The sequence below is a fragment of the Microcebus murinus genome, chromosome 9 (genome assembly GCF_040939455.1).
Source record: "Microcebus murinus isolate Inina chromosome 9, M.murinus_Inina_mat1.0, whole genome shotgun sequence".
Classification (NCBI taxonomy): domain Eukaryota; kingdom Metazoa; phylum Chordata; class Mammalia; order Primates; family Cheirogaleidae; genus Microcebus; species Microcebus murinus.
In genome coordinates this window covers 49,928,737-50,420,760 of record NC_134112.1, presented here as the reverse complement: position 1 = coordinate 50,420,760, position 492,024 = coordinate 49,928,737, and the positions used below count along the sequence as shown (strand labels likewise).

The 492,024-nt window shown below is 36.8% G+C and overlaps 3 protein-coding genes and 1 pseudogene across 12 annotated transcripts; 2 read left to right on the top strand and 2 right to left on the bottom strand.

Annotated features, from left to right (window-relative positions):
• The first annotated feature begins 16,079 nt into the window (after positions 1-16,079).
• On the top strand, positions 16,080-220,066 carry ADAM22 (ADAM metallopeptidase domain 22). 10 transcript variants are annotated; one of them, XM_012779568.2, is made up of 32 exons: positions 16,080-16,459; positions 16,918-17,078; positions 49,244-49,320; positions 111,810-111,876; positions 139,809-139,891; positions 145,205-145,268; positions 147,453-147,522; positions 152,651-152,721; positions 155,568-155,642; positions 157,191-157,262; positions 158,093-158,259; positions 160,015-160,099; positions 161,127-161,217; positions 163,187-163,238; positions 167,546-167,645; positions 169,596-169,667; positions 169,884-169,976; positions 173,847-173,927; positions 176,653-176,703; positions 176,930-176,993; positions 179,375-179,480; positions 181,784-181,903; positions 184,495-184,663; positions 185,475-185,589; positions 188,061-188,151; positions 191,508-191,525; positions 198,306-198,500; positions 200,814-200,914; positions 201,273-201,339; positions 206,271-206,357; positions 211,544-211,667; positions 219,876-220,066. In XM_012779568.2, the coding sequence occupies exons 1-32, from the start codon at positions 16,375-16,377 to the stop codon at positions 219,894-219,896; spliced, it is 2,895 nt and encodes a 964-aa protein (XP_012635022.2). In that variant the 5' UTR covers positions 16,080-16,374; the 3' UTR covers positions 219,897-220,066. The 10 variants fall into 10 exon arrangements, with proteins under 10 accessions (XP_012635022.2, XP_012635021.2, XP_012635027.2 ...); XM_012779567.2 differs by lacking the exon at positions 206,271-206,357 and adding an exon at positions 203,613-203,723; XM_076006455.1 differs by lacking the exon at positions 206,271-206,357 and adding an exon at positions 203,613-203,723 and having other exon boundaries at positions 16,081-16,459; positions 198,306-198,413.
• A 6,904-nt stretch (positions 220,067-226,970) lies between these two features.
• On the bottom strand, positions 226,971-491,586 carry SRI (sorcin). The gene is made up of 9 exons (XM_076006459.1): positions 491,582-491,586; positions 243,299-243,350; positions 242,225-242,308; positions 239,606-239,675; positions 234,787-234,830; positions 233,851-233,998; positions 233,153-233,266; positions 232,332-232,390; positions 226,971-229,644 (listed from the first exon to the last, which is right to left on the bottom strand). The coding sequence occupies exons 2-9, from the start codon at positions 243,338-243,340 to the stop codon at positions 229,618-229,620; spliced, it is 588 nt and encodes a 195-aa protein (XP_075862574.1). The 5' UTR covers positions 243,341-243,350; positions 491,582-491,586; the 3' UTR covers positions 226,971-229,617.
• LOC105879326 (tudor domain-containing protein 3-like) lies at positions 250,702-254,666 on the top strand (annotated as a pseudogene).
• STEAP4 (STEAP4 metalloreductase) lies at positions 283,785-310,300 on the bottom strand. The gene is made up of 5 exons (XM_012779577.3): positions 310,164-310,300; positions 290,670-291,127; positions 289,481-290,008; positions 288,104-288,268; positions 283,785-286,764 (listed from the first exon to the last, which is right to left on the bottom strand). Exons 2-5 carry the CDS (start codon positions 291,123-291,125, stop codon positions 286,501-286,503), a joined length of 1,413 nt encoding a protein of 470 aa, XP_012635031.1. The 5' UTR covers positions 291,126-291,127; positions 310,164-310,300; the 3' UTR covers positions 283,785-286,500.
• Positions 491,587-492,024: the final 438 nt, after the last annotated feature.

Here is a 492,024-nt window from a genome sequence, read left to right as displayed (position 1 = left end):
GATTGCCAAGTAAAAAGATGTGAAATGGCCGGGCAGGGTGGCTCTTGCCTGTAATCCTGACACTCTGGGTGGCTGAGGTGGGAAGATCGCTCAAGGTCAGGAGTTTGAAACCAGCCTGAGCAAGAGTGAGACCCCGTCTCTACCAAAAATAGAAGGAAATTAATTGCCCAACTAAAAATATAGAGAAAAAATTAGCCCAGGCATGGTGGTACATGCCTGTAGTCCCAGTTACTAGGGAGGCTGAAGCAGGAGGATCGCTTGAGCCCAGGAGTTTGAGGTTGCTGTGAGCTAGGCTGATGCCGTGGCACTCTAGCCCAGGCAACAGAGTGAGACTCTGTCTCAAAAAAAAAAAAAAAAAAAAAAGTGAAACAATGCCAGTCACAGAGTAGATTGTTCAAGAGATACTAATTGGGCCCAAATTACCTTAGATAACAGCCACTGTGGACTTCTCTGTATCAAAGTCTGCAGTATACAAATATTGTCCATGAGCCATGTGCTGTTATTACATTATTTGTTATAGTTGAGGGGTCAGGGACTAGGGAAGAGGAATGGCATAATACAAAGACAAGCCAAGTGAAAAGGCAGTTTAACCTTTAGGTAGTTATAGGTAATGTTTAATGGTGTTAACACAAAAAATATGGCATCATGTTTCCACAAATTCCAACCAAGAAGTTATCCTTTCTGCATAGAGAAGCAGCATTATACCCAACTGTTCACCTGTGCACACTAGCAGTTGTGCATAACTTATGCCCTTCCAAACAAGCCTTTTACCATTAATTAGCAGAATTAATTTTACAGGCATTATTTGAGTAATGTAGCCTTCTTAAAATCCCATTCCAAATGTACATGTATGTGTGTGTGTAGAAAGAGCTCTGGGCAATTAAAGAGGAAAAAATAATTTGTCAACAAAGTAATATTCTGCAAGAAAGAGGTATGCCATTTTGAACATTGTAGAGAATAGCATATGACTTGAATAAGAAGAAGAAACTCATGCCTGTAATCACAGAACTAGGCTGACGCCATGGCACTCCAGCCCAGGCAAAAAAAAAATGTGAACCCATGCCAGTCACAGAGTAAGTTGTTCAAGATATACTAATTGGGTCCAAATTACCTTAAATAACAGCCAGATTAAAACACAGATATAGTCAGCCATACCTACTGAAGAATGTCACCAGTTCCTTCGTGAGAAAAGTTAAAATTATCAAAGTCCCTGGATATTATTTGTAATTTATTTTACTTGGTCTTACTTAAATGTAGAGTAAGTTGTATTTAGCTTTTGTATTATGGCATAAATTCAGTTGACTTCAATACTTTTGACTTCTCAAATCCTAAGTTAAATGCTTAAATGATCATTGGGAATAGGCAAGTATATGTGTGTGTTGTATGATATACATATGCTACTCTATTAAAATTTAAATGCACACATACATAAAAAATTTAAGGATAATATAAATATATGCAATATTTTTTAAATGTCTTATTTTACTAATGATACCAATACCTTTTTGCTCTCAATAAAAATATGCTATTTAAATATTTTACATGACTGGGCACAGTGGCTCATGCTTGTAATCCCAGCATTTTAGGAGGCCAAGACAGGAGGATCGCTTGAGGCCAGGAGTTCATGACCAACCTGAACAAGTGCAAGACTCTGCCTCTACAAAAAGTAGAAAAATTAGCTGGGCATGATGGCACACACCTGTAGTGCCAGCTAGTTGGGAGGCAACAGAGCAAGATTCTGTCTCAAAAAAAAAAAAAAAAGCCAAGCATGGTGGTGCATATCCATAGCATAGTCCTACCTACTTGGGAGGCTGACCCAAGAGGATCACTCAAGTCCAGGAATTCAAGGTTAGGGCCTTTGCTCTCCAGCCTGGGCAAAAAAGAGAGACTCTATCTATATGTATAAAACTTTTTTTAAAAAAATTTACAATGAATAAAAGAACTAGATAAAGTAACTAGATGGCTAGGCCTTTATGGTTTCTCATTTTTAAAAATTTTGTGATTAAGTTCAGTTATCTCAGTACTTGGTTTTTATGTTTGTCATAGCTCAAACAAAAGCATATAAATACCTAGATCCTAAAGGAAGAATTGTATTGTTACCTCTTTTTGCTAAATCATAATTTTTCAGTCTTGTTCTCTAAGAATGACAGATTTTTTATTGAAATCTAATTAGTTTCTATATCCCTAATATTAATCCATTTTCAATTAATTAGAAGGTAATCTATTCATTTTTTTAAGCAAAAGTCTTTTGGAAGATTTTTAAACAAGATAGAAAATTACATTTACAAGTATGAGGGTTCTTATAAGTGACGTATATTTTCAGTGATAAATTCACGTAACAATGGAAACATTTTCAAATACCCATTTTCAAAATGCGCTCACTATATCATAACCATTACAAAAGCAGTTTATTTACTTGCTGTTAATTTTTTTTTTCTTTTTTTAAGAGACAGTGTCTCTGTTGTCCAAGCTGAAGTGCAGTGGTGTGATCATAGCTCACTACAGCCTTGAACTGGGCTCAAGTGATCCTCCTGCCTCAGCCTCCCGAGTAACTGGGACTATAAGCATGCACTGCCGTGCCTGGCTAATACTGTTAACATTTTTAACTTGAAGAGAGAAAAAATTCAGTGGTTTGATGTTTGTTTGTTTTTCCCAAAAAAAAAACTCTTGTGAAGTTTGCAAAGACCACATTAGGCAACCCAGTAGTAATCACATAAAATCTTACCTTACACTGTTCTAGCACCCTCAACCAGTATGAAAACTGAAATTGACAGTTACAAAAGTCTCTAAAAAGTCTATCATGAGGGCCTCAGGGTAACTCACTACAGGTTGGGTTCCCACAGGAAGCAAACTCTGAGATTAAATTTGGTATGCAGGATGTTTACCAAGAAGTGCCTATGGATATTAGTTGACCCTACAGGGAGCTTTTCAGAGTTGCCAAATGAAGATGACTGGTAAGATACTCAATGTGGGCCGGCTCCAGGAAGGGGCATGACTATGGGTGGTGACTTTCCTCAGCTGAGACAATTCCTGAAGGAGCTAAGAGTTGAAAGCAGTCTACTGTCAGTACTTCCAGCAGCTGGGGCAACAAGTTATTAAAGAGGGAGCAAGATGAATTACCTCTTATAGTGACTCTTTGCTTATTGGTTTCTAGGCACAAGGAACCCAAAATGGCCATGTGGTATTTGCAGCTTATAATTCAATAGGAATTGCTCAATGGGAAACACAAATCTAAGAAAGTAACAAAAGTAATGGCAAGTAGGGCCACTCCTGTTTCTACCCATTGGTTCCCAAACCTGTGTACTCATTTATGGGGGCACAGCACCATAAAAACATCTTGAATCCAAACTGTATACTGCATCCTAGATGATGCTGTATTCTCAACAGTACTGCCTCTAAGCTGATTCTACTTAGGCCATTCCAACCCCATCATTCAGGCAGCCTCTTGCTGATTCAATATGCCATAAAACCTGTGGATTGCAGGATCATGGGCCCACTCCCATATCCTTTGCTGTAAAATCAATCCCCTGGTCTAACAAAGTTATATATGATATCATGACAGTGAAACCCTGTGTAAGCCCTCAAAAAGTGATGGTGTGGGGGGAAAAAGAAAAACCTCATACCTGACATGTCTATTACTGTGCCCAGTATTAACAACTTGCCACTACACCTAGTTGGCCTCCAAGAGGGATTGTGCCATATCAGGAACTCAGCTTTGATCTCTTGTTTCTGCAGGTTGGACATTTGGCAGTGAAACACTAGATCAGCTTTGGTGAATAGCAGCCTATGATAGGAGCCTATGCTAGCAAGCCCATAAATAGCTTTCATCCTGCCTACCATGGCCACTTTGCTCATATATGCCCATTGTGTAAACATGGTGGCATTAACATGCAATATGAAGATGTTTACACTTCATGTGCACTCCCATACACACCACATACCTCTATTCTTTGTATTCAGTCTTCCAGTCTTTCTCTTCCCAGGCTTCTTAATAGCCAGTCAAGCTATTTCTTTCTCCCCATGAATGTACATATATTCTAAACTCAGGCTACTTCTTTTTCCATACAAGTGGATGACCAGGCACATCACTTGAAACTGCCCATTGGGAATATTTTTCCTTGTGATTGGCTTTCAATGCCACCAGAGTAGAGCCATGTGGCACTTGCCATGTATTAATATTTTCATTTTGCACCTAACAAAGCAACCCATCCATGAATCAAGTTTTGAGATTTTCATCTTTTTTCAGATGGTCTTAAGGGACAGCCTGGGCTGTACATCCGTAGGTGTGACCTGAGGGAGAGGCACTGATACAATAGCAATGTATGACATGGGAGTCTCAGCTGCTTGCTAGTGCAACTTCCTTTAGCCCTCTGATCTGATCTTCCTCGTGCTCAATCCCAAATATTTTTATATATATATATATATTTTTTTTTTTTTTTTTTTTTTTTGAGACAGAGTCTCACTTTGTTGTCTAGGCTAGAGTGAGTGCCGTGGCATCAGCCTAGCTCACAGCAACCTCAAACTCCTGGGCTCGAGCGATCCTTCTGCCTCAGCCTCCCGAGTAGCTGGGACTACAGGCATGCGCCAACATGCCCGGCTAATTTTTTATATATATATCAGTTGGCCAATTAATTTCTTTCTATTTATAGTAGAGACGGGGTCTCGCTCTTGCTCAGGCTGGTTTTGAACTCCTGACCTTGAGCAATCCGCCCGCCTCGGCCTCCCAGAGAGCTAGTCAATCCCAAATAAACCAATTACAATTTACAATGGATTATTGCCACAGCTGTCCAGTGCTATAACTTGGTAGGTCTTATAAAACCCCAGCTTGGCCAGGCACGGTGGCTCACGCCTGTAATTCTAGCACTCTGGGAGGCCGAGGTGGGCGGATCGTTTGAGGTCAGGAGTTCGAAACCAGCCTGAGCAAGAGCGAGACCCTGTCTCTGCTATAAATAGAAAGAAATTAATTGGCCAACTAACATATATATATTAAAAAAATTAGCCGGGCATGGTGGCACATGCCTGTAGTCCCAGCTACTTGGGAGGCTGAGGTAGGAGGATTGCTTGAGCCCACGAGTTTGAGGTTGCTGTGAGCTAGGCTGACGCTATGGCACTCTAGCGCGGGCAGCAGAGTGAGACTCTGCCTCAAAAATAACAACAACAACAAAAAACCCGGGCTCATGATTGGTAGTTGTGAACACATGGTAGGATCTGCCCCATGGCTGGGTGCTCCATCTTTCATACATCATTATCTGACACAACAAAGTATTTTTGGTTTTCAAAAAATGAATGACTCTCCAGTAAGAATGGTCTGGACTTAATCTAAAATCCCCAGGGCCTGTGCTGTGATTTCTTTATTGGGGGTGGAAGGCTTGCCCTAAATTCCTCACAGCACTATAACCACTGAACCTCCAGAACATTGGAACCTGCCTTGTCACATGGCTGCAGAGCCCTTTCTGCTTTGCGGCTCCACTTACAGCTGGAAGCCCTTCCTGCCACTGGGTTGAAGCAGCATTTCCAGTAGGAATTTATTATCTCCAGAATGTGAAGAGGCTTAGTGGGCATTATGTTTCCCTCACGTTTGGGAGGTTAAGTATGCAATGATTTGTTCTTCACTTTGGATATGATGTCCTGGCATGCCCCTGACCACTGGACTCTAAAAATGTTACTGATGTAACAGGTCCCTGAAAATCTCCACCTGTGGAGAATATGTGTCTTATCAAAGTCCCCAATGTGCTAGCAACTTCTTGCTCATTTGATTTGAATAATAAGATGTTATCACTATAAAAGATTAATGTGATATTCTCTATGGCATCCAGATGGTCCAAATCTCTTCAAATATAATGAAGAACAAAAAAGTTTAAGCAGCCCTGGAGTAAAACTATAAACATATATTATCCTTTCCCTGTGAATACAAATTGTTTCTGATACATTTTTTTCTGATAAGGATGGAAAATTATGCATCTACCCAATCAGTGGCTGCATACCATGCATCTGAGGCCATGTTCATTTACAGTAGAAAATATACCACATCCAGGCCCAGCTTGGTGGCTCACACCTGTAATGCTAGCATTTTGGGAGGCTAAGGCGGGAGGATCACCTGAAGCCAGGAGTTGGAGACCAGCCTGAGGAAAGTAGCGAGACAGACCCCAGTCTCTATAAAAAACAGAAAAGTTAGTCAGACATGGTGGTGCACACCTGTAGTCCCAGCTCTCAGGAGGCTAAGGCAGGAGGATCACTTGAGCCCAGGAGTTTAAGGTTGCTGTGAGCTGTGATGATGCCACTGCACTCTAACCACGGCAACAACAGAGCCAGACCCTATCTCAAAAAAAAAAAAAAAAAAAGGAAAAGGAAAAGAAAATATAAACATCTGGCACCGAAACTGAAATTGAGGCTACTATTTAGTGCAGTTTGTCATGGTCTTCTGTCAATTTTTATGATCCATATGAATATAATGGGAATTAACCATTCCTGTGTCTTTTAGGATATTTAAATATCTTTTAGATATTTAAAGGTGGCACTAATTTCCTCCATCATTGTCACTACCCCCAGGATCCCCACCCTAGGTTAAAATATTGTTTTGATTTATTATTTTGGCTGAGGGGTACAGGCAGTTTCAAAGGTTTCCACTTGGTCTTTTCCAATATATTAATAATAGTTTTTACCCTACATACCAGGAACACAGTACGAGGGAGTATATGAAGTCCTATGTATTTCTCTTCTAATAATATATTCAGGGACTAAGCAAACGACAGTTAACTCACTGTGAACCAAACCTTAGCAAGACTCCACTTATTATGTGGCTCCCATATTGCCTTTACCATAGATAGGTGCTTTGAGTCCCAGGTATCAATGTCAATTCAGACTCCATATTCCACAAATACTTGGGTATTCCTCTTCCTTCAGTGCACAGGTACCCGAGTAACTAGGGAATAATTACCATGTGTAGTTGAAGGGTGTGTAGGGTCTTTCTCTTGAGGACGTGGCCTCTTCCCTAGTCAATGGTTTCAGCATTTAAAAACTGACCTAAATCTAAAAACAGAACAAGAAATCATGACTTTTTACTGGAGTAACTGCCCTTAGTCTTCTGAGGCTGATTTATAATGGCACATATTGAGTGATTCTCTATCCCTGTTGCTCCTAAAGGTGCTATGTTCCGTTACCTAACTCTATAACTCTCTTGAGGATCAGGCAGCACCTGGCTGTCTTTTCAACATTACCACTTATTATGATAGTTATGTCCACCTGGCTTCTGATGGTTGAATGGCACCATCTGGCCTTTGTTGTTTCAGATTTTACCAAACCCACTGCTAATAGTGAGCCTAATTCTATAATGGCCTTATCCACCGCTGGCCCTGGCACACAGAGGAGAGCCACCACTGTGTATTTTAGTAATATTGTTACCCTTCCTTCTAAGGCATTCCTTATGGCCTAGGTAAATGGTGTATGGTCAGGAATTTCCCATAGAATATAATAACCTGATGGGTTTTCTGGTCTTAATATAGTATATTCACTCAAGTACGTCCACTACTCTTTCTCAACCATCTACCATGGAAATTATGGCAATTTTATTTTACTTAGCATGAGTCATCAATTCTTATATACTTCTAAAAGCCATACCATCAGCAAGTTCACACTATATCCAGGGCTTCTTGTCAGGATGTTAAATCCTGTGTTTCAGTAGAGTCCTCCCAACTAAGAAACTCTCCTTTATCTAATCTTGTGCACAGATACTCTTGATCAAGCACCAAAATAGACCATATTCCAAGTTATAAGAGGAAGCTTAAACATCTTAAAAGAATAGAAATCATACAAAATATATTCTCAGACAATGGAATTAACCTAGAAACAAGTAACAGATATCTAGAAAGACCCCAGATATTTATAAATAAAATGATACACTTTTAAATTACATGAGTCAAAGACATAGTCTCAAGAAAAATTAAAACTCATTTGCAGTCAATAAAAATGAAAATACATATATCAAAATGTGTGAGGCAGGGTGTGGTGGCTCATGCCTATAATCCTAGCACATTGGGAGGCTTAGGGAGGAGCATCATTTGAGGCCAGGAGGCCAGCCTAACCAATGTAGTGAGAAGATGTTACAAAATTTTTTTTTGAAAAATTAGCCAGGCATGGTGGCATGTGCCCGTACTGCCTGCTACTTGAGAGGCTGAGGAGGATGGCTTGAGCCCAGGAGGCTGAGGTTGCAGTGAGCTATAATTATGCCACTGCATTCTAGCCTGGGCAACAGAGCAAGATCCTGTCTCAAGAAAAAATTTTGGTGAGATTTGGTTAAAGCAAATTTAAAGGAAATTTATAGCATTATATGCTTACATGAGAAAATAAGAAAGATCTAAACCTAAGATGTAGGTTTTTGTTTGGACATAAGTTTTTGACTCATTTGAGTAAATACCAGGAAGCATGACTGTGGATCATACATGGTAACAGTATGTTTAATTTTGTAAGAAACTGCCAAACTATCTTCCAAAGCGGCTGTATCATTTTACATTCCCACTAGCAATAAGTTGGAGTTCCTGTTGCTTCACATCGCCACCAGAATTTGGTGTTGTCAGTGTTTTAGATTTTAGCCACTCTAGTAAGTGTGTAGTGGTATCACATTGTTTTAATTTGCATTCTCTAATGATGTATGATGTCAAGCATCTTTCCATATGCTTATTTGCCATCTGTATATCTTCTTTGGTGGAGTATCTGTTCAGATCTTTTGCCCATTTTTTTAATTGGGTTGTTTGTTTTCTTATTGTTAACTTTTAAGAGTTCTTTGTCTATTTTGGATACCAGTCCTTTTTCAGATGTGTTGTGCAAATGTTTTATCCCAGTCTTTGGCTTGTCTTTTCATTCTTTTAACAACGTCTTTAACACAGTGAAAATTTTGTTTTGTTTTGTTTTGTTTGAGACAGCCTTGCTTTGTCACCCAAGGTGGAGTGCAATGATATGATCATAACTCACAGGCAGCCTTGAACTCCTGGGCTCAAATGTTCTTCCCACCTCAGCATCCTGGGTAGCTGGGACTATAGGTACACACCACCACAACTGGCTAATTTTTTAATTTTTTGTAGAGACAGGGTTTTGCTATGTTGTTCAGGCTGGTCTTAAACTCCTGGCCTCAAGCATTCCTCCCACCTCAGCCTCGCAAAGTGTTAGGATTATAGGCTTGAGGCACGTGCCCAGCAGAAGTTTTTAATTATAATGAAGTCAAACTTATCAATTTTTTCTTTTATGGATTATGTTCTTGATATCATATCTAAAAACTCGCCGTCAAACCCAAGGCTGCCTACATTTCCTCTACATTATCTTCTAGGAGTTTAATAGTTTTATGTTTTACACTTAGGTCCATGATCCATTTTGAGTTCATTTTTGTGTAAGGTGTAAAGTCTAGTCTAGTTGACCCAGATTAATTTCTTTGTATGTGACTGTCTTCTTGCTCCAGAACCATTTGCTGAAAAAATACTATCTTTTCTTACAATCTTGAGTAGGAGAGTACGAGTGGACATCCTTGCCTTGTTCCTGATCTTAGCAGAAAATCATTTAGCTTCTGCCCATTAAGTATGGTGTTAGCTGTAGGCTTTTCATAGATGGTCTTTTTCAAGTTGAGGAAGTTCCTCTTTCTTTCTAGTTTGCTGAGAGTTTTTATCATGAATAGCTGTTGAATTTAGTCAAATACTTTTTCTGTATCTATTAATATGATCATATTATTTTTCTTTTTAGCCTATTCATGTGATGAATTGCATTAATGAATTTTTAAATATCAAACCAGCTTTATAAACCTAGACTAAATCTCACTTTGTCAAGGTGAATAATTCTTCTTTTATATTGTTGGGTATAATCTGCTAATATTTTATTAAAGAGCTTTGCATCTATGTTCATGAGAGATATTGATCTGTAGTTTTCCTTTCTTATAATGTCTGCTTTTGGTGCTAGGATAATGCTGGTCTCATAGAATGAGTTAGGATGTGTTCCCTCTGCTTCTATTTTGTGGAAGAGATGGTAGAGAATTTGGTATATTAAAATCTTCCTCAAAAATTTGGTAGAATTCTCTAGTAAACCCACCTTGGCCTGGGCCTTTCTATTTTGAAAGGTCATTAATTATTGATTCAATTTCTTTAATATGAATAGGTCTATTTAGATGATCTATTTCTCCTTGTGTGAACTTTGGTGTAATGTATATTTAAAGGAATTGGTCCATTTCATCTAGGTTATCAAATTTGGGGGCATAATGTTGTTTATAATATTCCTTTATTATTCTTTTAATCTCAATGGGATCAGTACTTGTACTGCCTCTTTCATTTCTAGTATTAATAATTTGTGTCCGCTCAATTTTTTTGTAGTTAGCTTGGCTAGAGGTTTATCAATTTTATTGATCTTTCCCCAAAACAAGTTTTTGGTTTTGTCGATTTTCTCGTTGATTTCCTATTTTCAATTTCATTGATTTTTGCTGTAACTTAAAAAAAAAATTATTGCTTACTTTGGATTTAATTTGCTCTTCTTTTTCTAGTTTCTTAAGGTAAACACATATTGATTTTAAATATTTCTTGTTTTCTAATATATACATTCAATGCTATACATTTCCCTGTAAGCACTATTTTCACTACATCTCTAAAATTCTGTTATGTGTATTGTTATTTTTGTTTTGTTCAAAATATTTTAAAATTTCTCCTGGGGTTTCTTCTTTGACTCATGTTAATTAGAAATATATTGTTTAATCTCCAAGTATTTTTGAGATTTTCCTGCTATCTTTCTGTTACTGATTTCTAGTTTAATTAATTGTATAGAAATATGGTCATGTGCCCCATAATGACTTTTCCATCAATGATAAACCACATATACAATGGTGGTCCCATAAAATTATAATGAAGCTGAAAAATTCCTCTGTCCTCATGATGACATAGCTGTAGTAATTTTGTAGCACAGTTGCTTAATTTAAAAATAAATTTAGTGTAGCCTAAGTGTACAGTAACGTCCTAGGCATTCTCATTCACTTACCACTCACTCACTGACTCACCTAGAGCAAGTTCCAGTCCTGTGAGCTCCATTCATGGTAAGTGCCATATAGGTGTACCACTTTTTATCTTTTATTATGTTTTACTGTACCTTTTCTGTTTAGATACACAAATACTTACCATTGTGTTACAACTGCCCATTGTATTCAGTACAGTAACGTGCTATATAGGTTTGTAGCCTAGGAGCAATAGGTTATATGGTAGGTAGCCTAGGTATATAGTAGGCTATACCATCTAGGTTTGCGTAAGTACACTCTATGATGTTTGAACAATGATAAAATTGCCGAAGTACACATTTATCAGAATGTTCTCTCATCCTTAAGTGATGCGTGACTGTAGACATAAATATATATATGAAATAGCCAAGATGTGGCCCAAAACAGGGAAATCATTTCTCAATCCCCCTCCCCACCACGTATATCTTGGAGAAATTATATATATTTCCATTAAACGTTATCTTTTCATTATCTTAGCATCTTATCATTATCATATCTTAGTATATTCATGGATTGCTGCTTGTTATTAGCAACATAGAAAATAAAAATTCTCTTTTATGTGCAACATTATATTTTAAAAATTGTTAAAAACACTTTAAATTTGTTTTTGCTGGTATAGAAATCATAAAGGCTATAACATTTTATCTTTTCATACAAAGATATTTATATGGATTCATTCTTTCTGCCCATAATATACATTCATATTTCAAGTAGGAATTCTAAGTTTAAAAATATTTTTGAAATAATGAAAACTTCATATTTTCAATTAATGATTTCTCTATACAAATTTACTTGAGGCAGCAAGAACTCTGAATATCATTTAAAAATTATCAAACACATAAAAGTACAGAGAGTAGTATAAATGAACTCTCATATGCTCTCCACCCAGCCTTTACAATTACAAACATTTTGCCACTGAAATATCATTTAAAAATTCAATTTGCTTATCATACATTTGCAGAAATTACAACTTTCTGAGGTCACAGACTCTTTTCAAAAGGAATAAGTCCTTATTTGTAAAAATATGAAGGTTAACTCAGCCATGTTAAAAGAGAGTAACAGTTAAAAATGACTAATGACATATAACTGGCATAGGCAAAAACTTGTAATTTTTCATATCATCAGTCTTTCATTCCCTCCTTAATATCACAATACTTTTCCAGAGTAGTGAAAACAGAGGATTTCTCAGCTGTAAGCTTGCCCCATCCTACACTTAGCCTTGTGTTAAAATAGGAATCTCTTTCAGAGCCCCTTTTTTAAAAAAAATATAGGTTTATTGAAGTATAATTTACTATACTTCAATAGTAGAAGTATTTGGAGTAGCTAGGGCACTCCCATAAAATTCTTAAAACTCACCATGTAGTTTAAAAGATTTTCAGAAAATTCCTAGAGTTGGGCTCCTATCAACATAATCCAATTCTAGATTTCCATTGCCCTCAAAAGTGCCCCACTCATTTAGCATCACTGTAGGAGCTACATCAGAAAGACTTCTTAATGCATTTATGCTGTTATTTTTGTTTTGTTTTTTTAATCATTCCATTTGGTGCCAAAGATGTATGCTGTTATATGGCAGGAAATGGGGTGAACTGGAGGCCACAGTGGTGAATAAAGGTGGTTTAACCCTCCTGACTTAATTTATCTTTATTTTACTCTTTCCTTGAGGGTCACTGTAATGGAGTGGTTGCTACAGTTCCCCAACTGTGTGTTCCATGTACAGAAGCACATTTAAGCTCCTCAGAATGTGCCATCCCCTTCACATATTTTGAGCTTTTTCTGCCTAAGGGGGGCATTAATTCACAAAAGGAATACTTATCATCATTTTATTTCATTGTTATTCAATTTGGTAACTCATAAAATTTAAGACATAGTTTTCCTTAAGCTTTTAGGCTCAGTTTACAATCTTATTTTTTGTTAAAAAAAATCACTTTCACTTATTCTTTGACTCATATTCAGTTAATTCATAAATTTGACAGAATAAATTTCCCAAATACTGTGTTTCCTGGAAAATAAGACCTACCCATAAAATAAGCCCTAGCAGGATTTCTAAGCATTTGCACAATATAAGCCCTACCCTGAAAATAAGACCTAGTGATGGGCGTGGCTTCGCAGCATATCTGCACAACCCATGCATTTTGCTGGGAAGGTCAAGAAGATGAGCAGCCCTTCTCATCTGCCCCATCGTAACAGCTACTATCCCAGAGGTGACCAGAAAGGTGCAGCAGCCCCACCAGCAAGGTCGGCTCCCCCTGTCAGGTCCCAGTCATCCTGTGTGTGCTGCAAGCTAAGGCTTTGAGGGGAAAATAACACATCCCTTGAAAATAAGCCCTAGGGTGTCTTCTTGAGGAAAATCAAATATAAGACTCTGTCTTATTTTCGGGGAAACACAGTAGTAAACATTATGTACATAACTAGTGAAAAAAATTGTAATTTATTACTTCTTTTCTCTAACATGTCAAGCACCCAAGAATTTAAACTAACAAGTCTTGTTAACCTCTGCTAAGGACTGAATGTTTGAATCATCTCAAAATTCCTATGTTGAAGCCCTAAAGTCATGCTATTTGGAGGTGGAGGGTTTGGGAAGTAATTAGGTCATGAGGGTGGAACCATAATGTTGGGACTTAATGTCTTCTATTTTTTTTTGAGACAGAGTCTCACTCTGTTGCCCGGGTTAGAGTGCTGTGGCATAAGCCTAGCTCACAGCAACTTCAAACTCCTGGGCTCGAGGAATCCTTCTGTCTCAACCTCCTGAGTAGCTGGGACTACAGGCATGTACCACCATGCCTGGCTAATTTTTTTCTATTTGTTAGTAGAGACAGGGTCTCACTCTTGCTCAGGCTGGTCTTGAATTCCTGAGCTCAAACGATCTGCACACCTCAGCCTCGCAGAGTGCTAGGATTACAGGCGTGAGCCACCGTGCCTGGCTGGGACTTCATGTCTATATAAGAAGATGAAGAGAGCTAGCTAGCCCTCTTTGGATCATGTGAGGATACAGCAAGAAGCCAAGAAATGGTTTTAATCAGACACCAGATCTGCCAGTGCCTTGATCTTGGACTTCTCAGCCTCCAGAACTGTCAGAAATCAATGTTTACTGTTTAAGTAACCCAGTCTATAGTATTTTTATAATAGCAGTCTGAGGTAAGACAAACTCTTAAAAAACTCTTTTAATTTTTATTACATCAAGCTGATGTATTTACCTTTTGAAATTAAATATTTAAAAAAATCTTTAAAAAATAAAAAAATAAAGGGTATATACTTAGAGCAGTGCAATAATTATAAAACCTGTACAATCCATTCTTCCAACTAAGATAACTGAGTTAAGAATTTGGGTCCATGATGTAGAGAAGGACTTTTCCAGGTCATTGGGTTCTAATTTTCTTTTACTGTAACTATTATGGAATATCCTGCATTAAGGTCTAATGTGTACTATTGAAATCTTGTTCAGGCTATAGTTGCATGCCATATATTGGTTTCTTAAGTGTCTCACTGATTTGAAGATTTGGAGAAATGACATTATAAGTTCAATGAGATTTGGCTACCAAAATAAGATAGGATGTCCTCTTGGGTAAGATTTAGGACAAGGAAGAAGAGTCCCTCTCTATTATTTGCTTGTGAAATCATGGCTAAATTATACATAATTAATTCTGGATACCACACTTTAGCTGGGGCACTGACACAATGGAGTATATATTCAGATCATCAGGATGGTGAAGGAACCTAAAACCATTATATGAGGCAGGGGTAAAAAAAAAAATTCCCCAGGGAAGGAGAAAAACAACTCCAAAGAACATCATGTGGAAGATTTTTCTGTATGTTCTACAAAACCAGGATCAAGTTGAAGGTTACACAAACACAGGTTTCAACCAGGCAGATACTGTGGAAAAAGACTCGACCTGAAAGGAGATGAACCAGATCTCACTCTACTTATGATTAGATGACATGGGTCCTTGGGGCAACTTATTTAAATTCTGGAAGCTAGTGCTGTCTAATAGAACTTTCTGCAATGATGGAAATGTTCTCTATCTTTACTGTCCAATACAGTAGCCACTAACCACAGGCTCAATACCTGAAATGTGGATTGTGTGACTGAGGAATTGAATTTTTAATTTAATTTAAATTAATTTGAATTTAAATAGCCACATGTGGCTACTGACTATGGTATTTGAAAGGCACCGCTTAAGCCTAATTTTCTCCTCTCTAAAATGGGAATAATAATTCTGATCAAATTGCTGACTTTAGGATCAAATTATAACATATGTGAACTCCAAAAAACAAAAATACTACGTACATGTTAATTATTTAGATAATTATCTTACTATTGCTTTATCCACAAGACTTTCTATCATTTGTAATTAGAGAAAAATGGAATAAGCAGCTTGAGAAAGCAGAGTTTCCCACGTTTGGTTTTCACATATAGGTTTGAGGTTGTCAGAAGTTACAGAAACAATAAAACATTCAGGAGTGTTGGGCTAAACCATCCTTCGAGTGCCTGCATGGACCTCCAGGAGGTTCTCCCTGACTCTGGAGACTGAGTTAATGGCCCTCGTCTATGCACTACCGAGACACTTTCCACACTGTATTGTAAAAATGGTCTATATAGTCCAGTTGTATCCGAGAACATATGCCTCATCCCGATGTCTTTCCGGTTGTCAACTGCGGGGTACACAGTAGTTCCTCAACCTATATTTGTTAAATGATTAACTTACCGACTACTCGCGAGGGTACGGTTCCTTGATAATAACTTAAGGATCTATCAGTCTGTGGGAAATATTACAGTTCCTTGCGGGCAATGTGGATGAACACCGGCTTGCTGCAAATGCACAGTGCACCTCCGGTGCCAGAAGGCCTGCCTGCGGCGCCCTTTTTCTTTCGCCCTTTTCCTCCTCCGCGTCTGCAGGCCGTGGAGGACCTCGCGCCCACGAGGTCACGGCAGCCCGCGCCGTCGTGGAGACCGGCGGGGCGCGGAGAGAGAACTACATTTCCCAGCTGACTCTCCTGCGCGCGGCGCTGCCCGCGCACGGGGGGCGAGAGTACCGGGCGCTCGCTCCCTGCCGAGCGCTCGTCGCCCGCCCGAGCCTTTGCCAGGGGATGAGGTGGGAGGCGCTAGAAGCCACTTAGCTACAGCCAACCGCCCAATGCAGCACTCGCTCGCTCCCCCCGCCAGCGGAAGCGCCCGCGGAGCACAATGCAGCACTGAGGCAGCGCCGCGGTGGAGGCTGCAGCGCCGCGGCATCCGCAGCACCGGCTGGGGCTGGGAGGAGGCGGCCGTGCGGACCCGCGGGGCGCCGAGCCAGGGAGCCGGGCTCGGCTGCTCCAGCATGAGGAGCTGAGCGTCTCGGGCGAGGCGGGCTGACGGCAGCACCATGCAGGCGTCGGCGGCTGCGTCCGTGCCCTTCTTGCTGCTCTGCGCCCTCGGGACCTGCCCCCCGGCGCGCTGCGGCCAGGCAGGTAAGTTAGCCACCCTCTGTGGCTTCGGGACGTACCATTTTCCGGGAATCTTTGGAGCCCTCCGGCGCAATGGATAGGGGCGCCCCCATTTCCCGGGTGCGCGGGGAGAATTTTTATCTGGAAGGGTGATGAGAAGTGGAGCAAAAATATATGTGTGGGGGCGAGCGGGTGCATTGGAAGCCTGCGGTCAAAAGCCTGTTTTTCTTCTTCTGAAGAGGAGTGGGGAGGATGGGAAAGGGGTGCCTTGCTTCTGGGCCCCGATCCTGGATGCTTCCAGATGAGCTGGTCCAAAGCTCTCCGGCTGGTGTCTCCGCGTCCTTCCCAGATGGGGTCCGGGAAGGAGGGGGCAGCGGGTTTTCGTAGAGGAGACGTAGCACCGCAGGATAGAGGAGCGTGGGTCAGGGTCATTATTTTCGCCTTTTCTTTCTACTTCCTCCATCCCCCCTTCCTGCCTGGAGGAGACGCCTCGCTGACGGACCTGGAGAAGAGGAACGAAAACCGCTTCCTGGAGCGCCAGAGCATCGTACCACTGCGCCTCATCTACCGCTCCGGTGGCGAAGACGAAACTCGGCACGACGCGCTGGACACGCGAGTGCGGGGCAGCCCCGGCGGCCGGCAGGTGAGAGGCGCGGTCGGCGGTGGTCCTGCCCGCCAGCGACCCCGCGTTTGCTCTCGGTTGCCCTGGAGACGCGCTGTCTCGGATGGAGCGAGCGCAGTCCTCATGCGAGTTATGCATGGCGCTCCCTGTGTAAAAAAGAAGGGAAAAGGGTACAAATCCCCCCCCCCCCCCAGAAGAACCACAGGCCGGGGGCTTTGCTCTAGGGAAGTTTGTGCGGGGTGCCTCCAGCAGTGCGGTAACCTGAGCTAAAGGGCGGAGGTCCTCTCGTCTCTCCGTAAGCAAAAGCCCTGCCCATGGGAGAAAGGACATAGTATTTGGGCAGTTTTTGAGTATAATAAATGTTACTTTTTTAATCCTCCAAGAGAATATAAGTGATACTGTAGAAACATTGTAAAAACCAAGGTTGCACCTTCCTAAAAAGCCCAAACTGTAAAAATCACCTAAACTTCTAGGTTCTCCGTTCACTTGATTTGTGTACACCCAAGATATTTCCGTACACCTCTACCTTCCCCTTTTTTGTGCGTAGTAGTTCTCTTGGTTTAATTAGGGGTGTGGTGTTTATTGAGCATTTATAAATAACGTTTTAAAAATCTAGTTCATCATTGTGCCCATATTTAGATCAATATCACACATCCACAGATATTCCTGAAAATTATTTTGAACTTATTGGCTAATTTCAGTAATTTTGGGGGGGGGGAGGGATATGTAAATATGTTTTGTATTTACATACATCAGCCTGGCAGGCAGTTCACCTACCTGTAAGCACATATTGGACTTGTTCATGTAGTTGAAAATTTTTGTAAACTTCACTGAAGCAAAGGCAGTGCTTTACACATTTTCACTCGTGTAAATATGTTCAGTACTTTAAGATACATCTTGGCCAGGCATGGTAGCTCATGCCTGTAAACTTAGCACTTTGGGAGGCTGAGGTGGGAGGAGGGCTTGAGGCCTGGAGTTCAAGACTAGCCTAGGAAAATAGGGAGATCCCCATTTCTACAAAAAATAGAAAAAATTAGTTGGCTAAATGGTGAGGGCCTGTAGTCCCAGTTACACAGGTGGCTGAAGCAGGAGGATAGTTTAAGCACAGGAGTTTGAGGCTGCAGTGAACCATGACTGAGCTGTTGCTGAGCTCTAGTCCTGTCTCAAAAAAAAAAAAAAATATATATATATATATATATATATCTTGATGAGGTAATAATTATGCTAACTTCTCTGTATGTACAAAAATGTAAAAATATTATTTGAATATGTATTTGTAGCCAAATACTTCTGTTAAAATTTTCTTAATATAAGGTAGGAAATTAAAGGGCTACAGTAATATCTATCAAAGTTTTAGATTATTGTAGTAGAAAATATAATTTGTTAAGCCTCTAATGAAGAATTCTTTTATTTGAGTTAACATTTGGTTAATGCTTATTCCTTTTCTATTTTGCCTTGTTTCTATGGTAAAACTGAAGAAGCAAGGGATACAGTTTCCTTGTCTTATTTTTCAATTAATTAGGATTATTTCTGTGGAGGAATATTCTGACACCCATTTTAACTTTTAGTTACTAAAAAATTCAAACACATGAAAGTAGATAGAACAACATAATTAACTTTCAGCTTCAACAGTTAGCAACTCATGGCCATTCTTATTTTGTCTCTATACCTTACCTATTTTCTTCCCTTTCCTGTATTATTTTGAAGCAAATCATATCATTTCATTCATAAAAAATTTCAGTAATATACCTATAAAATATAAAGATTCTTTAAAAAATCTAACCATAATGTTATATTTTCTCTTACTACTATCAAAAGTATATATACTGTATATATTTAAGTTTGTTTGCCTGAGCCAGGTCCTAAAATAATGTCTGTAGACTCCAATTAGTTTTTTGGTTTGTTTTTTAAGTCTTTTAATGTATGATTTTCTGCTTCTATTTCCTTTTTTTCCCCCTTGCCATAATTTCACTGAAGACATGAGGTCTTCCATCCCTTATAGTTTCTCAGTCTGGATTTTGCTGAGATAGATAGCCAGTGCTTTAGAACAAATCACAGACTCTTTCTGGGAGACAAAGGGAGACTAAAGAAAGTAGAAATACAAAGAAAACCACAGGATTAAATCTGGAAACTATCAGAATCTCTGCCTTATGCTGGTAATGTCTTCAAGGCACCTTCTGCCCTTCTCAGTTTTGGTGAAGGACCACTAGTCCGCCTCCTTTTCTCCCCATTTATGGAGCACCACATCTGCAGTTTTTTAGTTTGTAGGCCACTTGGGGCAGAAGACACCTTGGGCCCATGCAGCTTCTACTTTCTATAGCAATACACCTCACAATTGAAAAGACTCCGGTTTTTGGTGGGGTGTGAAGGATTGGTACGATTTAGGTTTAAGAGTATGAATAGATTAATTCAAGTCAGAAGCAAAAGCAATGATACTACTATCAAAGTAGTTACTACAAGAAATTATCTCAGTGCCTGGCACACAGTAAGGTACACAGTAATTGATGTCTATATCACCTGGGAGCCACTGCAGTTTACCATCCTTAAACTACAGGTGGAAATCATTGGCAACTAGGACTGAATCTGGCAGTTAGAACGCTAAAGACCTAGTTATTGGCCTTTTCCTACTTGTAAAGAAACAATGGAGTTTTTTTGAACTTTGGCATTTCTAGTTTCCCTAAGAGCTGTTGTTGGATCCAAAAATTTCAGTTGATTTTATATGGCCCTTGCCATTTTCTTGATAATTAAATAGATGTAACTTATGACATCTTATGTACCGTAGATGTTTTTAGCAACTTCTTTTCTACTTCAGAAATAAAATCAGGGTGATTTTCTGTGAACTCACAAAGCCTATATTCATTTGTTGATTTGTTTATTTAAGAAGCATTTATTTACTTGAGCTACTACTTTATGCCAATTTTTGTGCAAGGTGCTGGGAATTTAGAGTGAAAAGATACAGTTCTAGCTTTTAAGCGTTCACAAACAAGTGGGAAGAGGAATGAGTGAATCTGCAATGATACTTTGCCCTATGATTTTCTGGAGGTGATCATAGAGAGCTGTGGAGGCAGAGAATGCCCAGTAATTAACCCAGGTGAATAGTCAGGGTGGGCTTTCTGGGGAGGCTGTCTGAGCTGTGTTTAGAGGTTAAGTTAGGAATTGCCACATTAAAGGGAGAGGTGCAGATCCGACTGGAGGGGTAGTAAGTACCTAGGCATGTGGGAACCCGGGCATGTTTTTGTTAATTGCAAATAGTTAAGATTTAAGGGACAAATAAGACAAAACAGGAAAGCAGGAAGTAGATGCTGTAGCACCTTTATAACTTGTTGAGGAATTTGACCTTTCATCATAAAGGCTAAGGAGTTTAGTAAGAAGAGTTAACTGACCAGATTCATGTTATTGTGGGATAATCCTAATTGTTAGAAATGAATAATTTTAATTTAAAAGAGTACATGAATGTTGCTGTTTTATTCACTGGTAAATGCCAGTGTACATAATCATTAAGCTTCATAAGAACTTAGTTATTGAAAATACTGAAAATACTGTGTAAATGAGTTAATATTTATAAAGCACTTAGAACAATTCTGGACATAAGTAAGCACTGTATAAGTCTTTGTTAAATAACAGTAACTCCCTCAGGCTGCTTGAATACTATTTAGAAATTTTATGACATTACTTGAATGTAAAATGGTGCCTTAATTACCTGAGTTTAACACATTCCCAGAAGTAGGTTACAAATTACTTGAATTTATATAACTAAGTGGGATCAAATAATCCTAGGAACAGAAGAGACCTTATAGGTCATCTAACCTAATTCAGGAATTACTCTTCAGTTGGTAAGATCAAGCCATTAAGATGGATATGCTAATTATCCTTATCTGATGACTACACATTATATATATTGAAACATCAATATGTACCCCATAAATATGTATAATTATTATATGCCAATTAAAAATTTTTTGAAAAGAGTAAGAAAATTAGCAATGTATTACATAATGTTTCAGAAATCTCACAAGAAGTATAAGGTATAAAACACTTTAATTTTACTCTTACTGTGTCTTTCTTTCAGTTTTTGACCCTAAATGAGACCAGAAGAAAACTTAAATTTTGGAAGAAATTTTTATTTTAGTTTTGTTTAAGTGCTGACAATTTGATTGGTGTAATAGTAACTAGTATTAATAGTAAATAGTATGTAATAGTAAATAGTAATTCTGTTGCCATGAGTACATGTTGTAAAAGATTTCTTTACTGTGTGGTCAGTAACTTGACTGCATACTTTATTTTTATCCCAAGTGGGATGATCACCCATATTAAAAGCTTATTATGCCACAAAGTCCTAGAAATGCTAGTCAGAGTAATCATATTTGAGTATGGGTAACCTTGCTATCCTCAAGGTTGTTTACCTAGTCTGAAGTAATTTCAGTCTTGGAAAACAGCATGCAGGACTAGAATCTTCAAAATATTCAGTCTTCCTTTCTTCTGTCTTGAAATTATTTGTGCTAAAAAATTGTATGTTTTCAGGTAAAAGGATGGAACTTACGTTTTTAACTGGCCTTCTATATCAGCAACATATCACCTGCTGAGTCTTACTGATGGTTTGATAACAGATAATCACATAATTGCTATTTTATTCAGTAAGCACCTCAATGATGACTTCTTTTTTTGCCATCCAAGCATTACACAGATTTACTGTAGCATCGAGGATAGATTATTTTGTGATTTATTTTGTTGTGTGGTCACCCCATACATTTTGAATAATTTGTTTTTCACCCAGTGATTGTATTTCTCTACAAGTAGCAAAATTTCTTTTCGTCAGATGTCTTCATTGTCCGTGAATAGATGGGCTACTTTTTTCTCTGTTTCCTTGTAAAGTGTAGCTTCATAAGTAGTCAAGTGCCAAGGATATAGATCTACAGTTTATCATAATTTTGATAACCAGTAACGAATGGGAAAAATGCACAATGGCAGCAAGACGGCAGCAGTAGGTGTGCTCCATTTTTATGAATAGATTTATAAATATGCCTAAGCATGGATGAGCTGTACTTAACATTGTGCTGTTTCATTTGGGAGCATTGAGTCAGCCTGATGGTAAATTGCCGGCAGTACTGCTTCCCTGGCAAAAAAGGGCTCCAAGGAATTACAACTTTGGAAGTATTTTGCAAGGATAGCACAAACATTTTTTTTAAATGTGCATTTGTTAAACTATATAAATCAATATTGATAAAATTTTGCCGCCAATCAAAACTTTGTTCTGCTAAAAATAGGATGGAGTCATTTCACAATGCATTTTTATTTTCCTACCAATCATCTTCTGTTTCAATTAAATAGTTAAAGTAAAATTTGGAATTATAGGAATTTCCCGTAAGTCATGCTTCTACTCTATGAGATTCCAATTTATATATATTTTGGGGAGTATCTTTGAAATTCTACCTAGTGATTTTACTGTACACAAGAGGAACCAGTTTTTCATCACTACTTTACAGCTACACATAGGGAACTATGAGTAGCTCTAAGACTTTATGGGTTGATAAACATTGTTTGTAGTTGCATTTGCTTTCTCATATTGGCAAAGAGTGTCAAGAGTTCTATCATTTTTAACAATTAGAGCCCTTCCTAGAAGTACATGGAAAGAAGCCTGCTTTTTTCTTGTGACACACAGAGCAGGAATCTTTAAGGTCAGTAGTATCAAACAGCTTCATAAGATAGGGCCACATTTATCGTTAAGTATCACGGATAAGTCCAGAAGGTAAAGAAGATGTTTATGAAATTGGGTGGAGGGAAAGCAGAAGAAAAGGAAGAGACCTTGAGGAGAATGGTGAGGAGGAGGAAGGAAAAGAGAAAAATACTTGTAATAATATTACTATATATATTATATATTGATACTAAAGTATTTAAATATATGGTAACTTATACGGTTATTTTCTATGTGCCAAAGAGTCTTCTGAGCACTAGATGTACGTTAACTCATTGCATCCTCACAGAAATCATGTGTGACAGGTAATACTTATCATCTGTAAAAATCACAAAGCTGATAAGGGATTTGAACCCAGGCACATAAGCTCCACTGTCCTACCTGCCTGTGTGCTTAACCATTATGCTAAACTGGTCTTATGGTAGAGGCTACCAGCAGTTCTTTAGATGTCATTCGATGGGGTCAAAGATTTCTTACATTTATCCCATTGGCACTGTATATCTCTTGCAATTTCTTTTAGATGTCCGGGGCTGCACGGACATCTCCGTGAAAATAAATTTCAAAATATTACAGGGTACAAAGAATTTTGGTTACATGAATCACTTGTATAATGGTTATAAGAGTGCCGGTCACCCAGATATTATTCATTGTACCCGTTAGTTAGGTTTTCGCCAGTCCCCTCCTCCCCTCCGCCCCCTGGTTGATTTCTGTTGACTTTTACTTCTATGCACGTGTGTCCTCATCAATTAGTTCCAGTTTAGTAGTGAGTGCATGTGGTGTTTGTGTTTCCATTCTTTAGATACTTCACTAAGGATAGTATTTCTTGCAGTGTTTGAAAAAATATATATGTATATTTAGAATTATACAATAGAGAAGAAGCTTGCAGAACACAACAGGAATGCTTCATTTTTATGATATTCAGAATGAAAATGGAATATGTAAAGATATTTGATATTTTAAAGGTAAAGAGCACCTCTTGAAGAACATGTGTTCTGTTTCTAGATATGTAAATTGATTGCTATACTCTTTTATTATAAATCAAAGATTTTAGTGTTCAGCAATCAACACCAAAATTATATATGCTCTTTTGTGGTAAAAGTTCCATAAATAGAAATATTAAGTGGTAAACAGGGATCCATATTCATATGTCTTTCCACACAAGAAAAAATACAAAATACCTTCTCTGTCTTTATAGAACTAATAGCTCCAGAGTCCCAAATGTCAAATCATTCAGGTAAAAGAGATACATAATCAATAATAGCAAAAATTAATAGCTTCTGTGAACCTCTAGTTGGATGTGTTTACTTTGGTAATAAAAGAACTAGAAAGCAAACATTGGGGGAAACAGTTGAAAAAATAAGAATTAATATGAATAATAATATATAATATTAGATATAAAAATATAAATAATATGTAACATTTATTTACCATGTACCAAGCACTGTTCTGAGTGATTTACATGCATTCTCTCTCAGTATGAGGATACTATTATAGTAATATACCTATTTTATAATCGAGGAAACAGGCTACAGAAGCTAATTAACCTGCCTAAGGTCATACAGGTAATAAGTGATAAAACCGAGAAATAGGATTCTTGAAAGGTTAGAAATCAACATAAAATAATCATTTTGTAATCTTTGCTTGTTTAACATGTGGTTTCCCATTCATCTCTGTGTTGGACCATACCTAACATTATTTATTTAAGATACTTTTGGCCTGCTCAGGTCTTCTCTCTGGCTGACTTGCAATTATTTTGCACATAATTAAAATAGAGTTCAACATGCTGTATTTTTAAAAATATAAATACTTCATATAAAAATGATTTTAGACTTCTAGCTGTTTTTTTACTTCTGATTTCAGCATTCGAATTCCTTTTAAAATAGAAATCTATTTTGTTTTCCCCAAGACAGACTATTATATGTAACTTGATTTTGAAAATAAAATTAAAAATGTTGTACCATGATCCAGAAATCTCAGCAGTTCTAACTAGAAAGAGAAGAAGTAAAGAACTCAATCATTCTCCTTAGCCCCTAAATCTATTGAAGAGATTTTCAGAATCTTTAGGTGTCAGTAAGGATAAATGAACATTTTTCTTCTCCTTTTTAAAAGTTAATTTTGTACCATGGGATTTTTAGCACTTAGCAATAGTAGCCCTTTTGTTGCATTTTTTGTCCCAAGTAAAGATCATTAGATATAACTCTTTGAAGATGAGAAATCGATGATCCTTTCCTGGAGATAGGCCTTGAGAGCTCATATTTTGCAAGTGGTTTAAAAATTTTCCACTTGAAATGTTTGAGATGATGGATGTTAATTACCCTGAGCTGATCACTATACATTATATGTATTGAAACATCTCTGTGTATCCCATGAATATGTACAATTATTACTTGTAAATTTCAAAATTCTTCTTATAAAGTAGGTGCCATAAAAAATATTTGTTTTCTACCTGAGGCATAGAATTCTTGGTTGACAGTTTTGTTTAGAACACTTAATTCTACTTGGCAGTGCCCTAGGTCTCTAGCTTTTACCTCTAATTGGTCAATTTCTATTCTGAATTTTTTTTTTTTCTAGTATACCTTGTAAGTAGGCTTGTTTGGGAGAAATTGCCTGCATTTCCTCTACTAGAGAGATAAGAGTGTTGAGATTAGGCTGTTACACAAAAATTTGTTTGTCCTGGTTATAGCTCAAGCTTTTTCTTTAAATGGTTTCTCTTTCTTTGGCTTAAATAGCAAAATGCTGCTGGAGGAGCTGCCGCTTGACAGAACCTGGTTCTGCAGCGTTCCTTGAATTCCCTAGTGGATTTAAAAAAAAAAAAAATTTTTTTTTTTATACATAGTCTCACTCTGCCCTGGCTAGAGTGCTGTGGTGTTAGCCTAACTCACAGCAACCTCAAACTCCTGGGCTCAAGTGATCCTCCTGCAGCCTTCAGAGTAACTGGGATACAGTTGGCTAATTAATTTCTTTCTATTTTTAGTAGAGATGGGGTCTCACTCTTGCTCAGGCTTGTCTCGAACTGCTGAGCTCAAACCATCTACCTGCCTCGGCCTCCCAGAGTGCTAGGATTACAGGTGTGAGCCACTGTGCCCAGCCCCTAGTGGATTTTTTTTTTTTTTTTTTTTTTTTTTTTTGAGACAGAGTCTCACTTTGTTGCCCAGGCTAGAGTGAGTGCCGTGGCGTCAGCCTGGCTCACAGCAACCTCAATCTCTGGGGCTCAGCGATCCTACTGCCTCAGCCTCCCGAGTAGCTGGGACTACAGGCATGCACCACCATGCCCGGCTAATTTTTTGTATATATATTTTTAGTTGGTCAATTAATTTCTTTCTATTTTTGGTAGAGACGGGGTCTCGCTCAGGCTGGTTTCGAACTCCTGACCTTGAGCAATCCGCCCGCCTCGGCCTCCCAAAGTGCTAGGATTACAGGCGTGAGCCACCGCGCCCGGCCCCTAGTGGATTTTTAATGCCTTTGGAATATCTTCAGGGTTCTGCCTGGGAACCCGGCTGTGCATCTTCAGTAGACATCAGTGGCAGTCGAGGTTATGCATAGCCTGGTGGTGGTAATTGAGGGTAGCCTGGAGAAAGAGCAAGGCAGATGGCTGAGGAGTGATCTAGGATCAGCAGATATGGGCAGGAACAGGCTGTAGGTAAAAGGATGGTGGGAGGTGAGGCCGAGGGAAATCAGAGAGCAGTTAACAAGATACTAGGTCCACTGTGCTGGGTCAGTTCAGTATCCTCATGGCTCGACTACAGAGAGCTGCCTGGAAGAGTCTGAGGCACTTTCTGAGTTTTTAATATTAGCCACCTAGGTGTTAATGGCTCCACTCATGATCTAGGTCTTCAGTTTCTAAAGGGAACCGTGTGTGTGTGTGTGTGTGTGTGTGTGTGTGTGTGTGTGTGTATGTGTGTGTGTGTGTGTGTGTGTGTGTGTGTGTATGTGTGTGTGTGTGTGTGTTTATAGCCAGGCTTGCTCTGATGGTCCCTGGGATTATTTTCATCCTCCCCATGAGCTTTAAGTGTTTGGTTCAGAGGGAAGAATTCTTCCTCCTTTTCCCTCTCCCCTCCTTTTTCTTCTCCTTCCTCCTACTTTATTCTATCCTCCTTATTTCTTCTTTCTTTCTCCTCCTCCTCTTCTTTTTCCTCTTCTTCCTCCTCCTCCTTTCTAAAGTCTGCAGGCTAGTGGCATAGGACTTCAAGGGGCCCACTCTTCTCATATGTAATGTAAACTCTGTGCCTCTCCTGGGTCAAGAGATGAGACCCAGTTAAATAAAGGTTGATTTCCTAACTTATGCAGGAGTTTTTGAAACTCTAAAAATCATATTTAGTTTGTACAAAATAAGCAACAGTCTCATTTTGAATGGTATGTGCTGTGTGTTAAATAAATGTATGTTGAGTGAATGAAGAGTCTCTAAGTTGGAGTCTGGAAAATTTGTTACTAAGATGGACGGTTTTGGTGTCAGTCTTTGTTTGCCATAGATAGTGAATTTTCCAGGAGAGTTTGGTATTGCAGCTCATCAATTAGAAGTACATTGATGTGCCCTCCAGAAAAACTTAAAGGATTTTTTTTAAACAGATACATTTATAAATTTACCATTATGTTGAATGATGAAGCCAATCATTTCTTAGGAAGAGTTTTATTACCTTTGATAGAAACTTAAACATCATTGATGATGATAAAAGTTTTGATTTGGGACTATAAAATTTTTCTCACATTTTATGATCCTGTACAACTGGCTTAGTTATAAATAGTACATTGCTTTTTTTCTAACTTATTTCATCATAGAAGTACCTTTTAACTTGGACAGATATTGATTGATAAGAAGGTGGGTGGAAATTTAAGAAGTGTTCATTGCTGTCACCAAAGGTGAAGCCATTTCTGGCTGGATAAGTGACTAGAGGTAAGACTATTTCAAACTACAGTATATAGCAATTTTTGTTGACTCTCAGAATCCTCTAGGATTAAAAAAGGGAAAAAATATTGGTGCTTAGATACTGAGAATTCTCATTTAATATCTGAGGTAGGTTTAGTATGATGTCCTTACAGTTCTTAATCTTGCATAGACAATGTTCTTCACAATTAATGAAGGAAAGGTACTATTAATTCATAACTTAACTAATTTAATATGAAATCTACTTGAGGTTATTGATTAATGAGTTGTTTAGGGCATTTAAGTGTTCTGATTATGAAATCATAAAGTTTGCAATTATAGGGTGATGGGCTAAATATTTTTTTAAATTTAATTGCACAGAATAACAAGGAATTAAAGTCATGGACCCTCATCTTCATTTTTATTTCTTCCCAGCATTGAACACAGATAGAGGCTTGTTAGTAGCAAGTGCTCAACAAGCGAATGTTGACTGAATGAATTTGTTGATGCCATGACTTATAGAGGCCCTGTTTGATTTTTATGCTCCCATACTTGTATTCTTATATTACGTTTTCTCTGTTCAGTTCTTTACTTTTCTCTTCATTTCTTTCTTTTCTTATCTCTCAGAATAGTCTCTATCACTTTCCCATAGCTCTGTCCATTTGTAATTTTCCTGTGAGTATAACCTTGTTCTGTTTTCAGTCCCTGTTACCTTTGGTTTATTTTATAATATTCTCCCCCCCCCCCTCTTTTTGTTAAGTGTCTCTTTTTCTCTTAGCAACTAAAGTAAAAACAAGTCTCTGAAAGGTTATTTACATGCAGTGTTGGGAACTATCCCTGTTGTACATTGCTGGACTTATTTTGGGATTTAGAAAATGTGTTATAGTTCAACAAGCTTTCCATTTCAGTACTTACTTTTAAACCTGTATTTTTTCTTTTTTTCATTCATTCATTTCTTTTGTTCCCTTTAAATTGTCCCTCATTCATTCTCTTCTTTGGATATGAATTGTAGGGTCCCTTTCTGCTCTTTACTGCTGGAATAATCTCCTTCCTAAAATCATTTTCCTAGTTCTCATGGCTCATAATCCCCTGGATTTAAGCTTTGAGTTATGTGCTTAGTTCACCCTCCACTCTAGCTGAGCATGTCACTTCTCAAAGTCTTTGACAGTAATCCTTTGCTACAGGATAGTGATCCATTGCTGTATTGCTACAGGATTCGTATTCAGTATGAAGGAATGACAAGGCATTTTTGCAGGTATACTAAAAGTAAAACCTTGTAGGCTTGGCTTAAAATTTTGCATGCTTATGTGTGTGTCAGGGGAGGGGCATAGAGCACTGATAACTTGGGTGTTCTCATGAGCTAGATATAGTCTTAAGCTCAAAGTTGATAACTCATGTTCACTGTGTTCATTCACTGCTCAGCACTGTGCTTGACCCACAGTCTATACTCAGTAAATATTTAGCGTCTATTTTTGTTTTAATTTTCTGCTTCAAAGATGCAGAAAAACAGTTCTGTGATCATTTATGTTAGTGATTTTATGTACTTTTGAGGTATTTACAACAGTTACAGTATTTCTCTCCTCTGGATTATGCAAGTTTTTTGTTGGGATGGAGTGGAGAGAATCATGGCCCTCCTTCCACATTTACTCCTAATCTCTGAGCTCTTTCTTCCTGTTTCCCCACATATATTCCTGCTGGCCCAGCAGAACCACCCTGTATACAGTATGCCCAATTTCTGTGAGGATCCCCTCACAGTGGGTGTCTGAACTGAAATAGTTGTCCTTCTTGCTTGAAATCTGAGGCAAGGTTTATTAAGAAAGGCAGGGCCATGGTGATAAGCGGAGAGAGCATGCCAGAGAATGTGGCAGGGACTTGGACGGTGATTGGTATACTGACACTATACCACATAAAGCCGCCTTGCTGTCTCCAGACCGCTTTAATCACTGTGACAAAATCATTCATGTCAGTTTATAGCCCCTTCTCTTCCAACAAAAATAAATCCAAGCTATTTAACCTTTGTATGTGACTTTATTCATCACACTTTGTCATTTGCTGCCTGGAGCTGCGTTTTCTTTAAGACAATGATTTATGTCTTCTGAGAGAGTGACATGCAGTATTTCTGATGGATCTGAATTCATATGACATATTCAGCCAAGGATTTCCTTTGATATTTTTTCTTGAGAGTTTTGATTTTTTTTTTTCAAACTATGGTTTCGAACTAAGGACACTATCTTCATTTATTTCCCCCTGTAGCTAAGCCCCAGATATTTTCTTGTTTAATAATTTTTATTTGAGTTTTTTCTAATTTTCACTCATTTTTATGGTCTAACAAATAATATAAAATATTTATATTTTAAAATATGAATTATGCAAATTTACATAGAACTATAAACTTCATTTTATAGTTATAAAATATAAATAAAATATATAAATTTAAAGACAAATTATATAAGTTAATTCATTGATTATATTAATAATCTAATATATAGTATTTATATTATTTTATAATGTTTTTATTTCTTAGGAGGTAAATGTTATCTGTAGTCCATGAAATCTCCATGCCTCTACAAGATCTGCACATGCTGATTTAAACCAGAAAAAAACAGAGAATAGTCATTAAAGTATAAGTAGTTTCAAGCATTTATGTCTTAGTGTGAATGAAGGATCTGAAAGTAGGTATAAGACCAGAAGAAAAAGTAAGGATAGGACGTATAGTGGGGAAGAGGCCCCACATTAAAAGATACAGATCAAGTATTTGTCCCACAGAAATTAGATCTTTAACAGTTTGCATGACTTCAGTTTACCTATTATAATCTCAGGAACAAAATAATTCATGTTTTACTTACATATACATTTATTACAGTTTCATTGAGATATAATTTGCATACCATAGAATTTACCCATTTAAAAATGCTGTACAATTCAAAATATTTTAGAGTTGTGCAACCACTACCACAATCAATATTGAAACATTTTCATCACCTCAAAAAGAAACCCATACCCATTTACCCTAATTATCCCCCCTCCACCACTGCATTTAGCCCTAGGCAACCACTAAGCTACTATCTCTATAGTATTGCTAATTCTGGACTTTTCATACAAATGGAATCATACACTATTTGGTCTTTTGTGACTGGCATTTGTCACTTACCATAATGTATTCAAGTTTTAACCATGTTGTAGCATGTATTAGTACTTCATTTCATTTTATTGCTGAATAATATTTCATTATGTATCCATTTATCTTGATGGATATTTGAGTTGTTTTCACTCTTTTGCTATTGTGAATAATGCTGCTGTGAACATTTGTGTAAAAGTTTTTGCATGGACATGTGGAAACACCAAAGATCAAAATAAGTGTGTTGTGAAAACATACTTATCCTTATTACATGTAGTGGTATACTTTTCATTCTACTGTGTTCTATTTCATTTTCTAAAAAATCCTGGCTATGGGCTGGGTGCGGTGGCTCACGCCTGTAATCCTAGCACTTTGGGAGGCCGAGGCGGGCGGATCGCTCAAGGTCAGGAGTTCGAAACCAGCCTGAGTGAGACCCCGTCTCTACCAAAAATAGAAAGAAATTAATTGACCAGCTAAAATATATATATACAAAAAAAAAAAATTAGCCGGGCATGGTGGCGCATGCCTGTAGTCCCAGCTACTCGGGAGGCTGAGGCAGGAGGATTGCTGAGCCCAGGAGATTGAGGTTGCTGTGAGCCAGGCTGACGCCACGGCACTCACTCTAGCCTGGACAACAAAGTGAGACACTGTCTCAAAAAAAAAAAAAAAAACCCTGGCTATGGTGCACTAAAATGATTTCAGAGCCCTCTAAAGGGTCATGATCTTTTCTATAGTTTTAAAAACTGCCCTACAGGATTCCTGATAGATGAGTGCTCAATACATATGAGGCAGCCCTTCCTTTGGACAGGTCTGGTTTAAAAAGGGTGCAGAAGGTTGAATCAACATATGCCTCCTTGCAGTTTCCAGCCATTATCTTTTGTTTCTTGTAGTTTTCCTGGCAACAATATTAGAGACATCACTGTGGTTCTTTACTCATCCTTTAGCTGTTGTACGGTATCAGTGAAATTGCGTAAAGTTGCTTGTAGAAATTTCTTGAGTTACTCTTTTAAATGTAAAAAGCTTAAGTTTTGAAATAGTTTAAAGATACACAAAGGTAGAATAATGTGACAGGTGCCCTTGTATTCATCACCCAGAATGAACAAAAATTTAGTCATTTTTTTAAAGAAATAAACATTACAGATTCAATTGATGCTCTCGTGCCCTTCTATTTCCCCTCCTTCCCAGAGGAACTCATTATCTTGCGATTGGTGTGCATCCTTCCTGGTCTTGTTTCCATACATACATAAATATATATGCATAACAATATATATTACTGCTTTGTGTGTTTTTAAAATGTACATGTTTGGTATCATGCATATCATTTTGCCCCTCAACATTGTTTTTTGATCTCTTATGATGATACAGGTAAAAGAATTGAGTTCATTCCTTTTTATTGCTTCCTGGCTTTCTAGTTTATTCATTTATTCATTTTTCCTATTAGTAATATTTATAGGTTGTTTACAGGTTTTGCTGTTTTAAGCAGTGTATGCCATTGATACGCACATTTGCATGAGTTTCTGTGGCAGTGAAATTGTTGATGCCTAGGGTTTGTACATTCTCACCTTCTCCACATATTGCCAAATCAAATAGTGATATAGCAGTTTACACTCTGCCAGCAGTGCATGCGAATTTGTTTATATCCCATCTTCATCACTATTTGGAATCAGAAGAACTTATAAATTTTTAACAATATCATGGTTATGAAATGGTATCTAATTATTTTACTTTCCATCTCCCCATGACTGATGAGGTGGAGCACCTTTGCTGATCTCCATTTTCTCCTCTGACTGACCTGTTCAGCCTTTCTTGATTTTTCTGTTTGGTTTTTTGCCTTTTTCATATGGATTTTTGGCATTTGAAAATATTATATGGTTTGCATGTTTTTTTTTGTTTTGTTTTGTTTTTTTAGTTTGTGGCTTATTTCATTCTTTTCACGGTATCTTTTGTTGTAACAGATGATTTAAAAAATTTTTAATGTTATCCGTATCGATCCTTTTCTTAATAATTCTGTGTCTGTGTGCTATTTTAGTACTTCAGGATCTACTATAGTTTAGAATGTCTTAATTTTTCATAAAGTAAGTCCCTGATGTGGTTTTCTTCTTTAAAAAGCAGTATAGAATACTGACTAAGAGTTAGAGGACCTGGAATTAAACTGCATAGATTCAAAGGCCACCTCTGCCACTGGTTAGCTGTGTGAACTTGGAAAGCACTTAACTTCTCTAATCCTGACTTTTTACATCAATAAAATGTGAATAAGAATAGTAGCCAGCTCATACGTGGTTGTGAGGATTAAAAGAGATAATATACATAAAGCTGTAGCTGGGTGTTTGGCATATAGTAAGAGCTCAATAAATGTTAGCTCCTTTTTTAGCTCCCATAATTATCATTTCTTGTTATAAAACTGGTAGCCAGTTCCTTATATACACAAATCACTGGATTTCTCTGTGTTCGCAAGAGCTGTGATTTGCATCAAATACTGCAGGAGGATAGAACGATTTGGACTCTGGTGCTAGTTCTGGATTTCAGCTTTAGTCTCACTGTAGTTGTTCCCCAAAGCATAACTACCAGATTAGAGGATAAAATGCTCAATTTTAAGAACCTGTCATATTTTTCTTTTTTTATTAAATGAAACAAGTTTTATCTGAAGACCCCAAAATGCAAATTGAAAGGAACAGACAGGTGAAGGAGAAGGGGCTTCCAAAATTTTGTGGAAGGTAGCAGTTATAACAAAATCACTTCTGTGGAAACTAAAACTGCCTTGCATTTGAATTATATTTATGCCAACAATACTGATTTTTAAATGTGGTTTTTAAATAACAGCTTTATTGAGATATAATTTATATACCATAAAATTCACTCATTTTTAGAGTGTACAATTCAGTGGTTTTTAATACATTTTTAAATAAACCTTTGTTGTTCTCGATTCATTGTTTTTCCCTTTCTATTCTGGCTCTTCACTTTTCTTTTTTGAGACACAGGGTCTCACTCTGTCACCCAGGCTGGAGTGCAGTGGCACAATCATAGCTCACGGCAGCCTGAAACTCCTGGGTTCAAGTGATTCTCCTGCCTCAGTCTCCTGAGTAGCTTGGAGTACGGATATGTGCCACTATGCCCAGCTAATTATTTTAATTTTTTGCAGAGGTGGCATCTTGCTATCTCGCTATGTTGCTTAGGTTGGTCTTGAACTACTGGCATCAAGTAATCCTGCTGCTTCCACCTCCCAAAGTACTGGGATTATAGGTGTGAGCCACCACACCCAGCATATTCACTCTTTATCAATGTATTCTTTTTGGTACAATTGTGAGCTACTTGTGATACTAAATTATTCAGCTTCTTAGTAAGATGACTCTGGGCCCAGCATTAGATGTAACCTTTAGCTTAGTGGAAGAACTTTCATGTTCTTGCAGTGGATTCCCATATTTAATAAATATTTTAACACTTAATCAATCAACAATGTGTTCCTGAATTTCTAACAGTTTTCAACAGTCTTTCCAAAATATGTTATTGCAAAGTTGTTTGTGTTATTTTTCTTTCTCAAGAAATAATTAGGTTAGAAGAAGTCCGTATGCTTTTATTTTAGCATCATATGTTCACTGCAGAAAGTATTCAGGAAGAAAAGAGCTCCAAGTACAGATAGCATTGTAGCTGATGGTAGTAGGGTGTTTGTGTGTGTGTATATATAGAGTATTTGTGGGATATCTCATCTCCATAAGGCCACTGAGTCAGTTTTAGTCCTTACATTTCACTTCATGAGAGGAGAAACAGCTATACTTTTCTCTGAACCTTCTGGCCCTTATACAATTGGGTATTTCGTTATAGTTAAGCTATTAATCATGCCTTTTTATAGCTCCTGTTCTCTGCAGCATGTTTTCACTAAAACTGGAGATTCTTGATTCTTTTTGTTGTTCTGTCTTTGCATAATGAGGAACTTGGGGGATTGGCAAATATTTAACAGACTTTGAATCTTGTTCCTTTTCTTAAGAAATTTAAACTTGCCAGCTCTGTAATTAAAATTTTTCTGTTGGTTCTTTTATATTTCAAGTAAGGCTCAATAACTGTTTTGGGTAACACTAATGCAGTGTATGTGTGTAATGCAATTATTTCCTATGATTTGATTTCTGAGCTGACATCCTTTTAATTCATTCCCTAAATATTTATTGAGAGCCTGCTATGTGACAGAGACTGTTCTGGGTCCTTGGGATACATCAGTGAGTTAAGAAAACTGCAAATTTCTTTCTTCTGGGGCTTATGTTCTAGCTGATAGACCAAAACATAGTAAATGATAGATTATATAGTGTGTTAAAAGGTGGTAGGTACTATGGAAAAGAAGAAATATAGCATGGTAGTGGGGATTGGTAGTGCAGGGGAGTATAGGTGGCATGGGTTCCGATTTTTAGTAGGGTAGTCCATTATGCCTCAGAAAAGGTAACATAAGGAAAAGACTTAAAGAAAGTGGGGAGTAAGCCATGCAGGTATCTTAGAAACTGAGTATTCCAGGACAAGAGAACAACCAGTAGTATGATGACCCCAAGGCCAGAGTGTGCCTATCAAGTATGGATAACAAGATGTCTACTCCAAAGAAGATTGGTGATAGAGCGTCTTATTGGAAGCAATACTGGGAAGAAATATTTGGAATCATCCTCATCTCTGGCAGTATTTTTGGTTTCATCCTGTAGTCTCACAGTATTAGATTATCTCACCAAGGAAAAGTATACTTCACTTCTTTCACTGTGGTGTCTGAAGGTAATCCATCCTTCTCCTCTTCCCACAATCCCACAGTGTAATACATTTGGATTCTTCTTTGCAAGACAATATTACTTCCATGCAGTTAAATGTACTTCTGTTTTATATTTACTACATACATGACTATAAATTACTCATTTTGCAGGATGCTTTATCCTGTGTGGTTGCTAGGTATTTTTAGTGCTAGCCTGCTATAAAGCTTACTAAGTAGTAAATACTTTCTCCTGTGCCTAAGAGATAAGAGGCATACTTCCAAGCCATCTTTGGACATATCTGGTTTCACAAATGGAGGAAATAGGCCTATAATGCATTAGGAAAGAGTTTTGTTAGCTATTTAAAAAGGAAAATAAGATGATTCAGCATTGGAACAGACTACAAATGGGGGTTAAAGAACTGTCTCAAGAACTAATAGAACAGGTGAAACAACTATTTTTCAAAATGATTTTGAGTAGATGTTGGTTTCCTCACAGTGGGGAATGGATCACATAACTCACTGCTGTTTCCTAAAGCTCAGAGTTCCATTCTTCTCCATCTGACCTATACATAGTGCCTGTTCTAGTCTTGTAGACAAATGACTACCAAACTCAAACAACGCAGGAACACAGGTCTGAAGTATTTAAGGAGAATCAGTGGAATGCATATACTGATAAAGCTTATATTCTATATAACAACAATAGTGCATATAACTACTAGACAACTCATAAAGAAACCAATAAAGTAGTTTATATGAAAGCAGCCTTTATTGTGTTATGGTCCTGTGACATACTTTTCATTTTTGGCTAATTACAATTTGAAAAATAACTTTTGTTCATGTTGTTGTCAGATAACAGTTGTCAGATTTGTTTTAAACTTGTAGAGTGAGCATGTGCTTTGTGCCAAGCAAGGTTCCGAATGTTGGGGATACAGAGGTATGTAGTAGAGGGTTGAAGGTGGAAGGTGATGCAGCTATCATGCGTGGACCTCAGTGAGAGAAAGGTAGAGGAAATGTCCTGTGGAAGTGACAAGGAAAGCAAAAACAATTCTGACTCCTGAGTACAACACAAAATTCTGTTCATAGTGCTTGGACTTTTATTGCTCATGTGGTAGAATAATATACCTAACATTTATGGAGCTAGATCATTCTGTGCACTACACATGTATTTAATCTTCACAGCAATCCTCAGACATAGGTAATGTATTTCAGTTTAACAAAGAGAGAAACTGAGGCACAGAGAGCTTAAATAACTTGCCCAAGCTCCCTAGGAAGGGATGAAGCTAAGGTTTTTGAGCACAGGAAATTTGACTCCAGAATCTGGAGTTTTAACCACTATCCTCTGCATTTTTTCATAAGTGACTTCTCACAGTTTTAAAATAGCAGGAAAACTTTTGGACAAAACAATTAGCACTGGGTTGCATTGCTGCCTTGAGCAATAGTAGCATGTTTTTCCAGATGATGGAAATCTGTAGGCAGAGACCATATCTTTCTCAGAGTCCCCTGTGGTTCTTGTGGAGTCTTGTGCACACAGTAGGGGCTTAGGACTTGGTGATAATGGAGATGGGAGAACATGCAGGGAAGGACAGTGAAGGACAAAGAGGACAGCTCAGTGGTGAGTTGCTAAGGTTGCCAATCTGGGGAATGGCTCAGTGAGGAGCCCTTGCTAGGAGGCAGCTTCCCAGAAGCCCAGTAGGGAAAGTTCAGAGCAATAACCTACACATTTTTCAGAAGTGGATGAATTCTTCTAGGGTATCATTTAATAAACTAAATGAAAACTGATCTCCATGTTACTTTGAAAGCATTGATTTGCCTCAAAGCAACAAGTGAAAAACTATCATAAAGCACAGAAAGAATGGCTGTGCCCAGCATTTTTCATTTGTAAAAACTAATTAAGATGTCTTGTAGGAATCCTTTCTTTAACCCAGCATGTCAGATGCATGAAGACTTCATTAAACTGTCCTAATTTGCCTCCAATAGAGGAAAGAGCTACAGAATTTATTCAGCTTCGTATCAAAACACAGTAGCAGCATAGAGACCTGGGTCACATATGAATATACAGCATATAGTATCTGGTTTGGTTAAGATTGAGCATCTAATCAAATAGAGGAAGTGAATGGCTCTAATACAGCTAGTGGCTCTAGAGCTCCACCATCCTTCATGGCTCCTTGTGATTTTATTTGATTGTTCTTTCTGTTTCTGACACGGGGAGGAGGGGAGGAGGCAGGGCGGGGGTCAAGTTCTGTCAGCCTTTAACATGAAATTGTTTCTATTAAGAGCTGAGTTCATGCCAGTGAAGATAAGAGTTATGAGATTAAGGGTTTTATTCTGTTTTTATACTTAGACAGGTTATAAAACTAACTAGAAGTCTATGTTTATGGGTTTTTTCTTTCAGAACTAAGGTATAGTCTGCATGTGATTCTGACTTTACTAGATACTTTTAGTGTGTCTTAAGTCTAGAAGACCTTCAGTGATGATGTCTATCCTATCTCCCTCTTTGTTTTTTTTGTTTTTTGTTTTTTTTTTGAGACAGGGTCTTGCTTTGTTGCCCAGGCTAGAGTGAGTGCTGTGGCATCAGCCTAGCTCACAGCAACCTCAAACTCCTGGACTCAAGCGATTCTCTTGCCTCAGCCTCCTGAGTAGCTGGGAATACAGGCATGCGCCACCATGCCTGGCTAATTTTTTCTATATATATTAGTTGGCCAATTAATTTCTTTCTATTTATATTAGAGACAAGGTTTCGCTCTTGCTCAGGCTGGTTTCGAACTCCTGACCTCGAGCAATCCGCCCGCCTTGGCCTCCTAGAGTGCTAGGATTACAGGCGTGAGCCACAGCGCCTGGCCCTATCTCCCTCATTGAAAGCAGAAGTTATTCTTTCTATTTCTGGCTCTACAGAGTGGGCCTCATTAGCACTAGAGAGTTTGCTTGTTTAAAGTATTAATTATCTTCTAGGTTACAGTTGGCTTCAAGCATTTGCTCTCATAATGTATAGACATACATGCACACACATACATGCAAGCATTATGGGATGTACAATGGGTAATGTGACTTGATTTGTGGAGTTTTCTTTTATCTGCTAATAATAGTATCTCCTAGGATTTCCTACTTTTAGAGATGATTTAGACTCAGTGTATTTAAAAAAGGCGTTTCACTTTTTTAGAGAGTTTAATATTAAGGATTAGGTGACAAGATTAATCTTTTTCATTGCAGGGGCTAATAGTGACTAGCTCCAATAAATGATAGAAGCATAAGTAAAATTAATTTCTAGAGCATTTTTCATTACCTTTATCCAATAGAATAATCTCATTATTTTGCTGCCCCTTAGAATTTAGTATTTTTCTTTTAACATCTTTGAAAAGATATATTCATTTAATTATTTTAGATTCAGATGTTTTTGCAGTTAGAATCCCAGAAAAAGACTATATACCAGATATATATAACGCAGTACATGTAACAAAAATTTTCTTATTGGGTGTTTGTTTTCTCTCAAACATGCTTCATAGGTGGATTCTTTCTGTATTCCCATAACTCGGAGCAAAGAGTTACCCTTCAAAGTACCTTGGATACATCAGCTGGTAGTATATGAAAGCCCATGAGTTTAAGAATTTGGGGGCAGATTTATGTCACATTGAATTGCTGTTAAAGATTCTTGCTATGTTCTAGACCGGGAGTCCTCAAACTTTTTAAACAAAGGGCCACTGTCCCTCAGACTGTTGGAGGCCCGGACTATAGTTTAAAAAAAACTATGAACAAATTCCTATCCACACTGAACATATCTTTTTTTGAAGTAAAAAAACAAACGGGCAAAAACACCCGCATGTGGCCCGTGGGCCCTAGTTTGAGGATGCCTGTTCTAGACTCTGCATGCTTTGCAAGATTCCATGGTTTAAGCCCACAGTTTTCTCAGAGATAGCTGGTGGTCTGTTCTCACTTTCTTTTTCTCTCTCCTTCCCCCTCTCTCTCCCTTTCCTGTTTCTCTCTGTCTCTGTCTCTGTCTCTGTCTCTGTCTCTCTCTCTCTCTCTCTCTCTCTCTCACACACACACACACACACGCGCGCGCGCGCATATGTTTCCATCTTCTCCTTTCATTATTGTGGTAATTAAGATAACTATAGGTGGTGTGTTCTTCCTACCAATCTTCATTCTACCTACTTGGAAACAAAAAAATGAAATATTTTTGCGGTGGTTCTTATCTCTAGAATCCTCTCATTTTGTGTTCCAATAAATAAAGCCTTTGGTTTAATAAAAAAAAAAGACAGAAAACCTTTCATGGTTGACTGTCACGTCATGGGTGAAAAACCGTCTTTTGAGTATGCTTGACATTAGAGACAACCGCTTTTTCTTCTTCTTTTAAGCAGGTACTTTGCTCTTGTGATATTTTACTTAGATTATTTCTTGACTGTTCTCGGAAAACTTTTGGATGGTTGAGATATGTCAGTAAAGAAGGAATCTGGTCATTTTGAAGTTTATTATATACATATGTATATGCATGAACAGAAAGTCCTGTAGAATTATGTGGTTTTGTTCTTAGTTCTAGGAGACAAAAGATCTGTTTACAGCTTATGAATTTGTTTCCCAAAGAAAATGTTGTGGGATCCATATGTGCCAGCTATTCATCATGTGTTTTTTGTTCAGTGATACTTCTCATTTTTTTTCTGTAAACACTTGATGCTAGTCCTTTAGTAGAAGTGAGCCTTCACTCTCAGACACCTCTAGTATCTATATAAGCAAGATGAAATCAGGCAAGCAAGGAAAAATCCATTGACAGAACTGGGTGAAGTAAATCTTGATGTGAAGAGCTCACCATTCTCAATTTTATTCATTGGACATGGCCTATTTCTGATGTTGCCTCCAGGAGAGATTGTGGCCTAGCTGGCAGAGACAACTCTTATTTGAAAGTCTGTTTTTTAAAATTATCTGATTTAGAGCTAAACTAACTAGTTATTCATTTGAGAATGTGGTAGCTTAACCACTTAACCATTTTTCCTCCTTTGTTTTTTTTTTTTTGCCTTTTATTTAGCTTTCAGTAGTTACATTATTCTCTGCAACAAACTTTTATATACTCTTTCACCATAAACAAAAAACTTTAAGTGTTTTTCTGAAAGCATTCTATAACAGTTCACATATGGGGAAAAACAAGATGAAAGTTTTTTTTTTTTTTTTTAACTCCACTGTAAATCAAATATCAAACCAATAGTGAGGCTGGGAAGAGCTCTCATCACATTTCTCAGGCCTTTCCTGTACCAAGAAAGAGTATCAGTTTCTCAGGGCTGATTTGTCTGAGGGATTTTGTCTGCTGATTTTGTTGCATCTAAATGTTGGGGTGCCTTGCACTCAGATTTAATTACAGCTCGATATAACCATATGATATTGTATTGTTCTCAGGCCACTAAGTATCTTAAAGGTCTGCTTTGACTTTCAGGATTATGTGAGTAAGCATTTTCTTGTTCAGGCCTTAAATTGAAGGCCTAGTAATGCGCAGTTAATGGCCAAGATGATGGAGAGACTGATTTATTAGAAGATAGCTGAAGCATAAATAGGTAATGAGGCTGCCTGACTTCCTGAATGGAGATGAGAAAATGGGAGCTGGTGCCAGTGTTGGCACAAGCTCTCTTTGCCTCTGGCTTGGTAGGGTCATTGGAGGGAAGGGGACATTGCAGCCAGGGAATCACAGAATCTAGGGCTTTTAGTGCCCTCAGAATTGGAAACTCAACAAGGCAATTCAGGGAATGCCTCTCAAGAGCTTATCTTCTCCAAGGAAAGTCATTTTTTTTTGTGGCATGTGTGGTTTCATCTAGGGGGTTCCTGCATACTTAGATCTACGTGATGTAATCTCTGTCCTAGGATAACACATCCCAAAACAAGGGCCATAGATTATGTTTACATCAATTGTAAAGTTTTTCACATCAAATAAAATCAGTAACAAGAATTGGAAATTTGAGTTGGAAAGCAGGTTTGACTAGATGAGAATTCCATGGGAATTGACCATACCTTAGACTCACATAGGGTAGCTCTTTAAAAAATACCAAGAGAAATCCCATCTTTCGCTCCCCTTTCCTCCTCATTAAAAAAAAAAAAGTATATTGAGAGTCAACCATACATGAGATAGAATGCCAAGGTGCTTGTAGAGATGTTTCTGGAAACCAAGTGGCCCTTGGTCTGGGAATGCTATTAGATTGCATTTCTTTTTCCTCCTTTTTGGCTTTCTCTTACTCACTGTTCCCACTTAAAAAAAACTTTAAAACTTCTATTATTTTTGCTGAACCCAACAACAAAATTTAAGTAGTAAATTGTCAAAAGAAGATAGATTTTACTTGCATTTGAAATATGCAAGGATTTAGTAAGTTAATAATAATTGATTTTCAAAAATAAACGTACTTTGTTATAAATAGTGAAGGAAGGGGAAGGGAGCTATTGTTTATCGAACATCTATTATGACAAAGGTCTTTAAATATATTTCTATGGCTTTTAGGATAAGAAGTACATTTCCTAGGTTGGTTAGAATATTGGTTTTCAACCCCTGCCCACACCTTAGAATCACATGGATAGCTCTTTAAAAAATATTGATGCCTATGATCCACTGCAGACCAAATGAATCAGAATATCTGAATTTGGGGCACAGGCCTTAGTATTTTATTTTAGTTTTTTGAGAAAGAGTCTTGCTCTTTTGCCCTGGGTAGAGTGTAGTGGCATCATTATAGCTCACTGCAACCTCAAGCTCCTGGGCTCAAGGGATCCTTCTACCTCAGCCTCCCAAGTAGTAGGGACTATAGTCATGTACAACGATGCCTGGCTAATTTTTGTATTTTTGGTAGAGATGGCATCTCGCTCAGGCTGGTCTCAAACTCCCGAGATCAAACAGTCCTCCCACTTTGGCCTCCCAGAGTGCTAAATATTTTTATTTTTAAGGTTTCCAAGCAAGTCTAAGATGCAGCCAAGATTGAGAATAATTGGTTTAGAAGTTCTTTGGCATCTGTAGTTCTAGCGTGATCTTCCACAATACATGCCTCATATTTTTTTGCCTCAGCAATATTGGATGTCTTATAATTTCCTGATTATGCTGAGCTGTTTCTCACTTTTGTGCCTTTGTTGGTCCTTTTTCCTGGAGTGCTTTCTCCTGCATTGTCAGTCTGAGGTGCATCAACACATCCCTCTAGAACCCTAAAATTGAAGGGCTGCTGCTGTATCTTGTACATGTATCTATTACTGGACTTACACATATTTTGTAATACATTTTTAGTAGCTTCCCTTTTTGACCAGGAGTTTCCTGAGTGTAGGAACCCTATCCAATTCATCTTTCCTAGGGTCTGACAGGGTCAGCAACCACAAAGGTTGAACAAACTGTAACTTATTTATTACAATAAATCTACGAAGTGTGTGTTATTATTTTTTCTCTTTCAGGGATGAGGACTTTCAGTTCAAAGACATTAAACAACGTCCCCCTTGTTTATAGCACTAGTAAAAGGAATACTAAGAATTGAAACCCAGCTTAGCTCTTTGAAGTTCATTCTTTAAATACTGCTATTTTGTTTTGTTTCATTTTGTTTTAAAATGTCCTGCTGCTGGGCACTGTTCCAGTTCTTGTAATAATAAATGCAGATGGTTGGATTCTAAAAACAGTTTGGTTAAAGATAATGTATTACTATAAATCAGATGCAATATAAAATACATAACTATGGATGTCACTGAGTTGACCAGATGGAAAAGGGAGCAGTATTTAACATAGAGTCATAGGTAGAGAAATATGGATAGAAACATTTATGTTTTTATAGACATTGTGCTAAATTTATGTATTGGATAGACCTGTTGGGTAGAATCTTCTGTTAACAAATGCCATTGTAATACAGTTCTGCTTTGCAAGATTAGTCCCATACCTTAGCTGACTAGTCATAGGAAAACTATCTTGCTGATATGGCCACAACAGATTCTAGAATGAGGAATCTTAATAGTGATAGAATATCAGTCTCTTTTAGCTCTTTTGCCAGAAGTTCACATGAGGCAATGGAGTAATCACAGTGAGGCTATGGTGATTTTTCAATTGCCTTTTCTGATATAGAAAAGAGGGATAATACATACAAGTGATACTTTGCTATTGGTATTTTGTTTTTTACTAAACTCAAGATATTAGACTTCTAAGAATTATACTTGCAGTTTTAAAAAACTGAGCTGAAGCAGTCTAATGGCAAAGAAGTATTTAGGACACAGTAGTTGAAGATTCTGTTACATGTATTAAACACTTTTTTAAAATAATGTTAATTACTTTCACAATTATGTTATATAATACCATTTAAGTGATAATACTCTCTATTGGTAAATGTTGATTCATTATTCAGGTTGGACTTAACTAAAAATCCAAACTATCTCATTTTTCTCCTTGTGTCAAAGTTCTGGTTCTACCATGAATGTTTTAGTGTCAACTTTGCTTTAAAAAAGGGTTATCGATAAGGCAGTCTTAAAAAGCTTGTTTGTGTTTGCTCTCTGGAATATGTAGGTTTGCCCTGGCTCACTAACACTAGAAGATATGAAAAGAAAAGAATAGACTGCCAAGAAGCAAAATGCTTAAGGGGCATGAGAGTTATATTAATTTCATATTTAAATTTTAGCTATTACTCATGAATAATAAACAGGTCTCAATCTGGGAATTGTATCAGGTTCTTCTGGTCTTAAAATTCAATGATTCATTTTTGAATTTAGAAATTAAAATTATCTCTGTGTAATTATATTGATTAAGGGTTCTTGCCATCTGGATAGTTATTTTATAGTTTTGCATTTTTCTCCAGAATCTTTTGTTTCACAGCTTCTAGAAATGTCATCTTCACTGCTTGTCTAAATCTCTAAAACACCTATATGCACACATATGCTTTACCATACCTATGTAATTTTTTTTAAAAGATAGATTTCCATGTATAATTTTAATTATAATTCTCAATTTCTAAGATTGTAATCAAATTGGTCTTAGAACAGTTGCTGTATGTCAGATGTGGTAACATTATTGATTTTTCTAAGGAAAACAGTTCTAAAGACTGTTTTTTTTATGTTCTGATTTTCTTTTCTTATCCTCTAAAAGTGCTCTATGGAGCATTTTCATGACTCTAAAAATGCTTCTATTATAATAATTAGAACTCAGTAAAAATGTGCAAGCACCTTGGGGCTGCAGAATGAGAGGAAGGAGTTGAAATATGGAAAAGCCAGGAGTTGAGATGCCTGCTCTGCCACCAGCTATGTGACTTTGGGAGTGACTTTTGCCCACACTGGACTCAGTTTCCCTATTTGTAAAATAAGGATGTCATATGAGCTATAGGTAGTCTCTCAATTTTTTTCTATGATATTAAAGTGATTGCATAATAGTTTTTAAAGTCATAAATCATTGCTATGTAGTAATTTGAAAGAATGCATTTCTGCAAAACTATGATTTTCAGATATTTCTAAGAGTTACTGTTACTTTTGAATCTTCAACTTAAAGTTAATAAATATTAGAATTTTTATTTGGCAATATGCGTTAGCCTTCCCCTGACCAAAGGAAAATCCTGATTTTATACTTGTTCTTTCTTCTCAAACATTTCCTCTTCCTTTGAACTAAAAAGTCAAGGTCTACCATTAACTTTTGGAGAGCCATCCTAGCCTACTTTAATAGTGTTGAATAGTAAGCATGATTGTTAATATAGCAGAAATTCATTGAAATTCTACTTAACTTATTATTTCTCCAAGATAATCTAAAGAAGTAACCATGTTTCTTCTCTTTGGTGTACATATAAGCCAGACGCCTGAGGAAGGCATCTTAGGATGTTAGAAGACCACACAGAATGCATGGAAACCATGCTTAACGTTTATTTTAGTGACCACCACTGCAAGTACAGTTTGTCTGGGTAGTTTGGAATTTGATTCTTGTGATCTTATAGGTTTTGATCTGCTGCTACAGGTGCCTTAGTTTTAACCAAACCATGAAGGAAAGTGACATTGAACACTAGTGCAATCAACTTATTATGGGAGCTACTTTTTAAAAGAAATTCATTTAAAAAAATTGTTTTTAGAGACAAGGTCTTGCTATGTTGCCCAGGCTGGTCTCTCTGTCTCCCAGGCTGGAGTGCAGTGGTGCAATTATAGCTCACTGTAACTTGGAACTGCTGGGCTCAAGCAATCCTCCTGCCTCAGCCTGCTGTGTAGCTAGGGCTACAGGCACGCACCACCATGCCCAACTAATTTATAATTAAATTTTTTTTTTTTTTTTTTTTATTGTAGAGACAAGATCTTGCTATGTTGTCCAGGCTGGTCTTGAATTCCTGGCCTTAAGTGATCCTCTCACCTTGGCCTACCAGAACGCTGGGATTACAGGCCTGAGCCACCACTCTTTTCTTGGGAGCTGCTCTTTTAAATGTTCAAAGACAGTACCAGGGTGCTGTATTAGTTTCCTATTATTGCTATAACATTATCAGAAACTTAGTTGCTTAAAAGAACAAAAATTTATTGTCTTACAGTTCTGGGTCTAATGAAGCTAAGAGAAAGGTGTTGGCAGTGCTGTGCTCTTTTTGGAGGCTCTAGAGGAGATTTGTTCCTTGCCTTCTCTAGTTGCTAGAGGCTGTCTGCATTCCTTGGTTCATGTCCTCTTCCTCAGATGGCTCTGATCTCTACTTCCATCATCGTATCTCCTCCTCTGACTTTGACCCTCTTGCTTCCCTCTTATAAGGACTCATGTGATTAGGTTGGGTCCGTCTGGATTATCCAGGATAATCTCCTCATCTCAAGGCCCTTTACTTAATCATGTCTGTGCAGCCCTTTGTGCTATGTAAGGTAACATGTCCATAGGTTCTGGGGATTAAGGTGCGGTCATAAGTGGAGGCCATTATTCTGCCCACCACAGATCCTTTCTAGTCATTAAGGTTGTCATCTGGATGTCACCTCCTAAAAGAGGCCTTCCAGGACTATGTCAGACCCCCATTTTCCTTGGTCATTCTTGACAGCATTTCCCTGTTTTATTAAATCTGAGAATAGTATACCTATATTCTAAATTTATTTTTCATTTAATTGTTATTTTCTGCCTCTCTCTACTAGAAGATAAACTGAACTAGAACAGAAACATGGTCAGTCTTCTTCACCACTTTGTCCCCCACATCTAAATAGTTCCCAGCACTTGGAAGACTCTAAAAGAAGTTTGTTGAATGAAACATTCTGTATAGAATCTAAGGAAGCTTGCCTTACATGAAAACTATATTAACATACTGCTCTTCCTGTTACTATCAATAATGCAAACATTTTTACTAAATAGCAGTTAAGCATGTTGTCAATGGATTTCCTTTTGAATTTAAGTATATGGGTTTCTCCTTGGGACATGGCTGAGATCAATAAAATAAAATTTCAGATGTAAATGGAGCTATAGGAAAAAGAAAATACAAGAATTACAATTATTGCAAACAGTAAATACCTTGCCAAAAAATGATGGTAGTATTACCTTGATCCAAGCTGTAATCATGATACCAAGATGAATAACATCTTGTCTCTGCCCTTTTCACCACAAATTGGCAACATTGATATTTTTAATTCAAAAGAAACTGAGATAAGAGCTCTAACAGTTGTACAAGTGCCTAGGAAGAATGGAGGAGGAAGAGGTTCATTTTAACTGAGACATCAATTCTGGTAAGCAGAGCTTTCCTCTGGCTGTTTCCAAAACACGATCGTTAGCACTTCAGGAAACTCAAAGAGCTTTTAGATAGAAGGAATAATATTGTCCATTGACATGGCATTAAGAGCAACCCTGATGGAAAGAGTGCTTTTCTTTAAGCAGGTAATTTATAGCTGTTCAGCTGTTGTTCATTTATGCATTCAGGTGATTGATAAAACAACTCTCAAATGAGTCATTCAGACAGGTGATACTAATTGAGTACCTGATGCTAGTTAGTAGTGAGGCTCTGATATGATACCCACCTGTAGTGAGGAGCAGGCGAGCGGGCTGTAAGAAGAGGTTGGGAAGACTTCATAAAAGAGGGAATGTTATGTACTGAATTGTGCTCCCTACCCCCCAAATTCCTATGTTAAAACTCTAACCAATTTGACTATATTTGGATGTGGGTCCTTTAAGAGGTGATTAAGGTTAAATGAGATCACATGGGTGGGGCCCTAATCCATTTTGACTAGTGTCCTTATAAAAAAGAGGAGACACCAGGCATGCGCAGGTATAAAGAAAGGTCTGTGAAGACACAGTGAGAAAACAGCCAGCTGCAAGCCAAGGAGAGAGGCTTTAGAAACCAAATCTACCAACACCTTGATACTTGGACTTCCAGCCTCCAAAATTGTGAGAAAATAAATTTCTGTTGTTTAAGCCAGCAGTCTGTAGTATTTTGTTACGGCAACCCTAGCAGACCATAGGAGGAACTTGATCCAAGTCTTGAAGGATGGGTAGGGTCATTTCTGGGAAACAGCTTTGATGAAGGGTTTGGTTTGGAAAAGGGCTTACCTTAATGAATAAAAGCCACAGAAAAAGTTGGAATGAACATAGTTTTTGAATTAAAGAGTAAAAGAACTGAGTTGTGGATGGGGTATAGGTGGGTGATTGGAAACGTATGCACCATTGTGCTGGGAGAGGGGGAGGTGATTGTGGAGGGTCTTGAAATCCAGGGAGAGGAGGTTTGTATTTGATAAAGTGGAAAATCTGAGACTCGCATTTGGGGTTTTGGTAAGGAGTCAGTTTTAGAAAGATCATGGGGATGTAGTTTGTGGCAGAGGTGAAGACGAAGGCCAAAAACTATCCAAAAATGGCTCCAAAAACTATCATAAAAGGTAAAAAAGAACAAAGTTTGGTTGGGCCTAAGCGCTAATTGGGAAGAGTTGGAAATTATAGTTAAGTGATTAATGAAGCTAAGAGGTATGCGAGTGGTTCTTCATTTTTCGGGTTTTATGAGGATTGGAGTATGTTAGGAACTGAGGTAGAACATTCTTCCACCCCTACTTTCAAAGATTTTAAGAGAAGAATTTGCTTTTCTTTCCAAAAAGTTGTATTATTGTTAATTAAACTCTCTCCTTTTACATAATCCCATACTTTACTATGTATGAAACCCCAAGGATGGTTGAGGAGCCCTTTTTGCCTGGCAGAATCCTGGGATGTCTCTTCTGTGATGGGCTGGTTCTCGGGGCCAGCAGCACCAATGGCCTCACATACTCTATGCGGTTGCTCAGATGTTTTCACCTCTAAAGTATTGGTTATTTTTTCTCATTGTAAGAATTATACATGTTTATTTTAGAAGTTTGTATACTGTAGAAACATAAATAAAAATTCCATTAATGTTTAGGTCTGTTTAGATGTAACTACTGTTAGTGTTTGGGGCATTAAATGGAATAGTTTTGCTTCCTCCTCTCTTTTCAGTTAATGTACGGGATTATTCAATATGCTAATATTAATGTTATTGGTAACACTACATTTTTTAGTTTACAGGGGGTGGGGAACCAGTGGCCTTGGGAATCCAAATTTTACAGAACGAACCCTTTTGGATTTGCAGGTTCCCCAGCCCTTTAAAGCTTGCTTTTAAAGGGGAGAGTCATTTAAAATAGAATAAGATGGACGAAGTGCAGTCCTCTTGTTTAACCACTTGAGATAAACCAGAAAAGTAAGGCACTTGTCCTCCTTGATTGGGTGGTAATTTACTTCAGATTGGTGAGTGCTTTGGCTTCTAAGAAGGTGCAAATTTTACTTTAATATGCTGTCATTTAATCTCCATATTGAATTGGCTTTGATATTGTAAATCTTTTAGAATAATCATAAGAAATACTTATGGATGAGTAATAAATACCTTTTATCTTTTTGATGTTGTAGTTGACTCACGTTGACCAGGCAAGCTTCCAGGTTGATGCCTTTGGAACTTCATTCGTTCTCGATGTCGTGCTAAACCAGTAAGTGTTGAGCTGCACTCACTTTTGTCAGACACACATTGAATCCACTTTTTTATCCTTCTGTAAAGTTTTTTTTCTTACTGTGTTTTACTTCATCTTCCTATGGCAGTTAAATACCACATTTAAAACTGTATCTATTGACTGTGTGTTATAAAGTCTGACAAATAACAGTAGATATTTATTTGAAATTGAACAGCTGTAACAGATTTAAGAATGTAAAATTGAAGGCAAGAGTTACTCCAATATTTTGTATAAGACTGTGTGACCTAAGTTTCCTATGAGTGAGAATAAATTATGAAAACAATACTTTGGGTATTGTAGTGTCTTAAGAACAGAAGAAAAGAGAAAATTATACTTTTTTTGATTAATGATTCAGAGGACTGGCTACATGATATGTGATGCTAAATAATACCCGGTGTCCATTAGATGCTTTGATTTGGATGTTGATTTCTGTGAGGTTTAGGATACTGAGATGATTCTGTACAATATAATTTTGGAAATAGTCATTTGTCTACCTAGAATTTTAGATTTGGAAGGGGATTTTGATAAATCATTGGAGTTAATCTCTTGCCTTTGGGTAAGTGTAGTGTTTAATCTGGTTAGTTATCGGTTTATTTTTTTAAAAAAAGATGTCTATCCCACTCTTATCGTGGACAAATGGGAAGAGACCAGGGTTCTGCCAGGTCTGTGTTTTTTCAGCTGGGCAGCATTGGGTTGTAGCTTTGCTGGAAGCAACTATACAACAGCTCAGGAAATAAGTTTGAGGCCAGAAGTTCAGACAAGTAGATTGAAAGTGAAAATTTGAGCCTGAGGCATTTATATTGGGGGACCAGCTAGGTGGAAGACTGCCAATTAATTTTTAAAAAGGATGTACGACGAAGGACTTAGGTGTGTGCTGTCTGGATAGGTACCCATTAGCCACTTGTGGTTATTTAAGTTTAATTAATTTAAATAAAATTAAAAATTTTGTTCCTTGGTTGCATTAGCCACATTTCAAATGCTCAGTAACCCTCCTTGCCCTCACTCCTCCATCTCCCCTATTACCTCTTCTCCTCTGCTTCATTTAAAAAATAATATTTATCACCATTTAATGTATATACTGACTCATAGCATTGCCATTTTTGTAGGTCAAAAAAGTTTGACTACCAGCATTGACATGGGGTCGTCTAATACTTGAGATTTTATTTATTTTGTTTATTGCTTTTTTCTTCCCACTAGAATGTAAGCTCCCTAAGGGCAGAGATTTTTCTCTCTTTGACTGCTGTATTCAGGAGCATAGCAGTGGGTCTAAGTTACTAAGGCTGAGAGGTCATATTGACTCAGAAACCAGAGGCTAGGATTAGCCCAGAGACTGAGATGAGATGACTGGATGAAGAAGAGTAAGCAGCAAAAAAGAAAAAGAAAAAAAGGAAGGTAAACATTTGGGACTAGCTTCTGAAAGCTAAGCATATATATCATGGTGTGATTTCGAAAGTCAGGTTCCTAGGTTTGTATTTCAATGATTCTTTTCCATCCCTCTTTTAAATCATTGTTCCTATTGGATAGTCCCCTGTGTTTTCTGGTTCCTGATACTTGTAACTCCTTGACTTTCAGTACTCAAAGAAGGGATATTCATTCCTGTTTATTCTGCCCAAACTGCCTCACTTCCTCTAGAGAAATCTTGAGTCCAAAAATTTACTGTTCCTGAAGGAAAAAGGCATGGCCATACTTATTTAAAGCATGAACCTTACTTAGAATACTGAGGATAAAGCAGAATTTCTTTTGAGATACTTTTTCTCTATTGGACATTTATCTCATTTCTATGCAAATTTGAAATGATAAGAATATGAAGGATAAAATAACAGCATAAATGGAGGGCTGAGAAACTTAGTGTGCTCATTTATATATGTGTATATTTTTTTAAATTTCAGAATATTATGGGGGTACAAATGTTTTGGTTGCATAAATTGCTTTTGCACTGTTTGAGTCAGTTATAAGTGTGTCTATCACCCACATGGCGTGCATTGTACCCATTAGGTGTCAATTTATTCCTCCCCTCCTCCTCCTACCTGTTGGATTTCCTATGAATGTTATTTGCATATGTGCACATAAGTGTTGATCAATTAGTGGTGAGTACATGTGGTGCTTGTTTTTCCAATCTTGTGATACTTCACTTGGAAGAATGGTCTCTAGTCCCATTTAGGATAATACAAGAGGTAGTTCACCATTTTTTTATGACTGAGTAGTGCTCCATGGTATACATATACCACATTTTTTTAGTCCACTCATGGATTGATGGGTACTTGGGTTGTTTCCACTTCTTTGCAATTGTGAATTGTGCTGCTATAAACATTCAAGTGCAGATACCTTTTTTATAGAATGTCTTTTTTTCCTTTGGATAAATACCCAGTAGTGGGATTGCTGGATCAAATGGTAGTTCTACTTTTAGTTCTTTGAAATATCTCCATATTCCTTTCCATAGAGGTTGTATTAATTTACAGTCCCACCAAAGTGTGCTCATTTTTTGCTTGAGATCTATATTAAACATAGGCTCTTTTCTTTACGCTATAACACCATGATGTGACACAAAAGTTTTTAATCTTATTTTTATGTAGAATGTTTTTATTTTACGGTTTCAGTTTGTGTATTGTCTTACGGTTCTGTTGGTTAAGGAGCAGGGTGGTGAAAAATCAAATGTGCTCCTTACAATATTTTTTTTTTCCTAAGCAATTCTGGGGTTGTAGAACATGTAGAATTGTTTTTTTTATTGGAGGAAAATTAAATTTTTTTTGTAGCTAGATTCCAGTTGCAGAATGGATCCTATAATACATATTTTTAGATTGGAATAGAAAGGAAAGTAGCATTACATAATATTCTTTCTTAATGTTCAGTAAATAAGATTATCTATAAATAGATGATACAAGAGTTCAGTGTTTGGGTAGTAATTTCTATAAGAGGGAGATAAAAAAACATGGAAAGGTTAAAAACAAGAAGGTCGGCCTATTTCTGTTTTGTCAAAATTATGAAGAAAAGGATGGGAAGCAATTTTTCTTCATGGGGTTATAGTTGTGAAATTTCACTCTTTAGGACAGATGTATTAATAAAACCAAACATATGGCCTGTCCTGTCCAAACTAGTCCTGAGGCTCCATCAGACCTTTCCAGAGGTCAGAAACCAATATTATACTTTAATGCAAAACATTCCTCAGAAAGGAAAAAGCCTCAATAAAGAGGTTTAACTATATTATCTGAGCACTTTGGGCCAAGTTTTTCTTGTAAATCTCTCTCCTGTTTTTCAAGAAGTGGGTAATTAACTGCCCAAACCAATGCAGGAATACTGAAAAAAATTTCATTTCAGCAGTACTCTTTAAACCTTTTAAAACAGGGTACCTGAAACCGCACCCCCATACATATAACACACAAACACAGAAGCAAACACTACATGTAGACTATGGTTATTTTATGATGTGAAACATACAACATAGTTAGAAGAATCTTTTATAGCCTGCTCTTTGGAAGGTATTCTGTTGTACAGCTCTCAAATCTTGGATGATCCAACTCCTAAATTTTGACTGTAATTTATAGATTCTCACCCTTTCATCTTCTTATTTCAATATCAACAAAATGCTTTCTCTCTATGATCTTTGCAGCAGTCTCTTTTTTCATATGTCACAGCAGAGGAGTGGGAGGACAACTGGGATCTAAAACATGACAGATGTCAGCAGATGGGGTTGCCCATGCAGAATGAGAGGTGGCGTGGGGGCAGGGGGGAAGCAGGAACAAGGTCAGACAAGGAACACCCAAGTTCTGTTAAAATGAGCAAATTTAGTCTTGTCTTCCCTCATTTAGAGGAATCGTTTGCCCATTAGTCACCTCTCGCTTTACTCTGGGACCCTTGGATTTGCAGAGAAAGTAGGAATCACGGTGGGTAAAAGATAGGGTATGAATTCAATTAGAATTGAAAGTTAGCTCTGGAAGAGTCTCATTTACTTAACCGTGCACTATTTACAGTGTGGGTGATGACAAAAATAAGTGATGAGGATAAGATTATAATTAAATGATGATGTTATGTGATGATAATAACAATAGATTTTTCACTGTTATTAATAACTCTGTAACTGAATATCTTATTCCACTAAATTTATTATGGTGAATATTCATATGTACATTTAATGCAAAATTATTGTGTGAAAGACAAATCTGTGAATAATTTGGGATCCTTCATACATTATGTATATACATATATACATATACATACAGATATATGTACACACACAGACATATATAAATACATTTTTTAAGCCCCTGGTAAGTGCTAAGAGCTCTTCTAGATCCTGAGGACTCAGGAGAAAGAAAGTAGTAAGGACTTCACTCTTAGGGAACTTGCATCTAGTTAGACAAACAATGTACATGTTGAATAAGTTAATTTCAGAGTGACAGTACCATTAATGGAGAGTGCCTCCTGTGAGAGTAAGGGTGCTGTTTGAACAATGGTTGTCAGGAAGTGACATTTGAATGTTAAGGGGTCCACAGACAAAGGGAACAGCAAGGGTCAAGGCCCCAAGACAGGAGAAAGCTTAGCATGATTGACAGAAAGGTGCCTTAGGAGGCTGGAACAAGGGGAGCCAAGAGAGTTAATAAATGAAGTTGGAAAAGTAGAAAGAGCCAAAATATCTAAGTCCTGATAGGCAACACAAAGACTTGGGATGAAAGTCTGAGCACAGGTTATTGATTTCTCCTATACCATTTGTTGCATTATTTATTCTTTCCCCCTACTGGCTTATGATCATTTCATTTAAATTATTAGATTCTGTTACTATATATGTTATTGTTTTTTTCAAAGCAATATCTTCTGAAGATTTATTCACTAATTATAGAGCCTAGTACCATCATATTATTTATTGTAGCTTTATAATGTGTTTTAATAGCTGATACGGAAAAATCTCTCATTAGTTTTCTTTTGCAAAATTTTCTTAGATATATTTGCCTTTTCTAAAATGGAAATTAAGAATAATTTTTTCACTTCTCCTTTGGAATTTATTGGACTGTCATTAAACCTATATTTTAATTTGGACAAAAGACATTTTTATAGAACTGAGTCTTTCCATGCAACATCATGGTATATTTTTTAAAAATTTAAGCATTCTGGCTGGGCATGGTGGCTGACACCTGTGTTCTGGGTGTCTGAGGTGGGAAGATTGCTTTAAGGTCATCCTGAGCAAGAGTGAGACCCTGTCTGTACAAAAAAATAGAAAAATTAGCCAGATGCGATGGTGCACGCCTGTAGTCCCAGCTACTTGGGGGGCTGAAGCAGAAGGATCCCTTGAGCCCAGGAGTTTAAGGTTGCTATGAGTTATGATGATGCCACTGCACTCCAGCCTGGGCAACAGAGTGAGACTGTCAGAAAAAATAAATAAGCATTCTTTTATATCTCAGTAAAATTTAGTATTTTGGTTTTTATAGGTCTTGCACATTTCATCTCCTGGGAATTGTTTTTGTTGCTATTGTGGATATGATAGTTTTCAGTCATATTTTAAAATGTTATTCGTGTTATTTAGGAAAGCCATTGATTTGTGTTGCACCTTATTGGACTTCATTGTTGCTCATAGCTTTCATTATTTCACTTGGGTTTGACAGTAACACTCTAGTTTGACAACACAAATGGCAAATCATGAGAGGCTTTCCTTTGTAAAATGATACTTATTGCTATTTCCTACCTCATAGGTTTTTCTAAAGTTTTTGGAACTGTATAATTTGGTGATAATAGCAATTTTGTCTTGGTTATTTTTGTAATACACATCTGTAGTACTCATTTTTTAAGCATAATGCTGACACTGATTTGTGAGAGCTAGTCTTTATCATGTTAAAGCAGTATCCTGTATCTTGCTTATTATGTTTTTTTTTTTTTACAGGAATGGATATTAGATTTTATCAAATGCCTTTCTAGTCAATTAGAGTGAACATTTTAATTTTATTTGACCTATTGTGATCTATTATATTAATATTTCCCATTGCTAAAAGTTATTCTTGACTACAGAGGATAAACTCTACTTTGTCATGTTGGATAATTCATTGTTGTGTTCTATATATTACTGGCCTCTCTAGCTGTAACTATAAAATGGAATTACACTTTATGTTTTTATCTAAATTATTATGGAATAAGTCCCTGCTAATGTTTCTGCTGTAAATTACTTCCATCCCCAGATGTTTCCCTGAGTTGGTCTCTAGCCTTTTATCTTGCCACTACATTCCTGCCACTGATGGATCTCTGCAGTGACCCTCATGACAGCTGCTCTGCTCAGCACAGCTGCCCTTCCTCAGTGATGGCAGCTACATCTGCCAGAGTGGCTACTTCAAGAACCCACAAGCCCATACCCATCCACAGGTCACCTTGTGGAGGGTTTGTGTCACCATTGGGAAAGCAAAGGCATCTGCTCTCCTCAGAGCCAGGCGGAGAAAAGGGCAAGTCCTGTCTTTCCCTGATTCAAGGCACCTTTCATTCTGCCTCGGTGAAAAGCATTGGGGCCATCCACTCCTAGAAAGTGAAATTGGACCTCTACTCTCAGAGTTGGGATCTGTCTCCCATGGCTTGCTAGTACTTTTCCCCCAAAGTATGGCTTATTCAACTTTAAATGATATCACATGTGGTATGCCTACAGCTCAGAACCTCAAATACATTTGCTTGTTACAGTCTTTCATCCAGCATGAAATGAATAATGGATCAGATTGCACAACCTTCCTGTTTTAGCTCTGGTTCCTAATTTTCTCTGATCTAATGCCTAAACAAGGACAGACAGTAGTTTTCAGGAATGGGGCAAGCTGACAAGCAACAAACTTGTGTAGAAGCACAACTTAGCAATTATCCTCTTGAGGCAAGTACAATTGTATTTCTTTACTCTTTGAGCTTTCCCAGAGGTTTGGAGAACTCAGAGGATTTAACTAGGGGACTTGCATCCAAAAAAGGGAGGGCTGCCCAATTGCAAATTCTAGTTTCCGTTGTAGAATGCTGCAATTTACTGCATTTTAAAGGCAGTTTGTAGCTTAAAATTTTAAGATTCAATTTCTCCAGGTACCCCAGTATTAACTGCTGAAATAGATTTGCTGTTATATTATTTAGAACTTTTGCATCTACAATCATAAATGAGATTGATAGTAGTCTTTTTTGTATCAGAATTAAAAAGCTATATGAAATGAAATTTTTCACTTACAAAAAATTCCCTAAAACATTGTCTCGAGTAGTATAGGAATCACACACACACACACACACACACACACACACACACACACACACACACACACACACACCCCTATATAAAATTAAAAATATGTATACTGGTTCAACTGGTAACATGATAAAGGCTAGCTCTCTCAAGTCAATTATCAACATTCTCCTTAACAGTGAATGCTAGAGGTATTCCTGTTACCAAAAGAACCAAGACAAAAAAGCTATTATCACCAAATACTGTTCAGACCTAAATATGTATGTTTTATATATATTTAAATATAGGACATATATATATGTTTTAATGTTTTAAAATCCTTGCCTTTATCCTGACTCATCCTGGAACCTTTTTAAGAAATAAATCTTTGATAAGTAATGTTTTTGATGGTGACTGATGTATTCAGGTTTTCTGCTTGTTTTTTAGCTCAACTTTGGGAAATTGTATTTTTCAAGGAATTGTCCACATTATGAAGAATTTCATCTTTGTTCATATTTATCTCTGTGTACTCTTTTGAAAATTTCTAAAATTTCCCCTGTATCTGTTATATCCTCTTTCTAAATACTGTTTTTATTCATGGTTATCCTATGAAATATAACCTTAAATATAACCTAGAAACTTTTAGGAACATACTTATTGCATAAAATTCAATACTTTTGATTTTTCAAAGCAATTTTATCTTATATGTCATAATCACCCATTTCAAATGTACAATTCAGTGATTTTCAGTAACTTTACTGAGTGGTGCAACAATCACCGTTAATCAGTGTTAAAACACTTTATTTCTCCAGTAACATCTCTCATCCTCATTACACTTACTCCTCATTGCTACCTCCAGCCCAGGTAATCACTAATCTACTTTTTGTTTTTATAAATAAATCTTTTCTGGACATTTCTTATAAAGGGAACCATACAATGTGTTCCCATGTCTAGCTTTTCACTAGGCATATTTTTAAAGTTCATCTATGATGTAGCATGTGTCAATAGTTTATTCCTTTTTGCTACTGAATGTTGTTGTTACATTGATTTATCACATTGTGACTATCCATTCACCTGATGATGGACCTTTTGATTCTTCCAGTTTTCGGCTCTTATGAATAATGGTGCCATGAACATTCACATGCAAGTCTTTGTGTGCATGTATGTTTTCATTTCTCTTGGATAGATACCTAGAAATGGAATAGTTGGGTCATATGGTAGTTTTATGCTGTGAGAAATGGTAAATTGTTTTCCAAAGTGGACCTTTGATTTTTTAATGATACTATAACAGCTGTTTTTCTATAAATTCTATCTTGCAGGAGTGATGATGTGAAGTATAAATAGTTACTAAGGCTTTCAGTTTCATGTCCGCTGCAAGTCTGGAAAGAGTTCCATACTTCCCATGACTATGATCTTATGTTTTTTGATTTATAATAAAACTCTACCTTTGAAATCTGTATTGAACTTTTGAAACTTTTTAAGGGCTAAGATTCTACCATTGGTAGAAGACTCTAAGGAACTTGATGTAGAATTTATATTTCTTATGCCTTAACCTGAGGCATATTTCATTTCTTCCAGTTTGTTTTAAGTTGAAAAGTGGTAGTTTTGATGTTGGTTGTTGGTAGGGCAGCCTTTGCCTGGAAAGCCCAGAGCGAAGCGGGACTGACTTGGAAGGCACTGGAAGGTCCATGGATATGTCTGGCACAGAGCTAGAGAGTGATCCAAGGAAGAGACCAATACTAAGCTAAGACCTGGGAAATTGTTTCTGCTGGAACATCTGGAAGGAATCCTAGAGCAATAGAACCCCAGGGACTATAGCCTTTTACAGCGTTCAGAAAGCCAAACTCATGGGTGGGGAGGATACTGTGCATGGCTTGAGTTTGCCCTTTTATAATAATGGATCAGAGGTGAGCAGAGTGGAATCAGGCCCCTACACTTTAATATTATTGATCTATTTAAGGGTTCTGATATTTTGTTTTTAAAAGTACATCCTTAGTGCAGACACATTATCTTTCATATATGACTTCTAGATGTTTTTAGCATTACCTTTTCTTTTCCCTTAGTAAGGGGAATCTGGAGATTTTAGCACACTCACAAGCATATTATTTAAATTATAAATAAAATCGCAGTTATTTAATATAACCTAGACTAACGATCCTTTCAAGGAAATACCATATAAATACTATTAATATTTTTATAATTGAAATGATTGCTGTATATTTTTGTTACAGATTTATTAGATGAATTAAAAATGTAGTTTCCCAGATACAGTCAACACTTTTAATGAAACTTGTAGTTAAATGTTTTTGCCTAATTGCATAGAAACTCTTTTGAAGTTTTACAGTGATTAGGAGCTATATTGAAGATTAATCAGTGTTCACTACTATTTTTCTCCCAGGTGCCAAATTATTGAACTCTGTTTAATTATCTAGCAATGATAGTGGTATAGCCCAACCACAGGGAACTTTGCCAGGTATGGAGAATTGGGTTCCTTGGATATATATAATTTAAGTTTATGATATGATTATTAAAATACTGGGTGAACAAAATCTTTGCAAGGTAAAAGATCCAATTTAAGTAATTGAAAGCTTGTTCTGTAGTAGCTATCTATGTTTTATAGTAAAAATGTGTTTTAGAATGAGATGTAGGATGTGTGCTTACCCCCCAGGTGATACCATCTGCACAGGGCTGACTTATTGGTCTTTGTCTCTGGAATATTTTTCTCACTCTCTCTCTCTCTGTGTGTGTGTGTGTGTGTGACTGTACACTCTGAATATTTTCTGGGGCTTCACCTGTTGGCATATTTTCTCAGCCAATGAGATCTGGTGTGGCAGGTTATGCTGTACATTTTTGTCCCATGAGCGTTAACTGTAACTATTCTCAGGCAGGTAATGTGGCCACATTATTCTCAATTGACTCTTTTATTTTGCCTAAAATTGAAGTTTTTGCCCTAAAAAGGTGTAGAAGTGATGATGCTAGATACACTGCAAAGAAATGAAGAAAGATTAACACCCTGGCTATTCAAATGAAAGTTTTAAAGAGGCTCAAGGTTCTTCTTGGGAACTTGTAGAGGAGGAAGATCAGCTTGAACTTCCTTCACAGAAATGGTCCCAAAAGCATAGAATAAGAATCCACAGGCAGCAAGGGATGGCATCATGGTTTGATGTTAGGAAGGGTATCATTTGCATTATTGCAGCATGGTGGCTTGAATACAGCTGTATGAACTGTACCTAGGTGCCTGTTACAAAGCTATGAGATTTTGCAGAGAAAGGCACTGTGATGCACCTCTGTGAGGATGTTGCTGTAACAAACCCATGCAGGGCCCATTCAGTTAGTGCCATTTGCCAGGCCACATCCCTCGCTCTCAGGGTTAAAAAATTAGAGCCTTGTCTTATGGAAGAGACATATTAAGTTAATGTTTTATGCAAATGTATTTGCATACTAATCGAGTATTTTAAAGCAAGTCATATTTTCACATTTTGTTTTAAGAAACTCTGATGATAACTAACTGCAATAATTATCTCAATTTAAATTTTATCCAATTCAGAGATGTTGGAGAGAGGTGGGGCCAGTAGAGACCTTGAGGTTTTTCTTTGTGTTGCCCCAGTCCTTTACTCTTCCCCTGGTTCTCCGGGGATCGGGTATCCCCTGTCAGCAATGGTAGAAGCAGCAGGTGAACCTCTTAAATTAACATACATACCCCTTTCCAGTAGGCATGGTAAAATAACTGTTACAGGAAACTTCTTTAGTCCTACCCTAGAGAATTAGTGTTCCCACTGTATTCTTTTTTTAATTTAATTTAATTTTTTTATTTTGGCGTATTATGGGGGTACAAGTGTTAAGGTTACATATATTGCCCATGCCCTCCTACCCCCTCGAGTAAGAGCTTCAAGCATGTCCATCCCCCAAACGTTGCACATCTTACTCGTTGTGGTTGTATATACCCATCCCCTCTTCCCCCCTCCCACCCTCCTGACACCTGATAAATGTTACTCCTATATGTCCACTTAGGTGTTGATCCGTTAATACCAATTTGCTGGTGAGTACATCCCACTGTATTCTTTTAAAAGAGAAATTATAGTGGGCAGTAACAAAAACAGGAGATTTCCCCTAAAAAATCAATCTATTTTGTTTTCTCTGTTCATCTCCCAAGGGAAAAGAATTAGCAAATTAACAAGTCTACTGTTTGCATATGCCTTATTTTCAGAGTGAAAAGTTAAAAATAATCAAGCTTTATTCCTTAATCAGACATGTTTCCACATAAAAGTTTAAGTTTGGGTCTTTAAGGTGAAATATAAGATATAGGATATTTGAATGAGCTTATGATATACAATCATGCTTTTATTTATGAATGGGGTGTTTAATGAAGACATTATTTCCTAAATAAAAACAATTTGTGGTAAGTTTCCAATGTATAGAACAGATGGAAAGTTTAAATAACAAATGTTTATCCTCATTTTTGTCAAATGATTAGTAGAAGAAAAATAAAAAGAAAGGAAAACTGATAAAGAATTAATTTAAATTTAATTGAAGTAACATCTGTTGTACATTCAGAGGACCAGTACCGACTGGGCCTAATCTTTATACATTTTATATTTACAGCATCATATAGTCATAATTCTTATTCATAATGATTAGCCTGGAACACTCTAAGATCCTGAGATGTCTTCAGAAACAGAAACAAAAAATTAGACTCTTTTATGTATAAGTATATTTTTATTATATATAGCGTTTTCTTGAATACTAAATTTTTTAGACTATATTATTATATGTTCTTTATTTTAATTTTTTTTAGAGGTCTCCTTATGTTGTCTAGGCTGAAGTGCCATGGCTATTCACAAGCATGATGATTGCATACTGTAGCCTTGAACTCCTGTGTATCCTCCTCAAGTGTGATCCTTCTATGTATAGCATTATATTAATACACATAACATGCTATATCCTGGTTATTAATAGAGAACTAATTACGTTGATTTTTCTTGCTACTGTTATTAACATTCTTGTCAGAGATAATATGCAATTTAAAAACTCTGTATTCCAATTCAACACATTAGTGTTGATTGTTGCTTGAGTAAGTAACTTGAAGCTTCAAAGTATCAGAAGTGAATTTCTTTCATAGTACTTGATCATTTGTTTATTTATTTGCTCATTTATTGATAATTCATTCATCCATCAAGTGTTTGTAGAGCACTTACCACATGCTGCACACTCTGTTAGATTTGGGGGTTAGAGATACAAAAAGATAAAGACCTTTGTCTTCAAGGACATGACAGTCTGGTCTGAGAAGAAATTTAAATAGTGATGCAACAGTGTGAAGATGGCTAACAGAGGTATGGCCAGTGGCAGTGGGAGGGTAACAGAACTTTATTGAACAGAAGTATATTATCTGCTGGAGATAATTTATTGATAATTTTTCTGCAGACACCAAGCTTTGTTTGATAGTTGGACATTTTTACATTGCAACTGATTAAAACTCTTATTTGTTTTAAATGTTTTAGAAATATTAAAGTATAATGTAACAAATAAGAACAATTTAAAAAAATAATTATAAAGAGAATACCTATACAGTGCTTCCCAGGTATGGAATATTACCAGTATCCCACAAGCCTACAGTATCTACTTTCCTTCTCCACTATTGGAAGCAAGTATCCTGACGTCTGAGATAATCATTTAAATGATTTTTCTTTATAGTTTTATCATGTATATAGCCATCTCTAAACACAAAGGTACATTTCTTTCTAAAAAAAAAAAAAATTGAATGTAGGATGGACTTATGGAGTTTTATTTATGCAATATTTACATTTACAGTCTCTATTCTTTGTGATGCTCAAACTGTCCTAAAGTTGGCTAGTAAGAGCCCTTTTGGTTTGTGTGTTCTTTTGATCTGACCCTATTAATCTTTAAGTGCCTCTGTGCATTCTGGGACAGCAAGAGAGCCTTCTTAGTTTCAGGGACAACCAGGTTGACTTTGTACTTCCATTTTTTTATGGTGGTCTAGTTTATACACTGATCCTTGTCTTAATTTTGCTGTTTCAGTTGTATGTTGTCATCATTTTAAGTTATTAAATAAAAAAGCCAAAGATTGACAACCACCACTATTTCTTATTTTTAATCAAGGATTGAACCAACACACAAATAAATGACAAACATTTCAATTCTTTGACTTTTGGGAGGTTTGCCTTACACATATTAAATTGTGGAATATAAGATCTCAGATATAGCTCCTTTTAGAATGCCATGACAGTTAACCATTAAGTAATGTTTGAGGTAATAATCAGGATTTTAAAGAAACATTAGAATTCTAAGAGAATAAATTGTTACTGTCCCCATGATTGAAACAGTTTTGAAACCCACTAGTGAAATACTTAATGTTTTTTTTCTCTCACAACCGAAAGCCATTTGATCAGAGATCTATAAACCCCAATCAGATTCAGCTCAGATCAGAGAAATGATCTCTATGTTCAAGTTGCTCTTGACCATGTAGAGGAAACAGTTATCCAGTGGTCTATAGCGGAAGATGACAAAAGCTGTTATTCTAGTCGTATCAGCCCCGGGAAAGAATGAACAGTCTTGCCCAGTAAAGGGCTTCTGAGAAAGCTTCATAGAAAAATTGATATTTTTCTGTGTTTTAAGCTGTGTAAGATTTCGCTGTGGCAGGGTTAAGGCAGAGGAAAGTTGGAACAGTGATTTGGTGATATGAAAGTGTTTCTGGGGAGAGTTGTATAAAGCTCAGGGAGGTAGGGAGGGCTGGGGGAGATCAAGATGCTTTGTAAAGTTGGGGCCTAAGGAGGTTTTGATTGCCATACAAATGAATGTGGACTTTGTAATGAAGGACTGTTACAGGTTTTTTTTCTTTTTATATTTAACTTTATACTTTTTATTATTTTTTTTAATTTTTCTTAAAGCTGTTGAGGTGTGGTTAAGTTATAGTGTTTGAGGGTTAAAATTAGTACTGTTTTCAGAAAGGTAACTTTGATAGTAGTATGGAAGTTTGATTAACCATGAAAACAAACACTTGATATGTTTTGAACTATTTAATAAGAAGCTTACTTTGATCAGTTGTTTTGTTTCTCAAAATCCTGATTTCTGTAGGTGGTATTAGTTTTTAGGTCTACTGCAAGTGGTGATTTTACTTATTCTTATTGTTTACTTGTAAATTGTTTTCCTATACCATGTTTTTATAATACTTTGGGCTTGAAAATAACAGTAAAGTCAGATTCAAACGGTCTTAAACAAAAGGAGATTGATTATCTCATATAACTCTAAATCCAGAGGCAGGGCAGTCCCAAAGGTGATTCCAGCTATGCTGCTTTGTCATTCTTGGGTCCAGAAAAGACAAAAAGACCACCTCTTTCTCTTGTTGTAGGGAATCAGGGAACATTTAATGGAAACTTTGGAAGCCTTGTTGGCCAGAACTGAGCCAAACCTCCTCTTAAACAAATCCTTAGTAAAGGAAAAGGTACTGCTGTGATTAGTTGATACTAATCAAGATTACCTTGGAGCTGGATGAGTTCACCCTTCCCCTGAGACATATGGGATAAGAGAGGATCTCTAAGAGGGAATCAGGGTTCTGTTAGCTGGTGGCATATGAGGTAGATATTGGAGAGAGAGCCAACAGGGTCTGCCAAAGATAATTGTGGATAAAGGCGACTTTCAAAGGATAAATAGATTTGAATGCTGTTGTAATACTGCTGCTTAGTTAATTCCACAGACTTGCTTAAATGAAAACCCTCTCTCTACTACGTGTATACCCCTTTATATTTGATCCAACAGGGGCCTCCTTTATCAAAAGTGAGGCACGTAACAGTAAAACCTGGGAATTTTTGTTGAATTTTATTCATTACTAATCTATGTATATCTTATTATTCTTCTCCACTGAGATCTTGTAATAAATTACTTTAAATTTTTTTCCATTTTGGTAATTTTTGCTGTAAATAGAAGAATAATCAGATTATAAATATTGAATGTCAGGTTGCCCAAGAATAGCTCTGGGCACACTGAAATTCAGTGGTCTCGCTGCCTGACTCTGGACACCACCTAACCCAGTCACTTCCCTCTGAGAAAGTTGCTATGTCTCAGGCTATACCAGCCCTCGCTTGGCCCCTTCTATCACTTTACCATCGTGTACATTCTGTCCTTGGCCCTGGTGTGCAGTGTGGTCACCCACTTACGTTGGTCCTGTTGATCATCTGATCTCTGATAAATTAATCCATGATGATGCATGGGTGGGTTCTAGCCCCCTTCATAGTCCATGTATATGTCTTTTTTAGAGATATTCTTGCCTCTCTGGGGTAACTCAAAGGATGGATTCTAAAAGGTGGTATTTCAGGACAGGAAGGAAGACAAAGTAGGATTTTGAGCACTGTGATATGTCTTAAACTTCACTATATACAAAAAGCATCATACACACAGAACTAGCCCTGCTCAAAGGATGATTTGAGCCTGTGAACCATATTTACACCAGACTTTTGGAAAGATTCCCAAACACTCAAGCAATAGTCATTTAAAGAAAAAACAAAATCAAACTATTAATAACTAATGAAAGTATTAATAATACTAATCATGAAAGCTTTGAAGTTTTATGACATGACATACCTAAAAAACTTTTTTTTACAAAAATTATCTTGTAGTTTGGTATTAATTGAAATTTATTCCACAATTGTGAAAATGGTTGTCATTCTTCAGTCAAAGTTTGTGGAGATCTCTATCCTTGTTGTCACTTGAATAATCTTTTCCCTCATTACTTTTTGCCTCTCTAGATCTAATTAATGTAGGTCTAATTAATGTCTCTTCTTTTTTAAATGTTCTTTTTCTCTAGTCCTACCTTCATGTCTCTTCTAAAGCTTGTATGTGGCTCAGCTTGTTTGTTACAACACACAACAAAGCTGAATAGAGGTCACAGAAACTCTCAGTTTTCACTTTGCTGTGTACCTTGTGTTTGAAGTGCATAATCACACAAACTTCCTAATTAAAGTTTATCACATGAGTAGATATTCTTCAAAGCCTATGTGGTGAAATGGCTTTGAAACAGCTCTTTGGTGATGGGTTTTTAAAGGCCATTCAGTTAACTAGTAACACATGGTTATGGATATGAATACCAGAAACTTCTAGAGAAATAACAGATGTTGATCTAATACTCCCTCTGCAAAACTCTTGGAAATCACAGTGCTTGGATAGAGTGGCATAGGGCTTTCCCTCATGTACACTGTTGATTGCTATTGAGCAATGTCCGAAAGGGCTCTCCTTTTGATATTCAAAAGGGCTCTTCTCACAGGCTGTAAATTAGCCTGCAAACCCAAGGACATCTTATCTTTTGTGACAGGTTATCCTAGTCATACAAAGTCATTTTCCACTGTTTCTTCCTCATTAACTGTTTTCCTAGCCCCGTGATCTCATTCCTGGCTGTGTATTACAATCACCTGGGGAGTTTTAAAAACTACCAATACCTGGGCCCGACGCCATACCAAATAGTGCTGTGGTTTCCCAGTGTGGTCCCTAGACCAGCATCATCATCTTGGGAACTTGTTAGAAATGTGTATTCAAGGTCTTCATCCAGAACTACTGAATCAGAATCTTCGATGGATAGGACCCAAGAAACTGTTTTGTTTTTGTTTTTGTTTTTGAGACAGAGTCTTGCTTTGTTGCCTAGGCTAGAGTGAGTGCCATGGCGTCAGCCTAGCTCACAGCCACCTTAAACTCCTGGGCTCAAGTGATCCTCCTGCCTCAGCCTCCCGAGTAGCTGGGACTACAGGCATGCACCACCATGCCCAGCTAATTTTTTTTCTATATATATTAGTTGGCCAATTAATTTCTTTCTATTTATAGTAGAGATGGGGTTTTGCTGTTGCTCAGGTTGGTTTCAAACTCCTGAGCTCAAACAATCCTCCTGCCTTGACCTCCCAGAGAGCTAGGATTACAGACGTGAGCCCCACTGCACCCGGCCGAGAAACTGTTTTAAGAAGCTCTCTGGGTGATTTAGTTCGTTTGAGAACCACTGATACAGTGTCCCCCCGCCCCCTGACATTCACCGGCTACAGTTTATTCTCATTATCTTGATGTAGTCCAAACCTCAACACTATACCTATATGTTCCCCTTTGCCTTACATATATTAATAGGAACTTTTTTTAAGTTTCAGTAATTAAAAACTATTTTCATATTCTCATAAAGATATTTTCTGGATAAATCTTACTGAAAACCATGCCCAGTTGTTGTTGCTTTTTAAACATATTTGGCCATTATGGAAATTAGATCAAAGAAGATTCCTGCTGGGCCTCTTTAACTTTTCCTGACCTGAGGGGTTGTACTGTTGAGCTGGAAAATTGTAAATTGGCCACTCAGCCAGTCACCATGGGTTTATTTTGCAATAATAGGAACATGGCCATGCCATCGGGTTGTATCTGCTGCCTTCTTGCTGTATTCTCACATGGCGGAGAGAAAATCATCTTTCATGTCTTTTTTTTTTTTTTAAATTATTGTGGGTACATATAGTTGTGTATCTTTGTAGGATACATGTGAGTTTTTGATGTAGGCATACAATGTGAATTACTCAAATCAGGGTAGTTGTGGTATCCATCACCTTAGGCGTTTATCATTTCTTTGTGTTCGTGTCTGTTCTTATAAGGGCAATATTCCCAATCCACTCTCAGGATATAATTACCTCCCAGAGGCCCCTTTCTCCTTATACCATCACACTGGAGATTGGGATTTCAACATATGAATTTGGGGGGACACAGATACTCATTTTGTAGCACTGAAAGGAATGTTGCTGGGACTTTTAGACTCACAAAGTGATCAGTGCAAGAGTTTCTGCAGACAGAGATTTAGCTTTTAAATTCTGGGGTTGCAAGGTAATTTGCATTTGTTGTAGTTGTTTGATTAAATCATATCTCTACTAACAGAGAGGCAACATAGCTAAGTGGTTGGTAGCATAGACTTTGTAGCCAGACTGCCTGGGTTTAAAATCTATACCAGTTACTAGCTATGTGACCTTGGGTAAGTGACTTGACTGCTCAGTGCCTGTATTTCTCCACTTATAAAATAGGGATGGTAATAGTAACTGTCTCATAGGGTAGTGGGCAGATTTAATGGATTAATGCATGTGAAGCACTCAGAATAGTGCCTAGCACATAGAAGTACTCAGTAACTGTTTACTTTCACTAGCTAACAGAGGCACTTCCTTTAAAGGATGAGAATCAGCTATCTTGAAGGGACTGGCTAACTTTGAAATCTTTAGGACTAAAGGTGAGTTAGGCACTGAGATTACTACTGGAGTTTATATCTAAGAGGCATATCTAATAAAGTTTTAGTAAAAGTTCCAAATCCTTATTAGTATTTATTAATTTGGTAAACTTAACTGAATATATATCAATAACAGAATTAAATAGTTCTGAATCCTTTCAGTGCAATTGTGAAACCCCCAAATCTCTGCAAGCAGAAGGTTTTTATAATGCTCATTTGGCATTAAAAACTTCACTTATATACATGTATTAGTTTTGTATTGCTGCAGTTACATTTAGTGACTCAAACCAACACACATTTATTATCTCATAGTTTCTGTGGGCCAGAACTCTGGGTATAGTGTAAGCCTAGCCATATTCTCTGCTTAAAATCTCACAGGCCTAAATCAAGATGTCATCTGGGCTGTGCTCCCTCTGTCAAGGTTCTGGAGAGGAATATACTTCCCAGCATTTTTAGATTGTTTTTAAAATTCAGTTCCTTGAGATTTTAAGACTGATATTCCCACCCATTTGTTGGCTATTGGCCATGGATTGTTCTTCCAGGCACTGCCTGCATTCCTTGCCTAGTAGCCCTTCCCTCCACCTTCAAAGGGAACAATGGCCAGTCAAGCCCTTCTCAGGCTTTGTATCTCTCAGATCTCCCCTTCTGCCTCGTCTGTACCCTGCTATCTTCTTCCACCTTATCTCTCCCACCAGTTCTTCTGTTGCTGCCTTCTGCTTTTAAGTGCTCCTGTGATTAGATTGGCCCCCCTCAGACAATCCAGTATAATCTCTCTATTTTAAAGTCAGCTGGTATGTATGCGTAATTCCATCTGCAGTCTCTTCATGCAGTATGTAGGTTACTGTTTGATTGAATAGCCAGGGAATGGGAATCTTGGGGGACATCTCGAATTCTGCCTACCAGAATACATTAGACTATTTATAGTATTTCTTTACCCCACTTAGTACCCCAGAAATATCAATAAGCTTGACTATAGGTGGTTGTCCTTCATCCAGCTGGGGACATTATATAACATATGATACATACATATTGTTACCTTTCTAAAATTAAACAATTTCTCGACTCCAAATTTCTCAACTCTCACATCTGGCCCCAAGGGTTGTTAAAGGGATTGTGGATGTGTTATGTAAAGCTACTGGCGAAAGATATTTTTGAAAGCATTTATATTTATATTTTAAAATACTGTGAAATGGTACATGTGTAGCACTCACTGCTTGAGAGAAAGGATGTAAATGTGCTCTCCAAATTCAAATTTAGAGAACTAAAAGGGACTTGGAAGACAGATTTATTTTAAAGATTCAGAAGGAGGCATCAATATTACACATAAGGGAAAGGATGGGAGATAATATCAAATGAAACACCATATTATTTACCTTACACATAGTCACACAACACGTGTGTGTGGGGTAGGTGTGTAATTTAATCCTTATAATCTATATAGGTTATTATTTTCCTCCTTTTACATGTGCTGGAATCGAGAATCAGGGAGACTAACTTGCTCAGAGTCACGTGGCTAGTCAGTATGTGGAAATGGAATTTGAATTTTGTTCTGACTTCAAAGTCGTCTTTCTCTGTTCATCAAAGATTTGGTGGCAGCTCTGGGATTTTAAACTCTAATCTCCTCTCTCACCCTAAAAACATCCAGATAGTTGTTCTTTTAAAAAACATTTTTTTTAGACTTAATTTTTTTTTTTTTTTTTGTAGAGGTGAGGTCTTGCTGTGTTATCCAGGCTGGTCTAGAACTCCTGGCATCAAGTGATCCTCCTGCCTTGAACTCCCAAAGTGTTGGGATTACAGGAGTGAGCCACTATGCCCTTCCCGGAGAGTTGTTTTTAATACATAATTACAGATTTCCAAGTGCCTTTTGAAAAATTTAAAACTTCTTACAGGGAAATCTTCTGATGCTTGGCCTGCTACCAGAAATAATTTGGATTTAGGATATCATTTATATGGGATTAATATTTTCCATTATTTTAGGATTTTTAAAAATTTGTTAAACCTTTAGATTCTAAATTGAATATTTTATCCTTTGATAAATTCTTTATTAAAAACTATCTGCCAGCTGGTCATAGGGGCACATACCTGTAGTTCCAGCTACTCGGGAGGCTGTGGTGGGAGGATTGCCTGAGACCAGGAGTTTAAGGCTGTAGTGTATAGGGTTGTGCCTGTGAATAGCTCTACACTCCAGAGCCTGGGCAACACAACAAGACCCCATCTCTTTAAAAAATAAGAAATTATCTGCCACAAAATACCATCTCTGAAAATGACGCAATTTACTAATTTAACAGTCATTATTAAATGCTGGAAATGATATAGTTTTCCAATACTGGAACATTTCTTCACATTGACTATTGTTAAGTAATCTCTTATTATTCTTTAGATATACAGTTTGTTATTCCTTCAATATAAAATATTCTCTTTTGAAAAATAAACAGCTTCCCTGCTGTTTTATGTTTAAACTCCTCCTCACTGTTTTGGTGTCTGTTTTCTCTCTGTAGTAAAGTGTTGACAGAAAGCACCAGCACAGAGAGATAAAAATATACATCAATTAGAACAGCAAATCACAGTGCGGTTTTCAAGCTAAGTTTTTCAGTTAGGGCATGAGAAACACAGCTGTAATAAGTGTCTGAATAGGAATTTTTTTGGAATTGTTGCTAAAATTGTATTTTATTGTTTTCCATTTCATGGTTGTTACAGAAGATTAGAAAACTGGAGTAGGCATGCATATTCAGGATCATGCATTTTGAAAAATAAAAATGAAGTAATGATTTTACTAGGTTCTTCATTCTGTTTCTGTTATGTTTTTATATCCACAAAGAAAATGTTTTTATATCCACAAAGAAAATATTCTAGCTTTGTATTTATTATGATAAATTTTTTAATATCTTGACTTTTAAGGACTAAAAGTCCAAAATAAATTCCAGCTTATATAACACAAATTCCTTAAATATTCAGAAGGAGTCATCGATATATAAAATGACTTTACAAATGAAACTCGGAGATGGATGTCTGCACTGATGATGATAATTGAGAATATTTGTCCATTTAGACTAAAGCTTAGGAAAATTCATATTTCTTTCAGCAGGAATAAATACAATATTAACAGTGATATGCTAGTAAGTAAAGAAATGGAACGGCTGAGAAAAAGAGAACTAGGCTTCGTTTGCACCCCGATGTTGAGGAAGATTGCTCTCCATCTTTTTTGTTTGCTGTTTGTTTGCTTTGGTTTTATAGACAAATTCCAGATCAGTTGCTAAGATTGTATTATTTTGTAGTTATTGTTATATTTCTATCTTTTGGGGCTCAGAAGAATTGAGATTGACTAGCTTTTATGTGCTATCCTCCAAAAAAGGCACTTCACACTCTGTTATCTCTTTTAGCTGAAAGATACAGAAACATAATATGGAAAAATAATATACAGGTTGAATATCCGTTATCCAAAATACTTGGGGCCAGAAGTGTTTTGGATTTTCTTTTGGGTTTTGGAATATTTATGTATGTGTAATGAGGTATCTTATAAATGGGACCCAAGTCTAAACTTGAAATTCACTTATGTTTCATATGTACCTTATATACCTAGCCTGAAGGTAATTTTATACAATATTTTAAATAATTTTATGCATGAAACAAAGTTTACGTTAAGTACTTTTATGTGGAATTTTACGCTTGTGGTATCATGCTGGTGCTCAAAAAGTAATGGATTTTAGAGCATTTTGGATTTTGGATTTTCAGATTAGGATGCTCAACCTGTGTAAGCCTTTGGCCAAGACAGCATGAAAAGCAGTAGAAACTCAAAAGCTAACATTTAGGAATAAATAATTCTTTCTTGTTTAGAGGTCAAGTATATCATTGTCTCTTTAGATAGGGGCGGAGACTCCCTGATTTTATAGGCCTTTATTTATTACTGGGGAATGTGCTTATTCCAAAATGAGAGGATGGCTTTTGAGCTTTAAGGCCAGAATTGACGTGTCGTATGCTGTGTGTTGCATTTAATAACTTTGTTTTTAAGACCAAGCTTATAGTATTGTAGACAGTGATCATTTTCCCCCTTGGCATCATGGCCTAATAATACTAATGTCTATAATTTAATGTCTATAATTCTCTTAACTACCAGCAGGTGAGCACTTGGGTGTGTAAGAAGGTAATACAAGCAGGAGCAAGCCCATTGGAAGTTTCTATGCTTTTAGAAAAGAAAAAATTATGATAGAGCAAGGACTCAAGACACATATTTGAGTTGTATTCTGTAACTTACTAGTTATATAACCTTGACCATGCTGTATAAATCTATCAGGAGGTTGGTTTTCTTGACTTTTAAAATGGCAAATGTTCTTGTTCTGCTTGACCTGAAAGAGTTGTGAAAAGCTAATGTTGTCTACTTTGCTAAGTAGTCAAATATGATGTATATCAGTTGGGAATATCTCAGCTGCAATTACAAAAATTTTAACTCACATTTGCAAAGGAAAAAGGCATTTATTGACTCTTGGACTGTGTTGCTCTCCAACTATTCGCTCTGCTGCTATCTTTAGTTTCTAAGTCAATGTAAACCACTGCCTGTGATATCTAATGGGCCTTCACATTCAGTGCAGTAGGGAGGACTGCCTGCCTCTGTCTCATAGTTTTACTGAGTCTCTCTGTCTTGAACCAGCTCTGAGTCACAGGCCAATCCCTGAACCAGGCACTGTAACCAGGAAATACAACGTGGCAGTTGGCTGGGGTCAGTCTGGACCTGGTGGGTGTCAATCTATCCCTCCCCAACCATGTGAGCAGAATGTGGGGAAGGTATGTGATTTCCCTAAGGTCCTTCAGGGCACACTTTTCCAGCATCAGGGAATACTGTGCCACAAGAACAACTGACCACTGAACAAGACACTTTGATTTTCTACTCTGTGAGGAAAATGTTTAATGGCTTAAAAGGAATCGAAAGAAATAGTTGGTGGATGTTCATAAAAGTCAAATTTCAAAGGGAGATTTTACTTATTAAATTTCTGGTCTTTTTACTCTCTAGTTTATTAAGGACAAATCAGTACAAGGATCTGGGTGAGGCAGAACTTTTTTCTTTATGCAATTTTGGAGGAGAATGATCATAGCCAGTGCTATTAACCTCCACCATATTAGATGACCATTTTATAAGACTGTTTTCACTTCCTTCTTGATCTTACCCGAGATATAATTCATTTTTAGGGAGGCTGGGCTCAGTCCAAAGGAATAGGATAAGGAAAACTTCATCCTTAGATGAAATGAGAGGATGTAGTTTGTGAAGTGTTGGAAACTTAAAACCAGAATTTTTTAGTCAGAAATGTACACATTTATCCAAAAAAGTAGCTACATAAATTATGAAATTGATTCTAATTTTCAGTGACTAAGAGGGGTCAGAATGAAAAGAATTGAAGCAGGGGAAATTATGAAAACACTAATAAAATTTTATTTGGAAAAGGCACACAGCTGCAGGAGGCATGTTGTTGTTGCCCCTGAGGAGAACAAGGAGTCTTAGGAGATCTGAAGTAAACAAACTTAAAAGAGACTTAAAAAGGCAGAAAATTAAATAGCTATTACTGAAGAAAGAAATTGTCAATTTAAAATTGCCTTCTTTGTTCGGGAAACTTTATATTCATTATCTCATTTAAACCTTATGTTGTATTTTACAAAAGGGGAGACTCAAGCTTAGAGGAATTGAATAACTTAGAGTTCTACAACTGCTGAGCAGTAGAAGTGGGGCTTAACTGGGGATCAAGTGGGTCAGTGGTACTGCTGCCCTAACCTAACTGTTCCATGGAACTTCCTGGAAATTAGAGTGAACTTTATTTACTCGGATTCTTCCCTCAAATTTGATACATCCTGAGAATGACTTTTGTGAATTTTTCCAAAATGCAGAATTACATGCCAGAATTAAAGTACTGTGAAATATTTGGCTATTTTAAATTTGGGAAGCAAAGAGAAGACAGATTATAGTCTCCAAATGGAGGGAAATCTTGTTCTTTATGAAAAGGAAACTCTGAGTCAAAAGACAAGTATTTCCAGAAACCTTAAAAAAAAAAAAACTTGTCACTGTTTAATGGCAACTGACATTTCTTGAGATAATTTTAAATGTTCCTAAAAAACACGTTTCTAAGGCCAGAGAAGTTTGGGAAGAGCTCTGCATTATGTCTGCCTCTTGGATTCCTATGTGGAGGAGCATATGGAACCTAGGAAATTGCCCTTGCTCCAAGAGTCTCAAGCGAGCACTCAGGAATGAACTGGGTTGTTATTGGTTGCTTGCACCTGGTGGACAGGCAGACGCAAGGCCCGAGTCTGCAGAACAGTTAGGAGGGTTTCAAAAGAGATATAGTAAAAAGACTCAGAAATCAAAATGGATCTTTATTTAAGCAGAAACTTCAGTAGGTTGGAGCCTTCTTGGGGATTTGAAGTCCCAGGTAGCTGACTTCTCTTCTTGAAAGTGCCGCTGTGTCACCTGCATTGAGAGGCCTCTTTATGCATTGGAGTCCTGGAATTGTTTTCCTGTAACAGGGTATCTATTAGTCTGTCAGCTCAGTGACAAATGCCCACATGCTAAATGCCCTGAGAACTCCTGAGATAAAGAAACTTGCTTAACCAGCATTTCTCAAACTTTCTTAATATCATGTATTTTATATAGTGGAAACATGTATTAACATCTTCTGGATCACAGGGGAATGAAGGCCCAACATGTGACCAAGGTCAGACTATGACCTTTGAGGCCCAAAGTACTGAAGCGAGGACTGTCACCTTGTCAAATGTAGCTAAAAAGAACACTCAGCCATAAAGCAAGGTAAGGAAGTCCCACAGAGTTCTAATTTTCTAAATGATGAAAGCATTTGCCACTTACTATGCTAGGTACCATTCTAAGCACTTTTAAGTGTATAAATGTGTTCAGAACTCATGACAATAAACTGAGGCACAGAGAGATTAAATTGTATACTGCCCCTGGAGTATGTGGTAGAACTGTGATTTAGATTAAGGCAGTTTGGTGCCACAGTTTATGCTCTGCCTCTCAGATTAACATGTTTTTGAAAAAAAAAAATGAACCTTTTTTTTTTTTTTTTTTTTTGGGATAAGGTCTTGCTCTGTTGGCTAGAGTGCAATGGCATGATCATAGCTCCCTGCAGTCTCAAACTACTGGGCTCAAGAGGTTCTCCTGCCTCAGCCTCCTGAGTAGGTAGGAGTACTTGCACGTGCCATCATGCCCAGCTATTTTTGTTGTTGTTGTAGAGGGGAGGTCCTGCTGTGTTGCCCAGGCTGGTCTCCAACTCTGACATCCAGTTATCCTCCTGCCTTGGCCTCCCAAAGTTTGGGAGTACAGGCGTGAACCACCATGCCCTGGCAATTTGTTTTTTCAAAAAAATTTTTTCTCATTTCTTGAAGGCAGGAGTCTTGCATTTCTAGAGCCCTAAGTGTCAGTATAGTTTTACTTTTGGATAATCCAACACTGAATATGGGAATTGTATGCTTTGTTATTGTAAAACACCAGGTGTGCCTGGCACAGTGGTGCACACCTGTGGGCCCCAGCTATTCAGGAGGCTGAGGCAAGAGGGTCGCTTGAGCTCAGGAGTTCAAGGCCTGCCTCATGCCCTGTGTTCCCCATCTCATTAAATTTGAATATTATAAGGATAGCAGATTGCCTGAGCCTGACAGGCAGGGCTTGGAGGAAAGAGATTAGGAAAGGGGGCTGTTCCTCAGCTTGCTGGAATATAGAAGGCTGTGATTTGGATGTCAGGGGCAAGGGAGGCAAGGGGCATTCTGGACATGGCAGGAGTGGTAGAAGCTTTCTGGATAAGCAGATAGTTCCTATTGAGTAGGCAGGTTTTGGAGGCCGTAGGCCCAATGTTGTCACCATCTCCATGTGATCCACTACTTTCAAACAATTTGAGCTTTAAGGCAACAGAGAAAGTACTATTTCCAGACCCAACCTGTTCTTATGGAGGTTTGTATCAGTATATTGACAGGCTCACATCTTGGTTCTAGGACTGAATAGAGTTCACAGGGGCCAGGGAACACCTATTGTACATGGATGCTAAGGTGGGTGGGTGAAGGGAACTGGCAGAGAAGGATGCTAAATCTGCCACATTAACTGGGAATTTTAGTAATATAATACAGGGCTGTGTCCATGATTGGATGCAGGTTTCATAAGGCATGAAAGTTACATAATTTTAAGGGTTCTTTTTAAGAAAAAAATGCAAAATCATAATTATAAAGTTAGGTATCGACATGAATATTTATATCAAATGAGAAAAGAAATAAATTTGAAAAAGCTGACAAATACAACAAACATCACAAAATGCAGAAATATAACATTTAAAAATGTATCTGATACACTACTGTAATATTTTAATCTATATGTTGTGGCTGCATACTTTCTAATCATTTCTCTTAATTTTGAAATACGATTTTCTTTATGTGTTTTCCCATTTTTTATTTGTTTATATTCATGGGGTACAAATGCAGTTTTGCTACATTGATATTAATATATTGCCTTGTGGTATATTCGGGGCCTGCAGTGCATACATCACTGAAACAACACAAATTGTACCCACCGAGCAGCCTCCCATCATCCAGCCCCCTCTATCACCTGCCCAACCCTCCAAGTCTCCACTGTCCATCATTACACACTCTGCTTCCATGTGTACACATTATTTAGCTCCTACCTATAAGCAAGAACATGTAGTATTTGTGTCTGATTTATTTCACTTAAGATAATGGCCTCAAGTTCCAACATGTTGCTGCAAAAGACATGATTTCATTCTTTGTTATAGCTGAATACTATTCTGTTTTGTATAGATACCACATTTTCCTCTATTGATTGACACTTAGATTGATTCCATATCTTTGCTATTGCAAATAATGCTGTAATCCACTTACAAATGCAGATATCTTTTTATATATTCATTTCTTTTCCTTTGGCTAGATACCCAGAAGTGGGATTGCTGGATCATATGGTAGTTCTATTTTTAGTTTTTTAAGAAATCTCCATACTGTTTTCCATAGAGGTTGCACTAATTTACATTCTCACCAATAGTGTATAAGAGTTCCCTTTTCTCCACATCCTTGTCAACATGTTTTTTTAAAAAAATAATGGCCATTCTGATTGGTATAAGATGATCTCTCATTGTGGTTTTAATTTGCATTTCTCTGATGTTTGGTGATGTCGAACATTTTTTCATATGTTTGTTGGCCATTTGTCTTTTGAAAAATGTCTATTCATGTCCTTAGCTCACTTTTTAATGGGGTTAGTTGCCTTTTTTTTTTTTTTTTTTTTTTGCTAAGTTGAGTTCCTTGTAAAATTCTGGATGTAAGTCCCCTGTTGGATGTATAGTTTGCAGATATTTTCTCCTGTGTTATTTCTTTTGCTGTGCAGAAGCTTATTATTTTAATTAAGTCATATTTATTTTTGTTGTTGCCTGTGCTTTTGTGGTCTTAGTTAGGAATTCTTTGCCTAGACCAGTGTCCAGAGAGTTTTTGCTAGGTTTTCTTCTGTTGTTTTTATAGTTTCAGGTCTTACATTCAAGTCTTTCATCCATCTTGAGTTGATTTCCATATATGGTGAGAGATAGAATGAAATATTATTTTCTATACTAAGAATATGGAGATAATTCAGTCTTTCAGTAGCATGGTTGTTTAAAGTTTATTTTCAATTATTGATACGTCAGAAAAATTTCTTTCAGCTTTTCACCTTGTTATTAGTAATGTCTTATAAATTTTGTGAATTTTTGGTCAAATTTGGGAAAATTTCTATCATAATTAGCTCTAATGTTTTATGGCACTTTAGGTTTTGGGGGGACAGTGACTAATCTTAAATATTCTGAATTAATGACCCTCATTAAATGGTTTGTCATCAATGCTCTCATTTAGTATAAGTTTTGCGTTATCTTCATTGATATTAGTATTTCATGAAAATCAGTAAGAAATTTAAATTTTCTAGTATGTTCATATGATTAACTTCTCTTTGGATTTGTTAACTCCAAAGCCTATTCATTATTTTTATATCTTCTTGATTGCTATTTTTGGTACAGTCTGAAAAAATATTTGTAACATTTGCGTTTCAGTGTCAAAATAATTTCAATTGGTTACATGACTGTTCTTTGTCACTTTTTCAGATTTCATTAATTTTTTATCTGAATTTTTAGTTATTTAATCTAAAAATGACAAAATGATATACCCATTATGTATATCAAAATGAGGTGTCATAATTTTTCACTAATTTTATTGAAATGTCTTTCCAAATTTAAGTTAAAATGTTCTATTCAAACTTTAATATGCTATTCTCATCAGAAGAGAGAAGTATGATGCATTTATATGGAGTCTGTTTCTGACAGTAGAGTACTTTGAATTTTGACTAGGCTTCGGTGATAATGGAATCCACTGCTTATCTTAGACATCTGGTGACTAGAAAAATTTTCCTCAGACTAGCTTTTATTTCAAACCTTTATCTCTGCTACCCCTATCCTTCAGTATCAGTCATCACAGGGCACATCCCTGTGGCGGTAGCCCTTTGGCTCTGTACCTTTTTGTTGTGTTGACTGTTGAGTCAGCAGGTTGGGCATCCGGGAATACCTGGATGCCATTCCTGCCTGCTAAGGCAAGCAGTAACTTAACAATGCACCAAGATGATATGAACCACATTAAGTATTTCCCTAACTTCTTCTTTGTACAGATGCTAGAAATACCCACAGCCACTCCAACCCATATGGTTAAATATATTTTTCCCCCAGATATAAAACATATAAGACCATGTGAAACATACTGCTGGGGTCTCTCATAAAACTTGGAAAGGAACTGTGTTTGGAAGAGGCAGTGACGTTCATGGTAAACCTACTTTCCCACTGTGCTTCACTTGGAGCAGATCACTTAGGAGAACCATGAAGGGACAGGCCACAAGATAGCCTGGCTGGAGGGTGCTAGAACTGCCCTAATTTCAAATGTCTCTTGAAAGATTTCTCATCTGTGTCATACTTTTATGAATTTGGGTCAAGACTTTTTTGGTCCCAAGTGACAGACATACAGTTTTAACTAGTCATAATTTTGGTAGAAGGAATTTATTGGCTTGGGTAACAATATATATACCCATTTTGATGATAACTGAGGCACAAAATTCATTCTACGTCTCAGCAAGTGTCTTTTCTATGATGAAGTGTTATGTGCTTTTTAGAATGTGTCATAATGTAATAAGAGTTAATCCATATAATCCTTCATTAACGTATGGGTTAAATGGGACTAAATAAGTTCTACAAATCATTCAGAGCTCTGGCCCATTTAATTTGGAATATAACAGCTCAGGGGATCTGGTAGTTGTGAAACAAAGGAATCTGAAGGCCAAGAAACTTTTAGAAGCAACATCATTAATGTTTATACTAGAATGGTAAAAAAAAAAAAAAGGGAATGTTTAAATTAAACTGTTATTGATTTAAACTCATTAAATAAGACAACTGATCTTGAACATTGAAATTAAAGACTGCATTTGTGTTGTTCTTAAGTCAGTTTGTTGGAGAACATTAATAGTTGGATAATATGTGTCTTTAAAGGGAAGATGGGTAGTGAACCCTGAAAATCTGTACCTTCCTACTGTATCATTCTGTAAGGTGTTTTTTTTTTTTCTCTCACTAGCTTCTTTCAAGATTTTGTTTTTGGTTTGCTGCAGTTTGAATATATTATATCTAGATGTAGATATTGGTATTTATTCTGTTTGGTGTTCTCTGAGCTTTTTGGATCTGTGGTTTGGTCATTAACTTTGGAAAAGTCTTGACCATTACTGTTTCAAATATTTCTTCTCTAGTTTTCTTGTATTCCAGTTATGCATATGCTATCCCTTTGAAAATTTCCCCATAATTCTTGGATATTCTCCTTTTTTTTCCCCCATTATTTTTTGTTCTTAACTTTTAATCTGAGAAGCTTCTGTTGACATAACTCCAAGCTCATTGATTCTTTCCTCAGTTGTGTTCTGATGAGCCTGTCAAGGAATTCTGCATCCTCTATTAAGTGTTTTTGATTGCTAGCATTTCCTTTTGATTCTTCCTTAGAATTTTCATCTTTCTGCTCACATTACTCCTCAGTTCTTGCATGTTGTCTACTTTTTCCATTAAAGCCTTTAACCTATCAATCATGGTTATTTTAAATTCCCTAATAATTCCAAAATTTATGTCATATCTGGGTCTGGTTCTGATGCTTGCTTTCTTTCAGACTGTGTTTTCTCCTGCCCTTTAGCATGCCTTGTGATTTTTTTTGTTAAAAGCTAGATACGATTTATCAGGTAATAGAAGCTGAGGTAAACAGGCCTTGAAATGTTTGGTTTGATGTTAACCTTGCTAGGAATTGTGCAGTTTTAATGATTGCTTTAGCTGTAAGTGCCAGAAGTTTCAAATTCCTCTAATGTTCTTATTTTGGTTCTTCCTGTTGTCTTTGCAAAAACCTAAGAACTTTTAAAATAGTCTATTGCAGCTCTTTCAGCTGTAACCCACTGTTATCACCATATGAACAGGGCTCCAATGTAATAAGGTGTGAGAGAAGGAAGTAATTCATTGTCTTATGATTAAATTTGTCTTTTAGTAGGCTTGTGTCCCTCTGCCGTCACCTTCACAGTGTTTCTTAGATAACCTCCTCACTCAGGTGAAGTTAAAAGGCTGTGGGAGGAGTCTGGAGTTGGGGAATTGCCCTTATTTCAGATGAGATAAGGTTCTGATAAAGTCCTTTCCCCCTTAGAGTAGACCTTAGTTCTGGAGAATGCTTTGGCATATTTCACAATGGTTACTTTCCCCCCTCTGCCTGCTAGAGTTATGGGGGTGGGGTTGGAGAAGACCTTCACCATGAGAACCTGGTGAGGTTCCTGGAGGTAAAACCCTCAAAAGTGTGGATGGCCCTTAAGACTGGGACCCCCAGATGTTTCTCACTGTCATGCACTCAGCCCCTGGCAATTTATCAAAGGAACCACTCAAGTGTTCTATCAATTTATAGCTCCAGTGGCTTCTGCTCTAGATAAACTTATCTCAGCTGTTCTCTGTATTTATCTATTTCTCCAGATTTTGTGGTGGCAGTTTGTCCTGTGGCTTCTGTTCTCTAATAAGTCCAAGAAAAGTGACAGATTTTCAGTTTGTTCAGCTTTTTTTTTTTCTTGTAAAGATGAGAGTGATGACTGCTAAGCTCTTTGCATGTTGGGACTGAAACCAGAAGTTTCTGTATTTTCAATAGATTATGTTTTTCCTAAACCTTCTAAATGCTGTATGGTGATAAATGATTTTCATTGATGTGAATCTATATATTTATATTTATATGAAAAATAGTATATAGTGTTTCCTATATTCATATTTCAATTTTACTAGAACAGAAGGTTGAGGACAGACTTGTCTAGATTCTTTATCAAAAACACAATTATAGGTACTTAATACATATTCGTGGAAAGAATAAATATTAGCTATGTCTGAGTACCACATTATTATTTATATAACTTTTTTCTTAAAATTGATTCACTTTAAAAATACTAAATATCTACTGCACCCTGAAGGAGTAACATCTGTGAAATCATGGACTTAATACGCTAATTATATATTTTTTTCTGATAAATGTTGGCATAGTTTCCTAAGTATTCGAATAAAAGGTTCCTAAAAATCATCTTAAGTCCAACTAGTGGCATGTGTACCCATGATGGAAAACACTGCGTTAATCTAGTAAGTAACATACAACTAAAATACTGCAAGTTCTCTCAAAAATTAGCTGTTTAAGCAGAAACACATTGCCCCACGTTAGGACAGGAGTAAACTTGGAGTTTTTCAGGCTCTGCATAGGAACGAGAATGTAATGGGCACTTGTGTTGCTTCTATTCTAAGAAGGCTCACCTTTGTCCCAACCTCCCATCATATACTTTTTCATAAGAATATTTCGTTGCACCATTCTTTAAATCTGAAAGTCAGCTGAGGAAGTTTTCCCAGCAGGAACATTATCAAAAAGTAACACACTTTCTGGTAACATTGGATTCTCTAAGAATTTCCCATATCAAACCCCTAAGTTGCTTGAGACCCCTCCGGCAGAAGGGGATAAACAGAGGTAACATCTACCAACTCATCAGATATGTGGTATTGCAGTGATCCCCAAATGCTGATCCTTAGACTGGCTGCAGCAGAATCGCTTGGAAAACTTTCAGTAAATGATTCCCAAGCCAAGCTCTACCCGTAGAGATTCTGCTTACATCTGGTCAGGGAGGGGTTGGGAATCTGCAGGTTTGTAGAGCTCCCTAGGAGATTCTGGCTTAGAGCATGACAATGTATGCTCTGGTCTATGCAGAGATCACTGATAGAGGGTAGACCTTATTTAAGAGTTCAGCATAGATTGTGACAGTTTTTCTTCTCATTCAAAATAAAGTAGCAGTAATTTAATTTTAAAAAGAAAAAGAAATGGATTGTGGATACTGAATTGGCCATTCCTCTGAAGAAGACATCAAAAGAACTTTAAAAATCATCTCAGAAGGATAGTGGTTAAAGTTGGTCGAGTTAATTTGAACCCTAATAAATGTTATATGTGTATTAGGAAGCATTTAATAAACATTAATTATGAAGTAGATAAATTTTATCTCACATTTACAGAGGTGGAAAAAGAGTAGTAAAATGCCTACATAATTGGCCCAAATCATGCTATATCATAACAAAATAAAGCAACTGTGGATTCTGTCTCCGTTCATGTAACGAGACTGTATCCACCATCTCTGACTTCCTTGGTTGTACATTTGGAATCAATCATCACAGGCATGCGTAGCTGCAAGCATTTGGTTTCAGGAAAGAGGTTCAGAAAAGCTAAGTGGTAAAAGGAATATGGTTGGATCAAATAAAAAAGCTGCATTGATGAAACTGGAGGAGGAAATGGAACCAGACCTCCAACCCTCGCATTTCATCTTACTACATTAAATGTCTTTTTACTGAAGCCAAGCAAAGCCCAGAAAATACTAAAAGCTTGGCTTTGGAAGCCAGGCAGCTTGGATTTTTCTTCAAGCATTATGTTCCAGCAAATGATCAAGCTTAATATTCTTATGTATTGTCCCTTTATTACTAATCTAAGAATCTGTGCTTCACTTTGCAGTAGTGAAATTTGTGGGGCAGAACAAAGGCATTTATTTTGTTTCCCCTTTGAGTTTTTATTTTTGATCAAAGTTAAATATGTACATTTTATTTATTTTTTCCCCAGTTCCGGAATGCATGTATGTACATTTTAAATTAAATAGTTGTACACTTTTCCTATGAGGCAACTGCTTTGAAATTTTCCTTATATCATTTCTTCTACATTCATTATATATGACTAAAATAGAAAATCTCCATTATGCTTTCCCTTAAAACTGTGTTTCTTAAGGTATATTCTCTGGTCACTATCATTGGAATTGGCTGGGATGGTTATTAAAAATGAAGAGTGCTGGGTCCCATTCCAGACCTAATAAGTCGGACTTGCTGGTGCGTGGGGTATACACATCTGTATTTCAGACAGTCTCTAAGTGATTCTTATGCAAATTAAAGTTTGAAAGTCATTTTCCTAAAGCTTCTAATTGTATTTCTGTGTTCCTAGCCATTGTCATGTGGTTAGGGTTATACCTAACAAAGATTACAACTATCATCAGTGATTTTAATGCAAACAACACAACAAATAAGTTCACCCCTCTTAGAACAGTGGGAAATGGCTCTAGAGACTGAAATCTGGCTTCTAGGTATGCTTACAGCTATTGGGTTATTGCTTCTATGTCTTTTTAGTGGACAGATTTAAAAATTATGAGTGATTTTAAATTAGAATTATCAGTAGGTACATTATAATTTTATTTTTTCTTATATGAAAATTTATACTTCCTAAAAACAGTAACATAATTATTTTCTGCTGATCATAAAAGTATTGAATGATGTTTAATATTACTTTGCATCTCCTGGGTCTTATAATATTTCCCACGAAGGAAATATAGTCAAAGTACTATGCTCTGTGTTCACTCATATGTGGGAGCTGAGAAAGGTTGAGCTCATAGAAGTGGAGAATAGAACTGTATAATAGTTATTAGAGGATGGGAAGGGTTGGGGGCGAGGGGAAAAGGAGGAAAGGTTGGTTAACAGATATAAAATGACACCTGAATAGGAGGCATTATAGTGCTCTATAGCACTGTAGTGTAAGGTGAATATCGTTAATAATTTGTATATTTTCAAAAAGCTAGAAGAGAAGATTTTGAATGTTCCCAACATAATGATAAATGTGTGAGGTGATGGATATGCTAATTACCCTGATTTGATCATTACATAGTGTATACATGTATCAAACTGTCATTCCATCTCATAAATATGTATAATTATTACAGTCAACTAAAAATAAAAGGAAAAAGAAGTACTACGCTCTGAAGTTACCTTAAATATTTATTTCTGTTTAGTTATATTGCCAATTCTTTATATATTAATATGTAAGTTTGTTTCAGTTTGTTTTCTAATAGTGTTGGCATTTTTTCTTTTTGATTTAATTTAGTTCTTGAAATACATAAGGCATATACACATTCAAAACTCAAAGAAGTTTCAGTTTCATTTATACCTGTTCCCCGCATCTAGTTTCTACCTCCTCCTCCCATATAGATAAACATTTTTTACCAATTTCTGGCTTTTCCTTTAATTTTTTTTACAAATGCAAGCATGTTAAATATATATATTTTTTTCTCTTTTATTTTTTTTAACAAAAAACATAAAATATATTCTGCGTTTTTTAATCCAGATATATAACCTAGATATCCAGGAGAGCTCTTGCAAGCCACCAGTCTTTCCCCAACTCCCCAGTGACTCTGAGATGGTCCCATTGAGTTACTAGTTCATCTTGTTCTTAGGTCCTTTCTTGTTTCAGGTCTCCAAACTGAACCCTTTACTTTAACAAAGATCTGTTGTCCAAGGTCAGTATTGATTACCCTATGTTAATGAAAAGGACTTGGGAAATAACACAGGGTATCCTGTTTGTGTGCTAATGTTAGGTCGGTCTGTGTTTATGTTCCCTGGTCCCCCCTGGTTCCCAATGTCAAGAATGAGAACTGGTACTGAGTTGAGCCGATGGAGTGATCAGAAACACAGAGCAATTTTATGCAAACAGTTTATGACATAAAAGAAAGAATGAAAATAAAGAAGGAAGCTACACAAAGTGAAAGTATGTTCCAGAAGGAGTGGAGCAGGTCAGTTTCCACAAGTGATGATGCCGTTCCACTCTATTTCAGGGTGACAGAAGGGGGACTATGTCTCAAAAAAAACCCCAAAAAACAAAAATTTCACTGTAAATATCAATAGTTATAATCCAGAGGAGAAAATTATGCCACAATTGGGGCTACATACTAGTTTGTTGTTTTTTTTTTTTTTGAGACAGAGTATGGGACAAGTCTCTTTTTCACCTCAGTGCCTAGTTCTCTTCCACAAAAGCACACATTTTTACCAGAGCCTTTCAGAGAACTTAATCCACTCCTGTTGTTTTGTAAGTAAACGGAGGAGTGGGAACTATTTTTATAGACTTTTAAATTTGCCTAAAGCAAACCTTGTTGCTGAGAAGGAGCCTTCATTTGTGCCGCAGGTTTGCCGAGGGTCACTGGAGACAATACAACACCTATCCTGTTCCTGTATTCTGGGTACTTTGTACGGTCCATTTTGCCTTAAAAATACTAAATAGGTTAAGTTTTTTGTGTTGTTGTCATGTGTTTTCTATTAGTGATCTGGATCAGAAATATAATAAAACATGTAAAAATATATTGGCTCTTTTCAGACACGTGATCATAACAGTTTTTTTCTCAGATGAAGTTTTCAACGGTCCAAAGCACAGTTTCCTAACTGACTAACCATGGATGGGTGCTCAATTTCAGGAATGACAAATTACATACAAACATCAAAGTGTTACATGCATTTTGCAGGAGAGTGGAGCTGTGGCTTTCATCAAATTCTCAAAGATTTTTGAATCATAAAAGACTCAAACATTGGTATAAAGGAGGTTTAATTAATTTGAAATTTATTCTTCCTCTCATCACATTGTAATGTGACCTCTGCTTTCCCAGGGTTGATAGGCTAGACACAGGGAATGATTATCAGATATTTCATGACGTAGAAATTTATATGTTCTCAGTAACTTGCAAACAGAAATTCTCTAGTGTAGTGGATTAATATGTGCTAAATGATTCTTATAAAACAGTGGGATATTGGTCAAGAAATCTCTCTATGACTAATTATAATAAGATTATTTAGATTTGTGTTCAATAAGAACATTTCAGTTGGATTTTACCAAGAGAAAAATGTTTTGCTTAAATGATCAGAAAGAGGATTTGAGTTAATGAAAAAGGTGCATACCATTTTTTTTCCCCTACAGAAAATTGTCCAGTAATTTTTATAGTATGTTTTGTTGTATAACATTTGTTTTTTTTCATACCTGTAAGTAAATTTGATAAATTAAACTAAGTATACTCATGTTTAAGACTTTTTGATTACCTTATTTTTATCATAAAATTATTCTTTTACATAGATGATTTTAAAGGTTTGCCATATTTTTGATTCCTGCTTTATGTACTATTCTGTCCTCTGGCCAATATTTTTTCTGAGAAAAAAATTATAATTTACTGTTAAAAATCACTGAGTAAATTCAATATATGATATTTTAGCAGTCTTTAAATGATTTTTTCCTCTTTCATAAGGCACACACAAACTATTGAAACTATTAGTGGAACAATACATTTCTTCTTGCACTTTGCAAAACATTTCTAGGCTAGATTATTCGATTCTTTTACTAATTTCACTTTTCTTTTGGAACTCTGGTGACAAGTATATGCAACTTAACTAATGTCAACAAAAGAGGGAATTTATTTATTTTTTCTTAGATGGATTATATTTAGAACAATGGAGGTGGAATTAGCCTCAGGCGTGCCTGCATTCAAGGCCTCAGTTACATCAAGGCGCTTTTTATTTCTTGACCCTACTTGTGTGTGTTTTGGCCTCATTCTCTTTTAATACACTTTTTCTTCTTGCTGAGAAAGAGAAAGGCCAAGACTTATCATATTCCAGCCAGCAAACAATGTAGGAAAGAAAACTGTTTTCTCATTTAAGAATATATAAAAATCCAAGAGAAAGGAGTTAGTTGGCCTTTCTTGGGTCACATGCCCAGTTGTTGGGTCAGCTGCTACAGGCAGTAGCTTATCCCATATTTAGCAGTCCGTTCATGGAATGGTGGGGCTATTTCCCAAAGGAAGGGGAGGGGGGTAGGATTGCCAGAGTAAGAGGGTAAGATTGCTGAGTTGGCCTAACCAGCAGTTAGCTGGTTTCCAGCACAATGCATTTAGGTTGGTGAAAAAGTAATTATGATTTTAGCATTGACATTTGCCATTTCATAGTGGAATACATTCTTAAATAAATGTGGTTATGTTATATGTCATTTTAATGCATATTTCTTGCTTTATATTTTTTGCTAATGACATTACTTGCTGTTTATATTTATTTTAGACTATGGATATGATGTTAGACGAAAAGCAAATTTGAGCGATTTATTTTCTTATCCGAGTTCAAAATGGGTCATAAGCAGCAGAGACAACTCACAACATCAACAGGGCATTTGGCCCAGAAACTGCTAACGATGTATATAGTGCAGAGGTGATTCAAGAAGTTTTTCAAAGGAGATGAGAGCTTTGAAGATGAGGACGCAGTGGCTGGCCATCAGAAGTTGACAGTGACCAATTGAGAGCAACCATCGAAGCTGATCTTTTTACCAAAGAACTCAATGTTGACCATTCTACAGTTGTTTGGCATTTGAAGCAAACTGGAAAGATGAAAAAGCTTGATAAATGGGTGCCTCATGAGCTGACCGAAAATAAAAAAAAATATCATCTTTCCTTGTATGCAACAACAAACCATTGATCGGATAGTGACATGAGCTGAAAAGTCGATCATATACAACAACCGGTAACAACCAGTTGAACCTAGAAGAAGCTCCAAAGCACCTCTCAAAGCCAAACTTGCACCAAAAAATGGTCATAGTAACTGTTTGGTGGTCTGCTGCTGGTCTGATCCACTACAGCATTCTGAATTCTGGCAACACCATTACATCTGAGAAGAATGCTCACTAAATCCATGAAATGCACCAAAAACTGCAGCGCCTGCAACCAGCATTGGTCAACACGGAGGGCCCAATTCTTTCCTATTACAATGCCTAACTGCATGTTACACAACCAACGCTTCCAAAGTTGAACAAATTGGGCTGTGAAGTTTTGCCTCATCCTCCATATTCACCTGACCTCTCACCAGCTGACTACCACTTCTTCAAGCATCTTGACAACTTTTTTTGCAGTGAAAATGCTTCCACAACTGGTAGGATGAAGAAGATGTTTTCCAGGAGTTCATGGAATCCTGGAGCACGGATTTTTACACTACAGGAATAAACAAACATTTCTTGTTGGCAAAGTTGTGTGGATTGTAATAGTTCCTATTTTGATTAATAAAGATGTATTCGAGCCTAGTTATAATGATTTAAAATTCATGGTCCAAAAACCTCAATTACTTTTGCACCAAGCTAATAGCATGGTTCCGGGTACACAGTCGGGTGTCCACAGATATATATATAATATATATACAGTAAGCCCTCTGTATCTGTGGGTTCCACATCCTTCGATTCAACCAACCACAGATCAACAATACTAAAAAACAAAAACAAAATACTAAAAAACAAAAAAAAGACCATCAAACAGATGTATGTATCTGTACTAAACATGTAGGTACAGACCTTTTTTCTGGTCATTATTCCCTTAACGATGCAGTATTACAACTATGGCATTTATATTGTATTAGGTATTATAAGTAATCTAGAGATTTAAAGTACATGGGAGAATGTGCATAGGATATATGCAAACACTACGCCATTTTATATAAAGGACTAGACTATTTGTGGTTTTTGGTATCTGCACAGGGTCCTGGAACCAATCTCTTGCAGATACGAAGCGAGACTGTAGTTATGTCAGAAAGTGCTGCTACCAAATTAGTAACTAGAATGCTTTCCTCTGGGCTCTATAAGCTAAGAATTAAGCTGGTTGTTCTATTTTAACTATAAAACATGAAGTTTGGAAAAATATGGATCTGTTTGATAACCACATGTTCTTAGTCTTTTTGTAGAAGAATGTCAAGTAGATAATACTTAAATACAATCATCATATCTTTATTGTTGCAGAAAGCTTTTAAGTTGCTGACTATCAAAGTTAAATATGAATGCAAATGAAAAGTAGCATGTTTAGTTTTATGCTTCTTACACATTTGGAAAAAATTCTTGCATGGGCATTTTGAATATAATCTCTCTTCTTTTGGAAATTGCTAAAAACCTTCACTAAAGAATGAAAAGAACCAAGAATTATAATTGATGCAAGGCTTATTGCCCTTCTCAATGTTCAGAAATCCTCAAGAGTAAATTCAAAAATTCTTTTCATGGGAAAAACTAATAATACCTTTCTTCTGTTGCAGCAGTCTAATTAGGGCTGAGGAAAGACATTAACAGGAATAAAGATGTAAAATTTTTTTGTTGTTGTTTTTTTGAGTCAGAGTGTCACTCTGTTGCCCTGGCTTGAGTGTCGTGGCATCAGCCTAGCTCACAGCAACCTCAAACTCCTGGACTCAAGGAATCCTCCTGCATCAGCCTCTAGAGTAGCTGGGACTACAGGCATGTGCCACCATGCCCGGCTAATTTTTTCTATATATTTTTAGTTGGCCAATTAATTTATTTCTATTTTAGTAGAGATGGAGTCTTGCTCTTGCTCAGGCTGGTTTTGAACTCCTGACCTTGAGCGATCCACCCGCCTCAGCCTCCCAGAATGCTAGGATTACAGGCGTTAGCTACCACACCCAGCCTTAAAATGTTTTTCACAATTCCAGTTTTAATATAGTAATCCATTTCATCACATCTATTATAATTTATTAAGCTTATAATACATTAATAATACATTAACAGTACAATCACCTATATAAATAACAGACCAAAGGTATGAGGAAGTTTCCTTACTTTAGCACTTCACTAGAATAGACAATATGTCTCCCCTTCATGGATATAAAACTTGTGGGTAAATTGAGTGTATGCTTAGTTTTTTTTTTAATAACTGTTCTCCCTTTTCCTTCTCACCCATGCTATGAGAAATTAGTTAATTAGGATAAAATGGAAAACTCTCCTGATTTATTCACTCATTTTTTGGTATTGTTTAAAATTTGCAATTTATGATAACAATAACAAATGAGAAAAAGAGCCTCCTTTACCATCTAAAGAAAAGAACTGATGTTTCCTCCTTCATTTCTTTCTTTTCCTTTCCCAATGAGGATGCCGGTATTTTATATCATTGTGATCATACACAGGTAGAATTTTTATTCTTTCCATTTAACATTTGTCATAAACATTTTCATATATTACACATTCAGTTATGTCTATATATGATCTTATTTGCCAATGTTCCATGATTTCTAAAAGAATTCATGTTTTATTGGACATTTATTTTCAGTCTTGGGCTTTATAAATGGTGCTATTATGAACGTATTTGTGCAGTAGAGCCTCTCTTTTTTTTATTTTAGTGAATTATAGGGGTACAAATGTTAAGGTTATGTATATTGCCCAGGCCCCCCTGCCTCGAGTCAGAGCTTCAAGTGTGTCCATCCCCCAAACGTTGCGCATGTTACTCGTTGGGTTTGTGTATACCCATCCCCTCCTCCCCTCTCCCAGCTACCTGACACCCGATAAATGTTATTCCTATATGTCCACTTAGATGTTGATCAGTTAATACCAATTTGCTGGTGAGTACATGTGGTGCTTGTTTTTCCATTCTTGAGATACTTCACTTAGTAGAATGGGTTCCAGCTGTATCCAGGAATATACAGGAGGTGCTATATCACCATTGTTTCTTAAAGCTGAGTAGTACTCCATGGTATACATATACCACATTTTATTAATCCACTCATGAATTGATGGGCACTTGGGTTGTTTCCACAGCTTTGTGATTGTGAATTGTGCTGCTATAAACATTCGAGTGCAGGTGTTTTTCATAAAGTGACTTTTGATCTTTTGGGTAGATGCCTAGTAGTGGAATTGCTCGATCAAATGGTAGATCTACTTGTATCGCTTTGAGGTATCTCCATATTGCTTTCCACAGAGGTTGAACTAGTTTGCAGTCCCACCAGCAGTGTAGGAGTGTTCCTATCTTTCCGAGTCCATGCCAGCATTTATTGTTTGGGGACTTTTGATAAAGGCCATTCTCACTGGAGTTAACTGATATCTCATTGTGGTTTTGATTTGCATTTCCCTGATGATTTAAGATGTTGAGCATTTTTTTCATATGTTTGTTGGCCATTATTTGGGATTCTTTCCTCAAGACAAATTCTAAGTAATGGAGTTTGTGGATCAAAGAAAGGGTAGAAGCATTCTTTATAACTCAATTTTACAGAGAGTTTGAGATGTTTTTGAAATTTCGAAATATGTAGCTGTAATGTTACAGTATTTTTTTTGAAAACTGAAGCTGATAAGAATGCAATTTTTTATTCTCTATTGGACCTATCCTGTGTGTTTTACCAAGTGATCTCCTTTTATTCTGAAAGAAAAATTGAAACCCTAAAGCCTAGATTCACATATGAAAAAAAGAAAAGGGAGAGGAAGGTGAGAGGCTATGTATTGATTTTTTTTTTTTTTTCACCCTGCCATCTAATTTTCATTAAGTTGCTGGCTCTCCATTCTCCATTAGGATTGCCTGCTACCTAATTTCCATTAGATCTGCCTTGATATTTTTATCCTTTTCTGCCCATGGATAAGAGCTTATTTCATGACTGTATCTATGTGTTAACCTTTAAACCCAAGTCATGGTCGATGAAGAATGATGGTTTGATATTTCCATACTGCCTTTCCCTTCATGACAAGCTTTTGGATAGTTACCCTGCCCTCCACACCCTGCATGCATGCACTCTGTCTCTCTGGGGAATTTTTCATAAAATAGATCTCTTTAATTTTCTGTGATAAGGTAATCATATATACTATCTCTTTAAATCTTTCAGTGGCCAGTATTCAGAGAAGTCTTAAATGCCTGTTCAGGCCGGGGGCTGTGGCTCACGCCTGTAATCCTAGCTCTTGGGAGGCCGAGGCGGGCGGATTGCTCAAGGTCAGGAGTTCAAAACCAGCCTGAGCAAGAGCGAGACCCCGTCTCTACTATAAAATAGAAAGAAATTAATTGGCCAACTGATATATATATATAAAATTAGCCGGGCATGGTGGCGCATGCCTGTAGTCCCAGCTACTCGGGAGGCTGAGGCAGAAGGATCACTCGAGCCCAGGAGTTTGAGGTTGCTGTGAGCTAGGCTGACGCCACGGCACTCACTCTAGCCTGGGCAACAAAGCGAGACTCTGTCTCAAAAAAAAAAAAAAAAAAAAAAATGCCTGTTCGACATCTTGGAAAACCAGAAATAATGGGTTGACTCTGAACTTGTATCCCATAAGCAATTTTTTGCACCATGGACATTATGACATATCTCAGCAGGCATGAAAATGATCAGCAGTTGTGAGCAGCTTAATTATAAGTGTTGGGAAATCAGATAACGTCTTGTATTTCTTTTAGTGTCCGTAGTACATAGCTCAGTTCCTGGCAGTTATGTCTTTGAGCATTCCCATGTCCTGGGGGGAGAGAAGTATATTCCATTCATTCTGTGGGAGACAGTATAGACTATGAAGGGACAAATTCCGTGAATAATTGGCTTATTTTGACTTAGGTTTAAAAATTTTTTTAAATTACTTCATTCTGTCAGATTTTTAATATATAATGTAAATTTTAGAATGTATTGGCTTATGATTGTCAGGCATATTTATTGCCTTATAAACTGCAAAATCCCTGATGAAAACTTAGACTGCAGCTATCATTTGTAAGCGTCCTCTAAAAAAAGTCACATAAACAGAAACAACCGTCTTTCTTATTCTACATACTAATTGCCTAATATGTATATATTTTTTAATTTAAATTTTTATTTTTTATAATGTCTTTTAGATCTATCTGACAAGCTCCATATTTTTCCAGTATTATGTCTCTGCAAAGGATAGTAGCAATAATTAAGTTATGAGAAGGAATTTTAAATTAGAAAATATTTAATAATTTCCTGTAGGGTGGCTATAATCTGAACTTGATTTTGTTTCTACATCTTTCCACATATTTCAGATTTCAAGGATTGGAACAGATAATAGAATTATAGTTGAAATGTTTTTCATTCTGTGTGTGTGTGTGTGCAGAATGATCAGTGGTGATTACTATTAGGTATTTATTGCCTTTTTTTTTTTTAAAGAAAAGATGAACCCCTTTTCTTCTCATCTTGTTTCTGCCAGCCTTATTCTACTGAATATGCCCTCACCCACATTACAGTAACATAACTAGTCTTCAAATTTAATGACCTTTCTTTGTTTTGGGATTCATTGTAGATACTTGAAAAGGTTGATTCTCTCATCTTTAAAACTCTTTAAAATGTTTTTATTTTTCAGAGAGATAGTCCCACTCTGTTGGCCAGGCTGGAGTGCAGTGGTATGATCATAGCTCACTGCAGCTTCAAACTCCTGGACTCAAGCAATCCTCCCACTTCATGAGTAGCTGGGACTACAGGCACATGCCACCATGAGCAGCTAATTTTTAAAATTTTTGTAGAGAAAGGGGTCTTGCTATGTTGTCCAGGCTGTTCTCAAGCTCCTGGCCTCAAGCAGTCCTCCCCCTTGGCCTCCTAGAGTGCTGGGATTATAGGTAGGAGCCACTGTGCCTGGCCACCAAAACTCTTAATACTAATTCTTCCTTTTTATCTTATTTGTTTACAGCACTTCTTCCTTCTCTAAATCTGGGCATATTCAAGCCAGAATCAGTGTCCTTTTTACTCTCCCACTCACCATTATAGGTCAACCCTATTTCTTTAGATATTTCCTAAGCCTGACTTCTATCATGAATTTTCTCCCCACACCTCCAGTTCCTTTTGCATACTTCTCAGTGGATCAGGTTTTCAGTTATCACTTCAAGATCAGCACATTCATTGTAAAAGTCATCAGCTTAAGCTGTGCTCCTGCCCTCCCCCCACCCCCATGCCTCCCGCTGCAGGTCTTCTTCCAGATTTTCACATACGGGTAAGTGGCTTTACTACTTTCCCATTCGTCCAGGCTTATTAAATATCTGTTGCAGATGATGTGGTAAAGAGAAAATTAGAATTTTGCTTAGGGTTAGTTTTCTTTTGCTATATAACAAACTACCACAAAGTCCATGGCTTAGGATAACACAAATTTATTATCTCTTAGTCTTTGTGGGTCATGAGTCTGTTTTCATATTAGCTGGGTCCTCTGCTCAGGGTGGAATGAAGGTGTTGGCTAGGGAGGTGAAGATACTCTTTCAAATGCATTCAGATTGTTGGCAGACTTTGGCATTCCTTGTAGTTGTTAGCTGGAAACCTTTCAGCTTTTAGAGGTCACCCTCAGGTTTTGCCCCATGGCCTCTTCCATAGGCAGTTTATAATATGGTAACTGCCTGTTTCTGGGTTAGCAGGACAGCTTTTGCTGCTGCTTCTGACTTGTTTAAGAGCTCACCTGATTAAGTTAGGCTCACTCAAGATTATCTCCCTTTTCATGAACTTAGAGTCAGCTGATAAGGGACCTTGATTACACCTACAAAAATCCCTTTTTCCATATCATGTAACATAACCATGGGAGTGGTAACCCATCATATTCCCAGTCCCACCTGCACACAAGGGGAAAGGATTATGCGGAGTGTACACACCATGGGGCGTGGGTACCATCTTACAATTCTGCTTACCTTAGAACAAATGGAAGCAAGAATGGCAGTGAGTGCCATCATTAGTTATGTAAGTGAAGATGTTAAAATGGTTATACTAACATAGGTGGTGCCAGTAGGGGTGCTAGCTTGGGGTTTTATATTTGTATATGTGTGAGTGAGCAAAAGTGCACATCTAGATTGATCTGTCTATATATAATACAGTAATTTAAAAACATACCTCTAAAATGTTTTAATAAACACTCATCTATATATGTATATACTACTTGTATCTTAAATCGGTCTTTGATGCCTCTTGGTAAACATTTCTCACAACTCAACCATGAATGTAAATTTAAGATTAATTTTGGAAATATTATTTTTACTGAGATATGCATGCCAGTACTTTTTGCCGTTATTGTTTGTTATAAAATTCTGGACAATTTTACATGGTTTTTTCTCTTAGCCCGGGTAAGGTGTAATGTAAAGTGACTATATCTTCATCTGTCTTTCTAGGGAAGGATAATTGCTTCTGGTGAATAATCAAATTATGGCTTTCATGCTATTTCGTCCTCTGACCTTTGGAAGAATATCATTCCTCTTAAGTTGCTTTTGTGTGTATGTGTGAGCCAAGCCACATTTTGAAATGCTAGTTTTTTGGGGAACAAATCTGTTAAAATAAAAATGTAGATTTCTTTGAGTAAAGAGAATAGTGTTTGTGTTCTGGTTTCTTAAAATGTATTTATAAATAGCATCTGTTTCCATGTAAATATAGAGGGTTTGTTGTTAATTATTTTCTGCTGCTGTTGCTAAAATTGGTGATAGAGCTTTTGAGTCATATCTATTTTGTATTGTTTGCCCTACTGTATAAACCATTTCTCCCATCTACAAAGATTGGCTTTCTCAGTGTTTTTCAAGATTTTGAATACATCAGTGCCTATTGCCAATTTTTGGCACTTTCTTCAGTAAGCTGTGAGAAAGATTCACTCTTCCATTTTACAGAGGGGGATGCTTTAAAAATTGATATAGTTTTTCCAAATATGGTGTATTAACTAGAGCATCTTATAGGAAAAAAGGAAGTGAACTTTGGTTTTATTTTCAGATTGGTGGGTTATGTTGATCTGCTATTTAGTTGTTACGAAATTAAATACTGACACTTGAAGATTTAACTGTTTTTTTTTTTTTTTGCTTAATTTGGAGCTGCTTATTGATATCAAGACCATTATGTTGAACAGTCTTTTATATATCTTTTCATAGATTACTCAGCTGTAGGCCCTCTTAGCTTTATACTTCATCTGAAGGAGTTTAAAGTGAAATTGGAAATTAACATTTTTACTTTTACCCACATGCATGTTCAGTCCTCATTATTTTCAATTGACTTAGCATGTCTCTTCTCCTAGGGAAAAAAAACAATAGATTCATGGATCAGTCAGTAATTGTATTCATCCTCCAATTTAAGTATTTCTTGAACTTGTTAGGGTGACATTTCTCCTTCAATTGAGACTTGATGATAGATATGAATCTACAATATAATGTCTTGTTCTTGAGTGTGACTAAAATATGCTTCTAATCCAGGGGTGGGAAATCTTTTTGTTTTGGAAGGCTGCATGAATTTTGCTGAGAGCTCAATCAAATAAGGCCACGTTCAAGAAACTTCTGTTAGATATACTTTAAAATGTACGTTACTTTGTAAAAATCTATGTACTTAATAATTGCAAAAAATGAAAAAAACTATTAATTTTAAAGTTAACGGTTTTAATTACTGTCGTGTCTGCTTTTTGTTGGAAAGCATTTGAATATTTAGTTGTAGCATGGAGGTCCGAAATTTCAGTTGATCGTCTACATGGGTATCAGTCATTTGTGACCTTGAGCATATTGCTTTGGGTTAGGTAGGAGAATGTAGATTTATAGCAATAAGTGGTAGAATCACAAACATTTTGGGGGGCATGTTACTAAAGGCATGGGAAGGTGCACGGCCTGTACATACACTCACTAAATTTACCAAATTCAGTCCTACTTCGACATTTATCTTGAAAGTTGTTGTTATCTATTCCCCATGTTCTGTGTACAAAGTGAGTAATTCTCCATAGCAAAGAAAATCTTCTTTTATACTATACCTGAATATCCCATAAAACCTGTGCCAAGTAATTAGTATCAGTTGATTCATCCAAAGTGATTGAATAATATATATTTTCCTTTTGAAGTATTATATGCAGTTGTTATTAAGTTGAAGGCTAATTCATGCTGCCAGTCAGCTATGGTTCTCCTTGAAAGAGGCAGTTGTTTGTACTTTGAAACATTATCTGGGTCTAAGTATCCTACAACTTCGGCAGTGCATTCTTTCACAGTTTCTACATTACTGAGTGGCTTCCCCTTATTCCCTGGGTATATAAGCTATTTTATAAGTTGCTTTAGTGGCATTATTTCCAGGTCTTACTGCTGCTCGAAAGAATTGTCTTGGCTTTTGCTTTGTGTCTTTTAATTTCTGCAATACAACCTTTTGCGCCTCTCCCTCTAATTTAAAATATTTGTGGTCCTTATGAGTGTTATAATGCCTGTGAGCATTGAATTTCTTTATTGTTGTTATTGCAGGATCACAAAGCAAACAAATCTTATCTTTAGCAGAAACCAGATAATATTGCAGTTTCCAGTCTTCATTAAAAAGAATGTTTTCTTCCTTCAGCGTTCTCTTGGTCTTTTTTGACATGATGGGCTGTCGAGCAGACAGAATTAAACAATACTGTCGAACTGTGCAACTATTTACAAATTCCGCTTCAAACAGGAACACAATGCACTTTTGTCAAAAGCTGATAACAAACTGGCATGCTTGACCCCCATCAACTCTTGCCAGCCAGCCTCATGCAGTCGTTGCACTAGTCAGGTGGGGAAAGTTAGAACTAAATCATGAGCGTAGCAGCCATCAATTTAGCCCTTATGGCTTACTAATATTTTAATTGTGCTGGTCAATGTGAAAGGATTATTTTGTTGAAACCAACTTTATTCTTTGATACTTTAAGTACATTCATTTTAAACATAAAATAAAAATATAAAAGACAGAAGTATTAGTAAGAATAAAAGATTTGTTCTGTAAAATTTGGATTCAGTCAAAAGGCCACACTTAAGGACCTTAAGGCTGCAGATTCCCCACCCTGTTCTAACCCAACCTTAAGGTATCCTAGTTGTCTTTTTCATTCAGTGATGTTTCTTCCTATTTCCTGGGTATACCCGATCAAAATTTGAATATATTAATAGTCTTCTGAGGAAAGGAATATATTATAGCAGTAAAAGGAAACATTTCTTGCTTCTGGTAGCAAGAAAGTGGATGATATAAACTTCCTTGCACAATGGTCAGTTTTCAAGTAGCTTAGCTTCATGAGCAGATAAAACAGGTATCTGCATGTTTTAAATAATAATATTGCCATTTCTTATCCGAAGCATAGATGTCAGGAAAGTAACTGTTAGAAAAGTAATAAAAATGATTCAATTTATTTTATTAAATGTGTAGATTAGTTCAGATATATGAACATATGGATAAAGAATATTCTATTTTTGTGATAGTTTATACCATTCCATATAATAGGAAATGTATGCTAGCCAGGTGCAGTGGTGTGCACCTGTAGTTCCAGCTACTCTGGAGGCTGAGGCAGGGGGATTGCTGGAACCCTGTATTTCTAGGCTGTTGTGTGCTATGATCACAATTGTGAGTAGCCACTGCACTCCAGCACTCCAGTGTGGGCAACTGTCTTTTAAAAAAATAAAGAAATGAAAATAAAATGTGTGCTTAGAAATTTACATTCCTTTCCTGTTTAAATAAGTGAAAAAGCTGAATAAAGGTGTAGGCAAAATAAGAGCATTTACATTATTTCAGATACATCCACGCGAATCCACACAAGTCCATATGTGGGTGGAAATTATGGAGAGTTTTTCATCAGTACACATAACATTTACAAGTACAAGGGACCCCAGGGAAAATAATTTCCATCCTTAGCATCAAAGATACTTCTTGTTTTTATGTATGTGTATTATATAAATCAAATCTATTCTTCCTATTTCTACAATATGGTATACCTTAAATCAAAATGAGGTACTTTTTGAAATTAAAATGGGGAAGCTAAACAATATGTCATTTATTAAAAATATATTTTTCAATGGTTTTTCAAAATTGTAGTTACATAGTTGCCCTTTAGAACTCTCAAATAATTACACTGTAGTTTCATTCTTAGTTTAGCTATCTATAGTTCAATTATTTGAAGAAAGTGATTTAAAATTAACTTAAAATTACTCTTCCCTTTTGGATAATAGGTACTGCATTTACGTTAACGGCACTCAGTTCAGAAATGTGGACCACTATCCAGAGGTAACTCAGTCCCTGTCCATGGAGAGGCTAAGTTATGCAGTGCCAATTTCTCTACGTGAAAGCAAAGGAGTTTTGGAGGGAAAGTTAGACTCCCCAACACATCTTTCTTAACCCTTCCCATGTTTAGTTATGTGCTCTTTTTAAAAATTGCAGATACCTTTTTTTGTTTTTCATGTTCTTCCCACATACTTTGGTTATCTGTCCTTAAATTTTGAATATCCAGTTTTCTTAGTCTCCAACCTCTATCATGACATATGTTTTATTTGCTATTTTGGATTTCTGGTCATCATCCAAGACTTTCACAGCTGTGATACTATTTCTCATAGCCTAGTAATCTGCAGATAAGAAATACCCTAGATGATTCGCAAGCATTTTGAGAAGTATTCCTTTAGTCCTGTGCAATATCAGGACTTCCATTTAATATCAGTTCATTGCAATTTTTAAAATATTTATGGATTCCCTGTTAACTCTTATAGCTTTGTACTTCTTGGTACATCTGCATAGAATATTCATAGGTTCTTTCTTCTTCATTCTCTTTACTTAATAGGCAAGGACAATGCTTAATTTTTATTAAAATATTCCCCCAAATGCCTAATTCATTTGATACTGAAATCTAAAATTAGAGTAAAAACTCGAGAGCCATGGGAGGAATATGTCAGTCATGTAGATATATCTTGGGTCTTTTTCAGTTGGATGCTTGCATAGATTGTTGCAGAATCTCTTCTTCCCTAGTAGCTGAACAAGAAGCCTTACCATTTTGCATTGATTTCTCTATTATAAAAACATAATTTGAAATTTCTGGCTGAAGAGTAGCAATGAAAACACTGTTTTTCCTTTTGCTGAGTTGTTGGCTGAATTTATATTGAGAGGAATACAATGATTCATCAGATAATTGTGAAAAGAGGCATCGCATCCAAAGGCCTTAGATAATCCTCTGTGTCTGGAGTATAGACATTCACAGTCGATATATATGATACTTTCTCCTTTTCCTCCTTCTTTTGCATATTTTTAGATGCAAAAAATTCAGTAATTTTCCACAAGAAAATTCACTCCTAGAGATAAATTTATAAAATCTGAGAGAATGGGAGAGCAAAGCGTATCTAACTTTTATGTTTGTAGTTTTGATGTGATTACTAGCTCTTAAAATATATAAATTAACTCAAGGTGGGTCATAGTGTCAAGATCTTGATTAGTTTTCTTTCCATTCATTGCTTATTTAAGCCAGTTTTAGGAGTGATTATGAAATTATGAAGTTTTTTAAGAAGATTTTTGAATCTTATAGAGCCTAGTGAGTTATCCCTTTAAAGTTGTTACCCTATGAGGGTGTGGCATTTATTACAATAAAAACTCTGTTGCTCAAACCGATGTTAGATCTTTGGTGGGTTTTTACTATTAAAGTCTGTAGCTTTTCTTTTTCTTTTCTTTTTTTTTTTAGACAGAGTCTTGTTCTGTCACCCCGGCTAGAGTACAGTGGCCTCATTATAGCTCACTGCAACCTCAAACTCCTGGGCTTGAGTGATCTCTTGCCTTAGCTTCCTGAGTAGCTGGGACCACAGGCAGGCACTGCCACCACACCTGGCTAATTTTTCTATTTTTTGTAGAGACAGGGTCTCTTGTTCAGGCTGGTCTCAAACTATTGACCTCAAGCTATCTTCCTGCCTCAGCCTCCCAGACTGTTAGGATTACAGGTGTGAGCCACCGTGCCTGGCCTGTGGCACATTTTTGAAACTTTTTAGTGGTGGAATGACATAGATAGGGTGTGTTTGAGTTTTGTAAGCACCTAACAGCCATTTGCAGTCATCTTCACTAGTATGGTGATTATCCTAATTTGTTATTCACAAAATATGGTTAGGAAATAATGAGACTGGTTTTCTTACATGTCACATAAATTGTCTCTGAAGGTAATTCCAAAACAGAAATTTTAACAGTTTTGAGCAATTTAAGTATTATTGACATAAGTGTGAAGAAGATCTCAAGATGACCGTTTTGAAAGTGATAACACTTGGTTGACTAGTTCTGTTTTAATAAGAGAAAAAGACTCATCTCATTATTTATTGTAGGATTCTGGTATTGCAAAGAAACAAAGATATTTTAGAGCAGGGGTCCTCAAACTTTTTAAACAGGGGGCCAGTTCACTGTCCCCCAAACCATTGGAGGGTGCACACTGTGGGGCTGGGATGAGTTGGCTGCTAAGCAGGACAGGTAGCAGTGGCAAAAACACGCAGAGGGCCGGATAAATGTGCTAGGCGGCCTGCATGTGGCCCGGCCGGCCTTAGTTTGAGGACTCCTGTTTTAGAGGAACCAAAATAAATAGTTTGACTTGGTGTGCTGACCATTTGCTCATCAAAAGTAATTCTAAATTGGCTGATAATAGCTAGAAATAGCCCTTTGAATTGAAAGATAGTTCAGGAAATGACAGCTAATGGAACAGACTGAAATGTGAGAAAGCAGAGAGGTCACCTTTTAAGGATTTACTGCTAAGAGTCTTGAGACAAATGGTGAGATGTAATTTTCTACTCATTGCTATCTATTTCATGCCCACATTACCTAAATTTCTGTGGCTCAGGTTTAATCCAGTAATTTTTCATCATAGAAATTATGTGCTCATGATATAAACATTTAAAATAAACATTTAAAATGACCTAGTTATTTCTAGTTAGATATGGCAGATTTAACCCTTACATATATCTGTACTCCATTGTAATGATAGTGAAGGTATAATAAACTCACAAGAATAAAGCATGTGAGATACATCAATAAATGTTTGGAGGATATAACAAGAATGGACAAGTGACTTAAGAATGGAAAAAGCTGACTCCTAATTTCAACAAGAAGTAGAACTTGAGAAAGTTTCTAGAAGCAAATGTATCAGATACTGCAGAAAGCTGGGGTACAGTGTGGGTCTGAAAAGAGAAAAGTATATTAATTTTGAAAGATATTCTAAAAAAATTTTGTTTTAAAATGGGAAATCTGACAGTGGTAGTTTTGTTTTATTTAGTTTCAGATCTATAAACATATGGGAGAAGAGAGAAGTGCCAGTTCTACTCTTTTGGCTTAATAATTTATGTTTTACAGAAAACAGAGATGTCTGTTTATTCTTAATAGGATAACAGATTATTAAGGAAACCAAATAGAATTACAGACTTTTTAGAGGTTATACTTGTTTTCATAGGACATAACACATTTTCATGTCTGGATTATGGACAAGGATCCATTGTTGCAAATAACGTTTGCAAAGACTGTTCTGTGACATAGATTAGTACTTGCTTCCCTGCTGATCTAAAAGAAGGGATGTTTTCTTTTATCTTGATGGACTTCCTTTCCCCAGCAGTTCGAAGAACCTACAATATTAAAGCAAACCATTGGAATTCCACTAGGTAGAAAAAATATAAAAAGCAGGCTTGAAAGGCATAAAGCTTATAATATGGAAATGAAAATGTCAGAGAATTTTAATAAATGGAATATAAACCGTGTAATGTGCCATATCTAACCTTTGAATCTTTATAAGTAGCAGTTAAGAAGCCCAGCTCTCTCTTCTAAGTTCCTGTAATCAGGGAAATGCTTCTTTCTGCCCCTGGCAAAAGCAGCAGGAGGTTTCTTCCTCTGGAGAAACAACCAAAGTCTCTAGTTTAGGGACATAGTTAGCTGAGGGCCAGGGCTATACTGAAAATGGGAGGGCACCATGATATCTGCATGTTGAATTGGAAATCCATAGTCCCTGTATCCAGGTTGAACATTGGCACCAGGTTTATGCTATCCAGGCAGTAGATAGGAGGCTCACTCTCTGGGCAAAGTGATCAACCCATGATAAAGAATCTAAGAACATTGACATTTGTGATTCTTGAATGAAATTTCTGCCTCCCTCTGGAGAGGCCCACCTGTCCATAACCATGCTGTTCTTCATAGAGCTTCCAGGCAGTTTTCTAGTGCTTCACTGTCAACAACCATGGAGATGCAAGTACTACCAGATATTTGAGGAAAGCATCTAACAAAAAAGACAGCAAAGCAAACAGATGAAATGAATATGGCTGAAAGAAAGCAAATGTAGGGAACAGAAGAAAATCTTTAAAAACCCAAACCTATATTAAGACACAGGCATACCTAGGAGATATTGCAGGTTCTGTTCCAGACCACCACAATAAAGCAAATATTGGATAAAGTGAGTCACACAATTTTTTTGGTTTCCCAGTGCATATAAAAGTTATTTTTTTTACACTAGACTGTAGTCTATTAAGTATGCAATAGCATTATGTCAAAAATGTTCATACCTTAATTAAAAAAATACTTTATTGCCAAAAAATGTTTATGACTCACTGAAGGCTCAGATGATCATTATCACTTTGCTGGTAGAGGGGCTTGAATTGATGTTGATTGCTGCTGACTGATTAGGATGGTGGTTGCTGAAGGTTGAGGTGGCTTTGACAATCTCTTAAAATAAGACAACAATGGAATTTGCCTCATTGATTGACTCTTCCTTTCACAAAAGATTTCTCTGTAGCCATGTGATGCTGTTTGATAGCATTTTCCCAGGGTAGAACTTCTTTCAAAATTAGCGACAATGCCTTTTCAAACCCTGTTACTACTTTATCAACGAAATTTATGGAATATTCTAAATCCTTTGTTGTCATTTCAGCAATGTTTACAGCATCTTCACCAGGAATAGATTCTATCTTAAGAAATTACTTTCTTTGTTCATCCTAAGAAGCAACTCCTCATCTGTTTAAGCTTTATCATGAGATTGCAGCAATTCAGTCATATCTTCAGCCTCCACTTCTAATTCTAGTTCTCTTGCAGTTTCCACCACATCTGTAGTGATTTCCTTCATTGACATTTTGAATGCCTCCCATTATTTGTGAGGGTTGTAATCAACTTCTTCCGAATTTCTGTTGATGTTGATATTTTCACCTCCTTACATGAATCACGAATGTTCTTGATGGCATCTAGAGTGATAAATCCTTTCCAGAACATTTTCAACTTACTTCGCCCAGACCCATCAGAGGAATCACTGTCTGTGGCACCTATAGCCTTAAAAAAATATATTTCTTAAATGTTAAGACTCAAAAATTGAAATGACTCCTCGACGTATGGGCTGCAGAATGGCCGTTGTGTTAGCAGACCTGAAAACAACATTAATCCCCTTGTATATCTCCATCAAAGCTTTCGGGTTGTCGGCTGCATTGTCAGTGAACAGTAATATTTTGAAAGGAATCTTTTTTTTCTGAGCAATAAGTCTCAACAGTGGGCTTAAAATATTCAGTAAATCGTACTATAAATAGATGTGCTGTCATCTAGGCTTTGTTGTTCCATTTGTAGAACACAGAGTAGACTTACCATAATCCTTAAGGGCCCTAAGATTTTTGGAATGGTCAGTGAGCATTGGCTTCAGCTTAAAATCACCAACTGCACTGGCCCTGAGCAAGAGAGTCAGCCTGTCTTTTGAAGCTTTGAAGCCACAGATTGACTTCTCTTCTTAGCTATTAAAGTCCTTGATGGCATCTTCTTCCAGTATAAGACTGTTTCATCTACACTGAAAATCTGTTTAGTGTAGCCACTTTCATCAGTGATCTTAGCTAGGTCTTCTGGATAACTTGCTGCAGCTTCTACATTAGCACTTGCTGTTTCACCTTGCACTTCTATGTTGTAGAGATGGCTTCTTTCTTTCAGCTTCATAAACGAACCTCTGCTACCTTTAAACTTTTCTTTTGCAGCTTCCTTTCCTGTATGCCTCCATAGAATTGAAAAGAGTTAGGGACTTGCTCTGCATTAGGATGTGGCTTAGGGAAATGTGATTGGTTTGATCTTCTATCCAGACTGCTAAAACTTTCTCCAATCCTAGCACTCTGGGAGGCTGAGGCGGGAGGGATTGCTCAAGGTCAGGAGTTCGAAACCAGCCTGAGCAAGAGCGAGACCCTGTGTCTACTAACAATTGAAAGAAATTGATTGGCCAGCTAGAAATATATAGAAAAAATTATATAGAAAAAATTATCTGGGCATGGTGGCACATGCCTGTAGTCCCAGCTACTTGGGAGGCTGAACGATTGCTTAAGCCCCAAAATTTCAGGTTGCAATGAGCTATGATGATGCCACTACACTCTACCCAGGGTGAAAGATCGAGACTGTTTCTCAAAACAACAAAAAGAACTTTCTTTTAAAAGAACTTTCTTTTTTTTTTTTTTTTTTGAGACAGAGTCTCACTTTGTTGCCCAGGCTAGAGTGAGTGCCGTGGCGTCAGCCTGGCTCACAGCAACCTCAATCTCCTGGGCTCAGCGATCCTACTGCCTCAGCCTCCCGAGTAGCTGGGACTACAGGCATGCTCCACCATGCCCGGCTAATTTTTTGTATATATATTTTTAGTTGGTCAATTAATTTCTTTCTATTTTTGGTAGAGACGGGGTTTCGCTCAGGCTGGTTTCGAACTCCTGACCTTGAGCGATCCGCCCGCCTCGGCCTCCCAAAGTGCTAGGATTACAGGCGTGAGCCACCGCACCCGGCCTAAAAGAACTTTCTTTAAAAAGAACTTTCTTTAAAAAGAACTTTCTTTAAAAAGAACTTTCTTTAAAAAGAACTTTCTTTAAAAAGAACTTTCTTTAAAAAGAACTTTCTTATTAGCAATAAGGCTGTTTTGCTTTCTTATTATTTGTGTATTCACTGGGGCAGCACTTTTAATTTCCTTCAAGAACTTTTCCTTTGTATTCACAGCTTGGCTAACTGCTTGGTGCAAGATGCTTAGCTTTTGGCCTATCTTAGCTTTCAATATACCTTCTTCAAAAAACTTAATCATTTCTAGCTTTTGATTTAAAGTGAGAGACTGCAACTTTTCCTTTCTCTTGAATACTCAAGGGCCATTGTAGGATTACTGATTGGTCTAATTTCAATATTGCTTGTGTCCTGGAGTTGTGGTCCCCAAGCCCCAGGCTATGAAATGGTACTGGTCCACTGCCTGTTAGGAACTGGGCCACACAGCAGGAGGTAAGTGACAGGCAAGTGAAGCTTCATCTGTATTTACAGCCATTCCCCATCACTCACATCGCCACCTGAGCTCCACCTTCCCCCATCCTGGTCTGTGGAAAAATTGTCTTCCATGAAACTGGTTCCTGGTGCTGAAAAGGTTAGGAGTCGCTGTCCTAGAGAATAGGAAGGCCCAAGGAGAGGGAGAAGGATGGAGGGAACAACAGGTTGGTGGAGCAGTCAGAACACACACATTTATCAGTTAAGTTCAGTGTGTTAATGTGGGTGTGGTTTGTGGTGCCCCAGTGCAATTACAATGGCAGTATCAGAGAGCACTGATCACAAATCACTATAACAGATGAAACACTAATGAGAAAGTTTGAAGTATTGCTAGAATTACCAAACTGTGACATAGAGGCATACAGTAATCACAGGCTGTTGGAAGAATGGCACCCAATAGTCTTGCTTGAGGTAAAGTTGCCACAAACTTTCAATTTTTAAAAAAATGCAGTATCCGTGAAGCATAGTAAAGTGAAGTGCAATAAAACAAAGCATGCCTGTATTCAGAGAAATGGTTACAGCATCTATGAAACAACAAAGTAATATTAAGTTATCCAGAGAAAAACAACTAGGAAAAATAGTAGAAATAATTTTAAAAAATCAATAGAAGTGTTGAATGCTGGTTGAAAAAAAAAAAAAAAAAGGAAATGTAGTAGTAGTAGTTGGATAGGAAAATGGTGTGAATAGAATTATTTTGTTTGCTTTTCTAAATGGGAGAAATAATGGTATGAAGGACCACTTGATAACTGTGGTCAAAAATCAACCTGTGGCCATTCAGATGGTCTGCTTGTTAGGATCAGGTAAAGTTAAGCTTTACTGTGATTGAGGTTTGGCCAAGTAAGTACAGTGGAGAGAGGAGTAAGGAAGTGATTATCATGGCATATCATGGTATATAAACTGGATTAGTTGGACAAAAGTGAGATGAAGGAGAGTGAAAAACTGATAGGTAGGGCCAATGGTTTAAAAGTCCCAAACAGTAAAAGTGAGTTCTAGAGAAAGATGAATAGATAGGAGATAGTGAATGGGCAATGGTGGAAAATTGAAATCAGGATTTGGAATGCATTTCACGTATGTTCTGGTTTAATAACGTACCAGCTTTATGGAGGTTATTTTTGATTTCTCCATTTAAGACATGGGGAAATTATGTTCATAGACATTAAATCACTTGACCAAGGGCATACAGCTAGTAAATGGTAGTATTTGGATGGAAAATTAAATTTATTTTTTGTTTTTAACTCCAAAGCCTTTGTAATATACCAGCTGCCTCTGATTCATGATGGTTTCCCCTAGACAAAGGATAATGATTATTATAGCTGAAAATGTTTGTATTTTATTTGTTTTATATTTCCAGGCTTCTTATGGCATGCAAATTTTAAAAAAGCACTCAGAAAACATTTCTAATTTTAACCTCTACTTCGTTTAAAAAATGAGTTGACCTTTAGAGTGTGGTTTTAAATTTTCTTTCAAAGGCCACCAGCATTCACATGTCAGTATTGAGTAGGCTGTTAGCATGGAGTGAATTTCACCTGATCCATTTACAGCAATATAAAGCTTTGTCTATGTTAAGGAGGGCCTTTGTTTTCCTGCACTTAAAATGATTGAAGTAGATCCCTACTTAATGATAAACAGTGATATTCTAAAGTAAAGAACTTAAGGTAATTTTAATTATCTCGACTTCAGGAAGCTTCAAGAAAATTTGCTTAGGTTTTAACTTGAATTGTAGTAAGGATTTTATGGTTTAGTAGAGGAAGAGTGACATTTTAAATTGAAGGTTTTTTCACCCTAATAATTAAAATAACAATACTTAGCAGACTTTCACAATACTACAAACAAACAAAACCAAACTGCATGGCCTGTTTTTGGTTTTAATTACATGGAGCCCTTTCCAGCAGTACTTGTATATAGAGGCTTGATTGAAATAGCTGCATAATTCCTGAGCAGAGGGTTTTTCTTTGCTGTAATTACATTCGTGCAGTGACTCATGCTTTCTTAATGCCTAGATTTTATAATTCAAAGGAAAATGTTTCCTTGAAATTTAAAAGCCTGGAAGACTCAAAAGTTGTTTTTTAAAAAATTTTTTATTACTACTTCTGTTACTACTACTACAACTACTAGTCCTCTGAGAAGTATTTTACTTAAATTATTTGATTTCACTCATGCTAGCTCCAGTATTGGGGAATTTTGTCACTTGACATCAATTTAGAAAGCATCCCACAGCTATCCAGCATAGGGGTAGGCTTTTCTGGATTCAGGGACTTGAGCAGCAGAGATTTGAGTCTTTCACTCTTGTATTTACCACTGGTATGGCTCACTTTCTTTTAAGTGTCTGCTTGCTTTTGACTTAGTTTCTCTTTCCTTCGTCAGCTGAAAGATTTTTTTTTCTGAATTTACTAGTTCATATTCCCAAGAGAGAGAATCTGGCTGCCTCTGCTAAGAAACATACCTCTGTATGGTAATGTTTCTCTCCTACTTCTGGGGAAGTTGTTTCAGATTGATAGCAAGGCTGGGGGATAGTCCTTTGCAAACATCTGGCTAGTACCTCTCCTGTTTGGGTAATAGGGTGAGATGTGGATGCTGGGGCAATTACCAGTTTTGCCTGAAGCAGGTCTTTACCATGCAGCTTTACTATTTTGTTAGAAGCCCTTGGAAATTTGTGAAATACTTTGACACACTCATGGGGAAAAAAAAGACAACTGTTGATTGGCTGTACAACAGCTATTCTTTCCACCACTCTCCTTTCCCCCAATATTGTTCAACTCTTTCTGAATAGTCATGATGTTCAAGGGAGGTGGGGGAGAATCTTGTTCCAAAGACACAAATGTTCTTGCCACAGGATTGGTTTAGGTGTGGCCATGTGATGTAATTCTGGCAAAAGATACTTGAGAAGGTGAATGCTAGGAGCTTTTTTGTGGAGCATTTGCTTTTGATGAGAAATACAAGGCTTTCTTTTTTTTGCCTTGGGATATATACATATATATTTTTTTGCATGAAATGCTTAGAATTACAGTAGTCATATTATGGTCATGAGAGGAATCAGTTAAGAGAACAGGCCATCCACCATGCTGTTGGCAGGATAGAAAGTTGAACATACTCTTAGTCTTACTAGTGATGCGGAGCCACTACATGAACCAACCGTGGAACTACCCTGATGTCAGGTGGGAAATTACACTGATGCAGTGGCAGCCCGTAAGTGTGCTACCAGGCAAGCTATCCCAGAGGTAAGGGAACCAGAAGTTCCCACAGATCAAATTCTAATCCTCAAATCACGTGGTTTGCCAAGTTGATTTAAAGCACACAGTGAGAAGCAAAAGGAAGGAGTTTGGTAGGTTAGCATGCTTGGGACAGGTGCAAGCAGGGTGGAGGGGGCCACACCAGCGAATCCTGCGTGCACAGTGTTCATATGTACTGCTTCTTTTTCTGCTGCAGATGCCTCCCCTGCTGATGGTGTGGTTATAAGGACCAGAGTTGAGGTTTGGGCAAGTCTCAGAGATGGCAGGTGCCCCAAGCTAATGACACCCACTTGCCGTATCTGAGAAACACTGGGACAAATATACCTGGTCAGTGGCTGTGGCTTGCTCTTTAGCCCAAAACACAGTCATGAATTCTGTTTGTGTTTTTTGGAGAACACATGGGGCAGGAATGAGTGTCAGCAGCTGTTGTTAACCAGGGCTGTTTTGTCCCCCAGTGTATATTTAGCAGTGTCTGGAGACATTTTCGACTATCATGACTGGTGCATGCTACTGGCATCTAGTGGGTAGAAGTCAAGGATGCTGCTAAACTTGCTACAGTGACCAAGACAGCCTCCCAAGACAAAGAATTATCCGGCCCAATATGTCAGCAGTGTCAAAGTTGAGAAACTTTGGTTGAATTAAGACCTCATGAATATGAAGTGCTTGTGCATATTTAGTGTATACTGGATATTTAGTGTCTCTTGTATATTTAGTATATTATGAACATTTATTACCCACGTGCACTACAAATATTAGATATTTATTAATCTTCTGTCACTTTCTATCAATGTGTAACACATACACAATCTTCTTACACTTACATATCCTATGAATTCTGCAAATGTCTAACAAAATTTTGCTTATTAGCTACTCATAAATACTTGAAACATCTTAAAAGGACTGAATAGTGTCAAAAGCAAGTTCACATTACACTTGCCCTGGAATTTCTAGCAAGAGATAAGATGATAAATGTCTTGATTATTTAAGCTACTTTTAGTTGTATTTTCCTTAAGTTGCAGCTTAGTGTATCTTAGCTGGTTCCCACATAAAGTCAATAAGAAAATGCATTCTAAAGATAAATGAAGCATGAACTTATACAATTATAAGTTTCCTAAATGGTAATATAAGCATCAGATTTTGTAGGACTATGGTGCCTATGTTAATGAAATGCTTGTTTGATTGTTCTGTTTACATTCAAGCAGCCGTAGGCATGGTTCTTTGTGCTCAGAAATTCACATTTTTTTATGATTGGAACAATTTTGGTTTGGTGAACTTGAGTGCACTTTAAAAAAGATTTTTTTAGTTGGCTCAACGTCTTTTAATAGAGTATCATTAGAAATTTATAGCTTCTTGTATTTTTATTAATGATAATTTTATTTATATTTTAGTGCTTTAAAAGATTAAAGACATTTTATGGAAGTTGTGTCTTGAGGCAACTCCATTAAAGGGGAAATTTTTTCATATATGTGAAATTAAAGAGAAGCATATTTAAGATTGTAGAAACATTTAAAGTTAATATAAGAAGATTGTTTAGGAGATATTTCAGAAGAGAATTATTTTCAAATGGTGATGGTATATTCCTCTTCATTTCCTTTAACTTTGCCTCCTTTTTATGATGTAAACTAATATTTTGTCAGATAAAAATATTAAACTAATATATTAAACTGATGTGAACTAATATTTTGTCAGATAATATCATAAAGAAATATGATAAGGTATGGTAGACAACTTAAACTACTTGCTAAAAGGCTAAAGTAAGAAAATTAAAAATAAGGTGTCTTAAACATAATCATGTGCTTATGATAGTTTCCCACGACTGTTGGTTGGATCAGTGGAATCAGCTGTGCTAAGCAATGAGGTGTAGTCAGTTCAACTTCATCTCCTGTTTGAAATACTGGGTTCTGTGTGTGTACGAGAGAGAGAGGGGGGGGAGAGGGGGGGAGTGGGAGGAGGGAGGGGGAGGTAGGGAGGGAGAGAGAGAGAGGGAGGAGGGAGGGGGAGGTAGGGAGGGAGAGAGAGAGAGGGAGGAGGGAGGGGGAGGTAGGGAGGGAGAGAGAGAGAGGGAGGAGGGAGGGGGAGGTAGGGAGGGAGAGAGAGAGAGAGGGAGGAGGGAGGGGGAGGTAGGGAGGGAGAGAGAGAGAGAGGGAGGAGGGAGGGGGAGGTAGGGAGGGAGAGGGAGAGAGAGGGGGGAGGGAGGGGGAGGTAGGGAGGGAGGGGGAGAGAGGGAGGAGGGAGGGGGAGGTAGGGAGGGAGGGGGAGAGAGGGAGGAGGGAGGGGGAGGTAGGGAGGGAGGGGGAGAGAGAGGGAGGAGGGAGGGGGAGAGAGAGGGAGGAGGGAGGGGGAGGTAGGGAGGGAGGGGGAGAGAGAGGGAGGAGGGAGGGGGAGGTAGGGAGGGAGGGGGAGAGAGAGGGAGGAGGGAGGGGGAGGTAGGAGGGAGGAGGGAGGGGGAGGTAGGAGGGAGGGGAGGTAGGGAGGGAGAGAGAGAGAGAGGGAGGAGGGAGGGGGAGGTAGGGAGGGAGAGAGAGAGAGGGAGGAGGGAGGGGGAGGTAGGGAGGGAGAGAGAGAGAGGGAGGAGGGAGGGGGAGGGAGGGAGGGAGGGGGAGAGAGGGAGGGAGAGAGAAGTGTTAGACCTATAAAGGTTTGATTTGGGGGATTAAAGAATTGTTAAAACAGATACATGTAAATGGTTTATATTTTCAGAGTCCTTTAATCATCATTTATTTTTGCCGTTGCAGTGATTTGCTGTCCTCTGAATATATAGAGAGACATATTGAACATGGAGGCAAGACTGTGGAAGTTAAAGTAAGTAAAATTTGCCTGTGTTTGGGGGAAATTTAATTTAGAGTCTTTTAAATACCACTGATTATGATTTTAATTTTCAGCAATATTTCTAGTGTACAGTTTTGAGGGTTTTAAAAGAATATTTTATAATTTATTATGAAAGTATCACATACTTGTGAAAAATAAACTTTTAGTTATTAGAAAAATAATTTTTAGTGTCCTATAGGAATGGTTGGACTTATGTTTTATAGGATTGATACAGCTGCAAATAGTTCTTTTTAGATTATGTCACAGAAAATAGTTTCTCAAATTTGCCTTTAAGGTTAGCCCTCAGAACCAAGCGGTGAAATCTTGTGTCCAGAATAGGTGCGTGACTTTGCATTCAGTTGTGAAAGACCTTCCCCTGGTAAATGTAAAATTATTAGATCTACATGGAAATCTCAGGGAGTTTAAAATACCTAGAGATAGGCTGGGTGCAGTGGTTTACACCTGTAATCTCAGCACTTTGGAAGGCTCACTTGAGACCAGGAGTTTAAGACCAGCCTGGGCCACATAGCGAGCCAAAAAACTTAAAAAAAAATTTCCTGGGTGCAGTGGCTTGCACCTGTAGTAGCTAGGGAAGCTGAAGTGGGAGGATCTTTTGAGCCAAGGAGTTCCAGGCTGCAGGGAGCTATAATTACACCGCTGCACTCCAGCCTAGGCAACAGAGTGAGACCCTGTCTCAGAAAAACAAAACAAAGCAAAAACCTAGAGACAGAAATCTTTTGATACTGGTCATGACAGGTAAGCTCTGAAAATATTAACACAAATAAAAGCCTGTTATAGCTATAGGCATAAGAAAGTGTGTTTTTTCCTAGTCTGCTGATGATGTAATTTGAGAGCATATAAGATTAAAAGCCACCCGAGTGTAGGGCTTCTTGTTGATCAATGTTTACTGTAGTGAGTTTTGGCCAAGCATTTAAATTTTCTTCTGAACAGTGTTCAGACTATCTGTTCTACCTCATCTGAGTTATAATGCCATTTGTTCATATTTATTTCCTTTTTCTGATTATAAATTTGATATATGCTCATTTTAGAAAACTTGTAAACAGAGAAGAAAAGTATAATAAAAGAGGAACAGTTATCCTTAAAATCATCACTGAGAGTTAAACTTTGTTTTCATTTGGTCGTATTTCCTTTTAGTGTTGTATCCTATGCATAAAATTTATATATATATTTTTACATAGTATCCCATATCTACAAAATTGAATCTTGCTTGTTTTTTAGTAAACCCTATCATATTGTAAACATTTTCCTGAGTTATTTTCCCATAAAGCCTATATTTGTTCTTTTCCTACTTACCTATATTACTGCAATAAAGCTTTTTATTCAAAGCTAAATTCTATCAATAACCAAAACAAATTACATGGTCCCCATTCAAATGACAACCTGAAGAGAATTGGTCTTTTCAGATATATATATTAATTTTAAAAAGAAAACGTTTTATTATAGAAAATTCCAGACATGTATAGAAGTAAAAAGAATACAGTAATAAACTCCATCATACCATCATCCAGCACTGACAGTTATCAACATTTTGATCTTTTCTTTCTCTTTACGTGTGTGTAGTATTTTAAAGCAAATCCCAGACATTAAGACATTTTTCCAATAAATACATCTGTGTCTATACATCTCTCATTGATAGAGACTTAAAATCTGTTAATTTTTATAAGTGATCTAGATATAAAAATTTTCCAGTTCCTTCAGAAAGTTATTCTAAACTTAAGACTAATTTGTTGATTGATTTATGTTACTACCTTCCTGACAAAAGGATATTGGGATCCTTTTAGTTATGACACAGGAAAATGGAGTCATTTTGCTTACAGTTGGGAAAAAATTACCTAGATTTAGAATTTCCGTCTCCTTTTATTCTCATCCCTGTTTATTTGGCATCACTTCTCTATTTTGTATGATAATGTTTTTCTGAATATAGAGTATCTCTTACTCCTTTGTTAAAGAAGAAATAGGCAGCTCACTATCTTTTTCCATCTGCGTCTGTCAGTGAAATGATGGAATGCAAATACCAGCCTGGAGGGTGGATCAGGCAAACAGCTATCTGCTGTCTCTATGGTAATATCCCTTTTCAGAAAACTTGTACTTAATCAGCAAAGTGTACTCTACTCTGAGATTGTTATCCTCCTATGAAGGATACACAAAGCAGTGACTGCCACACAATCTTTGCCGGTTTTCCAACCTGAGACTTGCACTCCCTTGCTGATGGTTTTCCTAACTCCTAAGCCTGTCAAACTAGGGAAATGATAAATACAGATTCATTCAAACTCTAGGGGCAGAGGACATTTCTTTCTACCTTTAAGAAAACCACTTTGATCTTATCTATCACCTCCTTTTGTTTCAGTCCATTTAAAAATCTAACTCAAAATTCCCCCGAGTTTTTTGCCAGAAACTACATTGAAGTGCTGAATCCTGCCCATTAATTCAAATATTATTTCTTGCTGGTTCCCTCTTGTCTTGCCCTCTGTGCTTAGCTCTTTGGGATGTTTCTTTTTACATGAAATCTGATAGTATTCTCCTTTTTTTTATTAATGACTCAGGATTTTCTTAAGCTTTTCTTTTCACTATTACACTATGAATCAAATACAATTACAGTATTTCATATTTTTATTTTCCTTCCCTCCACTACCTTTAAAAAAAAGAAACCCTGAAAGACACAAAGATACATTAACATATATCTTTTAGTTTGTTAGGGCTGCCGTAACAAAGTACCACAGACTGGGTTGCTGCCTTAAACAACAGAAATTTATTTTCTCACAATTCTGGAGGCCAAGATCAAGATGTTGACAGGGTTGGTTTCTTCTGAGGTCTTGCTCCTTGGTTTGTATGTGTTGTTTTTTCCTGTGTCTTCACATGGGCTTCCTTCTGTGCATATCTGTGTCCTAATCATTTCTTCTTATAAGAACACTGTTCATATTAGATTAGGGCCCACCCTAATGACCTTTTAACTTACCTATTTAGAGATCCTATCTTCAAATACAGTTATATTCCGAGGTATTGGGAGTTAGGACTTTAATATACACATTTTGGGGCAACACAATCCAACCAGTAAATAACCCCTTCCTTAAGAGCCCTATAAGGTTTTTTTGTTTTTTTCTTAAAGTTGTCTTTTCTTTTGGGAACAGAGGTAAACAAAAAATTATATGAAATCAAATCTAAGAATTACTTTTTTTGTGTCAGTTGGCACAAACATTGCCATATATATCTTAAGAATGAAAAATTAAAATCAAAATCATTATGCCACATTTAACAACGGCTAATAATTGGTTAATCCACAAATGGCTCTTCCCAGGTGTCATTGAACTTTTTACTTGTGAAAATTCAGGTGTAATGCATTTGATTTAAGGGTGTGAGTGTGAATGTGGGAAAAAGGAATACATTTGCAGGGAAAAAAATTTAAATAGCTGCTTTGGTGAATCTTTTAGATTGCCATTTTATTTTTAAAACCTTTTAAATTGTAAAATAGACCATTGACATGAAACTCTCATACAACAATGTATAGGCTGATGAAATATTACTAATGGTGAACACTCATTACCACCATTCAGTTCAAGAAATAGCTTGGCCAGCTTTTCCATTTGCTGCTGCCCAAGCCCAAGCCCCTCCCTCCTCTTCTTATAAGACTTATAAATACTCTCCTGAGTCTTATGGTAATCCCTTCCTTAATTTTTTTAATACTTTTATCACCAGAGCATGTAGCCCTATAATTTTGATTTACCTGTAGGTTTTAAAAATTGCCTTTTTTTTTGTTTCCCCTTAAAATTTGTTTGTTGAGGAAACCAGATTGTTTATACTACTCAATTTCCTATAATCTGGATTTTTTTTTTTTTTTTATGAGACAGAGTCTCACTACTGTTGCTTAGGCTAGAGTGCTGTTGCATCAGCCTAGCTCACAGCAACCTCAAACTCTTGGGCTCAAGCGATCCTCCTGCCTCAGCCTCCTGAGTAGCTGGGACTACAGGCATTCACCACCATGTTCGGCTAATTTTTTCTATATATTTTTAGTTGTCTGTTATTTTCTTTCTGTTTTTAGTAGAGATGGAGGTCTCGCTCTTGCTCAGGCTTGTCTCAAACTCCTGAGCTCAACAGATCCACCTACCTCGGCCTCCCAGAGTGCTAGGATTATAGGCCTGAGCCACCTCCACCCCGGCCTAATCTGGATTTTGATGTTGATTGCAGTTTTGTATTTAGAGTTAAAAAAATATATATTAGTGATTGTTCCCTAGCATAAAAATTTGTATTATCTATAGGAGCAGTATATGCCTCATTCAAGTCAGTTTTATCCTATTCAGATAATACTGATTTTAAAGTTCTATTAAAAGTTCTTTTTAAACCTTTTTTCCAAAGAATATGAAGATAAAGTCTTTATGCAGGGGAAAAAAGAGACACATACTCTTTGTTCCTTTAGTAAGACAAATTAATCTCATCTTACATTAATTTTCAATCCATTTAAAAATGAAATTCTAAATTTACCCCTCTGTTTAGGGAGAACTTTTATGTGTCCGATAGGGAATTTAAAAATAATTTTAGATCTAAACCTCAACTAATCAGAATACCTTGGGAATGTAATTTTTAATTTTAATTGTGGAGGACTAGGACTCTGGATTCAGACAAAGGAAGCTGGAATTGATGAATAATGTCAACAGAGACTAAACCATGCAGTTTGCTATTTTATAGTTAGCCAGCTTTTTTTTGTCTTGAAACCGAAAGCTGCTGGTATTCTAGTTAATTGAAATTCCAGTTAGATAGGCTTTAGTTAATCTGTATTATAATATTACTAATAGTAATAACAACATTTATTACTATTAGTAATAACCAACATTTATTGCATGATGTGACAGGTACATGAATTTATCTGTACTATTCAGGTCTCAGAGCAGCCTGTGACTATAACTATTATTCTACTTTATAGAAACTGAGGCACTAAGAGGTTACCTCACTTTGCTGAAAGTAACACAATAAGGAGTAATGCAGCTGCAATTCGAATCTATATTATCTAACTCCAGAGCTGACTTTTGTACCATATTATCTACTATACATTCTATATTATGTAAAACAGGCATAACAATTGAAATATAATTTATTTATACTTACTGTATACATGTCTAATTCATTTTGGAAATACCTAACAATTTCTCCTTTATAGTTTTTAGTCCTTAAACTGAAATGGTGGTCTACATAGACTTTCTAGGTGTTTCTCTCAAATTTGGTTATGCATTTGTGCATTTGGGTAGTTTTTCTGTAATATCAGTTGCCTTGGGCAGAAGTAGTAAAGACATACTGCAGTCCAAAGCCTGTTTTATTTTTCTTTGAATGAACATCTCAGGAATTTAGCTGTGGTATAAGTTTTAGAACACTAAAAGAGGTATGTTAAAACCTTTACACATGTAAGGAACATGTATAGATGGAGAAGGGAGCAGATTTACTTGGGATCAAATAGTAAAAATAGACGTCTTCATAGAGATGTGATTTATCATATCACCGATGAAAGATAATGACCAGTCAGCAATCGTTCTGATAGTATTTTTTTGTTGTTGTTAAATTGTTTGAGCTCTGATGATAACAATTAGAAGTAATGGCTACTTATTATCTATTTTTATTATCTCAAATTATTTCTAAACCACTGTATTAGAGCACCCCAATTTGTAGGCTCCTAATCCTTAAGGATGAGTGTGTACAGAGATATATTATACAGTACTGACTTTTGACTGGCAGTTAACTGGTTACTGCCCATTGTTTGATTGAATTGAGTACATGCCAAAATCATTGTCTCAAAGTCTAATTATGTTCATAGTGGCAGTAAGAAGATGGATAAGAAAGCAAGGGAATGTGGGTCAACGTTGCAGTCTGAAAATGGTTATAGGAATTAGAGAGAATGCTGTTTGTTGGGGAGCAGGTGTCCCAGGAGAAAGTGTCTACTTTAAGGTGGGAGAGGTTACTGTGACTCTAGGAAAACTTTTACTCTGTAGGAATGGCAGTATAATTTACATTTTAAAAAATACATATTTTGTAGGAAAACTGAAATGGCTACTGTCATTTCTGGAAACAAAGTAACAGGCTAAGTTGATTTGCAAGCAAAGAGAAAGCCTGAGTTTTTCTACAGAGCAGTTTTTCTCCTGCAGTTCACATCTGTCTCCCCTCCTTGGGGATGGAGCTCCATGATAGATTTCTAACCTAGCACAATACCATCTCCCAGCAGGCACCTGTGCTACAGCAGTCTCTAGATTCCCTTCGCACTCATTTATCTAAGTCAGATTTCCAGCTCATTTCTTTCTTCTTAAGAAAGGGATACTTTTTAAAAATCCTGCCTTAATCTTTTTGTTTTCTCCAATGAATGTGTCAATGACAGGAAAAAAATCCTAGTAGAGGACAGCTGTAAGAAATCACTTAGAAAGTTTTAAATAATAGTGACTGTCAGGACAACAGTTAACTCCATGGCTAACTTTGTAGTTCCTGTGAACCTGAACAGCACTGATAGAAAATTGTTTGTGATCTTGAATTGTACTCGAGATTTCTCCAGTCACATTTTCTAGATTTCTCCACAAGGAGCACAGTTCTCTAGACTTCAATAATTAAAAAGGTGCACAATTAGTTAAGGAATAATGTTTCTTAAGATATCTTCTAAGATGTTTTGTTTATAAAAAAAAAAACACCATCCACAATTACCATATGGTGCTATATAATATTGTGGACTCTTAAGTAAAAATATGTTCTCAGTTTGCTATTAGTGAGAGAATTTAGTTTGTCCAAGATGTAGGTTATAGTTCAGTGATCGCATTCTGTTTTTTCTACTTTTTAAAAATGATGCTACCTTTAATTAACATATCCTATTATAAGACAGATTTCGCTCAAATTCCATTGCAAAATAATTGAATAGCACAAAAATGCTCGAATTTTTCCGTTTTTGGCTGTAGGGAACACAAATAGCTATTAAACTGCTAAAGTGTCTTAATTATATTTCTTGCAGCAGTAAAGATGAATAAAGGGGTTAATCTTTCACTTATCCTGGATATCAGATTTCCTTATTGATTCTTAAGACTTCATGACCATACAGAATCCTGGTTCTTTCTATGGGAACAAGAAGAATAAGGGATTAAAAGAAAAGAAAAACCAGGCCTAGGTGTACAGTAAATTTTGCTGCATGCATTAGTACAGAGCAATCCATACCATTGCATCAATGATGAATCTTCTTAAGTAGAGACTTGTGTGTTTTTCAAGTAGCTTTTTTTTTTTAGGCTTTTTGTGTGAGGCTGTCTTTGAGATAAATGCAAGCGATAGCTACTGTTGCCAGGTAATCTATACTAAAGCTTTTTCTTTTTATCTCATTTTCCTTTTTTTTTTTCAGTAGAACAACTCAGCAACAGCATTTCTCTTCCAAAATGCTTTTTTTATTTACAGCTTTCCCTTACATTTTAGAAACATACTTTCTGTCTCAAATTCTCACTACAGTACCTTTTCCAGAGACTCTTAGATAAGGGTCTTGGATAATACTTAGTCACCTACATGCTAGCTAATTAAGTCACATGGCCTGGGGAGATGGCTTTAGAAAAGAGTTTTTTTTTTTTTTTTTCTTTTTTCTTTTAATGGATCTATTTATAGAAGTTGTCACTTAAGATCCCTATTTTATCACCAAATTTAAAATCCAAGTTTCAGGCATTTTCCTTGGCCCTGTGGAGATGGGGAAGCCTCTGTGCAAGTAAAGAAACTCAGTGATGGGCATTTTAAGGCCTGCTGATGGGCTGAGTGTCCATTGAAGACCTCCAGTCCTTGGAGGGTCTCCTTCTGCCATGGTAACTGGGATTTTTTAAAAAACAATTTTGTTGAGGTACAGTTCACATACTATAGGCTGAGATGGGCTTTGCTGTCCATTTTGTCTATTATGGAACATGGATTATTTAACAGAGTATGTGTAAATAGAGTTTTTAAAAATGATCACAGTTAATGAAGCAGTGATAGAAATATTTGGCAGATGCAACTACCTATATGTTAGAATCTACCTATATGTTTTTCTTGCTGCTTTTCTGGGATATTTAGGTTAAGGATTCTTACTACTGATCCTAAACTCTGAGAGCAGAAATTTTGGTGCAGGATGAAGGGAGGGCACTTCAGGCACAGATGTTATAGGTTGTGGCATGAGTGTACAGGTACCTTACATAGGTTCTCTTTCACAGGAGAGAAAATTTCAAATCACATAGCTGTGGACACTAATTAAAGCCAAGTTAACCACAAATACACACATTTTAAAATTAGATGACTTGGAAAAATTTCTTCTCAAATCCATTTTCTGAAACAGTTTAGCCATGATTTAATACTGATCTGACCAGTAATAAAACCAAAATGATTTAAAAAGAGTATCAACATATTTTCTTCATACATTTAGTTATCTGCTGTAGCTAGACTAGCTTTAAATTCTGTTATATTTTAATGACTTCATTAGCCCCTAGTTACTGACATAAAATGATTCTTTTTTAATCTCAGGATATAAAGATCTTATAAGAATGAGATCTAGACTTTCAAAAATGTATATACAAGTAGGGTTAATCTTATGGTAATTTAATAAGAAATTATTGAATTTTGGGGTTAGTGGTAGGAGTCAATTTTAGAATTTTCTTATTTAGAGATGAATCTAAATAAGAATTGCACATAGGGCCAGCACAGGAAACCTTGTCCTTTGAGTCCTGTGGGTTTGAACTATTGCATGTTTAAATACTTTCATTTTTAAATAGTGAATTGTATTATAAGAGGACTCATTAATTTTCTCCGTTACTAGTGCAAGAGCCATGGTATTCTCACAGAGGTATTTTAAATCCTGAACACAAAAATACAGTTGGAAAAACCATACCTTTGATGGTTAGCATATAGGAGTCCTAGTAAGCTAGTTTCATTGATTGATAATTACTATATATTTCTGTCCTACAGGAGGATTATGGTGAGTTAATATGCTGTTAACTCAGGCTCTATGACCAAGTCTTAGGGGCAAATAACTGCTGCCAGTGGTCTAATGCTAGTCATTTGGAAGGGTTGACCTCTTATCTTTATAAATTCACACTCATTTTTCTTCCTTAAGGCTGCTGGTGGAATATTCTTTCCAGTTAATGAAACACTCATCTTAATGTAATCAAAATATGCCTTGCTGCACTTCCGTCTTACACCATTCTTAAAGTTTTGTATTTTTACAAATAAATAATTAGTATATCCCCATAGATGCTTATTTTACTACCAAGGATTTCCTGTCTTACGCAATCCAGACCTCTTTGAATCATATGATATCCTCACTGGATCAATACTAGTAATGGGACTAAGGAATAATAAGAGTAAAAGCACTGGTAGTAGTTGGAGTAATAGCAGACACTTGTATGGTATTTACTGTGTGCTGGGCACTAGTCTTAAGTGTTTTACATACGCTAAGCAATTTTATTCCCCATCAGTACCATCGTTACCCTCATTTTGAAGGTGCGGAAACTGAGGCACAGAAAGTTTATGTTAGCAAAAGACCAATGAAATCTGTGGCAGCAAAAAGAACTTTATTTTCTATTTAAAAAAAAAAAAAATTCTGCAGCCTGGGAAGACACAGCTTTCACTGTAAAAGGAAAGTGCTCCCTGAAGAACAAAGGGAGGGTCTGGAAAAGTTCTTGCCCACATTCTCAGTCAGGTCTTTTTAGGCATATGAAAGATTCAAACATATTCAGTTCTGATTGGTTGAAACAGTCAGGTCTTGATTGGTTGGTTTCCAAGCCCCAAACCAGAGGTCTCTGTCAGATGTTTCTCTCATAGGTCGGTGGAGGAGATAAAAGGGGTGGGGGGGTGAGTTCCTGGTTGAAGTCTATCCTGGCTCTAGTCACAGGAAGTGCTCTGACTCAGGGGTGCAAAGCAGGGTGTTTGTCAGGAGCTACCCCTATCCCAAAATTTAGGGCATGTGACTGCTCTCTCATACCCTGCCATAGCTGCCTAGCTTTGCTTCTAAATTTAGAGTGTTTCTACCAGCCACAGGGAGTTCATGTTGTCTGGAGAGCCTGTGGTCTTATTTTGCAGTTTTATTTCATAACTAACTTGCCCAAGAATTTGAAGCCAGAAAGTCCGGCGCCAGAATTTGTGCTGTTATCCACTGTAGTCTACCCTCTGTATGGAAATGAAGAATTATAATAGCAGATGAATTAGAATGCAAATATTTTAACTATAGCACTTCTACAGTTTATCCTTTGCCATTATATCTCTTTTAGCAGTTGTTTAATAAGCTGTAAATTGAAGATGTAATTGTTTTCTTCAGGTGAGTCTCAATTATTCCAATATAACATTTCCTTTAATCCAAAGAAGATGCAGTACCTTCTGAGGACTCCCTGTTTTTCAACCATTTTCTCTTGAGGTTTATTTTCAGTCCTTCTTTGTTCTCCTTAGAAGTTGGATTGTATATTGGTTCAGCACAGGGGGGCATCATGGCTTCTAAACTATTAGTATATGAAATATGTTGCTGTCTTGCACATGGCAAACACATGGCTCAGTTCTTACACCCATCTTATGCCTATGTCTTAAATTTATCTGCATCTGGAGGAAATGTGAAGTTTTATGGGCAAGAGTAACTAAGCTGAAACATATCATCCTGCTAAGAGTAGAAGATATTTGGTTGTATCCTTGCCAAGGTGATTCAAAATCCCCATCCTCCTATGCTCCCCTTCCCTCCCCTCTCCTCTGCTCCCCACCACCCTCCCCCGCCACAGGAAGAGAGTAAAGGAGCTACATAAATCTAATAAACGAACTGATAAACTATATAACATTAAGATTAGTTATTCCAGGTATGTCACCTAATTTTATTTTTTATTCACCACTAGGAATCTATTTATTATCTTCTTGATGAGCTTGATGGTGTGTGCATTTTCCCCCTGGCAGGCTTATGTAGACATATGCTCTTCTGCCATCTTGTAATCAGCATGGTTTCAGGCAGGTCTCAGATTTCATGATTTAATTCTCTTTGCATTATAGGAAAAAATTCTTTGGGGATTAAGTAAATTTTGCTTTCCCCTGGGACTGAAGCAAGGTTGCTCTAGGTCCATCATCATGTATAATGCATCAGCTGCCTTAATGGCACTAAGATTGCAAGTGGTCTTAACTCTGAAGAAAATACATTGGCCCATTACCAGTTTATACAGGTCAGGGATCTTAGTGCTGGGAGTCAGGAAAAATGAAAAGTGACAGCTGCTGTCAGCATGAGTTCTTTTCCTAAGCTCTGTTTGTAACCTATTTCAGTAGAAAGTCCTCTTTCTTTCTGATATAAATTTTTTCCCAGAATTAAGTACCTAAAGGGTTATTTAATCTGTTAATATTCAAGATGTTATCCATAAACTTAAAAGACATAGTTAGCCATAAATTTAAAAAAATCAAAGTAGCATTACCTACTGGCATTTCTGTGTATGGAATAAATTAACTATTTTATAATAGAATATCTTTTCTATTTTGATTCTAATTATAGAACTAACCTTTTCATATATAATGTCTTTTCCAAATCTACAGTTATAAATTGTTTTTCCTTACCAAGTTATGATCTGAATATTTTTGAAATAAGAGTGAATTATTATAATTGAACAGGAAGTAGCATAAGTGTTGTTTTTGACAATATTTGACTGGTTCGAAACAAACAAATCACAAATTATTCCTTGGCGTTGTCCCAAATGACAGTATTTTCTTATTCATTAATAAAAATTCTTTCCAGTGATTAGGTGGCCACTATAAAAATAAAGACAGGAATAAAGACCAGAGAATAAGTACCCTTTGTATTGAGTGGTTTGAGTGTTTATAGCCATTTTTGGGAGGGGAGAATTCATCAAGCCTCCATTTGATGTTTTATCATAGCCTTTCTTTGCACCTGTGAGTTAGGAAAGGCGATGATGCAGGTGGACTTGGTTAATCCCCATAGGAAACTCCTAAAAACTCAGGCATGTGGAGTTTAAGTGGCTAGAAATCTGGGATTTATGGTCAAATAGGAAAAAAGTCCTAATTCTGAGATACCCAATTTGTATTCTCAACCCTCATCCATTCAAAAGATACGAGTTGAGTAGTTGCCATGGATCAGGCATAGGGATATAACTATAAACAATAGGTGATGCAATTCTTGCCTTTGTGAAGCTTGTCCTTTAGTAGGTGACAGACATGATGCAAGTAACCACCAAAAAGTCTTTGTAAATTACAGAAATGGTAAGTGCCAAAAAAATGTTTACATGTTGTCCTGAGACCATTTGCTAGTAGATCCAAACTCATCTGGGTGGTCAGGGAAGACTTTCTTGAGGAAATAATATTGATTCTGAAGTTTAAAAGAAGTTAATAGGTAGGTGGAATGGGAGCAGAACAACTTTTCAGGGTGGAATTAGCATGTGTAAAGGCCAGAGGCCCTGATGCAGGATCTTGCTGTGTGAAATGAACAGAGGAAAACCAGAGGGTGGACAGAGTCAGAGGTGTGGAGCAAGTGGCACAGGAGGAAGAGGGATAAAAGTAGGAGTACAGTCTTTGACCAGGGCCTCAACTCAAAGAGATCTAGTACAATCTAAAGGAAGTAGGACTAATAAAGCCTTTGGACGTCACACATTGATGACTTTCTGCCTATGTTCTCTCTCAGTATACTGTCTTCAAAATCTGGAAATATATTTGTAACTTTCTCTGGAAGGCAGAGTGATTGCTTTGGTAATTCTGAGTGGGGTCAATACATATTCCACATAGCAATTAGATTTTTGAACAGAATAAGTGCTGTCTTCTTGAGGTCATGCTACCTTTCAGATTCAATAAAAACTTTAAAAAAATTTCTTTAGTAGCATTAAAAGATAGGTCCAGTCATTTCTTTGAAGGTTTCTAAGTCCAGAAGAGATTTGTGACTTGGAGACAAGTAAAGTTGAAAGACCAAGGATATTGTTAGGGCTAGATGCACCTAAATTCAAATCCTGACCTTGCCAATTAATGTACATGTGGTTCTAGGCAATGTACTTATGTCTTCTGTGCTTCATTTTCCTCATTTGTAAAGCAAGACAAACACGTCACCTAGAGCTTTGGATATGGGAAGTACACCATAAATACGGGTTCTGATACCATTATTGAGGTAAAGTGGCAATCCGTAAAGACTTTCTGGCTAGGTCTTTGGTGGCTTCTGCCTATTCTTACTGCTAGTTTCTGATTCTGTTCATAATGCAGGAATCATGTGAGAATCACCAATAGCAGTCCTTCATTCTCTGCTTCATAAGACAATCTTCTATGCCCTTAGACTATAAATTCCATAAGAAATTATTCCAAGAGTCGCTTCCATGGGAACTTGTACTCTATTTTCAGCATTTAGCATAATGTGTGTTTCTAGAAGACATAAATATTTGTTGGATGACAAAACAAGTGAATGAATTAATCCCGGTGTTAGGAAATTGAGTGGTTTCTCCTGTTCACTCAACCAACAGTGTGTTAGTGTGTAGGGAAAGTCCAGTTTTGACCGGTCTGGAGAGCATGTTATTCTCCCTGCTATGAAAATGTGTGTTAAATATAAATAGGAAAAACAAAAACCAGATAGTGAGCCTTATATCTGCTCACCTAATGGTAATATCCTCTGTACAGAGGCTCACATTCATGTTGTTTCCTTTCTAAGATATTTTAGGGCTGCTTCTAAAATCAATTTTAAATTTTAAGTTACAAAATACCAGCAATTGACCTATAATAAAAATTTCTCTGATTCTGAAATATTTCAGACAGGTCAAAAATGTGTAAAATATCTTAACAGACATCCATGTGTAGATTGAACATAGGTTAGTATTTTGCTATATTTGCTTTAAATATTTTCGTGGTTTAAAGTCTTATTCTATATCAGCATGTCTCCTCTGTCATTTCTGTTTTGCTTTATTTGTGTCTTCATGTTTCACTTGATCTATAAATCTCGTTGGAGTGTTTTTTTGTTTGTTTTTGTTTTGTTTTGTTTTTTTTACTGCTGGCCTCTACCTAACCTTTTACCTTGGCCTCCCAAAGTGCTAGAATTGTAGACGTGAGCCACCTCGCCCAGCTTAGAGTTTTTTAAAATACATTTTTTCAACGAACCAGCTTTCCTTTCTTTATTTATTTTCTAATAATTTCTGTTCTTACCTTTGTAATTTCCTTTCTTCTATAAAAAAAAAAATTCTCAGTTCTTTTCATAACTCATTGAGTTATGTGTAATTTACTAATTGTCAATCTTCTTTTTTTCTGTAAGCATCTATGTCAAATTTACTCTTAAATACCATTTTAGCAGCATCCTAGAAGTTCTGCTACATAAATTTTTTTTGTTTTACAGGTATATATACTATGTAATTTATGTTATGACTTTTATATGACTCATAAATTAGATATTTAGAAATAATTAATTGTTTAAAAATGTTTATATTTAGCATTAAACAATTTCCAAACATATAAGCATCTTGTTGGTTTTAAATTTTATTCCACTATGATAAGTGCTGTGTACAAGATATTGATTCTTTGGAAGTTGGCCTGGTATTTAAAAGGAAAAATGTTGGTAACCTTTGATTTTCTTTTAAAGTAGATTGCAAGTCATACAACCAGAGGGACTCTGATTCAACTCCTTTCTTTATTTTACAAAACAAGTAACAGAAATGATGAATGATCAGCTTATACCCACAGAAACAGTTGCTGAAAAGAAAAGTACTTCATTTTTACATGCTTAGCATCACTTTTTATCAGATACAACCTTAAATGCAAATTTTCCTTTCCTGAAGGATGTTGTTTACTAAAGTTCCTCTTTAGTAAGGTTAACTCTTTGTACCTTTTAATCAGTCCTGGTCTAATCCATAATCATTCCTGGAGAGGTAAAAATGATCACTGAATGCTAGCTAGTGTTGAGTTCTCAAGCACAGTGTACAAGGCTCAAAGTGTAAAGAGAAGAGAGGTGCTGCAATACGATCTTTTAGCGGTTAGAATTTTTCTGTTTATCCTTCAAAAAAGTAGATGGAAGTATGATAGAGTGGACATGAAATTAAATGGGAAGAAGTTTATGGTAAAGGTGGAGAAAAAACAATTTCTTTTTTTCCTTACCTCAAACCCTCATGTAGTTATATTTTCCTAAAAAAAAAAAAAAAAAAGTAAGATTGCCTTTGGGGTCTTCGTCATAAATTCTTTCCCTAGACCAATGTCTGTCAGAGTTTTTCCAACATTTTCTTCCAGAATTCTTATAGTTTCATTCTTTAGGTTTCAGTCTGTTATCCACCATGAGTTGAGTTTTGTGAGAGGTGAGGTGAAAGATGTGGGTCCTGTTTCAGTCTTCTCCGTGTGGCTATCCATTTTTTCCAGCACCATTTATTTATTTTTTATTTATTTATTTATTTTTTAAATGAGATAGGGTCTCGCTCTTGCTCAGGCTGGTCTCAAACTCCTGAATTCAAGCAATTCTCCCATGTTGGCCTCCCAGATTGCTAGGATTACAGGTGTGAGCCACCACACCTGGCCAGCACCATTTATTGAATAAGGATTCTTTTCCCCAGTGTATGTTTTTGTTTGCTTTATCAAAGATTAGATGGCTATATGAGGATGGTTTTAAATCTGGGTACTCGGTTCTGTTCCATTGGTCTATGTCTCAGTATGGTACTATGCCAGTACCATATTGTTTGAGTTATTATAACCTTGTAGTGTAGCTTGAAGTCTGATAAATCAATGCCTCCAAATTTGTTCTTTTTTCTTAAGATTGCTTTTGCTATACGGGGTCGTCTCTGGAAGTACAGAATTATTTTTTCTAGATCTGTGAAAAATTATGTTGATATTTTAATGGGGATTACATTGAATCTGTAGATCACTTTAGGTAATATAGACATTTAAACAATGTTGATTCTGCTGACTTGTGAACACGGTATGGTTTTTCACCTGTTTACGTCCTCTACTATTTCCTTCCTCAGTGTTTCATAGTTCTCCCTGTAGAAGTCTTTCACCTCCTTAAATATATTCCTATTTTATTTTCTTTGTTGCTATTATGAAGGGTATTGAATCTTTGATTTGGTTCTCAGTTTGACTGTTGCTGGCATATAGGAATTCTACTGATTTCTGTACATTGATTTTATAACCTGAGACTTTGCTGAATTTATCACTTCCAGTGGTTTCATGGCAGAATCTTTGGGGTTTTCTAGATATAAGATCATATCATCAGCAAAGAGCGATAGTTTGACCTATTCTGCCCCCATTTGGATGCCTTGATTTCCTTCTCTTGTCTGATTGCTCTGGCTAGCACTTCCAGCACTATGTTGAATAGAAGTGGTGATAGAGGTGGTGTCTGGTTCCAGTTCTAAGAGGAAATGCCTTCAATTTTTCCCCATTCAATATGATGTTGGCTGTGGGTTTGTTATATATGGCTTTTATCATTTTTAGTAAGTCTCATCTATGCCTATTTTGTTAAGTGTACTCATCACAAAAGGGTGCTGAATTTTGTTGAATGCCTTTTCTGTGTATATTGAGACATCTTATGGTCTTTAGTTTTACTTCTATTTATATGTTGAATTACTGAGAGCAAACCAACAACCTACAGAATGGGAGAAAATATTCGCATGCTACACATCTGATAAAGGACTAATAACTAGAATCTATGTAGAACTCAGGAAAATCAGCAAGAAAAAATCCCATTAAAAAGTGGGCAAAGGACATGAACAGAAACTTTTCAAAAGAAGACAAATGACCAACAAACATGAAAAAATGCTCAACACCTCTAATCATGAGGGAAATGCAAATCAAAACCATGATGAGATATCACTTAACTCCAGCGAGAATGGCTTTTATAAAAAAGTTCCAAAACAATAAATGTTTGCGTGGATGCGGAGAGATAGGAACATTCATACACTGCTGGTGGGACTGCAAACTAGTACAACCTCTGTGGAAAGCAATACAGATACCTCAAAGAGCTACAAGTAGAACTGCCATTTGATCCAGTAATCCCATTACTGGGCATCTACCCAAAGGAAAAAAAGACATTCTATAAAAAAGACATCTGCACTAGAATGTTTATAGCAGCATGGTTCACAATTGCAAAGATGTGAAAACAACCCAAGTGTGTATCAATATATGAGTGGATTAATAAAATGTATATGTATACCATGGAGTACTACTCAGCTGTAAGAAACAATGGTGATCTAGCACCTCTTGTATTTTCCTGGATAGAGCTGGAACCCATTCTACTAAGTGAATTATCACAAGAATGGAAAAATAAGTACCACATGTACTCACCAGCAAATTGGTATATTAACTGATCAACATTTAAGTGGACAAATAATAACATTTATGGGAGGAGGGGCTGGGTATGTATTACATAGTGCGATGCACACCTTTCTGGGGGATGGATGTGCTTGAAGCTCTGACTCAGACAGGACAAAGGCAATATATGTAACCTAAACATTTGTACCTGCGTAATATGCTGAAATAAAAATAAATAACAAAAGTAAAAAAACAACAAAAAATCTTTTCAGTTGTAACAAAAATCTTTTTCTTTATTTTAAGGATGCCCAAATATGTTTTCTTTTTCTGCAACTGTCTTTAGGTCAATTATATTTCTTCCTGTTAATAATTAAACATCAACTACAGAGTAAGGTTTTAGATGATATACATTCCTTATGCTAAAAAAATCCATATAGAGCAACACATTTAAATTTTATTATTTGTAAAAAGGTACACTGATTTAGTGGTTTCCTGGAAAGAGTTATAATTTTATAAGTTTGTAGCTATATAGTCACTGTATGTGGTCCACATTGATTTTCCATTCTCCCAATTTAGAACTACATTTCGGAGAACCTGATAAATACACTCTCTGCATTAGTGATTTATTGCTGAAGAACATTTTGTGGGAACCTAAATTTTTTTAGTAATCCAATAAGACATTTGTTATATTAATGTGTTTGCAGTGATTACAAACAGCTGAAAAATAATTTCTCTTGACTATTTGCTTTAAAATAAATAATTTCTCTTGACTATTCTTTGCTTTAAAAAAAGCAATTTGGGAACCTCTATTTAACTTAATAGAGTGGAAGATCAGGTTTTCTATATTTGTGTAAAAATAATGAGTATTTTCAAATGAGGTGGTAGGAAACTAGAATGGGTGATTATAGGTAATTAAGATACAGGTTAATCTTATTAGATGAATGATGCCCTGGTAGACTCCTCTAGTTTATACAAGTGAGTCAAGCTTCTTAGAAGCAAAATCCCTGGATTGTGATTATGAAAATTCACTTAGCCATTTTTAAAGCAATGAGAGGTTTTACTGGGTCAAATAATGTCAAAATTCATTTCCCCTGGTATCCATGAATATGACCTTATTTTGAAATAGGGTCTTTATAGATGTAATAAAGTTAAGACAAAGTCATCCTAGATTAGGGTGGGCCCTAATCCAATGACTGGTGTCTTTATAAGAGGGAAGTTTAGATGTAGAGACACAGAGATATATGGGGAGAAATTGGAAGGATGTGCCTATAAATCAGTGAACACTGAGGATTGTTGGCAACCACTAGAAGTTAGGAAGAAGCAAGGAAGTATTCTTCCATAGAGCTTTCAGAAGGAACTGTGCCGACACCTTGATTTCAGGCTTCTGGCCTCCAGAAATATGAAAGAATGAAATTTCTGTTGTTTGGAGCCACCCAGTTTGTAGTAATTTTTACTTCAGCCATTAAAAACTAATACAGAAGGCATTTTATTTTATTATAACTAATATAAAAACCATTAGAATATCTGCTGGTGGTACCTAAGCCTACATACAAGAGGAGAGAAAGTCAGTCTGTACCTTTTGGAAATGCAGTGCATCTCAAAAGACTTTAACAGTTGTTCACTTAGGGTACTTGTGAACTGTATCTCCTGGGAACCTCCATATCAGTTTTCATACTTTATTTTCCACAGTTGTCATTACCCAGGTGAAATCAGTAAGGAGAGACTCCTGTACAACAATAAAAATAGATTTTTAAGCTCACTGTGTCTTTTGTCCTTGGTGGGCTTATTATTTTTAACTTATGAGCTCATAAAAAAGTTATAGCCTCTATATTTTATGGTATTTACCATTTTCTCATAAGATTAACTTTTCTTACCATTTTTCTTTATATCTGGTGGTTTACTAGTTATTTTTTCTTGTAGAAACTTTTGCTGTAATACATTTTTTCTCTTCGACAGAAACCATGCGTCTTTTAAATGAAAGTATTTTCTTTTTAGTTGGCTAGATTTATCTTTTTTTTTAGTTTTTAAGATGTCTTTTTGATTGATGGCTATACTATAAAATCCCAGTCTAATCAATGAATCTTAAAATGGTATGGAGATTTTGGATGACCATTTAGCTTTAGATAGTGGAGTGAGGATTGTTTGGAGGCTGCTTGAGCAATTATACCTTGGAATGGGGTAGCAAACACAAATACCCGAAAGTGTCAAGCAGTAGTATAAATGAGAGAGATGGTAGCTGTGATAGAATGGGCAATATTTGCCCTATTCATTTATTTATTTAGAGACAGGGTCTCGCTCTGTTGCCTGGGCTAGAGTGCCATGGCATCAGCCTAGCTCATGACAACCTCAAACTCCTAGGCTCAAGCAATCTTTCTGCCTCAGCCTCCCGAGTAGCTGGGACTACAGGCATGTGTCACCACGCCCGGCTTTTTCTATATATTTTTAGTTTTCCAGCTAATTTTTTTTTTTTTTTTTTAGTAGAGATGGGGTCTCGATCTTGCTCAGGCTGGTCTTGAACTCCTGATCTCTAGCGATCCTCCCACCTTGGCCTCCCAGAGTGCTAGGATTGCATGCCTGGCCAACATACAGTTTTTAAAAAATTAAATACATGCAGTTTTATGAAAAAAATGACTATGTTGTACTTATTTTTCTCATTTTGGCATGCACTGGTAAGGATTTTGACAGGTATTTGTATAGATCAGTGGATTATTGGCAAGCACCTGGGGGAATAGACTGCAGCAGTACAGCCACAGACATAAGTCTGGGCAGTGCATAACCCTGGGAGGAATCCAGGGTGCAGTAGTGTTCAAGGATGGGGATGTAGTTCCTGAAAGGTGCTATTGGCCGAGCAGAGGTTCCCAGCCATGGCAGCATGTTGGAATCATCTGGGCAGATTCACAAAATGCCCAGGTCTCACCTTCCAGAGGTTCTGATGTAATTGATATGGCGGTGAAACTGTGTATTTTCTCCTAAGAATTTCCCACGTGATACTAATGTGCTTCCAGGGTTGAGAACTGTGGTACCAGAGCAGGGTGAGGAAGGGTCCCACTTGAGGAGGGTAACTGGCATGAGCCCCAATCTGCATGGCAAAAGGCTGGCTCTAAGACTTGTGCCCATGGAGGGTGAGAGGGCTATGACCCAGGGAGCAGAGTAGGAGGATAAGGGTTGCAGAGGGCTGTTTTGATCTGGAGGTGTCTTCACTGGCTTTGCCCTTTAGGCATGACCAAATCATCCCTGTTTGCCTGTGACTTTCACAGATTTAATGCTGAAAGACCAGCGTCCTGGGAAACCCTGTAGACAGGCAGTCTGGACATTTGATCACTTCACTTCGTTTAATTCAGTCCAAAGCATCTTGTATGGTATCCTCTGACCAGCACCTACAAAAAACCAGTCCTGCTCTTCCTGGTTGTATATGAGGCAGAATTCATACATATTATCTCACCTCTTACCTTCCATTTTGTTTCTGATAAAGCCAACTGTTTTTTAAGGAACAAGAAAAGGAGAGAACAGCTTTGGCTGCCTACATCCTTTCTGCTCCAGGAAGGATCTGCTCAGGACTGGTAGTGGAGGATTTCAGTGGGCTCAGTGGTGAGGAGCTTCAGAATGAGAGGCAGGTGTAAGTGTAAAGTGTTGTTCTCAAATTTTAGAGTACAGTGAAATCACCTGGAGCACTGGCTAACCCACAAGTGGCTGGGCCATGTCCTCAGAGCTTCTGAAGATGTCTCGGGTAGGGTTTGAGAATTTGCATTTCTAGCAAGCTGACATTGATGCTATTAGGCTGAGAACCATCCTTTGAGAACCACTCAGTGTAAAGAGGCTTGACTCTGCTTCAGGCATACCTGCGTGTGAAAGACCTCTCTAAATATGTTTTCTCACTTGTAAAATGGAGAAAATAATAACCACCTCATCAGTCATCATGAACTGTCACATAGTTCACCAAGCAGAATTCCCAGGATATGGTAGACACACTCATTCTCTGAAAGATCCGTCTTTCTGGTATCATCTGCACAGGGATGGTTTGGCGTTGAATATTGTCAGGTGCAACAATTCCAAATATGATCATCAAAATCACCTGGGGAACTTTTTGCAACTATAAAAAAAACCTGGCTCCCTGTCTCCTTGGTGATTCTGATCCCGTAGGTCTGAGGGAAAGCCTGGGAATCGGTTGGTTTGAAAAACCCTCCATGGTGATGCTGAGAGCCAGTTTGGAGAAACTGCTGTTAAACAGCATCTCTCTCATGCAGGGTTCTCGAGCACTGCAGCTGCATTGAATCATCACTGGGGGGACTTAAAAAGATGCTGATGCCTGCGTGCCATCCTCAGAGATCATGATTTAATTGTTTTGGAGTACAGCCTGGGATTTTAAAAGCTCCCAGGCTGAGAAACACTTCCTTTTGTGTATGTATTCTTGGAGTATGAAAAACATGAAGTATTTATTAAAATGCAGATTTTTGGGTCTCACCTCAGAGCTGCCTAAACAAACTTTCAGGGCAAGAGACACAGTGATCTGCGTTATCAATGCCCTGAGTTGTTAGTCTTAACTCTTAACAAAGCATGAGAATCATAGCTCGAAGGACACTATAGCAATCCTCATTTAGTAAATATTGCCTGACTGCACCTCTTCACGTATTTATATAGCAGTTTACAGTGTACTTCAGTTTATCTCATGGAATCTCCTGTATACCCTTGTGAGGTAGCTTGGCTAGATGTTGTTCCATTTATTGATGAAGAGCCTGAGATTCAGAGAGGCACTTGCTCCAACAGAACATGTGGGTATATGAATATAAATCAGGCAAATGTGCTTCTCTGAAAGGAGACCATTGTCTAGTTTAGAAATAAGGCAGAAACAGGCATTAAGGTAGACAGAGATGTTGCAATTAAAAAATAGTATGACAATTGAGAGGAGGGGTTAGTGGGAAGTAATTTGTAAGAAGGAGGGAATTTGAGAAGGCTTTTCGGAGGAAGTAGTCCAGGCCTATCTTAGAGCTGTTCAAGTTGTAGAGTTTCCTTTGAGGTTCTTGATAAAGGACAAATGACTGTGGCCTCACAGCTTTACTCCAATTGGTTCCCTTTATTGGGTTTTCATCATTTTGTAGCCTAGGCTGTGTAACTTACTTTGTGTTATCATCTCATCATATTTGTGATAAGTTCCGTTTTTCTTTTGAGATCTTGCCGGCTGTTTAATAAGAATGTGGTATGTCTTTGAATTTTACAAATGAATGATTATTTTGAATTACCTAGAATAAAAATTGCAATAAGCTCTTTACCCCCATTGTGATGATAAACCAATATATAGACATATGAACTATCATATAATTCATTTTTATAGAGGTGAATGTTCTTTTAGCTATAACTAATAAGCTAAAAATAAGCATCTGTACTGTTATGACTATGTTATTAAATCAAAGAGTATGAAGAAAGTTTCAAGGACATGGATTTATTTCTGGAACAAAGGAGACAATAAGGAATAAAGCTATGACTGGCAGCCTAATAAAGAGCCCAACTCTATTAGGAGGTGCTGGCTTTTCTCTTTTCCTACAACATTTGTCTTAGATTATTATATATAATACCTATTTCCATACAGCATCTTTTGGCTTCCTCAAAAGTCATATAAAGATATGGAGAACATTTATAATAAGACTTCAGAAAGTTGGTTTGAGTGGTCTTTATTGAAACATATAATTTTTAATAAAATTCAGTTTATTACTCTCAAATGCAAGCCATATTTTAAAACGGCTATAAATGCAAAGAAATATAATTATATTTGTCCCATTAACTATTAAGATTTAAAATGCACCTATTTCATTTGCCAGGCCCATGTCTCGTAGTCTCTTCTACATGTATACTTACAGAAGCCCACAGAAACATATAAAAGAATGTTTGTTGAAACATAACAGCAAAAAAAGGAGATTATCTAAATGTCCATTAGTATAGGACTGTATGAATTATGGTTTACCCCTATAATGTAATATTATGCCATCATAAAAAAATAAGGTATTGATATAGAAAAATGCCAAGCTTATCTTAAGGAAAAATAATCAAGTAGTCAAACAGTGTGCATAGTGTAAAAGCAATTGTACACTGAAAAGGATATATGTGTTAGTCTGTCAATACACATGTAGGAGTGGCTACTACACATGGGCCTGGTAAAGTAGGTGCATTTCAAATTTTAATAGATAGTGAAAGGGACAAATAAAATTGTATTTCTTTGCATTTATATCTGTTATAAAATATGGCATGCATTTGAAAGTAATAAACTGAATTTTATTAAAAATTATGTTTCAATAAAGACCACTAAAACCAACTTTCTCAAGATATATACACATCTACTCAAATACGAATAGACTATTCCTGACATGGTGCATAAAATCTGTCAATAATTCTTACCTTTTAGAAGAAAACTACAGTTAAATGATATGTATGAGGGGAACAGTTTTATTCTTCACCATCTGTCCTCTCAGTTCATAGAAATTTTGCCACTTCTGTGTATTATTTTAAAATAATAGGTAAAATAATTATGTAAAAAAACTATTAAATTTATTTTACTTATGTTAAAATTTAATAATAGTTATAGAAGTTAAGGAAGCCCTTTAACATTAAAGCCTCTACCTTGGACTAAAAAATATTTCCAGGCATGTTAAAGGAAAAACAAGACACTTCATTGCTACTTAGTTTAAATACTTACTGATTTATGGTGAATAATCCCCGAAAATTATCTCAGTACAAAATGAACTTTCACCATTATTTATAAGAATTACTTATATCACCATTTGAGAGGCTCAAAATTTGAATTATAGTAGCCCAAATTGAGTCCCCCCCCCCATGTTTATGCTTCTCTTGAAGTGTCATGGAAACATTTGATACTGATTCAACCACATTGAGCTCTTCATTTGCAGTGTTAGGCTTTTGTGCAGATGGCGCCTGATCATACGCTGTGTTTGGATTGACTCCTGTTTTTCAGAATTGGAATTTAGTGAAAGATTGTTTTCCAATGTCTAATCATCTATTTAATTCTCCCCAATGTAATGGAGGTTTGTTTTAAAAAATGAATTATTTGTCCTTCTTATGATTTAATATGATATGTTTCCAGAGTTATTTTTTTAAAGAAAACTTCAGTAATTTATAAAAATTCTTGTATGTTTTGCCACTCTCATATTTCCCCCACATTCAAAGACTGTCAACTTCCATTGTTTCCTAAACTGGTATCGTATTTCTTGCAGTTATCTTCTTTGTTTGTACTTCTCTCTATTTCTACTTTCTTGTCTTTGTTTCTACCATCTTTCTGTTACTGCTCACTGTGAGTATTAGACTTCTGAGAAGAGAAGGTCTGATTGGATTAGTCACTGTCCAGTATAGGGAAACACACAGTTCTCTATCCATGTCACCTCATTGACTGTTACTCTTTCATGCCTGGCCAATACAAAGTTGATACCTGGTTCAATCAGATATATACAGAAAATCAGGGTCATCTGAATCATAATGTCCACTCATGCACTTATAATCTAATCTGTGTACACTTTGACAGTCCAACAGCCCAAGAGAAGATATTTTAACTTCTGTTCAATTTACCCCCAGCCCTACTAAAAAAAAAAAAAATAGGTCATTGAATATGAAATATCAGATTTTAAATCAAGTGTAGTTTATTATTAATATATCTCAAACAAGAAGCAGTGCAGTTAATCAACGTATATTTTTACTTGCAAGAAGTGGTCCAAAGGCTGGAAGAAGTGGTAGTCAGTTGTGCAAAGTCTGGTGAATATGGTAGATGACAGAGTTTCCAAGTCCAGCCTCTGTAGTCTGAGTGTTGTTTGTGTGACATGTGGTCAAATGTTGTTTTGCAAGAGGATTGGCCTGTCTCTGTTGACCAATCTTAGTTGCTTAATCATAAACATCCTCCTTATTTCATCCAGTTGGTTGCAGTAGACATCCACTGTAATCGATGACCAGGTTTCATGAAGCTGTATTAGAATACCTAACAGACATGATTAGTTTTTTATTTTTTATTTTTTGATGGATATTTGGTTTTGGACTGTGTTGCCACTTAGTCTGTGTCCACCCATTGTGCCAAACTCTTGTGATTGTCAAAAAGAATCCATGTTTCATCACATGTAACAATGTGGTGTAGAAATTGTTCGCCTTTATGTCATGACAGCAAAGAAAGGCAAGTTTGAGACAACTTCTCTTCTGATGCTTGTTTAATTCATGTGAATCCCATCTATCCAGCTTCTTTACCTTGCTCATTTGTTTCAAAGGGTCCCATATTGTTGGAATAGTAACATCAAACCTTGCTGCTAATTCACACATAGGTTGAGATGGATTTGCTTCCACTATAATTTTCAGCTCCTCATTATCCACCTTGGTTTCAGATCATCCATGTGGCTCATTTTCAAGGTTAAAATCACTAGAACGGAACTTCTCAAACCATTAGTGTACTGTGTGTTCATTAGCCACATCCTTCCCAAGCACTTTGTTGCTATTTCAAGCTGTCTGTGCTGCATTGGTTCCATGATGGAACTCATATTTGAAAATAACACGAATTTTTGACATATTCATAGTTTCACAAAAATCGCTCTAAAAATTTTGACAGATAATCACAAGCCAAAATGTGTGTTTGCAAGACTGAGGGTGTACCTTCACAATAAAAATAAAATAAGAAGTGTTAAAGTGAAATGTCAAAGATACCTTAACTGTCAAATTTAGTACTTAAGGAAATCGGACATTTCATACTTAATAACCTAGAACTAGCCTAGACTAGAACAAAACAGAATAGAATAAAATAATAAAATACATCTGCCTATGGGAAAATTTACATTTACATTGCATAACCCACAGGTCTAGGTTCAACTCAAAAATAGTGTAGGGGGAAAGACACAGGCCTTATGTTCACATAAAGTTTTCATCTCTACTTGTAAACTTCTAAGGTAGACAACCTTGGCTCTTAGAGATTGTGGCCGCCTCTGTAGAATAGGGATGGATAACAATATTTCTTTGTAGGATTGATGTGAGAATTTAATGTGACCATGTATGTAAATGGAGTAGAACAACAGAGTAATTATCATAGCAGTGAGCATTTGAGTGCTTCCCAGGGGCCAAGCCTTATTCTAAACCCTGTTTGCCTATTAACTCATTTAATCCTTGTAACAACCCAATGAGATAATTATTCCCATTTCACAGATGAGGAAACTGAGACACTGGCAAGTTCTCTAACTTTCTTGGGATTGTACAGCTAGTAAAGGAAGGAGCCAAGATCGCATGTGTCATTAAACATCTATGCTACAATGATCCTCTCCATGAAGTCAGTGCCCCATATCCTGGTGTCCAGGACTTGTTTCTGCCCCCAAGTCCCTGCAACCTTCTGGGTTCCATCCCATGTCCGACCCCAATGTGAAGTACCCTTATACCTTCTCCTCCATCAAATCTAACCACAATGCTCAGTTCACAGTGTTCAGTGACTCCCCTGGGAATTTGGAGGGGTGGCATAGGGTTAGGGATTATATCGTGTACCATTTTGCATGCTCTCGGCCTCCTCCCCAAAGCTGAGATTCACCAGCTTCTGTGGGATTATCTCATGAGGAGCAGCAGTTTTAGGCCGTGCTGCTTTCTTTGGAATTCTGGTGGAGAAAATGTCTTTGGCCCTTTTACATCTTATGTCTTCCTGTTCTCTCCTCTCCTTTTGTGAAGCACTGAATATTTTAAGTAGGGTTAATCCTTAAGCCAAACTGAAGTAAGTAATATTTACCCCTTTAAACCCCTCATTCTGTCAGTCCTTTCTACTTCACTCTTTCACATCGCAGTGAGTCAATTTAATTAGAAGCTTTCAGCCACTGAAGAAATAGAAGATTAGTGGGAGAATGGGAAAAGGCCATTTAAAGCAGAGCTTCTCAAACTTTAATGTGTGCATGAATCACCTAGAGACCTTGTTAAAATGCAGATTCTGGTACAGTAGGTCTGGGGTGGGGCCTGAGATTCTGCATTTCTAACAAGCTCCTGGTGATGTCATTGCTTAACGGTCTATAGACCACACTCTGTATCAAGTTTTAAAAGGTGACACCCTAAGATGGCAGAGGATTTATCCTATTTCCAGGCACATGTAATTTATCCTATTTTCCAGGCACGTGTAATTAAAAGAACATTGGGTCTCTCTTAGTAGGATTTAGTTAGTGTTACTGGTTGCTAGACGATACTTCACAATTTCAAACCCTACATGTGGCAGCTTATCAGTAAAGCCATTCCTAGTTTGAAAAAAAGAATAGTATAAACTTGTCTGACGGTCAAGTTTTGATATAACACAGTAGAAACAGGCATTTTCCTCTATCGGTATAATTTAAGGATTTATATTCATTTTTACTTAGCTCCATGTGAGGGAGCATTGCTTTGCTGCTGCTCAAGATCTAGTATCTTATAACTATGGAAATAGATGATTAAACTTATTCTTCTGCAAGGACCACATGCCTATTTCAATATCTGTTTCTTTGTTCCTCTAATATCTCCTACATAAAAGGAAAGTTAAGTCAACTTTTATTTCCCTGCCTTTTGATTTAGATTCAGCTCACTTGGAGTGTTTATGAATAATTCTGTTAGAAATGATTTGATAATGCTAATCTGAATAATGAAATATTGTTCACAGCTTTAGATATGGAGATGCAGTGTTAGCAGAAACCTCCTGTGAAATGACGTGGCTAATTCTTGTGACGGCAGAGGCTTACGTCCTCTATTTCTATTTTCAGGGAGGAGAGCACTGTTACTACCAGGGCCATATCCGAGGAAACCCTGCCTCATTTGTTGCATTGTCAACATGCCATGGACTTCAGTAAGTGTTTAAAAATTTATTTGTACTGTTCATTCTTTCAATAACTTTATTTTTCTTTTTCTTTTTTTTTTTTTGTGTTTAACATTAGGCATACAAGCTAATAATAACTTTATTTTTAATGCACTGGAATAGAACTCCCTATTTTGTGTCAAGAATAATTTTAAATCAGTGATGGATCTGATTTGTTTCTCTCTTATGTTTTATAAACCAAGAAGATTTTTAAATGAACAGTTACAGAAACCAAAAGCTTTTGAATTATAATATATTTTATAGTGATATTCGAAGCACTTTTCTGGTTTCATCCAAATTTAGAAACGAGTGATTTGGATAACTTTGGCTTCTATTTCTGTGGATGTTTAGCCCCTTGATAACAATTCTACTCCTACTTCTCCTTGATATTCATTTTTATATTTTCTTGGAATAATAGAAATTTCAGTAGATGGAAACTCTTGGCGGCTTGCACAGGGACAAAAGGCTGCCAGTAACCTTAAGAGCTTATGTATTTTAGCCCTTTTAGTCAGCTGGAATCCCACCTAACTCACAGCAAATTTGTGGGAGGATCTGTGTCTGTTCTCAGAGATCTCCAAGGAACAGAGTTCATCCTTCCTTGGGGCCTTGCTTCCTTTCTCATAACCTTCACTATCAAAGAATGTCTGCTGATGTTGAACATGGGAATGGATTACTTCCTCCGTCTTGTCGATGATACTGATACACAGGTGGCTATCTCTTACTTGTTTTGTAACCTCTTATAAAGCTACTGTGTCATTCCTCAGCATTCTATTTATTAACAGACTAAATTATCTCATTTCCTTCTTGTTTGTTTTACTTTTTTTGTCACAGAACAAGCCAGCACTTTAGTTTTGTTAAATTTTTGTTGGGAAACTTAAATACTTTCTTTCTGTTACCAGGTTAGAGATGTGTTTTTTCATCTAACAAGCAGTTACTCGGTTTCTGCCATTTGCCAGCCACTAGCAATATTAAGGCAATTCAAACATGAGTCTTGAGAACTCTGTTTCATGGGGTGGGTGCAAATACAGCCTAGCTTCTTGCTATGAAATGTGATAGGTATATTTCTTTTCTTTGAGAGAGAATTTAAAAAAAAATGGGAAAAATGCAAGCTGGGCATTGGCACTGAAGAAGAGGTGGAACTTGAGAGCTTTCAAGATATGTCACTTAAAGAAGGTGGCGTACAATAGGCTTTGATAAAATTATCCAAGGGAGGGAGGTTAGATCAGCAGATCTTAAATCTAGAAAAGAGATCTATTGGGAAAGACTGGAAAATCTAGCTAGACTGCTCAAGTGGCACCTCTGGCCAGGATCTGGGAGTAGGGATGTAGGCAGAAGGGAGAGAGTATAAGGATGAGTTATTTGATAATCAGAGAAGAGAGGCCATGTGCCTAAGAGCATGGAAGACTTCCATTTGCTTGTCATTTATTCTAAAAGACAATTTTACTTACTTTAAATAAATGTATAAATTTATTTATTTTAAATAAATTCTTTGAATACAGAGATTTTTGCAAATGTAGAATCCATGTTTAATATTTGGCAGCTTCTGTTTTCTTATTAGGAAAAAGGAACATTGACATCCTTTTCAGCAGTAAAATTATATCTGCTCTCAAGACAAGCACAGCTTTCACCTAGGAATAGTACAGCTGTGCCTGTTGACATTTGTGATTGCACATACATACTGGAGAGATGAATGAGATAAAACATAAGATTTATTGTTCTTCCTCTCTCTTCCTTTTAAAATCTCAATCCAAAGTCAGAATGTGAGCTCAGTACTTGTTCCAGTTTGCCTTCTGGTTTTCCAAATGGGACCTGTATTGTGGCAATCAGAGAGATGATATTAGTGCCTTCTGAGGGTTCTGACTGACCTGAGAACCTAAGAATGATACCTTGCTACTAATCCTCATGTAGTCATTTAAAGAAGGATGGAAAAATAACTTTTAGGAAATTTATAGTAACTGGGTCCAGGAGTAGAACTCAGAATCCTGCCCCAGTTGTTTTAACTAAATAAATTTTACTTTTAGAAACTTTTAAAAATTTAAACAAAAATAAACAGAATTTACTGTGTGTATAGGAACACTGTCAGAATTGTGTCAACCATTTTGGGCTTTCTTAGAATTTTATGAGCATGTTGTGTAAATAAATACTTATACCTCTTATATTTCCATTGTCATCTTGATTTAACCTTTTGAACAAAAATTTCTGAAAGAAATATTTTGGGGGATATTATTAAGTAATTTATATTGTCTTATTTATAGTGATTTAGATATGCTATATATTATTTCATCCATGACTCATCCTTTATAAATTACCAAGTGCATATTGAGGTTTTTTTTCATTTTTCTGATTTATTGAATTCAGTTAAAGGACATAAAAGGGGAAAAATTGGGTTCATATGTATTTTCTATAAAGAACCTGCAAAGGCACATTTCTTCAGATTCAAAGGACTAACAAGCAATATTTTGGTATGTTTGATGTGACAAAATCCTGTAACTATAGGAACCTTGAAGGATGGAATCAAATGTGAGTTCATTGCCCTCTTGTGGAAATGTGTGAGAATGGCTATTTCCTTTCAAAATCTTGTTTTGATGCAGCCTTTTTGAATTTTAGCTCAATTGGTCCATGATGACGTTCTAGTTGCAGGTTTTTATGAAGTACACACTATTGTACACTTAATATATTAGAATTTATATACATATAACAAGTTATCAATTCTCAAAATAGTGTATTTTTAAATAAGCAATTAATAATGGTATATTATCATATAGCAATCCAGAGTCTTCCAAGGTGTAGATGGTGGCAGAATATGTTTTCTTTACACTGTGTACATGATGTTTAAACCCAATAAAAAGAAATGATTTTCCCATTGAACGTTAACCTAACACAAGGGTGAATAACACCCAGTACTATTTAACCAAAATAATCTGCTTGCTACTTTGTTGGTGTTGCCATGTGAACTTTGGCAAAGGTTTTATGTGATTTTCTGGATGAATCTGGCCCATTCTCAGCAGGGGAAGGGATAATGTTCACTGCCATATTTGGTCTACTGTTATGAAAGGGCTGCCCCCTCTAATTCCTTAGGCATATGCTATATTGTCAGTAATATCCGTACAAACTGCATCTGTTTATCTTTAAATTCCAAATGCAGTGTCATCCAAATTCAGAAAGCACATGTTGTTTAAAACTGTGCAGATGTGAGCATAGCCATTTTATGCATATATAAAAGTTGTGGACATGTGGAAGATGTTACAGCAGGAATGAAGGAATTTGGATAGAGGTGGAACTGGAGGCCATTACAATTATAGCCCAGGGAAACCAACATTTCACTAAGGCATCAACGAAAGACAAATACTATTCTGTGTCTAACACCTTGGCCTGTCAAGCAGTCATTTCCACCTAAAACTGAAAAATTAGAAGATCACACCTTTGCTGCCCTCAGATGCCAGAATAAGTTTCTTCAGCATTGTAAAGGGCCTGATCTCAGTAGAAAGATCATGTTGTCCTAAAAGGAGTGACTATCAGGATTTCTCCAAGTGGAAGACAAGGTCATTTGTAGCTTTAAATGATCTCCAGAGGATTTCTCAGATGGCTGATAACCACCTCCAGCCTGAGAGGTCCAAAACTGAACTCTTGATTTGTCCTGCACCCTGAACCCTGCTTCCCTGGGCCCATCTTGTTAAATGGCAACCCCGTATTTTCAGCTGCTCAGGTCAAGACCTTGGCATCCTCATTGACTCTTTCTTTCATGTTCCATTTCAAATCCACCAACAAGTCCTGTTCATTTTACTTTCGGAATGGATTCCAAATTTTACCAGTTCTTACTACCTCCACCATAACCATTCTAATCTAAGCCACCATCTTCTTTTGCCTGTATTATTGCAATAAATTCCCTGCTTCTATCCTTATAGTCCTAAAGATTATTGTAAGAGAGCAGCCGGGGTGATCATTTTAAAACTTAAGGGAGATTGTGTGTCCCCTCTGCTTAGACCCTTGCAGTGGCTTCTTGTCTCTCTCAGAGCAAAAGCCAAGGCCCTCAGGGTAGCCTACCTACTATGGCCCCACTCTGCTCCTCACTGGCTCCACTCCAACCACGCTGCCTCCTTGCTGTTCCTGGAACATGCCAAGATTCTTTTACCTTGGGCTGTGTCTGAAATGCCCTTTGTGTGGGTGTCCTCATGGCTCGTCTCTTGCTCCTTTCAGGTCTTTGCATACATATCATCTTCTGTGAAGCCTTGCTCTGACCCTGTATAAACCAGCAGTTCTCTTTGGTTCTCACACTCTATCCTCTGACACCCATTTATTGCCTTTAACCTATGTTATTTTCCTCCCTAGAAATTATCACTGTCTAATATGTATTTACTTATTTATTATATGTTTATTGTGTGTCCTCCCTCTTTGTTAGGCCATCTTGTTAAATGGCAACTCCATATTTTCAGCTACTGAGGTCAAGACCTTGGTGTCCTCACTGACTCTTCTCTTCCTTGCATATTTCATTTCAAATCCATCAACAAGTCTTGTTCATTTTACTTGTGGCACATCAGCACCTTGAGGACATAGAATTGGTCTGTTTTGTTTGCTACTGTATCACCAGCATCTAGAGCAGTGCATTGTAGGTGCTTTATAAATACCTGCTGAATGAATGAAGATGGGTAGCAGATTGCAAATGAGCAGTTCATGGACCCAGCAGCCTGGGCTCTACTCCTGCCTCTCCTCTCACTGGTTATGTAATTTGGACAAGTTACTTCATCTCTTTGGACTTCAGTTTCCTTACCTGTAAAATAAGGATAGTCATTGTACCTCTGTTACAGATTTGTAGAAAAGATTAAATGAGTGTAAGGTATTTAGTTCATGGCATGTTGTTCTAATGTTTTAATTGTTTTACTTAAGCATCTTCCAAGTGTGTGGTAGGTAGGCCCTATTGACAGCCTGCATCAGCATCACGTGGAGTCACAGCCCAGAAATCTGAGAAAGTCCTGAAGTTTTACAGGCTCTTCAGATGGATTTTTGCATATTAAAGTGTTAGAATTATATGTTAGAGGGAGGAGTAATGGACAACAGCTGGAGAATAGCAGGCCTGAGCATGAGGCTGGGTCAGACGGAGGGGACCCTATTTATGGGGAATCAGAAGGAGGGATCTTGCTGTCTCAGCAGTGTGTGTGGTGTGTGCTGTGTCCAGTGGTGATGAATGAGACTGGGAAATGTGCATTGAGAAGTTAACTGGTCCTCTGGCTGCTGCTGAGTTTAAAATGATCTTGTTCTGAGTTGAGAGTTGATAGCCATGCCTGATTATTTTCTTGTCCTTGGCAGTGGGATGTTCTATGATGGGAACCACACATACCTCATTGAGCCAGAAGAAAATGATACTTCTCAAGTAAGTGTTCCTTCTTTTTGTCATGGCAAATGGAAACCTTTATCCTGAGAACTTTTTTCCTATTCTTTTTTCTCTTTTATTTTCATATTTCTTACGATTAGGATGGTAAGCATATACATATAGATAGATGCTCCTTGATTTACGATGGTGCTCTGTCCCAATGAACCCATCATAAGTAAAAAATGTCTCAAGTCATAAATGCATTTAATATTCCAATAAATCCATCTAAAGTCAAAAAATTGTTAAGTTGAACCATCATAAGTCCAGATGCTTCTTGGTCTTCGATGGAGTTAAATCCTGATAAACCCATCATTAAGTCTAAAAATTGTAAGTCGGGGACTGTTGGTATTTTAAATTAAATATTGAATAAGTCAAAACCACAAGTGGTTTTATTGAAATGTCTTTTGTTTCCTTCTCTTTTATATTGGAAATACAATATTTTGCCTCTGAAGAGTTCTGAAGCCTCTATTTCCATCTCTACCCTAATGTGCTATGATCTGTCCTAGTCTGACTGAGCTACCACAGCAAAATACTTAAACCACAGAAATTCATTGTATCATACTTCTGAGGACTGGAAGTCCAAGATCAAGGTGCTAGCAGGGTTGGTATCTGGTGAAGGCTTTCTCTTTGAGTTGCAGACAGCTGCCTTCACACTGTTCTCACATGGCAGAGAGAGAGAGAACTTTGGTTGTCTTCTCCTCTTCTTAAAAGGGTACCAACCAGCTATATTGAATGAGGGTCCCACTGTTATGACCTCATTTAACCTTTACCATCTCCTTCCAGGCCCTGTCTCCAGATAAAGTCACACTGAGGGTTTAGAGCTTCAACATATACATTTTGGGGAAACACAAACTTCCAGTTTATAATAAATCAAATCTGCACATATTTGATTTTTCACCCCTCCCCTCTTTTCCAGATTCCAGATTTTTCTCTCTTGTTCTTTGCTTTTAAGGCCCTATGCAAATGAAGTTTAGAGAAACCTAGGTCTTCTTAATTTTCTCTCTCACTTTAGTTGAAACATTCATTTTCTACAGATTAGAAAAGGTTTGAGGCTGGGCATGGTGGCTCACACCTGTCATCCTTAGCACTTTGGGAGGCTGAGGTGGGAGGATTGCTTGAGGCTAGAGGTTCAAGACCAGCCTGAGCAAGATTGAGAACCCCTGTCTCTATAAAAAATAGAAAAATTAGCCGGGCATGGTGGCATGTCCCTGTAGTCCCAGCTACTTGGGAGGCTGAGGCAGGAGGATCACTTGAGCCCAGGAGTTTGTTGTTGCTGTGAGCTACGTTAATGCCACTGCACTCCTGGGCAACAGATGGAGACCCTGTCTCAAAAAAAAAAAAAAAAATCAATATTATAGACTACAGAAAAACATAATACACTTTTATTCTAACTCTGCACATACAAATGTTTTTCCTCTTATCATACAACATTGGTCAAACACTTAGGCAAGTAATTTAAGGGAATGCACATTGTTTTGTCACCCATAAACAGTCTTGTCTGGGAATCTGTTATTATGCATTATTTTCTGAGTACCCACTGTTGTCCTGTCACTTTGCTTGACAGTGTGATTTTTTTTTACAATAATATGATAAAACTTAATATTCTAATTGTTTTTTAGTAATTGGATGAAGCCAGACTAAATTCTGTTATTTAAATGTTTATTCTTCTTAGAAGAAAAATGTGACTTTTTATCTATTACTTTTTAATAGCACTTTATATGACACTTGAATTTTGGAGCAGAGTCCACTTTGGGCATCTGCTTCTATCAGACATCCTGCTTCCCAATACCAGGAAGATTGTTAGTGCTGTAGTCTTTGCCTACCAAAGCCATCTGACTTTTAAAAGGGGCAGGAATCTGTGAAAGGAACCACTCATAAAAAAAACATTAACCTATTTTCCCAGATGTCTTCTCCTGGGGGAATAGATCCATTCATTTATTTTCCATTACTGCAGGCCTTGGCTTCTCTGTCTGTGAAGGCATTTTGCTTCTAATTGGATATTGCTCTGGTGCTGGGAGAATATGGGAGTGAGTAGGAGGGGTTGTGACATGGCTTACTGCCTCTCTGGACCCAGGAGAATACATAGTCAAGCTACAGTTCTCTTAAGGGTCTCCAGCTATGATTGCCTGAGGCTGGAGATATCTGGTTGTACTTACTTAATCCCTGTTGCTTATGTCATTTCAGGAGGATTTCCATTTTCATTCGGTTTACAAATCCAGACTGTTTGAATTCCCCTTGGATGATCTTCCATCTGGTATGATGTTCATATAGTGACTTTTCTTTAAAGGACAGCTTCAACAATTCCTTTAGTGCTTTAGAACTAATCTATGTATAGAATATTATTAGCCCACATCTGCTCATGGCAATTTTAGAGGGAAAGCCAAGTCACATCAAGAGGGAGAATAAAATGCAAACTGGCCTCATCTTTATAGTGGATGAGTTTGGAAAGATGTGGCTTAAGCACATTGAAAGAAAACTTTAATAAATTTTAAGATGAAAAGTAAGGTACTAGAGAAATAATGTTAGAGTAAGAATTGGTCTATATAGATAAATTATGTAATAATTCATCTTGGTGAAATAAATGGTGGTTCATCGAGGGATGAACGCAATCATTTTCCCATTTGTTGTTTTCCTCATCTTTTTTGCTTCGGCATTTTAAGAAAGAACTGTTCTTGATTAACCTTTGTTATTATTAAGTGCTATTTGCAAAATTGCTCTTTTCTTCTCATGTATATTTATGGGTCAGTTTATACATAGACATTGATTCGAGGGTTGCATCCAAGTCTTCACATGACAAGAAGAGCAGTGCACTAATACTTTGGCCTCTTTAGTGGAGCCATGATTATGCAGGGTGCATTTGTCTTTGACTTTGCTGGACTCGTTCATTTTCTCCTTCTGAAGACAGGGCACACTGAATAGCCGATGTGGAGATGGTTCCTCCCCTATTTAGTGAGCCTTCATTATTCTAATTTTGAATCTCATTTTAATCTTTGCAGAAGCTCTGTAAGATTGATATTATTTCCATTTTGTGCATGGGGAAACAGAAGCTCACCTAGTGTGTCTTTTCCAAGGTCCCACAAAGTTAAGTTTTGGAATATGACACTGTGAAAATATACTCTGGGAGAGAGGAACAAGGGGAAATGGAATGATTGCCAGCCTTAGAGCAAATCCTAAACTACTACTTAGAAAATCACTTAGGAGTTTACATTGTCTCTTCATCAGAAAATGAAATAAGTATTTTCTAACGGGTCCCTTCCTCTCTGTAGTAAGTTTGTAACTTCTTGTTATCCTACAGTTCCTCTAAAGAGAAGCAAATACTCTTACCCTTTCTCTTGCTGCCAAAGGGATAGAAGATTTTGTAAAATTCACTGTTTTGAAAAATCTGCAAATGGGCATATAGGTGCTTTCATTTCACACACACTTTTAAGACTATTCCTGCAGTGACCTTATGAAACTTTTTACAGTCCCTATTATGGGAAGAAAATAAATCATGACTAGCTGCCTGGGAATAAAGCTACAATTTAATAGGTATTACTGGAAGCAATCAACATTAATTAATATTTAAAATAATAAAGATTCCCCCCTAAAGACTTGATTGTAGGCTTGCTATTGTATAACCTTATAATTTTTTTTTAAGATTTTTGTTCAGGATTCGTTTTCAGCAGAAACTTTAAAGGTGACTTGGCAGTTTTGCTGCTATTATTATACAATGAGTTTTGGAGATATTCTTTGAAAACTCAGGTCTGTCTCAATTAGTTTCTAATTTTCTTTTCTCATAGAAATTGGCACTGTCATTTTTAAGGTGATATTTGTCTCCTATGATTACTTATGATTTACTATTATGAATTAGAAGAAAATAGGGAATAGATAAATGTCAAATAGTCAAAAGGCAATGTTGTGAACTATACTCTATAATAAGCTTATTTATTTTAGGATAAATAAAGTTTAACTGGGTTATGCAATACCAGCATCACTATCTTGCTAGAGGTTATGTATTTCCCAGAGATAGAAATATGATCAGGTGTTCCCCAAATTTGTTTGACTGTAGAACCTTTTATTTTACCTGGCACATCTCTCGGGACCACTGTTTCTAAAACTAGAATTTGGGAAAATCTTATTTTCTATAGATCACTTAGCAACCAGTTTTTAAAAAATTATATGTAATGAAATACATAAATCTTGTGTACTTTTCAATGAATTTTGACTTATATACACTTATTTTGAGACATACACCATTTCTATTATCCCAGTAACTTCCTTTGTACCTTTCCCAATCACTGCCTCCCACCTTTGCAATCTCTTTTCTGAGTTTTCTTCTTTTTTTTTTTTACTGTAGATTAGTTTTGTCTGTTGGAGAACTTCATGCAAATGGAATCATATATTATGTCCAGCTCCTTTTGCTTAGCATACGCCTATGAGATTTATGTTGCCAGCAGTAGCAATAGTTCATTCCGTTAAGTTACTCAGTATATTTTATTGTATGAGTACATCACAATTTTTTATCCATTCCTTTGATGAACATTTGGGTTGTTTCCATTTTAGGCTATTATGTATAAAGCAACTATGAATATTGTTGTACAAGTCTTTTGGGGGGCCTCTTATTTTCATTCTCCTGGTAAATACCTAGGAATGACATTGCTGGGTGATAGGGTGTTGGGTGCATGTTTAGCTGTATAAGAGTGTTCGCAAACTTTAGCATGCATCAGAATCACCTGGAGGGCTGGTAACAGATTGCTGGCCCTATCTCAAAAGTTTTTAATTCAGTATGTCATGGGTGGGTTTTGAGAATTTGTATTTCCAACAAGTCCCAGGTAATGATGCTGCTGGTACAGGAACCACTTTGAGAACCACTGTTTTATGAGAAATTGCTGAACCTTTTCTCCCAGTGGTCATATTTGATGCTGTCATCAGCACTGTGTGGGAGTTTTAGTCGCGCTACATCTTGACCAACAATTAGCTGTGTCATTCTTTAATTTTAGCTATTCTGCTGCAATGTGGTGCTATCTCAAGTTGGTTTAAATTTGCATTTTTCTTATGGCTAATGATGTGTAGCATATGCTTATTGGCAATTAATCAGAATTTTTTTGTTACTGAGTTGTAGGAATACTTATATGTTCTGGATATAAGGTATAAGGCCTTTATCAGATATAGTTTCTGAATATTTTCCAAGTCTTTGGCTTGCTCATTCACTTAACTAACGGTGTCTTGTGATGTACAAACGTTTTGATTTTGATGAAGTCTAACATCAGTTTTTATGGTTACTGCTTTCTCTATCCTAAGAAATATTTGCCTGCCTCCAAGTTGTGAAAATAGTCTCCAATGTTTTCTTCTAAAAGCTTTATGGTTTTATTTTTTATGTTTGGATCTACGGTACTCTTCAAATTACTTTTTGTGCATGCTGAAAAGTAGGGATTGAGTTTTTATTTTATCTTATTTTTTGTGTGTGGATATCCAGTTATTCAAACATCATTTGTTGAAAAGTATTTCCTTTCATCATTGAATGCTTTGATGTCTTTGTCAAAATGTATTATTAATAATATGGGTCTCTTCCTTAACTCTATTCTATTTGGGTACCCTTATCATGCTTTTTTGCTTATATTAAGTTTTGAAATCAGGTAGCATAAATCCTCCAATTTTTTTTTTCTTCAGATTTGTTATGGCTATTTTAGGTTCTTTGCCCTTCCATACAAATTTTATAGCCAGCTTGTCAACTTCTACAATTCTTCTGGGGTTTTGATTAGAATTGTATTGAATGCATAGATTAACTGAGGAAAAAGAGACATCAGAACTAAGTTTTCCAGTTCATAGACATAGCATATCTCCTCATTTATTTAGGACTTTTACAATTTCCCCCAGTGTTTGGTTATTTTTAGTGTGGAGGTTATATTATTAATAGTTACCTATTGCTATGTAACAAATTACTCTAAAACTTTGTGGCTTTAAGCAACAAACATTTATTATGTCACAGTTTCTGAGAGTTAGCAACCTGGGTTTGCTTTAGCTGGGTTCCTCTGGCCCAAGGTCTCTGGGATATAATCTCATCTGAAGGCTCAACGATAAAGGATTCGCTTCTAAACTCACTCAGGGCTGTTGTTAGGGCTGAGTCCCTCACCACATGGGCCTCTCTATAGGGCTGCCTGCTCCCCATCGTCTTGGAATAAGGCAGCTAGCTTGTTCCAGAAGAGAGAGAAAGAGAAAATGTTGTATCTTTTTGATGAACTGATCTTTTTATCATTATGAAATAGTGTTCTTTTTCCCTGTTGATATTTATTGCTCAATAGGCATTGAATTTTGTCAAATATTTTTTTCTGCATCTATTGAGATGATCCTATAATGTTCTTCTTGACTCTGTTAACATGGTAAATTGTATAAATTTGTGTTTTTCAATGTGAACTAATTTGCATTCTTAGATAAAGCCCACTTGATTATAGTATTTTTATATATTGTCAAATCTTTCATAATTTTTTTGAAATTACATAGGTTGATAATATAGGGTGATTTTTTCCTATTAGTATAACTCAATCATGTGAAAAGCAAATACATTTTATCACATTTTGGAACAGTGGTATAATTTCAAAGCACTTTTCAGTTTATATAAACAGTACCCAAGAATATTGATAATGGCTCTCCCTTAGTGTTGTGTAGCATTACTTCCATGGGAAGCTCCACATCAGACTCCTTCATGCTATTTAATCAACCATTAAAGTTTTAGTAAATCTATACCACAGGGAATAATTGCAATTTTTCTTTCACTTTGTAGAAAAATCCTCCCTTACAAGTAATCTAATCATATATCCGGAAATGAATCTATATGCATAAACAGTTGATGTATAGTTCTGACCTGCAAGTTAGAAGGAGTTCAGATTTTCACACCTGCTTCTAAGAGCAGACAAAGCCTGAGATAAATTTGATTATGGGCAAAGAGATCTATCAACTAATTGGAAAAAGTTCACTCAAAACATCGGTGTCCTATAATAATTTCTCGGTAAATCATGAACTTGTAAGTGTGTGATTATTCTACTTGCTTCCCATTGCTTCTTTTATTTTGCTGCCTCAAAAGGTTAGTAATGGAAGTGTGAAGGTCAAGTTGGCTATTTAGGAGATTCTTGATAGAGAATGTGATAGTATTTATAGGAGAAATATGAAAAAAATTGAGATAAATTAGAACAGAAATAAAGTTTGAGATTTTATGAATTGTAATTAATCACTATATATTTGGTATTAATATAATATAGTTACTTAGATTAATGTTCTGTGTGAGCATTAAGTACAACATATATAATTCATAAGCAGGAAGGGTAGGTAAAACTTTGATTGCCCTGGATTAAAGAAATCTCACAAATGCACTAAGTTAAATTAATTTAAATTTAATTTTCTTCTAGAATTCCAACAAGTAAACATTACTCCACCAAAATTCATTGTGAAGCCAAGACCAAAGAGGAGTAAACGGCAGGTATGTGTTCACAGGTATATGTCATGATATTTTAAAACACTTGGCTGCCGATCATTTAAATCTACATTAAGTCTCTGTGAGAGAAGGATGAGTACTAGTTCAGGCTTGTGTCAGGCATGGAAAACAGAAAGGGCGGCAGATCTGTAGGAGCTTTAGAAATGGGACCATATTATTTCATAAACTCAAAAAGCATTCAAGATAGTGGTGATAACATGTCTCTTCATCATATTATGTATTAAGAGGCGTCCTGCTTGTGGCATCTCAGGTGCTTTCTACCATAGGCCTCTTTTCTTGCCCACATTTGCCCCACATCATGGAATCTTGTACCAGACATATCCTTGTCTTTATCCCCTTGAAGATAACTCCTTAAGAGTGAATATATTAGGTTTTAAAGTATCACTTGAACTACTTTGGAGTCCAGGATATAAAATCAGGACATAAGTTTTATGCTTGTTCAACTGGATCTTGAACCAGGTAATAATAATAACAACTATTTATATAGTGCTTTAAATCAAATGAAGTAGGTACTATTATTCCCCTTTCACAGAAAGAAAACTGATGGCTCTGACATGTGACAGTGACTTACCCAGAATCATAGAGCTGGTAAATTCTTTAGACAATGTAGTATCTCTGGCCATCAGAATCAAGATGTTATCACCACTGTGGTAGTGGTTTATGTGCGTTGGGATGGGTGCATAAAACCCCAAAAACACAAGATGAAGGAAATCTCTAGTAAGATCAAGCAGTTGAAGGAACCAGGTATCTTCTTTTTATTACTTTGAAATAAAATGACAGATTTTCATTGTGAATAATAATTGCTAAATTATATTGAATACTTACCACATGCATGGCCCTATTGTAAGAATTTTAACTGTATTAATATATTTAATCCTCATAATACCTTATGAGGAAGGTATTATTACAGTGTTTGGGATTTCAAATATTTTTGGATTTTGGAACATTTGCATTATACTTACTGGTTCAGCATCCCTAATCCAAAAATCGAAAATATGAAATGCCCTTTGATCATCATGTAGGAGCTCAAAGAGTTTTGGATTTGGGGGCATTTTGGATTTTTGATTTTTGGATTAGAGATACTCATCCTATCTTATTCTGATTTTACTGATAAAGGACAATGAAGCTTGAGAAGCTTGCCTGTGATAACATAGGGTGACCCAGTGGTGGAGCTGGGATTCTGACCTAGTAAGTCTGGTCTCAGAGAGTGCTTTTAACCACACATGCTCTATATATTGCCTCTTAGAAGCCCATGTGTTTTACAAATGACTGCCATGAACTTTTATATATATATATATATATATAGAGAGAGAGAGAGAGAGAGAGATAGATATTGTGAATACACATACATACACAAATAGATACAGAGACATATATACCTTGAAGCCCAGTTAGATAAAAATAATTATAATCAGTATTTAATTTGAAACACTATTTTTGTGAAGTATTAACTGAGAGAATAGGATAATATTCTTTCGACATGTTCCTTGAAGTTCTTCATAAGCATCTCGACATCCAGTCATTTGCTAAGCAGATAAACCCTTGACTGCTCTTTCTGAGATAGCTGTGGACACGTGGAAGTGAGGTGCTGTAAAACAGTGTGCTCAATATGGCCACTCTCTGACATTAAGAACATGTTGGGACTTATTGGAAAGTTTAGTGTATTAACTAGTAAAGTCTCTCCCACAATTAGCAAAGCAGATCCCATCATCTTAAAAAATCCCTCTCCTTTTTGTTTTAAAAAAAGACTCTTGTCATTGGATGCAATGTACTGTTACTTTTTGGTTTCCAACCTCAGAATTATAGTCTGTTATTCCCTATCAATTTAAGAGATTTTTTTTAAAGAAATTTTTGAGTTTAGGAATGCAATTAGTAACAAACAAAATTCATGTGGAACTTTTTTTTTTTTAGTTAGTTTTAAATGCAGCACTCAAGACATATGTATGTATTGATATAAATTTGATTGTATACCCTCATCACAAAAATGGCCCTTGGACAAGTCAACAAAAGATTTACTGAAAAAATATGTATTGAACCATGGCATAAAGGGAAATGTTAATTTTACAAACTTTCTTTATGATTGTGTTTTAGACTAACTGCAAAGAACAAAGGGAATGGCTGCCTTAGTGGCTCTTGCCTGTAACATTCATTGGTTGTGATTTTGGAGGTAGAGAATATTTGTTGTTGAGCAGAAGCCATCTAGCTATAATAGATAATCCAAGACTGCCTCGGGGGTTCTCAAAGCTATCCTAACAAAGCCCCATTGTCATTTCCCCATTGTCATTTGAAGGATGCCCTGAACCATACCAGAGGAAGGGTATGTCTCAATTCCAGTTTGGAGATTCAAGAATATAAGTGTCAGTCACCTCACTCCTGGTACTTTCTCAGAGATCCTCAGGACCTAAATTAGACTGAAAAGGATACTCTTTATGTATTACTATCTCTAAGAAATACTGTTAAATTAAAATAGTCTGAATGCAGAAGACAGTAAAATAAATGAAAGTACAACATAAAGTATATATTCATATTTAATTTTTTATGCATAAATATTTCTGGACTCGCTGTACCCATTGTGAGGGAAGGAGTAGGAAATGGGTAGAGTGGGGAGACCAGAGGCGAAAGGGAAGCCTTTCATCCTATGGCATTTTATACTTCTTTAATTTTTTGAAACATGTAAATTTTATTACCTCAGAAACTAAGTAAATTAAAATTTTTTTTAAATGCCAAAGGAATAAAAAGGGGAATTTTGTTGATTTCTTCAGTATTTTTTAGTTTTTCACAGCACAGTTTAGAGGGCTTATTTTGGTGCCGTTTCCTTTACTATGTTGCAGCTTCGTCGATATCCTCGTAATGTGGAAGAAGAAACCAAATACATTGAACTGATGATTGTGAATGATCATCTCATGGTAGGATTTACTTTTGTTTTTTTTTTTTAACTTTTGTCCATGCCTAGAGTAAAACTGGTGGGTGCAAAAATATGTTTAGAAGAAACAAGAAGCCCATCAAGTTATAACCTGGAGAAAGTATTTGTGTAACCAAACATATTTGTTAACCAGCAACAACGTGCAAGTAGGAAATATTCTTAGGTGAAGGTAACTAGCAATAATTTTTGAGGTTCCAAAAATATTTTTGTGGCTCATAATGCTACTCTTTGAATTTGCTTAATATAGGTACTACTAATATTTGACTCTCTACTTACTAAAATGACAGTGTTTAAGAAAAGTGGAAATTTCTATTTTATATTGAAAAAGTTAAGTGAGGCACCAATTATGTGACACTTTAGTTTGTTCATCGTTATCCTGATAAAAGCAATTTTCCTCTTTCTTGCCATGCAAAAAAAAAAAAAAAACACATGGAAATGTTCACATGGCTAAGCAGTGAAGATTAGTATAAAAATTCAGCAAAACTTCCTTCTTGAGTCAAATTATTTCAACCCATAGTGTGTATATTCAATTCATGGGCACATTGCAATCAGTATGGTCACATTCATAACACAGCAGTGAATTATAATGCTAATTGTTCCACATAACTATAGTTTTAAACTAAAAATGTTCAGTGATACACATTGCTGAATTTTACTTAATTTCAGGTACAAGTACATTTTAATTTACTTTGAATGATTTGAGGGGAAAATGTCATCTATGTATATATAATCAAATAAATAATATTGGTCTTTATTATTGCTCATTAGAATAATAACAACAATACAGTCAGGATTGAGTGCTGCTTCCTTGGTCAGTCTAGGTTTAAATTTTATTGTTCTACTTATTTGAATCCAGTGAGTGTTACTGTTCCCTGGGATTTTTATAAAATAATCTCTAAAAACATACATTTTGAACACTTTAGATAGTCATAAATTCAGATGTCTATAGACATACGTAGACAGAAAACACAAGTGAAACGAACCAGGTAAGTATAAGACAATAGGGAGGAGTGAGGCCTGTGGTGAAAGAGAAGGTACATGGTGCCTAAAGGGAGCAGCTGCCTCTCAGTACTTGCCAGTTATTACCACGTGGGGATGCCAATTTTAAGTGAGGCCAGAAATGATTGATATGTCTTGATTTTTAAAGTACCATAGAGGCCAAACAAAAGACATATAATTATGTGGTCCACATCTAGCCTATAGGCCACCTTTTTGTGACCTTTATCTTAGGTAAAGTCTTATAGAACTTGGAAATTTTTATACTTTTAGCAGTATTCACATTCATTTTTTCTGGCTATACTCCTACTTGGATTTGTGTGCCTTGCAGTTCATAGATGGCTTTCATGTGTTGTATCATTCTGAATAATAATCCTGATAAAAATAAACCTGTGAAATGGAGTATTTTTTACTTCATCTCCCAGATGAGTAAACTGAGGCCTCAAGCTTTTAAGAGCCTTGCCTCAAGCTCCACAGCAGATAAAGAACTTGGTCTCAACTTTGACAGTTTTCACTTGTTTTCTTTTGCTTTCAGTTTAAAAAACATCGGCTTTCTGTTGTACATACTAATACCTATGCGAAATCTGTGGTGAACATGGCAGATTTAGTAAGTATCAAGCTAATTCAATGTTGCCCTAGAGGAATTTGATCTCCTGGTTGTTAATAGAATGGATAAAATGGTTCTTATATTTTCACTGCTCTAAGTTTCACTTTAGCCAAGGTATCCTGTAAGTCCCTGGTGCCCTTGCAGTTGACTTTATTGACTTTGATCTCTGGCTGGGAAGAGGAAGTGGTGAAGGTTATCTATCCACAGATTTGCCTGAAATTCCTTCCTGTGTCTTTCACACCATAAAGATAAAGGTTGAGTCATATCTCCCGAAAAGATACTCACAGTGACTTTTAGTGTTGGTGAACTAAGAGTACCATAGTTGTGCCTTTTTCAAGAGTGCCTGGTGCTGTGGCAATAATGCAACTAAATAATTCCACTGTACTTCCGTATTTTCCTAATCTTCCTTGGGCAAAGCTATGCTGGTACCTTCTCCACAAGTTTAATCAGAGCCAGTCAGGATGTATAGAAATTATTTCATCTTCATTGTTTCACATTTTGCTAGGGAAACCAAGCACGTACAAATTCTTTTTCCAGGGTGATGTAAAATGGACTCAGGGGAACCTTGAGTAGGGTGCAAATATTTGTCAAAAAGGGATCATTTGTTTCTATAAAAAGTACTCTGTTCTTTGGGTATTACTCCTAAAACAATTTGATTCTGTTACTCAAGGGAAATTAGAAAAATAATTATCTCCCTTCAAAGCAGTAATGTTTCTTACCTTTAACTAAAGCTCAAGAAGTTCCCATGAAAGGAGCTTTATAGTCCTGTTCATAAATGATTTTACTTCACCACATGTACGGCTGATATGTTCATTTTATTAATATACTAGATATATAAAGACCAACTTAAGACCAGGATAGTATTGGTTGCCATGGAAACCTGGGCGGCTGACAACAAGTTTGCCATATCTGAAAATCCATTGATCACCCTACGTGAGTTTATGAAATACAGGAGGGATTTTATCAAAGAGAAAAGCGATGCAGTTCACCTTTTTTCGTACGTAACTTTTGCAATGATTTATCACTTTTTTTGATTACATGTTGAATGCTCTATTACTTGTGACTGAAATGTATCCTTTCTACTACATAACACAATTAGGATTTGACATGGCAGATACATTTGGAAGAAGTTTTAAAGTATAGGTTGTTTGAAGTTGTCATGAAAATGTAAGAGATTTAATTCTGAGTTATTACTGCGTGCCTGTTTTAATTTTTCAAGAGATTTAATCAGAGCATTTACTGAATAAAAGTACTACTAATGCCGGGCAAGGTGGCTCACGCCTGTAATCCTAGCTCTCTGGGAAGCCGAGGCGGGCGGATTGCTCGAGGTCAGGAGTTCAAAACCAGCCTGAGCAAGAGCGAGACCCCGTTTCTACTATAAATAGAAAGAAATTAATTGGCCAACTAATATATATAGAAAAAATTAGCCGGGCATGGTGGCACATGCCTGTAGTCCCAGCCACTTGGGAGGCTGAGGCAGAAGGATTGCTTGAGCCCAGGAGTTTGAGGTTGCTGTGAGCTAGGCTAACGCCATGACACTCACTCTAGCCTGGGCAACAAAGCAAGACTCTGTCCCTCCAAAAAAAAAAAAAAAAAAAAAGTACTACTAATACTCATATAGCATATTTGTAACAACAGATAAATTATATTCCTTAACGTTGCCATCTTTTAAATGTTAACATTGTCTCTGTTTTTGCTTCTCAGGTGAGAGCTTAGTATTTCTGGAGTTTACTTTTAATTTTTTCTCTCTTTTTTTGGTAGCATACATATTATAATAGCAAGTTATATATAGTAGCATTTTTAAAACTTACTGTCTAAAGTCAAAACTATTGAAGAAATAATTGAAGGAGAAGATGTTATTTGGGGGAAACTTTTTATTTTCATATAATTTCAAACTTAGAGAAAAGTTGCAAGAATACTACAAGGAAATTACATATGTCATTTATCCAGATTTATCAATTATTCACATTTCCCTTGTTTGTTCTATGATTTTCTTCCTCCCTCCTTCCTTTCTTATATCCATTGATGTATCTATCAATTTTTTTCTTTTTCTTGAACCTTTTGAGGGTAAGTTGAAGACACTGGGCATTTACTACTAAATACTTCAGTGTGTATTCTCTAAGAATAAAGGGATTCTCTTATTTAACCATAGTAAATTATTAAAACCAGAAAATTTAAAATCAACACAATACTTTCATGTCATTTGCAGTCTAAATATTCAAATTTTACAAATTATCTTTTATAGCTAATTTTTCCCTATCCAGATCCAGCTGAGGATCACACATTGCATTTAATCATCATGTCTCTTTAGTCTCCCTTAATCTGAAAGATTTCTTCAGATCTTGTCTATTTTTAACTTAACACGTTTCAAGAGTATAGGCCAGTTATTTATTTTATAGACTGACCCTCATTGTGGGAATGTCTGATGTCTTCCCATTATGAGATTCAAGTTATGTGTTTTTGATACCATAGAAGTGATTTGTGTCTCTTTCTCTGAGTATGTCATATCAGCAATTCTTTTTTAACAGGTATACTTCAATTTAAATTATTTATTATGTGGGAAAACATCCCTCAGAAACCTTTTTCTTTGGTTATGTGTGGAAACAATTTTCACATTCTCCCCTTACTTTGTGAATGTAGTGTGTAGAAATTTTATGTACATTGAGAAAATAAATGTGGTACAATAATAATGACAGGTGCTATGATGTTTGAGCTGTGAGCAGTAAGCATTTTTCATTTCCTTTTCTAAAAGGGGAAGTCAATTTGAGAGTAGCCGGAGCGGGGCAGCTTATATTGGTGGGATTTGCTCGTTGCTGAAAGGAGGAGGCGTGAATGAAGTAGGTGTGAACATCTGTACAATACCAAGTGGTATGACGGCTGAAAATGTTTTCCTGATATTTAAGAGTTTATTTCTCAGTATTCCATATAACTCCAGATATTAGGTTATTACATTAACAATCAATATAGTTATTAATATTGTAAGTGACCAGAGGACAGAATAGGGAAATAATGCAAGATAATATGTGATAAATCTGTTCATGTTCTACTTAGAATAATTTCCAGATTAAGCTATTTATAGATTATATATAGAGAATCTTTACCTTCATTGAAAATAGACCCTATTTATTACTTCAAATGATTTTCCAGAGAATTGAGTAATTCCCTGAAGCATTGGGTTGTCATGTTACAACCCAATTGAATATTTTCTTCTTTCCTCAGTATTTGACAAAGTTTTTGAGAGGAAGAAATAGAATGACTTTTTCAAAGAATTCCCTTTACTACTAACACACTAAACCCGACGTAAGTGATCTAAAAGAAAAATACTCGAATCTTTGGAAGGCTACATATTGAAAGAAATATCCTCAGTTCTTATTTCTATTGGCCAAAGATCATCACTACTTGCTGTCACTCATTCCATTAGTTTTTGAAGCCACATTCTATTCCATTTGGAGGTACTTTCAGGAGTGCAAGTAGACACGTAAAGATGAATAAATTACAAATAATTTTTACACATGTATTTTTATTTTGTATTAACTAGAAGAATGTTTCAATCATTTATAAGAATTAAGATCTTCAGGAATGTCACTGGTGAAATTTGTACTCAGAATTAGATTTCAGTTACCAAACCCAAAAGTTGATGATTCACTGGCTTCTAGTCTTCCCTATAAGGCCTAATCAAACATGGGTTTATTTCTTCCTACTTCTTCCCAGCTGCATGTTCTGCACTAGCTACAATAGGTTTAGCCTCTGCTAAAGAAAATGTTCAGAAATTTCTTATTTTCAATTATATTGTAATATTTTTCTCTGGCCCATCTTAAGTGAAATACAATTTGCATTTACATATATTTTCTTTTTGTTTTTCAGTTTGGGAAAACTGATTTAATGGCAGTTACACTTGCCCAGTCATTAGCCCATAATATTGGTATTATCTCAGACAAAAGAAAGCTAGCAAGTGGTAAGTTTTAGTACACGTGCGATTTAGTTGTATTTAAAATAGACTATCTGGAAATATTTTGGAGAATGATATTCTTTGATTCAGATTCTTATACTATAAGAATGTCTACGGCACTCACTCTAGCCTGGGCAACAAAGTGAGACTCTGTCTCAAAAAAAAAAAAAAAAAAAAAAAAAAAAAAAAAAAGTCCAAATAAAGAGCCAGAGCACAAAATACTGTCTTTAAAAGTAATACAAGGGAATATTTACACTCTAGATGAAAATTTCTTCATGTATAACCATTTAAAGCCTAGTAAGGTCAGGTGCAGTGGCTCATGCATATAATCCCAGCATTTTGAGAGGCCAAGGCAGGATCACATGAGGCCAGGAGTTTGATATTAGTCTAGGCAACATAACAAGACTCTGTCTCTACACAAACAAACAAACAAACAAACAAAAACCTAGCCAGATGTGGTGTGTACCTGTAGCCTAGCTACTTGAAATGCTGAGGCAGGGGGATGCCTTGAGCCCAGGACTTTGAGGCTTCATTGAGCTATGTTTGTGCTGCTGTACTCCAGCTTGGGTGACAGAGTGAGACCTTGTCACTAAAACCAACAACAACAACAAGGTGGGCATGATGGCTCTCATGCCTATAATCCTAGCATTTTGGGAGGCTGAGGCAAGAGGATAGCGTGAGGCTACAAGTTTGATACCAACCTGGGCAACTTAGTAAGACCCCCATCTCTACAAAAAATAGAAAAATTAGCTTGGCATGGTAGCTACGCGTCTGTAATCCTAGCTACTTGGGAGGCTGAGGCAGGAAGATTGTATGAGCCCTGGAGTTTGAGGTTGCTGTGAGCTATCATGATGCCACTGAGCTCTAGCCTGGGCAACAGAGTGAGACCCTGTCTCAAAAGAAGAAAAACAAAACGAAACAAAACAACAACAAAATCTGTGTAATAAGAAATTGATCATTGAATTTAACCTAAAGGGAAAAATAAGCTCAGTTTGGTGATTTTAAAGGGTCTAGTAGAGAATCCTGGGCATATAGGTTTCAGGCATACTGTTTTATTGTGGTTTATTTAAAATTTTTCTAAGTATGGCCACAGAAGTAGAACTTCCCTATCAGGATCAGACCTGATAAAAAGCTTAGTGAAATACGGACGTTAGTAAAATATGCAAAGTGTAGCATCTGGGAAGAATATCTTTTCCCAACTAGGTAAAGTTACTTCACCATGAATGGTCAAATACTCTCTATTTAGAGTAAAAATTTGATTATAAACATATTTATTTCATTATTTTAGTAATATTATAAATATGATTTTTAAAATAATACTATTTATAGAATATCCATTATATGCCAGATGATTGAATGCCAGTATCACCTACCTAGGTACTCATTTAATTCTCAAGATAATTCTACAAGGCACTCATTTTTAGTCTCATTTTACAGATGAAGTGAATAGATCTTAAAAGGATAATGTCTCTAAGAATATACAGATATTCAGCGGCAAGCCCAGGTTTTGAACCCAGATATTTCTAATTCTGAAGCTGTTCTCCTAATAACCAAAATACCATACTGCCTTCTGCCAGAAGCCTTAGTGCATAGGCTTTTAAAAATGGATAAGAAATTTTAATAATTTCTATAAAGGCCCATGTAATAGGGTTCTTTTATAATCGTGCCATAAAGTTCTTCACTATTCCATTGGTATTTGGTTGTCTCTAAGCCATTTTAAGTGGTTTAAATATGGCCATTGGTTAAAATATCAGAAGACTTTTTTTTCCCAGTAAAAATTATATAATCTTGATGGGTTCAAAGTATATTTTTGTTATACATTGCATAAAAAACTTCAAGTGTAAGAAGAATTAAAAAGCAGGTATTAGTTTTTAAAAGGTTTTTAAGGAACAAAGTAAAGATAGTATTTTGAAAATAGAAACTACTGTTGCTGTGTTCACCTTATAACAAGGCATGTGTATCCATGTTCTCTTAGGTGAGTGTAAATGTGAGGACACGTGGTCTGGATGCATAATGGGAGACACTGGGTGAGCCACTTCTGTTTGAAAATAACTCCCTCTTCCTTTCCCTACTGTGCTGTTGTCTTCTTAGGAATATGACACTTGATAACTTAGTGCATGGAACCTCACCACAGGCATTTATGAGAAAATCAGAAGTAAATAGTCTTAATGACCCTGTATATAAGATATTTTCACAAAAATAGCCTTTTATTTATGAAAACGGTTGATGTCAATTAAATTAGTAGACCTCAGAGATTTTTTTTTTAACCTGGAGTCTAGCCTAGAAATATAAGAAATGAGGAACAACTTTGTTTTTGATGGCATACCTTCTAATTCTCTTTCCTTTTATCTCCTTCAATTCTAATTAAATGGGTTACAAACAATAGTGTGCTGGTAAGTTGACTCTCAAACACAAAAATAAGAGAACAGCCTGGATTTGTGGCTTTCTCAGATTTCCATGGTGTAAATACACCCACAGTGGCTGATTTCACGCCATCGCTGATGGCTTCACAATGTGGTATCACTGGAAAAGGCATTGGGAAGAGCAGTGTACCATCTGCTCTCTTGAACAGTTTTCATTTTCATACCATCCTACCCTTTACACACTGTGAGACATCAATTCTTGTCTTCTTTTTTTTTTTGGTCTAAATAAATTTTATAATCAATCCTTTTATTCCTAGCTTCTCACTACTACCCTGCTTTAACCTTTGATCATCTTGTGCTGTTATTGTTTCGGCAACATTCCAAATACTTAGGCAACTTGCAGGCTCTCTCTCTCTTCCTGAGCCCCACTTCCATCATCATCACAAACGTATAAAGAATAAAATAGCAAACTCTGTAGATAAGTGTTCCAGCTATTTCCTGTTATCTAGCTTATAAAAATTAAAAGACTGCCTACCTGGTTAAATCTCCCTTGTGTTCTCCCTCATTGATCCTCAGCCAAGGTAACCGCTATCTTTAATTCGGTTCAAATTCACAGGTCTTTATAAATTTACTGTTTATATGTTTGTGTGTTGGAGTAAACCTAGTATTGCTTTGCATGATTTCAATTTATTTGAAAGACATCATACTGTATGTAGTCTTTTGTGATTTGCTTTTTTTTGATCAACATATCTGTGAGATTTATCCCTCAGTTAATATGTAGCTCTTATTCATTAATGCTGTTTGCTTGCTCAGAACTTTTGTGTCTCCGCTGTCTAAAGAGTAAAGTTTAAATTCCTTACTCCAGTATGTATATGTCCATAACCTTTCTTCATCCTAATTTGCAATCTTGTTTTCCTCTACTATTCTAGCTCACCATAATTGTACCTAAGTTTTCATCTTTCTTGGTTTGCTAACAATTCTACGTAGATTTCCAGCTTCTTAAAAATTTGTTCATTATAATTGTACATAAATTTACAACTTCTTTTGATTCCCCCAGTATATTCTCTTCATTGGGAATGTCTTTCTCCTTTTCCTCTAACCATATTTCTAAACATCTGAGATTTTATAATTTTAACCCCTGTATTATAATTTTATTCTATGGGTATTAACACTTGTTAATACCCAAATAGTTGTAAATTTTTGAGGGATTACATATTACACTAACTTGTATTACAGACCTCACATCGTGATCCTTTCTATACACGTGATTTTCAATAAACATTTATTTGAATTTTGAACTCATAGGATACAGTACAACAAGGAAAATAAGTGATAGAGGGAATGTATATGTATTTAAAATATTTTTCAAAGCATCCTTGGTCTTTCTGTTCAGTAATGAGAGAAAATGGTAAAGGTTCTACAATTATAATTTTCTAATAATTACTAAACTTCTTTTAAAAGCTATTTACTATATTTGATTATTCTGATGATTACTTTTTTGTAGACAATCTTCATAGCACTAAGCATAATATACAGTGAAATCAATGGCTACCCTTACATATGTATAGCTGTGTGCATTGGAACTCTTCTACATTAAATAGATACACGTGAGAGAAAAGTACTTTATATTAAACATTTTTTGATATAACACTAAATTTGATCTATACCAAATATCACAGCCCTAATTATGGATATATGTTTCCATGGGTGCATTCCCTCCCATTTCTGTTTTCTAAAGTTCCTCTGTACTGCTAAATGTTGGAAAGCGTGGTTGAAATTAATACCTTCAGTCCTATTTAACAGTAAAAAAAAACCTAAGATTTTTTAACTGAATACAATAGATGTGCACTACTCCACAAAGCAGAAGTTGTGGGGGCAGCAGCAGGAGAGAGACATGATACCTGCCTTTAGATACTTCAGGGGCTATGTTAAGGTAGAGGAATAAGGCTTACTTGAAAACAGTTAAGAACACAGAACTGTGTGTAGAAGTTGTAGGAAATCAAATGTGGTAAAATAAAGAGCAATTTGCAAATTTCAACTGTTTATATACAAAAAATGGTTCCCAGTGGGCGGGGAGTGAGTTTACTGTCACTGCTGAGTGTCGGAGCACAGCCTGAGTTGCTTCCACCTGTGCTGTGAGCAGGAGGCTGGGATAGGCTGTGACCCCAAGGGTGCCTGTGTTGGGGGGTGGGGATGCCTTTGTGGGAGGCCAGAGGAGGAGGACAGAACCCTCCTACGGGTTCTTAGAGTTAGTGACTTTTTACTTTGGCAGCAGGGAACCATCTCAGATTTTGACTGGTAATAAAGAGGGAACTCGAAGAAAGCCCAATATTAAATTCAGTAACTCTGGCAGAGATATATAGGATGGATTAGAGGGGAAGGCAATAAAGACCTGGGATGAGGTATAGGCATTAGAAGAAAAACAGAAGTAATGTATGTAAGAAACTTTTCAAGTAAAGTTTATTTCTTGTTTAGGAAAAGGAAGTGAAGGAAGTAAAGTAGTTGAGGCAACTTAAACCCACATTAGCTTTACAAGGAGAGTTTGGCATGAAACACTTCAAAAATGAGTTTAGGATAAATAATCATTATAAATTCCAGTAATTGATTCAGGAAGTATTAACCACTGTGTGAGAAAGAAGTGGGGATATAAATGGACACAGTCTTTGCAGGCTAGTGGGAGAGACTTTATAAAAACTATTCATTATTATTTTAATTGTTTTCTCCATTTTATCAAAGTTCAATATAAAACAATTTTTGGAAGATATAGCAAAAATTTTTATTGCTGCTTTTCTGCAATAGTAAGTAGGTATATAATACTGCAGTATTTATGCCAGTATTTTTCTCTTTCCATTTTATTATTGTCTTATAAAATTTGGTTCCTATTGAATATTTAGTTTATTAATTTTTTCACTTAACACTATATATAGTCAGCATTTTTGAGTCTATTCTTTAGCACTATGATTATTAATTACATGATATTCTGTTAATGTATCAGTTACCAGTTCTCTCACTATTGAACATTTAGGTTATTTTCTTATTATTACTATTATAAATTATGCTATCCTGATTATCTTTATTCATACATTTTTGTGCACATAGCTAATCATTTCCTCAAGAAAAATTTCTACAAGTAGAAGCACTAGATCTAAGAGTGTGCTCATGTTGAAGGTTCTTAATGCATATTGCCAAATTGTTCTCTAACCAAGTTCCTTTTTTCTTTTGACTTTTTACTACTTTTTTGGCATACATTTTCTTTTTTTTTAACAATCTCAAACTTGAAGAAAAGTTGAAAGATTAGTAACAAAGAATCTTTTTGTCCCTTGAATCATAAATTGCTAACGTGGTGCCCTATCATTCCTAAACACCTTAGTGTGCATTTTCTAGAAACAAGTATACCCTTCTACATAACCACCATACAAACAGTAAAATCATCTGATTCTTAGCCTTCATTTGAAATTGTCCCTGTGTTTCAATGATGTGATTTATAGCAAAAGGTTCAAGATCAGGCGTCACATTTCATTTTTATGTCTCTTTAGCCTCCTTCAGTCTGGAACAGTTCCTCAGTCTGTGACTTTCATGACTTAACACATTTATAGATTATAGGTCAGTTATTTCATAGAATGCTCTGCAGTTTGGATTCTAGCCCAGTTTTAATATTTAGGAATGATCCGTTGTGAAATAAATTTTTCCTGACTCTCCTTGATTAAAATTATAGGTACTGTACATGTGTGTTTCCTTTGAATGCATATGCAGTTAATGAACATCTCCCAGTCACTATTAGTCACCAAATCAAGAATTTAGAAATACACTGATTGAATAAAACTCACATGGATTGAATATAAATGTTGTACATGAGTAGAATTCTTTCATTTTAAAGAATAATATACAATTTTAACAAAGTTCAATTTTAAGACTAATTCATAAACAAGGGAGACAAGTTTTACCCAGCTATTGATTTTCTTTTTCTATAGCTATTATCTTCCTAAAAAGTTCACCCAGTGTAATATTGAAGAGTATCATGACTTCCTGAATAGTGGAGGTGGTGCCTGCCTTTTCAACAAACCTTCTAAGGTAATAAGTGTGATCAAGAGTTATTAATTATCAAATTTTAAGCCATTGAATCTTAGAGAACTTTTCAACGTGGCCTACATGTGTCTCAATATGCTAAATAACCGCATTTTCAAAGTCACCTTTAGTGTTAGGCATTTGGGGCTATTTTGATGAGGGAGAAAGCAAGTAGAAATAAGAGTGTTTCTGTCTGAAAAGTTTCCATTTTCTTTTTATATGGCAAAATGGTGAGTCTGAGTGAGCATACAAAAATGGTTTTATTTTACCTTTTTTATTTTCTTAATGCTTCCCCCCCCCCTTTGGATACCTAATCGCAGCTCATATAGGGAGAAAGGGGGAGATCTCTCCCTTCATCACTACCTACCACTGCCTTTCAGAATGAGCAGTGTGATTAACATTATACACACTTCTCAATTTGAAAAGCAAGGCTTCTTAAAGCAGAAAAGGAGAAAATCTTTCTGTACTTGGACTTTTTCATAGACTTTTTACAACTTGCAGAGCATCCTCTGGTCACTGACTAGAAAGCAGGTCTTCCTCCTGCATTTTGAAGCCTTTGCATGTTAAAGAACGCTTTGTCCTTGTTAGTTTTGTGAACTATGAAATGCTTTTGTGCACCACAGTGATATGTGGCATTGCCTTCATAATTTTACCTGGTTTAGTTCTCTATTCACTCCATTGAAATTCAGGAAATGTATCATATTGCATTGAAAAGCAAATTGACAATTTTAAGTCTCTGTAAAAGCTTTGGAAGAGATTTTTGAACTAAATCACTGCTGTCATAATAGCAATACAAGTCTTTTTACCAAAATAATTGATTATTTTAAACCCAAAGTAAGAGAATAAATTTATATTTCATATGGATAAGTTTCCATTCTGGCTTTTTTCATTTGCTATGATCACTTTCAATTGAAAATGAAATAGAGAAGAATTCACTCTTTTGTAGGAGAGGAGAAGGTATTTGAAATCTTTTTGTTTCCATTGTCTTTTTTCCCCTCTAGTTAGTTATGAGAAAGTGAGAGAGAGAGAGTGTGTGTGTGTGTGTGTCTATTTACAGGTGTTTGTGCAATTCCATTCTATAATATGTAAACTTTGATTAACTTTTTTGAGTGAATATTATGTATCTTGCACATAGCAGTTATTCACTATATACTAATTTTGCCAATCACCATAGGATAAATTATACTCCAAAGATAAAACTGATGGAGAGTTAAATAGTAAAAACAGACCTAAAATGTGCTGTTACACAGGCCAAAAATAGCTTTGATCTCTGGGACAAATTATTGTTACTGCTCTCTGCAAAGCTTTGTTAATAGGAGAAGCTGTATTTTATATTAAATAGATCAATGGATATATTAGTTTTTGTGGTGCTTTTCTTATTGTCTGTGAAGTAACTTTCTGTTTCAAAAGGAGATATTGTTAATAAAGGGCTTTCCACAGATGATTAAACTTGATCCTCAAAACAATTTTTTGATGTGGATGGATAGCTAATATTCTTGTTTTAGATATTAAAGTCTCTGACATAATAAGTAGTTTTCCCAAGATAAATAGTTGAGCCAAGATTTTAATCTAGACATTCTGACTCCAGATCTCTTTCCTACTGTTTGAAATGAAATTTTAAGAGTCAATCTGGCTTGGTTTGGGACAATAGTTAGATCATCTTTTATTTTGATGACATTCACCAGACCCTACCTGGTATGTATATTATATATTTATATAAGTATGTATGTAAAGCTGTATACTTTGTATATATTAAATATGAAATGAAAACAGAAGTAGACACTCTTGTTCTGAAGTTCTAAAGTCGTGCTTTCTAGTTTAGGAAAATAAAAATATATTTTGGAGTGACTAAGCAGGTATGACAAGTGTTTACAGGTGTGACACTTATGGTCTTTTTTCAGTCTTTGACACTGATTTTCCTATATTTTATTTCCCTTTTTGTTTTTCTTCCCACAGCTTCTCGATCCTCCTGAGTGTGGCAATGGCTTCATCGAGACTGGAGAGGAGTGTGACTGTGGGACACCTGCTGTAAGTGTGTGGGCATTTGATGATGGTTTTTAGGTAATTTGGGGTCATTCCATTTCCATACACTGAGACATACAGAGTGTCATGCCTGGACATTTTATACCATTATGGCAGAAAGATTATTATTGTGAATTTGTATATTTATTTAAGAAAACACGCTGGTACTTTTGGGAAAATGACACCATTTACTGCTGTTTTGCAAATGTTCATATTCCTTAGGAATGTGTCCTTGAAGGAGCAGAGTGCTGTAAGAAATGCACCTTGACTCAAGACTCTCAATGCAGTGATGGTCTTTGCTGTAAGAAGTGCAAGGTAAATAAATGTTAATTAGTGACCATTTGACAGAAAAAAGGACATATTAGATTGAATTGTTAAGCCTAATAATAATAAAATAGTATCTAGCACATATTAAAAGACTGAGTGCCAGGTACTTTACAGGATCCTCACTCAACCTTGTGAGGTGTGGTTGCTATTGTTATTTCCATCTAACAGATGAGGACACTGAGGTTCATAGTGGTTAAGTAGTTTGCCCAAGGTCTTACACCAGATGAGTCAGGGTGCCCGGCCCTGAACCCTGTGAATCCTGGGAGGCTGTCCTCTCTGTACTGCCTCCCTGAGGAGCATACAAGTTAAGTGAAACCAGGTGTTATTAATCTTTGAATAATGTTTAATTTTCTTTGTAAAGCCAAGCAGATATTCAGTAGATCCTTTTTTTCTTGTTGCTCAGCTTAGTATATCTCTTGCATTAGCTGTTAAATGAGCAAGAGAATACTTTTTGACATGATAATACCTTGCTTACATTATTGTGCATGAAAATTTTAGAATGCATCTTTACATACTTTATCTGTTTTCGTTCTCCCAACCAGCATCCTTATACCTGTCTCCAAATATTTAAGACTTCACATCAAGATGAATGATTATTTGGGTCTTACCTTCCCTAAAGAAACTAATTCTTTTTTTTTCTTCTCCTGTAATATCTGATATAATATTCTACATTATTTCTAAGGCTTAATATCTGTCTCTTCCTCTAGTCTGTACATTTCATGGAGCAGAGCTAGGTACCCACACAATAATTGGCATGGGTTCTCAGTAAATATTTGTTGAATGAATGAATAAATATGTATGGTACTCTCTTAATGATGATTTTCTGATTAACTTTAGTCTAATAAGTTAAAGGAGGGTTGAGTAGGAAACTGTCATAGTAAAAGTACTGTGTGCCAGAGATTGTGCTAAGCACTTTTTTTTTTTTTTTTTTTTGAGACAGAGTCTCACTTTGTTGCCAGGCTAGAGTGAGTGCCGTGGCATCAGCCTAGCTCACAGCAACCTCAAACTCCTGGTCTCAAGCAATCCTACTGCCTCAGCCTCCCAAGTAGCTGGGACTACAGACATGCGCCACCATGCCCAGCTAATTTTTTCTCTATGTATTAGTTGGCCAATTAATTTCTTTCTATTTATAGTAGAGACAGGGTCTCGCTCTTGCTCAGGTTGGTTTCGAACTCCTGACCTCGAGCAATCCGCCTGCCTCGGCCTTCCAGAGTGCTAGGATTACAGGCGTGAGCCACGGCGCCTGGCCAGCACTTTTAATTTATATCATTTTACATCTGAATTTCTCAACCCTGGCACTATTGACATTTTTGGCTGGATATTTCTTTGTTGTGAGAGTGTCTTGTGCATTGTAGAATATTTAGTAGCATCCCTGGATTTTACTAGTAGATATTAGCAGCACCCCTCCTAGTCGTTGACAACCAAAAATGTCTCCAGATATTGCCACGTGTCCTCTGGAGGGCAAAATCACCTTTGGTTAAGATTACTGTCTTAACCACTTTCATAAGCACACTTTTGGATAGGCATTATTATCCTAATTTTTACAATTAAGCAATATCCCAATCTCAAGCAAGTGAAATAACCTGCACAAGCTCACTCCGCTCACAAGGAATAGATGTGCAGTTATACCCCAGAGCTGCTGGCAGCCATTTCTGTTGTTTCCATTTTACCACTGTGTCTCCTGGCAGCTTTTTAAGACAAGCAGGCACTGGCAGAAATCTCTGAAAGCACTTTCTAAAAAGGAAGATTAAACTAAATGTGAAATAGACATTCTTTCATTTTGGCTACCACAACTGTTTATTCTGTCAGCTTCTCCCACTGCCACATCAAGGGATGGTGAATCATTTATCTTAGTCCTCGATGTTTTAAGTCTGCCCATTTATAAAATGCATGTAATGACACCTTTTTTCCTTTTAGTTATAGAATCAGACTCCCTGTGATATAATCATTTCAAGGAACAAGTACAAAATAATACATCTAAAATACGTAAAATAAAATGGCATGATTAACTGCTATCCTACAAAATGAATTACAACTGTCCCCGTCAAATAAGATCTTTTTTGCCATGTTCTCTACCACACACATCCCCACATCTCACTAACACCCTGGACTCGAAGGGGAGCCAGCATCAGGATAGTGAATGGAGGGGAGGGAATTAGAAGAACAAGATTAGAACTTGTGTGTATCTCTATTTTTTGTACATATGTCTGTAAGCCAGGGGTTGGCAAACTTTTTATATAAAGGGCCAGTTTAGGTTTCGTAGATCATAAAGACTCTGTCACACTCAGCTCTGCCTTTGAAAGCAGCCATTAAAAATATAGAAACAAATGGGCATGGCTGTGTTCTAATAAAACTTTATTAAAATAGGCAGCCAGCCAGATTTGGCCATCAGGCTGTATTTTACCAACCCTTGTGAAATAGTGCCTGTTTACTTGTTTATTTTTCTCCTCCCATTATTATATAAGTTCCAATAGGGCCAGGATTCTGATCTATTTATGTACCATTATATCCCAGCACTTGGAACAAGTCCTCCCTTGTTATGTTTCCTTTCAGTAGTTTCCTGTACATTCTTGAACATTTATGCTCTGATCTAAATTCTGTCCCACATCTGCTCATATTTCTACTCTAGATGTTCTAAAATTGTGGCTTGCCCCAATCCCAAGGAAGAAGAGAACGAGAACATGTAAAATTAAATTGCCTTGCTTATTTTCTTATTTTTATGGTCAGTTTACTCCCATTTATGGTCAGTTTACTGCACATTCCTTGTGAGCAAGGTTCTTGTCTTGTTCTCTGTTGTTTTCCCAGCAGCTAGAACAGTGCTTGGCACAATCTCAGTACTTTGTAAGTGCTTGAAAAATGGGTGAATGAACACAGATTTTGTTCAGATCTCCTTAAAAAAAATCCATTGAAATCCTCATTGGAGTTGGCAGTGGGCTGTGCATATTCTAGGAATAGCAGGAAACTCAAATGACTGGAGGGTTCTGAGCAGGGAGAGAAGATGCAGTTTATACAGAAAGTTGAGGAAACTGAATAATATGTACATTTGTGTGAGCAGAAACACAAGCATAGAAGGGTCCAGCTCCACATGTTGGAGAGGGAAAAAGAGAGGGCTTGAAGAGGGAAGGGGAAGTACAATAACTATGAATTGTTCTGTATTGTTATAGTGAACACTCTTGCGATTTATAAATCTGATGAGATTAACAATGAATTTGTACAACTCTCACACTTAGAAGTATTTGAGGTAGTTGAAAAAAGGAGAAAAAAACTCAAAACCCAAAAACTCCTATACAGCATAAATAACAGAAACATTAGAAAAGAATAAAAGACCAAGAGTTAAGTCTATCTAAATATGAGGCAGAAGAAAGGAAGGGAAAGCATGAAAGGAAATAGCTTTGCCAGAAAATCCAACTTTTTTTTTGTGATTCATCCTGAAATATAACTTTCAAATTCTTGGCAGATTAGGCAAAAAATGAGTAGTAACATGATAAAAGTGTCAGTAAAAATGAAGAGTGTAAATCTGAAAGCTATTTGCAAGGAAGCATTACTATTGATAGAACTTGGACTAGCTTGTCCTTGTGCACCATCAAGCACTAGCCGATACTTGCAGGATACTCTAAGGCTTATGTGTGATAACTAGGGGATGTGCTTCATGCACAAGAAACTCTCTCTTCCAATTATTAAAATAACATTTTATTCAGTACCTGTGGTTTTCACAGACTACCATCTTAAAATAGTTTTTAAGGTATTTATAGCCAAACAATTTTCATTTTAGGTTTTTTTTTGTTGTTGTTTAGATGATATTGTAAGAGTTCCCCCCCCCCTTTGACAGTTTTAAACATCAATTTTTGTTCATTTTAGTTTCAGCCTATGGGCACTGTGTGCCGAGAAGCAGTAAATGATTGCGATATTCGTGAAACATGTACGGGAAATTCAAGCCAGGTAATTTATAAAATAATTACTATCCTGTGGGAAAAATTGGGGGGAGGAGGCTTTAGTGCACTGACTGCCAGGAGATACATAAATGGACAAAATACTCATGTCTCTTTCACGTCTCTCTTTTTATTTTTTAGGTATTTAAATTTCAATAATCAGCATCATTTTGTCTTAACATTGAACTAACCTAAGACTGCATGCATGCCTTTTAACTATTTTGATTTTAGGTAGAGAGTATGACATGTTTTTCTTTTTATCTACTTACTGAAGGAAGAAACCAGACTCTTCAGCTGGTTGAGGAGAGCAGACCCTTTTCTCTTTCTTGACTCTTACTTGCACCACCTCAGCTTTTAATGGCTCCTCTTGAATTTAATTTTGTTGTAGATAGAAAAGCTAGGGAAATTGGATAAACTTTGGTTAGGGTTCACAGATTTCTAAAGGATCAGTGTATAGGTGGTCCTCACTTTGCATGATAATGATAAACCATAAAAATGACCAGGCAACTTAAAACCATGCAAAGTGGTCTTAATAATCAAAGAAAAATAGTGCAGTTGTTCTATATCTTTAAAAAAATGCTGTGAAACTATTAAAAGCTCTCTGACTGTTGTAGTTTTAAATGCACAGGGAAAGAATAAACTAATATTTATTTAGCATACTATAAATTAAAACCAAAACATTGAGAATTAAAGTATTTTTGTTGTTGTTGTTAAAAACTTTATCAGTAGTTTGAACTATGCTTGCCTTCTTATTGTAAACCTCACGATACAGAGCAAGCGTCTTTTCTATGCCCTGTTGATTTGTTACACTCCTAAGTTTGATCAGCTTTCAACATTTTTTATCCTTTGTGCTTTCAATGTCATGCAGTATCTCTGAGAGATGTGATGTTTCTTGCTGGCGTTACCTCCTCTGGGACATCTTCAGTTACATTGTATCCCAACTACTTCATTTTTGTCAAGTCCTCCTTCACTAAGTTCCTCTGTCTGCATATCTAGAGTCTTTTGAACAACAGTGTTAATGTTCCCACAGTCAGATATTTTTTCCTATAACTCCATTTGTGGCCAGATCGAATTTCACTTTGGGTGTCATCATTTTTCATTTCTTTGCTGCACTTCCATCTTTGTTGCCTAGTTCTCTCTTCTGCTTTTTCATTTTTGTAAAATGTCACATGGTGTCACTGGAAGACAAAAAGGCAACACAGCTATACAGTTTGCTGTCTGTGCATGAATTGGATAAACAAATGGGCAGTGACCAATGACTGACCGACTTTGAAAGAAGTGACAAGATGTGTCACTGATCATGATGGGCATCTGTTACTTGCCTGGGGGGATCAGTTGAAGAGCTAGTAGCAAAGCTGTGCTTTATGCAGTTACTCTTGATAACTGAAATTGGAACTGTGTTGTTGGGGGACGGGTGTTTTTTTTAACAAAACCATGGAAACTGAAATTCATGCATGCCGGAGCTGTGCAAAGTAAGGACTGCCTACATATTTTTTTTCTTCAGAGAAGAGGAATTCTATAGTGATCTACTTCTATCAACCATTAAAAATGCTTTATTTTGAAATTAGTCATCCTAAGAGGTTAAAGATCTTTCATATTGAAGTATTTTTCCTTTCTTGCTATCTCAGTGGCAATGTTTTCTAAGCTAACACCTAGTGATGATGAGGATTCAATGAATGATTACCTCTAAGGCTCCTAGGCAGAATGTGTTCAGAGCAACTTCTTTGGAATGTGATTATAAATAAGCAGGAATTTTAAAATAGTCCTAAATCCAAAGATGATGTGTGTACAAATCTAATATTCTTGTTGCCTTAGTTATAGCAGCATAAATTATTAATAATTAGAGATTAAAGTGATTGTTTAGTACATTGTTAGCTTAATACATTGTGTTACAGCCATTAAAATGGTACTACAGAAAAATTATGACATGAGGAATTTGTATGCTGACAATAAAAGGAAGAAGCAGAATATAAACTATTATCTATAAATTGATCATACTTGTGTTTAAAAATACCAATTTTTACAGAAATATGTGGAGATAAAAATGTGCCAAAATATAAAAAATAGCTACCTTTGGATGGTGGGAATATGAATGACTTCAGTCTTTCATTTTTTTTTATTTTTCATATTTCCCAACTTTTCTCCAATGACTGTATAATTGATGATAGAAAAAGATGCATAATAAATTTGAAAATTATGTCTGCTTATAAACAAGAATGCTTTGTAACTTTCCATAATTGCTGCAAAGGAAAAAATGGGGTTATAAAGCATGTCCTTTTCTAACATTCTAAAAGTAGACATCTGCTTGAATGTCATAATTTAAAGCATAAGGGCTATGTTGCTTTTTATGGCAAAAGAGAGAAAACTAGTTATTTGTCTACCTATGTGGACATACTCTTTGCGTTTCTTTTGTGCTCTTCTTTTCCTTGCTCTGAAGAATGGTGTATCTGTATGAAGCAAGATGCTCTTAATTGAACCATTAGCTGAGTCTATTGCAGTCAGTTCTTTTTATTTGCTGCTATGTAATAAACTGTTTTTGCTTCATATTTTTAGGGAAAAGTGCACCAATTGTTGCAGTTCCTCTTGCTTTCTCTTAATCTTTGTTTTTATTTTTAGATGGTTTAAGGGACTAGCCATATTACCAGAAGTGATTTTAAAAATGAAAGCATTGAAGGGCTTAGCTCAGCCTGATATTTTGCTCTGTGTTTGGTTCATAGTTTGTTCTTTTTCCCTAGTGTGCCCCTAATATTCATAAAATGGATGGATATTCATGTGATGGTGTTCAGGTAGGTCACTTCATTTTCACCTAAATTTTGCATGTGTACTAGCATGAAAGAAATACTGAAATCTTACCAAAATAGGAAGATCACTTTAAATGTTCTGTAATCAGTTCTGCAGATTAAAGGCCTTTAAAGTATTGGTCCATTATTTTACTCAATTATGTTTTCTTTTTCAGTTATCTGATGTAAGCAGACATTGCATCGATAATGGGTATTTTGTTTTCCATTTTAGGGAATTTGCTTTGGAGGGAGATGTAAAACCAGGGATAGACAATGCAAATACATCTGGGGGCCAAGTAAGTAAATTGTGTGGCTTGATCATTTTTAAAATTTGGTATCAGGCAGACTTCTCATGGACATGTATACTAGACATAAATGTTCTTTTTTTTTATATAATACATTCTTGAAACCAGTACAGAAGTAAATTTTTGACTACTTTATGACTGGGAGATTCTGGAAGCCACTGCAGGTCTCAGAAGGGACATGTTTCTGGAAATCGGAGTAATTTACCTCCTTTGAGAAGACACAACCCCACACATCTTTGCTAGTCCACCACACATGGTGCCTGTGGACAAATCAGAAGGTGCCTTTGCTGCCAGGCAGGTGAAGCCCATGCCAGGGCACACAGCTTGAAGAATAGACAAACCTAGATTTCAGCTCCACATATACTCTCCTCAGCTGAGTGCCCTTAAGCAAAACCTGTACATCCATATGGGATGGACATGGACCCTGGCTAGGGCATCCTTGACTTAGAACTGTAGCATTTTGGTTAGAGTTGTTTTTTTCTCCTCCTCTATCTTTCTTAAACTCTAGCTGGCATTCCTACTTACAGGTGACCTTCTGCTGAGGTTACAGGATACCTTCTTTCTTGTATCAGAAAGAAATTTTAATCTTATTGCCTTCAAAGTTAGTCAGATTTTCAGAGGAAAATATATAACATTTATATTTAAATTTATACTCTATTTAAATTTATATTTGAATTTTGAGTAATATATTGTTTTCTGTAATGAAAGTATGACTGGCCCAAACTTTTATTTTTCTCTCTGTCTGAGACAGAGTCTCACTCTGTTGCCTGGGCTAGAGTGCTATGGTGTCAGCCTAGCTCATAACAACCGCAAACTCCTTGGCTCAAGTGATTCTCCTGCCTCAGCCTCCTGATTAGCTCGGACTACAGGCATGCACCACCATGCCCGGCTAATTTTTTCTATATATTTTTACTTGGCCAATTAATTTCTTTCTGTTTTTAGTAGAGACGGGGTCTCGCTGTTGATCCGGCTGGTTTCGAACTCCTGATCTCCAGCGATCCGCCTGCTTTTGCCTCCCAAAGCGCCAGGATTACAGGCGTGAGCCACCGCGCCCAGCTGGTGGCCCAAAGTTTTAAAAGCAGTTTTTCTTCTAAACTCTTTCAATAATTTGTATCAGAAACAAAAGCTATAAAAATAATAATAGTTGTAATAGTCATAGGTAATGACTACAAATCCTTTTAGGAGGGGAAGTGTATGCTCTCTTTAAACAACTAGAAATATTGCTATGGGGCAATAATTTAGTCCTGCAGTCTGAACAAAGACATACTGCTTTTGTTTCCTCCACTTGTGCAAAAGTATTAGCTGACAACACAAAGTAGATAAAGAAACTACCAACATAATTAATTGGTTTTTGAATACACACACACACACACACACATACACAGTCCTTTGATTAGTTCAGAAAAGTCATTTTGTTTTAATTTTTAGGTAACTCTATCAACCATCCTGGCTTCAGAAAAGATAAATACCTGACAAAGATGCTGACATACCTAAAAATGTTATTTGATTCTCAGAGATTTAACATGAATTCAAGCTTGTCTAAAAGCAAAATAAAATTGTTTTTTTTTTTTTTTTTTTTTTTTTTGAGACAGAGTCTCACTTTGTTGTCCAGGCTAGAGTGAGTGCCGTGGCGTCAGCCTAGCTCACAGCAACCTCAAACTCCTGGGCTTGAGTGATCCTTCTGCCTCAGCCTCCCGAGTAGCTGGACTACAGGCATGCGCCACCATGCCCGGCTAATTTTTTATATATATATCAGTTGGCCAATTAATTTCTTTCTATTTATAGTAGAGACGGGGTCTCGCTCTTGCTCAGGCTGGTTTTGAACTCCTGACCTTGAGCAATCCGCCCGCCTCGGCCTCCCAAGAGCTAGGATTACAGGCGTGAGCCACAGCGCCCGGCCTAAAATTGTTTTTGATAGCTGTTAAGAATTAGCGAGCAAGGTAGAAATTATATCACTGTTTCTTGAATCTAATTATAGTACATAACTATTTTAATAAAATTGTCTTTATAATTAAAATTTGCTGAGAAATTAATGCATTATATTTGGCACTGAGATTAAAGCATAGAATATTTATTTAAGGAACCACTGGTATCATCTTCCCCTAATTATTGGCCAAATCCTGAGGAGTGTTATTTTTGTAGCCTGCATGTCATTTTTTTCCCCAAAATTTAAAGTGAACATTCCTGAAAAATGTCCTTGCATCATGGATGTCTGACATAGGAAAACTCTTGTGAACCATGAGTACAATTTTTGGAATTGATAACTCTGCAGTGAAGAGGTGTTCTTAAGATGCAATTTTTCTTTCCTGAAAACATTTTGAACAGCCCACACATTACTTCCCTCACTGATAGAAAATTTTATTCTGCTTCAGAGGTGACAGCATCAGACAAATACTGCTATGAGAAACTGAATATTGAAGGGACCGAGAAGGGTAACTGTGGGAAGAACAAAGACACTTGGATACAGTGCAACAAACGGTGAGGTGGAGTAGTTAGCCTGGAGTTCATACCTCAGTCAATTACAAGCATAGGAATTGAGTGGCCAGAAGATCCTGTTTTCTGCAACCCACAAAGTGTGCTTTGCCTACTCACCTCATCTCTTCCAGTGTTCCAGCATGACCTACACAGAGGGCTTTCAAATCTTAGTATGTATTGTCATCCCTCTCCTAAGGCCCAGGTCACACCTGCAGCAGTTGCAGGACTTTCTTATCTAGATGACACTTTTCCAGCCCAACTCAAAAGCAACAGAAATGAAAGCTACCGGAATACATACTTGGTGCTTGAATTAACTGGCTCTAACATTCCTAACCCACCCGTTTTGCCAAAGTTCTCAATATCTTACTGTTCTTCTGTTTGGAAGCCTCAGAGTGATCCTTGACTCTGTCTTCCCTCTGCACATTGTCCATGTGTACACACTATGTGCTAAGTACTGTATCACACTTTACAATAAGCTATGCTATTTAATTTTTTTTCTTTTTTTTTTTTAAAAACGAAACAAGGTATCTTGAAGACAAAGTATTGCTTTGTCGCCCATGCTGGAGTGCAGTGGAGTGGTCATAGCTCATTGCAGCCTCAAACTCCTGGGCTCAAACTCTCCTCCAATCTCAGCTTCCCAAGTAGCTAGGACTATGGGTACAAGTCACATCAAGCCTGGCTAATTTTTATTTATTTATTTTTTATTTATTTTTTTTATAGAGATGGGATCTTGCTATGTTGCTCAGGCTGGTCTTAAACTTCTGGCCTCAAACAGTCCTCCTGCCTCAGCCTCCCAAAGTGTTGGGCTTACGGATGTGAACTACCATGCCCAGCTATGTTATTTAATGTTTATGGCAGTCTTCCCATTTTATGGAGGCAGAAACTGAGACAGTTCCTTAATTTGTCCAAGGTCATATGCACAGGATGTTAATAATAAGTTAGAATTCAGGCAGTCTGATTTCAGAACTCTCTCTTCACCAGTTTGCTGAATGACATAGTCTCATTTAATAAAAAAAATGGAACCTTAGCTTGAAACTATACCTCTTCCACAATTTGTGCCTACCTACATTTTTTTATCTTTTCCTCTCTGTTCTTCCAAGTCTAGCAGACCTTAACTCTTCCTTACATGTACATTACACTGTCCTAACTTTATGCCTGTGCTCGTGCTATTTATTCCCCAGGAAGCTTCCTTTATACCCATATCATTGGCAGTTAAAAATTTATACATTCTTCAGAGCAGAAAGAAAAGCAGAAAGCACTTTCTCTATAAATTATTTCCTGATTTACTCTGGAAATATATCATCTTTCCCTTCTCCTCTGAACTCCTATGGCCCTGTTTACTTACGGCCTTTGTCCCCCGTTAAAGTTGTTTAAGTATGTGATTCATCTTCTCATCCAGAGTATAATTTTCTTGAGGATAAAGATCTTGTCTAATTTTATTTATGTATTCTAAATTACTTAGTAAAGCTCATACACATAAGTGAAATGCAAAAAAATTTTGAATGAATATCTCTTATGTGTTGAGAAAGCACTTTTGTTTATGATACAGTAAAATGATATAATTTAAAAAATTATTTTAAAGAGTAAATTAATATATTTTTTCTGTATTGGTGACAGATAAAGGTTTTAATTTTTGTCTTTTCTCCATCTGATAAAGTCTCATATTTCCATATCTAATCTTTCTAGCCTACTATTCAGTCTTCACAAGACATTTATTAAAATGTTAATCATTATCACTATTAATAATTGTATTAGAAATAAAGAATATGTAAGATAGTATTTAACACCTATAAAACTATTTTATAAGTTAAATTAGAAGCATATGTGATAATTGGGAGTATGAAATATATTGAAAAGGGATGTTGAGCCTTTGTATTTGGAAATCAATAAAATATACACAACGTATAATTTCTTTCTTAATTCTGGGGAGACAGGTTGAAGAAACATTGGGATTCCAGAAAAAAATGCTCATCCAAAGGTCATTCATTCACTTAATCAAAAACTAAAAAATAGGCATATCTAGTGATGTGTTATGGAAAAACAGATTCTTATATGAAAGAAGTCCATTTGATGATAATTTTCTTTAAATACTTGAAATAATGGATAGTAAAGGAAAAGCTAGAAACCAATTTGGATTTTGGTGTACCGGTAAGATTTTAAACTAATTTTATTTTGTTTGGCATATGAGTAAATAATATAGTTGATGAAAAGCAAATGCTAAAATGAGAGATCATCATTTTAGCAATATATGCAGTTTGCTATATCTTTGGAGAAAGAAGTAAATATTGGGTACTTTTTTGACACAGGGATGTACTATGTGGTTACCTTTTATGTACCAATATTGGTAATATCCCACGGCTTGGAGAACTCGATGGTGAAATCACATCTACTTTAGTTGTGCAGCAGGGAAGAACATTAAACTGCAGGTAATTATCTAACCATTGTGTGAGAACATTAGTCATCTCATTTCCCAGGAATGCAGCTTAGGACTACATCTGTTCTCAGTTTATATGCATTTAGTAAGTCAAAATAGAATATGGTTCATAAAGGTGATTGAGTAAATCCCGACAGAAAAGAGACAAAAAGAAGACAAATAGTAGAATGTGGAATATTATGTGGTTGATAGATTTATGTTTAGTTGGTCAGTAAAATCTTGTTGGGTTTAGCTCATTCTTTTCTTTTCTTTGAGAAAGTCTCACTCTGTTGCCCTGAGTAGAGTGCCATGGTGTCAGCCTAGCTCACAGCAACTTCAAACTCCTTGGCTCAAGCGATCCTCCTGCCTCAGCCTCCTGAGTAGCTGGGACTACAGGCATACACCACCACATCTGGCTAATTTTTCTATTTTTAGTAGAGACAGGATCTCAGTCTTGCTCAGGCTGGTCTCAAACTCCTGACCTCAAGCAATCTTCCTACCTCGGCCTCCCAGAGTACTAGTATTATAGACGTGAACCACTGCGTCTGCCCGAGCTCATTCTTGAGGAAAATGAATAAGGACTTCTCGGTAAAATTAGCATATTAAATATATGCATCTACTTTTGCTCCAGTCTGAAATCCCACACTAAATGGATCTTTTTTAGAGTTCATATATCCACAGGGAAGTATAGAAAGAGAAAAGAGACAACAGCAATGAAATTTTGGAATGTATGAAGCAAATGAATGTGTGGCACACGACTTAGCAAAGAGAGCTGAATTCCAAAGTCAGCAAAGGGGAAAACTGAGAAACAACCCAAAATATTTTGTCACTTCCCAAAAGACTCAGAAATTGGCAGCAGTATCTACTTTTGGAAGGGGGAAGATGTGTGGTTAAAGGGGCTGAAATAAAGAAGATAGACAAAAGTCTGTTAAAGAAGCAGTTAAAGATGCAGATTACTTCCGTGACTCAGCTAAACTGGGAAGCTGAGTTTGGAAGATGCCCATCCTTCTATGGCAGACGTGAGCTTTACACTCTGCAGAGAATAATAGAGAACTTTTGTAAGCTGGAGGACAGCAGGCAATGTTGATATAAGGGTTGCATGGGAGTGGGTTTATCCTCAGTTGATGTTCAGTCAGAAAGCCTGAGGCTTTCCAATCGTCTATTTGGTTCCCTACCTGAAATACGAGCAGATTATCAGACATATAAAGAAAGTCTAACATGAAAAAGGGAGACAAAAACAAGGAGGAAAAAGAAAACCATCTGTCAATATTTATATGTGAGAAGAGACTTCAAACAAGAAAATCAAGTGCTATTTAAAAAAGAAAAACACAGAGAACATTCAGAGAAGAAAAAAGTCTGTTGAAAATTAAAAATATGATAGAACAAATAAAACACAGAGTTTGAAATTATCCTCCAGAAAGTAGGGCTAAAAAAGCAAAGAAGTGGAACAGAGAGAAAAACTCACCAAATTATAAGTATTAAAGAATGGGGAAAATAGCAGGGAGGAAATTTTCAATGAATAACTCAAAAGTATTATCTAGAACTGAAAGACTTGAGTTTCCATAATAACAAGATCACCAAGTACCAAGTACAAGGAGTGACATTAGAGGCACATCTAAATATATCATCATGAAATTTTAGAACCTTAAGACGAAAGAATCCCAGAAGTTTCCAGAGAGGAGAAAAAAGCAAAGACTTGGGAATTAAAATGGTTTAGGATTTATCAAAAGGAGCCCTGGGGGTCAGGAGACAATTGAGAAAATTATTCCCAGACTAGAATTTTGTACCCTGGGAAGATATCTATCACATGTGAGGGTAGGAAATAAAGACATTTTTAGATATGTAAGTTTCTCCAAAATTTACCCTTTCTCAGGAAGCTACTAGAAATTGTACTCTACCAAAATGAAGGAGTAAACCAAGGAAGAGAAAGACAAGAAATACAGAAAATAAGATCTCCACCATGGAGAGAGACAGAGCAATATGCAACTGATAGGGGGAAATCCAAGATTTATAGCTCTAGGATGCCAGGCACATGGAGACAATCAGAACAGATAGAAGCAAGTCAGAGACTCCAGAAGAACATAGCATCTCCATAATATCTGGGCTTGCTCTTTTGACAAGTGAAGCTACAATAGTTTAGTCATTCTCAAATATAATTTGTACATATGCAAATGTACATTACTCTTTTTGAGTAATGAGTTTACATTACCCTTTTTGAGTAATATAAACCAAAACCAATTCTCCTTGTTTGAAACACATTTGAAATCTTAAAACCTAATCAAATACTAGTAATAAAGGTTTACTTAATTTGTACATGTTAGCCAAGGCAAAATGATAAAGCTGTTTCAATTCAGGCCCTTATTATAATCATTATGTTGATATTAAAATTAAGCTATATCAATTTCTCCAAAAAGAATTAGATCAGAAGATTCAATTGCTTTCTCCATTTAGAGTTGAAGCATGCTTACGCTACTGGTTTTTATTAAATATTAGATAGAAAAAAGAGAGAGTGATATTGCCCACTTTTAGGTTTTTGAGCATATTCTCAAGATGACTATTAATTAATGGAATATCATTTTGTTTTTGCTTCTAATTTATTTTTAGTGGCGGGCATGTTAGGCTTGAAGAAGATGTAGATCTTGGCTATGTGGAAGATGGGACACCTTGTGGTCCCCAAATGATGTGTTTAGAACACAGGTGTCTTCCCATGGCTTCTTTCAACTTTAGTACTTGCTTAAGCAGTAAAGAAGGCACCATTTGTTCAGGAAATGGAGTAAGTATTCAGTACCTCACCATGGGGAACTATTCATTTCTTTTATATCCCAGAAATAGACCCTAAACTGCTATCTCTTTTATATCCCAGAAATAGACCCTAAACTGCTATCTCTCTAATAATGGAAACCTGACTTAATGCTTTCCTACTTCTTACTAATTCAAAGGTGTTTTGATTGGGATATAGATCCTGTTTCCTGGGTGGATGAAGAGAGACTATTTTCATATAATTAAAAATATTGTTATTTCTATGTTAATTTTTTTCTATTCTTTATTTGTGAGAGTTCTTAGTTCCCATGACCCTGAGGTTGCTAGTTCCTTTGGCTTGGGTTGAGGAGCCAAGGTTACAGCCTTGTGAAGCTTTCTTTTCAGATTATTGCAGAACATCAGGCCTTCCCACTTCTTTGTTGGACTTCTCTTTATCTTGCTTTGCTTCCTAAAAAATTAATACCATTTTTGCATAAAGACCCTTCAGAAGGAAAAAACCCTTTGTATTGCACAATGGACAGATGATTGTTTGTCTGCTTAGTTTTTAAAATTTCCCTCCTAAAACAAATCAATGAAAATCAAACAATAATTTCATTGATTTCTTTTGGATATAGATTAATTCATCTGTTAAAATTCATTGTTCCCTTTGGGTCAACAAATACTTCTTTAGGTATTGGAGTGAGAAATAATGTAATTAGGATTATTAAGAAAGTACCAATTTTTTAACATCAAATTCTAAGCATATAATAATAATTAGAAATTAACGTTTATTTTTCGTGTCTCTGTACCAGAGAATTGATATTTAGCTTGATTTTGGATTTCAGGTTTGCAGTAATGAGCTGAAGTGTGTGTGTCACAGACACTGGATAGGTGCCGACTGCAACACTTATTTCCCTCACAATGATGACGAAAAGACTGGTATCACTCTGTCTGGCAATGGTGGGTACTGAATTTGGTATCATTATGTGGTCTTTATACACAAGGAAAGAGAAAACTACCCTTCAGACATTTTTATTTGAACTATTTTTATGATAACTCATAAATGATAGCCACAAAATAATGAATTTTAATGTACAGCTGGGGGTCCACTTTATAAAACTGATCATTTCCATTAAATTGTAATGATCTATAATATTGTATATAACGTCTACTGAGTTAGCCTTATCTTATCCTACTTCAGACTGAGACTTTTCATGTATTATACTTGTCTAGGGCTGTCAACAAATCCTAATGTTTCTTTCAAATGAAGAAAGTAGTAATAATTCTTAGTAATAATAATTTCTTCTTAATGAAGAAAGTAGTAATAATTCTCTGAATTTAAAGGAAGAATTTTGTATTTTGGGACTGAATACATAAAAAAAGAAACAATTGATCAATTTTTAAAATATTTTATTTTATTGGGGGGAGGGGGGGAAATGGGCATTTATTGAAACCTTAAAATCTGTACCCCCATAATATGCCAAAATAAAAAAAATAAAAAATTTTATTTTAATAGAATCTCACTGGCATTCAACCCCAGTTTTGTAGCCTGAACTAGAAGTTGTAATCTTTGCCAAGGATTTTAAGGACATGGATAAGAAATAGCATGTACACTATTCTGGCGAATGAGTACACTGAGAGCCCAGACTTCACTAATGGAATTCAACTTGACCCCATAAATCTATTGAAACATTGAAAAAATCAAGATAAATAAATAAAGGCTAAGGTAGTCCAGGTGGAGAAGTAGAAATTAAATGCAGATAGTTGAAAAAACTCATATGTTGGAGGCCAATGTCCCCTTTTAAACTATTTTCATTTCATTATTGAGTTCTTTTGCATGATATAATGCTGAAATCCTGAAGTCCATTCACTTCCAAAGGATGATAAAAGAGGAATATGTTCATTCTAACCATCTAGATAGGTAAAAAAAAATCTAATACAACTTTAATAAAGTCAGAGTAAGATTAAGATTTTGTAGTCCTGAGTCTCAGCAATGGTGGTATAGAGCTTTTTGCAGCAGTTAATGCAGAGATGAGGATATTTAGGTACATGGATTTCAGTGACTTGTCAAAAGTCACTTACAATTACTTAGAAATAATTAAGTCTAGCATCTAAGTTTATTGGTCCCTGTTAAATCCTTGGAAGAAAAGAGAGGACAGACATGCTAGGTCTCAGAAAATCCTAGCAACTGGGAGACTCTCTGGCATCTGCATCCACCCATCCCACAGAGGACTTGGTGAGTTAGTGCCACCAGTCTGCTCATGCCCTAGCCCTACTGTCCGACATGATGACTGAGGGACAGAGAGACTGCCATTTCCATCATGGGGAATTTAGAATCGTCTTCAGTTGCCTACGATGACTAACCTTTGATGTCTAGCATAATGTATGTGGAGCAGGAGTGGAGCAGACAAGGGGGGATCTGAGTGGCTCTGGATGAAAGTCCTGCAATTAAACATGTGGTATGAATCATCTAGAAAATGGACCTCCTGATTCAAAGCCAGGCCTCACTCAGATCAGCCTTTTGTGCTCTTGGGCCTTCACTTGAGCTTATTGACCAAGCCTTTGACCCACTGCATCATTCTCACTGCTGTGATCCCCTTAAGGATTGTATCTCAGCCTGCTTGACAAAGGATGCTGACACAGCAATGCCATCCCACAGTCCTGAGCTTTGGCCTTGCCCTGGCTTCTGCCTGCCTGTCTCTCTGTCAGTCTGGCACCGCCTCCCTCTCATGCCATCTTAGCACCAATCTCCAGCTCACCAGACTTTTTTATTTCCCTCTGGGTTTTCCTCCTCTAGAATGCCACAGCCATCATTGCCCAGACTGGGAATTACAAGCCCAGTGCTTTTATCATTATACCACCTGGGCACTGATTGTATTAGTCTACAGACATGTTTTCCCCCTTAAAAGTAGTTTGTATTCACTTTGAGAGACAAAATATCACACACAAACACACAACAGTAAGAGCAATAAGGACCTTGCATTAGTTGTCCAAATGGAGCGATATGCACAGTAACATTTTTAGAATTTCTGAGAAAGTGGTGAGAGTCAAAAGGAATAAAGATTTTCTACAAATTCCTTTGTAAAAGGTGCTATACCAATATATGTACTAGCATTCCTCCCCCACTTTTTGGTATCATTACTTTCCCTCTTTTAGTTCAGTGACATAATTTCCAGATAAATACATGGAAAATACAACTGTGCAAAATGCACTTGGACAAGAATTAAAAAGGAACATATATCAAAAGTCACTTCAAAAAATTGATATGGACTGCTGAATTATGGTTGATTTTTGCTTTCCTTTGAAAAATACCCATTTTTTTCAAAAATAAAAAATAGTGTTGTTAGTGTGATGATTACAAATCTGGAGAATAAAGTTCCTGAAAGAATGTTATATCACTGATCATCCTTGTTTCTATTTTTTCCTCCCAGGTGTTGGTGGCACCAATATCATAATAGGCATAATTGCTGGCACCATTTTAGTGCTGGCCCTCATATTAGGAATCACTGCGTGGGGTTATAAGTAAGTGAAATGTCTCAGTCTTTTTACTATCAAAGTAGACTTTTAAACATTTTCATTAAATGAAAATTTCTAGAAAATTTTGCATTATTCCATAAATACACTTGCAATGAAAATCGGCCTTGTCCAACAAATGATTTTTTTCATGGTTAGAAGTAATAATAATTGACCACTTTTTTTAATTTTGAGGCAATGCCCTTGTATTCCAAAAGTACTGAATATTGTTTTAAAATTGTTGAAGTGAATTAAAATCAATCTAAATCATGTCTTACAAAAAGGCTGGGTTGGTTTGCCCTTAAGTAACACAGCTTCTGTTGACTTAAACCTGTACCCCAAAATCTAGGCAAGACAGTCAGAGAACTTAGTACTTCAATAATGATGACAGTAATAGCAGTAATAACAAGAACAGCATCAGCAGATCTGTCAATGAGCATTTGCTGAGGCCATGTATCATGCTAAGGGCAAAGCCTCTTTATTTTTATAACCGGTATAAAGGAGGCATTATTATTTGTTAAATATGTGAGTGTATTTGTGTGAAGAAAAGACTGTTGCAAGATTTAATTTGTTTGTTAAAACTAAAATTCAACTTCAAGTTACAAGTTTTAAAAGCCAAATTCTCTTAAGCTTCCAAGTTCAACTTATAACTTTTTTCGTTCTATGTATAAATTTTAAAAAACTATGTCATATAACTTTTGAATAACATTTGATACCTTAAAGATTCTAGACTTATTTATATATTTAATGTGTATAATTTCCTTTTTAAGTATTTCAATCTTATGATGTGAAAATTTTTAACAGCATTCAAATAACAAAGTTTAATAAATTAAGCAGAAATATGGCAAACCTTAAATTCTCTTTAATATTTCAACCTAAAATCATATTCTTCAGATCTCTGATGACCATGCTCCGGTCTGCAGGCCTAGGGTTTTTCTCTATTTGGAAGGCAACTTTTGCCAGGCATTCTGGGTACTTCCCCATTCCATAGCATATTTTTCCTCATGGATCAAACTTAGGTCACTAAAAGTTTTGGGAGTTAGAATATTTTTTACTTTAAAATGACCCCATACCTTTCAATAGACTCATCTTAGTTCTGTGAGTTACCTTATGTCAAACACTCAGAGCAGTGTCTGGCCCACAGTGCATACTATGTAATTGCCTGCTGTTATTGTTACTACGTGATGCGGTCTTAAGCCAATTGTTTGTGAAATCAAAACTCTGAGTTTCTTTGACTGAAAAAGGAGAGCAGTCAGTTTACTGCCAGGATAAATTTTGTATGCTACAAGCATGAGAATAGAGACGTTTGTCAAAAACTATATTAACAAGTAGCACAGACGGCATAGTACAGTTTAGTATAGCATAACTGACATGGCATAACATTGGGAAGGAGAACACAGCGTGGAAGTAAGCTTTGCCCTGATTAAATGAGTACCTAGTGCCCTGTACCAGTTCAGAACAGATGCTCAATACCTATGGGCCTCTCTGGTGTGCAGGTTATTACGTATAATGCACACTTAGATTCTCAGAGTCTAATTTTAGTATAACATATGGACTTATAAAATTGTAAGTCTGAAAGGAAGGCTTTTCTGTTTATAATTTGATTTCTTCTCACACCTCAGGCAAATTAGCTCTATCTTGGAGTCAGACTATTTCCTCAACTTTGCTGATGCAGGGCTTACATAGTAATTGCCATCACAAGCATTGTTTTGAAGTAGCCCTGTGGTGTCATTTGGTCACAACTGAAAGGAAAATTGTTAGCTCTGGAGTGTGTGATTTTCTGCCACCTACTGATGCAAGTGAATATTTCATTTTTACAGTCTTGGAAGAACTTTTCAAAAAATATGAAACCTAAACACTGATTCCTGTTACTTAGAAATTAATGCTTAGAATTAAAAGTACTTCTTTATGTGATTTCTTATTTTTATGACATTCTTTTGAGGTTCTTCATTTCTGAATATGTGTGCTTTGCAGATTGATTAACGAAAAAGACAAATCTTATTCATGCGACAGTATCCTCTTTATAAATAATGTGGATCTAAATGATTAAAGTTTTAGTGTTTCTAACATTCAGAATATGTTTAAAAATAAAATGAAAATGCAGAAATTTTAGTAGAGAAATTAAACGGATGAATATGATGTTTCACATATTCTATTTGAAGTTCGAAAGCAGATTTAGGACCATAGAGCTCATTTTCCATTAGTCTCCCAATTAAACTTTCCACTCCTACTCTAAACCTTAGGATGGAAAGTAGCAGTAATAAGAAAAGAGAAATGTTTGTTTGCAACTGTATGGCTCAAGTAATCAGATTGAAGTAATAAAAAATAAAACTTGTTGAATAGAAAGATACCAGGTTAGGGTTAGGCTTAATTTCCCCCATCTGATAGTTTCTAGAATGAAAAATAATAACAAATTGGCATTTTTACCCTCATGTGCCTATTGTCAAACATGATTCTTATAATGTGAATGGAATAGATTGGCAGATGAAAGTGCTACAAATGAACTACATGCATGCGAACATTATCCTTGATATTAGAGGAAGGAGCCCAAAGCCGTTCAGTTACTTGACCTCCCTAATATGTCTTCAAAATATTAACAATTCTGTCAAGATAGAAAGTTAACAATTAACTCTTGGAAAAAAAGTCACTTGTGCTGCACTACCACACCGTTTAGAGCAATTTTTTTTAAGGTCAGTTTATTTTAAAACTCATTTAAGTTTAATTTAGCTTATGGTCAAATAAAAAACAGAGACTAAATGTTGAACAGATATTTCCAATATGAAGCTTCAGTAAGTAAGTAGTAATAACTTAAGAGGTCCATGACAGCTAATAATTAATTCACTCTTTTTTTTTTTATCACAGCTAATGAAATAAAACATTTTGGTGTGCTTTTATGGTCTCCTATTTGATATCCATTAGGAGCAGCTATAGTTTGGGGTTTATATTGCAATAAGAATGAATTGATTTTATTTCTATGAAAACACAATTTATATAAGGAACTTGATTCATTAATTTCATTACTTAAATCAGTATATATGTCTGAAAACCCATATTTGAAATAAGATTGACTTTAGTTCAGTACAACTGATGTTGAGAAGATAGTTACTCTTTAATGATTACAGCTTATTTATGTTTTTAAAAGGGAATAGTTATTTGATAACATTGTCACTAATTCTTTGTCAGTTTTCCTAATGATGAAGTGAAATTTTTATGTGTATTCCCCATTTTAATTCTGCAATTCAAAATCCTCTAGGGAAGACTTTTCACTGAATGCTAAAGCTTTGATATTTAGTGCTCCCTCTTAATGTCCTTGTATAGGTACTAATTCTTGTGTTTTTCCCCCCTCTCTCCTTGTCCATGAAAAGAAACTATCGGGAACAGAGGTATGTGATAAGAATAATCTGAACACATAATTGAAAGGCTTAACTTTTATCATCATTGTTGGAATTCATATATGTGATTATAAATCAAGTTCACTTTATTTTTCTGTTACAGTGATCATACACTAATCTTAGTTTTTTCATTATTATTTCCATCTTAAAATAATGATTTTAATGATGGTGCTCTGAAATATATTAATTTAAAAATATCTGTCATTATTTAATTTTAATTGTTCCTTTATCCAATACTACTACAATTAGTGCAGGTTCTTATTTGTGTTATTTTATAGTAATGTATGTAGGAATTGATTTTTTTCCATCCAAAACAAATTTCCTCTATGTTAAAGTGTCACATTTGTTTACATTAGTATTGACATTTCTTCATGTTTATAACACTCTTATTGCCTATTACTTTCTGAGGGAATTTATTTTTTATTTCTTACAGTTATATTAATTACTTCGATTCGTAAGTGACAGTTTATTTGAGCAGTGTTGCTGTCAGGGAATGTTCTGGCACTTCAGGAGCCTGTTTCTCTCTACATAAGGAAAAAAATTTTTTTTTTAATTGATAATTAAACACACAGGTAGTTAAAGAATTTGCATAGTGGGAATATCTGATTGTCTTGTGTACTTTTTTTGAATAAAAATGCCCTAGAGAAAGGCATCCTGTTCAGCATAACCTTAAAATCCATGTTTAACCAACAGCATAAGAAGAGATACAAACATTCATGTTGTTCTATAACAATTGCCTATTTTTATCTAAATCTAAATTGGCACATAATAACTGGGATTCACCCTGCATGTTTCACGTTTAAAAAGTTATTAATGCTTCTAGTTATTTATATAAAAAATTTAAAATATTACCCTGGAAATTGATAGCCCAGACCAGGTCTTGCATATCATATAGTATTTAGTCCCATACTCAAGGTATTTATGCAGATTCCTACTTTTTCCATTGTCCAGTTATGCCTGGTTATGAATAAGGTATAAACGTTGTGATACTTCTTCAGGTCTCAACCACAACTTTTGTTTTTTCACAAATCAAAACTTTAAACTTTTCTGTTTATAATTTAAAATCCCTATGAGGCTTTAGCTATAAGAATCTAGAGAATCTCTATGAGTGTCTGGTGCCCATGGCATACCAATTGAACTCCTGGTCAGCGTGGATACTAGAAAAATTGACCTTGCCCTAGAGTAACTAACTCATCATTAAGGGGAAAAGCAAAACTGAGACAAAATTAAGTACATTTTAAAAACAATTAGATTTCTTTATGACATGTTTAAACTGTTTTGTCCAGAAGAACAAGAGCCATTTAGGCCTTCTGTTGGGTAAAAGTTGATTAGTCATATCAGAAATCTAAGTTTGGTGGCTTTCTTTAGTGGAAAATAGAATTAGGAGAATAAGATTGAAAAATAAATGATTCAGCTCCATTTCCATAGGTGCTAAGGCTACAATGGAATTTAATATTACTGAATTTACAAAAAGGAAAGTAAAATAGCTCAAATATGTAACATAAGCAAAGCTAGAACAGTGCTGTAAGATGTGTTCTCACTAGAGAATAAGGGAATTGCCCACACTATACAGAACTGATTAATATTTAAAAGTGTCTACTAATTTCTTATTCTAACTCAATATACGTATAGATATAGTTAAGAACATTTTACAGTAAGAATCTCTTTTATGTGCCTGATATAATTTCATGTCTCCTGGTGTTACTGAGTCATCATTTCATTAGTCTGGCTACTCTTTTGGAATGTAGTCCATATTTTGAGAGTTGTCACATCTTCAGGATGTTTATTTTATATATTTTGGTATATTTCAACACAACCTTTTTTTTTTTGTCCTTGCCCATAGCTAATTAATGTTAGATTTATACGATAGTTCTCAAAATGGAGAAATACCAAAGAATAGACTTTAGATCAGGAAGTCATGAATGTGTAAGTATCTTCTAAAAGATTTTCCTTTTTAAAAATATGTTAGTGATTACAGAGAAAGTAGTAAGGCTAACATAGCAAAGCATTCATTAATGTTCAGTTTTGTAAAAATATCTGCAGACATTCAAATACAGATCTGCCCAATTCCAAAAGATGCTGGGTAGTAGAATTAAGAATTGTGTTGTTACTGCCTTTAAATTAGGTTTTTCCTTTGAGGGTCTATGGTGGGAGGACCAATCGACAAGGAATCAGAAATGTGTTGTTGGAAAATCACTTAAACCCTCCTAAAATCTCAGTAAAATAAGGTTCTTTGTATTCTGTGAAGCATTATGGTGAAAGGAAGTTATTAGCATGTGTTCTCTGAAGACTATGTTTCTCTAATCTTCAAATGAAAGAGGTGGATGTGGTGGTTCTCCCAGAGGAAGGCAGCATACATTGATGTGAATGAGGCCCACACAAGTGGTTGAGCTGGTGAAAGTGTTGGTGAACATAAAGTTTTGCTTTGACACTAAATGCAGATAATAAATATGTAGCCAGTTACCAGATTCTTATTAGTGTTGTAATGGCTCAGAAATGCCAAATTGGGCGTAACTTTCAAATTATTGGAGAGGACAGGCAGGTAACTCTGTGACTGAATCTGATAACCAGGTAAATTTTCCCTTCTGAGACTGTGTCCTCAAGGTTTTCAGTATATTGAAGGATTATGTTGTATGTTTACTAGTAAGTTTGACAGATGAGAAACAAACTCATTTTTTCTTTTTGTTCACAAATTCTTATTTAAAAAAATAAAATGGAAGCACCCTTCTGTGGCATAGTGGAGGCAGAACCACACACATATAAGACATGACTTTAAATCTGCCAGTGTCATCTTGTGAAGGGTAGAACCATGGAACCAAGGAGCCATGGAGAAGCCTTAGATATCCGGTAATGAGGAGGGCTGTTTATCTTTTTCTTTAAAGTCTTCAGGAACGAAAACTTCCACAGTTTTCTCAGTTGATATTATTGTTTATGTTATAATGTAATTGCTTTCAGACTTAGCAGCTGTACGGTTTGTAATAAGACCTATAGGTGGGTTTTGGTTTTCAGGGAAGGTTCACAAATAAGAAACATTAACTGAACTTACATTTATAAAACACCCACATTCAGCTGAAATCTTATTCTCTCCCTTTGTCTGAAATGAGCACACATCATTATGACTAATGAGAAATAGAATAAATAATTAGATCATATCTTTCTGATCCGTGGGTTTACTTTAAGCAGAATCTTCTTCCCCCTATTTCTTTTTTTCTCTCACCTGTTTTAGCCACTTTATTTTCTGCCTGTGAACTTCCTACTTTTTTTTCAAGCATTTCTTAGTTTGTTTTTATATTATTATTTCATTGATATTCATTGCGTCTGTCAATGTGACTTGGTACACATTATACAATGAAATAGTAAACTAAGAGTTCCAATACGAGACAGGCCAGACACTAACCAAGCATTGGAGAAATGCCTCCTTCAGCATTAAAGTTAAGACTTGATTAACTGGGTTTTTAAGATTTTTTTCTTATTCTAAGTATGCATAAGGATCATTAAGATAAATATTATAATTCAATGGATACTTTTAGGAAAGATCAGACATCTCTCATAATAGGACCAACTATTTCCCTAGCGGATTTGGGGTGACCCAAGAAATAGTCTTACTTAATATTTAAATTTAGAATGTGAACACAACAACTAGATGATTTATAATTATGAACACATCAGAAGTTGGGCTGACTTTGTGTTCTGAAGTAGTATAAGAACAAGCAAGTAATAAGCATGGGTATTATAGACCTGGAGAGAAATGGTAATTACAGTTTGTATGAATCAACTCCTCCAGAATCATTAAGTTTATAGGAGTCAGTCCTTGTCTTAGAGAATAGGCAGTACCTTCAAAAGAATGTCATTTAATGGAATGTATTAATTCAGAACACAAAAAGAAATGCCAAGGTTGTGTAGGGAAGAAAAAGACAACCTGTAATTAATATAGGAAGGGATCTTTTTTGAGGGAAAAAAAAACTTAGTTTTTCTTCTCGTTTGGTTACTGTTTACAAAAATATCATAGACATGTTTAAAGTATTTGCATATATTTCAAAAACTATAAGATAATATTCCCATTATAAAACTTAGCACTGGTCAGGCCACCTACCCTTTGGACACTTTTAGTGTCCAAAATTTGATGAAATAAAAACACTCAAGATTTAGGAATAAAGCCATGAAGATAATAAAAGACTAGAAAAAGAAGTTCAATTTAAACATTTTAAAGGAGTTATTTATGGTCTTTGGTAACAAATGATGAAATGTTATTTTATTGATCACAAGGACCTGATATTCTCCATTTTCACTAAAGCAAGAGGAGAAATAGGTTTGCTCTATGTAATTAATATTAAAGATTAATAAAAAAGATCAAAATAAAAATAATAAAAATAAACATTAATGAAAAAGATAAATTTCTGGACAATGAAGGATATTAAATAATATTCTTAAGAAATCTTTAACAAAATTCATTATCTACCATTGACATTTACTATGTGAGGAAAGTTATATGCATTCCTTGTAGAATTTTAAGGAGAATGCAGTGAAGTAGTTTCTGTACTTTGGAGACTTTGCACTGGAGATGGGTAAAAATCTAATCTTCCCACAGTGATAAAAATGAAGAGGTACATTAAACTGAAACTCCCTTGCAACCCCTTGACTGAATCCAGCAGTTTAGAATATTTTCAGCATTTAGAATGTTTGGGCACTTTGTAAAAAATGACCATGGGCTACAGAGAAGTTACGTTGAAGGAGTGGTGAAACATGTTCTGTCGACAGACAAGAAAAGCAAAACTGGTACCCATCCATTAAGCAAGGCAGCCCCTTTATGTCTTCAGTACCAGTTACATGAGGCCTTGGTAATTGTCAGGGTACATGCCTGAATGCCAGAACCATGTAAAGAGAAGGTCATTTGGGGGAATAGAGTAATGGGAAAGGTCATGTGTAGTTGGGAGATCTTATGTAATAGCTTGTCTTTATTTAATTTGAATTTGGCGAGGCATATCAGCTTAATAAAGATTATCATTAAAGGTAATAGTGACAGAAAGGATTTGTTAACCATAAAGATTGTTGACAGGAATGCAGTGTTGATGGGATTCTTTTACAAATATTACTATACAAAAGGGAAGTTTTTTCCTTGAGACAAAATATAGAACTCTAATTTTATTGCGAATATTTTTCCAAGGATTGATGGAATGTTTTATTGATATGAGATAAAACAGAAAATATGATTCTAGAGATCAAAGATCTCGTGCGTAGGAAAATATATCATTTGTCATGCAACACAGTAAATGATAGAGGTCTTATGTTATTTTTCCTATAAAATTAACATTTCACAATAGATTGGGAAAAATAAAAGATAACTATTACAAGCTGAAGTCACTAACAGAATTAAAAAATATTTTGGAAGAACCTACATCAAAGAATTAGAGGTAAAATTAATCTTACATACTATTTTTGTGAGATTCTCTGCTTTCTTTAGTTAAAATAAAGGGGCGAAGTAGATTGTCACACAAAATATGTGCTTTATATGACTTGAAATTTTTTTTTGAGATTTGTAGAGATCTGTGAATATATATTATAAGCATTGGAATGAGTAACAAAGTATTTCAAACATTTACAACAACGTGGAATCAGTATGCAAGTAAACATCTGAAAGTGGCGTTTTTTGGATAAAATTTGTAGTATCAGCAAGTAACCAAGGAATATAATGGTAAATGAGAAACTACTTAGAAAAAAAGTTAGCAAATTTTTGCTTTTGTTGGAGATTTAATTAAGTATAGCTCTGTTTAAAATTCTCAGTCCAGCACTAGTTTGTGGCACTTCCAACAGTAGTACTGAATGGAACTGAATCAAGTTTTAGATGCATTTGGCTGTTTGGGGGCCACACCATTGAGGGTTCCAGGAGGGTTGAACAGGGACCCTATCTAGAAGTTTCTATGTGATTAACTTAAGAGAAGTCATAAATATGTGTTCCATTCTTAGTTAATTCAAAATCAGTTAAGTAAGGTCAGTTACAGTGCAGATTAAATAGATTGTCCCTTGTTATACTCCTGCTACAGTAGAGACAGAAAGCTGAGGTCACCCACCAATTATCTATAAATATCTTTTATAGTCTCAACAAAAATTAAGTTACTTTTTTGAATTCTTTCTTCTTCTTGCTAAATTATCTTCCTTCACTGACCAGCTATAAAAAAATCACCTTTTTGATTCAACTTGGAATTTTTCTAAGTTTCTTCATATTTCTGTTAAATGAAGTTCCAAAATGAACACCAAACTCGAATAAGGATTTATTTGGATTAAGTTATAGAATAGTTTAGAAATCAATCAGTTCTTTAGACCAAATCAGGTTATATTATGTAATGTTTAGAAATCATGAATGGTTTATTCCCCACAGTGAAGCAAAACTATGCTTTATCTGGGCAAGGGCTATATATCCTAATACATCTGTGTAAAAAATACACAGTTTTGTTTTTTTTTTTAAAGCCAAAACTGCAGTTAACATCTCCAAGTATAGTGAAATTACAGTGAAAACACTCACCTTTTCGTATTTTTACCCCAAAGCAAGGCTTTATTCATCCAAACTATAGGCTGCAGTGATTGCAATTTCAACCTCTACAATTAGAATGACTTTAATTTGTCACATTTATTAATAATCTTATGTGTTGTTATAGATTGGATTCATGTAGATCATTATCCCTACCTCTCTTTTTTTCTGATATAATGTTTGTATATGTCTGTGTTCATGTGTGTGTCTTGTTTTCTGACTCTGAAATGTTTATTATGCCTTAGACAGTTACCCCAGGGAGATTATGTAAAAAAGCCTGGAGATGGTGACTCTTTTTATAGCGACATTCCTCCTGGAGTCAGCACAAACTCAGCATCTAGTTCTAAGAAGAGGTCTGCTTTTCTGTCGCATTTTCAGATTTCTACCTGTTCCATCACACATTATTCCATTAGTCAGAACATTTCATTATTTTGCAGCAGGTTTGATTACTTCTTCCTTCTTTCTTGAATGTTGAAAAATAGTATCCTTTGTTCTTTGATTACTGTACTTCAAAATGCCATATGCTCAGAACCACTTGTTATACAAATCAGGCCACAAAATTGAAACAAAACAAACAATAATCCTAAATCTACATAGAAACTCCAGAGTTTTCCAGTCTTGCTTTTATATGGCTTAAGAAAGTATCATAGTATTTAATAGTATTTTAAATGGTGAGCTTTATGTCATGTTTGGTAGTCAAAGAAAAAGGTTACTGTCATGCTTCAGTAAAAGCAGTTGTTAACATAAAGTCATAACATAAGTGCCGCATTGAATATTTTTTTAATTTTATATATATTAAAGCTAAGCTTGCTATGAAACAAAGATTGCTTCTCTGTGAATCATATATTTGAACATTATGATTTTGCCTTTTTTTTCTGAGATGATTGTTTTTAGACTTTATAATTTACACTTTAGTTGGCAAATTAGGTACACTTAATATTTGCCTGAGTTTTATAATAGTACAGATAGGATTGATATTTATATGTCTTAAACTCTGATACTATTTCTTATTCTAGCATCTTAAGGTGTTTGACACCATTTAAAATCCTGCATGCTTTATAATTGCTTGATAAAATAAATGGGTATAAGAAATAAATAGTTGGGATGTTTTAGGGAATGAGACCTATGTTCATACTGAAGGAAGCTTAAAATATTCTTGTGGAAAAATTTCTTTAAAGTTGCCAATGAGGTATAATGGGTAGGAAAAAAGTTTTGGTGACTCTTCTCATGACTGGACACATTAATTACTTTGTTGAGTGAAGGGGAAGTTGCTAGTTTATTAAGAGGAAACATCAGTTCTAGAGTTCTGTATAGAGTGAATCATCTATGAAAATTCTACAGTGGCTCTCAGTCTCAATAAATATTAATCAGGAAGGAGAATATAAGGAATTAATGAGATCTAGGAACTCTATGTGGAACTTCTTAAGTATGAAGGATAGTTTTTACTTTTTAGAAAACAAAGCTTAAAGCAAAAGTAGAAATACTAGTTTGGGCCAAGGAGTACAGTTCTGTAGAAGGATGTTTTAAAAATTTATTCTTTTAATTTATTGAAGACGTGTTGGCTAAAAGAAAAAGACAACTAGGGAACTACTGAATTCTCTCATATAAATATTTTCTTGATCAAATATTAAATTTTAAATTAAAGTAACAGCAAATAAATGGAGAATTCAGTGGGTTCCAGCAGAATTTCTGTTGTCCTTTTGTACAAAATAGGAGTCATTCTGTAAGTAGCAAATGATGTTGGAAAAAGTTCCAGCCTAGGCAATGAATATGAAATAATTGTGCTGAGTTCCATTTATTTTCACTCATCAGTGGAAGATTCTTTTTAAAATAGTAGACATTATTAGTAATAAACCAAAATGATACATGGAAATATTTTTTAAGTATAGTGCTATTTTCTAAAGTACCTTAAAAACAGCTTAAAATATCCATTTGAATAATTTCCATACTTTATAAAAATCTCAATGGGTTATGATTTTTAAACAGTTGGGAATTCTATCAAATTGTTAGACTCTTAAATATATGTAATTTGTCAAAATTCATTTCTTGTGTGGTATAAGGTAGGTGTGTAAATTTTGCTTCTTGTAAATAATTCATTTAAAGGAGGTAGGACATAAATAGCAGAGGGGCTTAATGGTACATGGGCTTTGTGAGAGACACTTCCATTAAAAATTCCTGATTCAGTTCAGTTATTGGACAATCGACCAACATGTACTGCACTTTATTGGACTATATTTGTAGAGAAAAATGCCAATTCTCAGCAAATAATTTTATTATTTAAGAAAACCTAAAGATTACTTTGATAAAGAAATCTTAATGTAATCTTAATGTATTCTCTTGAAAGTCCATGTTCTCATAGTATTTGAATGGAAACCATTGCTTTACAATTAAGAAACATCTATGGTGGGACCCCATTACGATGCCTCATTGGGGTTATGTAACTGATATACACAGTGAATTTGCCACATGGTTGCTCTGTTCTGGGGAATGTCAATTGGCTTGCATTCTGTCCTGATACTTTCCATTTATGGACTATTGTAATGGGGTTCCATTGTATTTGACTTTTCTTAAATTGGATGTTGTGTAATTCTGCCTTCTTCATGAAGACTTTCATGTTCTCTTCATTCTTTCATTTCAGATTTTTTCTTTCTTGATTTATTTAACGCAAGTAATGCTTAGAAGCTTTGCTTACTGATTTCAAAGGATCCACTTGATTACGTTTTTGAACAATGTATCAATATTTTCAATTTCAGGTCAAATGGGCTCTCTCATTCTTGGAGTGAAAGGATTCCAGACACAAAACATATTTCAGACATCTGTGAAAATGGGCGACCTCGAAGTAACTCTTGGCAAGGTAGCGGCCAGCACTCTGAATCCATCTAGCCACACAATCCAAGTTCTATATTCTGCGGTCCCTGGTGTTACAAGCCTTATTCATTCTTGAAAGCTATTTAGCTTTTCTCCCAACAGAGAGGGGGGTATCTAGAATAGGAGTTGTTTTTTTCTTTTTTTTTCTTTCTTTGGATGGGAAGTGATGGGATTCAGTGGCACCAGTACATTAGACAAGTTGAGAAGGCTGTATACAGTGCTACGAAGCCCAGTGTTCCAGGGTGGTGCTGCTTATGCATTGCACCCACTTGAAATACCATGTGATTAGACAAGGGGCAGTCATTTATTTACTTGGAAATCTAGCTCTAAACCATCTTTTTCAGGTAACATGGGAGGCAACAGAAAGAAAATCAGAGGGAAAAGATTTAGACCTCGGTCTAATTCAACTGAGTAAGTCTGAACCTCTAATGGAAAAAGGCACTCTAAGGTCCTGTGCAATTAGTGTCAAAAGTTAATTAAGCAGATAGTCAAAGAACCATAAACCATGCCTCCAGTCTTGGTTTTTTGTTTTTTTTTTAATTCTTTTTTGCCCTTTAAAAATTAACCATGGCTTTTCTCTTTTACATAGGCATCTCCGCAACTGTGCCCATACCAATGTTCACTGATAGTGGGGGTCGCTCCCTTGCTGCAGGCTTTTTCCTCCAGTCACCTGCCATTGTGGTGTTTTGGTTCCTTTTGAAGGGAATTTTGATAACATTCCTTTCTTCTCATCACCCGGTCCAGCCATTTCAAAGGGTCACTCTTCCGCCCCCCAATACTCACACAGCCTGGAAGCATCAGGGAAAAACTCTCATCGTACTAGAGCATGAACTGCTCACAACCTAAAACCACCACTCCGAAGTCTTCATAGCTGTAATCTAAGCATTCTCTCAGACTAATGGAATAAGTTTCCCTTTTAAATTTTCCTTCTGAGAACATTTAAAAGGGCATTCATCTAAACTTGCTCTTTAACTGAATCATTGTCACTAAATGCAACATTATCTGTTTGAAATGATAGCCACACCATTTTTTAGTGAGGGTGGGGTCAGAAGTTACATTTAATAATAAAGTAAATGCCAGGCATTTTTGTTTGTTCATTTCTCCACTTAAGAAATTACAAGCAAAACAACACCTCATCAAACCTAATTTCCTTTCCTTGAATAAAACACACTCTTAGTATCCTTTTGGACTGACCCTGCCACCTAGTTTTAATTACCCATACTTTTTTAACCCACCTAAAAATTTTCACTTATTTCTCACTACAGTGGTGGTTATTATTTTCAGGATCTCTATTGCTTCTTCATGCCTTAATACTTAAAAAGTCTGAATAGTAGGTATTTACAACTGCCTGTCAAAAACTTATGTTAGCTTTTCCATCATACACCTTGCCTTTTCCAGTCCAGGAATAATAGCATTGCCCTGAAATTTGGACCTTCCACCTGAATGGTATTGTTTTGTACATGGCTCGTCAAAGCTTTCTAGAGGATACTTTACATTAGAGACAGTAGACAATTTCAAGTGATACCATTGCATGGTCCAGAATGGCACCTAGAACTCCATCCTAAATAACTAATCTGTTAGAGTTTATCTTAAACATTACAAAGCGCTTGGATGCTTTAGGGCTCATTGTTGATAAACTCTTCTTGGAATGTTGTTTGGTTTGTTTTGCATGAGGTCACCTAGTCAAAGCTCCTTAACTTATCTCAGTGGCTCAGGAGAGTACAAATAAAACTATAAAATGGTCTTTAGATATTCCTTGAAATACCATGTAATAAGACATATGGCAATCATTTATTTACTGTTTAGTATTCTAACAGTATTTCCTATAACAATGCTTTGAAAACTCCTAAGTAAAAAAAAAAAAAATTAAAATACTATGTTAAAGCTCTGAATTTAGGACCCAAAGAACATTTGGTGTTCTAATATTCATATAGTATTTTCTAGAACAATCACTTATTCTTTTTAGTTTCACATAAAATTTCTACACACATCATGTGATAATTATTATACCACAGATAGACTTGAGGAAATCTTGCCTGTGAGATAACTAAGTTATATTTAATAAGACATCACCATAGAATCATCTTTGTGAGGGAAAAGCATTAAGGACTCCCTCAGATTTTTTTAGGCTTTTCTGATTTTGTTTACATGACTCACATTAATTAAATGAAGCTAAGTCTGTGAAGCTGATCATTAGTCTCATATACCTTCTTGTGTGGAAACTGTCTCTCTATATACATACATATACACACACACATACATTTTCTTATAAGAATTCCTGATACAGAGCATATCAAGAATTATGTTGGCAAATTTTTTATACTTTTCATATTTAAGTAATCCCATTTGCTTCTGATGTATTAATACCACTTGTGTGACTAAAAGAAGAGCAGAATGATCACTGGCAAACATATCTATTTTGTGTTTTTTTTTAGAATAACAGGTATTTCAGGTCCATTATTTCAACATTCCCTCTAGTACTTCATCATCCCAACAGATGATGAGAAATCAGGACATGAATTAAAACATGCACCACAAATGCATGCTCTGCTAATTAACAAAATAAAATGTCCTTGTTTATTGTATTGTTTTTCCACTCGAAGCTTTTGCATCTTCCTCACTGTTGTACCTGATGTAAAATTTTTTTTGGCTTAGACTGTGTATTATATATTGTGTTTTTACAGGAGGGAGCCCCAAGCACCTGAGCCTGGGCACTCCCTCGCCCAGACAGTCCCATCCCAAGGCATAAGCCCAGGGGGCTCTGACAGCCCCCAGACAGGGAGTCTGGATCACAGGTCAGTCTCCACCTGCCCGTTTACTCTGGGCTGCCACTTAATCTCCCTCCAAGTCCCTTCCTTGGCTGAGAACAGGGTCATATGATCTTTGACCAAGCCCCCATGTCTGCTTGGACATGCTCCTGATCCAGCCAGCACCAGCTAATTTTCCTCTGCCTTTCCATCCTGGAGAACACAAAGAGCTCCCCTGTCCCGTCTAATGCATTTTTTTGCATGTCGCGCTATAAGCCAAGTTAAGCCACATAGGCAGATTTACAGTAGTTTGATAAAATCACATCACTCCAGCCACCACAACCTTGAGATGTTAGGAAGTCCACTGTGAAGACATTTTCATGCACAGATCCCCAGCAGGAGCAAACAATTGAGAGTTCTCTTCAGTGACCTCTGGTGAAGTGATCGCAGCCTTCTGAAGTGCTCCCCGAAATGGAGGGAAAAGTCCGTCAAGTGCAAGTGAAGCCATGTGGTTGTAAGCTGTCATGGCGCATCCGTGGCACCAGCCCTTTGAGTTTCTAAGATTGTCAGTGAAAGGAACAAATGTCTCCTCCTGGAAGTGGCCGTCTGCCTGTGGGTGACTCAGTTTGCTGTGTGGCTATGTTTCACCTGATTACAGCTGCATGGGCTTTTTCTACAGTTTTCCCCAGGCTGGAGCATTCACTAGCCTTCATCTGTGGCTGCACTTGCTTTTTGACTTTTTTATTTTTGTTTGGAGTCTCAGTGGAAACCTTTATGCAAGTTTTAATTGGCTATCTCTGTGAAAGCACAAGTTGGCAATGATTGTGGCTAAAGGCAAAACTAGTGTGAGTTTTTCCTGAGTCAGGACATATCATCTTAGCAAAATGGTCTTAAAAGCATAAAAAGCAAACTGATCTCTTTTTTTTGTTTTTCTTTTTTTTTTTTTTTTTTTTTTTTTTTGAGACAGAGTCTCGCTTTGTTGCCCAGGCTAGAGTGAGTGCCGTGGCGTCAGCCTAGCTCACAGCAACCTCAAACTCCTGGGCTCGAGTGATCCTTCTGCCTCAGCCTCCCGGGTAGCTGGGACTACAGGCATGCGCCACCATGCCCGGCTAATTTTTTATATATATATCAGTTGGCCAATTAATTTCTTTCTATTTATAGTAGAGACGGGGTCTCGCTCTTGCTCAGGCTGGTTTCGAACTCCTGATTTTGAGCAATCCGCCCGCCTCGGCCTCCCAAGAGCTAGGATTACAGGCGTGAGCCACAGCGCCCGGCCTCAAACTGATCTCTTTTTTCAGGAGGGAATTTCGTGATACTATTTTGTAGAGTAACCTTGGTTATGACTAAAAATGAAGGAAAGGGCTATGGAAAAAATAACCTGACTTTATGATGCCACTGTGGAAATATAGTCTTGATTTAAATGTGTTTATGAACAGATTGAAAACTAAATACAGGGGAAAGAAGCAAACTTTAACCAAAAAAAATAATAATGTATTTTATATTTTTCCCTGGTTTGTTTCCAAATAAGTTCTATAGAGCTTGTTCTTCATTGTGTATAATATCTCTAGAAGTTATTTTTTTAAATGGGAAAACCCAGTAAAAACTCTAAAGTCTTACAATACTGCTTTGTTAAATCTATATTATTTTACAAGGGCAGATTCTAACGGGATGTGTTTTTGCCTGGCTCCCAGGTAAAAGATCAAAGGAAAAATTGTTGGGTGAAAAAAACAACAATTTGTACCTCCAATTTTACTGCCTTTAAAAGCGCACAGGAATTATGATGGAGACTTTGCCAGATCCATCTGGGAAGTGCTAACTAAGGTCATTACCTTTCTCTGGCAGTCATTCGCACAATTCATGATCAAACATGTGGAAGGCAACTTCTGAGGGCCTTTTCCTAATGAAAACACAAACACTTTAGTCTGAAGTGCAACTAAATTACTAAACCCAGCTTCACGGTCATAGAGACCTATTTAGACAACACTTAATAGGCATTGAGGCTCCAGAATCAGAAGAGTGGGAACCCTTCTGCTCCTTGCAGAGCCAACTGGAGCATGCCTTATTGTTGACTCCAGTTTGGGATCCATTATTGGGAATAAGACAGGTGCCATGTAAAAGCCTTCTCATATTGGAAAGAGAACTTTGCTCCTTTTAATAGTTCTTGGGATGTTATATGCCCAAATATCAGCTTGGAATTGGAGCCAACTGAATATTTTCAATAAGCACCGTTATCATGTAAAAACCAAGGAGCCAAATGAGAGGTGGCCTGGAAAAAGCCACTTTGGAGGTGGGTGAATTGGACCACTGACAGTACTGTGATTGAAAGGGAACTTCTGATTCACTTTGGGAAGCTGCTGGAAAAGGCTTTCCCAGAAATGTTGAATACATTCTAGAATGCCTTGAGCCTTGTTATAGCTCAGATTATTTTCATGTCATTGTATAGATTGCCTCATAATCACCCAGCATCCATCCTGGTTTATTTGCCATGGTCACTTGCATTTGGAGGGTGAAGACATCCTTGCTAAGCTTGTGCTGTGTATTTTCAGATTTTCTATCTTGTTCTGCTTTCTTTGTTCCTTCCATTGCTTTCTGCAGGTATTTAAACCCATGGTTCAAAAGAGACTATAATGTAGCTAAGTGGGTAGAAGATGTGAATAAAAACACTGAAGGACCATACTTTAGGTATTTTATAAATTAATTTTATATCCTTTTCAAACTCTCCCAGCACATACAAATACTGTAGTGTGACTGGTTTTCTATCTTGTATCTCCCAATACAAGTTCCCATAGGTGGAAAGGCCCTTGTTTATTTGCTGCCTTTTGATCTGTTTTTGGCTTCATGAGCAAGTCTAGTTCATTTTTGAATGTTTCAAATGAAGCCATTTGAAAGGGTCACCATTTAGTGCATGTCCCTCTCATCATCTTGAGCTTTTTAGTAGCTTTCTCTTCATTTTATGCTGTGTGGTGTTCTATGGGCATGAAACATACTTTCCACTAATAAAGAAGCACTATTAACCCAAACAATTTAATTTCCAGAATGGAGCAGTTTCATAATGTATTTTTCTTACTGCTTAAGAGTGCATAGTGCATATGAAAACTCAAGGAAAAACCGAAAAGGAAACTAAATGTAGTGGATTTTTACTTCGAGTAGAAATAATGATTTGATCTAACTGGAAAATTCTTGAAAATAATACTGAGCACATAAGAGTATGTGGAATGAGTTTAGGTTCTATTTGTTCAGAATAACTATTTGCTATCAGAGAAGGGGTGCGCTGAGTATTTTACACATTCTCAACAGAGCATTAAATAATTTTTTGATGCTCATAAAAATGTCTGATACTTCAAAGAGAACATAAAGCAGCTGTTCTTGACTCACGAAAGAGAAGAGTATTCCTACATTTTAGAAACTATCAAATTACTCAATTCACTATAGCTCTGTGTAATATTAGGGGTCAGAGAGAATTTCCAAGAGTTCTTAATGGTATTTTTTTCACTATTTATACTATCGCAGTGATTTCCCAGAGATAAATTTCCATCTTATACCTGACTACTTTGTGGACAAGTAATGTGAAGAAGAAATATAGACTCTATTACTGCCTCTTCTGAACATAATTTAACAATAAGCTGTTATATTACTTATTGCCATGACTTGGGTCAACATTGAACAGATATCAAAATATATATGTGTATTTAACTCTCAGCACCCATATAAGGTGGACTCTCTCTTCCAGTGTACCATTTAGGTTAGTCATGTATAGTTTGAGAAAATGATTAGACCTACCTGCATTTAATTTATTCCATACATTTGCATATACCCTAAGGAAAGCGTAACTCCTGCCTGCTCACAAAAAATATATCCTGCTTTTATACCCCATCTTGCCCTGTCTTCTGCTTGTCCCACACTTTCCCACACTGAACCTCGTACACATACACTCACATTCAAACATCCCACCCTCACCTGTAGCTCCCAAGACGGCCAACGTCAGGAAGACAGGTAAGATGATTTTGAATGTTATTTGGAATCTTGGCTCACCTGCAGTCCTGTTCCTCCTTTCTGTTTTCCTCAGGCTTGTGGGCAGATTGTAATTTGTACCAGCCATAGAATCAAAACAGAATGACTTTGGTCTGGGGGGGGGGGGTTAGGGCTTTTATTCCTAAATGGACTTAGCATTTTCGTAGCAATAATTTGTGAAATGGTACCCCGGAAGAGTTGATTCACCTCCCCTGGGTGAGCTGAGTAGTTTATGTGGCTCCCAGAGAAGAGTTCACATTTAAAATCAGCACCCAGGTCTGCCCAGAAGCTGCATGACTAAATGCAATTTGGATGGGGAAATGCTTTAGCACCCCCAGTTGCACGTGCAAAGCTGCAAGGGCAATACTAGAGGGTTTCTTTATCTCCTCTTTTAATGTGAGATGTTGGTTCTTACAGTATATAACACATTAAGAATTATTAAAAATCATATTGATATTTAAAGGCTAAAGTTCAGTGGATGGTTATAATTTAACTGTTGTTTTTGGATTAATAAGGGTTATGCTGGTAATACTTTGAAAATCAACACAAAATTTCTGTGGCAGTGGGCGAATAATTGAGATGGCCCAGAGCTTTTAACACAATGACTCCAATACAACAGAGAGAATTTCATCCACTCTCCATCCAAGCCAAGCCTCACATAGAAGGCCTAAAGTGCATCCACACCTTGGCCTATGCTTTGCCAACCCTATGCTTAAGCTCAGATCTGCTACATCGGCAGCCAGATCATTTGAGATTACCTCTCCTGCCAAAAACAACAATGAGGGCAAAGGTCACCATATTAGTCACCCATGTGATGTTGGATTTGTGGCATCCTTATCAAAATGTAGTCAGGACTTTGTGACTGCAGCAAACTGGTCCAAAATATAGCCCAGCATTTGAAATACAGTATCCATATAACTACAAAGAGCCAGGCAAATGCCTAAAAATGTTGAGCAGAGTGTCTGTTTTGCTCATTGTCCAGTTCTCATATGACAGTGGTTGCTCAAATGTCCTCGCATGTGTCAGGTATCAGGAAGAAGCAAGATCAGGGCAAGAGCATTGAGTTCTGTTGGTGACAGTGCTTGACAAGCTCTTAGAAGGTATCCTTACTCTTGGGTATTATCCAGTTGATTACTCACTTCATCAGTGGTTTTTGAGTCAGAACCAGAATGAGAACCTGGCTCTGAGACCAAAATCTGTTCCTTCTCCATTTCACCATAATTACTTAAAAGTAGCAGGATAGATATTGACTACTTAAATCCTATCCTAGGACACTTAATAAATCCTTTTCTATCAGCCTGCTAAAAATTTGCATATGAACAAAAGTGAATAAGGTGTGACCCTCTCGTGATTGGCCTGGGTCTAGCCTGTCCTGGGGGGCAGAACTGAATTGAAATTGGCCTCACAGACCTGTCTACAAAAGGTGAGCCCAGGAAGTCTGATGTAGCCCCAGCCTGATGTGCCACAGTCCACTGGCACACAAATACCTTTGTTGTGCAACTCTAATATGGCACCCACTATGGTTTTTTAAAATGTAGTAATGATATCAGTTGATGCGTCCAAAGGTGCACTTCACTTTGTTAGTGAATGAGCTGAGTTAGTGCCTGGCTTTCGGTGAAAGCTGCGTTGGAACTGCCAGGCAAGTAGCCAGGGTCAGAAAAGAGCCTGGAGGCAGTTTTGAATCTCTTTCCTTAGAGATTTTGGAGACATTTTGAGTTTATTTTCCCTAAACTGACTTAGATCTTGTTGTCTATTCCTATTCTGATGACTCCTCTGATGCTCTCCATCTCCAAGATAATAACCTTTATGCTGTCACTCACCACCCAGCCTCCAGGACCTGTTGCCCCCTTCCCCTACTAAAACTTTCCTGCTCACTTCTCTTCCTCCCCTCAGGGTCCACAGTGTCAAGTATCTAGCACGCTAATGTAAGGAGGAGGACATGTACAGTTCCTCTGGGGTTCTGGAGTATACTTCTGGTTTTTGTTTTAACTCATGATTGGCTTTGCCCGTGAAAAGATATTTGAGGGCAAGACTGGACTTCCAGCACTCCCCGTTAGAATGGCTTTATCTGTGTCCCAGGCTGGTCATTTGGACACACACACTACAGCAAATTAAGAAGAGGATTTGTTTTGTGTGATCCCTCTAAAATTAACAAGATTTGTGTACCTGATTAGCTTTCCTGAACTTGAATATTTTGTCAGTAATGATCAGGCTAAAAGAGCCTAACCTAGGTCAGTATCCCTCATTTTAGAAAGATGCATTTAAATATCTAAATGCAAAAGTTTGCCCTCATTTTACACATACTGAATTTGTTTTTTAAAGATTATAGTCCTATTTAAAATGCTTTTCTAAAATAAATTTCATTCCTGAATTAGAGTAGTACATTGCTTTAATAGAACTTTGGAGGATTCGAAATAATAATCTTAGTTAACCCATCCACTCAGCAATGGAGAGCATCTACATGAGAGAAATCAAGCAGCTGCTATGTTCACGCTAGGGAGTGGTCCTGGCCTTTCCTCAACAATAGAGGAAATGTTAGGAATTACAGATTAAAAGTGAACTGAAACACTCTTGAATCTTAAAATCCATCCAGAATGGTCACTTAGATCTCAGAATGGATAGGAAAATTATTTTCAAACTTTAGCTTGAATTTAGTATCCATAAAATGGAAACTAGTTTGAAAACTGTGGCAGAACCAGAGCAAAGGGTATTATATGGATGGGAACCAAAATTTAAAATAAGGGAGGAAAAGAGAAAAGAGACATCTTCATGCTATTGAATGCAGTATAGGCAGTGGATTTTGACCTACCCAATGCCACCATTGCCCCGCTTCCCAACAATCCCAGGCTGAGGCAGTCACAGCAGAGGAAGTGAATCTGACTGGACCATTAAGTACCTGTGCTCTCTGTGGCAGCATAACCAGTTCAGCAATGTGGGTCATTAGCACCTTGCACCAGGAATTAAGGAGTCATGGATGTATAGTGGTGACCTTTGTGAATGGAATAGCTGCTGCAGTTATCACATCTGTTTTGCATTGATATCTTATGAGTAGATATTTTTTACTCAGTTATTTTTTTCACTTTAAAGACAAGTTAGCAATAAGTATGAGATATTCTAGTGAGTTTAGATCACTCAAATAATACCACTGCACATGCAAAATCAAACAAATACAGAATAATACACCAATAGCTTACGTAGAAATACTGATTATAGGGACTAATCAGACCATTTTTGTATGTTCTCATCAGACTTTGTTTGGCTGGAACTCTGCACTCCTTACTGCTTGCATGTATACTAATTTATTATTAAAACCCCTGTATTTGCCTTTGTTCCTTCACAACTAACACACTGGCCTCTGAATGCATGAGTTTTTGTGTAAACTGATGTGTGATTTAGCAACTAATAAATATATCAGTTGTAATATATTTTAAGATCTTAAGATATAGTTGGAATTATTATACTTAAAAACATTTTTTACATTAAGTGGTAAAAATAAAGCAGAGTATTAATATTTTGTACACTTCATTTACCATTATGAGCTCTTAGAATAATTTTATCTGTTCTCCATTTTAGCTTTTCATCTCTTCTATAGGAGATTTTGTTATTGGCTGTCTAGTTGAAAAGTATGATTCTTTGTCCTAACATTTAAACAATCCATTGCAGTCATGAAATTAGGAAGATAAAATCCCAGCATTCCAGTGTTGGGAATGACAATATCTTCCCAGTAGTTGGATCTTTGTAGTAGTGGCTTATGAAAGTAGAAATTAGAGGGTTTGTTCTGAACCCACTTTTCAGATATTTGAAAAAGATATTAGGCAATCACATGATATTTATTTTGTATGTTCTCAACATCTCAGGACTTTATCTCCTGCCAAGTCTCCTTCTTCATCAACTGGGTCCATTGCCTCCAGCAGAAAATACCCTTACCCAATGCCTCCACTTCCTGATGAGGAGAAGAAAGTGAATCGACAAAGTGCCAGGGTATGTGGAAACATCTTCCATATGCTTACATACTCAATCATTATCATTTATCTGGGAGTTCATATTTTAAAAGAGCCACTTTTCCTTTTTTGTTAATAAGAAAATGAAAAAAATTGAATATTAGAAGATTCTTGGGGCTTTTGGGTTCAGATTTATATTTACAAAATAGTTTAATCTGCATTGATATATTTGGTATATATTATTCATTACCATATACTTTTTTTTATTAGCTGTATCTAATATAGTAAATCCTGGAGTGGGCAAAACAGAGAGTGTATTCTGCTTTATCTTTTTAAAAAATTTTTTAAAAATTATTATGGGTACTGTTATGTTGCATATCTTTATAGGGTACATGTGATGCTTTGATACAGGCATACAATGTGGATTAAATCAGGGTAACTGGGGTATCAACTCAAGCATTTATCATTTCTTTGTGTTAGGAACATCCCAGTTCCACTCTTTTAGTTATTTTAAAGTATACTCTAACTTATTATTGATTATATTCACTTTGTTGGTGCTATCAAATACTGTTCATTCTGTGTATCTATATTTGTACACCCCGTAACCATCCCACTTTATTCCCCTTCCCACTACCTCTCCTAACCTGTAGTAACCATTGTTCTACTCTCTGTCTCCATGAGATCAACTGTTTCTAATATTTAGCTCCCACACGAGTGAGAACATACAAGATTTATCTTTCTGTGCTTAGATTATTTCACTTAACATAATGTTCTCCAATTGCATCCCTATTGTCACAAATGGCAGGATTTTATTTTTATAGCTATATAAGCCATTGTGTATCTGTATCGCAATTTCTTTATTCATTCATCTTTTGTTGGGCTCTTAGGTTGATTTCAAATCTTTGCTATTGTGAATAGTGCTGCAGTAAACATGGAAGTACAGATATCCTTTTGATATACTGTTTTCCCCTCTTCTGAAGGATATATACACAGCAGTGGGATTTCTGGGTCATATGGTAGTTCTATTTTCAGTTTTTTGAGGAATTTCTGTGCTATTCTTCACAGTTTACACTAGTTTACATTCCTATCAACAGTTTACAAGGGTTCCCTTTTCCCTACATACTCACTAGCATTCATTATTGCCTGCCTTTTGATAAAACCACTTTAACTGGGGTGAGATGATAACTTATTGTAGTTTTGATTTGCATTTTCCTGTTGACTAATGATGTTGAGCATTTTTACATATACCAGTTGCCATTTGTATGTTGTCTTTTGAGAAATGTCTATTCAGATCCTTTGCTTACTTTTTATTTGGATTATTTGATTTTTTCCTATTGAGTTGTTAGAGCTCCTTACATATTCTAGTTATTATTAGTCCCTTGTCAGATGGGTAGTTTGCAAATATTCTCTCCCATTCTGTGGGTTATTTCTTCCCTTTGTTGACTGTTTCCTTTGCTGTGTAGAAGCTTTTTAGCTTCTACATTTATCCAATTTTGCTTTGGTTGTCTGTGCTATGGGGGTATTACTCAAGAAGTCCTTGCCCCGACCAATATCCTGAAGCATTTTCCCAGTCTTTTCTTTTATTCATTTCATAGTTTCAGGTCTTAGATTTAAGCCTTTAATCCATTTTGATTTGAGTTTTGTATATGGAAAGAGATAAGGGTCTAGTTTCTTTCTTTTGCACCTGGATATCCAGTTTTGCCAGCACCATTTATTGAAGAGACTCTCGTTTCCCCACTGTATGTTATTGGCACCTTTGTCAAAGATAAGTTCACTGTAGATGTATGTATTTATTTCTGGATTCTCTATTCTGTTCCATTGGTCTATGTGTCTATTTTTATGCTAGTTCTGTAGTGTAACTTAAAGTCAGGTAATGTGATTCATCCAGTTTTGTTCTTTTTTCTGAGCATGGCTTTGGCTATTCTGGGTCTTTTCTGGTTCCATATAAATTTTAGGATTATTTTTTCTATTTCTTTGAAGAATGTCATTGGTATTTTGATGGAGATTGCATTGAATCTGCAGATTGCTTTGGGTAGTATGGACATTTTAACAATATTGATTCTTCTAATTCATGGGCATGGAATGTCTTTTCATTTTTTTATGTCCTCTTCAATTTCTTTCATCAGTGTTTATAATTTTCATTATAGAGATCTTTCACTTCTTTGGTTAAGTTTATTCCTAGGTATTTTATTTTATTTGTAGCTATTGTAAATGGGATTATTTTCTTGGTCTCTTGTTCAGATTGTTTACTGTTGGCATCTAGAAATGCTACTTATTTTTGTATATCGATTTTATATCCTGCCACTTTACTGAATTTATCAGTTCTATTCATACTAGGTGTTTTTTTTGTGTGTTTTTTTTTTTGTGGAGTCTTTAGGTTTCTTTAGATACAGGATCATATCATCTGCAAATAAACATGATTTCACTTCTTTCCAATTTGGATGTTCTTTCTTTCTCTTGTCTGATTGCTCTAGCTAGAACTTCTAATACTGTGTTGAATAACAGTGGTGAAAGTGGGCATCCTTGTCTTGTTCCAGATCTTAGAGGAAAGGTTTTCAGTTTTTCCCCATTCAGTGTGATACTTGCTGTGGGTCTGTCATATATGGCTCTTACCATATTCAGGTAAGTTCCTTCTATACCCAGTTTTTTCATAGTTTTTATCATGAAGAGATGTTGATTTTATTGAATGCCTTTTAAGCATCAATTGAAGTGATCACATGGTTTTTGTACTTTGTTCTCTTGATATGATGGTATCACATTGATTGATTTGCATATGTTGAAACATATTTGCATCCTTAGGATGAATCCTACTTGATCAATATGATCTTTTTAATATGTTGTCGAGTTTGGTTTGCTAATATTTTGTTGAGGGTTTTGCATCTATGTTTGTCAGAGATATTAGCCTGTAGTTTTCTTTTTTTTTGTATCAGGGTGCTACAGGCCTTGTACAATGAGTTTGAGAGTATTCCCTCCTCCTTGATTTTTGGAATAGTTTAAGTAGGATTGGTATTAATTCTTCTTTGAATACTTGATAGAATTCAGCAGTGAAGCCATTTGTTCCTGGGCTTTTCTTTGATGGGAGACGTTTTATTACTGCTTCTGTCTCTTTAGTAGTTATTGATTTATTCAGGTTTTGGATTTCTTCCTGGTTCAATCTTGGTAGGTTTTATGTATCTAGGAATTTATCCCTGTCTTCCCAGTTTTCAAATTTACTGGCATATGGTTGCTCATAGTAGTCTCTCAATAATCCTTTGGATTTCTGCAGTATCAGTTGTAATGTCTCCTTTTCCATCTCTGATTTTATTTGGGTCTTCTCTGTTTTTTTCTTAGTCTGGCTAAAGGTGTGTCTATTTTGTTTATCTTTCCAAAAAACTAACTTTTTGTTTCATTGATCTTTTGTATTTTTTTTTTTGTTTCAACTTCTGATCTTTACTATTTCTTTTCTTCTACTAATTTTGGTTTGGTTTGCTCTTGTTTTTCTAGTTCTTTGAGATATATTGTTGGGTTGTTTACTTGAAGCTTTTCTACTTTTTGATGTAGGCACTTCTGTAAACTTTGCTCTTACTACTGCTTTTACTGTGCCCCATAGGTTTTGATTTGTTGTGCTTTCATTTTCATTTGTTTCAAGAAAATTTTTAAATTTCCTTCTTAATCTCTTCATTGACCCCATTGGTCATTCAGGAGCATATTGTTTAATTTCCATGTGTTTGTATATTTTCTAATGTTTCTCTTGTTATTGATTTGTAGTTTTATTTCATTGAGATCAGGGAAAATACTTGGTATGATTTCAATTTTTGTGAATTTTTTAAGACTTGTTTTGTGGCCTAACATATGGTCTGTCTTTGAGCATGATCCGTGAGCTGAAGAGAAGAATGTGTATTCTGCAGCTGTTGGATGAAATATTCTGTAAATATCTATTAATATTGGGTCCATTTGGTCTATAGTGCAGGTTAAATGCAATGTTTCTTTGTTGGTTTTCTGTCTGGATGATCTGTTCAATGCTGAAAGTGGAGTGTTGAGGTCTCCAACGATTATTATATTGGGGTCTCTTTATCTCTGATAATATTTGCTTTGTATATCTGGGTGCTCCAGTGTTGTGTGCATATATATTTAGAATTGTTATATCCTCTTGCAGAATTGACCCCTTTATCATTATATAATGACCTTCTTTGTCTCTTTACAGTTTTTTTCTTGAAATATGTTTTATCTGTTAGAAGTATTGCTACTCCTGTTCTTTTTTGTTTTCCATTTGCATGGACTATCCTTTTTAATCCCTTTATTTTTAGTCTATATGTGTCTTCATAGGTAAAGTGTGTTTATTGCAGACAACATATAAGCTGGCTTTTGTTTTTTTATCCATTTGGCCACTTTGACACGAGACCTGAATCCAAATTTCACAGAACAAAAAAGTTTGATTTGGTCGAGGGGCCACGCTTGGGGATCTGGAGGGCCACATGTGACCTTGAGGCCACCAGTTCCCCACCCCTGCTTGTTGTTATTGATAGGTAAGGATTTACTAGTGCCATGTTATTATTTGATTTCTGGTTGTTTTGTGGTCTTCTCTTTCTTACTTCATTTCTGTCTTTTGTTAAAAGTGATTTTCTGTGGTAGTGTGTTTTAGTTTCTGGCTTTTTATTTTTGTGTATCTGTTGTTTTTTTGATTTGAGGCTACTATGAGGCTTGCAAAAAACATTTTATAAACAGTTATTTTAAGCACATGACAACCTGCTTACAAACAAGCAAATAAATAAATGAATAAAGGGAAATCTAACAAATTCTACCCTTTTACTACATCCCCCACCCCTGCTTTTCAACTTTTTGTTGTTTCCATTAATATCTTTTTAAACTATCTTTCAAAAAAAGTTATTTTTGATAGGTTCACCTTTTAGTCTTCCTACTCAAGATGTAAGCGGTTTATACACTGCAATTACAGCAATAGAATATTCTGTGTTTTTGTCCTTATTGTTACCAGTGAGTTGTATACCTTCAGATGATTTCCTATTGTTCATTAATGTGCTTTTCTTTCATATTGAAGAACTCCTTTTAGCATTTCTTATGGGATAGGTCTGGTGTTGTTGAAATCCCTGAGCTTTTGTTTGTCTGAGAAAGTCTGTGTTCTCTTTCATGTTTGAATGATATTTTTGCAGGATATTATTGTACGGTTAACGTTTTTTTCCTTCAGCACTTTAAATATATTATGCCACTCTCTCCTGGTCTGTAAGGTTTCCACTTTGTTTTGCAACTTGGGTACCAGCTCAGCCACAGTAAAATAAAATTCCAAGCAGACTCCAGAGGCCTCTGAGTACAGGCCTTAGTTCCTGGAAGGCATTTCTGGACCCACCCTGGGCCAGAAGGAAACATGTGACCCTGAAGGGAAGGACTGAGTACTAGCAGGATTCACCACCTGCTGACTAAAGAGCCCTTGGGCTTTGAATAAACATCAGAGGTAGCCAGGCAGCAGTCACCAAGGGCTTTGAGTGAGACTCAGCTGGCTTCAGGTGTGACCTGGCACTGGTAGCCACAAGGAAATACCCATATCACTCCTCCCCCAGCTCCAGTAGCACAAGAAGTCTGTTGCAAGACATATTAGAGCTCCTCTATATGTTTTTTTTTTTTTCTTTTTTCCAGCTTCCCTTTGGACCTTTTCTTTATCATTGACCTTTGGGAGCTTGATTATTAAATGCCTGATGTAGTCTTGTTTAGGTTCAATCTGCTTGGTGTTCTATGAACTTCTTATATTTGAATATTGATCTCCTTGTCTAAGTTTGGAAAGTTCTTTATTATTTCCTTGAATAAACTTTCTACTGCAATCTCCCTTGCTACCTCCTCTTTAAGGCCAATAATGCTTATATTTGCCCTTTTGAGGCTGTTTTCCAGATCTTCTAAGCATGCTTCATTCTTTTTTTTTTCTCTCTCTTCTGAATGTATTTTCAAATAGCTTGTCTTCAGGCTCACTAATTCTTTCTTCTGCTTGGTCAATTCTGCTCTTGAGAGACTGATGCATTCCTCAGTTTGTCGATTGAATTCTTAAGCTCCAGAATTTCTGCTTGATTCTTTCAAAATTATCATTTCATTTTCTTTGTTAAATTTCTCTGATAAACTTCTGAATTCTTTCTCGGTGTTGCCTTGAAGTTCATTGAACTTCTTCGGGACAGCTCTTTTGAATTCTTTGTCTGAATGGTCACACGTCTCCATTGCTCCAGGATTGGTCATTGGTACTTTAGTTTGTTTGGTGAGATCATGTTTTCCTGACTATTCTTTATGTTTATGGATGTTCACTGATGTCTGGCCATGGAAGAGTTAAGTATTTATTTTAATCTTTGTAGTCTTCATGAGAAGGCTTTCCAGATTCAAAGGGAATTGAGTGTTGTGATCTAAGTCTTTGGTCACTGCAGCTGTATCAGCACTAGGGGTGCCCAAAGCCCAGTCATGACTCTTGATGGCACCGCCTTGGTGGACTTGGGTAAGATATGGGAGGATTCCCTGGATTGCAGGCAAAGACTCTCACTCTCTGTGCTGGGCTACTGGAGCTGGGGGAGGAGTGATATGGGTATTTCCTTGTGGCTACCAGTGCCAGGTCACACCTGAAGCCAGCTGAGTCTCACTCAAAGCCCTTGGTGACTGCTGCCTGGCTACCTCTGATGTTTATTCAAAGCCCAAGGGCTCTTTAGTCAGCAGGTGGTGAATCCTGCTAGTACTCAGTCCTTCCCTTCAGGGTCACATGTTTCCTTCTGGCCCAGGGTGGGTCCAGAAATGCCTTCCAGGAACTAAGGCCTGTACTCAGAGGCCTCTGGAGTCTGCTTGGAATTTTATTTTACTGTGGCTGAGCTGGTACCCAAGTTGCAAAACAAAGTCCCCTGAACTTTTCCCTTTCCTTTGCCTAACTGGTAGAAGACTCGCTGAGCCGCACTGCCTGGAGTTGGGGGTGATGGTGGTGACATAGGCTCTGGCTTGGCTGCCACTGCTGGTGTCTTACTGGGTCACATGAACCCCAAGTCTACTGGCTCGGAGCTAGCACAGCTGTAGGGATTGCCCACATTGCAGCCTTTGTGGCCCATCTGCTTTACAAATTTAGTCCAGGACCTAGGCTGCTTTTTGTCAGCCAGTAGTGGAGTTAGCTGGAACTCCGGTTTTGGTGAGGAGAATTTCTCTATTGCTCAGCTCATCTAAATGCTTTCTCTGTAGGCATTGGCGGAATTCTACCCTGTGCTGTGTTCCCCTGTTCCGGGGTGGCACTGAGTTTCAGTACACAGTCTCAGTTATTTCACTCTCCCTCCCCTGGGCACACAGATTCTCTCTCCACTGGGCACTGTGGCTCTGCCGGGGGATGGGGAAAGCTGGTGTAGGAAACCAAGACTGTCTTCTCTGCCCTCTTCAGTGCCTCTCTCCCTGACACAGTGTTAAAACAAGGTAGTATGATCTCTCACTTGATTTTTGGTTCTTTTGAAGGTGTTTGCTTGTGTGGTTAGTTGTTGGATTTGGTGTTCCTAAGGAGAGTTGATGGCTGAAGGTTTCAATTCTTGGACATCTTGCTCCATCCCCTCCTGTCAGTTTTTTTTAACATACCTGGAAATGCCAGACATTAAGTAAATAAGTGTCTTTTCCATGCCTAATGTGCTTACTCAGGCCTTCACTGGCTCCTAATACCCAGTAGGATTTTAGGAATAGGAACCTGTGCCAGAAAATCAGATCAGTGTCTTGGAGATGGGGGTGGAATTCAGATACAAGGAAAGGAGACTTGAAAAATCGATAGTATTAAAAGAATATAGCAAAAGGTTTGGCACAATTTAATAGCCTTTTATATTTAAAAAAGCTGAATTTAAAAACAAATATGGAGATGTTGATTATTTTTATAAAAATAGGATGCACCAAAAATTTTATTTAGATCTTGTCACCTTTCACATCTTAATCACACTACCACTCTGTCTCACAACATTCTTAAAATACATCCATTATGTGAATTTAAGATACAGTAGAGTTTAGAGAGGCAGACCAGCCCTCAGAGGATTTAGTGAAAGATAAAACCAAAGAATAATTACCTTCATTGATGCCCAAGCTCTACTGTGGCTAGTTACACTGTAATGTTGATCTTCTCTTTATTTTATCCATTTATCAGACTTCGCAAGAGTGTGCATTCACGTCACATATATGTAGATGGAGTCACTGAATCTTTTTCATCTTCATAGCTCAGAATACATCTGCTTCCTGATTTTAAAATTGTGCATTTTTGCTTTTCTCTGTTGTGCAGCTATGGGAGACATCCATTTAAGATCAACTGTTTACATGTGACCCATCGAAACTGTTTACTTCAACTTTTATAGAAACCCAGCCTCACGGAATCACTGCAAATCTATCTGCTCTTCAGACAATACGAAGGCCCTCTGAGATGCCACAGAGGAGAGGAAGCCAAATCTCACATCTGGATACCATTTTCTTTTTGTCATTGGCTTAGGATTTAACCGAACCATGAAAAGAACTACTGAAATGTTACACTATAACATGGAACAGTAAAGGTACTGGTATGTTAATGGATAATCTGCATGACAGATAATATGTAGAAATATCAATAAAATTAACTCACAAGACCCAAATGTAGCAAGTTTCCTAAGGGACAATAGTGGATTCAGAACTTGACATTCTGAAGCACATCCTCATTGTAAACAGTAATGCTATATGCATGAAGCTTCTGTTTATTGTTTTCCATATTTAAGGAAACAACATCCTATAATAGAAACTAGCATGCAGGGCTAAGGCATATAGGATTCTTCTGCAGGACTTTAAAGCTTTGAGAGGCCAATATCTCATATGCTAACTGTAAACATGTATTTTTATTTTTGTTTTGTTTTTTACTTTTCATATTTATATCAGCATACAAGGATAATTGTATATATGTAAACATTTTTAAATCTTAAAAAAAAGCAGCTGTTACACAAAAGTGTATTTTGCCAAATGCCTAAAAACAGTCAGTCACAATCACATCATTGTCATTCATCCAATGGTCTTTGAAGATTTTAAGCAGGTGATGTTGTAAATATAGTGGTCAGTGCTGTAAATGTGTCTCTTTATAATTGGTATTTGTCCAAAACATGTGATATCCCTTTAAACTGTGCACAGTCTGGAGGCAATTTTACTGAGTAATTGAGTGGGAGAACAAAATGCCCAGCAAAACTTCTGGCTCCCACAGCTTGCTGAAGCAGGAGTCCAGTAGTGTAGCTGCTCACTGGGAATCATCCAGCCTGTCCACTTCTCGGGGCATACAGTGTCTGTCTCAGCAGCTGTTATCTTTCAGTACCAGAGCGCATCTGCTGGTATCACCCTGGAGGCTGTTGAGCCCCTCAATGGTGTGTCCTGCTGAGGTTAAGCAAGTGCACCAAAGAGACATGAAACCACGGATGCTGGTGAACAGGTAGCTGCCAATACGCTAATCCTTTGCGGCCTGAAGTTTTGTTCCTGGAAACAAAACTCTTTCAAGGAACCTTTTAAACCACCCTTATCTTTGAAATGAATGACTTGTTTTAACAAAAGCTACTGTTACATTGTTGATTAAGGATATTTATCATCACTGGGATGTGAGTCCCAGCAAGTCATTCTGCACTGACTTTGAAGCAAGACGATGGAAGGTTCTTCTTTCTGAGCTGGGAAGCCTTAACAGTTCATACAGGGTTAAATGAAATCTAAAGCCACAAAGGTTCAGCCACAAAGGTTCACAAAGGTCTTTCCCCTGCTCAGCAACTGGCTGGCAGGGGAAAGAATCTGATGTTTTGAACCACATATTGTGTATTTTTTAGCTCGTAGGAAAGTGAGAATTCTATGTTCAAAGCCCCTTCTTTAAAACCAAAGTGTGATAGCTGTTATGATGCAGCTCTGTCATTCCGAAACAAAGCTACCCTAGTGAGGTCTGAAATTGATGGGATCGATCACATGATCTGCTGTGATGTGTACTTCCGATTTCCTCCTGTTTTTTCTTGAGAGGAATGGAATCTGCAGACAAGATTTCAGAAATAGTCTAAATTTGATCTCTCCCAGTAGTGTCTATGGACAAAAAATCCATTTCATTTCCATTTGTAATCATCTTAGATGACCAAACTGAAGAGCCACATTAGAAGGCAGCATTTTATACTCTGTGTGTTGATGTCTTCCGTAATGGACCTCTCTTCTGAAAGTCTTTGAAAATGTTTGAAAGGCAATTTAATCATCCAAAATTATACATTATGAAACAGCATTTTTCATGCCAGGAAGGGATATGATTATTGATACTACAGTAAAACAATCCATCAGACTAAGGTTTGGGTGAGTGTTGGACAACATTGCCACATAGCTCAAGCCGAGGACAGAAGGGCAGACAGATTGAAAGATGTAGCAAATAAAGTGACTTTTGGCCAAGATCACTTTAATGTGCACTGAATGTTTTCTGGTATTGAGTGTATAAAAGGCTAATGTTATAAGGTTTATTTTGACTATGAAAGAGTTTATAGATTTGAATGTAAGGTGCCTCATGTAAATATGCTTCCTAGTTGTAGTTTACATAAGCCCTAATTTGAAAGAATCCACAAATGGCTAGCTAAGTAGTCAGCAGATCTCTATCATCCATCCATCCATCCTTCTTCTGTCTTTCCTCACTTCAGTTATTTTTTTACATGTAGTTATTTCAAATGAAAACCATTATCATGTGCCTTTTGGGGGAGACATGGTTGCTCTAGAGGTATATATTAATAGTTTGTAATTGTCCTCCTCAGTAATAACCTTCATATGGAACTGAATGAAAAATGTTTGGTTTTTTTTGTTTGTTTTTTGCAGAGCTTATGATTTTAGAAATACAGTTGCTTTAAATGTTCTATTCTGGGAATCTACTCTATCTTCCATGTTTAAACATCCTTAGAGCCATTTGTGGAATTCTTTCACAGATTTATAGTTTCAAGGGGTAGTTTCAAGAAGTATCTATATGTCTACTCATGGTTGGTGTCCTAGAGGCATTATATCTAAATGACTTTTCACCCACTGAGATAGATAGAATGGACCCATGGCACTAAGTACAAGCACAGCATTATTTCTTGTTAAATATCTATTTTGTAGAGAAACTTTGAGGCCACATAGCAGTTTGTATCATGCAACTAATATTTATATTTCCCAATCCACTCCAGGATCATTACTAAGTAAAGGAGAGCAGTTATTTGGCCTTTATGTTCCATTGTATCCCTTTCCCCTCCTCTTTCTAAAGTTTTGTGCATCAAATAAGACGGCAGATTGCTAACCCTGCTGCCTGAGCTGTTCCATTCATCCATAGTCATTACAGTGCAGTAAACTCCGATTTAAAGGAGCATTTAATTATCTCCACTAAGTGTCCACAAGGGAGATGTGGGATAGCAGGGATCCCTTAAGGAACAGATTGGACCGACTAACTTCCTTCCACATCCAGCCACTCTTTCTTTAGATGGCAAGTGGCATCCTTTTCTGAACTTTGCCTGTTCTGGGGATCATTTTCTAGTTTGCAATCTGGAAAGGAATAAATCTCAGACAGTGCAGCATAATGAAGGCTTTCAATTTGCTATAGTTGCTGTAGTTTTAAAGTAACCCAGCACCTCAGGAATAACCTATTAGAGTTCCTAAAAAAAATGTTGACTAATAAAGCAAATGTAGGCTTAAAATGCCAAGCTTATTTTTCAGTTTGACATTGAAAAATAATTTCAATTTGCTTTATTAAGTGATGCTATAGTTTCTCTTTTTTCCCCTCTTGGTTTAAAAAGGCTTTTAAAATTGTGTTTGTACATAAAAGTTAGTCCAGCATAGAATTTCTGAATATAGGATTAATAGGGTTTCTAAAAGAAGTTGCTGGAAAGATAAAATGATATATTCTGTGCATTTCCAGAGAAGGACTATTAATGTTAGAATTTCATAAGACTTATTTTTTTATTCCCTTATATATTTGCATAATTTAATTCTGCCCATTGTCCCAAATCTCTTATGGCTACTTTACCTGTTACCTTTCTTTGGATTTTGTTTTTTACTTTTTACAGTTACCTTTGAGCCTGAGGAAATATGGTATTTCTATTCACTTCTTTCAGGGTTTCAAAACTGTTTGTTCATTTATTCATTTCACCCATTCATTTCCCATCATTATGTAGTTCTATTTTAACCTATATATATAGTGCTTTAAATATTTCTTTGTTATTCAACATGATAATAAATCCTTCTCTAAAGAAAAGACTACTTTACTTTACTTGAAGGAAAGGGAATTTATTGGCAGGATATTGAGTAGCTTGCAGAGTATATGGGAAAGGGAAGATGAAGGTTGGAACCAACAGAAGTGAGAGAGGCAAGACAGCTGCCTGCACGGCCTGATTAGGGCACCATTGGCTGCTGCCACTGGACTCCCCATATGGGCAACATATTGTAAATATCATCCACCCAGTTAGTAAGTTGGCATGAATTTTCTATAAAACACTTTGACTCCCATTTGCAGTTAAATGTCTACTTTTTATGCTCAAGTATATTTTTCCTTTCACTTTTATGTTTTCCTCTAAAATTGCCACCTAAATACTTCCCCTCCCTTAAATGTATGAAGTCAAGATGAATTTCTCCTTCTTGCTCTACTAGCTTTATATAAGAATCAAACATTTCTATGGAATAATAGGGCTCAATGTGGGATTAAAGCTTTTCTTCCCTTCTCTGACATATTTTCCGAATGCAAAAGACTACTCTGATTTTGGATGAGCAGCTTTTCTCCCAGTGTCAGAGAACTAAGGACTTTCATAAACAGCTTCCTCTGTTTATTGTATTGTGAGGTGCCCAGTCTGCTCTTAGGAAGATCAGCTGAGAGGCAGCGGCCCATCTGAGCAACTGTGCTGTTAAAGTACCGCTGCTGGGAATTGTTGGCACGTGCTGGTAGCATATGCTTTGTGGGGCAGGTGCTTTTAATTCCAAGAGGAGCTTTTCTGCCACACCTGCAGATGTAGAGCAAAAATGTAACAAGACTTCAGAAAACAGAAGATAGTATTTCTATTCACATTTTATTCATTGCTTTGTTAGATTCCCCAAAATGGAGTATCTTGTGGTTGTTTGCAAGCAGAAAAACAAAACAAACATTCAAAAACAAAAACCTGCTGAATTAGTATTTGGGTCTTTTATATCCATAGCCTGATAAACAGTAAGCATCCTCACTATGAGAGCTGAGAGATGCTTCCAGAACTTTCCTACTTTTAAAGTAGCTCCCTCCTCAGTAGCTATGCAGCCCTTTCCCCCTAATTAGGAATTTTCACTGTTGTGAAGACCAGTCCTTATTTTGGCTAAAGTGGCACTTAGGAGGACCCCAGGGGTGCAGAATAGGGGTGGTGGGCATCTTTAGTCTTCTCCAATTGGCACGGTGGCATGGATTATGCAACTTTGGAAGTCACTGACAGATGGGTCCTAAGAGTGTGAATTTCAGGATGGGGGGAGATAAGATAAAGCAGTAACCTTTGAGAGGTCATGAGGCATTTAGTCCTGGCATAGGAGCAAGATGGACAGCCACATGAAGATCCCTGAAGCCAAGTGAGTGGTCACTGGGGGCTTGGTGGGGAGAGAGGTGCTGGGTGCCTAAGAGAGACTTGTGTGCTTTGCATTTTGAATTTGGCTCTGTAAATACCTCAAGGTGTAGTCCATGATAGGCCAGTCACTCCACCTCGAGTGTCCCTGTTGCATTGTTCATAGAACCTGTATCATACTGGAGGTGCTTCAAGGCTAGCACAGTTTTGGTCAGGTGACCATCATTTCATGTTCTTGAAATCAAAACCAGGCAAAAATGTGTTTTGCGTTTTGTTTTAGAAAAAGGCATACAATGAGATGAAGCGATCTTGTTAAGATGAGGCATACACAAAATCATCAAAGTTTCAAAGAGTTTATGGAGGGTATTTTCCTCTATTGTTTGAAAATACATATATAATACCAACCTGCATTCACCTTAGGGCCTAGCCTCTTATGAATTCTCAGACTATGATTTGTGTTTTGATGGTTAAGCTCTAACATAATGCAAACAGCCCCAAATCTTTAAATATAGCGGTGCTAAATTATACCAGATAACTCAATATAGAAAGTGCTGATATGAATTAATACTTAGTAATAATACAAGAGCTCTTGCTAAATTATACATGTGTATCACTGCCTGATTAGAAACCCCACTTTTGTTTTCTAATCCAGCACACACAAAAAAACTGTGATTCTACAACCAGTCTTTTTAAAGTGTAAAAATGACCCAGCACCTTTGTTTTGTATGGAAAACTGGTTTTTTTTCCTTAAAAAAACACTACAAAAATGCTTAACAAAAGGTTTATTCAAGATAAGCATGTACTCCTTTTTTAACTTGCTGGGAGACTCGCCCCTCCAAACTAGCATCCCAAAAAGACTTCTTTCAGAAACTGCGTGTTCTACCAGTTTCTGTTGGCCAGTGTAAGTCTGTGCTAATGTTTTCCACATCGATCATCTTCAACAGGCAATGTCCATCTGCAGGTAGTGGAAGCCACCCCATCGGAGTGTTAATTGTAGCATGATTTCACTTTCGCTAATCAGGTAATCGTGTATATATTTAGATTCGCACCATTTTAACATTTCTCTGCTACTTTGCACTTCAGATTCTTAAGCTACTTTAAAAATTACTGGGTTTTGGCAAACACCAACAGAAATGTATATGGCAACTGCTTTCTTGAGCGTGATTTGTTTTATGGCTGTTCAAGTTATAACACTGTTCTCACACTGTAAGTAAACAAAATCTTGCTGTTTTTAAAGGTCACTGTATCTTGAGATTCAAATTTCTGGCACAATTTTATTAGTATTCACTAATAAGATACCACAGTTTTCTATGTTACTCTCATTGTAACATCAATAAAGTGACTTTCAATAAAAGATTTATGTTATTTTGATGCACGACTCCCTTTTCTCCTAGCCAGTTTTCAGTAGCTTTGTGGGGGTCTATTCAGGGGTTTTCTGTTCCACATGGGACCATTAACATGATGAGAAATATAAATTTGTTAGTGAAGTATGAGTGCTCAATTTGTTGAATAGTTACCTCATCTAGGTGACAAAAGTAGTTTCCTCCACTTATCAACTTGCCCCTCTTCATAAACTTTCTTCCTCACCCTAAGGAGGATCCATTTCCTATGTCCTGTCCTATCACGCAGGCAGCAGTGCTTAATTAACACGCTCACTTGTGCTGGATTCTACAGCATGAGATTAGGTTCTTGAGTTCACTGCCAAAACAACATACCTGCCAGTCATTATTCTGGCATTTGCAGTTTCTTTGCCTTCGGCTCAAAAGCAGTTACAAGTAGTTAAGGTGCTGTTTTAATGTGAGAAAAATAGAAGTCGTTGACAACAGGTTTGTACATTTATTATGAGATTTAAAAAGCTTATAGTGATTACATATAGCTCCATTTCTTGTATTTATAAGATTTTAGGCATATAATTGACTTAAATGAACACTGAAATAGGAGTACACTCAGTTGTGCCAAAGCAAAGTCTAGTTCACAGCAGACGTTTTAGTTCACGTGACATCTCATGGACTGATGGTACCCACCCCTGGAACATGCGCTGAAGTACAGTCTAAACTCCAATTTGGCTCAATAGGGGGGAGAACTTTAATAGGACTGTTGTGATACAAACATATGCCAGCTGTCCCCAGGAAGCACCAGGCCTCTAGCAGCCACATTCCTACAGAAGCCCATGAAATGTGTTATAAATCACTGAAGTATTCAAGTTTGAGCTCACAGCTTTACCATGCTCCAACTAGAATCTTTAAGAAAAAATAAACAGACCAGGAAACAGTTTTAAAGTAGCCAGCAAGGCTGCACTAGAAGTATACGATGAATGAAACACAGAACCTGGCATGAAATAGAAATAAGGCAACATGAGATTCACTTGTAAGGAAGACTTTGGCTGTAATTAAAGGGGATGGGTACGTTAAATTTGTCAAGGGGAAGGAAACTAATTGCTGGAACCTACTGAAGACTATGCTTCATGCTTTTGGAAAGAAACTGAAAGCAGAAGTGGAGGAGGTAGGGAGGTTTCTTCCAAGGGCTCAATAATTAAATTGAATTAACTGAATGATTTGAGAGGCATGGTTTTGTCATAATACTTTAGCACTTACCCAAAAGCAAATTCAGAACGATGACTGATGCAGCACACCTTGGGACTTACCAGAGCATTAGGATGGTTCAAATATGACCCATAACCTTGGGTCAGCAAGGGCCTTCTTCCCTACCACTTACCCTCATGCAAGAAATTGCCATTTCCTTAAATTATGATTTCCTCAGAGGATCCTGGTGTGTTGAAACGAATAGCAGGTGCTGGGACTCTGAAGGTGAGCTCTCTGCTACCTGATCCTCTGAGCCCCTTGTGGGTCCACTTCTGGACAGCTCAGGCTCAAGCAAAGCTTTGTGGCCTCACAGACAATATACAGGTATGAAACCTAGAGTCACAGTGTAATATACAGCAGGCTGCTTCACATGCTGATACGTAACCTGGGCATAGCTACATAATTATATGTTAGCGTTGAATAAATATTGAATATTTTAGCAATATTTGAAAAAAAGTATATTAGTGAAATGAGGCTAAAAATGTTTTATTTTCATTGGTTGACAACTAATTGTTCAGATGAATGGTAAAACTCACATTGTGCCCTAGAATAAGGAAGACACTCTGCTAGCAAGGAGAAAACAGACTAATTTTATCTGTTAAACTCTGTAAAAACAAAACAAAAAAAAACAGGCCAGTTTTGAAACATTTTTGGTGCTTGTCATATCGACACACTTTTTCAAATTCAGAACTACCCCAAGAGGTATCATCTCCTTTTCAAAGATGGAGACACTGAGACTCTTGTGGTTATCCACAATGACCAAACCATATATTCGGGGTCACAGTCAGCATTAGAATCCAGACCTTACTGGAAAACCCATGGCTTAAACTTTTTAAAAATTTTTTCATTACAAATGTAATCCCTGCCTTATGAAAGGATATTTGGAAAAGTAGTAGGAAGGGAGAAAATGGACTCATGATCCTGACTCCCAGTGGTAGCTACATCAACATTTTGGTACACTCTTTCCGGTCTTCCTGATGTGTATATTTTAAAATTTGTGAACATATGGCATATCAAAATGTATCAATATTTTTAAAATTAACATCTTAATTTTAAAAGGAAAACATACACATTAAAGAAAATTTGGAAAATACTGAAATATATAGAAGGCAATTAAAGTCACCTAGAATACCATTAGCCAAAAATAACCATAGTTAATATTTTATATATTCCCTTAGTCTTTTCTTACTAATCGTTTTTATATAGTTAAGTTTATAATGTACAAAATTTGTAAGTATAAAGATTTAAATGGATGGTGACAAAGAGGGCCTCGGTGACAGTTATCTGCCACTCAAATTATTCAATAGACTTTTAAAGAGGCAGAAAATAATTATTTGCATTCCCTTATTCATTCATAAGGCCATTAAAATACCTGTAAGTCTTAAAGCTTGTGCTAAATTTCTACTAAGGTGAAGCCTGACAGAGATTACCAATTTTTTTCATCTAAGTGAGTCTAAATCATTTGTATAAGGATACTTGACACATAAAACCTTTAATACCACATTAAACCCCTCCAAGAGACAAAATATAACAGCTGTAGTCTGATTCAAAGTTTCTATTAGTATCTCATAGTCAAAAATAATGTGCCTTAAACATTTTGCATACTTAAATTTACATAAAATAGGGTTAGCAAGAAAATGAGGCATGATTGATTGATCATGGCTCAAGGAAGTTCTAAATGGTGTAAAAGACCATTGATTTTATATTATTAAAGTTCCAAAGAATTTATTATCAAAACTAAAAACAAAATTTCAGTACATAAAGTAATAAACCTTTACACTAGCTGTTAAGGGAAAGTGGCAATGCAAGTTTACACACATTACTGAAGGCAAAGTAAGGGTGAAGAACTCCAGTTGGAATGTCGATTATATTCACGCAGCTTCTTGATTTAAACACTCATGACACACTGAATGAACTAAAAGAGAGAAAAGTCAGTATTCTATTGACCTCAAAACAGTACACCATAGCCTATCTTCAGGCAGCTTATGTTTTGATTTTCTAATTTGAATTGTGGGTAAGAATAATGCAATTTTCTGAGGTCTGAGTAAATGATAAATGGGAAGTTTCTTTTAGGAAAGGAGTCCTAATATAAAATTCAATGGGATTCTCACATCAAAACTTCTTACAGGAAGCAGATATTACTCCAATGTATAAGGAATTATTTAAATTCCAAATAATATCTAAGACTCTAGAAATGGTTGTGGTCAAAGGTACCCCAAAATACAATTAACTGGAGTTTATACTGTTGTATCACATGAGAATTTCTTAACTGTACAGTATTACCTGACTACTCTAATGAAGCACTTTTAAACAGTTTCTTCTCTTAAAATCTGCTTTATTAAATTAAATCCTGGCATGCAAATATATATATGCACAGAAACAGAACAGCTGACCAGTCATTGGCAACTCAGAAACCTGAGTTTAGGAAGCATTGGTATTTGAAATGTTGGCTTCCCAATAAATACTCAGCAATAGATTCTGCTTTTTGTATCAATTTTTTTACTTCCCCAACACTAGTAAGATTCTTTTTTTTTTTTTTTTTTTTGAGACAGAGTCTCACTCTGTTGCCCTCACAGCAAGCAACCTCAAACTCCTGGGCTCAAGTGATCCTCCTGCCTCAGACTCCCAAATATCTGGGACTACAGGCGTGAGCCACAATGCCCGACTAATTTTTTTTTCTATTTTTAGTAGAAGGAGTCTCGCTCTTGCTCAGGCTGGTCTCGAACTCCTGACCTCAAGTGATCCTCCTGCCTCAGCCTCCCACAGTGCTAGTATTACAGGCATTAGCCACCACAGCCTGGCCTCTCATAAGATTCTTAAGGTACTGCTAATCCTTGCAGCTCTTCCACAAGGCCAAGCTGATTATCCTTATTTTAGAGAAAAGGACACTAAGGATCACGATGTTTAGAAATTTTTTAAGTGGCTCCATCTGAGGCTGAAACCCATGCTCTTTCTATTCCCTAGGCAGCCTCTTGATCTCTGGAAACAGTGATGAGACTATCAACTGAGAAGTAACATGAAAGAGAACACACCCTTAAGCAGAAGAAAGCATACTGACACACACTAATCCTTTTAAAAGTGTACTTAAAATTACCGCAGCTGCTAAACCAAAAATATGTGCGTCTTAATATTTTGCAATGGAAAAACATTTTAGAATATCCAGTGATTTCAATTCTGAAAGTTATCTTTAAAATCAATGGCTAAGCAAAAACTGACCAAATGACTAAATATCTCCCTAACTTTGTTATGTACCATGTTTCCCCAAAAATAAGACCTACCCATAAAATAAGCCCTAGCAGGATTTCTAAGCATTTGCGCAATATACGCCCTGCCCCAAAAATAAGACCTAGTGATGGGTGTGGCTACGCAGCGTATCTGCACAACTTATGCATTTTGTCGCAGAGTGGTAAAGATGAGCAGCCCTTCTCATCTGCCCCATCATGACAGCTACTATCCCCCAGGGGTGTCTGGAAAGGTGCAGGCAGCCCCACCAACAAGGTCGACTCCCTGTCAGGTCCCAGCCATCCTTTGTGTGCTGCAAGCTGAGGTTTTGAGGGGAAAATAACACATCCCCTGAAAATAAGCCCTAGGGTACCTTCTTGAGGAAAAATAAATATAAGACCTTGTCTAATTTTTGCGGAAACATGGTATGTCCAACTAATGCCATTAAAGATGGCACTTGGTTATGTTTATAGTGGCTAATTGGCTTTAAGCTACTATATTTAGCATGGCTGTTTAGTACATAACTTGTTTTAAATTGGGATTTAAGTTGATACCTGCCTTACATTATCAATGAAGAACACAGGTGTACAAAGTACATCTTTGAGCTGTTAAAACTGCTTCTCAAAAATTGAGATGCTTTGTTTATAGAAGGCAAAAGCAGACACAATATCTGCATAGTGTTTTTCAAGGATATATCTGGTAGAAATCTTATACCAGCTCAGCGACAAAGATATTTTTACTACATCCTCTTTATTCAAACAGTCAGAGCAGTTAAGAAACCTGCTTAAGTGACCCAGCTAATAAATATAACAAACTGGATCTTGAACGTAAGTCTCTGAGTTCAAATCAAATAGTGGTATAACTATGGATAAGATTAATGAATAAAATTAACAAATTTTGGATAACTTCTTCTGATCATTTAATCCCTGATTTCTCTGGCATCTTTTAGATTTTTTTTTTTTTTTTTTGAGACAGAGTCTCACTTTGTTGCCCAGGCTAGAGTGAGTGCCGTGGCCACGTCAGCCTAGCTCACAGCAACCTCAAACTCCTCGGCTCAGGCGATCCTACTGCCTCAGCCTCCTGAGTAGCTGGGACTACAGGCATGCGCCACCATGCCCGACTACTTTTTTCTCTATATATTAGTTGGCCAATTAATTTCTTTCTACTTTATAGTAGAGATGGGGTCTTGCTCTTGCTCAGGCTGGTTTCGAACTCCTGACCTCGAGCAATCTGCCTGCCTCAGCCTCCCAGAGTGCTAGGATTACAGGCGTGAGCCACCACGCCCGGCTTTTAGATGTTCTTAACAGCTAACTTCAAAAGGCATGCCCACCTTATGTATGTCTTATCCATCTACTTAGCGCTTAATTTACTGAGACTTACATCATCATATGGGAAATTCACAACACCTTGCTGAGAAGTATCCCGTCTTCGAAAGCTGTCTGTAAAACACAGAAAAATGTATATTTTTTCTTTAAATATCTTTTCTAAAATCTCTATAATTATTTTGGCATTGGGTTCAAATTTCAGTAACATTTAAATTGTATAACGAGTCAATATAAACAAAAGATCAAAGCAAAGAAGCCAATTATATAAATACTGAAAGATTTAATATGCAATAAAGTAATATAATAGGCAGAAATCAGCCACCTATCTTTTACAATGTGGAGCTGGAAGAAAATACCTTATCCTAAAGTCAGTAAAAGCTGTGCAACTTCTGAGGCCATTACTTGTGATGAAAACATGGAATTTCAAACTTCTTAATAACATATATATTGCTTAATTAGGAAATAGATGGATAGTGTCCCTAATAGGACAAGTGGACTGTGATCAAATATCCTACCCATTTTAGCTATGACCTATTGAAAAGGATTTACTTTCACTCTTTTCAAATATTTCACATTCTAGGGAGAAATCACTTATAATCATAATCTGACCAAAATGTAGAAAATTACCTCGTTATGTTTTGGAACATTTTAGTAAAATTTAGTTAAGCTTATTTTAATGGCAGATTAATAACTAATATAAAATTCTGAAAAAACAAAATTATTCTGCTAGCTATGCTTAACAGTAATGTTAAAAATCTAAAGCAAGAAAAAAATTGAATGGAAAGAATAAAAGTTCAGAAGTATTGAAAAATGAAATGGGTGTCATAAAAACTGTCTTCTTGGCTTGTGGTGATGACAGGATCACACAGAACACACCTGTGAGAGCCCTCAGTTTGACACAGCAGGCAATGTAGTCATCGAAGGTAATCTTTCCATTTGTGCTGTATCGTTTTGCAATTGAATTCACAGCCTGGGGACTCAACCTAAATCCTGAAAAGAAAAAAAAATCATCCAGTAAAAATGTTAAAGGATTGCAAACAAAAACAAAAACCAAATCATTAAAAAGAATCAAATGTAATTTTTTAAGACTGTGAACTCATTTTTATGAACACATACAACTTCTAAGGAAACAGAAACTGCCTTCAAGTAGCATTTACTTTTAGAAATAAAAAACTGACTTCTAGGCCGGGCGCTATGGCTCACGCCTGTAATCCTAGCTCTTGGGAGGCCGAGGCGGGCAGATTGCTCAAGGTCAGGAGTTCGAAACCAGCCTGAGCAAGAGCGAGACCCCGTCTCTACTATAAATAGAAAGAAATTAATTGGCCAACTGATATATATATAAAAAATTAGCCGGGCATGGTGGCGCATGCCTGTAGTCCCAGCTACCCGGGAGGCTGAGGCAGAAGGATCACTCGAGCCCAGGAGTTTGAGGCTCTTGAGGTTGCTGTGAGCTAGGCTGACGCCAAGGCACTCACTCTAGCCTGGGCAACAAAGCGAGACTCTGTCTCAAAAAAAAAAAAAAAAAAAAACTGACTTCTACCCATGAATGGAGAGTTCTAGTTAGCCATACCCACCCATTGTTGTCAGGGCCTTCTGCAATTCTTGAGGATCCACTGTTCCACTCCTATCGCTGTCAAAACTGATGAAGTGTTGTCTCCAGCCATTCAGTACAGACCAGAGTTCTTTAAATTCATTGAAACCCATTGTGCCAGACATATCTCTCTGAACTAGAATCAAGGATCAGGGCTTCTTTATTTGGAACATTTTCTAATGATTAAGTGAAAGATCAGGGATAAGGGGAATTTAATGTTCTTTATGGTCAAAAACTAGTTATTGTATATTCTTTGTATGATATAAAAAGAGCAATGATAAAGAAAAATAATAAAAAGAAGCTATGTAGAAAAAGCTCTGAGTACCAATTTTTACTGTGAATAAAAGATAACCCATGTGATCTGATTACAAGGAAATAACATCACCACGGTGAGCCACCTGTAAAAAGCAGTCTGGTTACTGGAACTGGGCTGTACTTTCTGGGTGCCCCAGGCTATGCCGTTTACCCTTCTATACTAGGGTCATCTTTGGCACTAACATTCTCTTGTTTAGTCCTCCAAGACCCAAGGATTTCACTTTTGGAGAAAGAGGTGGGATGGAATACACCACAGGGTCAGCACTAGCTAAACTGAGTCCAATAATTGGGAAGTGAAAAAGCCCATCACTTGAAGGTCAGGTGTGAGTCAGGCAGAGCAATCAATGTTAAAGAAAAAGCTTCCCTGACACTCTGGTTTCTATACTCTTTCTACTTTGACGCTTCCTTGAATTCCTAAACAACTAACATTCCATTTACTAAACTTCCCTTTTTCCTACCAAATTACATTCTAAAAGCGAATTATTTCAGAAAGCTTTTTAGTGGTCATTTTGTGTTTATCGGTATTACTTCTGAGATTAATTCCTTTAGGAAATTTTTTTGTCAAGAAAAAAACATTCTAGACAACAATCAAGATAAAGGATACATCCAGCATTGAAACCATAAGCCGACAAGTCTCCAGGTTAAAAGCTGTTAAATTAAGAAAAGTACATACATATTAATTTCAAAAATTCACATTACATATGATACATTCAAATTAATTATAAATGTGATTATTTGTACACTTTTATTTTTATATACTACTTAATTTACAAGTGACTAAATTATACGGAGCTTCCAAGTAGATTTTTTCCAGATTTTTAAGGATTTCTAGAATCCAGATTTGATTTTGATATAGAAATCTTTAATTCGCCATAATGTATTATATTCACCATGGTAGATGGGAAAGTAGGGTTGCTTTGTTCCTACTCATAAATGACTGTAAATAGCTGGTTTTGCTAATTTTGTTTTTCTGTCTTTTCCTTTAATGTCAGTTACTGAGCAGTGACCTTCTACCTCAAACAGTCTCCTCTTCATTTATATATGAAACCAGATAAATATGCTTGTTAGAATCGTGTGTTTATTAAGAGCACCCTGGAATGAGACCCAATCACCAATTCCGTGGTGGCCATTGTTCATTTTCGTTTACCTATAATTTGGGAGCATTCTGAGAGCATCTGTGTACCTCACTTATGCAATCAAACCAGAACACACTCAATGGTTGTAGCCTACTGGTTCTCAACCCTGGTGCTAATCAGAATCACCTGGAAGCTTTAAAGGATCCCGAGACTGCGTTGCATCACAGAACAATTAAATCAGCGTCTCTGAGCATGGGACCCAGGTATCAGTATTTTTAGAAAGCTTTTCAGATTATTCCAAATGAGAACCCAAGGTTGAGAACACCATTCTACTCAAAGTGTGATTCCTGGACCAGCCATATCAGAATCACCTGGGTGCTTGTGAGAATTGAAGAATCTCAGCCCTTAATCTACACCAATAAAGTCAGAATCTGAATGTTAACAAGATCCCTTTAAAACGACATATATTCACTTTAAAGCAGCCGGTTCAAGCGTCTGGACCAGCATCACATGGAAATCTGTTATAGGTGAAATTCTCAGTCTCACCCCAGACCTCCTAAATGAGAAACCTTAGGGAGGGTCCCAGCAATCTGGCTTTGGAAGCTTTCCAGGTGATGCTGATGCTGCTAAAGTTTTAAGAACCACTCTCGAGAAGGCTTGACAATCACAGGACAGAGCCAATTGTTTGGCTCACATCAAGGTTTCTGAGGGGCTGTGAGGCAGACAGCTTCAATGTCTCCCAGTTTTATGAATAACACCACCATCCACTCAACAGTCACCCAAGCCAGAAACCTGGAAGCGTCCTCAATTCCCTTTCCCCCCATACTCAAATCACCCTCTAAACAGCCCCACTGTCTTGGTTTAGTGAGCATTTCTCTCGCCTGCATGACTCCAACAGCTCCCAGTGGGTATCCCCGACTCCCATGTCCCCAGTTTAGTCTTTGCCCTATAGCCAGGGGTGGTATGTGCTGACCTGTGTGAAACCCAGTGTCCGTGTTCTACTGTCATCAGGATAAAGTCAAACACCTTGACTGGCATAAGGCCATATACTTACCTTCCCATCCAGCTAGTCTCTTACTCATTCAACTGCCTATACTACGTTCATGGGAATTTTTCAGTTCTTTGGCTGAACTATGCTCTCTCTGGGTCTTTTGCACTTGAGCTGTTCTATCTGCTTGGAACAAAACTTCCCCATCCCACTCACTTCTTGGGTAGCCTCATTTCTGCTCTACCTTCTCTTCTCCTCAGTTTATGTATAAATTCTGCAAGGAAAACTTTTCTGATTCCTGTCTGGGGTATGTGCCCATCCTATGTGGTCCCACAGCTTCTATCCTTGCTTATCTGAGTGCTTTTTACAATGCTCCACGGGCATTGTTTGTGGCTGCACACCCAGACCTGGCACATGGACGGTGTCCATTGTCCAACTTGTTGGCTGGACAAATGAATGTGCTGATAAGACTGAATTCTCATTGCTATGCAGGAAGCTGTATACCCATGCATTTTATATGAATACCCCTCTCAGTTTAAGGAGGAATGTTTTTTGAATAAAATTTTCTGATTTTTACTGATACTTAAAAGTAATCTATAATTTCAAATCAAAATACCAATGAGGGTATAGGGCAATGATTTTTGCATTTTAGAAAATTTTCCATACCCATTAACTCAATAGCCACCCATTCAGTACTTACTGGGTACAGGGCTCAGGATTCCAAAAACTTTGTAGATATAAATGTGAAATTGGATACTGTCCTGCTGACAGTCTAGGGAAATGGTAAGTCGTACACACCATACAACTCTAATGAAGGCAGAGAGCAGTAAATCATAACAGAGGTACCAGAAAGTACCAGGAGGTTTTGGGGAGTAAGAGGTTCCTCCTGGTAATCAGGAAATCTACAAAAAGAAGGTAAGATTTCAGGAAGGTAAGAAATCAGGAAGATTTCATAAAAGAGGTATCATTTAAGCCAAGCCTGAATGACAAAAATGACCAGGGAGAGGACATTTGGTGACAGCTAAGGACCAATGTAAGAGAGAAACAGAAGGTCCAGGGCAGGCAAAGAGTAAGGGAACAGCTCAATGTAACCTGCAAAGAGCACAAAGGAAGTGGGAGGAAACATGGTTGGTTAGACCAGGCTGCACTACAGAGGATCTTGAATTCCTTCTAAGCTGTTAGCCTTTCTTTTATGGGCACCAAGTAAAGATTGTTGGAGGAGGACAGTGATAGGTTAGAACTGTGGGTGAGGAAGTTCAAAATATGGTCACCTTTTTAAGAAGGATCTGAAAGGGAGGGAAGGCAGTGGACAGTGAACAAAAGGGAACAATTTATCATTCCAGATAGTTCTAATGAACTAGAACACATATGTCCAGTAAGTTTGGATGAGAAAACCTCCTGCTCAGTTTTGTTAATTATATTCCCTCAATAGCTTTTATTAGTCCTATTTCTATTTTAAATAATTTCAGAAGAATCTTTGCTGTAATTTTACCTTTACTCTTTCTCCTTCTCTTCTGTTATTCTACTAGAATGCCTCAAACATCTTTTCTTCTAGTAGAAACACAATAGGCCTAGCAGGAAAGCCATACCTCTAGCTGTTTCTGTCAACCTTACCACAGCGGAACAACTAAACTTAAGGGAAGAAGAGAAGCTGAATTGCTATCCTGTAGACTAGAGCAACTTCTCTCGCGAACTCTACCTCTGGGTGTGACTGTTTATTTTTAAACAGATTAAGAAGAGACCTGTAGGTACTAGGCTGGAGTATCCCACCCACCCACTTTGGATCTGTGCTTTCTGGTTTGTAAGCTGGGACCAGGTTTAAAAGACTAATGGCTGTATGATTTCTGTATTACAAAACTCTGGCACCTCATAAGAAGGGTGGTTCTGTGGTTCGTTACAGTCACTAGAAAAGATTAAGCAAGTCAACTCAATTCCACGATCCCCATGACTCAGGAAGTATCTTCTCTTTAATGAATCCATCTAAGGCCATCACTAAAGTGGCTTTCTCAAATGAAAGTTTTAAAAGGACTGTTTTCTAAGAATATGTAGCCCGCTTTGTTAGTCGGGTTTTTAACTCTGCCACACCTCTTCTACTGAAAGGCTGCAGAATAATAGTCTATGTTATGGCCTCACCTCATTTTGGCAAACCCTGCTAGTAGAACTTTCTCGTTCACCATCTCAACTGCTTGAGATTAACAATTTAAATGTGCTGCCTACAACAGTAAAAAAAAAAAAAAAAAATCCCTAGTCCAGAAATGTTTCTTTTGTTTAGGACGAGATTAAACGACAGAAACTCAAGTTTCTTCTTTTGTATTAATTCATTCCAATTAGGAAACAGTAATAGGATATTGAAGTCACACAAAACAAAGGATGATAAAAATAGAAACACAAATGGTTCAAAGACAGCCATCTAGTAAACATGTCAATGTCAGTCCAAAAATGCCACTATAATTCCTTAGGTGTGAATTCTAGTTTGAGCATTTTAACTGAGCTTACCATGAAATTGGGGCTTCAATGTGATGTTCTGTCCCAAAACAACTGGCAGAGAAGTTGGCAGGTAACACACTATTCTCTACCCTGGAATTCTGTCACGGTGAAGATTTGATTTGAAGAGAAAACGTGTGGTGTGCACAGAGGGAATGCACACCCACAATTGGGTGCAGCATCTTTGCACTATTTCTCTACCCGCAGCTCGTGGCAGAGAGCTCAAAAGGCAAGCAGGGCAGGTAAATGCTAAGTTATAGGGCATCAGGTCTAGCCTGCCAGGAACTGAGGAGAACTACTAGTGTAAGGGATTTCAGAAAGTAGAAAGCACTTCCTATTTATCCTGAACACATTCTCTGAAATGGTAAGAGGAAAGAAAGAGGAAAGACCTGGGAAATGTCATGACAAGCATTCATGTTGCCAGTAGTATACCCAGGGCTCTAAGGACCAGGACTGCAGGAATGGCCACTCAAAACACTAAGTGCCACCAGGTCCAGGGCAGAGTAGGCTCTTGGCAAATAGCAGTAAATGTAGCTCCTATCATTAATGACACCTGACCTGGCAGATTTCATTTCAGCACTTTACTTGTCCTCTGTGAAGGAGGCCACCCAAACTGTCTTTCACTGGTTCAAATACTTCCAGGTACATAAAATTCAAATCCAAGAAATCCACTAAGCTGGCAGGTAAAGTGGAATGATTTATATTAAGAACTGTTTTCAAATCAACATTTGGAGATAATAACTTAATTTAGCTTTTGAAATTTTAGATTTTGCTGGGTCAGAAAAGCTGTTTCCTTGGAGGCAATAATCACAAGGAACAGCTAAAATGTGAAATACAAGAGTACTTTTAGAGAAACTCTGGGACTGTCAACTTACGTTTGTATCCACCTGCAATGCCAGACTGTGTCAGACATCTCTGCAGTTCATCAGCATCTATTTGCCCATCCTTTTGAAAAAAACAAGAAGATGAATCACAACAGTGATTTGTACTTTTAAGTTGTTTATCTCTTGTATTCAATGCAGCAATAGTAACAAAGAAAATGAGTATCATGTATGAGACTTTTTTTTAGAATGCTTTCCAAAAGTGGATATTCTTTTCCGCATCCTACTTCCAAAAATAATTTAATGATGAAAGAGTCTGTTTTGTCAACTACTCTTCTCTTTGAGCTACAAAACTGCCAAAGCTAAGCATTTTAGATTACTCATGGAGTTGCTTAAAAATCATATTCCTCTTTTTTTTTTTTTTTTTTTTTTTGAGAGAAGAAAGAGAGTAGGTACACAGTAAACATCAGTAAATAGAAGGCTTGGTTCAAGCAGAAAGGGACCTCCTTGGTCAACATTTCTTATGATAGGGTCAATGTTTGTTTTTTTTCCAGAGCACAATTATATCTGGAAGATACAGGTTGGGTTCCCAATGCCCATTCATTGGCTAAACCAGGAAAGAACTAGATATATGTTATTTTTAGGGATTTAAAAATATCTATAACTAATAAAAAAAAGGAAACATGTACCTACAAAATATTAAATTATAGGCCGGGTATGGTGGCTAACGCCTGTAATCCTAGCACTCTGGGAGGCCGAGGTGGGAGGATCGTTTGAATTCAGGAGTTTGTGACCAGCCTAAGGAAGAGCGAGACCACGGCTCTACTATAAATAAAAAGAAATTAGCCAGACAACTAAAAATATATATAGAAAAAAACATTAGCTTAGCATGGTGGCATATGCCTGTACTCCCAGATATTTGGGAGGCTGAGGCAGGAGGATCTCTTGAGCCCAGGAGTCTGAGGTTGCTATGAGCTAGGCTGATGCCATGGCACTCTAGCCTGGGCAAGAGTGAGACTCTGTGTCAAAAAAAAAACAAAAAAACTTAAATTATAAAAAGTTCAGACTACTGTCTGACCACAACACAATCAAGTTACAACTTAAACAGCATAGCCTTTAAAACCCTAATTTCTGGAAGCTTAGTGAATGGTAATATGACTTCCTGAGGCTAGAGAAGCAGCAGGCTGGATGAAATTCAAAAATTGTTGTTTTGATAGTACAACAAAAACCTCTTGAATAAGCAATATGAGTATCATATAGGCATATTAGTGGGAGAGGTAATATCTTCTGTGTACCAGGTTTTATAACTGTGCTATTTTTCCTGCCTTTTACTAAATGTAAATGTATTTTTGTGTCTTCTTTCACAAAATGTTTGTAAGATTCACTATTTTGTTATGACTAGCCATAATGTATTCATTTTTGAGGCTGTATGACATTTGAATACATTTATCACAATGTATCTATTAAAAAATAAAACAAATAACCTAAATATTATATTGACTGGTATTATAAGTTATAAATGAGAAGCAGGATCAATAATTTGAAAGACAATGGGCATGCTGAATACAGGCCAGGGCTGCTGAAAGCTAAGTAGGTGGAGTCACTTACACACTGGAGGCACAGCAATCTAAGAATGTTAGTCTTGAGGTTTGCCATGTCTTGTGGTTTCAAAGATACAGATCATTAATAGATTAAGCAGATACTTAAGAGGAAAGTCTTCCAGTTTTAGACTCAATTTTCCATTCAATTTCTCAAGCTGTATTTCTTAGAGTGCTACTTTAAAAGGTGGTCTTAGGTTTTTATTCCATAATATTCTAATGAGTTTTCACATTAAGACTTTGCTATTTCTAGCTTCTGATCAAAACAAAACTAAGTTGAATTCAAAAGAATAAATATCCCCTTTGGACATGTCTCGGTTCTACCAACAGTGTATTTACTATACACAGAGACCTCATAAGCTAGGGAAGTGTCCTCCCTCAAGGTAAGTCAGCACCTGTCATTCAACTCAGAATGGAGAGAAGTAGAAGGTCTTGGGGAGCTGGTCTTAATTCTTTCTCTAGGTCAACAGGCCACAACACCTAATATGGTCATGGAAGAGCTGATCTAGTAACAGTATCTGCATCAAAGAGAAACTAAATTGTTCACAAGATTAACTTCCTTATACAAAGAAGAGAACAGTAACTTGCTTATTTAGAAGAAGGTTTTTACCATACATATCTATTTCCTAGGGTGAGTAAATGATTAACAATCAAATTCAACCTGAAGAAAGCGTTCATCAAAATCTGGATACATAATTACTAGTACATGTCTTTAAGTTGTACAAATAGAGGTTTATGTTCACCAGATCTTGACTTTCTTCTCTTGAAACCACCCTAGCCCTGACAATTCAGTTCTACAAACATCTTTCTATTTTACAGATCGTCAAAGTATATAATTCCCTATTCTGTTCAATCGAATTCAGTCACAAGTTTAGTTTTGAACCTAACTAACACAAGTAACGCTCTGTCCTAATTTGTTCTGAATAGTCAAAAATAAAAACTAAAATAATAAAGAACTTTCCTTCATTCTCTTTTTCTTTTGCAGAAACAAAGGGACTCTTTTCTGTGTCACTGTATCAAAAGCTAACACAAATGCAGAATACGACATTTCTTTAAGATTAAAGGAAAAGCTAACCTGTCCAGCTACAGCTGCAAAGTAACCATACAGCGGATCCTGGGTTTGTCCGGGAAATGTTGGCCCTCCAGGAGCCCCTCCGTACTGTGAAAAAGAAAACACAAATGCATCAATTCGCTGATCCGAGTTTTATTCTTTCACCACAAAGGGCTTTTGTGCAAAGCCAGGCCACCCTTCCAGGGTTTACCTCCCCACCACCCGGCACTCTCTAACTGCAATCACACCACGCCTTTCCTCCCTTCTCACTATGTACTTTAAAAACTGGCTACTTGGCCCAAAAATAGCAGTCAAGAAAGTGAAACCTGCACAGGTGAAGCAACTTTTAAAACCCCTATTAACCTGCAGATTACTGAGGTGAAAAGCAACCTAGGCAAGCAACTTAAGGGCAGGCAGGGGCTCAGAAATGATTTTTGTTTTTATAGCTTTTATGGTATTTCAAAACTGTTTTAAGTACCACGGGAGGCAGGAGTTGGTAAAATACTGAGACAGGTGTAGCCTAGGGAAGAGTAAGGCGCCTAGGCCAGCTGTATCTCGCGGGTGGCGAGGGAACATTCTGTCTGGGAAGCAGTTCCCAGGACAACGCGCATCCAGGACGCCCGGCAGCGAGGCGGCCTTCCCACAGGACTTTTACTCTAGCGGACTTTCCCTGATCTCTTCCTTTCAATTTTTTTTTTTTTTAAGGACGGTAGGTAGATCGCCGAACCATTCTAGAATAAAATAACTGTTGTTGTTTTGGGGGGGAAACGAGAGGGAGGGGAGGAAGCCATCACCCAATTAGCACTATTTCACGTCGCGTATCCGAGGGCCACAGGGTGGGCTTCCTGGGTCCCCGCCGTCTACCCGCGCTTGGCCCCGCGGACCACCCGTAGGGGAGAAAGGACGCAGGGAGACGAGGCCCGAGGCGGAAGCGCAGGGCCTAGGGCGAAGCCGCGAGCCAGTGAGGAGGAGCCAGGGGCGGGAGGCGCCCAGGAGCCGCTCAGCGGCGCCTCAACCCCGCTAGCCGCCGCGTCTCCGAAGGTCCCTCTCGGTGCCGCGAGAGCCGCCGGGCCGCGAGCCTGCGCGGGCAGCACTTACCCCGCCTGGGTAGTACCCGCCGCCCGCGCCAGGGTACGACATGGTGCAGTCTACACTGCCGCCGCCCTGCGCGCCCAACCTCCCGGCCGCGCGCCCCGCCCCGCCGCGCCCTGTGGGGGCCGCCCCCGAGCGCTCCACGGGCCGGCGGGGGACGCGCCCTGCCGCGGCCTGGCGCCCCGGGTTCCGCCCCCGCCCGCGGCTGCCCTGCCCGCGTTCTTCCGTGTCTTCGCCTGTTCTGTGCCCAGGCCGGGCGTGAGGGGAGGCCCGGTGGTGACCCGTGACCGGCGATGCAGTTCACACCAGCGTCTTTCCTCCCTTCGAAACTAATGGCACATTCCAACACCAGTACAGCGCCCCGGGAATTAGTTTTTTTCCTTCCTCTTTGGCTATTTTCTGGCACACTTATTATTTATACAACTTTATTGGGCAGGGCGGACCCGCATTGAGCTCAGTGCAGTATTGCAGAGAAGGGGCTGCATGCGTTAGAGCGAGTCTTACATGCCAGTGGGTGAGGGAGACAGGGAGAGATAAAAATAGGAAAGCGCCCTTGGAAAACAAGAATAAACTTGAGGGACTGTGTGCCAGGGGCAGTGTGGCTTGTGGTTGGTCACACATTTCATTGAACGACAATGGCGTATTTCCTGGCCAGGAGACAATTCATCGCTTGATTAATCTGGGCGTAGCTCGGATGAGGCCTGCGTGGACAGAGGGCATTTTCTGGGCAGGACAGCCTCGCCCAGATCGTTCTTTGGAAAATGTTTGAATTATCTGGATGATTCAGGCAGAAACAATCTCTTTCCCTAAAATTATTCAGCTGCATTTTTACAAGGAAAATTTTAGAGCAAGCTGTGTGTGTGCTGGTAGATATTTAGGAAGGTGTGAGAGATCAGAATTTCACTTTGATTACTCAGAAAATGTTTTTTCTTCAGACATTTTTCTTTTTCATCCAGTTGAACAGTTTGAAGCAATTCAGGTGTGAGATTTTTGCTTGGTTTTGTGTAATTTCAACCACACAGAAAAACTTTTTGTTTGCCCTTGACCGTTAAGGACTAGACTTAATGATTTCCTGAATGTTAACGTTTGAGAAATGTATTAATAAGTACGATTCACAGTATTTGCTGTAGAGGTTGCTCAGAAACATTGAAAGAGTCATCAGCATTTAAGAAATATTGGAGCACCTGCCAATGTGGTGCTGTACTTGTTCGTATGGTAGAAAGGGCCCCTCCGTGTTCCAATTTCCTGGGCTATGTGGTTCATTGTTTTCCTCTTATGTGTAATTTCTCTCTCAAGTCCTCTTTTTAGATACCCAAACTCCAGAAATGAAAGTCGTAAGTTGTGAGAAAGATTCTTACAGTTCCTGTTGTCTCACAGCAAACTATGTGTTGCCTGTTTTGTGTTTGATTCAGGAAGTAGGTTACTGTTTTCAAATACTGTAACACTCATCAAGGTAGGTTAGACATTTTATGAGTCCCTTAGCTTCTGTTTTGAAGCCTGTTTCTTCAGAAAGAGGTAACCAACTATAGATGGTGAGGGGTAACCTCAAAGTTGAGCATAATCTCAAGACTCAAGTTTGAAAGAAGCATATAGCATATAAAATATTTTGAAGTAATACAGAAGTAGCTTTATGGATAAATGACTATGCTAATTGTCATTTCTCTTTAAACATCTTTCTACTGCTAAAGGATTAAATTTTAATGGAGTGCTGCAAATGAAATTCTTACAATTATTGATAATAAATTGGTCAGCTGCTTCTGCTTTAGTTTATGAAAAAAATCCTGGCAAATAATAATAACAAACATATATAGTACTTAATATATGCCAGATCCTCATTTAAGCATTTTATGTATTTGCTTAATCTTCATAAAACCCCATGAGATAGGTGCTATTATCATCATCATTAAACAGTTGAAGAACAGAGGATCTCAGAGAATTTGCCAAACTGGAAGGAACACAGAGCTGAGATATGTTGCCAAGCCATCTGTGCTCTACACCAGGGGACAGCAAATTGTGTAAAGGGCCAAATAGTAAATATAATATTTTAGGCCTGTGGGCCATATAGTTTCTATAGCAACTATTCAACTCAGCTGTTGTAACCCACAAGTATCCATAGATAAATGGGTGTGGCTGGGTTCCTCATTTGACTTTCATATAATTTTCATATGACATGAAATATTCTTTATTTTTCCAAATGTTTAAAAATATAAATATTATTCTTATCTCCTAGGTATACAAAAACAGGAGGTAGGCTAGATTTGGCCATTGGGCAGTAGTTTACCAACCACTGCTGGAAACCCCTCTAGGATGCTGGCTTATGACTCTGGGAATTTAGCACTTTAGCAAATGATTTGCTGACTTTCAGGTAAAGCCTATGGGTAGAATACTGTCATTTGTCCTAACTATTTACTTAGTCCTAGAAGAAGACTGCAGGAGTGACACAGCCATGTCACTATGATTGAGGATGTGGCAGCAGCGTGGATTAGGGAGAAAGCTATACCAGGTTTATAGATAGGATGTGGGTCAGAGTTATTTTGGGAAGCCATTGGAATCACAGAAACCTTTGTGATCATTTACTCCAATCATGCTGTTCTACAATGAAGAAACCAAGGCTGGGAGAAGGCAAATGCCTGGCCTAAGCTCCTGAAGGGCAAAACTAGCCAGATATAAATGTTTCACCCTTCCCAATTAAAGCTGTGACATTATCTGAATATGCCTCTCAGAGAGAATCCTATTGTTTTGCGGTACACCCTCCTCAGACCATCTCTATTTTCAAGACAGGCAGTGTGGACACTCTTTCTTGTCCCTGGAGCAAAATTAATACAAAACACTACATATGGTATCATATCCAGGCAGAACGTCCTTACTCAGATAAGTGGTGAAAGAAATAGTGTAACTAACTGCAGTTATTTCATCATGTCCTGCAGATGAATTAATGAGAAGTCTTCATGTTTTAGGAAGAAATGAGCAAATAACATTTGCCAGATAAAGGTTTCGACTTTCTTTTAGTTCTGATCTCAGTGTTGCACCTCATAATTTAAAGACCTCTGCCTTAGAGAGATACTCGTATCTCCAAATATGAGTGGAAATGGGTGTTTGATAACCACATAGGTTACCAGTATATACTATCTCTATTTTCTTAAGATTGTTGGGAAGGAGTGTGAAGACTAGGATCTTCATTTGGGAATAAAAGATATCCTTTTTCTCTAACTCTCCAGAGTAAGAGTTCAGTTAATCATACTATTATGAAATCATTTTAAAAGTATAATAAAACTTCCATATTGATTGATATGCATGTATATAAAGTGTTTAATCAATTCCTGGCTCATTACAGTAGGTAATGAATCATCAACTACAGCTATTCAATAGAACTTCCTGCCATGATGGAAACTTTCCATATCTGTGCCATCCAATAACCGATCACATGTGGCTATTGAGGACGTGAAATGAAGAACTAAAATTTTTATTTAACTTAAATTTAAATAGCCATGTGGCTAGTGGCTACCCTATTGCACAGTGTAGGAAACTGCTTATCTGCATTGGCTGCCTCCTCCCTGGATCTCAGAGGAAGCAACTTCACTCTGCTTGCCTAGAGTAGGCATGATAAGCAAAATAAATCAGTTGTTCACAAAACACATCAAGGGCAGTCGGTCATAAGCCCTGTGGCAAATGCTCTCATGTTCCTATTTCTACTGAAGAAGTTCCTACTGACCTGTTCCTTCCTTTAGTGAAGCTCTTAGCTAGAATGGATGATCAGGGTTAACCAGAAGGCAGATTTTGAAAGATATGTGTGTGTCTCTGTGTGTGTACTCTTTAGTCATTAGAGCTGTCTAAAATCACCTTCCAATGATGAGCTCCCTGTCACTGGGGGTGATCAAGGCTGTCAGTTATGCTAAAGGGTAACTTTTTACTTTGCGTGGGGCATTGGATGAGATAATACTATAGACTACAAAGTATTTTCTAATCCTCTTCTTTTGATTTTACCCTATCATACCACTTAGATTATTCCCATTTTGCTGGATGAAGAAATTGAGGCTCTGTGACTTGCTCTAGGTTACCAGACTAATAGCATCAAACCAAGTATTCAATTATCATCTCACTTCAAATCTTTTCTGAATCTCACACTGTTATTTCAGGCCCCTTCCCCCCAAGATTCTGTAATTCCACTGGATCAGGAAACCAAGAACATGTTTGTTTTTTTCTTTTCTATTCCCAAGTAGAATGTGTTTCAGAAATCATAATATCAATTATAAGGGTTAACTTAAGCACAATTACTTTTTTTGACAAACAGGGCGTAAACATACATGGCTAAAGGGAGATCAAGATACGAATCCAAGAACAGGCTGCAATTAGTCTTTTCTGAGGCTTACACTGATTCTCAAGCCTCCACAACTTCTACTTGTGACCAGTTAGAGAGGAAAATGTTGAATACTGGACCTGTCTTCCTAGGTAGAGAATCACCCATGTTCCGTACCAGAGTTCTCTGAGGATGAATATTCCTAAGAACGTTGGATTAGTATATTACAAGGTGGCCTCAGCTCTAGAAGCTGGTTGTTTACAACCTGGGCATATTCTCCCATAAAAGTCACTTTATGGCTAGTTCCCAGGCAAGCCCTCAAAGAGTTTTTAAAGCCCTCAGTGTTCTGAAGAGAACTAATCCTGGAGCCAGGGTAGAGTGGGGTAGGGAAGAATCATTTAGGGCTGGTTTTCTGCCCATCCTTACCCAAATCTCCGTCCCTTTATCCTGCTAGTCCTATGTCACAAAGTTGACACAGAATCATAGGTGAAGTGGGCAGCCAGCTTGGGGGAGAAGGGAAGGGAAGGTGATACAGTCTCCATCTGTTCAATAAGTAGGGGAGAAGAGAAAAAACAAGAAAAATTCCAACTTATAGCCACGGGGAAGAATGACTATTCTAGTCTCCTAGGTACCTAGATGGCTTAGATACTCTAAAAAGCCAAAACTGAATGAAGTTTTTACATTAAGTCAGTCATATGTAGATTGGCAACTTCACAATTAAAAGTAAGATATCTTTTACTTCATAGATTTTTTTTCCCTAGGAAATTACTTGCCAGTTTTCATAGTACTGAGCAGTCAGTGGCAAAGCTGAGAAAGGCACCTGGGTTAATTGATTCCTGTTTCCATATTTTATCTGAGATTTCACAAATTGTGACATTACCATTTTGGTAAGCAAAGGATTAGTTATATTTTAATGTCTTATTCAGAACGAATTTATTTTATACTAAAAATCAGTAGTTTATCAGGTATCTAAAACTCTACATTGAAGACTCAATATTTGTCAGTCTAAAACATACTATCAGAAGAACTATAGCTATTTTAGCTTTAATTATATTACATGCTTTATTGAATTTGCTGGAATTACTGTTCTATGATACAACCTGTACTGTTTATATTTTATTAAAATTCAGGGAAGCACATAACTTTAAATTATATCTGATTATATCAGATCAAAAGAGAGGCTTTTCTTTTGGTAAATGAGAGAAATTTGGGGAACCTGAATTCTCTAGGAAGCTGAAGCTACACATAAGACCTTAATATTCTATTAGTCTATACTAAGATTCTCAATGAGGAAATCCAATTTTCATTTCTGTATACTCTTTAAAAATATCAAGGTTAAGAACACATTTTTCCATTTTTAGTAATTTCCTTCACTAGATGTATTAATGTCTAAATTTCTCTCAAATTTTAGCCCCCCTAAAAGCATTCAGATAATATTTTATAAAAATAAACTTTACAGATATTCTCAGCCTGAAAACCAGTGGGTCAGTAGAATTGCACAGATTAAAACTTTCTTATTTCTGATTAGTAGAATTAGAACATTGGAGTTGTATGAAACTGTCTAACATTAGGTATATATATTTGACTTGCCTGCATCTTGAAGTGAAGTCTTACAGGTAGGAGCTGGTGATTCTTGGAGGAATGTGTGCTTGCAGGGTGGCCAGAAAGGAGAATCAAGAAGTATAAACTGTAATAGCTGATGAATCACATTGACCTCTTGATCCTTGGCAGTCAGTAACCAATTATAAACATATTCAATAGTGTAGGCAGGTTTCCAGGAGGCCCGAGAGAGGCCTTCTATGAAATGTGCTTATTTCATTACTAGCAAGAATGACCTTGGCTCAGGCAGCCAGAAGCCAACAGCAACAATATCAAACCTGCACACGGGTCATTAGACATTCCTGTGGAATTATTACCTCTGCCAGGGACTTCTGAAGACTTGCAGATCTGTGTGTTGCATGAGTGGGGTGTGGGAGCTGGTTCATACTGGCCAGTGAAAGCCAATTTTCAGGAATTTTTCCAGCTCATTGTTAAACACTGTTAATATTATAACTTGATTTTTTAAAAAAACTTACTGAAAATCAAAATATTAAAGTATAAAAAAAATCAACTTTTATGGATTTTGTGACATTGAGACCATGTAAAAGTGTAAAAGCCATGTAAAAGTGTAAAAGCCATGTAAAAGCCAGACATGAATTCCCGACTCCAGACTCAGTCACACCACGTTAGTACCTTGAACTCACCGTAAGTTAGTAGCTTATTCCACCATCATAGGAATAGTCATACCACTGAAGTCAGTTTGCACTACAAATAAGAGATTGATTTATTGTTTTGTTCTTTGTGTACTCTAGACTTGGAGTTGAGATGGAGAAAATGATAAAAAATGCAGATTAAAGTTAAAAGTGTGCTACGTCTGCATCTGTGACATTGTTAATTGCACAGTCAAGGAAATACTCTTCCAGTGTTGTAAATTATTTTGATTTATTATAACCATCTACTTGCCTTTATGAAGAAGTAATTTCACCATAACTAGCTATGAAAAAAGAATTTTAAAATATGAAGTGGATTTGAATAACTTCTAAGATTCTATAGATCATAATATAGAACCAAACATGTTCCAATCTCAGCAAAAAGCTAAGAAGAAAACAACTGTAATCAGTAGTCCTGAAGCTGAAATGTTTTAGTTTAATGAAAGTACTTTTTGAAGATGAGAAATAGTTTAACAGTAAATTACATATCAGATTTAATTTCTCAATAAATGTATTGGAAAGTGTTGGTGGTTTGGGATGCAACTCCATTTGTCAAATTATGGTTAAATTGCAACCACAGGTTGGTTATGGATACAAAAGTTTTGCAACAAAAGTATTCTGTGAGAACCAATTGACTATATGAATTTGACAATAAAAAGTACCATATATTTTGAAGGGGCTTAGATAGTTGACTAGATGCAGCTGGCATTCGCCTCCTCCCACAAAGAAGAACCAAATAGCAATTAGATAATCACACTTGGAAGAGGTCATCTAAGAGAGAATACTGGAATTCAACGAAGAGTGAGAGGAAACATCTCTAAGGCAAGGAAGGAGAGAGAAGGAGTGCAGCCTGGTTGGCCAGGATGGGCTGGGAGCCTGGAGAGACTCTGCAGTGTGGGGAAAGGGTAAGTGAAAGACCCCTAGCGGTCCAGATTTTCACTGGAGACTCTTTCAATCCTAGCCATGGGAGACCCCCTTGACCCTCACAGACATTGAGAGAAACAGAGAGAGCTGCCTGGAGACTTCATGACTGCGTTGGTCCAGAGAGGGATCTCATGCCGGGTTCCACACACCCGCTGAGTCCTGAGCAGCTGCAGTACGGCACCATTTCAAGGGCCCAAAAGCCCTTGAACCTCCATATTCCTGGAGCCCCGGTGACATCCTCCACCTCCAGCCACTACTGCTGGAGAAACAGAGAGCTCGCTGTCCCCAGCAGCAGACACACACACTTGCATATGCCCTAAGGGCAAGTTCTCTATGCCCACCACCACCACTGCTGCCCCTACTACAATCCAGTACCCACCCCCATCCCCACATACCCACCTGCTCTCACCCACTCAAACACTCATCCTCACAGCCCTGCACCGCCACACACATCCTTATCTATAATCCTACACACATACACCTCTGTCTTACCCACTCACACCTACCTTCACCTACAATCCTACATACAGACACACAGACACACATACCCCTTTCACCCATGCATACGGAATGTCACCCACAAACCTACATCCACACATATACAAACTCGACCACAACTACCTACCCAGCAGTCCAGTGCCACACTTTAGAAGGGTCCATACACCCTACTGTAAAAAACAATCATGATTTAGTCTGAACTTATTAAACTACCCTTTGGTTTTACAGATAAAGTTTTAAAAGGTGAAGCAACTGAACAAGGTCACACCACTAGCAGTTTCTAAGAGTCCTAAACAGGACCCACATCACCTGGGGCTCTGTCCATTATCCTCTCATTCACACCACAGCTGTCTACAAGCATCTATTTGACTAAAACCCAAACTCTTCTCTCAATATAAAATTGATGTGAGCTATGAAGTTGAGGCAGATGGATCCTCCTATTGCCAAAGTGATAGATTTCCCAACATCCATTCCTCTTAGGTGATGATGGTTTTCTAGAACTAGTAATCCCATCCTACCTTGCTAGTTTAAGAATAAGCATGACAATCAACAGAGTGAAAGGGCAACCTACTTGGAATGGGAGATATGTTTTCAAACTATATATATCAGGGAAGGCATTATATCCAGAATATCTAAAGAACTCCTACAACTCAATAGCAACAACAATAGCAATAACAAAACAGTTAAAAATGGGCAAAGGACTTGAATAGATATTTCTCCAGTGAAGATATACAAATGGCTAACACACAAAGGAAAAGATGTTCAACATCACTAATCATCAAGGGAAATGCAAATTAAAACCACAATGAGTTATCACTTCACACCTGGTAGGATGTTAAGATGGCTACTATAATAAAACAGACAATAAGAGACATTGGTGAGGATGTGGAGAGAACACTGTTGATGTTGACAAAATGGTGTAGCCACTACGGAAAACAGTAAGGAGTTCCTCAAAAAACTGAAAATAGAACTACCACATAATCCAACAGTATATATATATATATTGGATATATACTGGGTATATATCCAAAAGAATTGAAAGCAGGATCTTGAAAAGATATCTGCATTCCCATGTTCTTTGTAGCATTATTCACAAGATCTAAGCTGTAGAAGTGGCACAAATGTCTATCAGTGAATTCATGGGTAATGAAAATGTGGTATAAATGTACAATGGAATCTTATTCAGCCTTAAAAAGGAAGGAATTCTTTTCATATGCTACAACATGAATGAACCTTGAAGACTATTTGCTAAGTGGAATGAGCCAATCACAAAAAGACAAGTACCATATGATTCCACTTACCATAAGGTATCTAAAGTAATCAAACTCATAGAGCTAGAAAATAGAACAGAATTGTGTATCTCATGTCCAAGTGGACAGCAGAGAACATGATAGAAGAAAGACATTGCAAGTTACACTGCCCGTCAAACCTAAAAATGATAATGATGAATTTGAAAAGCAAAGAACTTCTGCTATTGCAGAAATTGCAAAGAGCAAAGAAACCAATATATTTTGTGGAGGTGGTGGTGGTGCTAGAGGTAATCTCAATATGAGTGCTGCAGGTAACTGAAATAGGGAAGTTTTACTGAAAGAAAAGTCAACCAAATCAGAGGGGAAACATGAAGGTCTTTATAATGAACTGGTTGATGAGAAGGCTCAGAAGCACATAACGGAAATGGGCTTCAGCAAGGAAGCATCTAGGCAAGCTCTTATGGATAATGGCAACAACTTACAAGCAGCATTGAATGTACTTCTTAACAGCAAAAAGCAGAAACCTGTTATAGGTCCACCTCTGAGAGGTAGAGGAAAAGGCAGGAGTGAGTAAGATCTGAAGATGAAGAAGACCTGGGAAATGCAAGGCCATCAGCACCAAGGACGTTATTTGATTTCTTGGAATCTAAAATGGGAAATTTGAGTGTGGAAGGACCTAAGTCATGGCCACAGCAGCTTCATCAGGGACAACATAGGTTGTCAAATACTGATCAAAATGGAGTCAAAGGGCCGGGCGCGGTGCCTCAGGCCTGTAATCCTAGCACCCTGGGAGGCCGAGGCAGGTGGATCACTCAAGGTCCGGAGTTCGAAACCAGCCTGAGTAAGACCCCGTCTCTACTAAAAATAGAAAGAAATTAATTGACCAACTAAAAATATATATACAAAAAATTAGCCGGACATGGTGGCACATGCCTGTAGTCGCAGCTACTCGGGAGGCTGAGGCAGTAGGATCGCTCGAGCCCAGGAGTTTGAGGTTGCTGTGAGCTAGGCTGATGCCACGGCACTCACTCTAGCCTGGACAACAAAGTGAGACTCTGTCTCAAAAAAAAAAAAAAAAAAGGAGTCAAAGAAAATAATCAACCAAGACATCTTCCTCAAAATGATACCAGGCAGCCAAGAAATGAAAAATTTCCTCATTTTCAAAGAGATTTCCAACATTCAAAGTCAATTTTAGCAGGCAGCAGATTACCTAGAAATAGAAGTTCTGAGAGACTAAATAATTCTTTAGGATCTGAAGTATGGGCTGAGAGAGTCAAATGTGATAGACCATATTCTAGATATGACAGAACTCCAGATACTTGTTATCCTTTAGGTTCTCAGCACAATGATGGTGCCTTTAGGAAAAGAGATAACTCTATGCTAAGCAGATCAGGAAAAGGTGCATTCTATGCAGAGGCAAAAGAAAATCCACTTCCTCAATAATCCATAGATTATAATAATCAAAAACGTGGAAGAAGAGAAAAACAAACAGCTAATCCTGATCATTTTTTTATGGTAGGAAATCACAAACAATAAGTAATGAAGCTTTCAGTGTTACAAAAATTGAAAAATATTTTAATGTAAATACTGATTGCCTGAATCCTGTTTGAAGTAATAGTTTCATTGGTGTTCCAAATAGAGACATAGAAATGCCACTGAGAGGAAAATGAGTAGGACCTATTAAGCCAGCAGAGCCTGTCACAGCTATACTCTGTGATGATAAAATAGTTTACAATACAGAGCCCAAAAGAAGATCTGGGCCCATTAAGCCAGATGAGTACTAGAATCATCTGTTCATATGGAGTATGCAAACGTGGAAACCTGGAGATAAAACATTTTGCACTTTACTGGGAAGACAACAAGTTTTACTAGGCAGAAGTTGAAGCCCTCCATTCTTTGGGTATGACAGCAGTTGTTAAATTCATTGATTATGCAAATTATGAAGAAGTGCTACTAAGTAATATCAAGCCCATTCAAACAGAGGCATGGGAGGAAGAAGGCACCTAGGACCAACCTCTGACTCTGGAGTTGTGTAAAGGAGGTGATGCTCAGCCAAGACGATCCACTCAGCCAACCCAGACATTTTACCAACCTCCCTGGGCTTGGAACTAGTATGAAACAAGTCTTTGTGAAGAAAGGAGCTGTTGACTGAAATATCCTGGTCGAAACCTGTTGATAGACTTTCTTTCTAATCTCCCTTCAGAATAAGAAGTAGACACAATGGATATTATTATATGAAGAAAGAAAAAGCAGATTTTAGAGCAGAAAAAAGGTTCGCCCCATGCAGATGATGGGAAAAAATGCTGAAATAAATCAAATACCTTTTACAAATGAAAGAAATAAATTTTTCTTCTGCCATAAATAAAACCATTGTGCTATTATAAAAACAAAACAGAAAAACAAAAACACACAAGAAAGTAGAACGGTGGTTACTGAGTGCTGAGGGAGAAGGAAAAAGGGAGTTAGTTATTCAGTGAATATGGAGTTTCAGTCATACACACTGGAAAAGTTCTAGAGATCTGTTGTACAACACGTGCATATGGTTAACACTACTGAACTGTACAACTGTACACTTAACAATTGTCAAGAGGATAAATTTATGTTGTGTCTTTTACCACATTAAAAAAAAAAAAAGAATGAGCATGTGACCTAATTCTAGCCAATAAGATTGGAAGGGAAGTCAGCGGGTGGGTAGGAAATCTTTGCCTGCTCTTAGGAAAGTGATGTAAGAAATGGTTGTCAGGAACCGTTGCATCTGTTTTCTTACCAATCCGAGGATTAACACACAACAGTCTCATAGGAAACAAACCAGACCGCTGACTTCCCATGCTGAAGTTGCGATACTTCTGAGAAAAACAGATCTCCTTATTACTCAATCCAGCAGAGTGTTTTGTTACTTGCTGCACAGAAACATCTTCCCTGAAAATTTGAATTTTTCCTTATTGTAATATTTTCCTTCCTGCCCTTGTTTTGTTTTGTTTACATTTGTATTTATCTGGCATCTTTGGGCCCATTCTTTAATTTTTAGCCTTTCTTTACTTTTTTTTCCTATCTACCTTTTTTCCTATCTACCTTTTAAACAGCCTGTAGCTGGGTTTTGTTGCAGTTGAGTCTGGCAGTGTCTTTTCATGAGAGTATTTGTAGGAGTCTTATGTACTGATTGATATCTTTAAAAAATTTTTTTATTTCAGCATATTATGGGGGTACAAATGTTTAGGTTATTTATGTGTGTTGCCTTTTCCCCCTCCTCCCCCCCAGAGTCAGAGCTTCAGGTCCATCCCCCAGATTGTGTGCATTGCACTCATTAAATGTGTATATGCCCATCCCCTCTTACCCCCTCCCACATGCCCCACGCCTGATAAATGTTATTCCTATATGTGCACTTAGATGTTGCTGATCGATATCTTGACATTCCTTCCATAATCGTTTATTATTTATTTTTACTTGGTTGTTTAACTTGGTTGTCCTCCTAATTAATTTGTAAGCCCATGATACTTTTCAGTTTTCAGCACTTATAATTAGATATCTATTTCTCTTTTATCATTTGAAAACATGATGCCCAATATTTCTCCCACCAAGAATGGTCAATTTCCTCACTGTCCCTTCCCAATAAGACAAGATCTTTAGAATATTTTTCCATCCCTGCTCTTCTCCTAGCCTCCTCTGATTGCCTTCCAAATGCTTTTACTTTGTTCCTATCCTCAACCACCTGTTCCTAGGAATTGTTGAACACCTTTAGTGCTTTTAGTTCAGGACTATTATTAGAATATTCCTGGCTTTAAATCTCTTCTATTTCGATGTTCCTTATTTTTACATATTCTGCATATGCTCAGACAATTTATCATTATTAATTTAAATTTAAATGTATTTATCTTACAAAGTTCCTTGCTCATTAGTCTTTTCCTTTCTTCTTCATTAACCCTTATCTTGAGTACTCTGCCTCAGCCTCCCAGGTAGCTGGGACTATAGGCATGTGCCACCATGCCTGGCTAATTTTTTCTATGTATTTTTAGTTGTCCAGCTAGTTTCTTTCTATTTTTAGTAGAGATGGGGCCTTGCTCTTGCTTGAACTCCTGAGCTCACATGATCCTCCCCGCCTCAGCCTTCCAGAATGCTAAGATTATAGGCATGAGTCGCCGCTCCCAGCCTCTGTCTGAATTCTTAAAAGGTTTTCCCTTTATCTTGGAGTTTAGGAATTTCTAGAATGTACTTTGGTGTGTGTATGCATGCACGTGTGTATGTATTATATCTATACCAGCCCTTCCTAGACTTTAGGTCTTTTTTCAGCTCTGAAAAAAACTTTTTAAATATTTATTTAATTGTAATTTGTTCCTTGTGTTTCTTCCTTTATTTCTGGAACATCTGTTTGCATATTAGATCTCTTGGACTTATCTTTTAATTCTCTGTTTTTTTTTTTTTTTCTTTCTCATTTATTGAATCTTTTTTCCTTTGAAAGGTTTCTTCCACTTGATTTTCCAGGCCACTATTTGTCATCTTCTTTCTATTCCCCTGCACCCTTCATAGCTTTCAATATAGGTGCTCACAGATGTCAGGGTTTGTTCCTCTAAGTAAATGCCAACTTCTGTACTCACTATTTCCTGAAATTAAAGACATTTGACATTGAAAAAAAAAAGGTTACCAAAAATTTATAAGAGTCATTAACCTTTATACTGGAACAACACAGTCTCAAACTTTATAAAATAAAACTTGGTAGAAGAACTATGAGAAGAAATGGATTACTCTACAATCTTACTGAGAGACTTTTACATGTCTCTCTCAGACACCGCAAGATTGATTAGGCAGAAAATAAGAATAAAGACTAGAATGACACAATTAGCAAACAGGACATATGTACAACCATATAACCAATGAAAAGAAATGCACATTCTTTTCAACATAGGGTATTTCTCAAAATTTACCACGCAATAGACCACAAAGGAAGTTGTCCACAAATTGTCCCCCATCCAGAAATACATACATACATACATACCTTGTTCATTGACCACATGGACTTGAAAAAGAATCAACAATATAAAAATTTGTTAAATGTTCTATACATAGCTGTAAATTTTAAAATATAGATTTAAGTGACTCTATAGTTAAGCATAGCATATAAAAATTAAACTCTAAAAATTTGAAACTAAGATAATGAAAGCAGTACATTTTTATGCACACAAAGTAGTGTTCAGTGAGAAATTTATATTCTTAAATGTCTGCTTTAAAGAAAGATTGAGAATAAATGAGCAAAGAAACTGGTAAAAAGAACAACATAATAAAGCTGAATAAAGTAGAGTGAAGGAATTTCAGAAATAAATATTGGAGAAAGATAAAATAAACAAAAAATCAATTTGAGTTTATTAATAAAATTCAAAGCTATTTCTTTAAGAAGTCTAATAATATAGAAAAATCCTTGGCATGATTTATCAAAAAGAAGAGAGCAAAAGGGGCAAAAAATGGGCACAGTAAGTTTAAAAGTACATTTAACACAATACAATCTATGGTAGAATGCATAATTATTCACAATTCTTCCTAGTCACAACTAGAAAAAAATATATAATAAATGGGAAAAAATGTAATTCTGAGAAAGGAATGAGGTCCACTGATTTATATATGAAGAGATAAATGAGGCCCTTAAATTTAGGAAAATTAGAATGGCAGTAAATTGAACTGGAGAAAATCAGTCTTTAAAGAGTGATCTGCTATTTCACACGGGAACATGAAAAAGATTTCACTAGTTTGTGGTCTCTCTTGTCCTATATGTATTTGTTATCTCCTCTCCTTCTTCTTTTCTGTCTCTCTCCTTTCCCCCACCACACTCGTTTTGCTTTCTTTCTTTCAGTTCCAAAATACTTAGCGTCTTATCTCTGGTGATTTTATATCTAATGGTACATTTCACTTAAGCTTAGGTTAGTGTTATACTGTCAATATCCACGAGGTGTCACTGTAACATAATATTTGGTTTGGAACCTTTGCTTTTTCACTCTTAATTTTCTTATTTGTGGTGAGCTACAACTTGGACTTCTCAGAGCAGGTGCTGCTGGAAGCTGCTAGTTGCTCTGAGGAAAACTGACAAGGCTGGTGTTCGGAGTTCTGTAAAAAGCTCAGGGCTGGACTAATGAAACTACTGATGGGCAATGCTGACCAGAACTGGACCAAATTGGAAGGGATGCTTTTCTCCTCTTCTTTTATCTGTGACCTTGCTTTGTGCCCTTAGTAACAGAACACATAGGAACTCATTGGTCAAGAGAGTCTGGGAAAGACAGTCTGTAGAGTTTCAACACAGAGCAGAGTAGAAAAGTGAAGGCTTAGAGCTGAGAGGTATTAATAGTAAGTAATTAAGCAGCACGAATATGTCAGGCAACAATACCATGTAAGTAGAATGGGATGGTGGCTGGAGTCCTTTTAAAACAAATAATTATCTTTAAACTTAAATATGCATATTATAATCTCCAGGGTACCTAAGATAAAGACACAAATAGACTGTATAACTTTCAAAGCAGGAAAAGGTAAAAAATGGAATGAGGGAGAAAAGTCCATCAATCTAAGAGAAGGCAAGAAAGGGGAAAAAACGATTATTATAAAGCAATGTAAACAAAATGAACAAAATAAGATATTAGGAATAAATCCAAATATATCAATAATCATAATCAATTTAATTGGATGGAACTTTTCAGTTAAAATATATAGATTTATCAAAACAGCTTAATACTGTCATAAAAAGACACATAAACCAATGGATCAGGATAAAGAGACCAGAATTAAATCCACACATTTATGGTTAATTGATTTTTAACAAAGATTCCCAGAACACATAACAGGTGAAAGGACAATCTCATCAACAAATGATGGTGGGAAAATTGGATATCCACATGCACTAGATTTCCACATGAAATTAAACCTTACCTGACACCATATACAAAAGCAACTCAGAATAGATTAAAGACTTAAATGTTACGCCTGAAACTGTAAAAGTGCTAGAAGAGAACATAGGGAAAAGCTTCATGCATTGGTTGGGTACTGATATTTGGATATCACCCCAAAAGCACAGGCAACAAAATAAAAAATAGGCAAATGGGAATACATCAAACTAAAAAGCTTCTGCACAACAAAGGAAATAACAGAGTGAAAAGGCAACATATGTAATGAAAGAAAATATTTTCAAAGCATATATCTGATAAGGGATTAATTTCCAAAATATATAAGGAACCTCTAAAACTCAATAGCAAGAAAACATATAATGTGATTAAAAAGTGGGTAAAGTATCTGAATAGATATTTTTCAAAAGAAGACATATAGATGGCCAATAGATATATGAAAAGCTGGACAACATCACTAATCACTAGGGAATTGCGAATCAAAATCATAATGAGATATTACCTCACACCTGTTAGAATGGCTATTATCAAAGAGACAAAAAACAAGTATTGGAGAGGACATGGAGAAAAGAGAACCCTTGAACACTGTTGATGGGAATGTAAATTAGTACAGCCATTATGGAAAACAGTATGGAGGTTCCTCAAAAAATTAAAACTAGAACTAGTATATGATTCAGCAATCCCACCACTGGATATACACCCCTCAACAAAGGAAATGAAATCAGTATGTTGAGGAGATTGCAGTATTATACACAATAGCCAATATATGGAATCAACTTGTGTCCATTGATGGCTAAATGGATAAAGAAAATGTGGTATGTATACACAAGGGAATACTATTCAGCTTTAAAAAAGAAGGAACTAGTACGATTTTTGACAACATGGATGAGCCTGGAGCACACTATATTAAGTGAAATAAGCCACAGAGAGAAAGACAAATATCATATGATCCCACTTATGCATGGAATCTAAAAAAGTTGAGCCCACAGGTAGAGAGTAGAATGGTGGATACTAGGGGCCAGGGGTGGGGCTGGAATTGGGTAGATGCTTGTCAAAGTATACGAAATTTCAGTTAGGAGGAACAAGTTCAAGTGTTTTACTGTACAACATGGTGGTGATAGTTAATAACAATGTATTGTATACCTGATAATTGCTAAGATAGTAGATTTTAAGTATTTTTACCACAAAAATATGATAAATATGTGAGGTAATGCATATGTTAATTAGCTTGATTTACCCATTCTACAATGTATATATACATCTATTAAAACATCATGTTGTATGAGAGAAATATATATATAATTTTTATTTGTCAATTGAAAAAAAGCACATGTAAAGAAAAGATTGATTTATTGAAACCTTAAAATCTGTACCCCCATAATATGCCAAAATAAAAAATAAAAAGAAATAAAAAAAAAAAGAAAAGATTGATTAGATCTAAAAAGTATCTACATATGCTTTGATAGTATATGCATCTTAAACATTGAGTTCCAGAAAGGCTAAAAGTTAAAAAAAAAGATGTGGGTAGGAAGTGAAAAGCAACTACTAACAAAGAGAAGGCTGATGTAGCTATAGCAGCATCAGACAAATTGAACTTTCAGAAAGAAACATTACTGCAGTTGGGAAGATTTTTGATTAAGGGCTTAATGTACCAAGAATATATAATTACAGATGTGTATGCCCCATCAGGATAGTTTCAAATTATACGAAGTAAAAACCAATGGAATTACCAGGGAAAATAGACAAATCTATATAACCCCAGTTAAAGATTTTAATATACTTCTCTCAGTATTTGTTAGATCAAATGGGTACAAATATGATTAAAGAAACAGAAGATTTAAAAGAACAAAATTGACAAGCTTAATTTAATGAACATATGCAAAACATTGCTGCTAATTATATGAGAATGCACATTCTTTTCAAGCATACGTGGAAATTTTAACAAAAATGTACAGACTGTCAGTTTATAAAGCAAGTTTCCACAAATTTCAAAAAGCTGATATCATGGAGACCACAATTTTCTGACCACAGTGTAATTGAATTAGAAGTTAATAATAGAAAAGATAACTAATGTATTTTTAGTAAGTTAAAGACATTCTAAACTAACTTTTTGGTGAAAGAAGGGATTATAAGAAATTAGAAAACAGTTAACGCTGGAAAATAAAAGTATTATATCGGAAAACTTGTAGAATGCAAAAGGCATTATAAAGTTGAATCTGTAGTCAAAAATTATCCCACACATAAACACCCAGTGGCTTTTATTGACAAATTCTACAAACATATCAGGAACAGAAAATTCCAATCTTACAACCATTTACAGAATCTATTAATAAAAAGGAAACATTCTCCATCTCATCTGGTGAGGTTGGCATAACTTTGAAAGTCAAATTGGATAATGATAATATAAAAAAGAATATTAGACTAACCTCATGCATGACATCAATGCAAAAATCCTTAGCAAATCGAATTCAGCAAATATAGCAGAAATAATACAATTTGACCAAGTTGAAGGAATGTAATATTGGTTTAACATCTAATTGGTTATTAGTTTAAGTCACTATGGTAGTAAAGGATAAAAATAATATAGTCAATATAATTTAATTAATTTGTAATACAAGCTCTAAAACTATTAATAGATTAGATAGTAACTTCCTTAACTTATAAAGGTATCTAAAAGAAGGAAAATATTAATAATAAATTATAAGATGTATTTATTTCAGGTACTTTAGGAAATATTTCTGTCTAAAATTAAGAACCATAAAAAGATTCCTGCCACTACCACTTTTATTTAACATTACATTAAAGGTGTTAGCCAGTGCAGTAAGACTTGGATGGATTCATAGATTATATGATTATTTATGTAGAAACCCTAAAGAATCTAAAGATTATAATAGGGTTTAGCATGGTTCCCAGATATAAGATCCACATAATACCTTGGATGCATGTACAGAACTACATACATGTATAGACTAATATTTATATATTGGCATCAAACATAAAATTAAAAAATAAAAATCATTTTGTGTAACAGAATAACATGCCTAGGAATAAATTTAACAAATTAAGTGTAAGATCTTTTTTGTAGAAAATTATAAAAACTTATAAAAAGAAATTAAAGCAAAACATAAATAAGAAGCAGACCCATCCCATGTTTATGAATAGGAAGACTCAAAAGTCATTTTTTGTCTAAAGTAATATACTATATACTTTCAATCTCATTCCAGGTGCTTTTGTGGGGGGGGCTGTATGCAAGATATAAATACAGTTTTAATTGTATGATCTATTTCACCATAAAGGCTAATATTGCAAATAAGAGAAATATGGGATTATAACATTTCCTATTTAGTATGGAACGTGAGCCTAAGAACATCTTTAATTCCTAGCTGAATTATAATTCCAACCGCCATTGTGGTTCTCAGAAGTTGGGTATGCATAGCACCCAACTACCTGTAGACAGAGGTAAAAGATTCCTCCAATTTCATGGATTAAAGTTCCACACCAAAAAAAATTTGGCATAGGCAAAAGTATCTGATACTCTTTTGCTTTACTTCTTTTGTTTTTCTGAAATGATTTAAATAAATAACTTCATGATATTTTGCCCCTGAAAATACCAAATATACATCTCTAAACATAAGAGCATTTTCCTACATAACCACAATACCATCATAAAATGTAACAAATTAACATTAATTTGCTAATATTAATAACTATGAATGATTATAATACCCAGTCTATATTTGAATTAACCCAGTTATCCACTATGCATTGTGTTCCCCCCTCATTTTTCTTAACTCTTTAGACCACTGAACCTTCTGCTGCTCTCATTTCCTTCCTCCAGGGATATCATGAAGGGTCTTTCCTGACCAACAAGGCTGACTTGCTTCATAATTGCTTAACTTCCCTTCACCTCAGTCTGTAATTTCGACCTGGTCTTTACCTTAGAGTAAGGGAGAAAATAATCACTAGTTTATAAAATTCTCAAAGAGAGAAAGTCTTATATTAATATATTTTTGCTTTCATTTATGGTCTATATATGATATTCAGAAAATGTTAGCTAATTCAAATTATTTACACTAATGTGAGCTGTACAATTTGTTGGTTGTAGATCAGGTGGTTATAAACTGGTTATTTCTTGTATTTCTTTGTATTCTCTATAGTACGTTGTTCAAATACTTGTTAATTGGTGCTGCCTAACTAAAAATTCCTGTTTTCAAAGTATTTAATACATTTAGTCAAGTGTGAAGATATTTTAGAAAAATCATCACCGATTTTCAAGTCCACATTTTGTATTTATTTTCTCACTTCTCCCATTTCCCCATCATCTCTTCCTATTGGTATGTAACTTCTTCACTGCATGAAATGATATATAACTTTTAGTGTCTTCTATCCTTAATGCATATGCTATTTAGAGATCTAGAGAGCAGTTGGAAATGGAATAGCTTATATCAAGTATAAACATTGATATGATCTTTAGCTTAATTAAAACCACAGGAACCAATCTGGGGGAAAAAGCCAATTTCTAAGCAGGTATTTGGAAAATCTATCCTGAGATATCTGGTTGATTAGACACCCTGGAGACAGCATACTTCTTTCTGTAACTATCTTTTAGAAGTTAATGCTTTTATGTTAGTCATATATATACTACTATCTCTTCCTGCAGGCTATCTATGACTTTTAATTTTTTAAGGAAAAGAATTATTCAACTAAATAAATAATCAGCACTAAAAATTATTTTAAATTATACATGAAGAATTTTACTTGTATAATATATTTCCAGCATTTGGGCAATCTTAGTATAGATTTTATTTCCTTTGTATCTCTGTCTTCCTAAATTGGAGAAATAACTTATTTTATCCCGTATTTTCAATTATCTCAACTACTGAATTCTATAGATATCAGACTTATGGTACATATATCTGGACATTTATTCAACAAACACTGATTAAGCACACACTAGGTGTAAAATAGTCTCAGAGGTACAGGGAGGGTGTAGAGGAATGGAAAAGACAGCCATTATTCTCTGTATGTTCCTCATATATTTTATATATAACCTTCATATATTTCTTTGTATCCATTTTTTTTCTTCTATGTATCCTTTTAACTCTTTCTTATTCTATTTATATCCTTTATAGGTCTAAACCTTTCCATCTATACTCATGAATATTGTGTAGTTTATTTTCCTATTCCTATCATGAAGTTTTTCTATCATTAGCAGTATTAATACACATTTGTGCTCTTTTTAAAAAGTTTTAATTGGCACATAATAATTGTACAAATGTATGGGTACAATGTGATATTTTGATACATGTATGCATTGTATGATGATCAAATCAGGTAATTAGCATATCCATTACCTTAAGCATTTATCGCTTCTTTGTGGTGAGAACATTCAAAACCTTCTTCTCTAGCTATTTTGAGATATTCAATACATTATTGTTAATTATAGTCAATCTACTGTGCAATAAGACATGCATGCATACTTATTCTTCCTATTAATTGTAACTTTGTGCCTATTCACCAGTCTCTCTCCATTCTCCCCTCCTAACTCTCCTCTCTAATCTCCAGTAACCACTGGTCTATTCTCTATTTGTATGAGATCACCTTTTTAGATTCCACATATAAGTAAGATTATGTAGTATTTGTCTTTCTGTGTCTGGTTTATTTTAGGTAACACAATCTCTTCTAGGTTCATCCATGTTGCCAGGAATGACAGGATTTCATTCTTTTTTAAATGGATCAATAGTATTCCATTTTGTATATATAGCACATTCTCTTTATCCATTCATCCATTGAACACTTAGATTGATATCATATCTTGGTTATTGTGAATAGTGCTATAGTAAACATAGGAGTGCAGATATCTCTACAGCACGCTGATTTCATTTCCTTTGGATGGATATGTGTGTGTGTGTATATATATATATATATAGATATCCATACATATATATATATCCAATAGTGAGATTGCTGGATCATATGATAGTTCTATTTTTTAATTGTTTGAGGACTCTCCATACTGTTTTTTATAATGGCTGTACTAATTTACATTCCCACCTGAATATGCTAGGGTTCTCTTTTCTACACATCCTTACCAACCTTTGTTATCTTTTGTCTTTTTGATAATAGCCATTCTAACTGGAGTAGGGTAATATCTCATTGTGGTTTTGATTTGTATTTCCCTAATGATTAGTGATGTTGAGCATATACATGTTGGCCATTTGTATGTCTTCTTCTGAGAAATGTTTACTAAGGTCTTTTGCCCATTTTTAAATCAGATTTTTTTTTTTTTTGCTACTGAGTTGAGTTTCTTAGATATTCTGGATTTTAACTCCTTGTCACATGTAAATATTTTCTCTCATTCTGTAGGTTGTCTCTTCACTCTGTTGATTGTTTGCTTTGCTGTCCAGAAGCTTTTTTGTTTGATATAATCCCACTTGTCTATTTTTGTTTTTGTTGCCTGTACTTTTGGAATAAGATCAAAAACTCCTTGCCTAGACCCATGCCCTGGAGTGTTTCCCTAATGTTTTATTCTAGTAGTTTCATAGTTTTAGGTATTACATCTAAGACTTCAATTCATTTTGAATTGACTTTTGTATATGGTGAAATATAGAGGTCCAGTTTCATTCTACTGCATATAGATATCCAATTTTCCCAGCACCATTTACTGGAGTGACTATCCTTTCCCAATGTGTGTTTTTGGCAACTTTGTAGAAAATTGCTTGCCTATAGATGCATGGATTTATTTCTGGGCTCTCTAGTTTGTTTCATTGATCTATATGTCTGGCTTTTTTGTTTTGTTTTGTTTTTTATTAATATCATGCTGTTTGGGTTACTATAGCTTTGTAGTGTATTTTGAAGTCAGGTAGTATGATGACTTCAGCTTTTTTTTTTTTCTCCCTCATGATTGCTTTGGCTATTTGAGGTATTTTGTGGTACCATTCAAATTTTAGGGTTTTTAAAATATTTCTTTTTGAAGAATGTCATTGGTATTTTGATAGGGATTGCATTGAATCTGCAGACTACTTTGGGTACTATGGACATTTTTAACAATATTAACTCTTTCAATACATGAACTTGGGGTATCTTTCCATTAATTTGTGTCCTTTTCCATTTCTTTCATTAATGTTTTATAGTTTTCAATGTAGAGATCTTTCAACTTCTTGGTAAAATTTATTTCTAGGTATCTTATTTTTTGTAGTTATTATAAGTGGAATGGTTTTCTTGATTTCTTTCTCAGTTCACTAATAACATGTAAAAACACTACCAATTTTTGTCTATTGATTTTATATCCTGCAACTTTGCTGAATTTATTTACTAGTGCTAATAGTTTTTTGGTGGAATTTTCAATATTTTCTACATATGTGGTTATGTCATCTGCAAATAGGGACAGTGTGACTTCCTTCTTTCTAATTTGAATACTTTTTATTTCTTTCTCTTGCCTAATTATTCTGGCTAATATTTCTAGTACTATGTTGAATAGAAGTGATGGAAGTGGGCATCCTTATCTTTTCCAGATCTTAGGGGAAAAGCTTTCCATGTTTCTTCATTCATTATAATGTTAAATCTGGGTTTGTCAAATACGGTGTTGTTGTGTTGATGTATGTACCTCCTATACCTACTTTTGTTGTGGATTTTTTAAAAATTAGGATGGGGTGTTGAATTTTGTCAAATGCTTTTTCTGCATCTATTGAAACAATCATATGATTTTTGTCCTTCATTCTGTTGATGTAATATATCATGTTTATAGATTTGCATATGGTGAACCTTCTTTGCATTCCCTGGGATGAATCATACTTGATCACAGTGGATGATCTTTTTAATGTACTGTTGAATTCAGTTTGCTAGTATTTTGTTGAGGAGTTATGCATATATGTTATCAGGGATATTGGCCTGTAGTTTTCTTTTTTTGTTGTGTCCTTGTCTGGTTCTTGTATTAGGGTAATGCTGGCCTTATAGAATGAGCTTGGAGGTATTCTTTCCTCTTTAATTTTCTTGAAAAGTTGGAGGATAATTGGTATCGGTTCTTCTTTAAATGTCTGCTAGAATTCAGCAGTGAAGCCGTCAAGTCCTGGACTTTCTTTGATGGAGACTGTTTATTAATGATTCAGTTTCCTCACTTTTTATTGGTCTGTTCAAATTTTCTATTTCTTCATTATTAAGTCTTGGTAAGTTGTATGTGTCCAGAAATTTATCTTTTTATTCTAGATTATATAATTTGCTGGTGTATAATTGTTCATAATAGTCTCATCATCCTTTGTATTTCTGTGGTATCAGTTGTAATGTCCTATTTTTAATCTCTGATTTTATTTATTTTAGTCTTCTCTATTTTTTTAGTCTAGCTAAAAGTTTATCTTTTTGAAAAATCAAATTTTAATTCCATTAAGCTTTTGTAATCTTTTTGGTCTTTAATTCATTATTTCTTCTTGGATCTTTATTATTTCCTTTCTTCTGTTAATTTTGGGTTTAGTTTGCTCTTGTTTTCCTAGTTCGTTGAGGTGTATCATTATGTTGTTTATTTGTCATCTTTCTTTTCTTATGATGTAGGAGTTTATTACTATAAACCTCCTCTTAGTACAGTTTTTCCTATATCCTAAAGGTTTTGATATGTTGGGTTTCCTTTCATTTGTCAAGAAAATTTTAAATTTTCCTTTTAATTTATTCATTGACTAGTTAGTTGTTCAGGAGCATGTTGTTTAATTTTCATGTGCTTGTAAAGTTTCTGAATTTCCTCCTGTTGTTAATTTTTAGTTTTATACCATTGTGGTCAGAAAACATAGTTGAAATTGTTTCAGTATTCTTAAATTTGCTAAAGCTTGTTTTGTGGCCTAATATATGATCTATTCTGGAGAATGTTCCATGTGCTGTTGAGAAGAATGTGTATTCTACAGCTGTTGGGTGGAATGTTCTATAAATTTCTATGAGGTCCATTTGGTCCAGTGTGTAGTTTAAATCTGATGTTTCTTTATTTTCTGTCTGGATGCTCTGTCCATTACTGAGAATGGGGTATTGAAGTCCACTAATATTATTGTATTTCAGTCTATCTTTCCCTTTAGATATAATAATTGCTATATATATTTAGGTTCTCTGATGTTAGGTGTAAATTATTTACAGCTGTTATATGTTTTTGTTCAATTGACCTCTTTATTATTATATAATGACCTTCTTCATCTGTTTTTACAATTTTTATCTTAAAGTCTATTTTACCTGATATATCTACTCCTACTCTCTTTTGGTTTCCATTTGCAAAGAATATTATTGTCTATCCCTTCACTTTCAGTTTATGTGTGTTCTTACAGTTAAAGTGAGTTTCTTATAGGCAGCATATTTTGGGATCTTTTTTGTTAGGGAAGTAGTACATGTAGTCCTGTAGCCTTCTTGGTTCTTTTCCATTCCTTTATTTTCCTTCATTTTCCCTTGACTGAGTTATTTCATATATCTTCAAGTTCAGAAATTCTTTCTTTTGTTTGATCTAGTCTGGTATAGAAGCTATGTATTGTATTTTTATTTCATTCATTGAGTTATTCAGTTCCAAGATTTGTTTGGTTCTTTTTAATGATATCTGTCTCTTTGTTGAATTTCTCCTTCAGGTCATGGATTGTTTATCTGACATTGTTAAATTGCCTATAAGTATTCTCTTCCATCTCATTAAGTTTCCTTAAACTTATTATTTTGATTTCCTTTTTAGGCAAATCATACATTCCCATTTCTTTGGGTTCTGTTACCAGAGAATCATTCTGCTTCTTTGGTGATGTTTCCTTGCTTTTTCATGTTTCTTGTGCCTCAGCATCTGGTAAGATGGTTGCCTCTTGCAATTTTATAGAGTGGCTTTTGTGTTTTATAGAGAGACTTTTGCCTGCAGATTTGTCTTAGGTTGTCAGTTGGGTAGCCTGTGTTGGCTTTGGTTCTGGGTGGGCACGGTGGTGTAATTTATCTAGAACTTTTTTAGCTTTAGTCGACTTTAGCAATGCCTTTGAGTGTCTTAGTGGCCCAGGCTGCAGGAGTTAGTGCAACTGGTCTGCTAGATTGGGACACGGTTCCCCTGGAAATGACACACTTGCCTGCTGAGTATGGGGAATAGACCATCAGTTCAGGGCAGGGACCCTGGACATAGAATGCTTAGTTGGTGAGTGCAGTGGTAGCATGTGGGGACTGTTCTTCTGGCTTGGGGCAGGACTTCTTTTTAGAAGGAGTATGCCAGGCTGGTATGCCTGGCTGGTGAGCCTGGCTGGGGACCACTTTACTGACTTGTAGAAGAGCCCCTTGGAAGTGGTGCACCCACTTAGTATTCATGCTGACGATGTGCAGGGGCTGATTAACTGGCTCAGGGTCACCCCCCCAACACCCTCCCCCCACCAGAAGTGGCACACCTGACTGGTTGGTGAGTATACCCAGGTGTGCAAGGACTTGTCCACTGAATAAGAGCAGGGCTCCTTTGGGAGCAGTATGGCTGACTGATGAGTGTGCTGTGAGCACATGCTTCTTATCTGGGCAGTGCAACTACTTGGGTGTTAGGCAGCTCCCCAAACTAGGCTCGGGGCCTGTGGGGACTGCAGAATTCTCTAGCAGCAAAGACTTCAGGTATCTGCAACCTTAATGTGGGCTTCTGGGGACCTCTTGCCTACCTTTTTATTGCTGAAGGAAGTGCCTTCTTGTTCCAGATAATCCCAGCTGGGAGGGTGGCATAGTAGAAGCAAGGTATTTTGATTTCTATGTGGCCCTTTAAAACTCTCTTTGCTCTACAGGTTGTCTTTCTCTCTCCTGATGTACTACGGTGCTCTCTCTCAAATAATCTAGTCCAAATGTAGTTCTTTATTTATTGTTTTGGTTCTTTTTTGTGGGGAGTATGAGCATTAAGCTCTTCTAGTCAGCCATCTTGAGCTACCTCTTTGTGCTTTTATAATTTGAGTTTTGGATTGAAAAGAAAATTTTGATTATTTCTATAATTACAAACCTGGAATATATCTCCTTTTTTGATAATAGCTTCACTGAGATACAATTCATAGATCATGAAATTTACCCCTTTAAAGTATAAAAGTAACTGATTTCTAGTATATTTATAGAGCTGTGCAATCATTGCCACTATCTAATTCCAGAACATTTTCATCACTTCAAAAAGAAACTGCATACTCATTACAGTCACTCTTCATTCCCTCCCACCTCAGTCCCTGGCAACCACTAATATACTTTTTATCCCTACATATTTGTCTATTCTAGATATTTCATATAAATGGAATTATGCAATATGTGGCTTTTCTTGTCTGGCTTCTTTCACTTACCATGATGTTTCCCAGGTTCATCCATGTTGTATCCTGTACCAGTGCTTCATTCCTTATTATGGCAGAAAAAGATTTCACTGTGTGGATATACCACATTTTGTTTGTCCATTCATCAATAGAATTTGAATTATTTTCAGTTTTTTGATTATGATAAATGCTGCTATGTATATTTTTGTACAAGTTTTTGTGTAGATGTATGTTTTCAATTCTAGGAGTAGAATTCCTGGGTCATATGTCAACTCTATATTTAACTATTTGAGGAACTGCCAAACTGTTTTCCAAAGAAGCTGTATGATCTTACATTCTAGCAATGTATGAAGGTTCCAGTATCTCCACATCTAGTGAAAAGAAAATCTATTGGTTGTTCTACCTGTTGCCTAGCCTCTCTACCTCTCAAAAGCATCACCCACTGGGCCTGATCCAGCCTCATGGTGTGCTTAGATACTTACAAAAAAGTGGTCCTCCCACATTAGGTTTGCAAAGCTTCCTTCTTCACAAATATTATTCACTGTGCTCTCTGCTCACCTACTTTAATCACACTAAAAGACTGGTCTACAGAATGTATTTATGATTTCTACTTATCAACCTTTCCCCCTGAGGGCTTTGGTAACTAATCCCATTCCACCCTGCCCAACTACTTCAGTATGAAATTCCAGGGCTCCTAAGGGAATCTTTCACTGGATTTTGCACTTTGATGAAGCTGATCCTATCTCACATCTTTCTCCATTCCATCCTTCCCCTGTGCCTTCAACAACTTACATCTCATCCCTCTCCCATGCAATGTGTTCTCTGAACTTTCCCTTGATGTTTTTGTTCAATGAATCTTGACTGTCCCTAAGGACACTGCTTTCTCTTCAGTACTTTTGAGTGGTAGCTATTTTTTCTCAAATATTTCATATTACTAAGCCTGGAGGTAGGATGGGTGTCCTCCTCAGTCCATACTATCACTTCTAGAACACGTTTCCCTACCCTCTGTAACACTCCTAAGCTTTGTAGTGGACTATAACATCTGCCACTCTCTTTGTTTCAATCATCTACATTCCCGCCACCAGGTACTGCCCAGCTTTCTACTCTCCTTGATAGCACATTTCCTCAAATTTTTTCACACTCACTGTCACCACTTTATCTCATCTTATTTTCTCTTGAACCCACATCAATCAAACTTTCATCCCCATCATTTCATCAAAACAGGAGTTATTAGGGTCAGAAATGCATTCCATGTTGCCAAATCCAATGGTCAGTTGTCAGCTTTTATCTTATTGGACATATCAGAAGCCCTTAACATAGAGATCACTCCCTCCTGCTTGACTTTCTTCATGTGGCCTCTAGGTCACCACTCTTTCCAGGTTCTCCTACTTTCTCACTGTCACTTCTTCTCAGTCTCCCTTGCTAGATCTTTTTCACCTTTCCACTCTCTAAGGTTAGGCTGCCCCATGCCCAGTCATTAGATCTGATTTCCTTTCCACCTATACTCATGTCTCAGATGATTCATTCAATCTCATGGCTTTAAATGAAGATCTGTGTACTGTGCACCCCCAGATTTGCATCTCTAGCTTGGTTCTTGACATGTATAATCCACCTGTGTATTTGACATTGCCACATGTTTATCTAACAGTCTTATTGCATTAAACCTGTCCAAAAATGAAATTTTCTTTCCCCAAAGTTGTTCCTCCCAAACCTGATCATGTTTCATAATATACACTGCTATTACCCCAATCCAAATCACCATATTTTAATTTCTGGATCATTATCTTCTAACTTCCTCGTTTCTTTCCTTGCCCCTACACAGTCTATTCTACATTCAGCAAAGTGAGTGATCCTTTTGAAACATGTTACTCCTCCATTTAAAACTTTACAATGACTTTCCCTCTCATAGACACTAAAAAGCCCAAGTCCTTGCCCTAGCCTAACAGGTTCCAGGATTGGCCCTGCTACCCGAATGATCTGTCTCTACCTGTTCTTCTTCAGGTTCATTCTACTCCTGCCATACTTGCCTTGGGTTTCCTGGAAACCCAATCTAAACCAGCCGCCTCCCCACTATGTTCACTTAATCTGCTTTACTACTTACTTTGTAGTGCGTACCACCTGATGTTCATTTATTTTTCATTGTTTAGTGTCTGTCTCCTCCAGCCAGAATAAAAACTCCATGAAAGCAGGAACTTTGTCAGTTTCTGTCACAGAGCTGGATTTCAAAATCTATTTGATGCATGAATTAATTTTCCTTCCTAAATTTCACATCATGAGTTCCTAAGTATTTATTCATTTAATAAATATTTGTGACTATTCTCCTTATTTCATATATAGAATAGTCATATTTGAATTTATAATTAAGAAATAAAAATAAAATCTTAAGCCCCTCAACTGATTGAACAGATCTCCTCTTGGCCAAGAGGATCCCAGAGAAACCTTAAAACTGAGTTCCTGGCCATGACAGGAATGGGATGGGAGGTTAGACATGACTTGTTAAACCCCCCTCCATTGATAACCACCATTAGGCTTTCTTTTGTAAGGGTTAAACAGAAACCAGCCCTTTGGAAAGACTTGCTCCACCACTGATTTCAACCAACATCATGACTGCCCCTCCTTTTTGTGGTTTTTGGCACAACTGACCAGCATTACTTCCTGATAAGAGTTAACTGACCATGAAGTGGTTTTGACCAGTGTATGGAAGATGTGCACAGAGGCCTTTGTGTCCTCTGCTTTACCTTTTCATGTCAGAGGACTGAAAACTTTACCTTCAGATCATACTAATGCAGCCATGTTTTGAACATGAGTCTCATGCACGGGCATGAAGCTCGATTTCGTATGCACATGTTCCTCCTTGCATAAATATTCATGATCCTCTTGTAGCTTATTAAATATGTATATTTGACACTGCTGACTTAATCATAACTTTTTTTTAATACTGAGAGCCTGTATTACAGGACACTCATGTGGGATTACAGCACTAAGTGTCTCTTGAGATACTGAAATACAACACTAAAAAAACGTAACTTGCTCCCTCTTCATTATTAGTAGGCTCCTTCTTAATATAGGCCATAGATTATGATCCAGGGATAAGAATGTTGGAAAAAAAACTCATCTATGTTTTTTTTTCCTATTGATTAATAAGCATGTTATCTATCTGGAGTACAGAAAAAATAGCTTTGCTAAAACTGAGAGATAACATTAGCCACTAGAATATAAAACACTCAATTAGTTGTCAGGACAATGACTGCAGTTATTATATAGCATAGAATTTTAGAGCTAGGAGACATCTTAGAGACAACCTAATATTATCTACTTATTTCACATATGAGAACTCAAGGAGGTCATTCTGAATAAGCTGCTCTTTTATGCTTTTTTGTAACTCAATTCTGTGCCCACTGCTCACCAAGATTGAGCAAGAGTCCATTGATATCGCATTCTAGTGATTGCAGTTAAAGATAAGACATAAAATCATTTAGCCTAAGTCTCTAACTTTGCCAGTTATGAGATCTGAAAAGATTAAATGTCTTTTCCATATTCTAAATTTAAATGTTGAGGCCTGGCCCTGGTTACCATCTAGACTTGAACACCATAGTGTTAATCAGTCAGTACCAATTTGATGGTGAGTACAAGTGGAGCCTATACTTCCGATCTTGTGTTACCTCACTTCGGATAATAGGCTCAAGCTCAATCCAGGAAAATATAAGAGGTGCTAGGTCACTGTTGTTTCTTATAATTGAGTACAACACAAGTGCCCGTCAATTCTTGAGTGGATTATTAAAATTTGGTATATGTATAGAATGGAATAATTTTGGTTCTTAACAACATTGATACTATTATTTGTTTTCATGCATAAATCTATGTGTGTATTTGTATGTGTACAGATTAGTTTTAAATTAATAATACTAATATTACTAAGAGTTACTAAATTAATTCAAGATTTATTTGAAGCTCGTTTGTATTAATAGTTAGAATTCATTCTACTTAGGATGTACACTGAAAATACTCATATGTATTTTGAGCAAATTGTGGTCTCCAAAACAGCTGCTTCAGTATCACCTGAGAACTTGTTAGAAATACAAATTCTCTGGTACTATATTCTAGACCTTCTAAATTAGAAACTTTGGGAGTTAAGCCCTGAAGATGATTTTTATGTGCAGTACAGTTTAAGAACCACTGATTCAGAATCCATTTTTATTAGTATTTTAAAAAAATGACAAATTCATGTATATGTTAATAATTTCTTATCCAAATATTATCATATAATGTATACTGCTCCGTATCTTGCCATTGGAAAAGTATGCTTCGTATGAGTCATTTTACATTTTTACCAGAATATTTTGGTGGTATATTCCTAGATATGAGATTACTAGATAGATTGATAGTATTTTTTTTCCCTAGACATTATCAGATCCTTTTGTCTAAGCATTGTACCATTTTGTGTTCCCATCAACTGTTTCCCACAACCTTGCCAATAGAATATGTTGTCAGACTTTTGGATGTTTGGCAATCTGATAGGTGAGAAATTGTAACTTGTTGTAGTTTTTATTTGTATTTCCCTTAGTGAGTATGAGCTAAGGGAAATATATTAGGTGCTTTTTCATTTCTTCTGAGAAATATCTGCTCATATATGTTGCCACTTTTCTATCAGGTTTTAGTCTGTTTTTTATTAATTTGTAATAAATTATGACATATTAGGAACATTTGCCATTTAAGTGGAAATAACTTTTCTTAGTTTATCATTTGTCTTTTGACTTTGCTTATGTTGTTTCTGTTTCATGACAATATTTTAAGGAAGTTTTCATAATTTGATTTATCAACTTTATCTCATAGATTCTAGATTTTGAGTTATTAATAATGTATTCCTCAGCCCACATTATAAGGCTGCTATGGGCTGAATATATCTCCCAAAATTCATATGTTGACACGTAATGGCCAATATGATAGTATTAAGAGGTGAGGCCTGTAGGAGGTGATTAAGTGTTGACAGCGAAGCCCTCATAAATGAGATTAGTGACCTTATGAAAAGGCTTGAGGGAGTGGGTTCCCTCTCTTCTGCCATGTGAGAACACAGCGTTCGTTCGTCTTCTTTTGCCCTTTTGCCCTCTCCTATGTGAGCACACTGTGTTCCAGGGGGCCGTCTTGGAAGCAGAGAGATACAAATGACTTAGCTCTTATTTTCTGTGAGAATCTTAAAAATGTTGCTCCAGTGTTTTCTCCCATAAAATGTTGCTGGTTAGACGATTGATGCCAATATGATTTTCATTTTTCCCAAATGTCTAATAGGTTTTCCCCCTTAACTTTAAAGTTCAGTAATTTTATAAGATTATGTCCAGTGTTAACCAGTTTGCATTATTCCTCCTTGATATGTAGACTTAAAACATTTTAAAGTCAGGGGACTTTCTTAAATTACAGTTTTAAATGTTTCTTTTGTTCCATTTCCTAGATGTTGTCTTATGGTTCTCCAATCACACTTTGATTGGATTTCCTTTGTCTGCTGCCTATTTCTGGACTGCCTGGCCTCAAGCAATCCGCCTGCTTCAGCCTCCAAGTCTCTGGGATTACAGGCGTGAGCCACTACCTCCAGATTCTGTTGGCTATTTCTATTACTTTCTTCTGAATCTCAAAAGAAAAAAATCTTTATCTTAGTTTGAGTTCCTTTACTTTTCCCCTTTCATTCTCCATTTTTCATACTATGCACTCATCACATTTATTTGTTTCTTTTGACAAAGTCCTTATTTCTCATTGTTTGCTCTTTTTCCCCTAATTCTTTCTTGACATCTGTCAATTCTCATTTTCTATCCTTCCATAAGTTTTGTTGCACAACTCCTGAGTGTAAGGAATGCTACAATCCTTTAATTCTCTAAATCAGATTAGTTCTTTGTGGAGCTACTCTAAACCTAGCCAATTTCACATTCAATTTAAATAACTTTTTGTGGCTTATTCTCCCTCACCCTTTCATCAAAGCAGAATCCAGGAATTGTTTGGGACTAGAAGGCAGGGGAAGAAGGGTCTGGTTCTGTGCCCATGGTGGTTGATATCTTCATTCTGGCTGCTCTGGCTAGTCATACTGCAGGCTCAATTTAGGCACTTTGCTTTGGGTGGCCTTAGAGATGTTTCTTAGAGCACTTCACTACATTGACTGAAGATTCTTAGTAAAATATTTGTGTCTTACTAAAAGATAGTAATACCTCTCTCAGCATTTGGAATACTTTATTCCCCAATCCCCATTCCTCTGTCAACCTCAGATTCAGGGTGGTAAAGGGGCTAAATTCAGACCTTTCTCTCAGGTTCAGCGCTATTCAGCTTTTGTTTTTCAGGTGTCTTCCCTTCACTTCCTCCTCACCACATCTCGCCCTTCAGCTTCATAATGTTCAGTGAGACAGAAACACATTTTTTTTTCTTTTGCATATGTGTTTGTAAGGGCATTTTATATCTTTAGACCTTTAGAAACGCATATTGTCTTCTCTTTTACAGGTAAGGGATTCCTTGGGAAAGGAAATACACTTTCCTAACACACTGTTATGTGCATTTTCACTTATTTATGCCTAACTTATTAATATCTTAATATACAATAATTAGTGAAAGGATTCATTTGGGTAAAAGTTATAATGAATGTTATGATCATTATGAAGTTATATTATTAATGAAAATAATTTAGTTTGTAACTTTTTGGCCAACGATGCTTTGTTGGTTAGGTACTCCAAGAAGCAGACACCAAGATAGGATAAGAGGTTTTTTGGAGGAAATATCCTGAAGGGTAAAGGAGGAGGGCGCCTTAATATTGCAATGCGGGTCTTACACTTGCAAAAGATGAACGTGAGGGAAAAATTGGGTAGGAAGAGATTCAGATCACAGTGCATTTGTGAAAACTCTTGGCTGGCCCAGTGGGAAATACTCAAGCTTGCATGAGGCAGTGATGGCTTGGTCCTGGTATCTCTGTCATGCATCATGCACAGCCATTGGCCAGGAGAAGCCCGGGGCCAACATGGATCATGGGAGTAATGTAGTGCATTCTAGGGTCTGGCAGTTGGAGGTTGTCTATCCACTTTGTTTCCTCGTAGCAGGTTCTCGTGCAGGGTCATCTGAATAGGTGACCTTCCGTGACTGCTACTGATGCCTACCTGCTATACTTAGCCAGTTTTGTAAAACTATTTTTATTGTACATTTATTTTATATTAAAGCAATTTTGACAAAGTCTCCTTCGTGTGGAAAAAAAATTCCAGCAGAGATGAAATAGTGGACTTTTGATGTTGATTATTCCTAAAATGTCTGTCTACTAAGAATTTAAATCTTTTAATTAGAGAATGTGAAAGGAGGGAAAAATGTCATTTATCATTATTTAGAATTCCAATAATCACAGGCAAACATAAATATACTGTTAGACGATGCTGTTTCTTTAGTCTTGCCATTTTTTTAAAGGGAAAGTACTCATCACTGATTGAAAAGTCCAAATTTAGTAACTGGATATACCTGTTTCTGATCAGCCTGTCCTTTTGATGCTTTCAATTTTTATCTGCAACCGATTTGTTTTCAACTGAATCAACTGCTTCCAAAAGGACCAGAAAAACCCCTAGCCTGGAAATCAGGTCATCTGTGGTATAATTCTGCTTTGCTGCAATGTAGCTGTGTGGCCTTGCGGAAATTACTTCACCCTCTTGGGCTTCAGTTTCCACATCTGTGAAATGAGTTTATAAGATTAGATAATCTCTAGGCTTCATCTAGCCTGTAAAATATTGTAGTTGAAGTTGGAGGTTATGGATAAAGTGTTTTTGTATTTGTTATTAGAGATTAAATAAAAACATGGAAACCATATTTAGGAAATGTGTGGAAGGCACATATTTTGGAAAATGGAATTAATGTTTAAAACAATTTTCCTGGATGGAGGATAGGTTAATTTCTATGAGATAAACTTTAATAAGGATAATGTTGTTTTTTTTTTTTAAATAGGCCTTTTATTTTAGAACAGTTTTAGATTTATAGAATTATGACCTAGATAGTACAGAGTACTTATTTGGTTTTGCTTTGCACTTTAAGTTTAAAAGTTTTAATCGTAATCAGTGGAGGTGAATGGGCTAGTGGGGCAGATTGTAGAGACACTGGATTTAACTCTTTATGTGAAAAGAACGTAGGCATATTATTTGATGTGATCCTGATATTATGTGACTATCAAAAAATAAATAAATAAAAACGTAGTGAAAACTTAGACTACTTTAATAGAGACTCATGAACCAGAATAAGGGAGCAATCATCATATTATACTCTAATCTGGCTACACTTCAACTGGAGTTCTGTTTTTGATTTAGGGAACTACATTTTAAAGGGAACACTGGAATGTTTGCAGGAGATCTGAAGAAGAGGATGATGAAAGATTTGGAAATTATTTTACAAGAGGAAAGACTGAATGAGCTGGAGAGGTTTAGTGTGAATAAGAGAAGATTAGCCGGAATATGCAATCAATTACTTTTGTTTTAGATTTTATTTGCTTTGTTTTTAATTTTTAAATTTTAAAAGTTTTGAAGTTTTTAATTAACACATAATAATTGTACATATTTGTAGAGTACATAGTGATGTTTTGATGCATATAATGTATAGTGACCAGATCAGGGGAATTAGCATAGCTATCATCTCAAACATTTATCATTTCATTATCCTCTTTTTACCTATTTGAAACTATACATTATTGTTAACTATATGTTAACTATTATTGTAGTCATCCTCCAGTGCTATGGAACACTACAACTTATTTTTCGTATCTAGTTGTAGTTTTATATCCTTTAACAAATCTCTCCCTATCTCCCAATTACTTTTTTTTTGAGACAGAGTCTCGCTTTCTTGCCTAGGCTAGTGTGAGTGCCGTGGCGTCAGCCTAGCTCACAGCAACCTCAAACTCCTGGGCTTAAGCAATCCTACTGCCTCAGCCTCCCGAGTTGCTGGGACTACAGGCACGAGCCACCATGCCCGGCTAATTTTTTTATATATATATATTAGTTGGCCAATTGATTTCTTTCTATTTTTATAGTAGAGACGGGGTCTCGCTCAGGCTGGTTTTGAACTCCTGACCTTGAGCAATCCGCCCGCCTCGGCCTCCCAGAGTGCTAGGATTACAAGCGTGAGCCACCGCGCCCGGCCCCAATTACTTTTTAAATTAAATTTATTTTGACAATAAGATGAACCATTCATGTAATTAAAAAATCATAATGATATAAAAATGTATGCAATGCTTCTCCTCTTTCTACTCCTCTGTTCCCCCATCCTGTTTAGATACGGATCTTTTGAATCCTTCTAGAGTTTCTTTAAGCAATTAAAAGGAAGTACACATATACAAAAGGAACTATACTATATATGTTATTTTGTACCTTTTTTTTAAACTTAATATATTTTGGATATTTTTCAATGTATGTAAAAGACAGGGTCTCGTTTCTTTTAAACAGCTGCATAGAATTCCATTCTGTGGAAGGAACATAGTTTATTTAACCATTCCCATACATGAATGCTTGAATTGTTGCTCACCTTCTGCTTTTACAATGTTATTCATGAAAAACAAGAAAAACAAAAAGCAATGCCTATTTTTTATCTCAAATGCTTACAGGCATATCCATAGGATAAACTCTCAGAAGTGGGGCACTCCTGGATGAGAACTTATCCATGCATTTTTAATTTTGAAAGATACTGGCTAATTGTTCTCTACAGGGGGTGGCCCTAGTTTGCATATCAAAGAGCAATGTATGACAATGACTGTTTCCATAGTCTCACCCACAGAGTGTGCCCTCAAAGTTTTAGATTTTTGCCCATCTGTTAGGTGAGAAATGGCATCTCAATACACTTTCAATTTTTCATGCATCTCATTATGAATGAAGTAGAATATCTTTTCATATGTGGAAGAGCCTTGTTTCCTCTGTGAACTTTGTTCACACCTTTTGCACAATTTTCTATGCGGTTGCATAGCAGCCGTTGTTAGTGCTGCACCAAACTTCCTCTTGGCATTCACCTCTACAAGCTGAAAGCTGTTTATGTGAACACTTGCAACACTTTGCCTGTGGGCCTCTTTTCCTGGCCATGGTGGCAGAAACAGCGAGGGAAAGTCAGAAGTGCTGGAGAGTTAGTGCCCTGGAAGCTTCTTTCTTCCCGTGATAAACAGAGATTCTGTGGATGAAAACAGTGGTTTCCTTTCCCCCTTGTTGGTGATGACTCTGAATTATATTTAATAGTCTTCCGGAGTTTCTCAGTAGAATTGATCTCCAGTTGCACACAGGGGTAACTGGCTTGAAAATCTACACTTTATTCCCTCCCTGCTCTGTCTACCTTACTACTCCATTCCCAATAATTAATGATTTAACTTCCAGAATAAACTAGCTGCACTAGAATCTTTCCCTCAGCATCACTTTCTGAAGGAAACGAACAAAGCCAGGCCAGGCTGTCAGGCCTATACTTGAGTGCTAAGCAAAGTGTGGTCTGCACATGGTGCTGTCTCGTGAGCTGTTTGTTACCAGTCCGTGATCAATTCAGAAATAGATTACAGATTACAAGTTTAGAAACTTTTATGGCAATTTGACATTGCTGTGATGTTTAATGTGTGATTTTGTGTCTTACAGACATACACATTGATCTGTGATGAACAGGATAAAACAAAACAAAAAGTACTGGCCCTCACCTCTGATGGTTGGTGAAGTACTGCTTTAAATGATGGCACTAAGGAAAACGGGTATAACCACAACTAGGAAAACTTTGGTTAGATTTGATAGAGAACTTCCTAATAATTGCCTGGAGTACCTAAAAATGAAAGAGATTTCCTCTTGGTGGTGGTCAGTACTCTATCATGAGAAAAGTTAAGCATGATTTGAAGCCTGTCCATAAGAGACTCGATAGAAAATTCTTGTGTTTGGTGACAGATTTCTTCCATTTTAACAAATTCTACTACTCTGCTCTAATGAAATGAGAACAGGAACTCTGCTATTCTTTTTCATCTCTTTCTATCTTAGCAAGAAAGAAAGGATGTAAAAATAAAACTAATGCCCTGACTGTGCTCCTTCAAAACTTGTTGATTCTCTAAAAATCATAGAGGCTAGTTTAATCCTAGTTGATCACATTCTAGTAGTTTTTGATATACAGTATTGAGTTCCGGCCAAGTAGCCCTTCACTTTTATAAAACTGAGAAACTGGCAGCTATAGCTTATAGGTAATGGAACTAAACCTGTTTTTTTTCCTCTAACCCTAACATTCCTCAACTAGTATTAAAGTACTAAATGGAAAGTGCTATGAAATTTCCTTATGTGGGTCACTTGATCTAAGAACAAATATATATGCTCAGTACACAAAGCAATAAGGTGAAACCAGAGAGAAAGAAAACATTTGTTTTTAAGCTCTGGAGAAGAGCTGTGGCTTTCACACACTGCCTGTCAGTCCTCTGGTCGGGGGAGTGAGCCTACCTCCACCTGAACAAAGCTCCTATTGGAGATTAGGAAATTTTGCGGCCAGATTAGAGTGGGAAGATTGAAATGGCATTTGCAATGGGGTTGAACTCAGTGCAGAAACTGGAGATCCTAAGTTCCTACAATCTTAGAGGATGGATTGAAATCAATATAAGCAAACCTGGAGTGTTGAGCACAGGGCTATATAAGGTATATTTTAAAATGCTAATGAGCTTGTTTTGAAAATGGTTCAAAAAAAGAGTTACCAGTGATTCAGTTGATGTGTGCTACTTCCTGGCTTCGAAGGGACATTTGAGAGGGTGGCATGGGTGTCCTCCATTGTGTTGCTGTGTGGAAAGGGGGTGGCCCTGGAGTCAGACTGCTTGGATGCAAATCCTAGCTCCACCTCTTATTGGTTTTGTGAGCGTAGGTACAGTACTACATTTTGAAGGCTCAATTTCTTCAGAAATATAGACATAAATGGAGTAACTTAGACATTTATTATGAGAATTAAATAAGATAATGTGTGTCAAGTTTTTAGCACGGGGTTTGCTCATAGTATTATACAATGAACATTAAAAGCCTTTCAGGATTCCCTTGAGGAGGAAGCAAGTAGTACTGGGTGCTTTTCTTCCTGGCTGGGCAGGGCCACTGTCCTATTCTTCCACACTCACCCGTTCTCTAACCCAGTTCCTGTCCCCTTCACCCTTGATCCTTCTCCTCCCTTCTTTGGGTCTTAACTGAGAGTTCAGGGCTTTTCCTGGAAATTGAGGAAAGGTAATGCTTAGAAGAGTAGTTTATTCTCTTTTCCTAAATTCTACTGAACAAATCTTTAGAAAAGTGGAGGATTTTTCTTGATTAATCTAGATTTTTCTAGAGCACTCTTAACTCATTTTAGAAAATTGGAGTAGGAGCCTGTAGTGTTTATGGGTTCTCATGGTGTGTGTGTGTGTGTGTGTGTGTGTGTGTGTGTTGGACAGGTACTGGTGGGGATGTTGTTTGTGGTGGTAAAGACTGAATATTGCACCCTCTGTGCCCAGCACCTTGACTGCCATCCCACCTTGATTTGGGGAGGAGTACTAGAATCTTATGAGTTCCCAAAGGCGAAATGCATTATATACTTTCATCGTTATCGTAGCTTTTTTGTGAAACCTGAACACTAAATGCATGAAGGGCTCTTGAATAAATTTCAAATTGAAGTAGCTTTTGAGGGGAGGCTTTTCCATTTGCTTCTGGCTTTCTCCAGGTTGTCAGTCCTCTCTTTATCAATTTTCATTTTGTTTTTGAAAGCGTGATAACACCCATCAAGGTTGCAGTTGTCCAGTTGTGCAGGGCATTTAATGCCTTTTCATGTAGTCTGAATCCAACCAGAAGTCTGGTTGTCAAGCCATTAGCTATGTCCCGGTGACATCTACCTGGGGAAGGAAAGCCTTTTGTTCTAATTCTCACAAAGATCGAGTGTGGGATAGTATACTCCGCTGATGCTCTCCACTCTCCAAAGGTAATACTGAACCTCATGCAGGAAATTGGAATGTACCCCCACCCTGCTGAGCTCAAGCACATATTGCATGAAGCTGCAAATTCATTAATAGGTTTTCAAACCCATGCATTGCCTCTCCCATACCCTATCCCTGAAGGGAAGGATTTTTAGTCCCAGATGCCATAACTACTGTGATTCAAAACTGTCCAGTCTCTTTCATGAGAATGATGGTGAGTCAAAACCAGAATTAAACAAAGCTAGAAAATATTTTAAAAGCAACGTTTAATGAGTTCACATTTACAAAGCTGTGATCCTTTAACGTGGGGGAAGCATACAAAATTAAAAGGTCTATAAACATTATAAAAATTTTCCTAGAATACAGAAAACGTACCAGCAGTAAAAAAGTTTAGTCTAACGTTTTGATGTAGGACAGTTTGGATCTGTTAAAAGGAATACAGTACACCCAAAGCACCTATTTCCATCTGTTCTAAACTCATTCTTTCCACCAGTAAACAGGAGGAATCAGCTGTATTAAGATGGTCAAATTGATTTGATCGTTTTGAGAGCTGGGAGGCCTCAACAGAGAACTATGGCTTTCTCAGTCAGCTTGTGGGGCTTGAAGCCCTTGTGGTTGGGGCCAAAGGTCAGGCCTGACCATGCAGCTGTTATGCCAAATCACCAGGGCACTCTTTAACTTCATGTTCTTTAAGTACCCAGGCACAGCATTTTTACTAGGTTATAAAAGCAGAGTTTATTTTTACTGTACGTAAGCATTTTACTTAGGTGTGGTGTTTTCTATTCTCATTGATGGACTATGTATGACCTAGCATAAACATTTTACTCCTTTAACAAAAAGGAGTGTGGTTAACTCCAAAGGCTTCCCTAGACCACCCTGGATGGAACTTAAGTTTTAATCAACCAGTTCTCTAGCTCTGTCCCCAGCACACCTGGCTGTTTTGCATAACATAGATGAGTAGTTCCATTTTCCCTGTCTTTTCCACTGATGCTCTAGGGGGTCAGTCAACACCATGGCTCTACTGAAGTCTTCCAGCTTGTTCTATCTTTGCTTGGGTTGACCAAGGATAAACTGAATAAGTGTATGTTCTGTGTGCCTTTGCAGCCATTTATAAGTAAATAAAAATTGAAATAAAAAACAAAATCTATAATGGTGTGATGGAACCAACACCCTCATCCAATGCTAATGTTATCGATAAGGTCACTATAGCAATAAATCGGCAATATATAGCAAATACTATTTGAAGTTCATAATTTCAATTCCTGGCAAATATTCTGAGGAAATATTTTAATATATGGAAAAATGTTAACAGTGCAAAGATATTCTCTGAAATGTTATTTGTTTGAGTAAAACATGGATATAATCTACATGTTTAGTTAAGGCAATGGTTAAATATATGCCTATTTGATGTAATATTATGCAGACATTAAATAAATACACAATATAAGAGGACAAAGCTTCTAACATAGTAAGTGAAAAAGGATATAAAATTGAATATACAATATAGATAGAATTATTTTCAAAAAGTTTTATAGAAAAATATCTTAGATTGTGGATGATGTTTTTGTATATTTTAATCATTTTGTATAATGTCATGTACAATATGTTATAACAAAAGTGAAAAAAATGGTCTTTGTAGAGCAGGCAGAAAAATGTCAAACCCAATGCCTTTTAGTTATTTTGGTATGTGGGAATATTGTGCATAAAGTTCCTTTTAGCTCCATGCTTGAGCTAGAAAGGCTAATACTGCTGAAGGTCATCTTGGAAAGGGCACTCTCAGTATAGAAAAACAGAGAACCATCCTATGTTTCAGCAAGGGTTTGAGAAAGACCCAAATCTCATATAATGACTACTGCTCATAGTATATATATGTGTATGTGTGTATGTATGTGTGTGTGTGTGTGTGTGTGTGTGTGTATATAATGTCTCTGCCTTGTGACTTCCTGTAAGTCTCTCTCATTTATGTATTGGTCAAATTTACACCTTCAGATTATTCATTTAATTTTACTGCTTAAAATTATAATAGACTAAGATGGATATAAAAGCTTCTTCTTTATACTAGAAATTAATTTCATAGATATTAATATTGACCAACATTTGAAATATATAATTTACAAAGCATATATAATACCTAAAAAAATACCAAAGCTAATATAATGCAACTTTACAATATTTATTGAGCTTGCTATCTAAAATTCTGGTTTACTTGAACTTTTTGTACAAGAGCTTGCATCAACCCTTCCTTGCTTATTGCACATTGCAAGGGAAATCCAAATGGATATATATTCATTTTTATTCAATCTTTCCTATACCTATTCTTTATAGAGGAAGGATCTTATGACAATTCTATAGATTTGGCATGGTTACTTAAAATCAATTGTGATATTTTTGTTGTGTTATAAAATATTTCCCCACAGTAAACATTCATATTGATAAAAGCAAAATCAAGGGGTATATTAATTACAGGATTCACTATGGTAATATTTATGATCACCTTTACTTCCAAAAAACAAACAAAAGATCTCATTCTTTTTTCTTCATTTGTCCCTCTTCTTCAGCCATACCTAATACAGCCTTTATCAGTGGCCCTCACTTAACTCAGCTGTCGAAGCAGAGAAGGAAGTTGCTTGTACTTATGGATTTTGCAAGATATTAGGTCATGCATGTTGCCCACAACAAAGAAGCTTCTGAGTGTGAAACCACAAAGCTAATCTCAATCTCAGCCTTATGTCCTCCAGGGAAGAAGAGGCAGGGACCTGCACTGATTGATTCATCACTAACCTAAGATAAAATGGTGTTCTCTTCCAATCTGTCAATTTCTCAAAGACAGGCAATGTTTCCTTCTGTGTTCATGAACTTCATTTAGGCCATGGTGGGAGAAAAAAAGCTTTCCTAACTGTACCCATTATTCTTCTCTAAACATTCAATACTATAGTTCAGAAGTCTGATTATATTGAACTTTGCTTTAAATATCTGTTTTTCCGTTCAATGGTGATTTTGAGTAGCTTGAGTTCCTTTCCCAGCCCTGGCGGATCCGTGTAAGGGTCTTGTCTACGCATGGCAAGATTAGGATAAACTTGATCACCAGTACAGTGCAAGGAATGATGAGTGCTAATATGTAGGCTGCAGGAAGACACCATCTCAGAATTGAAGGGCTGAGGAATCTCTTTCCTCCGTACACCAGGGTGTGGGCTGTGCACAAGATCAGGGTCAAATAACCCAATTTGGACTAGAAACAAGAAACAAAAATATGTACATTAACATTATCCTAAAGTGAAACACTCCAAACCAATGAAGGATATTTGTCAACCTTTGAAACCTGTAATATTAGGATACTAAAGTACTGAAAATAGCATTAACCCTCCTTCAGGATGGTAAATATTTCATTTTTTTAAAAAAGATTGTTGCTTACAAGTGACATGATAGCTTTATTTTAAGCTGGCTGGATGGAAAACTTTCTCAGGAGGAAGCTCTTTGAGTTAGAGTAAATAATGTACCTTGCCTTGGTCCCCAGTGGCAAAACTCTTATTTATCATCTTTCTAGAGGTTAGAGATAAATAAGACAAAGTATAACCTTAAGAAACACTGCATAATATATTGCTGACTACAAGCAGATACTAGTTAATTTCTATCACAATAAAGAGCAATCAGCAAACTTTGTTTGTTTTGGCCTAAATTTCTAAAGGTCAATGTTTATTTCAGTCTTAATGCCTTGAATAAAGGTGTTAGCATGAGAAAATGTTGACTGCAGTTGGTTCCTGGGAGAAACTGCAAGACAAAATTCAAATATTAAATAGTTCTATAACATTCGAACCTAACTTCAAAGACTAATGGTCTATTCTGTATTTCACTGGTTCACAATAAGCATGCATCAGAATCACCTGGAGAGCTTGTTCAAACAAATTGCCTCCAGAGGTTTTGACTCAGTTAAGTCTGGGTGTGACCTGCCGCTTTGTGTATCTAACAAGTTCCCAGATAATGTTGACACTGCTGGTTCTGGTGCCATACTTTTGAGGGCCATTGGTCTACAAGAATACATAGTTGCTAACTGCCTTTAATAAGGTGTCTTGTGGCTGATACGTAGAAAAAATCAATTTTCCCTTTTCTAGGCCAGGATTAAGTCTGGTGTATGACATCTATCAAACCTTGCTTCAAAGATTTTAAACTTTATTTCCATATCTGCTTTTCCATAACAATATGTCCATATTGTAAGATTAGTTTTCAGAAGGTGAAATTTTGTCTTTGGGTTTCTTTTCGCCTTGTAGCTAGCACATCTTTACAAACATAGTTTAATTGTTCCTGGTGATTTTTACTCTGTCGTCTTAGCTGTGGATCTGTGAACAGTCAGGAATCTTGGCAAGGAATGCCCTACTAGGAAATCAAACCATCATGGATCTGCCTGTTTGTACCTGAGTTCAATATTTTCTAATTTTCATTTTTTATGAGATTGATAAGGAGGTCATGGAGGAAAATGAAAAATTAGGCATGATACAAGAGAAAAATGAGAATATTTATAAAGCCATACTTATTTTGCAATATAAACAAGAATTAAATCTAGAAGTCTTTACCTGGACAAATCGGAACTCTCTCCAGTTGACAGCATTGCTAACTGATGGCAAGGAAGTGATTCCCAAGAGTACAAACAGAAAAAATCCAAGGATTCCCAAAGCCACATATGAATCACTAAGCCAGGCAGAAGAGGTACTAAATGGATCCTCTTTCTTCAGTAGTGCCTAAGAAAAATTATAAAAAATGTTTAAAAATTATAATTTTTACAAACTGCCCAGACTTTTAAGGGTACTAAAAAATACTTCTGTGTGGGTTATTTACTCAAAGAAAATTATATGGAATTTCTAATATACTCAGAAATTGTATTATTGTTTTTTTTTTTTGGTAAAAATGAAATTGGTTCTGCTGGGACTTGTAATACTTGATTCCAGGAATTGTGTAGGAAGTTTAATTTACCCCATAAATCCTAAAACAAAGTAAACATTTACTTAAACTTTCATCACCATATGGCTTTTTGTTCCCTAAGCAAAACTTAATGTTCTCAATTACATCAGAATTCTGTTTTTCTGCTTTATATGCTGATTATTCACACCCTCAAAGTTTTGGTTCTTTCATGTTCATTATGTAGTAATATAGCATCAAATCTGTTGCAGTTAGGTTGAGAGGAATCATGCACTTGTGGTGTGAATCTTACCCAAGAAACTTCCATGTATTTTTTAGGAAAATAATTTTGACAAACTCTAGAAGCATTATTAATGAATTATTAATTATCTTTGAGACTAGTAAAATTGGTTAAAACCAGTTGTTTCTAAACTAGAACTAACTTATGACATATCTTCTGGGAATGCTTTAAGACTCTTTCAGCTGGTTCTCTCTGAATCTTTTGATTATACTTAAAACAGTATTTAATATTTGGTCAGAGGTGTTTAGTTTCTGAGGACAACTTCCCACAAATCAAATGTTAAGGAGTTTGACTTAAGCACCCTTTTGTGAATTTATTTGCATTGCTGTGGTATGTATTTGAACAGCCCCTTTACTTATAAGACAGTTTTAACTTCCAAAAGGAAGTAGCATGTATAAAAATAGAAGCTTAAAAACACATTTTTAAACTGTCATCCAAAGGAATTCAAGTAGGGATCAGTAGGTTTCTTGAACCCCCACATCTGTCAGTTTGTCAGTAGCCCAGTGAGCCTTGGGAATACAGATCTGGACTCAAATGAATCTGGGAATCCAACTTTTATTCTCAATAGTTCGATGAGGTCTTACTGGATTAATTAAAAACAAAAACAAAAAACAATGACATGATGTTTCTAATTCTAGTTACTTTAAAAAATAAAGATGTTGAAGCACGACTTTCTATAATTGTGAAATGGAATATGGTGTAGCAAGGTCCTTTGATTTAAGGAGCAGAAGGATATAAGTAGGAAGAGATTTACCTGGGTAATGGTTAGATTTCTCAACCTCCATCGTACATAATAACGAATAGGAATCACAAGTGTGTAGATGACGTGAAGGAAGGCAAATCCCAGAGCCACCAAGCCAAGCTGCTTTCTGCAGAGCATCCAATGGTCAAGCCAGTCTGGGAATCGATGGTATTTCGTACCTCGGTACAGTTGCAGAATGGCAGCAATAACACCAGGGAGGTAAACCAAAGCAAGCAGTATAAGAGCTGTTACTGGAAAGACGCGATTTGGAATGGAGATAGCCATGCGAAATGTACTATCTTTCTTTTCATAAACATAAGGGTAGATTACTTCTCTTATAACACAGTAGATAAAGAAGAAGACACACAGTGCAGCAGACAAATAGAAGGGGAACCTCCACATTGGAAATAGTTGCAGGGGATAGTTTTCAATTGCATTGGCTGCCATGAGAGAGCCTTGATCCAATGGAGTAAGTCCCAGGGTACGGGCCATATTCATAACTCTTTGCTTGGCTTTGCTATCATTTCCACAGACAAATACCTGGGTTAAAAATAATTGATTAATTATTACAATTAATAATTGTATTTATTCCTTTTCTTTGTTTAATAATTAATTTGAAAGTCTATATTGGCATCATGCAGAATGCTGATCTGTAATAGTGAAGTGATTTTCAAACAAGGATGTAGAATTAACATATCTAACAAGATAACATTTTAAACTTGAACATATGTGCTGGATAGCTAAGTATTGGGCTTTTTAGTTGAGTTTTAGGCACATGACACTGATATGAAACTTCTCTACCATTGAATAGTCTGATCTTCCGTATTTGTGAGTGCCACATGACTTTATGATTGTTTCTAATCTCGGTACATACATAGAACCAGATTGACACAAGGTAATGGAAGTGGAAAAGGATATCCACCAAGATGTATTAGTTTCTAGTACTGACAAGAGGACTTCAGAGATTGACACCACTAGGTTCGATCAAACTAAAAGTTGAAAATGCAGACAGTGGGAGATGAATCACAATAATTGATGACCTTACTTGGTCAAACCCAAGAAAATTATTCATGGCATATATCAGCAAAATTTAATGCTTAGTGGCTATTTTATCTTGGAACTGTATTTTGGAATCTTTGAAGTAAGTACACATTAAAAGATTGACTTTTTAAAGATTGATTGCAAATTTGTTTAATCTTACCTGCCGACTTGCATCCAGTGCTCCTGACTGGAGGGCCCAGGCTGAGACAGTGTTAAATGCTTTTACCACGTGGGCTCCTGGCACCAACTGGGCAAGGTACTCTGCATTAGATTGTGGATACTGATTGATTTTGAGGTTGTTGCTGATATCTACCAATATTTTCCCATTCAGAACCTCAGTTAATTCAGTGAGAAAATCATAATGCTCTCTGTGGATTGCCATGATTATAATGTCAGACTTCTTGGCTGCTTCCGGATAGCTCAAGACATCTGCACCATTGGGCAGCAGGCTGGACATCTGGGGGTTTCGACTTCCGAAGACAACAGAATAACCACATTGGAGCATTTTAAATCCCAGTGATCTTCCAAAATCCCCAGTTCCAAAAATACACACAGTCTCTTGCTTTTCTGTAGAATTCATAGCAAGAGGAAGTTCATCTGTATTAGTTTTCTCCATAACTGAAAAATAATAACACAAATACCCAACAATATGTAAATGCTCTGTGCATGGAAAATGAATGCAGAATTATATGCAGGAAGTAATATAATTGACTGATGTTCTAATCTTCTAATTATCTCCAAATTATTTCCCCCAAATTTGGAAGGAGTAAAAATTGCCATATATGTTCTCATATATGTCTTATTTAACAGACTCACCAGAGAAAAACTTCTTCTGTTGGATAAAGAGATACAGTGAAAAGCATCCACTTATTGGTGGATGTTTTAAACTATGGACATATATAGCAAGGATATTGCATTTATCAAACACTTGTAGTTCCAAAAGTTCTCAAAGCAAAATCTGACAAACAATGCACTAATAAATACATTATAGACCAATTCACTTATGTTTAGGGATAGAAAAATCCTAAATAAAATATTAGCAAATACAATCCAGAAGCTTTTTAGGAGAAAGTACACGTCAATCAAACGGGGATTATTCTAGGAATGTAAAGATTAGTTACATAATATAAATTCAATATTAGAAAATCTGCTAATACAACTTATCACATTAGAAGATTTAAAGAGAAAAATATAGTCATATAAGTGTATGCTAAATGGACATACATTAAAATGCAACATTTATTCTTGATTCATAGTAAAAGAAATATTTCCTTAACATATAAAGCATATCCATCTCAAACTAAAATCTTAAAAGAGAATTCCTAGAAACATTCCCAATAAAGTCAGCAGCCAGACAAATATGTCTGCTATGACCACTTTAGGTATTGTTGTTCTGAAAATTCTAGGCAATACAACTAGATCTGAGAGAGAAATTAAAGGTATAGAAATTCAAAAGGGGTTGCAGATGATCAAAGTGTAGACTAGGAAAACCCAAGAAAGTCAATAGAAAAAGTATCATACAAACAAAACCAATTCAACATTTCGTCTGGGAAGCCAATTAAAATCAATATTCTTCATATATTCAAAAAATAAACTGCTCTGACTCAGTGGGGGCAAGGCAATATATGTAACCTAAACATTTGTACCCCCATAATATGCTGAAATAAAAAATAAAAATAAAAAAATAAACCAGTTAGAAAATTTAATAGGAAAAAGGACCCTACTGATAGCTGCAATGAAACAGAGACAATGTCTAACAAGATAGCAAGGTATGTGCAAGACTATAAGTAGAGAATTTTAAAATACTCTTCAAAATCAGAGAAGATTTATATGAATGGAAATGTACAGCATGTACAGGGAAGGGAAGGCTTAGCCTCACAAAGATGTCAGTTTTCTCTAATTTAATCTATGAATCCTGAAAAGTAGGGGCTAGTTCTATTACCTATTAAAAATATTATAAAGCTAAAATAATTAAATAATATGGTATTGTCAAAGAAACAGAAAGGGTTCAATGGAATAGAGTAAAAACAAAATCAGAAATGGACTCAAACACATATAAAGATAGCATCTTAAGTCAATGAGAAAAAGATGGATTATTTAATAGCTTATATTGGAACCACTCAATAGCCAACTGAAAGAAAAAATGAAATCTATACCTGACATTCCACCCACAGGTAAATTCAAAATATATTAAAGATTAAATTATTTTTTAAAAGTGAACTATGATAGAACTAGAAAAAATTATGGAAAAATTCATTTATTATCTTAGAGAGTAAAAGCCCTTTTCCCACCTCATTAAATCATTAAAGAATAGATGGACAAATGTGATTACATAAAAATTAATAATTCTTGAAAAGAAAAAATAATCACTGCAAGCAAAGTCAGAAGATAATCAACAAATTGGGGCAAATATTTTCAACTCATATAACTCAATAAGAAAAAACCAATTGCCCATTAGAAAATTGGGCAAAATATGTGAACTGGCAGTTCATCCCAAGAATTTATAGAAAAGACTTTTAAACATACTAAAAGATTCTTAATCTTACTCAAAATTTTAAAAAAAGTAAGTTAAAACTAAACTGAGATATTGTCATGAGCATGTGACTGTGTTACTTTTAAAAAGTTTATGTGCAATTTAAATAAAAAACAAATCAAGGTTTCTATAATATAATATAACAATCTAGGTTATTTTCTATACTTTTGAAGAATATTATTTCCTTTTTCAGGACTGAATTTTTCTCAAAATTCTTCTCTTCCCAACATTTAGTTTAAGCTTTCAGCTAATCTTTTCTTTTTTTGGCGTGTGTGTGTGTGTGTGTTCCCATCGTTCAATGATGTATCTTCAGTGCTTAGAAGAGCACTGACTATGAGAGAGTAGGCCCTAGATAAATATTTGTTTAATAATATTAGTAGAATGGAATGTAGGTGTTGGAAGTAGCAGTGCTTACCTTGTGTCCTAGGCACAGTGTGAAATAAATGAAGAGGAAGCTGAATGTTCAAAGAGTAACCAATGGGGAAGAGTAAGGGAGAAGAAGGAAAGAAGTGGGGGAAGATGTTGTGAGGACATTACTTCTTTCACCCAAATGGGTTGAAAGTAAAATCTCAGTGAATTTTATGTGGAATTATCAAACCAGACACAATCACTATTCAACTCTTACATAGTCTAATAGATTTCACGCAGATTGTACAGCATATATGAAGCCTGTGCCTTTTAATGAGGTTTTCAGAAATTTGCCCTTTCCATTTTAGCCTATGGGAAACACCTGTATTCTTACCCTAGCTTATTTGAAGTTGCAGATCTATATCAAAAGCAAGGCACTCAGGTCTTTGTAGGTAAGCAGAAGTCATGAGAGAAAAGAACAAGAAATACAGGACTTTCCTGTACTTCCGCAGAAACCCTGAATAATCTAATTAAACAACATCTGAATCATCTTACAAACTAGCTCGTGACTGATATCTTCAATGGGTATCAGCTGAAGTCATGACTACAAATGGAAACACACCTGCAGGTGACCAGGAACTGTCGAATGGAAGAACAGCTTTGCCTTTGAAAAGTTCTTAGTAGCATCTCAAACCAGTTCAGCAATTTACATTATATTGGTTAGTTGCTAATCAGTTAACTAGTTTTATAACTTAAAGCCTCCAACTCCTGAATACCACCTTAATTATTCTGTGCAGAATTGGTTTGCATGTGAAAAGAATATCTGGCTGCCTATCCTCTCACTTTTTCTCCATTATTTTATCCTAATATGTATGTTTCTCTCTTTCATACTGGAGGAACATTTGCAAGCAAAATATAGATTTGATGTAGTTGCTAGTGTCCTATAATGAGATGGATTTTTTTTAATTAAAATATTCTCATTTGGATTATCTTAATCATTGCAAAGAGAGAGTGATCCATTTTTTTAAATGAAGATATTGACTACATGGTACTATTTTTTGCTTCACCTCTTACCAGCAATTCTGACCTTGAGCAAGTTACTTAAACTGTTTGGGTCTCAATTTCATTATCTTTCAAATGTGAGCTTGATTGTACCTACTTGAGAGATACTGTGAGGATTAGATTAATTCATGTATCTCAAAACAGTTTTTGAAACACATTAAGTGCTCAAGAAACTGGTTATTTTTAATATTTACTTAATCTATTAATTATTGAATCAATTATCTAATTAATGCAAGCTTTATATAAATTACATAAATTAAGGACTAATTATACTTATGTAATTGTGATTGTTATAAATATATAAAAATTATCTGAACTAAAGTTCAATGATTCTTAAGAAGCTCCTACCCTCCTCACTTATTTCTTATAAATAAACCTCTATATGAAATGGTTTTAGAGCATATGAACTTACCAAAACACAGACATAAAAACAGCTCAAGTGTCAATTTTTCTTATATAATTATTTCATATTTTACCTTAATATTTCCCTCTTAAAATGCAGCTTGTTAGTCCAGTATAGCATACTTGGGCTGCTACCCCAACCGTTATAATTTATTTTCACTCTTAAAACCTCAGAGACATCACTGAGAGAATTGAAGATGCAAAAATGGTAAGGAGAAATTAAAATATTACTGACTAATAGAAAGGCATATGGTTATTCATTGGGCAGTTAGTTACCCCATATGCGACTTACTGAAATTTTAAAGTTGATAATTTTTTGGCCTTATTTTGAGCTCCATTTCACATCCTCCTGGTTCTACTTCCAGTCTCTGGGCAATAACTGAGCCCTGCTCAGCTTCTACTGCCTCATGAGGCTGGCTTACTTTGGGGTCCCACATCTCATGATTCTTGTCTGGGGGCTTCTCTGAGACCTATGCCTGTTTAGTGCTCAGATGTGTACAGCCTGTGGGGCCACCATAGACCAATGGGGAGCAGAACTCAATGCATCAATGCTTTACCTTTCTTCTGGCACACAGATGACACATTAAGGCCCTCAGAAAGTGCCAGTAGAATAGAGCACCAGTCATCTGTAGCAGGGACCAACTTGTACTGCCTTTCTCATGTTCCGGGTTATGCTCCCACCCCTCACTCCTAGTTCCCTGAAGTCACTTCCCTAATAAATTTTCTGCAAATGCAAGCCTTTGTCACAAGCTCTGCTTGCAAGATAACCCAGGATAATGTAATATTTTAAATTATTTTTTAATGAAAAATATTATCAGACATAAGGTTACTGTAATAGGGATGATGAAATAATTAACATGCAAAAAATGAAAAAGTTAATAATTCTTTGGAAGAATTTAATTCTGAACTCTTGGGGAAATATCCTAATAATAGAATTTCATAAAAATGGGATGTATGCATACTCTCAACCACAAGGGAGATCAAATTGAAGGTGCATTTTTGAGTAAGTACTATATAAAGAAGGATACTACACCCATTTCGGACACATTTTGTAACTCAAAATAGCTATGTGTAAACATGGCTTCATGGAGGTGGTAAGGTTTCTTGTTCAAAGACATAAAAATGTTCAAAGACATTCTTGTTCTTAGTCCTACTTTGCTCTTCTATGTCGGATAGAAGGAATAATGAAAATAAACATGGTAGTAAACAGGAAGAAGAGATAATTAGGGAAAGGTGGGTTAAAATAGTTAAAACATAACATAGTGGCTTCCTCTCCTTCCTTCAGCCTCATGGGCTCTCCACGAATCTCAGTTAAGTAACAGGAAACACCACAGGAATATCTCTGGGTTTGGAAAATCTCCAGGACCACTCTTGCCTCCTATGGAAGCATCTCCTGGAGATGAGAGCCAAGGTAAGTAGAGTGATCCCACAAGGATGTTTACACAGATTAGGGATTAGCAACCAGTTACGCAGATGCAAAAGTGGCAAAGATGACTGGGATGGCCATGGTAGCAGCTGGCACTGAGAAGCTGTGTGTGGGGGGGGGAGGGGGCAAGCACACAAGAGGGATGAGGTTTGGGTCCGAAGAGTCTTACTCATCATCTCTTTCTGTGGACCATCCCACCTCAGGCCTTGGGAACCTGAGGCAGCATTCTTCTGGGATGTTCCAGCTAAGCTTCCCATGAGGATGTTAGGGGCAGTTTGGCTTGCATGATTCACTTCTCTCACCTCCCAGAGGTCAGAAGTCTGAGGGGCCCAGGCCACTTCCAGCTTGTGAAGATTCCAGCATATTAAAAGCATGGAAAGTTCAAAACAGAATTACAAAATCATATATTTTAAATGTTTATACTTAACAAATCGATGTTTACTTAAAAAAAAAAGCAACCAAACTTTTTATTTGAAATGATTATAGATTCACAGAAAGTTACCAAGTTAGTACAGGAGGGTCCTGTGCACCTTCTACCCAGTTTCCTCCAATGGTTATGTTTTATAAAACTATAGTATGATATCCAAACCAGGACAGCAATACTGGTACAATGTACATGCACATTTCTAGTCATTTTCCTTCATGTGTATATTCATGTACTCACCACTTCAATTAGGATGCAGACTGGTCCATCCCCACAAAGCTCGCCTTGGTGCTGCCCCTGTAGAGTCATCCCCTTCCCCTTCCTACTATCAATCCTAACCCTGGCAACCGTTAATCTAATCTGTTCTATAGCTCTCTATAATTTTGTCATTTTGAGAATGAATGAAATCACACAGTATATGAGCCTTTTGAGATTGGCATTTTTTACTCAGCATAATACCCTTGAAAGCCATCCAGATTGTTGTGTGTATTAATAATTTTTCCATTTTATTGCTGAGTATGGCATAGATGCACTATAGTTTGTTTAAGTCTTCATCGAATATAGAGAGTTGTAGTTGTTTCTAATTTTGGCTCTTATAAACAAACCTGCTATGAACATTCATGTACAGGTTTTGTATAAAAGTAATTTTTCATTTCTCTGGGATAAAGGCCCAGGAGTGCAATTGCTGGGTCATATGGTTAAGTGTATTTTTAATTTTATAAGAAACTGTCATACTGCTTTCCAGAGTGGCTGTGCCATTTGACATTCCTGCCAGCAATTTATATCTCATTATTTTTTATTTTAGCCATTCTGATATCTCATTGTGATTTTAATTGGCATTTCCCTAATGGCTAATGATGTTGAACATTTTTTTTTACGTGCTTATTTGCCATCCATGTGTCCTCTTTGGTGAGAAGTCTCTTTATATCTTTGGCTCATTTTCTAATTGGACTGTTGGGGGTTTTTTACTGTTGAATTTTGACATTTCTTTATATATTCTAGATATGAGTCTTTTGTCAGATAAGTGATTTGCAAATATATTCTCCCCAGCCTGTCGCTTGTTTTTTGTTTTTTTTTCATGTCTTAATAGGGTCTTTCCTAGAATAAAATTTTTTAAATTTGCTAATGTCCAATTTATTGATTTATTTCTTTTATGGATTATGCTTTTGATAACTTATCTAAAAACTCTTCATGAAGCCGTAGGTCCTGAATATTTTCTTCTAAAATTTTACATGGAAGTCTATGATCCATTTTGAGCTATTTTTTGTACAAAGTATAAGGTTTAAGTGAAGTTTTACTATTTTGCCTATGAATATATAACTTTTCTCCTACCATTTGTTGAAAAGACTATCCTTATTTTATTGAATTATTTTTGCACTTTTGTCAAAAATACTTGTCCATATAGGTGTGGGTCTATTTCCGTTCTATTGATTTATGTGTCTATCCCTCTGCCAGTACTATACAATGTTGATGGCTATAACTTGGCAATGTCTTAAAATTGGTTGGAGTGATTCTTCCCACTATATTCTTTTTAAAAACTATTATAGCTATTCTAATTCATTTTCTTTTCCATATAAATGTTACAATTATCTTGTCATATATTCAACAATCATCTATTTTAAATGTTTATACTTAAAGAACAATGATTTAAACATATTCCAAAATAAAATGCATATTAGTTGATTTTTTAGGAGATAAACATATGCTGTACTAAAATACTAATTCACACAGAAGCATAATAGTAGTATGTTGTAGATACAGGTTGAACATTTCTAATCCAAACTAAAAAATCAGAAATGCTCCCAAATCTGAAACTTTTTGAATGATGACAAGTGGAGAATTCCATACCTGACCTCATGTGATGGTTGCAGTCAAAACATAGCCAAAACTTTGTTTCATGAACAAAATTATTAAAAATATTATATAAAATTACCTTCATGCTATAAAGTATATTTGAAACATAAATGAATTCATATTTAGAGTTGGGTCCCATCCCTAAGATATCTCATTATATATATATATGCAAATATTCTAAAATCTCAAAAAAATAAAAAATTCAAAACACTTCTGGTTCCAAGCATTTTGGATAAGGGATACTCCACCTATATCTAAAAAACAAACACGAGTTTAAAGTTACCTGTTGGACTATATGCATAGACCTCATTTAATGAATAAGTCAAAATCAAATTTTGAAGGCCTTTTGTATTGGCAGCCTGAGGCCAAATGGCCCTTTATCCCTCTCATGACCTGGAATAGACTTTGTCCCCCATTTCTTTTAGTAAGAAGAACAAAAACCAGCTACTAACTATATCTCTTCTAAAAGGTGGGGACTTTCTAATCTTGTAGTTAGAAAATGCGCCATTTCTTTCCCCCAAAGATTTTATAGAATGATGGGGAAAATATATAAATATGTATGTATGTAATACCATTTGTAGAAAAAAAATGAAAGAAATTCTTCCCCTCTCCCTGGTGCAGATAGACCTGAAAGGAAAAAATTAGCTCCCACAAATTCCTCTTATTTCTTTTATTCTAAAAAAATCCACAGAAAATACAACTGAAGATGAATTCCTTTATGTAAAGACTCAACCTTAGTTATATATATCATTAGGAGTCTTATTTGTTTCTTAACTCACCCAATTTTGCATATTTATATAAACTAAAAATGCAAAAACACTGTTTCATATGAAAAAGGCTTGGAGGTAATCATTATAAAAACAACTATAAAGACAAAACTATCATTATAACATACAAATTTTAGTAAAAAGCAGTATGCTGAGATCCATCATAAGTAGGCAAAGAAGGACCTATCTCTGGAGTTTCATTTGGAAGGGTATGGAAGGAGAGAGGACATGGTAGTTGTACAGATAGACGTCTTCCTAGCACTCTTTTCTGTCTTTCTTCAATCATTGAAGCAACTTCTTAAAATGATTAAGGCTTATGAAAATGCAAATACCTCTGCAAAAGGTTACACTAGAAACCAGTGGTTCTCAACCCTGGTGCACATTCAAATCAAGTGGAGAAGCTTTACAAAAAACTGATGACCAGACTCTTGGAGAATCTGAATCAATTGGTGTAGGGTGGCACCTGGGCATTTCTTTTTTTAAGCTCCTCCAGGCAATTCTAATGTAAAGCCAAGATTGAGAACCATTGCCTTTAAACTTTCATTAGCTTTTATGTTAGCTTTCAGTTAATGGCCTGCCTGCTTTCTGCTTTAAGAAGACCAGGTTCTTCTTCCTGGTCACACATTAGAATCAGCTGGGAGCTGTTAAAATACCAGGGAACCACCTCTTGAGATTCTGAATCACTTGATCTGAGGTAGAGCCCAGGCATCTGTATTTAAGAAAACAAACGAAAGAGGGGTCTTCAAACTTTTTAAACAGGGGGCCAGTTCACTGTCCCTCAGACTGTTGGAGGGCCGTTGGAGAGTGCAGCGCACATTCCACACATGTGCACTGTGGGCCTGGGACCAGTCGGCGGCTAAGCAGGACAGGCAGCAGCAGCAAAAACAACCAGAGGACCAGATAAATCTGCTAGGCGGCCCGCATGTGGCCTGCGGGCCATTGTTTGAGGACGCCTGGACTAAAACAAATGAACTTAAGGGATCTGAAAGAGCACTCATGGTTGAGAGCCACTGGAAGTGGAGAAAGGTAAGAATATCTTTTTTGGGGGAGGGGGAGAGAAAAGATAGAAGGAGAAGAGGATGTTAAGGCTGCAGAAACATTTCACCTTCTTTACAATGTTTTTCTTTAAGTAATCTTTGGCTGAGAGGCTAGAATTCCTATCTTTATGAAAATCAGAGGCAAAATGAGTATGCTTGAGTGTGCAGGCCTCACTAGAGAGACAGTCAAGGTATACCAGACTCAAGACTTGGTGTCAGACTACAGGGAAGGTTTGCTCTTTAACTCTGTAAAGGAAACCTTGAAGGATTGTTGCCTAAAAGCCATAAAATTATAGTTTGACCAAATCTACTCAGTACTCCTTCATAGCAACTCTCACACCATCTCAATTATTTGGATGAAACCACTATTAAAGTCATTCTGCCTCTTTATCCATTTGAGAATTCAGTTTTGAATTCTGAAATGATTGTTCATCCAAATATACAAATTCCCTCAGACACTATCCCCTCTGGACACACACACATACCCCTTGGTGTTGTAGCACACAAATCCAGTGATCTGGCTTGGCACCTTCCAGAGAGCTGGAATACATATAATACCTTCAAACTGTACAAGAAGTGACAGGATTTTTCATTTTAATTTAATGCCTGTGAACAGGAGATATTTTTTTAGTCCTTCCTCTGTTTTATTATTCCTTCTGAATTTCAATCCAAAAGCCCTTGATGACTTGACAACATATTTGTAATGCACTGAAGCCCCTCAATCAAATGTTTCCTTTCATCACAAGGCAAAAGGGGCAGGAGGGAGTTCTGCAACTATGTCAGTCTTCTTGTGATTCAGAGCATTTGTTTTAATATATGCCAGGGACAACTGGAAAGCAAAGAATATTAAAAAAAAAAAAAGTAAAATGCTTATGCTAATATATGAACCTGTCCAATTTATTCACTGAGATATTTCCATATTTAGTAAGATCAAGGCTCTCTAGGATAACAAACATTCACATTCAAACATATATTCTTTAACTGACAGGTATGTATTATAGAGAAATCAGAAGACCTTGGTTTAAAAAGCCCACTGATCAGTTTATAAAAAAATTAATGTACTCATAATCAATGGATTTTCTGATTTTTTGGAAAATTCAATCTATATGTTATTTGAAAATATAAATGTATATTTTTAAAGTTAGTTGTGTAGTTAGAAGTGCCTCTATTTGCAAGACTAATTTCTTCCTGATAGTCATAATTTTCAAGTTCTTTTAATATACACATTAACAGATTCCTTCACCAAATATTTATTGCCTATTGTGTACCACATACCGTTCTATGTGCTGAGGATAAAATGGTAAAGAATATAGATATCTTAGAGAGTTTGAAAGTGTTAACTCCTTAAAAAGCATCAATTCTAATCTCTGAATTTGCGTGCTTCAAAAACAGTGTTCGTACATTATTGTAAGAAAGTTGGACGGTGCACACATAAATAATATGATGATTTCAGATGGTAGTAAGTGCTCTGAAGAATACAGAACAGACTGATGAAATAGAAAATGCTGTGAGGAGAGGTGGGCAGTCTGTCTTCAAGAACTAGCCAGCATCAGTCTCTCTCAGGAGATGCTACTCAAGTGAGAGTTCCCAGATGTAGCAAATAAAAATACATGATGCCGAATTAAATTTGAATTTAAGATAAACAATGAATAATTTTCTAAGCAAGTTTTGTAAGCAAATGTCCTGCAATATTTGGGACACTCTTGCGGGGGAGAGTAGTTGAGGCAGGCCCGTGAGGAGATCAGCTGCTTCTCCCCAAGGAGCAAAGTCCCTAAGATAGGGGTCGCCAAGAGGATAAGGAAATTGATAGACAACAGAGAGAAATAAAAGAATACACAGAAACTAAATTATAGTTTATAGTTTTATATATATATAAAGATCAGATATAACACAGCAGGGAGTGCCTAGGAGACTGGCGTATCTCCATAAATGCCAGCAATATGGTTAGATTCATACAGGTTTTTATAATCATAGACATCAATTACCAGTTGTCAGGGTAACATATTTGCATATCAGGGAATGCAGTTACTAGGGGATACAGGTAGTGGGTTAGGGTCAAAAGTCCTTTCAAGGGGCTTCTAATCTATTTAGGTGAACAAACAGGTACAAAGTCTTTCAGGGGCTAACTTCTAAGAGTTGTCAATTAACAAAGGTATAACAAAAGAGGTATAGTGACTGTATATATCTTTGATTAGTTATGGTGGATTTAAATGTAGACAGACAGGAGAGGGCAGTAAGCCCATCTCTAATCAAGTTGTTTATAATCACCGGGGCGTTTCTCTGGGCAAAGTGCACTCATTGTCTCTGGCGCCCATCCTGTGGGCCATGTTTGCCTTGTCTTGTCTTTCAAGACACAGGGAAGCTCACAGATTTTGAGATACCGGAAGCCTTCCTGGAAAACATCCCTACCGGAGATTTGAAAGCTCTCCCATGATAGCAGCCTAGAGGCTATCTAATAAGTGAACCATTGAGTCCACACCTTCCTTCAGGGCAAAACCCTGCAAACTCCTGTTTGTCTTTAATATAGTAATATTGGGTTATACAATAGAATAATCTTATGAGCCACGTTTCATGAATTCCTCAATCCTATTTCTCAACATACACTTATGCTGAAAATCTTTGAATATGAAATTTAAGTTTGACTGGGCATCATGCATTTTATCTGGCAACCTTAAATCAAGCTGAGACCTGTGGGATGAGGAGTTTGCAGGTGAGGGTGTTTCCAGGCAGAGGGGAAAGCAAGTGCATATGCTTTAACTAACTGTGGCGGTAAAGAGCGACCCTTACAAAAATACAGATGCTCCTCAGCTTATGATGGGGTTGCATCTGGAGAAACCTGTGGTAAGCTGAAAATGCATAAGTTGGAAATGCATTTAATATACCTGGCCTATCAAACATCATAGCTTAGCCTGGCCTATCTGAAACATTCCCAGAACACTTATGTTAGCCTATGGTTGGGAAAAATCATCTAACAGAAAGCCTATTGTATAATAAAGTGTTGAATATATCATGAAATTGATTGAATACAGTGTTGAAAGTGAAAAACAGAACAGTTGTATGGGTACTTGAAGTAGAGTTTCTATGGCATGCATATCGCTTTTGTACCATCTAAAGTGAAAAAATCCCAAGTTAAACCATCAACTTAAGTTGGGGACCATCTGTACTCAATTTAAAATAGCTTAATTTGCATTAGTAAAGAAAGTATTATTGACATTTCAAAATAATTTTATAGCTGGATCATATGACATGAAAGATTACTAGATGCTTGTATATATTTGTAGATCTTTTGAACTGAGTGAGAATTAGATAATGTCAGAGGAACAGGGTTGGCTGGAAAGAAACTTCAAGCTTGTGTATTAGTATCTATTTTTATCTGAATATCAAAACTGGATAAATTCTTATGAAATTAAAATGTAGTTCAGTTATAAATTTTAATTATAATTACATCAAACTTGTATTTGTAAGAAAATGTATATATACATGTAATATATATGTGTGTGTATATATATGTGTGTATATATATAATATATATGTATATTATATATATACTTTTATACACAGGGGAGAAGAACTTGAGTTAAGGGGGTTAAACACTTGCTCAAATTAACTTTCAGACTCTACATCTAATTGCTCAGAGGTGTATACTTCTTACAAATTCATATTGTTTCCCATTCTCTGTCACATAAGTTTAAGTAAAAATTAGAACAATTCTGTAGCATGATAAATCATCAATTTGTGATTTTCGAAATAAGTTCTAGTAACCACTTAAGTTACTAATAGCATAGATTAACAGATATATCCTTTAAAGCTCTTTATCTGAATAAACTGCTGAAAACTATTTCAATTGTTTTGTGAGAAAATGTTATGCATCTCATAACAACCAAATATACTGATTAGTTTTTGTGCTAGCCAATAGAATGACACACAAAAAAAAGTAATCTAAACTTGTATAGTTTGAGTTAGTCACAAGAATAAAACTAAAAAAAACCTTTACATTAATGTCCTACAGAGATACATACTTTCACATGAATTGCTAATAACTAGCTACAAACTAGTTATGGCATGTACTGCAACTAAAGTGATTCTGTTAGTTACATTTTACTGCCACCAAATAGATTATGAGGAGAGTGAGGCAATAAAATCTATATTATCTATTTCAATTGTACTTGAGAAAAATTATTTTTAATGAAGTTCTTCAAAATTCTAGTTCAATTAAAAATCTTATTAATATAGGTTGCCACATTTAGATCTCAGCAGCATCTGTCAAGATAAATTAAGATTGTTTTACGATTACCTGGCCAAGAATTTCATCATGTAGGTTCATTATCCACTGTCTAGGCTGGTTAGTTCATTTGATTAAAGCCCTGGGCTCATGAAAACAAGGTTAGGAATTCAGTCATGTCTGGGGTAATTTATCCTGACTTCTGTTTACATTTTAAATCCTGAACAACTTCTTACAAATCTGTGGTTCACCAAAGATGAGGCATCAGGTCAGGACCACTGGATCACCACTATCAGAAACACAACTGTCTCATGGATTTGGTGGCATTTGGCTTGTACATACTATGTTAATGTTTGCTTAATTTGATGATCTGCAACAACTCTCTTAGTATTTAGTGTTAATTAGTGTGTTTTGCTTCTCTAGGACTATTATAGAGACATGTAGGTAGTGATTTGATAATTTCAATTTTAAATTAACTTTGTTCAAATGAGATTTCCTATGAGTAGTCATTGATCTTCACATGAAGGCCACTAGGAATTATCTGTATATTGATAACTGCCAAATCAGTTTGGGCATAGAGCAGTTTTGCTGTGGATCTTGACCCCCCTGGGCAAACCCTGATGATGGAGAACTTCATTCTGTTCCAAGGTATCTCCTTACTGTTTTTAAGTATCTCTTGGGGGTGGTCCACACATGCTTATAAACATAGCCTCCTTGTTGTCTTTTGTGTGCCATTTTCCTCCTTCTTATCTGACACACCCCAGGGCCCCACTACCCCTGATGTTTGCAGAGCCTTATGAGATAGAGCAGCCAGGCATACTCTGGCTTTAAAGCTGTTCCATTTCTTACCCCAGAGGAAAAACACCCTTCAAATCCATCCCATATCCTTTTGTTATACTTTGACATACAAGCTTGGGAGCAGTACTAGTTGATAACTATTTTTCAATGAAACAGCTCCTTCTTTGAAATTCCTAGGGTTTTAATCTTTGAAATTCCTAGGGTTTTAATCTTTGAAATTCCTAGGGTTTTAAACCTCAGATCTTTTCAGTGGTGTGGCTGGAGCCAGTTTGCCAGCTGAGAGCTTGAAATTAGCCATGGTGGGAGTTTCACACCATGGAAATCGCCAAATGTTATAAATCACTGCTTTTTTTTATTGTTGGTGTTAGCCATTTACCAGAACATCCCGAGTTCTTTCCCTACCTCTCATCCCTTTCTCTGTAAGACTCTGGAATATGACCACAAAAATAGAGAAATAATTGGGCTGACAGGATGATACCAGTTTCTAATACTGGCTTAGGCCTAAATCTCTTTTCTTAGGGGCCTCCCTTCTCAGAAAGTTCCAGGGTTCTTTATGAAAACAGAATCCATGTAGCTCCCCTGCCCCAACAGAGGTTCTACACCCTTACCGCCACACACATGGTATCAATACAGTTTGGGTTGTAAACATGATACCTTTAGACTCTTGGTTCCCTAAGGGAGAAAGACACAGGGACCTCTTTGAGTGTCATCATCTCCAAACATGTATCTTCCAGTTTTCCAGACATGCCTCAGGAATAGGGTAAGCACAGTTTAGGTTCTCAATCTAGGAAAACCAGAGGCAACTGGCACATTTTCATTATTGACTGCAATAAACCATTTACCAACCTATTTGCTTTCTCCTCAATCCCATACCACCTATGGCAGGGAATTCAATAGGATGCAGTAATCACTTTAGTACTTTGATATCGGAGAAGAAATAACTAGAGCCACTGTATTTTTTTTTTTTTGTATTAGAATGATGTGATATAATTTCATTCTTTTGAACTGTCAGTAGGCTCTGTATTTTATGCCACACTTTCAGGTATTAAAGAAGGCCTAAAATGTTTTACTTAAGTGAAATAACCTTTAAAAATTCACTATTCCAATCTTAGTGACCTCAGTTAAATGCCTTAATCACATTATATCACTCTTTCAAATGAATTATTCTTTAAAATGAATTGGAATCCAAAGTATTGTAGTTACAAATTTATTATGAAAACTACCCAGTATAGCAATCTAATAGGGACACTAAAATTAAAGTGAGAAGAAATACCAAGCAGTTTCCTGTATTTTTAAAAAAGTTATAATAATTTCAACTATTTACTTTATATGTACTGTACAAAGCAATCTCCTGCTTCTGCCCAGGTGGCAGGTAGTTAAAGTCTGGAGTTTGCCATGTACTTTGACTCTGTTAACTGATACAGTGCCATTGGCATCCATACTCATTGTCTACTATGTCCATTGGATCAACTTCTTCCAAAAATAAAAATCAGTGTTATCAATGATATCTTGGTAAGATCTCACATTACCAGCAGAGATTTATTGAATAGCCTCTCTGTGTCAGGCACTGTGTTAGGAAAGAGGGATAAAGTGAGAAATTAGTCCCTATCTTCAATTGTAAGCTCCAGTCTTGAAGATGAAGCATGTAACCAAAGTGCTACGATGCACTTTGTGTGCGAGGGCCAGAGCAGAGCGATGTGCGGAGCGGATGGGAGCCCAGAGGAGGGACGCTAATCAGCTGGGAAGCAGGACAAGACAGTTTACCAAAGTCTATGCAAAACTGTTTTAGCCACCATTTAACTTGGGTTCAAAACTGTTTTCATACCCTGTAAAATGAGCAGGTACAGATGAAAGAGGGATCATCAGTATCAACCATCAGTTATGCCTCCTATTCCAGTGCTCTGCAGTGCTGCTGCCATGAGCTCTCTGAGCCCTGGCTCTGGTCTTAAGGCAAATTTTTTTTTTCTTTAATCTTGGGTGCTGAGGCCAAAGAGACTATCTAGTTTGTGTTCTACTAGTGACCATTTAAGAAGTATGCTATATAGTTATATTAAGTTACCTCTTAGCTGTCTTTTTCTTTAGAATTATGGTTCCTAACTTTTCAAAATTACTCTTTGCACAGAAGTAAAATCCAGTAAGACCTCTCCACACATGGCTGAGTAAACTCTTGTAAAAACTGTGGAAAAGAATTTAGATTAGGATGTCAATGTCCTGCCTAGTTAATTAGAGTGGAAATATTTCTTTTAGTAGAACAGTGCATTCTTTTTACTGTGATATGTCTCTGAAAGATGATCTTCAAACAGCACAAGGATTCATTGTGTTCTATTCCTTAATGTCTTCGGAAGAACAAATTATTTATGTATATAGGCCAAGTATGTTTTTATGATAAAATATTGTTTTCATTGCATTGTTTGCATTGATAAATAATGCATTTATCATTGCATTGATAAAACATTGCATTGTTTTAAGTATTATTTATTCTTTCATTATTTAGTTTGATTCCTTCCAGGACTTATTTCTTCTCAACAAAAGGACCAGTGTTAATTTAAGTCATTTTGGAAATGACGTGAGAGTAATTAGAAATATCTTGAGTAGGTTTAACACATCATGTGGAACTGCTCAGGAAGTCTTCATAATTAACTAAAAAAACATTCTCTTTGGATGTGTAAAGAACAGAGTCAAACAGGTAACTTCAGAGGCCTTGTTTCTGTAAATCTTATTTCTATTATTATCCAGCCTGAACTTAAAAACAAACTCACCCAGAAAAATTCATTATCCATAGCCTCTTCTAGATTCTTATAGGACTTATGGATAGATATAGCTGTGGACACTTAACAAACGACCTCTTCTTGAGGGGACAACCCAGAGAAAACTAGCTACAAAGTGCACTAGCAGGTATTTAAGCTTTGAAGGGCTATTATGTTGTTGTTGGGGTCTGTGTGTGTTTGCTGGCAGCTTATCAACCTTAAGATTTTCAAAGAAAATTATTTTTGAAGAGCATTTGATAAAAATGTCTAAATTAATTATGAAGAGAATTAGATGGTTAGGATTATAAAACACGGGTGTGTTTCTGAGAGTGATTTCAGGATCAGCTACCCAGACTTTAAAAGGAGAATTTATATCCTTTTAATAATGGTATTAATAATATCAGGGTGATTTAGAGACAATCCTTCAAGAGACAGGGTAACGCAAAGTGACCACTCAGAGTTTCCTCACATTTAAAATTCCATAATAAATGAACCTATTTTTCTTAAAATTGTTCACAACACAGTGAAAAGCATAGGGTTTTAAATTTATTAACATGCTTATAAAAATTTATTTCATTCCTTCTAAATAACAGCAAGGTTAAGCAAAGCAGAAGTCTGGAAATTATTCTTGAGTTAGGGGTCAGGCCTTGTATATCTGCTTCCTGAACTCCAAGTTGCTATGCGAACTTCAGCAGAACTATAAATGTTGTCAAATGGGGAAAGTGCTATGACCCAATTTCTCTGTACACATGTACCATTTACTTTACAACCTTGAAACTTGATAAATAGAGAGTGTTTCATACTGTTTTCTGGGTTGGCAGTGTTTGCCATGCAGGTAGAATACATGTAGGTAAAATCTCATACCGTGCTAAATCAGGGTTCTGAAAAACTCAGGCCTTGCAAAAGGCCATATCTCAAAAAAGTTACTGCTTCAAATAAATGTGCCATTTTACAAAATTATACCTACTGTATCAGAAAAAAATGTTCTTTCATGTGAGTGACATTTATATGACTGCCATTTATAGGGAATAGGATATTCTCACATTGCAAGGCTGAGGAATGGTTTTGAAAGCCAAGAGTATTCTCTGAATGATAAATGTGGTAGAACTTTAAGATGCTCCTGTGGGAAGAGACTCCCTCCACAGCTGGGTAGTTTCCTTATAAAAATGAAACCTTCATTATTAGGAAAAAAGTAATTACTCAGTTGTTGTATTAGGGAGATTTTCAATATATTTCAAGTCTGCAGGCATCTTTAGGCATGACCTTTCAGCTTGTTAGAGTTGGGCTCCGTGGATCATCTGGTCCAATAGCCCTTATTTTGTATCTGTGGAAACTGAGGCTGAGATGTTGAGCTTCTAGTTAGAACTATAAATAGAATTCTCCATCCCCTATCCCATTCTCCATCCAACTCACTTTCCACTATACCAGTCATTTTTTTAAAGAAAGTTCTCAAATAACCATCCAGGGAAAAAAACTACCTGTCTCTGGACAAATAAGGAATCAAGGCTTTATTTACTTTTCACAATAGGTTATATTCTAAACAATATTTCTCTGGAAAAGCAATCTCTAAACTGCATAAGGAAATTTAAGTCAAGATCAAGAATGGGAGTGGCTGCAGATATTAGGACAGATTTTCAGCTCTTGGTTGTGAAGCAACCTCAGATCTGAGACTGGAGGTTGCTAAAGCCACGTTCTCCCAAGCTCCTTTCTGATGAGCGCCACAAGATTGCTCCAATCCATAAGTAAGATACACTGAGGAATCCGACTCCCTGAGCTTTTCTGCTTCTCTGCATCCTGGGGAACTGATGAGGAGTAACACTTCAGGAAGCTAGAAGCTTGCTGACCGGGGCAAGGCTGTCTGACTTCCCTGGGAAGAGATGCCGGGGCGCGGGAGGGGAGTCTGCGCGCACCTGCTCCTCTGCGAGCAGGCTGGGGAGTGGGGTCCTAGACGCAGGGGCACGAGTTGGGCAGAGCAGGTAAGAGACGCAGGCCATGAGGCGAAAAGTACTGGCGGTAGCCGGCAACGTGACCCACCTGTGGGAGAGGCGCTTCCGAAGGAGCAGGGAACGCAGCAGCCGCAGTCCGTGCGCGGCAGGAGGGCGGAGCAGGCTTCTGCCTCCAGCTCAGCGCGAGCCTGGCTGCTCTCTGGGCATAAGAAGCCAGAGAGCGGAGGGGAGGGCCCGCTAGATTTCGCAAGAGAAGCGGTAAAGACCAGCGTTTTCAGGAAGCGTTCAAGCTGGAAATCCCAGCAGCTGGAAGGACCAGAACTTCCTGTGCTGCTGTCGCTGCAGGTGGTGCCGCTGAGTCCTGAGTCCTGGCCAGCGGGAGTTTTAAGGGTTTTCCCCATAGCCCTTGGGATCTGTGTATCCCAGGCCCATTGAGACTTAGAGAGGCTGAGGAATCCCCTTTTTCTGAAGGAGCTGGAAGGGTCTCTTTGAGTAGGTGAGAAAATACCCCCTGGGCTAGGCTTCTTGGCGTTTCTCTTGACATCTTGTCTCAGTTCAGAGTAAAAGGGTACCTCTTTCTCCTCTGCCTGGAAGCCCTGGGTTCTTATGGGGCTCACAGCTTGGCTGATCTTGAGTTTTCAGGTCTTAAAATTAGGTAAATAAAAGAAACAAAGCAGATGAAAGAGAGATGAGGCTATCTTATATATATGCGATTGAATTGGTGTGTCTCAAGCCACAGCCAGGGTGATTTAAGATTTAAACAATCATGATAACCTAAGGGGCAAAACACCCTTGCGCTCCCAAACCCTGCAGCCTAAGACCCAGGGTCTTCCCAGTGGGCTCTCACCCAGCCATAGGTCTTAACTTCCATGGCATACACTTGCCAAGGGGTAGATGCCCAGTCACATGTGAGGTCTGTTCCCAGCATTTCTGGACAACCTGCCCTTTGCCTGGATTGCAACTCTGCATAGCATCTTGTGGAGTCTGTTCAGACCCCATGTCTTTCAAAAAGTCTCTGAGTCACTAGGTGCAATTAATCTTTTCTTTCTCTATGCAGTGTAGTTCATGTTTCTAACACAACAATTAGCACAATTTGCCTCTTAAAAGAATTATTATATATAAGGCAATATATTGTATTATATTGGACTGGAAGCTCAGAGGGTTAACACTTTATCCTTTTCAATCTGGAATTCACCACCCCACCTAGAACAGTGCTTTGCACATTAAGTCATGCATTTCTTAACAATGGAGATATGTTGGGCACAATGTGCCCTTAGGTGATTTTGTATAGCTTATTGCTTCTAGGATTCAAACCTTTATTATGTATTATTGTACTGAAGGCAATTGGGCACAGTGTGTATCTAAACATATCTGAACACAGAAAAGTATACTGTACAAAAGATAAGATATTGTACACCAGAATAGGGCACTTACCATGAATGGAGCTTACAGGACTAGAAGTTGCCCTGGGTGAGTCTGAGTGAATGTGAAGGCCTAGAACATTACTGTACACTTTATAAACACTCTATACTTAGGCCACATTAAATTTATAAAAAATTTTCTCTTCAATAATAAATTAACCTTATCTTGCTGTAATTTTTTACTTTTTAAATTTTAAAAAAATTAAAACTTTTTAACTTTTGGAATAACACCTTAAAATACATATTGTATAGCTGTACAAAAATACTTTCTTTTTGTCCTTATTCTGTAAGATTTTTTCTATTTAAAAAAATTTTTATTTAAAAAAATATACTTTTTTTGTTAAAAACTAAGGTACACACACATTAGCCTAGGCCTACACAGAATCAGGATTATTAATATCGGTGTCTTCCACCTCCACATCTTGTCCCACTGGAAGGTCTTTAGGGGCACATAACATGTATGGAGCTGTCATTCTCCTATGATAACAATGACTTCTGGAATATCTCCTGAAAGACCTGCCTGAGGCTATTTTACATTTAATTTTTTTTTATATAAGTAAAAGGAATATACTCTAAAATAAGAAAAAACTACACATATAAGTACATAGACCAGTAACATAGTCATTATCATTTTCAAGTAGTATGTACTATACATAACTGGTTGGCAGTGCAATAGGTTTAACTATACCAGCATCACCACAGACATGTAAGTGATGTTTTAGCTCTGATGTTACAACAGCTATGATGTCAGTAGGCGATAGGAGTTTTTCAGTTCCATTTATTTTCCCAGTTTGAAGACTGATAGGTAAGAGAAGGGTGTGTACGTAGGGAAGAAGTCCTGCTGGTGTGTGCCTAAAAGGCCCTTATAGTTTGGTCAACATAGTTTTGGTGACTTTCCCGTGGCTTTAAGCACAGAAACTTGATTCTTAGCACACACACTAACCCTAATACAGCTAGAATGCTGATTTGTTAGTTGTCAAGGGAATATAAAGCAAATAGTTACTGTGAAAACAGTTACTAAGGGCACAAGATATTCTGGCCATCACATTTTCTCCCTGTAGGCACATCCTGCGGAAGCTATTTGATATGCAAAAGGATGCTCAGTAAACGGGGGTGAGTTATAAAATTCCAGAGTTTACTGGCATCTGGTTAAGGGAGTAGCCACGTCCATGCGTGCCATCTAGAAGCAAATAGCTGGGGCCTGTGGATCAGGTCACTCTGGTTTCTGGGTGGTGTTTAGTTCCATTATGAGTTGACATAATGGACAACCATATTCCCAAAGGGATCCTCCAACTAACAACAGAATCATTACTTTACAGACATACAATTATTAGGTAGATGAAAATTTTTGAAACCCAGTTTTAATGAGAGGCAGATATATTTCAGTTATGTAAACTCTTTTCTTTGCCAAGGCAACCAGAGTCCTAGAAAAGGAAGATTAAATTACTGGGATATGAAGGATGGAAACAATTGCCTTTATTAGCACTAAACTTACGAGCCACTTGGCTTATTTATCTTGTGGTTTAAAGATTGATTTTCCCCTTGGGCCTAGGAGGGACACAAAATTCATAACTCTCCTTGGTGTAGGGGAAAGTTAAACTTCCAAAAGATGCCAGCAACCTGAATACCCCAAAATTTTCTGTTGGCAGGATTCGTCCTTCTTCCTGTAACCTTTATCATCAGAACTCCAGAAAAGCCTTTCCAGATGCTGTGTACCACTAGAGTTCCTGTTGAGGGATTTTCACTATTACTGTGCTCTTGAGTCTTTCCTGCTACTTCCCCATTCGCCAGCCTGCTACCTCAAAGTTCCCAAATGGTAGAATTTAGGCAAATTGATGAAGTAGGCCTAGAGCCAGTGTTCATTAAATATTAGGTAATTAAATAAAAGTTGCCTTTAACATTTTGTATCTCCTTTTTCATGTCATTTTTCTCCTTTTCTGTGACTCCCCTCTATACTGTCTAAGGTCTTGGTCATTTCTCCCTCTTCACCAAGGCTTCTCCTTAGAGTGAACTATACCTTCTTATGTGGTGAGGTGGAGCTTTCAACAGGTACTGAACCTAGAGGTGACTCACTTGATAGTCTCTAGCATGTGTATGGCAAACTCTTACTGACTTAAAGATTTACCTCCTGGCTATTCTTTTAAAAACAAACAAACAAACAAAAAAATGAAGGACTCCTAGAGATGTCTCTGCTTAACCCAAAGGAATGAATCTCTAATGGTGGGGATTTCAGGCAGTCTGGGAGATACTTTTGAGTATGGTTGTAATGAGTATTTTGTCTTTTGCTTACCTAGCATCCAAGGCCGGGACTAAGGTGAGGTGAGTGAGGAGGGTAGGGTACAAAATTTGAGGAGGTGCTCACTCTTAAAAATCACCCTGCATGGACCTTGAAAATGAATGTCATCTTAAATTTTTTCCTTGTCTTGCCTCACTGGCCTCCTCTAGTTCTGGCCCAGCAGCATCCATTTCCCTTTCTAATAATTTTATCTTTGGTAAATACTCTTGCACAGTCTCCATCCTTGTGTTCAGATTGAATGGACAGATCCACTGGGGTCTCAGGAACAGGCACCTGACTTAGGCCTGGCCAATCAAAGCACAGAGCCTGCCCACAGTGATTGGTTCAGTGATGGCATGTGACCTGAGCTGGGCCAATAGAGATCTTTCCTGGAACAACCTGGAAAGCAACACACTCTTTACAGAGGGTAGTTGAACTGCTAGAATGTGAACCTCAGTCACCAGGAGGAGAAAATGAGCCTGAGGAAGAAACCACTCCAGGGGAAAGGCAAGCGAAGAGATGGGAAGAGTCAGAGTTCTGAAATTGTTAGAGCTCTATATCTGAAGAGGGCTTTATATCCTGGGCTTTTTCGTTACCTGAGTCAATAAGTTGGGTGTCTGTTGTTTGTATAGTCCTGACTAATAAAATGGGACTGGGTGGGATGAGGAGGACATCTACTTAGTCATGCCTCTGTAATGGTAATGCCTGTTAAAGTGGCTTCATCACAACATGGAATCAGAATGAGGATGGCATTTGTTGTACACACACACACACACACACACACACACACACACACACACACACAAAGCTTTCCGAGTGTTCTTGTAGTAGATTTGGTACTGGTATAAATAACCAATTTCTATGGCTGAAGCTTCTCAGTACATTTGGAAATTTAATTTCTTATCTCAGCAAACTTCTTTTTCTACATCTCTCCCACTCTACTGGGGGTATTAAATATAGATTCTGTAGAACCCCTTTCCCCCATTCGCCTGTCCTGTGAAACAGCATAGGGTATAATAAACCAGGCCTATGACCTGGTTTTAGCCAATTTCTAGGATTCCTATCAACATAGACCAGGAAGCAAAACCAAACATTTTGCCACCCACCTGTACCTAAAAAAAGTACTGATGGGAAAATATGTTAGACACTGACAATATTGGAGTCTGAGCTGGGGATGATGTCAGAAATGACAGTAAAGAATTTTAAAATAAGACATACCCTAAAGAACCTGACTGTAAGTTCAAGAGAAGGTAAAAGTAGAAGAGTTAAGTGTGTGGGATAAGTGAATAATAATATCTCAAAGTCACTGACAAAGTCTGGAGATAAGAGACAGCTGAAGATAGCTACTTTGGGAAATTGAGAATGGGCAAGAATCCCTGTCCTCTTCATCTAGGTTTCTGACTCCCTGGGTCACAAAATTTATGTTAAATTTGTAGGCTCCTGGGCACTGGCAGGGCTATGGACTGACCACCACTAAAAGAAATCTGAAGGTGTTCCAAGCTATACCTGCTGACCTCAGAGGAGGTCACTTAATTATGATATCAAAGAATAAGATGTGCAAAATCTTAATAGTTTCAAGAGGTGGGGAAACATTTGAACTATTTTTGATAAATGTAGCTGTTATTAACAGAGATGTTCAAAAACTGGAGATGTCACTCCATCCTCCTGGTACGCACGGTGATATAGCAAGCTGGTGGCCGAGCTATGACTCAACAGTTGAGCGGTAGTTACTGTTAGTACTGGAAGGATTATTGGTAAGGCAATTTCAGTCCAGCCAATCTGTGCATAGTGCCAGTAAGGGAAGGTTAGTTGGATTTTCACATGCTAAAGGGGAGATAAAAATAAATTTAAAAACCCAGAGTGAATGTAGTCCTGTTTGCTTTAGAATGGAATTAGTAGTGAATATAGTATAAAACAGATTATCAGAGAAAAAGCAAAAGTTAAGAATAGTGAAAGTAATAGGCAATTTTTCCTGCATATTTTTGGTTGTAAAGATCAATTATTTGCTAAGAGTTATTTTCTTACCCGAGATTGCCTTAAAGATAGCTATTAAATGTTTGCCATCATGCTGGTAGTATTAAATATAGATTCTGTAGTACCAAACATAGGTGATTTATTTTATATTCACAGGTTATTTGCCAAAGAATTGATTTTACTATAGGTTGTTTCCAGTTGTGTAAAACTTCATTTTAAAGAATTAACTAAAATATTTAAAGAATTATGAAAGAGGTACATTGAAAAGCTTTTTTCCCCAATCATTGAGTTCCATGTTGATGATTTATGGGCTCCTTTAATAGACAGGCTATGCATATCAAAGCATATATAGTCTCAAAAATTACAAGTTGGCAGCCCACTAGGCACATTCTTCTACCTCTTGCTTTTTTTCACTTAATATAACTTAGAGGTGATTCATAACAGACAGTCAAGGCAGTCCTATTTCAAATTGCACATGCTCAAGCCTACCTCTTTTCACCTGCTCCCCTTTGCCCTACTTTATTTCCAAGCACTGATTACTTTCTAACATACTGTAATTTACTTATTGTGTTTATTGTTTTTTTTCCCCCCTTGAACTCAAGAGCTATGAGGAGAGAGATTTTTTGTGTGTGTCATTTGTGCCCTGCTGTATATATAACGCTCAGAATGATAAACTGATACATAGGAGGGTCTCAATAGATATTTCCAAATGAATGAGTGAATGACTGATTTGAAGGGAAAATGATGGACTGATATAAACCTATAATAGAGGTGTGCAGAAATTTAAGATCTTGGAAACCATTCAAGTCTAATATATATTGGTAAGGCTAAACCTGTACTTCATGAGCTAAAGCAGAATGCTTAAGTAACTGCTTCTACCAATTGCTGAACATTTTTGCGCTAAAATTGTTCAGAAAAGGCCAAGTGCCTCTGGCTACTTTATCTCTTGCTATTCCCAGGGTTCTGCTTTTTTTTTTTTTTTTGACTCTTTTTTAATCTATAACATTTTCATTTAATTACTTCTTTCCTAACTCCATATCTCCTATGTCTGTAATAGCATTTTGTGGAAATGTAATAGAGTTCCTAGGCCTTTCTTCTGAAAGTGTCTCTGCTGTTAGATATTGCTTACTAAATCCCAGGAGTCAGCAGTTGTAAACAGACTGTGGAATAATTCAATATGTAGAAGGAATTGGAGACTTCTCTCCTCATGTTACAGAACTGTACAGCAGCCACTGAAAGAGTTCTGATGCCTCAGAACTGTCATCTCTTTCTTTGGTGTAATGACTACAGGAAAAAAGGATGCGCACATGTGCTATCAATTGGTGTAAGTAAAAAAAAATTGTCAGTTGAAAAAAGAAGTGGAGAAAAAATAAAATAAATGGCTTACTCTGCTTGTCCCCTTTAGACATCTAACTTTGGCCGGGCTGGTGGCTATTTGGCCAATAAGACTGTAAGTATTAATTGGTCTACCCAGTTCAGATACCATTTTCTCTTTTGTACTACATCAAGGGTTTTTTTCTTCAATTATCTTAGGACTATGTAAAGATAAAAGCATTAGTTTAGAATTGGCTGAATACCACTAGATGAAATATTAATAGAAGTTATTTAAAACTCACAAAGAATTTAAGCATAAATATAGACAATATATCTTAAATGATTCAGCCATAGCTCTACTGTGGGTAGAATGATAGCTTATTTCACTAGGGAAGGGGGAACACCCGAGGCAGTAGTGGCTGTGGGGACATCCGTATTCATTCTGTTTTTACATCCTTTGGTGGCCCACACCCTTCAGTGCCAGCCCGGGCACATCTCATTTCAGAGTTGATTGCCAGGAATTCCTAGTTTATGTCTATAATTTCTCGAAGTTAAGTACATAAAATTATTCAACTTTCTGCCTTAGCCACACAGACTTCACCAATCCTATTTTTATTCTGTGGCTACATATACTCCCTTTGCTTTTCATACAGATCTTCAAATGCCAGTAATTAATGATGTTCAGTTTTTAAAAAATAGAACTATCTACTAATACGGTATTCAAGTTAAACATGCATTATGCTTTGTGTTGCCTTGGATTGTCCTTTAGTAAAAGTTTCTGTAGCTAGAATGTGTGGGATTTTAGGAATCTTTGGTGTAGTAGGTTGAATTGTGTCCATCAAAAAGAAGTGTCCTAGTTCTAACCCCTGGTACCAGTGCTTTATTCGGAAATAAGGTCTTTACAGATGTAATTAAAGGTCTTAAGATGAAATCATTCTGGATTGCAAGCAGCCCTAAATCCAGTGACTGGTGTCCTTTTAAGACAAAGGAGACAAATATTAAAAAAAAAAAAAGACAAAGGAGAGGGACATTTGAGATACAGAGACAGAGAGAGAAAGACATGTGGAAGACAGAGTCAGAGATTGTAGTTATGCTGCCCCAAGACAAAGAATGACAAGGATTGCCAGCAGCCACCAAACGTAGGAGAGAGGCATGGAACAGATTTCCCTCAGAGCCTCTAGAGGGAACCAACCCTGCTGGCATCTTGATTTTGAAATTCTGGCCTCTAAAACTATGAGAGAATACATTTTTACATAGTTGTAAGTCACCAGTTTTTTGGTACTTTGTTACACTAGCTCTAAGAAATGAATATACTTTGTTTTAGGAGGGAAAATAAGTTCTGGCTTGAGTAATGCCATGAAGATCTTCTCTTGTTACTGACCACTGCTTCCTCTGTGGTGGTTTCCTGTTTTATATATCATCAAATGGCCACTCTGGCTGTGTTAAGGGGTATTTCTCCAACCCTTAGTAGTAAAAACAGCCCAAACCAATAACAACCAACCAACTAAATAAAGAGAAATCTGTACTTCTGTGGTTTTGCTTTTATTAGTATTCTAACAAACAATGACCAATTTAGGATTTTGGTGAAACTAAAAAAATCTTTCTTTTTATAAAATCTTGGGTCTTCTAGAGAAGTTTTAATCAAAATATTGCAGAAAGGAAACATGATTTAGATTCTTAAGATTCCATTTGTACCTTGTGGGTTTTCAGGACATAGTTATCCCACATGTGCTAGGATAACTGAAGGGACTCCACTGTACGCATCCTTCTTCATGGTCCTTCTGGGAGCCATTTCAGTGGTAAACTGAAGTTATTGGATGTAACTTCTTAGAGTGTATCAGAGATTCTCCACATTCATGGACTTTAATCTTCCCCTTGCCAGCTGCAGCTATACTTTTATTTCTGTGTTCTCTGAATACTCAGTGAAGTCTTACTAGTTTTGAAAATTAAAAACTTTTGTTCATTTATTTAGTAATTAAAGTTGGTGAACACTAATTATAGTTGTAGTTTTTATAAAAGGTATAACCAAGAGTTCTTAATCTGGAGATGTGGGGGAATCTTTATTAAGCTTAAACTGAAACTGTGATTCGGGTGAGGCACCTGTAGTCTTCTGATTTCAAGATTCTTTTTTAAGCACCAAAGGAGGCAAGAGAGGCTTCATCTTTCTCTGCTGAACCCTTTTAATAAAAGCATTTGTTCTGCAAAATTTGAATTGGTCAAAAGGCCACACTTGAGGACCTAGAAGGCCACATGTGGGCTTAAGGTTGCAGGTTCTGGAGTACTACATTGTATTATATACCTGTGACTCTGTCACAGTAGAAGTTACTGATATTTTTGTAATTCATCACATGTTATAGCTATTAGTTATTTAAAATTATTCATGCTACTTACCATTTTAAAATTATAGTAATTATTTCCACTACCAATCTCATTTAATATGTTCATAACTTGTATATTACTATTTCACAAACATTTACTATTCTAATAGCTGTATTAAAATTGCTTCTCAATTACAGTCCAATTTCTGTTGCTTTTGTAAAAGTATTATTTTATGCACTTCTAAATATTCTGGGGAGTCCATAGGCTGAAGCTGAAGAGGTATATGCACAGAAAAATTTAAGAACTTCTGTGTTAGCTCTTAGAAAGAAAGACAACTAAGATCTGAGGCCAGTAACATTTGCTCCTTCAGAAAACTGGGTTATTTAGCATATTTTGTTTCAAGGGCATAGATTAATGACAATCAGTAACATTGCAATTTTCCAAAATAATACAAGATTTTTAAAAAATTGCATTATTTTTAGTTTATGTTAGTGTAACAACTCTTTTGCTATCACATTGAACAAAACTTATTAAGTTTTCTGCCAAAGAATGCAGTAGGTTATAATCATAAGTCATTGGCAGCTCTCAATTTTGGTTTTGAATGTGAAAATTTTTACTCTGCCTTGCTCATATATTGTGACCTACCTTATCTGATTTGTCACTGGAAATGGAAAGAAACAAGCTACTCTCAGAGTGTTAGTGCTTGAAGGCACAAAGTCATTTTATAAGAAAACAATGGCAATAGAGAAAGGAAGGTCTGTAGAAAGGGTATCATGGAATTTCCTTTATTGAAATGAAAATGATCTTTGTTTATATTACTGTGCTTTTCATAAGGGCAAATTATTCTAATGGTATGTCTGAGTATATGGGTGTGGCCAAATTAATATGTTAGCTGCGTCATTGCATTCCTCTTCTCTGATGTTCAAGACAAGCAGAGCTTATTGTTATTTTTGGCTCTCCTTAGGGCCAATGACTGTAGAATGCTCTTTTCCGAATTAATTTTTAAAAATTGTCAGTAACAAGAATATCTATGTATATATTTACACATAAATATTTGAGTAGCAGAATCATGTATTCATTTAACAGTGTTAAGTGCTATGTGCTAGGTCTGTGCTGTGGATTGTGATGTTACATGCTAAATCATCATCCTTCTCAATAGATATCTTTTGCAACTTTACGGGGAGGGTGGAAGACATTGTGTATTCTTGTCTTGCTTTACAAATGAGATTTTCTTCCTTGGGATCACTTGTGCTTTTTGTCCCCTCCAGGATCTTGTTTCTACCAATTTCACTCTCTCTTATACATTTTCAATCTCAGGGTTCATTAATCCTTCCTCCCCAGCCCCCCACTGCCACAGCAAGGTCACTTGATCAGACCTCCCTTCTCCGCTTCTCCTCTCCAAACTCACTTGGTCCTAACCACTTAATACAAAGACCTTTGTAATCTGATCGTCCCTCTCATCAAGCTACTGAAAATGCTCAGTCACTTTTTAATTGTGAATATTGGTGGCTATTCTCAAATTCTCATTTTTGCTGACCTCTCTGAGGTGTTTAAAACTGTTGACCACCAAGCTCCCCCCAAACTCCTGAACATTGTTAGGTAGATAAGTCAGGATCTCCCACTCTTCTCAGGATATGAGCTCCCTGTTCTGGTGCTATTTCCAGAAATTGCTCCACCTGGGAAGAAGGATGAGGATGGGCACCCCATTTTGGTGCTGCCCCACCCTTAATCCTATCCTGAGCAACTGCTACACCTGGGGAAGGAGGGCATGCTTTGTCAATCTGGGAATTCCCCAGCCCATGCATGATAGGATTTAGAAAGTGACCTAGAGTAACCTAAAGGTAATTATTATGCCATTAGCTTGAATCCACATTGTGCTTCACCCTCCCTCCAAGTGGACTTTCTTAGAGGGAGCATGTGCAGATGGAATTTTGAGGACACCTGTTGTTCATTTGGTAATATCCCATACCTCCCGAGAAAGTGCGTGGGCACTCTCTCACTCTCACTCTCTCGCTTTCTGTATCTTGGTGTCCCAAAGTCCTTTAGAAAATCTGATTTTCTGTCTTGGTTAGTGTATTCTTTTGGCCCAGTTAACTATTAATAGGACCTAAGTGGAGGTATTATATGGGTACAACACCTGGCTAGGCATATGGATGAGGGGAGAGCAGTTCACAGACAAAGAAGATGAGGTTAATAGTCCATGGGCTAAGAGGAGTTCCACAATGGGTTCATTCAGAACTGGGATTCCATAGTGGGATGAGATAGAAGAGCTGGTTCACCCACTTACTAGCCATATGCCTTGGGGCAAGTGACTAATCTTGACTAACCCTTCGCAGGGTTACTAGGGGAATTACATGAGATGATATTATTGAAATATGCCATATAAATTGAAAAGAACTATGCAAGTGATGTTTATTGTTATTGTTGACATACTTGGTCAGAATAGCAGGATACCTCCAAGAACCTGGTAATGAGGGAATTAAAATTTTTTTCTTTATAGATAAACTATAAAATTAGTCCTTACAAAGGGCAGAAAATCTCCTAGGCCAGCAAGAGGAGCTCTAATATTTTTTACTATATTAACTTATGTAATGAGTGAATATATCAGTAAGGGGATGAGTCAGACTGAAATATTGATTGATTGATGATAGATTCAATCAATCATAATTCCAATGCTGCTGCTTCCAAGAACTGATTATTTAATCAACAGTAACTTTTGCTTCTGAACTCCTATATAATTTGTTAAACTACTTGTCCAACTGTCATACTGGAAAATGTCATTAGCAGGCTTAGATTGACAGAAAAACAAGATGTAGGTACTCTTTGAGTAAATCAAACATGTTTTACTTATACTGTGTTTTCCTGAAAATAAGACAAGGTCTTATGTTTATTTTTCCTCAAGAACACACCCTAGGGATTATTTTCAGGGGATGTGTTCTTTTCCTCTCAAAGCCTCAGCTTGCAGCACGTGCAGGATGGCTGGGCCCTGACAGGGGCAGCTGACCTTGTTGGTGGGGCTGCCCACACCTTTCTGGTCACCTCTGGGATAGTAGCTGTCACGATGGGGGTCTTATTTTTGGGGTAGGGCTTATATTGCACAAATGCTTAGAAATCCTGCCAGGGCTTATTTTATGGGTAGGTCTTATTTTCGGGGAAACACGGTATTAAGAATGCAGTAGAGGAGAGTTTGAATAAATGTTAGCAAGGTCGCAGCAGCATCTAGGACAAAGATGCTTCCTAGGGACTCCATCTAGCTATGGTTTACACAATTGTAAGGACAGATTACAAGTCCTTCTGGAAGTGTAACTTGTCCTCTTCCATGCCCAGTGTTTATGCATAAAGTATAGGAGAAGTCCTATACATTATTTAACCTGGATATGTGCTGGATACTCCTCCACTTGGCACAGGTATACCTCATCAATCTCAGAATTATCTAATGAAAAAATATGGTTGTGGTAGTACATTCAGTTCTCATCCATTCTCAGACTCTTGAGGCTAGTTCAGCTGATCCAACCACCTTCCTGGACTCAGGGCTGTAGAAGTAGAATATGCATCAGTTTCCCAGAATTCTTTGGATTCACGAAAAGAAGCCCTTTAAATCATCTAAACGATTCATCTCTAAATTTCTTAGAATGTTAAAAAAAATAGAACCTTGTAATATTCATTTGTGTGTTACCCCCCTCCTAGATTATGAATTTATTGAAAAAGGGATTGTATTTTATTTATATTTATGTCTTCCATGGGCATAAAGTCTTGTGTGTATGTGCAACAAGAAAGTTTATTAACACATGACTCTTCATTATTGTTATCCAAAACACAGATACCTACTTCACTCTTTTTGCCTTCCCTATTTTCTGAAAACTCCTACTTGTTCTTTAAAAAACTTTGATCAATTATCATCTTCTCTGTGACTTCTTCCTGAAATTCTCCAAGAAGTTAGTCATCACCCCCCTTGATAGCACTTTAGACATAGCTACAAGCACGGTTTTCACTGTGTTTTAATAATAATAATGATAATAATAATAACGTATTCTCTGCTAGACTGTGAGTTTATCTAGACCCAGGGCTTGCACCATGGCTTATCCATTTTTGTGTTTCTTTCAAGTCATAAGAAGCAAAGCATGGCATAGAGTCTGTTAATCATAAGTGTGCTTATTTAAGGACTGATTCTCTAGAATCCCACTTCCCATGGGTGGACAGTATAATGGAACCCATAGATGGGTGTGGTTAGCATATCCTCTCAGATAGAAAAAGAACATACTTGGTAAAAATATGGGCTCCAGCAATACAAAAAAATTTGTATTGCTTGGGTTGAATTCTGTATCAGTATGTGTAAATGGGGTAAGTTACTATTCTCTGTGCCTCAGTTTCTTTGTCTATAAAATAGAACATTAATAGTACCTATCTCATAGAGTTGTATTAATATTAAAGGAGATAATATTTGTAAGGTACTTAAAGCAATTCTTGGCTCTTAATAGGTTCTTGATAAATGTTGGCTATTATTATTAGAAAAGTTTTCAATACATGATTACTGAATTTAGTAAATTGAGGGAAAAAAGAATGGAATCAGGTATTTTGTCCCATTTTAATAATGTTTTTGCTTATTTTTTTCTTTCCATTAATTCCGCACACATTTCCCCCCTTTTTTCCTTCCTCTTTTCACTTTTCTAATCCCATTCCTTTTCTGAATTGTTGAATTGTAGGAGGTGTGAGTGATAATCAGAGTCAGGATTGGGAGTTGGAAAAGCATTAGTTCTTGCAAGTCACTAGATTAAGCAGAGTAGACTGTGATAATCATAAGAATTTGATATATATGAGTCACTTGTAAAGGTTTCCTGGATGTGGACCTAAAAGGTTTCAGGACTAGTATTCAAAGCGGAAAGGAATATGAGTTGGCCAAGATATGAAATGCACTTGCTATCTTTTACTCTTCTTAGCTATTTCATAGTTCTTTTTTAAATGCAAATAAAATGCCACTAACATTTTGGATAAGCCATATTTCCTTGTTTATAAAAAGATTTAGGGGGTGGAGCAAGATGGCAGACGAATAACACCGCCAGACAGAGTGTCTCTGCAAAAAAGACAGATTTTAGCAGAAATTAGAGGAGAGAAGCAAGAAGACGAGCATACAGCGGACAAGGGCTGGAAGGAGGGGTACCTGAGACCCTGGGAGACTCCATGGGAGGAGGCTGCGGAGGAGAACTGGAGGCTGAGACCACTGGAGCAGCCTGGAGACCAGCGGCAAGGGTAGGTGGATTTGCTGTTTCCCCTCCCCTGCATTCGGGACTGCTGGTGGGCTCCCCAGCGGGTGGAGAGACCTGCGGACACCAGCCTAGAGACCGCCGCCGCCTGCCAACAGTGAGCCTGTAGCAGACGTGGCACCAGGTTCCCAACTTCCTCCGGGCACCTCCGTGTGCACAGACCCGAGCCGCGCGGCAGGCGCCATATTGCCTCCTCCTCCCCTCCCCCGACCCTACCCGCGGCTGCCCAGAGAGATAATACAGCCACCAGCCGGAGGCACCTCCAGGGAACAGGACCTTCCTGTTTGGGACCTTACACCTGACTCAGGGGAACTCAGACTGTGAGCTCCCTACCCGCCCGCCCTCCCAGGTGCTGCTGGCACCGTGTTCCCAGGAGAACGGTGCTGACTCAGAGGCTGAGAGACATAGACACAGCTTGGGCTCCCTGTGGGTGAATTGGGACCGGAAATCCTCTCCCTGGTGGGGATACAGTTTGAACTCTGGGACCCAGAGGTCAGACCTGCAGACCAGATCCCCTGCACCGAGGGCTAGCATTGCCCGGGGCACAGAAGGGTTATACGTGAACAGCCTACTGAGGTGTGTGTGCCTCTAGGGGCGGATCGGCATCCTAGAGGGCAACCCTCCTCCCAGGAGGAGGCTGTGCACCCAACCCAGGTGGCAATCCTGTGCAGGAAACCTCCCTGCCGGCATCACAGTCCGGGGAGGCCTGGTGGCTTGTGGTCTGGCCTGCTGGCAGAAGCCCGGGAGTAGCTGCGGAGTTGGGGAGGGTGGAAAGAAGCGAGGCCTGCTCCAGACTGCGGGTCTCAGACAGCCCCACCCCCACACACAGACTTACTGGCTGAGCGGGACCATTCCAGCCCCACCCTGACAGCTTTGCCTGGAAGCAGAGAACAGAACTTTGACCCCTGCTAACGGCCTGAGGGCAGGCTTACCCAACCCAGCTCCGCCCAGAACAAGAGCTGTTAACAGGCAACAAAATCAACAGTATAGCTTGTTCCTCCAAGCAAACGCCACCTACTGACAGGGACGGCATCCTGCACAGCCTTTCCACAGCACCCACTGACTCAATATACAGGGAGTGGTCCAATTTCACCCATAGACACCACCTAACACCTCAGAAACTAAACAAGGTGTGTGAATACCCAAACAATAACCTAAAGGAAAGAAACAACAACTGATCGACATGGGAAGAAATCAGCGAAAGAACTCAGGAAATATGAAGAACCAAATGGAAAACACACCCTCAAAGAGGAGCACCAGCCCCCTAGAAACGGACACCGACCAAAATCAGGCAACCAATATGACAGAGGAGGAATTTCATATGTGGATCATAAGAACACTCACCCAGCTGCAACAACAACTCAATAACCAACACAAAGAAAACACAAAAAGTCTCCAGGATATGGGAAAAGAAATTGACACATTGAAGAAAAGTGTAACCGAACTCCTGGAAATGAAGAATCAATTCAAGGAACTACAAAATACAGTGGAAAGTCTCAAGAACAGGGTAGAGCAAACAGAAGAAAGAATCTCAGAGCTTGAAGATAACACCCTCCAATTAAATAAATCAGTCACAGAAATAGAGCAGAGAAACAAGAGAAAAGAGCAAAGCCTACAAGAGCTGTGGGATTATGTGAAGAAACCTAATGTGAGGGTCATAGGGTTACCAGAAGGGGAAGAAGACAACACTCAAGGGTTGGACAAGCTATTTGAAGATATAATAGAGGAAAATTTCCCAGGCCTTGCTCAAAATCTTGATATACAAGTTCAAGAAGCTCAGAGGACCCCTGGGAGATTCAACGCAAACAGGAAGACGTCACGACATGCAGTCATCAGACTGACCAAAATATCAACTAAAGAGGCCCTTCTAAGAGCTGTAAGACAAAAGAAGCAAGTAACATACAAGGAAAGCCAATTCGAATAACATCAGACTTCTCTAATGAGACTTTACAAGCAAGGAGAGACTGGGGCCCAATTCTCACTCTTTTGAAACAAAACAATGCCCAGCCTAGAATATTATTCCCTGCAAAACTAAGCTTCATATATGAAGGAGAAATAAAAACATTCTCAGACAAGCAAAGGCTCAGAGAATTCACCAAGACAAGGCCAGCCCTACAAGAAGTACTTAAAACAGCGTTACGCACGGAACATCATAATAACCCACGAATATAAAAAACCAAAACCCAAAGATTAAAGGCCAGATATTACAATGGCTCAAGACAGAAATCATAGCAACAACATCCAACCCAACAGAATGATCAGTAATCTACCTTACCTATCAGGTCTCTCAATAAATGTGAATGGCTTAAACTCTCCACTCAAGAGACATAGGCTGGCTGAATGGATAAGAAAATACAGGCCAAGTTTATGCTGTCTTCAGGAAACACATCTAACCTGCAAGGATGCATATAGACTAAAAATAAAAGGGTGGAGATCAATATTCCAAGCAAATAGAAGCCAAAAGAAGGCTGATGTGGCAGTTCTATTTTCAGATGATTTAGTTTTTAAACCAACAAAAGTAGTAAAAGACAAAGAGGGTCATTATATAATGGTGAAGGGCACAGTCCAACAAGAAGAGATAACAATTTTAAATATATATGTACCCAACTTAGGTGCACCCAGATTCATAAAGCAAACCTTACTGGAGCTAAGCAAATGGATTAATAGCAACTCCATAATCACTGGAGATGTCAACACCCCACTGACGGGCACGAGACAGATCCTCCAAACAGAAAATTAATAAAGAAATAATGGACTTAAACAAAACTCTAGAACAATTGGGTCTGACAGACATCTACAGAACATTCTACCCAAAATCCACTGAATATACGTTCTTCTCATCAGCTCACGGGACATTCTCTAAGATTGACCATATCCTAGGACACAAACAAAATCTCAAGAAATTAAAAAAATAGAAATCATACCATATACCTTCTCAGATCACAGTGGAATAAAAGTAGAAATCAACCCTAACAGAAACTCACATTTCTACACAAAAACGTGGAAATTAAACAACCTCCTACTAAATGACTACTTTGTAAATGAAGAAATCAAGATGGAAATAAAAAACTTCTATGAAGAAAACGACAATGGAGAGACAAGTTATCAACTCCTCTGGGACACAGCTAAAGCAGTTCTGAGAGGAAAGTTTATCTCCATAAATGCCTATAACCAAAAGACAAGAAGATCACAAATAGACAATCTAATGAAATGACTCAAAGAGCTGGAAAAAGAACAGACCAACCCAAAACACAGCAGAAGAAGTGAAATCAACAAGATCAAATCAGAACTAAACGAAATTGAAAACAGGGAAGCTATTCAGGAGATTAATAAAACAAAAAGTTGGTTCTTTGAAAAAATAAAATTGAGACACCATTGGCTAAGCTAATGAAAAGCAGAAAAGAGAAATCTCTAATAAGCTCCATCAGGAATAAAAAAGGAGATATCACAACTGATCCCAAAGAGATACAAGATACAATTTATGAATACTACAAAAATCTCTATGCACACAAACTAGATAATGTGGAGGAAATGGACAAATTTCTAGAAACACACAGCCTTCTAGGCTCAACTAGGAAGAAATAGATTCCCTGAACAGACCAATCTCAACAGCTGAAATAGAAACAGCAATTAAAAATCTCCCTAAAAAGAAAAGTCCTGGTCCAGATGGCTTCACACCTGAATTTTACCATACTTACAAAGAAGAACTTGTACCTATCTTGCAGAAACTATTCCACAACATTGAGAAGAATGGAAACCTCCCCGACACCTTTTATGAAGCGAATATTACTCTGATACCAAAACCAGGAAAGGATGCAACAATAAAAGAAAACTACAGACTAATATCCCTAATGAATATAGATGCAAAAATTTTCAACAAAATCTTAGCTAACCGAATCCAGACACTTATCAAAAAAATAATCCACCACGACCAAGTGGGCTTCATCCCAGGGATGCAGGGATGGTTCAACATACGTAAATCTATAAATGCAATTCACCACATCAACAGAAGCAAAAACAAAGACCACATGATTCTTTCAATAGATGCAGAAAAAGCTTTTGACAAAATTCAACACCCTTTCATGATTACGAACACTTAAGAAAATAGGCATAGAAGGGACATACCTAAAAATGATACAAGCCATATATGACAGACCCATAGCCAACATCATACTGAATGGGGAAAAATTGAAATCATTCCCACATAGAACTGGAACCAGACAAGGCTGCCCACTATCTCCACTTCTGTTCAACATAGTGCTGGAAGTCTTGGCTACAGCAATCAGACAGGAAAATGGAATCAAAGGTATCCAAATAGGGGCAGAAGAGATCAAACTTTCACTGTTTGCTGATGATATGATATTATATCTAGAAAATCCCAAGGATTCAACCAAGAAACTCCTGGAACTGATCAATGAATTTAGTAAAGTCTCAGGATACAAAATCAATACACAGAAATCAGAGGCATTCATATACGCCAATAACAATCTAATTGAGAACCAAATCAAAGACTCAATTCCCTTCACAATAGCAACAAAGAAATTAAAGTACCTAGGAATATACTTAACCAAGGACGTAAAAGACCTCTACAGGGAGAGCTATGAAACACTGAGGAAGGAAATAGCAGAGGATTTAAACTGATGGAAATCCATACCATGCTCATGGATCAGCAGACTCAATATCATCAAAATGTCTATACTACCCAAACTGATCTACAGATTCAATGCAATACCTATTAAAATCCCATCAGCATTCTTCACAGATATAGAAAAAATAATTTTATGCTTCGTATGGAACCAAAGAAGACCCCGAATATCAAGAGCAATTCTAGGCAACAAAAACAAAATGGGAGGCATTAATATGCCAGATATCAAACTATACTACAAAGCTGTAGTAATTAAAACAATATGGTATTGGCACAAGAACAGGAATATTGACCAGTGGAACAGATGTGAGAATCCTGATATAAAACCATCCTCATATAGCCATCTCATCTTTGACAAAGCAGACAAAAACATACGCTGGGGAAAAGAATCTCTCTTCAATAAATGGTGCTGGGAAAACTGGATAGCCACCTGTAGAAGGCTAAAACAGGACCCACACCTTTCACCTCTCACAAAAACCAACTCACGCTGGATAACAGACTTAAACCTAAGGTATGAAACTATTAGAATTCTAGAGGAAAAAGTTGGAAACACTCTCTTAGACATCGGCCTGGGCAAAGAGTTTATGAAGAAGTCCCCAAAGGCAATCACAGCAGCAACAAAAATAAATAAATGGGACATGATGAAACTACAAAGCTTCTGCACAGCCAAAGAAATAGTCATGAACATAAACAGACAACCTACAGAATGGGAGAAAATTTTTGCATCCTATGCTTCCGATAAGGGACTGATAACTAGAATATACTTAGAACTCACGAAAATTAGGAAGAAAAAATCAAATAACCCCATTAAAAAGTGGGCAAAGGACTTGAACAGAAATTTTTCTAAAGAAGACAGAAGAATGGCCAACAAACATGAAGAAATGCTCAACATCTTTAATCCTCAGGGAAATGCAAATCAAAACCACAATGCGATATCACTTAGCCCCAGTGAGAATGGCCTTTATCAAAAAATCTCCAAACAATAAATGCTGGCGTGGTTGCGGAGAGAAAGGAACACTCCTACACTGCTGGTGGGACTGCAAACTAGTTCAACTTCTGTGGAAAGCAATATGGAGATACCTTAAAGTGATACAAGTGAATCTACCATTTGATCCAGCAATCCCATTGCTGGACATCTACCCAAATGATTCAATGACAGTCTACAAAAAAGACACCTGCACTTGAATGTTTATAGCAGCACAATTCATAATTGCAAGGCTGTGGAAACAGCCCAAGTGCCCATCAATCCAAGAATGGATTAATAAAATGTGGTATATGTATACCATGGAGTACTATTCAGCTCTAAGAAACAACGGTGATATAGCACATCTTATATTTTCCTGGTTAGAGCTGGAACCTATACTACTAAGTGAAGTATCCCAAGAATGGAAAAACAAGCACCAGATATATTCTCCAGCAAACTGGTATTAACTGAGTAGCACCTAAGTGCACACATAGGTACTACAGTAATAGGGTATTGGGCAGGTGGGAGGGGGGAGGGGGACGGGTATATACATACATAATGAGTGAGATGTGCACCATCTAGGGGATGGTCATGATGGAGACTCAGACTTTTGGAGGGCGGGGGGGAAATGGGCATTTATTTAAACCTTAAAATCTGTACCCCCGTAATATGCCGAAATAAAAAAAACAACAAAAAAACAAAACAAAAAAAGATTTTGGGCTCCAAGGTTTATGTTTCTTTACTTATAAAAAAGGTTTACACTTCAAAGTGTACACCTGTAAATCTTTTTTATCTTTTGATCATTATATTACAAAATCTTTTTTGGCAAGTTTTAAAAAAATATCTTATAATTTGGTCATTGGTAGTTGTATGAAATATGATCTAGACAGGGCTGTTTGCATTGCTTTGTCCTTGAAATTCTAGGTATATTTGACGTCTCTCTTCAAATCCTTGTAGTAAAGTGGTTATATACTACAGAAAATAACTACAGAATTCTTGATTGAAAACTTTATTGGCTGTTTTTGTGTAGAAATTCATTTTGGTACTGGAAATGGCACAGTATCTGGTATGGTTTCACAAAATATGCTTTATTTAATGCCTTTGGCTTAATCATATTAGTTAATTATTGAAAACAAGTATTTGCATAGTCTGTCTTACATTTTAAGTGTATTTCCTCATCCTTTACATAATATTGTGTTTCCTATATTATCAATTGTTTGAGAAATCAGGAGGGCTAGGATAGGGTATGAGGGTGACTATCATACTAATATGTTTGAGGCAGATATCAAGTCTAGAATTAAGACAGATGTTAAATGCATTATTCAAGCACTGGGGGAAAAAAGCCTAAAGTTAAAAGATTTTTAGATAGAAATCTTACACGACTTATTTCATTCTTACTAAGTGGACTATTTGGTTTGGGTAGTAAGATAAGCATGAGAGAGAAGCATGCATACTATGTAATTGGAAGCTACAAAAAAGCTATCCAGAAATAGACTGGAAATAGTTTCTGATGACACATCAGCCACAAAGGTGAAGCTTGAATGGCTTATAAGGCCATCAAAATTCAAAAGTAAAAGAGCATACTTATTTACCGTGTTCTTTTACTAAAGATGCTGAACGGATGCCTCACAAGGTCAATGAGAAACATGTTAAATGAACTGCTCTCCTGGTTTTATTCAAGGCCTTGCTGAAAAACTATGCCTCATTTAATAGAGGCACCCAGATAAAATGTCCTTGTTTTCTTTAGTGTTCAACGTGCAGCCAAGCGGATATTGTTGAGTAAGTCTTCCATTTTCACATTTTCTGAAACAGCGTATTTGTGTAATTCTTTGAAGATATTTTTATTATTAATACTTTTGACTAGTCAATTTGAGTAAGTCAACAGGTGTCTGCCACAAAGTTTGTTAATATGTCAATTCTGGGATTAGTAAAAATATCAATCTGTTACAGATACATGTTTATTATTGAGAACTTCACCAGCGGGTAGGTGGTAGGATGCATGGAAAATTTTGATTAAGAAACTAAGAGGGGTATTTCTGTTTCCTCTGGCTATTCCCCACAATAATAAAAATTAGGAAGTTGTGATGAATGACAGATTTGAAGATCTAAATAACTAAATTTTACTTGATTAACAAACTATAAAATATCTGCTTGTGCATTTTTTCTTGGTGAAGGCATAAGGAGGGGAAAGGTCCAAATTCAAAAGAACTCCTATTTAATACTTCTAATTTATTTTTAAATTGTAGTAAATACACATAACAAAATTTTCTATCTTAATCATTTTTAAGTGTACAGATGAATGACATTAAGTACATTCACATCATTGTATAACCGTCACTACTATCTATCTCCAGAACTCTTATTTAATATTGTGAGGTGAAACTTTCCTGTCTCTAATTCAACTTACCAAGTGTGAAAATCAAAGTGTAGAACTACCTTAAAGGAACATAAAAAATAAGTAGAATTTAGTGATATATAATTGGCATGAGTAGAAAGAGATTAAAAGGCAAGTAGACTGTGTTCCAAGTGATTTTTGTGGTGTAAGGACCATTTATCTAAAACTATACTTAATCTGGCCTGATACCTGATGTTTCTACAAAATTTCAGTTCCTAAAACGTTGTTATGTGTTCAGTTGTGAAGGGTTAAATTTAGCTGCTGTGCTGTGTGCTGCTTTGGCCACAAATTGGATGAAAGGACAGAGGTCATTATTTCAGTTCTGGGGCTTGAAGGAGGCTGTTTGCAGCTCCCAGAGGTTAATGACCCCTTCTTGCTACAACCTCATGCCTCTCATGTCCACAATAGGCAGAAGAACTTTAGGTCATAGAGCGGGCTTCATTTTCCCAGGCACAAACATTCATTCCCCATGTCTTACATGTTCAGAGAAGTGCTGAGAAGGGTGAGTAGCTGACACCAGGATCAGAGATCAGTGTATTCTGACAAAGTTGGGAATCTGCAAGAAGATCTGGAAGAATCGCTGTTTCCCGTCATACTGAGGGAAAGCTTAACCCTGGTACAACGGGGCAGAACTGGGTTGATAAGTGGCCAGAATTGGGAATAGCAGATATTTTTCCCATATAATTGTCCCATTGTAAGAGATGGTTATATAGTAGTTTTCAAACCATAGGTCATGATGGTGAAATTAATAGTAGATTACTACAAACACTTTAATAAATTGATACAGAAGAGAATAGGAAATAGTACAATGATTGCTGCTTCATGAAGTTTTTTAGTTGTGTAATGTGTGTTTAGTGTATGTGTGTATGTGGGTATTGTAAATGGGTGTCTGTGTGCAATGGAACACTTATTTTTCTAACAAGAGCCATTCAGAAGTAAGTTTGAATCCACCGAGGTCAGAACCACTTCTAATTTTTATAAAGTCTAATTTCCTCAAGGCATTATCTAACATCTTGGTATACTTAAATCATACCTGTAAACTTTTGTTTTTGCTGACTTCTGTTTTCAAATAACTCTTGTTAACTCAAATCAATAGAGCACTATTAACTTATATTAGTATGTGCAAATGGTAATTCACTACTAAAAATAGCTAATATTCACCATATTGCCCGGTATTGTTCTAAGAATATTATATATATTGATCCTTACTACAATTCTTTGCGATAGGAAGCAGTATCATCCTCATTTTATGGGTGGGAAAATGGAGGCCCTATGAGCTTAAGTAAATTGTCCAAGCTCACATAGCTGGTACGTGGCCAGCCAGATTCCAACCCAGGCATCTGACTTCAGAGTCTATGACCTTGACCACTACACTATACCACTGTTCTCTGTACTAAACAGAAGCATTTTGTAAACACAAAAAATTATATTTTAATGTCACATTATAGATTTGAGTCTTTGATAACACTTGGTTAAAGTGATTGAAATAATGTTATCACTATTCTTTTCTGATAATTCCATTTCAGAAAATTTTTGCCTTGTTCCTTAATCATTGATGTGTTTGAAAGATGTGGTGTGACACTGTCCAAAACTGGGCTAGCGTGTTCCCCTGGGTGTGAAGAGGAACAGTACCCATGGATGTTTAAGTAGTGTTTACTAGATAGGTTGACTTTGAGTTTGAGTTCTCAGTTAGATGTTTCCTATTGATAGGCAGCTGCTTAAGGGGCCGCAAGAGTGACTATGTCATTCTTTTAACTAGAAAACCGGTAAGGGCTATTGAATGCTACTTTTCAGGCATTTTATTGTCTCATGAATTAAAAAAAAAGAGTAGAGTTAAAGATGAAATATTTGAAGCTATCTGCTTTGGCTGGTTGAATCATTTTGAATGGTAAATATGTACTATTGCTATCCTCAGGACTTATTTCTGGTTGTTCCAGAAGACTTCCAGTTGTCACTGTCTGCATCAGTGTGCCCGAGGTCTGTTCCTGAACCTGCTCCTGTGCAGGCATCTGGAATTGTTGGCATATTAATCCTGGAGCAATCCTCCAATGACTGATGGAGACTCATATATCAATAGCCCAGTTTGCTCATTCCTAGGGTTAGAGGGATTAACTCTGGAGGATAGAATAATTGTTTCCCAGCCAGAATAAGTTCCGATTACCCAGTATGGCAGGTGGTGGTAAATTGCAGTCTAACCTCAAATTCTCCTCTTCCCTATCATGTGATATGGCAGATGCCCCATCAAAGAGTAGAGTTTATTTCCACAATCTAGAATTCAAGTGGACTTGCTTTGTCCTTTAGGAGATCAGCAAACATGGCACAATCAGTGGCTTGACAAGTGCTTGCATGTTGGGGCTTGATTGCTTGTGTTTTTCTTTTGGAACCTGAGACTGCCACCTAAAGGAGTCTAAGCTATCCTCTGGGAGGATTAGAGATAGAGACTGAGAGACTAGCTGTTCCAGCAAAAGTCCCCTAGACCAACCACTGGCCCTGGCCCTGACAAGAACCACCCAGAGGATTCACAGAAATGCAAGAGACTATACATGTTTTATTTTAAAGTCAGTAAGTGTTGGAGTGGTTTGTTAAGCAGCAAAAACTAACCAACACATTTGCTTAACATCTTATTTGCCATTGGCTGCCTTCCCTTCCTCATATTTCTACTACTGGAGTTTCTCGAACCTGCTAAATAAATGTTTACTTAAATCCTTGCCTCAGGATCTATTTCTTGGGGAACTAAAACATTCTTTAATTATTTTTTATACATACTGAAGTCTTTTTCCTTGGGAATTCTCTACAGGGATTCTGAGTTGCTAAGAGGCACTGAACAAGAAATACAGCAAAATCAAAAACTGCCCATTTGAACAACTGCCCAACTTTGACAAGCTTGAAGTTGTCAAAGGGTTGGGATATTCTCTCCCAAACTGACACACTCTCTGATTTCCCCCAAATCAGAGTGTATTGTATACTTTTTGTTCTTCCCTAGCATGACAGTAAAAATCCTTTATAAACTATTTGGTCTGGAAAATTTGTTTTCCGAGGCTTGAGTGAAAACACAGATTTGATCTCATTTCTCTTTGTTGTAATGAGTGAGGAAAAGATGACTTTTTTCATGAAACTTTACTATGACTCCTGTCTTCTTTAATCAACTTATGGCGAGTGTGATTTGAATAAAAAAGAGAAGTTTATAAGCTTAGCAGTGGTTTTATGAATCAAAGACACTCAATTTCCTTTGGATTTTTTTCCTAGATAGCAAAAATAGAAAACCGAGGCTCTATTGTAACTAGATTACCATAGAGCAGAAAATTTACCAGGTAAAACTGCAAAGAAACACTAGTTGTTTTTGATATGGCAGCAATACAATGGGTGTGTGTGTGTACGTGAAAGGAGAGGCAAGCTTGAGATAGGGAGAAATAAAAGAAAGGAAGATACATTTGTAGGATACATATATTCATAAATTTGCAGATACAATAATCAATCCTTGAATATCAATAGCATTTTAAATGTTATATGGGTCAACATTTTCCAAATGATTCTTCTGACAAACTCCTTATTTGATGATTATATGACTCTAATAATGTAACTCTTAAAATATTTGTCACCATGCATCAAAAATTAGTGTAGTGATTAACACTTTAAATGCTTCTAAAACCTATTCTGCCACCTCACGAAGAGCACTATTTACAAAAAGTACATTCTTCTTGATTATTTATTCTACCAGCATCTTTCTCTAGGGAACTTTTTCATTTGCTTGATGTATGACTTTGGGACTATTAATATTACTTTGACTTCCCATTGTAGCCCTCTGACATTGCTTCATTGTAAGAGTAGTTGTTATTTATTATCATTTCAAGGTGGCAAGATAGAACTATATCTCTAAGAAGTATCACACAAATTATTCTGTCATTGCAACAAATAGCTGCGTTCCTTTTCAATCTTCCACTGCACACAAAGTGCGTTTTCTTTATCATATAGTTTCAAAATATTTATCCTTTTTATTAAAGGATAACATGCATTCATTATAGCTGATTTTGGAGTAAAAGTATAAAGGCAATAAAGTAAAAATTTTATGTAATTCAAAAAATTAAGGGCAACCTAATATTTGGTATATCTCCTTCCAGAATTTTTTGTTTCAGTAAAAATGCATGCTTATTTTAAACTAAATTGGCATTGTACCATATTAAAAAAAAAAGAATATATTTTAAACTTAAAACTACCCCATAATTACTTTTTAAAACCTCTAAATATTTTAAAATCATTTAGTGGTTTCATTGTACCTCCCTGCATGGATGTTCATGGCTTGTTTTACTCAGCCCCTACTGATAGACATGTATGTCATTTCCAAACGCTCATGGTTATGATTCCATACAATGCTAATATCCTTGTAACTGAATCTTTCTGCTTGTTTATGGTTATTGTCTTAGTCTAAATTCCCAGAAATAAAATTTTGGGTAAAAAAGTAGTACATTTTTTAGGCTTTTGATATATTTTTCTTTGGAAGAGCTCATACCTATTTTTACACTCTGAGGCGTATTTTTTATATTAATATTTTTCTTGGCAATATGAATTTTACATTCAGTTGACAACTAGCATGATACCTGACTACCAAGTAAAACATAAGGATCTATCTATGTATGTAGTATCTATTTTTCTGAGGAAGTACATTAAGGAAACATACAATCCATTTATCCTCACATATTGTACTTCAGAAAACAAAACTGCTATTTGGCAGTGGTGTGATTCCATCTCTCAGGAACCCTTCTCTATCTAAGCCACTCGTACCCTTCCCTGTTCCTCTGCTCAAATCAGTGGGTTTGGTAAGCATGGCAGGAAAGGCACTTGCCAATATATGGCGTGAATACCTCAGAATGTGTTGTGCCCAGCCATATTTGTTTAGAGATCATACTGCAATTTAATTCACCATTGAAGGATAGTAAATCAGAAGGATGGTTGTACTACTACTTCGGCCGATTCTTTGCAAACACATGAGCTTTAAAGAAGGTTAGAAGACTGTCAAACAAAATTTCATGTTGTAAGACATAAGATTTAATATATGAGAGCTTGATTTTTTTTTTTTCCCTTTGAACCTAACGGAAACTATTTTGCAGGTGGAATGAGACTATGGAATAAGAAAAATTTGAAAACACACTTTTTTTTTTGTCAGATATCAAAGCTAGAAGGGAATGTGCTTGTATGTGCATGTGGAGTTATTGGAAAAGCCATTTAACACATTTAACAAGGAAACGGCCTGTGGGAGAATCCTTGTGTTTTCAGGGCAGATGTTTCAACGGAGCTAGCCAGTCTGACATCATCTTTGCCTCTTTCCCAAGTCTTGTCTCCTCTATCTGCATTGGACTAGCCTTGTTAGTACTCATTGCTGCCTTTCTCTGGTTGCTACCACCTGACTCTCTACCTCACTGACAGTCTGTTTCCTAAAGGCTCAAAGTGCTTACTACCTGGTCTCATAGCAGGTATGTGCTGAAATGACATCAGAAGGGAGAGCTGCTCCTTTTGTGGGCCTCAGCCTGACAGGACTTTCCCCCTGAAGGATGTGCCTGCTGTTATCGTACAGCCCAAGAGGTATGAGGGACTGAAGCAAAGTCATTCGCAATCCTCAGTACACACTCTTGATACTCAGCTTCCTAATGGAAATATCTCATTGCTTAGATTTTAACCATTTCTTTATTCTTACAATTAATATCACTTGAAAACTTTCTGTGTGACAGTTCTAAATGTTGTGAACTCCATAATGAACCAAAATATACCGATTTGTGACCAAAATGGAGATTACAGTATGGTAAGGTGACAGATAGTTAACAAATATGCAACTATTTTATAATGTTATTAGGTATAATGTAAGGTTAGGTAGTGACAAGTGGCATGAAGAAAAATTAAGTGGAATATAAGGATAGAGAGAGGGCAGGGCTAGTGTTCTAGATGGGATGTCAGGGAAGGCCCTTTTGAAGAGATGGCTTTTGAGCAGAGGCCTGAAGGAAGAGAGAGAATAAGCCATATAGAGATCTGTAGGACATTGGTACCCTGATTGGGAAACTGTAAGTGCCAAGGCCCTGAGGTGGAGTGTCCTTGAGAAGAATAAAGAGGTCAGTGTGTGTGGATGGAGTCAGTGAAGAGGAGAGTGGAAGGAGATGAGGTCAGAGAGCGCCGAGAGTCAGCTGAAGAAGGTAATATATGGTTCGGCCAATGTAAAGATTGGATTGTATTTAAAGTGTGATGGAAAAGTGTACTGGAAACTTTCGAGAAAGAAGTGATGTGACCTGTTAAAAACCTTTTGCTGCTGTTGTAGATTTTATTTATTTTTTTGTTCATGGTCCTATCATGTGGCACTGAGACAGGTGGACGTTTTTTCAAGTTTTCTTTTGTTTTTATTAATGTCAGCATGTGGGAGACAGTTTACACAGATGTTCTCTCTGTCAAAGGCATAATTAAAATTTCTGGGGTTTTATACAAAACTTTACAGAGGACTTGGAGTAGTTGTTTCTTTGAATTTCAAGTAATAGAATCCAACTCAGATTACTTTAGCAAACCTCCCTGGGAAACTGATGGCATATCTTTCAGAATGCAAGGAAGAGGTACATATTGGCCTTGGGAAGCAGGGCTGCTCCAGGCCCTGTAGCAGTAGTCATTTGTGGTCCCTTTTCTGCAGTTTCACATTATTAAGACCAACAGTCTCTCGGGCTCTCGATTCAAAAGGCCAAATGATAGGGAGAGGGAATGTGATTGGCCCAGTTTGACACAGAGAAATGACACACATTTCTCAAGGGAGAAATGACAGCAGAAACACAATAGCTCTGAGAAGACCTCTGTGGGTGATGTGTGTTGTGGTTCCCTGTGACAAGGCTGTACAGACAACTGTCCGTGAACAGTTCGTGACTGCTCTGCGGCCAGTCGCCAATGTGCTTTGTGCACTTTGATGGAGACAGACCCCTGAAGCCCGGGTGTCTGTGTGGTCGCCATGGCTCTGCTCTCTTTCTCTGTGCGGAGTTGACATCCTAGGCATTTTGACTGCAGGCTCCCGACAGCAAGAGCCAATTTTATCCCATTTTGTATCTTCTCACACAAAATAGACAGCAGAGAATATTTTTGGTGTTTGATTTTGCTTCGGGCTCTGTACTTCATGATCCTGAAGCTGTCCTGCCACGATCTAAAATTACAGGTTCTATTTTATATTCTTAAAAGATTTGCTGATAACTTGGCAGGCAGATACAGTTTTATTGTGAAGAAATATTTCCCTGCTTTCACATGTACTGGTTGTGCCAAGAACATGGAATTTGGAGTCAGGAGATTGTATAAGTCTGGTTCCTAGGAAACTCTGAGATGGAGATTTGTGAGCGGGAGGTTTTTTGGGGGAGTGCTCTCGGGCTCAGTACCTACAAGGGGTGAGGGACGCAAGATAGGGCAGAGAAAGAAGGTGAACTCTATGCAGTTGCAATGAAGGCTTCAGCTGATCCTATAGGGTTCTCTAGAACTTAGGAAGCCCTTGAGAAAGTTTAACCCAGAGTGGAAGTTAGGGGGCCAGGCCTCTGTATCTTGCAGTGACCAGTTAGGGGAAGGTACCCAACTCTGGGCAGGGTACACAACTCTGGGGAATACAGGTCCCTTATGCCTAAGGCAATGCCCTGTGAGGGTTGCAGCTTGAACTCTCAGCCCCCAATCCTACCAGTAGCTGAGGGAATAAATGCTTTGCTCATGACAGGCAGGGTGGGGAGAGTAAGGGTCTGATTTGTCTCCATAGCTCCTACTCCAAAGACTGAGATTTCCATTCCTGTACCATACTAGCCCATGATGCCTGGGGAAAATCCCTTTCTGTGCGTCATCATACCCTCATTTAAAAAGAATGAACAAAACTAAACCAACCAACCTTATTTTAAAAATGGGATTACATAAACAGTGTTGGAAGTACTGTTTAGTATACTTTCACTTGTGTTATACTGTTTAGTTCTCCCTGTAACTCTGTGACATACCTGTTTTAGGCCAACATTTTTGATGAGGGGACAGATCCTCACAGAGCTGAAAGCAGTTTGCTTCAATTCATACAGAAAAGACACACAGAAAATTCACTCTCAGTTCTTTTGATTGTAAGTCCTTATTTTGACCAATTTGCTGGAGCTTCCTCTCAGGAACAGAAATAACACAATACAGATGCTAGTAAGGACAAAGAGTGCCTAATTTATATGGTTGTTATGAGGATTGAATGAAAGATATTTGTAAATTGTAAGTTGCTGAAAAAGAGTCGATATAACTGTTCATCAAAATTGCTTTTTTCCATCAATATGAGGTGAGCATGGTTTAATCAGTCTTGTAAAAGGGAGGCTCAACTTTCAGGTTATCCAAATACGCTTTACATAAAGAGAAGCAGTCATATTGCAGGATATTTTTCTTTATCTTTTATGTAATTGGCCTCAGAAATAGATTTTGTATTTTAAGATAGTTTCTTTTGCTTTGTGCTGTATTTATTAGGATTTTGACTACTTGGTAAAATTAAGTCATTCCTAATATAGGTCTAAGTTTTTTTTTTTTTTTTTACCCTTTCTCTCTCTGATATGTCACTTTTTTGTATTCGCTTTTGAAGTTTTTAAATTATCATGCTGGTTAAATAAGTGAGCATTATTTCCCAATGAAAGAGAAAAGGAGGAGAGAAAAATTTACGTGGGATCGTAGAATCTCTCGGATGACCTCTAAAAGACACAGGGTATGGTGGTGTTTCTCAGTTTCTTCAGTTGACATTTGGACCTCTCTGGTTCATTCTTTGAGAGTTTAAAAAATTCAGCTCGCAAATTCTGAGCTGCAGCTTACTCGATGAGGCTTGTGCTGTAAGGTAAGGAAATGAAAGAAATGGTGTCCTTCAGGGATAAAAATGAGACTAATCCATGACAGTGGTGGGAAGCCAAGTACTAGAGGGAGAGGGACGCTTAAAGAACCCTCCAGCAACACCAGCAGGGCTCAGAGGCTCTGTGAGTCCAGGTCAGGCTCTCAAATTGTTAAGTGACTTACAGTATAGATGTCCAGTTAGGTTTTGAACTTCCTATGCTTTGACTGTTGGGGCCAATTTCTAAAAGGTGAAGAAGTCATGGCAAAGAACAAGCCAGTGGTGACTCTACCAGTTTGACAAAAATTTGACTTTACATGTGAGGCTGCTTTTCCCAATGGCAAGTGCAATGCTTTATGTGACATGTAAAATCCAAAGGCCGCAAAGCTGTTTGGGGCATGCATATCGTCACACATTTTAAATCTCTTTGTAAATGATTCATGTTCATGAACATTAATACAAACTTAACAGCCCTTTTAAAATTAAGTTGAAGTAGGGTATCTCCACATTATTGTGAAATCCTACTTTTAAACTTATCTCATAGCTACCTTGCTAGAAAATTACATGTTTAGATTGAATTTTGACTTATTCTTTCTGGAAAACAATCAAATGTTACTACTAGAATGTGTTATTTGACCAAAAGTATATTACTCTGTAAAAGTCCAAAGTTCTGGGTTTTCCCATGTTTCATTTCCTCTTCTGGTTTTACTTAGTAAATTTTAGATTCCCCAGTGTGCTGTTCAATAGAGGTCAATGGATTCTCATGTCACTGGCTTGTTTACTTTTTATCTCCACTTAACCTAGATTAAAAAGTCAAGCTTTTTTTGGTAAGGAAAATTATTTGAAAATTAACCATAATATTTTGGCAGTGAATAAAATGAATATAAAATTTCTATCTCTGTAACTGGGGAAGAGATTGAATGAGTCCAAAATGTTCAGTTAGTTTGTTTAATCACAGTTTCATTGCTTGGCTGCAAAGGTAGTATGAAAACATGTCAATTAGGCTTGTGTTTCTTATCACTCTGTGAACCACAGTGGATGTAAACGACTGACTCATTTAATTATGCTTTGGATGCATAGACCTGGCTAATGTTTTGGTTTTGATCTGGCATAATACATCAAATTGTGAAATAATACAGATGTACATGTTACAACTGAAGATAATTCTGGTTGTGACTTGTGGCAAAGGAGAAAACTTAGTAAATATTTTTTTGCTAATTAAAAATTACTAAATCTTGTACATGTTTTTATTTTCCCTTTTTGACCTCAAGGTTATCTTAGTCTTTGACTCAGAATTGTGAACAAAGGAAAGTGCTTCCTAGTTTAAAATGTAAACCACATTAAATGCAAGCAGGTTAGAAAAAATACACATCACATTTTCACTTTCTAAAGTATTGGAGTCAAGATATACTTAAAACAATAATTAACCTTTAGAATAGATATGATACCAGAAGCATATTTTATGTGTGTGCTCTAGCCAGAATTCTAAATTTAACTTGAGAAATGTGAATACAATTATCCTTCTTATAACACAGGATCAAGGATTCTCAACCTTGGCATTATTGACATTTTAGGTTGGATAATTCTCTGTTCTGTGCCCTGTAGAATGTTTAGCAGCATCCTTGATGCACTATCCACTGGATGCCCAAGGCACTACCAACTTTGCTCCTCCCCCAGCTGTGACAACCCAAAGTGTCTCCAGACATTGCCAAACATCCTGGGGTGCGGGGAGGGGCAAATTGTCCCTGATGGAGAACGAGTGCACTGAAAGCTTTCCTGGGTTTCATGGTTTAATTCAGTATTAAAATTTAAAAGCAGAATTTACCTATGGAAAATATAGGAAAGATCAGTTGTCTTTGCTAGGAATATTTCTTTCCAAATGGAACTATATTTTGTATCTGTACATCTCTCTGGTAGATAGTGGCCAGAAAAAAAAATATCTTGAACTTTCCAGTGCTATGATTCAGAGATATGTTTAGAGGGATTGTAAGGTCTTTCTTTTTTCAAGCCCATGAAATTTAATGACATATTTTGAAAATTATGGTTAGAGTAACTGAAGTGTAAATTGGGTAATCTGCATATTGACTTCATATCAAAAAAGAAAATAACATTTCGATTTAGAGAGAAACAGGTTGTCAATAGCTTTGTGAAATCTCTAGGTATGCCTAACTATGCCAAACACAATGGGAATAAATTATGCCTTTTCTCAGTAATGTTGTAGTGGAGAATCATATTTTCAGCCTTTAGTCTACATGAATGTCTTATTTATAGTATCCAAGTGTAGGATTGAGAGTATCATTATTGTTAATATGCTCCTGCAAACAAATCCTCATGTATACTACTTTCAATTTTTTTGTTTTTGGTAAGGTTATTTATATTTATATTGCTCAAGAGTTAAATAAAAATGGATTAAAAATATGTTGACCTTGATATTTATGACATGGCTTTATGATTTGACTTTTATGCATACATGAAGTATATATGTGTTGGTTCTTGGGAAGACACCATTTGCCTTAGTTTTTAGCTCTGTTTACAGGTACCTCCCCCACCATGTCATCTGTCTGGCAGGTATGTAGTTCACTGAAAGGAAAAGTATTTTCAAGGTATGTTAAGTTTTAATTCAGCCAGATCTAGATTCTATATCAAAATGTATTTTAGAAGAGAGAGAGTCCAGAGGAGATGGCACACTAGAATCAGCTCCCCCTGCACAGCTCTCAAGGAGAGGATTAGAAGTTGCAGGAGGATGCCTACCTGTGGATGGCTCCTCTTGGGAAGAGCATTGTAAAATACTGGAGAAGCAATGGGGGATATTCAGAGTAAAGGAGAAGGTGACAGGAGATTCATTTGGCAAGATTAGAGGGCACCTGGGGCAGATATCCACATGTGGGGAAGGACAGGAGGAGAGAGCCCTAGGGTTCCTTGTTCACCCCACAGACACTGCAGTCTGAGGGGTGGGGGGCCCCCAAAACAGCGACATTGCACTGGACAGTGGGTGCAGTGGGGATATGGTGGCTACCTATCCCGGGTCTGTGCAACTGATGCCATTCTGAGTTCTCAGGTGCAGGGCGCCAGGTCTGCATAGGGCTTGGCTTTGCAAGAACCACCTTCATACCGACCCCGCTGGGCCAGAGGAGGAGTGGGAAGAATGGATGTTCTCCTATGCCGTGCCCTGTGACAGGGAGGCGAGTAGCCCTCCATCCAGTGGGGGATTTGAGCAAAACAAATGTTACGGATGCTACCTGAGAAGCACTGTGGCTAATGCCTCTGCAGGACCTAGACAGGAGGAGAACCCCAGTGCCTGGAAGTCCCAGCCCCAAACCCTACCCCTGCAACTCCCACATTGCCACCCACCCCTGAAGTTTCATCTCCACAGTTCCTGTTCAGCTGTCTGACCCCATGACCCTACCCACATGGCTCCTGCCCTATCTCTAGGCCACAGCCCTGGCTCTGAGGCTCCCCTTGTACTCAGACCCCCACTGCACCCAGGTCTGGGGCTCTACCACAGAGGCTCCAGTGCTGCCACTGCTCTGTCCCTGAGGCTCCAGCATTCCTGTTGGGCCCCTAGGCTCTACCACCAAGGCTTCACCACAGGTACCAGGACTATAGCTCATCTCTGGAAGCTCCAGTGTTCCAGCTGGGCCCATGACTCCGCCCTCAAGATTCCAGTGCCTCATCTGGGCCCTGAGATCACAAATCTGAGACTCCACCACTGCTGCTGGGCCTGCAGAACCACCACCATATGGTCCAACACTCTGGCAGGGACTCTCCAACCTTGAACACCATTGTACCTGGACCCAGTTAGAGCAAACGCCCATAGCCGGGACATCCACAACCACTGCCTAGATAGCCTTACTCAGCTTCCACTGTCACCTCCACGGGGTGACCTCAGGCAGAGCAATCCTCTACTAGGCCAGCCTCCATGGAGAGGGTCTCACCTAAACCCCACCTTGAGCTTCCAACAATGGTCTGGGAAACAATCCACAGTTCTGCACAAAGATCATTCAGCACTGGCTTGAACTGTGACAATCACAGGAGAATGAGACAAAATAGAACAGCTGTATTACAGGCTTTTAGTGTACCTGACCCTCTCCTTATGGGACAATCTTCTAGAGTAGGACACAAAGCACCATCTAAGAACCTCCCCTTCTTCTTGCTAGTTGGAGAGTTCGCAGCAAAGGAGAACAGGTGTCCTGCAAATCTATTATCCTTGAGCTAAGAGAAAAGGATTCAGATGAGAAGAAACTAGCAAAAAAATCCTCTGGCAACATGAAAAAAAAACAGTTCAACACCCCCAAGGGAACACAATGGATCTACAGCAGTGGACCCCAACCAAAAGGAAATTGTCAAAATGTCACAAATGTAATTCAGAATTTGGATGGCAAATAAGATAAATGAAATTGGAGAGAAAATTGAAAACCAACAAAAAGAAGCCAAAAGAAACTTCAGGAAATCAATGAGAAAAGAAAATCATAATAAAGGATATAATAGAACTTAAAGAAATGAGTCATTTAGGGAGTTTCAAAATATAGTAAAGCTGAAAGCTCTCACAAAAATGCCAGACCAAGCAGAAAAGTGAATCTCAGATCTTGAAGACAAGGTTCTTGAGCTAACCCTGTCATTGAAAGATGCAGAAAAGAGAATAAAGACTGAACAATCTCCCAGAGAAATATGGGGCTATGTGTGAAGTGAACTAATATACAAATTTATAGGTATCCCTGAGGGAGAAGAAAGAATAAAAAGCATAGAAAATCTATTTGGGGGAATTATTGAGATTTCTCTGGTGTCTCCAGAGATTCACTATCCAGATACAAGATGGTCGTTGAACACCAGGAAGATTCATAGAAAATAGGACATCTCCAAGACACATAGTTATCAACTTGACCAAAATCAAAATGAAGGAGAATATTTCATAAGAAGCAAGACAAAGTGATAATTAACCTACAAAGGAAAACCCATCAGGCTAACAGCAAACTTCTCAGTGGGAACCTTACAAGGCAGAATGGAATGGGGCCCTATCTTCAGTCCTCTTAAATAGAACAATTGCTAGCCAAGAATCTTGTATCCTGAAAAAATAAGTTTCATAAATGGTGGAGAAATAAGGATGTTTCAAGGCAAGCAAACACTAAGGGAATTTGTCACTACTAGACCTGCCCTACACGAAATACTCAGAACTGCATTATACATGTATCAGTGTAGTAGACACCCACCAGCATAAAATTATCCAAAAGTTAAAGCTCATATCTCTTATAAAACATCACACAGTGGAAAACAAAACAATAAGGTATCGTCCAACATGTGAACAGAACAGCATCCCACCTATCAATACCAACACTCAACGCGAACCATCTGAATGCCCCACTTAAAAGACACAGCCTGAATTGATGAAAAAATACAATCCAAATATCTTCTGTCTCCAGGAAACACATCTAACCCACAGGGACTCACATAGACTCAAAGTGAAGGGATGGAAAAAAATATTCCATGCAAATGAAAACCAAAAGAGAGCAGATGTTGCCATTCTCATATCAGATAAAATAGACTTTAAATCAATAGTGGTAAAGAAAGACAAATATGGTCTTTATATAATGGTAAAGGGAACAAGACCTAACGATCCTAAATATATACACACCTAACACAGGAGCTCCCAGATTCATAAAGCAAATCCTACTAGATCTAAGTAAAGAGATAAAAAGTAGGATCATAATTGCCAGGGACATCAATACCCTACTGACAGAGCTGGACACATTATTGAAGCAGAAAATAAACACTGTACTTAAGTGAGTATCTAGAACAAATGGACTTAACAGACATTTACAGAACATCCTACCGCAAAACTACTGAATATACATTCGTCTCATCAGCACATGGGATGTTCTCTAAGATTTATCATATTTTAGGCCACAAAACAAGTCTCAGGAAATTTTAAAAAAATCAAAATCATACCATATATCTTCTCAGACCTCAGTGGAATAAAACTAGAAATCATTTCCAAGAGTAACACTCAAATCCACACAAAGTCATGGAAATTAAACAACCTGCTACTGAACAATCCTTGGGTCAACAATGAAATTATGATGGAAATAAAAAAATTCCTTGAACTGGATGACAAAGGGAACACAAGCTATCAACATCTATAGGATACAGCAAAAGCAGTCTTAAGGGGAAAATTCATAAGTGTCTATATCAAAAAGACAGATCACACATTAATAACCCGGTGTCACTTTTCGATGAACTAGAAAAGGAAGAGCAAACCAAACCCAAGCCAGCAAGAGAAATAAAGCTCAGAGCAGAACTAAAAAAATTGGAAACCAAAAGAAAAACCCCTAAAACAAAAAGAATTAATGAAACAAAAAGTTGATTCTTTGAAAAGATAAATAAAATAAAACCTTTAGCAAGATTTACCAGAAATAGAAGAGAAAGGACCCCAAATCAGCTCAATTAGAAATGAAAAAGACACATTACAACTGAGACCATAGAAATATAAAATATCCATGAATACTATGGAAATCTCTATGGACATAAACTAGAAGATGTAGAGGAAATAGATAAATTCCTAGAAACATACAGTCTCCCAAGACTCAATCAGGAAAACATAGAAATCCTGAACAGACCAATAATGAGCATCCACCCCACCTTTTAAAAGTTTAAAATTAACTTTTTTCAAAATTTAAGAACAATCAAAAGGTACACAATGAAAATCCTACATTTGCCCATTTCCTGTCATCCCCTTGGCATAGTTAACCACTGTTGTCAGTTTTTTATGTGTTCTTCCAGAGTTTAAAAATATATACAAATACTTATATATTATTTTCTTTCACAAAAGAGAGTGTGTTGTGCATGATGTGCAACATTTAGCTTTTTTTCACTTAGCAGTTTTTCTTGGGGGCTCGTTCCATAGTAGTCTACAGAGAGCTTGCTTATTATAGCTATAGTATTATTCAATTATATACAATAATTTACTTAACCATTTCCCTTCAGATGGACACTTGGATTGTTTCCATTCTTTAACTATCATTAAAACAGCAATAAAAACATTTAACCATTATTTTTTTTTTTTTGTACAAGTGCAAGTGTATATGCAGGATAAACTCACAGAAGTGAAATTGCAGGGTCAAGGGTACATGCAGTTGTCATTTTGATAGATGTTGGAAAATTATCTTCCATAAGGGTGATCTTAACAGCAACATACGAGCATGCTTATTTTCCCATTGCCTGGACAACAAGCTGTCACCACAGGTTTAAATTCTAACAATGTAATAAGTAAAAATGGTATGGCTTTAATTTACATTTCTCTTTTTATAAATGAGGTTGAGATCTATGGTTGAATTTTGAATAGATCTTTTGCATTCTTATTCACTGTGGCCCTCAAACTCTCATAACTGGAGGCAACATGAAGTCATATGGGGGCCTTTCAGAAGGTAAGACCTCAAGCAGGACCATCCAGCTACCACTGACTACGTCTAGATGTCAAGGTTGACAAAGCCCAGAGAATGTACTTAACCTGTGTTATTCTATTTCTCTTATAGTGAGCCCAGTAGTTATCTATCAAATGACTGACTTTATAACTACTAATTTGTATCCTGATAATTTATGTATTCTAAGACTACCAGTATTATGAAATCATTTCTCTTTATTTATGATGCCAAACGCTTTGCTTTTCCATATGGCACATCCAAAATAATCCCTTGGTTTCCATCATATGAAAGACAAAAAAAAAATGGAAAATTTTTCTTTTAAAAAGTTGTTCTTTGAATATCATCTGTTTCACTGCATTCTCTTCTACATTGATGGATATAGTAGATGACAATAGGTGAATATGTGCATATAGGCATTCAACATTCAATCAGTTTTCATTGAGTGCCTACTATGTGTCAGGTCCTGCTCTGGGTACCTTCTGTTTCTGTTACAGCCCAGCCAAGACAGATATTAGGGTATTCATCATATGTACCTACACTATGTGTGAGTAGGAAGAAATATGCATACACAGCATATATTGTACAATCTATCAAAGATCAAGATGGATATTGAAAAACTTGGGTTTATTCTTGGATCTGTCCTTATCTTGCTGTATTAGGCAAGTCCTTTTATCTCTATGGGCCTCAGCTTTCTCATATGTGAAAATGTAATGTTGACTGGAATAGATGATATTTACATCCCTTCTACTTTGAACATTCTAAGATCACAATGCCCATATGCTACTTTTACAATTTAAAAAAATACCCAAGAATCCACACTTACATAACAAAGATAACTGTGTCTCCTTTCTTTTGTGAATTTTCTTCCAAGTATTTATAATCATCCTTTTTCCCATCTTTAGGTAGCAGGAGATGTATTTTATATAGGAATATATTAGAATTTATCACTATTTATAAACATTTGCATTAAAAATTCTTCCAGGACATTAAACATTAAAAATTTATGACATGTTTTTATTGAAGTATTTCTAAGTAAATGTCACAAAATATAAATCTCAACAGAAAGCTTTAACAATAGATTCTGGAGAAGCCAAAAGTACCTAGAGAATGGATATCAAAAGTAGATATTATGATGTTGGCTTACTTTTTTAGGACCATCTAGGTCTTTGCTGTAGAAGGATCATGATTTATTGTCATGGGAGATCTTACAGATTAACTCTTTATCTAGAACCAGGTTACCTGCCTATGAACTTGGAGGCAGTTGATTATATTGAAATGCTTAAGAACATCCCACAAAATCATTTTATCAAGTCATGTTCCCCTCTGCTTTCTCTATACCTTTATTTTGTTCTCTACTGTCTTCACCCTGGGGTATTCTTCAGGTTAAGTAATTTCATCTCCCATAGGAGTAGGTCAAGTTGTAATCTCAGTTTTAAGATTTGTCCTAGTTCAATGACTTTCAGTCAAATTTTAAACAAGTTAAATATTATAATTCCATCAGTTACTGTATTGTAAAATGTTCACATAAATAATATTAATTTACCACTTATCACTTTGGGTAAATAATTAGTAGCTCTTTATTATTTTTAAATTAACATGAAGTAGTGAAAATAGATTGGATTTTTGGGGTCTTTGTTTTAAATACCAGCTTCATCAAATTACTACTTGTAATTTACCAGTTTTATCATTTATCTCAACCTCAGTTTCTTTATTTCTCACATGATTCTAATAACTTTCAAATTGTTATGACATTAGAAATAATATATGAACACATAAAACTCTATAAATATAGCAGTAATTCAATAAACATGAGTTGTCTTTATCATTTTGATGAGCAATCAGATAAAGAACCACTAGCAGTTTTCCTCTGGATTTTTCATATAAGGAAAAGATTAGGAAATTATGTCTTGCTGTTTTTCTTCATTTTTTATTGGTATTAGTGAAATATTTACTTCTTATTGCTATTCCAAAACAGCCAGCTACTTATATAATGAACATTCAAATATTGGAAAAATTCAAGGAGGGATGAATCACTGCTCACATAATCTGGTGATTGATCCCTTGTATAGAAAGCAGTGCATACATTCCTAAAATGCCAACAGTGGAGCTCTTTAATGGGCTATTTTTCCCTCACGCTTGCTATTCTCAAACTCATTGTCATAAAAAAATCATATTTAATATACTTGTCCTGTTAGTATTAAGTTTGAAGATGTATGAAGAAAGCAACTTTTTTTTTTATTTCGGCATATTATGGGGGTACAGATTTTAAGGTTTCAATAAATGCCTATTTCCCCCTCCCCTCACAAGTCTGAGTCTCCAGCATGACCATCCCCCAGATGGCATATATCTAACTCATTATATATGTATATATCCGCCTCCCTCCCCCCTCCCACCTGCCCAATACCCTATTACTGTAGTACCTATGTGTCCACTTAGGTGCTGCTCAGTTAATACCAATTTGCTGGTGAGTATATGGGGTGCTTGTTTTTCCATTCTTGGGAAACTTCACTTAATAGTATGGGTTCCAGCTCTAACCAGGAAAATATAAGATATGCTATATCACTGTTGTTTCTTAGAGCCGAATAGTACTCCATGGTATACATATACCACATTTTATTAATCCATTCTTGGATTGATGGGCAGTTGGGCTGCTTCCACAGCCTTGCAATTATGAATTGTGCTTCTATGAACATTTGAGTACAGGTGTCTTTTATGTAGAGTGTCATTGGATCTTTTGGGTAGATGCCCAGCAATGGGATTGCTGGATCAAATGGTAGATTCACTTGTATCGCTTTAAGGTATCTCCATATTGCTTTCCACAGAAGTTGAACTAGTTTGCAGTCCCACCAGCAGTGTAGGAGTGTTCCTCTCTCTCCACATCCACGCCAGCATTTATTGTTTGGAGACTTTTTGATAAAGGCCATTCTCACTGGAGTTAAGTGATATCTCATTGTGGTTTTTTTTTTTTTTTAATTTTTTTTTATTTTGGCATATTATGGGGGTACAGATTTTAAGGTTTCAATAAATGCCCATTTCCCCCCTCCCCCCAAAAGTCTGAGTCTCCATCATGACCATCCCTCAGATGGTGCACATCTCACTCATTATGTATGTATATACCCGCCCCCCTCCCCCCTCCCACCTCCCCAATACCCTATTACTGTAGCACCTATGTGTCCACTTAGGTGCTACTCAGTTAATACCAGTTTGCTGGAGAATATATCTGGTGCTTGTTTTTCCATTCTTGGGATACTTCACTTAGTAGTATGGGTTCCAGCTCTAACCAGGAAAATATAAGATGTGCTATATCACCATTGTTTCTTAGAGCTGAATAGTACTCCATGGTATACATATACCACATTTTATTAATCCATTCTTGGATTGATGGACACTTGGGCTGTTTCCACAGCCTTGCAATTATGAATTGTGCTGCTATAAACATTCGAGTGCAGGTGTCTTTTTTTGTAGAGTGTCACTGGATCGTTTGGGTAGATGCCCAGCAATGGGATTGCTGGATCAAATGGTAGATTCACTTGTATCGCTTTAAGGTATCTCCATATTGCTTTCCACAGAGGTTGAACTAGTTTGCAGTCCCACCAGCAGTGTAGGAGTGTTCCTCTCTCTCAGCAACCACGCCAGCATTTATTGTTTGGAGATTTTTTGATAAAGGCCATTCTCACTGGGGTTAAGTGATATCTCATTGTGGTTTTGATTTGCATTTCCCTGATGATTAGAGATGTTGAGCATTTTTTCATGTTTGTTGGCCATTCTTCTGTCGTCTTTAGAAAAGTTTCTGTTCAAGTCCTTTGCCCACTTTTTAATAGGGTTATTTGATTTTTTTCTTGCTGATTTTCGTGAGTTCTAAGTATATTCTAGTTATCAGTCCCTTATCGGATGCGTAGGATGCAAAAATTTTCTCCCATTCTGTAGGCTGTCTGTTTACTTTCATGACTATTTCTTTGGCTGTGCAGAAGCTTTGTAGTTTGATCATGTCCCATTTATTTATTTTTGTTGCTGCTGTGATTGCCTTTGGGGACTTCTTCATAAATATAAACTCTTTGCCTAGGCCAATGTCTAGGAGAGTGCTTCCAACTTTTTCCTCTAGAATTCTAATAGTTTCATACCTTAGGTTTAAGTCTGTTATCCAGCATGAGTTGATTTTTGTGAGAGGTGAAGGGTGTGGGTCCTGTTTTAGCCTTCTACAGGTGGCTATCCAGTTTTCCCAGCACCATTTATTGAAAAGGGATTCTTTTCCCCAGCGTATGTTTTTGTCTGCTTTGTCAAAGATTAGATGGCTATATGAGGATGGTTTTATATCAGGATTCTCACATCTGTTCCACTGGTCAATATTCCTATTTTTGTGCCAATACCATATTGATTTAATTACTACAGCTTTGTAGTATAGTTTGATATCTGGCATATTAATGCCTCCCATTTTGTTTTTGTTGCCTAGAATTGCTCTTGATATTCGGGGTCTTCTTTGGTTCCAGACGAAGCGTAAAATTATTTTTTCTATATCTGTGAAGAATGCTGATGGGATTTTAATAGGTATTGCATTGAATCTGTAGATCAGTTTGGGTAGTATAGACATTTTGATGATATTGAGTCTGCCAATCCACGAGCATGATATGGATTTCCATCAGTTTACATCCTCTGCTATTTCCTTCCTCAGTGTTTCATAGTTCTCCCTGTAGAGGTCTTTTACCTCCTTGATTAAGTATATTCCTAGGTACTTTAGTTTCTTTGTTGCCATTGTGAAGGGAATTGAGTCTTTGATTTGGTTCTCAATTAGATTGTTGTTGGCGTATATGAATGCCTCTGATTTCTGTGTATTGATTTTGTATCCTGAGACTTTAGTAAATTCATTGATCAGTTCCAGGAGTTTCTTGGTTGAATCTTTGGGGTTTTCTAGATATAATATCATATCATCAGCAAACAGTGAAAGTTTGATCTCCTCTGCCCCTATTTGAATACCTTTAATTCTATTTTCCTGTCTGATTGCTGTAGCCAAGACTTCCAGCACTATATCGAACAGAAGTGGAGATAGTGGGCAGCCTTGTCTGGTTCCAGTTCTAAGTGGGAATGATTTCAATTATTCCCCATTCAGTATGATGTTGGCTATGGGTCTGTCATATATGGCTTGTATCATTTTTAGGTATGTCCCTTCTATGCCTATTTTCTTAAGTGTTCGTATCATGAAAGGGTGTTGAATTTTGTCAAAACTTTTTCTACATCTATTGAAAGAATCATGTGGTCTTTTTTTTGCTTCTGTTTATGTGGTGAATTGCATTTATAGATTTACGTATGTTGAACCATCCCTGCATCCCTGGGATGAAGCCCACTTGGTTGTGGTGGATTATTTTTTTGATAAGCGTTTGGATTCGGTTAGCTAAGATTTTGTTGAAAATTTTTGCATCTATATTCATTAGGGATATTGGTCTGTAGTTTTCTTTTTTTGTTGCATCTTTTCTTGGTTTTGGTATCAAGGTAATATTCGCTTCATAAAAGGTGTCGGGGAGGTTTCCGTTCTTCTCGATGTTGTAGAATAGTTTCTGCAAGATAGGTACTAGTTCTTCTTTGTAAGTGTGGTAAAATTCAGGTGTGAAACCATCTGGACCGGGACTTTTCTTTTTAGGGAGATTTTTAATTGCTATTTCTATTTCAGCTCTTGAGATTGGTCTGTTCAGGGAATCTATTTCTTCCTGGTTGAGTCTAGGGAGGCTGTGTGTTTCTAGAAATTTGTCCATTTCCTCCACATTTTCCAGTTTGTGTGCATAAAGATTTTTGTAGTATTCATAAATTATATCTTGTATCTCTTTGGGATCAGTTGTGATATCTCCTTTTTTTATTCCTGATGGAGCTTATTAGAGATTTCTCTTTTCTGCTCTTCGTTAGCTTAGCCAATGGTGTGTCAATCTTGTTTATTTTTTCAAAGAACCAACTTTTTGTTTTATTAATCTCCTGAATAGCTTCCCTGTTTTCAATTTCGTTTAGTTCTGATTTGATCTTGTTGATTTCACTTCTTCTACTGGGTTTGGGGTTGGTCTGTTCTTTTTCCAGCTCTTTGAGTCATTTCATTAGATTGTCTATTTGTGATCTTTTTGACTTTTGGTTATAGGCATTTATGGAGATAAACTTTCCTCTCAGAACTGCTTTAGCTGTGTCCCAGAGGATTTGATAATTTGTCTCTCCATTGTCATTTTCTTCATAGAATTTTTCTATTTCCATCTTGATTTCTTCATTTATGAAGTAATCATTTAGTAGGAGGTTGTTTAATGTCTACATTTTTGTGTAGAAATGTGAGTTTCTGTTAGGGTTCATTTCTATTTTTATTCCACTGTGATCTGAGAAGGTACATGGTATGATTTCTATTTTTTTAAATTTCTTGAGATTTACTCTGTGTCCTAGGATATGGTCAATCTTAGGGAACGTCCCGTGAGCTGATGAGAAGAACGTATATTCAGTGGATTTTGTGTAGAATGTTCTATAGATGTCAGTCAGACCCAATTGTTCCAGAGTTTTGTTTAAGTCCATTATTTCTTTATTAATTTTCTGTTTGGAGGATCTGTCTCGTGCCGTCAGTGGGGTGTTGAAATCTCCGGCGATTATGGAGTTGCTATTAATCCATTTGCTTAGCTCCAGTAAGGTTTGCTTTATGAATCTGGGTGCACCTAAGTTGGGTGCATATATATTTAAAATTGTTATCTCTTCTTGTTGAAGTGTGCCCTTCACCATTATATAATGACCCTCTTTGTCTTTCACTACTTTTGTTGGTTTAAAAACTAAATCGTCTGAAATTAGAACTGCCACGCCAGCCTTCTTTTGGCTTCCACTTGTCTGGAATACTGATCTCCACCCTTTTACTTTTAGTCTATATGCATCCTTGCAGGTTAGATGTGTTTCCTGAAGACAGCATATACTTGGCCTGTATTTTCTTATCCATTCAGCCAGCCTATGTCTCTTGAGTGGAGAGTTTAAGCCATTCACATTTATTGAGAGAACTGATAGGTAAGGTAGATTACTGTTTATTCTGTTAGGTTGGATGTTGTTGCTTTGATTTGTCTCTTGAGCCATTGTATTATCTGGCCTTTTGGTTGTTTTTATATTCGTGAGTTTTTATTATGGTTTTCTATGTGTAACACTGTTTTGGGTTCTTCTTGAAGGGCTGGTCTTGTCTTGGTGAATTCTCTGAGACTTTGCTTATCTGAGAATGTCTTTCTTTCTCCTTCATAGATGAAGCTTAGTTTTGCAGGGAATAATATTCTAGGCTGGGCATTGTTTTGTTTCAAAGGAGTGAGAATGGGGCCCCAGTCTCTCCTTGCTTGTAAAGTTTTATTAGAGAAGTCTGGTGTTATTTGAATTGGCTTTCCCTTGTATGTCACTTGCTTCTTTTGTCTTACAGCTCTTAGAAGAGCCTCTTTAGTTGATATTTTGGTCAGTCTGATGACTGCATGTCGTAACGTCTTCCTGTTTGCATGGAATCTCCCAGGGGTCCTCTGAGCTTCTTGAACTTGTATATCGAGATTTTGAGCAAGGCCTGGGAAATTTTCCTCTATTATATCTTCAAATAGCTTGTCCAACCCTTGAGTGTTGTCTTCATCCCCTTCTGGTAACCCTATTAGGTTACTTCACATAGGGTTTCTTCACATTAGGTTTCTTCACATAATCCCACATCTCTTGTAGGCTTTGTTCTTTTCTCTTGTTTCTCTGCTCTATCTCTGTGATGATTTTATTTAGTTGGAGGGTATTATCTTCAAGCTCTGAGATTCTTTCTTCTGTTTGCTCTACCTTGTTCTTGAGACTTTCCACTGTATTTTGTAGTTCCCTGAATTGATTCATTTCCAGGAGTTTGTGTCTATTTCTTTAGTGAACTTTTGTTCTAGGTCCTCGAGGCTGTTTGTGGTTTCTTTGTGTTGGTTATTGAGCTGTTCTTGCAGGTCAGTGAGTGTTCTTACAATCCACATACGAAATTCCTCTTCTCTCATTTTGGTTGCCTCAATTTGGTTGGTGTCCGTTTCTAGGGGGCTGGTGCTCCTCTTTGGGGGTGTGTTTTCCGTTTGGTTCTTCATATTTCCTGAGATCCTTCACTGATTTCTTCCCATGTTGATCAGTTGTTGTTTCTTTCCTTTAGGTTTTTGTTTGGGTATTCACACGCCTTGTTTAGTTTCTGAGCCGTTAGGTGGTGTCTGTGGGGGAAATTGGACCACTCCCTGTATAATGAGTCAGTACTTGCTGTGAAAAGGCTGTGCAGGATGCTCTCCCTGTCAGTAGGTGGCACTTGCTTAGAGGAACAGGCTATGCTGTTGTTTTTGTGTCCTGTTATCAGCTCTTTTTCTTGTAGAGAGGCACTCTAGTGCCTCAGGTGGTCAGTGGGGCCCTGGGACTTCCAGGTGTGTCCTTTTCTCTGCCTCAGTGAGGACTGGTCTAGGAGAGAGTCTGGGTGGAGCTGGGTTGGGTAAGCCTGCCCTCAGGCACCACCAATGCCGTTAGCAGGGGTCAAAGTTCTGTTCTCTGCTTCCAGGAAAAGCTGTCAGTGCGGGGCTGGAATGGTCCCGCTCAGCCAGAAAGTCTGCGTGTGGGGGTGGGGCTGTCTGAGACCTGCAGTCTGGAGCGGGCCTCGCTTCTTTCCACCCGCCCCAACTCCGCAGCCACTCCTGGGCCAATGCCAGCAGGCCAGACCACACGCCACCAGGCCTCCCCGGACTGCGATACCAGCGGGGAGGTTCCCTATGCAGGAATGCCACCTGGGCTGGGCGCATGGCCTCCTCTTGGGAGGAGGGCTGCCCTCCAGGATGCTGATATGCCCCTGAAGGTGCACACACCCCAGTAGGCTGTTCATGTATATCCTTTCTGTGCCCTGGCAATGCGAGACCTTGGTGCACAGGATCCGGTCTGCAGGTCTGATCTCTGGGTCCCAGAGTTCAAACTGCATCCCCACCAGGGAGAGCAATGCCGGTCCCAATTCACCCACAGGGAGCCCACGCTGGGTCTATGTCTCTCAGCCTCAGGGTCTGCACCATTCTCCTGGGATCACCGTGCCAGCAGCACCTGGGAGGGCTGGCAGGTAGGGAGCTCACAGTCTGAGTTCCCCCTAGTCAGCTGTAGGGTCCCAAAAGGGAAGGTCCTTTTCCCTGGAGGTGCCTCCACCTGGTGGCTTATTTTGTCTCTGGGCAGCTGCGGGTAGGGTCTGCGAAGGGGAGAAGGAGGCAATATGGCGCCTGCCCTGCGGCGCGCGGGTCTGTGCACATGGAGGTGCCCGAGGGATTTGGGAGCCTGGTGTCACGTCCGTCCGCTACAGGCTCACTGCCAGCTGGAGGTGGCCGTCTCTGGGCTGGTGTCCACAGGTCTCTCCATCTGCGGGGGAGCCCACCAGCAGTCCCAGATGCAGGGGAGGGGAAACGGCAGATCCACCTACCCTTCCCACTGGTCTCCGGGCTGCTCCGGCAGTCTCAGCCCCCTGCTCTCCTCTGCAACCTCCTCCTGTGGAGTCTCCTGGGGTCTCAGGTACCCCTCCTTCCGGCCCTCGTCCGCTGTATGTTTGTCTTCTTGCTTCTTTTTTCTAATTTCTGCTAGAATCTGTCTTTTCTGCAGAGACACTCTGTCTGGTGGTGTTTCTCGTCCGCCATCTTGATCCTCCCCCCTGCAACTTTGTTTTTAAAAGAGGAGAAAAGAAGACTAATGTCTCAAAACAGGGTAATCTAAGGAGGCTCCAGGATGGATTTCAGAGCTCAAACAGCTGCGCTTCCCGAGCAGCTGGTCCTGGATGCAGCATCACTTCAGAGGGGAGCCTCTAGATGGCGGAGGAGCACTGCGGAGCGGCACGGAGCTGCCCAAGGATGTAGCCGCTCAGCCCCTGGTGATTTAATAGTCCGCACTGGGAGTAGTAGGCAGCAATACCAATTAACTGAGGTTATTAATTATGCTCTCAACATAAATGCCTAACTCATATTTTTAATCCACTGTATACCTTTTTTTATAACAAAAATATAATTGCTTAAATATAGAAGGGCATGTAGTGATATATAATATGGCAAATCAGTTTTTAAAAAGAAAAGCATTCTTGTGAGACTAGCCTTTCAGTGTTCTAGAAGCAATGATTTTATCTAGAGGTGGAGAGGCATTTAGAGAGCAGCCTGAGAGCAGAACAGTTACAGTCCAGATAGAAAACTCAGAATGGGCTGGGTTTGAATCCTGGCTCTCCTTCTTAACGTGTGTCCTTGGGCAAGGTACATATACTCTCTGAGCTTTGGTTTGTAGTCTGGGGATAACAACACCTACCATTTTAGGGGGTTGTAAAGATTTAAAAAACCCAGTTAAGGTAAAGCATTTGGTACAGAGCTTGACACATAGTAAGTACTCCATAAATGTCAGACTTTGAGCCTAACAAGGAACTAATGCAAGTTTGATTGGCTTATTCAAGTTGAACAACACACATCATGGGGATTTGTGAAACATCACTAGAATCTGAGGGAATGATCAGGCATCCTAAGAGCTTTTTATACCTTGCTATTTAATGAAAGAATGTGCCTGATTCTATATTTTTCTGACGAAATGCAGTTAGGGGAAGGAGGAAGTCCCAGAGTTCTGACAGGTAAGATGTTCAGGGACACATCTGTACATGCCACAGTGACACAGCTCTTGAAGAGGAGAGTTTTGGTGCTTTCTTGAACATCAGCATAGACAACCTTGTCAACAGCTGATTTTGAGAGAGAAGAGGAGGTGTGTTTTTCCTGATGCCTGGAACACAGCCTTATGCTACCATAGTCTGGTCAAAACTGGTGCCCTAAACATGTACCTACCAAATGAATCATGGAGAATCAAAGTGATATTTTGAATAGCTTTACTGTAAAAAATTGAAAGAAAATGTATTATAGTTATGTAAATGCAGGTGCCTTGGGAGCAATATGACACATTAGACCAATTTAATTGCAGCAAAGGGTGACAGGTGAACCTTTTTTAAATTCGCCATCTTCATCTTTTTATATTTTGGCCTAAATTTTTTATTTTCAATGAACTTTCACTCATAAATTATCTGGGAAACACATGGATATTGGAAGACAAATGAAGTAGAGTTTTAAATAGTTTCCCTAGGTACTCATATACATATTTTTTTACGTCACCACCTCAAATGAGTACCACATTGGTACTCATATTTTTACCTGAAAATAAATGGGGAAAAAATACACTTTTGATTCTTATTCAGAAATAGCAGCAGATCTAAATGTCAATATTTAACTTATGTCCTGTTCTCTGTGCTCTTGATAGTGAAGGAAAGAGGAAACGTGGGCTTTCTTCTCTGCTTTGCCTTCAAGTGATAGGGTTATCAGGCACATCTTGGATTGGGGGGGGGCTCTTGCCAAGAGTCTCTTCTGTAGGCCTCAGATTCCACAGCCTAAGGGCAGCTGTGCTTGGTGGCACCATATCCAGCTCCACTCTGGGCTACTGAACTGGCTTCTATCGGCCCCCTCGCTCCCCCTCCCTCCCTCCACTGTGGTGAGAGGATTAGTGGTCCTCCTGGACTTGAAGCGGGGACCCTCCCTAAGAGGCAGAAGTTCTGATTCTTGCCTGGGCCAATGAGGCCTTCTGAGTGCACAGTGGCAAGTTACACATAATGGAAACAATCTCTGTGCCCTTAGGTTTTTAAGACTTTGGAGATATTACACAGGCTTCAATAGATTCTGCTCTAGTGACTTAAATTCACTCATTGAAATTGCTGTTATTTTATGGCTATTCCATGCCAGGCACTCTGGTGGTTACTGCAGATACAAATAGAGGAAAAAGACATGGTCCCTGCTTTCAGTCATTACTTGGAGATAGTTGGTCAAAGACAAAAGTATTATACTGCCTACATACTGAGAACATGATTGGCCTACTGTTTTCCTAAAGACATTCTCTTTGAGAGCCGAGGTGGTTGGTGATGAATTAATTGTAGGGGTGGTGTGCTGGGTTGAGGGAAGAAAAAGGAAGAAATTTCAGCCTTATACTTTATGTAAAAATTATCTCAGCATTATACATCACCTCTCCAGCAAACAAGTGGAGAGTTTGGTCCTGTAGGTTATAATCTATTGATATATTAGTAAATTACTTTCAGGGATGTAAGGGGAAATCTATGATAACTCAGAATGATTATTTTTTTCTTTGTCAATTGCTATTTTTCTCTAGAGAACACCCATCACTATAGTTACAATGTGTTTACTGAAATGAGACAAGACTATAAGGAAGGAAACATTTTCATTTCTCTGTTTAACTGGAAGGAAGAAGAAAGAAATTGGTTAATATTTGAGGATTTTAGATCTCTTGATTTATTGTATTAATATAAATACCTGGCATGTGTGATTATTGAAATAGCTCTGAGATAGTTTAAATTTACAGCCTTGGAAATTGCAGACATACAAATAGGTATAATTGTCCTATAATGATGCTATTCTCAAAACATGTTAAAATGAAGGTCAATATTGATAAAATGTTTGGAAGTAGGCTTTTAGGATAATATTTTCAAATGTGAGGTTACTGGGTTTCTATCTGCTTTCTCATAGGTAATCATAATTATATTGTACACATTAACATTGCAGCGTGTTATTCATGTTGTTTTGAATGAAGTATCAAACACTGACAAGATCCAAGTTACTACTGTTTAGAACATAAGGAGAAACAGAATCATTAGGTTACTATAGGTACATGGATAAGTAGCGACCATTCTTTTTTTTTTTTCCTAGAAATCCAGAGGTTGACTTTTTGGATGTTCAAAGCAATATATCCATCTATAGCTACACACACATATACACATATATATACACACATATATATGTGTGTGTATGCCCGTATATCAAAATTTATAATTTCTGCCATCTTTATTAAAAGTCTTTAAAATGCAAAAATATGAAGAAACATTTATCTGAAGCATGAAGCAACCCCCAGGAAAACCTTTCAAAACTTCATCTGCATCATAACACCCAGAAAGTGTGAAGTCATTCATCATGTGTAATTAATACATCCCTTCTTCTCTTTCCTCCTTAGGCACAGACATTGCAAAATGAGTCATGCGGTTTTGTAGTAAATAACATTGTTTTCAACAATTTGTTTCCATGTCTGTACAGATGTATTGTTTAATTTGTCAATTCTGAAAATTTATTCTGCTCAGTGTTTGTTCTCAGATGCAAGCATACATGCAAGCTACTAAAAACATGGAGTAAAAAAAATCTTAATTTTGTAATATTAAAAAAAGCATTGTTGCTTTCAAATCTTTCACCTCAGTGTGATAACACAATTTATCAAAAGCATCATCATAGTTGAGTAAGGTGGGAGGAATAGTTTAATGAAATTCAGAAAAGTATTCTAGTTGAAGAAAGGTCATGGCATAATATAAGCATTTCATCCACTCAGTTTTATATTTGTGCAAAGGCTACTGGCCAATGACTTACTTCCCCCCAGAAGGGTTTCAAATTAGAAATAAATTTTAGCATTTACTGTATTAGACTGTCGTGCAGAGTATGTACTCAATCAATACTTAGTTATTTTAAGTCAATTTTGGATTGTCTTCCCTCAGCAAAAGTAGCATTTGCATAGATAATTCACATGCATTTGTTTTAGCATCTTAATGTGTATTTAGAAGTGTATTTGATTATCAGTGGCATTATTAAAATGTGTGGGAATTTAAAACTTTATACATGATAATATAGTCATCCAATTGAAAATTAACTCAGCTAGTTTTTGGTTTCCCAATCCATGTTGGAATTGGTAGTGTCATTTCTTAGGGAAATACAAATTATTAATGTAAGGTAAGCTCTACCCATTTTACCAGGTAGGAATGGGTGACAAAATATTTTGGTTTAAAATGTTAAACAAAAGAACACAAATACAAATAAAATAGAAGAGTAGCTGACAAATAATTCTGTTAATTTTTCTATTTAATCATGGCAGGGAAAGTCTAAAAGTAAAACAGATTGTCACATTGTTAACATTTTTTTCCATGAATAATTAAAAGGTAGCTGTATTATTTTTAAAGTTCTCCCAAGCCTTTAGGGCAAATGAGCAATAAAAGACAGTAGGTAACTGAAGTAGTTATTAGAATTACTTTATCAAAAATTCCAACCAATTATTTGTGTGCTATATAATTGAGGCAAAGGCAGATATTTTAACTGAAATAGATAAATTATTTCTTTGGTTTGCTAATGTGATTAACATTTATCTGTATCTGAAAAAGTCTACTTTTCAATAAGCTATATTCTCTGTTAATTTCAGAAGGTGGTGTCTTGTTTTTAGAGAAAGATGTAAATTAAATTCAGTATCTTTATCCTTAAAACACATTTGTAGGCCATCTAGTTGACAAGCATTAACAACTGCTTTTTGCTGAAAGATGAAATTGGATTTTATAAGCTCCTTGAAAATTGTGACATGTTGAATTACTTGCTCTAGTGGATAGCTAGGCTCTCATACTACTGAGTCGTATAGGTTTTTGTTTTGTCTGTTGAGTAACTCTTTTACCTTGAAAGCCTCCTTGGTATCCCCAGAACCACAATTTACAAGAGAGTTTACTATGTAGGAGATGAGGAACTATTTGGTGTTAGGGACTAAATGAAGTTCTTCTATGTTTTCTAGACCTGCGATCCCCAATCCCTGGGCTATGGATGAGTACTGGTCTGTGGCCTGTTAGGAACCAGGCTGCACACCAGGAAGTGAGCAGCCGGGAGCAAGCAAAGATTTCCTCTGTATTTACAGCAGCTCCCCGTGGCTCCTATCACAGCTTGAGCTCAGCCTTCTGTCAGATCGGCAGGGGCATTAGAGTCTCATAGGACCATAAACTGCACATGTGAGGGATCTAGGTTGTGCGCTTCTTGTGAGAATCTAATGCCTGATGATCTGAGGTGGAGTTGAGGCAGTGATCTCTACCACCCAGTGTCTGTGGAAAAATTGTCTCCCATGAAACCAATCCCTGGTGCCAAAAGTTTGGGAACCATTGCTCTAGACCACTGCTCTAGACCACATATCATTGTATTCTGCTCATACTCCCAGAGTTCTACTCAGACACTTCCTGCTAAATGTTTAGTCAAGAACCAAGATAGAAATGAGTAAGTCTGACAAAATATGTAGAAATGATGTTGACACGCGTCGGTTTTCTAGTGGCAGGCACCATAAGAACACAGATAATACACAATTACTCAAACAAAGACATTTTTGAAAAAAAAATCTTTGTCTCTAGCCCTGAATAGTCCTGTCTAGTGTTGTAATCCCTAATTAAGGGGCCCTCTTTCATCCTCCCACTCCCACATGGCCATCGTTGATTTTTCTGCAAGTGGGAGAATCTCAGTTGTGTTCTCATTGGAAGTCTTGATGTATTTATAAGACTCAGGGTTTCTGGCAGGAGTAAAAAAATGCATGCAGTCTGGTTTTTCTCTTTTGAATTACTCATTCCTTTTGGAGGTCCTCTTAGAAATGGTTCACTATTAATTTGAGCTGTGAACCTTTGTGAGCTTCTGGCCTGTGGAATTCATTAGGGCCCTTTGCCCTTCATTCACAATCCTAATTCAGCAATGATTTGAACTCTTTTTTTTACCCTTATAAATGTACATACCTTTAAATGTACAAGTGTCTGCTTCTACATTTTCGTAACTTCTGAATGGATGTCATAGAGGATCCATGCCTAGCATGTCTCTGTGACCCCAATTTATTCCTCACAGTCCATTCTGTACTCATACTTTACTGATGAAAAAGAAAATAATGCCATTACTTGACAGCTTACTGCATTAGGAATCTCAGATATATGGATGAACTTAGGTCCTAAGGAAAAGTTGCATAAACTGGAGTCATAAAAAAGTATACTGCTGAGACTGCCTTTGAAAATGTGTAGCTTAGAATAAAGGGGCTGATTTTGCCATGGTAGTAAAAATTGCGGTAGGTCAGCTCCTGCAGCTTTGATTGCTGTTTAGAACTTCAGAATCTAGATGTTATGAAAATGCAGGAGCTATCTATCACGTGTGTATTTAAAAGACATATACTTTAAAAGGACAAAAAAGAGTTCAGATCACTATTGAATATCTACTTGTACAAAATGTAACATTCTCTTATTTATATTTTAAATCGGGCTTTCTGTAACATTGGCAAGCAAGAAATTGAAAGACATGGAAATTGCTTAATTTAATATACAATTTTTTTTACTTGCCAAGAATAGGAACAATTTTTATTGAAACAGGACAGCTCAATATTACATTATATAATACCACAACTCACACAATAAACCAATTTCAACTTAAGAAATTAGTTTTGCATAAGCCTGGCTATTAGTATCAGCTGCCAAGGGACTGACGCATTTCATTATTTTTATTCTCCCTTATTGAGGTTTTACTATAGTGGGATTTCTGTACATGAGATCTTGAGAGGGTAGGTAAAATGGTAAATGGCTGAACAGATTTCTCTGAGAGATTTGAGGACCGCAAAATTCAATGCTGACCTCAACAGAGTGCTCAGAAAGACCAACAACATTGTGGGGAGCAGACACAGTTCCTTCTGCACCAAAGGCTAACAGCAGAAAAACCAGGAATTTTCCCTGCTGAACAATACATAGTGAGGTAAGTCAAAAACAAATAACTGAACTATTCATCTTTAATGTTCCCCTGGGGAATGGCTGCTTTCTTATTTTTTAAAATATTGTGACCCCAAGGAGAGGGAAATTAGTAGCAAGAAATTGGGTTCTTGACTGGACTCTGCCTATTTTGCTCATGCTTTCATTTATTTTTTTGTTTTTTTAAAAAAAATTAATGCTAGCTGGTGATATTACCATGGTAACCATGCCTTGGCAGCCAACCAGGAGTGTTGCCCAAATAGTACTCAGAAATCAGAGTGTAGAAAAGTAATGTGAATATAGTAAAACTGTTCCCATTCTCAACTAGGGAACCTCCAAATAATTAGCTGAAGAATGAAAAGACTGAAAAGTTGGAGAGATGGAGGGCATAACCTTGAGTGGGGACAACTAAAAGCCAAAGGGATTGGCAAGAAAATGGTGTCCGCTTAAGGTTATTTTCCTTGAAATAATCATGGAGTTTTTATAGTTAAACTGGAAATAATCGGAAAAACTATGCTTACTGAGGTGGGATGGACAATTTAGAAAGCAATGCCAGTAGATCACCTGTCAAACCACAGTGTGGGTAGAGTCAATTTTACGGCCATGTTCTGATGATGATGATGATGATGTGTGTAGTGGTGTTTCTTTAGTTGAGTCTAAAGAAACTGGATTTGAGACTAGATTTCACAGTCTGGTAGTTGACAGTGGATTGGTGTCTCTTTTCCTCCCAAGCACATATTTGTGTGTGGGTGTAATTCAAGAATTTTAATTAAAAAAAGATTTTTAAGAAGTTTTTTTTTTTTTTTTTTTTTAAAGCACAGGAACTCCTGAGAGAAGGCTAGAAGGCCCATGGTTATTTCCTAAGTAGAGTTCTCTAGTAGAATGGATCCATTTATTCTACCTCTATTATAGCTATTGCTTCTCTCTCTGTCTCTACTGATGTTGCTTTTTAATTTTGGTCCTTATCACCTTTCTCCTGATGGCAGTTAGTTTTCAGCATTTTCTCCCTAGAATCCATCTTTCTATCACTTGTTGGCAAAGTAATTGTTCTGTAATGCTAGATAGATCATGTCACTGACTTATAATCATTTAATGGCTTCTGACCATTTTTAGGAACTAATCCTCACTCTGCCCTTCATGATAAGTCCCTGCCTACTTCTGATCTTATAATTTACCCTACACCATTAGCAAATCTTCTTCTAGTTCCTGAACCCAACTGCTTTCATGCCTCACCTTCCAGGTGCCTGGCATCCTACCTGTTCGCCTTCCCTACCCACAGCCCCTGCCCTCAACCTCCCCACAGCCTCTCCAACTAGCAAGCAAGTGGAAAGCACTTAGGAAGGAAAACCACTTAGCTGGTTGGCTTTATAACTCTGAGTGTTTGTCATTTACTGAAGTGGCAACCTTCAGAAATTTTTTTGTAACTTTATTTCCAGATGAGTTTATACAAAGAAAATTATGCTCTTTCTCAATTTTGGTAGGGAAATAAGTTCCATTTTTCTAGTAATGATAAAGTTTGCATGAAGAAATCTAAAATATTATTTCTTTTTGAGAAAAAACACATGTATGAGTTTGCAATATTTTAAAACTTTTATTTTTAATTATGGGTATATAATATTTGTATATACTGGGTATGTGTGATATTTTGATATGGGAATATAATGTATAATGATCAAATCAGATCATTGGGGTATTCATCACCTCAATCATCTATCATTTCTTTGTTATAAACATACCAGTTCCACTCTTTTAGTTATTTTAAAAGATAAATTATTGTTAACTTTATTTGCCCTACTGTGCCACCAAATACTAGCTCTATTCATTCCAGCTCACTATATTTGTGTATCCATTAACCATCCCCACTTTATTCCCCCTGCCAATACCCTTCCCAGCATCTGGCAACTATCATTCTATTCTTTATATCCATGAATTCAACTTTTAAATTGAGTTGATTGAGCTCCTTACATATTCTGGTTATTAATCCCTAGTCAGATGAGTAGTTTACAAATATTTCCTCCAAATTTGTAGGTTATCTCTTCACTGTATGGATTGTTTTCTTTCTTTTGCAGAAGTGTTTTAACTTGATATGATCCCATTTGGCCATTTGGGATTTGGTTACCTTTGCTTTTGAGGTATTACTCAAGAAATCTTTGCCCAGACAAATGTCCTAGAGGGTTTCCCAAATATTTTCTTATAGCAGTTTCAGAGTTTCAGGTCTTAGATTTATCCATTTTGATTGTATTTTTGTATATGGTGAGAGATAGGGTTCTAGCTTCATTCTTTAGCATATGGATATTCAGTTTTCCCAGCACCATTTATTGAACAAACTCTCCTTTCCCCAATGTATGCTCTTGGCACCTTTGTAAAAAATGAGTTCACTGCAAATGTGGGAATTTATTTCTGGATTCTTTATACTGTTCCATTGATCTATGTGCCTATTTTTATGCCATTTCCACGCTGTTTTGGTTTTTATAGCTTTGTGGTATAATCTTAAGTCAGGTAATTTGATTCCTCCAGTTTTGTTCTTTTTGCTCAAAATGGCTTTCACTATTCTGGGTCTTTTTTGGTTCCATATGAATTTTAGGATTATTTTTTCTATTTCTGTGAAGAATGTCACTTGGTATTTTTAATAAAGATTGCATTGAATCTATAGATTGTTTTATATAGCATGAACACTTAAACAATATTGGTTTATCCTGTCTATGAGCATGGAATATCTTTCTATTGTTTGTGTTCTCTTCAATTTCTTTCATCAGTGTTTTGTAGTTTTCATTGTAGAGATCTTTCACTTCTTTGGTTAAGTTTATTCCTAGGTATTTTATTTAGTTGTAGCTATTATAATAGGAATTACTCTCTTGGTTTCTTTTTCAGATTGTTTGCTGTAGCCATAGGGGCGGGTATATACATACATAATGAGTGAGATGTGCACCATCTGGGGGATGGTCATGATGGAGACTCAGACTTTTGGGGGGAGGGGGGGAAATGGGCATTTATTCAAACCTTAAAATCTGTACCCCCATAATATGCCGAAATAAAAAAAAAAAAAAAGAAATGCTACTGATTTCTGTATCTTGATTTTGTATCCTGCACCTTTATTAATAGTTTTTTGGTGAAGTCTTTAGGTTTTTCTAAATATAAGAGCACATCATCTTCAAACAAGAATAATCAAATTTCTTCCTTTCCATTTTGGATGCCTTTATTTCTCTTTGTCTTGTCTAACTGCTCTAGTGAAGACTTCCAATACTATGTTGGATAACTGTGGTGAAAGTAGTAATCCTTGTCTTGTTCCAGATTTTTGAGGAAAGACTTTCAGTTTTTCTCCATTCAATATGATACTAGTTGTGGATCTGATATATGGCTTTTATCATGTTGAGGAACCTTCTATACCTAGTTTTTTGAGAATTTTTATCATGGAAGATGTTGACTTTTATAATATCAATCGAAATGATCATATAGTTTTTGTCCTTCATTCTGTTGATATGATGCATCACATTGATTAACTTATTTATGTTGAACCATCCTTGAATCCCTGGGATAAATCCCCCTTGATCATGATGAATGATCTTTTAAATGTGTTGTCGAATTTGGTTAGCTAGCATTTTGTTGAGGATTTTTGCATCTATGTTTATCAGAGATATTGGCCTGTAGTTTTATTTTTTGTTGTATCTTTGGTTTTGATATCAGGATAATACTGGCCTATGAGTTTGCAATATTTTTAAAAATCTGATCAAACCAGGACACCAAGGTTGAGGTATAAACTAATACAGGTTGAGGCAACACAGTAATCTTCATCTGGTGGTTCTAGCAGAAGCATCCACGTTGAGCTAGTTTTGGAGAATATATTTGTGAGGAGAATGACCAAATTATCTTAGGGTTCTTGGGGAAAATTTGTATCATAAGAGAAGGTACCCTGGATAATATCTGGGTATCCCTTCCATATGAAATTAGAGAAAACTAGATGGAATCACTGAACATTTCATTGATGACAGCTCAGTGCTGGTGTTTCAAAAAGGATAAATTAGAGAGTCTGTAGAAATGAAATGATGGAAATGAGGAAAATCTGTCTTGATGTACCTCCTAACCTAAGAAAACTGTGGGTAAGTCCCCTTGTTTTCAAAATATTCTTCAGTCTTAAAGGAGTGGCTCTCAAACTTAAGAGGGCATCAAAATCACCTGGAGGGCTTGTTAAACCATTGCTGGGTTGCATTATCAGAGTTTCTGAATTAGTAGGTCAGGATGGCACCTGAGAATGTGTAGTTTTAACAAGTTCTCAGGTGGTGCTAATGCTGATGGTCTGGGGCTGGACTTTAAGAACCACTTGGCTAAAGAGTATAAAAATGCCCTCATTCTAACATGAGTTAAGAGAGTAATCATAAACATGACAGTGCCCTTTGAGTTAGAAAGTCACTTCTGTAATGTGTAGGCAGAAAATGGTTACAAAACACAATATTAGAAGAGAACTAACACCTTTTGTTAGTTCCAGCAAAATTACTTAATATCTTTCCTTAAAAAGAAAAAAATATAAGGGTGACAGCAAAGGAGAAAGAATCATATAAAAATATCAAAAGGACTTAGGTTTAGGCAGTACATGTGTGGTTTAAACATACAAACACATACACATCTGCCATGTTTTAACCCAATGTATTGCTTCTTATTGGCTGAAAAATAAGCAATAATGCACTTAGATAAAATAATATCAGTATTATAGTGGAGACTATTGTGTGATTTTCAAAATATCTAAGAATTATATTATGATAATACTAATAGAAAATGAAGATTATTTTTCCTGGTTGGGGGAAATAAAATTTCACAGAAATTACAATATCAAAGAAATTCTTTTTATGCCTCTCAGTTATTCATCATGCAATACCACTTTAACCAGAATCAAGCCCATTTTCTTTTGCAATTTGCACTTTGATAATAGGGCAAGTGAAAATAGAATAAATTGACATTAGTTTTGGGTTTTGTTTTTTTTAGCAATTGTCAGGATATGTCCTAAGGTGAGTACACATTCAACTCAATCTTGTGCTCCTTTAACACTTCCATTTACAATACTGTGAAATTATTTTAAATTTCCGTATTATGACCCTTTGTATCATACATTCTCACACAGTATATTAGTCAGGGTCCTCCAGAGAAGCAGAACCAGTAGGAGATGTTTGTGTGTGTATATATATATATATATATATATATATATATATATATATGACATTTATTACAAAGTATTGGCTTTTGTGAATTATAGAGCCTGAGAAGTTCCAGATCTGCCATCTACAAACTGTAGACCCAGGAAAGTTCAGGATGTAGTTCAAAGCCAGAGAGCCAATGGAGACTCTACTCCCAGTCTGAAGGTTTGAGAACAAGGAGTGCTAAGGGAAAGAGGTGGATGTGCCAGCTCGATAGTCCAGCAGAGAGAGAGCAAATCTAACCTTCCTCCACCTTTTTGTTCTATTCAGGACTTCGACAGATTGGATGATACTCAATCACATTAGGAAGGGTCAACTGCTTTACTCCATCCACCAACACAGATGCGAATCTTTTCCTGAAACACCTTCCCAGTTATATCAATTGATAATATTTAATCAGATATCTGGGGATCATGTGACCCAATCCAGTTGACATATACATGTAAAATTAACCACCAAACAGAGATTAACATATTTACTAAAACAAGAACATGTATGGATATATTTTATAAATATTTTCAACCATAGAGATGAGATCCTAAAGCTTTTCTACATTATTCTCAATTATCTAAAAAAAAATTATTCAGAGCACCTCCCTGAGATTTTGCTGTCTAAAAGGTGCTTCATATATGAAGATAGAATTATTAGTCCCCAATGCCTTTGACTTATTTTTTAAATTTGCTAATAGATTACATTGAGATATCCAAAGCAGCTATGTTCACAGGGCAAAGTGACATGTGGATCAACCATTCTAACCAACCAAGATGGTTAGGTATATCATACATTCCGAACAGAGGCATCATCCTTATAGGAAGTGAGTTAAAAATCAAAATAGTTACTTTATTATTCCCTTTAGAAACATTTATAATTTATGTATAATATGGTCATAAATTAAACCAACAGTACCTCAAACAAGAACAGCAATAAAAAAGAACATATTTAGTAATATTGAAATTTTTTATCATAGTAAAGTTTTTAGATTTATATGATTGATCATGTCATCATAGTGTGTGACTTAAATCATTTACATTATTAGAAATAATTTTAGAGAGTTCACTTCAGCTTATTGCAAACATAGTATATAATAGCTAAATGAAAGCATTCATTTCAGATCAGAAGATACTAACCTGTTAGGCTAGAAATTCTGTCCAGCCTCCTGACTAATCAAAAATATGTATTTGAGTAATTTGTTGTTGTGAATTCAGCCTTTTGGAACTTTCCACATCTCTTTTCAATTTCAGCGTTAGACTGTTGTGTTGCTTAATTCCCACCATAATTAATTATTTTATAAATAATGTATACTTCATCTTCTCCCAAGAAAGAATTTAAAGAGGCTGAATTTAACTAGGAAAGTACCATAAATGTATAATGAGGTGGATTTCAGTATTCTCTCTTCAGTGACTGGAAGGTCACTCCTCCTTGTCTAGCAAAATAGAGAAACACAGTCTCCTCTGTCAGGATAGCACAGGACAACACAGCCGCCTCCTGCCCTGCCAGGCTCACTTTAGGGGTGGAAGGCTGATGGTCTAGTTCTTAGGAACACAGACCAGGTTCAATTTCTGCTGCTTCCACATACTAGCTTTGTGATCTGGGAAAGAATACTTAATCTCTCTGTACCAAATTTGTTTTTATCTTTAAAACAGGAATAATAATTACAGTTATCTCACAGGGCCGTTCAGAGGATTAAATGAGTTTTTTTTTAAACATATAATCCTAGAAAAATACTTGGCAGATAGTAAACTACTTGAGTGCTAACAAGTTAGATACTCATTTCTGTTCAATTAAGGTGGCATTTCCTCAAAGCTGCTACACTGAGACACCACCTTAAACAAGTCCCAGTGTTATCATAAAAACCTGTACTTTTTTAAAATGATACTTATCATTTGCCATTGATATTTAAGACACTTAATCTCTCTCATAAGGCCATAAGGTCCAGGAAGGCTGGAATCTGTCTGGTTCAACATTCTATCTCTGGTGTCTAGTACAATGTCCAACATGAAATAGTTATTCAGTAACTGGCTGTTGAATGAATGAATCTAGAGAGACATGTCTGTAAACATGCTAACCAAGATGGGCTTACCAGTAATCATTCTGTTAGTTTTGCAAATTTTTATTTTCTTACTTTTGACAATTAATATGTGTGTTTCTCTGTATAATAATAAAAGAAAGTAAAATCCTGTTATATCACCTTTATGTACTATTGCAAATGACTTCAGGAAGGCACCGATGGCACTGTAGGATGGAATTCACGTTGTATTTTTTGCAGAACATTGGAGTAGAATAGTGATTTTTCAATTGGGAATAATTTTGTAATATCTCCCTGCCACCTCCCCTAGGAGACATTTGGCAATGTCTAGAGACATTTTTGGTTGTGACACTGGGAAGTTGCTACTGACATCTAGTGTGTAGAGGCCAGGGATGCACAGAACAGCCCCTATCCCTAAGAAAAACCATCAAGTCCAAAATATTAATAGTGCCAAGGTTAAGAAACCCTGGCATAGATGGATGGAGACTCATAAAGAAAATAAGTTTATGTAACTTCCAAAATTGGTTGAGATGTTAAATAATAGAATATCAGAATATTGAAAGTTAATGAATAAAATTTACTGTGAATTTTTTTGGTGGTTTGTATTTGTTTTGTAGTATGATTTGCTGATAGTTAAATAGCAATAAGTATTAATGCAGCATATTTGCCAATATTATTTATGTCAATAGAGGATTTAGTAGTGTGCTATTAGTTATTTTCTCTTTACAACCAGTAGAAGTGGTTTTAAAAGAAAAGTTTACATTGACTGTTTGTTTACGTACCTCTAAATAACCAATTTGGCAGATTTTTTTCTAAAGAGCAGTTTATGAACCAATTTGTCCAAAACTGTTGGGCAGAGAATACAAATAACTATAGTGTTTATAGATTGTTGCATTATAGCTCTGGATTAACAAAGCAGAAATAAGATATGCTATTTAATGTTTATGTAGCTTGGTCTGTTTGAGTTTAACATCTGGGATAGTAGTAGCTGGAACAGGCTAGGTTGTGCTGCAGTAACATCTCAGTGCCTTAATTTATTTATAACAAAAAGGAATTCTGAATTTTTCATCCTATGTCCTACTGGCAGCTTGATAAGAGAAACTGGATAATACAATTGATCATTGTATTCATTATTCTAGATCAGTTGTCCTCAACCTTTTTGGCACCAGGAACTGGTTTCATGGAAGAAAGTTTTTCCACAGATGGGGGTGGGGAGGCAGAGCTCAGGTGGTGATGCATGGCCCTGTTTTCCTAACAGGCCATGGAATGGTATTAGGCTTCAGCCCCGGGGTTGGGGACTGCAGTTCTAGACCATGACAGGGAACAGAGAGAGAATGGAGAACAACACCCACTCTTCTCCATTTTACCATTGAAAGGTGGCCTTGCTAATAACCTACCTAACAGAGGAAAAAATATAAATAAGCTATCAAACAGAAAGTAAGCAATAAACTCACAGTACATAATTGCCCCTTTGAAGAGACAACTCACAAGACAATTACCCTTTGTTTTAATTAAACATCTGTGGCCCCACTCAGTGTTTCTAAGAGTTTTTTCATAGCGTTGAAGGGCCCTAAGAAGATAGTAGGGTTAAACTCTCAGCTCTAGCTCTCTACCTCAGTTCCTGTCAAAAATCAGATTCTAAGGGCTCAGGTAAGCCAGGCTCACAGAAAAAGAGAGAGTAAAGGACACCTGCAACAGCTTCACCACGGCTTCTGTTATCAGTCTACTAAAGCAGGAAAAAAAACCACATTTTTACCCTTTAAAATTCCAATCAACTTTTCCTCAGCTGCCCAGCATTTCTACTCCTTTATTTGTGTGCTGTGGCCACTTGCTTTCTCTTTCTTTGCTCGCTCTTTCTTTCCTCCTTTCTCAGAAAAATAAACTTTTACTTCTGTGTATCTTAAGCTCGATGTGAGAAATCTTTCTCCCTCTGTGTATGAATTTCACACCCTTTCAATCACCTGGTTCTACTGATGGTTCATAATACCATAGCTTTATGAATCTGTATTTACCCATTCATTTTTTATTCATCAAACAACTTTTGAGCATCTACTGTGTGTGACTGGCATTATTATGGTAGGTGCTTGGGATTAGGACAAGAGGAGTAAGACGGTTTCTCCCCTCAGAGACCTTACTTTTAGGAGGTTACTACAGGGCTTGTGAAAGATCTCTCATTTCACATATATTTATTGAGCACTGATAGTGATGGATGCTGAGCAATACTACAGTGAATGAGAGGCCCTAGAGCATACTGTTCAAGAGAAGTGTCTCAGCAGCCAGACTGGAATCAAATTGCCTTGTGGGGCCTCATGGAAGCTCTTTACCCACCTTCTGCCTCAGTTTCCTGGTATGTAAAATTGGGTAGTACAACTTTTACTCCTGTTGTACAATTCTTCAGAGTCGATACAGACAAAGCACTATGTAAGTGTTCGCTGCCACTATTAGTCCTCAGTTTTTTCCCCACATGCTTTACTTCTTCAAATCTATATTCTTTTCTGTTTCTCCTTTGTATCCCCTTAGACCAGATAGTCACCAGTGGTTAATTGTTAATTTGAATATTATAGTTGTGATATTGAGATATAAGAAATTTATATATGGTCTCTTTTCCCAGTTCCTGGCACAGAGCTTCTAAAACCGTGGCAATTTTCTAAGTGATACGGGTGGTAGGAGCATCTCTTGTTCTCATATTTGGTCTCTGACTCACTCAGAGCTCCCAAATCCCTTGGAATTTCCTGGGTGATAGAAGTATCCTTTGTTCTAATGAAGTGACTCTTGGGCCCTACTAAAGGGCCCTTGATAGCTTCAGGATGGGGGCTGGTCACCAGAAAGACTAAGCCACGATTCGAAGCTTGGAACTTTCAGCACCACTCTCCCATCCTCCAGGGAGGGGAGAAGGGCTGGAGATTGAGTTAATAATCAATTAAGCATATATGGTGAAGTCTCCACAATAATCCCTAAAAGACAAGATTTTTAGACCTTCTGGGATGGTGAATACTTCCATGTGCTGGGAGGCAAGGTGATGTACCCCAGCTTTATGGGGACAGAAGCTCCTGCACTTGGGACCCTTTTGGAACTCATCGTGTGTACCTATGTACCTATTTGGCTGTTCATCTGTATCCCTTATCATATCCTTTATAATAATATAGTGAACACAAACTGAGTTTTCCTCTGAGTTCTGTGAGCCCTTCTAACAAATTATCGAACAGGAGGAGGGGGTCGTGGAACCCCCTGATTTATAGCCAGTTGGTCAGAAGTACCCACAGCTTGAACTTGCAATTGGCGTCTGAAGTGGGAGGCAGTCTTGGGAAACTGAGCCCTTAACATGTGGGGTCTGATGCTAACTCCAGGTAGATAGTGTCAGAACTGAATTCAATTGTAGGACACCCAGCTGGTGTTTGGATAGCAGGAGAATTATTTGGTGTGGGGAAAAAAAACTCATATATTTGGTGGCCAGAAGTGTTGTAAGAATATAGGGAAAAAATTTTATCAGAAAACATGTTACAAATATTGATTTAAAAACAGTGGGAAAAATACAGCCCTATGATTTTCTGATTTTTATGTAACACTTTTTTTAATAGTGGAAAAAAGCCATTGCAAATCACATTCTTCAAGAGACTTAACCAGGTAAGACGTTTGATCCAAGGGCAAGACAACCCCAATCAGAAGTTGCATTTCACAGGAGCCTCTTCCACTTTTCCAGGCTCTGAAATTCTGAAATGTTTCCTGTCCACCTTTATTACCAGGGGCTTGCACTTGTTCTATGAGTGGGCATTCATCAGGGGTACGCATAATTGTCAACAACCTAAAGGACTAACTTGGCAGTGGAACAACAAGTGCCTGCTTCTTAAGAATTTTACACTGCCTTTGTGAAAGAGCTTCACCAGGGTGATTTAACTTTGCAAAGGCATAGGTGTGGAGAGAACTCAGTGGAGACCCATTCTTTGGTAATATTTGCATTTTATAGGAAGCATACATATAAATTTCCCATTCTATAGTAATATGGCTTTAATCTTAATGAATGCCATTTTGGCGGTTCTCTTCAGAGAGTGGAATTAACATTCACTGTGAACTGGAAATGTTAAAGTGTTATTAGTCTCCTGAGAGCTTTGCTTCTGGCTATGCAGTTTCAGAGATTTCATCATAGTTTAGGTGTAGGAAAATACCACCGTTTCTGCTTATTAGAATGAAACGCTCAAAGGTTTCTGTATACTTTAGGCTAGGGCTTGATTTTTCAAAACAGAAAATTATGTTTTTTCCCAGACCCTGAAAATAACTTGATGTCAAAAATCAATTGAAAAGCCAGTCAAAATTTGTCATGAGTGCTGTTGGAAATCTTTCTCATAACAGCTTTCTTGTCATTACTAACAAATTTCTTAATTAAGCTGCCCAAATTATTGATATGATTTTGTACAATTTTAGAAAATTCATTTATTTATTTACCCAATCCCTGACCCTACAAAGAGTTTGCAGTGTGGAGACCCATTTTGTGCTGATTTCTCACTACCTTTTAAATTTTTTTTTAAGACTGCAAACATGAGATTTTGAATTCAATAGACATGTAAAGTAAGGTAGATTTGAAAATGCTTTTTATTTTGTTGCCTTTGCTGCTTGTCTTTTCTTTCAAATATAGACCTCTTTCTCAGTTACTCCCCAGGCCTTGGTCGTTTTAGCTTACATAAAGATTTTTGGTTATTAGATTAAAATTAGGAAAATATCCAGGTTTTGGTTATATAGTAATCCATTAGAAGTGTGAAACTTAACTTTTTAAATGTAGCTTCACGTAGCACACATATACAAACATAAACATACAAATCTGCCTATCATTGTATCATTTGATAGAATCTAGGTTTTTATTTTACTTATTTTTCTACTTCAATATGAATTCTAAAATTCCAAATTCTAAGGTAATATTCTGTCATAACAAGACACCCCAAACAAAGGATATTTGTTAAGGGCATTATTTGACCATGTTCTCACCATGATCAAAAACCAAGTTTTTAAATCCTTCTAAGGACTGTGCAAGGTGTAGATTCTGTTATTTCCGTGCAAATGATGAGGTAACCGAAGGGCCGAGATATTGAAGGACTTGCCAATGTCACACAGCTTTTCAGTGGCAAAGCTGGGATTTGAATCAGTTGTGGATTGTTCTGAAGGCATCACTCTATAGTGCAGTCCTGGACTAGCTGCCTCTCTATGTCACCTGGGAGTGAATCAAAACGCAAAATCCCTGGCCCCAGTACTATGGGGGACAAATTGAATCTGCATTTTAAGGAGATCCTCTGTGACTTGTATGCACATTAAATTTTAAGGCTGCAAGTATGGTTCTATATGTACATTAAAATTTAAGACTGAAAGTATGGTTCTTAAAAAATAGTTTCAGGCGGTTAAATATAAGACACTGAAAAAAATCCATTTGAGATGTGTTTTAGTCTCTGAGCCTTTCTGATTTTTACTTAATTACAAGTTAGATTATATTCATTATCCTTCAGAGATTGTTTTCACATCTGGCTTTGAGCTAATCTAACAAGGGACATGTGTCATGCTGGCTTCTGTGACATTTTTTAGTGGTACCACTTTTGGTGGTGGTATTGTCAGGTTAAATGGTCCTGTGGTTATAAAACAAGAAAAATTGATTCTGTCCCAACTGCTTGATCTCTCCATGTACCCAGGTAATCTTGTCACATTTCCCTCCAAACTTACCTTTGCTTGCTTAATTCTTAAAAAAATTTGACTTTTTCCTCGTTCTACTACTTCAAAATATTAGAAGTGACTTCTAGTGATAAATCCCACTTAATACGGGCAAAAGAAAAAGAAAAATCACAGAAACAAGCTTAAAAAGGTGAAACATACTTATGCATATGAAATGAATTAGTTGCTGCAGTTGAAAACTGAATTTAATTTTCATTTTTTAGGCAGTGAAGTCAAACAGGAAAATGTAAGAGGCTGTCGAATTCTCAAAGTAGGATGAATAGAATCATTCATGTTCATCTGGAGAGAAACACATTTTCCTGATACTGAATACTAAGAGGAATATATTAGGTGTCTCTTTGTCTAAAGGTTCAAATGGTAGCATAGCATATAATGTCATATATTTTGCAAAGAAAATGAAAAGCATTACAAAAGTATACCTTTCTTATGCTAGTCTTCAATAAATACTAAGGTTATAACTTTGAATTTAGATTTGTGAAATGATTTTGGAAAGCAGTGAAAATAATGTGATGAAGAATATTATTTTTTGATGATCAAACAACCAACTACAGTGACAATGGCCTTGTCCACATGTACAATGTCCCCTAGGGTGAGCCTCCCTCTTACACTAGGTATACTTGAAGTGGGCTTTTTGGCAAGTGCTAGATATCAGTAAAGTTTGAATTTTCAGGTGAGTGTGTAAAGTAATAAAATGTTCTTCTCTTGGTTCAAGGAAGCTTAGATACCAGGCATATTGGCATGAATGTTGACATCCCACTGTGAAAAGCATTTTTCTCTTCTTAGTGGAACTCTAACTGTTGCAAATCTCTTCTGATTAGATAATGGAGGAGACCATTTTTTGAGAGCACATAGGTTAGTTTTAAACCCTGTAAAAAAAAAAAACAAATCTCAAGTATGCTTCCTAGCATTACTAAGCATGATTAAAGACTATGACTACAAGGTCATTCAACATTAAACAGTTTTGAGGCCCAGTTTTGTTAGTTTCTTTGCCAAACAGTGGAATAATTATTGAATAAAACATGGTCTCAGATCTCACAGTGTTTGCAGACTGGTCAGGGAATAAAACAAACTATTATTTCAGTAGAAATAATATTTTGTATATTTATTATGAATAATGACATAGCCCTAAAAATTTGGTTGATATTTTACCCCAGAATCACTAGGAAATGCTTGCTAAAACATGCAGAAAATAATTCATGCGAACACTAAAATTTCCATTATAAACAAAACTTCCAAGTGATTCAGATGCAGGAGTCTTTGGTAGATACTTTGAGAAATAATGGATGAGAATGATAACCTTATATTTAATGAATTGACTGGTCATTTTGACTGTGTGGACACCCAGTTAAAGTGTAATGACTAAGGTCATCTGTAAAGACTGATTTTAATAATCACCTAACAATTTTACTTGAAGGGAGTTATCCATGTTAATCTCCAGGCATGAAATGTAATGATCTGTTTTATTATTGTTAATTTATGCTCAAGCTTCCTTTTGCTCTTCTTCTTAAGCAACATAACAATTATACAGGCTAACTATTTGCCTCAGGGAGATGCTATAATAGGACTAATTAAATATTTAATATTTTAAAGGACTTAAACAACCTTGTAAGTAATACGTTAAGGGGAGATAAAATCATGATGATCCCTTTAGTAGAGGAATATTAATGAAGCACTGGGATCAGGCATTCCTTTAATGCCCATGCCCTGCATCTGTCTGAGGCAGAATAGCATAATGGTTAAATTAATGGCTTTTGTAACCTATGACAATTCTTCTACTTCCTAGTTGCAAGGCCTAGAGCAAATGTCTTAACCTTTCTAAGCCAATCTCATTTTTCTCCCCTATAGAGTGAGGAGATGAGAACACCACCTACCTTTTTGCATTGTTATAATGGCATATATGTGTCCATTAAAGGAAAGTGGTTTTTATTAACATGAATGAATCCCATAGACTACCTATGTTACTGAATTTAAAACTCGAAGATTTTTCTTTTTAAACCCAAAATATATCTAGGATTTTGGAAATGGATATATACTTTTAGACCTAATCTTAAATTTGAAAAGAAGGAAGAACAGGAGGAGGAAAAAGGAATAGGATAAAAAAGGAGTAGGATAAAATATATCTAAACTCAACCCCAAACATGGGCTAAAGGCAAAGAGAAAACAATCTCTGTGCAGAGGATACAGATTCATCACAGGTATGTATTGTCAACATAAAAATGACCTCACTAATGTAGAAAAATCATAGAATCATTAAATGTTGGAGCATAGAGAACATTATAGGGAGTGCCTTTATTTTCTAGGTACAAGGTTAGTGAATGAATCTGAATTAACAGAAAGCTTGTATTGTCATTTAAAAAAATATGGCATCTTATTTTTTCAAAGTTCACACGAAGGAGCTAGACTAACAAAAACTTTCAGAAAAAGTTGTTCCTTTGGAAACTAGATAAGAATAAATTGAAGAAGCATTTTAAATACATAAACAGGTACATCTAAAATATTTTTGAAAAACCCTCCTATTTACTAGATGATCTTTGAAGGTGTTTTCTTTACAATTAATGCTATTTTGTAAACTTTTTCTAGTAGTGAGGTCTAAATGTAAAATTTGCCCACATGGTTTTTCCTGAAAATTTGTATATGAATTACAAATTTTGGGGATCCCAAATAATGAAAATTCATTGTACATGCCAAGTCCACCAGCCTTAAAATGAGCTTCATATTCTATAGGCAAAGGGGCAAAGGGAACAGTGTTCCCAATTCCATGCATTCAATAAATATTTATGGTTTCTACTACATGTTAGGCCATTTGTTACAGGAGGGAATGGGGCTTAAATTTTCTCAGCTATACATTTTTCTTGTCCTTTTAATGCCCTATTAGTACGTGGTCTTAACTAATTCTTAAATATTTCTTAGCTTATATACTGGTTTTATATGAACTTATTAAAAATCAGGGTAGTGTTCTACTTTCCTTTCATCCAGGACAAGTACATTCTATCCTCATTATTTGTGGACTCCATTTTTGCTAATTCTTCTACTTACTAAAATTTATTTGAACCTCCAACTCAATACTCATGATACTTCTGCAGTCATTCATAGACCTGGACAAGATTGTGAAAATTTTGAGTTGGCCCATGCATGTGTTCTCTAAGTTTGAACAAGGTGATATGTTGCCTTCTGATTCAGCTCCCCTACTATAAATACCCATCCTTCACCTGGTCTATTTAGTGCCATGTTTTTTGCATTCTTTTGTTTTTTGCTGGTGGTTTAAAATGACCCCCAAGCATAGTGAAGTACTGTCTAGTGTTCCTAAGTACAAGAATGCTGTGATGTATCTTATGGAGAAATTCATGTGTTAGATAAACTTTGTTTAGACATGTTGGCCAAGATTTCTATGTTAAAAAGTCAACAATATATCTTTAAAAAGGTGTCTTGATGTCTTTAAAACATACATAAAATAAAGTTATGTCTTAATTGGTTGACGAAATGTTGCGACCAGAGGCTTATACCTTGTTTCCCTGAAAATAAGATCTACCCATAAAATAAGCCCTAGCAGGATTTCTAAGCATTTGCACAATATAAGCCCTACTCCGAAAATAAGACCTAGTGATGGGTGTGGCTACGCAGCGTATCTGCACAACCCATGCATTTCGTCGTCGTTGCGGAGTGGTAAAGAAGACGAGCAGCCCTTCTCATCTGCCCCATCTTGACAGCTACTATCCTAGAGGTGACTGGAAAGGTGAGGGCAACCCCACCAACAAGGTCGGCTCCCCCTGTCAGGTTCCGGGCATCCTGTGCATGCTGCAAGCTGAGGCTTTGAGGGAAAAATAACACATCCTCTGAAAATAAGCCCTAGGGTGTCTTCTTGAGAAAAAATAAATATAAGACCCTGTCTTATTTTTGGGGAAACACAGTAGTAATTGAACCCTCTGTTTCCCTAGGAGTAATGGTTCAGCATTGTGTAATTTAGTGTTCACAATGACGTTATAGGACATAACTACTATGAGTAATGAGAATCAATTGTTATTTGTATTTGGGGGGATTTTAATAAATACTTTTTCACTGAATTGACCCTTTTAATGTAAGCCAAAATGCATAATTCTTTGTCTTGCAAGCAAGTAGTAATTAAATACAGAAGAATAGAAAAGTGAAAATTTCAGTGAGGGCTAACCCATGATTTTTATTTTTTTCCTTATAAACTTAAAAAAACAAAATGGCTGCTAACAAACAATAAAATGAACCTGGGGGTTTTGTAGTCTAGAAAACAATTTGTAATGTGATGGAATCTTGTTTGTGGCTAGTAACTTATCTGTCCTGTTTGCCACATGTGCATAGTTTATATAGTTAGAAATGTATAGCTGAGAAACTATATACAGTTTCTAACTTATATAGAGTGCTGAAGGTAATGTTTTTTTTTTAAAAATGAGTTGGATTGAATCAGACATAAATTGACACAAAAGTAGCTTTGATAGTGAAAAGATTTAGCAACAAAAATAAAAGTTGGAGAAGTGTAAGAATATTTTTGAGTTGGAGACTAGAGGTCAGGAGACAGGGCCTTAATCTACTTTATGGTTAGCTGGGAGAACTGCCTCTGTCACTGGGCTTGGGCAATGACAGCATCTGTATCTGCCAGCTCTACTTTACTTGGGTTTGCTATTAACTCTTTGTGTGGTCTGAGTCAGGTCATCCTGCTTCTTTGGGTGTTGGCCTCTAATTATTACCTTGATTATAAGACAACGGAGAAAGCCATTTCTAATAGTGTGTTCCAGAGAAACAGAACCAGTAGGATATATGCAGATATATAGGAAGGGAATCATTAATTTTTTTCTTTCCTTTAAAAAAATTTTAATAGATTTAGGGGGTACAAGTTGGATTCCACTACATGTATATATTGTAAAGTGGTGGAGTCTGGGCTTTTGGTGTACCCATTACCTGAGTAGTGAACATTGTACCCCACAGGTACTTGGAAAGAGATTTATTATGAGAGTTTGACTCACACAATTATGGAGGCTGAGTAGTCCTGTGTCTGCTATATGCAAGCTAGAACCCTAGGAAAGCTGGTGATGTAGTTTTAGTCCAAACTCCAAGGCCTGAAAGCTAGGAGAGTCAGTGGTTTAAGTTCTGTCCAAGTCAGAAGGCATGAAAACCAGGAGTGCTGCTGCCTAATGGCAGAAGATGAATATCCCAGCTTAAGCAGAGAGAGCAAATTTGTCCTTCCTGTACCTTTTTGTTCTATTAGGGACCTCAACAGATTGGATGATGCCCACATGCATTTGCAAAATTTTAGAAATGTGTGAGACTTTAAAATGTATGTAAATATGAATTCTGAGGGTCTAGGCTGGGGAGAAGAAGGGGAAACACAGTTTAAATCAAGCTAAATTTATTTTTATGAATTCAGTGTACTATTTTGAGCAGCTGGGAGTGGCCTAACCTCTCTGCTGGTTGGTTGGTTGACACCTTTGTGGCCTACATTTAATGAAGCTGATGGCCAAAATTCCTTGGCAAAATATAAAGAAAAGAATCTAAAGACTTGGAAAAATAGGATGTTGGAGTGGATTTATCACTAGCAACTGCTCATCTCCCACATTGTGACCCCTAAGTAGCCAGTAATTGACCACTGATTTAATAACTTTTGGAATAAAGAAAAAAAGGAAGAAAAAGGAGGAATGAAACACTACCCCAATAGACCTACATTTTCCCTTCTTCAGTTTATTACAAACAGAGTTGTTAGGTTATTAAGAATGACATGTCTGATTTCCTTAAGTACTTTGACTACTAAGTTGTTATCTCTGACATTTCGCTTTGACACTTCTTGTTTTATTTTCATTGTGGAGGTACATCCTCATTCTAGCAAATGCATGGGTTGGCTTGTGATTATCTTTCAAATTATTTTTTGAGCAATTTTTGTGAAACCATGTATAAGTAAAAAATTCGTGTTATTTTTGAATATGAGTTCCATCGTGGAACCAATACAGTGCAGACAGCTTAGAATATCAACGAAGTGTTTGGGAAGGATGTAGCTAATGAATACACAGTAATTCAATGGTGTGAGAAGTTCCAGTGTGGTGGCTTTAATCTTGAAAATGAGCCATGTGGGTGACCAAGGTGGATAATTATTAGCTGAAAGCTGTAGTGGAAGCGAATCTATCTCAACCTATGCATGAATTAGCAGCAAGGTTTCACATTACTATTCCAACAATATTGGATCATTTGAAACAAATGGGCAAGGTAAAGAAGCTGGATAGGTGAGTACTGCAATGAATTAAACGAGCATCAGCAGAGAAATCGTCTCAAAGCTTGCCTTTCTTTGCTGTCATGTCATAAAGGTGAACCATTTATACACCATATTGTTACGTGTGATGAAAAATGGATTCTTTTTGACAATTGCAAGCATCCAGCACAATGGGTGGATAAAGATGAAGTGCTGAAATGCAGCCCCAAACTGAATATTCATCAGAAAAAGCTAATGGTGTCTTTTTGGTGGTCTAGCACTGGTATTATCTACTACATCTTTGTGAAACTTGGTCAATAGATTACAGTGAATGTCTACTGCAAGCAGATGGACAAAATGAGGAGGGTGATTGTGATTAAGCAGCTGAGATTGGTCAAAAGAGACAGGCCAATCCTCTTACAAGACAATGCTCGACCACATGTCACACAAGTAACACTGCTTGAACTACAGAAGCTGGACTTGGAAACTCTCTGTCATCTCCTGTATTCACGAGACCTTGCACCAACTGTCAACCACTTTTTCCATGCTTTGGATCACTTCTTGCAAGGAAAAATACTCAATTCTAAACAAGCTGATGGAAAATCCCTTTGGTGATTTCATTGCCACTCACTCTCCAGGCTTCTCTGCTGCTGGCCTGAACAAGCTACCGTTGAGATTACAAAACTGTGTTGATAGTTTAGGCGCACACTTTGATTAGTTGTACTGCTTGCTTGAAATAAACCATTTTTGATTCAAAATCAGACATTTCATATTTAATAACTTAATAGATTCTAGTACGTATAAATAATCAATAACCTAAAGATTTTTTTAAAATCACTTTTGGCTATTTGCAGTCATGCCTAGTACTCCAGTAAACTACTACTCTGTGACATCAGTGTTTGGGATTATGAGCTTTTAAAAGCACCTCTAGGATTGCAATAAGCCATATCAGAAAGCACTGGGGCCTTGTTGGTACTGGTAATGAGTTAACTTGTGGTTTCATTTTTTCCTTAATGGAACTATGTCTTCTTGGACATTAAACATCCCTTGAAAGTCAGCTGGAAGCTTTTGTTAAATAGATGTTCAATGCTTTGTGACAGGCCTTCACTACATATAAACTAGACATACCAACAACTCCTAGCTTTAAAATAACTTTTACGCAATTACTTTTTTCCCCTCAAAGCTTGATACTATTGTAATATATTTAAAATAATTTTTAGGAACAACAAAATTTATAATCTTATGAAAAAAATTCAATTATACAACCCAAACAAATGCCTCAATTGAAGTGAAAATTGGGTGAACCAATAATATAGGCATCCGGCAATGACAATTATTCTTCTGCATGGATACATACAAGTTCTTTTGATACTAAAATAAAAAATTATTACAGATTTCAGAAATAATAAAATGTACATCCTATAACTGAAGAAATGGCAAGCACAAACTATATCATCTTATTTAACCTTCATAACAGACCTATAATATGGTATCACTGTATCTTTCCCTTTTAAAATTAGGATAGAAAGTGAATCTAAGGCTAGAAGAGGTGAAATAACTTTCTCAAGTTCAAAAAGCTAATATGTGATGAGGCAGAGTTTCTAATGGCCTAATGCCCAAGATTGCAACCACTCTTCTATACTTAGCTACAAGCTAAAATGGACTTGGTGATCTTTTCATGCTCAGAAATTCTGTTTTGTCATTTTTTATACTCTTTTGTTATTGTTCTGTATTGACAAATAGTATAACATTTCTTTAACCACTCTGTAATTCTCTTTTGTGTTCTCCTTTCTTCTTAATCTTACTAAAACCCAAAAAACATTAGTTGTAGGGTATATAAGACTACAACTAAGTTTAGATGTGTGTGTATATATATATATGCATATGTGTGCGTGTGTGTATGTGTGTGTGAATATATGTACATAAAATTTTCAACTGACTTTGAGAATAATATTCTCTCAACATTCCTTGGTATGATCTTTATTTTTCTATAAATTATTAAACATTGAAGAGTCATTGAATGTTCAAGGCTTCAGAATAATAATAGAACTGCCCCCTTGTGGCAGATACAGCAGTTTGACTCTCAACATCTGTTCCAATCTCCCTGTAGAGTGTGTTCCTCTACTGCAGAGGCTGGAAGACTAAACACTTCTTTTCCCATTCACCCTTGCAGCTGGAAATCCTCATGTGGTTTAAGTTCAGCCAGTCGGGAGCATCTGCAGGAGACTTGAATTTGGAAATGTAGTATCCATTTGCTGGTGCTGACCTATCAGGTGGGGTGGACTCAGGAGGCTGCAGTCCTGGTGGCAGCTTTCTGTTCCCTGGATTGTGGCTGTTGTAGTGTGATCCTTGGTACGATGTCTTTGTTATAGCACTGGTAAAATGTTCCTTGGCAGGGCAATTCGGTGGCTGTGTTTTGGGAGTAATTCCTGCTCCTCAGACCCTTCCAACAATTTTGTAAGAACCTTATTCTTAAGCATTAAATCCATTCCTAGATAAAATGGTGCTAGAATAGTTTCTGTTATCTGCAATTGAGTTCTGACTGATTCAACCCCTCCCACCTCTGACTTTTAGCATTTTTTTCTCCATTTTGATAAATTATAAGATTTGTGATAATTTGGGAGTATATAGAAGTCAGGTACTAAAATAATAGAAATTTCCCTTTCTTTTTTATCTACTCAAGATAGGAGGAAACTGCCCTACCTAGAAAGTAAACTTAAGGTGAACAAAAATCTAGGATATTGAAGACCTTGGAGTTTAATTTTATAAATACCTTTTCTTATCCCTTTATCTTAAACCTGTTATTTGTGTGTTTGTAAGGGACAACTTATCTATAATATAAAGGATTAGCACTTGTGGCTGGGAATAAACTAACTTCATAAGACCTACTATAGGTTAGTAAAGATAAGTAGGAGACTTTCATTCTTCATTTAGTTACCTACAGTAACCTATTGAAGAAGTAGAACAAAATATTTTAACTGCCATACTGGACTCAAGAATTGTTTGGGTACTTGAGGTAACTTAAAAAATATTTAGCATATTGTGGAATTTTGACAAGTTAGTATCTGTCAAACATAAAGAAATGTTTATGCTATTAATTCCTGTATTACATAAAAACTAATATATTCCTTTTCTTTTAATTTTCAATGACTGAACTCAAATATATAGAGTAACTATAAAAGACCCATTTCAATGACATTTAGTGTCCCATTATTGTTAGACTCAAACATTTTTATCATCTTACTGCCAAAAAGATAAAAAACTATCTAAATTGATTTAAATATGAAGAATTATATTAATGCCATTAAATCAATTAAAAATTGGCCTCCAACTCCATCATTATATTTCAATACATTAATTGAAAAAAAGCATTCCCTTTAAATACAGCACAGTTAACCTTGAGCAATGGGTATTTGCAGTCACATTGTATCTTGCCTGTAAGTGCCTTCCTTGTAGCACCTAGGGCATTGCTTTCTCCAGATTCAAAGCTGAGTAGTTATCTCAAAAGAGATATTAAATAATGAGCTGGTTATGGATGGATGAGAGCTTCTTAGTGGCTCAATTTTAGTTTTTCAGTTGCAGATTTTCTTTTCAAATCTCTATGATTGCTTTATCTACAGAGGGAAGGTAAGGAATCTTTATAATCTGCAGGGTAATATGAGTCGTGAGAATGCTCCACTTCTTCCATTCAGTTTGTCCCCAGTGATCAAGAGTTTACTATTTTCTATGTTAATGTTTCTTTACTTTCTATGCTAGACTTCATGGGACTATTTTGATCAGTTTTTTTTTTTTTTTTTTTGCCCTGGATAATTGAGATTTCTTATCAGGTCACCCAAACAGAACACATGTAGGTAGACTCCTTCCTCTGCTCACTTTCCATCAATCCTTGCAAGAGACTTAACATTAACTCATACACATTTTGTTGTATATAAACCATGCTACATGTAACATTTAATTAAACTCATGCATCCTCTATTATTGGGCATAAGAATATCTTCAGTTTTATACTACTATGAATAGTTGTGAAAAGTATTAATTTTTCTTTCAGGTTAATTTTTGTGTCCATTTTCCTCAAAGTGAAATGAACAATTCAAAGGGTATGAACCATATTCTCTCACTCTTTCATCAAAATTTATTCATTAATATATATCAGAAATTGTGTTAGCTGCTGGGCATATGATGATGAATACTAAAAATAAAAGAAATAGTTTTTGACATTAATTTCTAAATTTTTGATTGATTTGATAGAGACAGAGTCTCTGTTGCCCAAGCTGGAGTATAGGGGCACAATCATGGCTTACTGCAGCCTTAAACTTTAGGACTCAAGCGATTCTCTTGCCTCAAAGCCTCCTGATTAGCTGGAACTACAGGTGCATGCCACCACGCCTGACTAACTTTTTTATGTTGCCCAGGCTGGACTCAAACTCCTGGCCTCAGTTGATCCTCCTGCCTTGGCTTCCCAAAGTGCTGGGATTACAGCTCTGAGCCACTTTGCCCATTTCTGCATTTAATTTTATAGGTCTTATCACACATGCCAGACTGCTCTCCAGAGAGAGAACAATTTACAGAACCCTCAACCCTTTTCATTTCCTTCAGCCTTACCAGTGTTGGTTTTAAAATTTTATTTTCTTTTTGTTAGTTTAGTAACTATAATGGCACCTTAAAATTCTTTTGATTTTCATGTGTTTACTTTCAAATGAAGGTATGTATTTCTTCAAAAATCATCAATTTATTCATCTTTTTTCTTTGTTTTGTTTTAATAAGGTATTTGGTAAATTATTTCCCTTTTTATTAAATAGGAATTTCTATTTTTATCCATTTTCTTAAAATACTATTTTGAGTTTTAAATTGGCAGTAATCAGACACAGTGGAAGAATGAATTTTCACAATTCTAATAAATACTCTTCCTGGAATAGGGAATAGAATGAATTTAAAGATCATTATAGTAATCATAATAGAGTTGGCTTAAATGATTAAAAAACCTCATAATATCAAATAGAATTTTTTTTTGCTTATATTATAAATATATAACACTGGTTTTACAACAAACATAGCTAGAAGAAAAAGAGCATGATAAGATAATTAATGAATCCTTTAGGAAACAAAACCAAATTAAACACATTTTTTATTTACTTAAAAAAAAACCTCAAAGCAAGAATGGTCTTTATCAAGTTATCACTGAATAGGCCTCTTCTTGAAGAGCCTACAGAGACATCTTGAATTAAAAAACCTCTTAGTCTAATGGTAACTTAAACAGGTTTCCTGACCCATTAAAAACAATGTCACCGTCACAGCACTCCTATATTCACTGAGCAACTTTAAATTGTTGGTTCAGCAGAGGCAGTTTAGCTTATAAATCAGGTCTACCCTGGCTGGCTTTGCTTGAGTCAGTGAGTTTCCTTCCCAGAGCCCCAAATGCTTCCCCAGACTTCTTCCCCATTATAGTGAAGGGCCCCAGGCTGCTGCTTTCCTGAACTCCCCTCCAGTAGGTTTTGACTTATATTCCAAGGGAAAACACTGAATATAGAAATCCATTGGGGGAGCAAAACACCACTCAAAAATAAGTACCAACAACAAAACTCATGAAAACCTGGCCCATTACAGAAGTTCACCTTTAAAAAAAAAAATTTTTTTTTAGAAACCAGCAAAGTAATATCTGAGCAGATTGCTTCATTTTTCCCTTAGAGTTTCTCTCTGTCAATGTCCAGATTTCCTCATCCAAATTCTCTTTTCTAAAACATACACCCCCCCCCCCGTCCCCGCCCCGCTTCTAGTTGATATGGTTCTAAAATGGATACAGTCTTTAAAAACAAGTTCTTAGGTTGAATCACATGAGATTACTGATATTTGATCATTGTTTAACCCAATACAAAGTCTAACAATAGATTTTCCTTCATATATAAATGCTAATGGTGAGCAACAAAGCAAGGTGATAAAACCAAACACTGTCACCCAGGTGGAAAGTATAAAATACCCAATGAAATCAAACAAATCAAAAACATTGTAAAGCAGACTTCTTCAGTGTATTCAGCGTGAACAGACATGACATTTTCCCTTCAGGTTACTAGTACACCAGGATTTCAGAGTAATGAAAAGATCCTCTTGTTCTGTTTATTTACTCATTATTTCAGAAGTATTTATTTAGTGATAACTGCTTGGCCCAGATTCAACTAGGATCTGTGAGGAATACAAAAAAAAAAAAAAATGTGGCTTCTCTGTGCCTGTGAGAGTCAAGTTGGAACACAATCCATGGAATAATCTGGAATAATTTGAGAAAATTTGCAAGGCATACACCTAATAGTCAAGATCAGGCTGAGTTCCTAGGGAAGGTAAGAATCGAAGTAATAGAAAAGTCAACAGGAACATAGGTTACCAGGGCCTGGCAAGACTTCTTGGGGAAGACTTCCAGGGAACAGAGTTTTAAGCAGTGAAGCTTTGTCAGGCACTGTACTCAGTGTTAAACACAGATAAGGAACTGGATTAGAGAAGGTAACATATGTTTAGGCTTGTCCAAAAGGGCTAGAATGACCTTGAGTTAGTACATTGATCTTTCCATTTGCTGTACAGCACCCTAGAGACTTTAACTGATTCCATGATACTTCCTTTGATTGTTGATTTATGATCTTGGGAGAATTTAGGTATCTTGAGAATCTGCTTTGTTGAGTTCCTCTTGATTACATAATGGATCTGCTTAGCCTTATCAATAACTTTTTCTGGGGAGGGGGTCTAATAAAAACATAAAAAGTGTTCATTATATTTATCAGGACTTGTACTAGAATTTTTAGAATGTGTAGAAAATAATGCTGAAACCTAGCCTAGAAACTACTGCAGTCTTTTTGACACACCTAATATTCATGATTCTCACCAAGATTATTTTTTTTCTAGTCCTAGCTATGCAGGAGAGAAATTATATGTCCTAGCCATTTAACTATTGCATAAAGGACCAACTCACAGAACATAATAAAATAATGTAACAAATCAAGGAGATTTTTAGGGCTGTGTTTCGAACTGAAGAGTGAATATGAATAAGTTTAAGGAAGGGTCTTCTCCACTAGACTTTTAAAAAAATGAATGATAGAACTTCCTTGTAATTTGTCATGAATACAAATTATATACAAATGTCAGAAGAGGAGAAAAACAAGTATGTAATTCAATTTTAGCATAGCCTTTTAAAGTATATGGCTTGTCAGGATAGGACAGACCAAACTACTGAGTTGCCAGTTCCATAAAATTGGCATGTGATAGTTGTTTTCTGATGCACAAAATACCAGTAGATATTTATAGAAAGAGGAGAAATATAATGATATCTAGAGGTCTTTAAAAATTTCATTTACCAAGATGATTAGGAGCAGCCAAATAAGAAGGCAAAGTTTATTGCTTGCTGTAAGCTCTCACATCATTCCAGCTCTAAGATGTTTTATTCTTAGCCCATATACAAAAATGCACTTTCATTTAGGATCCTTAACAGGGTAGGAATGGAAATGATTTAATCATGGGTCTCTGTGTTACTTGTAAATCACTGGTATGCTAGCCAATGATTTGCTCTCAGCTGGGGATGAAAGTTCCTGGAACTGAAATCCATATATCACTCCTCCTCTATTTCCACTTTCAGGTCTGTGTCATTCTCAATTCTTCCTATGTTTAACAGAGAACACTTTAAACCTTGAAGCATCTGATGGTTTAGTGAGGCTTATTAAAATGTCTAGACCCACCTAAAAAAGCCCAAGTATTGCATAAGTTGGCAAGTTATATGCTTTCTTCTGTCCTTCTCAAAGTGTCTCATGCATATAAATACACTCTTCCAGATTGCAAGTCTTCTGGGGGCAGATACTGTGTCTTATATTTCTTTTTACTTATTTCCCTCTTTTGTGCCATCAGTGTGGCCCTTGTTCCAGCCTCCTCCACAACCCCTTCCCTAATTCAGAAGATCTAGATTATTCTTAATATTCACTGCTAAAGTCTTGGTGAATTCAATTCAAAATTTCCCTAGCTATAGAGAGAAAAATCTGTACCAACAAATTCACTAGTACATCTGCACTCTTTGGTTTATTCATTGTGCATTTGCATTTTATGAACTGTTTTTCCCCCCCTCATGGGGGAAGAAAAACTGCTAACAAAAGGATAAAGCTTAGGAATATTAGGGCTTTTAGCTGTAGGCTGTCCTTAAACTTTTGTGGGAGGGATTTAGCAGTCCAGTCAGATAGGATCCTTAGGGAGAAATTTCAGGGCAGAGAGAAGCAAAATGAATCCCACTCAGCTGAACAGAGAAATATTTATTCATTAAGACATAAGTGGGGAGAGAATAGGAAGTAGAGGGGGCTAGAGACCTGTGAAGGAAAGAAATAGTTACAGACTCCTGGGAAGATATATTGTTGGAGAATCTGAAGTTGAAAGTACTAGCTAAGGGCATTGTATTGCATCCTCTTGGGAAAAAGAGGCCTAAGGTTCAATTCATTTGTTTTGAACTAATAACAAAAAGGCTCTCAGAGCAACTCTTTGATTTAAATATGAAGAAAACAAATCCATGGAGGAAAAATCAGGCTATAATATGTGACCACCATGGTCCTAAATGACATTAAATTACAAATCAACTAGCGACTTGAAAGAAGATTAAAATTTGTATTTGTTAGTCTATTTTTAAGCCTTTCTTTTATAAGGCTACCAAAGAAGGTTATATAAAGTTTAGCCAGCTTATTGTAAGATAATCTGAAAGCACCTTTTCCACCTTCTGTTCTCAGATTTGGCAGCAAAAAAAAAAAAAAAAATTGTTCTGATCACAGTTTCTTGAAGTATAATTACTTTGTCAAAAGAAAATATAATTAGAGCTGATATTTTAAAACGTACCATGATTGTATTTAAAGATTTGATAATTTGCTCACGTATAAAATGTTCTGTTAATTTAGCAACAAGCAGCAGTACTGAAGTCAGGAAATGATCTGACGGTTTTTCTCTTTCCTGTTTTAAAAATACCATCTATTCTACCCTTTTGTCTATTCAAAGAGACGTAGTCAGTTTCAGCAGCGGATTGAATTAAATGCTTGACACAGCTTTATGAGCATCAGGTCCATTTATTTCCTCTGTCCCGCTGCACTTTTTCACACGTCTCATACCATTACTGCAGCGGAATAACAACAGAAGAGCCTCTAGATTCCAATACACCCCTTCAGGTCTCTTCATTTGTAACCTCAATCAGCATAAATCTGTTTCTTGTTCCTCATCCTTGCCTTGAAACTCTGGAGTTCCCTCCTCCCTTCTCCTATTCTCATTTATCACTTTTTAAAAAAATGTCTTCCATGTGGCAGCAATTTGTTGGTTTGAATTCCCCCATGAGAGGTATGTTCTTGTCACGTTGCCCACATGCAGATTTGGATTAATAAATCAAAGCTTTTTGAAATAAAATATTTCCCAGAAATAAAAGGGGCTCCTTTTTCACAAACCAGAAAACTACACAAAATACTGGGTTTCAGAAAGACCCGGAGACACTGAGTTTCAGAATTTGATAGAAAACAAATTAGGTGAATTAATTATTCTTGGCTTATATCATTTGAGGTTAGAACTGGTAAAGCCAAAAGAAAGAGATGATTTTCTCTTTTTCTTTTGAGGATGCTCTTCCTAGTTCCCACCTTTCTACTTCCTGGGACCTTGGCAATGCGAGGAAGGGCTGGATCTGAGCACATTGCTCTTTGTTTTGTTTTTTTTTTATTGCAATTTTTTTTTATTTCGGCATATTATGGGGGTACAAATTTTAAGGTTTCAAAAAAATGCCCTTTCCCCCTCTCCCTCCACAAGTCTGAGTTTCCAGTGTGACCATCCCCCAGATGGTGCACATCTCACTCATTATGTATGTATATACCCGCCCCCCTCCCACCTGTCCAGTACCCTATTACTGTAATACCTATGTGTCCACTTAGGTGTTGATCAGTTAATACCAATTTGCTGGTGAGTACATGTGGTGCTTGTTTTTCCATTCTTGGGATACTTCACTTAGTATGGGTTCCAGCTCTAACCAGGAAAATACAAGATGTGCTATATCACCATTGTTTCTTAGAGCTGAATAGTACTCCATGGTGTACATATACCACATTTTATTAATCCATTCTTGGATTGATGGGCACTTGGGCTGTTTCCACAGCCTTGCAATTATGAATTGTGCTGCTATAAACATTCGAGTGCAGGTGTCTTCTTTTGTAGAGTGTGACATTGCTCTTTGGAAGGGATTTAGAGGACTGGCGAAGAATAGAGGTGCTAGATTCAGATACCTTGACCTTGAACCCCAGCTCCCTCATAGCTTATTTAGCCTCAATGAATTTCAGTTGCCCTAACATGTAAAGCAAGAGTCATGATAGTACCTACCTTGTTTGGTTGTTGTGAAGCATTCAGAGTTGTTAGTTATGATTATTCTCTTGCTGGATTAAACACTGCTTAGCCAAAAATTTTAAACATTTTATGAGCTAAAGATACCTCCTCTGGGACTAGAATATTTTCTCCTAGAATTCAACTTCTGATTAAATGGCAGTGACCCTTAGTTCAAATCACATACATTTCTAGTTAATTATTTTTTCTTTTCTCTCCCTTCAATCTCTTTATAATTAAAATAAATTCTTCAGTGGTCATTTTCTAATTTCACACTTGAAATGAAAATATGTGTAAGAATTAAATATATAATTTTCTTATTGAATTTTGTTGTGTGGTCTAAATTACTAGTTGAGGTCACAGTAACTGGAAGACCACAAAAATACATATGAAGAATATAAATTTCAATCTTTCATTCTGTCTAGGCCTTTTTTTCACCATGGTTTGATATTGATTTGCAGAAGTGAAATGGGTGGAAATAAGAATGACAATCAATTTAGATAATTAAAATAATTGAGCAGAAGAAAGAAATTCAATGTTGGTCCAGTTGCAATGCCATAATAAATTCTCACTTGTGACATGCATTGTTTAGCATGAAATTGTAAAGTATGCGATGTTCTTCGTATAATGTTTTATTTCATCTTAAACATTGGCATTTAAGCCATTTGTTGACTATACTCCTCATGTCCTTCAAGTTTAAAAAATTTAGATTGCAAAATAAATTCAGTTTTATATAAAATTATAGTGATACCAAGTAAACTTATGAATAACTAAAAGTACTTTTTTTATTGGATGATGCTAGATTTTTAACAGTCTATTTGATTATTTGTATCTTATTTCTAAATATGAATATTCCAACCAGATAATACTATAGAAACTGGACTTTGGCTTCTTAAGTGGGGATAATGCCCTTAGCTGGTATTGAAAGCAGAGTCCTTAGAAATATACAAAAATGTTTTCCTATGAAACCGTGTTAGTTTATGAATGGTGCAGGTCATTGAATTGGCCATGGAGATGGCTTTGAGTAGGACAAAGTAAAGATGAGTGCTTAGATGTATTTTTCTTTGGAATAGTTAAAGAATATTCATAAAGGTGGTTTTGACACAACATTTTTAACTTTGGCTAAAGTGACAGTACTTCAGTCATGGAGTGTGCAAACTAGAATCAGAAAGTGTTACATAAAAAGCCAATGAGGGAAAGGATGGCTTCATATTTGACCATTCTGACCACTGACAGAACTCTCATGATTGACTCTCTGATCGTCAGTTTTATGGGACTAGATAAATACTCATTGTTGACTTAAGGAAGTGATGCATCAGTAAACATTCCAGGACTGAAGCGTTATTAATAATGTTGACTTGGTTTGAATTTCCAGAGGGAACAAGGAACTGTTTTTCTTTATTTGAATCTGCAGCCTTAAGGTGAAGAGATGTAGCCTGCTACAGCATATGTGTTATTAAATGCTGTTGCCTCAGACCACAATGTGATTATCATTTAAAGCTAACTGTATGCTACATCTCATTGGGAAAAGAACTTGTATAAGTCCTTAAGCAGTCTGTAAAAGCAGTGGGTCGTGTATAGACTATATGTCTTGCTAGTTTGGTTGAATAGTAGCAATTTTTGCTACCATATCTTTTCTGTTTCTCTTTTGTCAAAAGCTGGGGGGGGGAGACAGATAGTTTTTAAAAATGTTTTTCTTCTCTAATAGCATCTGCTCAGTGATCTGAAAAAATCTTTTTCATAGTAATTCAGAATGATAGTATTCCTTCCAGTTTGGTTTGAATTTAGCAAACATTTCCTGGGGCCCTACACTGTGCCAAGCACTTTGCTAGGTACTTGTGACTATAAATGGGAATATAGCTCAGTCCAGTCATAAATGAGTTATTAATACATGGGTAATGTGGACTTCTAAAAAACAAAACTGAAAACCACCAAATATAATGTGATTTACTAGACTCAAGTGAGCCTTAAAGAAGGATGCTTCACATTAGTTGAGATAGATTTTTTCCCAGGCAGAGAAAGAGGAAAGGAGAGTCCCAGATGAGGAATAGGATATGTCAAGGTACAGCGGTGTGACAGTCCATGTGTAGTCCAACATGTGGTAAATTATAACAAAGCTAATTTGCAACTTTTGATACTCTCCAAGGGCTTGGTAATCTTTAAGTACTCTTTCCACTTTATCTCTTATGAATCCTGGAAGGTACACTTATACAACTCCCTATCTATTTAAAGGATGTAGAATTACAATCACTGAATGCTGGATTCGAAATTGATTCATGGTGTCACTCAATTTTCTGCTGGGATGCACCATTTGAGTTTATAAGTGCTACAACATTCATTAAAGATCTTGGAGTTGGAGATGCTATTTTATCTAGTCAAAGAATTTCACTGGAGGATTGATTATAAGGTTGGGCTAAAGATTAAATCAGAGCCTTATTTTGGAGCACTGGGATCTAACAGTGCTGACAGATGGCTTCAGCATGGAGGTCAGGCTTTTTATCTGTGTATCTTCCAAATATTATGGTTCTTAGATCACAAATATACTTATATAGTACTTATTATAGTGTATGTATTCCACAAATGTTTGTGGAAAAAATGAAAAAATGTAGAAGGACACAGCTTCTCTATTGGATCAAATAAAACCATAAATCTCTGCTTAGAGTATTTACATTTTACAATGGAGATAAATGTCATGATTCTTAGAGTCCCTATTCCAGAATAATAAAATATCCTACCTGGAAGAATACAAAATCCAACACTAAATTCTGATCTAGGGTGTAGGGTGGAGAGAGTTAACTGTTTAGACAGGAAAGTTTTTAAAGGAGTTGTTAGAAGTAGTTTGTGGTGTAGTCCAATAATCGTTGATTATAAAAGTCACCAGCTTTTAGTTCCTGCCTGTGGTTTTAATTAGTTTTAATGAATGTAAATCATGTGGTCCTCTACTGACCTGCTCAAGTTCATTACTCACCAGGTTGTCTGCAGCTGATTGTTTTAGGATTAACTGTCATGCTTAGAAAGAAGGGCTCTTGTTATTCACACAGCCTCAAGCAAGGGCAATTTTCTTCCCTTGGGAATAAAATTCAGTGCATACAGAGCATGTGGCTTCAGTGCTCAGCTTCTGTGTGATGACCCCATAGGTGATGTGAGAGAAGACACACAGGTGCTAGATGGGCATAGACCCTGGATTTCATATACAGAGGGAATCCCAGAAATGCCTTTTCTGACATTTGCCTTATTAGTATAGTATCTCAATGTGTACTTATTGATTGTAATTCTGATTACATTTGTATTTATTTTAAAAAGTGAGAGGGAGATTTAGGGATTAAACTGAACATAATATATTGTGAGATCATCTTATAGGTGAAGTAAATCCCCTTAGTTGCATGGTTCTCAAGTCTGTACTTTCGAATCACCTGGAGAGATTTGAAAAATCCTAAATCCAGGCTTCACCTCAAATAAATTAAAACTTTTAGGGTTTCTGATTTAGTAGGTCTGGGACTGGGCTCTCCTTCTCTCTCATAATTTTTTTTTTTAAATTACATATACCTTACAGAAAAAGTTACAAGAACACAAGTAGACCCTCTATCTACATTTATCAATTTTTCACATTTTGTCACATTTACTTTATCATTTTCTCTTTCTATATATCTTGGTATTTTTTTCTGAACTGCTTGAAATATACATCTTTATCCAATCATTATTTAGTGTATGTTTCCTAAAAAAAGAATTTTTTTTAAGACATAATCTTGCTCTGTTGCCCAGGCTGGAAGGCTGGAGTGCAGTGGCATGATCAATAATATTCTTTTACATAGCCAAATTATAATGATCAAAGTTAACATTAAAATATTTTTCATAAATTAATAGGCTTTATTATTTTTATTGTAATAAAAAGCACATAACATGTGATCTACCCTCTTAACAAGGAATCTTAACAGTGATACTTTAACCTGCAAACTATATTCTTTAATTTTGTCAACTGACCCAATAGTGTGTATGATGCTTATTTATGTGTCAACTTGGCTGGGCCATAGAGTACCCAGATATTTGGTGAAATATTTTTCTGGGTGTTTTTATGAGGGAGGAGATTAACACTTAAATCAGTAGACTGAGTAGAGCAGAGTGCCCCATTCAATCAGTTGAAGGCCTGAATAGAACAAAAAGATGGATCCCCAATCCTCCCAAGTAAGAGAGAATTTTTCCTGTCTGAAGGTCTTTGATTTGGGATGTTGACTTTTTCCTGCCTTTGGATTTAGAATTGAAACATTGGCTCTTCCTGGGTCTTGAGTCTGCCAGCCTACCACTATGCTATTGGCTCTCCTGGGTCTCTAGCTTGACGACTTGCCCTGCATATCTTGGGACTTGCTAGTGTCCATTATTTCTATGGAGGAAGGGATTTATTATTATACGGAATTGGGTATTGGTTGTCTTCCTTTGGAGAACCTTGACTATACTTTGTCCTTAACAGAATTTTTTTTGGCTCAGGATCCAGTCCAGGATTGTGTATTGCATTTAGAAGTCTTTAGTCTTCTTTAATCCAAACAGTTCCTCAGCCTTTCTTTGTCTTTTATACCATTCACATTTCTGAAGAACTCAGGACAGTTATTTTATAGAATGTCTTTCTATTAGGGTTATCTCTGATATTTCCTTATGATTACATTCAGTTTACATATTTTTGGAGGAATACTACATAAAAGTTGGTTTTTCTTCTCACATCCAAAAGCACACCTATTGGTGACATTAGTTTTGATCACTTGTTTAAAGGGTTGTCAGTCTCCCTCTGTACTGTTGTTCTTATTTTTTATTTTGGAACTAAGAAATACTTTGTAGGAAGATACTTTGAGACTATATAATAACCTGTTCCTTTTAACCTTTTCACCACTAAATTTAGCATCCATTAATGGTTCTTGCCTAACTCAATGTTTAGTAGGATGGTTGAAAAATGGTGATTTTTCTAACTCTTCCTTCTGTATTCATTATTTGGCATTTTATTGTAAGAAAGAGCTTATTTCTTTCCCATTTGCTAATTTATTATCAATAAGGCCCAGGGGATTCTTATTTAATTCAATGGATTATAATGTATCACCTCTGTATTTATTTTGCTGATAAAATTATCCTAGATTTGATGAGTGGGAGTCCCTTCAAGCTGGCTGCTATATCTTCTGGTAATTCTCTCATAATGTTTGAAAGACCTTGTCCTTTTTTTTTTTTCCCCACGAGAAAGTGTTTCAGACTCATTTTGTACCTTCTATGCCCCAGCATTGGAATTTAACCATTTATCCATAGATTCTTGCTTCCTTTTAGCAGGCAAAGGCATTTGGAAACCACAGTCTGGATGATATTGTGTTCTATTAACAGAATCAATCATTAGAATGAGCACAATGATATATGATGATGGGATCAGATATTCTGAAAACTAGACTGCATATTTTTTTTTTTTTTTTTTTTTTTGAGACAGAGTCTCACTTTGTTGCCCAGGCTAGAGTGAGTGCCGTGGCATCAGCCTGGCTCACAGCAACCTCAATCTCCGGGGCTCAGCGATCCTACTGCCTCAGCCTCCCGAGTAGCTGGGACTACAGGCATGCGCCACCATGCCCGGCTAATTTTTTGTATATATATTTTTAGTTGGTCAATTAATTTATTTCTATTTTTGGTAGAGACGGGGTCTCGCTCAGGCTGGTTTCGAACTCCTGACCTTGAGCAATCTGCCCGCCTCGGTCTCCCAAAGTGCTAGGATTACAGGTGTGAGCCACCACGCCCGGCCTAGACTGCATATTTTGTAGTAAAGTGTGCCCATCAATTGCTGAAACCAAGAAGGAGGAATATATTAAGTTAAGAAAATAGTTGAATTTTATAGCTGATTTTCAGTTTTAAAAAAAGCATTATTAGAGTCAAGAAAAAGGAAACTGCATTTTATAATCTATGCTTTTCTTACCAGTAAGCACTATTTTTGTTACAAGAAACTGTCATAGCTCCCTACTTCTGCAAAATGAATGACACTGTTTAGATCTAAATCAGTTGCAAAATGACCAAATCTTGGCAGTGACAAAATTGACTTGATGTATAACTATATTGCAGATAAATATTTGAGAAATAGAGTATTGATGCAACTGATGAGTTTAAGAAACAGCAGTTGCTCCAGAATGGAAGACATGAAAGATGAGAAGGTCAATCTGTACTGTAGCTGAATCCTGAGGAAGTAGCAAAATATTACACCCCAAAGCAGGAAGAAACTTAGGAAGCCACCAAGGAGTAAAATGTGAAAATGAAAAGCTCTGTCTAGAAAAATTAAGAAACATGGAATTAAAATGCATAAAAAATGAAAAAACCATCAAGTTGCTCAACTAAGTCCAAAAACAGTGTGGTGGTGTGAGAACACATACAGAAGTAGCCTACAAAATATTAGGAATAAAATTATTAATCAGTCTTTAATAATTTTTTTCTTTGAGACAAAGAAAAATTATTGCTAAAACTTATATTAACAAACATATACCTTAATGAAACTTCTTTATTCCTGTGTTGGCAGGATATGGGAAGTGGGCGGGTGTCATGGGCAGAGGGTTAGTTAATGATGTCACCGGCAAAGGGCTGCACCATGAGGAAGAAGCCATTTTTAGTTTTGACATCCATTAGAAAGTAACATTTCTGGCAAAAAGGGTAAAAATACTTTGATATGGTCAAAATATGAAGAGTACTGATGCTGATCATGGAAGGGAGAACGAAGACCCAACATTACTGAGGTTAGTTGGAGAAAAGAAAATCACTGGTTCATTAAGCCTTTTCCTTTAGCAAGTAGAGGAGGAAGCCAGTGTTTGCAGAACATGTAGGGGGAAAGCAAAGTATAAATCAATGGTTAATGCCTGGTGCTTAATGATTTTACTGTAAGCAGTGCGTGAACAACAATGAAACATTATGTGCCATTTGCTAGAAACTTAAAAATAGCACTTGTACAGGGCACACAAAAATGATCGCCAGACCTGAAGGAAGAGGACTGCAGACCTAAGCAAAGAGTATATTAATAGTATTTTTGTGATGACTGTCATGGAGGGGCCTCACGGATTCCTTAGTGAATCAAGCTGGAAATTGCTCTCAGAACTTCCTATGCCTCTTTGCACTTACGGGCAAGGAAATGTGTTTAATTATTAATATACAAGGGAGTTGAGTTTGTTTGATGGATTTCACCCTGGAAGCTATAACTGTCACCCGTGGGAAGCTGCTTGGGATAAATGAACTCTCACTTGATACTAACTTTGTTCAGGTGCCTAATTCCAGGATTTACCTAACCTTGTGAAAGCCCAGAAATGTGCTTTTTGTATGACAAGAATGGTCAGGCCCTGAAATGGACTCACATTATTTGCGCAGTGTTGATTAGGGCACATGTACCCATTTAATAGTTTGTGTTGAACGACTATTATTTGATGACATGGGAATTCCCACATTTCTCCCTGCTATTAGCTTCATTGTATCCCTCCATCCAATCCATATGTTGATGTCCTAATTCTCAATGTAATGGTAGGTGAAGATGGAGCCTTTGGGAGATAATTAGGGTTAGATGATGCCATGAGGCCAGTAGAGTATTCATAATGGGATTAGTGGCTTTATAAGAAGAGGAAGAGAGAGAGTTTGCTTCCGTTTGTCATGTGAGGACACAGTGAGTAGGCTGTCATTTGCAAGCCAAGAAGAGGGCCCTCACTAAGGATCTAATCAGTTGGCAACTTGATCTCGGACTTCCCAGACTCCAGAACTGTGAGAAAGAAATGTCTTTTGTTTAAAATATTCAGTCTATGATATCTTGTTACAGCAGCCCTTGCAGAATAAGATGCCCTCATAGATGGGCATAGGAATCAAACATATAATCAGAAACTACTTTATTAATTTATCATAAGATATTTTCGCAGAGGGATTAGAAATACTTCAAGTCCTCATTCTTGATGAATTCTCTCTCTATAAGCAGAGTTGCATGGGAAATAAGTTCATAATCAGAAAGTGATTGGGTGACCCAAGAATTAGACTGAAAGGCATTAGAGAAACTGAATGTTAAATGGATGGCTTGATGGCCATGTTAAAAAATCCAAGAGACACTTTTCTCACATCAGCAGTTTTCAACTCAGTTGATCATCTCCTTTATTTCTTGAGCCCTGCCTCTCTCTGCTCTTGAAACTCCACACTCCCCCTGTTTTCTCTCACCTCTCTAAGTGTTCCTTCTCAGTTTCCTTGGCTGGCTCAACATATTGTTCTAAGAAAAACATGTATTTTCACCTAAACATGCCATTGTATTTTTCTCATGCTTCTGTTTCTCAAATGTCCACCTTCTTCCTTTTTATTCAAACAAATGATTTACCTTTTAAGAATGAGCTCAAGTTGTTTCTCCATTGTAGAATCCCTAAAAAGGAATTCACTTGTATTTGAATCTCCTATATTTAACTTTTCAGACTAAGGAATAATTATGGGAAATCAGTGAACTGAATGTATTACAAATACATGCAACAAATACATACATGGATCAAACTTGGAAAGAAGTTTGAATGGGAAGAACAAGGACAAGAGCATATGCAAGATGAGACTTTTTATAAAGCCCAGAAACATGTATATCTAGTACACATATGTGTCGTAAAAACATAACAAAGATAGGAATCATAAGCACAAAATTTAGCATAATGATTTCTTCTAGACGGTAGAAATGGGTATGGAAGCTAGGTGGGGAGCACACAGATGGATGCAGTGGTGAAAGTTATTTGTAGTTAAGTTGGAGAATTCTCAAGTGTTCATTATATGATTATGTTTTGTATCTTACATATGCTACATATATTTCATAAGTAGCAAATATGAAATTAAACATAAGTTTTATTTACTGCATATCAGTTATAATATTCAAAAAATGAATTAATAAACTGTATTTTATTTAGAAATTCTGCTGCAGAACTTAAGGGAGAAGTACTTGGATAGGCTACCCAGACAAAGACTGCCAGGGAGCATGTTACTTGAAAAGGCAGCATCGCGTACGGCTTAAGGGCACAGTCTTTGCCACCTACCAGCTGTGTAATCGTAAGCAAGTTCCTCATTTTCTTCATCTGTGAACTGCAGGTAACAATAATCCCTACTCCTACTGTGTAGGGTTGTCGTGAGCGGAAAATATGTTGTGTATATAAATTGCTTAGAAAATGCCTGGTGTATGGTAAGTATGAGTTACATGTCAGCTCTTGTTGCTTATTGGGGAAGTCACAGGGCAATGGTCCTCAGCTTTGAACTAGGTGAACACTTTCGGAGTGTCACAATAATACCCATAAACTAACCAAACTCACATGAGAAGATGTATAAACATTATGACTAACCTATTTGCATCCATGGGGTTGCAACTTTTTCCAATGATAGAATGCTTGTGCCCCTTGTCTAGAGCATCTATTTTCCTGGTATTGAGAGACCTAGACATTTCAAGTTTGTTGCCCAAAAATGCTTGGGATCATGGCTTCAGAGAGGAAGAGAGTATTTATTCCAGGCCGCTCAAAAGTGAGGCTTGATGAGTCAATTTCCCCTACCCAGGTGACTGTATATGCTCCTTTTGGTGACACTCAGAGTCATCTTCAGCTGGAAAGTAGTGGGTAAACAGTTCCACCTTAGGATATCAGGATTTATTCAGGTTTCATTTTTGTTTTTTCCTTTTTGTTGACTCTTTATGTTCACAGTTTTTCTCCTAAGAAGTTAGAATGCAATTGGTTAATTTCAGTTTAGTAAACTACAATTACAGAGTTATTTTTCCCGAGAGGATAATTACTTCTCTGTGTTTGAGTTTAGGGTGTTTCCAGACTCTGCAGTTACACATTTATGGACATTGTTTTTAGAATTCTAACCACAGGCAAAGTGTGGCTGAAATGTTTTATGGGAGGGGCCCATGTGCTAAGGTCCTGGGCCTGAGCAAAAGGCCCAGGTTGGGCCTGGTTGTTCCTTCTACGCCCAGAACTCTGTTTCCTGTCCAACCTTTTCTGGAAGGTCTAAAAGATGACATGAAGAAAGCAGGGGTAGTTAGAGAAAAAGAATACAGATAACAAATGGCTTTAGAGAACAAAAACAAGGCTGTGAATGAGAGACAACTTTTGAAGGAATTGCTGGGAGGAAAAAAGATACTCTTCCATGTCTTGTGTGTGTGTGTGTGTGTGTGTGTGTGTGTGTGTGTGTGTGTGTGTGTGAGACGGTGTGATAACTTTTTCCAAATAGTTGCACTTACAAGGAAATGCATGCTTTTTTCCTTTGGGAAAATGAGGAGGTATATATACCTTGTCCCCAGATCATTTCTGATGCTACTTTATGGAAAAATAAAACTCAAACGAAATGATTAAGGGTAAATTTCACTGGCTAACTCTTGACTGCAACCTTATTTCTAAGTTTTCAGGAGCTACTTCACTGTTCCCTCATGAATGATTTATAAGAACCATGGGATTAAAGTAGTAAAGAGACTCTTGGGGGCCAGGAGATGGGATTACTGCTCCAGGGCCCCCAAAGTGCCCTTGGCAAGTCTGCAGGATCTGAGAAACTTTATCTTTCTGTTGGCTGACCAAGAAGGCTTCCCCTAGGAGAGGGGGGTGATAAACTGCTTCTGGTGTGACCTGGGAGGTGCTAAAAGGGCTGTTGGATGACATCTTCCTCATCAGCTTGCCATGGAGCTGGCAGTCTCCACCATTAGAATGCTTCTAAGGATGTGACTAGAACAACCTCTGTTAAGAAGACCAGGCAAGGTGGTGTGTGCCTGGAGTCCCAGCTATTTGGGAGGCTGAGACCAGAGGAGTTTGAGACTAGCCCAGGCAATACAGGCAAAAAAGACCTTCCTCACAAAAAAACAACAAAAAAGTTACCTTTGAGGCAGTAGCACAGATAGCATCCAACACATTGCTCAGATTGGCTCAGATGCCAGTTTGAGAATAACCCTCGCAGGGCAGGGGCTGTGAGTTGGAGGAGCTGAGGGTGTGGAAAAGGCCAGCACTTTCTGTAGGAGGGTTTAGAGATAGAGTGTGGTGAGCAAGGTGCAGAGAGGCCATTACCCTCTCTTCAGCAGAGGACTGCAGACTCTGAGTGGCAGACAAGGCACAGGAGTGGCAGAGTAGTGGCTAGAAGACCAGCTTCCTTGCCTTGGGTGGAGTAACTCTGTAAGCATTGATATTGCCCATACTAAAATGATATTGCAAATGAGCTAGTCAAAACTCGGGATATTTGTGCAGAGCAGGTCACTGTTGAACTTCAAAGGGAAAATATATATTCAGTTTTTAAATTCCTACTTGGCAGTTGTTTTCATCTCCTGGTGAAAAAGCATGATCTATATAGCATGGCTGCATTATACTAACCACACTTGGGCATTGTTCCAGTCAATTAGGATGCTTCATTTCAAAGGCCTTTCTCCAGTTCAGAGGAGTTATCACATAGCCAGGTTTACATATTTTTCTGATCCATGGCCTGATATATCCTGAGCATTTCTCATTAGTTTCAGAAAAGAGAGGAAAGGGCCCCACGAAGTCCTCACAACAATCTTGAGCTGTCTTCTGGTCTGCAATCTGTTTAATTGGAACAGAGCCTATTGATTTCCAAATGAGTCATATGTTTTTCTCTCCTTTGGAAGAGATGTCTTTCTTTTTCTTAAAACTGATAATTCTAAAAGCACATGCATTTTCCAAGTATCTATGTGTTTGTAGATTTTTTTTTTTTTTTTTGTCAAACTCTTTAAGACCTAGATATTACCAGGTGAACCATTAGTATTTTCACTTTCTATAACTCCAGGATTTAGTTCCTGTGGGATTGTTAGTATTATTTTTTACAGTGTTATGCTATATATAAAAAAAGTAATATATCTCCACATGACTTAAGGGACTTGATATTTGACATAAAATTATGATCATGTACAGCTCTAAAGCTATGTACAAAAAGATGAAACTGAATCATTTCATTGACTACAGTACATTTTCTCCCCAAATAAATTGATTTTAGATGAATTCTCTTCATCTCTTCCACCCTGCTGGGCCCGGCTGCTTGCTGTGAGACACAGCTAAGTAGGAAGGAGGCTGTTGTTATTTGATGGCAAATTAATTCAACAATTTCAACAAACATTTATCGAATGCCTACTATATGCCAAATATAATGCTACGTGCTAGGCATACAAAGAGAAATCAGGTATAGTTCTTGCTTTCAAGAAGTTCACTATTGAATGAGGCCAGAGAATTGTTTTCAGTTAACCATAATGTAATGTAGCAAGTGCTCTATGGGTGACCATGCCAAAGGATTCTTAATAATCTGTATTCTTGGATGACATCTGAACTGGACTTTGAATCTTAGCAGGTAAAAATCAAGGAATGTTTCAGGCAGTAGGCAAAATAAAAAAATAAGAACAGCATTCCTATACACTTTAAGTTACCTGCTGGGCCTCTGGCTACAGTGGACTAGCATTGAATCTGGGCTAGGAACAAGTAAGAGGTTTATCTCCCATAAATTTGTAAAGACATTTATAATGTTTTATAATAGGCACAGTGCTTTCCCATGAATTATCTCATTTACTCCTCACAGAAACCCTGTGAGATAAGAATTAAAGAAATTCCTCTGCCTCCAAATGTTCAAATTATGAATGTTTCCTAATCCAAATGCAGCTACTCTATAGTGTTTGTGCTTAGTTTTGAGTATTTCGCAAGTACAGCATGCATCCCTTAACGAAAGGGATACATTCTGAGAAGTGCATAGTTAGGTGATTTCATCATTGTGCAACCATCATAGAGTGTACATACACAAACCTAGATGGCATAGCCTACTCTACACCCAGGCTATATGGTGTAGACTATTGCTCCTAGGCTGTAAACCTGTACGGCATGTTACCATATTGAATACTGTAGACAATTGTAACACGGTGGTAAATATATGTGTGTTGAAACATTGAAAAGATACAGTAAGAATACAGTATAAAAGATTAAAAAAATAAATATACACCTGTATAGAGCATTTACCATGGATGGAGCTTGCAGGACAGGAAGTTGCTCTGGGTGAGTCAGTGAGTGAGTGGTGAGTGAATATGAAGGCCTAGGACATTACTGTATACTACTATAGATTTATAAACACTATGTGCTTAGGCTACACTTACTTTATAAAAAAATTTATTTCTGGCCGGGCGCTGTGGCTCACGCCTGTAATCCTAGCTCTTGGGAGGCCGAGGCGGGCGGATTGCTCAAGGTCAGGAGTTCAAAACCAGCCTGAGCAAGAGCGAGACCCCGTCTCTACTATAAATAGAAAGAAATTAATTGGCCAACTAATATATATAGAAAAAATTAGCCAGGCATGGTGGCGCATGCCTGTAGTCCCAGCTACCTGGGAGGCTGAGGCAGAAGGATCACTCCAGCCCAGGAGTTTGAGGTTGCTGTGAGCTAGGCTGATGCCATGGCACTCACTCTAGCCTGGGCAACAAAGTGAGACTCTGTCTCAAAAAAAAAAAAAAAAAAATTATTTCTTCAATAGCAAATTAACCTTAGCTTACTGTAATTTTATTACTTTATACATTTTTAAATTTTTTAAATTTTTTGACTTTTTTTGAGAAGGAAATTTATTATATTTTCTTTTTTCTTTTTTGTTTCAGCATATTATGGGAGTACAAATGTCTAGATTACATATTGCCCTTACCTCATCGAGTCAGAGCTTTAAGCATGTCCATCCCCCAGATGGTGTGCATCACACCCATTAGGGGTGAATATACCCATCCCCTCCTCCCTGCTGCCATCTGTCCGACACCTGATGAATGTTTCCACTATATGTGCACTTAAGTGTTGATCAGTTAAAACCAATTTGATGGTGAGTCCATGTGGTGCTTGTTTTTCCATTCTTGTGATACTTCACTTCGTAGAATGGGTTCCAGCTCTATCCAGGTTTTTGACTGTTTTGTAACAACACTTAGTTTAAAACACAAACACACTATATAGCTGCACAAAAATATTTTCTTTCTTTATATCCTTATTCTAGAGGCTGTTTTTTCTATTTTTAAATTTTTTTACTTTTAAAAGGTTTTTTTTTGTCAAAAACTAAGAAATAAACATGCACATGAGCTTGGTCCTACACAGGATAGGATCAGTAACATCATATAAATGGAGTTAAACTGTTTAACTCCATATATATGATATTCTAGAACAGGTAAAACTATAATCTATAACAGGAGTGGTAGCCTGGGGCTGGGGATTGGGAGACTGGTTGCAAAAGGCTATGAAGGCGCTTTTGGTGGGATACAAATGCTCTGTGTGTGGGCTGTAGGATTGATTAGTTGAATACATGGTTGTACACATTTGTCCAAACTCATAGAACTTGTACACATAATATAGATAGTTTTATTGTATGTAAAGTATACCTTGAATACAGTTAATCTAAGAAAGACAACTGAAAGAGATTTTGTATCATTTTTTGGTGTGAATGTTCTAGCCAAATTATATTGTGTGAGAGCCCAAAATTTTATATGAGAAAGTACTATTTTCCTATATATTATAATTTATAAGTATAAAAATACAAAATATTAAGTAACTAGAAATATTGCTTCCCAGAGGACTTTCACCCTCCTTTTGGTTTATTTGTAACCAGAAATTGTAATAATAGTTTAAAAATGCTCCCAAGTTAGAAATATTTCTATATGTAAATTCTAAGTTTGGATTTTTGATAAATTTTGAATATAGCACTGTTTTTTAAACTTCCAAATAAAATTTATCATAAGCTTGAAAACACCCATGATTTGGGGACTGTAAATAGTAGCCTGCTCATAACATTAAGATACTTTCATTAGTCATTTTGCTCACAGGGTAGATGAGTATATATTAAATATAACAAATTTCCATTTTTTTCATATGTCTTAACTTCTAATGTTTATTATAAAAGAAGAAATTGTGACTCTCAAGCTATCCACTTCTCTGAGTACCAATATGCTCTTAATAGCAAGTTAAATGAGTACAGACCTTTCCAAAACAAAGGAGGTCCACAAATTAGGTATAGCATAGCATGCATTTCCTGTTATATACAAAACTTCCAGCTCAATTCAAGTAATTATGAGGCATAAAATGTGACCCACCACAACACTATAAAAATCCAGACACTCAGTAGACATTTTTGTTTCAGGTAGAACTCCTGAATCTTGAAATAAATGTAATGAGTTCAAGCCTTTTCTTAACTAAGTTCAGTAAAAAAACATAATTAGTTAAATGTATTATATTCCATTGTGCCTAGGGAACTGAATACAGTAGCTTGCAAAGTGACAAAAGAAGTCAAAGACTCAGTTTCTTTTTGGGTCCTGGTTTTATCTTTAAGATAAAATTGAAAACAAAAGATGCTTGAGATCTGATATTTAGCATTATGGCTAGTGTTGGAAATTTGGGGTGTGGGTAAGAGTGCTGCTAAGGGCCATTTCCAATGGGCACTGGAGAGCTGTCCTAGAAACTCAGTGGATGAAAAGGATGGAGCCAGCCTACAGTAGGGATGATTCTTTCATATATTCTGCTACTCTCTGATGTCTTCTTAGCATCTTAGATTGGGGGCTGGGGTTCTGGTTCTGCTCATTGCTTCTCCTGTTATACCCTCCTTCCCTGAGCCCCATTGCCGTGGTATCTGGTGGAGTGGTGGCATTTGTCAGTGCCCTTAGAGCAAGTCATAAGTTTGTCTCCCCCCAACAGCTTTATTGAGATATACTTGACAAGTAAAAATTGTATATATTCAAGGTGTACGATATTTTGCTTTACAAAAACATTTTATTTATGTATTATGTATACATTGTATAATAATTACCACAATCAAATTAATCAACACATCCAACACCACACATAGTTATCCTCTTCTCATGCATATAAGGATGGACACTTAAGATCTACTCTTAGCAAATTTTAAGTGAAGAATATGGTATTATTAACTGTAGTCACCAGGCTGTTTATTAGATTCTCTTACTTTATAACTGAAAGTTTGTACCCTTTAACCAGCATTTCCCCATTTCCCCATGCGCTAATGGCAGTTGGGGAATCCAGAGTAGGTGTAAGACAAGACTAGGTAAAGTAGAAAGCAACAGTAGATAGGATGAAATTACATTTTATATTCATGAACTTCTACCACAGAGATGTGCTACCATAAGAATAGTTTTTTTTCTTTTCTGAATGAACTAGTTTCCTGAGTGAATAAATGAAAATCAGATGAGTCTGTTCTCTCACCATATTCATGCTCTACTCATAAAAGAGTTTTTCTTTATTTTCCCATGAAGATAAAAATTAGAAGTTTCAAAGAGTGGTCAATCAGAGCCATCCTGATGTGCAATGCCATGAAGTATATGACATCTGAATATTTATTTCATGATTTATCACTAAAGTTTGTCAGTAAGTATAAGCCTATGTTTAAATGATGTTAGTTATTAATATATTGACAACCTAATGTGAGGAAAACAGTGGTAACTATAATTCTTTAGATTATCTTCACCTACATCAGTGTCAATAGGATCACTGACGAATTTACAATACACAGGTAGGAAATTGGCTGCTTATATTCTGTTAGTTCTGTGAATCTTTGTTCTGATAGAGAGTCTGTGTAGCAGAGTCTGGGCAGTGACCTTGGTGGGAAGCTATGGTTTTACATATACACATACCGAGCATGCAGATATTGCCCATACATTTCATGCTTAATCGGTTCCTGATTTAATTTAAATTGACTGGTCATTATGTAGTTTTAGAACCATAGTTTTGATATACCCATTGTATATGCATACATTTTTCTTTTAATATAGAAATAGACATAGACATTAGGTATATTTCCACTAGTGTTGTGCTCAATAGGTACCTGGCCTTAATTTTGAATGAGAACCACATGGATATGGAAATACAGTTAGGGTTTTAAATGGAGCAATTAGGTAACATAAATTGCAGACAGTATATAAGAAATAACTCACTGTAATTGAATATGTCATATGCATAATTATATGGTACATTATGCACCTATCAATCGACAATATAGCCAACTAGTACATCATATGGGACACAAATACTCCATTTAGAACAGACAATAATGGAGTAGGAGCCTTCTAGAACATGGTATACTTTCATTAATTTTAAAATCAAGCAACTTTTTGAATACACTATCACTCACTGAAATCAATATTTTAAAAAAAGTCTTCACTTTTTAGCTAGCATGTTTAAAGATAATTTGTGTCTAAAATTTTTTGTTATTAAATATCCAACTATATAATAACCAATGGGATAGATTTAATGAACCACACCTATTAAGCAAATTAGATAGCTGGGAAAAATGTTTTATTTCCTTCTGAGATACTCCTTTTGTATCCTTTCTTCTCAACAGGTTCTGTTATTCCTTTTGCAGGATATATTCTTGTTCTGGCAAAATGACCAGCTTATCTTTAATGCAAAGTATAACAAGACAAACTTGCTAACTTTCCCACTTTTGAATTCTCTAATTCTCCTTACCACCTTTATGATTTCTTAACTGCTTTTAGCAATCTATTCTCTGTATAGAATTTTTCCAAGGACGGGAATCCGCTTGGAATAAAGGTTTTGCACTTAAATGTATTCCTTCCGAATACATTTAACTAATACAGTGCATGCATGCACACACACTCCTTATTTTCTTGCTCAAGATCTCAGGGGAGGAGTAACTGGAAATTGATTAAATGAGTATGACTGTTGGAAAACTCCAACAGAATGCAATGATAGAAAGATATATGTGTTAGAAAAGGAGGAAATTAAGAATCCCTGGGCTCAAAATAAACTTGGGATCTATTAGTAACTCACCTAAGTACTTTCACCCATTAACGGAAGCCCACTGAACAGCAGGCAGCACAGGGAAGAGAGAAGCACCAGGTATTAGATAAACCTGGCTACCTCATGTACTTTTGAGAGTCAGGCCTTTTGGAGCCTGGATAAATCAGAATCCACCAAGAACAGAGGCAATAACATTTTACAGGTGGTGGGATCAAAAGCTTTCCCCTCCAGGAAAAAATTGCTCTATTATTTTCCATTTCTAGCCTTGGAGTTAGAATTCAGATCGACTCTCCCATGAGTATAGTCTGGCCAGAGCCTTCTGCAAAAAGGATTTCACTTACCTGATTCTTTTATGTAATTTTGGGCCTCCAGTGGTGGCTTCAAATTTTAGGATCTCAGCAGAGCAATTGCAAAAACATCCCTGGGATGTACAGTTGTTTCTTAGAGTATTTTAGCTTTTGACGCCCTGAACATATAGATTTATTGGATATTATAGAAAATTCTTAAAATGAGAAGAGTGGTGTGTGTGTGTGTGACAGAGAGAGAAACAGAGGCAAAGAGATAGAGATCCGTAAATAACTCTCTACTTTGTTATGATATGAAAATATACGTAATCAGCACTTAGATTAATTCTACATGTATCTGTGTCTCCATTTACATTGAGTCAATTATCAAAATCATGACTGAATTAATTTGCTATAAATACCATACATATTTACTCAGTAGAGATGAACTGCACTTGAAACCTGTGTCATATCTGTGTATGTGATTTTAAATATAGCCTCTTAAAATTAGCAAAATATGAACATAGTAACTGTCTCCTATATAAGGTCATGCATTAAAATATTATTCTTCTATGTAAAAACTTCCAAAGGACTTTTATTTCTCCCTTTCTTAGATACAAGATACCAGACTACCAGGGAAGGAGCCTTCCTTTCAGTGTTCACCAGATGTACAATTCAGGGAGGGACCGCTATGGAGTACAAAGTGTGCTTTTCATCCAAGTGTTCAGAGAAGGGTCTTGTAATAACAGGATTTGGGCCAAGTACTAAGCATTTGTTTATAATTGATTAGGATGTTAAAATAACTATTACTCATGTCAAGGCCCCAAAGTGGCAGATGCGTTCTACAGCTGAGAAATGGAGGGCTTATGTGGGTAAGGTGTTCTTATTATGTTCTAGATGAGGTCAAATATATCTGGTGAGTATGTAAGAAGGCACCAATTAGTTTTTTTTTTCTCCCCCATGTGCCAGGCACTGTGCTATAGCCTGTGAAGTAGGTATTATGACCTTCACTTTACAGTAAAGGAAAAAGTCCTAGAAGGCATAAGCGATTTGTACAATAACCAATTGGTCATAAATGCCAGATAAGTAGGTTTCAGGGTTTCCCTCTTGGTCTGTATGATTCCAAACTTGTGTTCATAACTGCTCCACTCCAACAGCCCATTGTAGTTATAAAATTTGTTAGTAACTTGCTGAAGCAGAAATATTCAGAAAAAAGTGGGTTCTATTATTATGAAGGCAAGAATAATTGGGCATCAATAATCTATGTGGTTATTTTTACAGGCTTTACAATAATTTTAGATTGAGCATATTATAGTTGATTTAATTAATACTCCTCTGAGTAACAGGAAAAATTAACCTTCCAACTAGGTTTCTTAGAAAGTTATGAAATTTAAACCTGAAAAGAAAATCGTAAAGGTCACCTGACTGGATTATCTCACTTTATAGAGTAAAAAGTTTTAGGAGTTTGTGTTTGGTTATAACACATGTGTGATCACCTAAGTATCTCCTGCTGTGTGTTTGCATGTCTATGTTGAAGGTGAGAAGGAGATTGTCACATTTATTGGGAGTCAATATATAATTGTGTTGCATCTAAGAGATTGACATTAAAAAGAAATGAAAATCTGTAGTCAATGAGAGGAATTAATGTGAGTTTGCTTCTTCAGTTATATTGAGTTAATCAGAATCATCACTGAATTAATTTTCTGTAAACTTCACATGTGGAGCCAGTATATGTGCAACTTATGTCACATCTTTATGTGAATTTAATTTCATTGTCTTATTCTAGATCACTACTTTTCTGACTTTTTCAAGTGTAAGAATCCTTTTTAAAAAAAAAAAATCAAAATGTTACTGGAATTTCCACATGATAGTAGTACTTTTAGCATTCAGTAATGAGAAAATGAACAATTTCAAAAAGTTATTCTCAATTCTTAAATAAATTTTTATTTCATGAATGTCAGAAACATCTCCACACATTTCAGAAGCAGTGCTCCATATATGTAAGGGAGCTATTCATTATGTAGACCGCATCTGATGTGTGCATAGATTCTTTTAGGTTGCTGTAATTCCATTTCACTCATTTATGCACTCACCACATTAATTTTTCGTTTAACACATATTGACAGCAAATGTCAGATGCTGTGTAGGGCAGTGGGTATATAGTTGGGGCCAGGTAGGCTGGTTCCTGACTTCTTGGAGCTCAGGGTATAACATGTGAAATGGAAGGAATTTAAAAGGTACAAGGAGAGCACTACTAGTGGTACTTGGCCTACTTTAGGGGTCAGACAGTGCTTCTTGAGTTAATGGCTCACCTGAAAGACTAGATGGATGAACCAGTCCGAGAAAGGCTGTAAGAGAATGGGCACAGTGCTAAGAAAGCCATTGGCCACTGGCTTGGCCACTGGACCTAGCTCCAGTCCAGAGCCCTTTTCATATGGGGTAGGAAATAACAGTCTCCTCATTCTCCATTGAATGAATGAAGTAGAATGGCTGAGACCAGGAAAAAACAAACAAACAAACAAACAAAAAACATTTAGCAAGGCCCTGGTGAAGGCATGGGATTATCAAAAGGGACTTACATTATAGAAATTCTTATACTGGATGCTCAGATTCCCTGAGCTCCAGGCCCATCACATGTGCTTCCTCTCAGGGATAAAGGCCTTCTTGCTGAGTCCCTCCCGGGGACTTGCTGAGTCCCTCTTAGAGGCTGGCCTTTCTTCCAAACACCTGGTAGAGTGCTCCTGCAGCCATGCATTTATTCACAAATATTTAATGAGTGCCTGCTATGGGGTAGGCACTCTTCTAGTAACTAGAGAGATATAGCAAATTTCTGACTTCAAAGTTTACATTCTAATGGGTAGGTGAAAAGAAAGAAATATGAGATCTGTTAGATGGTAATAAATGCTATGAAGATAAAGCATACTCAGCAGAAGAGAGAGATGAGGGTGGAGGAGACCATTCTGTGTGAAGTGTGTAGGCTCAGTGTCTCTGACCAGATGACATTTCAGCCAAGACCTAGAAAGAGTAAGAAAGTCCCATTGTTACATGTCCCATATCCTATTAAATCAGAAAGAAATAATATGAACCCTTCTGCTTCTGTTCAAAGGCCGAGCCTCTAAGGTCACATTTTCTGCCCATGATTTGCTGCTTCGTAGGGTGACTGGCAGTGTTAATATTTATTCCATTCAAGAAAAATCTGAAGGGAGGAACCATTTTGTGAAGGTCTTTTGACCCTATCCAGCCTCTAACAAATCTCTCAGCTTGGTACAGTACTTTCAACTGTTTGCTGACATCTATAATAAGTTATTATAACCTTTGCTACTTTGAGGACAATTTTTTGACCTCACAGTATAGTTTTATTTATTTCTCAATGTTATGGTCCCATAAGAAGAATGTGGAACAAATATTTGGGAACGTATATGTAGTCATTAGGGATGATCCAAAAATGAAATTTTCTCACTCTGGGTGTATTGGTAAGATGGCCTTTCTCTCCCAATTTGAACATAGCCTTGACTGTGTGATTTATGTTAGACAATAAAATGTGAGGTGAAGTGGTTGGTATGTGTCACTTCAAGGAAGATTTAAGAACTATTGTGTAACTCACCATGTTTTTTTCTCTGCCTCTAAGATTATGGAAACCATGTGTTGAGAAAGAGTTTTTGTTAGCTGGGTTCTTGAGTGATAATGCTCAGTTGAGGTCCCTGTCTTATCTATAATAGGGTGAAAAGAAAGAAACTTTGTTTTTGAAACCCACTAAGATTTTGGTGTTTGTTGTTGCAGTTTAACTTAGATTATACTGGCTGATTCAGCAGGATAGAGAGTTTTCTAGTCTCTACCAAACTGGAGTCGCCAGCTGGGCATTTACCTATAAAAGGTTTCCACTGAGCCAGGAGCACATCTTTCATGAAAAGATGACATGCGATAGCCAGAGAAGAACTGGAGGAGAAGGCCAGGAGAAACTGGATCTTACATTAAGCCAAAGAGACTGAAATGACATCAATGGTCTTTACCACAAAGATGGGGAAATTAATGGAATGAATGCTACAATGTGAGTAAGGTCAAGCATTTAAGGAACATTAGGCATGTGGCAGAATATTTCTTTTACATGGTATCTGATGTATCCTGCCAGAATTAGGGTAGCAAGTAAAAGCACTGCTAAAGGATAGACAAGCACATTCTTCTCAAACGCAACCCATGCCCCAGAGTGGGATACTTTGTTGAACACTTTACATTTGCTCTTCCAGAAGCACTGGGAGTCTGACCTGTAAGAGTTTTCTTGTCCTCTGGCTTCTCATTAAGTTTGGGCAATAAAGAGGCCTCATCAGAAGATCAAGAATAAAAAGAGAGTGAAGCAGAAGTACATAGTCTTACTGACTGTATTCCTCTCAAGTTGCTGTCGGTTGGTTGGATCCCTTTTATCCAAAGCCAAAGCTCTTGATGTGAACCTTCTCCAGATAGTCATTTTCCCAGGGTGCTGGTAACAGGTCCCTGTTCTCATTCCTTCTGGGTATGGTGTGGTAATAGCACCCTGCTCTTTCTGGCTGGGGACATTGCATCTTCTCTTGTTGGTTCCCCTAAGCCTTGCCCACACTTTTGTAAATGGTTCCTTTAATGAATTGCTCTTAATTACTCCATCTGAGAGTGCCATCTGTTTCTTACCAGGAGTCTGACTACTAGAGGTGCCTATTTTCTTACTGTTTTCTACTTTTCTCTGTTTCTCTACCTTTTCCAGTGCAAGCATCAGGATAGTCTTTGTCTTCATGTTTAAGAGGCTCATGATTCTTAAAGTAAAATTCACCCTTTAGTCTGTGGACTCTCATGGTCTTCATGCACATAAGGACTCTCTCTCTCTCTCTGTTCTGCTGGGATAAAATTTTTGAAGTGGGAATTAGGCCTTACTAGGATCCTTACTATATTCTTTTAATTTCCATTTAGAGTTTTAAATGCCTAAGGAAAAAGAAGTTGTTGCAGAAACATTAGAAATTACAGGTGATAATTGTGGCTAATCATCACCAACATTTATGAGTAGTGCATACTATACATTGATTAACTTTCTATGTGTTTTACATGAATTAACTAAAAAAAATTCTGAAATACTGTGCACAGAGATAGAATTTTGTTGTAGTCAAAGTCTTTTGACTTTTCTTATGCAATGAAGTATTATTTTTAATGAAAATGAGATCCCAGTAGGTATATTATTTTGTAGTATTCTTTTTTTTTTCACCTAAGTGTAATCATTTCTCTAGGCCAATATTATCTACAGTATGATCTACATCATCACTTTTAATAGAAGCAAAATATTACATTTTATATTTATGCATTCTGCTATTGTTGGATGTATTAGTTGTTTCCAGGTTTTTTTTTTTTTTTTTTTTGCTAGTATGAGCAAAATAATGAAAAGTATCCTTGTATATAAATCTTTGGCATATCTCTGGTTACCTATTTACAGTAAATTCCAATGCCAGAATTACAAGGTGAAAGGATATAAACATTTTAAGACTTTTGAAATTACTCTAAAGAATCCTACTGAGAGTTGTAGCAATTTCTACTTAGCAAAACAGTATTTCTACATATCCTACTCAAGCAGGTTATCATTGTTAATATTGATCTTCCCCAATAATAATTATTATAATTATAATAGTTGAAAAATAACTCATAGCATTTCTTCAATTGTTAGTAGGACTGAGAACATTTAAAACATTTATTATTATTTACATGCTATTTATTTTGTGAAATGTCTCAATGCCCTTTGTCTATTTTTTCATTAGAATGTTTGGCTTATTAATACCAATGTGTTCATTTTTAATTAAAGTTACACATTACACATATAGTTTATATGGAGTCACTTGCTGTATAGTTTGTTAATAAAGAGAGTAGCACCCATTCCTCCTGCCCTCTGTTTCCTCTTCCCCAGAGACAGCCACTTTTAACACTTTGAGCTGATTTTTCTAGCATTTACCTTACATTCCTAAAACATGCTAGTTAGTTGCTTTTCTACTATGTAATATGAAGATTTAGCTCTTTTTCTCATTATTCTCCAGCAAATGATTCTCATCATTCCATTCTCATACTGTGGTTATATCATTATTTTGGTTAAATTAATATTAATGCTTTATATTATTATGAATATACATGTTTAAAGATGAGCCATGTTAAGCTATTATTACTTTCCTTTCTTGCACAATTTCTTTTGTTTCCCCTGAATAAAATGTCTTTTAAAAAAATAATTGTCTTCTTTTTACTTATTTTCTACATATTTATTAATGATGGCCCAAAGTTATTTTCTTTCTATTCTCATTCATATTAGAAGAAGCTATCAAAGTAATCTTCATAAAAATGTCTTTCAGAGAGTTATAAATTACCCCAGTATGGACCAGTAGCCTTCTTTACCTGGCTCACATATGATATCTCAGCATCTCCCTTTTATTCTCATCCATAAGATTTCCTTTGCTTTTCTTCAGTGTTGCATTTCTTGTTTCCTGTACCTTAAATATTCCTCTTTTTTTTTTTCTTTAGTGCTTCATTTCTGATAAAGTACATCTTTTGTACCTTTCAGAGTAAGGGAGGATGGGGTTAAAATTTTAGATTTTACAAGCCTGATAGTGTCTTTATTTCTACTTGTGCACTTGGCCTGAATCTTTGGCTGAATAGAGAATTCTAGCCTGGATATAACTTCACCAGAATTTTGAAGAATTGCTTCCAGTTTTGAATCTGAAGCTATTACCTCTCCTAATCATTTGACTATGATCTGTTTTTTTACTCTGGGCACTTGTAGGATATTGCCTTTGTTTCCAGCAATTTGAAAGTTTTGCAATGGTGTCTCTTGTTGGAGATCCATTTATATCATCTAATGTTGAGAATCTGGTGGATCCTTTTAGTTTGGACACATGTACTTTAGTTCTGGGAAATTTTTTTGACAATTTCTTTAATATTTTTCTCCCTCAGTTCTTTCTTTTTGGTTCTTCTATTATTTGTCTGTTGGATTCTTTTTGTCTTTTCTGTTTGTTTATTTCCCTAATTTTTTTTCTTCTTCTTTCTGTCTGTAAAAAAAAAAATCTTCTGATTGGTTACTTCAAATTTATCTTCCAATTCTTCTAATGTATTAAAAATATGTTGTTATATTTTTAATTTAAAGATCTGTTTTTGTCCACTTAGTTTTTCTGTGTTATGGCATGCTGTTCTCATTGATGGTTCTAATAATTGATGATTTTAGGAGTAATAATAGTCACTGCCCATTGCCAGTGAGGCTTGGGTTTTTCTGGCACTTCTCTCGGAAACTGACTAGGTTTCTAGTCTAATTGTGTCCAATGGATATAAGGATGAGGAACTTAAAATAATCAATTTGTTTAAGTTTTAAACCTGAGATTTTTTTGGTGTTTTGTTTCTGTGTTTTGACCATCTTTGTTAGCTTAAAGTCTGCTGCTTTGTAGCAATTTGAAATATCCTCTTGAGTGGGGTGGCCACCCTTACCCTGGGCTTAGTCCTTTTTTCTGCCAGAGAACTTTTAATGGAATGTGCTTAAGCAAGGCCAGGGTCACCGACCTCATTTTCTGTCAAGGTCGCCAGTTCACAATTTGTGAGAGTTTCAATATGGGGTACAGAAGCAATTGGCTTTTTCACCCTTCAAGAATCCTAATTGGGAACTCTCAGTCAATCTAGATTGCTTGCTGAAGGAAGAGTGTGTCTCTGACACTATATTACTTTCTCTGCAAGCAGACTGGCTGGCTTTAGCCTGAGTTTATCCTTTTTTTTTTTTTTCCTTCTTTTTTTTGTTTATCCTTTTTTTTCTTTTTTTGGTAGAACTTGGCTGAAAATTACAAGAATTAACCATCATATCCCTACATTCTGAAATGTTCCAACCATTTATAAACTACATCCTGTGTAAAACTACTGGTCCAGAATGGGTCAACCTACACTTTGGCCAAGTGTTCTGCTCTCACATAACAAAGGCCTCTAGATTGTAGCCTGGAATGTCTGAGTCGACCATAGCTGGTTGGAGCTCCTGCCTTCAAGCAACTCCATATTTCAGGTTCTGTTTCTTGCAATAACTTGCTTTTGGGCACCAACTTCTATCTTAACCAGTTATTGATTCATTTAACTGTTAGTAACAGAAAACTAACCCAGCAGTTGTTTGAACAGGTAAATTACTTTTTCTTTTTTTTTCCCCCCCATTTAACATGTCTGAAAGTTCATAGTCCTGGGCTAGTGCATCCTCTGTGACCTAGGCTACCTCTGTCTTTTCCATTTGCCATCTCTAATGTGTGCTTTTCACTCTTGTGGTTGTTAAGAGGGCTGCCATAGCTTTTTCTTTCTATGGAGAACGGCAAAGGCAAAGGACATGACACCTGATTTTCTCTCTTTGAGAAGGTTTTCCTGAAAGTCCCACCCAATAACTTCTGCTTATGTCGGATTGGCCTGCCACAGGACACATGACCTCCACTAGCCTGATCCCAGATGGAATTAGTGTGCTGTGGATGGAAGCAGTGTTTGTCAAGCCAAAGTGTGCCTGAGATATGGGCCATTTGTGCTAGCCCTCAGTCAATATGGGCTGACCTTTTATTTCAGCCTTCTGGAAAGTGATCTGTCTCCTGACTGAGATCCAGCCTGATTCTGTACAGATTAGTGGGCTAATCTTCCACCCTTTAGTGTAGTGCTGCAGAGCCTGCTCTTCCCCTCTGCCCTGAATCAGCACCATTTTCTCTCTACCCGTTTTCTATTGCCTCTTCTTTGCTCAGTCAGATCCTAATTATAGGAGGTTTCTTATTGAATGCTTTAAACTACAGTACATTAATTTAAATGAGCTCCAAAGATTTTACAGTGTGGTGAATCCCTCCAACCTTAAGCAAAATATTCAATATAAATTTGAAATGCATTTAAAAATGTATCAGGGCGTGTAAGTAGATCTATATTTAATTTCTAGTTCTGTTAGAGGGAACATGGAGGCTAAGAAAATCCCTTATCAATTTTAACTAATGGTACATAAATTTGGCTTTAATGAGAATATGCTGATCTGTATTTATTTTCCCATTATTATTGTCATTCTGATGTTGGTTCTTCCTTGTTCTTTATTTTTGGATCCATGAATCTGTTCTATTAGAGACCAAAGCCAACTGGACAGAATTCAGAACTTCAAGTTGCTCACCAAAAAGCGTCATGAGAAATGCATGAATAAGCAAAATAGATTTTACTGAAGGAGAGAAGAGGAAAAAAGGGATTTATATCGCATATCTTACAATTTAACAATATATTTTAAACAAAGTCTTTTCTTAGTAGTTCTGCCATGGACAGCCTCTCTTTCCTTTCCTTGTCTGTGCTCTGCCTTCCTGCCTCCTCTTCTTCCCTACTGTGTTCTACCTTCTGCCCTTTGTCAACTCAGACCTTTTGCCCTCTGTTATACAGGTCAACTCCTTTCTGACCTGACTCCCACCTGTAGAGTTGTGTATACAAACTCAGAAAGGTTCTTATCAAAGAAAAGTTCTGTGCTGTCCTCAGAAGAGAGGACAGTACAAGAGTATATAAATAAAATAGGTACCTATTAAAAAAAGAAGGGAGATAAGGTTATTTTTGAGTAAAAGTTTTTCTTTATGATATAATCCTGTAGTTTTCAAAGTAGACTGAAATCAAGAGAAATATAAATGCATTTTGTGAGATTTTATCACTTCCAAATGTATCATTATACTAGTTTATAGACTATTTTGGCTATTCTTTGTAGACCTATGTGTGTGTGTGTGTGTATATATATATATATTTTTTCTTTTTTTCTCAGATCATAGTGGTAGAGTAAGAAGATGGCGCTGAAACATTTGAATTCCCTTGTTTCTCTGTATACATATTTATGCATCTTTATGCATCATGGCTAAGATCCTTGGTTGTCCTCTTTCATAAAAGAACCCTGATCCTTCCTTGCAATGAGGTGGGGACTTTTGAGTAACTTCTCACCAATGGGATATTATTAAAGTGTTACCTGAAACTTCCGATAAGTGTCCTGCTTTGTCCATTTCTTTTTATTGCTGACTGGAATACAGATGTGATGTCTAGAGCTCAAGTGTCCTTCTTGGACCACGAGGGGCAAGCATGTGCCGAGATGGTAGAGGGGCAAGACAGAAGGACCCTGACATCATGGAGTGCCAAGGTAGCTTTTGGTTGCTTATATCCAAACTTTGTGTCAGAATGAAATAAACTTCTATCTTGTTTAAGCCATTCTGTTTTGGACTTTTTGTAATATACAGCAAAACCCATTTTTAATGACACATGTGTTCTTTTATTCCAAATATTTTATATAATCCAAGAGCTGTTTACTTTATAGCTACACTGACCTCTAAAACAGTGGCCTCCAAAATGAGGTAAACAAATACCAAGATAATCCACTGGATATAGGAGAAAAATATTATAAAATTTCTCTTTTTTTAAATCTTACAATGATTTAATAAAAAATTAAGATTTACTCACATTCAATTAACGGGTCAACTGTGGCATATTGACTTTGCATGTGGGACAGTCATGAATCCCAAGGGAAGCTGTGCAAATGGAGAGCTCCGTGGTTGCACCCTTTAGTTTGTTTTTAGCATAATGTAACATTTAACCTGTTACTTGTTTAGAAGAGTTACAGATCATATTCTCTAATTTTAACTAAACTAACCTGCACAAAATGGCTGAAATACTGAAAATACTTTATAAAATGAACTTTAGATTGAAGATAATTTTTATACAAATGAACAGCAAGCAAGAAAATGGCAGAGTAGATACTGTTCTAAGTATGAGTTCTCTTTTTACTTGATGTTATAAGGTGATTACACCACCCCTATTTTACCGCACTAGAGTATTGTTATTACTTTCAGTGTTAGGAAAACAGTTCTGGTATTGTTAATAGATACAATACACTGCTTAAAAATATTGTTTATTCCATCTTAATCTTTTCATAATTTATATTAATATTTTTGTGTCTGTTTATGGTATATATGATATGAACACAGTAATAGATATGTATAATTTATAAGTAAATATATTTACAAGTGTGGGGTAAAGATTTTTGTTTCTGATGAGTGAATTAAAAAATGTTATTTTTTTAATTTTGGGAAGTTGAACACCTTTTTATATTTCCAAGCATTCCTTGTTTAAAATTTGAAAGGAGGAAGTGAGGGATAGGCCTCTTTTCCTGCAGTTAAAATCAGCCTATTTCTGAACTAAAGCTGCAATCACTCTGTGCACAGCTTGAAAAGAGATTATGATAAGCACGTTTTGTTTCTCTACTCTTCCAGTTTCCCAGCAAGCCTGGCTGAAGGCCCAGGATGGAAGGAAATACGGAAACTAGGGATAATAGTAGCAATAACTGGTGTCATCGAGTGAAATTTATCTTAATTCTTGAACCATCTCTCTCGGATCAGGCTTCAATTACTCACAATGCTGACACAAGGCAGTTAAGTCCGCTTATTTCAACTCAGCGGCTATGTGGGATTCACTGTTTGTCTGAACAACATTTCCTGACATTAAAATTGAGAAATTTAGGTCCAATGTCATTCTCAAATTCTATCTGGAAAATACAGCTACTCTTTTCACCAGGAGCTAGGATTGTAGGCAATACATCTTTTGTTTTTGTTACCACAACAGTGATTTCTTGGTATAAATCTCTTCAAGTATGAGGCTAAGAATACCCAACAATGGAACTTCAGAAGATTTGGACGTCACTAGGATAAAAGCCAGAAATGTCTATAGTTATGCTGAACCACAGTAAAATATCATTTTCCAGAAAGGCATGAACACAGGTCACAGGTTTCTTTTTCCCTGAGAATGAGACGTGAAGGGGGATCCAAGTCATACCATGTTTAGAGTGATGCATAGTAAATCCAGTGTGGCTTGGGCCTCTCCATCCTTCCTGTGTTATTTCTGATGTTGACTAACCGAAGCTGCCCACCTTGTTTCTTATTTCACAATGCAAATTTTTTGTGTAGGGCTACCTTACCATTCACTTCCAACGATTCAATTCTTAGTAACGGTAGACTCAAAGTATTCTGAACCTGGATTTAATCACAGGTTTGGGGTATGAGAGTGAGGATGTGAACATAAATTTTATCATGGGGGGATGGGAGGGAAGCATGGTCACAGTGAAGGCGGGCACGGCAGAGGGCTGGGTGAGAAGATGTGGCTATCTTTTAGTTTATCTATTATAAATACCAACTAGTATTGCGGTGAGTTGGTGGTCAAATTATAGATGCCCTGTGTAATAAGTAACAGAAATACCACAGGGTTATGAGAAAGCCAGAAAGTTAGAGATTGGCAATGTGGCAGAAACTTTCTCTGCTCTGCACACTACTCTTTAAAGCAGTTGAAAATTGCCCTGTAATAAAAAAAAAAAAAAATGGGCAAATGGAGAATGCAATGGTGTTAGCAGCAACCACAATTTATAGGCTGATGTAGTTAAAAAGTATGATGATTTCTATTTTTAGTAGCTTTACTGAAATATAATTCACATACCAGACAATTCGCTCATTTAAAATGTACAGTTTGTTGGCTTTTAGTATATTTACGGAGTTGTTCATCCAACATCATAAGCAAATTTAGAATATTTTCATTACTCCCAAAGAAACCCCATTCCTCTTAACTGAACCCCCTAATCCCTTTAACTTCACCAGTACTAGGCAACATTAATCTTTCTGTCTACACGGATTTGCTTATTCTGATCATTTCACATAAATGTATCAAATAACAGGTAGTCTTTTGTGGCCGGCTTCTTTCACTTAGAGTAACATTTCAAGGTTCATTCATGTTATGACAGGTGTTAGTATTTAATTTCTTTTTATTTCTGAATAATATTCTATTGTATGGATAATACCACACTTTCTTCATTCATCAGTTGATGGCCATTTGGGTTGTTTCCATTTTTTGTCTATTATGAATAATGTTAACAATACTAGTCTGCAAGTTTTTGTGTGGACATGTGTTTTAGTACACAGGGTATATACCCTAGGAGTAGAATTACTGGATCATTTGAAAAATGTATTTTTAAATTTTGAGTTACCAGCAGACTTTATCCCAATGTGAGCGCACCAATTTACATTCCCATCAGCAACATATTAGGGTTTCAATTTCTCCATATCCTCGTTCACACTTACTATTATTTGATTATAATCACTCTAGTGGGTATAAAGTAGCATCTCATTGTGGTTTTGATTTATATTTCCATGATGACTAGTGATGCTGAACATCTTTTCATGTGTTTACTGGCCATTTGTATATCTTATAAATCGATTATCAGATTTACGACTTGCAAACATTTTCACCCATTTTGTGGGTCATGTTTTTGCCTTCTTGATGGGTCCTTTGAAGGATGATGATGTCTACTAAGAGCACATTTTGGAAGATACCTGGTCCTGAGCTTCCCTGACAGCAAAGGTGGAGACAAATGTTGTACACGGGTATTTATTTGAAAATGATCTCAGAGAGCAGGAGTGAGGGGTGCAGGATTGAATGCAGGAAGGATGGAAAGACAAAAAGAAAGATATGTAATTGAGGCAGCAACTGGGGTGGGTGACTGGTACTTGATCCCTGCTGGGACTTTCTGAGAAGCTTTATAAAATATGTTTGAGAACTCTCCAACCTCAGGACAAAAGGGGGATGTTTTTAGTCATTACCTCCCATTCACCCATTTGTCAATGGTGGTCCCAAGGGCACTAAGCTTCCGCGATGTGCATGATGAGTGCTGAGCTGGGTTCTGATGTTATCCGTTGCTGCACACTGGAGGAGCCCTGGGACAGGAAGCAAGAGGAACGTCCTGCAGAGTCCAGGCAAAGGGCTGTCTGGTGGCATCTGCACTAAGCTGGTTAAACTTCCATTGAACTTGTTAGTGTGGCAGTGGCTGGAGTAAGGGGTGTGGCCAAGAGAATCTGAAGTGTTATACAAGAGATATCTGTCCTAATAGATAACAGAATTACTAGAAGTTCATGAAAAAGCCAGGAGTGACATGGTGAAGAAAATATTCGCAATAGTCCATTATGATTAAGATGAAGTAAACTAGCATTGTGGATAATTTCTGGTAATATAATATGTTTCATTTGAACAGCAATTAGCAGTTAAGTGTTTTGGAAAACATCTCATTTAATCCTTACAATAATTCTAGGAGGTAGTAATTATTAGCCCCTTTTCTTAAGATGAGGAAACGGAGGCTCGGAGATGATGAAATCTCTTGCTCAAGGCCACACAGTAAATTTTGCCACTGTTTAGTCAAAGCTTGATGATAGAAATATTGATGCTGTACTGTCTGAGGTAAAATATTCCGCCCATACCTTCAGGTCAGGAATTTCAAAATCATGTGAGTACAGGGGCAAGCAGGCAGAGTTGATGACAGAAATGGTCAAAGAGGGGGCAGCGACTCATGGGATGGTGGTTCTTCAGCTTACTGGATCTCCTCGCGTGGAAATGCCAGCCCAGGGCGCCTGACACTACTAAATGAAAGCAAACAAATGGTGGAATTGAATCTTACTTGATTTCTCCCAGTTTAAATGCAGGGGAAGAAAAAACCCAAAACCTCATGGACCAATGAAAATATGTCTGTGGACCTATTTTTCTGTCCATTTGTGACCTCTACTTCAGATCCTCTAAGCCTCCATCATGGGACTGTGTACTTAACACAACATTTAGTCACTTCTCTAGAACTAGGATTACAGCATCGTGCTTTTGGAACATTGTACTTTTGGCTCAGATTGAGGTGTGTGAAGTCCATGATAAGCAACACAGTCGTGTGTTTATTCTAAAACTGTTTGGAGGACTGTTGTTCCCTACATTAGTCCTCATTGTAAAGCTGATAGAGAAATTTCTCTCTGGACTCCATACCAGCAATAGCTGCACTTCTCATAGAAAACATTGTTTTAGTGTTATGGATGCTATACATCATGTAACTGATCATGCATTTTCACTTGTTTTGCCTTCTAGAAAGTTCAGAGCCAAATTTGTGGCCTACAATAAAGTATTAAGGTATATGCATTATTGGGGTACCGATTGTAAAATGATTTTATTTCATTTTTGGCTCTTATCTTACTCCACTTGTCCTTGAAAATAATCTTGTGTTGGATAGATTTTAAAGTTGCTACACACACACACACACACACACACACACACACGATAGGATATAAATGATACATCTAGTAAAGGTTAGAATCAGAGTTTTTAAACTCAGAGCTTCAATTCTGAGTCCAGGCTTCTCTTCTTTATGACATAGTTTACTTATGTCTGCAGTCTCTGAAACTACAAGTACGTGGACCCTAAGCTTCATACGTGTAGTTGGTTATTTCAGTGCAGTGAAATTGATTTTTTAAAAAAACATGCTTCTTGGTGTGACAGAGAGAGTGTGTGTGTGTGCGTACACATGGGATGCCATGGAGTTTAAAATGGGGCCAAGGGATTGCTTGAAATTGTTAACCCTGTTGATACAGCCACAGCAGGGCTACAAAAAATTTGGCTCTCAATTTCAGGACATTTAAATTGTGTTCATGAGAAGGCACTGAATGTGTGTGTGCATATAGAAGATTCAGTTCTGTGTTCAGTTTGCCTGGAATCAGAGGTAATGCTTAGGGAAGGCAAGATGACAAAGGCCCGGGCAAGTTGTGCAGCTAAAATCAAGCAGAACATGTATTCTGCTCACCTACTGTTCAGTGGGGTTGCTGGAGAAGCTTGAGACACCACACTTGCCTTCATATACTTCTTCAGTCCTAAAGTTTTTGAAATCTTGTTACACAGCTTCAAAGGAGCACCAAAATTGTCCCTGCCTAGCCCATTATTGTATTATTAACTTACCATCCAAAAACCCATTCAATTTCTTGTTCTCTTTTACCTTTAGGCATTTAATTATATCTAAAACCATAAGACTATAAAAGCTTTCCAGGGGTCATTAGTTTAGCCTTCTGCTGCCAGGCAAGAGTATTTTTTAACATTTCCAGAACGGTAGATTTTATAACCTCCTTTGCAAACACCTTTTGGCATTTAATCTGTTCTTGCCTTATACTTAGCCTGCATCCCTCCAGCTGTAACTTGGGCACAGTTCTTTATCAGTGAGGAAGAAAAAAAAAATCAATGATCTATACTGGTGTTTCTATAACTTTATAGAGAGTAACCTGAGGTTCTTGTTAAGATGCAGATTCCCAGGGCACCAGCTCCAGAGGTACAGATTAGAAAGCTCTTGGGAAGGACCAAGGAATCTGTAATATTCTCAAGCACTGGAGGGAGGAGAGGCTTTTTCATTCTTGAAGAAGCACTGCTCTATACCTTAGAACAGTGAGCCTCAGACTTTCTAATAGGGTTTGCTAAATTTAAGTATAATTGCCTAGCCCTCCTCCTGAGTAATCATATTTTACCAATCTGAAATTGGACCTTGGAATTTATAGGAACACTCCTAGTGATAATGTTCACCAATGTTTGGGATCTATGGCACAAGATCATCTCTAATCTCCATAAATTTCAAGCTAGTTTTTCTTTGCTTAAAGTCAACAATTCAATGTCTTAAGTGTTATATTTAATATTATAAAGGTGTCCATATAATGTTAATGTATAAAACATTCACTTAGCATAGTTCTTGCCATGCTAGAGCAAAGTTTGTTTATTATATATACTACAAAAGCTATGTCATTCACTTAGATGGATAATTTTGATAATAGATTAAAGATAAAATGAAAACATACGGCAAAGTGGGAGAATAACATAAATATTCAGATACCTACTACCTGGATTTAATAAGTATTGCTATGTTGCTATATTCATTTTCTATTTCTTTTATTTTTAATAATATGTTATAGATGAAAGCGAAGTATCTTTTGGACCCCAAGTTCTCCCATTTTCATTTCTACCCCTCACATTCTTGTAAGGAATTCTTAACTACTATGCTTAATTTTTTCTTTAGAATACATTTCCAGAACTCTAATTGATGAGTCAGAAGATATAAACATTTAAAATCCTATAAAAATTGTTTTTTTATAGGGTGTATCAGTTTGTATTATTGCCTACTATGTATAAACTTCCTCTTTTCTGCTAGGACATTGCCAAACTGGGGATTTATCATTGATAATAATTCCTAATTTGATAGGTGTAGGTAGTATTGTCTAAATTTTAATTTTTAAATATGCTAATACATTCATATTATTTAAAAATCAGAAAATATTAGAAGTTATATAGTGAAAAGTCTCTCTTCCATTCTTGATATCCAACCTCCCAAAGTTAACCCCTGCTTTTCAGTTATTTGGTTTATTTCTGGAGTTTTTTAATGCAAGTATGGACAAATAAAAACTTTCACTATATTTTTATCTCCCCTTTCCCTTGATAGTCCAAAGCTAGCATATTTATTCAATGTCTGTACCTTGATCTTTTTTCCCACTTAACAATGTAGCTTGAAGACGCTTCAATAATGGTATGTAGGAAGTTCCCTTGTTTATTTTGTCTGCTGCATAGTATTCTATTGCACATGTGTGCTGTAATTTACCTAACTTGTCCCTATTGATGGATATTTGGATTTTTTTCTAATTCTTGCTATTATACATGACTTTGATATGAGTCACTTCAAAAGTATAGTGAATTTGCTGAGTCAAAGGTTATATCTTCTCATAATTTTGATAGATATTATGATATTGTCCTCCTTAGGTGTTATACCAATTTACTCTAGAAATGCATAGAATGTCTGTTTTCCCAGTCTTGCTAATCAAGGTGTGATCGAACTTTTGAAATGTTGCCAATCCAATAGGTGAAAGGTTTTCTTAGTGTACTTCTATCTTAATTTCTGTTACTTTAAGTGAACTGAGCATCTTGTCATGTGTTTGAGAACTCTGTTCATATCTTTTGACCATTTTATTGAGTTGTTCTTTTCCTTATCAAATTCTAAAAGCCTTGGATGTATTAGGTAGGTTATTCTCTGTCTCTGATAAAGTTGAGAATTATTTTTCTGGTTTTTCATTTGTTTTTTGACTTTGCTTATAATTGCCAAAATATTTTTAAAAATTTTGCGTAATTAAATTTATCAGTCTTATGTAGATTCTGGATTTTGAGTCATAGATAAAAAAGACTTTCTAATGGAATTCTCTCATGTCTTCTGTTACTTTTATTACATCATTTAATAAATGTTTAAATCATTCCATTTGTAATTTACCCTAGTTGCGAGGTAGGGGTTACAGGTTTAACTTTATTTTTTCAGATGGCTATAGAATTTTCCCACTATGATTTCATTTCTTGATTAGTCTATTTTCCCTGCTGGTGTGATACTCTGTCTTTATATATCAAATTACCACAGGGATTTCAGTCTGTTTCTGGATTCTTTTTCTATACCACTGATCTGTTCATATGCCACTACAACATTGATTTGATTATTGACATATAATAAAATGTTTTCCTATCTGGTGGTGGTAACCCCCTCTTTGATCTTTTTATTCAATGTGTTTATGACTGTTCTATTTGATTATTTTTTATGTGAACTTTATGATCAATTCCTTTAGTTAAAAAGTTCATTTTTGGGGATCATATTAATTTATAAATTACTGTGAGAGGAATTAAGATCATGATATTGAGTCTTCCTTCTTGAGAGCATGGCATATCTTTTCATTGGTTCATACATTTTTTGTGTCTTTTAGTAGTATTTTAAAGCTTTCTTCATTAATAGTCTTGTGCCTTTCTTACATTGTATCTTAGGTTTTTAAATCTTTTTCAATGTTATTAAATATGGGATCCCTTATTCCATTCTATTTTCTACCTGGTTATTAAGTTTACTTATGAAAATACATATTTCCTAACCTGTGATGAAGATTGTTGTCATCTATTAAATTTTTAATTAAAAGAACTATATTTTTCCATTTGCAGAGGTTCTACTTAGTTATTAAAGCTCAGCTAGATTTTTCTTCACAGTGTTCTGGTCTTTCATTATAGTTTCTATTGTTTTCTTTTAGCTCCTTAATAATGCTAAAAGGTTTGTCTTGCAGTCTTCTGCAGCTCTTGGGCTTTAACCTTACCCATTTTTGGAATCTATACTGTCTCCCATGGCACTTCCTTTCCTTGGGTGATTTAAAATTTTGGTGAGTTCTCCTCAGCTGGGCTATTTCCCCCCATTAGGAGTCCCTTGAATCCCTGCTTGTGAAAATACTACTAGAGTAGTTTTATGGATACTTCTCTCAGAGCCTTAATGTTTTCAATGGTCGTGGAGAGGTCTGTATCTTAATTTTTTTGTTTTCAGGACCCCTTATCATATAATTAGTATAAACTGAGACCCCCAAATGCATGGGATTTGATGTCTCATAAGTTTCTGTTTATCTTCCCTTGGAGCCTTGGACAGATGGCAAACTTTCTTGCTCTTTCCCCAGGTTTTTCTAATTCTTTTTTTTTTTTTTTTTTTTTTTTTTTTACGGAAGTGACAGCTCTTCAACCCTCTGTGCATTGTTCAGGGAGCTCAATTTCAGTTACTCTGCTCAATGCAGGCAGAGGTCCGTTCTTCCTTTCCTGTGACAGCATTCATACTCTACACACTGGTGTGCCTTAGGCCTGTGTCTTCTCTCAGGAATCTTAAAATTGATAAGCCTATCTAAACAAAAATTAAAATGAATAATATTGTAAAACCCCAGAAATATCAGAGAAGAATAATCATGTGAACATGGAGAAATTTCTTCCCATTCTCATAGGAAAACATTAGAGAGAGAGACTACAGTGATTTTTTTTTTCCAAATGAATGCCCCAGGGCTTTTGTTAATTTGTGCCCTAGCTTTAAGTAAAATTTGATAAGGTCTGCACTTTCTTCTCTCACCTTCATCCCTTTTTATGTCAGAAGTTAATTATCCAGTCTGTGTAATTATTACCAGAATACAGAGTCTCAGGGCCTGCAAGAGGTCCAGAATTACATATGAGCTTTTAGCAATTTACACAGTATGGGCTTTGAGCCAATTTGAGAAACACCGAAAGCCATTATCATCTGTCTATAAAACGCCTTGCCCTGTGTTTGCTGCCCTCAGAACAGTGGGCTACAAGAAAGCCACAAAATACTGGTGAAATAATTGAACACACAGTTCTGGGCATTTTGTATACCTTCATTCTCTAGCTGCACATCCATTGTGTGCTTATTGGCTTTTCTTTTTTGAGAAGTTGGGCAAGTTTTTCTTTTGTTCTAGAGAATCACTATCTTATTCCAGCTGCCCATTTCCTTCAGAGTATTTCTTTGCCATAATCTTTTCTTCCCAGCAGATGATTATATTTCATTCAAAGTCCATGAGTGCCACATCCTTATTGACTGGAACAGTCATTGCTGAGTGATGTTTAAGTTTTTTTTTTTTTTTTTTCTTCTTTGAGTCCAGGGAGTAGGGGCCTGGATTTTCCAACAGTTGACTTTCTTGAATGTTCTTTCTCTACCCTACTGTAATCCTAGCACCTTCCTACTTTCCTTCAGTTAGGTATTCATACTCAAGTCATCCAAGCCTTTGGAGATACCTTTTTGGTAGAATGTTTCCATCTTTTATGTGAGCTACTATTTGGCTATGAATAAAAGTCTTTTAAATTATTTAAGTCTTTTGACAGTGATACAAGATAACTTTACACCATCTGTTCACTAAGTAAAAAACAAATTTCTCTGCCTTTTTAGAAAATAAATAGTATCACATACCAATCAACAAAGCACTGCATGGAGGAAACCTTTAATTCACAAGCAACTGGAATAATGAAAGGAGGGTTTTTGCAATTTCAGACCTCATCATTCCTTGAGTACACTCAACTACATATTTGGCTACAGACCTTAAGAATAAACCATACACTAGCATGGCTACATGGAAAGGAACACGTAAGTTATTCCTGCCTCAAGGATGCCTTGCCTAGAGCATGTGAGCCAATTCTGTGGTCAGACATAGTGTACATTGAGATTTGCCACTGGACTCAGAAAACTGGCTTTGGTGTTCCTAAGTTAACACTGTTTTCCCTCGAGACAAGAGACATCTCACATAGAATGGGGCCTCAGATGCAGAGGAAATGCTAAGAAATGAGTGTCCTCCTTTTTAATGACAGGGATTCCAATTTGCACTATATACAGACTACAAAAGCAGTTTTGTGGGGGCTATGAAGCCTCTCTAGGGATATATTTGGGGGAGATTGTGATGAGGATGGCAAAGGGGTGGCTCACGGCTCCCTGGGCTGCTTGCACTGATGTGCTGATTTAATTCAAGGATGCACGGAAAAGATGCTTCTCTGCATAGAGCACAACTTCTGGGGAGAAGCACCCTTGCAGTCAGTAGGAATGAGGAGATGGCAGTTTTGAACCAAGAGCAATTTATTTAGCACCAGAGGTTTTTCTCAAAGTCTGATAATTATAACGATGTGATTGGGCTTAAAGTAGGGTTCTCTCTTCCCAGGCTGACTGAGTAAAACGGTCTATTTGGTTGATGTGAGCATTGCAGGGCGCACTGACACCATAGGTCCCCACATAATTACAGAAGAGGTGGGTGCTGTATCTGGGCTGTGGCGTGGCAGATAATTGTCCACTCGTAGGGGCAGTTAAGCAGCAAGGTACCTTAAACACCCACGTCCCCCATCCCCTCTTTCTGGCAGAAAGCTGTGGGATAATTTGCTGTAAAAACAATTTCTATCAAGAAAGAAAATACAAAAGCATAGTTGGGGACTATAGTAAAGTCATGATTTTATATATTACCTTTCCTAAGAAAATTCTAGTTTTATAAAATGAATATAACTGTGGTCACCTGGAAATCCAAATTATTTAATTTTTTTCATTAAAAAAATTAATGCCTCTTAATTCTCTGAGAAAAGACATTTAAATAGCCATGGTTCCCTTCTATGTCAGGTTTTCGGCTTCATTCAAATATTATAAAATCCACTTTTTTGTTTGTTTGCTTTTCAAGACAGGGTCTCACTCTGTTGCCCAGGTGGAGTGCAGTGATATCATCATAGCTCATAGCAACCTCAAACTCCTGGGCTCAAGCAATCCTCCTGCCTTAGTCTCCTGAGTAGCTGGGTCTATAGACGCATGTCACCATGTCTGGCTAATTTTTCTATTTTTTGTAGAGATGGGGTCTTGCTTTTGCTCAGGCTGTTCTTGAACTCCTGATCTCAAGCAGTCCTCCTGCCTTGGCCTTCCAGAGTGCTATGATTACAGGCATCAGCCACCATGACTGGACAAAATCTACTTTTAATACACGTTGTTATGAAGATACAATGATAGTAATTCTAGGGCAAACTGTTTAGGGATTGACAACTATATGAATGAATGCTTTCACTAGGAGAAATTCATTGCTTGAGGAAAGGAGTTCTGGTTTTCAAGAATTCAATGTACTATTAAAATATTTGTAAAATACTGTGAAATACTATACTTGGCTAGCTCCGCCAGGGCCAACCTAGCTCAATTCAGCTAGGTTTCTAGCAATGAAAAACACTTCACAATTTGGCTGCAGCTATTTGAGAAACTTGCTGGTCCTGAGTGTGACTTTTCTCCCTCCCCCTCATTTATTAGTTTGTCTATGATGCAGGGCCCTTAAATGAAAGAACATAAAGCGTCCCTTAGAAACAACAATGAAAACAAAACCAAAATGGAACTCCATGTATGAAAGCATTGCAAATCACTCACACAGGTTATGCCCCTGTTTCTACTCAACTTTTTGCCAATGTGACAGATAACTTCAGTCACTGAATAAACCTTCTGTAAGCACTCAGTGCCAACCACAGGCAAGAACACCTTTACCAAAATCTGCATTACTTTCCCGAGTGCAATCCCAGTACCAAATAAGCCTATAGTTTCCCATATCATTGGTAATGAGAACTTTTTTGAATCTCTTTTTTGTGAATACTTCCCTTTTCCCCTCTTCTCTTGTGATGGAGATACCAGTGGTGCAGGTGAGGTGAGTAAGAGGCTATTAGAATTCATTCTGTGTGAGGATTTAAAGAATTTAAGCTTCCCTGAGTGCTGTAGTACACTTTCTTTAGAATTCTCAATTTCCACACTTTAGCACATTCTTTGGAAGATGGAACTACATTGGCTTTAATCTATTTAATACATTTAGTTTGCATACATTCTGTCAAAATTGAATGACATGTAAGAGCATGTGACTTAGAATCATATATAAATGTGTTCAAATCTGGGCTCACCAGTTACAATCCATGTATTCTAGGGTAAATTATATAATCTCTCTGAGTTTAGTTTTATCATCTTAAAATGAGGCAGATGATAATAGCAAATGTACATCATTGTTCTGAAGATTGAATCAAATATTAAATGTGTAGTATCTGTCACATAGAAGACCTTCAAAAATACTACCCTCCCCATTCTTTTGCTTTTTATTATAATAAATCTGCCAAGAAATTTGTATGTCTAAATTCTACACTCAATTCCTGGCATTTCAATTCAATATCTGACATCAGCAAGATATTAAACTGTCAAAAATGAAGGAAATTTAAAATAAGGCCAATTGAAACAATTGATGTCAAAAGCAGGATTTATTTATACAGGTAAGAAGGATAAATGTATTTTGGTATGATATAAACAATGTTGGGGACATACCTCTGCAAACAGTGCAAATATAAAAGCATTTAAATTTTTAATTTAATGTATAACACTTATAATTTTTCTCAAGGGTTTGGAAGTCTTTACTCATGTTTTCATTGTAAGAAGCAAATGAGGAGAAGGTATTATCTCTAAATTGCAGATGAAAGAAAAAAAATGGTGCATAAAGACAGTGTGATTTGAGCAAAGTTACAGAATGAATCAGAAGCAGAGATGCAAATATCCACCTGTTTGCATCTTGCTGGCTCTGTCCACACCTTCACTGTTTTGGTCTAGGGGTCTGAACATGCAGGGTCACTGGTAACTATTCAGGAATGTAATGCATGCCACCTTGGGTCTCCTCCTTGGAATCTGTCAAAGGGGAGGAATTAGCCAGTGATCTGCCACGTTTATTATCCCCATACCCAGATTAACACCCCTTGTCAGTAGCTGTAGTCTCTTCTTTGTCCTATCCCTTCATCATATTCTCTTCCCCAACCCACAACTCTAGTTAAATCCACTTCTATGAGTTTCCCAGGCCAGTACCCAGATGGCTTGAGAAAAATACATAACATAATGAAAAGTGTCTCTTGAAATTCATGACTTTAAACCTTAATTGAGCTCTAAATGCTCCACTGACAATCATATCAAACTTTGCTAATCCGTTCATTCTTCTGTTCTACTTGATCACTGTGGTCTTAGTTCATTTGTGTTGCTGGAGAGGAATACCTAAAGCTGGGTAACTTATAAAGAAAAGAGTTTTATTTGCCTCCTGGGTCTTCAGGCTGTATAAGAAGCATGGCACAAGTATCTGCCTCTTGGAGGGCCTCAGGAAGCTTCCACTTATGGCAGAAGGTGAAGGAGAGCAGCAGCACATGATGAGAGGAAGGAAGCAAGAGAGAGCGGCAGGAAGGAGGTGCCAGACTCTTAACAGTCAGTTCTTGCTGGAACTGTTAGAGTGAAAACTCACTCATTGCCACGAGGATGTTACCAAGCCATTCATGAGGGATCCACCCCATAACCCAAACACTTCCCATCAGGCTCCACCTCCAACACTGGGGATCCCACTTCAACAAGATATTTACAGAGGACATAGATCCAAACTATATCAACTACTTTACTCTTTCCTCCTCCCTAATCTTCAACACTTTCCTCCCACGTCTATTTTCACAGAGAAAATTGAAACATTGGAAGAGGATTTCCATAGCCTTTTATGACATCTACTTTCAAAGCCTTCCAGTATGGGCACCCACATGCTCTGCCTTCCTACCTGTGACTACTAGTGGGTATCTATACCCCATCTGAGCCACCAGGTCCAGCCTTTTTCTCCTCAAGATGATTCCTCATCCAGCCCAGACCAGACAAAGAAGAGAGTGCTAAGTTCTTAATATGCAATACTTCATGAACCATCCTATAAGATAGGTATTGTTCTTTACCTTGTTTACAGGTGAGGAAACTAAGGCTTAGAGAAGTTATATAATCTGCCCAAGGTTATACACCTTAACCCATGAAACTGAGAATCAAAACCAGGCCTGACTGCAGAGTCTCTGCTCTTAGCCATTGTGCAAGTCAGATACCTTCTTTCTGCCTATATGGTTGTGCCCACAGCTTCCTCCAAAGGTGTCCTCAGGCTGGCCCTGGGGCTGAGTTACAGCTGCTGTCCTGGTGATTTCCAACCCCAGATTTTATTTTTACTGTGGATGGAGTGAGGTGCACAGCCCTTGGCTGTAGGGCAGAAATTGGGCTTCTTGTGCTGTTCTGCCTCTGGACACAAGAGGGTGAACTCTCAGCAGGCATCTCTTGCACTACGCCTCACTTGCCCCATTGATAATGTGGGAAGAATAATCCTGCTCCAGGTTCCTGCCAAAATTACTCTTTTTTGAGATGATATATGGAAGAAATCTGCCTAAAGTATTAGCACTTATTAGACAAGTGTAGATCTAGCCCCCAACCAAAGTTCCAGACTTAATTCCCAAAAGTTCCCAGCAAACTTGGAAAACCTCCAAAGGATCCTCACCTCCCTGCCTTTGTTCATGCCTTTCCACATATCTGAAAGGCCTCATCTTCATCTACCATAATCCTACCTATCCAAAAGGCCTAGTTCATAGGCTTCCTCCTAGAAGGTGTTTGTGGACAGCTGTCCTTGATGTGATCCAATTCTCCTACCTAATCTTTGGCTGTAAGCACTTAAGACAAACATCACTCCTAGCCTTACCATATAATTACTGATGTATAGGACATCTCCTCTGTAGAGAACATGTGTTGGTTTTTGCTTGCCTACTATCTTCTCCCCCTTTTAATAACAGCAACTTGATTTTCCTCTGGTGAACAACTTTCCCTCACTTTTAATCCATATGATTTGGATGGGGTCAACCCCACTTGCAAATCTAGAGGTAGGCATGTGCTGTAGGCCTATTCAGAGTTACTATAATGGGTTCAGTGAAGGGCAGGTGACTCAAAAGCATTTGAGAATTACTTCTAGGACTTTTGCTAGGACCATTGGCATAACAAGCTCTATTTTTGCTATAATTGGATGTAAACATGCAGCTGTGAGGGGCTTTCACATGGAGAAAAAATCCTGAGTATAAAGCCACCCAAGAACAGGTTATAGAAAGAGAAATAATCTGGAGGATAACATTATTTGAAACCCTTGGATCTTAGGTTCAGATATTCCTGAAACTATTAATAGAAGTAACCTGTCTTGGACAAATGAATTCTGTCCCCTGCCCACATTTTTTTTCCTTTTAAGCTAGTTTATGTTGAGTTTCTATAATGTAGAATTGAAAGATAGGAACACATCCTCAATTTGTTCATGTACTTTAGGGGGCCAAAGGCCTGATCTTTTTAACCCTTTGCCCTCAGATGTCGAGTGTGGATAATGTCGAGTGGATAATGACAAAAAAGCAAGTGAGTACAAAGGGTTAACTTTACATTTCTTAGCATGGTACCTGGTAAGACAGAGGGTCTTTGAGGTGTAATGATTGATTCATTCAATCTCACTTTCCCTGAGCACCTACAATGAGCTGAGCTAAGCACTGGAACCACAAGGAATAATTAGACATAGTCCTTGCCCTAGAGGATTTCTGAATTTAGTACAAGGGGGAGGTATGAAAATGAACACTTTATAATATAACTTGGGCTATGATAGAAATCTGAGCAAATTTTTGTGGGATTCCAGAGGGTTGGAGGTTTGGGGAGATGGGATGTGGGAAAGCTCCTCAGAGGAGGTGACATCTGAGTTGAGTTCCTAGGCAGAGAAGTGGCATGGGGAAAAGGTGTCCCAAGAATGAGGTATTCCAAGTGGAGTAAACAAGATTATATATTAATAATTATTATAATATCACCATCTCCTATTCTTCCTTTGGCCTCTTCACTAGCCCATTCCTCTTTTTTTTCCTCTGCCTCATCTATCAGTGGAACCATCATAGTGGTTAAGAGCATAGGCCCTGAGCTCTGAAAGATTTTGGTTCTGCTGGACGGGGTGCCTCATGCCTATAATCCTAGTGACTCAGGAGGCTAAGGTCAGAGAATCACTTGATCCAAGGAGTTTAAGACCAGCCTGAGCAATATAGTGAGACTACATCTCTACAAAAATAGAAAACTGACCTGGGCGAAGTGGTGCATGCCTGTAGTCCCAGCTACTCAGGAGGCTGAGGCAGGAGAATCACTCAAGCCTGGGAATTAGAAGATGTAGTGAGCTGTGATGACGTCACTGCATTCTAGCCTGGGCAACAGAGCAAGACTGTGTCTCAAAGGAAGAAAGAAAGTAACAAAAAGATTTGGTTTTGCCACTTACTACACACATGACCTTGAGCAAAATCACTTACGTTTTACAAATAAGGACAATAATGTATTTACCTTATAAGGTTGTCAAGAACATTAAACAAAATTACAAATATAAAAAACGTGCCTGGCACAAGGTAATTCTCAAGAAATGTTGGCTGCTATTATTTTTATCATCATAATCAAGAATCGTTAAACACCAATGAATGAAAAACCAAACTCGAACTGGCATAAACAGTAAGGAGCTTCTTCATTGCACATAATGAGGAGTCTTGAAGTGCAGCAGGCTCCAGGCATGGAATAATCAGGGCTCTGACTCCTTTTCTGTGCAGTGCTCCCAGCTCTGCCCTATTCTTTGTATTGTCTCTGTCTCCAGACTTCCCTCATTGTCCAGAGCTGGCTGTATCACCATGTCCTATGCAATTTTGACAACATTCTTCTTTGTTCACATCCATCATGGACAGAGGCAAAAACCTCCTCACCCAAACAGAAATATAAATTTGCTTAGGCCAGCTTAGCTTATGTGCCTACTACTGGACCAGTGACAGGGGCCAGGGCAATTCTCTGTGTTGATTGGCTTAAACCTGGCTTCCTGAACATGTCACTGGTAAGTGAAGTTGGGTGGCCACTATCGCCTTAGACTAATTGGGATTTACCCCTATGGTTAGAGATGTGTTCCACCTTTCCTGATCACATGGCTGCATTATGGCAAGGGAAGAAGGGTTCTGCTAGAGAGAAGGAAAGAATACCTGGATGTCGGATGGACAACCAACAGCATAGCATCTTCTGCGGTGATTACTATTTCGTTTTTTGCACGCTAGTTCACATGGGTCTCTGAGACCTTGGCTCAAATGGCTCCTTATCAGTGAGGTTTTCCTTGACTGTACAAGTCAGTAAGTCAGTCAGGCTGTCTCTCTCCACTCGTGGAGACAGACCTGTTTTGTTTTATAATAGATTATTTATTATATGGGGGGGGGAACAGATGATTCCTCCTGTAATTCTCCCCTCCTTCTCTGATATCATTAGGGTTTTTTTCCTTCTCTTTCTGGTCTAGTGGGTCATTCCATCAGCATTCAAATATGTGATTATTTCCCCTGTATTAAAAACAGAAACCAAAAAACAAGCAAGCAGCAAAACCCATCTCTTCCTTAACTGCACTTCCCCACCACCTGTTGCCCTATTTCTTTGCAGCAAAACTCTTTGAAACAGAGTTGTCTAAACTCAACTTTCAATTTCCCTCTTCCCACCTCTCTCCAGTCTGGCTTTTAACCCCACTGTTGTCCCCAAATTACTCCTATCTGGGTCACCAGTGTCTTTCTTATTACTAAATTCAGTGGTCAATTCTCAGTTCTCATGTTAATTCCTGCAGTATTGGCACATTGATCTCTCCCTCCTTCTTAGCAAACTTTCTACCCTTGGCTTCCAGGACACTATACTCTGTTTTCCTTATATATCACTGGCTGTTCCTTCTCATGTGCCTTTACTGGTTCCTCCTCATCTCTCAGACCTCTTACCATCAGTATGCCTGGGGCTCAGTCCTTGGATGCCTTCTCTATCTGCATTTACTTCATCTGTGATCTCATGCAATTTTGTCGCATGAATAAATAAGCAAACAAATAAAGAACAACTCCAAAATTTATATCACCCCATCAGACTTCTCTTATTAACTCCAAAGTGATATTTTTGACTGCTTATTTTTTACTTAGATGCCTAATAGACCTTTCAAATTTAATATTAATACATCTAAAATGGAACTCCTGATACCCTTCTTAAAAAAACTCTCCCCATTGCAGGTGATAGCAAATCCATCTTTCTAACAACTCAGGCCTAGACCAGTTGAGTCATCTTTCACTCTTCTTTCTCTTGTACTCCACATCCAGTTTATTAGGAAATACTCTTAGCTCTTTCTTTAAAGTATCTCCAGAATTTGACCACTTCTTACCAACTTTACTATTCCCACTGGTCTAGGGCAGCATCACCTCCCACCTTGGTTACTATAGTAGCCTTGTAACATGGGCTTCCTGCCACCACCCCATCCCTTCCACTGCCACCCACAGCTTTACTCTGCTCTCAACATGGCACCCAGAGTGAGACTTCTTAATATGTAAGTCATATTATGCCATTTCTCTGCTCAAAATCCCAGAGTGGTTACACTGTCCCACAAAGCCTTTCATTGTCTGACCATCCCCGTCACCTCTATCCTACTACTCTCCCTTCATTCACACAGGTCTCCTTCCTCAAACACGTGCAGCATGCTTCTATCCTTGGTCTTTTGTACATGTCTCAGGAACTTTCTTCCCCTAGATGTTCACATTGTTGACCTCATGACTTCATTTAGATCTTTTCTCAAATATCAACTTCTCAGTGGGGTCTAATCTGAAAGTCGTATTTAAAATTGCAACCTGTGCCATCTCCACATTCCTGAGTCCCCTTGCAATAGTGCATAGTTTTCTATAGCTCTTATCATCTTTTGATATATGATGGATAATTTATTTATTATATATATTATTTCTTGTCTCTATTCTGCAAGAATTTAGAAACCCTGAGGGCTGGAATCTTCATTTGCATTCACTGATATTTCCTGGATGTCTGCAATTATGCTAATTAAAAAGTGAGTGCTCAAAATCAATTTGTTGAATGAATAAATGACTTTAGAGGCCCTGCTGTCATAAGGATATAGTGATAGATAGGGCATGTTGGGATTTATGGTTATCTATTCCCGGGCCAAAGTAATTCTTGTTGGAGAGAATCAAGACACTGTATGGCAACTTTGGAGACTCCTTGGCCCAGTGTGAATTTGATTTAAGAAACTCCAAAATTCTTTTTTCCTGAGATTTTACAAAAGTATCCCATGTACTTGGCATCTTACCTGGTACATTAATAAACGAAGGAGAAAAACTCCAGACTTTACCTAGACCTTGAATTTTTATAAAATGACAAGAGTTCTAGAATAATACTTACTGGAGTGCAGGGAACCAGCTGAGTCCCCTCTGAAGCCAGTTAGGAACTCATGGCCACATAGCATATACTGGGACACTGAGAATCTATTGGAGGATGCAATGATTGGCAAACACTTTATTGAGGTGTAAACAACACAATCATGAAGTCAGACAGATGTAGGATCAGGTCAGATCCTGGACTTTTGTAAGCTTCTCTTTTCTTCAACTATAAGCCATTATGAGGCTCAAATGAGATAGTATGTGTAAAGTTGCCAGCTCAGGGCAGGCACAAAACAGGACCACTACATATGAGTTTTCTTTTCCTAGGAACAAATGTTCTTCATTAACTTATATTATTCCCTGGGTATCACAAAGGACTTTAACTTGCCTCAACACATGAACATACACTAAAGGGATTAATTTATGAACTGGAAGAAGTGGAACAAAAGGCTTCTTGCTTTTCTTTTACTACCTTTGAATGCTTCAGATTTGCAATAGTTATTATTAATATAAGACTATAGCAGCTTTCCAGGGAATATTAATGAAAAGATCACAAATAATCAATTCTGGAGGTGGAAATAACTCAATAGCCATTTACATTTCCACTAAGAATATGTGATTGTCAATATTTGTCAAGAACCCACTGTGAGCATGTATTAGGCATTTTGTGAAACTGACCTTAGAAGAGATGGGACTTGTGGATTCCAGAACTACTAGAGTGCTGGTGTAAACATTAATGTGCTTTTGTAGTACTGGGCAAAATATTTCTATCAACATTGCTGAAGGGCTTCTGAGGGACTTCTAAGAGATTGTTAGGTACACTTCAGAGGATGCTGTTAGGAAGCTTTTAGGGGAGTTGTGCAAATGCATAGTCAGTTTGAAGCTGTTAGATGCTTTAATTAATGCCAATTATTCTCGTGTGGTAGCCATAGCTTCCATTGAGAATGACTGTACCACATCTGTTTCCTTTAGGCACAGTTTTAGTCTTCATTTGAGGGAGTGGGTAGGAGATCTAGCATGAAAAAACCCTTAGGAATGTTAAGAAATTTAATTCCTATGTAGCCCTATAAAAATCACTTACCCATTCAGTGCTACAATGAATTCACCTGTGAAACAGAAATAGGAACAATGAAAATAAAAAATTTTTGAACTTCTAATTGAAGGTTTCAAAAATTGAAATGTGCTAAAATTGACTATGGAAATTATAATGCAACTCAATGACTGTGGAAAGTCAATTTCATTAAAAGGCTAAATATAGATTAAGCCCATACTTGTTCCTATTTCCCTGAAGTTGTTGTTTCCTATACCTGTAAGGTAACATGTTGGTAGCAAGTGTGACTAATACCAGGTTTAAATTGAGTTTGTCTCATCTTCCAAAATGAGTTATTTGCAGCTATTAAAAAAATACACAAATAACTACTTCTACTAATGCAAAACCGGTTTAGACTATTGTAACTATTTTAATTTATTTTCAAATAATTGGAACTTAACAACTGCTGGTTTCTAAGTATCAACTAGGCTGAAATAAATGATGACTTTATGAAACACTTTAAATATTCAGCAATAATTAATTTAAGGATGTAGATTTGTATGTCCTTATTAACAGCTAAATGAAAAATCAGAACACAAAATTGAAAATATTTCAATTATGCAACCATTTATATTTTTCACATTTTCTTCACATATGCATCGGAAAATATTGGAAGCAAGCATAGCAATTGTTAGCTGTGGTCATCTCTAGGTGATGGACTTACTGGTGTCTTTTTTCTCTGTTTTTTTTTTTTTTTTTTTTTTTTGTATTTTCAGCGCTTTCCAGATTCCAGTGAAATCTATTAGTCTTATAGTAGTAGGAAAAAATCTAATAAAATTGTGCTTGAAGAAGGTACTTTGCATGGGGCAGGAGCATAGTACAGTAAGTGCTGAGTAAATGAGTGGATCCATCAGGAAAGCTTTACCAACTCTCTGGCAGCTTTGTCCATCTTTCTTGTAGGGAGATAATAAAATGTCACATCACAAAGATTTCATTACAAAATAGATGATGGCATATTATAAATCACTACCATAAATAATAAGCATGGGCTAATCAAGTCCCTTTTGTGATGAGACAGCTCTAATTGCTTTTAATTTCATGCTTTCACTTGTAGTACTTCCTAATTCTTAAATTTGTAATCTCCAGTGTTCTTTTAGTCATTAGTATAAATTAGCAATGTTGTACTATATGCAAATCAGTTGGCTGAAAAAGTCAGTTATGTGGAAAATACTGTAAATAACCTTTTTCAACTCAATTAAACAATTTTGGTGTGATACCCCAGGCTTTAAAGAACGAATAATTGACTAAAGCAGTTAAAAACCTCTGGGTCCAATCCAGAAAACCTTACAGAGACAGAATTCCCACTTTCTTCAGCACTAATCTTGCATACCCAAGAGTATCAGAATAAGCCACACATGAAATTCTGTGTGGACAAAAGAAGAGAGTTTTGAGCTAATATTTACTGAATGCTATATACATTATCATATTTCTTAGTCCCAAAAGTGAATATGGCATTGAAATATAAAATGCAATGAAAATACCATTTTCAAATGGTATTCTGCTGAAGTCTACTCTCTTGGGAAGCTTTGTTATTTTCAAGAGGAGGTTTGTGATTTTGGAAAATAGTATTAGTATATAGTATTTACCTCTCTTGAAGGGTCTCAAAGAATAGAAAGATATTAAAGGTCTGAAAACTTGTCCTGCAAAGAAATATTTTTAATTTTTTTATTCTAGACATTAATCTCATTGGAAAATAGAACTCTTTAATTTTTTTACTTAGCATCTACTCACATCCCATAGGCTGTCATTTCATAGAACAGATTCAAAGACTAAAATAGAATATTGGACTTATTGGATGTGGTGCCTATGTAACTTGGAGGTAAATTCTATGGTGCTCTATCTAGTAACCAGTTGTGGCAAAATGGGAAATATATATTGTCCGTGGATCCTGGCACACAGCTTGAGTATCTTTTGTACACTAAAGAGATTACAGGTGGCTAGAGGCCCATAGATGGCTTCAGGATAAGGGCTGGTCACCAGAAAGATGATGTAATTTAAAAGTTGGAACTGTCAGCACTACCTCCTGACCTCTGGGGCAGGGAGAGCAACCACAGATTGAGTTTAATCATCAATAATGAATGATTTAATTAATTATGCTTAAGTAATGAAACCTCCATGAAAACTCCTCAACAGTGGAGTGCAGAGAACTTCCAGGTTGGTGAACACAAGGAGGTGCTGGGAGCGTGGTGACATTACTGGAAAAGGCAGGGGAAGTCTGTCTTCCTGCCCCCAATGCCCATATCTTGTCCTGTGCCTCTCATCCATTTGGCTATTCCTCAGTTTTATATTTTGTAATAAACCAATAATAGTAAGTAACTATTTTTTCTGAATTCTGCAAACTCTTCTAGCAAAACATTGAGATTGGGGGTGCAGTGGTGATGTCCTGGGTATCCCCAATTTATAGCCACGTCAGCCAGAAGTATGGGAACCTGGGGACCCAACTGTGTGACTGGAGTCTGAAGTGGGACAGTCTTGTGGGCATGAGGCCTTAAACCTGCGGATTCTCACACTAGTTCCAGGTAGTGTCAAAATTGAATTGAATTGTGAGACACCCAGTTAGTGTCTAGAGTGTTGGAGAATTGGTTGATATGAGGAAACTCACTCAGTAAAGTGTTGCAAATAGTTGCTAATGCAGTCTTTTCCTCCCCAGAAAAATATATCTTAACAGTGACCTGGTGGTTGCTAGGCTACACTAAGGTTCAGGTATGTTTGATAAAAGACCTGTTTAGAATTCTTGATTTTTTTTTTAAATAAAACAAGATATTTAAAAATAATTCAATTGCCCAGCATGTATAAAATGTCATTTGCAGTTTGAAGAGGTACATATTAACACAAAGGCCTGGTCCTCTTACCTTTTCTCCCTTATTTCCATCTGCCCTGTTGGTGACCATTGTTTTGAACCACAAATTGAGTAAGTTTTGACTTTCAGTTCCACATCACTGGATTGTGATCTAGGAGGGAGGAGGTGGAGTGTCTAAGTCCAAGTCTTGTTTAGGTCTCTTGATCCACTGCTGTCTTATTCTTTCTCAACAGTCTAACAAATTCCTTCTGCATAAAGCTCCGTGTTCTAGTCTACCACTCTTTCTAGGCCTTGTGGCTAATATGTATTATGTAGGAAACAAAACTAAGTTTCTCTCCTAAATTCTCCTCGAAAGGTTATCAAATGGTAACATCTTAGGGCGTCTGTTGAAATCATGGCTTGATATGTTTAATCTCATAGGGCTTTTCTGTGTGTGGCTGGCACACATTGATTTACACTAAACAGTCTGAATAAATACCAGAAAATATAACAAATCTATGAAATAGCAGCAATCCAAAGTAAACAAAGAAAAGAAGAGAAGTGCTTGGAAGACATTAAACTAGAAATGGAGTTCCTGCTGCCTTTACCATAATTCATGGCACTAAGACTCTAACGAAATCCCTTATTAGCTCCTTCCAGCAAACACAAAGAGAAATTTGTGCCAAAAAGGATAGAGAGATTAACAGAGGATCCTGCCTGCTTTTGGCCTCTGAGCTACTGGAATGACTTTCTGTGTCCTTTTTAAACAGTAATCTTTTAAATCTTTAATGTTAAATTTAAAATTAAATTAACATTTGCATGAACTCTAAAGAAGAAATATTTACACTTTGCATTTCTTGCAGGCAGTTGGAGTTTTTCATGTGCTCAGTAGTATCTCTGTCCCAAGTTCACACTCAATTTATTTTTTTAAATAAAAAGTTTTTGTATGAACCATTGCTTATTATTTGCTTTTAATGTCTGTGTGTCACCTCCTTCCTGAGGCATTTCACATGTCTGTGTTAATTATTTCACTCTGGGATTATTTTTTTATTGCCCAGGCAGGGTATGTTAATTTTTTCTTTTTGTCATGCTTGTGTTGAGCATTATTTTCCTGGTTTAAGGTGACTTTGGAATCTATTCTGTATTGATTACTCTAGGGAGGTAGATAAAATATTTAAATATGAAAGTACCTTAGAGAATACATATCAATCATGCCCAAATATCTGAGATTTAGGGAGGACCATATGTCATAGGATAGCCAAAAGCTGCTTTATGTTCTCTGTAGCCTAATAAACCTGAACTTATTTTCTCAGTCTAAAAAATCTACCACATGGGTCCTGACATTTAAATAAAAGACAAATATTTACAGTTATCAAATAGATTGTCAGAAAAATAAAAATAAGACCAAGGTAAAACTCTTCACTTTTAAACAATTAGAAAAAGTTGAATTCAGAGATAAAATAATACGTTTTTGCCAGCTGTCTAGATCAGTGGTTCTCAGTGGGCACTTTTCCCCTTTGCAGGGCATTTGGGAGGGTGAGGGGTTCGCACCTGCACAGACATTTTTGGTTGTCACATTTGGGAGGGTTGCTGGTGGCAGCCAGTGGTTATAAGCCAGGGATGCTTCAATCATCTTACAATGCACAGGACAGTCCCTGGAGACGAGCAGTTCTTGGAGTGTGGTCTCCAGACCAGCAGCCTTGACATCATCTGGGAATTTGTCAGACATGTACAGTTTAGGGCCTCAACTGGGGCCTCCTAATCAGCTTGGGGTCCACCGCCTGTGTTTTAACACTTCAGGTGATTCACAAGCACTTATGTTTAAGAACCACTGACATAGATATTCTTCTTTTTCAGTCACTTTTTAAAATACGAATTCTTGTTTTCTACTCAACCTTTTTCTTTGAGCAGTGGCTGAAGTTTGAAAATCTAGCCTCTTCACAAACTCCAACTTCTTCTACCACCATGAACCTTCGTGGGTATTCCTCTGGCCCAAAGAAGTCCTCTCGCCGGGAACAATCTGTGTCTTCCTTTCTTTTGTGATTTTCTAAACCCTTGGCAGCAGTCAGCCCTATGTTTTTGTCTACCACAGTTAGTCTACCCCGCACATTTGTCTAAAGCTATAGCTCGTTCTGCAGCGAGTCGGTGCTGGTAAGTGGAGGTTTATGCAACTGCTCAGCATGTTGCATAAAAAGGCTTTTGAGGCTAGCACCCTGAGTTCTTTCTAGCTGAGAAACTGTTAGATTCATTTCGTTCTATGGTTTGGGGCTACTGTAGTTTATCGTCTGTTGTCAATCTGTTATCTCACACTTGTCAATCAGTTATACTTGGGAGTTAGCCCAAACTAATATCTACGCTGTAAAATGGCTCCTGGTGCATATCTCCAGTGACAGTGACTTGACACGGGTTTCTTCATATATGAAAAAGCACACCACGGTTTCTTTCCTGCCTGTAGTGCAGGAAATGGAACATCTAGAATTGTGAGGCCAGGAGCTGAAACTTGTCATTGATAGCTTTTGGTAACTTGAGGAGGAACTGTGTCCTTAAAAATACTAGTTAAGAAGGTTCAGGGTTTGCCGGCCCGTTCTTTTCCCATCATGCATTCAAACCCTTATTTCCATGTAGGAAAAGAAAGCTTTTGTATGAGCTTTTATGGTAGAGTGGAGGAATGCAAATCTTATAATTAAGAACTCAGTCTTCATTATTCGCCTGCAAATCATACAATAAAATAAACCTGACAGACATGGCCAAATGTTCTTACTCAATTAATTTGGAAATATATTATTCATCTGTTGTGGCCTGCTATTGCAGCTGACAGTTTTGCTTCTCTTCTGCACTTTGAGGGTTTCTGGCAAGTGGCACTGCCAAAGGGGTTGAAAACCTGAACACAAAGTAATTGTTTCAAATCCAGAGGAGAGTTGAACCATGTAACCACCTGTAGTTTTCTTCTTGATTTGCTCCTTTCATTTCCATGAGAGTTGGAGATTTCCACTGAGCCAGTGTGAAAAATATTTTACATTGTGTTGTCAGGAAATGACCCTGCTCATAAGGCTTTGGACCAAGTAATGGTCACAGGTCACAGAGCTGCAACGAAAGAAACACCACCCCCTACACACAAAAAAATTGAAGATAAAGCTGTGTTCCATTTTACCACATGCTCTGTTCACATCTCATTCAGTGTCATTCTTCCAGAATTATGAGAGAATCATGCTCATTGTGACCCTGCAATCCTTTGCTTTTCTTGGTGTGAAGGAACAAAAGGGATCTGATTTCAATTTGTCTGCTTTTTATCTGGTTTATTGACATGCATTTGGGTGGTGTCTTTTTCTTAAAGTAGGTAGGTGGGTTCCCCCACTGCTCTTAAATATAGCCCTAGCGTGGCCTCTTATGCTTTGGGATAGCAGGACCTGTTTGTGTTCCTTAAAAAGTTGTTGAAATTCAGTAGGTTGCTGGGTTTTTTAAAGGTGATCAGTAAAATCGATGCAGACAGTTTCCTTCAGAACAATTATCACCCACTGAACAGGCAATTTCATGATGACATTAATCCAGTGGACTTGTTTTTGATGTGGATGTGGGGAGAAAATACTTTTTAAATTCTCTTAAATCTGTGTTTTTGGGGAAAGGGATTAGGGTGGATGAAGATAGCTCTTATTGAGGGTATGTATGTGTGTGTGTGTGTGTGTGTATGTCCCTGAAGGCATTAGACAGTCCTGGAGACGACATGAAATAAAGGGAAGGAGAGGTGTTTTAAAGCAAGGAAGAGTAAATCAGTGGGGTGAATCCTTCAGGCATTTATCAAATGCTTTTAAAAGTCAGCCTTCCCTTTTTGGAGCTCCTGCCTTAAACACTTTATTGTCTTCAGTCATCAGTCATTTCTCCATTCAAATGATAATGATTTTCCAAAGAGACCCTCTCTGGTAGCGCTAACTCTGCCACTGTTGTTCTTACCAGAGAGTTCATGGTTCTGTTTCACCAGTACAGGCAAATACCAGACACGTACTAGCATAAAAGTTAGTTTCTACTCCTAACAGCGCTGGAAAGAAATAGAAGGGATATGGGGAACATCTCTTTCTTTGTTAATATGATTTTACTCTGTGCCTGTCACATTGTAAGAACTCAGTAGTTTGTATCTTGATCAAGGTGATGTATGCTAACAAACGGGAATTTAGTCGCCATTAAGAATACTGCAGTGGTTACCAAGAGCCAAGAGAAACAAAAAGGGTGCTTTTACTGATCTTAAACCTTTTTTTTCTTACAATGAAATTATATGTAATTTACTTCAGATAAAATATAAAAAGGGCATTTTACAATTATCTTATTTAACCCCGTTATTCATCCCAAACAAGACAATTTAGTCCACACTCACGTTGTGTCTGTGCTTCTCAATGATAGGGTTATGTTATGTAAGATCAGATGAACTTCACATTGCTCTACTGTTGCTTAAGCAGGCAGATGGGCAGTTACCCAGGTTAGATGCGGAAAATGCTGGTGGTGGGCAAATTTCCACTCAATAATTGGGAGGGAAAACATGAGAATATGAGCCACGTCCTGACAGCCAAGAGAGCTGGTACCAGCATGGACAAATGTTACTCAACGCTTCTAAATTCTGGACTGCTACTTTTATATCTCTATCTCCCTGTATGTTTCTGTCCTCTCAGGCCTCTTTTTCACTCTTTTCAAAGCTAAACACTTACTCTCTTCTAGTCGTTTGTAGGCATTTAGATTGTCTGACTTTCTAAATTGACTGACCTATTTCCTCGCATACTGGCTATACCTTGAAGAACTAGATAAATGAATGACTTGGCAAAATTTGAAATCATGGTTTTCAAAAGGCTTTCCAGATCAATGCACCGGCTCAGTTCTAACTCCTTACAGTGCTGAGTGTGGGCGTGTTGCCATTAGGGAGAGAAACTTATGTGCAGCGCTTACGTTTGTAGACTCAGTGTTTGAGTTTGAATCCTAGTCACTAGTACGAGCTGTGTGACCTTAGGCAAGTTACTTAACTCTTCTGTGCTTCAGTTTTCCCATTTCTAAAATGGAATTTGTGATAGTATTGATATCAGTGGATAATTGTATTAAATGGTCAATATGTGTAAGTAATACTCTAAGAATATAGTTCCTGGCATATAGTCTGCACTCAAAAAAGCATTAGCTACTAGCTACTTTTCCTTGTCCTTGTACCTGTCTCCCAACTAGACGAAAATGAGGCTTCTTGTGGCAGTCATGACTCCCATGGCATTGTATACTAGGTTTCTAGCAGGGCAGGAGAGAAGCAGAGACTACAGACATAATTTACCAGGGTGTAACTGTAATGCAAAGAAACTGTAGTAGACAATTTTTACTTCTTTCTTTTCCCATTCCCGTAGTGGTGACTAGCAAATTTCTAGGGAAATTAAAAATAATTTTTCATCGCAAGTACAATTTGGGTACCTTTATTATATCTGATTCATTTTTAGAAATAGCTAAAAGTAAGATAATGCACAACAGGTGGAGGTTTATTTTTCTCACAACCTAGGTAATCTAGGTTCAGTGGCATAGGGGTGTCAGGGCTGTGACTTTGCAGTTCTTGTGGCCTGTTCCTCATTCATTGTCTCCTTCTGTCTGAGAAAGCAAAAGCTCATACCTAAAAACTTTCTGATAAGGTCTCATTGGCTAGGACTGGGGCAATTGCAAACTCCATCTGCACAAGAGAGCCTAAGAGAGTGGGGAACAGGTTGTTAAAACTGTTCTAAACTGGTCACAGTCCTTTGCTTGGAAGTGAGCACTGACTGAGCATTCTCAGGAATCTGTTTGCAAAGAAAGTGGGGGGAGAGATGGCCATTGGCCAGGTCATCAGTAATGTCTTCTACATCCGCATTCTTACTTATTGCTTTTGCCTGTCTCTGTGGTAAAGTACGTTTACTTGAATTAGTTTCAGTATTAATCAAAACAAATTCACAAGTCGGTACCTGTTTTACAGCTGACAAAAATGAGGCAGCTAATAGGTGGTGGAGACAGGACTCAAATTCAGGCCATCTGATGTCATGCAGAGCTACCCCGGCATTGCCATAGAGATTGTATTAGAGCTAGAGGCAAACGGATTGCCTGGCTTCCTTGAGAAAATGAAATGTGATTTTTCAGGCTCATTACTAGAGAGAAGAATCTCTATAGTTTTCTGTGTGACAGTCCTGACCAAGGACTACTTGTAATAGCAAGTGACCCCGAGCCCCTATGAAGCACAGCCTTCCTTCTGAGCCCCTGGACACTTTCCTCTCTGTACCCGTTTGAGGAACTCTATCTTGATCTCTTGTGTCCTTCTGCCTGGGATCCCTTTTTCTGTCAATTTATGGCAAGTCCCCGTAAAATGTAAAACTCCTATAGTGTGGGTGACCCTGGACATTGCTTGACTTGTGACAATTACCCTTATGTAATGACATCTCTTTAAGAAATACTCCCATACAATCAACATGCCCCTTTCAGTGTAGGGAGAAGCTCACAGTTCACTGAGGCTGTTGTCACGTATTTTCCACTCTGATTGCACTTACACCTGGTTTGAGGCCTAATTATGCCATCAGCTCTGGCTCATCTGTCTGGCTGTGCAGCTGCAGGAGAGTTAGAGCTGTGCCCACTTACAGGGAATTTAGCAGAATTCTTGCAGAGAGGACCAAGGAGTTCCTTGTTTAGAGAAATTCTAGGACTTCTGTTTTCTTACTGCTTTTTTTTTTTTTTTTTCTGGCAGTGGCAGGTCTGAGTATACACCGTGGTGAATGTGGTAAAATATGGTGCTCTATTACCTGTCAGTTTTGCCTTTCCTTCTCCTTTCCAATCTTCAACACAGAAATGAAAACCCATTCTGCATATCAGACAAGTCATGAGCACCTCAGTAGAAGTATTATCTGGTCTCTTTATAAACTCTCAGAATCTGGCAAAATGTCAAGGCAGCTTTGGAGACCTTAGGGCCTCCTTCTAGAGCAGGGGGCCAGCAAATTTTTGTCTGTAAAGGGCCAAATAGTAAATATTTTAGACTTTGCTAGGCATATGCTTTCTTTCAAAATTGCTCAGCTCTGTAGTTGTAGCTCAAAAGCAGCCACCAGCAATACTAAAATAAATGAACATGGCTGTGTTCAAATAAAATTTTATTTGTGGACTCTGAAATTCAAATTTCACATAATTTTCACATGTCACAAAATACTCTTCTTTTTTCCCCCTGATCATTTAAAAATAAAAAAAAGTTCTAATCTCATAGATCATACAAAACCAGGCAGTGGCCTAGATTTGGCCCATGGGCTGCAGTTTGTTGAACCCTGCTCCAAATCACCTCTGTCTGATAGAATCTTACGTGATGACGGAAATTCTATAATGATGAGCACTTGAGATGTGGCTAATGCAATAGAGGAATTGCATTTTAAATTTTAATAAATTGAGTTTTAAATTTAATTTTACATAGTCACTTGTGACTAATGGCTGTGGTATTGGATACATCTATACCGCTGCTATTTACCTGATCAAGATTCAAAGCTCTAAGTTTTTGTGTCTTTTAGATGAGAATTTAAAATTCCTGGAAGAAAAAGTGTGGCTGGACTAGTTAGCACAAAATCACATAATAGACACTTGGCTGCCAGGAGCCCTATTATTGGTTTCCTGCAGAAGAGAGCCTGAAATATACAACCCAACAGGGGTTTGCTACAATTTCCAGAAGTCTTTGAATTTTAAAAAGAAGTCTCTGATAGAAAGGAAGGAAATGACTCCAAAATGACAGGAGAGATTTTGTGCATTTCAGCCCTCTTTGATTCATACTACAAGGTTGACTTGAATGACCCTGAACATGTCAGAGAATGTAATTATCCTTCTAAAATGTGCTACATGTGTAGTCAATCAACAAGCATTGTTGAGCATCTACTGTGTCCTAGGCACAGCGCCAGGTTTCTTCAGAAATTGTTTCAGATTTATCCCCCATCTCATGAAAGTTCTTACACAGAATGCTGTTTTGTAAAGAATTAAAATTAAATGCCCTCTTCATGAAAACAATATCGATTTTTATTCTGTTACAGAAGGTACTTCAAGACCATATTATGAATAAACAAAGACTTTAACCTTTTATTAATGTTCAGAGCTGTGGCCTAACAAATTAATGCCATGTTTGTTAGAATAAGTTGCTAGTCATTCTTAAGGTCTATTGGGAACCCCATACTAATCCAATAGTTTTTCTGGAAACTTCCATGTTTGTGTGATGGGCATGTGGGGGTGATATCTCAGAATAAGAATCAAGCAAGACTCCGCTGAGAAGGTGACTTTTCATCTGAGCTTTAAATGGTAGGAAGGTGCAAGTGTGGAAGATTTGGGAGCAGAGATTTCCAGAAGCAGTGACTGTAAAGGCATGAAAGTAGGAATTGGCTCCTTTGTTAGAAGAAGGGCAGGGGGCCAGAGGAGTTTGTAGTATAATGTAGCAGGAGAACACTGAGAGATCAATTCTGGAGATGGCCAATGGTAAGGCCATGAAATCAGGCATGTTAAACACTCACCACAAACCCACAAAGATATTAACACCATAAACACAAGTTACGTTACTGAGTTTGAAGAGTCAGGGCGATTTCTTTGTAGCTGAGTTGAAGGTAATGGATCAGCCAACAGATATGCATCTGATTGAAATACAAAACAGATTTATAGAATGATGTCCCTAGTTTCACTCAAAGTATCATAGACCAAGTAATTTGGGATGAAATGCCTCATATAGAAGCTCACTGTGGGCATGTGGCTGTCCATAATCTGCTGACCATGGGTGAGTTGATCTCATTTGGTCTTCTGTGTGAATTAAAAAAAAAAAAAAAAAAAAACAACCTCAAAATGCTGGTAAATTCAAGGGCTCAGATAATTAAGAAAAACTAACATGCCGAATCATAGAAGATGTAGAGCTAAGACATCTGGAAACAAAAACAATTTTCTCTGAATAGAAATCAACAAAAGTTCTGAAGAACTTGTTACAACAACAGAAGCTCAAAAGCTGGGCCGAGACCTAAATCTGGTGGCTTTGGAACACTGGCACAAAGTTGATGTGATATCACCATCAAATGTAATTGACCTGAAGTGGTCAGACTACTAACAGAGAATTGTGCCCTTTATACATGTTTTTCATGAACACAACAAGTGAGACCACTTTGGGGGCAAATAGCTTTAGTTCATTATGGGCATAAAAGTTATTGGAAATCAACCCTAGAGAGTATAGACTTCCTCTTATAAAAATATTTATTTATGAAGATGAGTAATTTGTATTGCTACCAATAGCAGTGGCTTAACATTATATAATACAGGTAAAGTGTTCAAATACCTAGATTTTATCAAGCGTTTAAGACTTTCTCATGGTTACTCAAGGAAAGATATGCCAGCAAGTACATATTTGTTAAAACCTTTGGTTGAATCTAAAGCATAACAATGATCAAGTTTTAAGTTGTTCAGGGGGTCTTCGTTGGTAGTTTTTCTATCTGACTCATCACAACCATTCTGGTTTACTTCTCACCATAATAGCAGCTTCTTGATGACACAAAGAAGAATGTAAAAGTGGTGAAGGCAGGGGGCACCATGGCACTGAATGCGAATGCAGACTTGGGGTATGGGTATGGGTAGAGGTGTGACCTTCATTTTCCACACTGCATTAGTCCTTTTATTTCAGAAATGTAATTAAAGATTAAAAAAAAATACCACTATACTTAAACCCAAATGATGGTTGCGGCAAAAGGTATAATACATGATTTCATTGCATAAATATTATCATTCTCTAATAATATTTTCATTGTACCTGCTTTGCTTTAAAAGTCCCATCTGTTGACAGCCAAGTGGCAAGTCTCATTTACTTCAGTTCTGCTTCTTATTAAATTATAGTACTCTGCAGCTGACTGGTCTCCAACCACGCCCCTTCTTCCCTAGATGGTGTAGCATAAGAGGTCCACATTTTATGGCATTGCAGTATTGGTCATCCTTGCTGACCCTTGCATCAGATAAACTTGGTCTTTCCAACCCAAAGGGGTAAGCCCAGTTCTTATGTATTTCTGAGTCCCAAAGGCAAGGTAGGGATGAAAAATCCTTTTCTTCCCTGTGGCCTTAAATAGAAATATCTGTTTTAATGTTAAAAAAAAATCCAGCAAGTTAAAAAGCTGAAAATTTTTTTTTTAACATTAAAACAGATATTTCTATTTAAGGCCACAGGGAAGAAAAGGATTAACTTAATTTTTGAAAGTGCAATGATTTTAGGCTCTTTATTTTGGCACCATGGACATTGAACTAGAAGTATTAAGGTTGAGGATATCACCTGAGAGATGAATTATGGTTAGAATAACTGTTTAAGGAGAGCAAAAGTAGTTTGAAGTCCACGCATTTATAATCTTTTATTGTCTGCTAAAGGAGGATTTTGCTAGGGATACCATATGAGATGGATGGGGGGAAGGGAGGCTCTCAACAGATCACTGAACAATTATTTTCTGGTAACTAATTCATGTCCTATTTCTGTCATCTTTTTTGATAAACAAGAACAAGTTTTCCTCACTTTTTTGGACACTAGAGAAATTTGATGCCTCAAATATTGATTTTTTAATGTAATCTCAATTTTATTTGATGTAATTTCCAACAAATTAAAGTAATAGTCATGTATGTCAGTTCAAATGTATATCCATTAAAAGAATTGGTGATTCATGCACACATATACACATATAAATGCTATTTTGGGATGAAATGAAGTGATTCTAATGATTTTAGTTTTCTTCTTTAGAAATATCATCAATTATTTAAGTGAAGAATGCAGCACTTGAGGGAACAATGCAATCTATAAGTGGCTGAGATTTTCAATTATATCTAGTAATTTTTCAAATGTTTACTTCACTTAGCACTTATCTGTAATTTTTTATAATCTCTAGGTAACTATGTCTGATATTTTTACCACCTTTTTCTTTTAATATTTGTTTTTCCAAATATAATTAAAATTTAAAGAGCTATTTAATAATCTTTAAATATGCATTTTAAAATGCCCTTGGCTGGTTTTAATGTCTTTGTGTGTGTTTGTGAAGCTCTTCCTCAATAGCCATGATAAAAAAATAAAACCTTTAAAACTGGCTAAAATATGTGAACTATTCAATTCAAACCTCTGTAAATCATCTTAGGTTCAATTATGTGTATTCCATCTGTTTTTATCATCTGCTGTTACAATAATTTATCATTTCAACGTAGTATTAAAATGTAAATGAATCAAGAGCGGAAACACATCTGTGAACTCTCAGCTAATAAAACTACACTCAGCAAATAAGCTAAGTCATAGTAATTAATTAAATTTCACTGCCCATATATGCTTGTAATTGTATATTTAGCATGCATTTGCATAATCACATAATGTGATCTATATGATTCATGCTTTGCCGAGCATAATCTAGATCCACAAATTACCATTTCAGAATTAGAGCTGCTTATAAAGATATCATGGAGACATTTTCCTTTTGTCAGGAAATGATGTATAGGAAGTAAATAAGAAAAAAATATTTTTAGACGTCCAATGTACTATCCATTGTGCACAGAGCCAGGTAGAAAAGAAATATTGTTAAAATGTAAGTTACATATTCTTAAACTTTACCAGAGGGACTGATTGAAAAGACAGTTCAAGTTACAGAGAAGTTCTGGCTTTGTTCTTTAAAATTCTGCTTTTAAAAGTACATTGGTCTTTCCCTCTTGACAGTGGTATAAGTAGTAGCTTTTGATCAGGGAAAAGTTTACTCTTTTGAAGAAGTGGTATGAGCAGGTTAGATTAGGTGTCGTTGTGAGCCATGTTGTATGGATAGGGTCCCTCACTCATAATTAATTTTTTATTGAATCACATTCTAATTATTCTAATCCCATAATCAATTATTTTTTTTTAAAAATAGAGCCTAGATAGCCGTATTAGGACCATATCCTGAGGCAAAATTGTGCATTTTGGCCTTACACATTTAGATATATGCCACTTCATGGCATTTACTGAAGGTGACAGGTACAATTTTCTAGACAGCAGGGCTCTAGACAAAATCTATTTTGGGCACTGTCCACTTCCACCTCCTCACAACCTGGTCCTCCCCAGCTGTCCTCTGATTCGCTGATCAAAATAACTCACAGCAAGTTGTGAATGACAAAGGCTTCACTCTCTCAGGTATATTTGCATAATGAAAAGGAAGCTTGTAATCCAAATAACTTTTGAAAATGCCAATCTTTTGAAACCAGTCCCCTACATGGTGCCCCTTTCTGGCTCATCAGGGCCTCAAGTTCAAGTCTAAGCTCCCCAATGCATTTAGCATGGCTTGGCCGGTTCTTCATCCTTTGATCACCTTTGCTTTCCTCTCCTGCCTTTCCTCATCTTGCACCATTTGTCCTTCTATTACTTAAGAGTTTAGTAACCAAGAAACTTAAAGTGAACACAAGTTGAGCACTACATTATTTTTTAAAGATGAGAAAAATTATGTCAAGGGCTAGACTGTTTTAGTCTTATACAATAATATTACTAATTTAATATTTAGGTATTACTATTTATTAAGAATGAATGTATTTGCTTCAGTATTTAAATTGTAAACTCTTTTTGGAAAATACATTCACCCGAAAAAGAAAAAGTTTAAAAAATTTAAGACAAATCCAAAGATAGAACAAAATCTACAGAATAGATGAAAATACTTTGTTGTCATGGAAACAAAAGAAAGAAATCAAAAAAACATTTTAAACATATTTGAACACGCTTGATGGGGGAAAAACTAAAAAACCTCTGTAACTCAAGACAATTTGAAATAAGTTAAAATGCTATGCTATATCTGCATTTAATAATTATTTTGAACATAAAAAGGTCTATTGTTTTGATTAATGTGACCTGTCTCCGTTAAACACTGAATCCTCACTTTCCTCCTGAGTTTTCTTGTCAGCAGAAGTAACACCTTTTCTCCTGTCTAGCCTTCTTTTTTTTTAAACTTTTAATTTTGAGATAAGATCTGCAAAAAGAATACAGAATTCTGCATACCCTTCGCCCTGCTTTCCTGTAAAAAAATGCTTCTGATAGTACAAAATTGGTGGACTCATGGAATGACTTAATTCAGCGTAAAGTTATCTCACACAGTAATGTATCAGACAGTAGAAATCATTTCACAGCAGAAGTGAGCCAATAAGCTACAGAATCTGCTAGTCATACATATACCTTGTCACCCGGAAAAAATTGGCCTCATAGAACTATGGAATGACCTGCTGAAAATCCAATATAGTTCCAACTGGGGGGCAACACCCAGTGAGCTGCTGTATTACAGGACGCTGTACATGCTCTGAATGGACAGCCAAGATATAGTGCTCTCTCTCCATAGCTAAATCCACAGGGCAGGGGTAGAAGTAGGAGTGGATTCTCTTACTATTATATCTAACGACCCTTCCCTTCCCCACAACTTCAGTCTCTGGTTACTTTTGCTTTGCTTGCCATAAATCCCCATAAAATTCATCTATTTTATTAATAGATGTTTCAGAGATTTGTGTTACTAGGGAAGAATGCTTCCTCTGGGGGTGTATGGGGTGGCATAATGATGGGTTACTGAATTGAATTGCAGTTGTGATTATCACTTAGCTATTTTGGGTTTCTTATGTCACTGAACCAACATATAGAGAAAGAGGTTACTAACCTGGCTGGGATAACTGATTCCAATCAACAAGGAAAAGTGGCATGGCTCTTGCACATGGAGATGTCAGGAACCGACAGGATTCACTGGGCACTTAGTACATCCATGTGAAATGGTAAAAGTCAACAGGAGATTAGAATAATATTTAGTAAAGGTTGAACCACTAAAGGCTTAGCCTCTTCAAAGAAGGTCACTTTGTGGTAGGTCATTCTGCCAGGTAGAGAATCGCTACTGCCAAAGTGCTGGCTAAGGGCAAGGGGGGCACGAAACGGATGGTGGGAAAAGGATGTGTTTAAATAGTATCTGTCACTCATATTCAGTTATTAGAAAGTAGATCAGAAAGGATATGCCATTTTATATATAAATTATGAATATAAGGTCTGTATATATTGAGAAAGAAAAAAAGCTGCTTGTGATATCTGGTAACTGGTCTGATGCTCACAGCTAGGCTGTGTTGTTTTCCTGTCGGACACGAACTATCTCATGGAACATCAATATCAGACAAGGTCACTCTGAGACCATAATAAAATGAGACCAAAGCAAGGCCACTGAGCAAGCAGCAAACTACCAAACATCTCCATCTCAAAGATACTATTAGTGACGTCTGCTTCAATTACAGATCTGTCCTCAGTCTGGTCTACCCTCCTTACAGACAAGCTTTCCTGAGATGCCCCATCACAGAATTGTCAGGATGCTTTCTGACAGCCTTTTATCTGTGGTGACCTCCTGCTTCCTCACACCCTCTTCAAAGCACCCAACTGGAGCCCAAATCCTATCCCGTAACAGGTTCTTTCTAATGCCCTATTGCCCCTATGGTGTGTTCTTGTGGTGTATGTTATCCCTCCCTGCAATAGTACAAACCCAACTTGTTTATCTTGTTTAACTGGTGGTCTTTGGCTGAAAGATGTTGACAATATTAGCCATTCCTTTTCCCCATTGCCCTTCTACTCTTTCCCATAAAAAGTGTTATCTTTAATTTTACAATTTAGTTTTTAGGTTGTAGAGTACTCTGGTAGGATTTTGACTGAGCTAGATGAGAAATTAACATGGATCGGACATTCTCTCCATTTTTGAAGGTAAGAGTTAGGGTATCTTAGTTTTTATGAAAGATGGTTTCATCATAATAGGCAGCTACAAGAAGTTTCTGCTGTGTGAGACTTAAATATGGTAGAGGGTAAAGATTGATGCTGAAGAGAAAACACGGTAAACTGTGCTAACATTGCCTAGTTGCTCTCAGATCTGTCCCCCTTTCCACCCTACTTGGCTCCATTTCACAGGGGGCCTGATATCTACAACCACATTTCCCATGCTCCCTTTCCCACTGGCTTCCAATTAGGTTTGGCCAATGGGAGGCAATGCCAGGATATGGCAAGCAGGAGTTGGGGAGAAGCTAGTGGTGCTTCCAGTGCTGTTTGAGGAAGTGGCTGCATCTCCTGTTTGGTTCTAGATCCAGTCAGAAAGCCACTCCACAGTCCCATCTCTTTGCAAAGCATCCTTTGCTCTTTGCCTTTGATGATATCATTTACTCCATTTGTCACTTGCCCTAAAAGTGGTAGCAACTTCCTGCTGCTCTTATTTTCTGTTTGCTTTCTTTGTTTTGAACTCTTCTATCATGTCTTTAAATAGTTATCCATATTACATTTCCTCCATTGACATACCTGGATTGAGTAATGTTTTCTTCATTTTACCTGGATCAATACACTGATTAAGCCTAATTTGTAGAGGCCTTTTCAATATCTTTATAGAAAATAAGTTATGAGTCTTATCACTAGTTATTTTGATAAAATTACATTTTCCAGAATCAGACAGCTTAATTCTAAGAAACTTAAAAGGATTTTTGATAACCAAACCCTATGGAATCACAAACTATAAAAAATTAAATGCAAAATCATCCTTTCTGCCACATTCTTGCCTAATTTTTCATAGTCATATGGAATTTCATCAACATTTGTAAATATTTGGACCAAATAGCTGAAAAAAATTCTTAATTTCCTAATGTTTGGGGATTGTAAAATAGACATGACAAACTGAAGTGGAAGACTAAAATGAAGCATAAATCTTAATGCTTCTTCTGCCCTAGAAACTGGTTAAAGGACAAGATCTTCTCCTCCTCATGATGCGAATCTGCCGTGGCTTAACAGGAGTTATGTACAAATCCAGCAAGAGGAGAGGATCTTGATTTTTTATTCTCTCAGTGGGTACCTGTCTGGATTTGTTTTATCAAGGTTAAATGATGCCCTCAAGGTGCTTTCAAGATCAGAATTGAGTAAGTCTCAAACTGTAGAAATGACTGCAGGAGACCTCTGGAGTAGGTCATCCTCTTTGCAAACTGTCTCATATCTAAGCAAGAAGAAATAAAATACAAGTGTAGGAACAAAACAATTAATAGAAAACTTGATATCTCTAAACTTTGCATACAATTTATCAATGGGGTTGTGTTGATTCATCTTTTTAATTTATACTTTTGCTTGCCTGGTCCAGTGATAGCCATCATTTCTTTTAAACACTCAATGCTTAAATAGTGAAGAAATAAGTCACTTCAGAATAAGAGTGTTATTGGCAGACATTCTTCTTTGCTTCAGTAAAGGTAAAATGCAAAATTCTACTTCTTCTGTGCTAAGTAACAGGTGGTGGAGAGCTCCATGCTCCTGACAAACCCAGGGAAGAGTTCTCACCCATTTTTGGAGCTTAGGGAAATTTTGTTTTGTTTACATATTCAGTACATGGGCCACTTGTGGCCAGAAAGAATTGATGCACCTCTTTAACTACCCAGAATACCTCCAGGGAGTGACTTAGGACTGTGGAAAATCCAGCTCAGTGTCTTTGAAGAGGTTTGAGTGAGTCGAATGGAAACAATTGCTAAGAAACAAGTAGAAATATGTGCTCTTTATTGAAGTGTCGACTATGTTAGTTAGATGAGCCTATTTGCCAGGGGAGATTTAAAATTTCTTCAGCAAATAAACATTCAAACCAGATTCTTTGTGTGTGTCTCTCTTTGCATACTCTGAGTACAAGCTATTTTATAGATTATGTTTTCTCTTCTTCAAGAGAGGTTTTTTTCCAATCCCTTTCCTGTTATTTAAGAGGCAGGGGGTGGGTAGAATCAGAGAGAGAGAACACAGTAATCTCAAGGAACCAGTCCTAAGCATGAAGGAAAGGAGAGTACCATCATGTATATATGTACAAATCTAGGGCTTGAGACACATCCAACCACAAGCCATTTTGGAATGTGAACAAAAATGAAAAATGTAACCTGGTAATGTGTTTTGATTCACACCAGTTTCCCCACCTCTGGGGCATTTATTTTCTTCTTTGCAAATCTATATATTATCTACATCTGAACACATACTTCAAATCTTTCCTTGGAGTTTTCTGATAACAGTCTAACCTATAGAGATTCCCATTTCTTTGAATTTTTATTGTTTCTATTATCTATATCCCCCTGAAGTAAAGTGTGCATATTAGGCATTCAGTCAAATTCAGTCAATATAGTTGGATGAATAAATCAGAAACTTAATCTTTTTTGCCTTGCATTTTGTTTGAAAATCACATCATTTGTATGTTATTTATGATTTCTCTGCTTAAGTCTTATTTCCCTTTCCAGACTATAAACTCACTGAAGGCAGAGATTAGCTTTTATATCACATGGATATTAAAGCTTCCCTCCATCCTCAGAGTATATGCAGAGCTACTTATAGATTATTTATGAGCCCTATCATTACTTTTTTAATCATGATACATCAACTCATGGTTGCCCTGGGGCACTGTAAGATTACTCAGTGCTGTTCTCTAGGACTACTTAGTACTCCATCAGGTAGCAAGTGATTCAGCATCCAGGGGCCTGGGTGATTACCTTGTTAATTTTCCATGAAAAAGGCTCACTACTTAGTATTGATTTAGTCTATACTTATTCAGACATAATGTTGCTCCTCTGAGATCGGTGGATCATAATTTACTATTATGTTGTCATTTCAAAGGATATAGTATGTTAGAATTTCCATTTTTGGTAAAAATATTTTGTTTCAATATGATTTTTTTTTGCCCCATAGAGCAGAATTTCTAAGTGATTTAAAGCAAGCTCACAACCTTTATTTGAAGAAGCATTTTTCTGTCTCTTTTTGCATCTGCCCTTAGAAATTATGAAAGTTCAGAAATGGAAATAGGTTGTGCAATTTGCTTAAACACTGCTGTTAGGCTTGCTACTGCAGGTTTCTGGAAATTTAAGGAAATGAGGATGGTTTAATATTTTCAGAAAGAGCTGCTTTGTTAAACAGCTCAGTATTGATAAAGGTCTTTTCATATGAACAACAGGGCCTGCTGAGAACTCAGGATTTCTATTTTAACATTGAAGGGAACAAAAGCAAGAAAATATTCTTTGAAGGTCCCCTTGAATCTAGTCAATCAAACGGATATTGATGGAGTGCCTCCTGTGTGCCCCTGTGCTAGGTCTTGGGATACATATAAATCAGACACAGGCTTTGGTTGCAAGAGGTATAGATAGTTAGAGACAGGAGCATGAGAAGGTGGTGGGTATTCTAGTAGAGGCAACATCATCATCATGTGCAAATAACAGGAGATGCCCAATGGCATTGACATGTAAACAGTATGGTGTGCTTGAGATGCTATAAGCTGTTCAGAATTGTTGGAGCACAAAATGTGAGAAAGGCATCACAGGGGATAAGATTGAAAGCTAGTCCATCTACCTATATCATGATGGGCTCTGCATGATACACTGAAGAATTTGGGATTTGTTCTCTAGGGGACAAGAATCCAGTGAAGTATTAGAATCAGGAAAGAAACACAATCAGATGATCATTTTAGAAATGTTGCCCTTGTTGCCATGAGTTTTGTAAAGGGACACAAAGTCAGGGAACCATTTAAGAAACTCTACAGAAGTTTATTCAGGAAAGGGAGCACCCACTGCACTTCCATTTATAGGAAATTAGAAATTGCATATTGTGTTTTGGTGACATTCTTCTCTTTGATGGGAATTCATATTTTCTGGGAAAGAAGATTAATTTTGTTAATGGGAAAATTTCTTTATTCTCACATACATTTTACCAACTATTACTTTGGTATCATCCACTTACTATGATGTGAAACTAAGTTGTAAGAACAACTTTATGAATTCATATAGAATATAAGCTATGATAAAATTAAAATTTTTTAAATTATATTGGTTACTGAACGTTTTTCCTTATGTGTAAAACTACAGGAATCTCTAATATCCCAGGATTATTTTCTCTTCTTAGACTGAGAACAAATTTTGAAATAGCTAGACCAGGCCTTATTTAGAATTATGGATTATCAGGCATTCAGAAAATGTTAACAAATAATTGTCTTCTATGAATGAAAATATATTTAAAAATGAAATATGTGTAGGAAATTTTAGGACTTAAGCAAACTATGAAATACGTTATCTGGTACCAAAGGTATTACACCTGTTTAGGATGCTTGCAGGTAGTTCATAATGTATAATAGTCCAGAGATGATTTTACCTGTCTAGTGAAAGTTAATTAAAATTTGGAAGAAAATAGTTTCTCCCCTGTCACACACATTTTTAGTGCATTGTAAAAACATAAGAAGCTTAGGTAATCATTTAGAAATTTTTTGTGCTTATTTTAGTGCCTGTTATAAAATAATTGATGGAGTGAAATTTTATTAAGTGGTACCAACTTATCAGAATATATAGTACATTCAATTCTACCTATATCAATGGGAAAATATTCACCAGCACATGCAAAGCAGAGCATGACTGATGAGTTTCTATGACGTTCTATTTTGTTTCATGCCTTTTTATTTTAAAACACAATCAGACTTAACTGAGCATTGTGGACAGTTTTCAAACCCATGATGGCATGAGAAAATAAACATAGTAACTAATAGCAAGTACTTTCACACAACTTAAGCTGTGTGTCTGGTGCATGTCAAGTCTTTACCAATATTGACTCATTTGAGTCTACTGGTGTGTCCTCCCATAAATATGCTGTTATGCATAGGGTTCACGTCCCGATAGTTTTCAAAGCCAGTAATATAGTCAAGGAGAGGCTCAATAGTGTCCAAGAAAGAATATTGAAGACTCCTGAATAATCTAAATTATGTTTATGACTAATGTGGCTTGCTTCTCAAAGTTACAGTACAAATTCAGTCATGCCTTTTATTGTCATAAATAAGCCCTTGAACTCCCATGTCACATACCGGCAAGATGCCCAGCATTTCCATCACGAGCACATTCTTCTTTGCCAAATCATCCAAGGAACCTGGGAACTTAATCATGTTGTCACTGTTGATGATTAGTCCATACAGTCCTATAGACATTTGTCCACTGGAGCCTGGGCCCAACTCTGTAGGCAGTTGTAGTCCTTCTTCCAGGATGGAAAATTGAGCCCCAACCTTCCACATGAATCCACCACCACTACCAAGGGCTAAGTGCTGCCAAAGGGTCTGTATACTAGGCCTCCCAGGACCCCAGCTCTCTAGGTTACCCTTTTTGCCCAGTGATTGTTCCTTTGTTCCCAGTCACTCTGCCAGGCATGCTGGGCCATCAGGGTCTTTCAGCTTTGGATATACTCTTCAGAATTCAATTCTCCCCCTGAACTCAGGATTAAATTAGCATCACCGGCCTATGGTCTGATTATTTTAGGTCTCTCAAAACCATATTCTGCTATCAGACTGTAGTTAGGGTTACCTAATATACTCTAGAAAATTTCCCTGGTTTCAATTTTTAGAGAATAAGAATTTCAATCTTAATACTTTCTATTTTAAAAGATCCTTGGGTCCCATAGGTTGATCTTATTTGCCTTATCAATAATTTCTAAGTATAAGTACTGCAGTTAGTAGCGTCCCTCAAACACACCCTAATTCAGAACAGTAGGTGTTTTTACCCTATATGTGCATAAATATATAAATTCCTGTCCGGAGCCGCAGCTCCTGATGGCTGCCACAACCTCACATAGCCAGCCTGAGATGGATGCCTGGTCATGATGGGAGACAGAAAGTGCATACTTTCTGTTCCTCTGACATGACGTAGCCCCCAGACCCTTTACTGCCTTCCTTATAGGTTATCCTTTGCCTCTCGGAGAAACCCGCCGAGCTACTGGTATATAAGTCTGCACTCTGCTCCTAATAAACGAGACTTGATCAGACTCCTGTCTTGTCTCCATTTCTTGTGTCTTATGCCTTTCCCAGTTCCCACTCCCTCCTCCGAGGACCCCACTAATAACTGGTCCTGCGGGTCGGGCCAATTCTTTAAGTGACCATTTCCAGGATAAAAAACAAAACTTTTCTTATTAAAAATAATCAAACCAAACTATATTGCACATTGTTACACCAAATCAAACTAAACCACAGGCAAAAATAAATAAAAGCAAACATCCCAAATTATGTCAACCTGCATACTTATAAGCAAGGTTATATGAATTTCTTGGATTACCCGTCTTTTTTGCATTAAATATATTCTGTGTCTTCCTGAGCTGGAGTTGAACTTCAAAATCCATAATTCCTATTAGAACAAATAATTACCTTTGTAAATGATACTTTGCCCCAATACTTCTTAGGAATTAATATTAAGCCTTCTTTAAAACACTCTTAAGCCCTGCAATATCCCCCATTCTTATTTCTCTTTTTATAGAAAAAGTCAGCAATAATAGGGAGCAAGAGGGCAAGATGTGCGAGTATATGTGTTTTTCTTAGTCCTGGACTCAAAGGATGCAGAAACCACAAAAATTATAGAGCAATTCTGAGAGGTGAGGAGGCAATTGTCAAAGTAAAAGTGTTATACAAAGTGATTTCACTTTGTGTTGATTTGCTAAAGGTTTTTATTTATTTATTTTTTGCTTTTGTATTTATTTTTTTGATGTCTCTTTTGCCCTGGGTAGAGTGCAGTGGCATCATCATAGCTCACTGCAACCTCAAACTACTGGGCTCAAGTGATCCTCTTGCCTCGGCTTCTCAAGTAGCTGGGACTATAGGTGCCTGCCACCATGCCCAGCTAATTTTTCTGTTTTTCATAGAGATAGGGTCTATCTCTTGTTTAAGCAGGTCTTGAACTCCTGAGCTCTAGCAATCCTCCTGCCTCGGCCTCCTAGAGTGCTAGGATTACAAGCGTGAGCCACCAGGCCTGGCCTTGCTAAAGGTTTTTATATCCCCCAAAGAGCATCATTTGACATATGAAATGAAAGCCAGCGGCCTCTATTAAACTCAGGTGCTCAAAGCAGCCTGAGGTCAAGATCTCTATTTTCCCCTCTCTGACTTAAGGACCCAACTTCTTATTTTCTCAGTATACTGGGAAATTCTCTCTCCCTCTCTCCTAAGCTCATGTTCCCCTTAACTTATTTAATAAAATTTATCTCATAGTTATCAACTTACACTTAATATTTTAGCTAATGCCTTTTTCTCGAGTCTCAGGAAATTTAGAAAGAGGAATTTATACTACAGCGATATGTGTGTTTTGACTAATATAAATAATTTCCTATTATAAATTTTCACACACACACTCAGCCATCTACCCTCCAATAATGTTTTTAAAACACATCTGAACTGGACATGGAGCCATTAAAATAATTGTGGGTGGGAATACCCTGGCTAGCTGAGAGTTTCCTTTGAAGAGAAGAGAGAGCAGAGGAAGTGTATATATACACAGGCGTAGGCTGGGGGGATGCTATAAAAGTGTGAGTATGCAGCACTTCACTCAGCAGCATCTAAGTGCAGGGACAAAGATACAACATGTTATAATTTTCCCGGTGACATTTACCCTCTTAACGTCATTACCCCAAATCTCTCCCTCATAAACTTTCCTTTAAATGCCTTCATAGTTATTCTCACCATAAAAATTCCATATTTCATCCACAAAGAAATTCACTTTGCAGAAAAATGAACAAGGATAAAAGGTGCATTTTGACTATTTATTGACCATCATCGGGAACTGTCCTAGACATGGAAGATACAGAATTGAACAAGTTCAGGAATTTACATTTACAGAGTGGGGGAGGGGACCTATCTTAAAGAAATACTTACACAATTAAGCATAGTTTTAGAAACCACTTATGAAAGAGAAATGTAGAGCTATGAGAACATAAAACCAAGAAACAAGGAGGATTGGGAAAGGCTTTCCTGAGGTCTCTGAAGAAGTGATATTTAATACTAAGCCTGAAGTAGAAGATAGGCAGATGAAAAATGGTTAGAAATGGGGGACAGGGGAGTAGAGTTCCCAGCCCAGGAAATGGGGGTTAGCATTTGGAAAAAGCTACTACTGTCAGGCAGCGTACAATGCAAAAGAGAGAATGGTAAGAAATCAAGCTGGGAAACAGGCACTCAGGGGCCGCGTCCAGGAGGGCCTTATAGGTCATGTATAGGACATTGGGCTTTATCTTAAATGCGAGGGATTCTAATGGAGTTGTAAGGAGAGTGAAGTGATACTTCTTATTTTGTCTTTACTCTGGAGAATGGATTAGGCAAGAATAAATGCCAGATGCCACCATAGTTAGGAGACTTATTTCAATTGTGCAGATGAGAGATGATGGTGGCCTTACAGTAGGGTGAAGAAGTTTAATGGAGAATCTTTCTCTTAGTATTTCCTAATTTCACTCTTTCAGGAAAACAGCTCATGGCACCAAACTTGAAATATCATGTGGAATATTTAGTTCAGGAAGAAAGTGCCTCATTGCTATTCTTCAAGGAGTTGAGAGAACACAAGTTGAGAAGAGACCTTGGGGTAGGATATGTAGCTGTCACAACATTGCTAGAAGATGGGCAGACAAATAAATACAATCATTCCTGAGATAATTCTATAAGTTATAATTTAAATAATTTTTTTGTGAAGGAAAGTTAGATTAGGGATAGATTTTTATCAGACCTCATGTTTATTACCTTCACATCACATTCTAATCATTAGCGTATATTATTTAGCTGGGGCCAATAGGTGACTTTTAATCAAAAACAAATTATTATAATTTTGGCATCTTAGTGTATAGACACTGTGAGTCTGTAGCTTAGTCAGTCCGTTACTACGGAATATTGTTTGCCATGTGAAGTAATAGAAGTGTAGGGAGGAAATAAGCAGGCAGTTTTGAAGCTCGATGCACTGAGTAAAAGATTTTTAAAGATATTTTGACTTATACCTGAGACTTTAGAAAATCCTGTTTCAAGAATATCAGAGAAACCTAGGTATTTTGTCATGATGAGGATTTTTTTTAAAGTGCAGTCCTGCACTGCACAGCGTTTCAGTCAATAACAGACCACATATACAACTGTGGTCCCATAGATTATACTACTATATGTGATACTATATTTTTGTTAACAGCTTTTCTATGTTTAGATATTAGAGACCCAAATACTTAGCATTGTGTTACGATGCTACAGTACTCAGTACAATAGCATGCTGTACAGGTTTGTAGCCTAGGAGTGATAGGCTATATACCATATAGCCTAGGTGTGCAGTAGGCTAAGCCATCTAGGTTCGTGTGAGTACACTCTATGGTGTTTGCACAATGAGGAAATCGCCTACCGATGTGATTCTCAGTTACATTTTAAGGACCTTAAGCGATACATGACTGTATATGGCTGTATCTTCACCCACCCTAATGAGAAAATAAAAAAGAGAGGATATATTCTTAAAAGTGTTTTCAGATGATAAGAGTTAGAAATTTTGAAATTTGGAAACTACAGAAAAGTATATTGTGGAACAGGTTCACTGTGCACTCTACCAACTTGTCTGAGTCCAATGAGGCAGAACACATTCAAACATAAGTTAGGCGAACAGGGTTTGCTACTTACAGATAAGCAGCAAAGGACAAAAGAAATTTTGGAGTCATTGTGAGCCATTCCCTCAAGGCTCCAGAAAGCTGCCCAGGGAGGATGGAGTATTGACTGCATGTGCTCCACTTGCACTACAGCTGAGGGACCCAGGAAGGCAGCCTGCCTTGGGATATATACTATGTGACTCACTTGGTAAAGCTTTGAAGGACATCCTGCTTCCAGGGAAGAGAGGAACAAAGCCTGGCTGTCCTGGGCAGTTACTCCCTAACTCAGGATGTTATATTCCCTGGGAGGGAATAAGGCCTGGGTTGTTTCAAGCAATTCTTCCCTATCACAAGATATTGCATTCTCCGTACATTCAACAGTGATTCTTGTGAACTATAAGCAAGAAAGGGAGGAGAACTGGGTCAGTCCAAGGTCACCTGGAGAACTGTTCTGCATATATAGTAAAGTAAAAAGTATTACTCATTTTTCTATAAACCAGGATGGAATATTTTCCATATTTCTTTCTAGGCCTTTTTTCCTATGTAAATTTGTTATATACATGAGAATACTAAAATTCTGTTTTCTGCACTTTTTATGCCATATCATAAAAAATACATTTCACAATATTACTAGAACGTTGATAAAATGCTATTTTGAGTAGCATATGAAGCTATCAAATAATGTATAACTTTCTAATTTTATTACTTTTTGCTTTCAATGGACACATACATACATATAAAAATAGAGAAAATGGTATAACAAATTCCAATGTACTCATCACAAGTTTTGGCAAATTCGTCATATTTATCAGTCTTGTTTCGTTGATATCAATGGCATATATATATTTAAAGTGGAGTATTCTCTTTGAAAACTAAAATATGTTAAATTTCAGACATCATTTTACTTGTAAATACTTATGAATATAAATTGGATAAATGTTATTTTTTTGTATAACTAAAATTCCATGATCACATCTTAAAAAGTTAATTCCTTGATTCATCCATTACTTAGTTTATATTCAAATATCCCCATTGCCTCAATAAATATCTTTTTTATATTTGGCTTATTTAAATAGAAGCCAAATGTTGCATTTGGTTGTCATGTTTGTTAAATCTCATTTAATTTCTAACAAACTCCTAGTCCCCCATTTCTTGTGTCATTCATTTGGAAGAAATCTGGTTATTTGTCCTATAGCATGTCCACATTCTTTTTTGTGTTTTTAGTGTGAATTTTCCAACTTTATTCTTCTTTTGTAGTATTGGTTTATTTTAATTAATTAATTTTTTAATTTTTATTATGACAGTACATTTTGGTTACATATTATATCTTTGCCTCGCTCAAGCGAGGGTTAGAAGCATGCCCTTCCCCCCTCTACAATGCTCACGGAGTCCTATTATTGTGAGTTTACTGCCCCACCCCCACCCCCTAATCCCTGGAGAATATTACTACCATGTGAGCAACAGAGTGTTGATTGACTGATTGATTTCTCACGATTTGTTTTGCTCTTCCTCTCACCCCTAAAATTTTGTATATAGTAATAGTTACATCTAGAGACTTGATTAGAGTCAGGTTCCATTTCTTTTTATCAAGAATATGTCATAATTTTGGCTGTTTATTTCTTCTTGTATTGTATAAAAGCCCCATACCATATGACTCCCCATGTTTAGTAATGTCAAGATAAATCAGGTGTGGGGAGCCCTATATAGTGACCCTCACTCTTTTCTTTTAATTGTTTGAACATCTATTGGTGAATATTGATTATGACTTCATTGGGGTTGCCAATTGTTAATTTTCTAATTCTATCTTTCCTTCTTTATTTATATGCACAAATAACTCCCTCAACAACTATTTGGTTACTACAAAAGATAGTTTGTGCAGATGAAGTTTGATGCTTTCCCTTTATCTGCCACTTTTTATGATGATGAATTGGTGCCTGAACAATCTTTAATGGTGGCCAAGGGGTGTTTTGCTTTTTTTAATTTCATTGTGAATGAATTCATTTTCATATGAGAGTTTTTATGATAATCCAATTGCCCATCTTTGGTCTATAAGTCCCTTTAGGTTGTTTCTATGTCCCTTTCACATGACCCCGTTTATATTGGATGTCTTCTTTGCTTTCTGGCACAAAGAAAAATATTTCTATTTTTGTGCATTTCTTATCCTAGAAGTAGAGCAGCTATTTCTCCTTACAGCCCCGGTACCATATAGTGGAAAATCATATCAAAGTTTAAAAGTTTGTTAGACACTTAGATTATGTTAAAACTTTCAATTTTATAAACATTTCAATATTAACACCTTTGTCCATAAAGCTTTCTTAATTTTTGATAATTTTATCAGGATAGATTTTAAGCATTATTGTATCATACAGCATGGTCATTTCTGAAGCTATTGTTTCATACTGCCACATTTTTTTTCCCCAAAAGCTTACACCAATTTATACTTTTACCAGGAGTATTTATGAGCAAAGTTATTCTATATTCCCGTCAACTTGCTATTATCCTTAACAAATTAAAAAAAAGAAGAAGGAAATGGAATCTTATTTTACTTTGACTTTTTAATATTATTAATGGGAGTGAATTTTTCTCTTTTGGAATTTAGGAGCAAGGTTTTGAGTTAATTGTACTTCACGGATCATGAAACATTCTTATTATGCCTACATGCAAGACTCTGCTATTTATCCATCCATCTACCCACCATCCATCTATCTCTTTCCTATCTCCATTTGTCCATCCATCAATCATATATCTCGATTGATCTCGGTATCAATTGCCATGTATTTCCGTACTTCACTCCTGTTCTCCTAGTGTCATAGGTAATCATTTCACTTGTGTATGTATTTTAATTTATGTTAATAACATTGTTATGTATTGTATTTTATTTCTTATTTTTCCCACTAAACATTAAATTATAAGATCTATCCATTGTATTTGTGTAGCAAATCCTTTGCTCTAACCACTGCAAAATTCTCAAGCATGTGCCACATTTGGCCCTTTCTTCTTTTCCTGTGATGGATTTTTAGGGTGCCTTCCATTTTCTACCAATCATAAATAAGTGATTCAAAGGATACCCTTGTACATATTACCAGATAGAACTTTTTGAAAATTTCTCTGGAATTCTGAATGTGTGTATGCAGTAATTTGACCAAACAGTGGTATAGGATTTCTTTCTATAAGCAGTGCCATAGGATTTGCATATACCCACATTCTCATCAACACTCGGTGTTCTGATTTGCCAAGCTAAAACATATATTGACTCATTGCTTTAATTTGCACTCTTTGAAATATCAATGATTTTTAGTATATACTTGCTAGTTTTGTGTGTACATGCATGTATTTGTAATTGCCTATTCATCTCTGTTGTGTATTTTATCTTGGAGTTTTTTGGGAAAGATCATTATTATTTTTCCCAGTTATTCTCCAACTCTATAACAATCAAATTGGGGGTTATTATTTATATATTCTCTTTTCTTGTTCCTTGGTCTTAGCTTTAAAAACAGCAATTGCCCTATGAGCATTTTTTATCCTAAGCCTTCTATTTAAAGTTAGGTGACTCTTTCTTGAGCTTCTTAATACATTTAAAAAAGTATTTTACATTTTAATTTTCCAAATAAATTCAGTTGGTATATGTTAAGGTCTGAATGTTTATGTCCCTCCCAGAGTCATATGTTGAAATCCTCAGCCCCAAAGTGATGGTACTGGGAGGTGGAGCCTTTGGGAGGTGATAATGGGATTAGTGCCCTTCTAAGGGAGGCAAGAGAGACCTTTCACCTCTGTTAACCATGTGAGGTTAAAATGAGAGGAAGGTTGCCTATGAAGAAGTGGGCCTCATCAAACGCTGAGTCTGCTGGTGACTCAATGTGGGGTTTCCCAGACTCCAGAACTGTGAGAAATCAATTTCTGCAGTTTATAAGCCACCCAGTCTATGATGTTTTGTTATAGCATCCTGAATGGGCCAAGACAACATATTAATATTTTATTCAGCTTTTAAAAATTTCACTGAGATATTTATACTTCTTATTTTGAGCTGTGAATTCATCGACTCTTGGAGAGTGAGCTCTACTGTTTAGTAATGTGACTTGAGGAAGAGGTGAGGATTGGCTTCCAGTGTTTGCTAGTCCGGTGAATTTAAGGGAAATGTAAGGGATAAATCCAGTCTTCATTATCTCCATTTTGCTCCAAGGCACTGAATGTATTGTCTCTGTTCTGCATCCTGTAAAGCCTTAGAGAGAAACAACATTAGAAGGCTGTCTCACTAGGTTGTAACTCACTAGTCCCTGGTGATTGGATTCCAGAGTGGGTAAAAGTGATTGTTCAGAGGAAGCTGCTTAATGGGCACCTGTTTATGTAGACTATACATTCCAGTAGGGTTTTTGCAATCTCCTGATAATTCCTTGGAACATCTGCACTGGCAATATGAATGGTTGCCACTCATTTTTATGGTGAAGGCATGGAACAATGCTTGTCCCAAACAGACAGAGGGGAGGCCAGAGCAGTATTTACAAAGTTTTACTCTAACATATCCTTTGGCTGCTCCTCCAGCTGTTCTCTGCTCCAGGATCCAGACAAAGGCCTCCCTCAGCACATCACTTCAATCAGCTTTAGCATCCCAATGGAATGTTTTGTTTCTCTAATACATTTTTCCTACTTGCTTCTATAGTTATTCCAGGGTTAATTTTACAGAGAAAGCCAGAAGCCCTATGTTAAGTTGCCATATGGGCAGGAACCAGAAGTTCCTACTATGTTGAGTAAATATTTTTTTCACAAGCTGATGTCCTGTTTTATAAGGCATATGTTCATTCTTTTGCCCATTTATTCTCTAGGGTCTTTGCTTTTTTAAATTGATTTATATGAACTATTACCCATTATAGATATTGTCATATTTTGAAGTTGCCATTTTAATGCAAAAATTTTTAATGCAAAAATTAAAATCAGAATATTTTTCTCTTTTTTGCTTATCTTTTATATATTGCTACTGAATAAAAGAAAATTTATAATTTCAGTGTAATATAGATAATTATATCATTTTCTTTGTGATGTCCTCCATTAATTTTAATCTTGGAAGGTTCTACAGATAAGAGGAGGTCAAGGATAAAAAACATCTAAATCACTTAAATATATAGGTTATATATGTAATAATGAATACTCCTATAAACATAAAGTAAAAAATAATGTAATTATAAATATAAAAGTTATATCTGTCAATGACTAGTAATAGAGAGATGATTCCTAAGACTGAATTGAGGCTTATAAAAATTTTCCAGAAAGTGAAAAAAAATCTTTTAAGCCATTCTTTGGAATAAGGAAAACCCAGGATTCAGGAACCAGGACCAATAAGTCTATTTCTTAAATGCATTTGAAACTTTCTATTTATAATAGATGAGCTTACATACTATTTAGCCTATTTTAGTCTCAGTTTAAAAAATCTGTTAAATGATGATGATAACATAGTTGAAAGTACATAGTTTTAACATTTCAAACATTTTAAATTTAATAAGAACTTTATGTGTCAATATGTATAATAATAAATAGTAACAAAAAGGAAATGACTAACTGCTTGGAGAAGATTATATGGTCATCTTCTAAAGAAATATATAACATCTAGAAAGAAAGGAAAAATTCCAAAATGATCTAACTTCACTAATGTGAGAAAATGATAGGATAATACCTAGGTGCTTACAATAAGTCCACACTCAGGAATTATATTCAAATGTCTCCACTTTCTTTTTCATTGCAATGTATAGGATTGATGAAATTTGTACACATACTACCATGAGACTCATTAGCATCAATTAAACTCTTGCTTGTTAAAAAAGTAAATCAAAGGTCAAAATCATTGTGTTGATTAAAATATAAGTTCAGTTGCAGGTAACAGAAACTCAAGAAACAGTGGTTAAATTGAGAGAAGTTCATTTTCTCAGATATTTAACAGTTTGTAGGGAGGCGTCCCACAGCTGATATGGTGGCTTTGCTTCATGCAAACTTCCAGAGACCCATACTACTTCCACCTTGATACTCGGCTGGGAGGCTGCCATTACCTGAGTCCAGTGTGGCTTACCACCATGATTAAGTTCCAAGCAGTGGGATGGAAGAAGGCAAAGAAAAAAGGCATACCTTTCCCTTGAAGGATACAATCTAGAAATTACACAGACTAATTACTTCTTTCTCATTCAAATCCATATTTATATCTTTTTCTTTTATTTGTAGTTGGATTGTTATGTTGCTTAAACCCTAATAATTACATATTTGTGAACTGAACATGAATTCATGGAAAATTTAAAATAAACTGTTCATAAACATTTAGAAAAATTCAAAGTGATCCCTAAGTGGCATTTGGTCAAACATTGTTCTAGATTGTTCTAGATATTCTCTAGATATGTCTCCCATGTCTGTGAGGTATTTTTGGATGAGACTAACATTTGAATTGGTAAAGACTGACTAAAGAAGATTGCTCTCTCTAATGTGGTTGGGATTCTCTAATCCACTGAAGGCCTGAATAGAGGGTCAAAAACTGACCCTCCTGCAAGTTTGAGGAAAATTCCTCCTGCCTGATTGCCTTGAGCTGGTACATTGGTTTTCTCTTGCCTTCAGACTAGAACTATACCATTGGCTCTCTTGATTCTCAGCCCTTTGGACCTAGATAAGAACAATATTATTGGCTTTTCTGGGTTTCCAGCTTGACGATTACAGATCTTGGGACTTGTCAGCTTCCATACTCATGGGAGCCAATTCCGTATAATCTCTTTCTACATCTATATCTCATTGGTTCTATTTCTCTGGAGAATTCTGACGAATACATATGCAGATGATTTCTAATAGCTATTTTGGAAAATGAAGATAAACTCTTTGCTGGCATCACTAGCCTTTTCCTGTAAACTGGTTTAGCTTCTCAGAATGAATATTGCTTCATTCTGAAAAGAAAGGATGTTGAAGAAATGTATTGCTCATTGAGTTTTACTGTGTAACACAAATTTCTCACTCCTTTGGACTATTTCTGAACATAAATACAACAAACACAATCAAAGGCTGAGGTTTTTGTAATTAACAAGTCTTCCGTATAAAATTAGAGATCAAATATTATGTTGTCCCTTAATCTTCTGTCATTTTAGTACATTTTATTTAATTGACATTCACTTTTACTGCCTTTAGGCTATTTTTGCCTGATTTAGTCTCATCTCAGGAAGAAACCCCTCACCTGGAATCTGGCCAGGTGCACAGCTTGGGCTGCAAGTTTCTTTCATATTTCCAGGAAGCTGCCAACTAGCATGTCTTAGTTTGCATTTCTGGAGACCATTAGTGGAAATGTGCCTCTGTGCTCATGCAGAAGAAGTTGAGGGGACATATAATATACTTCAGCACTAAAATTATAAGGAAAAATATACTAGCATCTTATTTAGCTTTAGATAGATTTTTTATGGAAATCCTCCCAGATTTTAAATTATGTACTGGTTGCTTAATGTTTAGTTGATAATTAAACATTTTCTATAAACAAACAGGTGTTCCTGTTATTAAAATATAGCGATGTAAAACAAACCTCTTGTTTAATTAGAGGGCTTAGCAATTTTTTCTCCTAAAAATCCTGAAATTGAGGCTTTAGATTTCTTCTTTTCAAGTCTTAAGTACCTGAAAAATAAGTATAAATAATGAAAATGTTAATGTGTGTATTTAATAAAAAAATCATGGAACATGCTCAGAGATATGGGCAGATATATACTAGCAAATAAAACAAATATTTGAAGGAGTTATCCAGATGTTTAAAGCAAAATGTGCATTTTTTATTCAAGTATTACTTTTAGGACTTTCTAGCTCTCATGAGCTATTCCATCCCCCTTTTGAATTTTAGTAATAGATTCATATTTATATCTTGTTTGATTGTATAGACATGAATACAAAGGCAATTTTATTATGAAAAGAAGAATACCATTTATAATATCATCGAAATGTTGCTATCATAGTCTTTATAACACACAGATGTTTTTACAAATACTTTTTTGTACATTTGTTGAGAAAAGTTTTTTATTAGGGAAACTTAGGGAAGAGTATAGAAAATTTCTTGACCAAAAATTAGGATAGTATTTATTGCCAATAAAGACATTAAAAAATGTAATTAAGACCACAGTAATTGAAAACCTAAATCCCAAGGTGAAAAGCTTGAAAGCTAGTCTATGTTTAGCTGGAAAGGTAGGTGAATTATGGGTTTGTGCTTAAAATTCAGATGTAAAAGCTAAAAGATATTTGATACTATACAATACCAAAAATTAAAATTCTTAAAATTAAATAATAATAGAAATTCAAAGGAAATTTTTGTCTATGGGATATGAATTGTCTATCTTTCTAGAATATTGTTTGTCATTTTTTTGATGAATTATCAATATTTATTCTTTTTAATATCACCTTTTTAACCACTTACAAAGGACAAGGTCTCTGTATATTCCTTTAGTAAACTTAGTGCTCTGAAAGGCAATCAGTGTAAAAGACAATTTTTTCCTGACATTTTTTTTTCTTTTGAAAAGCTGTGTGACTTTTGCAAGTTATTAAAAAGCTCTGTGGCTCAGGTCCTTATTTATAGAATGGGAATAATAATAGTACCTACAGAATAGGGTTGCTGTGTGGATTAAAATAATTAATACAAATAGGAGTCCTGGGAAAAGGTAGTGCTCCCCAAATGTTATGTTTTATATTTAATACTTTTAATACTGAATTTTTGAAAGGAGGCTTCAGTACTTCTCAAAACATGTAAACTATATACTGAAGAGGACCTTTTAACTGGAAAGTGAATGCTAGTATCTTAGGTTGAGAAAATTAGAAAGTGAAGAAATCAATGATATGTCAGCTCAGATCCAGGGTTGAGTTAGTGCAACACCTGCCTCTTTACTCATTGCAATGATTCAGTGAATCTGATAACGATATATGTGCATTTGTATTGAGTGAGAGAGACAGAAAAGAGAGGGCTATAGAACCTGGATAAATGTCCTCTTGGGCTGAACTGTTCCAGAAAAGTTCTTCTTCATATAGACATACCTTTTAGGTCAGAATAAAGTTACCATTCTGATTGTCAATGTAGTCATGATTATTTCTCCTGTGTGATGGCAATCAACCAAATTTCCCTTCATTTGCAGATTATATCAGGAGATCAATATTGTTAGTAAATTGAATCTGATGGAGTCTTAGGTTCAGAATTGTCTTTCCTTCAATAAGCACATCACTGTCAAATGTCTCCTGGACGGTACATATGAAAGACATGAATTATACTACATAACTGTTATTTGTGTGTCACTTTGCTGGTCTCATGCATTTAATCAACTCTTCTGGTCATTACATGATTAACAGCTCACCACAATGTTGCCAAGGTTTTAACGATGTTTTCCAATAATACAAAGTACACCAAGAAGTTAGAATTTTTTGTTCTAATTCTTCTTTTCTCTACATATCAACAACCACTCAGCCTTTAAGACACAGACCAGGGTCTCCTTTGGGAAGTTCCCTTTGGTGCTCTCCACTGTTCTCTCATAGCTTCTTGTGCTTTTTAAAATTGTTGCATATACTGTATTGTAATCATAATTTTAGTTTTCTATTTCCCCAACTAGATTTTTTAAGCAGGTAAAGATTTATTGGTTTTTGTCTCTAAATATTCAGTATCTGGTATATAAGTAGGGTCTCATAAATATTTGCTGAATGAATAAATCGATGGGCAAATGTCTATAAATTTCCATGTCACTAAGTCCATGAGATTTAAATCTAGGAATTCACCAGGCAGACAGAAAGGACAAACTGTTTCTGGCAAAGAATACAGCATGAACAAAGAGAAAAGAGGGTGAAGAGTGTACTGTATTTTAGGAGTTGTAAAGGGTTAAATAGGGGCATAGCCCTGTGTGCCCCAGTTCTCACTGAAGAAATGCTATTCTTTCTTACACACACTGCTCAAATATTATCTTTTTGGAGAAGACTTCCCAAACCTTTTACCCTTTCCTTTACCCAAAATGGAATTTTTACTACTCTTTCTTTTCGCCATTATTTTACCCTGTACACATTTTCATTATATCACTTTAAATGTTTTGTTACAAATGTTTATTTGTCCATCTTCCCTGCTTAAACTAACAGCAACATCGAGAAGAGAGATTGGAATTTGCAGCCTGACAGATCTTGGTTTAAATACTGACTTTGCTTCTTATAATTGGGTAACTGACAATTAATAATGAGTTTTCCTGAACCCTAGTTTCTTTATCAGTAAAATAGGGAAAACAGTGCCAACTTCAACAGTATTATTGTGAACACATATGCTAGGTACATAACAGATGCACAACAAATTATATTTCCCTTTCTCTTTTACCTTCTCTGAAGACAGGAATAATATTTTATTAATCTGTTCCTAGCAATTAGTACATTCCCCAACACCCAGGAAATGTCTAATAGCTGCTTGACAAAATGAGTTTATTTACTTGTTTAATGTGTGTGTGTGTACAAGTACATATTCAGTAAACATTTATTTGCAACCAAGAGCTACCTATAATCATTCTACATTTCGTATATTAAGCTCAATGATACAGTCATTCTGTATAGTCGAATCTACTTTACCAGTCTTAGTAAAGTGTCAAGCTAGTCTGAATTCAGACATAGACGATTCCAAACATTCCACTAGCTGAGGTTGTTCCTATTGGAATATCTGGGGAAATAATCATGCACAATTTAAACACAAGTACAAATCATTTATCAGCCTGCCAAAGTTTATAGTTTTCCTTTCCCTGAAGAGGTGGACAGTTAGATACATTGAATCGGTGTTGTTTGTTACCATCGGTTTAGTATAAATCATTGAGTGAGTGCATATTATTAGCTAGGCTGCTTTAACATGCCATCCTCTTTGCATTTCTGGGCATAACTGCTGATTAAATATTGCTTCCAGGAAGCTCAGTTTTACCTTTTGGCAACATGTATACATATACCTTATGCCATTTCTATAAATATTATCCAGCAAGTCTGGAGAATGTACAAGACAAGGTCCATGAATGACTCTCAGTCCCTTTCCATATTTCATTTTGATCTGGGATTTGGAGTTCATTGGATTTGCTTTTTCTCCCTGCCTCTTGCTGCTGCTTCTCTTCCTCCTCCTCTTCCTTGCTCACCCTCACTTCCCTTCTCCACTTTTCTATTGGTTCAATAGCTGGGTCAATGAGATAAACCACAAAACTGCATGCCTACATCAAGGATGTGATTGAGGCAGATAAACTTTTTACCCTGGAAATCTCATTTTGGCTGATTACTATGTGTCAGTAAACTTCAACTATGTGAAGTTGGTTTCTCCTACTACTCATTTGGAGAGTCCAATTAATTTGAAAAGTTTCAGTGCATTCATTTCAGTGCATCAGTGCACTAGTGCACATTCAGTGCATTAGTGAAAGAAAGTGGAGAAATAAGATAATATGGTTATGAGGGGATTATTATTCTAAACAATTTATTTTGCTAATTGAGCTCTCAAGATTTAATTTTTATTTGGGGAATGTGTAACTTGATTGAATTTTCTAGCTCTGTATAGTTAAATGAATAGTAGTAGGTCTTATTGCATGATATTGTTGAGTTAATCCTTAACTAAATTATATAGCATGCCATTTGATGTTATTCTTAACTTTTTCACTTTAAATATATAATGATATTATGTATACAGAAAACTGATCAAATTAAGACTTTTAAAAAATATTTTTAAAAAAGATTCTTGGTGAATATTCAATATTTTAAAATCTACCATCCAAAAATGTAGTCTTTACATTTGCTTTCTTACATTTGTTTTGTGCCAAATTCTCTTCTGACACTAATGGGTAGCCATCAAGAGTTACATGTTCTATAATTTCTCCTCACCCTTTGGAATATTTCAGTATATTTAGATGTTCTTCAGTGTGTGATAATTGAGTCAAAATATAATTCAAAAATATTAATACTGTGTATCAAAATTTCCCTTAAATAATGAAAGAATATAAAAGTTGGATTGAAGATTGTTTTTACCATTATGGGTTAGAAGAATACTTCATACTGACCTAACACCTAGTATTTAATAACTAAAAAGCACATTTACAACATTCTCAGAAGCAAATTCACACGTTAAGATAATTTCTTTTGGTTTGCAGCAAAGCTATTGTGTATTAAGAAAAAGTTAAGTACTTAAATGTGTTCACGTATTTCAAGGATGAGGTATTTTTCTGGGCACCTTGCCCTTCTGATTTTGGAAGAAAGGCTTCACTTCAGTTGAGCTTCTCGAAGTTGATAGCCTGGCATTCTGCCTCTGGCAACTGAACTGGGTTCAGCATTTACAAGAAACATGAAAAACATCAACATTCTGTGTTTACACTTTGCCAATTGTTGTACATTAGAAAAAAAATCCCTTTTTGATGTTCCATAGTTAAGCAGTGCATACAGTAGCATTTACCTTCCACTTATCAACAAAATATAATTGAAATGCTACTATCTATACTATATACTTAGGAATTCATCTCAATATCTTTGATATAGCTCTAAATATGCTAATGCCATTATACTTTTTCCAAGTAAATATCAGATTAAATTAAAACATGTTACATAAAATGGATACTTCCTTACAATATAGAGAAATTATATACAAGCTCGATATATTTTCTTATGTTCTAAGCAATGCCTTTGACCAAAGGGAAATACATGATCTATTTGACAATATTCAAAGTTATTTTTAAGAAGTAGCATTCTTCCTGCCTGAGTTAAAGTAATGTATAGGTGCAGAGAATGGAAAAGATTACTTTTTCTTCCTGTCATGGACTGAACTGTGCCCCCTCAAATTTCTTATGTTTAACTCCTACTTCTCAGTACTTTAGAATGTGGCTGTTTTTAGAAATAGGGCCTTTAAAGAGGTAATTAAGGTTAAATGAGGTAATATGAATAAGCCCCAATTTAATGTGACTAGCGTTCTTATAGGAAGAAGAGATACTGGGGACATGTGCACAGAGGAAAGGCCATGTGGCTGTGAGGACAGCAAGCAAGTGGCTATCTGACATCCACGAAGAAAGGCCTCACAAGAAACCAAACCTGATGACATCTTGATTTTGGACTTTTAGCCTTCAGAGCTGTGAAAACATAAGTTTCTGTTATTCAAGCCCAGTCTGTGGTATTCTGCCGCCCTAGCGAAAAATATCATCCCTTTTATTTGTTTAATTGCATTTGATAATACTCATTCGTCTTGAAAGATGAAAGAGTGAGAAAAGAAAGAGGAAACAGGAGAGGAGAGGAGAGAGGAGGGAGAAGGAGGAAGAAAGAAAAGAGAAATAGAGGGAAAAGAAGAAAGAATTAAAAAGGAAGACAGAAGAAGAAAACATGATGGGATGATGCCTAGAAGGAATGCAGAGGATTTCTACACAGTAATACTCTGTGTAGTAGGAAAAGCTTAGAAATCTGTAAAAAAGAGTGATGACAGAGATAAAAATTGGAAGTAAACCTCCAGGACAAAAAGGGAAAAAATAATAACAGCAATACAATGGTTAATATGCATCAGGGCATGTGCTAAACACTGCACATACATTAGCTCATACAATCCTCATGAAAGCCTTATAAAAGATGTTGTTATTAGCCCCATTAGTCTTATTTTATAGATGAGAAAACTGGGACTTACTGTAATTAAATAATTTTTCTAAGGTTGCATATATAGGCAAAACAGAGGTAAGATTTGAGCCCGAATGTATTGGAGACCATAGCTGGTGGTTCTAAACTCTGTATGCTATGTTCTTTTTCGATGGAATCAAAACCCTTAGAAAAGAAGAATTGGGGTTCTCACATTTTCAGTCTCAAGCACTGAGCTGGCCTTTCAAGTCTATCATATTTGACAGAATTCAATCCAGTAAATATTCCTTCAGTACCTGAATGGAAATGAAGAAGACTCTTTTGCTTGAAGTAGAATCTAATTGGAGTAGAACAGATGATAAGTGCAGTAATATAGGAATGTTGAAGGTAGAGAGGAAAGAATGACATAATTTCCCTGGATGGTGGTTGATTGTGGCTTGCTGGTGATGACAGTAGAATGATTCATCATTTTAGTTTTTTTCCTTAAATGTTTTCATTTTCTATTTTAAAAAACATTATTTCATATCTTTGACATTATATTTATGTGCAGAAAATACTGATTAATCCAGAATTAAAATTGCTTTAGAGATCTTACATTTAAGCAAAGCATTAATAGCACCATTATCTTCACTGTTTTTTTTTACATTTTTAAAAAAATTTCAATATATTTGGGGAGTACAAGTGGCTTTTTGTTACATAGGTGAATTACATAGTGGTGAAGTCAGGGCTTTTAGTGTACATGTCAGCTGAATAGTGTACATTGTACCTGGTAGGTAATTTTTGATCCTCCACCTACTCTCCCACCCTTCTTCCTTCTGAGTCTCCAAAGTCCCATATACCACTCTTGCAGTTGTGGACTAGGTTAGGTAATCTCCAGTTCCCAGGCTCCTGGATGGTGTGCTTGAGTCCAGCAGGTGGGGGAATTGTGGGATGCAGAAGCTGCTGACAGCTGCCTCTCTGGGCAGTGGCAGCAGTCTTTGTTCTTTGGGTTCACAAATGTGCCCAGATTCCCAGCTCCCATCTTAGCCCAGCTGCGGCAGAGGTGGTTGAGGCAGGGCTCCACCGCTCCCACTGTATGCAGGGCTACCAGACTGGCTGTGGGCTGTGTTGGGGAGGTGTAGTCGTTTCCAGGATTTGCCTTTAGGGATGTACCTACAGGCGCAGTAGACTCTTCCCTGAAGGGACAGGCAGCTCCGAGAGAAGACTGCTAGCCCCATCCTTCCTCAGGGGAGGCTGTAGCTTTTGTTCTTGGGGCACAGGAAACTACTTGCTGCGGGGAAGTGAGCCCCGAACTCAGTGGAATCCTGGGTGTGGTAGGTGCCCTGTCAGTGGTGGGACAGTGGGTGTTGGGGGTATTGGCTGTGGATCCAGTAATATTGAGAACTAGGGGTTGAGATTCTCGGTTTGGACCACTGCTAACTCACTGCTTGTCTGTGAAGGGAGGGACATGAACGGCACCTTCTGTGCAAAACCCCAGCCCTGGTAGGTAAACGGTACTATTGGGGATATATGCAGACCTAGATCTGGTTGTCCCACAGCTAACCTGTGCCAAAAGCTCATGCTTGGGAGCAGAGGTAGCTATGTCCCCAGCATTTGGTGGTTGGAGAAGAGGTGGTTCCCATCTTCATGTCCCTTCCTGTCTTCTGTTACTGCTTCTGCTCTGGAGTGGGCACACAATCTTATCACCTTCCTTTGTCCTAAAAAGCCTTCATGGCACTTCCCAGTTCCCTAGGGGCAACCTACCCCATAGGCCAGAATTCTGGGAATACTGCTGCTGTATTGTGTCTTTCTGTTCCTTTGTGGTTGTCACAGTCCAAGCGGGTGCTGGGGAATGTTTATGTGGGACCCAGTGACAGGGAGACTGAAGGGCTGCAACTTCCCTGGCAGGATAGCGGCACCTGGGTTGTGTGCAGGCAATGTGGTGCCTGTTGTCTCAGCTCGGGTCTGTGGTGGGGGAAGCAACCCTGTGTGGCCCTGCAGCCCAGTGCTTTGCTCCTAATAGCTCTCAGTTTGCCTATGGTAGCAAGCACTTATATTCAGCAGGGTAGAAGGGTTCTCCAGAACTGGTGGACTGCCACAGGCACAAGGGAAGGAAAAGTAGACACTCTCACCTATGTTTTCCATTGGGCTCTGAATCCCTTGGTGGTCATTCTATACCAAAATCTTGCCCCTTTTTCTGCTCTGCCAGCTTCCTCCTGTGGGATGGAAGTTACCAGAGGGTAAGGGTAGGTTGTGGCACCTTTCCCTCAGCATTTCACCTGGGCTATGCTTTTTCACCTGAAACTTTTTCTTCTTTTTGGGTCGATCCATCAACCAATGTCTCTAATTGGCCATCTTGTCCTCAAGAGTTGGTTGTTTTGTTGAACAATTATTTTATTTCCTAGATATGTTAGGCCCTCTCTTAACTTATTTAGTAACTTGAGTAACTTTTTTTTTTATATAAATGTTGTTAATGTTGATATAAACAAATCACACAATAAGGACCTCTTTTGCCTACAGATATGATTGCCTTTCAGCAATTTCCAAAAACCTCACATGATTCTCCATTACTCTTAAGTTATCAGCCTCTTCTTCTGCCATCTTTTATCACCACAGTATCCAACACCGTGGCCTTCCTAATGATCTCTAATCTGACTCCTGCCCCCATGGCTCTCCTGTACCAGCCCCGCCAGAGCTCACCAGTGACTCCTAGCTACAAATGACAGCACCTTTTCTCATTGTCCGTCTTTGATCTCTGCTAAACACAAGACCTTTTGAGAAATATTCTGCTCTTGGATTCCATGACACTGAACTTTCTTGTTTCTCCTCATTTTTCTCTGAAAGCTCTTAGAGTCCTTCATGAGCTCCTTGTCCATTTGCTCCTTAATGATGAGCCCATTTCGGTTCTTTTTCCTCAAGGCTTTTCAGGAGAGTTGGACTCTCACTTCTTTATGGTTCACTTCCAATGTTTATCTCTGTCATCTACTCTTTTAAGTTTAAAATCTCTCTCTTAAACATTATTCTTTTCTTTCCTAATTTCTCCCTTGCTCCCTTGATATCTCACCAGCATCTAAAACCAAACATGTCTCAAATAATCTTTTGAGGACATCCCATTTCCATTTTTTGAAAGTCACCATTTCCCTAGTTTGAACCTTTTGACACTGCTTTGGATCCTTCTCTTTCACCTATGGTATCAAGTCCCTAGTTCTAGTTGTAGACTCCACTCCATGAGGTTTTTTGTTTTCATTATTTAGGAAATTAGACTTTAGAGCCAGAATTCTGCAGTTTAAATCCCAGGTCCTCCAAGGAACTTCTGTGGTCTTGGTTATCTCTTTATCACTCTAAGATTATATTCCCTCTTCTGTAAAATGGGATAACAACAACATATACCTATAGGGTTGTTATGATGACCAAATGCATTGACATATGTAAAGTATTCCAAATAGTGCCTAGTCCAGTAATCACTATGTAAATTCATTTGTACATCATCATCATCACCATCATCTATAATTTCTTTTCCATTTTTATAGCCATCTTGTTTCAGTTTCTTACAATGTCTTAGTCTCTGACAGATCTCTCTAACTGGTTTTTTTCCATCCTCAATCTCACCTTATTCTGCTAATTCCATAACATATTTCTAAGTTAACATTCCACAAGTAGAGCCTGTATCATTATAACCCCCTATGGAAAAATATTCAATGATGCAGCTATTATTTATTTGTATGATGTCATCAAAATTGCTAAAGGTCTCTAATTATTGGTTTGCTAATCTCTACCCTGGGGGTAAGCCTGAATGGTCCCAGTAACAAGATGGGTTCTGTACCTTTGGTTCCCCATTGCCTGCATAGGGCAACACATATCCTTAAACATGCTATTCAGAGATCTTCCTGCTTCGGTATTATCTCCTTCTCCTTCTTATCCTTTTCCTTCTCCTTCTCCTTCTCCTTCTCCTTCTCCTTCTCCTCCTTCTCCTTCTCCTTCTCCTTCTCCTTCTCCTTCTCCTTCTCCTTCTCCTTCTCCTTCTCCTTCTCCTTCTCCTTCTCCTTCTCCTTCTCCTTCTCCTTCTCCTTCTTCTTCTTCTTCTCCTTCTTCTTCTTCTCCTTCTTCTTCTCCTTCTTCTTCTCCTTCTTCTCCTCCTCCTCCTCCTCCTCCTCCTCCTTCTTCTTCTTCTTCTTCTCCCTCCTCCCTCCTCCCTCCTCCCCCTTCCCTCCTCCCTCCTCCCTCTTCCCTCCTCCCTCTTCCCTACTCCCTCTTCCCTCCTCCCTCCCCCCTCCCCCTCCCCCCTCCTCCCCTCCTCCCCTCCCCCCCTCCTCCCTCATTCCTTGTTGCTATTAACCAGCAAGAATGAAATACAGTATTAGATATTCTCTGAAAACATCTGGTTCTGTCCCACCTCCATGAATATAATTTTGACATTCTGTCTGCCTAGAATGTCCTTCCTCTTAGTTCACTTAACAAAATTCTATTTTTTCTCATATGTTCAGTTCAATGTCAATGCTTTTATAAATCTGCCCCACAAATAAATCTCTACAAATAAAATATGATTACTTTCTTCTCCATAATGCAATAATGAATAGTTTGTATTATATAATTATTTATCTGTCTCTCCTTCCTCAAATGTAATTTCTTTGTGAGTAGGGACCCACTTTTATTCATTATCACATTCCCTGTCCTCAAACCCAGTATATGTAGTATGCTTTGTATGTAGTCTCTGCTTCACAGATATTTATCAAATGAACATGTGGGGCATCTCATGTTTATAGCACTTTATGTGGCTTAGCAGAAACTTATTATAAATATACAAGACATAGTACTAATGGAGAAGGATCTTATAATGTAATAGGAATCTTCACTGTAGGGTAGCCATGGAAAGCCCCAAGTTGTTGCATAACCCCATTGAAGGTCCTAGGCCATACAAAGAGACCCTCCTCTCGATGGCAGTGATTTGTGATCCTATTTTGCTTTAGCTATATCAGATGATTCCATATCCTTCTGCATTCAATTGTTGAGCTAGTGTCTTTTCTTTCCACTTTGATGAGTACAAATACTATCTAAAATAATATATATAGGAATGTATTAAAATATGAACTCCTTATTCACTTTGGTATTCCTAAAGGCTGGCAAATGATAAGTTCTCAATGTATGTTTGGGGAGGGAGCTATGATGGCACGCATTTTGGGGTGAGGTTCATGACAGGCCCATCTGAAGCTTGTACCCCATGGCCGAACTCAGCCATGCTGAGGCAGGGCACATGGAGGTGGTGGAGTCAGGGTCAGTTATAGGACAAACTGCATAGTCTCTCTGAATAAATAATGCTAAGCTGATTAACTCTAAACTCTTTTTGATTATTTAAAGGTTTCCTAAAATATGTAAATTTAAACAAGTGTCAGGGACTTTTTTCTGATCACTTGATTTTCAGGGACTTTTTAAGATATTGGGGTTAAAATAATGCTGTCCTTTGATTTAACCTCCATGCATTATTTAGAGGAGTCTGGCATTATTTGTAATCTAATGCCATCTGTTTGTGAAAGTTAATTGCTCTTCCCTATTCTAAAACAAAATCTCCATACACAGAGATAGGGTCATTGGATTATCTAGTATTAAAATTCTGATTGTTAATCCAAATTTTCTGATTTATTGACTACATAGTACTAGCTCATGGGGTAATTGACAATTCTCTACTTGGTGGAGAAAGAACCCTACTAAAAAGAACTGAAATAATTTGGCCAAGTTTGCACAGCAAAGTAAGAACAAAGATAATAAAAGATAATGAACAATGATGAGGCTTCTACAAATTTATATTTGCTTTGCTACCTTTGAACATCTCTTTAGGCAATGAGTAACTTTACCCCTGCTATTGTATTTGACAGAAATAAAATAATGCTGAAGTTTTGGCTTATGAAGTTATCATCTCAGTCACATTCAAAATCCTACTTCTTAATCTCCTATCATGTTGTATTACTACATTTAAATTTTTTAAAAATAATGAAATGACCCTCTGTCATAGTTAGTGTATGTAATTGGAGACATGTTACCTAATGAAATTTAGGAAGTATAGTTGGTATATAAACATGAGCCATCCTCAAAGCCAACATGAGGGGAGCTATCCTCAAAGCCGCATTAACATGAGGAGAAGTTCAAAGTTCAGATGGCTTCTGAACTTTGTGTAAGCAATTCATTATGTAAGCAATGCTTCTCACTACTTTGCATGTGTTATTTTTAATTATACAACCAGTAGGGGAAGAAAAGCACTCAATAAACAACCTTTTTTCTTGGCTACTTCAAATTCTATTCTTCTTAGTATAGACAACTTTTCTTTTTTTTTTTTTTTTTATTTTTTCTCTTATTTAGGGCCATTTGGTCTCAGGTACATAGACAACTTTTCTATCAAACATATCCCAAACCTATAAAACTATATGATTATAAATGCTTATTAAATGTGTCTTTACATATAACTTCTCCAAAGAAATTTTAGTTATTCTAGATTTTGTTTATAGGAAGTTCTTTGGTTATGTACATACTCTGTAGGAGAGGCTGGGTTGGAAGCTAGAGCTCCAAGAGTTTTATGCTACAAGCTTAATCTTTTAATAAGTGCCCTGAGACCTGGAATTTTCCTAAGAATATGGCTTACATTTTTGCATCTAAAAAGCCCCATGTACAAAACTAATTTGTTACTTAAATATAGAGACCAACAATGTTCTCTTAAAGTTTTAACTGTAAGTAGCTCCCAAACCAGTAAATTTGTGAGTTCAGCAGAGAAGCACATCTATTAATAGAAATATACAACAAAAGAATGGTGGTAAAGACCAGATGGTAGCACCCGTAAAACTTAAAATGTTGTCAAAGCCATATTACTCAAATAAAATAGATGGGTGTTTATTCCAATTAGCCCAACATTCATTCAGTACATCGATACTGCTGCTACAAGAATATAGGGCACGCTAAGTATTAAGTACTCTGGGTGTCTGGTAAGTTTGTCTGATCATATCTTATTATCTTCCAGAGCCCCTTGTTCTCTCCATTAAATGCTGGTCCCTGTTTCATCAGTTTTTTCCAGTAACCTTGTTCCAGTATCATTTTTTAATTTTTTCA

Coding starts and splice junctions, on each gene's coding strand:
- ADAM22 (XM_012779567.2), top strand. CDS start 16,375: ATGCAGGCGTCGGCGGCTGCGTCCGTGCCCTTCTTGCTGCTCTGCGCC. Junction 139,892..145,204: donor TCAACATGCCATGGACTTCA/GTAAGTGTTTAA, acceptor TGTCCTTGGCAG/TGGGATGTTCTATGATGGGA. Junction 167,646..169,595: donor TTTTCAACAAACCTTCTAAG/GTAATAAGTGTG, acceptor TTCTTCCCACAG/CTTCTCGATCCTCCTGAGTG.
- SRI (XM_076006459.1), bottom strand. CDS start 243,340: ATGTCGTACCCTGGCGCGGGCGGCGGGTACTACCCAGGCGGG. Junction 242,309..243,298: donor GCGGGTACTACCCAGGCGGG/GTAAGTGCTGCC, acceptor TCTTTTTCACAG/TACGGAGGGGCTCCTGGAGG. Junction 233,999..234,786: donor TTATGGTTTCAATGCTGGAT/GTATCCTTTATC, acceptor ATTCTAGTTCAG/AGAGATATGTCTGGCACAAT.
- STEAP4 (XM_012779577.3), bottom strand. CDS start 291,125: ATGGAGAAAACTAATACAGATGAACTTCCTCTTGCTATGAATTCTACA. Junction 290,009..290,669: donor CACTGGATGCAAGTCGGCAG/GTAAGATTAAAC, acceptor TTTTTAACCCAG/GTATTTGTCTGTGGAAATGA. Junction 286,765..288,103: donor GAGAGTTCCGATTTGTCCAG/GTAAAGACTTCT, acceptor TCTTGTTTCTAG/TCCAAATTGGGTTATTTGAC.